The 454,176-nt window shown below is 34.5% G+C and overlaps 21 protein-coding genes and 3 long non-coding RNA genes across 49 annotated transcripts; 14 read left to right on the forward strand and 10 right to left on the reverse strand.

Moving 5' to 3' along the window:
- Positions 1–921: 921 nt before the first annotated feature.
- On the forward strand, positions 922–9,025 carry LOC136340948 (uncharacterized). 3 transcript variants are annotated; one of them, XM_066285446.1, is made up of 2 exons: positions 922–986; positions 7,900–9,025. In XM_066285446.1, exons 1-2 carry the CDS (start codon positions 923–925, stop codon positions 8,514–8,516), a joined length of 681 nt encoding a protein of 226 aa, XP_066141543.1. In that variant the 5' UTR covers position 922; the 3' UTR covers positions 8,517–9,025. The 3 variants fall into 3 exon arrangements, with proteins under 3 accessions (XP_066141543.1, XP_066141542.1, XP_066141544.1); XM_066285445.1 differs by lacking the exon at positions 922–986 and adding an exon at positions 3,393–3,721; XM_066285447.1 differs by lacking the exon at positions 922–986 and adding an exon at positions 6,455–6,816.
- LOC136340947 (uncharacterized) lies at positions 8,606–14,184 on the reverse strand. Its single transcript, XM_066285444.1, has 5 exons — positions 13,617–14,184; positions 12,369–12,461; positions 11,404–11,551; positions 10,211–10,503; positions 8,606–9,416 (listed from the first exon to the last, which is right to left on the reverse strand). Exons 1-5 carry the CDS (start codon positions 13,690–13,692, stop codon positions 9,265–9,267), a joined length of 762 nt encoding a protein of 253 aa, XP_066141541.1. The 5' UTR covers positions 13,693–14,184; the 3' UTR covers positions 8,606–9,264.
- Positions 14,185–15,601: 1,417 nt separating this feature from the next.
- Positions 15,602–50,630, reverse strand: LOC136340937 (eukaryotic translation initiation factor 4 gamma 1-like). 7 transcript variants are annotated; one of them, XM_066285421.1, is made up of 28 exons: positions 50,117–50,630; positions 39,193–39,224; positions 38,913–39,082; positions 35,244–35,351; positions 34,876–35,065; positions 33,895–34,211; positions 30,425–30,604; positions 29,427–29,646; positions 29,105–29,320; positions 24,794–25,160; positions 24,032–24,339; positions 23,692–23,825; positions 23,532–23,627; positions 22,528–22,678; positions 22,109–22,347; positions 21,783–21,932; positions 21,643–21,727; positions 21,322–21,584; positions 20,750–21,001; positions 20,106–20,244; positions 19,618–19,782; positions 19,128–19,350; positions 18,048–18,235; positions 17,658–17,878; positions 17,316–17,447; positions 17,038–17,251; positions 16,353–16,460; positions 15,602–16,173 (listed from the first exon to the last, which is right to left on the reverse strand). In XM_066285421.1, the coding sequence occupies exons 1-28, from the start codon at positions 50,176–50,178 to the stop codon at positions 16,082–16,084; spliced, it is 5,022 nt and encodes a 1,673-aa protein (XP_066141518.1). In that variant the 5' UTR covers positions 50,179–50,630; the 3' UTR covers positions 15,602–16,081. The 7 variants fall into 7 exon arrangements, with proteins under 7 accessions (XP_066141518.1, XP_066141515.1, XP_066141519.1 ...); XM_066285418.1 differs by having other exon boundaries at positions 35,244–35,348; positions 38,913–39,094; XM_066285422.1 differs by having other exon boundaries at positions 30,425–30,580; positions 38,913–39,094.
- On the forward strand, positions 42,350–42,965 carry LOC136340951 (uncharacterized). The gene is made up of 2 exons (XR_010732410.1): positions 42,350–42,617; positions 42,671–42,965. It is a non-coding gene; the product is annotated as an uncharacterized lncRNA (long non-coding RNA).
- Positions 50,631–51,560: 930 nt separating the features above from the next.
- Positions 51,561–54,007, forward strand: LOC136340949 (protein LZIC-like). Of its 2 annotated transcripts, none has more exons than XM_066285449.1 (4): positions 51,561–52,066; positions 52,565–52,700; positions 52,754–52,909; positions 53,131–54,007. In XM_066285449.1, the coding sequence occupies exons 1-4, from the start codon at positions 51,969–51,971 to the stop codon at positions 53,260–53,262; spliced, it is 522 nt and encodes a 173-aa protein (XP_066141546.1). In that variant the 5' UTR covers positions 51,561–51,968; the 3' UTR covers positions 53,263–54,007. The 2 variants fall into 2 exon arrangements, with proteins under 2 accessions (XP_066141546.1, XP_066141545.1); XM_066285448.1 differs by lacking the exon at positions 51,561–52,066 and adding an exon at positions 52,271–52,326.
- A 393-nt stretch (positions 54,008–54,400) lies between these two features.
- On the reverse strand, positions 54,401–61,560 carry LOC136340941 (zinc finger MYND domain-containing protein 11). 3 transcript variants are annotated; one of them, XM_066285431.1, is made up of 15 exons: positions 61,449–61,560; positions 61,053–61,207; positions 59,275–59,485; positions 59,022–59,094; positions 58,814–58,953; positions 58,585–58,605; positions 57,838–58,075; positions 57,517–57,730; positions 57,263–57,459; positions 56,911–57,027; positions 56,595–56,847; positions 56,082–56,238; positions 55,576–55,687; positions 55,352–55,519; positions 54,401–55,142 (listed from the first exon to the last, which is right to left on the reverse strand). In XM_066285431.1, exons 3-15 carry the CDS (start codon positions 59,460–59,462, stop codon positions 55,014–55,016), a joined length of 2,007 nt encoding a protein of 668 aa, XP_066141528.1. In that variant the 5' UTR covers positions 59,463–59,485; positions 61,053–61,207; positions 61,449–61,560; the 3' UTR covers positions 54,401–55,013. The 3 variants fall into 3 exon arrangements, with proteins under 3 accessions (XP_066141528.1, XP_066141529.1, XP_066141530.1); XM_066285432.1 differs by having other exon boundaries at positions 61,541–61,557; XM_066285433.1 differs by lacking the exon at positions 58,585–58,605.
- Positions 61,561–63,324: 1,764 nt separating this feature from the next.
- MICU1 (Mitochondrial calcium uptake 1) lies at positions 63,325–72,053 on the forward strand. Of its 2 annotated transcripts, none has more exons than XM_066285437.1 (9): positions 63,325–63,854; positions 64,187–64,331; positions 66,361–66,526; positions 67,120–67,157; positions 67,835–67,949; positions 68,011–68,171; positions 68,223–68,464; positions 68,524–68,738; positions 68,814–72,053. In XM_066285437.1, the coding sequence occupies exons 1-9, from the start codon at positions 63,616–63,618 to the stop codon at positions 68,960–68,962; spliced, it is 1,470 nt and encodes a 489-aa protein (XP_066141534.1). In that variant the 5' UTR covers positions 63,325–63,615; the 3' UTR covers positions 68,963–72,053. The 2 variants fall into 2 exon arrangements, with proteins under 2 accessions (XP_066141534.1, XP_066141535.1); XM_066285438.1 differs by lacking the exon at positions 66,361–66,526 and adding an exon at positions 64,793–64,952 and having other exon boundaries at positions 63,338–63,854.
- On the forward strand, positions 70,567–83,918 carry LOC136340942 (protein brambleberry-like). 2 transcript variants are annotated; one of them, XM_066285436.1, is made up of 7 exons: positions 70,567–70,706; positions 81,533–81,729; positions 81,866–82,041; positions 82,157–82,438; positions 82,571–82,735; positions 82,825–83,046; positions 83,099–83,918. In XM_066285436.1, the coding sequence occupies exons 2-7, from the start codon at positions 81,566–81,568 to the stop codon at positions 83,530–83,532; spliced, it is 1,443 nt and encodes a 480-aa protein (XP_066141533.1). In that variant the 5' UTR covers positions 70,567–70,706; positions 81,533–81,565; the 3' UTR covers positions 83,533–83,918. The 2 variants fall into 2 exon arrangements, with proteins under 2 accessions (XP_066141533.1, XP_066141532.1); XM_066285435.1 differs by lacking the exon at positions 70,567–70,706 and adding an exon at positions 80,045–81,045.
- On the reverse strand, positions 72,972–80,061 carry LOC136340939 (oocyte zinc finger protein XlCOF6-like). Its single transcript, XM_066285424.1, has 11 exons — positions 79,759–80,061; positions 78,380–78,806; positions 77,738–78,169; positions 77,089–77,456; positions 76,256–76,397; positions 76,017–76,102; positions 75,743–75,883; positions 75,492–75,625; positions 75,170–75,405; positions 74,841–74,954; positions 72,972–74,582 (listed from the first exon to the last, which is right to left on the reverse strand). Exons 1-11 carry the CDS (start codon positions 79,927–79,929, stop codon positions 74,551–74,553), a joined length of 2,283 nt encoding a protein of 760 aa, XP_066141521.1. The 5' UTR covers positions 79,930–80,061; the 3' UTR covers positions 72,972–74,550.
- Positions 83,919–84,804: 886 nt separating the features above from the next.
- Positions 84,805–88,128, forward strand: LOC136340946 (dehydrogenase/reductase SDR family protein 7-like). The gene is made up of 3 exons (XM_066285442.1): positions 84,805–85,383; positions 86,087–86,450; positions 86,635–88,128. The coding sequence occupies exons 1-3, from the start codon at positions 85,213–85,215 to the stop codon at positions 87,114–87,116; spliced, it is 1,017 nt and encodes a 338-aa protein (XP_066141539.1). The 5' UTR covers positions 84,805–85,212; the 3' UTR covers positions 87,117–88,128.
- A 314-nt stretch (positions 88,129–88,442) lies between these two features.
- Positions 88,443–91,003, reverse strand: Pmi (Transmembrane protein Pmi). The gene is made up of 4 exons (XM_066285450.1): positions 90,604–91,003; positions 90,095–90,330; positions 89,529–89,641; positions 88,443–88,983 (listed from the first exon to the last, which is right to left on the reverse strand). Exons 1-4 carry the CDS (start codon positions 90,630–90,632, stop codon positions 88,807–88,809), a joined length of 555 nt encoding a protein of 184 aa, XP_066141547.1. The 5' UTR covers positions 90,633–91,003; the 3' UTR covers positions 88,443–88,806.
- A 1,243-nt stretch (positions 91,004–92,246) lies between these two features.
- Positions 92,247–233,413, forward strand: osp (outspread). 2 transcript variants are annotated; one of them, XM_066285660.1, is made up of 16 exons: positions 92,247–92,640; positions 123,764–123,844; positions 190,958–191,023; positions 200,274–200,339; positions 201,144–201,355; positions 203,023–203,267; positions 225,629–225,807; positions 227,263–227,495; positions 227,959–228,138; positions 228,196–228,432; positions 228,817–231,265; positions 231,641–231,825; positions 231,883–232,071; positions 232,124–232,259; positions 232,322–232,576; positions 233,029–233,413. In XM_066285660.1, the coding sequence occupies exons 1-16, from the start codon at positions 92,533–92,535 to the stop codon at positions 233,032–233,034; spliced, it is 4,827 nt and encodes a 1,608-aa protein (XP_066141757.1). In that variant the 5' UTR covers positions 92,247–92,532; the 3' UTR covers positions 233,035–233,413. The 2 variants fall into 2 exon arrangements, with proteins under 2 accessions (XP_066141757.1, XP_066141758.1); XM_066285661.1 differs by having other exon boundaries at positions 203,035–203,267.
- Positions 162,102–167,321, reverse strand: LOC136341151 (uncharacterized). Its single transcript, XR_010732447.1, has 3 exons — positions 167,203–167,321; positions 162,759–162,854; positions 162,102–162,604 (listed from the first exon to the last, which is right to left on the reverse strand). It is a non-coding gene; the product is annotated as an uncharacterized lncRNA (long non-coding RNA).
- A 251-nt stretch (positions 233,414–233,664) lies between the features above and the next one.
- Positions 233,665–243,874, reverse strand: Pex23 (peroxin 23). Of its 2 annotated transcripts, none has more exons than XM_066285665.1 (22): positions 243,749–243,874; positions 242,929–243,308; positions 242,371–242,503; positions 242,115–242,317; positions 241,782–241,874; positions 241,241–241,421; positions 240,550–240,661; positions 239,780–239,996; positions 239,152–239,439; positions 238,837–238,980; positions 238,491–238,661; positions 238,254–238,440; positions 237,961–238,159; positions 237,408–237,695; positions 237,167–237,345; positions 236,951–237,106; positions 236,325–236,547; positions 235,939–236,119; positions 235,645–235,787; positions 235,041–235,213; positions 234,814–234,959; positions 233,665–234,101 (listed from the first exon to the last, which is right to left on the reverse strand). In XM_066285665.1, the coding sequence occupies exons 2-22, from the start codon at positions 243,151–243,153 to the stop codon at positions 234,063–234,065; spliced, it is 3,681 nt and encodes a 1,226-aa protein (XP_066141762.1). In that variant the 5' UTR covers positions 243,154–243,308; positions 243,749–243,874; the 3' UTR covers positions 233,665–234,062. The 2 variants fall into 2 exon arrangements, with proteins under 2 accessions (XP_066141762.1, XP_066141760.1); XM_066285663.1 differs by having other exon boundaries at positions 239,711–239,996.
- A 332-nt stretch (positions 243,875–244,206) lies between these two features.
- Positions 244,207–245,880, forward strand: RpL13 (ribosomal protein L13). The gene is made up of 4 exons (XM_066285678.1): positions 244,207–244,496; positions 245,009–245,163; positions 245,448–245,636; positions 245,695–245,880. Exons 1-4 carry the CDS (start codon positions 244,290–244,292, stop codon positions 245,813–245,815), a joined length of 672 nt encoding a protein of 223 aa, XP_066141775.1. The 5' UTR covers positions 244,207–244,289; the 3' UTR covers positions 245,816–245,880.
- Positions 245,881–246,191: 311 nt separating this feature from the next.
- On the reverse strand, positions 246,192–252,569 carry mei-9 (DNA repair endonuclease XPF mei-9). The gene is made up of 15 exons (XM_066285673.1): positions 252,046–252,569; positions 251,207–251,368; positions 250,175–250,355; positions 249,905–250,057; positions 249,583–249,845; positions 249,378–249,529; positions 249,112–249,260; positions 248,700–249,056; positions 248,465–248,638; positions 248,263–248,403; positions 247,838–248,050; positions 247,514–247,687; positions 246,931–247,071; positions 246,523–246,714; positions 246,192–246,423 (listed from the first exon to the last, which is right to left on the reverse strand). Exons 1-15 carry the CDS (start codon positions 252,180–252,182, stop codon positions 246,247–246,249), a joined length of 2,766 nt encoding a protein of 921 aa, XP_066141770.1. The 5' UTR covers positions 252,183–252,569; the 3' UTR covers positions 246,192–246,246.
- On the forward strand, positions 252,568–260,469 carry LOC136341073 (solute carrier family 12 member 9). 3 transcript variants are annotated; one of them, XM_066285676.1, is made up of 15 exons: positions 252,568–252,674; positions 253,236–253,562; positions 254,108–254,242; positions 254,487–254,621; positions 255,013–255,209; positions 255,266–255,470; positions 255,528–255,681; positions 256,000–256,115; positions 256,180–256,387; positions 256,644–256,842; positions 256,956–257,136; positions 257,331–257,538; positions 257,623–257,793; positions 257,850–258,179; positions 258,723–260,469. In XM_066285676.1, exons 2-15 carry the CDS (start codon positions 253,301–253,303, stop codon positions 258,904–258,906), a joined length of 2,685 nt encoding a protein of 894 aa, XP_066141773.1. In that variant the 5' UTR covers positions 252,568–252,674; positions 253,236–253,300; the 3' UTR covers positions 258,907–260,469. The 3 variants fall into 3 exon arrangements, with proteins under 3 accessions (XP_066141773.1, XP_066141772.1, XP_066141771.1); XM_066285675.1 differs by lacking the exon at positions 252,568–252,674 and adding an exon at positions 252,720–252,925; XM_066285674.1 differs by lacking the exon at positions 252,568–252,674 and having other exon boundaries at positions 252,720–253,562.
- Positions 260,470–260,913: 444 nt separating this feature from the next.
- LOC136341077 (ceramide-1-phosphate transfer protein) lies at positions 260,914–263,952 on the reverse strand. 3 transcript variants are annotated; one of them, XM_066285680.1, is made up of 5 exons: positions 263,828–263,952; positions 262,387–262,527; positions 261,934–262,148; positions 261,643–261,818; positions 260,914–261,455 (listed from the first exon to the last, which is right to left on the reverse strand). In XM_066285680.1, exons 2-5 carry the CDS (start codon positions 262,512–262,514, stop codon positions 261,327–261,329), a joined length of 648 nt encoding a protein of 215 aa, XP_066141777.1. In that variant the 5' UTR covers positions 262,515–262,527; positions 263,828–263,952; the 3' UTR covers positions 260,914–261,326. The 3 variants fall into 3 exon arrangements, with proteins under 3 accessions (XP_066141777.1, XP_066141778.1, XP_066141776.1); XM_066285681.1 differs by lacking the exon at positions 263,828–263,952 and adding an exon at positions 262,753–262,890; XM_066285679.1 differs by lacking the exon at positions 263,828–263,952 and adding an exon at positions 262,576–262,704.
- Blos2 (biogenesis of lysosome-related organelles complex 1 subunit 2) lies at positions 262,891–264,914 on the forward strand. Its single transcript, XM_066285685.1, has 3 exons — positions 262,891–263,029; positions 263,866–264,108; positions 264,250–264,914. The coding sequence occupies exons 1-3, from the start codon at positions 262,981–262,983 to the stop codon at positions 264,384–264,386; spliced, it is 429 nt and encodes a 142-aa protein (XP_066141782.1). The 5' UTR covers positions 262,891–262,980; the 3' UTR covers positions 264,387–264,914.
- A 1,036-nt stretch (positions 264,915–265,950) lies between these two features.
- Positions 265,951–268,568, forward strand: LOC136341078 (probable peptidyl-tRNA hydrolase 2). Of its 2 annotated transcripts, XM_066285684.1 has the most exons (5): positions 265,951–266,203; positions 267,151–267,265; positions 267,345–267,576; positions 267,632–267,875; positions 268,138–268,568. In XM_066285684.1, the coding sequence occupies exons 1-4, from the start codon at positions 266,114–266,116 to the stop codon at positions 267,831–267,833; spliced, it is 639 nt and encodes a 212-aa protein (XP_066141781.1). In that variant the 5' UTR covers positions 265,951–266,113; the 3' UTR covers positions 267,834–267,875; positions 268,138–268,568. The 2 variants fall into 2 exon arrangements, with proteins under 2 accessions (XP_066141781.1, XP_066141779.1); XM_066285682.1 differs by lacking the exon at positions 268,138–268,568 and having other exon boundaries at positions 267,632–268,089.
- A 2,142-nt stretch (positions 268,569–270,710) lies between these two features.
- On the forward strand, positions 270,711–407,070 carry CASK (peripheral plasma membrane protein CASK). 6 transcript variants are annotated; one of them, XM_066285666.1, is made up of 23 exons: positions 270,711–271,317; positions 273,464–273,576; positions 273,639–273,744; positions 276,622–276,699; positions 280,680–280,858; positions 285,059–285,130; positions 287,175–287,350; positions 287,528–287,653; positions 288,913–289,096; positions 290,754–290,872; positions 291,190–291,363; positions 389,041–389,232; positions 394,801–394,965; positions 395,017–395,085; positions 397,423–397,452; positions 397,594–397,692; positions 398,256–398,391; positions 400,673–400,723; positions 400,957–401,076; positions 401,132–401,254; positions 401,556–401,695; positions 402,534–402,677; positions 402,732–407,070. In XM_066285666.1, exons 1-23 carry the CDS (start codon positions 271,259–271,261, stop codon positions 402,909–402,911), a joined length of 2,835 nt encoding a protein of 944 aa, XP_066141763.1. In that variant the 5' UTR covers positions 270,711–271,258; the 3' UTR covers positions 402,912–407,070. The 6 variants fall into 6 exon arrangements, with proteins under 6 accessions (XP_066141763.1, XP_066141765.1, XP_066141764.1 ...); XM_066285668.1 differs by lacking the exon at positions 400,673–400,723; XM_066285667.1 differs by lacking the exon at positions 397,423–397,452.
- LOC136341080 (uncharacterized) lies at positions 332,399–449,685 on the reverse strand. Its single transcript, XR_010732431.1, has 3 exons — positions 449,142–449,685; positions 381,956–382,263; positions 332,399–332,692 (listed from the first exon to the last, which is right to left on the reverse strand). It is a non-coding gene; the product is annotated as an uncharacterized lncRNA (long non-coding RNA).
- LOC136341068 (mucin-6-like) lies at positions 407,334–446,075 on the forward strand. Its single transcript, XM_066285662.1, has 14 exons — positions 407,334–407,728; positions 408,420–408,761; positions 435,164–435,204; positions 440,068–440,111; positions 440,167–440,361; positions 440,415–440,616; positions 440,670–442,631; positions 442,688–442,897; positions 443,001–443,154; positions 443,209–443,336; positions 443,391–443,582; positions 443,639–443,937; positions 443,987–444,166; positions 444,219–446,075. The coding sequence occupies exons 3-14, from the start codon at positions 435,177–435,179 to the stop codon at positions 444,642–444,644; spliced, it is 4,020 nt and encodes a 1,339-aa protein (XP_066141759.1). The 5' UTR covers positions 407,334–407,728; positions 408,420–408,761; positions 435,164–435,176; the 3' UTR covers positions 444,645–446,075.
- A 195-nt stretch (positions 449,686–449,880) lies between the features above and the next one.
- Positions 449,881–452,916, forward strand: LOC136341074 (cytokine receptor-like factor 3). Its single transcript, XM_066285677.1, has 6 exons — positions 449,881–450,316; positions 450,859–451,143; positions 451,213–451,384; positions 451,440–451,705; positions 451,893–452,069; positions 452,337–452,916. Exons 1-6 carry the CDS (start codon positions 450,080–450,082, stop codon positions 452,493–452,495), a joined length of 1,296 nt encoding a protein of 431 aa, XP_066141774.1. The 5' UTR covers positions 449,881–450,079; the 3' UTR covers positions 452,496–452,916.
- The last annotated feature ends 1,260 nt before the right edge of the window (positions 452,917–454,176 follow it).

A 454,176-nucleotide genomic window follows, 5' to 3' on the forward strand; every position in this document is an offset into this window, starting at 1 on the left:
GATAAATTAACGATGTTTAAATAAAATATTTTAAAAAATGTAGTTTCAGATATTCGCGATTCGAGATGAGCACTCGCCGTCGGCCGTTGAAATTCTCAAGAATTCTCAAAGTGTAGTTGACAAATTCACTTCTTGACACTGGGAAACGAGGATAAAAAAGTAATAAACAACATAAAGACTAAACAGCTATTTTTAACCCTTAAAAAAATGAAAATGTGAAAAAAAGTGTTGATAAATGAAGACTGAAGTTTTATGTGTCAATATTGTAATGGAAAATTGGCGATTTTTCTGAAGTTTTTTTTAAGCAAAAGTTTTTTTAATCTGTGAATCAAAAAAACGTTTTGATCCACTGTTTCTTGCGTGCAATTGAATTTTTATGTGTTCTATCTTGAAAAGTTCAGATGTCGATAGTTTGAATACCAGAAGTACTTCAACTAAATTTCTCAAAATTCACAATTTTTCTAAAATTATTTTGAAAGTCAAAGCTTCTTAGATTTTGTGTTTCCCATTTGTACTTTTTTATGCACTAAATAACAAAATTCCTAGGTCGTTCAACTCGAAAGAATTGCAAGAATCTTTAGGAGAGTAAAAAATTGTTAGTTAAAGTTGTCCTAAATGTCAATAGGGTACAACTTTGAATTCCTAGTAAATCGTAAAGAAACTTGTAGGTATTAGTATCAGAATGGAATTTTCGTGAAATGCAAATAAAAAATGCCTTACTATAACTAAAATACGTTTCGCTCCCTGAATGTTGGTGGGGGTTTATTGCTTTAGTAAACAGCTCTTAAAAATATTGGTCATAATTTTCTCATTATTATTCTAATTTCGTTTTGTCCATATTCTGGAATAGTTCGCCCCACTGCACGGGATAACCATCAAGTTAAAGACCAGGCCAAGTGTAAAAGCGAGACAGACTGTGACTATGACTATACCGTTGGTGTATCCCTTTGAAAATGTAAACCTACGCGTTCCGTTTTGCATAATGGGTAATGGGTTTTGCTGTTATGTCGTACTTTACAAATTTCCCCTTTACGTTGCGTCATACCTTCCGAGAGACTAATGTAATGTTGTCAGTTCAGTTAATTGTTAAATAAAAAACGATATAGGTTATGTCGTAGTATCTATTTAAGAGAAATATTAAAGATAAAGAAAGCGAATGTAAAACGAAAACAACCGATTTAACACGTAAACACCCGATTTGCTTGTTCTTTTTGCATGCAATTTGTAATTTGTTTCTCACTTCTACAATTTTATGAATGAAATGGTAGTGACGTGTGACGTATGCGTATTATCAAAGCACACTGTTCTTACTATTGGCTTTTGTTAAGCAGGTGCATAGGTGTTGGGGTTGGAGCCGGGGTCGCACTATCGAAACACTACACCTAGAGAAAAATATATGAATTAAAAATGAGCATTATGCTATTTAATGTTCTGAAACATGAAACATATTTAGATTTCGGTAAATATCAACAATTGACAATTAGTTTCCCACAAATCCCATGTAATTAACACTTCGCCGTGTTTTCAAAACTTTTCATAATAGCCATCGCATAATTTGGTGGAAACGTACGACTTATAATAGACAGTCTGAGAAACTGTATATTCAAATTATCTTCGGTATTCAGTATTTGTGTCACAAAAGCAAGTTTCTAAAAAATGGGTTCTGAACTCCCACGATTAAAGAATTTTCTTTATTGTTTTGACATTACTGCGTGCTAATAAAGGTACAAGCAGAAGTAGAAAGCACGGATGTAATAGATACTGTCAATGTTCCTTTGCGTTTGCTTTGGGTGGCAATAATTTGTTATTTTTGCAACAGTTGGAGGTCAAAGTCGAGTCTGTTAAACGACATAAAAGTGATCATTTTTGGTCATTTTTTAATTACCACGTATGGCAACATTGTAATTTTAATAACTACAACACTTATCTCTGTTGTAATTACTTTTAGATTTATATCAATATTAATTTCTTTATCTTTGAAGTTGTTTAACGACCCATTGTCTTTGTAAGCTGATGGTCTATTAATTGAGGAAAGGTTCAGAAAAAAAAACACTGGTTCTACACCATCGACGTAACTTGCTAATGGTGAAGCAATAAATTACAAAACGTCAATGGTGTAAACCTCACTTTTGTTTTTTTCTGATGCTCTCCCACCTTGATACAAAATATCAGATTATCCATTAAATTTTTTCAATACAGATGTGGATTTATTTTTTTAGTTCTTGTAAACAGTTTTTATGCTCTATCCAATGACGTGCCTATTCTTCTAATATGGTTTCGCGATAATATGCATTACAGGTATATTTTTTTATTTCTGTTGGCTAAAACTGAAGAAAAATCTCCAAACTTACATTAAAAATAACTTTACAAAATACAAAATAATTTTACAAAAATATGTCGAGAAATAATAATGCCACTATATACTGGCACTGTTTATGAATCCTCCAGTAAAAATAACTAAACTTGCCCAAGGCAACCTGCTTGAGAGTGCGTATTTCCTTACCTGAGAAACTGCAGCTAGGTAAAAAAAATGTATATGTGTTTTTCAATATTTTTTATTTCATTTTAGTTTTATCGGAATTCAGCTGCGTTAAGCCGAATAGGCGCTAAACTCTTGCACAACTGAACGAGAGTACAATTAGTGGTTAACACATTGAGGTCTATGCACTTAAAAAATATTATTCTTCGGTTCGATTTGTCTCAAAGTCAACATTTTTTGAATTGGCACTGAGCAGAATCAAAGAAGTACATACATATATGGTTTGATTCACTGGGATCGAAAACAATGTTGCTTCACCACAATGTCGAGAATCGATGCTATCTACATCGGACTTTATAAATAATCATTGTTAATTTAAGTGGTGAGCATTCATACATATAGAAATGGTATATAACCAATTGTGATTGACATGTGAATGCCTTAGTATTGCAGTTCAAATAATAAAGTAAAACTATGCAGCAATGTATTTAATTTTGCAATAAAAAAAAACATTGAAGCTTGCACCGGGCAATGACCAAATTATCAATGCGCTGTCAACTATCACATTAAGCTGGTTTCCATAAAAATCAAAAGTTCGACTAATAGCTAGAAACATCAAAATATTTCTATCGAAATTAGCTTGCAATTAAAGTGAACAGCACATTTGCAATAAGATCCTAAATATGAACTGGAAATTTATCCACTAACTCCCACATTCATCAAGCTTAAGTCGAAGAGAGGCTTAAATAGAAATTCCTATACGCAAAACTGTCAATTTAAGCCACTTTTACTGGCTTTGTTAAATGCCCACGTTGAAACCTTGCCGTTCCAAATCAGCAAAAAACCCGTATGTTTGTGAATGTGTATGGGCGCCTTTCGTGCCGGGCTGCGGTCTGCGGTTCGAGCTTTAAGCTACGACAAATGGTGAGGTAATCGAAACGAAAGGAGCGTGGATGAAAGCGGGGCGCATGCTGACTATGGAATACAAAATAACGAGCAGAGCATATAGCATCGATCAGTGACCTTGTACCGATGCAAGACGGGATCACTATTTTCACAATTTCAGTTTTACGATATTTGATGTTTTAAAATCGAGAGACGCGATGAACGTGAACGTAGATAGTTTAATTAATGAAGTGTATCATAGACGTCCGCTGTGGGATCGACAGAATAAACATCACCATAACAGATACGTTCTTGACAAACTGTGGGACGAGATTTCCGTGATATTGAACACTCCACGTAAGTGAGTCACATTAGATATTAAACGCCTGTTTATTCCCGTGCTTTAATTTGCCATGTGTGAACACTAGAGTTTTTCCCTAGTAAAATGGCAGTCTATAATAGATAAAGTGTTAATCTTCCACCTAAGCTGCCTTTATTTATGCAAGGAAATCCTTATCTTTTGTTTAAATCAAGCAGTGTATGAATTAAAATAAAAGTAGGAGTGTATTCGTACCTACTTGACTGAGGTCGTCGCGTCGATGTTAAAGAGGCCCATACATTATCAAACAAACTGCGCATCGTACAACGTCGTGATACCAAATTGCGTTATCCCCAGGGTGGCCATGCGCTATGGCGTAAAAAGTCGTTCATGTATGGCAGTGTTTGATACCTCCCGACAACCCTGCACTTGAACAATGGTGGGCATTGGAACGCAAGTCTTCCATACACCGTTCAACGCGTTGCTCAATTTGTCAAACGTTGTGTAAACCATGTAAAACAATTTTTAAACTGGTCAGAAAATTGCTCAATACATCAAACAGTGCCATAGATTGGCAAATATTGCGCTGCATGTGTTCTGCAGTTTGATTGACACGTGTGGGGCCATGTTTAATAGTGTCTGGTTGCTGGGGAGGGACGCGAAACGAAGGTGTTTAGCCAAACGAGTAGGCATGTAGGGCCAGGTGGTACCTACTTATACAAAATACAGAGTTGAAAATTTTTATATAAAAGATACGCTAATTTAGAGTGTTTCTACCCTTAAGAATTTTCTATTGTTTTTAGTAAACAATAATTGAAAAACAAATGACTTAACCGCTTTTATATATATATTTTTTACACCAATTGATTCTCCAATGCTTAAAAACGTTTTTAGCATATTCCATTGCTACTTTTAGAGCTTAAAGTACTTCAGAGTGTCAAACTTTATTAAGTAGCTCTTCTTAAATTTTTCACAGTCACTTCATTGAAAATTATTATCGATGCTACATTCGTTTTTCCGATTCAAATCTTCTATTATTGCGTCTTTGTTCCATACTTCGACATCTTGAATTGTATATTGAGAAGGTCTTACAGCTTGCGAAAGCATGATAAACACTTTTAGAGCTTTATTAAAGACTTTTTTCTCAGCTAGATACTGTTTTATAATAAAAAACTACAAATCTTCTTCATTTGTCGTTGTTTATTATAAAACGTTCTTCATCAACTTGTTTTTATCGTTCATTTGTTTTTTTTTGCCAAAAATTGACTTTGTTTTAAAGCTTTTTTTGACTCTTGTAAAATTTTCGTTAGGCATAGGGCTTCTTTACAAAAAAATTATTTAGGATACGATACAAATACCTTGCACTTCACCATGGTTATGAAAACAATGTTAAAAACGCAGGAATAAAATGCGTACATATTCAATACATCTGACATACCGATAATGTTTAATTTAGTCGTGGTTAATCGGGGTTGCGTCTATTGTAAATGAAATTATTTGTGGTTTTTTAAAATGGAACATTATTCTATCACTGAACAAATTGACATTCTTCTCCTATATAGACTCTATAAGGGAAATGAATGTATGAGTGTCAGTGTATATCTTCACAAATATGCAACCATCAAGCGTTTCTGAGAATTGAAATGCAACTTAGGGAAATGGGAAGTTTTAATGCAAATAATATTAATCGAAGACACCAACGTTAAAAAACGCTAAAAATTGGAAAGAAAAAAATACAATGCCATCCCAATTAATTGATAGAATATTTATTGGAGCAGAAAGTACCAACGAAACGCATTCCCAATAATTCCCAATATAAAAATAAACGGTAAGACATCTTTTAAAAGGGCCATCGAGAGGTAGAGTTATGTTTAAATATTCAGTGCAAATATTGAAATAGTTACCCACATAGGTCAGAAAGGTGCTATTCATAAAAATTACAAGTTCTGAACAATTTGGTGAAGGATATTTTTCTCTGCAAGATTACTACATGATGCTTAAGGCTATTGCTTATTAGATAACAATCAATATGTAAGTATTGAAATCGTTAAGTTTTAACAGAGTAAGATGATGCTGGCCTTTTCTTCCACATATGTACTAATTACAATAAATGCGTAAGTATGGATATATCAGTTAATTCAGATCCGTGTCGGTAGCAAAGAGAGAGTAATAATATGTTTTCCGATACCAATTTCGAGACGACAGCCTAATAAATGATAAAGCAAAAGTGCTAGAAACAGAAGATATCTTATTAAAATGAAGAAAATATAAAATATCGGGTATTTTATTTACGCTATTTATGAACAATGTTATTAAATTACAAACAGAAAGACATTTATAATCATATGTACTAATAATAGGATTTATTTTCCATTTCCAAGAAAAGAGGTACCTTTGTTTGCCACTTTTCACACTTGAACCGCCGATATTTCGGGAAGGCGAGGAGCAATTTTTCTGGAAAATACTTCAAATATAATGTCTCGATACGCTCCGCAACCATACGCAAATCGCTTTACAAAATATCTTCTGGTTATACAATTTAATTAGTTTTCTATAAAAATTATATACTAATAAAAATTATGAATTCTAGATTATTTGGTGAAGGAAAATATAGTTGCCACCGCAGGACCATGACTTGACACTTAGATTATTCTGCATGAAATTCTAAATTAGTAATATGCTCGAAAAACCTCAAACTTCTTTTTTGAACAATTTCTCTTTGCAATAGGAAATGTAATTTTTTGTTTCGTTAGGGTATGTTTGTATAATGAACCTATTGCCTAAAATTCTTAACTTTTTCCTTATTGCACTAAATCTGAAAACACCGCATGTTACTTCCTATCGCTTATCGTTTCCAAGGGCCATCAGCTGGACCTTTACAAAAGGCAGGTTGTACTGATATCATGTAGTTGATTTATTCGTGTGTTGGCAGGGCGATGAACAAGATGGTCGTCATCCGCGCTGCATTACTAATCGGGATAATCGGGTTTTCTTTTGTTCTAAAGACTAATAAGGCACATCGTTAGTGTATACATGACTTAGTGAGTGAAAGTGTGCGACGTTTAACTGTCATTTTATGAGTAGAACTAAATGTTGCTAACGTGATTCTGGCTCACGCTTTTGATGGTCGGGGGTGAGTCCTCATTGTTGTCTCTTCTGGTTTATAGTTGAGTTTTATCGGCTCAAAAAGATAGCGTAATTAAAATTTTAATTAAGAGTCGAAATCATTTGCAACTTTTGCTTTTTTGACAGGTACTCAGGACCGCCGTTGGACGCGGCTAAAGAATGATATCGCAACTTGGACTGCTTCGAAGATTTTAAGAATTAACATTTTTTTCTTGTGGTTCAGGTGTCAAATGTGTACGCCTCTGCTTGAAGTCGAAATTAATTTGAAATTTTAACCATTTTGAAGATTTTTCTTCATGCGTTAATAGTGATTTTTTTCAGTAACTAATATTGATTTTCTTACCAGTAAAATTCTTTGTTCATATTACTGAACCGTTCATAACAGTGAGTATCTATGCCATTGCGATTGTACTATACATTTTTTATTAGTGTTTTTCCCTTTATAAGATCTATTTCTTAGTATCTCACGACAAACATATTGGGTTCACGATAGACATAGAAATTAGTTTTTTTTTAATATGGCTCTGGCGTTTTTATTTCATATTTTCAAATCGCTTCTTGTTTCTGAATGAATAATGCTCATTATATATGTTATATCAATAATTTACGTACTTTTTTGTCTTCATAGTAAAAAAATTTCGATCTTTCATTTGATCATTTTTTTTAATATGAAGATAAAGTCGGCAAAATACGATAGAATACAAGCAGCCAATATCGATCCAATTGTATATGTATATGTAACACTCATGACGTTTGGAGCGCATATTTAGTAATATCTACTGCACGCCCTGTAATACATGAAAAACGAGAGCTCAATCGGTTTCAGTCGCCTGCAGTTTGAATAAAGACCGCTGAGTACTTTTGTACTTTTCGCATTGTATTTCAACACAAAAGCGGAAAAATCTGGCTTCTACACACCTACGGGTAGAATCTTTTTAGCTCCCACAGAAATCACTGGAGAATTTAGTGTTGGTTACTTATTCGAGTCTCTATGCACCTTGTATATGTCTTACCAAATCGTCCCATATTTTTTAATCTTATTTCATAGCATTTTTTACTCCAATATTAAATATTTCTATAATTTTTGCAGGTCTTACGGCAAGAAAGAAATGGAAAAACTTACGTGATAAATTCCGGACATCATTAGCATCAATCTCCAAACCACATGGAGAGGCTCAAATTGCTGACTACGATGGGGAATGGAAGTATTTCAGCAGTCTTTTCTTCTTAAAAGAACAATTCTTATTAAAAAAAGATGATGACGCTTTTTCTATTGAGGACGAGTCCAATACATTAGAGGAGAGCAAGGATAATGTAGGGGATGGCAATGATCAGTTTTACAAAGAAAACGCCACCGCTGTTAAATGTGAATATGATTCGTGTAACGAAGAATTTTTGGAACCAATAGAATCGTTGCCATATCAGAATTCACCGTCCCCGTCAACTACTAGTGAATGTGTTAACAATAGAAAACGCCCCAACTATGGAACAATTGAAGAGGTGCCACCATATTTGCAGGGAAAAAGAAAATGCGAATCTGAAGACAACGAGGATTTAAATTTCTTTAAGAGTCTGCTCCCCCACGTCATGTTAATGCCTGCTATGGATAAAATGGATTACAGAATTAAAGTTATTCGGTTAACGCAAGACTTTTTGCGGAATATCAAAGCCGAAGATAAGGGTGCTAATGGTGATACTAACAGATAAAACTTGTAGGGTGCGTAAAAAATAATAAATCATAATTTTTTAACATTATCTTAAAATAGGGATAAATTAATAAGTGAATATGAGCAGCGTAAGTAATTAAACTTTTATTTTCTATAAAGATATAAAATATACAGGGTGTTTCATATTGTATGTCAGACAGGAAGATGTTTCAGATAGAAAAACAAAACGGCCCCATATTCAAATGAACCTTTGGCTTAAAATTATCCGCAGATCCGACCTTTAAATTTTTGACATAGTATTATGAAACATTCTGTGTAATATACAAAGTTTCAAAATAGACTATTTTTGCATAGATATAACTGAAATAAGATTTAACATGGTATAGGTCCTTCACTTTCTAAGATATTCAGTTGAACTATTACTCACACCACTCGCCCATCAAATAAGATATCACACATCATGAAAATATATACAGGGTGTAAACTCATATTTTTTATATAACTATTCAATGCTACTTTGCCTTATAACATTATACGATACATATGTAAGTGTGGATTTTTTTATTGCTTAGTGGTTTTTTAGTTATTACAAAAAAAAACAAAAAGTTCTCTATTCAGAAAATAACACTATAACATTATGTATATACCCACCTATCTAGTAATATAAGATTGTAGCACTATTGATGAACAGATCTAGAGGAATAGGCGAAAATCGAATTTTTAGCTCTTAAAAAAACACTGAATAGCATCCATATTGGGGTTCCACTTTTTATGCAGAAAAATTGTTATTAATTGTGAAATACTCTTTCAAACGGAAAATATTGAAAATCCTTGTTAAAAATTTCTGAAAATGCAGTACCAACTAAGTCATTTATTAATGGAGCCATGAGTACAAATCCTGGTTGCCATGCATTGTTTATGACCCAATCCAGTGCCTGTTCTGAAAGGACAAAATGATTATTCTCGCTTGGTATTGAAATTACCATGCAGTCACTAAAACTATACTCGCTTTCATACGAAATGCGCCACATAATAATAATAATAATTGACTTTTATAACTCTGACAAAATAATGGTTTACAACAGAGTATCAAATGATCAGTTTAGTAAAAAAAAACAATTATTAATTGAAAAGTGAGTAATGAGGAACATCATCTCGTATAGCAATGCAAGCATGTACTCTTCGAGGCATGCTTTGCAATAAATTATCAACACCTTCCTGGGGTATTTTATTCTGTGCTACCTTAAGGTGGTCTCGTAAGTCAACCAAATTGTTTGGAGGTCTCGGTAAACTTATTATGTCCCAAAGATGTTCGATAGACGATAGGTCCGGTGATCGTGTAGGCCAAAGTAGTATTTCCAATTATGCTTATTGCAACTTCCTTCGAGTGATGTTTTCAGTGTGTGTGCTTGCGTTATTCCGTTGGAAAATGTCATTTGGCAAAGTCTGCAGGAAGGGTACTAAAGCTGGCCTTAGAATATTGTTTTATTTATTAACAATTGAATAAACAAATTTAAAAGGTCGATGAAAAAAAAAACATGTATTCTTCCCTGAAACTCTGATCATTTGATGCTCTACTATGAAACATAATTTTGCAAAAATTACAAGAATTAATTATTATTTTTACTGGATGACGTATTTCATATAAAACTGAGCGTATTAGATTAGGGTTGCGGTATTACACACAAAATACCTGTGTATTGAGAAGAATTCCGAAATAATGACCTTACTTACCTATTATAGTTCGTCCTCCAGCCAAATTGCCCACATGCAGCTCGAGCTTTTTACAGGTTTGAATGTTACATTTAACTTCGATTGGCGGATGTTTAATGAAGTTTCCTGAAAAGTCCCTCTGTGATTTCCTACTGATACTTAAGGTTTGGACGTAATCAAAAAGCGCTAAATTCCAGGAACCGCTATTTTTTACTTTCTGTCCTAAAAATGTGCCCTCAATTTCATAGATTCCATTGAGCCTCTTATCTGGGAAAAACTGGGTGATTTGTATCATGTTCTTGGAAAGATCACTCCTGAAAAAAAATCATATTAGTATCAAATCACAATGCAAATTGCACAGGGTTAAACGAACCCATGAAGTTTATTTGGGTATATATAATTTGTTCAAATGTAAAGTCCACTTAACGGACAGTCGGCCATGGACGTTGAATGAAAACTTGTTGGGTTTTAGGCCTGGTGGGCTGTGTTGTCCAGCAAGTTTATTAAAAATCTTTATGAACCTATACGGCTGGTTTTAAATTGAAGTGGGTCCATTTTCTGTGGACTTGAGGTTTGCTTCTGGAGTGAACCTTTCATTAGAATGGGAAGTTACACCTAACTTCACATATTTTAGACCTGTAGTAGCCTGCTCAAATAGTCACATTATGTTTTCCACTTAAATTACCCTGCTTCATCACTATGTAACTATTTATTGAGCGTCATATTGGAGTTCGATATTTTTTTAAATCCTTTAAGTTCGTATAACAAAGTTAAATGCGATGGTATGGTTTCGGAACACCCTGTATAATCAAAAAATTTTTTTTTGGTTAAACCACCTAAAAAGGGATAAATCTTTGAAATTCACTTTACTGGTATGTTTCTGAAACCACCTTAGATAAACTACTAGATTTTGGGTTTTATTCAAAAACAAGGTACGAATTACCAGATAGATAACTTAGGGACCTGATATCTTGAAAACGGTGAGAGGTTCATAACTCGCTTTGTGCAAATTATACGGATTCCCAAAACATCGACGATCAAAGTTTAAATTGAGGCAAGAAGTAGTTTTTGAGCTATTATTTTTCAGCCTCATCGCCTGACATAAATGACATTTTGCTCGATCTCATTTGAGGTTTTACAGTCTTACAAAAACAATTTGCGAAACTTAATTTCGTCAACTTTGTTAGTTTTATACTCGTAAAATATACACCAACCTGAATTTGGTGATTTGCGACTGCGTCCAACCAGCTTCAGTAACGTTCCTTAGAACCAATTGATAATTAAAAAAAAGACCTCCGTTCTTCTGATGTACTGTTTCAGCATAAAAGGGATCAAAAGGTCCAATTCCGTAGTCCGGGATTCCTAAAAATTAAACAATGTTGAATATCGCTCCTTGGGTAGTCACGTGGAAATGGAAGCTTTAAGAGCTTTCAAATATCAGAGGCACGTCGTGGATAAATTTGTTTACAACTCATATGTTGGAGGAGGCCTCCGTCAGCACGAGATTTGAAAAAAACATTTTTTTTGGTACATATTAAGGTGTGAAGGCTATATCGAGAACTAAATGTTTGAGGCAACGTTTCGAATTCTTCATAATTGTTATTGATTTGTAAGAACTTGGAGGGTTTTTTAATAGCCATGTGTTTATACAAAGTTGCCCACTTCGCGAAATTCAATAAAGTCCAAGTCAGGGTATATCGGAGGGCATGGGCTACGTATTGAAAAAATTGCAAAATTTTACGGAGTGTTTTGGAAATATTTTGGCAGTTCAAACGTATGTAATTTTTTAATGGAATATCCTGTCTTTCAATACGTAGGCCATAGCGATTCTAAAAGCATAAAAAAGTTAATAGTAAATACTTGGTTAATAGTATTCGAATTAATAGAATATTTCTATTAAATTATATATTAATTGAACGGTATATTATTCTTACATTATATATTTACATTCGTGTGAAGTTATTAGAAATTATGTTATAAGGCGCCTTTAGTGGAAATAATAACATACCAATAAACGCCACTTAGTTCGGATAAATTTAAAAAAATCCAGCATGATTGACCCAATTCTTTGGAATACATTGTATAATGCTCGTTATTACTGATACCCCGCTGACATGACATCACTTTTTCGCCAATTGTACGGTTCTTTCAGTGTTGAGAACTTTGATTACTTACTTACCCGATTTGAAATATGGAGTCAAATCATTTAACTTGTTCTTAAGACAATCATCAAAAGCCGACGTTCTTAGTTTGCATTTATCGAAGTGCTTCGCTGAAATGGAAATTACAATATAAGTACAGGGTATCCCGAAAGTGCCGCTACCTTAGGAGGACACTTTTCGGTGTTAGTTTTAGATAAAAGCATAAATACATTATTTCCTAAATTGCCTCCTAACAGAGCTATGACCTATAAAGGTGGTTCCGGTAAAATGTTTTTTTTGACAAAGAACAACAAAATTAAATCATAAATAATTATGCGCAATGCGATTTTTTAAAGTCGATCATTTTTGTGGGCATTCAACATTGGCATGAGTGCGGTAAAACATTTTACTAACACGTGCGCGTGTAATATAGATATTACCGCACGCTGATATTTGATTGATCTTATTGATACGGAAAAAAATAACAGGTACACTCCAGTTTTCGATACATGCAATGAAGTAATTTTTTTTTTCAATAACGAAGCGAGATGCGAAAACAATATAAAAGTTTGAAAATGTCGGTAATTCATAGATGACAATAATAATCATAAATTATTTTGCCAAATTTCGACGAAATTGGCTTTCTAAAAAAAGATTGTTGTAAAAAAACTTTTTTAAAAGTTTGGCACCTTATATCTGGAAAACGAAACATTACCGGACTCGTGCTTGTATAAACTTTTCGTCATAGAATCACCCCGTGAAGTTCGATCACATATTTAAATAACACTCGATATCGTAATATTGTTCACAATGTAAGAAATATACAGTTTTTATTAGCGACAAAATACCATTCTAGCTAACTCGTATCTAACAATTTTTGATATTTTTTTGTCAAGTTTTGTACAATGTGATGCAAAATATTGTTCAGAGAATTGTAGAGCAGTTTTTATTGTACATCCAAAACTTGGGACGCCCGGTATATGTGTTAAAATTAATTCTGTGTCCAATTTTTTTCTGAACCTAATTATAATATAAGAAACCTCTAACATTTCCTGTAGATCTGTAAACCTTTTTTTTTACTGTTAATGTCTATGTAACTATGTTGACTATTTTTAAAACAGTAAAAGTTTTAAGATAGTCCACACAACACTTTAAATTAGTGCAGATTAAGGCATATATTAATTACCGTATTTCTAAAATATTTATTTAAAACACACGTAAGTGAAAAAGCACAAAGTGATCGATATTTTATTAAATACACATGATCAAACAGTTAAAAAACTTACCTAAATCAGTTTGACTATTAGCTGCATTGAACACTAACACAATTAGTCCGAAATGAAAAGTGGAATATCTCGACATTCTTTAGATTTAAAGGTCTGGCGTGGTGTGCAACTTTACCTCGAATGTTGAAATTTCTTTTTCATGATTATACTTGAAGCTACCGAAAATTAATAGTCCTTGGGAATGTATCCATATTACATTCAATTTGTATTTAATTGTTTTTAATTTCATTTATTTAAATATTGTTAATATCTATTTTTAAGGGTGCTAAAGATGCTCATTTCTGTAACAATGCTAACTGAACTCGGCATAATTTAGGTATAGGGACGCACTTTAAACAATACAGAGTATAAGACTGCACACAATCTGTGTTTCGTATTTCGAAACGAAATGTTATTCAATCAAGTGTGGGGAACTCGACTATGTGCAATCCACGTATTGGAGATGAATGCGGTCACTACGCCACTTTCACCCCAGTTATAATGAAATGTTATACAATCTCTATAATTTTTGTTTGTGTTTAGATATCTAACTAATAATTAATATTTGTATAAATCGAGCTTCATTTTAAGAAGTGAAAATACTCTTACGTAGTCCCTTCGAATTAATTATTGGATTTCTTCCTGGTTGTGTTGTGTGACATCTGTGTTGAAGATAACCGAAATCGTTTCTCTGCTACCCGTCATGCAAGTCTCATGTCTTCAATGCTAAAAAATTATCAAAAGATGGGATAGACTTCTATATCAGACAAGATGCGTTGAGAAGTGGGCCTTTAACACTCACCACAACGCAAATCTGAGTGGGAAATTGATCAATTTGGCGCTACATAACTCAACCAGATCTCGTAAATCTCATCATTTCTCTTAAGGGGTGTCGTCAAAGGAGGTTAATGGATTCTGTCTACAGGGCGCTTGATGGTAGGAGTGGAGCAGATCAGGTATGCGGCATACTCACAGGATGGTACTCACCTTCTTACAGAGCAGACTGCGAAGATGTGTCTTTCAGGTCATACTAGGCGATAATCTGACGGCTGGGATCGGATAGTGTGAAGTAGAGGTTTAGGCCTGTATCGACTACCTTGCTTTCTCGATAATACAGTAATGTTCGCAAATCATATGGAAATCTACTCAGCGCTTCTGTTTGTATTTGAATTTATGGTTTGCTATATCAGCACTCACACAAGCAATTTTGTCCTGCCGCAAAAATATTCACATGAATATACTTGGCAAAGGGCACAGGTGAGTGAGTTCGACAATTTGATCTAAAAAATAGTTTTTTACTAAAGAAAACGAAGTTCAGCGATTGGGTTTTGGCTTTAAGATACTAACGCAGTATCGCATGGATACTGCCGATAATCAGAATTATTTGAAATCGTAACAATTCAATATTTAATATTTTTTCCATTTACCCGATTTGTTCGAAAACCGAATTTACGGATAAAAACGCAAAAAACACGAGTAAAATGAGTTCTCATTCAATGTTAATTGCGATTACAATGGAATACATTCGTGTTATACGCAGGCCTCTGGGTGTGCAGAATTATTATAATGATGAAAATAAAACGAAACACAGTTGGCAAATTTTTTTATGTCATAACTTTAATAAACAATTTTAAGAATCTTGTAAAGAAAGAAAACAGTTTTTTACGTCCCTGATCTACAAATGAGATGTTCGTAGATGTTATCGATCACCAACCAACCCGCGAGTATATTATTTTATGTATGTTGTATGATTAGATATGCATATATGTCTTCGTCTCAATAAAAGCATTCGTTGTAATAACTGAAATTTGACTAGCGTCATATAAATTGGTTTCATTGCATACATCGGACTTCTCGTTCCAGTTCGGTCTGCCAAAAATAAAATGTCTCGTATTGGAAAAGTATATGCAATATTTGCGAGAAAGAACGTTGAAAGAGGTGTAACTGTTTACAGTAGATGGTTGCAGTCGCAGTTTCAGTTGAAATTACAATTGAAATTCCTACACTCTCCTGTGCATTTTGTATATTTATTATACAGAATAATTACGTTTAAATATACAACTTAACAATAATATAACAAAGTATTTAACACAAAATAAAATGTACAATTTAAACAGTTTTAACCCCGAGGAGAGCTCAGTAGGCACAGCACTATTATTAGAACGGCGCGCAATTACTTAAATGTGTTTCTATTGGGATAATAATAAAAAGATATATTAAATATAAAATATAATTGTTCAATAAATATTAAAATACCTTGTAAAAAGTTTTTCTCGCTCTGGAACCACTGAGCCCAATTAAAACGAGTTTTAAAAATTAAATACGATTTTAATTTGTTTTAAAAAAGTACGTATTTACACTCTGTTGTCCCACCGCACTAATTCGTAGCTGTTCCGACAACAGTTTTCTCATAAATTTAAATAGTTCACTTTATCACTAGAATTTTTTTTGTCTTTTTGCATTTTCACTAACACTTGCATTAACCGCTAGGCGTCCTCGGAGTTGGATGAATACTCCTCGTCGTCCTCATTCTCCTTCAGTTGTGTAAAGAAGGACGTTAATTGCTTTAATGCTACACCTAAAAGAGAGCAAAAAATAATTCAGATTTTATCAAATGGAGTGATCCAAGTATATTTTCCACATAATTACATCAATTAACTAACATTCCATATTAAAAATAACATATTAGTTATTATATATATTCTTCACAGTGTTTCTAAAATTGATATAAAATGCATTTAAAAACTTAGGGCTTACCCTTTCCTTCTTGCTCGGAGGGTTCAGTACTCTTTTCCCAGCCTATAAAGCTCTCTTGACTGAACGTCGAGTCTTCGTACAGTTTATCACAGATTGCCAACAACAATCCTAAAACAAAAACAAACCTACACTTTTTAATTTCCCAAATTAAAATTATGTAATAAGGTCACATTTAAGTTTAATAAAAAAAAACATTTATATCACCACTAAACTAGAAAATTAATGGATTTCAATAGGCTAAAAATAATATTTCACAAATACTGTAAAAATGTGGTCCTTTAGATATGTATGAAATTAAATGAATAACGGTTAAATTCAGAATTTTTACTGTTTCGCAAAAGAATAAATTTAATCATTGAGATGTAATTATCAGTAACTAAAATTACTAATTTTAACTTCGCAAACGAATCTGCTTTGAGGTTATTCCACTGGTTGCAATTTATTATTAGTCTGATAGAGAATGAAGTTGAGCATAAATAACTATAAAACAAAGAACAAATAATTAAGTTGAGAAAATTAGAATTAGTTTTGAAGAGTGAGTTAATCATGCAGAACAGTCAACAAATGGAATAAATAAATAATAAACTTGATAGTAGTAACTATATAAAAAAATAAGGTCTGCAATTTTTGTATTTATCAATTGTCAATCCCTAATTCTCTAAATTTAACTTGATCTAAAACTTGCCTTGAGGATGTTCCAACTTGTGAACTAATGATTGCAAGGCGTATAAACATTGTAACTCGTAGTTCGCATTCGCATCGACATATTTCTGAATCAGTTTAGAGTGACTCGCTAGAACCTCTGGTTGGAGTTTATTTTTTGAGATGGAAGTTTCAAATATCGCTGTTGCCAGAGTCCGGATAAACCTGTTCTCCTTTACGCTGCCGCCGACATTGGCCTTTTAAAAAAAAAAGGATTCGATTAAACCTAGAAATAATCCAGATTGAATAATCAAAACTTACTGATATCCAATTTACGATATCATCAAATGGAGCTTTGGACTGTAAAAATTCAGAGAGTTTACTCTGAATAGTGTCGTACGACATAGACCCTTCACAGACCGGCGAATCACCGCCCAACAGAAACTCCAAGTTCTGAAAGTAAAAAGTACATGAAAATAAAATGTTGAATATGCCGTATAATTTAGAGGGCCATTGACATTACCACATTCATTTTATTTAAGAAAATGCATCAAGCTGCCTGAATGGGAATCGAAATAAACTTGTAGAAATGAAACAATTTTTATTCAAGATTTCGTAATTTGTTAGTATTCTCGTACCCCCCCAAGCCAAAAGTCTACTTACGTTTTCTTGGACAAACGGCTTCACATCGGCTGCTGGCATAAAATTAGATAATTGAAGGCTCGCCTTCTGCCAAGCGTTCTGAAGGAAATTGGGCCCTTTCTCTTTAACGACCAATGCGAAAAGCGCTTTTAACAACTTTTTCGCCATGTTGCATTCGATTAGGTTATCTAAGAGCTTGCGCAGTGTGGAAAATGACAAGACATCTTCGCAAACAAGCGCAACTGAAACGAAGAAAAACATCCAATTTGTTAAAGAGTACAAAGTGAAAATGACTCGACTGTTAAGGGTCCTATCAAATCAATTAATTTTTTTAAGGAAAATAACGGGGCCGTAAACTTAGCGAAGTTAACAAAAAACGATGCCTAAAAAATATATCTTGTAATTACTTACTTAAATCTTCTGCGAAATACTGCCAAATTGTTGGAATATCTATAACTAAATCCTCCCACAGACTGAGGAGTTCGCTGAATCCCTTCAAGAAATCTTCCTCGGCAATGTGTTTTTCCCTGAGTAATGCACCAAAAAGTTCACCCGTTTTCCGTCTAGAAGTTTGTGATTTTTCGAGAACATAATTGTAACTAGAAAAAAAAGAGAATTTATATTATTAACGAGATTTTGTGAAAATGGTTTATTTTAGAAGGTATATGAATAAATTAAACATGTGTGAAGGCTACTATCAAACCCCATTCATCGGAATAAACCTCGTGGTGTTAGCGAAACCTCCCCATTAAAATTTATTTAGCATAAAAGTAACACAACTCAATTTATGTATTCAATTAAGTTGTTGACTAGTTTATGCAGTTTTTAAAAAATGTCCAGATATACATGTGTATATCCTATCTATAAATTAATTAAAACTTTATAACTATAAAATCTTCATTTTTCTTTTTTTGTCTTATTTTTACATATGTTGAGAAGCTGTGCTAAAAATGTCAATGTAAAATACCCAAAGATATAAAATCCATTTACTTAGTGAGCGACAAATGTCTCAGAACATGCAACAGACTATTTAACTCAATAAATATACGTAACTCAACTAAATAACTAATGAATTAAAAAAAAAGGCATTCTTGATCGAAGACGATAAAGTAATCGGGGTTGAGAAAACGTATTTTTATCAAGCTTTCATGCATGCAGTATTTTAAAACACTTAACATTCAAAAACCACAAGGTGTAAATATTTTTTGTTAATATTACATCCATTTTCGGAATTTTTATTTAAAAAAATTTATTTTCCTCGATAGTAGTCTATTCTAACAATGTATATAAAAATAATATTGAAGTGCCTTCGTCAACGCGGCTTTAAAACAGATAAAGAATATTCACTTTCGAATAGAGCTTCACATAAAGCTCTATTTGGTACAAAATAATGTTATAACTAAGTATCGAGATAATTGTCAGCAGACTTACGAGCAGTTTAGATTTATTGGACTCAAAAAATACCAAAAGCAAAATTCCAACTAAACTCACCTCTCATATACAATCTTGGAATATTCATTAGCGGGTAAACTAGGAGCAACATCCTCAAAGTACTCCTTCGTCGTGCAGCTTCCGGTAATAAATTCTTCCAACGAATTCCGTATCCGCCGTTCGATTTGCTCTTCTGTAAGAGGTACCACAGCAGACGCTGGGGCAGGCTCTGGTTGGTACGATTGAGTTTTTGCTTGAAGAAGCATCGAAGTAGGTTGCGGCACTAAAGAGAAAAATAAAATTTTATAATATAAATTTCCCAAAGATAAAAATTTACAGCACTTCAATAAAAATTATTATTTGCTGTAAACCATAATGAGACATTTAGCTACCGACGAGAGGATTTCGCTATGTAAGGAAATCGAAGAAGACAAGTAACCATAATGATATTTTATGTCCACCTTTACGTCAAAATTACATACTTTGTTACATTTGCCGAATGTCTATCTGCTGTAGTATTCATTTGCATATTAAGATGATAAAAACTTACCTAAATTTGGAGGAGCCATAGAGGCGGAAGACGGCGGAGGACCAGTGGTTCTCATAGGAGTGCCCGAATCGCGGTGCTGCGATCCTGACCTTGAATCTCGTCCGTCATACATCTTGTACTGGTTTCGTTCTACGCTAGGTCCTTTAGGAGCGTAAGATTTTTGATCTAAACAGAGACATCAAAATATATTCTTTCAAAATTTTAATTAAATAATTAATTTTCTACAAAGATTTAAAAGTAATGCATGATTCAATAAAAGTAAGGGCGGAACTGCCAGTGTTACAGCTGCTGCTTCTTTTTATTTTAACTTATAATCACCGGTTGAAAATTCCGTGACTTTTATTTGAGAAGTTTCTCAAATATTTGACCATTTAGATCACATATTTTTAAAACACGGTAGACTTTTGAGTTTCATTTCGCCATCAAATATAATAAAGTACGAGTTCCTCCCAATCTACGTTATTATAGATAATTCTTACGAAACTTACTCATTGACTGTCGCCTCTCTATATCCATGGTGTCTAATGCCGCATATATGTTTGGACTAGGATTCAGTGGTGCTGTTTTTACACCCTTTCCCCAAGTGCTAAATAGGTTAACTCCTCCAAGAGGCTCATCCGCTTGAGGCTGTAAATAAAAAATATATATATTGTATTTAGCCGTCTGCATAATGGAAGTTTCCTTTCCTACAATGGACATAATTTAAAAAATATAACAATATTCATTTCCGTATATATTCAGTAAAAATATTTGGTTCTGGTTAAATTTGCCTTATATGAAAGTTGAGTTTTCAATAAGTTATATGACTTATTGTTTTGAGGTGTTTACAAAAAAAAGGTGACTCGTAGTAGAATAAAGGACAAATTCGACATTGACATTTAGGTGTGAGAGCCATTTTGGTGCAAGTATAACGTCTTTTCCCCCATTTAAAATACATGAGACTCTGAAAAAATTGATTGAGAGTAAATATATTTTAAATAGGCACATAGCCGCATGGGTTATCGGCAAAAAGTCGCTGTATCGGTCCGTCACTACTTTCGAGTGGTCCAATTCCGGACAAAACATAATATCCATTCTAGAATACCCTTCAGCTTTTAGTAATTTCTAAATATCGTATTAAGTCATTACTTACCATTCTCATTGCCCGTATTTTTTCAGCTTGGAACGTAAAGCCTTGGCGACTACTTTTCGAACCCACCGAATTCCATCCGTCGTCCAAGCCCTTTTGACGACTGCCACCACCACCGCTCCCTCTGGGACCACCACCCCTATCGTCTTTACGGGGCTGGGTCATATTCATTACTTGAATATTGAGATGTTCGGTTTCAGCCTCTTTCTGAATTTGGTCGATGGTCTTAGGATTGGTATCGCCACGTCTTGGTACCTATAAAAATTGCAATTATTAATAATTTTTGTCAATGTAGTTTATTGTGAAGTAAAATAAATCTTTTCAATCCACATTAATGACAGGAGTTGAATTGATTTGATATATTCCTAAAATGAATAAGCATGATACAATTTTAGGAAAACATAGCCAAATATCCTGTTAATTTGTGTTAAACTGTGTTTTAAAATTTAGCAGCATAAATCGTCATTTTTTACACGACGCATTTCACGATTTCTTAATTTAAAAAAAGTGCAATTCATCTGTTAACATGAATGTAGTTACCACGTATTGGCATTAAAAAGATAACTAAAACTTACCCATTTGGAATCCCTCAAATCGCCTACATCCTGCAGCATAAAACGTATTCTACTGCTGACTTTCTGCCTTTTTCCCTCTGTTATCTTCTTTATTTCGTCGAAAATTGAAGCCAGATCATTGCTCTTCAATTCTAGTTCCTTGCCGACCGTGGTCAACAATTTACAGAGACATTCCAAACTTTCTTCGTCTTTGTTATCAAGTAAAGTTTGCAGACACCTTTTCATTATGCTAGCGGTTAACATTTGTTGTATAAATAATTCACCTGCAAAACATACAATGAAGAATTATCAGCGCAAAACAAGCTAATTGCGTTGACGTACCTATAAATCGAATACAGCCAACGGACTTCATCCTCACCCGTCTGTCGTATTCTTCAAGATCAAATCGAAGTTCCTTTTTCCTCTCCTAAAATTGAATAACTTTTTAATAAAGCAAAACTAAAAGATAAATTGATACTCACAGCATCGCTACATTCCTCAATTTCTTTTAGCTTGTTGTTCCTTTCACTCTCGTCTACAGACTGCTTCTCGAATTCCATTTGACACCTCATCACTAACAAGGTTCTAAAGGCCAACTTTTTATCATCGCCAGCAGTTCCGGTAATAGAAACCTGTAAAAAAATGTCAATATCATTATTGAAGTGAAAATAATGTTAGAATTGCAAACCGCAAATTTGGAGGTAATTGTGAGAATATAGAATCCAAATTGCAGGTTATTATTGTTTTATATATCAAATTTAACGTATTCAATTAAAAAGTTATAAAACTTTAACGTTATGTTACGTACCTGCATATTTTGAATCTCCTTGCACATATTTGCATATGCCGAGGAGAAATTTGGCTCATCTATTGCCTTCTCAAATACTAAGTCAATAACTCCTTGCAACCTTTCCTTCGTATCAATCTGTAGCTCCCGCACCTGATTCACCAAAGTCTCAAATTTTTGGGGAGTCAATTTGTTGAGGACAGATCGAACTTTTTTATACAAAATTTCAGTTTTCTTTTCCTCATCAGTCATACCTTCGCCTAAAAAAAAACAATAACAATAAAGTCTATAGACTGGACTTTAAACATTTAATAGTTTATGAATCTTGCATTTTAGTACTCCAGTAAGTGATATTATCCAGGAAAGAATCATAACGTCTCGATCATTAAATAATCTTTGAATGGTACGATTCATACGAATTATGAAACAAAAATGTTTACCTTTTGTAAATCTCGCAGGTTTCCAGGCGTTTTCGGATTCGTGAAGTTTAATATCTCCACGAATCGATATTGATATTATCTTGGTTTTACCTGGAGCTTTATCGCCACCTCGACTTCCCATCTTGGACTGGCTATTACGTTTAGTTAAGGTCTGAAATAAAAATATTAACTCCATCACAAAGGGCTCTGAACTGAGAGTTATACCTAACTAACAAATAAGAACTAAATATCAGATTTATTTTGAACATCAGATATACTTCAGTTCACTACTTTCATCGAATTAATATAAGAATCATCATAAATTATACATATTAAACCCTACCAATATTTTTCAAGAAGGTTCGATCCTTGAGAATACAATATTAGGTATAAAAACTAATAATTTTGCATTGCTCATCAATAGGGTAATTTAGGTTTGAATGGTCAAAGAAATCATCCACACTATGATCTTGAAAATAACATATTGCTTAAGCTTAGAAACCCCAAATGGGAATTACCCTTTATAGAAGAGTAGTAGCTGCATGGGCACTATAAATAAACAAAAATGGTTTTAAGATCGTGACCTTGCAATTGAGGATGGGGATATTTTGCATTTCAAAAGCATCCAAGCTCAAGAGTTAGTTCTTTGTTCAGAAGTACCTATTTATAAAGGCGACTAGGAATTAAAGCCAATGTCTTTATTAAATTTTGTAAGAAGCTACCAATTACATCCGTTAACAAATAGAAATGCGGAAATGAAACCTTCCCAAGAGCCCCAATAAAATCTAACATGTGTGTATGCGTAAATAAGTGTAAATTCCATTAAATAAGTTGGAAATAGAGAGCCATATTCGAAAAATAAAAGTTGGACTTTGGGGTAAGAAAAAAGTCAAAGATCATCAAAGAGTAACAAATTACTCTTGTAACTTTTATTTAGAATATTTTGTTAGAAAAATTATTTGGAAAGTCCTTGTTATTATACCAAATATATGACAGACCCTATATATGTATTATATGAAACTTACCCCGCTTCTGGAACCCGATTTACCGCCGTAATTGTTAAAGGGAGGATTTGTGTAATCCGTTCGACCTCCTACTGAAAGATGGCCACCAACCTGTCTCTGTAAGCACAAAAAAACGATGATAACTACTTTAATATTAGCTCAAAAGTTTCAACACACTTACATTCCTTTCATCCAATAAAATTGATTCAGGAATATTGTCTGGTTTTTGAAGGCTGGCCGGAACAGTCTTTAATTTCATTAAGAACTCTTTGTCATAGACTTTATTTCCATCAGGTCGATCAGGTGCCCATTGACCTATTTTTTAATAAATTAAAATTTTAGATATTTAGAAATTAAAGAAAATTAGTCCCCGTAACATCAACGGAAGAATCAACCCCATGGAGACAATGAAAGAAGGCAGAGTACAAGTTAGTTTTCTCGTTTTTATGGACATCATCTTTCAGATAAATTGATCTGCTTTAGTCGTTTGGTCCTTAACAAGTTATAAAAAGGGTTATTACCTGGTTTATAAACAATCGCCTTAGAATTTTCCAAAGACGTTTTACTATTCACGTCGTTCTTGGCTAAAACATTATCGTTGGGTACGGCTTTATCAGTCTCATCTCTATTGTCTGGTATAGAGAATGGCGGTATGACAGTTTTAGGTGTGATATCTTTAACGATACTAGTAACGTCGAATGGTTTAGTTACAGGTTTCGACGCAACAGGAGCAGCTGTGGCAGTGACGCTCGAGGGAATATTATTGGCGACGACAGGTTCAGACTTGATTGTCGTAACATTTTCATTTGAGTCTTTTCTTCTTGTCTCACTACAAAAAGGATACACAAATGTGTGGTAAACTAGATAAAGTGCATGGACAGTTAGGTAAATGGAGAAAAATACAATTTTAAGGCATTAGCTCATTTAGATAAATTGGTACAGTAAATAGTATCGGAAGTTGGTGATTTGTTGATAGAGATTGAAGAAATAAAAAGAAAAGAAATATATAAATTAACAGTTAATCAATCCCTCATATAGCAAAGAATGCCAAGGAAAAAATAAACGTAAAATTGGCCTATATTCTCACCAATGATTCATTCACTCACGGAATAGGTGGATATTTTTAAGTTTTAAACATATTCTAGACGTAAAACTATGTTACTTAATGCCACTGGCTACACTTCAATGTTTAGATTTATATGTGAAATGTCAACACTTAACAAAATCCATACATAAAGGCATAATATAAAGTTATAAAAACTAAAAATACACTTTTTCCTTACCTTATTACTTTATCAGTCTCTAACGTAGGATGAACAACGGTTAGCGGTATAGGCTGCGAAATCGAATTCGCATTAGTCACATCATGAGAGACGTTCTTGACATCAGGTTGAGGCAATACATTAGCGTTTATCTCAGTTTTGGGGCCGTTATCATTGAAAGCGTCCATATCAGTGCCTTCCTTGTTGGCACCCTTCAAGTTAAGTTCTTTGGATTTATTTGACCGATTATTCGGTTTTGGAGGCTGCGGTGGCGGAACAGCCACGGCTGGAGCCGCTTGTGGTGGCGACTGTTGGGGCGGCAGTGGTTGTGGTTTGCCGTTCTGATTTTGATTGTGAACATTCTTATTTCTGTTGTTCTTTGATTTTCCTATAAGAAATAAAGTAATCATAGAGTGTTATTTTACTAAATGCAATAATTTTCTGTTTGATGACTGATGAGAAACATGAAATATACATATGTATTGTAACAGGCAGAATAAAGCACTCAATAGAAACAAGTACTTAAATTTATACAGATTCTTACTCTCTATGCTATAACCGAGGATATAACTGAATGTTTTTATTTGAAATTTCTATGTCAAATTTCCGGTAGTGCAGGAAAAAACAGACATATTATGTATAATTTTAAATCTAGTTTGAAGAATAAAATTGAAAAATATTTGTTTCATATTTGTTATACAGATGGCCTTGTTGCATAAACAGAATTAAATGAACTTGAACAGATAGCCGCATGTTTTATTATAATTATCCTGTTGCCCGCTGGCAAATAACCAAAAAGGTTAAAGTTAGCAGTTTGTTGAATTTTGAACAGCAGTGATAAGCTACTTTTCTAGCATATTGCTAGACGTTAGGGGGCACTAATTGAAAAATTAGTCAAATAAAGTACCACTAGTGCTTTTATAAACTCCTGGGCAAAATTAAGAAGTCATTAAAAATATCACACACATTTGATACTACACATCTTCTAAACCTATTGTCCAATTTTAGTGATTTTTACATTTAACAAAAGGTTCCTTTTTAAAAATGTGATCCTGTACAGCGTTTTTCTACTAGACAAAGTTAGAACATTGTTTCCTGTTTTAAACATACACTTTTAGTTTATTGCAAGTGACTTTGAACGTATTTTGTCATTCAATATGAATGATAGCCAAAGATCTATTGTATTAGGGTGATAATTTTCGATTTTGTTAATGATACTTCCTGTTAAAATGTCCTAAACTAACTGCAATAAAGTGTTCATATTACTTAGTTTTTTTTAACTTTCAGTTCTACTTGGCACCCTGAGTAATTATTTAATTAATTTAGCAAAACAATAAAATTTATCCACAATTGACCTAATATAAATTGTTTTGAACGAATATGAACAACTGACAAGAACGTATCAAAAAATTCCTATATACTATCAGATTTAACTAACTTTTAACAAAAATTATCGGTTAGGTCGGTTATATATAGTGTAAAATAGGTACCATATGTGAAATGAAAAATATGCGGTCTATAGTCCTTCCACCTATACAATATGTACCTCGGTTAATGAATGAAACGAAAATTATGCAGGCACGGCCGGCGACAAGGTCGCGTGGCGAATTTTGCGAGACAACTTTCTAAAAAACTGAACTGCAATAAAATGAGATAACCATCCGAGCAAGAAAAATCAGCACAGACATATGGAAGTTTTCTATGGGCGAATTTCATTACCCTTTTTATTAGGTACTGTCGTCCAGGAGTCGTCATCCATGGTATCCGACTCTATTCTTAGCAGTGACAGAGGATCGCCGACCCCCTTAAACGGTTATCTGGGCCAGTTAACACGTGCAATATTACCGACACTTATGGACTATCTAATTCACTACTGATATTCCTCGGATCACAGTCACTTGAGCAGCACGTTAATGTGGCATCAATCCTCACTAGTTTCCAAATATAGGTGCATTCCAAGCTAGGTACCAAAAAGTCGAGAAGCCGGACAAGGTCTGTATTTAACTATTTTAAACGCGTGTTACTGGATAAATTGAACTGGGAATAATTATGTAAAATAACACTAATGTAAAGGTTACAAGGCACTAGGAAAGGAACAAAGATTTAAATAAATTAAATAGTAATCTCGAAATGAACTAGAATTAAAAATTTGATGAACACGTTGCGCACGACCCATGCGGTCGACGCTTATTAAAATAAAGGATCATCGCCTGCGCCATCTTCCGTCTAGTCGGTTGTCTTCGATCGAGTACGAAGTCGCCCGAAGATCGAACAGCTGAATATTAATGATCATCAATAAACTGCGACTGGTGCCACGAAGTTAGTTTAGGCAGGGAGCAAAGGTTGAAACGCTTAGGAACCAGAGGCGCCAATGCGCCGTGAAAGGTCCAACGAGTTAATAATGATGGAGTCAACAAAAACATTTCCGTCGGTTTAAAAAAGAAATTAATTCATTTCGATGTTAGATACAGTTAATTTTCTCCTTAGAAAGTCACGAGGTTCTGTTATCTTGTTCCATGGCAATATACAAGACAGAGTCAATCTTTTTAAATTTACGTTCGAGTCGCACCATACGTTAAAGATTATAATTTTTTTCCAAATGGGAGCCAGAATGCTAAAAACAGTTATTTGCACTTTAAGGGAGAAAAGCGTCACTTTTACCTCTGGGAATAATTTGATGCCTAAACTATCATGGAAAGCCATTCAAATTCGACAGAGTAACACGGACTTTCCTCCGGAAGTGTGCATCATAATTTTTTTCTACAACCAATGTTATGCTTTATAGAAAAAAAATAGAGATTTACCTATTTACAACGCTGCCTAGAGAGGAAACTACTTTCTTTCAGTGGGAACAAAAGTGCTGTTTTCTTCAATCAAAGGAGTTGTAGTAATCATTGCTAGAAGTTGCTTAAACTTGGAGTATCTAGCTATAGATCAGTTATATACTACACAAACGTATCACGGAAACGAAAGGGGCACATCAACAATACATCAAAGACGTCAATATCACCTTTTTATTTTATACACATTTTTCTATATGGAGAAATTCGAGTTTTTAAGGCCTCGAATACCAAACTACGCGGTTCAAAATTCTAAAAACTGAAATCATATTTTCGTTATCAAAGCAGGTTAGTTCAGCTTACAGAGGATTTAGATAGGTTAAGAACAAGTACTCTACGTCGTTAAAAAACACGTACAAAACACTCCTGGTTAAAAAGCATTTTAAAATATGTACTCACTTTTAGCCTTTTTTCTACCTCCCATGTTTTCTTAGACACTTAATAAACTCTGTTTTAATACGAAATCCGGCGGGCACTACCACTATCAACTATGCAGCCGCTAAAAATTCAATGTACCGAATGTACACTGAATGAAACAAGCGGTGGGACTACTTAGCCAATTCACTTCGGACTAATATACATGATAAGATTGTGTATGAAAAAAATCACAGAAACATTCAGATTCGTAAAAAATGGCGAACGATTTATTTTGCTGCATACCGTTGTGACGAAGCCGCCTATCGGAATATTTAAACATGACTTGTAGAAATACTTGGCCACGATGCAAATAATAAAATGTATAAATAAGTTAAGACTCGATCGAGGAAATGACTACATTAGAAAAAGCTAGGTATGAAAAACCAGGCAGGTAGAAAGAAGAAAACTATTCCTAAGAGGCACCATCTACCACCGCGTAAAACACTGATCATAGTTAAAACCGTATGGACAACAGTATTTATGTGCATTTACTCACAATTTACGAAATGTGAATTGTTTTTTTTATAGAAATATTTCATTTCAAGAGTGAGTAATTACACACTGTTTACAAGAGAATGAATTCGTGGTTCATTTGAGACATCGATTCAGTTTTAAGTGTGCAATACAAATTAAATACAACGTAAAAATAGTTGACAAGGCCCGTGCTCCTCGCGGGCCATTCATTATACGTAAATTCGGTCATTTCCTACTGTTGTTGTATTACAAAATATCGCTAACGTCAAATTAGTTGGCTCTGAATCGAAACCTAATTTTCAACTCTGTAACGATTGAAATGATAATAAAAATTGTGCCGTCAACTGATTAGATGGATCCTCATTAATAAAAAATGTATTCGAACACTTGATTGAGGCAATTTCAATAGGATAAAATGAAACATGTGCAACCAAAAATACCAAACCAAAACTAACCGTACTTACCTTATAAAGCATCCTGCTATGCTTCAAATACATTTTAACCCACAGGTTTAGCGAATTTTTTTTATACAGCTTTATTAATCAACGTGCATGATCTTTGAATTCCATGAAGGTCCAAGGTAGAAAAATTACAAACTTACCATTATTCTGTGATGCCACTTCTGGCACTGGTGCGGGAGAATGGTGCTCGACCTCTGAGCTTTTCGGTTCAGATACGATCGGTTTCTTGGCACCTTTTTTATCATTGTTTTCTTTAGCAGTCTCTTTAATTATTGGAGAGCTGGATTCAACAATGGGGGGTTGCGTATTAACTACAGTCGTCTGAGGCACTGGAACTGATTCTTCCTTAACTGAAACTGAAGGCATAAACTTTAAATTATTTGAAAGCAGGTTTAAACATTCAAAAATGTTGATCATTAACAATTATTTTAATGGAATTATGTAACGAAATTGATTTATTACCTATGGAAGATATACTATCACAATCTGTTTCTTTGGGCTGAAATTCTTTGGGAATTTCGGGTTTGGGCTCTCGATGCCCTTGTTTACGGGTCTTCGCGGGACTTTCCGCTTCTTTTTTGTTCAAGGTGATTTCGGCAGCATCACTATTTGCCGATACGATGGGTGTCGATTCTTTACTTGGTAGTGATGCTGTTGTAAGCACGAACTCTTTTGCATTATACTGAAAAGTAGTTTTATTTCGTTTTAGTTGAAAATAATAAATTACAATTATACTCGCATTTTGGTCAAGTAATTCAGTATATTTTATTAATTTATGGATTTCCACATAACGATTAAGATAAAAATAAGTGATGGAAGGAGCAACAAAATCAAGGAAACCTTTCTTTTTACAGTGTTCCACTAAACTATTGATACATACCAAGATGTTTGAATGCACTGGAAGAGTATTAAGTTTTTATAGTTCGGCTTAACGGTAGGATGATTTGGTTTGGTTTGTAAAACCAAGAATTACACCAAATTTTGATGGAGGAATATCACAAGAAACTTTATTAAAAGACTGGTTAGGAATATCGCAGATTCCCTTGAATTGCTAGCACCTTATATACCGAGTAGAGATTGGATTTGAATGGAAAATTTTTCAACAGCCGATCGATATTAACCCTAAAATATATCTTTAGTTTATGTCTTTAAAACTTTTTTTAATTTCAAACAGCAACATTTTATGCACTCTGTGCAATCAACGGCAATTTGATCTTATATCTGACAATTGAATTTTTAAACAAAATATTAATTCGTTTTCAGTAGGTGCTTTTTTATTTTATAGTAACCCACCTTTTTTTCATTTCATATGAAACAAAATGTTGAACTAAACCTTTTCCGTTTAAATCTGCACTATACGGTATGAAGAAATTATATCACCGATTATCAGATTCAACGTTTTTCAATATATTCACACGCTGTTAGGAAACTTATAATAAAAAAAAAAACTCAGTACTTACATGAAGGTCGCTATGCGCGACATCAAATCGGGAATTGTTTAGGGGTTGAGTTGAAACGAGGGGTGATGGGAATTGTTCGGTGGGTGAAGGGGCATGAAGTGATGGAGGTTGCTCCACATTAGTATTATGCTTATCTTCACTTATAGCCTGGGCCACCTGCTTTGCAAACGCGGCTTGAATCTTCAAGTGTAACCAAACTTCCAAAGTAAATCAACAACCAACACCGAAATAAAAATACCAATAGTATCATTCGAGGTAAGCTTCTCTAAACTCTTATTAGATCTAAGAATGTGCGAAAAATGGATGCCTTTCGTATTAGTGTTAGCAAAATCTCAAAAATGGAGTTTCAAAATTGCAAAACAAAATATAAGTGAATCAACCTTAGGCTAATGTATTTAGTTATTACTTATTAAATGTTTTTGACTAATGAGAAATTAATAAATGTCATGAAACGTTAGTATTTCCTATTTCATACTAGAACTTAGGAGACGCTCACAATCAAATGAGCGCGGCTTCCATTTAAATGCATAGAAGCAACATAAAACATTTATCTATACACATTTTAGAAAAGCAAACCTTGAAAAGAAATCTGTTGTGACTTTTCAAACATTTAATCAGATTAATTATTGACAAAGAAACTGATAAAAAGACAATCACAACGAATTTCCTTAACTATTTTTTTGATTTTGGCAATTCCAGAAGGGTAATGAAATATTTCATATTCAAATATCAGAACTTAAATGTTTAAAGAGGATTCATTAAAGTACTGCCAAAATCAGAAAGAGATACAAAAATATAATAATAATGGTGACTTTCAGGAGAACTTATCAATTTTTAAATGAGACGAACATTTCCTTCCTTAAAGTGGGAAAGAAAAAGTCATATTTATAATTTAATACGACTAAACCTGAGTAATTTTAATCTCAAAATTTTCTTTATGTAACATTTTTTACAGAGATATTGTGAAGGTCGCACTACCTTCAGAATAGTATTCATTATCCACGTGTCATAACTTAAGATTAGCGTTCTATGTAGAAAAAACGTATTGGGAAAAGTGGTAAGTTCTTCGAATTCAGTCAAAAGAATATAATTTTACATTTAACAAGTGCCAAATAATAATAATAAACAAGCTATAACTTCTAAATCAGGTAAACTGGTTAGTTAGTAAATAATATTAATCAATGACGCCAACGTCAAAAAACACTAAAAATTGAGAAAAAAAATATGGTGCCATCTAAGTTGATTGATGGAATATTTAAGGAAGTAGAAGGTACCAAGGAAGCCCATTCCTACTAGAGTGCTCAATAATCCCCATTGTAAAAACAAACGGTAAGAAACCCTTCAGGAAGGTCATCGAGAGGCAGAGTTACGTTTATATATTTATTATAAATATTGAAATAGTTACCTACACAAGCAATAAACGTACTATTCATAAAAATTACCAATCATGGACAATTTGGTGAAGGAGAGGTTTTCTGTGCAGGATTGCCATATGATGTTTATGTCTATTACTTATTAGATCACAATCATTATGCAAATGTCAGTCAATAAGGTTTAACACATCAAGATGATACTGGCGTTATCTGACCCTTTTTGCCATATGTGTATTAATTAGAATAAATGCGCAAATATGGACATATCAGGTTAGTTCAGGTCGTCATTGGTAGCAAGGAGGGGGTATTAATACGTTCTCCGATCCCATTCCAAAATGGGAGTTTAATAAATTATGGGAAAAAATGTTGAATGACGTAAAAGGAAATGCTTTATTAAAATTATGAAAATATAATAAATTGGGTATGTTACTTACCCTATTTGTGAACAATCATATTAAACAATAAACAAAAAGGAAATTATAATCATATATTTAATAATAGTATTTATTTTTTACTTCCAAAAAAAGCGGTATCCTTTTTTCTACCACTTTTCAAATTTGAAACGCCGATATGTCGAGAACTCGTGAGGTAATTGTCTTAAAAAATATTTCAAATATATCGTCTCAATGTGCTACATAGCCTTATTCAAACTTTACAAAAAGTCCCATGATTGTACAATTCAATTAATTTCTTACAAAAGTCACATACTAATAAAAATTGCGGGTTCTGGATAATTTGATGAAGAAAGAGATGCCACTATAGAATCGCGATTTGATGCATAAGCTATTTTGCATGAAATTCTAAATTAGTAATATGCTCGAAAAATCTCAAACTTCTTTTTTGATCGAATTCTTTGTACAATACAAAATGTATTTGCATTCCATCGAAATATGTTTGCATAATCAATCTGCTGCCTTGAATTCGCAACTTTTTCCTCATTTTACTAAATCTGGAAACATCGCATGCTACTTCCTATCGTGTATCGATCCAAGGTCAATCAGCTGGGTCTTTGCAAAAGGCAGGTTGTACCGATAACACTTGGTAGGTGATTCACTCGAATGTTAGCGCTATGATGAGCAAGATCTTCGTAATTCGCGCTGCATTAATAATCGGAATAATTGAGTGCTCTTTTGTTCTAAAGACTCATGAGGAACACCATGGGTGTATCCATGATTTAAGTGAGTGAAAGTGGATATTGCTGACGTGATTCTAGGTCACAATTTCGGTGCTATGGGGCTATATAGGCGGGATGAGTTCTAATTTTTGTTTCTTGTGGTTTGCAGTAAAGTTTTGTCGTCAGGACAACGGAAACGACGTAATTAAAATTTTAGTCGAAAATCGAAATTATTTGCAATTTTGGTTCTTTTGAAAGGTACTTGTTAATGATCGTCTTGACTGAAGAATGATATCGTAACTTGAGTTACTTTGAAGATTTTAAAAACTTTTTAGGCATTAATACTGTTTGGGGGGATGTATCTCATCAACCGCGTACGCCTCTATTTCAAATAAAAAATAATTCGAAACTCTTACCGTTTTGAAGATTTTTTTCACGTATTATAATTATTTCATTAATATTAAACTTCTTTCAGGATTTAATATAGATTTTACATCAGGAATTAATACTAAATTTTTAGGTTATTTTAAAAATAAGCCCGGCACAATGACCAAAATACAGATTAATTTTTTACATCAATTTTTTTCCTTAAAATGCTTTATTTTTGATCAATCATTGTATAATCATTTCAGGGACATGCTCTATAACTGGGTATTGAGGACAAATCAAGTTTGGTTTTATTTCATAAGGAATCATCAAAGAAACTTTTGTGTAACAATATCTGGCATGAAATTTAAACAAAAATCTTTGCATTCAGTAAAAAGTTAGTCATGAAAAAGTTTGAGAATATGACCGATTAAATATTATTTGGCACTTGTGACGACATATGAATGGTACTAGGTGCCAAAAAAATCAAAGCCTAAGTAATTTTATCAGAAGAATAATTTCTTCAGGAACGATAAAAAAATCGTCTTTGAAAATTATCTTCCAGGCAAAGATACCAAGACTTTGTTCTATTGGGCCTTAGTGTATCTGTTACCTACCTCTTTATCATTAGGAGGTTGTGGCGTTTGCCTGGCAGAGGACTCTCCAGTCGGTGGATGCGAGGCGTTCTCAGAGTCGAATATCTCATCTAATCTATCTTGACCCGTGTTGGGATCTATGATCGGAATGGCGTTCGAGCGACGCTGTTTATTTTTTGCGTAGGTAGCAGGAGCGGCAGCCGCCTGAGTCAAAAGGGGTTGGTTCTGCAAGGAACCAGTGGGGGCGTTTGGCGGTGCTGCTGTTACGGGCGTCGTAGTAGTTCTTGTTAAAGAAATTGGTGCGCTTTGGGGAGGGAAAACACCGTACATCGCTTGGTCTGAAAATAAAAATGCATACATTAATATAGTTAATGAGTGCTACGTTTGGAAGCGTGCGAAATGTCGAATTTTGAATAACCCTCGAAGTTGAAGAAAAAGGAGCTATGTGTAAAAAATTGGTTTACAAATAGAATTTCATAAGCGTATAAAAACAGGATGCAAATTTGCGCCCCAAAGTGAGGTAGGTTATCAAAGAGTAAATATCTAAAGTGATGAAAACCCGGACTGAAAATCGAATTTTAGTAGATAATTTGTACAAAATTTTCTCAAATTAATCAAGTATGTAATGATTCACCAAAGCCCCACTTATAGCATAAAATTCGAACATAAATGACGCCATCGTGTTAACATGCTGCACGAAAGACCGAAAAATCCCACTGTACATAGTCCGAACAGTCCGCATACAAGGCGCCTTCCCTCTAGGATACTGCCCCTCTCGCCAACATCACATTGAATTGCAATTTTCGGCCAGATAACCAGTTAAAGAGTTCAGAGACAAGAAGGCGTCGACGAGACGCCTTAATTGCTATATCAAATATAATGTCAATACACAGACATTAAAAACGTCTATATATAAATATCTTCTGCCAGAGATTCAGCATTTTTACTGGCACTTGTTTTCCTACATCTTTATATTTGGGAATCGATACTCCTAATACTTACAAGGAACCGTGGTTGACACTGTAGATGAAAACTGCGGGAACCCAGAATAAGACTGCGGGAAAACAGGCTGCGCGTAAGGCTGATGAGGTGTCATCAGGTTGTTGGGAGGCCGCTGGTTGAAGTATAAAGATTGCGGAGGCAGGTACACTGGCTGCACCACATACTGTGACTGATACATCGGGGCTTGACCCTAGAAAGGATTATCAAATTGTTACTGAAATATAATGGCTGTTGCTGTTTACTGATTAGTTCTTTACTAAATTAATAAAATTATGCAATCTTTATACGAAAAATTAAGAATATTATGAAGTTTGAGGCTTCCCTTTTCATCTTACTTAATCATATATGCTTATACGGCCAGAACTTACCCTGTGCTGTTGATTGGGCATTCTAGAACCCTGTGTGGGTGGACCGCCTCCAGTTCTAGACGTAAAAAAAGGTTGCGGCGGTGCCCTTACTGGATTCAGCCCAAACTGCTGAAAAAAACAAATACATGTAGTATAATACGTAAATAATGAATGACATTTATTTTTGGAAAACAAAACTTTTGACCATTTGGCATTTCTATCCTTGTGACAAAAACACTTGCAATTATAAACAGTCATTCATAAAATGCATTTGGCAATGTTCGAATAGAATGATTGAAGGAAAAAAAAAGAAAGATTGTCTTATAACACAAAGAGGATTCAGGATTGTTCAGTTGTCAAGATTGTTTTTTAATGTTGTCTGAATTTCTTGCAGTCTTTCTGTCATGTATGCGATTTAATTGATAGAAAACATCTGAAATCTTAAAATCATACGAAAAATATCTCCATATCTTCGAATATCACTACGCTAGGGTGCTCATGATAAGACGGATGGGTTTTTCCTTATGCAAAAACAAAATAAGTTATTTCCTAATAGAATAAAAAATGAACCATATTCAAGGAAATGAATTAAATTAAATATAAGTAGGAAACAATATGAATTTCTTTTCCCCACAAGTCATCAAAATTTTAAATAATTTGAAATGGTAAAATACGTGCACACCGTAAAATAAGGGACGTGCACCATCAATACTCCTGAACAGTCGCAAAACATAAATTCTCGTTTTATCGCCTCAATATCACAATTTGACAACACAGGTAATATAATCTATATAATTCAAATGGCAATACATGATATAAAGATAAATTTAATCTAGCCCTGTAGTTTTTATGAAGTATCTTGCCAACATTTAATGCGATTTTGATCATTCGTATTATATTCCACTTTGAGAAAAAAAAGACATGGGTGTTCAAACATTTGGGATCGGCATATTCAGTAGTATGCAAAAAGGCAGAGAATAGTTAATATATTAAATAACTTTTTGCCCTGAAATCCTTTGCCTAAGCAACAAAGGCCTTATTTTAACGAAGCTAATTTAAACTGAAATATAAACTGTAAATTAATATCTCTAAGAGGGATTCAGAAAAATAATAACTCTGTTTATTAACAAGTACTAATACATAAGAATATTAATTTCAAAGTTCACATTTTCTAGACGAATTACAATAATTAATGCCAGCAGTATCAGGTGTGTAGTTTAAAGGCTAAACCAATGCAGGGTGCTCGAGTTCAAGCTGAAAATACTTTAAACATAGTAAAACGAACAAATATGAATTTTCCTTTTGTTCAAAAGCTCTTTGTATACAGTCTAGAGCTTTTTGAGCATGGGTCGCTTTTGAGTTTTTTTAAGCCTACAGCGCAATAAGGGGAAATTGGACAATCACTTGATTCTTAATTTTGTGTAAAAATCTTTTTCGGCTCTTAGTAATTTTTGCGAGTGTACGTCACTTTTCAAGAGTGGCGATTTAAAGTACCGACTACATATGTAGGTTGTTTACTTAAGTTGCATAAAGGCTATTGGAGCGAGGAGACAAAGGTATGAAGTAGTATTACCGTCATATCTCGAGCCACTCTAAGAGTTGCTTGTAAATACTATATTCCATTAGTTTTCCGCTCGACTAGCCCTGTAGATTGCTTAAGTTCAGATTTAAGTTTAAGCTCTAATTAAACGACGAATTATCGAACAAAATTTGCCTCTTAACTTTACAAGTAGGATGGTTTAAATAATTGCTCTTTGAGCTGGGCCACCTTATATATGAAATGACGTTCTATACTACTATTTACTTTTCTGAAAACGTTCACAATGTCACAAAAAATACAATTTATGAGATGCTTGTCATAGTCCTGCGTAAACTTTAGGTAATGCATGCATTATCAGACAACAATTTTCTATGAACTACGTTAAAAATGAAACTGAAAATAACAGTTTTTGCAAATTCACAGGTGTCCAGGTTTACCTAGAGTGCACGCAGAAAGAAGCATCTTAACATGTTTATTGCCAATACCGTACCTAGGCCGTTAAATGAATTGTACACACTTGAAACCATAAAAGCAGGTAAAATTTCGAAGACCGTCTCAACGTATTGGAACTCATAAAAACACTATGCTATCGTCACCTAATTTGTTCATGGATATAATCTTATCAATTTTTGAATGGCGGTTATTGGAATCCTTAGAAAAATTAAGTGACTAACATGGGCAAGAAATTATGAAAGGAAACCTCCTTTAATATAAAAGTATGCACTGGAATAAAAATTCCTTATTTGACCCAATAGATGTTATTTATACATAATTAAATAAACATCAAATACTGTTAAGCTTCATTAACCGATAAGAATATTTAATGATATCTGACTCACTTTAAAGCATTCCTACCTACAGATAACATTATTTTTTGTATCTGGACGAATTCTTCAAGGAATGCATCGTGCGGATGGACAATCGTATGCGTCACTACTTATGTGTCGACAGAACTAATGCACTCGGTTTCAAGTGAATTACACGAATAATTGCATTAGTATGGCTGACACGAAATAAGTGTTTTATTAACCTTCAAGAAATATTTCAATAGAAAAAACGTTTCTCTACAATACCGCTTTCTCCGAATATACAATAAACCTGAATTTAAAATATATTATGAGAAATAGACATATATACAATGTATCTCTGCTAGAATAACGATACGAGTATAACCTAGTTAGATTAACACAAAGAAAAATGGCGGCTTCTGAAATTGCTGGTGATTTGATTTTTTAATTAAAAATGCCCTTTGGATCAAATGCAATAATGTGGCATTAAGCCGCAAATCCCTGCGGTTATTTACCGCACGCTGGCGGCTAAAATCATATGTTGACCGTCGCATATTAAATTTATATGTAAAACCAGAAAAAAAAACAAAGAATAATTTAATCAACGAAATTTTGACAAGTTGAGAAAAATGTTGAAAATAGTGATTGTGACAATTTACAGCGATGTTTTAAAAATTTTCCATACAATTCAAATTGTCGAGCCCAAACGGGCACAATTTATATTTAGAGATTTTGATTTTTTAAGAGCTCCACCAGATTGTGAAGTTTTTTTGCAGGGATGATTGAGAGGGAGTCTGAAACCATTTGTAAGGAAATTCACACCGAATGTCGCCACGTATTTTCATTCTGAACCAATCGCTAGTTTTCGACCGTCTGGGGATTCTGTACGGCCATATTTTTAGGCCTAAAACCGATTTTTTTTGGGCTCATAAAGTTTCGAGGACATTCTTACTAAAGGTTCCACAAAGTTTTGAAAAATTATTTATCAACAAATTTCAGAGTGATATTACTCGATTTTCGAATTCGAAGAGAAACCACAAACTTTACTACAACCCTCAAGAAATTTAAAGTACCCCGTGGCCATCTCATGAGATTTTAAAAGGCCTATCTGGGAACTCTTCGAACAGTTAAACGAATTGAAAGAAATACCGAAAAACTTTTTGCTGAATTTACGAGAATTTTTAGAGATTAAAATTTCCCACATTTTTTTAATATATTTTTAGTGACTTTCAAAAATTATTTGCGATTTAGAGATCTATTGTGAAGTTTTGGGGGCATTCGTAAACATCTTCTCATTGTGAAGGTACTTTTGGAGATTTTCCGGGAAAACAAAACAAAAGAGCAAGCTCAACACAAACTTACCATTTGAGGAAGCTGTCCTTGGATATTAGTTACTTTCAAGTCCGTATTTGGAGGCGTCGATGATTGATTCGGTGGCCCCGTAGTTGCAATGTTTCTAAGGCCCGGACCCTGGTTTGGACCCTGTGTTTGCGGTACATACGACCCGGTCGAATTGTGATAGGCTTCCGATCCTGTATAACCAACAAAAGAAAAGCCAAAGATAAAAGAAGAATTCGCCGAAGGTAAAAGAAAACCAATCGAAAAACTTGTATATCTTTTAAGACACCTCTTTGATACTTACTATTACTGTGCGGCGAAATAATCGGCTGATATCTGCACTAAGGAGTTAAGGCTCAAAGTTAAGATATGTAAAGAACTAAAGTGGCGAATCCTATTGAAGGTGGTCACCGTATGACAATGGAATAGCTCCAGTACTACCATCAAAACACCCTCTGTACGAACGGTTTAGTGGGGGAAGGCAAAATTGACCAGACACAACGTCGCAAAATATAGCCCTTAGAAAGATGCTAGTGCGGCGCCGGCGCATTAAAAGAAATTATTTAGGGTGAACTTTAATCTCGATCACAATATACGCACATCAGTTATAATGTATAAATAGCTGACCTATATGTAGGAACGTTTTTTGCAGAATTCCGGTTCCAATTGAAAATTACTTGCGAAGTGATGTTGGTTTTTGGGTAAAAGCTTATATTACAATATATTACCTAACAAATGCGGAAAGTGATGCTTTAGCACGCGACGATTATAAATAATCGACGCGAAGTTGAGTACGTTCAGCAATCTCGTGAGGTAAAGCCACTTTCGCAAAAGACATTTTTTTACTGTTCGATTTTTCTTAAATATAAAATATATGCCTTTATTGTACATTAGTATTTCATCCATCATTATAAAAGAAATAGGTTTTCATTCCTTAATTTTTAAGTCTTATGTATATTTATAACCGTTTAGCCAGCATCCGAATATTCTTGGCCCCGACTGTATATAAACACACCCATTCTCAAATAAGGGGGCTTATCAGTTTCACCTCTTAGATCTTCCCGCTGCTATGCGTTTGATGATTCAAACTTCACGATTAGGTCATAATAATATGCTTAACAACTTTGTTAATATGTATAATATACTACTTTACAACACTGAGCGTAAAGCATAATAGGAGAATGATAGTGAAAATAATATTGACATGAAGTGATGAAGATCACATATGTAGTTCCAGCGTCCCACCCCACAAGTGGTATTAAGTCAACAACCCACTAAGTGGAATGGGTCGTCTATTCATGCAAGGAAGGAACATCATTTTACGATAGTTTCAGAGGCCCACAGAGACATTGATAAAAGCACGTAGAAGAGACCAGCCTTGATTAAAGCCGGGTGTCTCTGGGGGCTCCGTCTCCGGGCCTGATCATTTTATTTTTTGCTCGATTATCTGTGACCTTAAACTTCCTCTAAAATGCCAATTTGAATTATATACAGGGCGTCTTGAAATATCGTGCAAATATTGTAGGAAGCAACTCCTGAAGTTAAGGTGAGACGGTTCTCTTATTCCTCCGAATGGATTTTATGCACTATGAGGAATAGTTTAAATTGCGGAATTCTTAGCATCTACGAAGAAATAATTACAATGAATATGAGGTAAAAAATAAAATTTCAAAATGAACTTTTTTAAGTATATCCGGTATGTCGTGACTCAATTGGCCACATGATTTACAGATAGAGGATGAAATTGAGCACAAATAGCCACAAAATAACGCAAATAATTAAGCAAAAAATAACTAGCTTTCTCCAACTAAATCAAATTTAGTTGACACCGTACGCACTTGCAGAAAGTGACTTTACAGACGGTCTGTCCAAAGGGGGATAAGTTTTCATCATTCCATATGCTCATTTTAGAAAAGACAAATCTAATTTTTTACCTTAATTTTTTTAATTTTCTGCTATTTTTAGCTATTTAAGCTAATTTGAACTATTATCTATCTATCCGTAATAATCAATTACAACCAATGCAAATTTACTTACTAATTTCTATTTTGTAATTTTGCTAAATAAATTATATTCATTGTACATAACTTCGGCGCGAACCGTAAAACTTTCAAATTTAAAATAATTAAAATAATAAAGCGGCAAAAGCATAGTTACTGATATACAGGGTGTAAAACTTAAAGATTTTTTTAATAGATTTTACTTCAGAACTGTTTGGTTTTTAATATATTTAGTTGAAATTTTACGTGCTACTATTTCGAATCTCCACGCCTCACTTTTAAAAAACAATGATGGTATCTACAGGGTGGTTCGTCTTCTGAAGTTATATCATTTTACGCCATTATCTCAAACTTTTTCATGGTACGCCACTACCCGCTCAATTTCTGAAATTTGAATCCAGTGTTCAATTTAAAAACATTTTCGTCTTAATAATGTTAACATGGATTCTTAGTTCGTTAACAATGATATAAGTTGTTCGAGAGAAACAGTTAGTACAATCGTTTTGGACCTATTTTTCCAATTCCTTATCGAGGAGAATATATGTATGCCAGCTTAGAAATATTCGAATGGAGCCTCTAGATGAGAACAAAATTGTACTGATTTTAGTACACTATAAGGAGAAATCAAGTGTCAATCACCGATTAGAATATACGATAATTCATATACATCATTACCGCACGTCTGACAGATGACATGGCCGGGTATCCCACAAAGTCTTAAACGGTGTTTGTAATACTGAGCTTGTACATTAAAATTACTTTACCATTTATCGTATACACACGCACGTTGTTAAATTTGTCACGTCATACGTAAACCCGAACGGAAATCTCTGAATTCTGGCAATTTACGTACGTAGATAACGTACGAAGAGCGGGGAAGAAAGACTTGCGAACAGCTGAGAACCACTATTTTACCATATGGATTAAAGTTAATTTTATGGGCTCTTCCTTCTGTCCTAGTTTGCATCAACATATTAAGTTCTATCTTAGATCTAAATAAGTGACTTAAAGCGTCTAATATCCACATCGATCGATTGTGAAAAAGTTACAATTTGAAGAAATTTAAAAAATTGTTCGGACATTAAGCACGTGGTTAAATCGCCCCCGTTCGGAAAAAAATGCAAATCCGGTTCGACCGGAAGTAGATCGCAAATTTCTTATTTTAAATATAACACCCTGTATATTTTTGCGTTTTTGATTTTTTTTACTATTACTAGTTGTAAAGAGAAAAGGAATAATTTTTTAGGTGTTTTAATTCGAGCGTTCCCAAGAGTGGACAATTTTTAGTATGATGCATAGTTAGGCTTGAAAAACTCGGACTGTGCCAGTCGCTGCTTGTGAAATATGTGGTTAACTTGGCGTAATAATTCAGCTTATGCAAGACCAATAATTTGAGGAGTTTTAAGTATCTTTCCGATTATACCGAGTGCGGCGCGAGTACCAAGCGTTTTTAGAACGAGTAGTACTCTACCATTTACAATGGGAGGGATGTGCTCCAACAGGCATTTCATTCTTTGACCCATGGGATTTTTTTATTATCTTTCAGTTGCTACCATGCATTCGTCGTGGGCATCCGAACATCGAATATTCGTTCATGATTTTTGTTAGAAGTGGTGAGTTTGTGGCTGCCGTTCAGCGTGAGTTTCGTCGCAAATTCGATATTAACCGAAATGGTTCTGTTCCCCGCATGACTCAGTCTTACGTTGAGTTAACAATTTGTAAACAGGAAGTTTAGTAGCGACAAAAAGTCCCCCGGCCCTCAACGTACTCTTTTCGCTCTAGGAAACATTGAAAGGCTGAGACAAGCGATACAGAGAAGTGGTTTTATTATCTGAAGGGACGTGTCTATAAGGTTAAGCCTGGTACATTAGAAGGATTAAAAGAAGCAATGGGACAGCAATTCGCCGAAATCAACGCAGACCTGCTGGAGAGGATGGAAGCCGACGGCTTCAACATTGCGTCAACGAGAACGGAGAGCACGTTCCAGATGTAACTTTCTGTTCATGAATCTATAATGCCATGTTTTCAAACATACTGTTGCAATAAAAAAAAAAAAACAACAAATTATTTATCAAAACCCAACGATTCTGACTATTTCAGAAACACTCGATTCCCATGCCGCACCCCGTATTAAACGTGACATTGATCCTCATAAAAATAAAATAAAAATTTGCGTTTTTGTACAAAATAAATGTAGATTTCAAGCCACGCCTTCACTCGCTTTGTGACTTACAATTGCTCACAAAATTGAGCGTACATATGTTAAAATGATATAATTCCTTAAATAATCATCTGAGATGAACGAATTTAGGAGTTTTTATTGTCAACATTGATTTATGTGATAATTTAGCTCACAGAAGACAAAACATTTGAATATTTTTCAAAATTAACTATTAGCACACAAAATTGTGATTATAAATTGTTAAATTGAGACACAAAATTTGGCCTATACCATATTAATAAACACTCAATTAAGTTAAAAGTAAACATAAAGTTCAACTTCAATATTTTGTGAGTTCTTTAATTTTTCGTCGTTGTTCGGTTATGTGCGCTCAATTTTGTGTGAGGATATTCAAGAATGGTTAAATTATCTTGCCTTATTGGCTCCAATTCATTATTTTTATTTTTTTTTTCTTTATTTGAAACATTAATGTCTTGAATGAGATAATAGTCGCTTTGAATTGTTTGGCGAAAATATTCATTATGAACAACACCATAAGAAACAATTTATAGAAAAAGGAATAGGAAAGAATGAGGAACGATTTATAGCGAATGATCGTGTACGCTCCATTTTGTGATTAACGGTATATTAATATCCGGGATGGAGGCATGGAACACCTCAAAGGCCGGAAAAACTAATGAACATTAACACGGCGGTAACAACTTAACAATCAGGTATCTCCGCTAATTCCACCTTTTTTACCTCGGTATAACTACGATTTAAAGTGGGGGGACCCGCTGCTAACGTAAAAATAATATTTCAAGGCAGAGCCATAAATTTTATTGTAGCACGTCATACGATTGTCTTATTACATTAAAAAGTTATTTGCGTATTTCTTCCGGCAAATTCACAGTTACCGTATTAATTAAATTTGACGTGGCAACACCAGAACGACCAGCCGTAGCTGATAAGGTGAGCTAAAATTGCGAACTGGCCAATTGGTCGACGATGAGCATTCGGGGTGCGTTAATGGCCAAATGGTACCCCACTTATTTATGCGACTTTACTTATTCTATGGCAATTTCGTAATTTCCTACGTCATAAAATTGTTGCCGGCAACGCTGTGCTCAAACACGTGAATCGATAATCGTGCACCAAGCGCCTCGTGTATTCTCCGATCGCCGACTCCGGATGCAAAATCATCATCGCAAGGCCGCGGTATGTGGGTCACAAAAACTTGAGAGTACTTCTAATTTCTGCAGTGACTCTGGCCAGTAAATATCTAGCTTGCGATTTCAAACGTGCAATTACCGTCCATTTTTATTACGTTTAAGACGTAACGCAACAAAAAAAAAAAAACCAGATCGCACAGTTCAATAATGGCATGCAACTGCACAAAGGGACAAACGTGATATCCAACCAAAACTTGAAATTGTTTCAAACGTGCGGCTCCCTCGATGGCTCGAAAAAATTCGTGCATCAAATCGAGGCGAAACGATCCATCTCAGATCGGTCTTACGTGCGCATCGCGGCGCATGTCTGCTCGAGGTGCCGTTCCGGTAGAAGCTTATGAGGACATTCTCACGAGTTTGCGGACGTTCGCCATATTCGAATTGATTCGATATCGTGCCGAATGCACGAAAATACTTGATAGGTGGAAATAAGAGTCTTCCTAAGTGGTTCGACCGTCATTAAGTGCTGTATTTGTATTTAAATAAAGTTTGTTCAGTCTCTGAAAATTTGAAATGCATTCTCGCTTTTCGTCGCACTCACGAGAAGCGTAAAATTACGTAGACGTTCAGGTCACCTGTTAGGTCTACGTACGGGGCGTTGCATTGCTTGCCGTATGAATTTAAAATGCACACTCCCGCAACTATTTTAAACAAAAGAAAAAGGTTTATAAACGTATGTGCCCAACGCGCCATGGTTACGTTAGTTTTTTTTTTATTTTAAAATATACACAACTTCAAAAGTGCTGGACCCCCGATTTTCGCGTTTAAAATAGAAAATTAGGTTAATTGTTTCTACTGATTATCTCCAGAAGTTCAATTATTTGACCCACATAAAGGCTCATAAATATTAGCCGATAAGGGACGTTTATTGGATATTTAAGTCTCCTTTCGCTATGTTAGTGCATAAATATCGATATTGTTGCAATTTCCGGGTTCGAACGATTCCAGTAAACTAGTTTTCGACGTGAAGACTATATTAACTCAAAAAATTAACACCAATACGAGTCGCTAACTAATAATCTACTAATGAATCACTATTTCACTACAAAACACTTTTATATCGCTTATTCAATCGCTTCAAGCTTCTAGCTCTCGTCAATGTCTATATAGCTAAAGATCCTATTCTCATTCTACAAAATATGAGGAGCCAAATTTACGTCGCACATGCTATACGGTTTATTTGCACACTTCAAGTTCACGAATTCGGAAGATTATAGGCGAGATCGAGGTCGTAGAGTGCAGAAAATACTTTGAGCTGAGGAAATCACACGTTTGGAATGGTCAGCAAATTCGCTGGATTCAAATTCCGTTGAAAACTTAAGGAATTCGGTTTCCAGCCTGATCGCCAATCGCAACAATGTACCCGACTGTCGATAAATTTACTAAAGTTGATGGGAGGGAGTGGAACCGTATACGTCAATAAACAAATCAATAAATAATCTATAAGTTTCACATCGGATCGGTTTATGTTTATAAAACATTCTTCGCTTAAGATAAAGCGAGAATACGCCCCATAAATTTGTGCATTATGTGTGCAGCACCCTTTACAACTGGCCCATAAGTTACAACGTTTATTTGATGTTTGAGTTTAATATTTGAAAAATCGCCCGAATGCGTGCTCCCAGGAATAAGCATATTACCTAACAATTTATACTTCAATTGTTAGTTATTTGGAACCACATTCTTTGGAGGAGTACTACCAGGTTGTTGGTACGTAACAAAAATAGGCTACATTTTGTGAGCTCTTTGACATATGCTTTTTTGCTGTGTGTTGAAAGTGATAAAATAATATTTAGTATTATTATATTATTATTATAGTTTTAAGAAACGCATTTTAAATTGGTCCCTAGATTCGACGTCAACAAATATTAGCCCTATAAAGTAAGAAAATCGTAAATTATAGGGTAAACAAATTAATCTCCTATTTAAACCCAGATTATGGGTATACCTAAAAATATTGAAACAACAAAGGTATCCTTGAACTGTGATGAATCAGTCAACCCGTGCGGAGTGGAATGACTCCGCCAGTCTACCCTCAGGTAACAGCTTAAACCAAACATCCCGAATGTAAAATGTAAAGATTCCGAGAAAATACGTTCATCTTAGTGATGAATAGTTTTGAGGATATATACGTATATACGACCAAACTCGTCATTTTTGACTTGAATGGACGTTAATACCATGAAACAGTTTATAAATGCCTCCTAAATACGCAGCTCGTGTCCGTAGACCTTCCGAGATTGGCCATTGCCACGATTATCGATTTTTTGGGTCGCCGACAAGAGACAGACGAAATAGCACGTGGGGTGAAAACTAAGGCGGACATAAAGAAAAACTTACGTGGTGGCTGGGGTGGCATTATTCTGTAATGAGTTGGGGGAGGCAATAAACATATCCCATCCTGCTTGACTGGCCCGCTTGGTACAAATCTTGACACCATTCTTACAATTTCCCGTTGCTATAAAAATCAATAAATATGCACAGCCATGGCCACTAACTTCCTTGAATTTATTCTTTTGCGAAAACGCTCATGTGGACATAACAAACTGGATCTCTGACAATATTCTGAGAATGTGCAAGTTTTTTCCACCGGCATAACTATTGTGGATAACAATTTGCAGCGGTCGGAGATTCAACCACTTAAACCGATTCTATTTTTATTGCAACAATCTTTTTGTCCGATATAAATTTTTGCTGTCTCACTCACGACACCTCGAATTTACGGAGAACACAAGCGGTGGGAACAATTTGAGGATGTCTTTAGCGCTTTCGAACCAGGTATGTTTTATCTTCACAAGAAAATCAATGAACCGTTTTTATGAATATTCGACCCCCTACGCGAACGAACAATTAACCGAAGGAACTTCGTCGTAGATGTTAGTGGGATTGATGCGATTGTTTTTATATACAAAAACATGTATTTTAACACATTCTTAAGACAAGCGCCATTGTATTGACTGTATCACTTCATAGCGTAGCACATTTGCCTCGGGATTTGATGGCTGGCTGCGGCGCTGCCAGCTGTTCGCGCAATGAGTTTCTACTCTGAATATAAGGGGGAGAATGCATGAATATACAGGGTCTACTGGGAACTGCATCGATCCATTATGTCTAAAACTACATTTAGAGAACGACTCCTATGGAACAACTACTGTGGATTATAGCTAGCAATTAAAGTCACGCGAAAAAAATATTTTGGAGTTGGTGACATTTCTGGTTACCCATTCCAGACGATATGTACCTACTGGAAGTAACTACTACCGTTCCTATTTTACGCGGAACACTAGGTATAGAGTTGCATTGTAAATTTGCTCCTGACATGGATATTTGCAATAGTATATCTAACCAATTCCAGTTTATATGAAATGTTATATATATTTTATACATGTATATATAATAAAGAATGACAGCGAATGGTGAGAGATGAGTGAGATGAGAAATTAAAAAAAAAAAGCCTTTTTTAAGTAATGAAAATGACCCATGAAATTGTTTCTAAATACAATGAAAATTAGAGGCTATCCTCCAATATTGTTATAAGCTAAATTCCCAAAAACCAAGACTCCAAACTCATCCATAACTAAAAAAGCTGAGGAGACATTTCCTAGCAACCGTGAGAGCTGTTCTCATCAACACTGTTATTGAGATGCTATTTTCACCCTTAAATTTAAAAATAAAAATCTTTTAGACCTAGAGCAAACGCGCAACTAGCATTCCCTGTATCACCTAGTATGTGAATTTGGGAGATTGACAGAATCTCCACATATTTAGGAACACGTTGTGATGAACTAGGTTCATTGCTACCTATATTTTGAAAGTAAGAAGATAGAGATTGATTGTTTTTCCAGCACATTCTTCTTAATTCAAAACTTATTAAAAACTGGGTGATGCTATGGAATTTTGTTGTTTTGTCAAGTTTATTAATTTTGTTGGCAGTAAAGATATTACTATTACTATTATTTCTGTCTGCCCACAGTATATGAATAGATTTTTGAAAAGTTGACCAAAATTCTCTTATTTATGAAGTATTTGTAAGAAAACATCAGTTATGCCAATCAAAAATTATTTCATTTTTAAATTTTTTTATTTAAAATACAAAAAATTTAATTTTTTAAAGAACACTTTATTATTTTTTTACAGTAAGCTCAATGTATTCAGCTTGATATAGACATTACTAACAGTGAAATACTACATTTGCTGGTTATGTCTTTATCAACATTTATACAATGAATTTATGTAACAAAAATCAAAAGTGTCCACTGAGAAAATTGCAGTTTTCTCAATTTTATATAGAAAACATTAAGAAACAAATTAAACAAACTTGCAACTGTAGTGAGTGTTGTAATAATCTAATCAATGTTATTTGGCCACAAATACTGCAGAAAAATTGAGGAATCATGGTCAACTTTTCAAAATTTGATTTATATATTGGGGGAAGAAGCAAAAAATTTAAATGCAATAAAGTGTATATTTGTTAAACCTATCAAAAGAGTAAGTCTGATAGGTATGCAAAAAGGTAATTTCAAGATTTAAATTTTTAGTTAAAAAATGTACCTTACTCAGTGCTTTGAATTTGAAAAAAAGAAGTAGGTGTTAACTGCAACAAATCACACAATGATATGCCATAGTAGCAAAATCTTAGTTACATGTCATCCTGATGTTACAAATTTCAAGTCTTTGTAAGTTGTAACCATCCAGACCATCATTCAATTTAATTTGTATTAAATTTAGTTGATCTGGTATAATTATATAGTAGGATTGAATAATTAAAAAGTAAATACATTTTTGGTAGGCACTTAAATTGTGAATACTTTTAGACAGCATTATGCATACCTTAACCAAATACAAAAATTAAGTACATCAAAATGCACGAAAACCATTAGACAATGATTAGAAATATTTCTGATTGTTGGTTATATATTTTAAAATTTCAACATTTAGTTAAAGTAGTAGAATTTCTTTATATATGTTAACCTATTGTTACTTATTGGCATCAGCAGTGACCAAATCACTTCTTTAATTCGTCATCAAAGCAAAATTACTTACCAAGTTACTTACCCATGAAACTTTGGTACATTATGAAAAACTAAAAATACTACAATATGCTTAATAAATAGAAATGATATTCTTAAAATGACAATACAGCACAAATAGGAGAAAACCATATGTACTTACTCATAAAATATTTTGTACCTAGCTAAGCAAGTTTTTTTTTAACTAGAGAGATTTTTGTGTGGCATTGTATACTTCAGGGTAAATCATTTTGTAGACATTTATAGATGTGCACATCAACTGGTTGAATTTTATCAATTCTAGTTACAATTAAGTTTGCAACAAAATAAAATAATGTGTTTACTTCATGTTCAAAAACACCAAAAATTCATATATCCCTTCAACTATTATTATTTCTAATCATATGATGCAACCTACCTATTACTGGAAGCTGGAAAACAAGTTTAAAAATGAAAAACAGTTTAAACAGAAATTCATTTTTCTAAATTAACATAGAATAATGATTAAAGCAAAAATACCATATGGCTTTTATTAATGACAATTCGCCATTACACTGTAATAAGTGATGGTGAATGTAGAAGTGGGCAATGAAATTGGCTAGAAGTGTTCCACCACTGAGTTCAGTTTTATGCATGACAAGAAAATATTCATGTTTTAAGTTTTTACAATGAGCTTCAGCTCACATTCATTTCTTGCTAGTGAAAATTTACGAATTTCTTTACATGAGAGGAAAATACTGTTAATTATAATTAATTATTTCATTAATGAATACCTGACACTAATTTGACAGATGGGCGTAACATTTCTGCAACAAAAAAAGGATACGGAGAGGTGGGATATCTCTGTTGTGGCCCTCCGGTGGCCGGTTGTTTCTGATTCGCACTCATTTCAACCTAGGGCTTTGGGTCCCTTAAAATGGGCGCCACGGATTTAATTTTCGTATATGCATATGTTCACGATTGGCACATCACAGCACTTCCACTTAAGTCCTTATTCGCCCATCAAACATTTTTTATGAAAACTTCGAATTGCACGTTAGTTACTAGAGATAAATTTGGTAGTAAATTAGCTTCTGAACAGCTTATCTAACCACTTTCTTTCTCAAAAGGTTAAGATATTTCCAATATGGCGGAATGCCCGACGGAAAACATGTTAACATTAAAATGTCTGGAGGTGTGGCATGCACATGACCCGTCGATGGGGGGTCGAAAAACACGAGGAAACAGTTTTTCCAGTACTTTGAAAATTGTCAATTTAAGTTAGGGAAATTAATTGAAAATTTAAAAATTCAAGTGACACGCGGCTTTCACGGTCTGTTCTGACAACGATCAGAAGCGCCCCCGGTGAGTCATTTATCAAACTATCAAAGGGCTCGTTAACTGACATGAGACAAATGACGGTGATGGTTACATGCTTTCAAAATCTCAGAAACATTAAACACACACTTTCTGCACTAAAATATGCATTTCTGAAAGGCAAGGTCAAAACAAAACCAATTGTATTTCACTGATTAAACGAACTTACCAGTGCCGTTCGAATGTAATTGTACGATGCGTTTCGTTGAAGGAGAACACATTACTGATAGTAAACTTCCTGTTATACTTAACGCAGTGTATAAAGAGTAAATCAGAAGAAAAAACCTTTATATTAATTGTTCCCATTGTTCCTAAGTTTCTGACTTCGCTCTGTTTGGAGCTCCAATAACAAAAAAATTGTATTTTTGGAGGGGAATTTAAATATATTTTGAAGGAGAGATTATTCTGGTCAATTCAACCCTCCGTACAATGACCAGCAAACATCAGAGATAAATTTGTTTGATCAGTGCTTTATATATCTATTCTTTACCCGAACCAAACATATTAGTAGTAGGTGTCCAGAGTACAAGCCGGTTTTTAGTTGTCGAACTGTATTTGAGTGTATCTACTGACGATAACATAAAGTTACTGCTATAGTAATAAGTATGAGATACATAAAACACACAAAGTAGCACTATTGTCTTATTAATCACTTCTTTGATTAATTGTTCAATTAACTTTCTAATTAACGATTTAAAATATATATCATTTGTTACTAAACATTTTTCTACCTTCTGAAAAAAGCGGTAAATTATTAGCATTTTATTGGGATAGATAATTCGAATATTTCGGAAATTATTATATACGGTAAAGGCGCTGTTATGGTACTTTTTGACATTATGTAGAATAATTCTACTTATAGAGTATTCTAGCCTCCGTAAAATGCACATTGAGTGCGTCAACATGGCAGCCGAATAATATCTACGCTCACCATATACACGGCTGTGGAATTGAATCAACATATACTATGTCTTAAGAAAACAACACGGTTAAAAAAAGCGCCCATACCACTTAATAAGTACGCATTTTTACTCAAACATACTGTTAAGTTTGAACGATCGCGTAAATGTCACATGGGACGGGCACCGCACTACTATCCAAACATGATTTGCCATTTAACAATTATGGCTAGTATTGTCAATGTCAAAGAATTAGGTTATAGTGTTTATTTATTTTTGGTTTCTAACATAATACAGATTCCAAGTTCTAAATCAAAAAGACTTTGTAGAAGTTGGTAAAAGTGGGTTTACTTGTTGAAATTAGTGGGAACTAAACACCGAATTAAATTGAGCTTTTGAGAGTTGTTTTTTTACTACATTAAGATGTCATACGGAAAAACAGAAACAGAAAAATTAAAACAAAATGTCGAGAACCAGTTAGATCGCTTATTAGAACAGCTTTCGGATTTAGAATCCTGCAAGTAAGTGCTAATTTGAACATTTGATAACATAATAACATAGACTATACAAAGGGTTCTAAAACTTAAAACTGTATGAATATAAACAAGTTTTCCCACTCTCACATTTGTGCTGAATGTTTGTTATTGTCAATTTCAAATTATCTGGATGTAATATATAGTCCTTATTTAATAAATTTAATAAATAAATATTTTATCCAAAAGAACCTAAACACTTGCATTATGTTTGTCTTCAATTGGACAATAAGGGACCCTATTAACATGTTAGTCATGTTTAAATGCTCAGCTTATTTAGATGATTTGTTCATCATACTGTGTTAGCTCAGAAGATATTATCAACAGGAGAATCTTGCTACTTAATAGACTTTATTTGAACTAAGGCCTTACCTTATTATGTGAAACCAATATCGAATAACATATCAAGAAAATTCATTATAAAGTTTTTCTCTATTATTTTCTGATATTTTCTCTGGATTCCAAAACCTTTTTTCTTAATTTCAGAGATTCCCTAGACTCTGTAGAATATCATGAAACAAAGGAAGAGACAATGGAACAACTAAAAGAACTTAATGAAAGCCTAACAAAGTTAGTCAATGGTGATATTTCACTAGTTAGTAGTTTAGGTGCAATCCAGTTGGTATGATGAAGCACAATTAGGGGTTTTAAAAAATCAGCCCTGGTATGTCTTAGGCTACACAAGCAGCAATTTCTCAAGCCTTTAAAACACCTGAAGTTATAAGGTTGTTTGGAAGAAAGGAGCCAAAGCAGCTGAGGGACAGGTTAAAGAGCATTGAAGAACAAATCAAGTTAAACAAACTGACAATTGAAGCTGGAAATCCTCAGAAGGTAGGCAAATTCTTTAAAAATATATAAACTTGGAGAGTATTCCAAATAAAGCAGATTCGCTTACAAATTTTCATTTCATAATCCTATTACTTTGTATATATTGTTCTGACTACTGAGTAAATGTAAAACATTCTACACTTAAACCATTACTCCCAGAGAATAGATGTACTATTCAATTGATTTAGATATTCTTTTTTTATGTATAATATGTTTTGTTTTAGTGTGAAGTATTGGTAGCCCTAAGACAGCTAAATGAGCAGCTATCTAGAGAGGAACTGCAGTTTTTAGATCAACACACAAATAAACTTAGTGCCTTTAAAAACATGGAATTTTTAGAGCTTAAAGACAAATAAATTCTCGGTTGTGGACTTGAAGCTCCTCAAAACTTGTAAAGTAAATTAACATTTGTTATTGTGGTTGTGAGTATTCTCAGATTCCATATCTCCATTTTTTAAATCCAGCCTGGCAGAGAAAATGTCTAAGAAAGGCGACTCTTTTACGCGCTATGCAGCAGTATCCTAAAAACACCTACGTTCAACTTTTAATATAATTTTCAATATATATAGTTTGAAGTATTTGCTGCAAATGAAAATTTAGGACATTTAGACAACGTCTAAATTCCACATCTTTAATATTTGAATAAATATTTAGTGTGGCACCAAAAAGGGAAATTTTAGACCTACATTTTATGTGCCACTTTCTTCTTTGTCCTTTATACATTTCAAATTTATGACCATGCATATTTCTGATATTTTTATTAATGTAATATTTTAGAGATTAAACATTTTTGATGAGGTTCATACAAGACTGCATAAAATCAGCAAGTTATATATATAAATTTCTATATAAGACTTTTTACTGTAGATTTGCCTTATACATTTTTTCGTCTCAATTTTTACTTAACGTAGAAAGGTTACCTTAACCTAAAATTTTTAGATAGTCTTGTTACTTTATCTTTTATTAATCATCATTGTTGATGGTCACTTTTCGCTGTAATTATCACTTGGCCGTAGGCATTTTGTAATTGATGTTGATTATACATATGAACAATCGGCCGTTTCTCAATGGTTTTCAAGAAATAATCCAAATTCCTATAAATTGTGTTTGATTCTTACCCATCTTATTTTTTATTCGATTTTACCAATTACTCTTTTTAATGTATAAATTCTTCGTTATTGCTTACCGTCCTTTCTAACTAGTGAATATTTATGATATTCTATGTGGTCTCAGGATTCTGGAATATTGTTTTTTAAGATCTCATTAATCTTTTTGGTACAAGGTTTGCTGACAACATTGTGATTTGTAATCCTTCAACTAGTTATCATCTTATTTCATTCATCATAATATCAAGAATTTTTCTTAATATATATGATATTTTAAATCATATTAAATTCATAGGCACAAACCAAGAAACAGGTTCATATTAACGATAAACTTGCTCGGGGTTAACTATATATTCTTTATTCCGTGTTTTGTCAATAAAAAGCAAAATATACATACATCTTTAATAATAACCACATTTGTTGATTAACGACAGAAACATATTTAAAAATAAATGTTTGAATAAATCGGATGATTGGTCAAATTAAAGCCACTTTATGTCTATCGTAAAATCTAATTAACAGTCTAAAAATCCAAAGCTTAACAGAATTTAACCAATGCCATAGATTTATTTATATGTATAGCATTATGTTTTTGTACTTCTATTCTAAGAAATATAACGTACTTATAGTAAAATATAATCCCAAATCTAATGCTTTTGGCGTTCAGAGCAAACTTATTTAACGCCGATTATGGACATGCCTTTTCTAATCGAATAGTTTTTTATACTCTCCTACATTACACAAATTTAATGTCGATAAGAGTCTTGGCTGATTCATACAGTTCGGTCTATCATTTTATATAATAATTGGATTAAATTAGAAACACTCCGGAAATCGCAAACATTTTAATATTTCAACTGATGCAAATTAATGGAAAATAGATCATTACAGACCAAAAATTTATGTCTATAATGATTAATTTTCCTGGTAGTGGTATCTCTCAGTTTCTTTATACCATATTTTTATTAAGAATATACATAGTAGGTATGTAGAAGACGAAATTAAGCTTGTCGTTTCCGTCGGCAAACTTTTTTATGTTCTGCTTGCCAATGTTGCTGCTGACAGGTTTGAGAGCAGTAAGCAGTATTCCAACAACAGTGGTAAATGGCGTCTTGTTCGCAGTTAAAACACTTAAAAATAAGGATATGTTAGTAAATATGTAGCTGCTATATAAAAAAAATATTTTGAGCATTTCAGAGAAAAATAATCGCATTGTAATTATTATATTAATCATTTCAAAAGGTGCATATGATGCGATTCGTCATAATTTAGGTTTGCATTCTTTTTAGCTAGCTCCGTAATAGATACCTGTTGGGAAGTAACCACATTGCTTACTTACCCACTGTTTCTTCTTAGTTTCTGAGATCTGGTTATTGTGAGATTCAAATAATCTTTTGAGGTGTTCATTATGGTCTTCTGTTATCCTATCGATTTCAGCTTGCATGCACTCCATGGCACATTTTATGATTTCATTTTTGTTAGTGAGTGATTCTGCCTTTCTTCTCATCTAGAAATGACATTTTAATACAGTAAGGACCAAGATACATATTATTCATCCCTTACCTTTTCTACCGAGTCACTATACGGTTGATCTAGCTGATGTAAGCCTGCATCGTTGGAACTGTTTTTGTCGTTTTCCGTAGAGCTAGAGACTTGTTCATAGTTCTCATCGAATCTATAAATAATTATTTTTATTTTATTTGTAATAAGAATTTATAAAATGAATTCGTATGACTGTAAAAACTGAGGAGGAAGGTAAGAAATAGATCTTTAGCAGTAACGTGGTCTATATAGTCCAGCGAAATCCTAGAGCGAAGATAAACGTTCTTAATCGAAACCGGTTATCCAGATATCAAGGAAGTTTGTGCATTCGAGACACACAACGTAAAGAAGAAGGTACTGTTACGACGGAATCTTTTAATCATAAGATCTTTAACTAGATAAGGAGACCGTTTTTATAGCTATAGAAACGAAGAGATTGCAATAAACAATAGCAAGGTATTTACCTTAAATATGAATTTACTATATACATTCGAACAACTTAAATCACAACAATGCTATTTACAAACCTGAAACATTCTTGAGTTGTTGCGTTTCCTCTAAATGAATAGTCTGTTTCTTCCTCTTCGCCATCTGAAATGTTGATAACATTTCCAGAAATGATACTACTTGAAGTTCTTTCTGGTTCTTCCTTAGTCTTTTTACTTGACGAAGATTCGGCAAGACCTGGAGAAAACAAAATGTTTTCTATAATACTGTATAACTCTAAAATTTTATCATCAACAATTAACAAATTGTAAATAAACATGCGGATGTGTATACATGACGGATAAATTTTCTGTTTATATAAAAATTCTTAGGATATGGCATTTTTAGTGTATTTTTTTATAAAAAAAAAAGATTAGTGGATTTTCAACATATCACATTTTGCTAAGCTTTTTTAAGACAAGGATAAATAAGGCCGAATATTCAGCATAGAACGTTTGACAATTTATTAATTAAACAAACTTTTTGTAGTCATCTGGTATAATAAAGACTCTAAACATAAATGAAACTGTCTATTGAGCCGAACAATAAAATACCTGAAGAATTTGACGATTTTCTCTTCGTGACAGTTACCGAAGTTCCACTTTCTGGGTCTGCAACGATTGAAGTCAAATTTGCTTTCTTCCTCGACGGTTTCGGTGCACGCACTGGTGGCGTAAGTAATTTTTTCGCAGGTTTATTAAACTTGGAAGCCGTCAATATATTTTCTACTTCACGCGGATCGGTCAATAGCCTCTGATGGTATATCAGCTCTTCTAGGGATTTTGTAAATGCTGATGAAGGTTTTATCTGCCATAAAAAAATTAGTAGGAATAAGCATGGCAAACTCTCATTTGCCGTCATGATAATTACCTTCAAACTTTCTTTAGATACTGATATTGACTTTATAAAAGATTTATGAATGAGAGATCGTTCGTGTTTTCCTCCAAAAAATCGTACATCGCAATGGGAAGGAGTCTCTTTGATAACCTGCATCAAAAGCAAAAAAATATGTCATTAAAGATAGAACAAAGTGCCATTGCATTTCAAAACATTAGAAAAATTTTACTTTTTGTCAATGCTGTAACACTTTCACTTTGCAACAATTTAATCTTTTCATTTTTTATATCTCCGTAATTTCAAAACATACAGAAGTACCCAGTTTGCTAGCCCTTAAACCCCGCCCTGCTTTGTAAGAGTCTCCACAAAATTTATATTTACTTACTTTTGCTGGCCAATATGGGTATCCCTTTTGTTTCGCCCACACCAAGTTATGGGGCTCCCGGCAGGGCAACGCAAACCACCATGCATTAATCTTTTCATTACTGTACCTATAACAATCTGGACAATTACGCAATTCCGTAATATCGTGTAATGTATCCAAAACCATCAATTCGGCGGCTTGATATTCTTGGGATTCAACTAAAATGTTTGAAAATTAACTAAAAAACCCACATTTACATGATATATTGATCTTACTTCCGTGAAAAATAGCTACATTATGTTGCACCGTCAAAATATCGGCAAGAAACTCGGACAAAATGCTGTAAGATTCCGTATTTAGATTTACTTCGATTACAGACATATCACGATGTTCGAAAAATAGCTGATTTGCTCGCCAGGTCAGTTCAGAGTCAGTTAGCCAACTTGGGCGATCTTCGGCTGCCATTGTATGAGTAATTGTATTGGGTAGCTGAAATCAAGAATTTTTTCTCTTAAAAATATACAGAAATACAACTATCTTCATACACAATCAACTCTTAAGTTACACCACAACGAAAATCAAAGAATTTAACTTACCCAATTCCTGATTCTGTGTAAAACGAATTTTAATAAATAATTCATTTCCCCCTTCTCGAGTTTGCAGTCGTCAATATTAACGAGATTGCACACACTACATAGTTTTTCGTCAAATGTGCAATCAATTAAAGAATTTCTGCGCTCATTTTCAGTTGGAAAAACGTCCAGATTGAAGTCAATAGAATCTATAGTAGGTTCGGTCCTAGACGTTGATGTACTATTAAACCTCAACGATGAACTAAAATAATGAGAAAATCAAATGATCGTAAATCAGTGATTTGTTTAATTAAAAAAAAAAAAAAAAAAACTGAAATTCTCTATATTGCATCTCTCTTCTACGAAAATAATTAAAAGTAACGATTCCCTACATGCTCGAAACGATTAAAATTAAATCTTAGAGGAGGCAAAAGCTGTTCTTTATCTTCTATAGTTACTGAGATTTCCTATGCAAACACTTAAAATTTTTTTATACAGTAACCAATGTTTTATTTCTGTTTTATTATGCAATTTTAATTTGCTTATTATTCAGTGAGACAATAAAAATATTTCATTATTTATTTTTTTAACAAACTACACTCTTGCAAAGTCATTCGGTACACGTACTTTTGAATACAACAATCGTAAAATTTTTGTTTTCATCCAAATACCTTTTACCTTTAATTATCATTCAAATACAAAAGCTACGAAGTAACATACCTACTAAAAACAATTCACAGACTTTTAAACATAAACCCATTGTAGCCCTACCTTAGATTTGTTTCATCCTTGCTGAATCATGAAAAAGTGAAATTTATGTTAATTATGTAAAGCATTACATAAGATTTAAAAGCGCCAAAAACTATTGCTTTAGTTTTTGTATTCTTAACACACAAACATCATTAGTTTTTTGGTTTCTTGAAAGAAAAATGTGGCTCCTAGCCCAGAACTATTATCAATCAAGTAAATAATTTTAATTTTCACTTTAGAATATATTTACCTTGATTTATGAGATTCAAATTTTGTCCTTGCACTTTTGATGCAGTCGGAATGGAACACGCGAAAACAATTTACACACATGTTTACCTCCCCAGCTAAGTGACACTCAAAACAATACCAATCCTTTCCATCGAAATCAGGCTGAAAAGAACAACACAAAATAGAAAACACACTATCTTCTTGGTCTTTGTAACAAAAATTTTACCCACCAGTTCCTGTTCGGTTATTCTGTAGGTACAATTTGAACCTTCGGCACTACCTGAATAATTCCTCCTTGAAACACTAAAACAAACATATCCAGTTTAGATTTTAAAATGTTTTTATTTAAGCACCACAATTTTTGGGACTTAACTTTATAAATAAAAATCTATTTACTCACAATACCCCTTGATAACATATTTATTACTTTATAAAGGGGCATTGCCATATGGGTCTTGAACAAATAGTACAGTCAATTCTTACATTAGGAGTCCATCATTGATACATTGTTTTAGGTAGAATTCTATTTGGGCTAAACTGCACTTTTCACTGTTTTGAAGATATTTAAAAATTCGGTTTATGTCACATGCCTGATGCCCCACATTGGCTGATCTAACAGCGTCCCATATTTTTTTAACATTTATTGGGTCGCAGTGGCGTCTAATCGACATGGTGATGTCACTCCTGATGCTACCTACAAAAATACAACAGATATTGATTACTGATATTGTCACAGGCACATATAAAATATACAAAATAACTAGACACATCCTTAATCCAAATTGAAATTTAGATAACTTTATAAATATAGATATGTAGTGTATTACTTATTTCCAATAAATTTGCCCTACTTAAATGAGTACCATTTGTTTTTTTTAGTAACTTACAAATATTAATATTTATAACTACCCTTTGAAAGCAAATTTTAAGTTAGACTTGAGTAAGCCTCTCGCACACAAGAAGTTCCAAAGAACATATAAGTTTAGTTTTATTGCTTTGCCCTTTTAATTTATTGTTGGGCTTAAATTAAAAAAATATATATTTCAAGTGATTTTTTGCTATTATCTGTAGAAATTTCTTTTACTAAAATATTTGCCTCTTTAAAACTAGTTTTTTTTTCAATATACCCTTTAATAAGTTTCTCTATTGTAAATATTTTTACATCAAATATGTTCATACATATATTCAGAGGCTACTACCCTGAAAATTTTCCCACTTTTTCTCGCCTTTGAGGCCCTCTGATGTTATCAAACTGTCAGCCCTCCTGGGATCACTTGCTTATATGTGAGTCCTTTCCTATCTTTATACACTATATTTGATGAATATCTTCATGTGAATCAGAAGAGGATTCTATCTATGTGAGAGCCTTTTGTTGCATTTTATCATGTTTTTATTCTTTATTGTCTGCTTGATTTATATGTAAATTATTTTGATTTAGAGTTATCTGTTCTTCGGCACCTTTACAAAAATTTATACAGCATTCCATTTTTATTACATTAACAAAGTTGATTGTACTGTCTTTTTGCCTTAGCACAACTGAGGTTGTGTATTCAATAATACACCATAGCAAGACAGACATTAGCAAGCACACTATAGTCTTGCTTTTTATATCATTTATATTGAAAAAATTCACTAGAATCTGATCTAAAATTTGTGCTATCTGACAGGTTTGCAAAGCTATAGTTATGGTGTTTAATTCAGTGCCAAAATATTAATGTACTATTTATTTAAACTGTTACAAACTAATTTCTATAGAAACATTGGAATAGAGCATCAATATTAATCAGATTTTTTGTTTCTATAGACACTAGCTTAATGTGACAGTTGCAGCACTTTAAAAATTTGGCTTATAATATGTAAAAACTATTGTTGATATAAAAACCAAATTGTTTAAAAGGGGAGCCACAAGTATATTGTATTGTATTACTGGATATTTTAGTACTGAGTTATATTTTTAAACTATATCTATTTTGTTCTGATTTGATATTAATTGTGAACTTGACTCCTTTGCAATTAATTTTTCACCTCAAAAGGTAACGGGCTCAATAACAGATACATCTAAATTGTTATAAATTCAGTAAACTTTAAAGTAACTTTTTTGGATTTTATAAGAAAAATATACATAAAACTTCTATTCTGGGATTTCCAAATATTACAAATGAAGCCTAAATTTTGACTCCATACTATCCTCGACTCATTAAATCACATAAGTTCATAAGACCCATACCTGTATGTAAAATTACAAAAATACATGTTCTTACCTTTGTGGTGGGTAAATTTTCACTACACAAGGTACTTTAACTCAACAGGAACCATTGAACTTCAAAAAAGATTGGGTATGTGTTTGTTATGGCTTATGTGAACTTGTTAGAGGAAGCAGAAAGCAGTAACCTGATTCCGATCTATTTATTGATATCTAAATATTAAAAAATGTGTCATTAATTTTCGCAAACTAATAGTCGAGGTGTGAAACTAGCGGCTAAAGATAAAAAAACTTCTAAACACAGAAAGGGAACGAAGGAAAAAAGAAAAATATGAAGTCAGCATCAAGGGCTATAGGAACATGTAAGAATTAGAATGAAATTTTTGACGTTGTTGATTGGTCAAAAAATTTAATTGGCCAATTTCATAGGACAAACAATTCGATTCTCACTCACATGTTCCTGTGGTTCATGCATAGAAATGAGAATTTATAAACTAAATGCAGGTATCTGCACTACATTCGATTATGCCGATACATAGTACACACCACGCAAATGTAACCAAAAGAATTGACAGTACTGGAAGCGCACTACTAAGGGTGCCTGTTGTTATTTGACAATGTCGTTGTCAAATTAGTCAACTATGTAAATGCATGACGGTTATTGTAGTTGACTAATTTACCATGACAATGTGTACTTTGTATTTCTAATTAATTCAAATTAGATTTTGATTATATTTATATAACCGGTAGACGAGACGCCCCCTAAGTTATCAAGGAAAAATGATTAAATTGCCCTCTTACTTTGATTAATGAGATACAATCTGAAGATATATTTGTAGACGGGCAGTAAAATTTTTACGATTTTTGGTATTAAATTTACGATGGTGAGGCGCGTTACCGAAAACGTTGAGCAAACCCTGGCGTGAAGTAAATTACGTGTCAATTCGTTGTGCTCGCGATCGCGGATCACAATTTTTCGTACTGTCGGACTTTCCGCTACGGCGTTTTTTCGTACTTCGAATTAAACTCCTAAAGAAAAATTAACTTCATTGCCTCTTCTAAATAACTTGAAATTAAATACAAGAAAGTGAAAGTAGAAGGAATGTGAAGAACAGACCTAACTGACTTGAAATAAAATTGGAAATAAGTGAAAACTATAGAATTGGAAGTTAGAGGGCAATTTTAGCAAATTGGAATGATATTGTCAAGATTATGTACTCTTCAGAGAACACTGGGAATAAAAAGTAGCTTAATATCCTCTTTAGTATCCTCGAAATGTTCAGTGAGACTGTATAGAGTTGAAAGTAAGGTTCGAATCAATGGATTGTCCCAGCAGGAAAGAGGATATAAAAATTTTGGGCATAAACGACAAATCACTCCCTGGAGCTCAGTCTTATTTGGGTCCTTCATATTTATAATTTTTGTTGGCAACATTATTGACTGGAGATGGTAAATATGCAAGGGCACTAAAACCTTATTACCAACAAGAGCTCATTTTTTACAGGATTCGAATGATATATTTATATTACACTGGTCAACTTGTAGAAAAAGAAGTGCAAAAAGGAGAGGACTCCAAAGATGTTCAACACAATGTTAAAAATAGTTAAGGTTGCTGTACATTTATTCTTCTGTTATATTTGACTATTATAATGGACAGTTATTTATTTTAGAAGCCAATTCTGTTGATCCAATAAATAATTGAAAAATTTAATAATCACATTTCTTTCTAATTGTAAATCTTTTCAAAATAAACAAAAAAAGATATCATAACTTAGTATCCTTGTAAAGGTAATTGTTCAAAAGACCAATAAAATGCAGAGCATGGTACCTCACAGTGTAAAATATTGAGAAGGTATGGCAATACTTTTTGCCAATGTCGTCGCATATGTCGTCCTATTGTCCAGTTGAAATTCAATTCAAAGATTTACTCTTCTTCACTCATAACTTAGCTTGGTTTGATGGTACGGCGAACGAGTGTAAATTGTGCGTTACAAATTGTAATAATGTAAATGGGAAGTTATATTCTTAAAAGAAATTGTAGACGATATTCAATCCAAGTTTAAAATTTTTTAACCATTGCTTGAATCAGTAAATTTCCATGAAATGGTATAATAAACATTAGAAACAAAATCCCTGTATATCTAGACTAAAGCCGCTCAGAGGAAAATGTAGGGATCGGTGTTTTGTTCAACAGTTGGATAGAACATTTACAATGGATCGTGATAATTAAGAACGTTAGATATTATTATATATAGATGTTTTATTAAAAAAATAAAATAAAATAAATGCATAATCTTGATGATGTCATAGTCACATTCTTTCCTGATAAGTTTGTTTATTACTTATTTAGCCGTAGAAAATCAAGAGCCACGACCAGATAATAAAAATTGAGATATTAGGTTATATTTTGATAAGAAAAGACAGCTGTTTTTTGACATTTTGTCATCAAAATTTAACTTTTTGGATTTTATATAAAGGTTTATCAAAAACTTCCTATAAAGTAATGTTCTCGTAAGGCAATACTTAATATTCTAAAAATATCTGGTTGTATCATTGTAATCAAATCTCTCCTATCTTAGTATTTCCTGAAATTCAATTCAATATCTCCTTTAGTTGTTAAAATGAACTATACGCGAATTCTTAATTTAATCCGGCCAAAAATTTCTGTTAGACTCTTATATACAAATTTAAAAATTAACGTTCCTGTCGTATCTCAATTTAAAGCCTCCAAAACACCCACACATAGTTATTTAACATCTAATCCTAATATAGAACATGAGACCCCAGACACAAGAACTTCAACAGGATATGTTTTTCTTTTATACTTATTTCTACTGGCACCAATAATCGAATGGAAAAGGTAAGTATTGAGTCTTGAAGTATAAAGTAGGACCAAGTTTAAGGGTCAAAGTGCTAGGTGAAAGCTTATTAAATGATATGACTTTTTAGTTGGTGATGAAAATCTACAAGGTGACCTCTCACCAAAACAATGACCGCCCTGTAGATTTTCAGTATTAACTGCAGCCCAAATTTGTAGTAGATCTAGCTTTAGGAACCATAGAGCAAATACCAAAAGCTATTTTCAAACTTCCTTTGTTTTGGTAACTAAACATGTGCTAACCTAAAATAGAATCCCCTATTCATACACCCTGTAGATACTTACCTTGATTTTTTAAATATTATCTTTTTCAGATTTCAAAGCATGCTCATAGTTCATGCAAAATCTGAACCAGTTCAGGATGTTGATGATGATATGAAGGCTGAAGAAAATGGTGTTGATGAAGATGGGAAAAAGAAGAAGGCCAAGAAAGAGAAAGTTGGATTTCGTGACAGAAAGGTAAGTTACCTAATGGAGGCATTATCCAGATGGTTACACCTATTTTCTCAGCATTTATTTATAAAGGTTTTTTTATAACTTTATACATTTTCGGTCACTTATTTGTATGTGAACAATGGATTGTTCAATTAATACTTTTTTGGTTTCTTAATAAATATGTTTACACATTTAGAGCTCATATGTTGAATAAAAAATGATTTCGTAAATTTTTTGCATAAAATATGATGAGTTACTTTTCCATAATGTGCACATTCAGGTGGAATTCCTTAGTATTAATAAAAACTTCTGTATAGAAATTTATGTTCTATTTTTCTGTCATTTTCCCAATTTAGAAATGTTTATTTATATGCATTATATCAGGCCATATGATCTACATATACTATTGTATACCCATTACTACATACAATCATGTTGAATTTGTATACTATTACAGTTTACATGATTGATTATTTCTTCATTAGATTATAGAGTATGAAAATCGCATGAGGGCTTATTCCACACCTGACAAAATATTTAGATATTTTGCCACTATAAAACTCGTTGGGGATACGAATAATGAGGTTTTCATGACGCCTGATGATTTTTTGAGGGCCATTACTCCAGGAATGAAACAACCAGATGGTAATTTTATATTTGTTTTTGCCGTTTTTAAGCCTCCAGAGTTTCAATATGGAACATTTATTAAAAACAATAAATTTTTTCAGTTTACAAATAAAATGTGAATGATTATTGTGTGGTGTTGTTCTAACTGTGAATGGTGATTGGTTGAACTAATTTATTTTCTGTTCTGTATATGTTTTGTTTAGTGGTGTTATTCCTGGAGTTTGTGCAATATTTATTAATTCTGAAACTTGGTCTTTATGCACTGCGTTTATTTCAACTATACTAAGATAAAGGACAACTTGCTTTGTGACATAGAAAATCTGTTGTATCTCATTATCTATTATAGTTCAGCCAGCAGGTTAAATTGGAAATCAATAATATCTCATATAAATGAGATTCTTGTGGAAGTGTGACGGCCATATTCAGAAATCTTTATGTACCCACTCGTTCAGCTTTGCTCTATAACCCGGTACACACATACTGCAATGACGTGTCCCTATTATTTCGGTGTACTCTCTCCCACTTTAGACCGTAACGATGGACACCATATACCACATCTGGGTTGGAGTTCCGTTCCACCTAAATGCAGCTTTGATTGCCTGGGCTGCAGTCCAGAGTGTCCAAGAGCAGCAAAGGGGACAATTTCGGCCTTACTTACAAATGTGGCAATAATACGATTCTTCCTCCTGCCACTTTTCTAGAGGATTCTTCCTCCCTTGACGATCCCTGTTGTCCATTCCGTGCCGACGGCAACAGTTTCATTGGCCTCGGGTGAAAATTACTCCCAAAACCAAAGTACGGCCGGAATTCCAAAACTGTTAAGGTTCACATGAATATATCCTCAGTGGTGAAGATCACGTTACCCTTCAGTCGATCATTTAACTTGGGAAGAACCACTGAGTTCTCCGGCCGACATTCATACTTTGAAGACTGTTGTTTTATGGAAAGATAACCTTTGATCACGTCCGATATAGAAACCGCACGCATATATGGGGCTTATGCAGGTTTTACCTTGCACCATTCTTAGATTCGGCAAATAATAGTTTATCACAGACGAGTTTTGGGTTTTCGCCTGAAGACGTGGGTTTGCAATTTACACAGATTAACAGCATGATTAGTATGGCTGTATGCACCCTTTTAACAACACCATTAATGGCACGTTTAGGCAACGTGCTCATTCACTTAATATCGCCTTTAGGTTTCTGCTAGAGACTGCTTACCTGGGAAAACTAATATGTTTATTGTTATACATACAGGGAGTTTCAGGATTTATGGTCGGGACTGCAGGAGTCCTAGATTCCTCGGTTTTTCAACGATACTTGACTGGAAATCTGTGTTAAAGCTAATTAATATTTCCTATGTCTCAAATTAACCCCTTTCTGTTTATTTCAACTACTAATGCTTATATTAGTGCATGCTTTCGCAGATAATCGAATACGAAAATCGCGTTCGGCACTATTCCACGCCGGAAAAAGTGTTTCGCTATTTCGCAACTATTCAAGTACACGGGCCGACGCCGGATCACCATGAGGTGTTCATGACTCCGAGCGACTTTATAAGATCAATTACTCCAGGACTGAAACAACCTGACGGTTAGTGGCTCATTGTGCGAGAATTAGTATGATCAACATATTACACACTTCAAAGAAAACGTAATCATTCAAATACGTAGATCATATTTCTCATTTTTCTGTATTATGTGACACTGTATGCTGAAAGCTAACAAGCAGCATGGCATTTTGGCAAATTTAGTGTAGGACTAGTATATTGCCATACTACTTTATTGACATTTAAATACAGGCAGGGATGAAACACTTTTTTTTTCAATTTTCTCAATGGAAAACGCTGATTTATCATGTTCATCATGAACTGTAATTTCTCAATAGACAACACTGTCAATTCTTCATAATACATGACATTCTCACGATATTACCTGTATGCACCATTGTAGTGAATCACAATTAAAGCAAAAAAATATATTGAAGTCAACGATATAAGTGAATGATGAAACACGCTTGTGGCTGACTTGTGCTTTTATTCGAACATGAAGAAATGGTGCATACCACACTAACATTGAAGCGCTTACCTACTTACTAAAACACCTACATTAGCACTGGCACTAAGTAGCTAAGTAAACAAGAGTAAGAGCATACATCTACATATTCACAATTTTGTCAAATTTCAGGTCTGGGGCTGGATCAGTACAGGCGTTACGACCCAAAAGTAAGTAGTTTACTACAAAAAGGTTTACTTCCCCACTAGTGTCAAATAGTCTTATTTATTACCAGTAATACCTTCTCACTGCATAGTACCAAACCATCCTTGTATATTTCTGCTTACCTTTGCGAACTCACATTTATTTTTGTCTTTTTCAGCACGGTCTACAGGTAAATACAATTGTTTCAATGCATGTTTTTTGACACAGTAGTTTTTATACTGTTTATGCTGAAGTTTTGGACGTGGAAGCATGTATAGTCGAAGCGAATCTTAACTGGCGGTCCAAAATTCCCTCGTCGAACGAAATAAAGTTGAACCGGCATGAGTCGTTATGATATCCGTGATAATACCGCGCAATGAAATCAATGCAAAATTGGAAGTTTGTTGCCAGAAAGTCCAAAAATCTGCCAGTTAAGAGTACTTTGGGCTATTGAATATTTTTACCGTGTTAGCACTTTGTCAGTTACTTGAATTTTGGAAGAGATAAGGTAAACGGAGCCGATTAGGGCGTATCTGGCAAAGTGCCTTTTTAGCGGTGGAATGAATAAAATTGTCCAATGTCTCAATTAAAGAATTTTTGTCCAATTTTATTTATGAAAGGATTGATGAAGGCGGCAGCTTTTGAACTGAAAGCACTATATAACAATCCATGTAACAAAATCTAATACCTTCGTTGTCTTCAGTCCGTTCAGCAAAAAATAGATCTCACCTTAGGCGAGGACAGCATATTCTACAAATTGGGAAGCGCCGGCCTCATCTCCTTCTCAGACTACATATTTCTCTTAACTGTTCTCTCAAGTAAGTCGCATTGCGCCCTCAAAGAGATCGATGTATCATTTCTTCAATTTATTAACTGCAGCCTCACGCAGACATTTCGAAATCGCCTTCCGAATGTTCGACTTAAACGGAGACGGCACAGTTGATTGCGAGGAGTTCGAAAAGGTCGCCACAATCATTAGGCAACAATCAAGCATTGGTTCTCGTCATAGAGATCATGCCAATACTGGAAACACTTTCAAGGTAACCAGTTAAATTCCGAACACCAATTCCATCTGCCAGCAATAATTTCAGGGCGTAAACTCGGCCTTAACCACCTACTTCTTCGGGCCAAACCTGAAGCAAAAGCTGACAATAGAGAAATTCCTAGAGTTCCAAGAGCAATTGCAGAAAGAAATTTTAAGTCTCGAATTTAATAGGAAAACCTCAAACGAGAAAGGAAACATTAGCGAAGTCGATTTCGCCGAACTGTTGTTGGCATATGCGGGCTATCCTCAAAGTAAAAAGATGAAGATGTTGAAAAGGGTTAAAAAAACGTAAGTATTGTTAAATAGTTCGGTCGACTGCGTGGGATAATAAATCCAATTTTTGCCAGATTTAAAGAAGCCGACGGCATATCGAGAGAGGACTACCTGCACTTCTACAGCTTTTTAAATAACATCAATGACGTTGATACTGCCTTAATGTTTTATCATATCGCAGGAGCTTCCATAGACCAGGCAACACTGAAGCACGTGGCCAAAACGGTAGCCCACGTGGATTTAAGCGATCATATCGTCCATGTAGTGTTCACAATTTTCGATGAAAACAGTAAGGACATTGAATATATTTCTTATTTGAGGAATTTGAGCAAATCGATTTTACTTCGCTGTATTTTTCTTTCAGTGGACGGCCAACTTAGTAATAAAGAATTCATAGCAGTAATGAAGAATCGGGTGCACAGAGGTTTGGAGAAACCCAAGGACACAGGACTCGTTAAATTCTTGCAGAACGTTATTAAATGTGCTAGGGAACAAAGTCGTTCCAATGTTTAGGTGTAAAACGGTAACGCTTCAGACATAATGGCCTGTATTGTCGATTCGCAACTAATTGAGGGCCTTTTATATAATGAGAATTACATTGAATTTTTGAGTCCCTGCAGAAACATTACAGGGCCAAATTGACACCTCATAGCCGTCAAACACCTTATTCGATAGGTGTTAAAATCCGTAAATAGGAAACGCAGATTTTTATACTTCAAATCTTAGTCATTTCTCAAAAATACTGTATGTTATTATCTTTCGCTCAGATCACACGTTGGTAAGATGACTTTCAAGTTGATTCACAAATGCCCCAGAATGTCATGCCTTTGGTCAGGGCCGTAGAATTAACGTGTTCTTTTTAGGTAATTTTTGAGAGCTGAATGTAATTTACTGAAAAGTTAGTTTCTTCGAAATATAACACGATTCCGATAATATGAACACAAAAAAATCTTCGATACCACCGGAAGTGGCTGTACTAGTGAAAGGCAGCGGAATTGTGAATTAACCATATACATCGTACATAAAATGACCGATTTTTTTAAGAAACACATGGTATTTTGGTGTCTGTACAGGAATATCCTTGAAATGACTACAAGGTTTGACCAAAAATTCCAGAACCAAAGATGAGACATTCTAGGCAAACTGATCTATATCCAGTGTTGCTTTGTTTTGCCGCTACAGGTCTCCGAAGCTCTTAAATTAGTAAGGATTTTTCGAAATAATTGGAAAATGCTTTCATCGATTTTATAGTTCATTTACTACATCAATTAACGTGTTTTGACGGGAGCGGAATCTTTTTAATGCATAAAAATATTAAAAATGGCGCATGGTTCATAAATAAAAAATTGTATTTTTGTTGCCCTCTGCAAGAATGATTTTATTCCCTTTCTCCCCGAGCTGCTTTTGTTTTGGAACTTTTTTGCCCCTTGCAAAATTTTCGTCAGGCACGCCGTTTCTCTACAAAAAAATTATTTGGTATAATACCTCGCGATAAATTATTGTTGTTTAGTCAGAACGAGAACACAAAAAAAACTTTTAATTCCAAACAACTACAAACCTGATTCAATTCTTGAAAGAAATGTTCAAAATGTTGACCATTTTCCTGAATGCAAAAATAAATTAATTTCAAAAAATTATTTTGTATTTGGGGCATCGCATCAGATTTATTTTTGAAACTATCTAAAAACATTAAAAAAATCCTACAAAAATGCAATTTTAGTTTCAGAGAAAAGTTTAATATTAATTCTTGGAAGAAATTCAATATTAGTTCTTAAAAGGAAACCAGTATGCATGTGGCTATTGTTCATAAAAAAAATTATATTTATAAGTTCACATGTAGTATTCAGTCCTCGAAACCGTTAAGTTTTTAACATATCGAGATAAAATGTTAAGATTGATATCGGCTTTATCTATATTACATATATTAATTACTTTCTCCTCATTTTACTAAATCTGGAAACATCGCACGTTACTTGCTATCGTGTATCGATCCAAGGTCGATCAGCTGGGTCTTTGCAAAAGGCAGGTAGTACCGATATCACTTTGTAGGTGATTCACTTAAGTATCAGCGCGGTGATGAGCAAGATGTTGGTAATCCGCGCTGCATTAATAATCGGAAAAAAATCGGGTTTTCTTTTATTTTAAAGTCTCGAGAGTAACGTCGTTAATATGTCCATGATATTGAGTGAATGTGGACTTGATTCACTGTTATTTTGCGAGTGGAAGTGATTCTGGCTCGTGCTTTTGTTGTCCGGAGGTGAGTTCTGATTATTGTTTCTAGTGATTCACAGTTAAGTTTTGTCAAGTGAATGAGAAAGACTTGATTAGAATTTTAATTGAATGTGAAAATTATTTGGAATTTTGACTCTTTTCAAAGATACTTGGGATCATCTTTGGACATGGTTGAAGAATGATATCGCAACCTGATATGATTTGAATTCTGATTTTGCTTGTATTTCAGGACTTAGCTGTGAATGTTTCTGTTTCAAGTTGAAATTAACCCAAAACACTGACTATTCTGAGAATTTTTTTTAGGAATAATTAATATTGAATTTTCTTCAGGAATTAATGTATATTTTTTTTCTCAGGAATGAATATTAATAATTTATTTTTATTACTCAAAAATGCTAATTATACTAAAACAGAATGGTTGCCGAATGGCTAATATTTTTTTCTTGATTTTCCTAAATCTCTCACGGTAATTTCCCTAAAACCTGAAGGGGTTCCCCGTATAACGACATTATAAGATTGACATAACGATTGACGTGTAAAAATCGAAGAACTTCCTGTACAGGGTGTTGTTCGTTGTTCAATAAGGGGAATTCTTACAATAATGCATGTATGATTAAACATAGTGTAACAAGAATATGATTTTAATTAAATCGTTCATGTCCACGAAATCTTGCTTTGTTTATATGATAGAGAAGTCAATGGTCATAAGTTCGGTGTTCATGTTATTGAATTCTTCATAACAGTGAGTGTTCATATTAACGCGACTGTGTACTGTAATCTTAAAACATCACATAAAACTTGCGTTCCCAATATTTTAAGTTTAATTTGAAATGTTCTCGCTGTTTTCCTTGCTCTCTAACTCCTATTGATAACCGCGAATACACATATTATTAATGACGCTTCTTATCTATTACTAAAGAATAACAAATACACACGAAAAAAATCATAGCGAATAATGATTTTAATGAATGTTTTGACTTATAAATATGATTTCAATTCCTATGTGTCTTTGAGGCTATAGTAATTCGTGGAAGTGTGAATATGCGCTTACCGACGAAGGTATTGAAAGTTACGGGAAGGATATAATATCTGATCCACTAGATGACAAAAATATTTAGTACGTTTCCATGGAATTTGAATTAAATATCTCTATTACTCAAATAATTAATATGACTAAAGTAATCGCAATGCTCCATGAAAACGTAGTAGACGATTGGTACTCATCATTTCAGAATTTTTTCTTAGTGTATATATATTTTTAATTTTCAATTGTGATTTTTAAGGACTGTTGTTTATATTTAGTGCTATATTATCATGTTACCCATATTTTAGAATTGTGGGAAATACGAGTATATAGAATAATTATGTTGAAGTTTTGCTTTTAATATTATGTCCACACTACTGTATTGTAATAAAAAATTAACAAATCGCATATTAAAGTATCTACACGGTTACCCGCTATCAAAGTAACTGAACATACAGGGTGTCCGGATACAAATATCTCCTTAACTACAAGGTGTTCCAAAAAGGTTGTGCCATACTTAAGGAGATTATAAGGGACGCTGTGGTGAACAATTTTTACATAGAAAACATTTTCGCATAGTCAAAAATGATCCGTTTTGTCTCCAGAGCTCTTTTAAAAATGTTCCTTGTGCAAAAAAGTTCAGGTTAGTTTTGGTTAGTTCCAGGGGGACTTTCTCATCACCTATCAGGTGTGCACCTAGGTGGCGGATAGGGAATGTTGTCCAGTTATCGATGACGCATCGGAGCAGACCAAAGTAGACACGTAAAAACAATAGACGATTCTGAATCATTTATTAATCTGTAAGAGCAAAGAAAATGTGGATGTACTCATTCTAATGGAAGCATTAAAGTCAACAAAAAAGTTACCAAAAAAATAGGGCGGTCCGTATAGGAAGTTAATTAGAAAATTTTGTGAAAGTAAAAAAGGAAATTTTCTCAAATCTCACATATAGCCATTGGGGGTTATATTTTATCGGAAGAAGTAGTTTCTCCAGTGCAAAGTTGTTAGTTGTGTCTTACACTAGTGACGAATTCGATTATAATTTTATTAGCCCATAAACAAAAACATTATGGCCATCAAGATCGTTGCAAAGTTTGAATTCATCTCTTTTCTACCATTAAGTGTAGCTACAGGAAACCTACTTAGGAAACAACAGAAGTATCAAAAAGAACAATGCTTAACCAGGTAATGGATCACCATTCTGTGTACTCTTATCAATGTATATTTGTAAATGAAACGAAGCAGGTCTGCAATAAGACTACACTCTAAAATGTTCTTGTAAATTTATTTGTTTTCTTTTTTTTAAGCAAATACAAAAATAAATACTTATAAAACATGTAAATAAAAGTGTTTCCTTATGCTCATCTGATCTGATTCAAGGTCCAAATCATACATCAGATCTACTATAAATATTTACATTGCCTGAACCCTATGCGTCCAACATCTGACGTCTGATGACCGAAAAATCACATTCCTAGTTAATTTTGATGCCAGACATATCATGTAGAGCAGGCAGTTTTCATTTGGGGTCTTCAAAAGCTTCAAGTAAGCATTGAAATGTCAGAGACATGTTTTGGATAAATTCATCTATTAGTAATAGGCTTGACGGCAAAGAGTACTGTAAAAGTGGCGCTTAACGTTTACTGTTCACCTACTACGTGGATTGTTTAATAATCACCACCTACTTGGTCATGATATTTCGCTTTTTCGTTTAGGGATTTAAACCATGATGAATTGTTACAATTTATTTTCTTAAGTTAACTAGGATGGAGCTTTTGCGGACATCGAGCCCCATTTCGAACACATGAAACACCGGGTTAAATCATACTCATTAAAATATAATAATTGCCGTAGTTAACTAATGCTCTCATACCAATTATACTGGATGACTTTTTTTTTCATTAAACAAGGAAATTACTCCCAACCAGTTTATAGTGGGTGGATAATGCTGCTTAACATTTCAAGCATTTTTTATGTAGTGCACTATATATCTATTTTTAACCTTTCACATTACTTATATTTTTACGAATCTACACAGCGAATTGTAACTGTAGTTTAAATGAACGAATGAAATATAAATTTAACGAAACATAGAAGTGTTCACAAACATTCAAAACTAATGCGAAAATAAAGGATTTTTATTTTTATTTTTTAACGACCATGTGTACATAACTTCTTTAACCCACTTTGTATAATTTGAAATATGTATATGTATGTACGTATTTAAACTTTATCAATTAACTCTCAACTGATTTAGAGCAATTACCTTGATTAACTCTAAAAAAATTCACACTGTATATTTATACCATCCTTAAATGGGAAAGAAAAATATAGTAAAATCAAAAAACCTTGAATTTGCTAAAACATGCTAGGAATTTTGAAACTATTTTATTGAAGTCATACAGGGAGGGGCTTTGCAAGTGCTTTTTATTTTTCAAGTAAACACGAAAAGGTACGCAACAAACACGCATAATAGATAATATTAACTTTACTTTCAGAGGCAAAAGCTTTCTAATGATTTCAGAACAATCAGTTTTCTTATACCCCTGTTGTAATTTTTCGAAACCCATTGGAATCGAGCAGAATTATGACAAATAGTTTTACATTATTTTTTACAAATCTATTGTCACATGAGATATAGCAGCGATCAAGTTAGATGTTCAATTTGACATGTGCAGGTTTCGAAAAAGGTACCCATTTTATGTACATGAAATTATTTTTAAGGCATATCACACATACAGATTGTTTTAGGGAAAAGAGTCCAACCTAAATGTTTCGTAAAAAAATGTTAAAATACCTTAACTTTGATATTGCGGTTGACATCTTCCCGTGCACAAGTCCTTTTCTAACCATCTTCTCTGTACTCTTGAGGACCACCTTGGAAATTTTAAAGAACTTTTTATTAAATAAAATTATCCCAATTTAGGTCAAAATGTACCAATTTAGATCAAATAATATCTTGCAGTATTAAATCCCAGGCTTTTTTTCTATCATTCCTAAACTTTCACAAGTGGCAGCTTAATAAATTAAAACAACTAACACTTTAGATCCATTTACACTTACAAGGTATTCCTCACGATTCTACTCCTAACAAACCAAGTATATATTAAGACAACGTGCTTATTTTATAGTCACCTCTAATAGCCTTTTCGACGGGCATATCTGGATGTTTTTTCTTCTGGTGTTTTTGCATTGTGGTACGGTCATGGTACGCATTTCCACAGAACACACATTGGAACGGTTTTTCACCTAGAAATTAAGTAGACATCTACATATATGCAATTAAAGTTTTTAAATTGCATCAGTGTAGGGTATCCAAAAAATAAGTAATAAAACCATAACTTTCCTAATTTAACATTCACTCTAATTTCGATAAGAACCGTGATTTCAATGGCACATATTTAGAACACACTGTATATACATTTAGCAAAAACTCAGTAACCTGAAACGAAACATCCACAAACCTGTATGTGTCCGCATATGAATCTCCATTACGTGCTGAAATGGAAATGCCTTTTCACAGATTTTGCACTTGAATGGCATTTTTCCAGTGTGCTGGAACATGTGAACCTTGAGATGGGCCGTTTGTTTGAAGGATTTCCCGCAGATGTCGCATGAAAATGGCCTTTCGCCCGTATGTATTCTATAGTGAACTTTAAGCTGAGTCTGAGTTCTCGCTGTTTTACCACATACGTCGCATCTAAACAAATTTTGCGTGTTATTATTTTAACGAAATATAGCGAAAAATAAATAGATAAAAATTTTTATCGTGAAGAATTCTATTACCTAAATCTTGCCATTGCAATATCTTCATGCTTTCTATGGTGGGTTTTCAGTTCGCTTTCGAATGGAAACCTTTTACCGCAAACGTCGCATGTGTGCTTATTGTGTTTGTTTTCCATGTGAGTATCTAATTGGTCCTAGAATTATTATAAGAAAAATTTAATTAACAAGTTAGGAATCTTATATAATAATTAATTGATCTACACCGATGGTGGATTGACATCTTTTCACAATCAGCAAACCATAAAACTTACCCTATTATCACACATAAATGAACAAATCTTGCATTTGAACTCTTTGAATTCCGGATGCCTTCTTATATGTCTACCATATCCATATTTTGTGGTAAAAATCTCTCCGCAGAATTCGCACTGCAATTTCACCGGTTTTGGAGGCTAAAACAATACAAAAATATTTCGAAGTAGACAGTGCATTATTCTTATTTAGATTTTTTACATTAATCCATGTTACAATATCAAGGAAATATAGAATTCGACTCATAAATTGTTGGTATATACATAAACTTACCGGTTTAGGTAGGGGATTTCCATCATCATCTACAAAGGTATGCATAATTTTAATATGTCTCTGCAGCATAAACTTTGTAGTATATGCTAAAAAATAAATCATTTTCTAACAACAATGTTTAATCATTAATAAAAGTTAAAGCAAAAATTACATATGAATAGTACTATGAATGGTGCTACATTGGGCTAGGAATTCCTATGTACTTACATGGAGATGTTTTCAAATAACAAGAACCTTACCATTGCCACACGAGGAACATAAAAACCGTTTACCAAAATGCATCTTGAAATGACGTACTAGACTCGTTTTATAAGTGAAAGTTTTTCCACATTTGTTGCATGAATAATTTTTTTCTTTGAGGTGACTCAGCATATGTTTGTTCTAAAAATAAATAAATCGATTATTAGTAGATATTTAACAAAAAAATTTATCAATGACGGCAATTAATAATGAAAACTGTTTAGCTCACTGTTAAATAAAAATTCCGAGATTCGGTACTTTCTTGTTATTTTGGTGAATACTAAGTATTGATTATTTAAACACTATAAATTATTTTCTATACTAGTGTGCATGGAGTGTTTTAAAGATTAAAATTTTACCGAGAAACCTACTTCCTTATACATAGCAGATATACAAGTAGTGTCGTATTAATAGTATTTTGCATTACAAGGGTATACGACTTTTAAAACACACACGATATATTGCAGAGAACCCTACAGAGTGGTCACTAATGTAAATCATTTGTCATCAGCAGCATATCATGAAAGTATATAAGCTACTCAAAAAAAAAAAAAACTATTAAATAATTTTATGAATCCTGACAATATCTTAGATTTTAAAGCATGCTTTCAATGAGCACTACGAATACGAACGTAAGACAGAACTGATCTACTTTACTATATTGCCATATGGAAGATCCAAGTACCAAAAAGTTACTATTCTGTATAAAAAAGATTACCAAATAAAATATTTAGCACCGTTACATTCATATTTACATTAGTCCATTAATTTTAATAATAAACAAACATACTTAGGATACAAGCCACCACAAAAATTAATCATTTTTACCAACCTTCTTATAATTTCTGGTAAATTTCTTTCCACAAATTTTGCATGTCAAAGATTTATCATGATCATACTTAGAATTGTGTACGTCAAATTCCTCTTTGTTAGGGAAAAAGAGACGACATGGCCTACAGACGTGTGACTTCTTTGAGTGTAGAGCCATATGAAATAGAGGCACTTGTTTAGTGAAAGGCCTTAAACAGATAATACAGAGCAAATCGTCCATGTGTTCTTTTTCAAAATGGGCTATGACAATGTCGATTTCTCCTAAATTCTCTTGGCATAGTTGACAAGAAAAGGCACCATCATATTGAGTTGTTTTAAGGACTTTTTGGGAGAGCTGATTGCTGGTGAGATTCGTTGTGACATCAACCCCTAAATAAAAATATTGAAGTTATAAATTGACCCAATATATAGAGTGAATTCTTTTTCGTTTTTCCTGATGAAACTTCATAAACTATAACAATTACAAAGTGGAAAAATTAGATATCTAAATTTCTAATATACCCAAATTTCTCAAAACAGTGACAATTGTCAAATTTGGCCAAGGTCACTGTCTAATATTGTCTACTGTCCACATATTGTTTGGAATGACATAATGTAATTTCAACACTCAATTCTGTGTTGATAACTTTAATAATAAAAAATTAACGTACTCGATGTATTGTCAGCTAGCGCTTCCTCCATTTTTACTGCCATCTTACTATCAACTTTAAAACACTCTTTCAAGTGCTCACTCAAGGCCTCCTTATTCCTGAAATACTTCCGACACGGTATACACTTTATGCTCTCCTTGGAATGCAGGCCCATATGGTACAACAAATTGTCCCTCTTTTTGTACACTTTCGGTCTATCACAAAAAATGCACTCGTCGACCTCCATCTTTGGGGCATGTATATCGTCATAATGATCTATAGACATATTAATGTCGGAAAGAATTTCATTGCAAAGCCGGCAAATGAGGTCTTTATGCTGGTTTTGGATCGCTTCCGAATCCTCTATATCACTTTTATTTTCAGTTGTTTTGCCCTTCCTGGGTCGGCCCCTTTTTTTAAGCGGCTGTGTTGATCTTGTACGTCTTGTTCTTCCTAAAGTCGTGAATAGGAAACATAAGTAATATATCAAAAGCTGGTCAAAGTTCATATAAATGACTGTTATAGAATTTAATTGATTAAACTCTCATTTAATGAATAAGGTATCCATTTTTACGTTATGTTACCACAACCTTAAACAGATGCTCTTATCCCGGCTGTGTATAATCGAAACTTACAATAGATACAAAAAAAACTACCACTCACTTGTTGCTCGTTCAGTCTTAACTTCTGTTTCATCTGTTGAGGAATTATCAATTTTCTCATCGTCAAAATCCGAATTATTTGGACTCTCCAATTTAACTGATAAATCGTCTTTAATTGGATCTTTCGTTGGTTCCCAATCAGAGTCATCATCACGATCATTACCATAAATATCATCTTCAGATTCGCTGAAATAAGACGTGTCTTGTTTGGCCTCTTTCCTTCTCAATGGTTTTTCATCAGAAACGTTGCACATAGGAATTGGCTCGGATTGTTCAGGTTCATTTTTGGGGGCGGCCTTACTTTCAACCAAAACGGCGTCTAATATTTCATTTGACTTGAAACATCTCTCAAAGAAAGTATAGGACTCGCAAAAACTTCGAATACATGACTTGCAAACACCCTGTGGTTTTCTATCATCTGTACTTACCTGAATGAAAAAAAAAAACTATTTTTAATAGAAACTTAAATAACTTATTTAATGTAGTGTTTCATTATATATATAGGGAGTTAAGTTAACTATGTTCATGTCCTTTCCTGTATAAAATTTTAGATGCATTTTTTTTACTGTAGTAATGTATAGACTGTTGGAAGTAAAGAGAAAGGAGCGGAGAAAGGTATTAGAGATCCTGTGTTGCCTGTGTTTGAAGTTGAATTTCACACAATATCCACAGATATACACACATTAAGCAATTCATTACAATTGCTTCTCCCCAAGGAACCAAATTGGGCCCAATAATATTCATAATACACATACATTGGCACACAAATTGATAATAACTCTATAATTTCATATGCAGACAACATCTTGATGTTTTTTTAAAGAAATCTTAAGAAGAGGTAAATGAGACAACTGTAAAAAAGCTAACTAAAGCAAATTAAAATTCATTGAAGTTCAAAACTAAAACAATAGAATCAATAGAACAATATATAGAAAAAAAATGAAAAATAATTTTGTATAAAATGTTTTAAAACACCTTGTAATATAATTTTTCATTGAGATATCATTAGAAGCTATGCAGAAATCATATATATAAATTTTCATGGCCAAAATATGGGTGGCTATTTATAATCAGCGAAATGAAGAAGACCAATCCAGAGTGCTTTTGACAAATATTCCCAGCACTAACTACTCTGGTCTAGATATGAATTTTGTAATAGAAAGTTGATAAAACACCCTAAAAGGAACTTAGAAAACTTATAAATATATGTAATTGATATTTTTGATAATTTTTTTAGGAATTTCTAGTTCTAGATGCAGAAACTTCTCTAAAACTCGCAGATGCATTACATATTATGAGACATGTTCTAAGTATTTAGGTCTAATATTAGAGTTACATGGTGGACTTGGCTATCCCATAAATGCCAAAAAAATAGCTTACTTCCACTGCACAATATCTCTTGAAGATGTTGACGAGATCAATTCTATCGGTTTTTAATTCATTCTCAACACACACAGCATAAATAGACTGCAAATCTCCATTCTCTAGTAAACATACGCGACATATTTTGTCAAAGTCTGTGAGGGCTATTTTCATATCCTGTTTCTGCATGTTAAACTTTAAAACACAAAGTAGATGTTACTTATTTTAACTATTAGGAGCAAAAATATACAAATATATTATTTAAATTACAAAATACTGAAAATGAAAATGTAAACACAACATAGTTGTCGCTTTTGACAGAGGTCGACTTCTAACGATTGGCGAAAATGAAACTTGGCATTTGTTAGAATGTTAATTCATTGAAACCATCATATTTAATAATCGAAGGACGAGTACTGGCAACGATGCATTATATATGGAGAGAGAGAAATATATGTGCAATATAATGTTAAATATCCCCCTTAAAAAGGTTTCACAAGAAAAAAAGTATTGAAAAAATATAAATAATGTAATTAATGTGCAAAATTGGTTTTAGTAGAAGTTTGCACAAATGTTATTTGTGAGAATTAGTACGTAAAAAAACTTAAGCAACCATTTTTTGATTTCTAACATTAATTAATAATGATGTTAGAGCCGTTTCTAATAATTATTAAGAAAAACGATCATTTTTGGTAATTAATTATAGGTGATGCAACATACAACGTATTTGAGATTAAAGTTCAACAATTTTAATGTAAATTCTCAAGTATTATTAGTACTTTCGCTGTGCACTCGACGTTGCCAAATTATCACTACACATTACTTGTCAATATAGGATGATTACTTCTATTTTGAAAATCAACAGACAGCTGTTTTAGCACCTGGCTGGCCTTTTAAATTTTTAACGGATTTTATTTCGTATTAACCAGAAAATAGAATAGCATTGATTGAAAAATATTAGACGACATGCTTATTTCTTTATAATACTACATTGCTTCGAAGTTTTCACATAATTTGCTTAATAAAAACTACGGGTAAAGTACTTAAAATATGAACTTCATGTACCTATTTGCTATACTTCCCTTCTTGGATGTATATTATGTACAAGCTAATTTAAAAGATTACATAAAAGGTATTGCCAGTTATTTCAATCCTTCTAAATCAGAGGAGAAAGATGAACTGTATGGTTCAGAATATACTCACAGTATTCCCTATGAAGTTACTGCTTTGGATGAGAAATTTATATCTGAAGCTGTTAAATTAACAGGAGTAGCCATTTCAGATTTGGACTCATGTCAACAAAGGGTAAGTAGCATATGCACCACTCTTCTAAGGAATGAATCACTTTCCATATTCTCTGCAGACCAAAGCAGAACTTAAGCCTTGAAAATTGTCAATTTAAACCATTTGCAAATATATCTGCTTTTGCAGACATGCATGTAGGGACTAGACTGGTTATAAAGACACTACAGTGTAATCTCCATTCAGATGTATGTTCATACAGGCACGTTTGAACATTTGTACTGCAGGAGAGTTCTAGTGTGTTAACATCCTATATAGTTTACATTCTATTACAAGGCTTTTTTTTATCTTCACCTATTACAATACATTGGTTACTTACAGCAGTAATAGGCTGGAATTAATTCAAGCAAAACCCAAGCTTACCACTTTCAAAAAATATTAAGGTTAACAAGAAACCCAAAAAAATAGCCTAAAAAACATAAAAAAGTACAAAAATAAGAAGGTTTTAGAAAACATCCTTTCATCAAAATTACGATTAGCATTCTTCTAGGTTGTATTGAAACTTCGAAGTGACTGTAATAAAATGAATGATGAACAGCTCGCAAAAATGGCAGTACAGCTTTTGAATTGCCAATCGTATGTTGAGGGTAGAAAAATTTACCCTTGCAGTGATGAAATGAGTATCAAGGAATGTACACAAGAGATGGATTCAGATACATGGACTAGTTATCATTTAATGAGTAATAGGTGGGTACAACACTTGGAATTGATGCTATTACTGTGCGAGCCTTTATCTAGACCTTTTGGTTTGCCAGTTTTCATTTGCAAGCTAAAATATCTGAATATAAAATTTTCATGAATGATTATGGACATTTGTATCTAGAGCTCGAGCTGTTTGCTACATGGTAAGACAGTCCCAATTTCGAGGTCTGGCTGAACATACAGTAAATCGCCTAATGGAAGCATCAAAGGATCAATTAAAGTCACTAGGAAAAATAGCTGCCAATCAAGAAAGCATTTTCGATTTAGCTGAAAATACATATGACTCATTATCTAGAGGTATGTAATGAGTTAGTTGAAATGCAAGATATACAAGTTTATGTATATTTTAATATTTTTACGTGTACAAACTCATGACGCCTTATATTACTACTGTATTCTGTGTTACTAATAGCTCAAAAGGAACTTTCCAAGCAACAAAAAGACATGCAACAGGCACAGCTGCACGGTCAAATGGTCGTTGAAAGTAATATCATGAGATTGGTGGATGAAAAACGGCTGATACATGAAACGCATAATAAATTAATACAGATGACACAAGAAGTGCAGGATAAACTAGAAAATTCTGCAAAAATGATTGCCCACCAGAGTTCGAAAACTAAAATAAATCATAAGGAATTGCTGGAAGATATTATAAGCGTACAGAATAAAGCAAATGGGTTATTTGAAAAGATAGGTAAATGGAATGGCATTGAGTTTATTGGCTATAGTCCTGGATTTGCAGTCATATTACTTTTACACAAAGAGTACTGAGAATCTGTAACATTTATGCACACAATAGCTTTCTTACCACTATCTGTTCTTTTAGATGTATATTCAGAAATTTTACTTAAGCAAAACGAAGAATTTAAAGGCCAATATGAGTCTACCTTACGTAATCTTCATGAGATCAATGAAACTGTACATACTTTAGTGAATTTAGTGGGAGGTACCAGACAAGTATTGGAGGAACGGTTATCTTGGGTTATGACAGGTAATTCTTCTCACCGTTGCGGCATAAATTTATTTCCTCTTATATTAAAATATTTTAGACCCTTTGTTCAAATATGCTTCATATTTCAGCCTTAGGAGGTACCGATGAAGCTGTTGAACGCCTATACCTAGTTTTGTGGCATATCGGACTAATCCTATTATCAATGTTAGCTTGCGCATTTTTGTCGGCAAGAGCCAGCACTCGATTAATTGCTATCGCCGTACCAATAGCAAACTTAACCATAGCTTTATATGGAAAAAACCATTTTAGTTTCATCAATTTGATATTTTGGATTGCAGGATTAATCACTGGTACGCGCATCTAAATTTAACCAAACGCAAAGAAATTATTTCTTTTTTCCAGCGCAAATTTTTGTCTTCTGGGCGACGAACTTCCGCAAAACTCGCCTTTGCGCGATAGGTTGGACCAAATCAAAAACCAGCTCACCAACTCCCGAGATATCACCGGTATCTACAAGATTTTCTTCGTCAAGCACAAATTCAAGATATCTTGAAGTGAATAAGAATACTTCGCAGCTGTTTACAAATCATGAAGAACCAGAACACAATGAGACAGATTATTACAATAATACCTTTAGCCCTATAACTCCCCCCATATCGCGAAATGGACATTACTCAAGGATTCGTTCCAGGTCGCGAAGCAACACTCCTCTTATATTGAATAGTAGTTTGCGCTGTGCGGCGAAAACTCGCGCCGGAACACCCTGTAAACTGAGTTCCTTACCAGAGAAACAGTTTTGCTACAGACATCAAACTGGTGATTCTGTAATAGGATAGCTTCATGAATTTGGTAGATAAAAATGGTTTGTATTGCCTAAAAATCTATTACTTTTTAAGCTGTCTGTATATCGCTTCAGTTTTCTGAAGTTTTTACCATTTTTTTTTTAATGTGAGATAGTTCTGGTTAATTAGGTGAGTACTCATTATAAGTGCTTACTGGTAAAATTCTTCCTTTAAATCTCTGATAAGTATGTGAATTTGCTGATCATAATGAAGAATCCAATCAATACGCACTTACAAATGAGGACCATACAAATATTGCTAAATAAAACCATAGAGTGATGGGTTTATTACTGCGATAGACTTTCAAGATAGCGGGAATATGTAGTTTTATTGTTATTTATAATATTTATTTTTCTATTAAATAAACGAAGTACATGCAACCAATGTCTTTTTTTTTGAGAAAATCTCAATATTTTTCCCTCACCTCCAATGTGGTCATGGAGACTTAATTCCAGAAAGCCGCAAAACTTTTTGGTGTAATCCTACATCAGTTGGGTTTTAGACGGTAGACACTATCGTAGAAATAAGCTTTTCGTGGGCCAAGCGTTAACTTTCTAGTACCTTCTGTGACTGAACTGCGATATAGAAGCAATAATACAAATTGCATGTTATAGTTCACTTTAAAGCGATATACATTTACTCGGCCGCGGATTGCGTTGGTCTAGTTAGTTTCCGCCTGATCTCTGAAGTAGAGCGACGTCGGGCATGGTCAGCAAATGGATGCGTACTCGCGCAGGCAAAGAACGACCTTATACATTTCTACAAAAAAACCACCCATTCTATCCTCGTGTAACAAATAACTCAACAAAAAACCAGGGGAAAGGTGAAACAACAGAGACTAGCAGCAAAAGGAAAATCTTTTCTGACACTGACGAATATAGTTTCTCTCAGGAACAGTTCAGGGCCAGAGAAAAAGGGCCCTGCAGGAAAGGATTCATTTCGGAGATTTTTAGTGCGTAAGGTCCTCGGTGAATCCCACACTTCCGGCTCTTTCGAAGATTTATCTCGTGATAATGTAAATGTGCGGAAACTACTTCTATTTGGAAACCTAATTCAACCAAATCCATGTGTTGGAAGATATAAAGAGCGAACATTTACCGGATGCGTCTGAACTCCATAATCTGGGAACTAAAACCAATCCCGTAGGGAGCTCTCCCAGTAGTGACATAATCTTACTGACAATTGATAATAGATGAACTTGTCACTACATGTCCTGATATTCCAGTTGTTAGTTGAGGACATGTTTATTCTCATTGGTAATCCTAATACTCACTGTTCTACTTACTGCATGCAAGTTGAGGTTGACGTTGATTTGACGTTGCGAGTTGACGTTGAGGTGCACTAAAACGCCTCAACATCAAAATCTGACGTTCGTTGTCAGAATTGCAAACCATAAATCAAACAAATATAAACAAAGATCATGATAAAAACATATACTTGAGTTATTGAACGAACAGTTATTAATATTTTAGACGGAAAATCACCATTAACATACGTTTTTGATTACCTTCACCGTAATTGAGTATTTTAGAGAGGTAATGTGAGTTTTACTACGCCATTAAAAAAAAACTGCTCGTTAATCATTAGAGTAGCGATAAAGATTATCAATATATGATATGTAATTGATTTGATTTTGCATAAAGCGATTGATGGAAAAACTAAAAGCACTTACTTATGTTTATATTAAAACTCGCTTTTAAAAACAAGATGAGTGAATTCAAAGCTATGCTTACCAGTTTCAATGTTGTGGGACCAATAAGTTTGGCTGTTACAATGCCATGGATTATGTTTAAAGTTTTCAGTGCGGCTTGGCTCAAGAAAGGATACAATGAACTTGCAGGAAAGGTGAGAAACATCAAGGAGATTAGTTGGAGTCTTTAAGTTCAATTTATTAGTTGATTGTGTCAGCAAATTTTTACACCAAACATTGTCTCCAGAATTTTTAAAAAATTAGCGGAAGAAAGAAATTTTATAGTTACTACAATTAGCCACTGGCCCACATAACTTTTTTCAAGCAAATACACCCTGTATATTTAAAAAAAGTTGTCAATGCACATCCATCTATGATGAAAATAAAAAAACTACAAAGGTCATCTTTTGACAAAAAATTATTATGACTACTTAAGTGATTTATGACGATCTAACAATGACAGTGATTATATTCTATAAATCTAGTTGTAATAAACATGTTTTGCATTTGCTTCCATATTCTAACTCCCCAAACTTAAATTATTATTAGCTGGCCAAAAAAATGTGAGACACCCTGTATATTTATTTAAAATGTTAAGTTCTTTTGTTTTCAATATTTAATTTAAAAAACACCACCTGTCAAGCTTATGTTTTGACTGCAGGTATTGTCAAACTGATTGTTGTTCTTTAGGATAATCTGAAATATTTTCTAATCCAAATCAAACAATACTATTATTAGTTGAGATCAAGGAGGATGTACAGTATTTATATCTGTTTTTTTTTTATTAAACTGATGTCTCATGGTTATTTTAACATTCTTTTAAACTACAACACAGCAGTTACTTTAATTTATCCGTAGGTTGTTGTAATAACTGGAGCTAGTTCTGGTTTGGGGGAAGCACTTGCCCATGAATTTTACAAGTATGGCGCTCAAGTTGTGCTATGTTCCAGACGTCGCCAAGAGCTAGAAAGAGTTAGGACTGATTTACTTCATTCTCAGTGTAAAGACAAGACCCATGCACCGATTATCATTCCATTAGATTTAGCTGAATTCAAAGATTTTGGCAATCATGTGGACAAAATACTTTCCATCACGGGCAAAATAGACATTTTAATAAATAATGGAGGAAGATCTCATAGAGGTAGAGTTATTGATACTTCAATAGAAGTTGATGAGAAAATTATGGCTGTGAATTATTTTGGTACAATATCATTAACAAAGGGTAAGAAAAACCATATGTATTAAGACTGATAATTCAAATTAATTAATGTGCACAAAAATTGCTAAATAAATAACACTCATAAAGCACCACAAAATTATTATCTGACTTGTGTTGATACATATTATAGTTCTCTATTGATCATGTGTGTTAGACGACTTCTTGATTTAAAAATTTGAATTTCCAGCCATTCTCCGGGATATGTTGAAGAAGAAGCAAGGTCACATAGTATTCATTAGTTCAGTGCAAGGACTGGTTGCGCTACCAGATAGATCAGCGTATAGTGCCTCAAAACACGCACTAAATGCATTCAGTGACTCTTTAAGGGCCGAAGTAGCTGCCGAAAATATTTTTGTTACTGTTGTCATTCCTGGGTACATTAAAACCCAGTTGTCAATGAACGCTCTAACGGGAAGCGGTAAAGCCCATGGTCAGTTAGACGCCACCACGGAGTCGGGGTATTCACCCGAGGAAGTTGCAGAAGAAATCGTAAAGGGTGTTGTAACGAAAAAAAAGGAGATGATTATCAGTAGTTTACTACCGAAAATTGCAATTTTTTTACGGAGATATTTACCATTCCTCTATTTTCTGGTGATGGAACGAAGAGCCAAGAAAAGCAGTCTTAAAGATTTAACTGGTAATTTTAATAACGTCGAGAAAAATAACTAATGTGTCTGATTTATGTTAAAAGGTTCTATATATTCAAGGCAGATTGTTTATTCTTTACTTTATTTGGGAATAACCCCAAATACACAAGCAGAGGTTGTTGTAACGATAGAACTGCACACTGTTCTCAATTAAAATTAACTAAGAATAGCAATTATCCTTTACTAAGGGGCTCACACGAAAACTTTTGGTTAACGTTCCAGTGATAAATTTGTCATCGTCTTCTCAATTTAGGAAAAATATACTGCGTTAAGGGATATTTATTGTTCAGATAAGTTTCACTTTTCTAACAACCCTTATTGAAGTGTTATGCGTTATTCCCAAATAAAATGAAATAAATAACAATTTGTGCGGTTGAGTTGTAGCTATTATTTAATTCGAAGGTGTTTTATATTGTATAGTATCTCTTAGTAGGGGGGAATTTTGAAAAAAAATGTTTTGAATTTATTGTTGCTTTGTTATTTAATTATGGGTTAACAGAATTATCTATATATCAGAGACACGCATATATGCAAAAGATTGCTGCTCTATTTTTATTATTTGCAAAGCGGTAAATCAGGTAATTGTCGTTTTTTTTGCTGCCAATCTTTATCACATGACCAGGAGTTTATCCAGTATCGTCTCAACAGATAATAATGCAAAATTTTGAAATTCTTAGTGAAAGTTGCGTCAGCTGATTTGATGGGTACCGGGTTATTCGGTAGAAATCCTAACACTTATACAACTCTTGATTCTGTCGAGTTGTGAAAATCTTTGGTGTTTCATCATTGAAAGATTTTGATATACCGTAAAACATTGCTCTGACGCGACTCTTACAAAACTTTAAACTCTACGAAGATCCTAAACACTGTACATGTGGGAAAAAATGGTGGATAGAAAAAAATAAATAAAAACTGGTTATTTATTTTTAGAGGGCTTTGGGTGGACGAACTTAACGTTCCAAGTTTATATATGTATATATGTATCTGTTTTCAACGATAATGTATATTATGATAATAAAATATTTTCACTAAAATAGTTGTTTTACTTTATACTTACGATAAACTTTACACATTGCATGGTCAGCAAAGATCAATAAGAGATGGTTGTCCCGACCTCTAATGCAGTGCGCTATACAATTTTGATATAAAAAACACTTTTCTTAATGGATCTTAGGGATCCCAGACTGAATTCCATACAAAGGATGACCAAATGTGCACGTACATGATAAACCGCAATTAGTTGGAACAATTATAATCTTGGCTTGAAATGGGACTTCCTTTTTAAAAGTTCACGTTACCTGTAACAGGGTTAAAGTATAATGGAAATGAAATTAAAAAAAACACAATATTGTTCTCTATTCACACTATATTATTTCTATTTTTTGAAATACAAGTCAGTAAACCTCTAAAACTATCATGTGCTCTCTTTGGGCAATATAGTCTCTGAAATTTAAGTATCGGTAAAAGGAACTTATAAAAACAGATTCCTCAAAGGACAAACGAACACGTTACAGATTTTCTGTAGACATTACAATAATTTTTGTGGTCTTTTATACTAAAACAATCAGATACCAAGACAAGAATACCACCTTACAAATGTATACTTGAATTTAAGTATAATTGATCGCACATCACACGTAAGACCATCAATAATTATTTGTACTGTTTTCAACGTTGAACTGCTACAATAAACTTTGACACTACAATAAAAATTATTTGACCCAAACATAAAACCTATAAGCACAGATTGCAGCAGCGACAGCAGAAACAGTACGATGCAAAATTTTTCTACGCGTATGACTTTTTCGAACTAAAACTACTGGATGTGAAGTAGTAAGGACGTCTCGTGGAACTGGAATGCTGCTTATTACTTTTGCATCTCTTTCAATCTGAAATTGTTACAAGTTTTCAAATATTATCGGAACTAATTTTGAAAGTAAACCAAATAAGCTTGTTTTAGATTATTATTCAATTTCTTCAAGTCTTAATTTATTTAATTTCTTGTAGGAAATACTGACCAGCATTGTTCAGATATAAACGAGAATTTTGGAGCTATGCTTGAAAATCCACTTACCACTAGATCCGCCACGCATTCTCAAATAGGATTTTCCATAATTTAAAATTATACAGCAGTATGTTTTGATATATAATTTCAAATTTATTGAGAGTACTTATTTTTGCATGTATGTTCTTTCTGTTATAGAAGCTGTTCATAAAATTAAATAATCTAAAATAAGCTTTATGGTGAAACACATAAGAGCTAAAAAAAAAGAAAAGAGTTGCGCTCACATATTTTGTTCTCATATAATTTTTTAATTTTTTTTTACGTTGAGTTTTACAGGGGGAAGTAACTCTTTTCCTATAATAAATTACTCTACTGGCATATTAGGTCTGTTTCATATTGGTTCTTCCAATTGGAACCTTTAATACTAACTTGATAATTGACGCAATGATCAAATTCCCAAGCTACCGTGTATAAACCTGTCAATAATACTGAAAGTATGGTGAGAGGCAGTTGAACCACCATATTTTTAGGCCACACAAAACCTGAAAATAAGTAGATAATTAATTTCTAATTTTATTCATAAATCATTTCATGTGGAAAAAGAAGAAATCAGAAGGTGGAAACTTGAGAAAGTACGTCCAGATCAGATCAAAGTATCAACTATTATTTTGAATCAATTAATCAATCGATCCATATTGTTAATATATTTCTCACAGAGGCAATCAGGTCAAATACATGTGGAAAAGTATTAGCCCAGTCAATATGCATGCATACACTCTGATCTGAAAATTAATAACTTTAGGGATACAGCAAGCCCTATTAAAAGATGGTTATTAATGTTACAAAGCACATAATGAGTAAATATCCTAAATATTATTTAGTTGATTTGAATGTTGCTCAATAACTTATTAAAGCATTGTATAGTATGTTTATTAGTATTTTTTTTCAATAAAAATTTAGTATAAAGATTTTTATGACTAAGAAAATACGCTTACTTGCTACTATACTAGAAAGCCCACTGACAACAGTCATTTTGTGCAAAACATTGCCTGCAGCTATCCACCTTGCAGTTTCATCTCCTATGTCAGTTGGCTCTATAATTATATAGGTGCAACAGGCTGAAAGAGCTTTCTCCAGTTGTACAACAAAAAGTTCATGGTATTCAGGAGCATCATATATTTCCTTAATAATGGCAAGCCCTCTTGGTTCTATATATACATCTCTATACTGCCTAAAAATAGAAAATGTCTTTTTTAATTTCAGTAAGTTTTTGTGGTATATTAAAATATATTAATGTGTAAATACATTGATTTTATTTTTATAATTCTAGTTTACTTTGTATGTTTTAGTGTGATGCCTTATTTCCAAATAAAGAAGTAGGAATGAATAATGTGCTTTCAAATGTATCGAACATCAAACTCACTTAACATATAGAACATATTTACAACAAAACTAAACAAATTAATTTCATAAGGGAAGAAATGAAGTATTTTATGGTACTTACTCTAGTGATCTATCTCCACCACCATCCATGTTTCTATGCAGGTATCAACAAAAAAGAATTAGAACAAAATACAAAAGAAAACTGAACCGTGTGCAGTCTTGACTATTTAATTATTTCAATCTGAATTTAAATATTTCAGGATTGCGGTTTTCCGGTTCTATACTAGTTCAGATTCCACGGTGCAAAAGTAACTATCAACGCCTTTATGATATTGTTTTTGTATTGTGACTTATGAAGTCTAGATTAGGACTTGTCTATTTTATTAATCACGAATTGTGAACACATTGAATTAGTTGCTTCAAGCTGCAAAGCGGAAACAATTCTCAAGTATTAGATATAAGAAAAGAATTTTAAAATGGTTTCAGATTAAAATCACTCTTTTTTTGGCATATTTAAAAGTCAAAAAAATCAATAAAAAAACCGAAATAGGAAGTAAAGACATTAAAATAATAAGCCATGAATAACAATGTAATGGCAACATTGCATTCTCAAGCAAAAATAACCTAAATTTTTCGAAGCGCGGATAAGCTAATATAAATGGGAAATGATTCTTCAAGGAGTCAATAAAGTTTGTAGTTAATGCTCACATAAAGGCTTGAAATGGTTCAAAAAAATCCAAAAAAAAGATAACAAAATGGTGACAAATTACGAAATACAGAGGTAAAACGATTTTGATATTTTATGGTTAATAAAGAATGTACAATTTTACCATATTTATATGATCTTTGATGAGACTTTCTATGTAAAATGGTGCGTTTTGCACTAAAGTTCCTAAAAAATGTTTCAGATTTTAATTGGAAAAATAGCAAATTTCAGTTATATCAAGATAGTAAATATAAATTCTTTCAGAAGATGAAGTCTTGAAATTAAAGGTTAGTTAAGAGACAATCTTTAAATCTCCTGTCCGTTAAGATTTGTAAGCGATTCTTTTATAGCTTAAGGGGGAAATTGCCTGAATTTAGGAATAGGTAATGGAAGCGGATATGGCAACAATGCCAGGATGACCGGATTCAATTCTATGAATTAGAGGTTAGCAAGAGGTGAATCTTTGTAAAGGTTCCATTGTGATATAAAATTTGTTGTGTTGGTTATGAAATGTGGATCTTTGGGATGCTGTAGATTACTTACCAATATATTCCATGCTTTGCGCCATATATCTTTAAATTTACTTGATTTAGGCTATATGTATATCTCCAAGCAGTTTACTAAACAGCACTACTGTAAATCTCGTGTGACATCACATATGCCGTGCGTACTGACGTACCATTGGACTTATGAATGCTGAGTGCTCGATCATACAGAACAAATACATAGTAGTTAAATATGGCTCTTTTTGTATTTATTATACTTCTGTAAACCGCTAAATATTTATTTCAACTTATTTTATATTTATTAATTGAAAGAGCCAATTGAACTTTCGTCTGCTAAGGGATCGCGGGCATAACATCCTGTCAGTTGCAATGCATACACTTGCCATGGAATATCGAAATAATTATAACTCAAAGTAGTATTTGGTGTTGCCTATATGTGTGATTGTCCTAATGCCTGTTCGAGAACCTAAAGAACCATCTGATTGATGTTTGAAACGTCAACGTTCCCGCGTCCCGTTGGTACTGCCGCGCCAATCTTCGCTTCTCCGGCTTCACGTTTTTCGTTCTGACGACACAACCTGATTCGTTCACATTCGCAACCGGACAAGAGTTTTTAGTTAGTTCGAGTTGAACCGTCCGTGGATTGAGGCACGAGGAGGTTTGGCGACGTCGCATTCCGCTCGTTTGTTTATTTTCGAGACTGCCGTGACAAGTGTTGTACTTTTGTTTTGGCTGGACGATGGCCGGGGCTGACTTTTCGATGTATGCCCTAACGGTGTTTATGAACGATTAATTAAATCCGATTGTTAATTACCACTCAGTTTAAGTGTAGTGCATCATGTCACAGTGCAAGAAATTCACCCCCAATATTTTCCACAAATCGAAATGCTCAAACTGCTTTCGACAAAAGGAAGAGCACTCTGCCGAGGCTCTGGAATGTAATCGGGTAAGTCCTAATTTTCTTCTCAAAAGTGTAGCTGCAATAGAGATAATTGACTGGTCTAATCGTTCTGTATTTTTATTGGCCATTAAATAAAGAATTTTATGCTTAACATTTTTTCCAAATCTCTACATTACATTACACATGACAGCATTGGTAAGTGAGAGTCAAGAAGTGGACTGTTAATGTAAATAACACATTCTCATCCATGAGGTAACTAAATGTCCAACCTTGACCATGCTGTCATGAAGAAGAGAGAAGCTTATTTATTGCAGTGTTTATTAGTTGTTTCTTAACGGTTTGAAGTAAGAGTGGTTTGTACTAAGAGGGTTGAACTCTACTCAAGATATTAACAAAACTGCATATTTGATCATGGCTTCCCATAATCCCATTTGAGACCTATATAAGGTAGTGAAATGACAAAAAATCAAATTTTTAATCAAGAACAAACTCATTCTCATTATGCTCCTCACTAGCTACTATATTTACTACTTACTAACTAGTACTGACCACTAATAATGTTGACATCAACATCACAGTTCAGGTTAGTTCCCTCCTTGGATGAAATCTCTTCCTGTTCTCTCTGTATATAATTTTGGGAGTACCGATTATCTACCAAAATCGAATTAAGCAACTGCGAAAACTATGAGTCGTTAGATGGTTGACTAACTCTTAAGTGAACCTCCAGTGATTAACAAACAAATAATATAAGTGTTCATTAATATTACCCATATACAAGAAACTCCCTTAACATATATAGAGTTTGCGTTATCTGCGGCATACTTGTCAATGGACAGCTAGGGTTCACTCTTGGGGATAGTAGAGTGCCCATAAAAATTTTCAAGTGAGAGTAAAATCATTCACACACACCCACAAGCTAAGGCTTGATTTCAGCCTTTGCCATACTCGAAATGTTTTTTTTCAATAGACAATTGTGATATAAGGCAGTTAGTGGTGCTTTATTTTGAAGAACGTTGCTCCTACAGTAAAACTGCCTCCATGCCGAAATTAAGCAAAAGTGCAGTTTGAGATTTATTTCGCGATATAAAAATGAAGCCATACTCGATTTTATTACACAAACAGACCATTTAAATCTGTTGAATGTAAGGGACCAACGTTTTATTATGCGAAAATTCAACAAAATCCCTAAATTAGTGCTCCAAAACTGCAAACGTACTTAGGACAACGTAGTGAAAAAAAGGTGCACCTTAAACAATACGCCGTTGCGTTCATTCCCATGGCTATTATGGCAGAATAGCAAGAAAAAACTGTGGCTATCGCAGAACAATAAGAACATTCGGCTAAAATTTGCCTCCAGATATGTATTAAAAAAAGATTAGTGGTGAGATGTAATTTTCTGCAAAGAAACCAAATTTAACGTTTTTAGCTCAGACGGATGCCCAAGAATTTGGAGAAAAGCAAATGAAGTTTTAAAAGGCAAACACTTATGTCCAGCATAGTCTGTTATGGTATGGGGTTGTATATCGAGTGCAAGAGTCGAGAAATTGGGATTTATCGAAAGAAATATTGATAAAATGCATTATTTAAATCTTTGAAAACAAAACTTTCGATCCAGTGCCGAGAACATGGACATTATATATAAATTTGAACCTTATCAAGATAACGATCTTAAATATAGCACAAGGAAGTAAAAGAATGGCTACTCATCAATTGCCCAAACGTGATCAAAACTTCAGCACAGTCTCCAGATCTCAACCCCATTGAGCACTTCTGGCATTTCTGGAAATGCAGACCAGAAACACGAAATTATTATTATTGTAAGACAGCTTTGAAGCTGGCAGACAAGAATACGGGTATAAAATTGATACTGAGTTAAAAAAATCCGATGTCTAATCATTTAAGAAGTGTCATTGAACGAAATGGATCATATACAAAGTGCTAAAATTTATTTGCACTTTTCTTAAAATATTCTATAACGAAATCGTCGGAATATTTTTGGCTCCGTTTATTGTAACTATTTTTTCATAACTCAAGAATTTTTTTCTTTGTTTGGTTTATTTACGATATTAAATCTATGCTTGTAAATGATTTGATTATCTCTTGTTGTAAATGATTTCATAAATCATTATAAAAAATAGTTTTTTAATTTTCAATTTTTAAATCTGAAATATCGTGTGTTGCAAATGTTTAGCTAGTGTCCGAATATTTTTGGTCCTAACTCTATTGCTCTCTTTCTTTCCTGCGTCCATGACGTAATTTCGGTCTAACGCGACTAACGTAGGCCCACTCATATCGGGCGTAATGTTTTCGTCATGCTCTCCACACGAGTATCGGAATTGTTTAAAACCACGGCGCTCCTTGCCGCCGTGACGAGGCAAAAATCTGGAAAGGACGTTATGAAATGGACATTACAAGACAACTGATCAGAGTAATTGCCATCTCTCCGATTTTCTGTGTTCGGGGAAAAGCTTATATTTACGTGTAATAAAGTGTTATGTCTAGCGTTATATTTTTTGCAATTTTTGAATTCGGATTAATATTTGTAATGTTGAGGATGCCAAAAACTTTTAAACGGTGTAAGGACATCGTTCTTCAACAAATTCTGAGATTTAAAATGTGTCAATATTTGATAGATCGAAATTCGCATGCGTAAGCGAATTGAATTTGTCAAAAAAACTAAATCAGATCTTAATATTGTTATTAAGCAATCTAACAGTTCGGAAACAAGGCTATGATGGTGGGTAGCAAGTTGAGGTTGAGGTTGAGCGGTTTTATATTTACATTAAAGAAAATCGCGACATTATCGTTTTCCTTCTTGAGATAATCGGATATTAACGTTTTGCTCGAGGAGTAACCGCATGAAAATTGGATTCGATATCCAACCGCAGATCCGATTCCTTTTTTCATAGAAACTCTAATTGCAGAAAGAAACTCTAATTCTACAAAACTCTGACAAACTGTCTTCATCATTTTTTAATCTAATTTCTACTTGGAAAAGATCCTGTTGATCTTGATCCAAGTAGAATCAATGAAACTGAATGGGAACGCACGAGGTCATGTCATTAATTTCGAAATTTAGCGTTTGAGAAACTCTACATTCGCCGAATAACCTGAGATGCTTGTTTTTCTCTCTTAAAGACATTGCTAAAATCAAGAAACTATAACTATGGCTAATGACAAAACGTGTATTTGATATAGAATAGGCTTAAGAAAGGGAGAAATCTGGAACGAACTCGCTATTGCTTGTCCTGATACTTTTTCCATGTTTATACAGTTAAGAACTAGGTATATCCGAACAATGCCATGTATTGGCCCCTGCTCGGTCTTTGAAGTAATCAGGGATTTCGCATTCACACTTCACAAAAATTTAATTTAACTAACGAAGTGAAAGATACAGAATTCAAAACGGGATTGAACTTTGAGTGATACGTCTGCTTTGGGGTCCGAGGTTTGAATCTCTTCTGTTGGGTGCTGTTGCACGTGGCTTCGGCTTCGTTGTGCGCTCTTATGAGGCATGTGTAGCTGGTTTGACGCATCAACCTTTTTTTTAAATTTATGCCACGATTTTGGCTCAATTTGAGGCAAATCTAAGGTAGTAATATCCAAGGTAGTGAGTCTCTTGCAAAACGTCCTTATCGGCCTCTTACTGCGAACATCATCAAGAGAATAGTTTCCAGAGAAAAGTGATGTAAAGGCAAGGGCATTCACAGGAACAATTTAAAGAAGAATTGTTCAGAACTAGGAAATGAAAAAAATACAGTAGCAGCTTTCAAGTGTTCCTTAACACAAAATGGCCCAGAAAGTGCTATGCATTTCCTATCAGGGTGACCATTTTAAGGAATTTTAATGGAATTTAAGGCCATATGTCAGAACAATGTACTGGATATAATCCACGGCGTGTATTCTAGGAAGGAGTTTGTGAGTTGTGCAATTAATTGACGACTTGAGTGGAAATTTCTAAGTGTGAGGCATCGATCAATTTATAACCAAAAGTTGCCTTAAAATCAACAAAAAAATGTATGTAGAAAAAACAAGTTGATGTTCATGTTTGGTAGACCAATTATCATGGAATGAAATTAAGACTGTCATGTTGAAGCCGATAAAAAACTACAATGGAAAAGTAGTTTTAGGTTTATTTATTCGCTACATAAAAAGAAATTCGAAATTTTATTTTTTTTTGAAATCACTGAAAAACTAGAACTATTCGCTTCAATCCTCAACTTTTCTCCTCATGTAACCAAGCCTGTATCCATTACCGTTTCCGAAGTCCGCGTGCTGGACATCTTTATCTCGGATACACTGTATACGTATAACGACCGAACGTATTCTTTCGTGTGCGTTTCCGCACTTATTCTTTCGTTCGACAGTGATTTCACTGATCAATGGAAGTAACAGACTTCTTATATTTTATTTTTATAATTATCATATCGTAGATTCCCAAGACATTCACGAGCTTTATACAAGTCAATTAGATGTAAAACTCGAGTATTCGTCCACTCCATAGCGAAGGCTCTCTTCAAGTACACGTACACATTGCAGACTGCATCGAGCGAACGTAGATTCTTTGATGTACCGCCTGGTGGGCTCAGTAGTACACACTAGACAAACGTATACCGTGCGGCTCAAAATGGGCCTACGTAAGCAATATTTAAAACAATAAACAAACGTCAAACGATAGTATTTTCTATCCTATTTCATGGTGCTTTTCAATATTTTATTTTGTCGAAATGATAATTTTGAAAATAATTAAAAAATTATAATTTGTAAAAAAATGAAGAGGGCGAGAGAGGGGAGGGGTGGCTACAATTTAGAGTCGCACGGTATTTTTGGTTGTCTTTATACGCGTAGTGCGTACGTAAGAAAAGGGTTAATTGTTTCCAAGATTGTTTTGGGATGATATGAGCGTAAGATTGACTTCATGGAGCTTCCAAGTTCACAGAGATGACCATAACAAATATTGCTATTAAATTCATTAATGTGTCGTAGCCATAGCTAGTTTAATTCGGAAACCACACTTTTCAGTTCACTACCCGCCCATTTAAACACGCATTTATCTATTTCAAATATCGCATCTCTACTTTAAAAATCAGAGTTAAAGAGCTTATTTATGATACATATAGAGTCACTTAGGCCTCAACTTCACTTTTATTGCCTGCCACCAGTTGGAATTTCAGTCATAAACATTCATAAAAACGTGTAGCCCCAGACGGGGTAGCAGCCTTTAGTTTTTTTCTTAACAGTTGTAAAATTATTGCCCCCCTTTTATCTTCGACTGAACATGGAGACTTAACCAGTGGATATTTGAGATATTTAATACGAAAGAAGAATCGTGTGTGGATACGGATTGAAAAAAGAGGTTCTTAATTTCATACAATATAGGATTGTTAGGAAAAATACATCATAATTTTAAAGACGAATAGGTGACGACCAGATCAAGATGTCATATTTTTCTCTGCTTACCTTTGTGATGAGCAAGGAAAATCCTAATGAAGGATGTAAACTAAAGAATGTGACAAATCCGCAGGGATTCGATTACATCGCTTTTTTAACCGTGTTAAATATTCAATCAAGTGTCCTGAATAAATTAACTGAATACTACCTTGATAAGAGTCATCAATATGAGTATTTCAACTTGTTTATTAATTCTCTTCCACGCGTTCTGGAAAGTGCGCTCTAGTGCATTAATTTGAGCGTACGAGGAAATACCTTACCGCACAGGGTGCGGCTGATTTTCTTTTCAGTATTAGGCGTGGTAAAGTACTCTATACCCAAGTGGAGTGAAACGGTTTGAAAAACGAACGAAGTGTCTTAGTTTCTATAGCAGAAATAACAAATTTGCAATTGGCGGGAGGTGTGCCATTTTTGCCGTTACCAACCCCAATGGACCCTAAAGTAAGATAAACGAGCTACTATTTTTTAGTCATTAATTCAATGTTTAGGCATGAGATAATTTTACTTTCCTGTGGAAGGTTAAAAATCTGTCTATCATTTGTGCGTAAAACATTGTACGCACCACGGCTCGGAAGGAGTACGCGTTTCGCTAAATACGAATGAACTTTATTCGTGGACATAATCTTTTGTCAGTCCTCTATAGGTAGTTATTACCGCACGAGGAAAGTACTTTACTGCGCGAGGCTACGATGGTCGGAGCGACGCAACAGGCTCGGGCGAGCTCTGCGCACAATGTTGTTTTTACAATAAAAAATGTTGCCGCTTTGTACACCCACAATACTGATAGTCAAAACTTTTTGGTCGGTTATAACATTTTTTATCGTGTCTTTCATGGTTATCGAACGTCGTAGAGATGGATAAAATTTAAATGATAAAATCGCTTAAAATTCTTTTCTTTCCGAGTTCTCCTCTCGAAACATTCGCCTCGACATATAAGTCAGTTTAGCTGTTTTTTAATCGATACTTTCGAAAAACCGGCCCGCTATAATGGCTCCTGTAATGGAATATTTTAATAATCAACCTAAGACCTCGGCTTCAACACACAGATGAACTGGGCCGTCGATCGATTACCAGACCAGCCAGTTCAATATCACCGCCATTTACGTCTACCTCAAATTAAGAAAAAAATGTTTGACTGACTTTGAAGGTGATTCGGCTTGCAAAAGAAGCGAAGTACCTACTTTGCCACCACAAAAAGTATGCCCATATAAGCTTTGGTAACTTGGCGCGTCTGTAGTTTGTTCATGCGTACTTGCTAAAGCTAATATGCATTAAAATACTGTCATATTTCTTAAAAGTAAGGAAATACATTTCCTCTTTAATATGTCGCACTTCAGCCGAGGTAACGGAACCAAAATTGGTATTTGTCTAATACTAATGATCTTGAACAAATCGCCCGATGTTAAAGGGAAAGCATGTTGGTTCCTCGATCTGAATTGAACTTGAACATTAGTTTTGCTGTGATTTTTAACATCTTTTCCGACATTTTACTAAAATTTATAACCGAGAACTCTCGTCCATTTCAACTCGTTTGAACGGGGTTGGTCAGTGGTACTAGATCTACTTTTATGGCTAAGTGCGTTAGTGCTTAAACTTGACTCTCAGGTGTCATTTATCTTATCTCGTGCTAATATTTGCTCATTGTATTTATTGTTTGTGCCTCAAGCCTTAATCCACCGTGGGGCAATAGTCGTGGCATCGTTAACGATGGTAAGGTTGTGGTCTAGTTTTACGGTTAATCGTGCAATTTAAAATTTATTACTGCCAAAAGCAGATAAAATTACCGCAAAACCAGTGGCGGACGAATAGCCGGACGGTTCGGTACTATGCCCGGCCCTATTTGCTTTCCTCGGAATCCACCACTGGCTGTAAGACAGGTTCTATGTAATTTGAGAAGTATGATTTTGGAGCCAGATAAAACCAGAGCGCATCAACACTCTTTTTTAGTACTGTGGAATTAAAAACAAAAAATGAGTTAATCTTCTGACTTACATCAGCTCTCTCGGATTGTTCCTTTCCAGAATAACAATTAATCAAATTTGGTTCAGTTCTCGAATGCAATATATGAAGTTTTTGGTGATGACTAGATATTCCGGTCAGGTATTTTTAGGAAAAGCTACTTAGCGAACTAAGACTCTGAGCAGTGATTGTACGCAGGCTCATGAAGGCTTACATTAGGTAGAAAAGAATTTCCTCCTTTTGAAAGTAAAAGTTAGTAAAATTTGATTAATTTCCCGAGTATAGTGTTTAAATTAGCGAGATAATTGGTTATTATGGTCCATTAAAAGTAACGTATTGTGTTAAGGGGTTCCTTCGATAAATGAAACCACGAAAACGTCAATTTGGTTTACATAAAATGAACTGTATTTAACTTGCACTTATATCAAATAATGAAAGAGTTTTGGTCTAAATAGGAAGAGGGAGAATGCTTAATTGGGCGGGTTACACACTATGATTTCGATCACATCCCGACACCGACTCAGCTTCCACACGAAGAGAAGAAAAAAAAGAGACAAATTACTTCGATTATCCCTTAAGTACTAAACCCCAGGAATTTCAACCAGGGGGGCGTAACACCACCAAGAACCCTTACGGGCTATGGCTACGCCGGATTCCATAAATCGCGGCCATCTGGGGAATATCTATACTAGTCGCATTTCTGGGAATATTGCAGACCCAACAAATTGCCCATCATGGCAATAGTCCCGACCGAGAAAGCTTCCTTTGACTAATAGCATATTCCCTAGCCAAAACGTACCCTTAGTTTTGGACTGATGGGCCATGTGGTCTGGCACCCTAGATGATATTCTCAGAATAAGTATCGCCCTACATGGGTGCAACTTAAGGGATAAAATACAAATTCATAACAAAAAACCAATAACTTAAAGTCCCCAACATATTGAGCTCGTATTTTAATCGACCAGATATTGAGCATTAGATCGACCACAATGGTTGCTCTCTCGATTCCTCCTTTTCAGAGTCCATGCATACTTACAGCTTATAAATCTTACTAAATTTGGAAAATTAATCCTAGAAGTTCTAAGAAACGAAAGATACCATCAATTTTCACAAATATTGAAAGAGCATAAATTCAAGTTGTGGAAATCAATGTGAGAATCAGGGGCGTTCTTAGTAGCAGAGTGAGATTGTCAAAGTGGGAAAAAACGTGATTGTTTATAACTTTAAAATAACAAGAGGGGGGGATATGAGGTCAATGTGAAGTGCATTGAGGGCTGCACCAAAAGGTTCCCTGTAGCTTCAAAAATATTCATTTTATTCAACGAGAAAGAGGGACGTACATACATAACACAGCTTTTAATGCAGTAAAGTGCAGGGGCTTAGTGAACACAATTCTCAAGTAAGAATCAGCAACTACAAAAACATTTAATGGAAGATGCATTAATTTGGATAATTGCTGGATCTGAAGACATTGTATGGCAACTGCGTGTTCAGGCCCGCATGAATTTGCTTTGGTTCACGATCCGTTTACGCTTGTACATCCGCCACTGGCTAAAAGAGTAATCATTATACAGCTTAGTAATAAGAATTACGTCTCGACACCTTCTCAAGTTTAGAATACAGTTAAAGAAACCCACAAAAAGACAGACTATCTGTTTCGTGTGTAGGCAGGTAACAGTCTTCGAAGTGAGCGTTACAAAAAAAATTTTTGCCGGTGAATCCTTGACACAGTTTCGTAAAATGATGCACTTCCACCGATTAGAGGCAGAAAACAATTTGCCGAATCTAATCCTAATGACTCGACGTTTTTTATCGCATAAATATAATATTAATGGAAAAATGTCTATTACAAGGTGTCGGGCAAGGTGTGGTTTTGAAAGAGTGTATATTGTGAATTGTCGCCGTTTCAAAGTAATTAAGTTTCCTTCCCACATGAAGAGTATAACCGATCCGCTTTCGATGAGGTCAACTACGTGAAGCTTTCAAAGCTTAACAGGGCGTGCCTCAAGTGGAACTGAAATCATTCCTAATTTTTTTTTTTTTTTTTTTTTTTTTTTTTTTTTTTTTTTTGAGAGGGCCTTGCTCAGGAATTGGTGAAAACTTGGAAAAATTAACAAAATCGGCAACATGGTCAGTGCGCACGCGCAATTGACCGATTCCCGGGCTCACGCCTTCCCAAACGTGTCCGACCGAGTCATTATCTTTACTTTTTGTTTTTGTTTTTCGCTTAACCGCCGTCCACTTCAAAACAGCATTTCTAGATAATACATTATTAATGACAGTTTGACTCATTTACCAATTTGTTACCGTGTTTGCTGTTTAATTAGCTAGGTATCGAAGATAACTATAACTCTTTTTGCCCTAGAGGATTGGTTAAGCAAGCAACAACAGGCCATACAATTTTAATAAATAACCTGATAAATTTCCACTATTTCAATTACCATTCAAATACCTACAAGCAAAATAAATTTGAAATATCATTAGGCGAGCGCGGAGCACGAATAAGATTTTATAAAATTATTAAAAACAGCAAATAGGCAATATCCTCATTACGTATGTATGTAAGATCGTTGGCCCCAGAGGTTAACAAACCGTTTTCTTGAAAGTTTTCTACTAGTGCATAATCGGCGAGCGCTATACATGAATAATATATTTTTTACTTTCGGTTATTACGTTTATTGCCAATTTGTTTGCATTTAAATTACTTATCACTTACACTTATTGCAATTGGACGGTACGAATTTGCATAAAAATCCGTTCATTCAGTGTAGACGTGCATTCCTTCATGCGTATACACGGATTTTAAATGAATACGAGGTTAGTTAGTAAACAAGGCACTTGACCAGAACATAAGACTTTTTTGCTTCGTACGTAGGTATTGCGCATTTTCAATTTTTTTTTGTTATCGAGACGTAGTCGACAATATAATAATAACACGGGAAAATAGTTTGTCCTTTAGCCTTTTTACTGGAGCATAGACACGGTCGCAAAAGTCTACATTCACCCTGTAAATTGTATATAATCAATAAAGTGATGAATGTATTTTCTTTTGTCAATTGTGTAACAATACTACTCTAGTAACAGTGCATAAATATAACAAACGTTATTATTTATTTACATTCCAGTTCAAATAAAAAATAGAAATCAAGAATTTATAGCCCGCGAAGGCCTACATACACTTTTACATGTAATTTATCTATTAGTTTGTACTTAGTGTTTGATTATAATTAATAGTCTTGGCCAAATGTGTTGAGCACCCTTGTCAACGGCAGGTATCTGGTTTGCTACTAGGTAAATCCAAATGAAACTCTTTTTATTCGCAAAAGGTGCAAGTTTCTATTAAAACAAAAATTAATATTTTGTGGCACCGCCCTTAGCCTTAATTACAGCAGCTATACGGTCAGACATGGTGTCTTCGAGCTTGTTACACGCATCTATGGATATCGCTTCCCATCTTTGTAACTAACCCACTTTTCAAATGATTTTTAAAGTTTCTCGTAAGGTTTCGTGTTTTTCGCTTTAACAATCTCCAGAAGCGTTCGATGGGATTAAAATCGGGAAACTGTGCAGGCCATTCTGGAAGAGGGATGCGATTTTCTTCGCACCATTTCGTTGTATGTTTCGATTTGTGGCGTGGCGCGTTGTCCTGTTGAAATTGCAGTCCTTCCGTGTTTGTGTCGTCGAAAAGGTCCGAAATTAATAGTGCAAGGGGCGATTCAAAAATATTTCTGTATTTTGCGGAATTCATGCGTCCTTCACAAATCACTACTTTGCCCACTCCCGAAGTTGCCACGCACCCTCACACTACCACGTTACCACCACTGTATTTTGCAGTAGTCAGAATACAATCTGAGCTGTATTCCTCTTCTTTGCGTCGCTTGACGTGAGCAGCTCTGGGGTTTCCAAATATCTGTTTAAATGATAACAATAATGATTATGAAAGATTCGTAATTTCAGATAGTCATAAAATGTTTACTTTCTAAAAACGATGAATATGAAACTGAATAGGATTCAGTTTAACTTGCCTGATAGTTAGATTCATCAGACCAAATAATCTTCCTTTGTTAAATTCCGGTATTTCAAGGCTTTTTTCTAGGTTTGCAGCCTTTCAAGCCGATATGGTTGCAATGTCTCCTTGCTGTCCTAGGAGAAATTGTTTTTCCACTTTCCGTTGAAAAGTGAGCAGCGAGCCGCAAAGATGTTTTCTTTGGATCTTCCAATGAGGCCTTGATCAATTATCGATCTTCGCGTTTAGAAGTCATGCGTTTTCGACCTGATTTAGGTCGATTGGCGTAGGACCCAGTTGCCTTAAATCGACAAAGAGTATCCTGCACAGCCCTACGAGAAACTTTCAAGTCCTTGGCAATTTTAACTTTGGTTCGTCCTCCATTTGGGCCAAGCATTGCTTGAAGACGTCTTGGCATTGATAGAACTAAATTTTCTGTGAGGCCAGAGGGCATTTTTGTCCACGAAGTTTTTAAAGCGCTTTTTAATGTTTATTTGTTAGTTATTTTTAATCTTCTAATTTTTTTTTCTAATTCCTCTCATAGGTGTTCTGTAGGGTTCAAATCAGGCGACTGAGGAGGTGTGTGCAATTGTTTAAATACATTATGTAAGATCCATTCACAAAGAACTCGAATTGTATGCTTGGGATTGTTGCCTTGTTGGAATATCCAACGATTGCCAAGCTCCAGTTTATTAACTGTTGGAGTCAAATTGCCTTGCAATATTTTTAAATACTGTAGCTGGTTCATGGTACTATTGATAAATACTAATTTTTCAACCCCATCCGTTAACATTGAACTCCAACCTATGACGTTATCTCCTCCATGTTTAACAGTTGATACTAAATTTTGAGGATTGAGCTCTTCGTTCAATTTTTCTCCATTCTTGACCCTTTCTATCACATCCAAAAATATTAAATTTACTTTCGTCGGTAAATAGTATGGTTTTCCAAAACTCGATAGTCTTTGTTTAAGTGATTATTTGCAAAATCTAGCCTTTTCTGTCTATTTGCTGCAAATATTAGTGGTTCTCTTCAAGGTGTTCTTCCATGATAGTTATTTGATCGCTGTACGTTTTATTGTTTCAGAACTAACAATCTTTCCCGTATCATATTCAATCTCTAGCAAGTTTTGAAGCATTTGTTTTGGGTTCTGATTCAACTTTTTTTAAAAGCAATCGCACGTTTCTTCCATTTAATTTTCTGGGACGACCAGATTTTGCTTTATTGCTCGTATATCCTCGATCATTATAGTTTCTAATGATTGTTTGAATCGTACTGCGAGGTAAACTTACAGTAGTTGCTATCTGATTGTGAGACTTCTTCTGATTTCTAAGTTTAATTATTAAACTTCGAATCGCTGTTCGTATTTTTATTCTTCCCACAATTTTGTGTATAAAATTGTTAAACAAGTGGAACGCAAGAGAGTGTTGACCTCGTACCACTTTAAAATATAATTTTTTTTTGGAAGGATTGATGAGGATACCGCAAAAAAATATTGATAAGTTTTTTTTGAAGTGTATGTAGACTTTTGTGGGCTAGAAATTCTTGAATTCTATTTTTTATGTAAACTGAAATATAAATAAATAATTGTTTTTGTTATATTTATGTATTGCTACTAGAGTAGTATTGATATATAGTTAACAAAAGAAAATACATTCATTATTTTATGAGTTATATACAATTTACAGGGTGTATATAGACTTTTGTGATTGTGTAACAGTCGTTGATCTGCGTGCGGGTGCATCAATGCATGTGAACCAGAAATAAATTTTGGAGTCTTAAGTACGTATTAAAATTAAAAAATAATATAGACAAAAGCCTTAACTTACTGTGTGTCGAATTGCGTTTTTCCAGATCAAAATATTCACTAGAGGAGATTATAACCCTCCAGGAAGGTGTAGCAATAAGCACACTTTAATGTGTGGAATCTAAAAATTCAAAAACATACAGAGTATTCCATTTAAAATAACAAAGCTGACATTGACTTCCGGTGTAACCGGAAGTAGTAAAGTCCCCTCATATACTGGGTTTCATCAAACCAAATAATTTGTCCCCAAAATATTTTCGAGTATCTCTAACCACAACGGAGGTACTGCCTTGTAACAGAGTCCCTGAGACACCCTGCATAGCAGATTTCATATCAATACAAAATAAAATAATTTTATTTCAATCAGTGTAACCGATTGAATACAGTTCAATGTTTCATAAGATGGGACACAGTTAAACGAAATCAAGAAGAGATCTTTCATAGTTTCCGCAGTCGTGAGAAAAGTTTAATGTGAAACACGCACGAAAATGTCTTTTCCCGGTCGTCAGACATTATACCACTCGCCTTCGTTTCGTGTCAACAAGCCATCTTAATCGTGTGAAAAGTGCTATTTTTGACACTACTACTGTTACTGTATGTGCGGCAAAGTGCTACTTTGAGCTTGCAAATGCGTGCGATAAAGCAACTTTACCGCATGCTGGTAGCAAATTATTCACGCTAAATTTTCATTAAAGTGGCAGAAGACTACAAAAGTAGCAGGCATGCGTTCGTAGTAACATATTATATCTAGCACGTGCGAAAGCATGTTTTAGTGCACTCCCTAGTTATTTAGTAATAAGCACGGAAAATGAACGCTGACTGACTGAAGTTGATCCATCGACGCAAAACGAACATGATAATAGATAATTTAAAGCGGTTTTAAAGTCAGCTTTAGACAAACTGAAAGAGGATTTTACTGATACCTGTGGTTGCTTTTTAATTTTTTCTGCAACAAAGTAAGGAAGTACTTTTGCCAAACATGTTAACGATTCTCTGATCTCTTTCTTCATATTTGCTGTATTGACTGCGTTTTATTTTCTGCCAAAGAGGAATTTTACAGTTACGTTCTTTGGTTAATTTATTACGTGAGTCAACAGTAAATTTTGCTAACAATTAAGTGTTGATGACATGACTCTCTAGGTACTATATGGTTCCTAAATGAGCATTTCTCCGACCTTCTCACCTTTCTCATGAGTTACATCTATATACGTATATTTTTGAATCTTAAATATCGAAGATAATTAAGCAGCCTCACGTGGCGTTCTAACATTTTTCTTCAGTAGTATAATTTGAGAGTTTATATCATCCAGCCAAATTTGGATAAAATCTCATCAAACCGCAAATACATGAGAATTCCAAGGAGTCGTTAAAATTCCAACAAAAAAATCTTTGAAAAGCGTAATCAACTTCGTAGATCTTCGTACAGCTCGAAGACGTTTCGAAAAGAAACTCGATAAATCTAGAAGCCATTTTACCATATTTACTTTTCAAGATCAAAAACTATCTGAATGATCCAAATCAATAGACAAGTCTATACCTGAACTGAATTTCAAGCAGAGTGACGTAGCGCAGGGCAATAGCTGATAAGTGGAAACAAATTTAAAATGTGTTACAATGCATGGAACATTGATTGTATGTAGCTTAAGAAACACGGTTTTTCCATCTCTATTTTTTATTATATATTTTTATATTGCCTGAATACAAAACAGGTGCGGAAGGAACAATGCAGATTTAGAATAAAATTTGGTGTTTACCAACAGGAACAGACATGTTGCTCCTTCACTTTTCAGAGTCAAGACATGCCCTCATCGATTTCTTCCTTACAAAGTGTGGTGAAAATTAAAGAGGAAAAATAACCGCCTGCCGCCTCTTTTAACGAAAAAAGTTGATCGGTTGATTGCTTATTAAATGTTTTGAAGTAAAATCGAATTTTATACTTCTATGCAATTATCGTGTTAAACCTGACACCACTCTGTTCCAACCCATCATTCCAGCATTGCGTAAGCCCGGCAATTTTCTTCAACCTTTTACGGATCCATGTCTATCATCGAAAATTGGAGAATGACTTAAATGTTGCGCAAGTCCCCCAAAATCATAATTACCCCTAAAACGTGTTTACAACGCTGTAATTAAAGTGATAAATAGCTTATAATCATTTCGGTTATTTCACAGGAAATTTCTTAACCAAGCAAACCTACGTGACTGACGGGCTCAAGACAATTAAGTGCATTGTGATTAGTTAATACCCGAGTGTTTGCACATGTAAATAGAGTGGAAAATCCTGCTTTTTCACTTCAATAAGAAGTGCAGTAGCGCTGGTAACCATTCTTATATATGTGGTAAATCCAATTTGTTTCGGGTTTTAATCGATACTCCGCAATCTTCAATTTGAAGGCAGTATAATCAGTGTTTTGTCAGCCTGGTTTTGTGTCCGGATCCGGCATGACCGTAATATAAGGTTTTCTGCAATTTGAAATGCATTCATTTCAATTCTGTAAAAACAGGAGCGTGCAGATTAAAATATTCGCCAAGTGAGACAAGTCATTAATACACCAATTGTAAGCAGGAAATTTGGAAGTCTTAAAATACTGCGATTTGGTGTACGTCGAGTGCTATAGCAAATGTTTTCAATATTTCTAAAAAATGTTGCTTTCGATCATAAATTTAAAAAAAAACAATAAATTTCGAAATCATAACTGGCAAAGTTGTTTTCGAAAATTGCTGGAAGAAGTTCTTCGCTTATCCCTAGGTCGTCTACTGAAAATAATAATCAGCGACAGCGGAATGTGAAGGATATATAACTACTGTCCGGAAATAACTTTGAAATGTTTTGGGAGATGGTTCTAGAGATTAAAATAATAACAAAAGTTCTTATAAACGTATCTCCAAAATTGCTTCTTAAAGGGGCCAGAACCTCTTAAAGGGGGAACCCTGAAGGTGGACTTTGCGCAACATTTTCGTAACGGTTTGCGTTAAAATTATGAAATTCGCTATGCTGCAATAAGTTGGAATGGAAAAACTTTTTCTTGTGGTAATAATTGCGGACCTTGATGCAAAAGGGGACGAGTCACTTTTTTTCAATTTTTCAGGAGAATCAAAAAACAAAAGAAAAATTGTATGTGTATTTTTTTTTCGTTTTTCTGTAAGTTATATCATGTTGCATGGAAATCAAAGTTCGGCTAATTTATCAAAAAAAAAACAAAAAAAAAAACGCAGGAGTTAAAAAATGTAGTTGGTCCAGGAACACGATGAGTCCGTTTAAAACTTTCAAAGGACATATGTTATATTACCTAAAAATATGTCACAATATGATATAATCAGAGCAATTTTCTTCAGTGCTTGAAATGTCCGAAGTTTGGAAAACAACAAAATCACTTTTTAACGTGTCATAAAATGATATGTCAGCTTTTTGTACACGACGATTTATCCCGTTCTTGCACCGAATTTGTGAAAGGGATCAGTCAAATGTGCTTGTGACGTCGTTTCTTACTGCGTATCCATCACGTTTTTCCTCTAAACGATAGCTCATACTTTGTATCACACTGCGGAACTCATATCGCACTTCTGGCAAAATAGAGACTCATCCTGTCTTTGCATCAAGTGTTCTGTCGCAGATTTTAGCCAGGGGCGTCACATACAGGGGATCTTCTAAGTAAATGCCGCCCTTAGATTTTGGTTTGTGATATTTTTTAACTTTTTAAATCAAATTTCTGAATCGCAAATATTTCCAAGTAAAAAAAAAGGTTCTCTTATTTCAACTCGTTAGAATAAACCGTTTTCCATAAATATGTGTTTTTATGAACCGACACTCGATTACACGGATATCGAAATGCATCTTGATAAACATGGTAGGCATTCTTGTAATAAAAATATTTTTTTATTAGCCAGCAATAACAAGACTAATATTATTAAAGATTTATCACTTATTCATCATAAATACTGAAAACGGCCTCCGTTCATCTCAATGCATTCTCTAATTCATTTCTCCATAGATTTCCATGTCCATTTAATTGTGAGTCGGTTTATAAAGACTCTTGTTTCTGGAGAACTGCCTCTCCTAATGAGATTACATAAAATCTTTACTGAAATATATTTGCGATTTAGTAATTTGATTTTAAATTCAGTACACTATATTGAATTTCATAATTTTAGCGCAAATCGTCACGAAAATGTTGAAAAAAAAAAAGATCTTCAAAATTCCCTTTTAAGAAAGCAGTTTTAATGATGTGTTTATAATACCTTTTTTTATTATTTCAATCTCTAGAATCACCTCCCAAAATATTTCAATGTCATGTCCGGACACCTTGTACATCTATTGTATGTTTTAACCGTATTAATGCTTCATAAGGTGTATGAAAATAAGAGGATCAGACGGCACCATGCTATTCCGGCATATTATTTTAATAATTCAACATTTTGGGCGCTTTCTACGTGGGTTGAAAGTCAATTAATCTTTAGGTGCAGGCATAATAACATAACGACAATTTGAATTTTCGATGCGCATACTTAAATAGAGGTGCATAGGTAAATGACTCGATACTTTGTATAGTAATAGGGGCATTGTATTAAAATTACTTAGGAAACGAACCAGGAAACACAGCATAAACCTACTTAGAAGAATTCGCTGGTATTATTGATATTTTATTTAACCTTTTATGTATTGTTGAAATGGGCTTTGTTTAGCGGATTTTGTGACAATTAGGTATTCAGTATCGCCATAGAAAGGCTTATTTCAACGGCTTGCCAATAAGAGCGTCCTTCAGGATCAAGGCATTCACATGTCGGCCTTTTTGTATTGATAATGCGAATTTCGAACAAGGTTCTGGCAATTGAAATTCATTTATGACTTTTCGAGTATAATCAGTACCAGTCGGAATGTTCTAATTGTTAAAACTTAATTTGATTGAGCATGAAAATGCAAGAAGAAACTGTTAGGTGATACACCTCTAAGTAGGTGCTGAAACTCGTGGAATTGCAGTAATTGCTTTCAATTCGGGGATAATTTTAATGACTTTTGGGGCCATTGAAGGGGGTTCTGTTTCAATACATTTTCTTCGCCTGCATGTGCATTTTCCTTGTCTCCAAGGTTTTGCGATTTATACTGCGTGACATAGAAAAGAGAACACCCCGTAAAAATGGTTTTATTTAAATAATTTTTGGTATGCACGTTTCTATATGGTAACAAGAATAACGCTTAAATTTTCAGCCATATTTAACAATGTATTCATTAATTATCAGGAATTTTCGTTTTTTTTACTATAAAAATTGCAATAAAATATCAATAATGTAACTGCAAAATATCATTTATTGATGCCTATAGATTAATCAAATATGCTTAGACGCAGAATGCTGCGAAATTTTCGTTAATTGAGCGAAATTGAGAGAGGTCGAGTGGTAATTCTATGAGAGGCTGGTCGGTCATTTAGGGAAATCGTCACTAGATTGAACCGTAGTGTAAACACTATAGTGAGATGTTGTCAAGCATGCTTCCAAGAAAAGCAAACAGGCGGAAGAAGAGGTACTGGACGATTCCGAAGAACTACAGAACGCCGAGATCGCCGCCTTCGAATTATGTTCCTAAGAGATAAGTTTATCTCGTCGAGGACGCTGGCGGGTTTGCTGAGTAAGCTAGGCCCAATGGTATTCGAATCATTTATCGCCGAATAAGGAGTTTTGGACTGATTTCCTACCATCCCATCTTGAGTTACCCCTCATCTTAAATTATAGTCCAAATCGACTGCAGTGGTGCAGGGAACGAACACATTGGAATTTGAAATGGGATAATATCGTGTTTAGTGACGAATCCAGATTCTGTTTGGGTATGCATGATGGTCGGGCACGAAAAAGAAGAAGACGGGGTGAAAGACGAGATCTTCAATTTAAAATACAGAGGTATGTCCATCAGACTGTTGGGGTAATAGTTTGGGGTGCTATTCAGTATGGTAGCAGGTCATCTTCATTTTTAAGTGGAGGCAGTATGGCAGCCTAACGACATATCCAAGAAGTCCTGGAACCTCATCTCGTTCCTTATCTGGAAACTCTCATTAAACCAATTTTCCAGCAACGTAATGCACGACCACATGTGACAACAATTACTGTGGATTTCTTTCAACAAAATGCAATCAGTTTGCTATCTTAGCCACTTCGCGTTTCAGATCTCGCACCGATTGAACATGTATGAGATATTGCAGGTAGAAGGTTGCATAATTTACCCCATCCCCCACAAAGCCTAGCGACGCTATGCCACGCTGTCCAGTTAGCCTGGATTGAGATCCCTCAAAAGGACATCAATCATCTTATTAGATTTATGTCTAGACGTGTACAGAAATGTATGAGACACCGCGGAGGGCCAACAAAGTATTAATTTTTTTTTTGGTTTTGAACAATTAAATTTGTTAAAGTTTTTAATGAAGTATTTGTTTTAGCTTAAGAAACACACACACCAAAAATTATTTAAATAAAACCATTTTTACGGGGTGTTCTCTTTTCTATGTCACGCAGTATACTTACTAATGTGGCTTAAATCAAATGCGAAACGTTCAGGTTTTTACCTCAGGTAGAGATTTTAATCGACAGCTACCAACAATTCTGAGAACTACCCTCTGACATCTTTTCTTCGGTTATGCTGAAATCGCATTTAATATACAGGGTGTTGCCGTTATTGACACGCAGATAAAAGATCACAAACATCGAGAAATTCAGGGAAAGCAGCATTTTGGTAGTTTGATATTGTATCATTCAATTATAATAATTTCTTTGGGGCAAAGTTGACTGAGGATGATCACGATCACCGATCGCAAATTACAAATGAACGATTGGAATATATCTACCTGAATTTTGCTAGGATTCTACTAGATACCGGTCAAGAGGGTTGGGGTTTAGGGGCTGCTGGGTTGAAGGTTGAAGATGAAAAGAAAGACCTCCGTGCGTTTTCCATTTTTTGTTAATGTTACTTTCGCATTTTGTTTCATTTTAAGAAGTTTAAATTAAAATTAATCTTGACCTAATTCTTGTTGATGTTCCTCTGGGAGCTACTTCTTCTAAACCTGAGGCCAATGAACATATTTGAGAGTGACACAGTAATTTAAACCTTTAAAAACATGTAACTGAATGACACGAATCGAGTAACTTTTTATTTACGTCACAAAATGTAACGATCGAGACTCGCCTTACGTAAAATGACACGTCATATAAACTTAATGTGCTAAAAAAGAACAACGCAACATTGGAATGTCTAAACACAACACTATTTTTGCTGACGTTACCGTGTTGACCTGACGGCTGATAATCTTAAAGCGTCAACTTTCGTTAACTTCTGTGGTTTTTGGTGTTTTAATCTCTTGTTTCCTTTGTTCATCAACATTTGCGGTAAAAATTTGTCCTCATGAGAACGAAAATAGTGCTCCCAGGTAGTATAGTAAAGCTGTTGTTATTGTTATTGTTGGTAAAATCTGCCAGTTTTAAAGAGTCAGTGTAAGGAGCTCGTACCTTATCAACTATTTTGGAAGATAATTGGACAATAACGTACCCTTATTATTATACCATCGAATCCAGTTAGACACGTAAATTGAAATTTAACACTATCGGATTAATGATATTATGATACATTCCTGCATGATATAAATTTTGAAAAGATGTGGCATCAGTGCTGTTATGAAACCTGTGACGTGAGTAAAAAGTCTCGTGATTTGTACTATAGTTGAACAGATTTATTGCGGTCTGTTGCTGCACTATTCAATGCTAGTACGAGTTCTTAGTAAAGAGTAAATTCTCAGTTAGTGTTGACTGAGAATAGTGTGCAATTTCACCTCTACTTGTCCGTGAAGCCTTATTCCCAAATGGAACAAAAGAAGAAAAAAGCAGATTGTTGCATGACAGTGTTGGATAACATTTTTGTTTTACAATGTCCTAAAACTTGATTGGTTGCTCGCATCACTGATCTGGATAACGATACTCACTATTAGCTGAAGACGATGCCGGAAACTATCTAACAGCTATCGAAGAGACATTTTTAGTACCTGGTTGTAAAAATTAGTCAATTCTGAAGGCGCAAATTGGAAGATAGTTTCTATGGAAATCGCGCAATTGACCAATGCCCTGTTTCAATTTCGACATTTCCATGGACTAATCCCGTCGACAGGGCTGCGGTCTAAGCCACTGCAGTGCGAGTTGCTATAGCTGCAGTTTCCCATTCTCTTTGATTTGCGTAGCATTCCTCCTGAGACTACGTCTATAATAAAAGACCACTTTGAGTTAAATATTAAATTGAGCGTGAAAATCTCGAAACCAAACTGGTGGCTGGTTTCCACGACTGAGAGCATCAGGACGTTAAATTAATGTGAAATGGCAATAATGGCATATTCCTGGTAGTCAAATACTTGAAAGAAGAACTGCTACCATATGGCGAGCAATGTGGGCATTGAATCTAACGATTCCCTTTTAACTGACCAGGTTCGTTGACCGTGTGCTGCAATGCACAGATTGGCGTCACGAAAGTGCGACTAATATTGCGAAGATACGCATTTATGGGTCTATTAACGCAATAATGAAGAGTGTCCGCTTTTCGGCACGGGTCGTTGGAATTTAGCTGAACCAAATTGTCCCGATCCAAGCTTCAATGAAGTCATAAAATCGGAGATGTCACGCTATTATGGTCTTTTCAACTGGTTTTCCTCCGACTGGGAAATTGGGTTACTGAAATGCGAGAAAGCTGCGTGTCAAGTCCTTGATTGCGGTATTCGTACGTACAAACCACAATGTCATAATTCGTGTGTAGACGGCAAACACTTTTATCTTCAATTTTCTAATGTTGCTCAAACGACCGAGATGCAATATGTAAGACAAAACGCGCTAAGGTCAACACAGTAAAACATTTTTTTCCGCCTTATCTTGAGAAATTTATCTTCATAAACATAACATGCCGCGTATAACCGCATATTTCCCTTAAAAATGTTAAAATACTGGTTTGTTGATGTCTTCTTAGTCTCATGTACGGAATACGCTTAACTATACCGTTAATTTGTGAACGTTCTAGTACCTGCATATCTGATGCTCTTCTGATTAATTTTGTTTATCGCTTTGCATTAGAGGCTGCCGGAGAGAAGTGTGTCTTTAAATGTTACCTTTTGTAATTGCCATGCGTTCAAGAGATGTTTCCTATATGTTCTACAAACTCTAAGTGTAATCACCGTTATCTAATCTGATCAACATTATCTCGTAGCTTTCTTATTACACTTTCTCAGGTTCAGGGTCTCTCAACCTGTAGTGATCGCTTGAGATCAAGATTTAGAAATAACCTTTCCGTGCGATAAATACAAAGTTAAGAAAATTTAACAATAATAAAATTTAGGTCCAGCAAAATGAGTCAAATTTCAAACTTGAAGAGACATTGAAGTAGAAATTTACAAATCGTTTTTCACAGTTCAGCCTTTCCAGCTGGATGGTGAGCAAATTTCCTCGTTTCTGGCCGTTCAGTTCGAACTTGAAGACATTCCTGCATTGTTTTTGGTCCATCTGAATGAGTTCAATTTCGGAATATTTCAATCAATTTTTGAGTTCCGGAAAGTAACTTCAAATTATTTTTACCTTTTAGAGTCGAGTCGCTTCATTGTGAACTACGGCAAACTTCCAAAATTATTTGGTCTTTCCAAACTGAAAAAATCTTTAAGTAATTTTACTTCATTTTTGTCCATTGAACCAAGTTAAATTCTGGAAAATGTCGTGAACTTTTCAGTCCTAGGAGCCTAAAAATTTTCAAATTCACAGACTATTCTGTTAAGTCGTGTTATTTATGCTCCTGAAATTTAACGACCTTACATTTTTTGGGTTAATCTAAATAAGCCACACTTTCATTTAGAAGTATTTTTGGTTTCTCAATCTTGGTTGGTTCCGTCGAACCCAGCCAATCAATCAGTTGTGCTTTATTGTCAGAATATTACTATGAATGTTGTTATACTATTGAGAAAACAACTGCGTAAAAATGATATAATAAAATGGCCGAACGCTCAAGCATAAATTTCAATATTTAAAACTAGAAGAGCTGATTTAAAATCAAATGCGAATATACAATCCTATATAGAAGAACAATGCAAATAAAACACAAGATGGATGGATAGATGTGAATATCATTTATTTGTTCTAAATTGTAACATGACTAAATTTACTAATTCTATAATCTACGGTTTAACTACTTCTCTATTGTTATCCCACATAGAGATGGCTTCAGAATGACCATTGATATCATAGCCTTTTTTTCCAATGAAAAAACATTTCGGGCGTTTCTTTTCAGCCCCGTTATTCCATGAACAAGTTAAAGTTACGCCAAAATATGACACCATATCGAACCTTACTTTATATAAACATGCCTTTTGCCTCAATTCTTATATCGTTTCAAATAATCCTAAATGTATAGCAATATGTAGCAACACACCTGCTACACTGTCCATATAGGCTCCTGTTTCAGCAAAGTCTCCTGACTATTATTGTATAATATTACTTTTAAATTCAAATTAGTAAGCTGAATTATTACGATTATTAAAATTATGCATTGCGTTTTCTAGATGTTCAACACAGGTCTCGACACCGCAAAAGACCTGCCATGAGCATCAGAGGCAATTTTCACTTTCAAATACCGTGCGTCTTTAAATTGTCCCCCCAATCTCGACTATGTAGGAAATTATTATTAAAAAAAAATTCAAAAGTAGCATTACCTAGGATAAAAAATTCTATCTTTTGACGTTTTTTTATTTTTAACTTTACTTACGTTACGAGTAGAACAAAACGACCGATTTTTCTAAATCGAAAAATGGGACCTCCAATTAAAGGAATTTCAAAACTACATTCAATTGTGTATTGCGATTCAAAATCTATCGATTAGTTTTTGAGAAAAATAGGGATAAATTTGGTAAGAAATGCAATAAAGACTCGGTTAAATAGTACGTATACAATTTAAAAACTTGTTTAAAAAAAAAACAAATGTCAAAAAGATAGTATGTTTTTGGTCCTATTAACGTTGCTTTTGAATTTTTGAAAAACAATAGTTTGTTAAAAAGTTAAAGGGGGGGACAATTTAGAGTCGCATGGTATATCCAGACTCATCTCTAAATATAAAAGTTGGATCATCTGCATACAACACAGTCTATTTGCTTATAATACTAGATAAATAATTGGTATCTCTGTGGAACACCCTTCGATAATGTTGTTTTTTTTACTGGTACTTTGACCTGCCATGTGCATACTCGCAAGTGGGGCAATGCTAATGCCAATCAAAGACAAGTCCTGCAACGGATGCATCCTCCAGATGCAGTAGCTGTTTCAACCACTTCCTCCGATTCTATTAGCACATACCTCGGTTCGTCTCGTGTTTCTTTATGTTCGTGTGGGTCCTCATGAGCACTGACGTCACCTGGAGCTTGTTGAGTGGCGAACAAAGGTTTTGCTCTCTTCCGCCCGGAACAGTTGTTCCGATTGTAGAAATTCTTGATCATTTCTCCGGTACTGAACTACGTATGGTACACGGTGCTTCCTAAAATGCGTTCGCTTAATGATGTTCAGATGGGTAGGACACATCTTTCTTGTATCACATAAGGCCGTCGCGTTTCGGAGTTAATTTCGCCGTGAACTGACTGCAAGCCTTGCTCAATAGCAGGTGCGACTAGTATTAGAATTAGTACTAGTCGCGTGACTAGCATTAGAGAGAAAGAATCTCGTGGGTCTGTCTTAGTGCTTTTCATGAGTGGTAACTACAAGTATTGGTCCGAGAGCCAGGAGAATAGCGTAAAGTTCTCTGCTTTCGTAATCGCAGTAATATTTTCGAGTTTTTAGCTCTGTATCAAAGATAAAGTATGTTGGAGTGAAATTTGTGAGTTCACATTTCGCAGTATTCGCAGCAAAACATTCGGCTGGGTCACCAAGTCCTTGAGTTCAGTCCAACAACTTATGGTTTACCTCGCGCATTAGGATCCATCGACAACCATCAGTGGTTGCGTATAAGGAAATTTCTACGATATTTTTGGTCCTGCAATTCTAAAGAAACTGGACGAAGTTTCCTCATGGTTATTGGTGCATGGAGCGAAATTGACTTTATTTCCTTTAATTATGCGGTCTCTCCAGACCAAAAAGGAATTTTTTTGTTCACTTTACCAAGATCGTGAAGTTCCACTTTTTCTTTAGTTCGCTTTAGCAACGCGCAGTTTTTTTTCTGATATTTATGGACCCACTGGAAAACAACGCTACAGTGACCCCGAATTTAGGCCGCCGAAAGAACAAAACGATCCAACATCCTAAACAGCAGCAAAGCTTGTGGATACCTCCGTGTTTATTTTCGTACAGGCAGTAAAAGTTCCTTGTCGAAAAACGAACGTGGTCGAAAACCGTTCATGTTGAAAAAAACGTCATATAATAAAGGAAGAAAGGCAAAAAGTAGTATGTCGGTTTCTCAAGAAAGCCAAAGTGAGGAAAGATTGCGGAACTGTGTCTAGGAAGCCGCGCTAACAGACGCCGAACATGTGACAGGTTCACTGTTCTTTATTCTTTTGCGCTGGCAGAGATACACATCTCAGATTCTATTTTAAATCTGTTGCTGTGTACCATTCGTGCACATGTGTGCAACCGTCATTACTGGGAAAATTATTTTCGTTAGCCGCGTTTTCGAAATATGCTCTTCATTTCCAGCTTGGTCGAGGGAAACCATTTTTAGAGACGCGCCTTAAGTTGTTAGCGATTCAAACAGAAGTGAGAATAAACTAATTTCTGATGAGTGATTGGGTCCCGACGGGGTTGGTACGAATGCAGTGGTGTGGATTAATTATTCATGTTCCTTCTCGAGATTAAAGACCTTCCCCGAATCACAAACTGTGACTCCCAATATGTCAGAAGTGATTGTCAAGAAATCCCGATTGTGAAAAAAGCAGCGAGGAAAAACCCCGGACGAAAGCCAAAAATCCAAATAAAACAACTCAGTGGCACGGCAGCAGGCGCATTCCTAACTGTTCACTCACGTTGGCTCTCGGATGGCCTCAGGCCATTCTTGTGGATGTCCGATAAAATACAGCCAAAGGCCGCGCACGTAAGCGCGTTCCTATCTCGGACATGTGTTACGATTTTGCGAGCGATTTGTTTTTGGGTTCACATTTTTACGGGTTGTTTTGGGCTTTAATGTCGACGGACAATAAATGAGATAAAGTACCTAAAACGCGATATACATTAATGCTCAACTGCATAAGTTTCCTGTTGTTTACAATGTGAATAATTTATCTAACTTTGAATCAGTAACATACTTCATTGGAGCACCTTTAAAAGTTGTGATGATTTCACGCCTACTTGCACGCCTTATTAATATTTTTAGGTATTACACTGGTCAGAGAAAGGAAGGCAATTTCATTTATTACATACAGGGTGTTAGGACAAGTTGCTACAAAATTTGAGAAAGTGAAAGTGGAACTAAAAATTGCAAAAAAAAATCTTATGATTTTTGGTCCTACGGAGGACCGTTAGTGAGATATGGTCCTCCAAAGGGGTCTTATCCGGTGGATATTTTTTAACACAAAGTTCTTTTTGATTAGGATATCGGAATGAAAATTGTAGGTAATAATCATATCCTAAGGGTGGTTTTCTAACTACCCTTAACAAAAGATTTGTTAATATAATATTAATTATAAATAAATATAAATATTAACACAAAATTTTCGAACATGACAATCACTACAATGAAATTATCACCATCAAAGATGCCTACTCTGTGGAAACGTTAAAAAAATGCTACTGTTCGGAACCATAAACTATTTGAAAAATAATTATTTCCAATTGAACTATGAAGAATTCGAAAAAATGTAGAGACATTTCTCCTTTCAAAAAGTCGAATTAGTTAAAATTAATACTATTTGCTTGCCAATACAAAAGAATAAAAAAAAATTCGAAAAATTTCTATTAAAGGTAGTTCGAAAACTACCCTTATTTATAAGCGATTTTTATTAAACTTATGGTAATTAAGGCCTTTACCGTATGATTATTACCTACAATTATCATTCCATTATTCTTATCAGAAAGAAAGTTACTTAAAAATACCCAGCTGATAGGAACCCTTTGGAGAACTCTTGGATATCTCAGTAACGATGCTCGGTAGGGCTAATGCTCATAGGAACTTTTTTTACTATTTTTGGGTCTATTTTCATATCCTTAAGTTTTGTACCAATTTTTTCAAATGCCCTTTTTTTCCAAAGTTGAAAACGAAAAATAACCTTACATTTCAAGGAGAAAATTATCGAGAAATGTAGTTTGATGAACAATTAAAACACATTCACATAGTAGCGATTAGTTCCACCTGTGCAGATGCGACTGGTTGCGCAAAGGGCCGACGAAGCTACTCGATACGGGCTACCGCGGTCGAGCCGACTGGAGGCACACTACAGTCAAAGCTACAGCTCTTCCTGCAGAGATCCCATAGAACGAGCGAGAATGGTATATGTATACCGATTTTTGATTGTCCTGTTGGGTGCCTACAACGTGCCAATTCCTCTTACACAGTTCACACAACATTTTGTTTTTTAAGTCCGCGGTCAAATCTGTAAACTCCGTACAAATGCGAGGTTTTCTTTGCCCACGCAATGTCGGGTTGGTTTCCCTTCTGGAAGGGGTGGCAGATTATTTCTTCTCACTTCTTTAATGTGGTAACGAATTTATTTTTCCTTCTATCCTGATATAAAGATAATTTCTTATTTTGCATCAGTGTGCAGATCCCTAAAATTAGACGATCGCAACGCGCATTTTCAGCATTCGCAAAAACCAGTCGGTTGAGGATACGAATCTAATGACCTGAATTAAATTTTGAATCCCTTTGTTTCATATCATCACCGAACTCAACGTATGGCGTTGCCGTGTACCGAAGAGGCTGACGTCACAGTCTGCGTGCATGGACAATGAACGAATCTTTTAGTATGAATCTCTCTGTTCAAATCTTCTCACTTCTACGAATCGTATAATACGTATAATCTTCAAAAAAATTCAGTTTGCCTACCTCTAAAGCAGAGTTCCCACGGAAAGTACTAGCACGGTTCAAGCGTGGTATGACTGGTAAAGGCTTGCCGCTCCTTGGTTACCTTTTTGGGTGTCCGTGTCGGAGCATGGAGAAGCAAAGTTGTGTTGCGTAATGTATGATAATTCAAACTCAAAAAAACGATGTCGTTTTGAAAGGAAGTATTGATGAGCTGTATAGTATCTGCAACTCATACATTTTAAGGTTTTTGAAATTTTACTGAATGTATTGAATATTGCCGCCCATCTCTTCTCCCATACGCCAAATCGCTGATGCCGACCGTTGTGGTGCTGTTCTCAAAATTTTGGGGTTGACTTGTTTGTTGTCTATATGCAGAGAGAGAAATTTGAGTATACCCGGTATGTGGAAGCCTCATATTAAAATATGTCTACTTTGATCTTTATCTTAGATGTGCCCGTTATAGCAAATTTTGTAAACAATGTGTTTATGTGAGTTTCATCACTTTTGCAGAACCATTAATAATTCACAGGAAGTGAGCATTTTTACAGGTCCCAAATACAGGGTGTCCCATTATTAGAGGGTCAACGCTTGGCCACATATTCCGCAATCAAAAACATATCGATTCTTGGTGATTTTAAAAATGTTCATGACAAAACTTTTTTAATTTCTTTCTAAAAGAAAAATAAAAATATTTTTGTTAAAACAATTTTTTTTGCATTCTCAAGAATACATCATCCGTGTCTGATATTCTTCTTCGGTCTCCCTTATTAGGAGATGTTGAAGTGGTAGGTGTACTCACCTTGCAGATGACTTGCAACCTAAGGGGCAATTTCGTCATAAAGCAATACACTAACTGTTTATTACGTAAGGTGACGGCGACCTGAAGAAGCATGGTTATAAGAAACTTTGGTACAATGGTCGTGTGTGTATAGCAGTACCCGATAAGTCAATTGATTTTAAAGGTACCCCTTCAGTTGCCTAATATCAACACAAAACCGACAAATAAGGCACGGTGACTTATTAGAATCTGATGCCCACCGGGAACAATGAAAGAACTTTGAATCGACTTACATAACACTAAATTTTTAATGTTACAATTTTATTGCCTAATGAAATTTACAATTGCTCGCTTACCACATCTGAAAAACATTAAGGTAGGGCTGTAGTACAACCTAAAATTACCTCCAACAATCCATTGAAATAAGCCAGTAATCATATTCAAACATCCTCCGTATCCTCAGCTTAATAAGTTCGTTTAAATAGGAAAACTATGGAAATTACAAGAGTTTCGAATCAAAATACAATGCCCGATTACAGCCACATTGTATTCTGTCTTAATAGTGATCAGTATTCATTATTATTATTATAATTAGCTGGGTTACTTGGAATCGTACAGTATGTCTGAACACTCACACAATAGTAAGGAGCATGGGCGGAACTACACAATTTTCCATTCGATTTTTAAGTTATTTATACTTCTGTTCCACTTTTGCTTTTGTCGGGCTTGTTAATATATTACTGAATAAGTAGATATACTGAGGGATTTTGCGTAGGTATCGTAATAAGCAGATTCTATTTATGCTGTTTTGTTACGTAACAATTAGGCAGGACTAAAAGACATTTCCAGGGCAAGACGAGCACATTTCTTACAAAACCTTTAATTGATATTTACTCAATCATTTCTGATTTTTGGTTCTGAAGTTCGGTCTTTAAAATTCATTTGTTTTATATTTCGAAACTTTGCCCTAAAGTAGCCGACTTCCATGGGTTCGCAAAGTCTACATAGCGGATATGAAATCTTGTGACTGTTTCACACGTTAGAAAACCTATTAATCAAGTAATTATTTTTAAAATATCTTCCCGAACAACGTTAGGAAATATTGAGAACGATATTGATCATACTTCTAAAACTACTGTTTTTTTTAAATTTTTATTTGAAAAGCGACGTTTTTAGTGCATAACGAATTACGTAACATTATTTACACTTGGACTACCCTTTGTTCAAGAAAATATCGAAAATCTTATGTAACTTTATGCTGCTCACCATTCAGACTCGAGGTTTTACGAGAACTCTCAGGAGGCACGTGGAAACAGTACTTATCCATAAGAAAGTGAGTTTCGAGCGATAGAGTTTTTAATTGAATGATTGAAACAAACATAAATCACTTTTGTGAGCACTGATTGCTCATTTCACCATAATAAAATTTTCACACTGAGATATAAGAATCTGTGAACCTGTGTAATAATTTACGTTAACACAGAAAACGTATTTCTCTGTCTTTTTTTAAGAAAGCGACAACAGTTAGATTACGCAACCGGTAAATGCCGCCGCCGACCTATGTCAATGATGACTTGCTGGGGCACAGAATACCATAGGATTCACCTCAAAAAGACACAATGAATAATAGATTTGTGGGATATACTGATTGTTAAATAATTCATTCTGTCTGTGAACCGTGGGCTAAAGAAAGGTTATTGCACGTCCACAATAAAATAATCGTTGGCTCGGTACAAATTGAAAACGACTTGATCAATAGGACCCGTTTGAACCGTAATGTGAGTTCTGAAAGTATAATTTTGCAGTGATTCGGGAGTAGTACCAAGCATTGTCTTCTTGGTCTTCTATTCGGCTGGTGAAGAGGCAATTTAGTGGCTCAACAGCTGGAACCATATTAGAGGTGAAATGATGCTCATGTTTCTTCTCAAATAACCGCGATGCCCATTTGAGTGCGTTGTGGGGCTCACTTTAGTGTGAACACCCTGGTTACTTTTCAATACGTGAAATTTTAAGCTTCGCTTGAGCAGAGTAAGAGCATCGCTAAGGGGCCTTGAATGGGCGCATTTAGGAAAATTCCAGCGGTCAAGCGCTGCATCACTTGAAGCTTGAATTCGCTAAATTTATCATATTCGTCGTTGTTTAATTTTAATTTAATCATATCGTCTTTTCTTGCAGGCCAGTAGATCGATAGCCAGAAGTGGGTACCTTTTTGTGGCGCCGGATTGGGATTTCTCGGTTCCATTAAATCGGACTAAGGTAAGTTTTACGTCAAAATTTGGTATATATATTTATTAATTTGTCAACAATAAAATTTTTTAATAACTTATATTTCGAGAAACTTCCATGTCCTGTGTTTCGTGTATCATAGGTTTTCCCCTTTTCCTTCACGGTTTTTCCATGGATTTCTAGTTATTACTAAATTTATACGAGAATTTACAGATTGATATTACACTTTTTTGCATTTTCTCCACATTTGGTAATTCTTAGTGTAGACACAAATACGCGCAAACAATAGTGTAGTCTGTTACTAAGAGTAAAAGTGGGTCTTTTTGTGCTCAGCGCAGACAGTGAGGGCCGAAGCGAAGGTGAGGCCAGAAACTGGGCGAAGCGCGACAAAGATCTTTTACTCCGAGTAATGAATTTGAGTATATCACAATTTTACAAAGGTCTCTGCTTGATCTTATTAGGGAAATATCACGTAACTGTTATACGAGTCGTCCCTGCGATATCACAAATGGCGCCAGCGGTGAATTCGTGAAATTACTTTTACTCCTAGCTGTAAAAGAAGCATTTTATGTGTGTGGTCTCGGGTAAATATTGATGCACTTTAAGGCGTCTTGAAGAAAAAGAGATTTGTCTTGAGTTTAGAGATTGAGCTGCATGATTCAGATTCAAAGGACAGGAAAAAATTGGATTTGTTTTTGTTAATAAAAATTTTATCACCATCCTTTGTAAAATTTAATAGTTGTGAGCGCTTGTTAAAAAAAGTAATAATTAAAACTATTACTCCGAACTTACACTGAAACTCGTGAGACCCTGTATAACCGAGGCAATAACGCAAAAAAAGTCTTCACGTCCGAACTGATATATGTGGACTTTAAAACAATATCAGATGCTTATGCTACGAAAAATGGAGTCATCAACATCACCATTATCATCGTTATAAGCGGAGAACCGTTGGCTTTTGATTTATCGGTAATCCCAGAGTTAAACGGGGAACAGTTTTGTGCATGACCGTGAAAGATAAATAAAAATGTGTATAACTGTGATGGGTAAGACGAAATAATCGAAGAAAGAAATGGATGCTAAATTACCATTATGGTTGGGAATCGTAACGAGTCCGCAAATGAGGCGCGTGCCGTTTTTCAATGGATTAATATCAGATTTTCGATGCAATTTACATAAGATATTTATTGGGCTTGGATAAACGCACCCATAAATTCTTTTAATGTTAATTGAAATAAGAAATATTTGGTCTTCCCGCATACACTTTCATAAACAAACGTTGTTTGTCTTACTACAATGTAAACGCTTATTCCATAAGTTAAAATTCTGTTGAAAGAGTTGCTTCATATTTCTCACTGATTTAGATTGAAACAGTACGCAGGTGACTGATAACATCTAAATTGCAACATATAACACGATAAATACAAAATCTAAAAATTTATGAGAACTGGGGTAATTATCGCCATGAGAACTGCTTTCAGCTAATTTTGAAGCGAATTAATATATGTACATTTCAAGCTTCAGTGGCAACGTTTTCTGTGATCAGTTGATTAAGTAGCTTCCAGTGTATCCTGGTTAGCAGGTGTGTTTTGTTAACGAAACCATTTCATGAAAACCAATATGCGAATGTAGCATCCAGACAGGATCTCTCTATTTTATAATGGGTAATTAATTAATAAGTCTTAAAACGGTTATTTTTACAGCAGGAGAAGAATGTGTTATTTTTTCTCCCGTGACCCATTTGAGATTTGACGTCAAGTATGCGAAGAAAGTAACGTCACATTTTTGAGAGATTTTAAGAGAAAAAGAAACTGAAGGAATATTTGCCAACAGATTTTTCTCAATAATATAAAAATTTTTAACAGCTGATGTAACTGAAAAATTAAATTTGTTTTAAAACAGAAACATTATTGACCACTGTTGCGCCTTTGGACTAAAATGAATCAACAAGATATATGAAACGCGCTATTGATATTTGCCAATATTAAAATTTGTGATTAGATCGCTTATTTGTTCAAATATAGGCGATTTTTTGATGATTTCGTGAGATTTTTCTTATGGTGTTAGTTCTCATATTTTCGATATTATTTTTAAATAAAAAAAACACGATTTTATGTTAGAAATGTTTATCTTTTGAGTAATTTGTTAGTTTTTCGATTTAAATGTTTTTATTAATAGTGCAAAACTTTTGAATAGAATAATCATTTGCACTACTTTAGATTAAAAAGATATCATTCAGTAAAATGGGCCATGGACTTTCGACAACACCCTGTATACTAAATTAGAGGTAATTTGTTCAATTCGTGATAACCTGCAGTGAACACTACTATAAAACAAGTTACGTAACTTTTTCTCACGTCACAGGCCTCATATCAGCACTGATGCCATATCTTTACAAAGTTAATATGTTGCAGGAATTTATCAGGTATTGGTGTATGATGATTCATTAATAATGGGACAACCGAAAGCTAGAGATACTATGTATTAAATGGTGCCGATTGGAGAAAATATGCCTTATCTGAAAGTTGATGGTTACGGATGTATACAAGGTTTTGAAAGTTGCATTTTTCATTTATTCTTTGCTATTATTTTAAAAATATGTAAGTGAGATACTGGAAAATGTGTGAAGTTTTATTTTTTGGGCGATTACTACAATACATTTTGAAATTTCAACGTTGTTAATGGATTATTATAAATTATAAAAATTAAATATAGTGTTTGATAAATAGTTTTTTTCGAGACCGGATTCAGATATCGGAATGAAACATGAATGCATTATTAGTGGAAAATTTTATGTTAGACATCGAGGTTCAAAAGTTATCAATTGTAAATTCTGTAAAATTGGTTGTCAATGGCCCCTTACAGTAGGACCGCGGAATTTGTAAAATGTATCTCATCTATCACCTAAAAAAATACAATTACAAATTTTTAAATGCCTGACCTCGATAATTTGGGAATAATGGAAAAAATGAATTCAAATTTTAACTTTCAATATCTTGTATATCCGAAAGTATCAACTCTCAGATACGGCATTCTTTCTCCAATCATCACCATTTGACGTGTACTATCTCCAGCTTGCGGTTGTCCAATGGGTAGTGATTCACCCTGCGTATTAATTTTAAAATATTAAAATTCAATTTATCTCTCTAATTGAACTTAATGGTAATAAAAGTCCATTACTTTTCAATTCTCTTTCAAAATAGTTGATAAGGGAGGCTACATGCTCCTTACCCCGTCTGTTTAAGAACTGTAACATTATACCAACAATTACAATAGTAACACCGATAATGAATAATCAGGAGCACTATTTTAATTTTCAAAAGAATAGATTTTGACCTCAAAAGTTGATGAACAAGGGTTTAAGACATCAAAAACACTAAAAGTTAACGAACATTGACGCTTTCGTAGTATCAGATGCTAAGTCAACAAGGAAACGTCATCAAAGATAGTATTGTGTTTAGACTTTCCAATGTTTCTCTATCCTTTTTTACCATATTAAATTTATATGACTTGACATTTTGCGGAAGGCGTTACTCAATCTCGATCACACACAAATGTAACCATCTCTTAGTCATTACATTTGTGACGTGAACAAAGATTCACGTGATTTGTACTATAGATCCATTTCAGGTCAAATAGTTCTAACTGTTCTCACTCGACTTTCGTCTTTACTATTACCTATATTAATATGTAAAGACACTTTTATAGATTTCTGAAGTGGCAAATAGAAGAGTTGTGATTAGAGCGAGACAGTTATGTTAATTCACCTTAATTTCCTGTATACACATAATACCTTGCACACAGAACCGATGGTGAAAATACGTAATAACCATACCCAGGGCGTCCGGATATTAAGTTACGAAGGGATGGCGGAGTAACAGTATAGAGGACTTGTCACAAAAGAGGTGAGAAGTCGACCTTCATACAACTGTTTTAATTAAAACATTTTTAAATTATCGGATGAAACGAAACTAATATAATCATATTCTATCAGTTTAGTCGTTGCTAAAACTCTACATCAATGAACTCTCTGCACTTGTGTCTCAGATGCCAATCTTTTTGAGAATTGTCGCTGCGAGACGGTTCGGCATGATGACATTACAAAAATAAAACTAATTAGGTCACCGATGCTAAAGAGTAAATAGAATGAATTCAATTCCCCGACATTATGTTATAATTAAAGATATTGTTTCGTTTCCACTTCTTGATGTAATGGACAGCTTGATTTCAATCCTTCAGGCCTGTCGGCTTTGAGTTTTTTGCGCTTCAACTTATTGTCTTTTGTTGCAGTAATCGTCATTATCGTCGGTGAAGGTGATGACTGAATTCAGCAGGTATAAATTGGTTACTTTCCTTTTTGATCGTCTTAAAAGCGGCATTTCCCAATACGAAATTGCGGGTTCAAGATGATATTCCTCAAAGGCATTTTCGTATTTAACGCCGCAAAAAATTTGAGTCGAAAGGGTGAAATAACGATTCTGCAAGCGTCTTTTTGAGAAATCTTTCTCATCAGACGATTTAAACAACTCTCATATTTTATACTTGGAACTTGTACACCCATAAAGCTTGAAAAATCGGCCCATATTTCAATAAAAACGCCCACAATTCACTTGAAATGTTACTTTGAATTCGGCGAATTAAAATATCAAAAAGAGGATTATCCCCTAACAAAAAATTCATATAATGGAGTCAATTACTATAATGCGTTCTCAAGGCAGCCAGGCTTTCGCATTTACATGTTATTTATATCGATCACCAGGAATCTTTGTTGATTTTAATGGTACTCGATTTCCTTTTGGCTGCCGTTAACTAACAGTTTCTTTTGGAAAAAGGGAATTTCAGACATTTAACATGCAAATAAGTCGTTTTGAAGCCACTTTTTCTACAACGCATACCCATCCGAGGAATGACGGTTTTAACATTACGAAGCTATCTACCTTCGTTTTAATAGTTATTTCAAACGTTTTAATATCATCAGCTGAAAAAAAAATCCCTATTTTGCACACTAGTTTACAATCCAAGGCTCGTATAGTGCTTAGTGTTTCTAACTTTAGAACTGGCCATCAAAATCGTAACAATAACACAGGTTTTACAAATTTGGAGCTTTTTATTTAATTAAAAGATTACTTTTTAAGTCGTGAAGAGAAGTGCAAGGTCAAAAAGATTGTAAATCAACCTCGCTGCAAAAATTTCACTAAAACTACATAAACTAATAAAGCACATATCAAATTAACGGTAATCTCACGGATACAACATGAACAGCAAAAGGGAACCGAACTTTCTATGAATGATCTAGTGGTAAACACCACAAGGTGTCCCAATAGAATATAATCGGTCAGTATAAAAACAATTTAAAAAAATTCAATAATAAAAAGTGTTAAACGTATTTTTAAATTATTGGAAACTATATGGGGTGACTCAAGGAAGTATCGCATTTCTAATTTATATATACATATTTGTGTACATGTATATTTTCAAAAAGGACACACTTTATATTCTTGTCCTCTTACTATGTCACATTTCCGATTCTACCTAATTCCTCTGAAGCACGTTCTTTATTAATTTTCATTACTTGGAGAGGGACACAGGTACCCAAAAACTTTCGTACAATCAAGTAAGAAAATTTCAGATTTTAGTGATTAAAAATTTGTGATTATTTTTAAAAACGCGATCCACCACTGGCTTAAAATTGTTTTAAAAGCGGGGGCAGTTTGTCTCGAAACGCCACTACATGTAAATCAGGTTGATATTTATTAGGATAAATCAGGGTTGTATTAGAAAAAGTGATAAATTTGCTGAAAATTTAATCACGTTAACCGTTTCTCTTCGATTTTTCGGTGCTGTTTTGAATACTGACACATTACGTTATAAAATTACACATGGAAGTGACAAAAATTCTGTTATAAAAATTAAAATTTTTAAAGCCACTTCTCAGCATCAAAGAGCTATCAGACGGTCGAGGGATAAATGGGGAGAAAAGTTGCTAAAATCCAGACATCCAACATTTCAAACTTCAAAAATTATTACAATTCTCAATGCAGAATTAGCTACTGAGCCATATACCGAAAAAAATTCGTCTAAAAATTTACTTTTGCAAACCGCTTTCTTGGTAACTTTTGATCTATTTAGGTGGTTGCGACTCCTACAATTCATTTTAGTATATTTTACATCGCCGATGGGTAATTCAGCTCAATATATCCAAAACTGCAAGAGTTACTTAGAAAAAATATTTTGCATCTAAAACCCTGTTGCACAGTAATTAAGCATTTCGGTACCCGACCCACCCATCGACTCTGTAGATCGGATATTATAAAGAGGTTTTGTAATTTAAACTTCACATTCTCTATAACAGGCATCAATTCAATGAAAGAAAAACTAATCTAACGCAAATGCATAGCGTAAGAAAACAAATTGCAGTAGTTAACTATATAAAAACCTAATTTTTTTCACGTTTCATATCAAGAGTAACTAGAAGCAAAACCAAGGTACTAAAATGATCCCATAGGCTCTAAACGTACATATTTTATTATTCTCCGTTTCTCAGAACTTCACGCATTTCATACTTGACCAGATTTATGGAACACAGATTAATTAGCTCTGCTTAGTAAAATTTGTCTCGCCAACATGGTGCAGCCCACATAAATAGTGGTGTTAAAAATTAATCCATTGATGGTTCATAAAGTAGCCAGAGCGAAAATTTTTAAGGGTCATTTTTTAAACCTATTGTTTATTATTATACAACAACCACAAAATTCTTGATATGTCGAAAATCACACTTAAAATTATATGGATTTATATCAGCATTTGGCGACAATTGCATGTCATCTCTCGTTAATAGTTAGTTAACTGTGGGATTTCCAGGTTACGTCTAATTAATTCAGGTTAGTAGCTGGTCCAGGATGTTAAGATAATTTTAGAATGCTACTAATCCGTGAAAGTCTGAGATTTTAAGATTTCTCCTAACGGTTAGTTGAGGTTAGTAATATTCCACGATTTTCGGAAACTGTGTGACCGTGCAAGTTTGGCTAGTTCGCCACCGAGATTTCTAAGATATTTACGTTCAGTTTGGGTTAGTAACTGCTTTAAAAAGTTTTCCTGAAAGAGGGCCCTGCCGGGGTAATCAGATTTAGGGGAGTCGCTCGACAAAAACAGTTGTAGTCCGTGAAAACTTCACAAAATTCTGTTTGGACTGGAAAGACAAGCAAAAGATTAATTTGAATCGTCAAGCCATTAAAGCGATTTCCAGTCTGCGCAAGATCAGTTCGCCATTTGGCATGTTAGAATTTTTTCTTTAGTCGGTAGCGTTGGAATAATCATAGATTTGGAAAAAATATTACAAAAACATAGTTCCACTTACTAAAAACTTCACAAAACTCGCTAAATTTGATTAAAATAAATAATAAAATTCCTGAGAATCTGATCACTTTAAGGACGGTGAAAAATTTGTTTTGGATTCTTACACAAATGTAACAGTCTCCCAGTTTCTGCATTCCTTTACTAGCAACCTAGAAAGTTTTGCTTCAAAAAGCCAACTCAAGACTTGCATGAACCCCACTGGTCGTAAATCACTGCATATATTATCTGCTTAGTATACATAATAGTATTATGCACATGGGAGCTTCTACATGCATAATTCGTATGAATTAAATTCGTGTGTTTCATAAAGTATAACTTATAGGCCTAATTAAATAAAAATCTATTAGCTCCAGTAAATAGTAAAAGAATGTTACTCGAAGCAATTAAAAAAAAAAAAAAACAGAAGAGTCCGCAGGATAATACATTATCTACCTGAGACTAGTTTTTAATCTAATGAATAACGAAAGTAGTCAGGCAGCATACAAATTAGGCATATCATATCTAGTTTCGCTTAATTAGAATTATCGTTATTTGAGACTGGCTGCTCGATCAAAATGTTAAGAACCCGTTTGCTGGTAAACTGGCCCAATGAGTTTGATATTTCTCCAAACATTAGGAAAGTCTCATTAACTTTAAGACTAACTAAAGGTCACCGGCAGGCTATAGCTATCACATTACTGTGTTGGACAATAACACCACAGATATTTTTTTTAAGTTGATCGCAATTTCCGTGGTCGTCTAAAATTACCGCAAAGCGTTCTTCCGCATTGGGTCTTGTAAACAAAGTCTTTCGCGCAAGAGGTTTAAATGCGAAATAAATACAAATGACCAGTCAGATTCAGTTATTTTTATGGGCGAAATAAAGCACGATAATATTCACAGTCATGCACATAGACAGTAACATAATATTTCTGAGTAAATAATATACCGGTAAGTAATAAAAATTCAAGAAAGACTCTCTCGCAACCAACAGACACGTACGCGCGCCTTTGAAAATGTCTTCTTGGCAAATGAGATGACACGTAGCAATGTGGTGTCGTCTGTTTCTTTTTAACGGATTTTCTTTCTATACAGGATGTCCTAATCAGACTTACTAGTTTTTCTTGCGAAGTACGTTCCCAACCTTTCCTCAGTATACCGGGTGGTAATCGAAACTGGAAGCAACCTCAGGCATTAAATTGTTCAAAAACAATGGCAAATCATTAGTTATGATTTATGATTGCGCTAAATCAATATTGAATCATTAACGATATACAGGATGTTCAAAAAATATACAGACAAACTTTAAAAGGTGGTGGTAGATATCAAAACAAACATTTTTCTTAAATAAACATATGCCCGCAAATGGGCCGTTTGACCAGAAAAAATGCAATATGTTTTTTGTCATTACAATCACTTTTTGTTAATGTTAGGTGTTGTTTGGTTGATAAATAAACGATGTCTTACAGTAAATGTTAAAAATATTAGCCATTTGCTTCAATACAAAGATTGCACCATCGCTTTATTGACTCGTGGACCCTATGGAATATTCTGGGAATAGGTCCTAGATGTGTGCACTGGCCATTATTCTTGCTAACACATCTTCCTAGTTACGAATAGGTGTTTGGTAGACGAGATATTTGAGATAGCTGCAAGGGAAAAAATCCAGTGTGTAAAGATCAGGAGAACGCGAGGGCCTGGCTGCAAGACCTCCTCTTCCAATCCATCGATGTATATCGATAAATTGTTCAAATGAGAAATTAACGTAATTTTTTTTGTTTTGTGGGTATAGGTTTACTACGGAAAAAAGTTTGTATTGATGTCCTCTACCACCCGTTAAAGTATGTCGGTATATTCTTGGGACGTGTATAAATATTGGAAGTTGCGGTGTTCAGTAAATTAAAATTGCAAGTTGTGACGCTGATCCTTCCAAAACAACAGATAAATAAGGAGTTTTGTGGAGTTCTATTTAAAAACACAACGACATTTTCGCTCCTTAAGAGCGAAGCTTGAAAATTGAAAAGTATCAAAACACAGAACTCAGGGTACTGGATTCTCTGTGATTCTAGAGATAACAGATTCGTCTATTAAAGTTTATGAAAATACCGAAGTTTGAGTGGAAGTGATGGTCAGAAATTTGATATTAGTCTTCAGAAACTATTTTCTTAACTGGTCTCTAAATTTTTCATGCTTTCTATGAAAATCATCTTTCAGATAAACTTGATTTGAATTAGATATCGCTAGACGGGACATTAAGATACGATTCTGAAGGATTTTCCCGCAACTCTAGAATTTATTTTTAAAATAGAGGGCGAAGGTATAATTCAATTATTTATGAATGGATTTTGATGAATTAAAAACCAAATAAAAGGATATTTTTCAAACTACTAACAAATGTTAAATTTGACTTTTTTTTAACTCAATTTTTTCTGGTTCAGCTGTCAATTTCAGAATTTCCAAAAGAATTCCATATATTTTTAAAATTTTTTGATAAAAAATATTTTTCTGAACCTGATATATGACAAGTTAATATTAAAACGATTTTTAACCGATCAAAATGGAAAAATTTGAACAATATGAGCTACGTAATCATTTGTGTCCTAAATTTAGACATTATCGGTTGTGTAATCATCCGTATCACCATGAGGGCACCTACGTTATACTGATCATCTCCATTTCATTCCATGTCACCCTAGTCTATTATCCTATACGAAGCCGCCTGGCGCCATTGATAAACTGCGCCCATATGATACCCAGCGAGAAGGGACAAGATAATAGCACCCAACTATCGGAACCACGTCATTCTTCCTCATAATTTTTTGTGAGCAGTCATGCTGCAACTGTGATTATAGCTAGGTTATAGCTTGACTCGTTTTTTTGATACACCCTATATATATATATATATATACGTTTTTCCATTTACTATGTTTAAAGAATCTAACCTACAAATCGATGTTAAAAACACATTAATTTGTTCCATTGTTTTTATCTTAACGACCTTCAATCTAGTTCTTGCCGTGGCACTAGACAAGTTCCCAAAATGTAAAAAGCCAGGCAAATGATCACTAAGTATGCCGGTATCTGATTAAACGTATTTTATGGATATCCTGACCTACATCGGCTATCTTGAGTACACAATCTGCGAAACAATGCACATTTTCTGCATGCTTGTCCGTTTATTTCCGATGATAAGGGAGTCCGAAAGAAGGTCGTCTTCAGAAACTTTCGAGAAACGCTTAAATCATTTTCGGTGAATAAGCACTAAACTAGAACTTAGACATGTTAATTTGTTTAATTGTTTTCCCCTTTTCACTTTTTATCTTAGTTTACTTAAAAATACTATTTTTTATTTTATTCATGTATAAATAAAGAAGTTACGGACATTGGAGGACATGCACTTATCAATGAAGTCACATGGAAACTCGTCAATTTAAATTAAAAAAAAAAATTAATTAATTAAATTAAAGAAAAATGGCATTTGTATTTCGAATGGCGTTATTCATATGAAAATTTTCCTAAATTTAGACACTATTTTCGTAACTTTGAAAATTCAACAAAAATAGCTCTTCTAAATTGAACATTAATTTGTGAATTTTTCAAATTTGACACAATTTTTGTCAATTTAGGTGAAACGCGCTTCTCCACGAAAATCAATATTATTATAAGTTTTTAAATTTGGGAAAAATAGCAATTTTATCTCCATTACTCGATCACCGATGCGATTTTTTCCAAATTAAGACCATTTTTCGACAGTCTTGAATGTTACAAAATGGAACAAAAATCGACTGCTGAACTAAAACATACATATGTATAATGATTTAAAAATGAACAGTTACAATGTAGTGGGTTTATCAACATCATGTTATAGTATGTGTGGAACCAGATAAATAAATGCGACCACACGTGTACTTTAATCAGGTTCCAAGAAAAAATGAAGATGTGCTATTTCGAAGGTGATCCGAAACAGTTACGTTTTAACGAGTAAACATGACTTAACTTTTATATTTTTTTGCCCTTTCCAAACGATACATTCCTCCACATGACACGCGGTTGCGGAGAACAACGCGAATTAAAATAAATGAAATGTAAATGTACACTTTCAATTTCTGTCTTTTGTGGTAGGTACACGAGTATTTATTACACACCGTGTGCTCGCTGGTGGTTTGAAAATATGCACCGACACATTAGAATGTTAATAAAACTGATGAGGTGTATGTAGGAAGGTATATTATACGGAGCCTCTTCTCATTGCCATCTCATATTGCAGGTCTTTGTGCAATTATACCGAGCGAAACACTCTGAAATTTATTTCTTTAACTATATGCACTAGATAGGTTATGAGAGAATTGACCCATTTTCTTATGTAAGATTCCATAGAAAATCAAGTTGCACAAACCATACCAACCCTTATTCATGGTCACACCATCTCAACGCGCCAACCTCTAATTTTTTTATTGCAGTTGAGAATATTTTAAATTATCTGATAGCTTTTATAAAGCTAATCATGGTGATTTCTCATGAGCTTAATATAACAGGTTAATTATCAGTGTAACTATACAGAAGCCATGCCATTGGAATCGGAAATGCCAAAAATGCATTTTCCACCAACGGGATACATCGTCTCATGTGGATCCCCCATCAATTACAATAAATAATCCAGAGTAGTTACCGCCATTTTCATTTTAACAGTTTTCGAAAAGACGCCATTTTTTACCTAAATGTTCAAAATTAGCTCGTTTTGGTGTGTCACACCGTGAATTACTGTGTGCGATGCGTCGCTATTGTGAGCTTGATGATGTTTCTTGCTTTTTCTTTAAGAACTATTTAATAGGCAGAAGACAGCTAGTACGTGCGAATGAGAAATTATCTACAGCTGAAGAAATAATATCAGGAGTTCTTCAATTGTCTATCTTGAAGTCTATCTTATTTCTCATCTCTACCTTTGAATGTTTACAGAGTGATTCATTGGGAATGGGACATTGCAAAACTGGAGATACGGGATACGATTGAATCCAACATACTTTATACACCAATGTTGGGCATTTCAGAATTACAGGGCATTAAAGGTTGAAATTTTATTCCGAAATTTGATTTTTTTTCTTAATAACTTTTTGTGTTTTCATAGTATCAACGCCAAAATTAATGTATTTAGGTTTTGTAAGACGCCAAGTATGAATTTTTATTTAATTTTTACGTGGCAACTAGATGGCGGTAGTTGCGACCCACCGCTTCGATGTATTTGGTGATATTTTTTTATGAGTGCAACTAATATTAAATTCTATTCAATTTAATGAAAAAACGTCTATTTATATTCAAAAAAGGTGTTCTCGTTTAATTCCGATATCTCTGTTCTTTGATGAGATTTTCGCCCATAAGTTAAACTCGCACAATTTCGGCGTTGATGCCACGGAAACACAAAAAGTTATTAAGGAATTTAAAAATAAAATGTCAACCTTCAACACCCTGTAATTTTGAAACACGTAACATTGGTATAAGGTATGTTTAGTCCGCTCGTCATATTTTGGTGCCTTCTATCTCGGAATTTTACATGGCCCATTCCTGATGAATCACCCTGTATATCTTTGTTTTGCACTCTTTTGCTGCTTTTTTTACTGCTTCTAATTCGCGATGCTGCTTGAAAAAGCAGGGTGCAATGTATCAAGAACGTTCGTTGTCGTTACATCTTTGGTTTGAAGAAATATGATCACCTGTCCGGTATGATTAATGAAGTTAAGTGGCTTAAGACGTCTAATTGCGCAAGATTACATTTTATTGTGTTTCTGAGGAGGGTTATAAGATCTGAAAGATCCATTTAGTTAAGAGAAAAATTAGTTTCTGGACACATGATCAATACAGTAACATTCATCACAAGGACAAACTGATCATGTCTCAGCATAGAACGGAGCGATTTCAGAGGGATTTTATTTGTAATATGACTGTAATTGACTAAAACTCCTTGGATGATCGAAATGAAAGATGATTTTTCTCGGAATTCGCTTAACCATTAAGTTATTCTTTGGAAAACTATTAACCGATCAAGCATGTTGTGTATATCTTGTCGTCGACATAATATGATATTATATTAGGATTTAGCGGCCTAACCTCGATGTCTACTAACTGCTGTAAATTAATTGCCAATATAGCCTTTATTACAAATCATTTCAAGTCGCAAAATAAATCTATATCGTATTGAATAACGGGTATCAGATTAAGCATGCCCACAGCAAAAAATCTCTAATTTATCGAAGTTAATGTTTCTATTCCTTTTAAAGAACCGCAGAAACAACTAGAGCATCACCACGTAGGTAAATCTGACTGTTGTTTCGCCACTCTTGTTTGGTTTATGTCCTAGTAATTTTATTTAACTACATATTAGTATTGACTTTCCCCGATTTTTTTTACGATATAAATATACGTTTCGAAAGAATTCACTTTCTTTCGGATAATGATTCATGATCTGAATATGGCGCGCGGACTGAATGTAGTGAGTACAATAACCTACAAACATACATAAGCATAAATAAAGAATATTTTGAGAGGACAGGGTTACTATAACCATTGAATGTTTCTACAACAAGTGCAGCTACATGGTCGATATAACTGTGGATTTCGAGTTGAAAGCTTTCCTAGTCAAATCGATTATTTCATTAGTATGTTATGCAACTAGTTGCGAAAATGGCACTTTTCTCACGCGTGGGAAGTTTCGGAGATGCGAAAATGGAGTGCATGTCATATCAGTAAATTAAAAACATTAAAATTCAGCAAGCCCAAAACCTACAACATTGTATGTAGAGAATACGTGTAATGAACTTAGGATGTGTGCTTCTGCATTTGACTGTGAATTCTGCATCGATGCTGCTTTTCTAATTAATGAGATGCGCTCTCTTCATACACAATCTGTGCATGTAATCTGCGAGAAATATAATACTGATCGTGACACACACTGTATATGGGTGCAATATGAAATAGGTACGGCAAATTACAAAACTATTTTCTCTCGAGAATGAATCGAAAGGCCAGGGAGGGTCGTGATTATAACGTGTTGACAGGCTAGGTGCCAATCAAGCTCGGTTTCCAATGTTCCTTAATAACCTCCTATTTAATTTTTTTAACCTGAATTGGATGTTACGAGGCACCTGGTTTCGGTATCTTATGGCTTCATTGAATAGGCCTTAATAAGTCTTGATGGGCTGCAATCAAAATGCGATTACATTCCCTTGTGTGTAACGTTTTAAAAAAATGGAAAATTTATATAATTAAATTTTTTCCCTTTAATTTTGTGGCTTTGTTAAATTTTTACTACCACTAAATGGATGGCCAATACATAATAATATTGCCGAAATTGGAGCATGTTATTACGTTCCCCAACTTTACTGCGTCTTTACTTTGTGGTTTTTGACTTTTATTTTAACGGAATGTGCCGTTTTATTCCATCCCCTTGGATAGAATGGCAGGTCAAATCAAGCCTGCACCTTATTGTACATAGAGGAACGAAAGTTCCGCACATATTCGTTAAAAATTGAAGGAAATGATTTCCACGAAAATGCTGGAACACGTAAAATGTTGTTTTTATTTGAGCATCTTTCGATAAAGCAGATATGAATACAGACTACTCATGTAGTGGGTAAATGCACTTTTTTACTTAAGAAACAACAATATAACTACTATAATTTAATGCATCAAACGTTCGAACAGTGTCGCATTGACTTCCTGCCAGTGGGCAAACCTGAATTCAAATTCCTCAAGAGGTTTGCTTATCATTTGAGGAGGTAGTTGTTGAGCTTCTCGAGCAATTTTATTTTTTAGCTCTTATATATTGTCGGGCTGATTTAAAGACACCCTGTGTTTCAGATAACCCCATAAAGATGTCCTTAGGGGTGAAGTAAGGCGATCTGGCAAGTCACTTTTATAGCAAATATTTCAATTACCGTTGAAATTAGATATGGGAATGTTACATGAAATATGTTGAGAATTTCTAAAACATCTCAAAAGTGCCACCATATACAAGCGGTTCCATAAAGAAAATTAAAAAGTACATTTATCTACTACATGGGACAACCCCGTACACATGTCTGTTACGTTAAAAATTCACAACTAAAAAAAATATTAGCTGTGTTCCAGTATTTTCATGAAAAATATTTCATTAAATTTTTAACCAATTTATGTGGGACTTTGGTTCGCTATGCGTGTACGCATCTGCACCATCAAACTTTACAACAGTTTACTTTCAAACTTAATTTATTGATTAGAACTTTCACGAAAATTGTTAAAATACATCGAGAAGATCCACTCGTGCCAGATTCCATATACAGTGAGTAACTTTAATATTCGGCCACTGAAATATTTTCATTTTATTTTCAGTAATTTTATTTAGATCGCAATTAATATTAGACAAAATAATTTAGTTTATAAAATATGTGTTCCGTTCACAGCTGACGTAATTTTCATTGCAAAAAAGTGAAAATTTCTATCAAATAATAAAATTTAAATAAAAGTAGGTGTAAGTTCTGGGTTACTTTAATATTCGAACACTGTATAAAATATTTTTTTGTGCTCTGGAATTTCATTGGAATGTTGTTTCGATACATTCATATAAATTCGGGTGATGATAAAAAAAAATCATTTGAGTTAAGTTTAAGTCATCATACTATTGATAGCTATAATGGCCCGCAAAAGGATTACCAGTTTTAATATACGACAACTTGTGATTCTCCGTTATGCCAATGGAAAATCTTAAAGCAAAATTGCTAAGTTATATAGTGTAAGCAAGAGTACAGTTGCACATATGATTAGACGATTTAAACAAGAGGATCGTATCGAGTCTGTACCCAAAAGGGCCAAACAAAGAAATTGCGTGAACGTAATAAGAGAACCATTCTTCGAAAAATAAAAAATAATCCAGCATTGAACGCACAAAAATTAGTCGATGAACTCTTTAGAGACATTGGGAAACAAGTCTATTCTTAAACAATACGCCGAGTATTAAAAGAAAATGGATACAATGGAAGAATTGCTAGGAAGAAACCATTTGTTCGTGAAGTCAACCGAAGAAGAAGATTGAATTATGCAAAAGAGTTTATTTTGAAGCATGATACTTAGTGGAATTACGTTACTTTCAGTGATGAAAGTAGATACAAAATTTTTGAGTCTGATGGTCGAAGAATGGTGTGACGATAAGAAGGGTAAATAATTTAAAATAAATATCATTAAACCTACTGTTAAACGTGGAAATGGAAGCGTTCTTGTATGGGGGTCTATCTCCACATTTGGAGTAGGTGAACTCGTTTTTATAGATTTTATAATGGATAAACATTTTTATTTTAATATTAAAAAAAATAATTTGCGTTAAAATAACCGGAAGGTGGGAAATTCAGATACTTTTAAATTTTCCTAAGATAATGATGCCATGCACAAATCACCTTTAGTGCAGGAGTATTTACTTTACAATTGCCCTAAAGTATTACAACCACCACCCCAATGACCGAACCTCAATCTCATCGAACACCTATGGGACGAATTAGATCGACAAATAAGAAAAACTGAAATATCTTTAAAGGAAATGTGAAAAACAAGGATGGGACCATTTCCAAATCGATTATTAGAAACAAATTATCTGCAGTATGCCTAAACGTTTATGGACCATTATAGATAACAATGATTATCCCATAAAATATTAACAAAGAAAATAATTTTTTTATTAAACGCGGTAATTAAGGAAACCAGTAGCGTCCGAATATTGAGGCAACTAAAAATGTTCACCTAATTTAATTTCAATTTTGTTAGTTGTTACAATTTTGTACATTGTACTTATTTCAATAAAGATGAAATTACACATCAATCGAACACATATTTTAATCAAATATATTACTTCCCGTAATTTTAATTGTGATTTGAATTATATTACGATACTTGAAAAATGAAATATCGTGGTGTCCAAACATTAAACTTACTCACTGTAGGTGTCCAAAAATAACTTAACTTGAAATTTTGCAAACATATATTTTATTCTACCTAGAAGTCTGCACGTTCGATGTAGCACCATTTTTTAAAGTACTTACATCGAACCCACGTTTCCATAGATTTGAATTGTGCAAGTCCATTGCAGTAAATGCAAGCAAACTGTGCCCTTTCAACCAGATCGGTCCTGTACCATTTACATTAAGAAATTGTTGTGTAAAAACGTCCTACTAGACATTGTGGGTAGCGTCCTAATGGATAAATAGAACACAATGACCTATCAATTTGTCATTAAAACCATTAATTGATGTCAGTTTTTTTTTATTACATTGTATTCGTTTTGCATTACCTTTGTTTCTACTCGGGTTCATACATTTTTCCTGAGATTTGTATGTGTCTTGATGTGCTTCTTTCATGCTCAAGTTTTTCATGGCACAAAGAATGTTTCGACTAGTATCATTAATAACAATAATTCATTATTGGTGGATCTGTAGCATTACAAAATATGAAGGAACTTGCAGCAAATGTGAAGCACTTTGCCATGAAAAGAATGACACTATTTTAGTAATGATTCTCAGGCTTCAGATAGGTAACTGTACAGGCATAGAAGGAAAGTAGCATCAAAGAGGGAAGTCATCTGGAGAAAATAATCCGGGCTCGAATTCTCTTAATTTTGTGAAGGCGGGTAAACAATCACACTATATTCGAATTACAACTGATAGATTCTGATAAGAATTTATTGTAAATTCAAAATAAACTTCCCATTGTTCTATAATAATCAAAATAATTCCTAATTCGACTTAAAAACGACATATCGCTTCGATTATCTTCGGACGATTTAATCCGAATCGATTCGCATTGTTTTGCTCCGAGCCACACGACGGCGACGGACGGTACCACCAGAGGCGCGGTTCCCTGTTCCCTCAACGGTATTTGGATAATTTCCTTCTAACCCACTTCCTATGATCTCCATGACTACGTTTACACAATATCTGCAAGATCCTCTTGAACGTGAAATTTGTAATATTTTTATACACATCCAATAAGAGGCCACGTTGCGTTCACGCCAGATTTTATAGAATACTTTGTTACTGGGTGACGACGATAAAGATTTACATTTTTTAAAAAGCAGAACAATGTTAATTTTTGAAAAAAAAAATTAAAAATATCAAACATGTTTGTAAGGATCCTCCATTCATTTCACGAAGAACAAATGAGGTCAGTGACTCGGTGTTCTAATTTTCATGAGCGATGAACCCCATTTTTTACTTAAATGAAACTATTAATCAACAAAATTGGAGTTATCAAGTAAAGGAAAATTAGAGATAGCTTTGTGACTGAGCATGAGGTTGGTCCCTTTTTTTTTAAGCAGGTGGAGTAGTGGTTACAGTTCTCTGGAATCGGTATGTGGATGCCATCAACGCTGTTTTCCTCTCACAATTACAGCAGCAAAATTTGCAAAAAGGCATATTATTTCAGCAAAAAAGGGGCTACTGATTGCATGACAGGAATTTCCAAAAACCCAGGTCGCGTGATTTCAAGATTTGAACCATTCGGAGATTTTGACATGTTCCTGCGCGGTCTCCTGATCTTAGCGTGTGTAACTTTTATTTGTGGGAGCATTTGACAGAAAAAGTTTATCAACATAAATTCCGTACTTTGGAAGATTAGAAGATGGCAATTGGTAGGGAGGTGGCATTGATCACGTTGGAGACACTGGAACGAGTGTGCAGAGACTTCCTGGACAGAATCGAAAATTGTATCAGAGTAGACCGATGTCACTTTCCTGATCAAAATTTTCTTTTGAAAAATTAGCATGTGTCTGCTTTTTTAAAAATTGAATGTTTCTCGTGGTCATTCTGCAGAACATACCAAAAATCCAAGATGTTTGTTTCTCAAAGTGTTTAATGACGTCGACTAAAGTAGTCAACAAGAAGTAGAACTATTGAATCTTCATTCTTTTAAAGGGAGTGGGGTCCATATACTGGGAATAGCGTGTCTGCACGATCCGGAGTCCTTTTCTATGGCCGTGATAACGGACAAACGAGGACTTGGAGGCTTGTGGAAATTTTGGTTTTAAAGGCAATCTTTCTTTTCTTCTTTGAGTGCGTCTGTCCATACTACCATCTTGACTTTTCACGACTACAACATAGTATTTTTTTTATATAAATAATAAATCAACATTAAAGATAGAAGTGGAGCAAATGTAAATTACCGCAGGAATATTTCGTCAAGACGGACAAACCGGTTTGAATTTGTCATTCATTGTTTCCGATGGAAAGCTACAGGTATAAACGCACTCAATAGTAAAATTTACACATGAATAGCAGCAGACGAGTTCTCCCGTTTTTGGTACTTTTACGAATTTACAGTTTATGTCTATCCTTTACGAGATCGAGTGGAGTGGTCAGCGTACCTACATAAATATAATATAAACGGGATTATTAAATTTATGTAGGCAAGACCGTTTACAACCTGGTAAATTTACTTCTATGGGTCCGTTATTATTGTTTCGTATTTCCAGATCGGTATCTCTGAATTTATATCTTTTGTTTACTTGGACCGCCAAAACATATGTGGCATATTGGTGCTTTTGTCTTGTGTATACGACTCGGTTTCAGATGGCGCGATTATTGAACATTTCCTTATTTACATGATTTGTGAAGAGTTCTTTAAGAATTTGCATGAAGAACTTGGAGGTTTCGATAAACTTATAAATTTGTAAACCCTAAAGGAGTTCTTGAACTTTATTAATTTTTGTCGTACCCTCGTTTCACAACCCCTAATTGCCCATGATATGATACACAATTATCTGTGTAGGGTTTGTCGCCCAAGATGAATTAAAGTAAGTAATATTATGAACATTTTGGAACCAAGTTAATGTATCGACCCAAATAATCTCATGATACCATTTTTGACGTGCCTCTTCGAGACGCACTGCACGTTTCATTGTAACATAGCTAAGATAATTGACACACTAAATTCTACCTAGAAAATCCTACTTTTTAAAAGTACGCAGATGCAGCTAGGTAGGAGAAATCAAACTTAACTATACCTAACATATCACTGATAACTACTAGAGTCAACATGTGATCTTCAATCTGTAATGAACGATATAAATCTTTAAGTTGTTTACCGTAGTGAGGTAATGAAATCCGATTGCAAAGCTGAGTGATGCTTGCAGGTGTCCAGTTTGGATACGGATTTGAAAACATCAAAAGGAGCCGTATACGAGATATTCCAAAAATTTTGGTCATTTTTTGAAGAAAAGAGTTGCTTTTTAAAATTTAATAATTAACTGACCCTAAAGGTTAAAAATTAAGTTAAAATTAAAACTATTGTATATGTAGCGTTCGTTCTGCAACAATTTCGGATCACGAAGGTTTATTGCCAACATCAGCTGCAATATGTGTGGATCAAATTCAATAAACGAAAAAACATAAAAATGTGCAGAATGGTTATTCACAAGAAAACGGTATGGACATATCAATGCAGGTGACTGGCGTGCTGATAATTAAACCGCAGAATTATAATGGTTTGTTATGTTAAGCTAAAAATAAAGTAATATTTTAGTTATCAAGTATTAAACTAAAAGAAGATAAAGTAAAAAGATAATATTGTACAAATTTGTTCAAAATTTCTAGTCGCTACTCGAGATCCAACGTTTCACCACATAGATTTGTTGAATTAAACAGTTCTAGCGTGAACAGATAAACATGAATCCAAATTGTCCTATGATGTCCTACCGTACATCGCGAACTTTAACAGGTTCTAACTGTGGTCCAATCCCATATAGCACTGTTGGGCGGCGCATACATTATCAAATGTTGTCTGTGTACATCCCATCCAATGAAATCCTACCGTGGTGTTGGATCGTGAGTGAGCTTGAAGCCCACAACTCGTAGCTTAAAGCCCTGACTGAGTATCTAACCTGTGGTTTAACGTTTGCTATGGTGCCGCAGTGTGTTAGAATCGTACGACAATATTGTGCAAATTTGTTGAAAATTTAGTGCAGCAACTCACGATCCATCTGCTGTAGTTAACGGGTTTTAAGCCCACCACCGTACTAAGTCGACCATCGTACTATAGTCCAATGTCGCAGTACGATTTCGTTTGATACGACGTAATCGGACAAGATTTGATCGTGTGTGTGCATAACCAACCGTGTTAAATCGGATTGAACCGCAGTTAAAACCTGTTAACTGTAACAGTAGGATTTCATCGAATTGGATGATAGTGCCCGTTAATGCACGTGTTACATAAAAGTTTAAACTTCGTTTATAGCACGGAGGATATGAGAGGCCCGTAAAATCTCACCCTCCTCACATAGCTGCCACTCACAATTCGCTATCAATTTTGCACGCCCTTCTCATATAGTAGTAACGAGAATCGGCTGATTTGTAATCCAAGAAAAATTGACTGGAAAAATGGAAGCTATAGGCACATAAAAATAATCTACGAACCGGCCAAACATTTTCTAGGACACGTAGAAAATAATTTCCGGGACTGTCGAAATGACTAAGGACGCGTTTCCGTGTGGCACGTTTTCGTAAGTGTGTTTTCCATTGTGGTCATGGAGATTTTCCAGATCGAATCAAATCTGCCGCGCCAATGTTTGGCCTGGAGTAAACGTTGGTTTATGAATGTAGACCAATATCCGTAGAAGTATTTATCGGACTTCGGAACGTTCGCCAAGACTTACATTACATTCTAAGAGAGCTGAGACAACTCACTCACAAGACTTCTCGGTATATTCATAATCGTGCAGCCGAATTCACGCTCACCTCAAACTCTTCGAAAAGTTATCACGTAAATCTTTATTCACGCCACTGGCATCATATCAGCACTGATTCCACCTCTTTTCAAAATTAATCTGTTACAGTAATTTGCCAGGTATTGGTGTAGACGGGTTGTTCATGTTTTGCTACATGGAATATTGCAGCTAAACCATTTAATATTTTGATTTTTTTTTTTACTTGGCTTGAAACTTAACTAGAGGTATATTTAATATGATTTTCCTTATATACGGGTGGGTTGTAAATAAGAGAAAAATATCAAAGTTATGTTTTTTTTTTTTTTTTTTTTTTTTTAAATGGAACGCCCAATATATTAATACTGTTTTAGATTGCTTGAGAAGCACGCATGTAAGCTCGATTAAGGTTTACCTGTCCCGAACCTTAAGGATTTTGAAATAATTGAGATTTTGTAAAAAATTTAGTGCAAATTCAAAAATTCCACTTTAAATAAAATTTAAATTGAAGTAAACCGAAATTTACACCAAACTTCAGACATGCGGCATATTTGTGTTAAAAAAATAAGTCGAAAAGTGCATTTGCTTTGAAGAGTATTAACATGCTTAACTTAAACGAAACATCCTATATTTGATTACTTGGAGTGAGAGATAGAGATATTATCAATCGAAAACTATTATACTTTCCTATAACTAAATGTATAAGGTTTCTTCGAAAATCAAAATTAAAAACGTTACTTTCAATTTATAAAACGAGTCTCAATCGCTAATTTCTGTAACGTGAATAAAAAAATCACGCAATTTCTACTATACTCAGGTTAATTCAGGCTAGGTCAGGTTACAGCTAGGTGGAAGAATAGGAACGCGAACCTAACAATACCCGGCCATTTCATAACGCAGGCTTTTAGGCTATTGAATATGTGTCACAATGGACTTTGTTTCCAATCTGTTAAACACACGTGTTACGAAAATTCTAAACCCTAATATCAAAAATTTCAATGGTATGTTTAAGTATTTGCTACTGTATTTTTGACAGCAATTAATTTATTCATTGTTCTGCTTATCATTATTGTCGCAACAGTGGCAAAACCAATTAATCGTTTCATTGCAAACGCAACCTCGATTTTTTTTGCTGTCGATTTTTTTATGATGTTCACTGTTCACCTGAGATTAACTTGGGTGGAATAAGCGAAATGTGCGATTTTAATAGCGCCGATCGAGAGTTCCCCTCGTTCGTTGACGCGCTCGAAACTTATTAACTTTTAATCTCGATAGTAAGTACGATAAGAAGTGTAAATTGAATAAGAACACAACCAAAAAGCGCTAATTACTGAACAAAAAATGCGGACGAAGGTTGTTTTTCTTTGCCTTTACTTCATTAGCTACACCTAAAAACAAATGGCGGACTAATTAAAATTAAAAATAAATAAATTTTTATTTATTGCCTACATCAGCTGCGAGCTATAATTAAGTATGCATCGGTACAACGAAGGTCAGATTTAATAATAACTAGCAATCTTCCTACTTGAAAAAATGCAAGAATGACAACCAAACAGGAAGCTGCACATATGCCTGCTATTTCAGATTTATATACATAGTGAAAACAGATTGTGGTCTAACATAATGCTAATGTAAAATCTTGCATTGTTAAACACGTAGCCGACTCTCTTCCAGGGAATTGCTATGGCAATTACTCTGGTTATTATAATTAAATGGAGTGAACATTATCTGAAGTAATACGATCGTATAAATGAAAACAGCACCTAGGCATGAATGCTTCAAATCAATTTTAATGCATTTGAAAAATGAATGTCAGCACTTAAAGCAATCATGATCATTCGCACAAGCAACCACCTAATGTCCGTAAAATCACTTGCAGGGGGACAGTTCCTATTTTATCTTCTAAAATACGAATTACCGAACAGTTAATTATTGGTTTTAAATTACGCATTAAGTTCTGCTTTAAGCTTAATATATCTGACAAGTTTCGGAAACACTCTGCGATCTAACATTGTCACTTCATACCTTGGAGTACAGGGTGTCTTATCTGTACCTGCCTACGAAACTAAGCTGACTACGAACTACGGGTTTTCTGCCACTGTCCATACTCGTGTCTCTATGTAAATATTTCACCGATATTTACAACGAAAAACTGGACAACTGTACAGGGTGGTCCAAATTGGAGGCGTGTCATTAGAATCTTGGAAATTGTAACATGTGCGAGGTCGGTTAAATTGGGGCAAAGTTGTTGAATTTAGTGCCCAAGAAAATGTCACTTCAAGCTTAACAAATTTCGAATATTTTCGGGCACATCGAAAAGAAATCGAAATTTCGCTACAATTTTTTAATGCTGCAAATGGAAGAAAAGGTCAAAAGAATATTTTTGTGGTTTTGATTCGTTGATATATGTTTATTTAGAGTTTTTTTTTGGGAAATGAAGGTTTAATCAGAATTGGTGACCATTCCTACTTATGTGTCATATTCTGCGTTGGCACAACTTTTACTCTACTTTTCTTGGACGACCACGACTTTTTATCGATTGTTTCACTTATGATTACGCACCATTATGTCTAAAAATAAAGAAAAATTACCTGCTTTCTTTGCCAAATACATCAGAGTTAACTTATTTTCAATGATTTTGACTAATAAACGAATATTAAAAAAACAAAAAAAAATCACATTAGTGTTCGGCACCCTATTTTATCTTTGAATTAACTTACCTTATTAAATTTATATCACGAATCCTGCAGGAAACAAAACGATTAATTCTTTCAAAATTTTATGAGCGCAATTTAACATAAATCAGCTCGTAACTTTTACGAATGACGGCATCGAATTTTACAATTTTATTTGTGAATGTCAAAAATGAAGGAAACTTTATGGTGTTCACGGCGCCATCTTTCGTCTAATCGTTTAGCTGTCAAACTGAATTACTATCTTAACGCCATTATTCCCTACAGTTAAAAATTGCCTGCGCAGCTGCGAAAACTCAGACCACACAATACGCATTAATATTTTTTATCCTTTGCCAATTGGCGCTCTTTGTTCACCACCTACTTAATACAATTATGGAGATTTATAACAACACTTAACCGATATACGAATAATTAAGATAAATCAAATTATTGTAATTCATGGATCAATTACCACGATCCATTATGATAATTTATCGCAGAAAATCTGAGTGGTTTCACTATTACATCTGTCTTTACTAATAAAATAATTGTTTTGTCGGACATTTGCAATGTGCGGCATCTGGTTTATACTCCGTCCATGTCACGTGAAATTTATAATTTAACAGGGATATTTTCCGGTATACTTTTACTCGGGTTATTAACGGCAATTTAAAAGGAAACTAACGAGCAGCATTTTTCCAATTTTACGAAATTGCTCGTGTCCATAAAAAGCTGAGACAAAACAACAGTGACTTTTCTGGTATTTCCAGACAGGCAAACAGAGGTTCGGCCCTGCCTTGTAAGCGCTCAGTGCATTCTGAATTATGTCGTTTTTGTCATTGTGCAGCGTATCGTGTTTAATGTCAACAATGGAACTATTCATTACAACAAGAAAATAATCTGTCCGGTAACACTGGCCTGCTAGTTTTCATAATGCGTTACATGATGCTGTTAGGTTAAATTTAAGATATTTCTTCATTATATACAATGAGTGCTGGTAACTCTCACACCTGTTGCTTGTCCGTTCTGTTTAAAAGCTATTTAAACGGCATTAAGCAATTTTTTTTTTATAACAGTGCAACGTTCGGCCATTATTATGGGTCATCTACCATGATCAATATGATATTTAAATTTGCAAATTGGGATTTGACTTCAGGGTCAGCGGTCAATGAACGTAACAATAGGATAGACGTAGAGGTCGTATAGGGGACAGCTTTTTTTCAATATGGCGAAACAACTTCTTTGTGGCTAGACCTAGTTGACAAAAAAATTGATAAAGTGAAGGTTAGAGGTGTTTTCTTGCTTTTGGTTTAACTGAGGCTAAGTTATGTATACAGGGTGATTCTGTCGATATTTTCCTATATAGAGCGATTTTAAAAGTATTTTTGGAGTAGTGACTTTCTGCCCATCATACCTGTCTCGGTCTTAAAATTGATGTTTTGTATAATCAACCTCTTTTGATCGCTAGGTAACGTCGTTCACCACACCAAAAAGTTGGCTCATAAAATTTACGTATATACAGAGTGTCCGGACGTAACGTTAATGTATTGTGAGAGGTGACTCTAGAGATTAACATAATAAAAAAAAGTCCCTATAAGCATACCTCAAAAATTGCTTTTTAAAGGAACTCAGAACCCCTTAATGAAAGAACTCTGACGGTGGTTTTTCGCAATGTTGTTAGAAACGGTTTGCGCTAAAATTATTAAATTGCACACACTGTAGTAAGTTGGAACGAGAAAACTTTTTTGTATCAATAATTGTAGCTTTTAGTCAAGGGCGTCACATACAGGGGGTCCCATACGTAAATCTTGTCCTAACTTTTTTGTTTGTGACATCTCTTAATTTTGAAATAAAATTACTGAATCGTAAATATTTTGGAGTAAAAATGCCCTTTTATTTAATTTCGTTAGGACAGACTGATTTCCAGAAAAATGGATTTTAATGTAACGATGCATAATTAAAAAAATAGTAGGGATTCTTGTAAAAATATTTTTTATTAGTCAGCAATAACAAGATTAATATTATTAAGGATTTATCACTTATTCATCACAATCACTGAAAATGGTCTCCGTTCATCTCAATTCTTTTCTTCACAGATTTCGATGTCTATGTAATAGTGCATTGGTTCATAAAAACTCATGTTTCAGGAAAACGCTCTATGCTAACGGGATAAGATAAGAGGACTTTTACTAGGAACCTGATTTGTAATAATTCCCTAAACTCGCACCGATCTCGATTCGATCGATCGATTTCGATTTAGTTCAGATTGGAAGACAAGGAGGTTAATATCTCGCCCCCTTCTCAATGTGGTGGTCCCTAGTTCCGCTTGGTTTCCGAGACCTGACAACCAATACCGATGGAGGATGGTATAGTAACTTTATACTGTGACCAAATCATACTTCACGCTTTTAGAGACGCCCTTCTCATTACCTCACGCATGAATATTTACCGACTACGTAGTCTTAACTGCCCTTCGGAGTTTTCCTGGAGGCTACATGTGAAACTGTCGATTCATCTATTCCTCATGTGTTCTCACACCTGAGGATATTGTACATTATCAAAGCCTGCCTTTAAGTCCATGAAAATATATACGGCAACTTCCTCAGTAAGGTTTAACTGGACTCAGCATGACTAGGTTTTCAATAGTGCGTCTATTTTAGCGAATACCGCATTCTAGTTTTTATCATGTATTTTGACATTTTTATAGTACAATATTGTAGGGATATTGCATAGTGTTAGCTAACTTTGTCAGGATTCTTCTTGTCTGTTTTTCTAGGGATGATTATGTGATTAGGCAGATTTTCGAGCAAATTCCGATCACTTTTATAAACCCCATTTATTTGACGTAGCGTGCTCATTGATAGCCCTTTAGTAAAATTTTCAACCTTGATAATGTTATACTATTCATTCTCGTAGTTGTTTTTTGTCATAGAATGTAAGGCAGCCTTGAACTAATCCTTACTGCATTCAATTCCTTTCAAGTGCTTCATTTTCATTATAAGCCAGTTCCTCGTGCATCTTCCGAGGTTCCAGGTTGGTGGGTGAGGTGAGCGAATTGTTACGGTCATAGGGATCGGATTCGTTGTGGGGGGATGAAAACTAACTTTGCAGTCGAAATAAGTTTAAATAATTTTACATAATTGCGAAATTTTATTTCTCGCCTTTGATGCAGAGAAATGAAAATGAATCAAATTTCTTTAAAGAGTTTAAAATTTTTTTTATTATTGGTAATTTGACTGTTTAAGTAAAGCGAATTGAGGATTCTTTGTAAAATCTAGAATTTTCAAATACCACGTGTTACAAATACCAGCACGAGTATTTCTTTTTCCTTTAAGAAGATGATTCTCTATTGCAAAATATATTTTATCACTAGAGTAATAATTACGCAATGAAGTTAACTGAATTATTACGTTTGAAGGCCTTTAGCTTAATGAGATACCGCCTGATCTTAGTATATTGCTACGACTATAATAGTTTTAGATTATGCAGTAATTCTGTTATTGCTGGCGAGGAGCGGTATCCTCAATCACCGGTGATTTCAATCACATAAAAAGTAGGAATTTTTCACACCGTCACAAAACAGAAATTATTCACAATCGGCATACTGTTTGGCTTATCGTTATTGCAGAAGATGGAGCTAATTCCATTTTCACAGTTTATTTAAATTATCATTGAAGACGGACCTGTTGAAACATAAACCAATTCAGCTACTTCAGATTTTATCCAATTTCGTTTTATGTCGCTATTATCCATGTAGAAATAACGAAGAAGGTATAACGAATGTTTTCAAGTTAAACCCTAATGACATGATGGTCGTTTCTGGTTCTGATGGTAGTGTCTGCATGCCCCTAGAAGAGTGAAAACATTAAACCACAGTGCCGGTGGCAATCATCATAATCGGGAATATAATCATTATCCAAGAGATGGATACTAACGATGGAGTCACGTAATGCGATAGTACTATTTGGAAATCAGTGACGTACCCACTTGGAGCTCATAAAACTGATTCGAGGGGCGTTTTTTGGTTAGGGCAGACCACCCAAACATTCCATCGATCTCTTTTTGCAGAGCCTTCTTATTAATTCATTAATGGATGTAAGATAACGGCAATAAAGTATATACAAATAAATTAATACACCTGGGTTCCAATGGATATCTTCACGGTCGAGAACTGTGTTTTGCATTGAAATGAAGCATGCAAAATTGTATGGATGTTGGTTAAAGGTCGCTTACACCTCAGCAGCAATTAACTACAATAACTGCAGCCTTCTTTCGCATACGTTAAGGGTCCCAATTTCATGATTTCCTTTTAATAATACGGTAATCCGTTAAAAATATACATCCTCGAGGATCCTTGATATTTATGTTCGTGACGAAGATGATCGTTCCTCACCTACCCGCATGCATCTTTTTACGATACCATCTCGTCATGATCATTGTCGTCATCTGCATACCTCGATATGGATAGCGCAAATTTTTTAAATTATGATTAAGACTATATTATTATTATACCGCGAACGATGATGCTGCACGAGAGGCGGATGGCTTTATACTCACTTTGGAGATGATTAATTGAATTGTTCTTAGAACGTATTCGTTTCAGATATAGAACAGTGGCGGATCGTTATCAGTGGCACCGTCAAATTAGGAGCCCATTCAAGGGTACACCCAGCTTTTGAATCTGCATTTTATCAGCGTCGGTGCGAATGAGTATAAAACTCTAGGCAAAAATACGATAATGTTCATTCAGACGAGACAAGATCGATATGAAACTTATTCTAATATACACGATGATTCAGGAGAAGACGTGCAAACTTCAGTGTTATTCTACATTTAATTCTAAGCAAGAAGAGCTTTTATAAATATAGGTCTGGAAAGGGTTCGTTTAAGATATACGTAGCGATTAAAGTTAATTTTGGAATTTTTAAAATATATTTGAAAAACTGTTGTTGGTATTGTAGAGAAATGTTGCAGGGGAGAATACGTCATACAAAAATCTTTTACAATGCAAAAATCTGCAAACAGTAGCGTGCGTAATATCAAGTGCTTCGATTAAATTAAAAAAAAAATGAATTGGATGTCACTGTTTTTTCGAATAGTATTTCCTAGTTTTTTAAATTTTCAAGTATTTTACTAAACAAAGTTCTTTTAAAATTTGATAGTGAAGTGTGTCGTTTTTGAAATATTAAGTATTAGAAATTATTTTGATAATAAATTGCTCAAATATAATTTTGTTCCTAACCAAATATTTCTTGTTATTATAAAATATAATATTTTTTTAGCTATTTTTGAGTTAATTCAATTTAAAGTGTAGATTGATGAAAAAATAAGCTTTTTAAAATTCTCAATAAATTCACATGGTTTAATTGAATCGTTTGAAAAATTTTCTAGTTAAAAGCTAAGAATTTTTCTACTATAGCATATTTTTAATTTTCAAGAAATTTTATACTGGGTGCGAAAAAATATCCAAACTTTTCGCTTTTCAAGCGCCTCAAAGTCAATTTTTTTAAATGAAACATTGTGATTATTTTGTGTTTTTTACATGAATTCTTCCTGTCATGAATACTGTAGTAGAAAGGGAGCACTGGCGCGTCAGATGAATTTGTCAAAAACTGGCGTCCTTAAATTTTTAAAGAGAATGTAGTGTAAATTTTGTATGGGCTGATTTGATTCCTGGACATTCAGTTGGATTCGGTGCTACCCTGGGAAGTTCACATTACTATAATAAGTTACCTTCAAGATTAAAGATAATAAAAAATGTTTTTTTTGTACCCTAATTCAGATAATTGAAAGCAATTCCAATAAATCTAAACGTTCTAATCATCGCAACGAGATAACCATTCGATTAATTATTATTAAATTTTATAAATCATCTGCTAACTGAACAGAAATGGTAGCAAGCACACCGAAAGATTAATTGCTGGACTATAAATATTAATTAATTACTATTCTTTACCACCAAGTAAATATCATTTAAATAGAAATAAGTAATCATTAATAAATTGCAAGCATTTTTATTACAGTTAGGTGCATGTCTGTGATTATAATTCTAAATGCTACTTTTGTTCAATTAAGCATTTTCAGCTGATTGTGTTTGCCAATGAAAAAATCTATTTGATTTATTCTTACTAATGTTTATTTTTTTATTTCAGGTATGTACCACAGTCTTACCACTCTTTATTAACCGAACATTGGCACGTAAGTACCATCAATCTCCCCTAGCTTAGCATAAATTTCCATCAAACGAAAAGACAAAACAAGACTTCTGGCTGGAAATAACATAACTACCTATTTTAAAAAATGATTAAAGGAACGTAATAATTGTGTTTTGTCTTTGAGGAGCGCCGCCCCGGGGGCTGATGGTGTCATTAAAGTTATGATTGAGCGTTTGTTGTTTAAATCAGAGGTCCTTGGTGATTTTTTGCCGTACTACCTGAAGCATCAACATGAAAATTGGACCTTTTATTTGACTGTTGGCTACCCAAATTATAGTGCCTGGTTATGGGCGAATACAATGTAGTTGTAGTTTCGACGTAATTACATTAACATTAAAAAAAAAATGAAATTACTCGGTTTGGTTTGGATCATTGCTCTTAACCACGCATATATCTAAAGACAAGATTCTAAAGAGGAGGAAGTGCGTTGAAATACGATGCGAGCCCTAATTGACCTCCCTGTCGACTTTTTAACAATTTATCATTTTTTAAACATTCGAAGACAGCATTAAGTTGGACAAAAAATACTATCTTTTGACGTTATTTTATATTTGTAAATTTTGCTTGTGCTACCGCTAACTCAAAATTGCCATTTTTTTTTTTTTTTTAATTAAAAGATGGGTCAAGTGACACCTCCAATTAAAGGTCCTTCAAACCTATCTACTCAATGGTGCATTACGATTCAAAATCTGTCGATTAGTTTTTAAGAAAAACAGGTACAAATTGGGTAAAAGTGCAATAGAAATTCGGTGAAATAGTACGTAAACAATGAAAAAACCTTTCGGTTAATTGGAAATTGGTTTGTTTTCGATTTTGTGGTCCCAAGCAGTCTTCGGTTATTTTCATTTATTAAATTTTTTCCTTTTTCTTTGTTTTCACCAAGCACAAAATTGAAATAATTTAGAACCTCACGGAATATTAATGGTGCTGTTGGTAACTTAACTTTTCCGATTAACGTAATTGTGAGCTTTAGCGCGCAGCAATACCTTCCTAAAGTTGTAACGAAATGTACCATAGAAATGGATATTAAACAATCGGTCTAACTAAAAATAATCCGTCGAAGAACACGTGCGGTAAAAACGCTTTTTGACGCGTTGATGCGCTATATCTCCTATGAGCACATGCGTGATAATTTTATGCTGTCTTATGCAAGTTCAATGATTAAATATTTAAACAGGAGATTTGCACGCACACATGCGCTAAAAGGTATTATTGCATACATGTTAATTTTAACACATGACCGGTTGCCCGGATTTTTTTTTTGACATACGACTTTCTTTTGCGTGCGATAAGAACTTCTACTGCACATGTGCGGTAACGTGCTCTCAAATGCAATTCCCAAAAACAACAAGGAAAAAACCAAATATTATTCTACTGGGTCCATTTTTCACACAGTTAGTACTCAGAAGAGCAAGGTTTCTCGATTAATAAAACTAATTTACTGCCATTACATCTATAAATAAGTCCGTGAATGGCCCAACTATTGCTGCTTTTGCAGACCTCTTAAGTATTGAAAATGGAATTAAATGCGGCACATCCGCATGTACCCCTACAAAGTAGTAGGTAGTACTGGCGCATAATATGCAATATTAAATTCTTCATAAATTAACATGTCGTCTCTTAATTATCTTTTCTAGTAATTTATACCTGTACAGGTACGCACGTATACGGGCCGTTTAAAAATCGAGGCATTTCGATTTTTTCAAAAATGTAGTCATGCCTTCAAACCATTCGCGTGACGTCCAGTAATTATTACTAGTGCTCTTCCTTTTATTTTTTGCTTTTGCCCACTCTGAGCTTCTGGGAATATTTTTTTCGACACAAGATGGAGACAAATTATTGAATACTTTGCACGTTTTTGCCCATTTAAAGTGGGCAACTATTCCGATAAACATACTTGCGTTCAACGGTTTAAAGCATTCGGTAATCGCTTTATTTTGCGCTTTGTAACTGCTGCTTAATTTTGTCGGAACGGTTGCAAACGCATTCTATGGATTGTGGTAGACTTTTTAGAGGTACTTGGGCGCATACACTAGAATTAGTCAAGTGCGACTTATGACCTTGCTGGACGGAGCCATAAAATTCAGTACCAATGGATTTCAGTACTATTTTATATCTTGCCCCCTTAATTACACAGTTCCTCACAAAATTGGGCGTACGTACGTTAAAATTATATAATTCCTTAATTAATCATCTGAGATGAACGAATTTAGGAATTTTTATTGTCAGCATTGATTTATATGATAGTTTAGATCACGGCTCATTAATGTATTCCCAAGCACAATTAAGTCGCTTGATTCTATTTACTTCAGAGATGTATGATTTCTTCCGAGCTCCTCGTTCATTATAATTATTTTTCCTAAGTACCCTGAGAACTGTTTCTGTGGCTACTGATTGTCCAATTCTTGAGCTCACCTGCGCAGTCGGTTTGGGAATGCTCTTTCAGATGCTGTTTAATTTGCCGCATGATAAAACGTTCATCATTAGCAATAAAAATTATTTTTCTTCCTCTCCCGGTGTTATTCTTAAGTGCTCCTTCGTATCGAAATTTATTTATAATTTTCTGAATTGTGGAATGTGTCCCGCCTACAATTGTACCTCTTACTCCCATACTTTTTCTGTATGAAAAAAATTTTACAAATATTTTCTTTTTAGATTCACAAGTTTCACATCGTTGAGTTTTCATCTTGAAAATTCTTATTAGGCTTCTGATGACCGTGTCGAAACTGAATTGCCTATGGGGTATTGATAAATCCAAATTGTTTATCACCAACATTCCGATTAATTTTTTGCCTTTCTTCAATTTTTTGTTGTTTGTTTACGTACGCTCAATTTTGTGTGAGAATATTCAAGAATGTTTAAATTATCTTGCTCTTGTTGTGCATCTAATTTATTTTGTGTTATAGAGATTCTCGACTTACGTAAGTTCGAATTATAGACATTCGACTTATGAGAGTTTCACTGTATTATTTTTATGCTTTAAATTATTTGGCGAAAATACTTATTTCGAACAACATAATAAGAAACAATTTATAGCAAATGATCATGTGCGTTCAATTTTATGATTAACTGTATATTCGCCATGGTGATTAACGTGCATTGCGTGCATCAGCTATAAAGTTGTCATTTACGCGTAATAGACGCTGGTATATGACGGTACGGTGACTCACAGATTCGTTTACAGCTCTATATAAACTGAGCTATTTGATAACGTACTTAACGAAAAAATTGCAGGAAATGAAATAAACTTATTTTTATCATTTTATTTATCTCAGCACAAAACAATAACAAAAAAAAAATTAAATAGGTCCCTTAGCATGATCTATTAAATGTAAAAAAAATTACCGAGTGGCAACAATTATACGATTCCCATCTTTTAAGTCCTTTAATACTTGGTATGTCTTCCTGTGGTTTTTTTAAAACTGCATGGATCTTTCTGGACATACTTCTCACAAGATCTCTGTGCTGTTCTGAATAAGTGAAGTCTCACGCCACTTACGTTTTTTCCCAAAGTTGATCGAAATTTCAAGTATCCCTTGCGGAATTGGCTAAATGTCTTTAAAGTATTCCCCATAAGTACTCTATTGGATTAAGTTCAGGTAGCTGTGGGTGCCATTCTATGACAATAAAACCACATCGGACAGTATATTTGGGTTAACTGTTGTGCTAAAAAAGGATCTCGTCCATGGATTTGCCTCAATTTTCTAGAGATCTTAGCTAACTGTGCTCCAGAATGTTAACAAAATCCTCTGCAAACATCCGTCCTGAAATTCTACGAAGCACCTCAACATCACTTGTTGTGCAATCCCGTATCATTATGTTCTCTGCACCAAATTTTACATTTGGGCGCATCGTTCGAATGCTTCAAGGTTCGTTCTTTCCATTTTGATTTCTCCATCTGATGCTAATCTATTAATTTTTTAGTTCGTCGGACCAAGTCACAGTATCCCACATTTTTTCTAAATTTTTGCAAAATTGAAGCGAAGAAATGGTTTTTCCACTGTTCCTGTCGCATCTGTTTTCAAGTATCTGTTCAAAAAAAGTTAGGAAAAAATTTAAATTATATAGCAAGATATCCGTTTTCTTTGATCTGCGGAAGTATTCAGAATTTTTTCGGTCACTAAATTGTACAACTTTACTCCGATTTAAGCGACCTCTCATCTCTTATAGTTTCCGAGATGCCAATGATATGCTCCGAATTTGGTCCATTCTCATCTCATGTATTCATTGTGCTCAGTGGTTATTGTTATCGAAGCAAATAAACAAATTCTACAACGAACTGTTAAAAAATAATCGGAATTTCATTTACAAATTGGCAAAATTAGGTCAAACTGTTATTGATAGCATATTTTCTACAATATCGTTTCTATTATTGGTTAGAGAGATATTAGTATTCAGACAATCGTTGAACTTTGTTAGTCTTTATTGGTAATGCGTTTAAACAATATGGGCTGTCTATATGTGTTTGGGTGTGATATTAATAACTCCTCGTGAGCCTATAGATAGATAATCGGAGCAAGCTCGTTGAAAGTGTCATAGATAATGAAATTAAATTATTACTGTGTCTACGAGGCATGATGTGGTTTAGCTTTGAAAGGAAGCTTGTGGGGACCTAGTTTGTCAGAATAAATTATAAATATAATATTTATTTCAATGGTTTGAAATACGGTAGCCCATTTGTTAGATACTGAGAAGGTATTTAACTATCGGTATCACTATTCGAGGCTATAGCGATAAGTGCACAAATCGGAGCAGCATTTTCTATTTCGTTGAACCATTCATCCGCATCGAGTATCTACTACTTTTGCCTATTTATGCAGATTAAGTAAATGATCGAATAATTAGTGCTGATTTTTAATTTAACCAATTTACACACAATGTTTCTTCCCATAACGGTCAGTATTACCATTACTGCGTGTGAAATGATCTCTGTTCGATCATTTCCTCAAACACGCAACGAACTGAATGGCATTGGCGTAGCAAAAATGAAAATAGTTTATCGAAATATTGAGATAGTAAATTCGTTACGTCGCGTAAGTTATACGATATAAAAAGTAATCCTAATGACGACATTATCGTTAAACAAATCATTATGCTTCCTACAATTAAATTATTCAACCTGTCATAGGCTGGAATGTTTTCATTAATGCAGCGTAAATACTTGTGATACAAAGTGATTATAATTATTCTACTTTGCAACACACCATCGATAAGAAATTGTTGGGACTAATATCTTACATTCCTGAAGAAGTTATTTCTGTAATAACCAAAGAAAAAACGTTAATATTTCAGGAATGAATACACTTACGGCAAAGCATTAAATCCTATTAACCCTAGTTTCTATAGCGTGCTTTATGAGCAGTTTTTGCTCTATTCAGAGCGCAATTTTTCTTAACATAAAAAGTACTACACCATTAATTTGAAGTATAAAGTAGTTCCTTTTAACTAGAAGTTCGCATTATACTTGTTTCATGCGAGCATTTAGGTCGCCCATTCGATTAAAGGCAAACAAAAAGCATTAATTTGTTCGCGTAAATGCTTTATTTGCATCAAGTTAGTTGAAGCTAGGGGTCGTACTAATTGGGAGTGGAACAGTGGCCTGCAGTCTAATATAATAATTGCATAAACGTGCGAAATGATACCTATTTTCGTATGGTATTTAATGTTACCACTAATGTCGATCATGGAAATGCTGAGCGGTTAATCATGACATGTGGCTGCATCGATCAGCTGACTTAAAACACAGGGTGTGAATAATTTTCCATAAGTATGCAAAGACCCTTTTCTGAGCAACATTATGCTTGCACTCCAATCGTTCTAATAGCAAAAAGTTTTTTTTATCAATAGAACACCTCCATTTTAGTATGACACCCGAGTTTTAACCGTTTTCTGGTCATAGTGTTCAAGTACCGATAGAGTATAGTTACACACAGTATTCCACAATTTTTTTTTTTTTAATAATCTTTGTACCGCAATGTTCAATGATTTCTTTAGTATCGTCATCGCAACAAACCCAAGAAAATACAAAACTTTGCAATTTAGATTGAGGTGCTATCTCTACTAATAAAAAGTTAACAATGGTGCGCACTTGATTTGGTACACCCAGTACACTACTTAAAGTTTTCAACTTGATGTATGACGAAATGGACGCGCCCTGACAGTTGCAAGGAAATGTGCAAATGTGCAGTGAATAATATTCAAAAAATCCTAGTTCATAAGATTTTTTTTCTAGATTCTAGTTCCATTGTTTCCATATTGGGAATAATTGCCCAGTTAATTGTTTGATTTTATATTTAATAATGCAGGTGGTTTGTCATTTTTTTCAAGTATCAAGACTTCGTAAATATCGTCTGATTTGTCACCAGTTCAAGTGAAACGACCTTTTCATTATCCCATTATACGACAGGAAACAGGTAATTAGTTTTGAAAATGCATTTGTTGGCACAGAATAATTACCTAGGTACCTGTTGGTTCCATCCTTCATACGAAAGTTAATGGTATGGCGCAAATCATATATCTCTTTCCGAAATTCGAGATCAAATGGAATATGGAAAGAAAAATCCTCAGAGACGCCATGCGCATAATGTAAGTATATATGGAGGAAATTATGGCATCGTATATGTTGTCCATAATGTCCAATAGAGTCTAATAGTATGCCGTTACAGTAACAATGTCTCCGATACACGACTATACGGTTCTTGTTGCATAAAACCGACGAGCATAAACCTGGTGTGGCTGTATGCAAAGTACACGCACGTAAAACTATATAAAAAATTGTTTAAAAAGAATACTAATTGTTCGTTGGGTAAAAACCAACAACAAAATGTATTCTACCCAAATGCAATTTTGCTGAAAGTGAAACAGTACGCGATTTCGTGATATTCCTGCGAAAATAAAATTAAAAAAATTCACATTCTAAAAATCTCTATCGTAAATCTGAGCAAAGCGTGCATTTTAAATGCAAATCAACTAATTATTTCGTTTTATGCCGTATTTCTCGGTCCCAATTTCCTTTCATATGTGATTCCAAATAAACACAGTAAAATGTTTTCTGCTTCTCTCGCTTCCAATTAAATTTAACATAATATACCATATATGCAGTAAAGTCCCAAATTTTAAACCATGTAGCACAGCGTGAGCATGCATAAATTATGATAAAAACAGTTAATTAAATGCCAAAATGCTACCGCCCAACGAACCTTGAGCAATAGATGTGCGGCAAAACAGTTTCAGCGATTAAATCTGATTCTCACACGTGTAAAACACTAAATCACTCGTGCTGTTAGTTTTGAGAACGTCGATATTTTGATTTACTTCATAGAATCCTGCGAGAATACGCAGTCCATTCAAGGTATCGCTTCCCTCGCTCTAACCTCGTTGCATTCTTAAAAGGTCCCAAAAGTAGGTCCCGGATCTCATCTCTTGGTTATTGGTACATGCTCATAATAATATGTGTGTTATAAAGTGAGCAAAAAATTAGCATCAAGTAAAACTGCTGTCAATATTATTGATGCCGCAGCCTAGATACCTGTACATAATATTCCTGCTCGTTAATAGGTAGGTGTGATGTTAAATTAAGACTTAACGCATATTATTAAATGAATGGCATAGCGACATCTGAATGATGACGAAGGGGCTTAGGATTAATGTAAAAAGTGTTTGCGAGTAATTTTTCACCAAGAAAAATATGCTGTACTTTATGAATGGTTATTATGTTGTCTCGGCTGTCGATCAATGGCACTGGGCGGGTATGAGAACGATGTCAAAGGCAAATAATACCATACATCTTCTTCGTGCGGAATATCCATCGTAGGCTGACGATTCGTGTGGCTACGGCAGTTTAAGAAATTTGCAACCCCTGAAAAGAACGTTTGTGATTGCGTATTTTCGAGAAAGATGGCTGTTTGGCGGGTCGTACTAGTCACACAAAAAAACTACAACGTGAATTGACACATGACAGCAGTATTAAACACCTGACAGTAAAAGAAACAATGACAACGAAGTTTTTTTACCTAGAAAGTCAGTCGTGCAGATTGTCCTTCCCTTTTCAGGCGGTCTGCTGACGAACGAACGGCAACATTTTCACCATTCTACGCTAGTGAAGTTACCTGTAATGATTTGAATTTGATTAAGAAAACTGTAACGTTATTTGTCAAAATGCGAAAATATGCTTATTATATGAAAATGCTAAAAAATGTTATTGTTCTGACTTGTGCATTATTTTAAAAAAATATTTATTTCTCATTAAACTAAACAGAATTTGAAAAAAAAGAGAAATTTTCGCTTCAAAAAAATCGAATTCATTAAAAAACAATATTATCTGCTTGATGCAATTTAATAAAAAATATTTGAATATTTTCTGTTAAGGGTAGTAAGAAAACTACCCTTATTTATAATCGATATTTATGAAACTGATGATAGACAAAGACCTTCATAGTATAACTATTACTTGCAATTTCATTATCTAAATCAGAAAAAAAATTAAATATCTCAATGAGATGACTCCTTTTGGGGCCATATCTCTGTAGCGGTGCTCCGTCGGACCAATGTTTATGGGAACTTTTTTTTATTTTTCGCCCTATTTTCACGTCTTTAAGTTTTGTATCGACTTTTCCAAACACCCTGTATAAGCAAATGAAGTGCATAATTTGTTGCAATATTATAATTCAAGTGATTAAAATGTATGCCGAATAACTATAATTGACCTTACTTTTTTCTGGATACTTTTTAGACAGACTATACATTTAAAATTAGTGGTAAATTGATGTATTTAATGATGAAATATGAATTACCACTAACAAGAAACAAAAAAAAACATTCCGACAACAAGTATTGAAAACAACTCAACAAAAGGTAAAACTGAGGGAAGAGAGTTCAATAACGACAATTGTTTTTAATTATTTTTATTTTAGCAAAAATCAGTGGCGCATCAAAAATATTGAAGTAAGTTGTAATTCATATTTCATTACAATGTCAACTCATAATGCATTAAATTTTCCATTGTTTCATTTGTCACACTGAAATAGTTTTGAATAAGTTTGCATTGAACCACATATTTTTCTTGCAATCAACGTCCCTTTGTAAACTATTTTTATATACCAAATTTCATTGAAATATCTCAAGCGGTTTCGGAAATATTCATTAATTTCATTTTTTTTCTAAAACTTTGCAGCTCTGTATTTTCGCAACGGAGCATTTTTGGAGAATAGTTTATATGACAAGCCGTCATTATTTTTTCATGTAGAATCCCACCTTAAAATGACCGCACATTATAAATGAACACCCTGTATAAATCGTGTTTTTTTTTCAGTTTTTACCGTAAAACCAGCAGGAATATCATAGCTCATACGTAACTTAAATAGGTAGCAAGAGAGTTTGTGAACTCAGGATGGGTTTCTAGCAATAAATTCGTTACATGAGAATAATTTTCCAATAAGTACATATGTATATTTGCCCAGCACAATCGAAATCCTTGAATTACGAATAGGTAAAATAAAAATTCCCGCAAGCCACAGCGCATTAATAACTTTCTTGACGTGAGATGTATATTAGGTTTCTTGTTAATAAAAGTTGAAGAACACCTGTCGGGCGTTAAGATTAATAAATTTTTGTTGGGTGAAAATGATTCAACATCATGCGATAATGATTTATACTTATTTCACTGAGTCCCCAAAAAATTGTTTCTCAATCTCCATACGCATGCTGTTGAAAATGAGATCATATTAGATAGCAACGCACATCTAATGCATTCCACAAATTCTCAGATAAATTAATTCTGAAGGAAGATATTAGTTTAATGGGATTTCTAGTACTAAAGCCAACGACTGCGTGCCGCGCCTTTCCTATTTAGGTTAAAAATATAAATGACACCTGTACCAGTGTGTAAACAATGAAATATTCAATAAACTCATAACCTGCAGTATTCCTGAGGCGATCTTAAAATTTATGTTCGTATTACTAGGTAATTATTCTATGGTCTTAGCCTTGCTCTAAAGAATTACGCGCAGTTATTATTCGTTATGTAATGAGAGGATATTGAAAGACTCGCAGTGTGAACTTGCAATGAAAAAAAAAAAAAAAACAGGAAACTCATCTTTTTAATTAGTATTCAGTGTTTTAATTAGTTATTGTAATCCTCATGGGGGCATAATAACATTTCACTTGCGTCTCATACATTGTAGGGGTTCCTTCTATTCAGTACGATCAACAATTTACTAAATTTACCTCATAGAGTTTGCATGTACAGGGTGGTCCAAATTCGAGGCGTATCACATTGGGATCTTGGTATCTGTAAGAGATACGAAGACGCTTACACTGGAGAAAGTTGCAGAATTTAGTATCTAAAGAAATGCGACTGAGTTCGGGAGAAGTCCGAATACCTCCGGAGGTATCTAAAAAAAGCCGAAATTTTGCCATTTCATTTTTATTTTTCCTGACTTTGCATGAAGAGATAATTCAAAACAAAGGTCACTTCATTACTAACGCTTTTTTAAGACCGCGTAACATGTTAATTTACATTTATTTACCAAAATTTGAAACTTTTGAATTATTGTCATTCCGTTTTAAACAATTTAATTAGATCTATAGTTTAACTCAACAACAACAAGACTGAGAAGAGGCTGCAATGAAGGCAAATCTCCTTTAAAAACGATACGTGGGAGAGGAGTGGATATATGACCTTTTTAAGAAGGTATTTTTATCATACCTACTGCATATTTCGGTGGTTGTTGTAAGTCATTATTCATAGGGCAAAATATAATTACAGAGGAGATGAAAAAATGCAGGTCTGTTAACGAATTTAAGTTGGTGATGGTTGTTCAAAGACGAAATGTCGGATGCCAAATTTCACAGCGTTATCTGGTAGGGACCAAAAAGTGGTAATACGGAAGCGACATTTGTTTTCAGATAATTTTTGAAAAAAAGTCAGGCAAAAAATGATATAACAAAATATCAGTTTCTTCTGGATATCTGCGGAAGTACTCGTGATTTGTCCGTGTTCGAAATGGCATTTTCTTTGGGCACTCAATTGTGCCACTTTCCCTAATTTAAGCGACCCCGTATCATTTATAGTTTCCAATATCTCAATGATACGCCTCAAATTTGGTCCACTCTGTAAGAAGATCACTGCTCTTCCCGGTCATGCGAGCAACAATCTCAACCACATTAGTCAAAACATCTTCCAATAATAAAATTACCAGTTTTAAAGAGAGTACAATAAAAAATTCGCACGAAATGGCATTTTAATTCCATGACTTGTTATAAAATCATGCAATTAGGAATACGTAAAACTCTTAGGTTATATTAAGCAGTTCAAAATTTATCCTTTCAAATCAGTTTTTAATTACACTTTAGAGCCATGAGATCAAGCAAAATTTTTGGATGTCTGCTTGTAGACGGGTGCTTATACCATGGATGACCAATATTTTTATCAGGACATTGTATTTTCTGATGATATGTCCACTTCAACTAATGATTCCGTTTCATCTTAGCACGTAAGGTACTGGAACCATCAGAATCTCTATTTTCGTATCGCTCGTAATCGACAATATTCGGGTCAAATGAACATATGATGGGCAATTTGTTACCATGGTATAATTTGACCATATTAAATATGTTATAACATTTTCTAAATGAAAGGCTGGACGATTTATGGATTAATTATCGCGAGAGATGTTACTTTCAACAAAATGGTTGCCTTGACCATTATGGGTGAATAATTGTGGAATGGTACAATCAGCAATTTAGAGAGAATTGAATGGGTTGAACTGATCTCGATTTATGGCCGTCGAGGAGCCCTGATTTGACTATGACAGATTTTTATCTTCGGGGCCGTTTGAAACAAATAGTTTAGGCAAAAGATCATTCTTCAGATGCAGCACATTTGCAAGAGAGGAATAGAGATGCTGTGGCATCTTTACTGAAGAGGTCGGAAAAAATTATAGTGAACTGGGTCGAAGACTTTAGCTGTGCGTTCAATGTGGTCAATGAATCCATTTTATTCGCAGTTTCCTCTTTTTTCTTGAAATATGATAACAAAAAGATTGACTACAGTTGCAAAATAAATGGACCTATTTTCTGGTATTTTTCTGTAAGTAAAAGGAAAATTGATAAGGTGAGAACTGATTTAATTGGTTTGAAAGAGGTAAACACTTTTATGAAGAACAAATTTATTTTATAAAACTGAAAAATAAGAATTTTTCTCTCCTTTGCAATCCCATCTGGCGTTTGTATACAATTTTTAAATTCAAAATTGTGACTTAATTGCGGTAACAGCAGTGGCGTACGCGCGTCGCAGTTTCGAGGTAATAACCAGGACAAAAAAAAACAAATAAATAATTATATAAAATTGGTGAGCTTTAAAACATTGTGGTACACCTACGACGTACTGCTTATAGTGAAATATAAGTTGGTCAGTCACACATGAAATTGCTTTACACAGTCAAGTACCATACTTACCCTTAGATCCGCTGCTGCCTGCGAACTAATAATTGAGTCGAAGAGATAAAAAAATCATATTTCTCTGTATGTAAAATATACAAATCATTACATAACAATGGGCAATTTTTTCTGCCAAAGCTTTTGTGTTGGGCGTCGCACTTGCCAAATCGTCTGGGACTTTTATTCTCTTGTGCCCTGCCTGTAACTTTTCGACTGTGATGCCACGTATTGTGCTGTATAATAATAACTCGTAATTATACCAATGTGAGTTGCCAAATTGTTATGGGAACAATGATGGAAGCAATGAAATGGTTATTATTGGTTAAGAGCGGCTCAATTGCCATTATTCTTTCTTCAATTTTCGCGTTCTCACGAGTTTGTCATAATGTCAATTGTAGTATAAAGAAAAAGGCTGTGGGCCATTTGATCAACAGCCGTTTGGTTCTGCCTTTGTGACGGTTCAGAAATTCCGGTTACTTCCGACGATAATTGAAAAAATCGAAATTTCCACAAGTGTTTTTTTTAAGCTATTTGAAACGATGTTTTAAAATGACATTCACCTCCTCATGGGCCCTTCAGCTCCTTCATCAGATGGCGTCATTTCATTTTGAACGTTGTGTTTCGGAATTTGAAAACCATCATCAACTTCACTTTTTTTATAAACGTCCTGAACTTGTTTGCATTGCTGGAAAGCCTTTAATTTACCGAATTAAATGATATAGTAGAAGCAAACGCAATATTGTAAAGTACATTTGTAATAAATTAAATAATGAAAAATTACCCAGGCGTAAGTTTTTTAAGGTTAGGTCTTTGTATCGTAGGTAAATTTTTAACAAAAAAGCGCCATCTATGCGTCCGCTCGGATACTTCTGGGACTATCCTCATACTACGCTGTTGGTTAGTTCCACAACAATTGTATTAAAAGAAATCGTTTTTCCCTCCAGGCTCTTCATTTCCTTTCTAATTGGCGTCTTCTCGAAGTAAAATCACACAGTAAATAACGAAACAAAACAGGAAAGATCAGAGAATGTCCACATAGTCTCGATGGATATGCAAAGCTTAAACATCCCCCGCGCCTCGCCTTCGCAAAGACCCGAAGGTAGAAACAAACATACCATTGACATTTCATGTGAAACCTTATATCCATCTAATGGTTCGCAGGCACAGATTAAACAAATGTTAATAAGTTAAAATCAACTACAGCAGCCGATCCCTCGACTGTCTGCCGTTTGATCAGACTTTACGTAACCAACCATCCTCGCAGAAGATGTTCCTCGAAAGCAGTTCATTATTCTCCATACACCCAGGGAATGTCATAGATTGCCCAATACCATGGTGCGGCACCTGATGCAGAGGAAGTTTCGCAGATTCAATGACGTTGGTTTAACGTTATTTTCTAGCATTCGTCACTTAAGAGTTTTTAGACACACCGAATATTTGTAACTATCGCATTACACGGAAGTAATAGGAAAATTTGCACATATTTTTGATCAAAAAATAAGTTGTATTAAGGAACCTTATTGATTTGTTTATATTTGCTTTCTCTCTATATGGTTTTATTTTTATTGTTTTCTAATTTGAAATTTCAAGTAATAAGTTTCAGCTGCAACTATAAATGTGTTTATTTTATGCATTTATTAATATTTATGTTCCTAGGAAGTGCCATATTTTATTGAGCATTGTTAAAGATTCATTTGTATTTTTTGTTCCAAGTAATGTTTAAATTAACCATAAATTCCATGAAAGAACCTATATATTAGCAGTTTTTCATTCTTTTAATTTTGGTTAAAAAAAAAGGACCTGGGTCAATCTGATCCCTGGTCAGGTATCACGTATACATATAAAGTGATGATCAGTAATTAAGGGTTAAACACTCACTGAATGCGTGATTTAACACACTGTGTGCTGATCTTTCTCGCAGCACCGCTGGTCCATACACGGAACTAATGAATACTTGCTATATGGACTGTTTGTGGGCACAAAATCGAAAACAAACCAATTCGTTATCAACAAACAAGTTTTTCCATTTTTAGCGTATAATTTAACTGAGTTTGTATTGTATTTTTTACCAAATTTACAATTGCGTTTCTCAAAACCAATCCACACCATTAAAATGTAGTTTTGAAAGACCTTTATTTGGAAGTGTCACATGATCCTTGTTCTAATTATAAAAAATCCGCCATTTTGCGCTATCGATGATCAATATCGATAAAAAAAGCAAACATCGGAAAATTATATTTTTTTCCCTATTTAATGCTGTTTTTAAATTTGAAGAAGAAGTAAAAAGTCAGGGGAGAGGACAATTTAGAGCCGCACACTATGTGAAACCCTGTGAAGAATATTCGTTTCAGTTGCTGAGGAATAGAAACTGCCGTTCCTCAGTCTATGGTTCTTAATAACGTTCGTGGAGAAATTTAAAAATACTTTTTCTATGTAATCTTGCGATATTTTTAAATACTTAGAGGTTAATTTATAATTAAGAAAGAACGGTTGCGCGAAAACTTTTTTACAGATTAATCTGGTTTTTCATTAATAAATAATGCAGCTCGAGCTTCATCCTTACAAGTTACACAAGAACAATTACAAAGTTATATTATGATTTTGTAACAAGTTGTATTTACGATAAGCTGCCAACTGACAAAAATATATGCGTTGTATACACCTGTAAATCAATCGAGATTTTTATACATTCTTTTAACGCAATAACCGTGTAGTACCGGTTCGTATGTGGGATATGCGTAATTTGTATGTGATGAAATCATGGTTAACATGTTAAAAAAATTATGTAAAAAAGTATGTCAAAAAAATTATCTTTACGGTTATTTAACTTGAATGTATATTTCAGCGAAGCACAGCTATATTAAATTTAGTAATCTTTAGGGTGAAACCCAACATTATTTCGTGTCTATATCAGATTGTTGCTAAATTGATTTATTCCTGTGGTCTTCAATTTTTAATGTAAGGAAATGCGGAAATAACGAGCATGTATTGATTAACCAAAAGCAAATAACAACTTTCAGCAGCTTCTATGTAGATACATAGAACTCGTTAAATTCAAGAGTACCGACCGAAGAAAATTCAGTTCGTATCGTCCAGAAATTCGATTTAATGCATGACTCTTAGCCGCCAAATTTTTAAGTTTTGTATCAATAAATGATTACTTTTGTAATTTAACATTAGTTGATGTGATAGAATATTGTTTTTGCGCCACTCTGTTTAATGCTACCCAAACCGAAATTAAATTACCTTTACTCAGCCCAACTTTGACTAGGCTGAGTCAAAAGTTCTCGTCATTTTTTTTATTATTAAAATTTTATAATACAGCACGAGCAACAGTGATTGAAATGTCCGCTTTATCGAAATATCGAACCTATCGTTGAGAGAATGTCAAAATTTCTTTCGTTCCTTGTCAAACAATAGTCATTAATCAGATGCGTACCAATCCTTATTTACTCAATTGTGTTTCTCAACGTTAACTTGCAATTGCTTTTTTGTTAAAACGTAAGTCAATTTGCAATTAAATGTTTCGTAAAACTCTAACTTAAAAAGTTTACATCTTCACAGAAATTTGCATTTAAGCCGAGAACAAGAAACTTTTCCAATTAAAGCGTATTTCCGAAATGGGCAAAACAATGCCAACAATAATGATTATTTATTTCCCTGCAAATTGATTTCTTTTTTAAGTGAAAATAGATACTTCCTAAAAGGTCAAAAATGTAGCAAGTACGCCACTGGAACCCAGGTAATGAACATTTTAATTCGTGACTTTCAGAATTCGTGGAAAAAATGATTGACGCCGAATTGTAGTAGAGGACGGCACACTTCAATCATCGTTGCTCCTATTGTAAAATCCTATGGTTTCCGCCTATGTGTCACGTGTCATTTGAAAGATAATTTCAAACAAATTTATGTTTTGTACTGAATTTGGTTAGTGAAATTGTTTTTGGTATAAAAATGGCTGCCGAAAAAATTAATCTTTGATTGATGACGCATTACTGAAAAAAGGCCCAAATGCTACTGACGTTGCAAGGATCGTTTGTGAAGTTGAAGCTGAGAATATTGTGAGTGCTACGGATAAGTTCCAACGCTTCGCATCTGTTGATATAAATATGGAAGATAAAGCTAGAAGCGGAAAACCAACGGTTATACATCCAAATGGCCTACGTGCCGTCTAGCGAGAACCGCCTCACGGTACTGTCGGGAAATTCTTAGAACCTGTGGACCTTCTCAACGAACCATCCAACCTTCACTTATTTCAAATTAGTTTCACATGCAAACATCCGAGAGAAGATCTCCCTGCAAAATCTTTTAGACGATCGTTTTTGGAGGCATATCGTAACTTCTAGGGAAAAATGGGAAATATTTCGTAACTCTTTTCAAAAAAACACAACGGAACGAAAATCAGAACCACAAATCTACAAGAACTCTTTGGAAAAAATTATTCGTTTGGTAGAATTTCGAAGAAATGGTGCATTTTTAAATGGTACTAGAGGAAAGTGCTGTCACCGCCGACCTTCATTGTTAACACCTAGTATATGATATTTTGACAAAAAAATATTCAGTTTTGATAAACAGAAATCGCGTACTTTCCAACTAAATAATGCTTCATGTTATCGTGCACGTCGGGCCCAGAACAAGTTCCAGGGACTGGATGGGATAGAAATTTTACGTCATCAAGCTAACAGCCCTTTCAACTATGGTTTGTTTCGGCCAATGTAGCATTTCTTTAAAGGTACAAAATTCCAAAACGTAGAAAATGTCGAAATTGTACGTCACGACTTTTTTTGCATAAAAAAAAACCCGCATGATATCGTAACCAAATTTTGAAAACCATCCGAAAGGTGAGAAAAAGTTGTAGAAAGTGATGGATTATACTTTGAAAAATAATATTCTTTTTCGCTTGGAGTTTTCTTAACAATTTCACATAAACATTTTTATTGTAAAATTGGCAAGAACTTTAGTCTTAACATATTTTGATTAATGTTCAGTTTTTACCCTCTTTATAAGAAGTTTATTCTATTTCAGGTATGTACAAACAGGCAGTCCATAAGAGGCAGCATTATTACTAAAATGTGTAAGTGAGGAGACAAATTATACTTGATTATAACTATAAATAAGGTATTTTACTGTTTTGTTTTCACTTGACGACACTTTTCATCTAAACTGATTTAACGTGATTTAATCAAATACGGCATTAACCTGTCCAATCAATCTTTTAAGATTCTCCAGACAGCCTGTTTTCTTCTTCATGAAAATCGGGGTCTGTATAATCGTAATGACCATAAAGCTGAACACACTTCTTTGATTTTGATTGACTATGCCGTCGGAGAAAGTGTTGCCAACCCATTAGTTAAGATCATTAATGAATTTCCAATAAACTAAATGTTAATACAGGTGTTACCTTTGTTCGGGCGCAGTTTCGGCATTACACTGTCCAAATTTGGCCGAGCTGCATGCTTAAAGTGAATTAAAGTTGTTTGTTCCTTCATTTGTCACAACCGATAAATCAAATCGCAAATTTTTTGGTCTTCATGTAATCTACGGCGTTGCTCAACTCTCAGAAAACATAATTCTGAATCATTGCGATGGAGTGAATAACAATGGTATAGCATTATTCTCTAAAGGTGCAAACATGGCTGTTTTTGTGAAGCAGTTGTAAATAAATCTCCTGAATTATAGCGCGAAAAATAAGAAAATGTGATTACATGATTTATGTTCTTCTATTATTGTTATAATTTGTTTGGAATTATGAAAAATATGGGTCCAATTTACCTGCCATAATTCTAACTTTATCGGTGTCTACCTCCAGTAATCGCAACAATTAAAAAGATATTACCAGACAACTGCTTTTGTTTGGGCTCAGGTTAGACAAGTTTTTGTTATGAAGATTAATTGTCAGTGGATACCCCGAGATTAAAAATGTAATATACGGGGTGTTCCCAATGCAGCACGCTCGAAGCCGCTCGAATTAGAAAATAAGTTTTTGCAGTGCATTATCATGCAATTTACGGTGGTGGCGTTGCCAAATTAATATCGGTTTTTGACTAATTAAGAAAATTGTTCAAATATTCGTATACTGACTTTATTGCAATTAAATGTCTGCCAGAAAATTTTCAATACAAGCCGAAAACTAACCCGAACTAACCGCCGCAAAATTGGAATCGATCTTATGAGGCTCCAAGGGAATCTAATAAGTTAAGTTTTGACATATTTTCGTTTACAAAAAGGTTTCCATAACTCCGAAATAGGCCTCTGAAGTTGCATGATTTCAAATAGAATTCCTCAATTTTCTGTGACCAGAACTCAAATATGTATAACTTTTGTTAACATTATCCTATCTTTATAGCCATTTCTAAGTTCCCGAAAATTGACCCTTTTTGGTCTCTAAAAGTTGAAGAAGTACCGATGACAAATGTTACGGGATGCCCGTTGACGTTCAGTGCCATTTCGACATTTTTCATGACTACCGATGACTGTATTATCACTTTGTTTTCGGAATCGTACGTTAATTCTGAAGTATTTTTCGTTAATGTTATGTTTTAATTAATAAGTAAATGGATGGAAATTTGAGTATTTGTTGTGAATACTTAATTTGCATAAATATAAAATAATTAAACACTGGATTAATGCATCATTTTCAATTCAATCTCTGTTCAAAACAAGAAAATATTTCTCGATTGGTTCGCGTTTCTTCATTTTACGACAAGAAAGCAACTGCTGTATCTCTGTATTATTAAGCTGATGCGAAAAAAATTCTTTCTTTAGCGACTTCTACAAAGTCATCCAAGAGGTCACACCACGTTTATCTTGTATGGAAATTTTCACTAACCCAGTCAGCAATTTTTTAGCGAAAATGAATAGGTATATATCGCCCCAAGCAAGGACCTGAAAAATCTCCTCCAAGCCTTTTATCCATTTATAGGCCGAGTAAGAACCAATGCCTTCAGATCGTTTAACGCAATCATCTGCATCATGATTACCGATTGCGAAATCACGGTTAGTCGCTTTCAAAAGGTGGCTGTAGATCGATCGCGCTGGGCTACGCTGCGCTGGTAAAATCTGCTGTGCGCTGAGCGACGCGTTAGATTGGAATGGTAATCTGCGCCGAAGCGCGCCAAATTGCACGATTCTGCAACAAGTGCGAACGCGTCCAACAAGTGTCGCTACTTCAAAGAAAAATTTTTACTTTTTGCGTTAGTCGACGCCACTCTGCGTCAAACTGCTTGGTTCAGCCTGATATTTTAAAGAGCTGCGCAGTTCAGCCCAGCGCGGTCTGGAGCCGCCGAAAGAAGAAACTTGAGAATACGCATGCTCGCTGTCATTACCGCTGTCACTAACTTGTTCTTCGTCGTTTTATTCACTTTCGTCGTCGCTCCATTCGTTTTTACTGTCGTCCACCACACTTGCCAACGGCAAACCGCCCTAATTAATTCGTCAAAGGGCTTGTTACAGTATATCAACAGAACGTTTGCGAGACTTATTATATTTCATATGTTACAGTTCTTTTTTACCGAGTCCCTTTATTATTGTAACCCTCAGAAAAAGAACTTAAGTGAAACCTGAAAGTTCCCTGAGTCTTTTGCGAGTGCGATCTTTTTTTGAAGAATATCCAGAAGTGGTAATTTTTTATGTATTTAAACGATTTCGTAATTCTCATTGTCTCCTAAATAGCTACAGTAGGCAAGCCTAAGCAAAACATCCTTGTGTTTCCACCCTCCCTGTGTTTCCGTTTTGTTCAAATCTAGTACGTTTTCATTGTTGATGATTCTGTAAAGCGCCCGAATAAAATTAGACGAAAAATCGAAATCTTTTACTTCATATATGACCAGGAATGCAACAAAATAGCAGGATAACAAATGGTCCTACTCCCACGAAACCTTTCCAATGTGTTCCATAATCGCTGAATAATTTATTACAAGATGCAAATGCACTCAGTCTACTTCGTTTTGCTTTAGTTTCGTCGATGATTTGGTTTCGCTTGAAATTCGATACATTATACACATCCTTAGCTCTCTTTGAAATTTGAATAATGTGCTATTGGTGATAAATGTTGCAGGCTCATATCTATGGAAATTTGTGCTAAACATCACTCACGTTTATTACCATAAATAATAATGGTAATCTGTTGCAATCTTCTATTATTACTGAAACAGGATTTTTAGTTTCAACATACGAACTCGTGAAAATTTGTAGTGTCCTCCGATTATCGTGACCAATAAATCGATTCAATTCAGAAAATTAAAGGCAAATATTTTGCAATATCATTAGCGAGTCACTTTGTGTCGAGGATTATTACAATGTCCTTCAATTGTGTTCGGCGGTACTGTTGACCCCACCCTTAAATTGTACACCCACGCACATTCTTTCCTTTTTTCAAAGTTTCACCTATACCAGGAGGTCTTCACATAATGAAAAAAACCTTCATCCACATATTCATTCTTCAGCAATATGGTAATTTAGCAAAATTACTCCTACAGGAAGGTTTGCAGTGTTCGATGTACATACATACGTATATGGTATCAAATTTTAATTATATTTTCGAATTTTATCTATAGCTCCGACAGTATTTCAGACATTTATTTCAATTTTTTTGGCATCAGAGTATTCATTAAGTTTAACTCGAATAGACGGATAAAATAGTAGTTATAATTTACAGGACGTATACGTTTCCTGGAGTCACATACACTTTTACGTCTCTTAAATTGCTTGCAATAGTCACTGACCGTTTTTTTTTTCATAAAATCGAGTTCATTGTTCAATTTAAGAACTTTTTCGTCCTCTTAATTTTTCGGTACAGCTCTTTTTAGCGTTATTTCGAAAATAACGGCACAAAACACCGGTTTTCACTTTGTTTTCATTAGAATGCTTGAAGATTCAGTATTAACGCACAATATGTATAAGTGAAACATTATGTTAATAGAAAAATAGCGTGCATTGCCCGACATTTTTGCACATATGTAAGTCTAAAACGGTGGTAGTGGTAGTATAAGGTGTTTCCTAAACATGCGTCACACGTTTAATTTAGTTCTCTCAAGGAAATCATTCTTATAAAGACGATTAAACTTGCACTACATATTATTAACAGTGTAACTCTTATATAGTTATTATATTCCAAGAGTGGAGTGCGCTTTAACACTAATTATATGATTGTGATAAGTAGCAGAGTTTTACACCTTGAATCTGAGATTGCCCTTTACTCAATATAAAACCGACGAAAAAATGCATAAAACGGTCGGATAGTAAACCGGTCCCTCCTCTTTAATAACCTAATCTGGTTCACGATATTAACTAACCTTTTGAAGCAATTACAAAAAATTAAAAAGTTCACAGAAGAAAATAAGCACCTACGTCCATCAGTCTGAGTTCCAATTTAATAGAAATTAAACGTTCGCATACTTTTATTCGTTTTTAGACTAGCACATTTTTACACAGAAGAAGGGTTTAAAAGTCCAACACGATGTATTCAGTTCGTGTTTAACTCAATTTAACTCAAATCCGCTACACTATAATATTTCGTGCCCTCTCATGCTAATGCCTAAGTTGCGAGCCACCCAGCAGCGTATGAGGCTAATTGCTATGGGTCCATGGCAGAGTTATTAATTATCGGTAAAGCCGAAGATTAATGCTATTTGCCATGAGGTTGTACTATAACCAGTGGGGAATAGAGACATTTCTTAACGTTCTAAAGAAAATGGTTCATGGAGGTATACCAGAAAGCAAGCTGACGTTTGTATTAAGTATTTTGGTATTCAGACGTCACTTATCGCAAAAAAGACAAAAAAAAATGTATTTTTATGAAGTTTTTTTGCCGTACTATAAACTCTTAAAAGATCTAATTTTAGGTCGCACTGTATATATAGGATCTTCTTTGCTACGTCAATTTGACGTTATTTCCTAGTCCGCGTATATAACGTTAGTGGTTAATCTAAAGGAAAACACGTGCTTAATTGTTTTCTAGATAGAAATATGGTTTTTATAGATTATTGGCATAATATTCATGGGGTGTGTAAATTAAATAAAAAATCTCTTCGTTGCCTTTTCACGGGTAAATATATTTGATTGACAAAATGCATCGAGAAAATTATATATAAATGTCGTTCACGCACTTCCCTAAAATTCGCAAACGTTCCTGCAAGACTCAGCGCTCAGGCAGCTCAGACCCCCAACCAATCCTCCACATCGCCTCGCAAACTTTCCTCGATTGTAGTCGTTCTAGTCTCTACTTCACAGCCTCGACCTCTTTTACAAGTGGTCGTCTTCAAAATCGTCATTGATGATATAATCATTTGCTTACTAAGTTCAGTTACCTCCTTCAAGATGTTCTTTAAGCTGTTTATAGGTTGAACCTGCTCGTGAATTAGACTTTCCAAATTCGTTCATTGTTCGGTGGTAGTCTCCAATTACTAACGAAGGTTTAGCACTTTATTTTGTCTTGTTGCAATCGATTCGAGTATTTTATTCTCGGCCTCTGTTATATCATACCACATGGTGTTTTTAGTCTTAATGTTTTTTTTTGTAATTTTATTAGTTCCTCGAGTGGCAGAGTTTCGTCATCTTTTTCGAATCTAATAACCTCCAACTTTTCATTTTTATTCTAGTTCATCCTCCGAAGGCCAGTGAAGAACATTTGCTTAATTATGAGAACTTGAATTGAAACTGATAGAATATATCGACGTTGTGAGATTACAATACTCATTTATGTCAATTATTTGTTTTTCTCTTCCACCTAATCGCATTTGCGGTCGTTCGTGTTTTCTTACGACATATCTAATTAGACCTAACGCTATAGTCGTATTGCGTACGCTCTCGTCACTTAGATTATAGTAATTTTTTCCAACTGTACTCACTTATTTCTTCAGCTTTGTTTTCCGATTACCCGGTATTTATCGTAGAATTGTAGTGGATAAGAGAAATGTTTTTTAACTGTTTTGCGAATAACTTCCTGGTAAAACGATTCAAACAGTACTGTTAGGTGTCAATGGAAGAAATTATGTTTACTTAGGTGCTCACTGACTGTGGTGGTTCAATTGAATTATTGAAAGGAATGGCGAGCTTATTCGATTAAAATAGTTTAAAGCGTGAAGTTCGTGACTCATTTCATCGAGGTTTTTTGTCTTTGGATTTTTGCTCAATGGATTTTTCTTGTGATGCACAAGTAGCATCATGTCCAAATTAATTACATATAAGTATAATAGAGAATCTGTGAAGGTGCAGTGAAGCATGCAATGGTATCTATAGGACCGACGACAGTTAGACGTCTAATAACAAAATGTTGATTGATAGTGTTGCGAATTTCCACGGCTCGAATAAAAAAATCGCTTTCATTTACCTTCGTTAATAACTTTTAAAATTTTTTATTTATAGTGTGTCTTACGAATATAAAATATCCATGCAAACAAACGTAAAACACCTGACGTTCAAGATGAGAGTGTTGAAAAGGACCGTAGTCAGCCCACTACCACACTAAAATAGTTTTTTAAACATGTTCGAAAGGTAATGGACAGTAGAATTCGGCCATGTCGAGTGTACTTCGAAAATGCCGACGTTCTCTATATTCAACAGTTAAAATTTTAGTTTATATCCGGTTATGCGCGCGCGCTAAACGCTCGCCCATTCAAAATGAAAAAGAAATACAACCCTGTAAAAAGTCGTTCTTGTGCCAGTTGACACAACCGACCAATCAGCGGCGGCGACCAAGCTAACGATGACTGGTTTGGTTTGTTTACACGGATATTTCATATTTGTTAGGCATAGCATAAATCTAAATCATATTTCCATTAGTGGCAGAGAATTGCACTCGAGTGAAGAAAACCTATGAAAACCATGAAAAAAACAATATTCTTCCCAGCAACCAGAGGACGGTAGGACTCTCAGGGACTATCAATTTTTTTTTTCATTTACCATTGACTCCAAACGGCTAGTATCAGTAGCATACCACAAGATTGTGGTATCATTGGCAATCGTAGCAATACGGTGAACACGTCGCTACTAGACTGGCGAGATAGGTAATTTATTTAGACTAGAAACAGTAAAGGCCCAAAACCGAACTCTGAAGCAGACTGACCCTGAGAGACCATTCACACCTACAGATATCAAGATATGAACCAAACCAGTTCAGGAACACCCCTGTAAAACCATCTACCATATTTCAAGTTTCTGCGGCTTATTTCATGATTGATACTATCAAAGGCCTCTGTAAGATCATAAAACACAGCCGCGCAGACCTTACCGTTGCTCAGAACGGTGTAAATGTTGCACATTAATTCGTTGCTATTAAGACCTGAGAACAATTTCAAGCTTACAAGATACTCAAATATTTTTAGTAGCGTGGGAAGAGCAGCTATGACGTAATAATTGTATATCTTTTCCCGATCTTTATCCTTAAATTTTGAAATAACAGAAGTTTTCCTGGAAAGTCAGGAAATTATCTATTGGACACAACAAATAAAGCTACGAATAGGGTCAAAGACAGTTCATCCCACCCGGTTTCTTGCTTGCTCTTAAACAAGTCATTTTTAGATATATTTCTGAGCGCTAGGGGCAAAAAAACATGTTTCGATGCACGTTATTTGTCGGAAATAGGATGCAGCATCTGGCCCTTCTTCCAAACACCGAGACGAAGAGAAAATTTTCAAAGTGACCATATTCTTTCAACGGCCAACCATAAGAACTCCCACCGAGTGCGCCACCGGCAAACCAAAGCTAAAGACATTAGGGCAAGCGAGAGGCCTATCTCTGTCAAAGAAAACGAAACTAAGCTAATTAATGCAAATTGCCGGCATAGCAGATTCCTGTCTTATCAGATCGGCAATGGGACATTAATTTGTGAAACAATGTTGCAATAGTATGCGCATGGGGGATAGCTCTTGCTTTGCCACTTGAGTCTAACCCAGTTAATAAGAAAATAATGCAAAACTGGCAACATGAAAACAGGAGCACATTATATGATTTCGGACTAAAAGGTTTTTTATCACGCTGCAAGTGACAACCAGCGCAACAATGTCAAGCATTGTGAAAAAAAGTGCTTTAGAACAAACTAGCTTGAATTAGAAATAATATATTCTAGAAATTCTGAATGAAAAAAGTAAACATTATAAATATACTGAGCTTAAACTGAAAAGTGATTAACATGGGAGTTAGTTTAAATTTCGAAAAAAACCTCAATTTTGTAATAACAATCTTAAGTTGATTCGTGATGGCTCCAGGAGGTCTACGACAAGTTCCCACTTGGTGGAACTGTTATTATATACTCTCTGCTGCTGTCGATGCTCTTCTTCTTGCTTTTGGTCAAGATTAGACATGACACGGAGGTTCGTGTTCCGTAAATGGATACAATTTGTAATTTACCGTCGAAAGAGAGCAGTTGACAAGACAAATTAATGTTAATATAATGATATTTCACTTTTAATTTTTACTTCTGCGAGCTGGGTCTTTATGGGCTTGTTAATCTTGCGTTGAGACATTATCCGCGTTTGTTACGCCCTATGTAATAAACAGGTCATTTGCCAGACAGTTGGATAAATAAGTCGTCTGAAATCACTCCGTAAGTTTAAGAAACTTGTCAGTTTTCAGAATTTACGAGAATAAAGCCTTGAAATATTGCTTTGTTAAAATAAGGGCCGAAATGTCTTGACAGCGACTAAATTTACCAAACAAGTGAGAGGAACAATGCCATCAAAGCTACCAAGAAGAAGTAGTAATACTGAAGTGACAACAAAAGGCGTTAAGTCCTGTGATTAAATCCGAAAAATGTCCTTTTCGCTTATCCCACCCCTTCCACTTCACAAGTAGCATCCAGTTCCATATAAGAGAGGAAAACTCCTCTTAGAGGAAAAGGGCAGCTCTAAGAACCCTGTACCTAAGGTAGGTCTCCAGTGGTTGTAGATCCGGCTATTCTCCATTTCGAGGAAATCTTTACGAGTTTTTCTAAGTTTAGTCTGCAATGGCCTGCGGGGTCTCCTATGACGTCCTGATTGGCAATCCCGATGCTTTGTTTTGTTTGGGCAAGTATTCTTCACTGGTCTGGTCATCTGGTCCACTGTACCTCATTTCCCTTTGCTATAATATTTCTCATGTCCATGTCTCGATCGCCCAGCACATACTCCAGCGCTAACTCCCTATTAACCTAGTCATGGTTTGATTTCATCGGGCTTGATCGAGAATCCTTTCCGCTCAACTGATCGGATCGTTGGTTTCTTTCGAAGCCCCTGGGACCCGAAGCCAAACCAAAAGATGAGACTGTTTAAGACTCTCTTGAATTTGAAGCTGAAGAGCGTCTTTGCATTTCTGGACAAGTTTTCGACTCATCTTGCTTCTTCAGATAGCTCGTAAGACTGTTCGTTCGTCGAAGTAAATTTAAATCTTCTATGCATAGGTACTATTTCCTCTTCTAACAGTGAGATTGTCATTTTCCGTGGAATCACCCTTTGAATGATCGGTTTTTCCTCGTGTTTGCTTCAACTCTTCACAGGCCCCAATTCTCCTATGGGAACCTACTGCTTCCTTCTTGATGCAGGTTGAGAGCTCCCGCAACTCTAACAAAGGTGGTTGGGCGACGTTTCCGGTGCAGCCATGAATTCACCACCAGGCAACTACATGGAAAAAATGCAGGTGGTTCCATGTAGAAAAATGATAGTTTATGACACTCAACTTTTTTGGAACACCCTGCAGGGTTGTCACTAATTTATATATACGTCCCTTCATATACATTCACATCATTGATTTTATTCTGAAATCACAAATAAACTCAACGGAGTCCGAGGCGCTTCTAATTGGACACCCTGTATACGTCGATGCCACACCTAACTCCCAGGTCCAATTTAAAGTTAGGTATACAATTGAGACTTGTTTTAATAAATTCATTGTGGAACCATCATGTAACCTGTTAGGAACCATTAGGGTATTTGCATAGGAATCAAGCGTTTCTTGCTGTCGAGGAAAGTTATGTTTCAAAATTACCAACACAATGACAATTTTGGCTGTAGGATTAACAAATGAAAGTACCGACATTTCTACGTTGAAGATACCGTCCATGAAAGTGGAAAAACACGGGAATAATGTACTTTTATTTCCTCGTATCTATGGAAATTGACGTCTTGCCAATGTTATCAGGCCACCGTTAGTCAGCTAGCGTGGGTTAAATATAACAGATAATTGAAAAACCGACTCTTATTAAATCGAAGGACCTGAAAACCGCTGTTAGGGGTTACATCACTTTGACCCTAATATTCGAAACATATAATTCTTAATTAATTAGCTCACAGTAAACGGTCATCACGGAATAATAAAATTTCATGTTATAGCCGCATACAGCCATAAAGGAACGTTTATTTCAAAATTGTTTTTATAGCCCCCAGAATAGCCATAACTCGTAGTGCGTCCATGAATCTCGCGTATCTGCTGCCACGTCCTTTGGGGAAATTAAAACGTGGTCATAATATCGTTCCGCTCAATTATAATGCAATAAACTTAATTGTAATTACAGTTATCACTGCTAATAATAGATGCCCTAAACCCCTATTTTGATAGACCAACATTCGATAAGTTAAATCAACGGATTAGCTATAAACAATAACCTGCAAGCTATAAACTCACCCAATTTGCCAATATCCACGGGTTTTCCTTGGCCCAATGACCTCCTAAGGTACTGCAGGTTCTTTTTTCGACATGTCTTAACACAGTTTACAGTACACAAGTCAGTCTAGACCTTTTGTGTGGTTTTTTCTTATTATAGCTAACTGGCGTACTAACGGTGCACCTTGCCAAGACATCTTCCGCCATACTTCCTACGTGACTCTTTTTTATGATTCGGAAATAGAACTGGTATAATAGAAACCCCAAAGATACACTTTAACAAAATGGATTTTTGTTATTAAGACCTTCATTACATCGCTTCAAAAGTGAAATTGTACCTTTTCTAATTGAGCGTCCATGGATAATATCGAAAGCTTCCTCAGCCGCTTTTCAAAGAGCTTCTAGTGGTTCTTATTTTTTTCTGTAAACTTCGTTTTTCATTGGTTGCCATAGAAGACGGAAGGCTTTTTGCGGATCTGCATTGTTATTAATAATTGATTAGGTAATTAACAAATAATTGTCCATAAATAGGTATTAGCTTTTTCGAAAATTCCTATTGTTCCTATTGTAGCGACTTGATTAGGGTATATCTTCTTTGAGCAAAAATACCGCGCGAATACGTTTATTCGCCCAAAAGGGGTTTACTGTCACAAACAAAAAAGCTTGAAGGGCTTAAACAAGTACCTAATGCATGTGTGGCGCCCCCTATGATTTACATAAATTTTGTTTGTGGATATGAATTCCTCCTGTCGTTTGATAATTATGGTGAAAAATCGAATTTTGCAATTCAATTTTGCCACCCTGTAGCTTGGTTATCATCAACTTTTGGACCAAGGCAAATACATATGTTAAATCGTTTTATATTGATCTCAGCTAGCTATCGCTGAGCTTTGTAAAGACCTTTGAGAGACACCCAGTACATTAAAATTCAATTAAAAAACTCAAATTTACATCCGATTTCAATCATGACAGCTGTCAGTGACAAACAAATGCTAAATCAATATTGAAGATGTCGTGGCCAACTATCTTAAAATTGCAATATCGGATTAGCAAGAAACTAAATTCTCCATTTGGAGAAGTAGCTCGCAACTTATTGATATCGCTTTGAAGCTTGAAAAAATACCTTTTTGAATAAGTCTTAAAAGTGAGTTTATGCAGTGTCTCGAAAAAGGCAGCTGTCGGGAAAGATCTCACCAGCCTATTTCATTTTGCTATATTTTCCATTGCAAAATTATCGACAATAATTTAAATAGTTTCTCTAGAGCCAATAATTGCACGGCTTAAGGAAATCGACAAAATTTGGTTTTTGCTGAATATCGAGTAAATTATGAACTTTTTCAAAAAACCAAAGGTGGCTTTAAGTTGGCCCAACGAAGCTGCAATTCTTTTCCCACTTAACCGAACTCGTAACTCCTCTAGTTACCGAGATCTCTTCACTAATCATCGAAAAAAACTCACCCTGTATAAAAACCTCTTTGGCTGGATGGATGTCATTGGTTTCGTTTGTTACCGGCTCTGATGAATTGAAATCTCGATTGAAATCAAATACAAATTTTACTCGGTGCGTTGTAAAAAGTCCCCCCCCGCAGTGTTAAAGATTAGTTAGGAATTTCCACGTGGGCTCTTTTTTATTGCGTTATATGATTATAACCCGAACAACCGTTTTCGGAATGTGATTGATCTCACGATGCTTTCTATTAGCTTTAAGTGTTCCTTTACGATGAAACAATAATACGAAAGCAATAAAATGATGGCATGTCATGTATGATCCATTTTTTCAACGTCGAATCAAAATTGATGGTTGGTAAAATTTTCTAACGAATGATTGCCATATCTCAAAGCAATCTGGCAATTACTCCCTGCTGCACAAGTAATCTTATTGATACACCAGCAGGTAGTAATTCTGTGGGGTGTTTAAAGGGTGATGAAGATGATTGCTCGCTCTACAAGCTGCCTGTGAATGATTGGAGGACAATGGAAGTAATTTATTGTCCTCCGAAACACTCGAAAGTCATCGATAAAGATGGAGGCTATAGTGGATAAGTGTTTCGCACATTAATAAAGCGTTAGTTAGCTGGATTGGTCACATAACTACAGTATCGGACAAAATTAGAGCAACTTTTGAAATTATGCTTTAAATACAACTTATTCCCTTAAGAGTAAAGCAATATATCAGAAATATCTTTATTAAGATTGTTTAAAACCGTTTACTTTATAAAAAATAGTTAGTTGTTTACCTAGGAGACGGATCAGCAAAAAAACATATTTACGCTACGCTGGCATGCGACAAAATAAGAGCAGCTTATTTTTACATATGCCATATTTTCCAGTATATTTTGATTTCTCATTCAGTTCGATCAAATAATCATGCCTCGTGGTATTCATTACTCATTAGATCTCAAACAGCGAATAATTAGTGCCTATAAAGAAGGAAAGTCGCAGAAATATATTTCTGACACGCTCCGCATCAAAAAAGACGTGGTTTCAAAAACAATAAAAAAATTCAGAGAGCATGGAGTTGTAACTTCATTAAAAGCAAGAGAGCATAAGAGCAAGACAAACAACCAAAATATTAGATAGGCGGTTGATAAGGTTGAGTAAAACTGATCCCAGGATGTCCGCCAATCAAATTCTTGTAACTGTGGGAGACGTAGGTGTAACTGCAAGAACAATTCAACGCCGATTAGTTGAGGGTGGACTAAGAGGAAGAAGACCGGCCAAAAAGCCATCATCGTCCAAAAAAAATAGAGATGCTAGAATGGTATTTGCAACCTATCAGCGCGACTGGACTGCCCAACAATGGAGAAGAGTGTTATATTCGGATGAATCGAAATTTTGTATCCATGAAAGTGATGGGGCACAATGGATACGTCGCCGACAAGGTCAAAGACTCAATCCCAGGTATGTTAATACTACCACGGAGGAGGCAACGTTATGGTATGGGGTTGCTTTTCGGCGATTGGAACTGGCCCTATCTACCGAGTACAGGGCCAAATAGACAGATTTGGCTATCAAAACATATTGGATCATGTGATGCTACCATATGCAGAGTGGGAAATGCCCCTTGAATTTATTTTCCAGCACGATAATGACCCCAAACATACTGCCAAAATGATCAAGAACTGGTTTGCTGAGAAGAAAATTGAGGTGCTAAAGTGGCCAGCCCAGTCGCCGGACTTAAATCCCATAGAAAACCCGTGGGAAATTGTTGAGAAGAAAATTCGATTGAAAACTTTCACCAATCATAACACTTTATTCGCAGAAATTGAAAACGTCTGGAAGTCAATGGATCCCCAAATAATTGAGAACCTTATTGCCTCCATGCCTGCTACATGTCAGCAAGTAATTGACAACAAAGGATATTGGACAAAATATTAGTTCTGTTTCATTAAGAACTCAATAAATATTGTTATATGAAAATAAAAATTAAGTTGTTCTAATTATGTCGTATTGAATTATGGTTCAAAAATGTATTTATATCTGTTATCCTATAATAATTATTATTACCGCCTCCCAATTCATAAATTAGTTCTAAGTTCCCTCTGCAATATTATTCAATAGAAGAAGATTCATTTTCATTAGATTAGAATTTATTAGAACAACATTTCATAAGTTGCTCTAATTTTGTCCGATACTGTATGTCATATTTGAACCATTTTACCCGATGAGTGAGCCCCATTCTACAAGGTGCCTTTGAACGTACCACGCAAAATATGACGGAAACCCTATAAAAACGCGCTTCGTGTTTGACAAACAATAGAGGGTCAAAGATTGATTCCTCAAAATGTTTTTTTATTAATATTTTGGAAACATTTCGGGGTAAATGAATGGAATTTTGTGTTTTATTATAACTTTTTATGCTTCCGTGTCTCTGTGAAAAAATTGCCAACTTTTTCAAGCAAGTAATGCAAGAAGGAAGCACTTAAATAGTACGTAAACTTTTTTGCACTTAATTTTATTGACGATTTTGTAGTAAACGTGTTTACGTAAAAAAGGTATTCTTCTTGAAAAATTAAATCTTCAAGATTTTTCCATAAAACTGAGATTTAAAAAAGTCTATGTTTTATTAAATAACTATCAGATTATAACCCCTTTTTAAATAATTTTCTTTAACGCTAATTTTAATTAAATACTGCGGCAACGAAAAACCACCAGTTTTCATTAGTGAATAACGACCTTTTGATATCTGTTTTCGTCATACTTTGGGACCTAGAATATGTGGTCAAATTTATGGCACCATATTCAGAGACACCTTGTATAATTTAAAATACTTTAATTTCTTCTTTCATTTAGCGATTCGATCCTGGGAAAGCGTAAATTAAATTTCTCCTCTTTTGATCTTGTCGTTCTGGACTCGACAGTAGCACCTGCTAAATGGTTTTAATGGCGTTTTCATTTTAAATTTTAATGACCTTTTTACTTTTATTGACCGCAAATTTGTTTTCTCATCACATCGTGGAGAATGTGTTTTATTCTCCAAGTATTATTAATTTACAACTGATTAATTAACTGCGTCCAGTATAAACAATCAACTGCAATATTCACTAGACTTAACCTTATCAATATTTCCATAAATTACGACACGACTAACAACTATTTGAATTAATGAAATTTATTAGTCAGGTTATTTGGCAATAAATCATGGTGTGCATTATGCGACACTGCAAAATATCCGACGTTGTGCAAAGGTTCAATGCCTTATCATGAAAATAACTTGTCAGTTCTTAAAACGGGCCATAAAAATTTATTGCATAAATTACGGTACTTAGTTTTATTGCTTTGTATACATGTTAGTGTGCTAAAAACCCTATCGGTGTCATTAATGTCCGGACCTCTGGCCATTACGGTTCCTTGGTTGGGGGCTTCAAAATCAATTTGTGCAATGCCTTTACGAGTGTAAATTTGCTGCAACCTATAAACAATTTATTATGAGGAATTAAATTTTGCCAAGTAACATGTAACTGAATTAAGTTGACAATTATTAAAAACGAGAATCCCCGATTTCGCCTTTAATCGCGTCGGACTTTGGGAGTAAAACGCAAAGTTACCTGTCTTGCTTCCTATTAGCGTTATGTAAGGGGAACACGACAAATTAGACAAATACAGGGCGTTCCATAACAAAAAAAAAAAGACAAGCGTGGCCCATATCTCAAAAGTGGTTAGATGAATAAAAAATTTTATATTACCACTGAATTCTACGTAGAATCGTCTACGAGAGTTAATTTTCAAAATTACAAATTACTTTTAAACAAAAAAGTTGCACAGGCGGTCTCAAAATGCAATAATTTCAATTTCATTCTGTATTACAGAAACAAAGGGACTTAAACCCTAAAAAACCGTTTACACCATCGTTTATTTCTCCAAATAGTAGCGCCATATTGCTTGAACCATTTTTAAGTATTTTTATTTCTAAGCGAGATTTCTTAATAATTCCATCAAAAATGGGGCATTCCGAATTTTCGGGCTTGACTTTTGAATCACCTTGTATTTCGTAAGAAAGCTTAAATCACCGAATCTAACTCTGGGGAATATTTTGAATTAACTTCAATGTCGTTTTGCTGCCCACAATATGGTACTGGTCAAACGTGCAATGAAACACATAGATCAGGGATTCTCATAAGGTACGACGAAGTTATTCCTCCATTGCCTTACCGCCGTATCTGTTCAATGGTGAGATGGTTTTTATGAACAAACAGACTGGGTAGCAATGACAGTGTTGATAATTTGACTCCACGCGGGGCCTAATTATTAACACGTTAAACGCCATAGCGGTCAATGGGACCGCTTCAAGTAGGTTCACAGAGGGCCACAGCGGTCGTATGGATTGTGATTTGTTTAATTGAAATTATTAACTTGATACTAAAATAGATATAGGCCTCCACTGGTCTGAATGCATTATGTCGTATTACCAGGTATTCGATTGGGAGTTTTCGCACTGAATGTTAATACGGGGTAATAAACAGTCCAGCCATTTGAATAATGTACTCGAATAAGGCGAAATCGTCCTGCGAATTATGACGTTGGTGGACAGAACATTAAACCCCACGAAAAGCTTTGATTCGCATGTCTCCCGTACGTTCATAGAGATATTCAAGCACGACAATTTTAATTGGAGCGGAGAAACCACTGCTAATAATTGGAACTTGAGGAACAAATGTGTTAGTGCAAATAGTTTATTGACATGAAATAATTCATTGTATTAAGTCCTCAAAATGTGAACCGTTATTAACTAAGCAACAATAAAGTCTGTTCGAGAATGGCTCAATGAACGATTTATTAAAAAATGGATTGACAGAAGCGGTGCATTAGAATGTCCAGCTAGATCTCCCGATTTTAGTCCAGTAAACTTTTTCTTATGAAGATATTTGAACTCTGAAGTGTTAAGAGCTCCACTTAAATATTTCCAAGAATTGAAAGACAAAATTTTCTAAAAAGGCGGAAACTTTATTATTGCCTCACTTATCACAACTCACTCTTTGATCTTAACAAGCTATTTGCACTAGTACACATTTTTCTTCTAACTCCTGACTCCACTAACCGATTTCAGTTTTTCTGGTACATTTATATGACAAATTTAATTCTACTTGGAATGACGTGCCAATCGATGGAGGGTGCAATTTGAAAGATCAAAGTGAGGGCAGCTAAAGGTGAGAGGGTGGGTGACTGATACAATTCTTTCTAATGCCAAATTAAACCTCCCCCTGAATATCTAAATAGACGTTTATTTATTATTTTAAATTTTCCCCCCAATCAAGAGATATTTTATGATTGTTCATTTTGAAATGAAGACCCTATGTGCCGGAGAATACTTTCAATTCCACCCTGCATTAATTCGTTCCCAACAACGGAGCAACATGCGCAAAACTGTGGCAATATTCATTTATTTTAATCATCCTGTAACAGTTATCAAATGGATTCTAATATGCAATAAATTATCAACTTCTTCAATTTTCGCTCCTCAGTATCAGAATTATGTTCATTATTCATTCAACTCTTTCGCAATTAGATTGGGCCTTATTTTAAGATATATCTTTCGGTTGGGAAAAGTACGATGTAGTAAGATGCGTCCTCCGAAGGTAGAGATTTCAATTTTAGATTAAAATTTATCAAAAGTGGGCAGAATTACAGGATGGTCATGTGTAAAAAACTTGGTTAATAATTATTTCCTGCTATTCAGGTGCTTCTGTTTTCCATTCCCCATCGATATTACCAGCTTCTCTCCTTAATATGTATAAATGTCTTTAAGAATGTAGTAACTCCACTCTGAATTTAAGAATTCATTCAATACTCCGAATCATCCAGTATAAACAGGAGTTAATTAATCATTTTTGTAATCTCAGCTTTACTATGCACGAAGTGCAGTAATTTATAAAATAATATGAGAATATAAATGTTTTAATTATACACTCCACGGAGTTTTAACATACCGGAGTCTAAGGCCAATTAATATCAAATTAACACATACGTGCATATTTTCGTTAAATTTTCAGATTTATTGTCATTGAAAGTAGTGAGAGTTTATGCGATTTGCTCGTTTTCTAGTTGCAATTAATTGTTCAAGATGAACAATCGCACTGTATTCGTTCTTCATTTCATTTAACAACTGAATTTGCTAATAATATCATGTTTCTTTTAGAAAGGATACATACGGTGAAAGAAAATTTTAAACAGTAATACGGAAGTGGACCTTCTGTTTACACTAAAATTGTCGGAAAGTTTATTTATAATCCACTGAAAATCCATTTAGAGACACCTTAAATTTAAGTAGGAGCTGACAGGCGCAGTTTTAAACACAGACACGCCGTTTTTACGTTTATATTTACCGAAAACCACAAATTAATTTTCACATTGTTTGCTTTCGGATGGAATTTGTTTACACTTTCATCCGCGTTATGCAAATAGCGGATAGTTCCATTCGTTGTCGACGATTTTTATTTCTTCTTCATGGTGCTTAAGATGAAAAGAATGGAAACATTGTGTAGATTGAAATCGAGATTAAAATGCACAACAAAGTGTTTAAGTTGCGCAATTTTACCAACGGTAGTTATTTGTGTAACAAATGTATTGTTGTTCGTACTTATGTCGGTTTGTGTAGAAAATTAATTTGGATAATAATTGTAAATGTCCAATTTGCTTCGAGTCAAGATTACTTAACATTGTTCATCATAAGTATAATTAACATTTTTTTTTTGTTTTTTAGAGATGGCAGAGAAGGTGGTTCGTCCTTTACGATGATGGGGAACTAAACTATTCGGTCGATGAACACGTAAGTATTTATATATATATATATATATATATATATATATATATATATATATACAGGGTGTTTCCTAACTACGTGTAAAAAATTTAAAGGTGTAATCCTCGACTGATTTTGAGTCAAAAATGTCTAATAAACATATGTCCGCAAATGCCTTGTTTCCAAGATACAGGGTGTTGACTGAAAGACGTTGAAAAAGGTTTCTAAAGGTTTGGTGGTATTTACTAACATGTTTATTGTTAGTTTTTCTTCTACTTTTGGGGTGATCTGAAGAGACTTGTCTATGCTGTCCCAATAAACACTCTAGATCAACTTCAGGAACGTATAATTACCGGATGTGAAACGATACGCAACACACCAGGAGTTTTAGAGAGAGTGAGACAATCATTAACAAGAAGGATGGAAGCGTGCATTATGCGTAATGGTGGTCATTTTCAGCAATTCTTATAATTAATCATTAAAGCATTCCCCCAAAAAATTATCTTTTCTAAAATTCAAACACCCAAATTGAGTCGTTTTGAAAATAAAATCTCTTTTTCTTGTCACATTTCAACACCCTGTATCTTGGAAACAAAGCATTTGCGGACATATGTTTATTACACATTTTTGACTCAAAATCAGTCGAGGATTACGCCTTTAAATTTTTTACACGTAGTTAGGAAACACCCTGTATATATAAAAAAAAATCACCTCTCTTTTCTGGCAATGGCGTTGGTGCTCTATGCCAAAACCACCAACAAAACAAACATATTTCGCAATAATCAATCCCTAGGCGAGTTCCATGTATAGTATAATACTTCGGGTACTTCTGAGACCACCCCCGTAAGAAGGAACACGGCAAATCTATCAGCTATATCGTTCACAAGGCGGAAAGTTATTATTTCGCCTCGTCTTTGCACGGCTAAAAGGTGTGTACACCCGGTAAACGTGCACTGCTCATCAACCAACCCTTTGCTTATATTATTTTTCACCACCATTAACATTTGAATGACAAAAAATTCGAGACAGGAATGTGTCCAATCGGAATGAGTTGTGGAAATTCCTGCGGGATAAATGAGTGAAGACTCCTATTTCCATTTGTGAAAATTTAATCGATACTATGCACCGTCGATATCAGGCTGTTATCGACTCGAAAGGATAAGCCGCAAAATATTAGTTTATTTTAAGTTTCGAGTTGATTATAATGGATTTTATGAAGTATTCCATTCTTTCGTCCGGCAATTAATTGTTTTCATTTTTTTAAATATATTTGTAGAAATGAACATATCTGTTTTGTTTACAATATTATTAAATATGTACCTGGGTTTCCGTGTAGTACGTTTATTTTTAACAATCAACCATTTTGATATGAAACTATAAAGGATTTAATACATTCCGTACTTTTCTCCACAACTGCAGGTAAAGTACGACAGTCTATCCTACATTGCTCCACACATGAGCATGTTTCGATAGAACTAGCATTCTACATTGACCCAATCTTCCAATTATATTGTAGCCATTCCCATTACATTGATTTCTTTACGATGGTCATTGCGGTCGCTATCGATGCTGAATTACGCAATAACAACCTAATAAGAAATATCAAAATCGCAATAAACAACCGATGTAAAATTTCTGCGGAGTTGTTAATCAACACATATCTGAAAAGTCACAATAAACTTCAGTTCCTGCGCTTCAATCATTCGTTATCTATTAAAATAATCTATCTAGTCTTGCTTAACGAGCTTCAATGGAAGAAAAACGAGAGTGCATCCGCATTCAAGAGGGGTTTCATTCACTTGGCTATCGTATAATGTTCGATCATCGGTGGATAGACACTCTCGCCAAAGAAGGGAATTCAATCAGATTTCTTTCTAGTTGATTGAAGAAAATTTTATAAAAATTTCACAGGACTAACGATCAGAATCCGTGATTACTGGTAGAGATGAAACAAATACCTTCCGTGAGACCAGCTCAAGTCAATACCCCTACAATTAGTGCGTTTTGTTACTATGTATTACTTTCCCAAAAGCACCGTAATTATTGCTGATTAATATTCAATATAATTCGATATTTCCTCCAATGATTAATTAAAAGAGAATTTTCTCTTCCCAGCGTATTACAGCGTTGCAATGAAGGTGCGCAATTTACAGCTCGCTCCAATACTTAATATCAAATATTGCCCGTAAAAAGTACTGTTACTGCACAAAAATCATCTTACAGCTTCATTGTAACAATTATTACCGTTCTCGGTATGCCTAATAGCCCAATAAAAATCTAGGTAGATAACAAGACTCTCCGTGTTCACGATGTGGTCCTCTAGATGTCTACGATGGTCTAGGTCTAGATCTACACTTGGTCGTAAAATACTCCCACTTAGCTCGAGGTGCAGAATGAACTTGTTACGGAAAATATAAAACTTCTATTAGCTCTATTTTATGCTATGCATGGGCGTAACGGTTACAAGTCATAAAACTTCCGTCTCTGATTGGCGCTTCCTTGTTTTGAGTGGTTTGGAGCAAATCCTTTTGGCACCAGATAGTGGAAAATACAGGGCGGACCAACGACAACTACGCACCTCGATTTTCAGTCTTTAAGGTAAAGATGTGCAAAAACACCCGGCTCCGTTGATTTTTGATTCGAGGGGACGATTTTTTATTGCATTTTCTACCCTTCAACCTCAACCCGTGAACAAGGATGGCAGTTGCCCTCGAAATTTCTAGCAAGAAGGGGTGTTTTAGGAAATGGATTCCGAACTTTTTGTCCCCCCCCCCCCCCCCCCATTCGTCTGATTTCGCCTCCACACATCATGTTCTATTTCTACACTTGAAAAAAATAGCTTAATGGAAAGATATTCGCCAATAATGGAGAGGGAGGAGTTCGAGGTTGATGCCCATTTTGAAACATTTAGAGCTTCTTTGTAGAACATCGCTGATAAAAGCGCATCAAGAAGACTAGGTTCACAAATGATGTGATACTTTCCAATTTTTTTTTGCGTAATATCAGGTGCTTCTGGAGCTATCTTCGTACGCTCCAAATCTTACGTAACGTAAGACTACGCTTTGAACAAAAGTAATTTTATTGTATGGAGGTGAATTGCAGTCAGCAGAGCATTGAATAAATCAATCAGAAAATTAATGCAAATTCTTTTTCATTTACCCACCTATTTTAAGAAAAAAGTTTCAAATAGAGAGACGTATTCTCTTAAATTGGGGGGAGGAGTGGGGGGGGGGGTGCCCACCCCCGCCAAAACGATTTAAGAATATCTCAGTTTTAAAAGTTTTCCTTTTCACATTTTGAACTCTCAAGCTCTTATTGTGCTAAATTAATTATTATCTAAAAGTGTTTTTCCTCAGAGACTTTGACAACCTGTCACATCGACGGAGATAATGACAGTGATTTGAAACTTGGAGGTTATAATTGGGGTGCAACTATCTTTAAACTGAGGTATCACTCAACACCCCTTTCCATTAGAAGCTTTGGGGGTAACTGTCACCCCTGTTCAAGGGTTCAAAATACAATAAGAAATTGTCCCCCGCAAGTCAGAAGTCGATGAATTCAAGCGTTTTTACACAGTTTTGTTTGGAATACTGACAATTAAGGTGCAAAGTTTTCATGGGGCCACCCTGTGTATGACCGTTCCATGTTACGCACCTACGACCGTCCTATTTTTAATTTGTTCTAATGTTCTATGTATTTCTTGTAAAATGTGGTCTGCAAATTGTGCCAAGTACCGCCATTTTACAGTTCGAATTTTCCTTTGGATGGTACTATTTTATTATAGTCACTGCTGCATCTGACAGTAATGAGTCTGATTATGATTAATGGTACCCAGCACGATTTTGTTTCGCAATAATTAATTTTTCGGATTAATGGAAAAAACTGCACGGAACGCCGAAAGTGAAAGCACACCGCAGTAATTGATCAGAAAATAATATCTCATAATTAGTGAGAGATATCATTAATACAAAATCCGGCCGCATTTCAAATTTACGACGCATTTCACGATCGTGCCTTTTTCAGAAGTTACCTACAGGAACGATTTCCGCGATTTCTAATGGCGAAATGATTGATTCCAATAATAATTGCTGGCAATAAATTTATCTCGTGGGATTACTACAGATCTAATGAACGAACATTAGAACTGAATTGCTTGAACATTTCAGGCATTGTAAAGCTCCTCAAAGGCAAAAAAAAAATCTTATTTCGTTTAAACGTGTTATTTAATTATCTCCCTGCAAAAAAACAGACATAATCTGATGGCTCACCGGGACCACTCGTTCGGATAAACCATTTTAACATCCCATATTACAATAATAAAAAGACCCTTGGGTAAATTATGAACCCTCTTCAAAAATCTTTTTATTCGTACCTGACGTGCCAAGAGATTTACATCAGGCTTATTGAATTGGGCTTTACCTTCGCGTTTATTAAAAGAAATGCGATGACCATGATGGTTTTAAGTTTTAAATGAAACCGAGTTCAAATAAGAAGGATAAAGTGAATGTTAGAGCCCAAAACACTATTAAAGATGATTTAAATGCGAAGCCTTGGAATTTTCAACAAAGAATTCTGTAGAACCTTGAATTTGATGGTACTTACTAAACGCTAAATTATTCTGTACGATTAAACGTACGGACGTGTGGATTAGGGTCATATTATTGAACATTATAAAATTTAAAATTGAAAAACCCGTAATTGGTAGGTAAAAGTAATTCGATAATTAACTACCCTCGGAACACTATACAGGGTATCTTAAAACATGTGTCCGCAAACGCACCGTTTTCAAGAAGCGGGGTGCTGAAAATGATGGTTTTTTTGTTCAGTTTTTTGAAGGGATCTCAGGAACAGTTTGCGATACGAATCTCAGCTTATGCGCACATATTATCATACACCCTATCACTTAAAAATAATAAATATTAACGTTAAAAAGTTTATTAAATCGGGCCACTAGATCAAAACATTTTTTTTTTAACGACAATACATGTTGCAGCTTTTTCCATGTTTTCCACCATAAAATGCCATTTTTTTAGAATGCGGTTCTCCTTAGAGCTTTTGACCAACAAAAATATCTTCCGGTTTAAAAAATGATTTCAAAATGTCAATTGTGTCAGTAGCGTAGCAAGTGGGGGCAAAAAACCTCACATAATCCTTGAAGCCTCCGCCACCGGCCTATGAAAATAAGTTGAACTAACGCTCAAAAATATCTAATAATAATAACAATAATAATGCGTGTATTGAAGCTGGGTTCTGTGCCTCAAACGGTTCCTGAGATATCATCAAAAAACTGAAAAAAAAATTCGCTTTTAACGCTCAGGATCTCGAAAACGTTGCGTTTGCGGACCAGTGTTATGGTAGATCCCATGTACTTCACCATTATTTTCAGTAGTAAGAGTTAATAGTCGTGAATACCCGCCTCAGCGATAGAAGCAACGTGCTACATTCTCTCCAGCGGTATTGTTGGGATAATCTTATCGGGATTAGATTGTTTAAATTGATTGAGGTTACCTACCACCTATTTGACGGTTCCATGGGCACAAACAAGAAAAAGTCAAGAAAGCGACACCTCCTAAAACGTGAGCTCAAAATTTCTGAAGGCGCCGAAAAACAAATAAATCTTTTGCGGTATATTCTACATTGATGATTTTACCACAAAAGTAGACAGAAGTATCTGAGAATTTACTAAATTACAAGAAATTACTCAAATTAAATTAGCTTTATTGTGTTTTTGTGTTATGGAAAAAACAAATATTCGCAATTTTAGGACATACATATAGAGTAAATTATGCTTAATAAATAATAATAAATTTTTAAAAAGTTTTTCGTTTCAAAGGTGGGTTCGCCTTTTTTTATTTAATGAAAATATTTCATTAAGTACATTTTCTCCTGGAATTGCTGAGTAAATCCATACATTTCCTCTCTCTCTCTCTCTCAATTGAAATATTGTGATTCGCAAGCTTTCAGAATGTACCAGAAAAAGATTATATCTTCTAAAAGACATTTCGACATGTGCACAAAGAGTGAAACAGGTGCATCGCGATTCTAGGAAATTTGAAGCGCTTTTACGTGAGACGGAAAGGGAAACACGACATTACAAGTACTTTCTCAAGTGGCAAAAAAGCGACAGCAAAAAAAGTCTAATCTCTTCACAACCGACAGCATTTGCTAACATAATATTGAGAAAACATGTTATTTCAAGTATCTGCAAACTGAAACGAGACTGGAATCACCAATTAAAATTTTCTGAATAAAAGTGCGGTCGGCCCGCTGCATTTTATCCTGTGACTGCGCATTTCCAACCGTGTCACTTTTACTTTACTTTGGAAGCGAAACCACTTTTCTTTTCATTGATAAATGTGGTAAGAAATGCAAGAGAAAATTAAATTACATAAAATTATGCGCTTTTTTATTTGGCCCGGCAGATTTTAATTCATTACTATACTGCCAAAATTTTACTTTTTGTACGGGGTTGATCCGTATATTTAGGCCACGCCTAACGTTTTTATTATATAAAAAAAAGTTAAACTTCGACTAGAAAAATTGTAGACTTTGTCCTAAATCGCCAGGAAATGTTAAGTAATACAGCACGTGAACGTTGCAAAATTAAAAAAAGACTTGAAGCCGGAAAGCTTATAATTGAACATCCTGTATATGTTATAAAAATTGAATAGGCCTTTATTCTCCGATTTCAAAAATATACAGTATGTTGACCTTTGGTTTAGCCGTATTTGCGATAATTACATTTAAAAATTAGCATTATATTATTTTTTGGAACTGCAGGTGCCATGAATAAACAAATGGACTGAACTTCTTTTAGTAATTATTATTTATTCGGCTGGCACATTTTCTATATTCATCCGCAAAATGGGTTGCGCAGAAGAAGAAAAGTTAGAAAAAGTTTGCCTGCGTTACGAAAACAACAATAACGTTGGTCAAGCGCAAGTGAAGTATCGGCGCATTCATCCCACATCCCGGGTCCTGCTAAGTCCACTTCTTATTATACAGAAAGGAGTCTAAGGGGCGCAAAAGCGATCAAAAGAAATTGATAAAACCCCCTTGAATGTAGTTTTGAAAGACCTTTAATTTGAGGTGTCTCTTGCCTCATGTTTCAATTATGAAAAAATCGGTCAGTTTGCGCTAACGGTGACGTAACCAACATTGAAAAAAACAAACGTCATAATATAGTATTTTTTGTCGTATTTAATGTTGGTTTTTAATTTTAAAAACATAACAATTTGTTAAAAACTCTACGGGGGAGCAGAGGGGGGGCTTTAGAACCGCACCTTATGTATCTTCTAGTGCCACGCCACACTTTAAATTTGTAAAATACACAAGTCTGTAATCAAACCATTTGACCAGAGCAATTCGTCCATCTTGTCTTTCAAAATTGGGGCTATGAGCCCTGTCCCAATTTCTACAACTCGTCTTTCAACAAAATTATATCACCAATATAACCTAAGAACACTCAATATGATATTTTCAAATTTAGGTCAAGTATTCACTTTTTACGACGCGTTCTCTGTCGCAAAAAGGCCGAGTGTTTTCCTGGCAGGGACGTGAAGTGAAAACGTTTTGAAATGGGAGTAAAACGGGCCGTTTGAGGCCTAATTACAAGCATTTGCAGCGTCACCGAGATATTGAAGATTTCAAATTTCTTCCCTCTCTCTTTCCGTTCCGAAGATTTTCCGTTTAACAAATTTATATTGCTTGTTCGATTGAAAATGTTTTCCCTCTTTGCAATTTTTTAATAAATAAAAAATAAACAATATAATTCCTTCTTAAATAAGAAGAGGCTATCGGCCTACGTGGCCTTTCTGCCCATGTTGGTTGCAATGTTTTATTTTTCACCTTTTTCGAGTTTAGGCAAGATTTTCGCTCTGAGCGCCTCGACAGTGTCTCCCCTCTGGGGATGGAGGTGTTTTAAAGATAAAATTTCGTCAATCCGGGAGAAATGGGGTCAGAATAAGTTCCTTAAGCGTTTATTGGTATGTGATGAAAAAAAAATCAATTTCGCCAATGGGTGGTAATTAATCTTAACCGAAAAGATTTCCACGACTCACGTTCTGTGTTTATTCAAACGTGTAACACAAACTGAGTGTATGAACTGGTTTAGAAGCGTTCATTTCACTAATGCTATTTAACATACATGTAGGTGCAATATTGTATAGATTTTTCTTCTATGAACCAGATCGGGCAGTGCATGAAATGCATGTTCGCACTTTCACTAAAACTCAAACGGCGGTATCACAACTGGCGTCCAACGATGCGATTACGAGAACGTAAATGCGTTTTTCTCAAACACAACAAGGAAACATGTCACGTATATAATTCACTTTGGAAATAAAAGTAAGTGCGTGTTCACGTAAGCGCAAAACTCGGTAGAGATAACGAAAGCGAAAAATAGTTTACCGTAGGTACCTTTGGTTCCGCATGTTTTCTATATTGTTTTAAATTTAATAAGCTTCAACAAGTCCACTTAATGATTCGTTTTTTTTTCTGTAGCTTGGCCGAGCCATAACAAAAAATTAAAATTTTTTGTTCCGCATTTCGCACTTACTGCTTCTAGACCGTAAACATCGGTTATTATTTAATTTAAACATTACGCATGAAAGCAAAAACAAATTATTACGGAATCTGTAGGAAGCGAAAAAGAAGAGGAGGGTTAAATTAACTAGCACAGTCTCATTACTGGAGAAATAAAAAAAAAATTAAATTAGATATAAAAATGTTTAAATAAGGTCGCCAAGCAAAATCATTTACCTATAAACCACTCTCATTCTGCTAAACTGTCAACACGAATACTCGCCCGGCATGCAATAAACCGAAAGTTCGTGTCTATGAATATTTTGAACAAAATTTAAAGATATAATTTCGGTCAAGTTTTGGCAAATATGCGCCATTTAAGGCAAAAATTGATGCTTAAAAATTGGCAATTTCCAAGCTTCTTTAGACAAAATCCTGTAAAACCCAATCAAATACTTCAAATTTTGCTTTTCTTGAATTAACCTGAAATTTAAATTTTCTATAAAAAACACGGTTGTCATAAAATATGTTATACCTACATAACCTCCTTAAGGCTACTAAATCAATCTAGTAATAACTTTACTAGGGAGGTAATTTCCATACCAATGCAACCACCCAATATTCCCCTTAACTTTTCTTTTAATAGTTCTAAACCTAAACTTTTCCAAAAAATCTCGCTTTTGCTGGGTCTGCCAGTTGCAGATTTAGAGTATGATTGAAAGTTAGATTATTTGAACTTCTTTTTCCTTTGCAGCCGGACACTATTCCTCAAGGATCAGTGGACATGTCTAAAGTTTTGGAGGTCACTGGCGCAGAACAAGTAAGTTATTAATATCTACGCAAATTAAATTATTTAAAAGTAGTTTTTAGCTAAATAAACCGCATTTTCTTTTAATTTCAAGGGAACGGGTAATATGAATTTGTCTTTTTAGCATTGTCGTATTTGTAAGAAGGAAATGCCTGTCGCTCTATCTTCTTCGGCTTTTTTAACTGAGCTGCCACTTTGCAAAGAAAAAAAAATTATGTACAATATTTATGTCAAAATATATAACTGATGAAAACATAGAAGCGCATAGGCTCAAATTACGGAAATAATTATTTGTATTAATTAAAAGATTTGATTATGATATTCGATATCGACTGTCTTTTTTCGATTCGATAAATGATTCGATTACAAACCATTTTTTCAGAATTACATATGATATTTTAAAAATTGAAATGACGTTCTAACCCTTAATTGACTTTTTTGAAACCACTTTCGAAAATCATGTAGAAATTAGCGCTTTAAGGCGATATCAGTTATCTTGTTCTGCATGAAAAGTAGACGTTTTCTCCTGTGACTAACATATATGCAGAAGTAGTTGTCAAATTTGACAGGCGAAGTGGGAAGTTCAGCAAAAGTCAAATGTTATTAAGCATTGTCTAAATTTCTAATGTCACTGCCCCCGTTAAATAATATAAATGATGTCAAATTCACAAACGTCACAACCTCACTTACTTGTCAATTCAACCACTGTTATTGTCGATTACTGGCACCGGGGAAAAACCTCTGTCTTCCATATCGAACCAGATTTTTTCGGTATACACAATTGAATATGGTACTATCCAAAAGATATTCTCATAGGTGACTGGACACCCCCACTCCTTAGCTCTGACCAGTCCTGATCGTGTAACCTTTGTGAAAGCAGCTAGCCGTGAGGACGCTCGATGGTGGGCGGAGCTCTTGGCAGTTTTCCCTCGAAGACATAAAAGAAATGCTACGTTTCCGGGCGGAAGGGCATCTCCTAGCTTGCCTCAACTTGGCAGAAGTGCCAGTCCACAGCCTCCGAGACCCAGGTATAGTTGACACAATAACTGAAACAATATTTAAAATTACGTGAACATTTTGATCCTCAATCCCCAAAAACAAAAAAAATACTGTACAGAATAATAAGTAAAAAGTCTGGCGCATAATTAAGGGTGAGATCCTAATTATTATTGCCTTGTGTTAAGTGATTTTATGTATGTTTGGCAACACCGGCATCAGTTGATTGAAGCGACTAGTTCACATGTTTTGTTTCAATTGTACAGGATGTCCTAGTTGTAAATATAACAAATGAAAGCTTAGAATATTTTTGAGATACTCACTTACATCTTTTTCTCTTGGTTAATCTTGACTGTTTACATGATTGGAGCAAGCAATTCATTATGAGACCCTACAGGGTGATATTTTGTTCAAGTCAGGCCCTTTTTTACCTTCTCAAATATTTTGTGGTGTACCATTTGCAAGCGCTGACATCAAACTGGATTTTTTGGTTCTTTTCGAATCTTTTGATTAAATACGTTTTTTTCGTATATTCATCGTTTTCGAGTTGTATTAAATTTTTTTTAACGGTATGTATACGGAGGGCACTAAATTTCCGCATAAGTTCATTAAAAATTGAAATAATTACTTTTCATGACAATGCTGCAACATTTTAACTATCGTTTTTAGTTTTATATTTTTTGATGTCATGGCTAAATTGAGGAGGTTTCGTAAAAAATACATAAAATAGAAATAATAATACAAATATTAATACTTAAAACTATAATAACATAAACTACTATTGTCAAATGTATTAAATATACGAATTGAGCCTTGTTGACTTCCCGACAGTGGGTAAGTCGCAATTCACGTGCCTCAAGAGCTTTTCCTGTCATTTGAGGAAGCATTTGTTGAGCTTCTTGATTTATTGTATTTTTGAACTTCTATATTGAAGAGCATATTAAATACATTCTACGTATCAGATAATTCCATTTAAAAAAGTCCATAGGGGTGAGGTCAGACGGTCTAGCAGGCCACTCTAATTATCATATTGCACAAATATCTCAATAACTGTTGAATTTAGACATGGATATGTTACATACAACATGTTCAGAATTTTTCACAGAACTCAAAAACGTCATGATATTCATGAGATTCAATAGGAAAAAAACGAAAAGTATATTTATCTACTACATAGATGACCCTGTATAGACATCAAAAAATGCACAACTAAAAACGATATTTGCGTTCCAGCATTTCCATGAAAAATATTTCTTTCAATTTTTAACGAATTTATGCAGGATTTTTGATCCTATATGTATATGCGTTAATGAAAATGTTTAATAATAACTAGTAGATATAAGAGTTTTTGGGAAAAAAGTCCAATCACTTCAGGAAAACTCGAAATTTCGAAAAATTGTAATTTCTTATTTTTCAAAATTCTATACATTCTTCTATGTTTCAGCTAATTTTCCGAAAAAGCGATTGCCACTGTCATTTTTAACGTAACTGTCTATACATTGGTAGTTATACATAAAAAAAACTCTCTAATATACTTAGCGCTTGCGCACCTATGTTCCTATTCACTCTTTTGCTCAAAATGAGGTCAGATGTCATGAGTTTAAGTTTTAACATTGACAACTGCGACATCGTGTATATCACCTGCAGGCGTGTTATCGCCCAAACTGAAATCTATTCCATTAACACTATCATTATTTAGCATCTTCTCCAGGCACCTAAGCGTCACCGGGGCATCTCCTCGTGCAAACTTCGAGACGCCTCCCTTGAAGGAGGAGAGGGAATCTCCTCCTAAAGACGGCGAGAGAGGAGCGGTGAACATCGAAGTAGAAGACAGGAGGGGGCTAACTGAAAGCGATAGTGGACGGCAACATCTTAGGCCCGCTTGGATTCCGGAAAGATCGCCAGGAGTTATCATTGAGAATGCTGCACCGTTGATAAGAAAAGGTAAGTTGTGACAAATATTGCACAGTGTGTTTGTGGAAAATAGGGTGGAGAGCTGAAATGTTACCTTAAAACCAACTTCGATCATTTTGATGATTTTAAGGGAATAAAAATGAACGCTTTCGGGAATCTAGAAGAGTCAATTCTAGCTGGGTTGGGAATGGAAACTTTTCTCGCTCCGATTCGTCTTTTTTAGCCCCAACCTCGAAGGAAGCCTTCGGGGCTTTCGACTTAAACTGCAACTGTCCGTTTGGTCCCAATTAGTTTTCCACATTAACTAACTGTTGACCAATTGAAACGTCGCCTCAGGATCTGCGATGCTGCAATTACATCATCGATATTCAATACCGTATTCATCGGTGGTATTTCAACCATCTAAGTACAGTCACGACTTAAAAAGAACCTCCTTTATATTTTCTACCTTGTGCCGCAGTTACACTATAATTCACAAGTACCATTTACCACGGTACCATCTACCCCTAGGCGCTGCAGAACAAAACACTTTACATAACGTTGGCCATTCCGATCTAGTCCATAATTTTTAAGGCAATTTTAGGTCTGGTTAAGATAACCTGGAGATAAACTAAGTGTTATGGTTTAATGTAAAACGATGGGGATTCGCATCGGCTTATGTAACACTTGGATGAGCTTTTTCAGGGCAAGGTTTCGCGCTTTTCACGTTCGTCTTTTGTGAGATTAAGATACTGAGAAAATGAAATCTTGTAGAGAGATTTTTAGTTTCATGGTCAGCCATCCATAATCACTGGTCTGGCGTAAATTAATATCTAGGTATACTATTACCATAGGTTGTTCGTGTTGTGGTTCCCACTTATACGAGGATGTACAAAATTTTTGCATGCAAGATAACATATCGACAAATTCTCACAAGACCCCATTTATCGATGATTTCTTAATATGACTCGCCTATCATGCGAAACCTAAAAATTCTGTATAGTGTACCTACATACATACGTGTGTGCAAAACAGATGCGATTTGCCATGACCCCAGATATTACGGAGTAATAACCTGAAATAATCATCTTGGTCCAACAATCACTGAGATCGATTTCATAGCAATATGTCGCTTTTCTCCAGGTAATGGCTATTTGCACAACGTGCAAGATGACTAATAGAAGAATAAGCATAATAAGTATTTATGGTTCGCCCTGATCTACGGACAGGACGATCCGTAACGGGTTTTTTATACGGTAATACTACCGTAGAAGGAAAGGTGTTGATGAGATCGTATTCTTCGCGATATTATTAAGCCAAACTGGGTAGAAGATACATAGTAACGGTCAAGGTTTAAGGATTTTGTCGGAGCTAAATTTGTGCAGTATATAGGAAGATTTATCGTAAATATCCACCATATTAGCAAATGGAGTTGTTGCAATGATACGCCTGAGAAAAAATTTTAAGCACGAATTGGAAATACTAGTTCGGTGACAATTCGGCTTTCCTAGTTGGTGGCAAAATTCAAACGTATTTTTCTTACTTGAAACAGGAATCAGGCAGAACGTGTAACAGAAAAGGAGTAGCTACGTAGAATGTGCTAAAGGATTTCCTAAACATAGTTTTCCATCACCCTCCATGTCGGCCCAAAACACAACAGAAAACTACCGAAATTTCGTCGCCTTAAAATAAATTTTTCTCCCATGTATCTACCGTAAGATGAACGTTGCGACGACTCGAATCGACTCAAGTTCCCATTCTAAACAATGAGAACTCGTCCACAAAACTTTCAAATAGACCCCCTAAAAAAAGTAAAAATCCAACGGAGTCAGATCGGGATTTATGGACGGCCAATTCCGATGGGCCCAAACTCCTAAACCTACCATCAGCAAACGTTTCCGAGTGTAAGCCATTATTACTTTCTGGCTACAATGAGCCTATGCTCCGTCCAATTGGAACCAACAGGTGTGATATTATTCTTGAGTTAAATTCTCTGAACAATCGTTTATCACCGCCTTCAGAACTTCCAGGTATTCGATGATATTTGACGCCTTCTTGTAAATGGCGAAGTTGCTTTCAGCATTAGAAGTAAGGTAAAACATTCACAATGTTGTCTTCACACAAAGTTATAGGCTCCGTGACACTGGGTTTCGGTTCTCTTTATGATACATACAGGGTGTCTCATAACCGTTCTATTATACTTCAAGAGGTGACAGTACATTCAAATATCATGTGGTTCCCCTTATAAACCATATTCCGAGAACGCTTCATTAGGAAGATGTAGGACGTTAAAGTTTTATTAAAAAAACAAATTTTTATTATTGATATATCCAAACCGCGTGATTTATGTAAATGAATGGTCTGTTTTGATAATTTATGGAGGTGCATTCGTTTATGCAACAAGGTTATTTTTAATTTCATCAGTGGCGTGCGAACGGGCACGTCTCCGCACATTTTAAAAGGGAAAATTGGTACGCCGCTGATTTTTCTCAAAATAAAAATTATTTTTGGAAATTTCATTTTATTTAGAAGAAACATGCTCACTTTACTATTTTTTACCCCACTCATCGTTTACGAGTAAAAAAATAAAACGGTCTACATGCACGATATTCTCTAAATGGCTTTAATAATATCGAGTGTGTTCCAAGTATTATTTATTTTCCATAAAATTACATGAATTGCTTAAACTGGAGGTCATTTTGGTCAAGACATAATTGAGCTTACCTGTTCATCGATGCCCTCGTATTTTGAAATATACCAAGTGCGTTTCGGATTTGTGTGCAGGTAACCAACACCCTCACTAGCAACTCCTCTCCACTTTTAATTTTTTTCACTGACAAAGGATGCGCCAGATGAAAAAGAGTCAAGAGAGCGTTTTTCGTCTAAATTAAACGTGATTTCCAAAAATCATTTTATTTTTTAAAAAGCAGTGGCGTGTCATTTTTTTCTTTAAAAATTGTAGCCGTCCACACGCCAATGGTCAAGTTAAAAATAATCTTTTTGCATAAATAAATGTGTCTACATTAACTGTCAAAATATGCTAAATTTTAGTTATATATCTCATGCGGTTTTGAAGATATCAATAAACATACAATTTTTTAATAAAACTTTAACACCCTACATCTTCCTAATGAAGCATTATTCGAATACAGTCTATATGGGGAACCACATTATTTTTAAACGTACTGTTACCTCCTGAAATATAATGAGACATTTACGGAACATCCTGTATATTAAAAAAAAAAAATTGATAGATTCCATTACGTTCATTTGTCGTGAATATCGGTACATTTCATCGAATTTTCTGCACGTGCTTTCAGTAATTTGGTCGCCTTGCTCATGTTCCATCCAAAATTTCACTTCAAAAGCGGTTTTTTACCTTTTTCTCAATTTTCGAGTCACTGCTTTAAAGCAAGGAAAAGATTTATTAGTGGATCCTTGGTGGACGGTAGTTGTGTTAATTTGTTATAATAATAAAATGTGCTTACGTTGAAAGCGAGTTCATTGGAATCATTCGAACGCCCCAAGGCGCAACAACAGCTTACCATATTTCGCGTTATTAAGAATTTCCCAAGTCCGTAGAATTTTAAGAGGTATTGAAGTTGGACACTTGAAAAATCCCCGTCCAATCTTCCTGCTTTTATTTTTTCCATATATTTTTTTATAGATATGCATCATAAATGATGATTATACCGCACTGCAACCTACATAAAACTGTCTTTATCGTTCATGTGCAATTCCCTGGTAAACAATATTAGAAAAATCTATTTCGGGTTGTTTAAACACGCCTAAAAGCTTTAATTAATTTTATTACTGATATAATTTTAATAAAAAAAAAGGTGTATAATATTCTTGTGTAAGGCCCCTTAAAGCTTTTCAAAAAAGATTTTGCTGCCCATCGTGTTCTGCAGTGTATCGCTCGCGCTTCAAAGACTTTTTTATTTATTTACAGAAGATGAACCGAAAATAGGGGCCTCTGCTTTAGGAGCGTATTTTACATATTAATATAAAATAAAATTTTAAATACTGTTTTTTTTATTGTTTTTGAAGAAAATTATGATGATTTAAAAACGGGGCGCCAAAAAAAAAGGTGCTCTATTTTAAATTGACTTAAACTTGCTGTTTTCAGGAAAAATGGATTTAAAAAAATCATGGCAAGAAAGTTTTTAAAAATTTTCCTTATATTAGTGTGAAGAATGCTCCCCCGAAGGAGCGGGCCATACTTTTGAATCACTCTGTATCGTAAAATACTATTATTGACTACTCAATATTTTAATAAAAATCACGTGAATCAAATATCGTTTTTAGTTGTGCATTTTTTAATGTAACATACTCATTATTAAATTCAACAATACAAAATATAGAAATAACGATAAAACTATTTATGCTCAAAAAATAACAATGGAAGCTGCTCTAATCTAATATGTTGAATGTTCAAACTGTGTCCTGCTATCTTTCTAGTAGTGGGCAAGTCGCAATTCAAATTCCTCAAGAAATTTTCTTATCGTTTGAGGAAGTGTTTGTTAAGCTCCTTGAGTCATTATATTTTTTAACTTTTTTATATTGTTGGGCTTGCTTAAATACACCCTGCCCTTCAGATGATCAATAAAAAAATTAGTTCACAGGGGTGAGATCAGACGATCTAGCGTTCCACTCTAATTGCCATATTGCGCAAATATTTCAATAACTCTTGAATTCAGACATGGATATGTCACATGGAATGTGTCCAGAATTTTTCAAAGAACTCAAAAACATCATAATGTACATGGGGTTCCATAAGAAAAATAAAATAAAAAGTGCATTTATTTACCATATGGATTTTGTATACATGTTGTAAAACGCACAAGTGAGAATAATATTTGATGTGTTGCAGCATCTTCATGAAAAACATTCCCTTCAATTTTTAACGAATTCGTGAGGAACCTTTGGTCCTTCATGTATAATACAGTTGACTGTATTAAATGCCGCTTTCTATAGTACTGTTGCCGGCGCCGAATTAATTTTGACTACGTGAATTACAGTTGGAAACTATACAAGTTATTCCTCCTCCCCTTCCCCCTCCTCATTCTCATCCTCATCCTCATTCTCCTCATCCTCATTCTCCTCATCCTCATTCCCCTCATCCTCATTCTCCTCATCCTCTCCCCCCACCTCTCTGTTTAAGTCTCCTTGAACTATCATCCTTATCTTTTGCTTCCCTTTATCACACATCCATACCGAGAACGTGGTTTGCAAGCACCCCGCTTCCTCATACATGCATTTCCTTACAATCACCTGGCCATGGCCTTTCTCTGCATTAGGGCTAATCAAGATGATGTCCAAAACTCGATCACACAACAAACAAGGCGTATCCTTCTGTAATGCAAATAAGGTCCCAGAAAAGTCAATTTGATCAGCACCGACAGGCGTATATCAACGATTGCCTTGTTAAGTAACAAGAATAATTAAAATATAATGCAGGCACACAAATCTCCAATGTATTTAGAGGCTAGGCCAACAAACTTAATCCGCCCCAAGAATTATTGCCTAAAAATTCGTATCTATCTATGGCTCTACAGAGGCGTGATGCCATGACCCGTAGATATTAGAGAGTAATAACCTCTATCACATAATTTGTATATCCAACAATAACTGGGATGGATCGAACATATACCATCATACTTTTTGCTCTCAGGCAGTGGTGTAGGTAAAAACCCAATTAGCTACTTTTTGCTTTTCTAAGTCCACGGCGAACCTATTTGCGTCCCGTACATTGAGCACACGAAAATACACTCTTCAAGTGACCAAAAGCAGAAAAGTAGGCAGGCCAGTTTTTGCCCTACCTCATCGACTTCTAGGTAACGCACATAGATACGCTAATGCTTGTAATGAGTACATTTTTTGCCCTGTTAGAAAATGATGAGATCTTTTGTTTAGCAGTTTCAGTTTGTATTGTTCCTTTTGATGCCATTATTTTTGTGGCGCAAATTTAAATTAGAACTCGCGTGTATCTACATGAATACCGCACTCTTGTGATTTGGATCTAATTGGCTCTCATCTGTTGACAAGCCTCGTTGATCGAAAATCCGTTCCGATTGTTGTCTATATCGGCCTTTCCTAGTGATCAAAATACAGTGGCGTTACTGTGTTAACGGTAAGTTTGTAAATTTTAACGCACAGATTTCTTTTCGCTCAAGGAAGGAATTTCCTTGCCGTATGCCTATGCGAGCTGAAAGGAGCGCTGTGCGCACGCTCGCACAAGTTTTTGCCTCACGCCGAGCAAAGTGACGTGTGTCAGTGTAAAAAATATCTGACGGCAACGTCAAACCGGGACCGTTGACACGCGTACGATAAAACGTTTTGCCGTCGGGATTTTAATTCTCGGCTGCGTTGAATTGAACTTAAGACCACAAAATTTACTTGCTCGTAGTAAAATATTGTATCTGACACGTACGTACTGCTGCAATCGAAAAATAAGATGAATTTCTCACTTAAAGTTTGCGGGTTCTATAGAATCGTGAAGTTACTTTTTGGTGGGTTGGTAGCATTGTCAGTGACATCTATACGAAGTGTCATATCGGTATATTCAATTCCCGCTGAGCTACACGTGTTCTTGTAAACATGCAAAAGTGACTTTTTCAATTTCTGCCATGACCTATGTTGTTGAGCGACGAATTTGCATTAAGTTTTGTTTGTGAAATGGATATTCTGCCGTGGAAACGTTAAGGATGTTACAGACAGTTACGTCGCAAAAAAAATGTTTACAAGTGACACGAACACTTTAAAGAAGACCGAGAAGGGGTCCAGGACCAATAGCGCCCCGGACGACCATCAACATCCACCGATGAAAGCCACACTAAAAAAAATAAAAAATTTGGTACTCAAAAATCGTCGATCTTGCAATTAGCGACCTTGCCGATGCTGCGGGCATCTCATTTGGATCCACCTTAACAATTTTGAAAAAAGGTTCATGTCTCAAAATCGTCAAATCTCGATTAGTTAAAAAAAAAAAAAATCAAAATTTTTTTGGAATAAAGCGGTGCATAGAAAGGTGTCAAACAATGACCAAGTCGTCGTGAAGCGCATCATTGCGGGAGACGAGACTTGCATGACCCGGAAAGAACCGACCAATTGAATATCGTGCAAAGAGCGGACGAAGACCGAAAAAACCGCGAAAAAGTTGCTCCAAAATTATGGTCATGATTGACAGTTTTCTTCGATTATCGCGGTGTCGTGCGTTATGAATTTCTTCCGCCAGGCCAAATTGTTAACGAGAAATATTACTTGAGCGTTATGCCTCGTTTGCGTGAAGCTCTTGGCCTCAAGAGGCCACGATTACGGGCGGACAGTTGAAGCGTGGAAATTTAAAAGGGTCTAAGTGCCATGTGGATCAAATTCCATAGATGTTTGCAAAAGGGTCTATATGAAAAGGCTAATACTATGAGAAATGGTTTATACATCTCATGTTTACGCAGCTATCCAATCGTGAAGTCGAATTTGAGAAAAGATCGAAGCTCGTGTAAGTCCTATTTGTTGGAAGGGTCTAAGTGCCAAGCTATTTACATTGTTAACAGTATTCAGAATGGATGCAGGTGGTAATGTTTCGGTAGGAACTGTAAAGACAAAAAAACGAAAAAATCTCATTTTCGTAAACAAAGAACTCTGATAATATGGAGGGATAAATGTGTAGAGCGAAACAAAAATAAGATTATTTTTATGTTAGTCATTCACCTGCGTCGTCAAAGGCATTTGCAAAAAAGTGGGACAGAAGTTCCTTGTAAATGACCATTCGTTTCTTACCTGCGACAGGGATTTTGCCCAGACAGATAAGAGAAGGCGCCTTACAAAAAACTACACCCCCGATAATATAGGGGAAGGTGATTGTACAGGAACGGCATAAGAGACCTTTCCATGTAATCCACGTGCTAAAAAACGATTTTAAAAATTTTCAAGGCAGGACAGAAGAATATCTTAAAGCTACGAAATTAAAAATTTCCCAAGTGGCTTGGATAAAAACCAAAAAGACCTTTTCTCATTCGGAGGAATGGACGGCTTGCCGTGTCCCGAAGAAAGGAAACAAGTTAGCTGATCTTTCACAAGACCAGATAGCGCAACTCGATTGCGTTAATCGTATTTTTCAGTCGAAAAGCTACAAAATCTGAAAGACATGATAGAGTATATTCCTTTAAAATACCTACTTTTTTATGAGCATCTCATAGAGAGAACTGAAAGAAAGTAAAAGGTTTCTTTGGACGTAGGTTCTTTTTAAGGATGCTGATGTAGAGCACTTAGAACCTTCTAGATTCTACAATGTTTAGGCTAATTTTGTTTTTAGTGCATATTCTCAAAACGTGTAGAATGTACTGGTGGTTTCACTTGAATTGTTCATTTCACATTGTAACTTAACTGTTCAATGAAAAATATTTTTGAAAATCTTGCGGTCTATTTAAGTTTTGGCCATATTCTAAGTAACATCTTCGGTTCGTATTTTTGGCACTTGGACCATTTTGAACTTCCACGCTTCAATTCTTGGTTTTGGCACCACGATAAATGCACACTGCATTTGGTTATTCGAGAACGTTTCGCCCAAAAACTCGATCCATATCGTCCCGCAACCACCATATTCGTCTGATTTAGTGCCGTTGGACCGCTGGTCGTTCCACAGGTTCAAAAGACCGCTCCGGGGGTAAGCTGTGGCTCGATTGAGGAGATAAAAGCCGAATCGAGGAGAGTACTGAAATGTCATCCCTGAAAAAGGCTTCTCTGACGGGGGCTGCTTTGAAGGCGACGAAATTTAGTTGGAAGAATAAACAAATATTTTACATATTGTAAATCGATTCACCTTATTTTTTGATCGTAGTAGTGTATGTTCCTTTGCCGTTCTCGGTCGCTGCGAAACTCGGAGCACAGGATCGCTTTCCGCACTTGTTGGGTAAGTAAACGAGAAAAAACGAATAAAAGCCCCTGGTAAATCCCAATAGTTAGCCGTCTCCATGTCATACGTGCCAATACTTTGAAGTTAATTTACTGCATTATTAAGCGGGAAAAATCGGCTTCTGCTAAACCCTACCGTATCGAGACTTGGCCTTGCGACGAAGCCTTGCGATGTCCTTGATAAATTTGTCAGGAGTTTGATACATCGGCTATAAATCATCGATGAGTTTAAGTGCTAATTTCAGATGAGCTATAAACATTCGACCAACCTGAAATGCTTCTAAAAACCGCATTTAGCCTACAATTCTCTCATGCCGCGGCAGTTAATTATTCAATAAGCACAGAGATTAGCTTCTTTGAAAATAAGATGAGAATGTTCTCTCTGTGTCTAATTTTAACGTTTGCTGATTATCGTTTCTTATTTGAATATTTTCGCCTTTGCCGTTGGATGTGTGTCACTGACATACTACTTGTAGTTTATTTTTATACTAGCCTGCAGGCCTCGGCGATCTGAAGTAATTTTTTCAATGATACCTACTTCCAAAGAAACACTTAAACTTAATAGGAACTTTAGGAACAGAGGACTTCGTTTTTGTTAAAAGTAACTTTCTTTTACATCACTTTTGACACTGTATAAACTGGCACAAATTCGTGCCTAAACATGGAGATCTTGAAATCGGTAAGAGGTAACGTAACAAGGCCAAGCTTATTGGCATAGTTGATTTTGCCTCACCATCATCGATTTATTATAATTTCCCGACGTTTTCACACATTTTTTAAATTCAGGACAACGTTCGCTTTAAAAATTTGACGGATTTTAATCTCTTGTAAATACGCCCCTAAAGTTTTTAAAGTGAATTTACACAATTTGAAATTGCGGCATTTTCGTAAACCAGGGACGCAGTTGATATCTCGTTTTCTCGTTCAAATTTTCTCAATTTGCGAACTTAGAAGTTTTTAGTTGAGATGGACGCATTCACGTGAGAGCAACCCTGCTTCGCTTTATTTCAGCAGTTGCATTTCGGTCTCAGCCTTTCTTGCACGCGGCGATCACCATCCAAGAAAATCAGTGGTGTGCTTCGTTGAAAAAATGTTTTTGAGTTCTTTGAGAAATTCTGAACTTATTTCGTGTATCATACGCATTACCGAATTCAATAGTTTTCGAACAAAAATACCAAAAATAGAAATAATGGTAGAACTATTAATACTTAAACAACAACGATATCAACTATTATAATCTAATGTATTAAATGTTTGAACTGTGCCGCGTTCACTTTCCGACAGTGGGCAAGCCGCAATTGAAATTTCTCAAAAACGTTTCTTGTCCTTTGAGGGGGCATTCGTTGACCTTCTTGAATACTTTTATTCTTTCATTCTTCTATATTGCTGGGCTTATTTAAACACACCACATGATTCAAATAACCCCATAAAAAAATTCCACAAGGGCGAGAACAGGCAATCTATCAGGCCACTCTAATTGCCATATTGCGCAAATATTTTTATAATAAATATACAGGGTGAATCGGGAGAATCGTGCCAAACTTCAGGAGCGTGTTGTACATGAAAAATAAATGTAAAAAAACTCAAATGTTGTTATCCGATTTTCGTTTGTTTACAAGTTATAGCGTAAATAAAATTAAAACATAATATTTAAAAAATGTATAAATTTCATAATAAATTCCATAAATTAACGTTTGGATATCAAAGTAAATGTTCAAAAATATTGCCATTAACTTCTAAACATTTTCGGCTTCGTCTATGAAGAGCATTCGTTGCGCTCCTGATTGTTTCATGTCTTTCTTTAATGGCAGCTGCAGCATTTCTAATGCGTTGAATTAGTGCATCTTGAGTGTCCACCTTTACTCTGTACACTTCAGCTTTAAACCAACCCCACAAATAATAGTCTAGTGGTGTGAGGTCTGGAGACCTTAGAGGCCAACTAATAGGGCCACCACGACCAATCCAACGAATTAATTTATGGAATTTCTTATGAAATTTATAATTTTTTTAAATTTTATGTTTTCATTTTATTTACGCTATAACTTGTAAACAAACGAAAATTGGATAACGACATTTGAGTTTTTTTACATTTATTTTTCATGTACAACACGCTCCTGAAGTTTGGCACGATCCTCCCGACTCACCCTGTATAATATATATATATATATAAATATTTCAATAACAGTCGAATTTAGACATTGGTATGTTACATAGAGTATGTTCAGAATTTCTTAAAGAACTCAAAAACGTTGCTTCATACATACATATGGAGTTGCACAACGAAACGCAATATTTGACGTGTTCCAGCACTTTCATGAAAAATATTTAATTATTATTGAATTTATGTGGGATTTTTGGTTTTCCAACTCTGTTGTATTAATAGACCCAGAACGTTCGTATTTATGGCTAATCGAGGCCCTATCGTTCAAAAGATTTAAAAAGAAGACTGAACCACTGAGATCATTCCTCTCGTGAACCTCCAAAACTTCTTCTTCGAGCCAGCCTTGATTTATTATTCAATTTAATTATTATCAAACTCCATCAAATATTTTGGAACCGGATATAAATAATCCCGATATATCTAATACCTTCATCAAATGTTTAGTCTCAAGAGATAAGACTTCGTAAGTATGTTTGTCTTAGTTATCTACGTAGGTATATAAAGGTGTGATGAGGAAACGACTAATAAGCACCGATCGGCCATACTTTTCCTTAATTTTTGGTATTTGTTAACGATTAAACGGAAATGTGCATCTGGAAGCGCATAAAGATTTTGCTGACACAAAAGGGTCAAAACGATTTAAATAAAAAGAGGACATAGGCAGCGTCCTAGACAAACAGGTCTCACCGCAAGTCATGAACGCAGCTTTTTCCTGCTTACACTGGAATAGTCTGGAGAAAAAAGTTGAACTGAAGTGTCCATAATTTTTTTTAAATTATAATTTAACCATTCTCTCATCAGGTGATTAATGAAAAGGTATTTAACAAGTACTCTGAATAATGTCAGTGGTATGAACATATCACGGAAATATTATCATCTATATTGTTGTTACTTTAAGCAACGCTGACGACATCGTAAGTGGCATCAACTATAAATCACATCGGCCTCTTCATTAAAGAAACATTAAATATTAATTTTTAAATTAGGTAGTTTGCTTCTTCTTAGAAGACAATCATAAAGAGTTTATCGTTCTTTGTCATAAATAGTAAATAGCGATAATTTTTTTAGTTAGTGATTTATTACAGCGAAACAGTTAATTAAGTAAACAATAGGTATTTTCTTAAATACCACGTGTTTTATGTTTATCCAATATCAGATAAATGTTTGATATTGAAGGCAAAGTATGGTGAAAATGCCGGAATTAAAAGATATTGTTCACATAAGGTTTGTGAGTTTCCGAGTTTGTTACGCATTCGAAGGGAAGGTATCTGTTCAAAAATAATCCAAAATTAACTAAGACAAACTTTCGTGTCACCTGTGAATTTTTCCTTCAAGTCAAAGTGGTTTAGAAAGAACCAGAAAGTTATGAAGATGAACGAAAGAGAGGAGAGGGGAAAGAAAGAGAGATGGGCAGAGAGGTAGAGAGAGCGAAAGGGATGAAGGAAAAAGATAGATCGAGAAAGATAGGAGCAGGAGAAAAGCGAGGAGAGATCCAATTTATGAAGAAGAAAAAGAAATATTATGCTTCCAAGAGTCTTGAATTGTTTCTTTAAACATCGATGTTTCATTGAAGACAAGAGGTTAGTAGGAAAAGAGAGATAAATGTGAGAAAAAAAATTTAATTGTTACAATACCGAGAGAAAGAAATCTACGTTCAACTTCATTGTATGGTTAATCAAAACCCTGCGTAACGTGGGACAAATAATGATCGGCAAAACGTGAAAATTAATTAACTAAAGACCATGATTTTAATGAGGCATTAATAATGATTGAATAGCTTGGACTGACACCCTACTGTTCCTGGTACAGAGTGTCTTTAATCTTAATTCGTAACAGGAAAATAGATTTAGGTTACCTATTTTAAGGGTGCATGAGACTGTACTCACCGGAAAACGTTTCAATAATTATATTTAATTTACTTAAATTTAACCTTTCTTCCATTGTTAAAGTCGTCAGTTAGCTTAGGATATATTCGAACGTTATTGCAAAATAGCCTCATATTAAGCTACCCCCCGTGGGCCTTTTGGAACGTGCACTAAATCAGTCACAGAAAATCACTGGGAGTGTCTGCGAAATGCTCATTTGCCGAGGAGTGACCGAAAACTTCGAGAATTATTGAAAAATTGTAGAACGGTAAAAATATTCTAAAATCATCTCAATTAGATGCAGAAAAATCAATTTCGAGAAATTCGTTTTTTCTCGGATGTGGGACACAGTAATACAAAACAATGAAAGGCCGTAAATTGAAGGCTTCATATAGATCTAAATGCGTTTCATGGTAATGAAACGAAAAAATCTGAAAATATAGTATACTTTTATGGAAAAGAGGCTAAGAGATCTTCCTAGCGATTTCTGTTATACAGTATGTCCTAAAAGTAGACTGCCATACTTCAACGACATCCTCTATGTGGACAGAAAAATTGTTCGCTGCGTAAACCATACTTCAGAAATGCTTCTTTATGTGTACACAGGGCGTTGAAATACTACATGAAAAATCCATCATTCGTAGTAATTTATGCGAAAGCACATGAAAGCTTTAAACAAAATATTGATAAATATGACTGTTGGTTTTATAATAATAATTTTTTCTACTTTATACACTTCACATTTAGATTAAGAATTTCTCAATAAAACTTTTCTTTAATTTCAGTAGTAAAACGAAGTAATTATGAGACACTTTATTGTGCTTTATAATGGTCGAGAACTATAATGGGATAGCTTTATTTCGAACATTTTCCGCTCCATTAAAATCTGTTTACCAGATTCGAACCATTCCCCTCTAATTAATTAGGCTGAATCCGTAATTAGCGAGATAAGTACTGACCATAACGTTTTAAGGTCATCGTAAAACAGAAACGAATTATGATCAATCACCGTTTTGGTTCTACACCAGATATTTTGCATTAAAATTGATATTTATGCATTAAAGACAAGTGAATTTCAAGGAATAATATTATAAAATTATTTGGCGGCATAAGTCACAAAGTGATCGTAATATGCAAAACAAACAAAGTCCTTCACATATTTGTTTCTCGATTGTGATGGTAGTTTCAAACGAATCTTCCAATGGTAAAGTAGAACGAGTTGTTCCATCATTTTTTACAGTTTACAGACACTAATTCATGGCGGCGAAGTGAGAGAAAGAGACGGCACTATGACTCCGTACGTCTTATATGCGCCAGTGCATGATGCATCTACACATTGGTATCGGTATTGATATCTGAAACCTGGCATGGGCCCTACTAAAGGTCTATAACAGCTATTGTAAAAATTGCATTCACAGGGCACTTCAGATTCGATCGCCACTTCTGGGATCTCGTAAACCAGTGGAGATGCGAAGTTTAAATGAGAGAAAAATTACGTAACTGGGCGCTTGACCAAAGGCCGGTTTCAAAATTTACAATTTGCGAGCATTTCCGAATACGGCCGCAAAAAAAAAAACAAAAATTGGGAACTTCGTTTTTAATTTTTTGTGTTATTTATCAAGGAAGCCCAAAACCACATCTCATTTTCACTGTCATTTTTCCTCAGCTACACGATGACGTTTTCAAAATTTTCCCCCTTTTTAAATTTTTACCGCCCCCAAGTTTTCAGTTTCGACGCTTTTGCTGATTAGTTTTTTAGTTCCTTTTCTTAATCCGTCAAATACCTTTAACTTTTTTTGCTTCTTTCATCTCATTGCTAATTGCAGCTCGAAATAGTTTGGATTGTGAATTATTTTGTTCGAATAAATACATAAAATTTAATTCTAACAATTAACGATTCAGTAAAAAAGTAAATATAACACGGGCCTTTTTTAAGTTCAGAGTCGACTATAATTTCCATATAAAAAAAAGTATTTTTAATAAAACGGATAACTATAGGAATGCATATGAGTAAGCCACTGGATTGTACTTAAAAAAGTGCCTGAAAAATGCGTTTACAGAATTGAAATATTTTCTGAAATAAAGACGTTATGGACAATTTTCAAAATGGCCGAAAATTGAAAAACGCCCTGTATCTCGGTTGACAGTGCAAATGTCGTCGTCACTGAACCTTTTTCAGAAATCGAGCCCTGAACATCTAAGTCGATGCCCTATCTAATCGGGAAAAAGGTTTTCTCTGTTAAAACAGATCAATTCCGACCACGCTGTTCATAGCTGAATCTTGAGAGATTGTGGTATTCCAATGGCGTACCGGACGCAATTTTCAAGTAATAATCGAACGTAATGCTGGAAAATTACTGGTTCATCCAATATTATTATGATATACCAGTGACCAGCTGCACTTATGCAGATTAGCCTCAGATGAATTTGGTTCCCTCCGGGCTCCCTTACCCCTAGGTCCGCCACTGCCCCGTAATTATGCCGCGTTACAGTGTTTATGCCCATAAAACGTGAATTATTGTCTTTTATTGAGAATTATCTTTATTCGCATGTGGACCTTTTTGATGAAATCTGAACCCAATAAGAGATAAATTCTTTACTGGCAAATTATCCATTAAAATTGCCCGCTGACTGATATAAAAATAAATTGCAGCCTTTCTATTGCGTTTATTGCCCAATAAAACCGTTCTCTACATAAAATTGAATACCAAATTTGCGAATTTATATCGCAGAATACTTGGGCGACCTAAATATTCAGCATTTTACTAACATTAGATATAAACCGCGATTAAAAGTGTATATTTTGACTACCCGGTTTAATGAAGCTAAAAGCCCATAAAAGTTGTGTTTATGGTTTGATCATATAAGAAAAACGAGGTCAGTACAGCTTTGAATTGCTTGTACATATATGTACGCCCGATCGAGCACTTCGATTTAAAAACCTTAAAAGTGACAATAAAAAAATATATGGTGACACGTGGGGTCGTAATACCATTATTATAGCCGCATTATAAGCTTACGCGAATAATAAACGTATATAAGCGTTCAGGGTAAAAGATTACCCATTTAATTACGGATATATTTTTTTAAGGTTAACGGGTCTTGAATCCTTTGAATTGTAGCGTTATTGAGCATCAGCTTTTTCAAACTGGTGAATTTCAAATATCTTCTCCATCCGTCCCCATTTCGCATTTTAAGATTTTGGTGGAGATATTAAGGTCAGCTTCGAAATTTTGAATTTAATTCTGTCGATGGTAGCATATCTACGTGGTTGCCATGAATGGTTATGGTACGATTGCGTATAAGAAACTGAAGATCGAGGCGTGCGTGGACAGTCGCATGGTCACCCACCCTGTAGATCGTTTAAAAGCGCGCAAATACCTAAAGCCAATAGATTACGTTTTTTCTCGCTTCAGTCAAGATTAGAGGAAACTTCAAAAAAATAAGACCACATACGCATCCGTAATGGTCGGCTTAAAGCAAGAAGCCATGGATCGAAATCCAAATATGGAGAGACGATCGTATAAATATCATCTCAACGTTTCTCGACTTTCCCGGGAATTTTGCCAGCCTTGTTGGAGTCTGTTCGGGATGTGTTAAGCGGATTTTCGCTTTTTCTTCTTTTTGCGATGTTGTTCCAATATATGAAGAAACTGCATTTAGTCAGTCCGAGGTAAAATGTGCGCATCTACGATTTCATCAATTTCTTTTTTTCGATTTTGCATCGAATCAAATTGCCACTTCCACATCGTAATCTATACTTCTTGAAACATCAAAATGCAAATTAGCTTCTCCAATTTTATTTCATCTTTTTTGGTCCGATGATTACCTCAAAATTGCATCCAGTCTGCCTTTGATTCTACTGTAATTAAATGCAAACATTTCCAAATTATAGAGAACCTTTATGGCCCTCGGAATATACTTTAAATCGTTGATGTTTCACAGCCTTTTGAAACCCAGCAAATTTCCAAATTAATGTACAGGGTCTTCGTGCGAAAACTCTCGCCCCCCTCTAACGTTTTAATACATTGAAATAGAATTTTTTTGTAACAGAAAGTGCTTGGAAGTTCACGTAGTTTCCCAAGATCGTCAGCAGTTTTATATAGGGTGTTTAATAAACGTTTGCCAACCCAATATTGCATTTTTTAAACAATTAGGTATTACCTTTTTTTAAATATTTAAATTCCGCGTTTTATCGTGAATTATTTATTACTTTGTACGGACATAAATTAATAGAAATATATTCAAGATGTTTTTGCATAAACTGTGATATAAACTTGCGTAAACAGCGATAAAAATGCACTTTTTTTTAATTGTTTATTATTCCTTAACATCAAACAAACTCGTTGCCCGTTTTGTATTTTCGTAGTTGTAACTGAACGATACCTAATTAGAAATGTTCATTGTTAATATTCTCAAGTTATTTAATGAATAATGACCATTTACCAACATTTTTATACTGGTTCCCACTTGAAACTAGTGTTCCGTCCGCCTCTGTTTGTACTGACATAAAATGAGCTATTTGAAATCACATTGAACTCTGACACCGATCATTATTCCATTTATGTATCATAATGATGTTAAACCTAGCAATTTTTAGACGTTATTCCTTCGATTAGTATTTTTTGCCCTGTTTAAAATTGCCAAGAGGATTTTGCAGTCAAGTCTCGTAAAACTGAAAATCTCTGGAGATACCTCCGAAAATTTTTACGTAATCCACCTCCCCTTCTCTTGGAAGTTTTCACTTTTCCAGAACGATGTCAATATGCCTCGAAAAATACCTTAAAATTTCCAATGGATCCAGCACAAGTAAGTCGCATGGAAATGGAAATTTTTGCATGGCACAAGACACCGCCGAAAATTCTACCAAAATTACGAGAAGCTTCCGGAAATTTTTGGGTAATTTTATTCTTCGTGTTCTTTTGTATTTTTTAATTTTCCACGTCAAACTTTGAAATAACGTTCATCATTTATCAGCAACAGAGATGTGCTAAACCAGCCGAGTCAACCTCGTACAAAAAAAAATCTAATTTGATTTAAATTTGATTAAGCATGTGCCTTGTCCCACTGCCGGACATTCTACCTTCACAAAACAGATTACACTACACTTATATAAAATCCAATCTTGGTGTCGCTAATAAAAATTGGACCCATATTCATTTTAGAACATTTAAATAGATTAGATCGCCGATCGGTAATCGGGTGTTATAATAAATTACCTTCACTTTCCTGACCGTGTTCAGTAAAATGTTCTTTTTCCTTTGAATAAGATTCGTATCAATAACAAATGATCAAGCTATTTTGCATCAGCCGAAATTCATAGGCAAACCTGTTTCGGTTCTCTGATGATAACGATAATGCCTTTTGTTCTAAAAGTCCAAAAAGTAAACAGATGCCTTCAATATGCTATTTTGCATAATTTCCCTTTAGGAGTTTTAGTAACGTCAGTGTTATCGTAGGTTACGTTACTATATGCGTACACTGTGTTCATAAAGTATTAAATTAATTCATTTGTGTCAGTTTTGAATTAAAATAATAAAAAATGTTTGGCCACTGCGACTTTAGTTCAAAATTCCACATATTTTGGTCGGAATACTGTTAGCTGTGACGTCATCCTTGGTCCAGACGTGATGTCGGGGTTTAATTTTTTTAATGGTTTTTTATAATTTTACGTGAAAGGACGCACTTTTTTACCTTCAGAACATAAACTTTTTCACTATGTTACGTAAAACATTTTTTGATTAATTTTCAAAAACACATTTTTCATCACGGTAAGGATAAAATAAGTTTTAACAAAACGTTGTATTTAGCAAGTAGGAACAGTAAGTATTTACTAAATTAAATGTTTAAACTTGAACCCTTTTTGTGCCTGGCAGTGTTCCGAACGGTGTATAAAATCATGCTAAACCATATTTAATGTTTATTGGGTAGGAGCTTTCACTTGTGATTCTGACAAATATATTATGAAAATTTATGAAAAAATTCGTTATGTAACATAGCAAAAAGTCTGTTGCCTGCACGTAAAAAAGTGCGCTCTTTTACATAAAATTATCAAAAACAAGGGTCACCATTAAAAAAATTAACACTGACGTCATATCTGGAACAACGATGATGTCGCAGCTAATATGAACCAACGAAAATATGTGGAATTTGAAACTGCAGTCGAACAATTTAACTATTTTTATTACTTTAATTCCAGACGGAGAAAATGAATTTACTCCATGCTTTTGTGTACACACTGTATAGTCGTGATTTAGTGGCTCATAAGGTTTCGGTGTTACGGTATTAGAGCGAGTAATAAAATAATGACAAACAAACTCACAAAGCTATCTTGAGATGGCGTCCAGTCGAACGAGGTTCCTACCACCGCCGCTACTAGATGGGCAAGTGTCGGGGAATCCCCCTTTGGACTTTTTTTCATTTTTGCTGGTCTTCCTCTAGATGTTTTCGTCTTGACCTTCACGGTGTCTTGGACTGGGGTACATTCCCAGAAGTGAAAAGGAAAGGGAAGGGGAGGAACTGGGTAGTCGAGGTAGAGAACAGCAAAGCTGGGCTTAAGTAGTAGTAAATTTGTGTTTCCGTATTTTGCTTATTAATTAACATACATTAACTATGGAAAATGTTTTCAATATTATTCCGACATATAATATACCTACTTTGTCTGATTTAAAAACATGCCTTGCAACTTTTCTCATCTGCAATTTTCCACTAACGGTTTCGCATATAAAATTAGAAGGTACAGGTACTAATTCAGAGTAATTTCTATATACCGAGCACTCAATTTTGTCCATAACTAGAGCATATTAAAAATTCTGAATTAATATCTGAACTAGGCAAGTACACATAGTAGAAGATGCCTGCCTTCAGTTATTTATTTAGCAATTGCAATTATTACATTGGAAGGTGGGAAGTACGTAAGAACTCGTTCTCAAAGCACATTTCAATGTACCTGTTTAATAGCGCATCAATGCAATATTTATTGATGCGCAGTAAGTGATATTTTAGCTAAAAAAAAAATGGTCATTGCTAAAACTGCTCATTGTCATCTCGTTTGAAAACAGAAAAAACTTGTTCAGCTTAAAGCAAAATTAAAATTAGCAAAAAAAGTATTTGGGCAACCGGCACGGCACACCTTTCTATGGGTAGGTAGCAATTTCACGTGAAGTTTCAAGGAAAACTGATTTTTTAGCTCGAGGACTTGCACACAAGATCTGGGGTCCACCTGCGACGAAGGTTTCTTCTCAATGTTTTTTCCGTCCGAAAGAATAAATCGATTGCTTAGTCGCAATTTCGAGCACATTAATAGTGAATGTTGGAAGATTCAGCATTGATTTTGGTGTGTTTAGAAATAAACAAAATATAAACCGTCAATAGATGAAAGGAAAGTCTTTACTACCCTCCCATCCCCAAATTACTGCCCAAAACCTCCATCTTCTTCGCACTGATCAACAATGGTTCCTGCATGTCATGGCTAGTTACATGATTCCGAAATCGGGTGTATTAGTGTAGGAACCTTAGGATGTTAATAAATCTCAATATTAATTTATGTACACTACTCTATGCACTATTATCGACCATGTACAAAAATGAACAAAGTACCCGCCCAGGACTCAAACCCGGGTCGTCACAGCGAAAGTCCAACATTAGTTCATTACTGCAACGATGTAACTTAACTATTGATAGGGCCATATTTTCCCTAATGATTAATGAACTGGGATGTTACTAATTCTTTTAGCCAGAGGACTTTACACCGCTGTCTCGATTATTCAATTGTTTTTCTTAATACACTTGTGTGTTAAAATATTCTAATACATGTGTTGGTAAGTCAACTTTCTGCGTGAGTCAAAAACAATTAGATTTTCTCTTTGTTGAATAAATGTGATTCTCAACGTTATTTTTGCGATAAACAGCTTGAGCTACTAAAATTATTTAAAATTTTTTACTTAAAAACGGTGGGGTGGACGAAAAAATCTCAAGAAAGACCGTTTCTCCGGAATCTAACGAGGAATTCAAGAATTATTTTTATTTTCAGAATCAAGATAGGCCAGTAGCGTACCATTTTTCTCAAAAAATATCCCCCCACCATGGCGATAGACACGGCACTGGAAAACTAAAAAAATATTTTTCCTAGCAAAATATATGCGTCGTTTCTGGTCGTCAGCACCTCCAAAATTTCGTTAAAGAATTTCTAGCCCTTTTTGAAGAAAATTGATATTTTCCATTTTTTAAACTAAATTTGAACCCCCGCTATCTGCTAAAGAAAGCCTTATTGGGCGTTAGTTTATGGAACAAACTGACATTATTTTTGGACGTTCAATACTATTAAAGTTACGCGGGTTAGAACTGAAACGCCTTCTATACTGGGTGTTATATTTTTTTGAATCACGTACGATTGTGTACTAATACCGTTTTTTTAAACACCTTGCATGAATTCTGATTCCAAATTTGCTTCTTCAATTCTTTAGCCTTTTGCTCTCTTACAGTATTTCGTATCTTTCACCGTTTTCGTAGAATTTGCAAACATAACTATCGATATAAATTAATAACTTAAAGAAAGAAAGGAAAAAGCAGTCACCCGGCTCGATGATCAACTATCCGAGGCAATTCTTAGCTTTTAATCAAATCTCTTAAAATAAAAACAAATCTAAACAAAAGTACAATTTCATAAATAAAAATGTCGAAAATGTTTTTTAAAAAATTTAAGATTTTGCTTCCCAGTATATCGAGAAAATGGTGCTTTTTTGACCATGGGTTTTTTAGGATTTTTATTTTATTTTACGGAGTACCATTGCCTGCTGAAATAATTCCATAATAATATGTTTCACCCTGTAGACTGGAATGTAGTAACATGAGAGATTATGAAATATACGCCTGCTTTACGTTCAAACAAACGTAGGAAGTAGAGTGAAAAATATTTGCTAAAACTCTATAGTATCGCCTGAAAACCGTCAGAAAGTACACACATATCGAGTGTAATTGCCCCCAAGTTGGTGATTTGCGAGTGAACGTTTTAAGAGGTTGTACATGGCCAATTACCATAAAGAAGTATGCCAAAAATAAACATCTTACTTGTCCGGTTAAACCTTGCTTTATCGAGATATATTAAAAAGTCATTGGGAAATAAATTAGTTTTTAATCAGGTGTTTACTGAATCTTAAAACCGTATACAACATGATAAATTCAGAAAAAAAGCGCGCATAAAAACGCCTTTGTTGTTAGTTTAAATCAAATTAGATTTATTTTATGTAAATAATTTCCACGAATTGTTTAAATTGATTTTTTAGAGACATTTGGGTCACTCGGTCAGATTTGCTCACTGCCTTTTTTCACATTGACGGGAGTGAATCTTCACAATTTCAAAGCCGTTATTAAACCTGTCACGTAAACTGCCTTTTGCAGCCTTTTCAATCCCCGATAGGGTCGGATAATTAGACCTTTTTTTGCTGACGTTTCAGTTTTTTTTTTTTTTTCAGATTACGTGGTCAGTTCGGGATCGCCTCCCACAAGGGACAAGTTACGCTGTGATGATAAAGCCAGAGCCAGAAGGGACTGGCGCAATGAAAGGTTACGGGATATTGCGACAGCGTTGACCGACAGATCTCCTGAATCCAGTTTGGCTTTACCAGCAGAAGGTCTCTTACATCTTAAAAAGGTAATTATGCAGAAACAACATAAATCCACGTTTACTGAACAAAAAACATACTACGAATTAAATGGATTCGACATGAATATTATTAGCTTTTATCTGTATTATAGCCCTGTTTGCCGTTTTCCTTTTCGCTGCTCACTTACAAATGCGGGACAATTTCATTATGTAACGCCGAAGTTTAAAATCAAATAATTACGACCCAACTAATTTAACGGGCGTGTTTAGATTATCAAACCGAGATTAGGTACGTTGAAAAGAGAATAATTTCGCTAGGCCACTCATTAATGATTCAGCATAGTACGTTGTCGGTTGGTAATGCATTATATAGGTAGAGTAGGTAACAAAAATTCTGAACACAGTGGTCATTCTGTAACCTTCGATTTTACGCAATAGCTTAGATATAAAGCTTGCCGCGATTATTCACTCTCGTCCTCTGCATTTGAATTAATAATTACGAATTTCCAAGAGCGGACTCTATGCGAAAACTCCAGAAGCGACGACACCGAATTTCTACGTGGGTAAACAAACCGCTCGAGAAGTTCGGAGATTATTCGAGAATCGAACTTTTTGGAATACACGTACTGAACGAGCCGAACGTCTCGTTCGTTAAAGTTCGTCATGACTCGATTCTTGACCCCAATCCTACCGAATTCACTCCAGGCAAGTAATCTGTCCAGAAAGCTGGGAGCTAGTGAGGAGCTGAGAAGAGTAGACGATGTCCGAATTTATTCCGCGATTCAGAGGCCATGTGACTCGCTTTCCATTCTTCTTCGAGCCAATTATCAAAGCCGCATCCCTTTGATCAGTTTACCATCTTATTGCATAGTAGGATGTTTATAAATATAGACTGCATGCAGTGATATGAATTTTAAGCCAAAACTATATGGATGAAATGATATCAATGTATTCGAGTCACTAAAGGAGTAACTGATATTGATCAAGCTTAGCCCTCATCGAAATCAATTCCCGTGTCATTCATCATCTGAAGCTTCTGCAAAGACGTCTCGAACAACCAACAGTTGATTAAACGCCAGTTGTGAGACTAAATTGTTATCGGCGCTTCCAATGAAAGGAGTTAATCTTGCTTCTTGCATGTTTAACTCCATTCCGCTCCTCCCACATCACTACCACAACTCCCCATTTCCTCATGTACTCACAGCCATAACTTGCATCTATTCGATATATATTTTCCAAATCTTCCGCCCTCATTGGATCACTTGTGACCAAAACGCCCTCTTCCTGCCAACTGCTTTCGCCAGGGTCTATATGGGGTTTTATGGGCAAAAGAGCCAGTGGAGATGATGGCTAAAATATCAACCCCCTCCCCCCGGTACTAAAATAATTCTATGACTCAATGTGCCCTTTATATCAAGACCTTTTAATTCTTCGTGACCTAATTTACATCTTATAAAAACCTTGCATTAATAAAATCATCAATATCATTTAAATATTTTATAGGGCTGGTTATGGCTAAAAACCCAGGACAAAGAAGGGGTGCGTCGATGGATAGTACTTTGTGGGCCCACTCTAAATGTTTACCAAGACCAGGATGAGCATGGCGTGCCTGAGATTTGCGTGGAACTCTCTACAGTCACAAATTACACCGAAGTGCCCACAGACTCGAAATACGGTTTTGAAATTCAATGGAGCGGACCAACATTGACTCTAAGTGCCGTCACACAAGGAATAAGGTTCATATTTTTGGGGCCACAATTTATAAGGAACTTACTCGGGTCACTCTAGGCCGAAAAATCGAAGTCCAAATAATCTTACCAGGAGAATAGAAATTATTAAGTGAAGGCCAGAACAGTAGTCAATGTCCTGATTTCCTTAGAAACTATCCTCTTGATAAAGACAAAAATACATTTCCCTTTCCCGAGTAACAATCAATAGTAAATTGACATCTTAGAGTTCACACGGTGAATAGCGGCCTGTGGCTCGTCTTTTCAATCTCTTGATAACTTTGCCAGCAAGATTGTTTTCATAGAAACGTCAAAAGCATAGTAGAGCATTGGCCAAGTTATCAATTCTCATGAAATTATCTGACAAAATTACCGTTAATTTTAAGAACCAGGTGTACCTCGAATAAGTTTTCAAAAAAGCTTGTAAATTGTGAGGTAATTAATGTGTAATAATTAATCTTAAATGTACTAGATCAAATTGGATGCAAGCACTAAAGAAAGCTGCACCTATGCCAGCCGAAAGCTCCATTATCCCAAATACTCTGAAATCAATTTTATTCTCTAGCGATGAGGAATATCGCACTGCCTCTGAAGGTGGTAGACGGGAGTCGGGAGATTGGAGTGAGCTGCCGCCATCTCCACCTTTGAATAGGTAAATTAAACGCATAATTTGAACAAAATAAAAATGTACACATTATTTTTTTCTTAGGCTGGCCCTTCGAGTTAAAGATAGGGCAAGGGTGAGACCCAGACCACCCAGATGCCAGTCGAGACAGTCTACGTTAGACAGTACTTCAACCGATGAATTAGATTGTGCCAAAGATCCAATGGATACTAGTTTAGAGATGCCTTCTGTGCCCAATGGGAATGAACTAATTTCGGATTTGCAGAAACAATTGGCTTGGTCCGCTCAGGAGGTTAATAAGTTAGAAGAAGAGATTGCGAGGTAAGTTCTATCAACAGTCATCTTCCAGGTCCACATAATTTACAAAAACCGGAAAAACAATTAAAATTTTTTAACAATGACAAGAATTTGAAAAGAGAGAGGGGGACGACAGTGTCAGAAAAAATTACAATGAAATTTGAAATTTCAATGAAACAATGAATCTTTCTTAAGAGATAGCTTTGTAGACGTTGCTTGGTAGACGGGCCATACGTATATGCCCAACGTCAACCAGTCCCATGTCCAGTCGAAGCCTCGAATGTTTACAACCCTGTATAACTTCTATAGCGTAAATCGAGATTTTTACTTTGTGCAATCGTGCCCGCAAAATTATGATTTTTCCAAATTTATTTGCAAAGAAATACAATACTGTTTTTCTTATTACAGGTTGAAGAAGCTTCAGTCTGACGCAGCCATAAGAGAAAAAAAAGCAAAAGACATGCTGGCCAGTTTGGAGAAAGTCGAACAAGAATTAAACCAAAGAAATTCGCAAATGGAGATCAAATTTTTGAAAGAACAAAAAACCCTGCAGAGACGTCTCGCTGAATCCGAACAAATGTCCCGAACGTTCGAAGAAAAATACGAAATGTTACTAAGGGAACTCCAAGCCAAGCAACAAATTCTATGCAACCTGCAAGAGGAACTGGACAGTTCAAACGAAAGACTTGAGCGCAGTCGGCAAGACAACGATCGCGTGTATAAAAAATTGCAAGAACTAGAATCAAGATGTTACCTAAAAAATAGCATGCCCGTGGATTCCCTCACCGACCTCACCAACATAGATTTAGAAGTAGACATAGATGAACTAGGAACAAATGAGCTAAAAGAGTACTGCCTTGACCTTAAATGCAGATTTGAGAAGGCGGTAATCGAAATTCGAGCCTTAAAGAGAGCGCTGCGCAGCTCCGAAGATAATTGTGATAGACTGGAAATAGCTAACCACAGTTTGAAACAGAGTATAGAGCTATTAAAGCAGGAACATCAAGCTGAAATCAATTTGTTGGTAGCGAGGCTGGATCATCTAACCTCCAAATTGACTATGGTGGAGAAGCAACTTCGGTTGAAAGCCAAGAGCGAAGCCAAAGATAAAAGACGATCTTTATCTTTGAAAGGAAGAGAGAGCTTTTCTATAAATAAAGAAGTTGAGGACAAAGTAACTGAATTAGAGGCAAAAATTATAGCTTTGGAGAAGGGGAAGCCGAAGAGGAGGTTTAAAAGAGAGCGAAGCAGTGAAAGAACTTCTCCAATCGATGATAAGTCTTTGCGACGTCTAAGGAGAAAAAGCTTGGATAGTGCCACCTCTTCAGAACCGATTAAACTATTAATGCGACTCAGTTCTTTAGAGTCCAAAGTCTCCAGCGTAAACGCTTCAAATGAATCACTCAACATCATTCGAAGCAGTAGCGTTTCGGACTTGTCAAAGTTAACTGAGGAAAGCGAAACTCCAGATTCGTCAAAGTTTGACATTGATAGTTTGCTATTATCGGCCAGAACCAAAGTTATGGAATGTCTGCACTCAGTGAACGTGTTGAAAAACCGACGATCATCTCTGAGTTCCGAGAGACTGTTGTTCTTGGAGAGCACTCTCAGTGAACTCGGCGATATTCTAGCTAAAGGAGATTCGATGAACAGCAATTTGAACTCTGATGAAGCTCACGTGGTGAATGCTTCGGCTGAGAATGTCGTCAAGCAACTGCAACAAATATTATTGGAAAAGTTAACCAATTTAGCTGAAAAGAAGCGACAGCTATTGGAAAGCGGCAAACTGGACACCAATGCACGACTGCAAATTTTAGCTGAAAAAGTATCGTTTGAAAATATTTTGGTTGACCGCATACAAGGGGCTTTGGAGTCGCCTTTCACAGGCGAAGCTATTTGCAAGAGATTAATTGATAAAGAAACTAAAGAGACCGCGTATTTGATAATTTCTCTGCAAAATAAATTGAATGGAACTGGTCAGAAGCATCCTCCAGTGTGCAGAACTAGTGCAGAGTATTTGAGCCGAGTACTGGCCAAGTGTCTGGTGGCGGTTGGACAAGGATTTAAGATGTGCAAAAATTTTGTAAAGAAAAATGGACCGTCTCTACACATTTTATGCGAGGAACAGCGAAAATTAGAAGTCCTTTTGGATGTCTATAAGGCTACGAAGTTACCACAGTTAGCCGAAGCTCTAGCTCATGAAGCTTACAACATGTCTTCAGACAAAAGTTGTCGCATTAGGTCGCTTAGCCAAGACACTGTTGAGGATTTTAACAAAACTGCCACTGAAATTGTTAATGCGGAGCTAATCCAATCTGAAATCAACCACGTTCTACTTCGAGCTGCTCAAATCTACCAATCCAACTTAGAAACGGATCATTCATTCTTCTTCAGCTTTTTTGCCTCTGAACGTGCGGCTTTGGAGCTTTGGTCCGACTCTGTGGGAGACTGTCTGTATGATGAGATCAATAAAAGTGTCTCTGAGCTAACAGACCTCTACCGGAATTGTCTCAATAAGCTTCAACGTCAAAACTGGAGACGTAGAGTTGAATCTGAGCGCTTTTCCAGAACTTCTGCTCATCTGTTGCACGAGTTTGCGGACATTATTGCACATAAAGCACTGATCGACGCCAGGATTAATGTGTTGAGTGGCAAGTGTAACATTTCTCAGGATCTTCCTTGCGATGAGACTGTTAATTCCATGTCCACGTGGTTGGAGAGCGAGAAATATTGGATTCGATTAAAGAATCAGCCGATGGTACAGGTGGACCAGAGTTTGGAGGCCGAGTTTGCTTGTATGTTGGAGCGGTTTGGCGACGAATGTGTGGCCCGGGTTGGTCAGCCAGAGTTGAAGCAGGTGAGTATTCGTACTATTAGCAAAGGTAATCTTCTTACAACTACCTTTTCTGAAAATTAACAAAATATTAGAAACGAGAAAGAAAAATATTTAGTCTTACGATCTTCTTAAAACTGATCTTACCAACATACTAAGTACGTGGCAATTTAATTCTAAATTGATCCTAACTATAGCTGATCTTCATCCTCCAAATTTAACATGATATTGCTCTAAATGAGTTCCGCCAGTAAGCCGTTGTTCCCTAAAAATTAACAGAATTATTGACAAACTAATATGAAGGAAAGCCGGTTTTAACCATTTTTTTGAAAGTAACTCAAAAAATACTCTAAAGAGAGCCTTGACATTGTAATTTTCAACGCGAAATATTTGTTTCAGATTATTCAACATTTAGAAGAGTTTCAATCCAAAGTGGACGAGCTACAGCGGATTGCAAAAGTTCCAAAAGATAGCTCGGATGTGGTAGTTAGGAATTGGAATGATGTGTGCCAGAAATGTAAAAAGTTACGAAGTAATTTAGAAAATATTAAGTGCTCTATTGAAAAGAGCGGATCCTTAAGCAGGCAAGTAGATCCTGGTTAAAAACCATATTGATTACTTACTCAAAGTCCCGCTCGCAGGTTCGATAGTCAGTTAGACCAAAGACCAGTATATTTGGGTACCGAGTACCTGACGCAAGTCGAAAACTTACGAGCGGCCTACAGATGTGCATTAGCTTCTTGCAAAGAACGCCATCAGGAGTCGGACATTGAACAACTCCACCAGTTATGCGAGAAAGTTCTAAGTTCGATAGAACAGTGGCATAGAAGGTAATAAGAGACATATCGGAATATTGCCATTCGCAAATTTCCATTTGTGTAGGACTATCCAAGATTTGAGAGAAGCCCACGCCCAGGAGGTCGAAATGTTGAGGCAAGAGAAGGAGCAGGCGTTGGCGGAAGAGACGCAAGCTACGCTGGCGGCTTTAGATGCTATGCGAAAAGCGCACGTGGCCGAGGTAATTTCTTTCGTCTCGTTGCGAAAATCATTTCTAACGCTCTAATATTCGATAAATTGCAGGTTCAAAGAGAAGTAGCAAGGTTTAAGCAGGAGTTCGCCAGGCAGCAGCGAGACGAAATCCTGGATCTGTCTGAGCGGTTGTCCGTGAAATCGTTGGAGGCGGCAGCGCTGGAGGAGCAGCTAGGCAGCACTACGCGACAGTTGGCGCATGCTCAGCAGCACATCCTGCGGCTCGAACGGAACCCCCAGCTCTCACCTATGCAGGTCAGGATAGACCTACCAAAGTTAAACCGTTGCATGTCCTCGACCTGTGTAGTAAGCAAAACCCGTACCGTAGTAAGAAGAAAAATAATATAGTAACAGCGGCTCTACTTGTTTCTGTGCGTTCGAACCGATATACCTCTAATATTAGATACACTAGTTGAATAAAAAAGTCTATCACTTTTTCAATAAGATATTATTAACTTAAAATGAAATGGAAAAATAATGCCCTTCTCTATTTGTTATCCGTAACTGCTGTTACAGAGCTAGTCAAATCAGTTATTTTAAATGTTCGGTACCTACTAGTTGTCGAGTTTTTTTTCTTAATTTTTGAGATATCCTGATAATACGGCGATTTTTATTCTGTGGCCTATAACGATTTTTATTTCATACTGGTCATAGACTACTTTATTATTTTATCACTTTTACTCCCCAAGATGTAAAGTATATTGCTGACCATTTGTGAAAAATTCATTGATTTTTAATTGAATTTATATTAATTTCAGAACTGATGGTGTGTATCCGTGAGGAGCTCAAGAAAACCTACTAGTCTTTAACAAGCCTCAATACGTATACCAGTGAATTAAGAGTAATTAAGTACAATGTAATCGATTTAATCGTCACCGTTGTGTACAGTTGATAGCACCCCCATTTGTTTGTTCATAATCCTCTTATTTTTAACTGTTTGATCGATTAATACTTTTTATGTATGTTTTTCCCGTATTTATTTGTGTACCTCATTCATCCTTTAGGACTGGTAAGTTTTACGTATGAGGCCAATGGCCGATGTACAAAACTTATGGTTAATTTTTGTAACAGTTTATTTGTTTATGTGTTGGGTTTATATGGAATGTTTACAAAAGAAAAATATATCAGTTAATAAGTTATAAACGTTGTTGGTTATAAATTACCGGATATGCAAGGTGGTCCAAGTTTGAAGTACACCTATCCGATCCAAAACATCATAGCAGATGTAGTGTGGGAAATGTGGTATGAAAATTGCTTTGATGGAGATTCCAGGAGTCTGAAAAACCGGGCAGAAAGGAATGAAAAAAAGTTTTGCTTTTTTTTTGAGTAAGACCTTTTGAGTAAATAAAAGAAAACATTTGTTTTATTCCATAGCGTAAAATAAAAAGAATTAATAAACAATAACAGTATAATTATAAACAAATGGTAAAATTATTTTTTAAATCACAGTACCGCCACAATATAATGTAAACATTAATGTTATTACTTATAAAATAACATATTGGAAACTGCACACTTAATTTCTTATGTTACTAACACAGATATTTAGACCATAATTTTAAATATGTCAATGAAAAATTTCTAGTTGTAATATCAAATTATTGCAAAATAAATGCTTATTAATCTGTTAAAATTAATAAACAAGCTTATTTGGCTTACTTAACGCTTACTGAACGAACCGAGATAGATCTATAAAACTTGTTACTTTCATCAAGTTTGACTTTGTGAAATAGACAACTCCCACATTTCCATCAATACTTTGGATCATCTGGAATGTTAAAGGTGAGATTGCTTACCGAAAAGCCCGAATGCTTATGTGCTGCCAATTTCCCTGAAAAACGTGTCAAGGGATTATCCATAATAATAATAATAATAATAATAATAATATTAATAATAATAATAATATTAATAACACTCATAATAAATAGAATAAAAGGTATACAGGTAAAAGCAATTCAAGTGGAAGCAGATATTGTGCAAGTGGGAGACGGACCGCTTAAGATTTAATATGCCTGTGACAAACACCAACGAAGTGGGTTGTGCTGCTGGCGGCAAAGCTAGGCGAAGTCACTCCAGTGTTTGCTAAGTGTCTCACCGTTTCAGAATTTTTACTTCATTTATTGCACATTTCTCTAATATAGTATAACTTAGTTACGTCATTAATACATATTATGATCTGAATCCGCTGATATTTAAATACTTGTTTATGATCTTTTGATGGGTCGAAGACTGAGTCACTAGCACTCTCCTCTCGGTGCGTATTTACCGTTTCAGACTATGTTCAGTACCGATTGACTGTTGTGTGGACATCGTTAAAGGCAATTCCATCAAAATAATAAGTAACTACGCGTATTTATTCGCGTTTTAATTTCTCCTTGCTAATTTCTATCCTCCATACATTGACTTTTTAAGAGTGTTGAGTGCGTTCTGGTATGCTAAGGTGCGTGTTTTTTTATTTAGTAATCTTTAGCAATGGAACGAACCTGACGGCCATCAAACGGAAACAAAAATTCATCAATAACTAAAATATTACTAATGCTTACTGCGATTCCAATATCCCAACCAGCACCTGCAGCATTTTCAGCAGAAACTCCCATTCTTCGTATCACAGCTCCACCATCAGTCACGGCCCAAACTTCAGTTTTATCCACACTAACATGTTTAAATCCTTTAGTATGGGGAGCAGAATCTAGAATGTAAAAGATGCTTTTATTAAAAAACGAATTTACGTTTTTTTTTGTTATTATAAAAGTTTAAATTCCATAGTTACTTAATATAGGTGGATCAGCCGATATAGTTTGCCAATGAGTTCCCTCGGGCAATGTAGATGTAATCTCTTTTCGAACATTTAATCTCCCCAGCGTATCAACTGCCCAGATGCCTGCCGAATTCACCGAAATTTGTTTCAGTTGCGCTCCAACTGGTGGCTCTACGCAGACCCATCTGAAATTAGCATTACCACAGTTTAATATTATACAATATAATCCCAATAATATGAGTACAAAAAAATCATGAGACGTTCATACTGTCACAAGTGTTAATACTAATGAAGGTTATGAAAATTACAAATTAACCATATGCGTCAAACATTTTATAAGTAATTCAAAACAACTAATTGTGATTATACATTTATTAATAATAAAAAAAATACGCTATTTTGGTTTGTAATGCAGTATTGACCATTCGTTACGAAAACTATAAACAAGTTTTACATGCCTACTGCTTTTTTCGAAACTTCCATTTTATACCATAAAAAAAATAATGAGGGATTTAAGTTTACGCCACTTTCCCCTTAGAATTTTCGCTTTAAATTCATTAATAGCCAAAGCTTGTTTTTAAAAACATTGATAATAATCAGTAACTAGGATAATTACCTTTCTCCCTGAAGGTTACCTTCTTTAATTCCTTCCCTGAGATATGCACAGCCTTTCTTTCCTGTGGCCCAAACGCAATTAAACGGTCCACAGCTAATGCTACTTAATGACTGATCGGTAGTGACATGCTCCCAGACGTGACCCTAAAGAAAATAAATCATATAAGACCCTTCACATCGTTGTTAGATAAATGCTGTCCGTGCAAATTTTCTTTTCGAAAATTCGAACTAGCAAAAAACTTGTCCGGTGTCTGATCGATTATTTCTTGATTAATCTGAATTATTTGATACATACCAAAGGATTTGATCTGGAAGTTCCAACCCGAAACATAGCTTGACCGCCAGAGGCTAATGCCCACACCGAAATTATAGTATCTGGTTCGTCATTTACGGGCTCAAGGGAAACATCCAACAGTTTGGTATGACCTAGTTCCCGCCACGGCCCTGTTGTTGCTATCGCACATCTCCTATACCATCTAGTTAAAGAAAAAATGTATTGACCGGTATAAAAACCAAAATGGTTTAAAAGGAGCCAAATGAATAAATCATAATACACAAATGCTGACCAAACCAAACAGTCTTCCTCACCGATTTTTGGTGTAACTTCTAAATATACGAACTGGAATTTATTTCAAGTGATTAAGTTATTGGACAGAAATCCGGTCCATTCTCAATACAAACCTTCTTCTCCTAACCAAGTCAGTGAACTGCTTATTGGCATGATACGAAGCAGGAAAATCAACTGCATATTGCCAGCCCTCGCGATCGACTCCGCCAGGAACGTGAAAATCTATCATCCAATCTGAGATCCATTGCCAACGCGATGAAAGTAGTTTAACTTGATCTTTCAGGCGTTTCTGGCGCCCAGTAATGTCACTCCACATGTGCCTGTCAGTTGGTAAACCTGCAGAATGGGGTACGATTAAGTCAAAAATATAAAGATAGATGTACAAAGTTTAAAAAACACTTTCTTGTAAATTGGAAAAAAAATTAACAAATTTCTATATCAACTATTTTTTAATTTGATTTTTAGTTTTTTATTGCCTGTTTATCTAAATATCTCTGGGAATCCTGGAAACTGTATGTGAAATAGTTCTAAAACTATTTAACTTTTTTCTAATTTTACTGTGTTCGTGACCCTTAGAATTTCGAAGATGGCAATTCAGTCGCATATGGTATTTCATAAACCTTAGACAAAAACTAAATATATAACAAATATGAAACATATTTCGATATGTTTATTTTTGACCAAGATACTTTTTAAGTTAAAAAAAAAACTCCATTATGAATATGAATACAATACCCACCCGAAGACGTATAACCAGTCACTGGATTCCATCTTTGATTCTCATAAACTCTATAATCTTGTGAATCGGTCATTGAAAAAGCGTTCGTACTGTCCAAAGCGCCCAAGAATCCTCCAGTCCATCCTCCGCTATATACCCACGCAGTATGGTCATAACCTAAGAATAAAAATAATAATAATTAGTAATCTCAACATAAATATAAAAAACAGTTAATACCTATTCCCCATGTAACTCCAGCATTACAAGACTCCACTCTACGAAGATGACCTCCTAGCTGTCTCCAATACAATTCCAAAGGATCCACAATAATTACGGGACTTTTAATAATTAATTTAAAAGGCTGCATTTTTCCCCAAAGATGTAAAATACACGCGGAATGTGGAGGTAGTCGGTGCCTTAAAATAATAAATAAACCAACAATGCAACGACAGATTTAGCATATTTTTCAAATACTTACCTAAAACTAGTAAAATCTTTATCATTGACAAAAATATGGAAGGCATCTTCACTACTTTCAATTCGTAATTTGAACTCCTGACCTCTAACGAACGGCATCTCACCTTCTCTTTCCTCGTTGTCCCATTTACCTTCGGTCATGGAGTTCCTAACGATGCAATTTTCGGAAAATCGTGGATTTAAGTGAAGGCACACATTTTCAAGTTCCGCAAAGGCTTTATGTTTGCTTTTATACGATACCGGTGCCTCCAGATTAATGCCAAGACGCTCCGCTTCATCACCGACACAACTACGACAGAATAAATGTCTCATTTAAATTAACTGGAAAAAAGGCTATTTAACGAATATGCAAAAATAGGTCGGTTTGATTTTTTTTTTCATTTAACTAGAGACCAAGTGATCTTATTTAGGAATTGCAAGATTGATTTTCACAAGCATAATACGTAAAGAATTTTCTTTTTAAAAAATTTTTAAGGAAAATAGATTAAATAGTCATTAAGCCCATTAATTGGAAATCAATATAAAATATAAAAAATATACCACTATAAACCCACCCTGTAAGCGTGAGAGTCGTTCCTGGTAGGCATCCAACGTGTAAGGCAACTTTAATAGGACATTCTTTGCCGCTAAGATCGAACTTCTGGACGTAAAAATCGTCTTCGCGAAGCTGATTGCCTTCAAGTTGTGAGGGATCCCACACAAAGATATCTCCTAAGTGGGTCACTGCCCAAATGCTTTCATCGCTGGGCTTTCCTGTAGTTGAGTAGTATAAAAATTGGGAACGCCAAGTAATGATAACTACCTTACATTAAATTCCATTAGTTCTTTATTTCCTTAAAAATCCTACCTTTAGATTCTCTGAACTGTCCACATGTAGTTGCCAAATGTGTCTGCCACTCATCCAAAAGGACATCGCTCGAAAATTGTATAAAAACTACAGCAGGAGAATTTCTAGGTGTATGTATTGATATTCTGGGACTACCTGGCTCACTACTTAGCTGAATGCATGTAATATCACTCAGTGGGAACGAATGCTACAAAACTAACTATCAATATGGAAAAAACGTATTTGCTCGAACAGTACCATAGTGGTCGCACCATCGGGATGTAGAATAGTTAAAGTACCAGTCGTCTGTATCCATTCTAGCTGCAAAATACAATCGGCATAGCTTCCACTGCCTAAATTCACTCTGGCTTCGCCTTTGTGCAACCAGGAAGTTGTGTCCACAGCTCGTTCATAGAAATCAAATGTAGCCTAGAACCAACATATTCTATGAAATACATAGTAATAGTAATAATTTAAAATTTCTTTTCCAGAAATTACAAAAGTTCAGTTCAAATAAGTAGAATTTATGAACACGAGAACGTAAACGAAAATCAATGTACAAAAATATATGAACGACTTAAATAATTTTTATTGAACTTTATACCTGAGTAGGTAACCTTGACTTCAAATCCTCAAGTATTTTATTTCGCCAAGGTTGCTCGAATTCTTCCTGCATGGTACCGCAATTTGAGTCTCCAAACCAATTTGGAAGTTGACTAAATTCCAGTAAACATGTGCCAGCTTCAACCTGTTTTAAACAATTTATGTATTACTAAATTGATTTTCAGTGTAAATCGACAATAGGGATATCAGCGTCTTAACGTACTAATTAATATAAACGTAAGATGCATGAAAATCACCTTATTGGTTGAGAATGAAACCAGAAATATATATTTATTATAAGCAATGTTAAACTTACCCAAGACCATGGTGCATCGTACTCAGCCCAACCCATTTCGTCGTCCTCGGCGAAAATGCACGATTCTCGGCTGGATTCGCTCCAAACACTCTCATCCGTTTCTGGATGAACCTCCATCCCGACAACAGAGCCCACCGAGTGGACTGGATTCCAGGCTTTATGACTTTTAGGCTGAATTTCGAACTTACAGTCTCCCACAGGCAGGGAAGTGGGAGCCATTGGCGCTGAATGGGATTGTTCTTCGAAGTCAGTAAAATTAGATTGTTCAATCATACTGTTTGGTCGACTCTGTAAGTAGAAAATACATAATCTTTATTAAAAGTTAAAGGCAAGTTGATTGATGAATCTACGACAAATTCGCAAAGAAGTTAGAGTTAAATCATTGCAATAAACGTAATATATTTGATCCGGTCTCGTATCACTGCTTCCACATGAATCATTTTGATAATTCATAATATATGTATGTAGATAAATTATACTAACCTGTAAATAATAAACACACTGCATGTACGTATAAAGTAATTACTCTTTTAATTAGTATTAGTAAATGGTCATTTACCCCAAGATGAGTTAAGCTACGATGAAACTTATCACGCCCAAGACTAGCGTTACTACTGGCTCTACTGACTTGTAACGGGGCCCTAACTGCCTTCCACCGCTTGCCAGTGTAGTCTTCTGGGCAAATGCCAGTTCTGTGATAAATCAGTCTATCGTCTGCCCCTACTGCAAACACTTGATCGCTGGAAGTCACGGAGACTTGCAGCATTTTGCCAACCATCTGAAGCCACGCCGACCCGGCTGCTAGTTCTTCACTCACATGTGCCCCCTCACCCTTTATGCCTTTCCTAATGGATTCATACATATTAGAAAGACCACATACATGTGAAATATTTATTTAATAGAGTTTACAAGGACACGGGAGATATTAGTATATTGCATTATGAAGTACAACCGACCCTCAGGCGGAGTTCACAGTGGGAAAAGTTTATAGATATACTGTTTCGTTTAAGGACAAAATCATTAATAGGGTGACATTTTTGAGCAACAAAATTAACGTTTATATGTTCACAGGTAGAACTAACTAATAATGATAAAAGAAATCTGATTCTAGCAAGTTCTGTCTAGCCAACAAGCTAATCATTACGTCAAGAAACTGGGGTCGTTTTTCCAGAATTTGCACCTATATAAATCAATTGAATTTCAGAGAACTAGTGACTTCCATGGATTCTTTCGCTGAAAATAATTAAAGACTGCGTGTCTAGTCTTTATCATTCAATTAAAAAGTTGAAAACAAAATAGAGGGGGAAGGGGTTGTTTCTTGAGTTTAAACATTTCTATCTTGGTGATTTAAGGTGTTAAGCGGGGTAAATTAAAGAAGTTACTTTAGCCGCCACTTACCTGAACCAAACTTGTTTATCATGGGTCACTGCCCAAACACTGCCATTACCTACTGAGACTTGGGTAATTCTCAGATTATCGCCTGGACTTCGTACTTCTAACCAGCACTCTCCTGTGAAAGATTAAGGGTCTAATTATTGGCGTGCTATTAGATGAAACATTAAGCTAGTCGTCATAGAAACCAAGTACCTAACCAATACCTAGGTTGTATTTCAACGTTTCTATAGAAAGTAGCCTTCAGTAAAACTTGACAGTACATTAACAATCTGACACTAAACATATTAACGAACGTAAAATTTTCACATTACTTGTACATTTCAACAAGTATCAATTACATTTTAAAGTATTTTCAGAGTTATCTTCTAGTCTCTGTACTTGCATACAGACTGCTATTGGTTACTTAAATTATTAGTTATTAATTTCCTTGCAATGTCAAATTGAAATCACAAAAAATAGTTTTAAAAAATCAAGTAAATACATATTTTAGAACGATTTTATAAAATTTAATTCAATATTTTTGAGGTCTGTAATAACCCCATCAAATGTGCCTTAATAAAATTTCCGTTAATATCTTTCAAAAACTGTAATTGACCTTAAAACTCTTTACAATATAAACTGAACTTTGTGATGGATAACCGATATTTGATCCAAAATAAGGCAATTTTTTTATATTTCCTTCCTATCTACCTACCTTGTAAATTATCTCTAGTCACTCCTAACCTTACTAGTGCTCTTCCATCAAGTAAAGAAGCCCAAACCAACCCAGAAGGACCTACACTAATTTGACATACTTCACAGCCTGGAGGAACTTGAATATTATTCCACCTAACGCCTTCTGGAGATTTTGTCCTCACATTTATCCTAAACATAACCTAAAATTAATGTAAAAGATAAAATTAATTTACCACTTTTGTTCTTACATATCTCAACCAATCAGATTTTATGAATGAAAGAGATATAAGATAATACAAGGTACAATATGTGAGTATGGAGACATTTCAAGGAGCAATAGAACTCTGCAAAATAATCAAAAATAATAGTAGATCCATGGTTAAAAAGGCACTATTTTCAATGCACAGGATAGCAAAGTTTTATAGTTTTTCTAATATTTGGCATTTTTTCTCATATACCTTGAGTTAAGTTTATGTTAAATATTTAAACACTAACCAATAATAATCTGAAAATTGCTTTTAGAGCACTATAGTAATAAAATGGGAAAATCTAGAACTCACCCTATTATGAGATGTCACAGCCCAAACCAGCATTGTGCCAGGCTCAGCTCCAACAACATTAAGACCTCCAACGGAAACATCAATGAAAGGTTCCTAAAAATTTTTTTTTCTCTATATAATGGATTATTTAGCAAATGAATAATTCATGTTATGGATCAGTTCATAGTTGGCTTACCATATTGTAACAATCATTTTGTATTATTGACCATGCATGTTAATGTTAATAAATAATGCAAAATACATATTAAAATGGTTGGTCTAACTGCCACCAGTGTGAAACAATATTGATTTTTCCGTTATTTACTACTATATTGAACAAACTATTGTACATACGGCTGTGGCATCTTTGTGTAAAGGAGCAATGGCACACCAAGTATTCATAGCACAATATTTAGCTGTTCTAACCCACAATCTTCTTCGAACGCAACTTTTCCATTGTTTCTTTGGATAATATTGAGCAGGAAAGTCAACGGCATATGTCCATCCATTATGATCAAGTGGCTGTCCATCTAATGTAAGCTCTAGTTGCCAGTCACCTTAATGTATAAGGTTAAACAAACAGACCTTGGTAATAAAAATTATGGTTTACCTTCCCATTGCCATGCCATAGAAGGTAGCCTAATTTTATTTATTAATCGCTCAACAGTTCCTTCAGCACTTGAAAACTGACTTCGATCAGTAGGAAGTAATCGGGAACTAAATCCTTCTATAGGAAGCCACCTCTAAAAAATTGAGAATATTTGGTTAATGAAACAATTTTCATAATACAAAATATTTGTTTCCTCATTTTTCTTGACAGGGTCTTATAAAAAATTATATATAAATTGGATAAAAACAATAGTAATAATCTGGTAATCTAGAGAAAACTGTAGTAGCTAAAGACAGTCTTTAGGAAGTCATTAAAAACACAAAAAGCAAATTATTTAATCAACATCTTATGTACCTTACCTCTATGCTTTTTGTGTTTTACATTTAAGGTTAATCCCCTATGTGTCTTAAATTTAAGTTTTAATGCATTTTGTAAAAGACTAACTCCTTATTACATACACTAAGATACATATTCTAAAAATCTAAGTAAATGGATTCACAACACAATATAAAAATCATATTTAAATTAAAATACATAAGTACTAAACAAAGTACATACCTGATTCTCATATGATTCTTCTCGAATTCTAATAGGGATGTCTAAGCCATGCACATAAACATATATCTGATGATCACCTCCTAGACCCCAAAGAAAGTGTGGAACACCTGATAATTTCTTAAACTCTTGCCCATTATAAGGAAGTTCTCTCCACATAGAACCAGAGGTTGATAAGGCATATACTCTTCCCTGATTATTTAATCCAAATAATAGGGAACTGGGCATCTTGGCATTTATCACATATGCAAAATTTTCAACAATATATATAGTTTTCCTTTATTGCTGAACTTTTTTGTCTATCTTGTAGATGCTGCACTAGAGCATTTTTTATCCGAAATTTTACGGAACTGAATGTGCAACAATGTGATGAACTTGTTGTCCTAAGTTTTAAACCATTCATATTAATATTGGTAAAAAAGTACAAGGTGTCCAATTTTTGTAAGTTCTGTCAAATTCAGGACACATATTGAAATTAATAGAGCGTCAATCTTCTTGAACCGATAGACTAAGCTCAAAATCTAACTTATAATACCAATCATACTCTTTTCTCTCACTGTTTATCCTGAACTTGGTAAAAATACAGAAAAATGGACAGCCTGTATGTAAAGGTCATGTTATTGTTTGTTTTGAGTTAACAGCTCCTATTTTCATCTAAATTTCACTTAAAAATTAATATATGAGGCCCTAAGACAAGACACAGATCGAAATATATGAGAAGACAATTTTAGGTTTTGTCCAAACGGTCGGTACAGCAAAACTAGTCTTAATTTATATGCTAGTACACAAAATTATGAATTTAATTGGGGAATAATATACAAACCTAGAGTTAATGTTCCTAAGGCCTGTTATAAGGTAATACTTAATAATACTGAAATTTAGCGAAAAATTAAAATTTCTATTTCTAGTTTTCAGTAATCGCATCAAAGTAAAAAACAATAAACTGTCAACTGAAAAAACTGTCACATTGACATTACATTCTGTATTCCATATATTAGGTGTTTCGAATTAGATCATGTCAGAACAAAGTGTGTGTGTTGATTGGCAATACGCGTTTCTTTTAGGAATTGATATTTTGCCTAATTTTTCTTATTACACATTTATTACTCTTTATACTTAGTTCTAATTTTATTAGCATTAGAGTATAACAGAATAAAACCGAAGTCTTGCGTATCCGATATGCGAAACTGTTCCTTCCTAATAGATTCCAAAAAATCACCTCAATCCATGAGAATTCGAAAATGCCTATAATTCAATTATCAACGTCTTAAACATCAACGTCAACCCCAAAACCCTTTTTCGTGGGGCTTCTTCATAAAGTGCACGTGTTTATCCGTGTAGTACCGCAAAAAAATTGAATTACAATGGCTCCAAAAGGTAATAATATGATTCCTAATGGCCATTTCCATAAGGATTGGCAGAGGTTCGTAAAAACGTGGTTCAACCAACCGGCTCGTAAGGTCAGAAGGCATCAAAACCGCGTGCGAAAAGCCAGGGCTGTAGCCCCCAGGCCTGCTGCTGGCCCCTTGAGACCTGTAGTGAGGTGCCCTACAGTTCGGTACCATACCAAAGTAAGTTATTTTACAAAGAGCCATTTAATTCCTCTTTTATTTGAACTCTTATAATATACATAAAAGTTCGCTTAGTTGGAACATATTCACAGTGGTCATCCTGGATTTACCTCATTGAACTCCAGTCTTGACATTGACAATAACTGTGATTGAATCCCTGAGTAACTACAAAAATTAAGCTTTGTTGTTACTTCAATAGTAGTAAAATGTAAATGAAACCATCAAGCTGCTGGGGTCTTTCAATAAGAAAAATTAAGTTACATGCATTTATATAGCTTGAGTCAAATTGGTGTAATCGGTGATAGAACAGTTGTAAAGAGATCTATTCTTAATTTTTTGAGGGGCATTTAATTGTCAGATTCAAGCAGATTACAGACAATACAAATTGGTTAAAAGTTGTAACAATTTTATTTAATACTTATAAGAACAAATCCATAATACTGCTGTACCTTCTTAATAGTATCATAATGTTCTGACAATAAACTGTGATTAATTGATTGCTTGATTTCTAGGTGCGAGCTGGTCGTGGATTTACCCTACGGGAATTGAAAGCTGCAGGTTTAAACCCCAGATTTGCGAAATCCATCGGAATTGCCGTTGACCCTCGTAGGAGAAATAAGTCAGTTGAGTCTGTGCAAATAAACACCCAACGACTCAAGGAATACAAGTATGTTTGTTATTATGTTTGCTCAGGTTGTAGTATGATTTTTCCTAATTTGACTTAATAGCTTTTATAGTTAATGTTAACTCTACAATATGTATTTACCTAGGTAACAAGTGTGGAAAGTGACATTTCACCGCACGGTCATTGCAGTTGACAGAATAAAAGGCATTCAAAAATATATTAGTGTGCAGTAAAGTCATCTTCATATACACACATCAGGGTTAATTCTGAATATTACTAATATGATATGAAAGCCATTTTTATTATATATAATTTTATTATTACAGGTCCAAACTAATCTTGTTCCCTGTACACCAGAAAGCCAAATTACGTTCTGGTGAAGCTACAGAGGAGGAGAGGAAAGTAGCTACTCAGCTAACTGGCGAAGTTCTGCCAATTAAGCAACCAGCTATCCGCTCCAAGGCTCGTATTCCAACTGAAGATGAAAAGAAGTACACAGCTTATGTGACTTTAAGGTAAATTGGAATTCAACCTTAACAATTATAATGTATAAATGGCTCTTTGCAATTACAGGAAAGCACGTGCTGATGCCCGATTAGTTGGTATCAGAGCAAAGAGGGCCAAGGATGCAGCTGAGAACCCGGAAGACGTCACCAAGGCGGCGACAGGCAAAGAAAAGAAATCCAAGAAGTAGGCATTTTAAAGTTGGATTTTTCTTTTTAATGTAAGACTATAAAATAAAAAGATGGGTTTTCTGTATCTTCATCTTTTTTTTAAGATTTAGGCCTTGTTCATATTAGTAATAAATGTCTCTTCGCAATAAAACGTTAGGAGTACGGGTTCAATTACCAACTGAAGTTAGAAAGGCATCTCAATTTAAAAATTAAAAATAGGATACGCGCTAAGAGGGAAGAAATTTCAATTTGAAATCTCAAGTGTAATTTTTCCAGTAATTGCTGATGATTTTTGCAATCAATCTGCTGATTTGTGTAACATCGTTTCCATGTCTTTCAACTTACTCTACTTGTTACTTGGGTTTACTTTAATAAAAATAACTTATAGAGCTCTCATAACAAAAACGAGTATTTATTCTATGTTTATCACACAACGTTTCTGGTATGTACATTAATATCGATCTGGTGGTTTAATTCCTCGCCTCAGGTTTGCACGACCAGACCCACCACCTCTATTTCTACCATATTTGTTTTCCTTCTTTTCTTCTACCGGAACGCATTCAGTATGTAATGCAGAATATAAAGCTTTCGCATCAATGCTGTTACCTAAAATTAATTTTAATTCTTCCTGTAACAAAAAAGGCATTTATAAGATCACAATTTTCATTAAATATGACTTCACTGTCTGATAGCATAGAACATTTTTTGAATGTGTTGAAAAACTCACCTCGGATTTATTGTTTACATTTTGCATGTTTACACCTTTCCTCAGAAAAATATCTATATTTTTTGAAGTAATTCCTGGTAACCGCTGAACAAAATCATAAATATTCGAGTTGTATTTAGTCTCTATTGCGTCCAAATCTTCGTCACCGCCTACAGCAACAGCACTTTGTATGGTAGGCTCATCCTTTCCTTGCTAAAAAAAAATGCCCAATATTTTAATTTTCTTGACAAATTTCTAAAACCAACCGCTTTATAATTAAATGGAATGTATAAACATGCATCTGGAAGAAATAAGGACTTATCTAACTACATACCTACAAATCCATAAAATTGAATTCTTTCAATTCTATTATATTATTAAGATTATTGTTGAAAAGCTAGTACAGGTTTAACGTTAAAGAATTATTACCTTTAGTTCTTCAAATAACTGAGCAGTTGCATAAGGACTGGGGCTCCAAATAATTTTTAATTTAGGGAAGTGGATTGTGAGAAGTAACAATTTCTCTTGAATTCCAAAACTGTTACCGTTTTCGGAAATCATGTACTGATGCTAAAAATCGGTAGCATTACTATAATTTATGTGCGATGTGTGTTTAGAAACGAAAATAGGGACAATAAACCACTGTGTTTTAGTATTACAAGTAAAGACGAAGGTTTTTCATATTCGTCGAAAATAATTAACGAAAATGAAGGTGACACTATAATAGACTTTTTGTCTATTTTATAGTAATTTTCAGTTTATTATGCTACTCTAAATAGCATCTTAATGTTGGATGTGAATTAATAGCAAACTCCTCATTTTCACCACTTTTTCTATAAAACTTCGTCAAGGATAAGATTAAGTACATAAGTTTTGCTTATTGTTCACGCCTTTTCCAAGATCTTAATCAATCGATGTAAGCACAATGATGCTCACATTTTTAACTCCAAATTGTAAGTTATGTGTCCGGTTTTTGAAAAAAGCATAAAAAATATCCAAACTTTTAACTTACACTCCACCCGAATGGTCTATTCTGGTCAAATTCAATAAGTAACATTGGTTTGACATAGAACCTTTGCATTTGCATACACTGTTGATATAATCTTCCGGAGTTTAAGGAACTTATTAAATCGGATATACTTTTCCGTTCCACACAAATTTCAGGAGTCAATATGTAATCTCCCACCTAAAAAGAGGTTGTTTATATAACCAGAAAGATATGACAATAGCATGCCAATTGACTTAAAAACAATCAGTTACTTCAAGCAGATATTTGAATTAAATTAATTTAATTTATTAATTAAACGACAAAAAATGAAAAGATAAAATAACTCACCGTAATCGTCACCGGCTCGATATCTATCCCTCGTTTGTGTATTAGAGAGGGCAAATCGCTTCGGAATTCTCTCATGTCTACAATCACTATTCGTCTAGCAGGTTCTTTACTTTGACCACCTTGCCGTGTGTTTTTCTGTGGCGATAACCCCCCTCTTTGCAGTGTCATACACTGATCACTTTTTCCATCTTGATCTTCAGGCACAACCATATTCTATTATGAAAATAGGATAAGAATATAATAGTAAGAATAGTAGTAATAATGGATTAATTTGAGACGTTTTCTTACACAGAGTGAACCATTTTATACTCGCAAGATTAAAAAACCTTATTTGAAGTAAAATATTACAAGAAAATCTTACAGCACTAGTGTTGAAATACTGCATTTCAAACCTATATATCTTGCTGGCTGATTGTAATACTTACAGCTTTCGTTTCAATTAAAAATTCGAACGCCTCTTTTTCTCTCCTCAAACCAGTGAGATACGCTTGTTCTTCTACTGTATCTGCATGAATCAGAAAATAAATTTTCAAATGATCTTCTTCTGACCTGTGAGCTTCAAACATCTGTATTTGGAAATCTTAGTTATACTAGAATGTAAATAAGTGATGAAAACTTCTTACATACTTCTATCTCACGCACAGCTGTTACATTGCTGTGATACATAATGACAAAACTCGGCTTGAGTGTTTGTAAGGTGTTTTGAAGACTTATGTAATTTTCATCTCCTTTGAAAGTCTGAATCAATATTTTTGGAGCTGATATGGATCCGCAAATTTCAGTCAAGTTGATATTTTCCATCTGATTGAGAAAAGTGTTTGTTACTGTTTTACTACTTACTTGGATATAAGAAATAACTTGCCTGGGAAAAGGGGGTAAATTCTGATTCATTTAGAGTACTAGTGTCTTTCAAAAATGTTTCATTGGAACCATCTAAAACACTCTGGCTCATTGTTAGAATGTAGGTACTTTGAAACTCCACATTATCTACGTCCTCATCTTCATCTCTTTGAGCTTCTTCCATTTTTTCTTCAGATTCTTTACCAGTCTTTGCTTTTTTCCTAGTTACACGAGATTGCGGTTTAGGTTGAGATTCACTTGACGTTGCAATTTCTGGTATTTTACTGCAGTTTTTGAATTTATCACTTAGCGATTTCAAATTAATTTTCTTTTTTAACGCCAACATAAATAAGTACAAATGGGGTCCTGATGATAAAATCTAGAGCATAGCCCTTTTAATTATGAAAATTTAATTAATAAAAATATATCTTTACTTCATTTAGTTGATAGCAGGTTCTCTGATCTGAGCAGAGAATCAGTACTGTAGAATCTTTGGACCCAGATTTTCTTATTTCTGCTGGAATTTCTACCTTCAGTATATCGAGCAAGGCTTCCCATTTTGGACAAAACACAGGATTGAATTCTTAAATGAATAAAAAAACTTGTGTATTAGAACGACAATATATGTAGTGTTTCAAAAACATTTTTTTTTTTAATTTCTGTATTCACTGACTGTCCTTAATGCCTAATAAGTAGGTACCTTTATCCCCTGAGAACACCAGTGTACCAGCACTTTTAAAAAGCAATTCTGCAGAGCTATTCAAAACCCAGTCCACACTCCTTGCATATTCTGCTTTCCTATATTCCAAAATAGTCGAATAGAAAGATACAGAATCTGAATAAAACATCATTCTGAAACCAAGACTCGTAATTGTAGTCATGAATTTAAAATATAGAAAACTTACAGCAGTAAATGCCTAAGAGTTTTCAGTTCGGCAATGAGCTGCGTACTCTTATTACTAAGCCGATGCCAGATTTCATTCATTTGAGCTTGAAGGATTTTGTGAAATTTCTTCGTAAGGCAATTTTCGACAGTTACTTCCTGCATTTCAAGGCCAGGATTGATTCGTTTTAATTCTTTTACAGTACCATTCATTATTTCAAGAATGTAAGTTTGAATTGTTTTCATTTGTTCGGTAATTGGAATATGTAACTCCATGACCTGCGGCTGAAAGAAATACATTTAATGAAGAAAATTTCTCAAATTATAAACAAAAATTAAATTACCTCATGTTTCTTTAAACTACTTCTTACTAGAGCATGGAATCTTGGCCAAATATGTAACTCTTTCACAAATAATGCTCTCATGACACGCTCAACATGGCAAAATCCCATGGTAAAGCTTTGAGGACTATTTGAAAATGCCTTAATAAATCCGGTCTAAAATCAAATAGTACCGACTATATATAGTACCGCTATTCTTTTAAGGGCAACATTGTGCACAAAATATTCAGGCAACGCGTTGAAATCCTCCATTCTCGAAATCTGCATTCTCACCTTATTAAATTGCCTGTATAATTTTAAAATAAATGCCTCATTACAGCTTTCAAATATCTTGTGAGCTCTCAAAACAATAATGCCCGTTATCTTGTCAATTGGTATTCGATTCTTCAATAAATCAACAACTAAAATTCTCGACGGAAGAAAATGTATTCCGCCGCATAAGTATTCTTCTATTCTGAAAAATATATCATATTATAGCCATGAAACTATAATATTGCTGATTTACAACAGTTTGATGTGCAGTTCAAGCAAGATAGTTTAAACTTAGGCCTACCATTGAAGTCTTAGAAGTTGTAAGATATACCTGAAGATATACAAGATATTTCATTATAGTATATCAAAAATTCAGGGAGTGAATTTGTGCATAATTTTAAGAAAAAAATATCATATGAACATTGGTTAATTATTACTTTTTGTTTAAAATACATCATGATAAAAAAAATTAGTTTTTTCATATGTTCGTTTCATCCTTAAATATTTTTATAAAAATTGAGAAGCATAAAAAAGGTGTCACATATCTTTTGACGTAGACGTCTTTTAAAGGGAAAACAATGTTTTAAATTTAAGCAGTGACGTGGCCATTTACGAGACCTTCAACATTTTAAAGGAACAATATGATAGACCATTGTTTTTTTTTTAATAATTTTCTAATTGCTCCATGTTTCTGTGAAAAAAGATGTTTTAAATATTTTTCATATTTTCATTTAGTCTCTGAATTTTCAATTTATTAACACAACTTAGCTACAATTTAATCAACACAGTAGTACATTCATTAGGATATGTACTTGCAATTATATCTTACAATTTCAGAGATCTCACTAGTGTCTCAATTTGATGACATAACAATCCCTTTTTACAATGAAAATAAATAATTAAATGTATAATTAAGTACTGAATATGGATAATATAGTCAATTTAAAATTAATAACTGAAAATTGACAATTCTCTTATTTTAAAAGTACTCTTTAGAATATTTGAAGTAATTCTCTTTCTTATAACAATATAAGATCATCACCTTCATATTACCTAGTGTTTCCAGTTTCATGTTGAATATAAACATGCTGCCTATTCAATTTCTCATCAAAGTATTTTTGCTCTGAATCTGTTGCATTCAGAACCAAAACTAAATTTCCTGGATCTTGATAAACTTTGAGTATGTTCAGTATTATTAAATCCATATTTAATCCTCTGGAATAGAGGAATATTTATTAAGCTTCTCTTTTTAAGAAAAAAAGGAATAATTTGTAATACTTTGGGCTTTAAATTAAATATGATGAGATTTAAATTTAAACGCAACAGATAGTGTTGCAAATATTTTTACATTGGATTTCACAGTATGATTTGTACAGCAAACAATGATTAACATACAGCTGCTACTCAAAAGAGCATAGGCAAAGCTTCAAAATTCCTGAATGCTTAGATCAACTTGTGCAATCATAGTTTGAAAATAAGTTCAGTAAAACTCGATTTATTTTTGAATAACTTTATAAAAATGCATTGCTGTTAAATTTATTTTCTTAATTAGTAACACTTGATAATAGCAATGCAATTCTCATGGGCAGTTGAAGTACTAATTGGATTTAGCTGAAGTTTCCTAGGAAGACATGCATAAGAAGGCATAGTAGAAATCTAAACATGAACTTTATTGTTTAGAAGCGATAAATATGACATGCAAACATTTACCACAAGACAAGACAAGCTCAAAACTATATTTATCATTAGTCAATTCATCAAGTTCTGTTCTTTAATTTGCTCTTGAATGCATTTAAGTCCACCCTGATATGCCCATTCTAGTATAATTGGACCTTAGTGCCTTCTTACATCTCGCTGCTACAGAATTATGAATTGACTTTAACAAAACTTACTTTGCTGCAATAACTAAACCATCGGTTCGTACTAAATCTAAAAAGATTTGAGTTTCGAATTCTAGCATGTATTGAATGTCCACTTTGTCGAACAATGTATCATTAACATTGGGATTTGCTTCAGAATTAAACTCCATATTTAACGTTCCTAAAAATATCTTGTTTTCTGTTTCGTTTTGGCTTTAATCACATTTTATTTTATTAATTAATTGAAAAAATGTAAAGCAAGGTAATTCTAAAATTTTTCAAATTTTCTATTTTAATCAGATCTTGCCAGTTCAATCAAAACAATCAACAATGGCGGTCGCATGCAGCGATGGTGCACCTATTTCCATGAAAATAACGTCAACTGCCTTTTTCCTTCTAAGTCAAGGGTAGCGTGTCACAGCAGAAAGTCCAACCAACACTCTGCTGGACGCGGATAATCATTAACGTTGAACAACGGAAAGACTATTTGAAAAATGAATTACGGAAAAATACTGTGTTATCTCCTGAATTTCATACGGTGGGTCACTGAGAACGCGGTAGAAATGGAGGAAGATTGAAAAAAAAACATTCAGGATGTTCCAAAAATGGATTTTCGTAGCGATTGGGGGTCTTGACAAGCGCAAGAATTTTACAAATCAAACGTGAGGAATTTCCCCCTATGAGTATACCCAAAGTTATCCAATATACCGAACGACATAGGAAACATGTAGTAACAGCTACAATTTTTAATTTATTTAAATATACAGAATGATTGATTAACAATGGGAAATCCGAAAGTTTAAAGTTTTGCATGTCTATTAGTGACTATTAGCGCAGACATAGTTCATCGAAAAGTTGATAGTTTGAGAAATATACAGGGTGTTGAATGTTAGAACAAAGCTATAGTCTATGAGTGAGTACAACACAAAAAATGAAGTTGGAGGGATATAACGTTTACGTATGCGCCAGGCGTGGACAAACAACTTAAAAAAAGAGAATTTATTGCCGAATGAATAACGTTTTCATTCCTAACCTAAATCTGTAAAAACTCCCTAATGTAAATTTGACGTCGTCTTTGTTTAGGTTTTTTATTTTATCACAATCACAACAAATAAACCAAAAATTGTAATATTAACTGAGTCACGAGTACTTACGTCTACGAATATAATAAATTTAAAGTTAAACTTGTTAGTAGAATTCTAGCTGCAGTTTTAGATTTTTAGTTAACAGAGGCTAATTTGAAGCCTCCACCGCATGAAAGGCGCAGCCCGATAGGCAATAATTTAAAATGTTGGCCTCTCCTGAAGGTTCTGCAAATAATATGGATAAAGTGCCCTTTGTTAACGCGTCAAGCTCTTCAGTTATGAAGAAAATATCAGGGATTTTCTCCAGAAATCATTATGCAACTTCAAGTGATGGCTCAGGGTCCAGTTATGTGCAGTTTGGGACGTTCTCTGAAGAAAATAGTACCAGAACACTGGGCTCCTTTGCCGGAGTTTTCGCGCCAGTGAGTTTGTCCATGTTCTCAGCATTAATATTTTTACGTATGGGTAAGTAATCATTTTACATGAAGTACTTAATATAACTTCTTGCGTGACTAAGTCTATTAGACAGTAGCTTAAGGTGTTGGCAATTTTACTAACAGAACAATATTTGGTGAAACATTGAAGTGAAGAGTTTTACTCCCCTTTGTAGTTTCCAATAATATTATTGTTGAAGTGCATTTATTCACGTTTGATTTACTGGCCCCAAAGAGTGTGGATTCTGATGAATTCCTTTCATGTTAGTTTGTCAGTAGATATCATCTTTTGAGTATACAGTGTATTCAGATTTTAGTTAATTAGACTAAAGCTGGGTTCCTATGCATACTATGAGCTGTGTAAATGTTAATAGGTTTCACTATAAAACCAATTTTCTCTATTCTGTATTTCATTAAATTTGTTATAATAATTGAACTTTAGACACCAACGACATCAGTTTTGTTCTAGTTAGGAGCGCTTTTCTAAATGTTCACTAGAAATAGAATTTTTGCTTAAAAAATGCCCAATTTGACTTACTATTTCTGTAACATATTGAAAGTATAGTATATTTTTAGGATACATTGTAGGAAATGCAGGATTGCTGGTTACATTAGCCCAATTTACCATAGCATATGCAATTCTTGTATTCACTGTAACATCAGTTTGTGCAATTTCCACAAATGGTGCAGTTGAAGGAGGAGGTGTTTATTGTATCCTTTATTTTTTCAGTTCAATCAAAGGATAAACTCTTAAGTATTCTTATGTTTAAATACAAGCTAATTTCTATAAATACTCTGAAATGAAGCCAAGTTATTGGTCAGATCCTTGGTTCCTATGGAAAGTGACTTTTTCCATAGTTAGCAGTACATCATTTATCACTTAGTGATTACATTCATCTCCTATTTAGCCATTTACAGATGTTAAATTATATATTATCCTTAATAATACTAATAGTTATGATTAGCAGAACTTTGGGACCCGAATTTGGAGGCTCAATAGGAACATTATTTTTCTTGGCCAATATGGTTAGCAGTGCCCTTTGTATTTCCGGTTGCGTTGAAGGCCTTGTAGAAAATTTTGGACCTTCAGGTAAGATCTTTAATGAAAATTCTGTTGTTCCATTTTTTTTAGAGATTGCAGTGTTTTTTTTAATGGTTACAGACAACTTAATCTGTTTTATTAATTGTATTTAGTATAAAAACATGTGAGTGGGTTACTATTGATAATTGAAGAGGGAACCCCAAGAGAAATTTTAACTATGTCAGTAATCTAATTTATACAACAATTCTTTAGACAGATAAGGAATGTGTCCCGGTCTAAAAATAAAATTTATAGTTGAATAAAAAAGTTTTTTCCCTGATTCCTGACGAGACAGAAAGTTAAAAATTAAGTTAAATCATCCACTTTATATTTGAGGAAAATAGCGGTATCTTTTTGTCCATGTCATTCTAGGACTTCCTGTATTTAGTTTTGTTTGTAGGTTATTTTATGAAGAATATCGTCAAAGACGGACGTTGGTGGCAATTTCTCTATTCCTCAGTTTTGAACCTTGTAAACCTAATAATATGTCTCATTGGCGCTGCCATGTTTGCCAAAACTACAGTATTTGTATTGGCCATCGTCTGCTCATGTTTAGCTCTTACATTTTTTACTTTCTTTTACGAAGGAGAAATTCAAGTATGATCTCAAAATTTATCTCGATTACTTATTTCTTCAAAAGTTGTTAATTTTAGGTTCCCGTACCTGCATCCAATACTCTGCATCCAAACGTGACAAATTATACTTATACAGGTTTAAATTTTACTACACTAAAAAGTAACATTTTCGATCATTATGGTGAAGATTACACAGCGACTGGCCAATTAGTGACTTTTGCTACTGTTTTTGGTGTACTCTTTTCGGGTGTTACTGGAATTATGGCCGGGGCGAATATGAGTGGTAAGTTATAGTGGATAATCGTTTTTCTACTGATTTAAATTTTATGTTTTTATTTAGGTGAATTGAAAAATCCTGGCAGATCAATTCCCAGAGGAACACTTTCAGCAGTAGCATTTACCATGGTGATTTATATAGTAATGTCTTTTTTGGCCGCCGCTACTTCCACTACAGAATTATTGCAGAACAATTACTTATTTTTAGCAGGAATAAGGTGAGCCTTACAGAGGCCACAGTCTTGAATTTGGGGCTAGGGAATGGTATCCCCTTGAGAATGACATGAAAATATCTCAAAACTCTCATATGAACTGCGGAGTCAATTGAAAAATTTTGCAACTTACGAGGGCGTTGTGAAATGTATGTGTGTTCATATTTTGCACACCAAGTGTCATACTTATTTTTGGAGTTCTCAATATATACAATTTTAAAGCCGTTCCTATGAGACGTTCTATTTCGTAAATTCGAGAATTTGACCTCTCATTTTCATTTGTTTAGTTTTTGCAGGGAATATATCTCTAATTCTCATTTTTAGTGTTTTCCCTCCAAGTGTTGCTATTGGTTTATTCACTGCAACTTGGTCGGCGGCATTAAGCAATGTAATTGGTGGTTCGCGAGTTTTAGAAGCCCTTGCAAAAGACCGAATTTTTGGTATGAAACTTTCATGATTTCATTTTATGTTACCATTTTTGAATGAATACTATTTATTTCATAGGTTCATTATTAAATTTTGTGATCAAAGGCACATGGAAGGGAAACCCAATCACTGCTGTACTGATTTCTGCCGGACTAGTGCAGCTTGTTCTTCTGATTGGTTCTCTTAATGTAATTGCTCAACTAAACGCCGTACTCTTTTTGTTGAGTTATTTGGCAACAAATTTAGCCTGTTTAGGACTAGAACTTGCTGGAGCCCCAAACTTTAGGCAAGAAAAATATTAATTTAAATATTTCTAGAAATCAAATTCTTGTTTCTTCCGAAATCGAGTTTAACTTACTTATGCCTATATTATTAATATGCTATTGACGTTCACTGTAAGGTAATCTATAAAAACATTGACATAGAACCTCTAGATTTATGTCTTCCATAGAAATTCGTTTCAAGTTAAAGAGCATTAATAATTGGGTTCTCAATTGTTTTCCATCATTCTCAGGTTAATTAATTTATAAATTAATTTTCAGACCATCTTTCTCATTTTTTACATGGCACACTGCTCTAATAGGTCTGTTGGGAACATTCATAATGATGTTTGTGATAAATAGCATCTATGCAGCATGCAGCATCCTCATGTGTCTATTCCTGGTTATGTTCCTGCATTTCTTTTCACCTTCTAAAGGTACTGATTGGGGCAGTATTTCACAAGCTTTGATATTTCACCAAGTAAGTGATTCATACAATAATAAGGAATTTTGGACATGGTTTCCACTTTATTTCTTAATAATTATCAAATCTAGATAATATAATTTTATATGATTTCAAAATTTGTTTTGCAGGTTAGAAAATACCTACTTTTGTTGGATTCACGGAAAGATCATGTAAAGTTTTGGCGCCCCCAAATGTTATTGTTAGTGAATAGTCCCAGATCGGCATGTCCTTTAATTGATTTTATAAACGATCTCAAAAAAGGAGGTCTATATGTTTTGGGACACGTCGTTAAAGGAGAATCAGTATCAGGTAATCAAATTTAACTATTTACGTAATAAATCATAAATAATGTCATACAAGGTGATCCGAAACTGATGGCTAAAAATGATTTCTGCACAATTTATTATTCCGAAGAGTAACAAATTTATTGCATTATTGTGACGTAATTGAGAATGTTAAAATAATAGCTATCAAGTTTTTAATTTTCGCATTTGTTGCTACAGGTGCCGATCCTACCTTAGAGATGGTACCACATTGGCTTAATCTGGTAGATCATTTAAAAGTTAAAGCATTCGTTGAATTAACTGTAGCCAGTAGTGTTAGGGAAGGTTTACAGCATTTGATGCGACTTAGTGGAATGGGGGCGATGAAGCCGAATACAGTGGTTTTTGGATTTTTAGACGCTGAGGAACCCACGGATTTTTTTTCAAGGTAGAAAAACAAGTTGTTTAAAAGCAAAAACTTGATAAAAAGCCTGTAATGTATCGTAAAAGATAACTTGACTACATTTTTTAGTCAAGAATCGTCATACCACAATGTGGAATTCGATAATGATGTATTTCCTCTTGGAGACGCGGGTTCACTGTCCCCTTTAGAGTATGTCCAAATGATGAGGGACGTTTTGAGGATGAACAAAAATCTTTGTCTTTGCAGAAATTTCTCAAAACTACGAAAAGATCCAAAGACGTAAAGACATTATGTAACTTTTATGGAAGGTAATATTTGAAGTAATATTATTTCAGTGTTAAATCGAAATTATATATCGATGTGTGGCCCGTAAATTTCTTGAATCCTGGTGAATTGGATGCATTTGACATAACATCGCTCTTTATGATGCAACTCGCGTGTATCGCTAATATGGTCCCTCTTTGGAGTAAACTGAAACTGAGGATTTGCGTCTGCGATGAAACACGAACGAGTTACTTTCAGCTTAATTCCACTGGTCAGAATCAAGTAGAGAGACTAAAAACGATGCTCAAGGAACTCCGTATCAGTGCTGAAATATTCCCAGTCGTCGAGTGGGCCAATGTGATCGAATCTCACGGGGCTAATATGGAGACGTATGTCAAAAAGTAAGTCTTGGGTGTTACTTACGTACATATACGAGGTATCGCAAAATCATGTAAAAATCCGATTATTATAGGCGTTTTATGAATTGTGGTGCCAAACTGTCAAGACTAATGAGTGATAGAAATATGAGTTCAGTTTAATTTTAAAAAAACCGTTCGCAAATCTGTAATTTTCCGGCTATAACGTGTCAGAACTAGATATTTTAAAGAAAAAAAATTGTACGCCACTTCCCCTCATGGAAAAAAAATCACTGTGATAAAAACACCCTTTTTCATCTTGGCACTACAATTTTTACACGCTCGATATAAACGGTGACCAAATTGAATATTCCTCTTAATAGTAAAAAATACTCGTTAATATCTAAGTGCAATATTTATCAACCTTGGCAATTAGCAATGGTTTGCATGTATCCAGTGGATATAAAATGAATTTTTTCTATAACCATATGAAAATTTAACAGCTTGCGCGTTAAAAACGGATTTCGATGAAATCCCGTAGCTTTGCTAGTATAAACAGACTCGCCTTGTATTGTGATTTTTTTTTAGTTTTAATACGATGATTCTCGATCAAACGGCGGAAACCGCAGTTACTTTCATCTATCTTCCATCAACCCCCATTGAGGATGAACGTGCTGGATGGTACTATGATAATTTAGAGGTTCTCTCCAGTAATTTACCGCCCACCATTTTTGTTCATGGGGTTAACACTGTCACGTCGACTACATTATAAAGTTTTATAAATTTGGAATAATGCAATCATGATTGTAAATGAATCTTGATTTTTGAGTATTAGATATTTGAAAGATAATCTCAAGAATCGAGCTACAGCCTTCTATGTTGATCGACTTCGATACGTTCAATAGTTGTTCTCTCTGCATTATTAGTGGATCGCTCTGAATGGTTATAAGAGTCTTACGGTAGGTAGGCTGAGAATCCCATAATAAAGCATATCGCTTTAAATAAGATTTGGAAGATTTTTTAACAAAATAAAATATATGCTGACATAATTGATTATAAATCATAAAATGCATTCTTTTTTTACAAAAAACAAATTGGAAAAATTACGTTTGGGAATTTTTTTAATGTCATATTTGCAAGATGTGTTATATCACCAACATTTTTGTTAGATTTAATTTTATCAAGTTTTAAACTTGTTTGATTTTATTATACATGCGTTTATTGAAGTGACCCTATATACCTTACGATTTGGTCATTATCCATGTCATGCTTTAATGCTCCCTGAACAAATATTAGATAAAATATAATATAGATTATTACCGCCAAGTTAACAACAAATACTATTCCTATTTAAATTCCGTTTTATATCATCCAATTTTTTCAGCTACTTGTGAAATAATATGCTCTCTTTTTATTGTGGTTTGAGATTTAAGTTTTGAATACAAACCATAATGTTATGGACTCAGTAGAGCAGAGAACTTTTCTTCCATATAAAAAATTATTTTCCTCTGTGTTTATAATTTTATAATTACCTACCACTAGCTCTAAATGCTATTAATGGTAAGTAAGTGATTATAAAACTATACATACAAATTCATATACATGAATTGTCAGTTGGAATTCCAGTGCATGAACAAAATTCGTGATTCTAAGTTAGGAAAACTTAAATATTCATAAGGTCAAAAAATGTTATAAAACAAAAATTCACGTGCTGTAGTACTGTCGTCAATAGGTTCTATTAAAATTTCGCCATGTAATTAGCATGTTCAAATTGACATGATATTGATATAAAGCAATAATTTGAGACCAAATTATGAATGTCTTGTTAATTTTAATACGCAGCCAGTTTCTGTACAATCCATGTGACTGATATTTCAAAGTTTTTATGAAATTTGGATTGCAGTTAAAGTTGACAGCACGTGAACAATTTAGCCTTAACATCTATAAAAAGTGCTATTATCAAGGTCAAGAGTATTAGGCAAGTGGAATAAGTGACGCTAGTACTTATGGTTTATGATGATGTATTGTATCAATGAATTTTATCTACACAAACGTTGGTAGTAAGATGAAGAAAGATCATTGAAAAAATTGTCAAATTGGCGTTGAAATATCGGAGATATGGCTGCGATCGATTAATCTATTAACCAAATATTTCATGGTAAATTGCTTAATCAACGCCCTACCTTTACGGTTCGTGTGAGATTTTTTTAATAATCACCCATTATATAAAAATTTGCCTTATATATCTGTGATTGACTATAAAAAATTAAATGTAATAGTCTCATAGCTTTAAAAGTATTTTGATATCTGAAAAATATATATTTTTTACTTTTTAGTATTACCTTCTATTCCTGTAGGGAAGACGACTTTCATTAAACTTTCAAAAAAAGTACGCACAACATTTTAAATAGCCTGTATAAAGCCGTCCTTGTTCAAATTAGAAAATATTCGAGGGTTAATAACATTTTCTATTCTATTTGTCGCTTGCATTCAATGCAAACCGTGTTTGGATGTTTAGAAATTTTAAAAGTTATGCACCTTTATAGAGAAAAATTAGCATTGTGCCAGTATTAGATTTGACAAGCAGTTGTTTAAAAGCATTGAAACTTATTTTTTCTAAATAATTTTCAGAGATTTATCCAACAAAAATATGTTGATACAAATATAGGGGCCAGAGTAAACCTCAGATATTGGTCATTTGGTGATTATCATAGTGGGAACAAAACTTATTGTAAGCGCATACAATATTTAGGAATGATGAAATGAATTTACTAATATCTGAATGTATATAAAATATATTTCACATTTACACCTAAATATAAATAAAATTAACAACGAATAAAACAAGCTAAATAAAAATAATATGTAAATAATGTGTAAATCTATTTGCAAATTTCCATTTGGTAATTTACTTAAATCATATTCATTACATCTACCGCAGAGTAAACGCTAAAAACTACAAACTTAGAATAAAATATCTAGTTTTTTGGGTCTTAAAAATAATATCTAATTCTAATATGGTATTAAAAGAGATCATTCATAATTAATTACATAAAAATTCCTTATTTATAAAAAAAAATCACATCAATAAATTTCCTATACTTCTATCTGTATATTAAATGGTAGATTCAATACTTATACTGGAATAATTGTCTTTATAATTGGATTTAATTATTTAATTTGGTTACTGATTTATGGAAGGTCATGTAAATTGTGGACAGTATAAAGTGTATCAATTCTCATATAAACAATACTGGATGCTTCTAATGTTTTAGGTAACAGATTAACAGCTTTCTTTATCTCCTCTTCATCGCCGCAAACCTAAAAATTTTAATTTCAGATCAAAATTGCATATTAGCTCATACTTAATTAAAGAAACAAATGATTCAACCTTTTTTTAATTAATGTAGTTCTCATTTTAATTTCGTAATTGTATATTTGATACTTGGTGCCATCAAAACAAATGGATGATTAGGTTTTATATGCTTGGTGGCTTAAATTAACTTACCCTTTTTAGTAACTGCTCTCTTGTGGGAAGAGTATACATGGCAACTTGTGCCCCTTTTCTAATGATAAAAGAATGATGTTTAGCAAGTGTTTGATCATAGGCTTCCCTACATGCAACAACTGTTGTAGCTTGATCTTCCAATTCTGATACTTTCTTGAGAAATAACTGGATAAAATCTTTAAAATATGTATGATTAATTTAACTTTTGTTTTTAAATATTCAACTGATAAAAACTTATACATTCAACATAAGACTTGAATATACATAAACTTGTTATGTTAGTGCAATTACCTAATCCCCTGTGTATCCTCAAAAGAGTTCTGCTTCCTGAAACATATCCCTTCCTTTGTAATAAGTCATTCTCTTTTTCATGCTCTATCATTGTTTTTACAGTTTTATATTTATGGGATGTATCATTATCTTTTAAAAGACTGTTAAGGTGATCCATTTTCTGTCTCAAGTCTTTGCTCACAAAGCCAAATACAGTGCCCATCAAGTTAAAAAATCTACAAAAAATTTAAATATACAATAATTCATCAGAATCAGACAATAAAACGATACTGAGACATAATTTTCAAAGGTAGTAAATGAGAAAAAAGATAATGCTTGGGATTGAACTAGATGAAGTTACATTTTGATTAGAGAGAAAATTGCTGGTGCATGTAGAGAATCATAGAGAGTGAGTATCCAAGATTATAGCACAACACCTTCATCACCAAAACTAGCATTTATTGAAGTTCTTACTTGCTAAGTTCTTCGAAACTTTCCAAATATAGTTCCAAATCAATGTCATCTTCCTCCTGCAAAGATGCTTGGAATTTATCATGAACAATTTTCATATCAAATTTTTCCATGTTCTGGTTTTGAGACATCTTCCTAGAGAACCTGAAAATTTCTGTTGCAAATGAGGAATATTGAAAATCGGATAGTTACGTTGATTCAAGTTTTTTGTTGGTGTTAAATCCAATTAAACCTTGGAAAGTATTGAAAAAGTGAAAATAATTTCTATTTGAGGTTAAAATAAAACATCGTATTCCATCAATGTCAAAATCAAATTATCAATTGTGAGTTAGGTGTATGAGTAGTATGAACTCAACCAAAAACACTAACTTGTAATGTCAGTCCACATTTGTTGTCCTTGTCCTTCGTTCAGAAACGTACTGGACAGAACGGGAGACATATGTTGTGAAAATTATACCAGCCGGTTTTCTGAAATATTTAGTTATTTGTTGTTGGCTACGTTTTCGGTTTTGTTTGTTTAATTTCTTCTCTACAAAACCTTCATCGATAAAGAAAATAAAAAATAATTGTTATGGATAATTCTGTTTAACTTAAAAAATGGCTGAGGAGCAGGATTCGGATGGAATTACAGATTCCCCTAGAAAAGGTGTGCGAATGCAGGATATCTAGTTCTAGCTCTAAGGTGTTATTAGCTGAAAAATCAGTCTAGGTCAGGTACCATTATTAAGAGGATAGTTTTCAAAGTGACATAGCACTTTCCTCAACATGTTACCAAGACTCTGATTTTTGCCCCTCAAAATTTATCAAAAGAATAGTTTTCATATGAAGGTACTAACCCAGTGGCATATGTTTGAGCAAGTGCCTATTTCCAAGTTAACAGAAACTGTATATCTATCTTTCCAAAACTGCACAAACTTCTATACTGTAATTTGATCAGTTAATTACATACTCCCTTTTCATTATAGCACATATGTTGGTAATTTTTTTGTAACTTCAATAATTACTGAAAGGATCCACATTTAGAATAAAAAATTGACATCTTATAAAGAAGTCTGGTGAATATGTGGTAGAATTAAATATAGGGTAATTTGTATGGTCTCTTCAATAGAAGTAGACAATTTTGTAAACAGGAAACTGCATTTCTGATATACCACCAAGTTAAAAGAAATGTATACACCATTTCGATTTATGTAACTAATAGTTGAAAAGTTTTTACTTAGGATAATATGTTAAATTATACGAGGCATGCTTATAATTTTAATATGTGATCATTAGTTTTGAAATTTACATAATGTTTCAATTGAAATTTTGAGATTGATATTGGCTCACAATTCACAACTCTGCTTTAGTGATACCATTTCTATAAGATAGAATGTGACTTTTTATACCTGTGTACACTAGATTTATGGAAGTTGTATTTTTTAGTTTTATAAAATTTGCTCACCTTCATGAATCATCTTGTATATGTGCTTTTACTTTTAGGACCAACATTATCAACATCAACCTCCAGTTTTGAAGCTTTAGATCCTCATGATCCTAATTTGAGCAGATTGGCTAATACCCTCTTCAGCAAAACTTCTGAATATCTTTATGGGGAATTAACATCCACTGTAGAGGATTATAAGTTACTTGAAAATATGAATAGAGCCACCATAACAAAGTATACTGACATGAAACATATTGCAGCGAATGTTAGTAAGAGCATGGGGGAGTTAAATGAAAAATGTAAGTAGACATTTTATAAAATTAAAGTGTGTTTGAAAGTCTTGCATAAATTGTATTAAAAAGAAGAAGACATGTTTTTTAGAAAAGATAGAAAAGAATTTTCTAAATAATTGATTTAATTGTTAATCATTTTTATTATAGATGATTCATTGCTACCTCTTCTGCAACAGATAGACCAAATAGAAGACAGCGTGATTAAATTGGAACAAGCAGCATATAAATTGGATGCATATTCAAAACGACTGGAGGCAAAGTTTAAAAATATAGAAAAACGGTGAAATAAATATTGGAGTCAGATAAATCTATATAGGCGAATACTCGGATTGGGTCCCGTGGGCTAAAATTTTGGAACACTCCCGTGAAAACCGTTCTGCTCTATTTGCAATACCTAATGAGATACAGAAATTTTTTAGCTTTTAAGTTTTATGACCCGATATTAAAAATTCATTATTTTTTCTGCAGTTTTAGAGCATCGTAATGTGGCGTATTTAATAGTAAACAATATGTTTTTTTTATTTTCCATATAGGGTGAGTTTTTCCCTGGTTAGTAAGGAATGTCACAAACTCCTAAAGCTACAGGTTATATAAATGGAGACACACAAGAAAGATGAAAATGTTTTCCACCAAATGAGACTAAACAAATTCTAAAATAGAATTTTAAATTCTAGAACGAACCTTAAAGCAAATTTTCATATTCGATAGCTGCTAATATACACGGTTCCGAAATCTGCAGATTTGTGTCATAATTGGTTTATGTGTTATTATCGTAGTATAACAATATAATTTAATTAAATTTGTTTCGAAAAGGGTTTGTTTAATTGAAGAAAATGTATTTTTGGTAGATCTTCGTTTCCGTTCACAAAAGTAGTCTCAAAAGGAAGAGCTCAGTAAAACTAATACTAGATACTGATGAAAAATAGGTTAAAATATATTTCCAACATTTGCAGCAACAGTAACTACTCTGTGAATATAGTTAAGGATCTGCAAAGTTGCTATGAACCTAAACTAAAAAGTTAATACAAAATGTAATTTTCATTTTATTTTGGCGCACGCTAATTGGAGTTTTGTTGCTAATGGATAATACTGAAATAATTGGCGTTTATACCGAATTCACAAAAATATTCTATGCATTGGTATTTTGGGAAATATTAAACTATTTTACAGGTATGTATTTCATATTTTGGTTTTTATGTAAACAGTAAAGTCAAAAATAATATAAAATAAAATCATTTCATTTGGTTCTTCATAATTCATCGAGATCAGGGGGATCATACTATGTCACATGTAAATTATAGATGTTATTTCTTGTTTTGTTCTCATCTTATAGGAACATGTAAAAATGATGTGAAATTTTTGATGACATTGAGTGTTAAAGAATTGTTTTCTCATTCGAGTCACTTTCATACAAGTTACAAATTTCTATAGAAGACCTTGATGAAGGACTGATGTTTAACATGGTTCCGAAGGAAATTCAATTTATGGGTACTTACAGGCTCATGTTTGAGTTAATTTCGATAAAAGCAGTTATTTTGATTTTAATTATTAGAGTTTAAAATTCAGTAATTTATACAATTTTAATAGAACTATTATAATATTATTCAATCTTTATTAGTAGCTGGCTTGAGATAAGTATCTCAGCATCAGAGGCCTAGCGGCCTCGAATAAGTAGAAATAAAATAAGCAGTCTCAAATGTGAAATAGATACAATTCGTAGTGCATCAAGTATTTATTAAAATAATACGAAATTATCTGTCTTTGTCTTATCACAGGGCAATTATAAAGATAGAACATGTCACTACGCATCGGTGTCAAAGGAAATGTTCAAAGTAAACGCCTGTCAATGTATGACAGCGGTTGTCATGATTTTGTTTAAGTTGGAATTATTTGTATTTTCGTCAAATTTATAACTCTTCATTTTCTGCTATAGATTCTTCAATAGAATACTTTTAATATATACTGAATATAACACTGAAGCTTCCGAAAATTAAAAGAAAATTAGTTAAAAATGGAAATAAGCTATTCAGATTTTGAACCAAATTCAGAAGCATTAAATATATTACTTTCCATGGGAATATCAGAAAAAATTGCTAAAGGGGTATGTATGTACACGTTGAAGTACTTACCCTGATAGTCTTAAAACCGTCTATGTAAAAATGGTTTGCCCAGTGTTTTGTTTAGTGTAACCTAATACCTAACAATGTCCAAGATAAGAATGCAGTGGGAAGCATGATTTTATGTATGACAAACATAAAATCTTACTATAACATTGAGAAAGTAATGGTACCCTGAAGTCTAATTCTCATATCCAATATTAAATCAACCCATAGAGGTAAAAAATTACTACCTATGTAGGTCAAGAGTGGTTATTAAAGAAAAACCTTAAGTAGTACTTAAAATAGCAAAGATATGTCCTAGAAAAGCTCATTTGTCAGTTAGATGTTTGGTGGTAAATAGCAAATGGGAGGTTCTTAAATTTATAGGGCAGAGTTCAATGTCAAGGTTTTTAATGATCACCCCTTATTGATGGATATTTGCCAGAGTCTTTTGCAAAAATTAGAAATATTTAAAAGGTTTGCTAAGAATGTCTACACAAATACTCCCAAGTGTTCTAATATAGTCTTTAATATATTGGTATCTTAGAAACTAGAATATTTTTACTAACTATTTTTGTACCTAACCTACCAGAGTCTAGCCATAGAAGGGGTCTTCTCTGGAATTTTGTATTTTTTTTAACTCTTAAAAGTAAATCACTACGTAGTTCAAGACAAGATATGGAAAAAAAATTATATATAAAACTAGAGTAGAGTAAAATGACAATTCTACCATTGGTTAATTATCACAATGGTTTTTGAAACATATATTTATATCACATATTGGACTTACAAAGATCTTATTTCTTATCAAAAATCTGAGTCCAGCTGGCATAAATTGACACCCTATACAAATGTTTGGTATTAGGTACCTGTGAAAGTAAATAAAATTTTTTTGTTTTTATTTCACTGTTTAATCAATTTGTATAGTTACTTAACTTTTTATTTTCAGGCCCTTTATTGCACTGGAAACACTTCCCCTGATGCTGCCATAGACTATATATTTAGTAGTAGTAGTAGTAGTAGTTTAGACACTAGCAAAGAGAGTAACAGTCTATTGAAAAAAGGTATTTAACAATATAATAATAAGATTCTTCATATTAATATTTGTTAATTTTATAATCATTTTTTCTTCTGGAAACATAGACCAAACTGAATCTCAAACAAAATCGCCAGAAAAAGTCGTGAGTCAAGACGACGAAGACGAATGGGAAGATGAAGACGTAGCTTATTATAAAATGACGTTTGTGGTTAACCATAGTTTAAAAATGGGCGTGGGGAAAATAGCTGCGCAAGTAGGACACGCCTGTTTAGGACTTTATAGGGAATCGTTGGAGAACGGGTTGGCAGCGGATTTATGCCAATGGGAGGAAGAAGGGTAGGGCTACTTGACGATCTGCTGAATACGACTAAAATGTTACAACATATTTCAGTGAAAAGAAGATAGTGTTAAAAGGCAGTAGCACAGAACATTTAATTGAACTTCAAGAAAAAGCAAAGGAAGCAAAAATTCCTGCCTATTTAGTTAGAGACGCGGGGCATACGCAAATTGCCAGAGGGTCTGTTACTGTATTGAGTTTGTTTGGTTTAGAAGAGGATGTTGACAAAATAACTGGAAAGTTAAGTTTATTATAGACCCAAATTAGCGTCCAAGAGGTAGTGTCTTGCTGTACCATTGTAAGTTATGTTATCTGTACATATTGAGGAGAGAGAAAGAGAAATTTTCAAAATAATTCTTTAATTTTGAAAATTTTCAAACAAATTGTTAGTGATGTGTTCTGAATTAAAACAATTACCATTTTCATTAGATTTTTTTATGTTGGTGTTTACCATTAGATTGCATTTAAAAATAATTATTAATAAAGCTTCAAGCAATTTAATTAAAAAGAGATGGAACTTTGTTCATCAAATATCATTAAATCACTTTCTTATTTTTCAGTTGAGTCCTTCAATCCTTTCCTTTTCCTGGTGGAGGGCACTGTTTAGTTTGGGGACTGTTTTGTTCCTGTTGATTCCTGTTCAATCAAATACCGGTAATACCTTTTTGCAGGTCAATGTATTTCTAATAATTTATGGTATATTAACTTTTTACACTGATAAATTATTCTTCCTATGAGACACTGCACACTACAGACTTTTAGTCAGCCAACAGTTTAATCAGTTATCGCTTAATTGACATAAAGACAGATGTGTGTGCGCATAATTACCAGTTTTAAATTGACCGATAAAAAATGTTAATAGATTGCGAACATGCACCTCGATCTGACTAATGGTCGGCAGACTCTTTAAACCTGGATTGTAGATTTACGTAATGTATTATTCAGTAGTTAAGTTCGGTTAACTTATGAACTATACATAATTTCGTTGTGAGATTTGCTTGTTGTCTATTTTCATTGGCTGCACCTATGAAGCTGATATGTACTAATGTGTAAAAGTTATACATTGCGCAACTTTCTTAAATAATTGGTATATTAGTGGTTTTGTTCTATAAACTGCACTATGCCTACAAATATGTTTAATTTTTTAACAATGAGTTAAATAGTTCGATAAACCCAGTTTTACTCTGTAGTCTGTGGACTACTTCGATTTCATAGTCAAGGAGAATATTGACTTTAATTGATAATATTGAAATGCTCTGTAGTATTTTGTTTAAACTCGATATAAATCCGTTGCGTTATTTTTGGATCGACTCTACTTGCGGAATCCCTTAATCTGAACTAAACAGTGTTACGAATTGACAAAAAGTTGCCAGGAGGCAGGTCGGACATTTCATGGTTAAAAGTTAAATGCCGCAGTCAATATTGCCATATTGAAATTATTAAAACGCTTCGCTTTCTTTACAGGAAAGCGTTACCTTTGGCTTCAATAAGGGAAAAGGTTTTATGGAGCCTTTACCTATACTAAAACAAAATTGGAGTTCAGCAACCTCTGAATTCCAATGAAGATAAATTGAGCATCAGTTGGAAATGTGGTTATACTGTAATATATGCATGGGGTGTTCTATTTGAAATGTGTTCAGGTATGTCATCATAACTATTAAATTGATGGCCGTGTATATGTACTATCACATGTTAATTTTATTTCAAAAAGTACAAAATATTAGTACTGACAGTAATTAGAGTCAGCGTGTAAATTATGTCAGAAAGGCCTTTCACATATAGATTTCGCCGGGTCTTTTAGATGCATTATTGATTTTAAGTTGTTTCACTTGACTCGGTGTATATACATTGCGTCACGTTTATTTACACTGAATGAGTAAGTTTATGTATCAACTGAATTAAAGCCACCACATTAGCTGTAAAGGCAGCAGGGTAATTATTATTATTTTATTACAACTCATAAGAGAAGTCAAATTCAAATTAAAAACCTACAATCATAAAATCAAAACGTTGGACCAGGGCTTGGGAATTACATTAGAGAGACTTAGTCGGATAGCGTATACGTATGATTTAATCCGCTATTCCGTGTCATAATGTAGTAGCGACTTTGGAACGGCACTGAGAGGAACTGAAAGTTATTTCTGTCGATGCACTAATCAAGTTTTTGTATCACGGTTTTCTCTCTGATATCTTACTTTTTTTTCTTTACTGGCTTTAAAAGACTATTATTGGGTGTATTAAATAATCTTGAAATATGTTTTCTCGGTTTTTCCAAAACATTGAAAAAGAGATAAAAAAAATAACATATATATGTCTCAACATCTACCTAGCGAAATAATTGAAACTTCGGCCATAATGTCTACATCGTCTTGATTATTGTTTTACTTATCACTCGTGAAAATCATTTATTTAAAATTTTTCATGTTTGAACTCCTTAATAACATTGGATAGTTTCCTTAGTTTTGAGACTATAGATTCATGTTCAGTTCCATGGCTTGCAGTTTTTTCTATTTCTAAAGTTTCTTCCAATATTACTGCGTTGTCTTAATGCACCAAGTTGGTTACCAAGCTGTGGTCAAGGATAAGTGGAGCATCCTAGCTTTTTTGGGCGACGTTCCTTCTTTTTCTGGTAGGGTCGTTATATAGGTGATGGGATATCTGCTCCCTCCTCTACTGCAGCGGCCGAGCCTGTAGCTTAGGGTCATTGGAGCTGTAATAGTACCTATACGAGTGTTATTTGCATTTCTAATCCCTTGGGGGAAATTTGCAAGTTCAAAATATTGTCAGATATTAACTGGCTCTTTGGAGATTTCATAGCAGCCATGTACTCCGAAACTTTAGATCTGTAACTTGTGCTAAAACGGGTAATGTAGCTATGTCTTCTGTTAGTGGACTATTTTGCGTATTCTGCGGTGCAGGCAAACGAACCGAAGTACTCCTTTTAAACTCATACTGCACGCCGGACTAATTAAACTGTCCCGAGTCACTTTGATAATATAGAAATACTGTCTGATATCAGGTCGGCTGATCAATTTATCGTAGAAGCTAAATAACGATTTCGTCTACGTATCTCTAATTAGTGGTGTTATCAAACGCGCATGAGTATTGGACCCCGGACTGCGCCTGGAAAAAATACAGGCTGTCTTCTGTCAATCTGGTGCTAAATGCTCATCGTTGGTTTTTCGAGGGCGTATTCGTGGCCCTTCTTACTGCCATATATTTGACTCTAACCTTTCGCTGACTGGTCGTGCAATCGGGGCATTCATTTACGGTTTTAAACCGGTGGTGTAATATTTTTTTTTCCGTTTACTTTTACAGTGAAACTTCATTGGTTTTCGGTGGAAACAACTGATCTTCCCTTTAACTTCAAGTAACACCGAATTTTAGGCAACTGGGATTACGGTGGTGCGTGTGGTCGGGTATACATTTTGGGGGTAAAGTGCTTTTCCCGGGAATTTTCTTAAATTTTTGATGATTGAACTTGAAATATTATACAAAAAACATCTATATCTAATATATTAGTAGTGCTGTCAAAATTGTTTTGTTTACTTTTTGTATTATTATGTTATATGAGGTCAGTGATGTTTCTGCAAATAGGGGAGATATCCAAAAAAATTACTTTTCAATGAAATGACATGTCAATCTTTTTTTTTTTGAAAATTGGTACCAAAAATTAACATTATGGCTGAAGAAGAAGTGCTGTTTGATGAGGTCTACGAGTTATGTGAAGACATTGGAAGGTATGTATTAGTGTACTGACATGTTAATAGCAAATCCTTTTAGTATTTTATTAAATGTTAGACCGATAACATTTTGTTAACGGTTGTTAAATAAATTCTGTACACCACGTATTCCTTTATTGAAATACCTACTCCACCCAAGTGTCAAGAAACAATACAGATAATACTGTAGGGATAAACTGAAGCAAAAATGTATGAAATAAAAGTGATTTTGTGCAAGTTAAAATGGAGAACTTTAATTTCGGTTAAAATGTGGGAGTGTAATGTGCGAAATATTGTAAACAGTCATATTAATAACGATATAAATTAACCATGTTCTAGTTCAGCAAAATATTCACTGTCTCCAGATTTACCTCACTATTAAATGATATAATTGATCAGAAGTGCCCATGTGGGAGTGGTCAATATAAGATGCAGATAAAAGTTCTCATATAAATTACTTTGGCAGTCTTATGTTAATTTTAAGAAAATGTATGTGATTGACGTCATTAAAATATTTTAATAATAATGGGGTCACTATATTACTGTATTTATGGAGTATATTTTTGAAAAATATCCATTGACTGACTTACTAATTTTTTAGCTACAGCCAGGTAGGGCCGGTTTAATTTCATATTCTATTGAACATATAAAAATAATTTTTAGCTGATTCTTGTAGTCAGAGGCAGATTAAGACTTTTTTGGCCCTGGGCCATAAAAACCATTTCGCTCCAACTGTTTTCACCCATTAATCTGTTAAAAAATCGAAAAATAATATAAGTAATCGAAAATTGATGGGGGTGTCGAAGGTGCGTTCTGTTTTAATACTAAATAAACAGTTAACAGTCAGGATCATTGCACATGAGAAAGGTATGACTAAAGATACTGTTTATCGAATTGTCACAGAAGAATTGGTTACAAAAAGAATTTATGCAAAAACGATGTCCAAAAATTTATCTAATGAATAAAAAGAGAATCGCTTATTCATTAGCCAACAACTGTTGGACCGTTTGGCAACCGAACCAAACTTTAATCCAGATATAGCTCCGTATGATTTTATCTTTTTTCAAAGGTTAATTGAAAGTTGAAAAGTCACTATTACGGAACAATGGAAAACATCCAAAGAGTCACAACGCCGATTCTAAATAGCCTAACGGAACAAGACTTCCAGAATTGTTATCAGGAATGTGACTATTTTGAAGGGGATAACGTGAAGTAGTAGATATCTTCAATAAAAAAAAAGAATAGATTATTCTCATTACATCTGAGAGATAGGGTTAAATTATCCGGGACTTAATAGTCTTTGTGGGCTTGCCTTAATTGAATGGTCCAATTAGTGTCTGTTTTCTTGAGTCCTATGTGATAGTGATTAGTGTAAAAGCATTTATTGTTGTGAAGGAAAGCCTTTACAGAGACCAAAATTACAATCTAAACTTTTTCTTGATGAAACGCTTTGTTTGACTGTATACATCTTTAAACTGCCAATATTTGATATATTTATGAAATCTCTGAAATTTCCAGACATCCTGTCACCGTTTTTGTTTCTTTCATTATTCCTTCCTTTTTTCTGTTCGTTGTGTATTTTTCTTACGAACCAAACTTAACAAATCTTAAAAACACTGGTTTAAAATTTCTCAATTGACTTTTTCCTTAACATGATTCGTTTTTCTCTGGAGATCAAATTCTACTCTCACAGTTGAGCGGGACAGGAGTTGTGACCCGTATGACAAACCATATTTACTTATAAGATTATCCCATTACAAGACGGTCTCGAAGTCATGGAAGACGATTCTATTTTATATTAGTAGAAGCTTTGCATTCCGCAACTAAGCTCATTGTTTGCTCTTATTAACTTGTTAGTTTACGTATTAATCTGTTACACTCTGACAAACGGAATCTAAAATTTAAAGCAATTTGATATAAATTTTTAATTGGCACCGGCTTTAGTCCTAATCGAATTTTTTTATTAAAAAACCTCCTTTCCCAATAGAAATACGCATATTTCTCTAGATTAATTCCAATAAAACGTGATCTCATTGACGTGGATTTTTAATTAAGGAACCGCGCGATTTGATCAAGAAGGAGGAGGAGTTGCTACACTTCAGATTTTCAGCCCCAAGTGTTTTCCTTCCGAACTGAAAAATAACACTATCACAATGTGTTTCAGGGGGCCATTTAGCGTAGTTCGGAGATGTATTCACCGACAGACTGGACAGCAGTTTGCTGTAAAAATTATAGATGTAGCAAAATTCACTTCCAGCCCTGGCCTAAGCACAAATGGTGGGTTTAGTTAATGCTTCAGCAGTCTTGCCACAGCATTGACGCATTTACTAATTTTATAGATTTGAAAAGGGAGGCTACGATATGCCACATGCTGAAACATCCTCACATTGTAGAGCTGCTAGAAACTTACTCTTCAGAGGGCATGCTGTATATGGTTTTTGAATAGTAAGTAATATCCTATTAAGTATGAGTGCGCTTTGGAAGAAAATTTCATTTTTGTTGCGTAAAAGAGAATTTCCTTCTTTTTACGAAAACATGTTTCGTTATTACCCTATGGACTACAAAGAAATATTTCCACATTTTTACTTTACCAACCCCCATTTCGCGCCAATGGGCCCTTTATTTGAAAATGTTAGCACAATCCAATTTACGATGGAGCTGTAAAAGGCTCTAACTTTCGGCTTGTTTACACTGCTGACATAACTTTATTATGCTGCAATAAAATGTGTGGGTGTTGTGTAAACTGAGAATATCGAAGTTATATTTTTGAAGCCGCTTAGAGTCGGGTATCTTATCGATTATTATTTTATTTAACGGTGGAATTTTAATCACAAATATGAGCTTCAAACTACATATGGAGGTAGCTAGTAGCTCAAGAGAGAGTAGCAGTTTAACACTAATTGTTCGGTTAATTGTGAACGTTTTTCGTTAAAATTAAACTTTCGTTATCTGAAAAATTCCTAGCTGGACATACGTGAATTTTTTTCCGGAATTTCGTTTTGGTTCAGTGTTCCAAGAAAACTGAAATAAAATTTATGCTATTACAGTATTTTGAATGAGCAGGCATAAACTTGTCAGTGCTGATTAAACATTAAGTATTTGAGATTAATTATTATATAAATAACTGCCACATCAAATCAGGTCTGTATTTATTTTACCCGGGCGTAATTTATTTTTCAACTTTTTGTAGATTTATGAGAAGTTATTTTAATTTCCTAAATATGTGTACGAACGATTTACGACGCTATTAACTTTGTTATTGAAACAGTAGATCTGTTATTCATTTAATTTAAATGTATTATTCGAGTATTATATACACACATCTACACAGTGTTACAATCTATTTCAGTTAATATGCATATGTATGTGCATATTTAATGTAATACATGAACTGAAACTTGTATTGGACATTGTGGTGTTATCTTTTATCTTTAAATTATTTAATTATGGCTTTAACAGAGTAAAATAAATTCCCTAACTATTCTGCGCAACTCTTACTTCAAGAGGTGCATAACAAGTCCTGTCGAAGAACTTAGATGATTCAGCCCTGAAATGGACCTATTTAGAGTTTTTTACTCGTGCGACCATTAGTATCGTAGGTCTATTTCATATATCTCATAATTTGATGAATTGAAATTAAGACTGAAATTTTTTTTATTTGAAGGGCTGAATAATAATACCTCTAGTGGCAATGTCTTGTCTTGTAAAAGTCACATCAACGTTTTCCAATGAAAGGGTTCAACTTCGTATCAATAGGGCATGTGTAATAAGTCTTGTTAGACATTTACATTTTTTATGTTATCTTTACAGCTACCTCCCAATGACAAATTTATTCGCGTTTTCCTGCGTAAGTTTCTTAAACTTCTCTGTATTTTTTTTTTTTTTGGGGGGCGGGGTATGGCCCTGAAGAACGAAAATGTTCTGAACTACATAAGGGAGTCCTATCTCGAAGTAATGGGTGTATATTATGGCATGTTTGTTATATATCAGCGGAATGTTTTAGAATAGTTAATTAATTCATGCAATTCATGTGGTTACTTGTACATAAATGCAGGTACAAAACTTTCTAACATTAGTACGTGATTATGTATTTGAATAAAAATGTGCACTCATAGTTATTAACTAAATTGCGCTTTTTTCCATTAAAACCTTTAAATTGGCTCCATTCATAGGTCAGTGTAAATGTTGATGGCAAATGCGAATTTAAGCAAACACTTTAACTTTTTAATTTTTAAAGTTTGACTGAAATGTTTTTGGTAACATAATTTAGGAACGAGACCATGGGCAACTAACAAAATCATGATACACTGGCAAACAACAAAAATCACAACCTCTTTAGGGCGAAGCATTTTTTTGCAGTTGTTGAGTGCTTTTGCTTAAAGCTTAAGCTTAAGGTTTCGAGCGCTTTTGCTCTTCTCACCCTCTCGGCATAAGCAAATGGTATGTTTTTTAAAAATACTTATTGTGTTATTGAAATCCTTTTGTCAGTCAAAGCGACCCAGAAAGTGTTTGCGTTGAAAATGTGATTAATCTGCCATATTCACTATTAATTCAATGTTGGAGTAAATTTTTGATGTCAAGACGTAATAATATTAGCTAATAAATATGCTATTGTTAGGGTGAAGTGGATATTGGAAAATAATCAAACTGGCCCTATTATCCGCATGACCCTAAAAAAATCTGGTTTTTTGTTGCGATAAAAAACAGGTATTTCTCGATGCCGGGATCATTTTTTACGGTATTAATTTGATATCGTTGGCTGAAAATTTAGCGTTTCTGTTATGAGTCGATTTGTTCATTAAAAAATCCCGCGTTTTCGGCTCAATATTCTCTTATTTTGGTTGGGAATTACTTGTAAGTAAGCTTTGTTGAAGCAGTGGAATTACACTTTATTTTTGTTTAAAACTAACTGAGGATAGCGTTCACTCTATACGCCACCGTCTTAAAATCCAGTGAAAAAATGTTATAAAATTGAAAATTACCAAAAAACTCTATTAAATGTGATCATGCAAAATATGTGAAGCATCTTAAAATTCCTCGTCTTAAAAATGCAAAAATTTCGTGTGAAAAATGACAAAAAATATCGTAGGACTCCATGGTATTCAGGAAAATATCTATCAAAACCATTTATTGTTTTTTCTACAGGAAGTTGTTTACGAAATATTTAAGTTTATCGATGTTTTCCAGATATTCCAGTAATCTTCAAACCTTTTTTAATTCAAGAATTGTCAGTCTGCATAAAATTTTGTACAACTTTGTTCATTTACTCCAAAGCCTTAGCACGGTAATACAGGATAACTAGTAATTTTTTTGCTATTTTAGCATGGATGGCTCCGACTTATGCTTTGAGGTGGTGCAGAGAGCGACGCAAGGTTTTGCTTATAGTGAAGCAGTGGCTAGGTAAATGTCTTTCAATATATTTAATGTTTATTATATACATATACAGGGTGTCCTATTTAAAGCTGTGATTGAAGATTACTCAAAAACGGTAAGTTATATGAGAAAAAGTTTCAAATAAAAATTGTCCGGTGAAGAGGGAGACATGTCTTGAAGATAGTGACTTAGCTGAAACATTATTTTAAGGTCGTTTCAAGGGCAATTTTTTTTCAAATGGCAATCCCGTATATTTTTTACAGATCCTTGTAGACCTTAAAAAATGAATATCTTTTTTTCGAACAATTTTTTATTGGGCGTTTCGTTCTACAGTTATCTTTGATTTTTGTCTAATTTTTGAGATTGTCGAAATTATTGCATTTTTTTCTACATAAATTTTGCAATGCATATTCTCTTTAAGGCTAATAACAATCTTCCTATCTAATAAAAAAAAATTGCTATGAAAAAAAAATATATTTTTTTAATTTGGAAAATTAATTTAAAATTCTGATTTGAGAAACTTATAAAAGCAAATGTTTAAAAGAATGTCCTTCTTGCTCCAAACTCGTCCCAACTCTCATTCGAAAAGAATTGCTTACTCTGCGCAACACCTCCCCATTGATCAATTGACACGCGTTTTCAATACTCCTTTTCATGTCGTCTGCAGTTGTTGGTACTTCTGTATAAACTTTGCCCTTTAAAAAACTTCAGAGGAAAAAATCTAGTAAGATGAAATCAGGAGACCTAGGAGGCTAGTTCACGGGACCGCCCCGTCCAATTCATCGATCTGAATACGTTTCATACAGAACCTCACGAGACATTCTAGAAAAATGGGCTAGACAGCCGTCATGCTGATAGTACATCACCCGTTTAATTGTAAGTGAAACGTTTTCTAACAATTCCGGGAGATTATTACACAAGTAATTGCGGTATATTTCTCCATTTCAGTTTCCTTCAATCAAAAAAAGTCCAATTAAGTATTCCTCAATAATACCGCATCATACATTCACTGATCATGGTTTTTGATGTTTAACTTCTCTAATCCAGTGTGGGTTTACAGCACTCCAAAAATGCAGATTATGGTGATTCACTGCACCATGATTTGCGAATGTGGATTCGTTAGAAAACAAAACGTTAGAGAAGAAATTTGCATTTTAATTTAATTGCTGCCTTGCCCAATTACAAAAATTGACTCTGTTTTGAAAATCTGTTCCATGGAGTTCCTGATGGAAAGAAATGTGGTAAAGATGGTATTTATTCACCTTCAAAATTCTTTGGATACTTGTCTTTGATATTCGTGAGTCAGCAGAAATTTGACGACAACTTACATGGGGATCAAAGGCAACAGATTCAAGAACTGCTATTTGATTGCCTTCATGTGTTGCACTTTGAGAGCGATTGCGTTTTTTTGGGTTCCAACGTTTTCGTTTCTTTGAAATTTTTAATGACACTGTTGAAAGTCTTTCAACGGGGAACTCTTTCATCCGCAAATCTTTCAGCATAAAGTTCTACTGTCCGACTAACGTTTCTTCCAGCCTCACCATAAATAAAAATAATTTCTAATTTTTCACGTAAAATGTAGCCATCTATTTCAATTATTGAATTTTGGAATGAAAAAAATAGTTTTCGAATAATTTCACACAAAACAATTAGATTGATTGTTGAAAAAAATATTGATTTTATATAGACCTTGTTATAAGGTAAACTCTAACAAGAGGAAATTTAAGAAACAATTTTTTTTTCATAGATATATATATATATATAATATATATATATATATACAGGGTGGGACACCAAGAGCGCCTCGGGGTATTACGTCCTCATTAATAATTTGATCGAAAATTGTTTTTAGAGGTGTATGTACGCCCTTATAAGGTACATTTTAAAAATATTTTCATTTATACAGGGTGTATATAAAAAAAGATACATCTCAAACATATATTTTTTTTAATGGAATACCCTATATTTTATTACATATTTGGAATTATAAGAAGAAAATAGTACAAGTTTGTATAACACACATTGGGTCTAAAACAATCGCTTCTCGAGAAATTTTAGAAAATGTAAAAATGCAAGAGTTAAGAAAATATTTTTTTGCTAAGTGAAATGAATTACTTGGCTATCATTTTTTTACTATTAAAAAGGACAAACTAATCTTCAAACTAGAATGAATTATTTACTAAACTGATATACAGGGTAAGCAAAAAGAGGGGTTAAATTTTACTCCCTTATAATTTTTTTTTTATTAGATAGAAGGATTGTAATAGGTTTTAAATAGAATATGTATTGAAAAACTTTTCTAGAAAAAAAAAGAGATAATTTCGACTATCTCAAAAATTGGACAAATTCAAGGATAGCTCTGCAACGTCTAATAAAAAATTGTTCAAATAAAAGATATTCGTATTTTGAAGGTCTACAAGGATCTTTAAAAAAAAAAATACGAGATTGCCATTTAAAAAGAAAGTTGCCGTTGAAATGACTTGAAAATGGCGTTTTATGACATATCTATTTCTTTACCGTACAGTTTTTATTTGAAACTTTTTTAGACGACGTATTGTTTTTGAGTAATCTTCAATCACAGCTTTAAATGGAGCACCCTGTAGGTACATATACAGGGTGTCCTCGAATTACGTGGCCAAAATAATACCGCAGATTGTTTGAGTGAAAATAAGTCGATTTAACTAAACTTCCCTCAGTCCAAAAGTTGATAATTATGGAGCTACAGGGTGTTAAAGTTGAAAAAAAAATCACATTTTCTTTAATATCTTTCGATTTCTTTGAGTTAATTTCACGAAATTTCATATTTGAGGGTGTTTTAGGATACGAAATTCAAATTTATTAACGATTTAGTTGTTTCTTCTAGGGGGCGCCACAAGCGACCATTAGGACACATTTAAATCTCTGTAACTTTTTCGTGCCACGGTGTATATTATTTTGGTATTTAAAAACCTTTTTCCCTACCTTTTATACTTGGAAAAGGTATACTTTATTGACGTCGCTAGAAGCAACGGTTTTGGAGAAAAATGCATCTAAGCCTGATGATGCATGCAAATTACCTTAAAATTAGACGCCTTTCAATATTAACAAAAGTTTTCCGATTTGGAATTCTACGGAAAGGATATTTTTCCTTGTAAACTCGTACACTTTTTTGACTATTACAACGGCAAAGTCCATAAACTAACAGCATATCCACCATTTCAGAATAAGTGAATTTATTGGCCATACTTATGGATATTTACAGGAACAAGAAGCGAAACTGACAAGAAAAACTGAGGGCTAAATAAAAAAACTGACATTTGAGAAACAAATTCAAGTGTTAAAATGTCAATTAAAAACATAGCCAACTGAGTTATTTACTTAAAAGCGCCAACGCAAATATGCAGCGCATTAGAATTATGCGTTTTTCTCCAAAACCGTTGCTTCTAGCGACGTCAATAAAGTATACCTTTTCCAAGTATAAAAGGTAGGGAAAAAGGTTTTTAAATACCAAAATAATATACACCGTGGCACGAAAAAGTTACAGAGATTTAAATGTGTCCTAATGGTCGCTTGTGGCGCCCCCTAGAAGAAACAACTAAATCGTTAATAAATTTGAATTTCGTATCCTAAAACACCCTCAAATATGAAATTTCGTGAAATTAACTCAAAGAAATCGAAAGATATTAAAGAAAATGTGATTTTTTTTTCAACTTTAACACCCTGTAGCTCCATAATTATCAACTTTTGGACTGAGGGAAGTTTAGTTAAATCGACTTATTTTCACTCAAACAATCTGCGGTATTATTTTGGCCACGTAATTCGATGACACCCTGTATATATATATATATATATATATATTTTTTTTTTTAAGAAGAATGAATAATTCATCTTCAAGGGAAATAGTTTTTCCTCCCACCAGTAGAGTCAATACAGATAAAACGCGATGGGGAAATAATAGCAATAATTTTCCATTCCTTTCCCCCAAAACCCTCTCTATAAATTACTTTCTTCTCAATTCTCTTTTTCAGTCATTACATGCGACAGATCCTGGAGGCTCTGAGATACTGCCACGAGAACGACATCATCCATCGGGATATTAAACCCGAGAACATTTTGTTGGCGACAAAAGAAAACTCAGCCCCTGTCAAGTTAGGCGGTTTCGGAATTGCTATTCAGCTGCCTGACAAACACACTAATAATGTTCCTGGTGAGTAAACACGAATTTACCAATTAACTAACGTGGGTGCAGAACAAATTATCACGCAAATATTCCTGGTTGGGAGAATGGGGCCTTTTGATTTCTGGGTATTCTGCTGTGTTGACCTTCATGTAAAAGCTGGTAAACGTGTTTCCTCAGAAACCTTTTACAACTTTAAATTCATCAATTACTCCACGTGTTTAAACGAGAGTTAATGGATCGTTCCGCTCAATTTGCCCTAAAACACCGACAAAATTTTATCAACTTTTAAGTTCGCAAACATCGCCGAATGGATTCTATTAAAAGCCGCGTATGGCATATATTCACAAGCAGTTAGGAGCCCTAATTGTGTCACGAGAGAAAATTAAATTAACTCCAATACAAAAGACCTTTTACATCACCTTAAATTCTCAGGGAAAGGCAGTTACCACATTAACCATTATTTTCCAAGCGAGGCCCTTCAGCTTCATCTAAATACGATGTCGAGGAGGGTCTGGCATTTGTGCGATATGTAGAACAATAAGTACCCGATTTTGTGTATAATAAAATCTAGGGTTTTTAGGCGTCTAATTTTTGAGTTCCATATGCAATATTTAATGCTCGGCTTAATGAAAGCAGGTCGAGGACACTCGTAGTATCCTTTCTCTGACGCCGAATTCTGCATAAAACCTAAAGTTTATTGGCAGGACGAACATCTCAAAAAAGGGGATGAATAATTTGGCTCCTCTTCTCGCCGTTATTGTCCCCATTTACCAGGGTATTTAATTATGCAATTTTGCTTTAGGCTAGGGCTGACTTTGATTAATGCAATTAACCCTGCCTGAGCAAGAGCAATATTCTTTAATTTTAAAGGTGAAACGCAATAAGACTTCTGAATGAGCGGCGATTACGCAGGCTGAAAGTTTCCGACGGCTTATGACTATTTATAACTGGAAAAGGACAGTTGGATAACACTGGGATTAGGCAGAAATAAGTTTCCCATAATTGGTGTCTAAGAAAGGAATTTTTGAGAATTTGTTGTGCAGGCTGCATGGAGGGTAATTAACGTGGATATGTCAGTTCTGGATTAAATGCGGAGTGTTCCTCAAATTACTATATGACGCTTGAGTAGAAATTCCTGAACCAAAACTAAGGCGTTCCAGACCAACCTACCTATATCCAATGTTACTTCGTATCATCGCTACAGGGCGCCAAAGTTCTTAAATGAATATCGTTTCTTCAAAATAATTGTTAAAAGCTTTTAACGACTTCCGCTAATTTTGGAAGTAAGAGTAACTTCATAAATTGGCGTATTTCGACGTGAGCGAGATCTTTCTTAAATTTACAAAAATATTAAAAACCGTGTGGTACGTACCATAAAAGTTTGCATTTTTGTCATACGTCACATTTCATCACGAGGTTGGTATGGGCGATCTTCCAATAAACCGGGTAAAGTGTTTTGCAAGAAAAGTAAAGAGTCATCCCAATTTTATCGATTTGGCGTTACAACTGGTCCAATAATAAAGTTGTTAGTCATACTTTCCCAAACATTAATTTTAAATTCATGCTGGAAATGTTTCTTCTCAATTGTAAAAGGATTGTCATCGCTCTGCACATTATCGTTATGTACATTTGTAATTCGCGATCTCATGAACACACTTTCGTCCGTAAATAAAACGTTCTTATGAAATATTGTATTTGATATTTTTATTTTTAAGCTGCAAAACTTCGGCCGACTTTTGGGATTCGCATCAAAAAGATTTTTTTGCAAGTGTTGCGCGTGATACGGATGGAGTAATTGCTCTCGTAAAACAATATTAATGGTATTTTTGGAAACTGCCAATTTGAACCGAAAGCGTCTACAGCTCGAATTGGAATCATCTTCAATTGCATTTAAAACTGCCTTTTCGACCTCCACGTTCCTAATTGTACATAGGTATCGTAGATTAATATTATTTCAATTAAAACCTACCGTTTCCCTATGTTGCCTTTCAATACTCGAGAAAGTTTAATAGTTTGGAAGTCCGCGACACACAAAAAAGTTCAATATTATTTCCCGAAGAAAAAATCAATATTAATGTCTGCAAAAATTTAATTTTACTTCCTGAAAAAAATTATATAGTAATTCCTGAAAAAATCAATGTTAATTCCAGAAAGAAATTTAGTGTTAGTTCCTGAAAAAAATTCAATATTAATTCCTGAAAGAAATTAAATATTATTTTCCGAAAAAATTCAATATTAATGCGTGAACAAAAATTTCAACACTGCTAGATTTTTTAATTAATTTAGGCTTGAAGCACAAGCGCACACAGTGTAGACCTGAACCATAAAAAAGAGGTTTAATTTCTGGATTTTTTAAAATCTTTAAACCCGCTCCTGTTGCGATATTATTCTTTAGCCACATCATCCTAAGTACCTTTCAAAAGGGTCGAAATGCAAATAATTTCGAATTTCGATAAAAAAATTATTTACGTACGTCTCTTTGACCTGACAAAGCTGGACTGTGAACTACGAGAAACAATGAGAACTCACCTTGAGCACCAAAAGGATAAGCCAAAGTCATGTCAGCCACATCCACTTTCACTCACAAAGTAAGAGTTAAACGCCGCTTATTTTTACTCACCGAGTCGTGAATATACTAACAAGTTGCCTTTCAATATTCACAAGTTCAACGGTTCGGAATTCTGTGATTTGGATATTTGCTATGATAGACTCTGACACTCATACGTTCATTGCCCTCACAGAATCCATATAAGAGAAGCATGTCATGTTAAAAGATAAAAAATAATTTAATTTACAATAAGCTCAACTCCGATCAACAACCATAGTGAACACTATCGGGATGTGAGGTGTATGAAATATTTATTTTATTTTTGTGTAGGTAATGCAAAAGACGATTTTTTTAAATATTTTTTTTGACAACGATGGTGAATTTCAAGACGCCGTAAATAGTTTTTTTAGAGAAACTGTGTGCCCGGAGGAAATTTTACAAGGGACAAAAAAGGTTCAAAATAAAGGCAACTTTTGGCAGAGAAAAGAATTTAAGTCATTCATATATGGGGTAACAAAATGATTAACTTTTGTTTGCGGACCACGCGCTATTTTTAACATTTCAAAACGTTAAAAAAAGATTCCGCTCATGTCAAAACACGTCAATTTATGCAGTTCTTAGTTCTAAAATGAATAAAAATCGATAAAAGTGTTTAGCAATGATTTCGAAGCAACGTTGAATATAGGCTAATTTGGTTAGAACGATTTATTTATGGTTCAGGAACTTTGAGTCGAGCGTTGTACAGTCATTTCAGGGACACCCTGTACATTAGTCAGGTGGCAGGTATTGCAAAACTTTGGTCCGGGCAATTGCGTATATCGTCAAATTCCAGATCCGAGTAAAAATACTCTAAATAAATGATCAAATTTCGCGGATAGAACTCTAAAGAGAAACCCCTGCATATTTTCTCAAAGTTGACTCTCATTTGCCGTAATAAAGGTCCAGGATTCTTCCTTCAGTTTATCTCTAATGAGCCTGAAAATTCTTGTGTTGCTCTCAACTTCAAGTTTTTAGAAACTCTTTTCAAATTCCGTGTTTACAGTATAAAGTTGGGTTTCTACGCTTGACACTTTATCCCATCCATTATTAAAATAAAATAGACTTTTCTGTTGTGCACCACGACATTTTTAAGGCGAGCAAGCGTTTTTACGACAGATACTTCCGTTTCGCTACATGTTTATCTGTAGGATAATAAATTCATTGTCAAGAGGTTCTATCATAAATAACTAGGTTTGTGGCCTCTTGAAGCTGCGTTTTGCAGGAATTACTGGTGTGATATATAAATCCAGTTTCACTCTTTAAAATCGTGGTTATAACGCGTGAAAAACGATACGGCTGCCTTCCAACGACGTTTCCTCTGTAAATGTGATTTCCGGGAATAGGTCTGTCCTATTAAATTTTGACTTCAATCGAATTGGCCTTCGGGTACACCTCTAGGGGCTGACTCAAATTACGAATGAAAATTGCATCAGTTCCTGCGGAACGACATGTGTAATATCTACTGAATGACGGTAAAAGGGCTTCGCCAAGTTCTATAAGGGCCACAATAATTCCAAATCTAAAGCAACTATTCGTGGCTGGTTTGTTCTGCATCCAATAGTTCACGCCTTTGAGTTAAATTTACAAGCGAAGTTTCCCTCATGTGTGTTGGAATAAAAACAAAAAGTTATGTCCCGTAGAATACGGAGTTTGTGAGTACAAGACGAACCTGAGTCCCATGGGCCGAATGTATCTAAAGGCTGACAAGGCCGGTAAGATCACCAACGAGCTTAATGCAATTTGAAAATACAGGGTGGTTTTAGACGATTTTTTCAATGTTTAATATCCGCAACGAAACTTATAAATCTGGGAGAGAATTAAGGTTTTAAAATCAGAAGTCCCTAGTCATTAAATTTTAAGTACTCGGCTTAACGCTCGGCGCGAAGTGTATTAACAGATTGTAATTTTTACCCAGTTTCATTTAGAGAACAATATTTATCTCGGAAACATTTGTGTACCCGGAAAAATTGTATTTTTTATATAAAAGACCCTGTATTTTCTTGATCGTTGCTGTAAGTAGGCATGCCTGTTTCATTTAGTCGTGCCCTTCATCACCATCATTCATTAGCATGTCTGCTGACAGCAATGTTTCTTTTCTTGTGGTTAAATCCGCAGACTACCGGACCCATTTATGCACCTCATCATCATTTTAGTTATTAAAGTGTTTTCTGTTTACCGACACTTTAAGAGGGCAACTTCATGTTTTCTGCATTATTGCGTGGATGTTTTGGTTTTATTTATTGGCAAGTATGTGCTGCAATTCTCTGAAAATTAAAATCGTTTTGAAGAAAGTCACCTAAAACGACTCTTCAATACGAATATGCACAGTTTTGTCCAATAATACATGTAAGCTTTGATAGAAGGGGGGTCATTTGAGCTAGAAATTAAAGGAAGATTGCACACCTCTTTTACTTCCAGCCACCCCAACAGAAGAATTTCAAAAAGCACCATCTATCAAGTCTTACGTTATTTATCAGAATCATCAAAATTATCTATTCAAACGCACCATTTTTTTTTAATATCGACGAGTGAAGGAATTAGAAGCGAGAGGCACGAAAGTGCCTTTAACACATACAAACCACCTTGTGGAGGCCGCCACGTCTCGTTCAAGTGGAGTTAAAGTCCTAATCCCGTCGAGTTGAAGTCATGGAACTTATTGAGACGCAAACTCCTTGATTTTTTTGGGCAATAAAGTCGTTGTTTGAAGTACTCCATTTTCATTTTCGTACGCACGAAAGTTGGACATTGTGCCACCATGTGTCCAGATGTCCCGTCGTTCTCAACGCACCTGCACAACGTCGAAGTCGTCGGCGACGAAATAGCCACTCAGTAGATCGGCTAGTATCTTCATGTCCTTTCTTTTGAGACCATGATGCCTCGCTAATTTGAACTGACCTCGTATTTGGTCCGAGAAGCCTGGCCCAGCTATAATTTGGGCCGGCGATGTGTTCCCCAGCCTCTTGTCGTGGGCAGTTGTCGGCAATGCGGGAATATTTGCTCAATCATGAATCTCAATCAGAACAACGTTACGATAGGTTTAGGAGAACTTTGTGGAGACCCCCATGATAATTTCAAGCTCGTAGGGCATTGTTTCAGAGCCCATTCTAGACAAACGAACCTCTAATTTGTCGCGCAGGACCCTACGGGGTCCCTTCCCATGAGATTAATTTTGCAATTTTTTCCTGAAGAGTTTTTAGGAAATATCTAGGTTTTTTACAAAACCCGTTAAGATTGGCCGAAATCGTCCATTATTAATTCGAAAATCGAGCAACGTACCCAACAAAAATTTCTTTGAGGGTTAAATTTCGAGTTGGATCTCTGGATGGATGGAAAACTTTGCGATTCTAAAAGCGCTCATCTGCTTTCTGGACTATTATATATATATAATATTTTTGATACTCTTCACACGTGAAGTTTTAGGAAATTAATTAATAAGTTCCTCAAGTAAAGGGAGACAAACCTTGTTAATTGGACTCAATGGGAACTCTAGAGAATTCTCACACTGATGTTTGTTTGATTGATTATTGAACTTACTTCAGTGTTTTGGGCTAATAGTATGCGACTTTAGAGCCAAAACACGTCCAACTTTTCATTCCAGACCCATTCAAATTAGATTTCCCGTTCCTTGGAAAATTGTCGTTCCCGATAGGTAATGTCAATTTCGCTATTGCATTGATCAATACCGTTCCAGGGTTGCTTTATTTACACTTGTTTATTTCCGGTGTGTGCTCAATTTACATATAGATTCTTTTACAGGTAGAGTAGGTTCTCCTCACTTTATGGCTCCCGAAATAGTAGAAAGGAGACAATATGGCAAGGCGGTGGATATCTGGGCTGCGGGGGTTCTCTTGCACGTGTTATTATCCGGAATGCTTCCGTTTCACGGTAGCGGAAGGAGGTTGACCGAAGCAATATGTAGAGGAAAGTTATCGGTAAGATGATATGTATACTCCACTTTTAGTAACTTTACAGTAATAGCTATCTATATAAAGCTAGCTGCAAAGCACATATCTGAAACCACCTTAATCCCGCCATTTCACGACTTACTGTGTCAGCTGTAAATTCCTACGTTTCTTTAATTAAATGGTAAATTTCGAATTTCTCTTCAGATGAACACAGCTTCGCAGTGGGAGTTTATTAGTGATAGTGCCAAGGATTTAGTGCAGCAAATGCTATGCGTGGACCCGAAGCAAAGAATTACGATACAGGAAGTGCTCAACCACAGATGGCTTAGGGTAATGACTGTTTATAATGTCGTTGTTTATGGTTTCGTATTTCCTTTCACTTGCAATATAGTACATTTGCTCAAGCCGAGATAACAATTCTAGGGATATTAAATTCCCTGAAACGTGTTTGTGAATTATCAAAAATATGCTGCGATTATTCGTGGGGAATATTTTTTTGGTCCTGTTTCACCTCAGGAACTGTTGGATATGCAATATTGGTTAAATTAGGAAAGTTGCTTGTTTTAGTTCGTTAATTTTGAATGGGCTCTATAGAAGCTTCTTTCTTTCCTATTTTACTCAATCTAGTAACTCCAGCCGTTTTGGAGGTTGGGGATCTAAAGTGCGGAAAAAGCAGCTAAAAGTTCCCTATTGGTAATCTTTCAAACTTTCAGAACTTTGGAATTTGATAGAGATGTAAGTTAAATGTACAGCACATCTAAGAATCTTAAAAATGTTTTTTCGGCAATAAACATAACAACCAAACAATCATCAATTTGACAAATAATCCTGACATTTAAAGAAATGTCGATACAAGTTTTTAGTAGACCAAAAACGAAAAAAATCACTAAAGAAAGTCAATAATTAAGAGTACCGCAACTCAAAGATAAGGAAAAAAGGCAAGATCAGAGCATTTAAACAATATTTCTGATTCTGTTGAATCCAGAATCCTCTGAGATATCAATGTTTCAAGTTTGGAAAACCAAATAGCAGATATCCCTTCTAGAGGATATCCTGATATCACTGATAACTTAAACTAACTTGAAAAATTTTACATTTTTGCTCGCAATTTCTAAAGTGGGAAAAGCGCCTTCTTTTTGCTGTTTTAAATGTACTTTTATAAGAGGGATTCACCGTCATTTTAAGGATCATATCTCCATCTTAGATTTTTTTATTGATTATATTTTGTGACTTTTATGCAAAATTCAATTAAATTTAAAAAGGTCGTTTGAAAATCTTGATTTTTTTTAACAAATATGGTACATTTAAAAAATTGGTCAGCCTTTAACTGAAATTGAAAAAATCGTTTCAACAATTGTACAAGTTCAAAATAATTCTATGTAATTGCACTTGAGAGCCAAAGCATACAAAAATTCATCAAATTCCACAATCCCTTCAGAAGTTTTTAGTTTTTTTTTTTAGTCAATTTCAAAACGCCCGAATGCTCGCACGAAGTAATCTTTGAATTTTCATGAATATTCCAAGTTCTCAAACATTCACATCTCTAAACGCTTGCTCAACTTTTTCCTTAACTGGCAATTTTTTTTTAGGATCGTGACAAAGCCCTACGAATTCATCTTAACGACACTATAGACGAATTGAGAAAATATAATAGTAGAAGAAAATTAAAGACGTGTATTTTGAACACTGTGAACTCTAGCAAATGGTACAGTTTCGACGAGGCAACTGACGATTTTATTCCCGATTGTGGAAACGATGAAGTTACTTCAACGGGTAAGTTTATCTGTCGTAATTGGGTTATTACAGATTTTCATGAAAGTTAAATCTCTAATTGAGATGGAGTTATTACAGCAGAGGGAGACATTTATAATTTATTGAACATACGGATTCTAGGAAAAGCACAATATAGGAGAAGACGATTTAGCTACTACAAAGCTATGTAGGATATGATGCCCCAGTTAATGCTGAAAAAAGGCAGGACTATAGTAGTTTTGGAGTCATATTGCCAGATACTCTTTTTTATTGTTTATGTCTCAAAACAAATGTTGTTTGTCCTGTGAAGCTCTTGAATTCCGAACTATATAGTCACCTTAAACATCCGCTATACAGGGTGTCCTCGAATTACGTGGCCAAAATAATACCGCAGATTGTTTGAGTGAAAATAAGTCGATTTAACTAAACTTCCCTCAGTCCAAAAGTTGATAATTATGGAGCTACAGGGTGTTAAAGTTGAAAAAAAAATCACATTTTCTTTAATATCTTTCGATTTCTTTGAGTTAATTTCACGAAATTTCATATTTGAGGGTGTTTTAGGATACGAAATTCAAATTTATTTACGATTTAGTTGTTTCTTCTAGGGGGCGCCACAAGCTACCATTAGGACACATTTAAATCTCTATAACTTTTTCGTGCCACGGTGTATATTATTTTGGTATTTAAAAACCTTTTTCCCTACCTTTTATACTTAGAAAAGGAATACTTTATTGACGTCGCTAGAAGCAACGGTTTTGGAGGAAAATGCATCTAAGCCTGATGAAATCGTTAATAAATTTGAATTTCGTATCCTAAAACACCCTCAAATATGAAATTTCGTGAAATTAACTCAAAGAAATCGAAAGATATTAAAGAAAATGTGATTTTTTTTTTCAACTTTAACACTCTGTAGCTCCATAATTATCAACTTTTGGACTGAGGGAAGTTTAGTTAAATCGACTTATTTTCACTCAAACAATCTGCGGTATTATTTTGGCCACGTAATTCGAGGACACCCTGTATATCTGGTAAAGTTTAAGAATATCAAATTCACATTTTTTTTCTAACTGTCTGATTGTAAACAAAAGGTTTTGGATTTAACATTTGTGACCTATACGTAACAAGTCATGAGTCGCTTTGCACCAGTTTAGGTGTATTTAAAACGCTTTTACGATCAGTTTTCTCTTATGGGATACGTTTATGCTTTTGTCTTTCGTTATTTTCTTATTCCATTTCCTTTCCTGTACCTCCATCTCCATTGCAATACTGCTTTTCGGTATATTGTACAATTCATGCTTTGTTTTTGCGATCATGCTGTTCTATACACATGTAGCATTTGGGTTTGTTTTTACAGTCCTTTGCAATGTGCCGATTATCAATGACCTCTGGGCGATAAGTTTTTTCGCCACTTCTGGCGGACGCCTGATAAAAGCGTGTTGGAATTTATTAATAAAATGCATTACCCTATATAACTCTTTCTTAAATGTATCCCAGGTAGGTACGACTTCAGTTTTAAAGCATTATCTGTAATAATTTAGAGACTATCGAAGCCCTGCGACATGTATCCTTGTATTAGTTCACAATATTCACTCTATATTTCTGTATAATCACTGAATAATTAATTATATTATTTATACAACATCACAGTGTTATTATCAGCACTAACTTTTTATTCCAGCTGTGTCTACAATTATGGATACTTTAGATGATGTTTATTGTCTTCAAGAATCGCATCCACAGGAGCGACCTCACTTATTAGCACTTTTGGAAGATGTACATCTACATTCTGTACTTGACGTAAGTATTGAGCCCTCATTAAGTACGTATACTTATGAACTGAATTAAATTTTGCCAATCAAGTTTTTAATAGTAGATTATTGATAGTTCGCGGTAAAAAGAGCCATGAAATATAATAGTATTCCTCAGAGACTCAGTAGATTTAATGCTTGATAATTTCATTAAAGAACAACTTTGTTCTAGCGATAAATTTACTTTTGACAAAAGAATAGGAGAAGTTTTAAATTTGGTTTATAAGTTTTTCCAAATGGCTCTTTTCCGCCTCTTTTTCAGCGTGTTAAAATGACGCAGATAGTTTAATCAAGAACTTGTTATAGATTTTCGATCTAATCGTAACTCGTTTGCCGACTCCTATCAAAGCGCCCTCTACCGACGTAGTGCACTGTTGCTTGAATGTGCTGGAAGTTTTTCGCGATTTTGAACATCGAAGGGATATCGATCGGCGGGACATTTACGAGCTGCGGGATTTGCTCAATAGGACACATTTTAAGGTAGGACATTTTCCCTATGAAAGAGCCCTGTAGCATGTATTTAAAACGAGAAAATAGGAATCTACACTTTTTCTCTACGATCGATCGAATGATTCATCAATTATCAATATAAGAAGGTTATGAACTTTTTTATAATCTTCGTTACAAGTTGATTGTGTAGGTATGCGAATAGTTTCAGGAGTCTACATCACTTAACCCACCAAAAATGTATGATTTCTCCATTCAAAAAAAATCTCCTTTATTATTGTAATATCTGATTCTTTACAAAAAATTGAGGATTCTTCAACTTATTTTTCATATTGGCAAGCTTTCGAGACTGTGGAGTACATAGGGGCACTGCGTAGGGCAAAACGAAATTAAAAAAAAAACAGTTTGAAAATATGAAAAACAATAATAAAATACATATGGTAGGTTTGGCTATGGTTAGTTCAGGTTAGGTTTCGTTATATTATTTATTATATTTTTCATCTGTTTTTTTGTTTTATTTTACCCCATCCAGTATTCCTATTCACTCCAGGGTCTTGAAAGCTTGTAAATATTTATATGCAAAATAAATTAAAAAATCTGCAATTTTATATAAAAAATTACGTATTACAATATTAATTGTGTTATTTTTTCAAGGAAAAAAACATTAATTTTTGGTGGGTGAAAGTGATATAACACAATTTTTTGAATGCGAAAATTGGCCTAAACTACCTATTTGACAATGCCAGTGACAACGGTACTCTCACTGCACCAGAAAAGTGACCAATAGGAGCCATTTTCATGACTCACTTTGAGAGCATCTGGCAAAGTATTTTGATACCTTAATCGTTAATTCAATCTCAGTGTGGAAATTAGGAGAAGTTTGATTTCGAAATGCGACGAAATAGCCGACTCTTCCACTGTCTTTGGTTTATATGGTGATGGGCAATAAAACTGACCTAAATAAACAAATACTCAACGGCATAACACGAATTCTTCGCTGAGGAATTAAGAGACGCTAAAAATGTATGAAAATTATTTTCAAATGGATGCCTCAACTTTTTTTAAGCTCAATGTTCTGGGCAAGTTTAAATACTAAAACTTGACTCGGCTTATAAACTGTTGCCGAAATTAGAATGCTAATGAAGTCTCAGTAAAACAGATTGCACGCAAAAACTAGTTTTATTCAATTACACGTCACGAGTTTATTTTTAAATTACCCATAAACCTAACCCTTTATGTTATAGTTTTATTTTCTCTATTGTTATTCGCGCATATTACCTAAAAAATTATTGCCGAATAACTGGCACTGACTGCCGTCATAGAATGTTAAAATATATATCTACGTGATTAATAATTTGTATTCATCATGAAGGTATTAAAATACCTGTATGGGGACAGTATTTATAGCGAGAATAAACAACATTGACTAATAACAATACTGCATTTCTCTCATTTTTTTTTTTTTTTTTTTTTTTTTTTTTTTTTTTTTTTTAAATTAAAAGTGGGTTTTTGACGGAATTTATTAAACGATACAATTAGTTCTTTTTGGTAGCTTCGACGAGAAATGAACTTGAAATTGTTCAGAAAAAGTTTATTCGCAGGAACACTCACACTCATTAGCCTCAAAATCATTAGCTCAACGCTCCGCATACATATAAAACCAATAATAATTTGCGACAGATGGCAACATATACCATTACCAAAGTTCGGCATATGGGGAAAATGTTCGAGGACAATTAAAACTGCGATATTTGCCCGAGGCGAACTCAGCATAAATGGGACGCACACACAAATCGGACAAGGTTCTATTTAAAACTTTTTTCGTGGATTTTACATTGGAGATGCAAAAACATTTCGTAGACAAAAAGCATGGGGTTTTATATTGAGCTTATTGACTGTCGCCATAAGTGAATGGCGAGGAAGAAGGCGTTATTCCCAGCCTAATCTAAAAAGGCACGGCATAATCTCCATTAAAAGTGAGGCAGTTTCATGCCTCCCTACACCGAAAAATCCATTAGGGAAACTGGGTTTCATGGAACGGTATTTTAGAGGAACGTCGGCATATCTGAAATCGACAAAAACTTCATCAAAGCCAGTCCCTAGAGATATCGCTTTCTATATTGAATCAAGCTCATTCAACCCTAAGAGTGTTATTAGATTTTTAAACATGGTTTAGGAAATCAAGTCATATATTGATGCGATCGTTGTCATTTTGCTAATTTATATGAGGAGAGGAATGTAATATGTCAGCTAGCTGTTTGTTGATGCTATTCAACAAAGAGACAATCCCGGAAACAATTTCTTGACGAATTGTGTTCCTTGTGTCTACAGTCTTTTGTGAAAGAGAGCAAACTTTCATTCCGAACGACCAACAGTTGGATCCAAGTCCTCAGGCAATAGTAAATTCCCCCGGGTAAATTTTCGTACAAATCAACGATGACTTCTGTGCATTTACTCCGCTCTTGTCCTAGCTGATATTTGACTGCGGAAAAGCGATGTAGAAATTGATTTATCAGAAAGTTTAGCAAACGTCTCCTTGTTAATAATGATAAATACTACCTCCGCACTCAACCCTGACCTAATAAAAAAGCAACCAGCCCCAAATTGCCTCAGGAACAGAACAATAAGATTAAAACCAATTGTACCGGAATCTTTCGAGATGTCGGAACCGAACGGCACTCTACATCGTCTTTTGGACGAGTTTCACTGTAATTGGCACTCGATCTTATTAGCTTTGCACAGAATAAAATCGATGAAAAGCTAAATAATAAGAACAGTTTTGTTCGCCTGAGTTTAAACCTGACAGTTGATTTAATAAATGTCTGAAAACACTGAAATTTACAGAACTCGTTAAAAGAAAAGAGAGAGTCATGCAATCCTGGATATTTCCAGCGAGTCCCGGAATATATTTTATACGTATAATTAGGCAGGTTTAATGACCATGTTGTTAGTTTCGTGGATAGATGGACGCAAAATAAAGCCATTGATTAACTGAAACATTCTTTTTCTTCAGCATCAGCTACTACATAAAAATGGAATAGTTTTTGTGTTCTAATGCTATTTAATTAAGTAGTCCATTTCATTTGTACTCAGTGGAGCGGAAGAATAAATAAATGGTTTGCCAACGCCGGACAATTCTCTTGGCAACACTTGCTGCAGCTGTAACGTCGGTTAACTAACTACGACTAAAAGCAGAACCAATAAAAGTTCGCCCATCCCAGATGCCCCAACTCACTTATTTTTCTCATGGTAGCAAAAGTTCCTGTCCTCTTCCTTTTGTTCCAAATTTTCTGCTAAAAACTCATACCGTTATACCTCCATTAAATGATTTTATCATTCGACTTTTCTTATTCCTGTTGTTATATCCGGGGAGTTCGTAATTTTTATTTTTAACTTTCTTACACGGTGTTGTGATATTTTGTATTTTTAATATTTGATATTAAAAATTCTTTAAATAGCTCTAAAGGCATATCATTTATCGTTTTAAATACCTACGATGCTCCTACGCCTTCCGAAGGTTCCATTTATATTAAATTGGTAAACAAGCCGGGACTCTGCGGTTTTAATTATAGCATTCATTATTACGGATAAAAAATGCTCTAGAAAGCATTTAGGTAGGAATTTTCACGCCTAGGATCTGCATAACAGCAATTTGAATGCTTTCAGGTAGATATGAGAGATAATGTCGTTATCGATTTAGGTGTCTTATTTCATCTTCTGTGGTGCGGCAGGCCCCTTTTGATATTCGAAAACACATTTACCTTAAAAAATCATATACCAAGTGTCCCAGAGAAAAAGGTCCACCCTGAATATCTATTCTGTTGTTTGTTAAAAAATAATTCTAAAACACGTTAATTTTGATGAGAAGGGAGACATTATTTGGTAAAAAAAGTGTTTTCGAAATATCATCCCTGTACCCCTGGAAACCGCCCCTTTGAAATTTTCAAATTGGAAGGATTGTCATACTTCGTTCGAAAGTTAGTTTTATTCTTTACATGGTCAAGCTTTTTTTTTCCTACGTCGATCTTCCAGAACTTAAACAAAAACCAAATAATTCGGTTTAAATCATTTTTACCGAAATTTTATTTATTTTATCATAAAAAATTTACTTCCATGCACATGTACAAGTAATCGTCACAATGTCGTCGTCCGTTATCTAACATTTCTGGAGTGATCAATCTGTACCATTCAACGATTCGGGACTTAACTTCTCGAGAGAATCACATTGTGCGTCATAGATTTTGATCGTCAAATGTCCCCATAAGGAAAAATCCAGGAGACTAAGGTCGGGGGATCGCGCGGTCCACTCAAATGGACTTCTTCTGCCAATGCAGTTTCCAGGAAATTCTTCGTCTAGAAATTGCCGAACGGCAGCAATGTAGCGAGGAGGCGTTCCATCTCTATTGAAAGGCTAATTTTTGTTCTAAGAGGCGAGCATCTTGTACAAGTATTTCAGTTATCTTAGGAGATGTGGCGTCTTGGGAAAGTTGTAGATAGTTTTCTTAATTTAAGTCTCCAGAAATGAAATATGATCCAACAATGTGATTACCCAAAATTCTCGTTACGACGTTCAATTTTTGAGGTTGTTGAGTATGGGTCTCTCGGAACAAATGAGGATTGACGTCACTCTAGCAACGACAGCTATTTTTGTTTAATTTTTACAAGACCGATGTGCGAAAATAGAAAGTACAAGCTTGACCATAAAGAAAATGAAATTATCTTCCAAATGAAATGTAGCACAACTCCCAACCCCTCTACCAATTTGGAAATTTCAAAGGGACGGTTTCCAGGGGTTGAGGAATGACATTGTGAAAACACTTTTTTTACGAAATCATGTTTCTCATCCTATGAAAGTTGACGTGTTTCCACATTATTATTTTTTTTTAACAAACAACAGGAAAGATATTCAGGGTGGACACGTTTCCCTGGAGCACTATGTAGATAAAGTTCGTATGTTTGAATTGATTGAGAACCTTATTTGCGAACATAAAAGAAGCTTTCAATAAAAAAGGAAAGCAACCTTAAAACATTAAAGCTACACCTACATCGAGACCCTCACCCCCGGTAGCCCTAAAATGAAGCCTTTTGATCTTCATAAACACAAAAGTTTATTCCTAAATCTGCGCAAGATCAGATAACTCCATTTAAGCCCATTCAAATCCTCCCCCGCTTAAAAATTGTCAACCTATCTTAAAGGCGGAAGCGCAAAAAGTTAGTTAAGAGAATTATGGGATTGGATTCTGTTAAAAGTTTTATTTTGTGCATTAAACTTAACCTCTTTTGTCAGATTCTATTATCGAGACATTTTGCTAAATTAAATGGTTTTTGTCTTGAATAAATTTAGAATAAAGAAGAGTCTTAACATTCTTGATATGATCTTAATTCGGTAGTAACTTTAATTTCACAAGTTATTAACCACATTGCCCCATTCATGGCTTACCATTTACCGAAGCATGACAAAGACCTTACGGGCCTAAATTTAAGTCAACGTTAATTAGGTGGGCAGTTAGTGGTGACCTGCTGCATGCTAAGACATGGAGTTTAGTATACATTTCCCTAGATAGCTGGTGTGAGATATACGGGGTTTACCAATTTACCCTGCAGGCAGTTGTAAATTTGCATATTAGAATGCAGATATTCTCTCCCCACTGCCTGCCTAAGGTGCCAATGTGTGGTATTGCATGTGTGTCTAAATTAATGATTTAGAAAAAAACTGAGTAAACAAAGCACAGTAGACATAAATCTTCGTTCTATGCTGACATATTCGTATCCACTGCAATATGCTGATTTATAAGAATAAGCTTCAGATATAAGCTGACCCTGCAGCATCCTTAAGTAGAAATGCAACAAGTTCATTTGCATTTTGAGGCATTAAGGGGATATCGGTCGGATAAGTTAGGGTTAGAAACGGACATAAATAGTGCCTACTGAAAGTGAATAGTAATTTGGAGGGCTTGTTTTCTGGTGGATTGTTATGTAAGGGGAAAGCTTTAACTTTCCGACAAGCCGAGATTTAAATTTCCCCTGAACTGAAAGGTGGTTATTTAATATGCGTTCTGGGTTTTACCGCGAAGGCATATTGTCGTTTGTTCTGTTTAAGAGGGTGGTCAGGAATTAGTGAAATGAACTTGTTAATCGTGTGTCATCGCGAGTATATTAAGTCTCAGTTGGGAAGTGAAAAGTAGAAGACCTGCTAGCTAAAATGAGGAGGAAAAAAGTCTTTTTAAGTGGGCCCTCGGAGTCTCATTTATTTTAGATAGTGGCAATTTTCCCATTTTCAACCATTATTTTGTTAACATTTATACAACCTGCTTGGGAGCACTCCATATAAGCCATAGTGTGGAGTATATTTTAAATCTGTAGCGAAATATGGCTGGAAAAGCACAGTAGCCGTAACTAATAATTTTTCCAAAGAAACACCTTTTCGATGGCGATTTTTATCTCTAAAGTATGAGCTTGGGAAATCATGGTTTAGATCAAATAGGACAAGAAACAAAAACAGCAATTTTTTCCCTATGCGACACGTCAGGAAATGCATAGATTTATGTAACGATAGGCTAATATCTCATCAGTTACGTAAAATGGGTGTAACAGACCCGCATCCCTGTAATTTGCTTTTATTGGAGCTGTTCTGCTGCCAGTCTTAATGTGTCCGTATGACGTGTTTAGTGCAATCTGTCAGCTTACACTACTCACAGAACTATCAGCAGTCATTTCCGTCCGGCTCTCCCTCCCCTCTTAAAAAGCAAAATGTTTTAAACAAGGCAAACTTGCAGTGTATAGAAAACTGATGACTATCGAATATTATATGACTCCCAACCGCAACCTGGTCACCGCTTCAGTTACGTTCATTCATGCTTGCGGATGCTCAGCTGCAAAAATCTCAGCTGCACTTCGTTTGACGCGACAACGTCGCATTCAGCTCCTTTCTGCAGCTGCTGGCAATCCGGCTATGGCCCAGTACACGGAGCGCCGGTCTCGGGCCGCCTTCGGTGCCGAATTAATCCGACGTCCCCCCTTTTTGGGTCGATTGAGGTGCCCCCCAAAGGTGGATTTCGAAAATTTACGATGGTGTTAATAAATAGGACTTGAGGACAAGTAATTTTCCGCGTCGCGTTCGCAGCTGAGTGCAAGGTGCACCCCCTTCCCCTGGCCATTTAATCTGACAAAATCCAATTTTACCACCTGTTATTTGCCAGGATTCGGGGATGTTAGGAGATATAAATGATAGGTTGTTACGGAGGGTTGGAGGTATCTGATAAAAGTGCATTGGCCAATTTGTTCCGTACGGTTTTTGATGAATCGCTGTTGTCAGAGATATTGCACAGGATGTGGGTGCACTTTTTCATATAGAAATAGCCTCATAAATTGCTGTAAGCTAGGTCGTTTTATTTTAATTTGTACAGGTTTTTTGGGATTTACAGATTATGCATTCAAGTCCAACTTTAAGTTGGTCAGAGAGTTGAATGCTTAAAGTAGACAGTAGATTGATTGTTTCTTCTTCTTATCAGCATTTCTTGCCTTTCTGCTTTCTCACTTTCGCGAGAATTGATGTTTTTTTTAATATGCCAAATAACATTTTCTGAATTAAGTGATTCTTTCTGCTCGTTCTCCTAGACACTCTTGTACACTCATTTATTTTTGGATATTAGTTGGTTCCTTTTGCGTATTTAGAGTCTGTAATGTTTTGAAGCCTATGGTTTTCTACGTTTGCTATATATTCTGTTTTGCATTATTTTTATAAACATATTTCAGGTGATTTCTTAAGATTTTCTATTTAAATTTTGCGGAAATTAAAAAAAAATTCACTTGCATTAGTAGTTTGTTGTCGGTTTTTTTAATTTTTGACAAATATTTTTAAACGTTGAACAGTAGCAGTTTTCAGAGTTGCCAATTGGAACCTCTGTTGGTTTAATTCAGAGTTGAATCTATAATTCCAATTTTTGAAAATCAATTATACTGTGCCGACTCGATATTTAAACTAAACATTTTCAGATATTTCAGAAACTTCGATTCGCAATTAGTTGAATTTTGACTCATCTCAGTAAACTGTATATAAAAATTGACCACTGGACAGTATTGTTGTTATTTGCTTAGCTTAAGTTTGGAGCTTTTGATGACGTTGTTTGTTAATCAACCGTGTGATATACATTCTATATTTACAGACAAATTTTGAATTTAATCAATCACAAACAATGCAGTTTGATGGATTCTCTCTGCTGTTTGCGTAATTTTTGAAAAAATGTTTATAGACTTTCAGGCATTTCAGTGGTTTGAACTCGTGATCTCTTGGATTTCACATGTTTCTGGATAAATTTTTAAAATGAAATCTGACCGCTCAAGTCGTGTTTCTACCATTTATTCGGGTCATATTACAATTATTGGTATTTCTGCAAGTCAACTACTGTAATTTTTCGTTAATATATATAGATGAAATTTGGATAATTAACGAAAGTTTGAACGGGTAATTTCCCCTGCTTATTTGGTTTCAATTTTTATGAAAATTAGTTTGCCAGCCAAAATCCCTGAGACATATTTAAATTCGAATTTTCTTTGATATTACCTTCTCTTTGTATTGGCTGCGGTAATTTAATCACACACCAAAATTTCTGTCATTGACCATTCTACACTGTTACGGTATAAAACATCGATTCCGACAACGCCATTTCCTTGCACGGGGCCTATAAGGCCAATCAATCATTAGTTGGCGTCAATTCAGATTACACGCCGAACTGAACATTGAAAATGTTTAGTAAATTCAAGGTGTCAAGGGAAAATTTACTAATCTCCTTGTAATTAATAATATTTGTAGATATTTTTGGATGAAAAGTTCTGATTAATTGATAAATGATTAAAAGTATTGGAATCTGATGTGATTATTTGTTAATTACATTTTGATAGGCTGTAAGATCTGATAAATTAATGTCGAAAATACTTATAAACATTTATCATACTTTTATTGCATTAAATCGGAACTCCAATAATCGATCGGCATATTTTATCTATGTGGTACAGGCCAAGCTTCATTTAAGGCCTATAGATTTATGGTTTCAAGAAGATTATTTTCATCTCTGGGATTACGAAAGCGTAATCTATTAAATTGCTTGATTTTGAGTATTTGTGGATCATTTGCCTGTAGTCTCTTTGATATGTAAAAATGGCAGTTCCCTAAAATGTTTTGTGAAGTTTGACATGTTTGCTCATTTTCATGGGCTTTCCAAATATTTGAATACATATTCACAGCTTTTGTTGGGAAAAAAATCTATAATATTCTATAATACGATGTCTGCGACTTGACAGGAAATGGGCACTACGCCTCTCGTGGCTTGTTTATTTTGACTTCAAATCTCATCAGAAATCCGTGTAAATCCCGCATTGATTCAGTCGGTGATTTACATTTGTTCTGCATCTTTTTCAGAGTTGCGAAGTATAAAGTCGCTTATCGATTTCGAGTTTTTGTTAAATTTTCCATTATTGAACGAATGGATCTTCCAATGCTATTTCATAGTTTTCCTCCTAAGAAATGCCTGACTAAACTTATCATCCCGCTTTGAACAATAAGCCAAATCCGAGGAGAATTGTCTGAGTTAAAAATTTGGGTCACTTTTGTCTGCTGCATCGCAATGCAGCGGTCACATCCACATCGATAGAGCAGCTTTATTAAAACAATCTGATAATAAAGCTAAACTTATTTCTTTACCATGGCAAATCTTGTCTGAAAATGTGTTTTTCATCAGCACGTCTTCACACATTCCCTGTGACAAGACCCAAAAAAAAAACACACACACACAACCCCAAGTTTAATGTTTTATAAAGAGGCAGCAGTAGAGACATGGAAGCACGTAGTGTTTTATTAATGGATATAGTTGCCCGAATTGTGCTTTGGATAATTTTTCCATTAGATACTAAAACTAGGCACACTTGCAGTACTTCTGTATTAATGGAACTATTTTCTAACTGTCGGAATGATAAGCGGGTTTCTATATATTTCGTTAGTATTTAAGCAGAAAATTCTAACAATGAGGTAAGTTCTACTTTTAAACTTTTTAAGTATGAAAGAACAGTTACTGACACCTGCACCCTGGAAAGTTTTCTTGTGTTCCACAGCTAATTTGTCTTGCCAACTCTCATTTACCCGAGGAGAGTTTCCGCCTTTTTTTTAGATCCAAACATTGTGTTATCATTGTTCGAGTTGTTTATAACGTTAAAATGTATTTACAATGAACACCAAAAATATTCAGACGCACTCTTTTTGAAGATTTTACAAGTCTCAATTAAATTTATTAGTTATTATTATGTTTTTGATGTTTAAAATGTCTCCAGCAATCATGTATTTAGAAGTCTACATAAAAAAAAGATGGAGTCTTAATAGCTAATTTTCCAATTCGAAGTAAAACTCCAGAGAACAAGCAGTGACTTCACAAAAATATTCAGACGATAATGACTAATACACGACTGCTATATGTGTATAATTAATTTAAAGATAAATGACAAAATAATTTATTAAATTAGAAGATTGTATATGATACTCTTTTGCTTTAACCGCACTTTTCACATGTTAAAGCATAGAAGATACAATTTTTCTTAAATAATTCAAGTGAACTTTATTCCATTCTTCCTGCAACCTACTTTTTAATAATACTGTTTTCGATGTTATTTCACGTTTTTTAAGTTTTTTCAAATAATGTCATACATTTTCTATTGGATTGAGATCCGAAAATTGATTAGGACTCTTAAGGATTTTCGGACAATTGTACAACAGCGATTTGCGAACAATGCGGGCGCCATGTTTTGAATCATTATCTTTGTATGGCTTAATCGAATTTGATGTGGTCATGTTTTTCCAGGTTTTTAGATTTTGTCTTAGGCTATTTAAAAACATATTTTGGTCGATAATACCTTCAATAAAAATGAATTCCCCCATTCCTTCTTGTTCCACACCCCCAAACTAAAACCGAACCTTCTTCATGTTTCACCGTTGGACAAAATTTTTTTTCTCTAGTTCTTCATTTGCTTTCCTCCACACCATTTGCCATCTGAGCCAAAAATATTAAATTTTAACTCAGGCAGGAAATAACATCATTCAAGTAATTATCTGGCTTAGAAATTAATTTTTTAGCAAAATTTAATCGCAGTTTTACATTTTTAGTACTAAGTCATGGTTTTTTCCTGGATACTCTGCTGTGATATCCATGTATTCTAATACACTCACGCATGGTTTCAATATTAACCGTTCTATAAGAATGAATTTATAATAAGGTTTTCATCTTTGGACCACTAACTTTAGGGTTTTCCTTAATGGTTGTCATTATGAAGCGGATGCCCTTTTCATTTAACAATTTTGGTCAACATGTTTTCTTCTTCGGAAGCATTCCATCTTCACTTTTGTAACATTGGTCAATGTCTCCAACTGTGCTCTTAGTTAATTGGAGCATTTCCTCAATATTTTTTTAGGATTTGCCCTTTTCGTAATAAAATGTTGCTAGTTGCATTTTATCAAAATTAACGTTACTTTTGTTTGCCACCTGCCCCATCATGGATATTATTTCTAACTGCGGTAACTGCATTCCGCGAGCAAAAAATACATAATGACCAACTTAAAAAATAATATTTTTATGATGTGTTCGATTGCCCTTTGGAGGTTTTCTTCAAATTGGAAAATCAGCTATTAAGGTTTCGTACCCTTTTTTATGTAGACCCCTAAATAAACAATTGATGAAGACGTTTTCCATGTAAGAAAATAAATAAAATGTTAACTAATATATTTAATTAGGACTCGTAAAATCTTTAAAAAAGGAGTGACCGTATATTTTTGGGATTTTTGTAGATCCTCGTAACTTCGTTTCATAAGATGTTGCCCTCACTACTGTGCTGGCTTGAGGTCAGATAACCAATCAAGGCATTTTTGCTTCTGTTCTGTTCGACATAGAAATATCTTATTACATAGCTACAATCAGAAAACTTCAACCGTTAAAGTCGATTTTAAAGGTAAAAATCAACCGACCTAGCCTAAAGCTAAGACTCTATGTAATAAATCCTTCGAGGTTCCCAACAAACGCCCGATAAGCTTATCATCGACCTATATTTTAAAGGCATGTTTGCAATACCTTTCTCGAAAATTACGAAATAATATTTCTTTGTTTCGTTGGAGTCTTTTTTACTTAATTTACCGAATTTTCAAATGAACAGCAATCGAAGCCAAAAATGGGAAAAACCCTAATTAAAGGAAACACCTAACAACTCAACTTCAGTTATATTAAATGAGCGGCAGATGTCCATCCTCAAACGCACCGTGTCACTGTAGCATCCAAATATGCAGAGTCTGTTCCCACTGCTCCCGGTGCATAGAATGTTCGGTTCGCTGCTCGGAGTGCTCGCCCCACCCCGAATGTTCGCACCAGTATTCGCGAACCCGGTCAGTATCGCCCGTTCCGAGTACGTCACGTGTATGTCAACCCGTTTCACCCAGCTCGGTGCGATATGTTCCCATTTCTCCCAGCACTTCGCGGGTTGCGCTACCGAATTCAGCTACGTCGTTGTTGAGATGGAGTTCGTCAAGAGACCTCTGGATCGGCGAAGAGACCAGGAGGAACATGCCTCCTCATGTTTATAAGTACTACTGGAACCATACGATGTGCTATAGGAGGCAGAGTCTCACTAAGGTATTTTCTACGCTTTAGGACTGTAAATAGTGTAGCCGTTACGGTGCGATGTATCATTGATAAGTACTGGGATTTAGGACATTTCTCTTGAAGGTTCCAAACGCATTGTCCGCTTGCTAAAGTCGTCCTTATGTAACGTTTGTATATGTGTGCGTCTTTGTTTATATATATGGGGTGTTAAGGAACTAACTTTCGTATATTTAACCGATGATTAACAACATCATTTTGAACAAAAAAATTCCTTACAACACGGGTCCAAAACTTAGTAGGTTTAAAAAAAAATGTCAAAGTTGGTAATCGAAAAACTGTGACAAGCGTTGAAGTGTTCATACAATGTTGAAAAACGTATTTGATACGTGTTGATTATTTGACGTGTAGCAAAAAAACATTAGTTACTCGGCAATAACGTTGTTAAAAGGAGTTTAAAACTTAATTACTAATGATATCAGGTAAACTGAGGTGGCAAATCCATACTGAACGCGAACGAGAAAACAGCTTATTTTTTTATGAAAATTTTTTGCAATTCCTTAACACTCGACGTCTGATAAAACGTGACCCTTTATTAGTAGGTGAATTTATTTCGACTAATTAACAGTGCCAAAGTGAAAATGAATTAATTACGCGAAAATCATGGTCTGCTTTCGATATATGGAGCGGCATTACAAAATTACGAAGAAGCTAGGCGCACTCACTCTAATCGTTATCCAGAAGGAAAATTCCCAGCTCCATAAACATGTCTACAAGTTTCCCGAACGTTTCTGGATACAGGCAGCATAATTCCTACACATCAAGGGCGAGATCGACATAAAGAAGTCGATCCTGAAGCCGAAGAACAAATTTTAAACCTTTCATTCAAGAAGGGGTGTCGTGAGTAGACCATGCATGGACTCAAATGGTGAACATTTCGAATATTTAATGTAGCGAAAACAATAATAAATTTGTGTTTTTGATTGTGATGTGAGTGGCGTAAAATGCGTGACGTAACATATTATGCTAATTAGAGATGACAACAATGATTTAAAGGTAAATATTTTCAGAATAATAAAATAAGAATCACACGTTTAGACTTTATAAATTTAAAAAAATAATAAAAATAACTTAAAAAATACTTACGGTCCTTGTTGTAGGACACATTTTTGTCCCAAATTATGTTCTTAATCACTGGTTAAATTTACGAAAGTTATTTCCCGAACATCCCGTATTCTGTTGTAAATCTGTTCAAGGAACAACGTTTCCATGTTAGTCGAGCGTCGCATGTTCGATATTGACCTCGATGCCGTTTTCTTCTTCGTTTTAAAAAGCGTTGGCATGTAAATCGATTACTCTTATTCATGTACCTTTTCTTTTTCAGGTAAGATTGTTCAGCGATCCTAACACTAATGAGACGTGCACAGGTAAGTTCAGTTTAGTCATTAATAGAACTGAATAACGATGACATGGTACTAAGGCTTTTGAAGCAAAAGTTGGGCACTGTTCTCTGATTTTACCATCCTGTTTGCCTTATTAAGTTCAAAGTTTCCCATGGTTCTCGTTCGAATGGTTATTAAGGGAACTTACTAAATTTCCTCTTTATCCAGACTTTGGAAAAGTTCAAATTTCACCGCACTATTATGTTCCTCGCTGTTCTTCTTATACATATTTAAACAGATTCCCGTATTTGCCATAGGTTTGTACTTTAATCGCAGTTTCAATATACACCCATAAAAGTCTGCAGGACACTTAGAGAAAGCCTGGGATCTTACCCCCCAGGCTGCAGTTGAAGGCGCATTAAACCTGTGGTAAACTTGAGCCGAACAGTGTTGGAAATGGAGGTGTAATTGGATAGAAAGTGTCACCTCGACGCACACACATTGCACTTCTGAAGATATCCAATTAAAGTTACTAGAGTTCAAGTGGCTGATGTCTTGTAGCTCACTTTGACCCATTTTCGACGATTCTACAATATAAAGTTTCAAATCTTAGACGTGTCGACTATAATGGCCCTTTGTCAACTTATCTGTAGAACGATGCTCATAAGGCAGAACTCGTACAATAAAAATCAGATTTTCTAATAAGGCAACCATGAAGCTACACGAATTATCCCTCGCATTCATTTTAGTCATATATTTCTTGTTCCTTTGAAGTTAAATTAAGGATCAGCCTTCAGGCTGGAGTGATATAATTGGCTAGAATTTTGCCGCATAAAAGTGACCAGAAACAAGTTAATTAAGGAATTTTGCGAGGTATGGAATTTATTGTTCTTGCTTTGAGGAAAATGATAAACAGGTTTTTAAATGATTAATTTGAGCAGGGATTTCGGTGAAAATCGCCAAATGACCTGTCCAGTGTTAAGTATAACTGGCAGTTACGAACCTTGTTACTATTGCATTTCACACAAACTTCGTTGCAACTGAAAACGATAATTAGAGCCATTTGAGCCATTTAGTTGAGTTTCGCTTTCTATGGTTATTGAGCAAAATTTTTCAAGCAGTTTCGGTAAATACAACAAAATAAATTGATTTTCGCATATTTTATTATTGTTCCTCTTCAAAATTTGTAATGTCTGTTTCATTACACTTAAATACAATAAAATTCGATGTTTTAACGTAACTGAAGGTAAGTTTAAGCGACTTTGAAGTGAGGTCTGTTTTTATTGTCTCTGAAAGAAAATTTCGTTCCTGGTACCTTTGGTACACATAAAGGAAATATTCGATATTTTAGTTTATTTAAATTTGGGCGATTTAGTTCAATTGCGTTTGGATTTCCATGGTTCCTAAACAACATTTTGTAGAAAATCCGAATATCGTTTTCCATCATATTCGGAGGTGCGATTCCCAACTTATGTTTCTAAACCTTTCCTAAGTGACACATTAATCCGGATTGTTCTAAGGTCTTGAAATTTGGAGATCTCGAAATTCCTCCACGAATTTTCGAAAACTTCGAAAACAACCTGTAATTTTAACACCCTGTTTGTATCCCGGGAATGCGGTTGCGGACTTACGGTCATAGGAACTTACCACACCCGGACGTTTGGCACAGGAATTTCCGGGCATCCTTTATTTCGCACAATTTCCATAGATAATTTCTATTTGGGTATCGCTTTTCCAGAGTTAATTGTATTACCCATACAATTGTTATTTACGGTCTATACTCCGGACCCTCAAAATTAATTAACAATACCCATCCTTTCATGACAAACAGGTCCGCAGGGTCACATAGTCCTCTTCATAACTGTGTCAAAAACTGACAACTCTCGCCTGTCTCAAAACTTTACCTTTAATTAATAGTGGACTTGTTCCGGTTCCCTACTTGATATTAATTAAGGTTGTCCGCCCTTTAAAACACAACATGCTAAGTTATTATTCTCCAATCTTATCGATAATTTTGTGTATATTGAAGGGCAAATAATCCAAACGTCCCTAATAGGGTCTCGAACAGGGACGTCTGGAGTCGTCCCTAATGGGGACCTTTGGACCTTAAGTCCCCCCTTGGCCCTTAATACTCTAAACTTTTGGATTCGTAGAAGCGACCGCTGTATTTTAAACAGCTCTGGGAATTTATGGCTTACAATTTAAAGCAACAGCATTAATGTTGACCTATTTTATATCCATTGATTGGGGAAATAGGCCAGAAGGTTGAAAAAATATTGTCTCAAGCTGCCGCAGCGGAGGCTAATTGAAATTCGATGAGTCTAAATTCATGCAAGTTGTAGATGCAACGGATCGTGGGGAGATTTTTATAGAAAATTAATGTGGAATATAAGCCCGACTTCCGCTCTACTTCCGTTAATATATTCTTCGGTGGGGATAAAATATTCCGGTCATGTTTCAATATTTTTGGAACATAAATTTACACAAGGATGCTCACGGAGCTGTTCCTGAATGCTCAATGTTGTTTTCGTCATATGTATCCGAAAGAAACATTTTTTGACTTGAAAAAAGCAACGATTTAATTTAATGATACTTAATTTTCTTCAGAATTTATTATTTTACACGAAATATTTCTTTGATGTGTCATGTGTTGAAAACTTGACTGCGTTATGGCAACGGGAAGATCGTTCACGGTTTATGACTAAATGCGCCCTAATTGTTTTCCATCTTTTAGTTTTTTTCCCGAACGTTCGCGTAATGTCCTGGGTCCCCATTCAAATTGGACGATCTTTTTGGCGTTGCAGTTTCGACCGTGACAAATGCAACTTGTTTAATATGTTTGTTCGTTCCCTTAAATTTATTGGAGTAATAACGAAAAAAAGCCACTCCCTTAGGGCTTTTAAGTACCGTTCTTACCAAATATCTCGGGATTCCTAGGAATTTATTGAAGTTTTCGTTCGAAGTCCCGTTTTGAATTGTTTTAGCCTTTAAGTAATTGTCCTGCATTCCTTACGAAGCTATTCGCTTTTTGCGAAAACACCGAGAAAATTGTTAAACGACTTGAATGTGATTTTCAGAAAACTTGACGTTGCTTCAGTTCCTTCAAATAGTGCTTGTTTTACATATATGAAATTTACTATAAATGTTTAGATAATTAATAAATTCGTGGATTTGTCTGATTATCTATATATTATTTGACTCATTCATCAACGGTGCTTTTTGAGTTCTTTTTCACTTTATTAAGCGTCTAGATATATCTGCAATATTTTATTAAGACTTTACACATCGGTTTAATTAATATTCCCATAGAATATCCCGAGGTATTCCCCGAACTATGAAATTATCGTCACTCTTCGGCAATCGATATTTGAGTAATCGCCTTATTAAACGTAAAATTTTATAATTTCTGCCAGCTCTCCTGCGAATCTAATATTTCAGCTACTCTTAGCGATATCTTCCAGCCTGCACATGTCTATCAAACGTACACACGTATTTCCTGTGCTGCTCTTCCTGCTCACATAAATAACGAGCTATTTATCCCTTTCGTCTGGGACCATTTATGAACGAAAATGACGAATTATACAGCTTGGTATGATATTCTGTCAGTATTCCATTATTCTCTACTGTTGGCGTTCTTTGAAGTAAATTGGAAGTGATTTAGTGGCTTAATACGAGGGTCGCCACTGTATTCAGTAAATGACCCGCAGATTGACCCAATTTAATTTGCTCTGACATGGTGCCGAAGCCTTCGCAATCAATTTCGCACCAGCGGCTAAATTTTAATACCACATCAGATATGGATATTTTTATAGCCCGCAAAGTGATATTTGATTTCGCAATTCCAAGGTATTGCCGCGTGTTTTGACCTAAATTTCCCTAAACCACACACCCTCAGATGCGACGTGCCGAATGGTTGTGCGAGCAAACACACAGTGCCATTGTGACAATCTACATAACTCGGATGAAATTTGCTTTACTGGCACTGCAGCGGGGAAGCTATAGAATAGAAATATTCCGTTACTATACACATAAATTTCGAAAGCGAATTTTCTGGTATAAACATCTCATGGCCGTATCGCATCCGGAGAGACAAATGTGGAAAATCCTCTTTTTCGGGAACGCGAGTAAGCAATTTGGTAATTATGGCCGAATATCTCTTCGGCAAAAATACGAATAGCCCTCAAAAATGTATGATGCAATTTGCTTTTCATTTCAATTCAATATTCCTGAAATTGAGTTTTCTTCTTCGCATGCAAATGAACATTGAAATTTCTAATGGTTCTCTTTATCGAATTTAAGTGCCCCCACAGACATTTTGTTCCATTTGCAGAAACTGCATGTGGAAATACGCAAACAGTTTGGAATTGTTTGCGTAATTCCTTATGCTATATGTATATTGTGACACAATAGGAATGTAAACTGGAATATATTTACGGTGAATGCATTGCATAATATAAGAAGATTGTTTGCGGTTTGTTTGTCTCCCATCTCATTCATAGTTCTAAAACTCAGAGCGTTTAGTGCTTTTTATCCTTAGTACCAACTTTTCCGTATTTCTTCTGCTATCATTTATAATCCCTGATCAATGTTTAACACCCTCGCCATATATTGAACGCAATTAATCTTTAGTATATCACTTCTTTTCATTTTCCCGAGAAATCCATTTCTCAGGGTACACATTTACGGGTGTCAGCCAATCAATTCGCGTTTTTGTGGACCATTTTTGTTTCTTTTCACAACTTATTGCACCAAACTCAAGAAGAATTAAGCTGAACACTTTTTACCTAATTGATTCAGCTCGTTAAAGCGTTGGCAGCATTTCCTAAAAGCATTCTGCTTTTCGAGTCAGTCGGGAATTTAGCAGTGGAGAAATTTCCTCTTTAATTTGCGTTGTGAAGTATTTTCTCAAACGTTAAACATGTGTGTTTTATTTTTCTGCTTTAAAAGGTGTTACTTAGACAAGCGAAGTGTGAGTTGCATCGAGCTTGATACGATGCACTGTTGCAAAAGGGTGCGACCAAAGGGACCTTAGTAGATAAACGTATTGATGCAGCAAGCCAAAAGGCAGGACACCAGCTTGCAGGGAATAAGAAATCTAAACGAGGAACGGACTTGCTTTGCTCAGCGAACAAACTACAGGGTCTAATTCAATTACTGCCTCGGAGGTCTTAATTTCGGTGTCAGTGAAGAAAGAACGTATTGCCAGGAGTTAAATTGAGGTTCAATGAACTTTTATTAAGATTAAGTATAATTAACGTTACATTATTCCAAAGAAAATTCATGGGATCTGCAGAGGGCGCTAAATTGCGTCTAAATCGGGTGAAAACTGTCTTCTTCATTGAAAAACCTTTCGAGGAGATGGGGCGAAATTTGCAAAACATTTATGGATTTTTCACAAAGTTTGCAAGATTGTCGTGCGAAAAAAGACGACAAAAAAAAATAAAAATGATCATGGTGATGGAATAATTCCTCAAAATAGAGACTTTTAGTTCTCGTATAGGAGAGAAGAAAGCAGCCAAAGAAAACTATTATGTAGAAAATGGGAGCAGTTTCAATATTTATTACATATCCGTTATAATATGGAAATCAAATATCTTCATCGGCATATATTCGAATGCGAGTACATCCCTTTACGACGGCGGCAAGGGAACAGTTCAAAGAATGTAATATTCTTATGCGGAAAACTATTTAAGTTGTTTCGTCCTTTATCTTATAATAAAAATTTCTACGTATTGACGTTCATTTCGACATTTTTAAGCGGTATTCGTATCTTCGAAGGACATAAGGCAATAAGGCGACAGTGACCATATTTTATTCGCTTTTATAGCTACAAACAACTTTCCTCGGATGCATATTTTAGTACAAGAAATTTCTCAGTTTTTCGTGTATGTATGGGCCGAAAATATCCCCAACAGCTGATCCTGATAAGAAAGTTTTTCAGACGTTTTCAATACACTTTAGCAGCTCATTTAAATTTCCTTATTGAGTGACCCACTTGTGAAGCTTTGAGCGCACTAAAGGTCTTAAGTTCCAAAAGTCCTAGTTCCCACTGCAGCAAGAAGCATACAAAGTTAAGGGAATGCGACGATGTTAAGCCCTTTTATTAAATCCTGCAACTATCGAGTTTCGAACGCTGTGTTTCATCAATTTCCTGAAATCTGGCAATATTCGAATGGCGTTGACAATAAGCTTATGCAATTTTACGATTACATATTTTACATCACGTGGTCCGCACTTTTCCGATGGTGCAATCGGTCCCTGCTGCGCTTATTAATAAAAAGGGTTATTTACGAGAGCCGCTAGACCAAGAGAAATGAACGGGGGCGAAGTAATTTTCTATAAATAATATATTTTCCCTCGTCTTTAGGGTTATTATGATGTTTTAGAACTTTAATAAGGAGTTGTAGAAGTTTTTAATTGGTTACGGTAACCCGCGAAGGTGGTAATTGTGGTTTAGTTTTTAGACAAGTTGTATTCAGTAAGAAAAGTGCAATGACGTAATTAGGGCGTAAGAATTTTATTCAAGTTTACTGACAATAGGTCTTGTCAAATTCCAAAAAGTTGCCTAGAATCCCCAGTTCCAGTTTCAATTCGTCCTAGCAAATGCCGACACAATACAAATTCATTAAATTGAAGGATTTTAACTCGGCAAAAAATCTCATGATAGAATTTTCCCATAGAGAAAACGAACCTTCAATACTTACTAGATTTTTGGTAGGTGCTTCTGGACAAGAATTCGTAAATTGATAAATAGGTAACCAAGACGGATCTGGAAATGAGCCATTAAGCTCGCAACACCTACCGTAAACGGGAATTGGAGTTTGATACTTATTTACATAATTGATATTTAGTAATTGGGAGGGTTTCAGTTTCTGTTAGGATAGGAAATAGTTCACTAAATCTCTACAGGGCGTTATGAGGAAAAAATGCAGGAATATAGAGTTTCACTAAAAAAATTTTAATTTTTCTTATTTTTGCTTTTCACTCGATTATCTCGTCTCTTCTCTTCTTCGTTATACGACCGGTATTTCCCATATGAATACTCCTTTAAACACAAATACGCACGGCTATATCAAATTGGAGAGAAATACGACGCATTGCCCTTTGATATGGATATGGGGTTTATAAAATCCACGGGGGATTTGCAAATCCACTTTTTACGAGTTTTTGAGAGAAAATACGGATCGGAGACGTACTTACTTTTTCCCCTTATACACCTATACACACCCACGGTTGCGGAGTCTTCTATGGATTTGTCCAAGCGTTATCCGTGGAAAAAGACTTCCTGCAAAGGAGCGATAATTGAATGATAAAACCGTAAGGTTTATTGGTTAGCTCTATTGTGTGATGCACCTGGTGTTCTTATTACAAAATATTACACCAGAAGTCACAAATAATGCTTAAAGCGCCAAGCATTATTCCATTTTATATCCAGGTATCTCAGGGTTTTCTTTAATGGCACAATATTTCACGTTTATCCAGAATATTATTTTCGGGATTAATTCAAGTAGGCGAAACTGTAATCGGTATTAGAGGTAAAATACGAAACTTTCTCAGTCGCGTATCGAAAGGAGTTAGTGTAGTTTCGGTACATCCAGAAAATAAAAACGGAAACGAGTTTTATTAAAGCTAATTGAGAATTTGGCTGGGACAGGTCACACTAAACTCCTGTTCCAGGTAAAAGCACTAATGTACATGTGTTTTTTAACTGCACCGCTGTTGAGAATGATACTTTTTTCTGCACTGTATTCAAATTGAGCACTAGTCTAATTAGCTGTTTTCTCACGAGGACACTGAGAGATTGGTTGCCAAAAAAGGTGACGTCAGCTGTGAAACGCTGTTGAAATACCGGTCTTTGCAATTTTCTACTATCTTTATATAGTTGTTTTTTCGTTTTTACTGTGTCCTGGAATATTTCTGCTATTTAATCTTTATGCGAAGATTTTCAAGATAATTTACGCGGATGCGAATATGACTGTAGTTATTTCTCTTTTCGAGGTCCCCTGCCTTCTAATGGCATCTACCACCGACACTCTAGGGTGGTTCAATTTGGCACTATTATATGGATGTCTGCCTAAGTGTGAGAGCCAAAAAAATTGTTAAATGGAAAAAGCCGAAAGAAATTTAATGGCCAGTTCTATGCGATCTTCAAAACAACTTTAAATTCCATACATGAAAGCTCATTTTGGGCCATACTGTATAAGGTTTTCCGCAATATTAGATCAACATTTTATGGCCTTTCTCTTCTATCTTCCTATTATCTCGATTTCCTTTAGGGATAATTTTATGCGGACTTGTCACTCTAAATCATCTTTATGTTCATTTTGGTTTATATATTTCTGCCACATTCTAGTATGACTGAAATACAAGCTGCTAATATATATATATATATTTGTGTGTGTGTGTGTGTGTATATATATATATGTATGTATCAAAAGATTATTCCTATGTCTTCAATATTTCTCGATAATTCAGTATATTATTTGCATTTATTCACTATTTTTGTTAACAAGCCTTGTTCAAGTCGAAAGGAATGTTTTCATGTTGTCAGGATTGGTTCGTAAATGTGTAGTTCCGGTACAACTGTTTCTAACTACCTGGCAGATGAAGCACCTTTCAAATTCAAACTAAGACTTATTCAAGAGTCGATATAAGGGCAGATGTGTAAAACACTTTTGTGATTAATAGAGATACCTTTACTGCTTCCGCAGTTTTTGGCAGGATATTAAGGACCGGCCCTCAGATCCGCAACTTTTTAAGCCCTCGATAACCAATTACACTCGAATATGAAGCTGCCTGTGAATCAGTATTTCTTTATAAGTTTTTCCATTAGAGAACTTCATCAAGCTTAAAACTGCGAAAGCTTCATTTGAATCATTACCTATTTAGTTAGTTTAAGTGTAGTAAAAAGCACTCTGAAGTAAACGAGGCAAGTCCATATTCCTTTGAAGGCTCAAAGCTGCCCTTCACAAACTGACAAATGATTTCGGTCCTGCAATTAACCATCTAGTAAATTTACCAAATAGCAGATCTGCTGGCCTCCAAATACTGTATAATTCGATGATCCTGCGAGTATTAACTCTAAAGCCCCGTAGCAGAAATTCTGCTAGATTCTAGAATTACGGGACGTCACAGGTTTATTAAATGACCCTTTAACCGCAAATTAAATAGATTAGGCTGTATCTACCCTGCAGCACCGAATCATATCCATTTCGCGTAATGCCATTATTTTTTTGGGGGCAAACGTGGTTCTGGCATTCGAGCATAAATTGCCTACACATTTAAATTTCTGTTGCGGTGTAGCAGTCTTTATTTAAATTTCATTGAGGGTGAAAAACTACAGGAATTTCCCGAATTATGTGGAGTGCTTTGAAAGTGATTTGAGAAAATGATAGTTGAAAGTTTCCTTTGCCCTTCTGGTGGCGCAGCTTGTGCGAATGAGACAACATAACAGTTTGAATAAATTTTAAATTTGTGTCAGCGCGTTCCAGGGGGAGGGAAAAGAGTAAGCCTTCAGAGTGCTTAAATTGTTGGAAGTTCACGAGCCTATGAAACTCGAAAAAAATTGCTTCCCTTAATGCCGAATTGTAAATCTCGTTTAATGGCCAGCACTGATCCGCGCAAAGCCATTTAAAAGTTAAAAAATTCCTCCCAGGAGGTGCATGCTGGGAATTCACTTATTTACGATGAGAACTCCATTAATAAATATATATTCGATAATTCGCTAAAATCGTCTGAATTTAAAAGCCCAAAAAAATTTTACAATAGAATTATTTTTTTTTCTAAATCGGCTTCATCAATCATGAAAGTTTCTGACTGTCGGAAAAACTTTTCCAAGTGTTTAGCTTACTTTTTTAAAATATACGCTTCATTTAGCTAATTTCGCAGCTTAATCGAAGTTATCCGTCCGTTAAAGTAGGGCAGCTAAATAATTCTAGACAATGCTCGTTTTCACGTTTTTGGGGCCAATTGTGTTAAGTATAAGTTCAGTTCTTTGTTGAACGTTTATTTACTTTCGTGGCTTTATCGTAGTAATGGACTTTAGCACATTTTTGCCAAGTTTTCCGCCTTGCGGTGCAATTTGAAATTTTGACTAAAGGACGTGCATTTTTACATCACACTGCCCCCAAAGTTTTTGAATTTAAATAAAGTATATACTCGGGCCTAATTTTTCTCATAAATTCCTGCGTCGTAAGTCGAGAACTTAAAAATTGGAGTTATTTATGGGCGGCGATTCATTCTAGAATAGTCGTAGAAAATCTAAAACTTGCTTAATAAATCATGCACGTAAAGTAGACAGAGATATATGTATTCATATACAGTTTGCAAAGAGCAAGTCAGATTGGATAGAAATGAGATGAAAATGTGAAAATTTGAAGATCGAGCTAAGTTGCTGTATTGCAACAAAGTCAACGTTTGATTTGTTGACTTTAACTTAATTAATTTGACACTCTGCCATACAGGATCCCCGTTTCCGAGCTTCAGTATGGACATCTTGGTTGGGAGAGTTAGGAGGTCGGTTAAATTTGACTCGAGGAGCGCAATTTTCAACTCAACAAAATGCAGTTTTGAAATTTAGTGAATTCTGACCGATTCCGAAAATATCTGAGAATTTTTTTTTTGAAAAAATGTTTTTTCTCTTAACTTATTTCATCAACTAAAAATTATTGACATTTTATCACGGCATTTTTTTCCTCTACGACGTGACATTATTAAATTTTAAAATTTCATTCAGCCTTTCTAATAAATCGCTATTTGAGAAACTGCAAAAATAATTTTCAATAGTGACACTCTAGATGATTAAAATCAAAGACAAAGGATTTCTTGTAATTTTAATTATAAATATCACGAAAATGGTGGGCCTTGGAGGCTCTTACTTTTAATTTACATACTTTCAGTCTAAATTTCATTAAAGTTTGAAGAGTGTTTAATTTGTATAAGAATGATGGTTAATGTCTTTCCAGATCTTTATTATCTAAGTTTTATCCAGGATTTCAGCATTTCAGAGGTGTTTTTTTTTCTGGGACTGCCGGCAAATTTTTCAATAGAGCGATCGTTTGTTCAACGCTAGTCCTCGTCTTTGTTTGGATATTTGGTTTTGTTTTCTTTCGTTCTTTGATATAGGGCATTTATTGCTTTCCAAAATTACCAAAACAATACGTATGCTCCTCTGTAATATTTATATGATGTTTCTCAAGGTTTTCCCGAATTGAATTTATCTTGGAGAGTAGGAATAAAACAGCACCATTTCTTTCAATTTGGAAAGAACGTGGGCCCCTTATCTCAATTCATGTAAACGATTGTGCAGTGCAGTGCTTGAGATAAACCTCGTAGGAGGTGACATTTTAAGGAATTGAATACTGCTGGAACAATGTATATCATACTGGGTTAAATTATGAGTATACTTTCGAACAAATTCATTATAAAACATATTTATCCGGTGAGACCCTCCTTTATGGTTTGATATAACAAGCCAGAGGTCGGCATATCCAGCGTAATCGACCCAAAAACCTGGAACGAAGACAAATAGTCTTCTATTTCCATTTTCTTGCAGACCTACTCCCACTAGAGCCATTCGTCTCCTCTATTACATTCAAATACTTCTAAAACTATTCGAGACACTACAAATTGTGCAATAATACCCGTCCAAGTACCGAATAAAACCATCACCTGTCCTGACTGTCCGGAACGTCCTCGAAATACATTACCTAATTTTCTTACTCACCTTTCTTGAATTCCGCACATTTATCACATCCACAAATACTAGGTCACTTTCCCACGTGCACACATGATCCGACCCTGCACCATTTGGCAACGTGGCGGCCCTGCGCCCTCCTGCTGATTCATCAGTTCGCGCCGATTTTCAGCAGAATGAAAGTCTGCAGCATCCCTTCAGTGTAGTGTTGCATGGCTTAGAGACAGGACGGGAACCGGATCGATATCGAATCGAGTCGATACTATATCGACCGCGTAAACATGCGTCCTTGAAACGGTGGTCGGCTTGTAGTTCAAGGTAGTAGACGGTGTCTACGGGCGGATTGGGGTGAATAGGTGAGGGGGTAACTGGGTCAAAAATTTGAATGATGTTTAGTTAATCCCATGTTTTAGCGTTGAAAATTGTTTTTTAGTTTTTATTTGTAAATTTAGGAAATTTATATATATATATATATTTTTTTTTTTTTTTAAGGAAACTGGAATTACTTGAGTAAATTTCGCCATTATACGTTCATCTGGATGCAATTTGCTTCGAGATATAAACAAAAACTATTTATTTAAGTAAACTGTAGCTTTAAAGGCTTAATTTCACTGAGCAAACTTTACTGACAGTTTACTTGCAAATTCACGAATTTTAATGAGGAAAGTCGGTCTTTTCGCCGAGGTTGGTGAAATCAACGCAAATGTGTGACCGTTAATTAGCTTTTCATGGAGCTCTTATTTTTCAAGTAGGTTTTATTCAGTAGGGAAATGTTCGTAGAAAACCTGCATATGTGTTACACCTGTGGATGCATTTGAAAAAAAATTGTGTTCCCTCGTCAAGTATTACTATTACATCACAATTTTTAATTTCGAATATCCTCACGATCATTATTTTTCTTGACTTAAAACGATTTCATGTGGCTGTAAAAAAGGAAATTAATGACAGCGTTTATTATTTAGAGCCTCTAGTGTATCCCTCCCCATTTCTAAGCCACAGGTAAACCTGCTTGCAATAAAGCTAGGAGACCCTTGTCATGTCGGATCCCAAAACTTCTCTTTTTATTCTTTTGTTGTCAATCTCTCAATGAAGCTCCCTTAAAATATCTTAGGTTTTTTCTCATTTTATAAGAATTCCGATTATTCACGGTCTTTACTTACTGAAAGATAAAAATTGCCGAGGAAAAGTTACAGTTTTTCAGTCAGTTCCATAAATATCTTAAGGACACGTATTCGAGTTTTTCATTGAAACATCTGTTACAAGTCCCGAAAACACATGGGTGTTGAGTATGGTGATAATTCCATTTATCTCGGCGTAAATTAGTGCTAAATTGCGTATAGTTTGGAAGTGTTGGAAAGGATTTTGCCTCTGCAGAGGCAGAAGTAGAGAAATTAGGTTTTTTAATGATAGCTTAATGGAACGGTAAAAAACTACTATAAGAGGTTAATTCCATCTCTATGTTTTAGAGCTTTTGCCTCTTTTCCGGATTTCCATTGAGTCTAATGGAAAAAAAGAAGTATTCGAGATATGACAAATATATTTTGTTTACCAATGTAAATGGGAAAAGCAAATTGCTTGCAATTTGTATTCGGCAATTACAGGATTTTAACATGAACGTGTGGGGATTGGAATAATTGGTAATTGCATTGTTTGGTCTATCCTCAAAGATTAGTAGGGGGAATTTAACTGATATTATAGTTTGGCCAAAAATAACAAGAATACCTTGTTGCGAACCAGTACTTTTCAAATCCATGGCATGGAATAGGTACCACTATGTTGCACATACAGTAGTGGTCACATAAATAAGAACAGTCTTTAAAATATCCAACCTTATTTAAAATCGGAAATATAAAAACATTTCCCTATTATATTGGTTGGTTTTATAAAATAATATTTATTTTTATTACTATTTTTAACGTTTCCAATAATTTGGAAACGATTTAGGTCGAGATGACAAACAAAATTCCTCTGGACAAATAAATAAGAACGATTACATTTAAATGAATTTTTAACCCTAAAATGGCCCAAACCTATCAATAATCATATTAATACTATCAAACTAAAACTAATATTTAGTTGGGCATTCTTTATTCCGAATGAATTTGTAAAACCGTTGCGGCAAAGAGTCAATTAACTTCTGGCATCGTTTTCGAGGTAGAGCATATCAAATCCGCCGAGTTTCTTCGTAAAGTTGAGCAAGACTTGTTATATTTTTATCCTTTAGCGCCTCTTTTACATCCCACCATAAATTTTCGATAGGGTTCGAGTCGGGACTGCAAGCAGTCCACTTAATAGCATCAACTTGATTTTCTACTATTCACTGTTTTACAATTTTTAGTATATGTTTTGGGTCACTGTCGTGTTGAAACTGCCAGATAACACGAAGGATATTCACTGCATATGGCAGCATAATATTCTCAAGAATATCCCGATATTTGTGCATGTTCAAGATACTGTCAGTTTTGGTAATGCGTCCAACTCCATGTCTAGACATACACCCCCACAGTTTAATATTGTCGCCACCATGCTTAATGGTCATTGCAGTGTGTTTTGGGCTAAATTTCGTGTTACGAGGTCGCCTTACATAACTTGACCATCGGAAACGAGTCTGTTAATTTGTGTTTTGTCCGACTATACCACATGCTTCCATTGAAAACTTGGCCGTCCATTACGAAGTTCTGCAAATTCCAACCGTGAAGTTTTATTCTTTTTTAATGTCGCGGGTTTTCTTCTGGAAACTCTTTCAAACACACCTTCCTCATTTAAACGCCTTCGTCTTGTTCTTGTTGAAACTGTGAGTGTTTCTGGCCGAAGAGCCCTCTTTGTAGTTGAACAGACGTTAATTTTGGATATTTTTTTGATAGTATTGAAAAAACGTCTGTCAAATAGGGATGTTGTTTCTCTTTTTCTTCGTTTTCTTAGAGGATTTTCTAAAGTTTTATGGACATTAAAGTGTTTAACCGCATTTGCGACCGTGGTTTTGGAACGATCTAAATGGTCAGCAATTTTTCGATAATTCCAACTCTTTTCCACCAAAGACAAAGTCAATTTTCGCAAACTTGAAGTACAAAGTTTTCTTCTACCCATTTTATGTTCTGTTGAGATATTTTGCATCCTACACCAGCACAAACTGATCAACAAGCGATTTCCTTGAAAACGATCTTATTTTTTTGCCCAAAGGAATTTTGTTTATTTATTGCTTCGGTTTATAGCATTTATATGAAAACAACTATGTCGATTAAAAGCATGTATTTTGTCATAAAAATACCTGATCACAGAAATATGTTTATTATTTTTGTTTTAAAAAAGTTTTATCACTTTAAAGAGCGGTCTTATTTACGGTAGGTAGATGAGGTATTCGTAAACCTCGGCGAATATCATACATCAGCTAGTTTGGATTTTTTAAAATTCATTTATGCAAAAAAGGATAAACTCACAATGCCTCTTTGGTCTTAAAGAAAATTGGCATTAAAGTTTTCCAGGTATACCCAAAAAAGTATTCATACACCATCGATATTTTAATTAACATCTGGTTAGATACCCTTTTACATCGAGAATAGCTTGCAAACACCTCGGTATATGGTCACCGCCGTAATGTGGATATTAAAGATGGCTTACGACCCTCATTTTGGTCGTTTTTCTTCACATTCGGAGTTAGTTGTTGCTTTCCCTTCGTCACTTAGATCTTCAGGAAGCGTTTTTTGTTCAGTAATCTTGTGGAAATCTGAGTAAACCCTTATCACGTCACCTCAATATCCTTAGTCATGTTAAGCGGAGCGAGAAAAACTAGAGAAAGAGTAAATTTACCACTCGAGAACAGTGATGAAACATGCGCCCCAAATATGATGTTATTTGCAGCAATTTTTTTTTCTCCAAAAAGACCGCATTGACATAATTGGCTGGCGCAGAACGTACACGCGTCATATTTCGATCAGCAATCAAAATATTAAAACCGTAGCAGAGCTTTGAAAGCGTTTCACCAAATGCGGAGTTGAAGCCGACACAACAGGTCAGCCCCAAAGCTTTTTACACATATCGCATTAATTCGGTTATCTGAGTCTACAAACAAATGGGAGGAAATTAAATACGCCTCGGTTGAATGTAAATGTAAATTTGACATGTCGGGAATCGAGGTGTTTGCATTGAATATTTATATTCATATATTTTATGTGCTTTTTACCCCCCATTTTTTTTTTTTTTTTTTTCAATCGGACTGAAACATTTTTATAACTGCATTCTGTGTATCATCCCTAGAAAATTGCATTATTGTGCGCTGAAATGCAATGATTCGCAACAATTCATTAACCGAACAAAGGCGTAATTAGGTAGGGTCTGATTAAAACTGCGTGACGCTTCTGCATTGGCAGCTCTGACAGATTAAAAAATCGTTCTGCTTTACCTGCGGCTTAAACGCACCGAAAAAATATGAATGGCAGTTTGCTGGTGAATTATTTGTTTAAAGCCCATCGCTGCCAAATGGCTCGAAATTTATAAATTTAATCGTTCCGGCTTAACGTGAATTATTGAATACTTATTGGGCGTGACCGCAACTTCTTATCCCTGCTTTTAAAGACGCTTTAACGCGGTTAAAACTTGCATAATTTTTAATCGAAAAGTAAGCCCGCAGCTAGAAACAATTAGGAGAAACGTTAGGACTTTCGAGCGGCTTCAAAACGAATTAGTTTCTAAAATTTCCTTGCATTTAAGTAAAGAAATTAAGAGAAAAAAATCAGCATTTGCATAATCCTCTAGCCGGGAGTTAAAAAAGCGTTAAGGATGGTCATTTGTCAATGATCTTTTTACCGAGTGAAATTGACTACATTGCCCGAGTGTAGTCCCCAAGGTCATCATCAGGCAAGTGATGTGGTTAAAATGCACTTTTCTTAACTTAAACTGTGGGTTCTAACTTATATGTGTTCAACACACATAACCTCAAAATTAAGACAAAGTGCCTAAGACAATAACCACCCTTCTACTGCCACGATATATAGTTTCTCATTGCTTGCTGCGACAACGACTTCTATTAACCCAACAACCAGTTGAAATACCTCCACTGATCGAGCCAAAGTTAAATTCCGATATTTCATGAAGTCTTCTTGTTCGTTAATAATTGAAAATAATGGGTTCCGCTCTTTTGTCACTAAAAAGAACTCTTTTCCCTTGCTAACCTGAAATGTTAAGCAGGCCCCATTGTTTAACGTTTATTTTCTTTATCGTTTCTCTGAATACGTAATTTTTTTTTTAACTGAACTTTCAAAATAAGTTTTTTGGAAATTATAAAATTCGCGCCCTTCATCTGTGTGAAGAACAACTCGATTCCAATTTTTTACATTAGCGTTTTGCAAGTTCTGGTGATATTTCTCTAATAAGTAGAAATTATAATCCTCTATTTAGTTATAGGACAAAACATTTTTGGGTTCTTGAAATCTGGAATTCTTGTCCCTGAATTCCCTTCCTGATGATGTTTTATTTTAAAGTTTCGGTTTTAGTTGCCGTGTCAAATGTGTCGAATGGAAATTTGTGGCTAAGCATTAAAATTACGGTTAAAACTAGTTAAGACATAAACTAATCTAAACTTCCATCACCGCTAGGGTTTTGTTTTAGACGTATTAAGACGGAGTAATTGGCACCAGGAGTCTAACATCGATTAAGCACTTTTTATCCAAAATATTCACATGTTTCCCTACAGAGATTTTTCTAATATTAGAGATTTATGCCTTTTGTATCAATTTAACGGTGCAATCTTCTTAATTTTGATATAAAAATTAAGGTTTGTTTTTGCGGATTTCATTAGAGTTGGAGACAGCACCGAAGGAGTTGGCTTAATGTAATGTCCTCAGAATGAACTCGTTTTTGATTTAATAGAACCAGATGAAGAGCATTAAGTTTCAGCAGTGATAGTGACGTAAAGCTCTAACTTTCTTAATTAATTAAAAATGTAATCTGTGAACGTATTAAGGCCGTTCGAGTGGGGTGTATATTTGTAATGAAAAAAATATCAATTGCATGAAGAAAATCAGCTTTTTTTTAGTCGCGAAATATATGAATCGTGAGAGCGTTTACTTTTTTATACGTTGTAACTTCCATAAAGTCAATAAAAAAATATGATACACTAGTGCTTGTGGTATTGTGCCTTCTACTAGTGGCAGGCTCTGATGGTGGGATTTTCCCTCTCTCACGATTATTGGTTTCACGATTGCTTGCGGATGGCTCAATAGTATAGTACTTACATAGTCCTCACATTACATTCTCTAATACTTCTTATTTTTTTTCAAAAAATTCCAAAACTTCTTTCATGCACCCGTGTAATATATTATGATAATTATATTATGTAATATTTCATGTATTATGTAATTATGATAATATATTATGTTACCTTAGTCCTAATTTATGTATAGATTAAACCAATTGTTGGTTGTCACGCACGGTATATTTTAACGTTTTTTATTACTTCTTCGAGAAAAGAATTTCTGTCTTGTATTTGGGTAAATATTACAACAGATTAGAATCTTTATATTACTGTTTTGTATTTAATTCCGTCATGAATGAAAACATTTGTAAACTTTTTCTCCTCGGTAATTTTAAGAACGAAAAATTCGTATACATTACGTTAGTGTCCTTATTTGATTTCTTTGCTTTCTGAGTAATTGTAGAAGAAATGAGGGCTTGTTTATTAGTATCTGATTTGAGACTCACTTCTAACTAGAAATTATTGCGTGATTGTTGGGCGCGGTCTTCTTAATATTAGTCACCTGCACTGAAGTGGAATTTTTTGTAGTAATTTTATTAAGTATTAAAATTCTGCTTGAATAATGTTTTCTTGGTAATCTGAGCCAACCCCAGAAATGGCCATATATCTGAGTTATTTCGCCCATTTAAAGGATTTTCTTTGCATTATACGATTTGAAATGATCTTCATTTATTAAGAGCTTTGAGCATTTTGGACCAATGATTGCGCATCATTTACTGCCCACATACATACAAGGCGGGATAAAATAGTTTCTAGAGTCTATATTTTCATAGTCTCCGTGTGATCCCATTACCCACATTTTTTGTATCATCTAGAGATGAATTTTTTCAAATTGAGAATATTTTTTCTTAATCTTTGTCGTGTAAAAATACATTAAAATAAGATTTAATTAAAGTTTCTCCGTGATATCCGGAATGTCGAAGTTCCTTCTTTTGATAGATATATGAGCCATGCCACAGCAGCTCCTCTTCTTTCATTAAATCACCTAAAACAGTTTTAAGTTGTTGGAGCGGAAAGCGATTTTCCCCGTAATAAGTTTTAAAAGAAAAAAACTTGTACATTCTTCACTGCCTGATGCATGTTACCTTTAGAATTTTCATACGAACTCTCATTTCAACTTTCTAAACGTTTTCTTGTTTCAGTATTCCTGTCACAAGACCCGACTAGGCCGACATCTGTAACTTTTTCGGGTAAATTGTTCCGCCTATTTGGTTCCGAACCAACCACCATCTTCTCTTTTACCTCAAAGTTTCAGATGATCTATAACATTTTATCACGTAATAAAGCAGCCGAGAGCGGTGTGAGTCTTGTGAGGAAAAGTGCAAAGCTGTGTGAGTCGCATAAGTAATAGAGCCAAGCAAAATGCCATTTTTATTTGGATCTCTCATGGAATATTCTCCGATTGTGTAATGTATACAGGGTATTTCATAAACATGCCGGCAAACTTTCGGGAAATGTAAAGCTCACAAAAAGAAGTATTTGGAACGAATGAAGTTAGGTCCGAAATGGTTTCGTTTCTAGGACACAGGGTGTTTAATTCTTAGTTTCATATTATTTTGTATTTGAATATTTGTATTGAATAATTTATTAGACAAAAAATGTTTGTCGTCAAGTCTTCCACCTCTAATAAAATTAAATTAAATTACTTTCCCCTGAATAATTCTAAAATATCGCACTCAGAAACTTATACCGGTCTTTTGGTAGGCACGTGAATGAGAAATGTTTTTTTTTTTTTAATTAAGAATTAATGGAATGTTATAAAAAAATATATTCGTACTAACAAGTCAGTGGCGTACCATTTTTTCATCAAAAAATCCCATTGAATGGTCGCACAGGCGCCACTCGTGTAAATGCAAACATTCTGCCTATTCAGGAACGAGTACATTTATCCCGCCATAGCGTGTCCCGCGTTTTACGTCCGCATCCCAAACAGTTTTTGACATATTTAATTTTTTTTTCTAATTAAAAATTAATCATCCTGTATGTGGGAAACGAAGCGAGTTCGGACCTAACTTTATTTGTACTAAATACTTGTTTTTATGAGCTTTACATCCCCTGAAAGTTTGTAGGTATGTTTATCAAACATCCTGTATAAACTTGTTATTTGAAGTTTGAGTTTACATTATGTCCTGCCAGCAGTATATCTACATTATTTCATCTTAACTAGCATGTGTCCACATAATAGCATTAGTTGATTTTGTCTTTTATGGCCCACTTGGGGGACATACGTACAGGTAATTCCATAACTTCCCAAGGTTATTGTCCAACTGCAATATCTCGGAAACGGCGTAGACATCTGACATATTATATGAACTCTCCCCTCCCCTCAATAATCGCTGATCTGCTTCATTGATAAATTTCAATACAAACTCATCATTTTCGACATGCCGACAACTATCGGTCGATGTCGCGGAGCACATATCGGTAATGGTTTCTTGATGAAGCTTTCATGTCAAGGGGGAAACTTATCTAGAGGAAATTCAGTTTCCCATCCTCGACAGCAATCGAAAGGTTGCATACGTTGGCGAACTGGGTAACGTGAGAATGAGAAACGGTTTTTTTATCGATTTAAATTTTTTCTGTAAGGTCATTTGGAAAAATTGCTCGAATCGACGGTTACTACATGAGAAAATTGTTCATACTGACTCTTTAGCGAGGGCACAATCAGAAAATTCTCTTAGGATTCCATTTTAAAGAAATATACTTAAGAAACCTTTCAGGACGTGTGTTTAATTTTTTGGCCCTTCGAATCACATTACCTAATTTTATTTACCCCTAATGAAAGCCTCTGACAATATCGATCAGAATGGGAAGTTCAAATCCAATTTGATTTCGGTTTATCTCGACTGAGAGCCTGGAAATGGGATTCTAGTTACATTATGTTTTACTTATTTTGTTCCCAACTTTTTTTTGAGGAGTGAATGTGATAGAGTGCTCCATCTGGAATTTTCCATTAAGAGCACCTTGAAACTTAGTATCGTTAAGTTGATTTGACGAACCGTACAACCACCAGTTTCAAGGACTCAAGTGCAAAAAAAGTAGTCAATTATGGCAATAAAGCAATATCAAGTGCAACAAGCAGCTGAAACTAGTCAATTGAAGCTGTAGCCAAACTGGATCCTTATGACGACCCGGAGGGATGGCCCCCGCACCATCGACATTATGGGCGGCAACCACCCTCTCTTCCGCCCTTTTGGTGCGAACAGCGACCCGGAAGATCCTCGGATCCAGTCACTCCAGTGGGTGGGCCATATCATGGGGCATGTCCAGTGCATAGCCCTTTTCGTTATAGGGCTCTTGCCAATGGTGGTTTGGAGATTCCTCATTGGCACCACTCACATCAGGTATGGTTTTTTTTGTTAGAACAACATTTTAATCCACAGTATTTCTCTTCAAACTTGATATGTATTATAAGGACCTATACAATGTGTTTCCGTGTTTTGACATGTATCTGCCGCAGCCAGCGAGCCCTGGAAAAGGCGGTTAACGTGCCAAGATTACTGTACTCTGTACCAGATAAAATAAAATGTATCAAAAGGTATTTGTTCTTGACAGACGTTGATGGGTGCCCTCGGGGAGAAAATAAATTGGGAAGGGCGGGACTTAAATGGGAGATCCGATGATTCCTTGTCAACGACCTTGTTTCACTCGTGCTGTTATATTCATTTAATTGCTTTAAATTTTACGGAAGCACGTATCGCTCATGTGGGGTTACGTCTAGAGCGTAAATTTGGAGTTTTTCCAAAATTTCATCAGATCATCCTAGAAGAAATTTTGAGCGCTCGAGATTTAAAAGGGAGATCTATGTTACATCGACGTAAAAATACCAAAAAGAAGTAATTTTTTCCTTTTTGATTTGTTTGATTTTTGGTTTCTTGTTTCTTGTGTAGTTGCAAACAAAATTCTTAAAAATGTGTGATATATATTTTTCGTCAAACCATTGGCTTGAGAGAAAGGGGATATTCATGGTTTATTCATTGGAAAGGCGATACAAACTTGGAGGCAAGTGGCACTCAGTCGTACTTAATTGATAAATTGATATATTTGTATGATGGGGTACAATTTAAAGCTGTCATTGAAGATTACTCAAAGAGGATACGTTGTATGAAAAAAAGTTTCAAATAAAAGTTGTCCAGTAAAGAAGGGGACATGTCATCAAGATAGTGACTTATAGCTAAAACGTCATTTTGAGGTAATGTTAAGGACAACTTTTCTTTTTCAAATGGCAACCCCGTATTATTTTACCGATCCTTGTAGACCTTCAAAAAAATGAATATCGTTTATTTGAAAATTTTTTTATTAGACGGTTTGCCGCAGGGTTATCATTGATTTTTTTCGATTTTTGGGATAGTCGAAATTATTGAATTTTTTTTTCTAGAAAAGTTTTGCAATTAATATTCTGGTTAAAACTTATAACAATTCTTGTATCTAATAAAAAAAATCTTTAAAAACAAATATTTCCTTAAATTTCCTCTTGTTAGAATCTACCTCCTAACAAAATTTACAGGAAATCATTTTTTTTTTTTCGACAATCAATCTAATTGTTTTGTGCGAAACTATTCGGAAATTATCCTTTTCATTTCAAAGTTGGGTAATTGAAATGGATCGCTAGAGTTTGAACGAAAAATTCGAACTGATTTTTATTTATAGCATATAAGGACAAAGTTTATGTAGAAGTACCAGCAACTGCAGACGATATGAAAAGGAGAATTGCAAATGCGTGTCAATTGATAAATGAGAAGATGTTGCGCTGAGTAACCAATTCTTTTCGAATAAGAGTTGACACGTGTTTGGAGGAGGAATGACATTCTTTTGAACATTTGCTTCCTTAAGTATCTTAAATCAGGATTTTAAATTAATTTGCCAAATTGGAAAATAAAAATTCATAGAAATAATTTTTTTGTGATTAGATAGAAAGATTGTTATGAGTTTTAAACAGAATGTGCATTGTAAAACTTTTCTAGGCAAAATGTGCAATAATTTCGACTATACCAAAAAATGGAAAAAAACAAAAGATAACTCTGCAGCAAAACGTGTATTAAGAAAATTGTTCAAATAAAATATATTCATTTTTAAAGGTCTACAAGGATCTGTAAAAAAATACGAGATCGCCATTGAAATTACCTTAAAATCACGTTTTGGCTATAAGTCATTATCTTCATACCATGTCCCCTTCTATACCGGAAAACTTTTATTTGAAACCTTTTTTCATACAACATACCGTTTTTGAGTAATCCTCAATCACAACTTTAAAGGGGACACCCTGTATATAGCATATGATTTTGATGCGAGTTACTTGCACAGAAAATAGTATTTCTAAATAAGCTTCATATATATTTCATTCTGAAGAACGATGATGAAATCACGGAAAAGTGTCGGATTTGAATACACACGTTCAAAATAGTACAAAGTATCTATACACCTCAAATTTTGGCATCGCAAATCGAAAGTTTAAACTTTTTTCAATAATTTGATTCACTGTTCGGACATTGCCGAGAAGTTTGATTTTTCAGTTTGCTGGCAAAATAGAACCAAACGGATTTTTTTTTTGTTTGAAAGCGGAAATTCTGCATCTGAAAGAGAAAATGCGATAAACAACTTGTTCCAGGCGATTATTTGAGATGAGAAATATAACTAAAATTGGCATTGTGTAGAGCAATCAAATTTTTAAACTCTTTATGGCAGTAACTCATCCTTTTTTCTTTCTAGAGTTTCCAGAGCTTTGTTCTCTGTGCCCGGTATTTATTTTATGTTTGCGGTTGGACGGTCTAGTACCATTCTCCCAGTTTCAATAGGTCTTTTTATGTTGTCCGAGTTGCCAGTATTAAAAACATACGGCGTGTTTTTAGCCACAGTCGATACTATGAAATGTCTTTTTCCCACCATAAGTTACTGAATTGAATTGTATATTTCTCCAGATGCCTATTGTTGTGTTTTTTGTTTTGGAATTAAAATATCGACCGTAATTAAGTCACCAGCTAATAGACCATTTCTGCTGTGCCATACACTGTTCAGCTCAGATTTTCTAATAAAATCAATAAGAACCCCGTTGGCCAAAAAGATTCAACAAACACATATTTAAATTCCCAACGTGAAAGACAGTCTTTGCATTATTTAGTGTGAATCTTTCCATTAGAACGACCGACAGTGTCATTACTTTCCTAACTGGGAATGGAGCGAAAATCATGCAAAATTGATTCAACTGAAACCTTGGAATTTCCAGAGAGTGGAACCGTAGTTTTGTTTGCATATTCGGCCCAGGTGTTTGGAATTGGAAATTAGGGTTCGTTGGGTACGAGGTGGGGCCGACTTACAAGGTTTTTTTAGGACCTTGTGAGTAGTTGAGTGGGATTATGGTCTAGGATTAAACATTATCATATTTTGAAGTATTTACATGAGTTTTAACGTGGAAGGTCACGTTACCCGGCTAGGAAATTTTGAAATAAATCCGTTAGTTGGGAACTTTGCGTTACCCGTTAATGAATAGGGCGTGAATTCCATACCAACAAACTGTTTAACTAACCGAAGGGTTAAAACTAAATAATTACACAGAAGTTCAGCTTAGGGATTCGAGTTGCTGGCTTATTGTCGAGTTGAGGGGAGTTTTTCAAGTTTATTTTTGAGGTGAAAAAGGACGTGAAGGAATTGTAAATAGCAGCGGGTCATTTCCTTTATCCGAGATTGAAATGTAGGAAAGTAAATACAAATTTAGGGCGGGTTGAAATTTTAAAACTCTCCCTTTTATTTTTTTGGTCCGAACCAGCTACGTATACAGGCCGTAATAAGTCACCGTGGAGATATTTCATGGGGCGATAGTACTCTGTAAAATAATTTAAAAAAGAACGATAACAAACCCATGGTCAAAAACGCACCGTTTTCGATATCCTGGCTGGCAAAGTTTCACATTTTTGCTCACATTTTGTATTTGCTTACGTATACTTAGAGTCAAATTTTTGAAAATTTGTATACGTATTTTCTTTAACACTTTCTAACCATAGACATGCACAGGGATCACCATGTTTACGTTCAATGGGTTATAACTTATAATGATCTTTGGTGGAAAATGTCCTCCATGTGCGATTATTCCGTTCGAGGATTATTTGCGAGCCGTGTTTACGTGTAATGCACTTACTGACTGAAGATTATATGTCACAATAATTTAACACCAAGTTCTCCCTCTTTTCGTGCAGTACAACGTAAATTACAATTCACTTGAACGTATTAGTATAACTCAAGCTCTAGAGCATGAAAGTTTCTGTAACTTTTCATTGTTGGCCTGTCGAAAGTAGTTCCAGAAACTCCATTTACCGATTCTCAAAGGAAACGAGGGTAGGCAAAAAGTGTTATTTTATTGAAGAACTAGTAGAAAGCTTTGAGAGTTAACACGAACATATAGGATGGTAATAAAAAGATGTTCCGGTTCTTTCAGCTAGATTATAGTTCATATATTTATTTTCTATCTTCAATGCAATCAATCAATGTCTTTCCACAAAATCTTCGTCCTCAAGTAGTCAATTATCCTAATTTCCTGCTGAAATCGTGACCTTGAAAATTCAATTAATTAATTCATCATCAGAACGTAGATAAACATCTTCGTGGGAATGCGATGGCCTTAGCACTCTCGCCGACACATTTCGAAATAGAATGTATTACGCAGAAGGAGATCTTTGAATCTTCGTTTGCTCATCTTGTTTACTATGCAAATTTGCCACAAAATTGTTGCCGAGCTCAAAGCAACTAACAAAAATAAAGATCCAATGAAGCGAAGTGGAGAGCTCTCAATTCCGATTCTCGACTATTGCTTCCTGCCGATAGAACACTCTATAAATGTCAATTTGCGTGTTTCCAACTCTCAGCACGTGCACGTGCAATTCGCAACGATTCTTCACACGATTTCCAGAAGTGCATATTACGCTTTGACATGTAAACCCAGACAATAAAAAATATCCTTTGTTGATATAATGGGTGGGTCTCCAACAACCGGGAAATGTTTGAGGTATTTCATGAAAGGTGCTGTTTAACATTGAAAACCGTTTTTAGAACTTTTACTCCGATTTTCAGAGAACTGCCTTTGTTTGCCTAATTTCACAAAATTCGGGGACTTCCAGCTTAACATAGAATTCGCCTCTAGCATATTTCCTAGAATAAGTATGTAAAAAGGCAAACTTCACGGCTTCGTTTATATTCGTCTGTCAGCTTGATCCTGAACCTGAACTGAAAGAGAACTTTCATTCCATTAAAGTGAGCTCAGTGTATATATTAAAAACGATAACAAATTTGTTTAGGCCAAACATAAAAGCGGGCTAGCACATTTATGAAATAAGGCCAAAAATAAATTCCAAAGTTGCATTAATTTTCATAGAACTCTACAATAGCCCACATCTGCTCTAGAGCGAGGTATAAAAATCATTAAGGCAATTAACTGTAATTAGCCATGGCTTGGTATGAAATGCCACTGAGTTCTGAAAGGATTATGTTAGGAGCGGTTTTTCCATTAATTTCCTGTCGAATTAATATTTTCTTGTGATCGTGATGTTAAAGAGCGCAAGCAATTAGTAGGAATTCGGGTTCTTTCCGTGGCAATTTCGGCGAATATGGCGGCCAGGGCTCGCTGATGGTATCGCTAATTACGTTGAATTATCTTGTTCAAACATACACGTTCCTTGAATTGTGTGTTAGAGTGAAATTATCTCCGGGGCAATTTTAGTGAAGCTGTTTGTTAACCAAACGACGTATTAAAATAACAATCATCCCCCAAAAATTATAAACATTGAGTTTAGGCTTCCAGGAAATCGGATTATGTAATACAAAGTTTCGTCGTTTCTTGAATCGCAGAGTATGCAGTAATCAATTCGAAGCTTGCCTGTTCAAAATGCATGGCCCGTAATTCAGATTCCGGCAAACAAAGCCAAAATTCCTGATTTCGGAAATTCGCATTAGGGGAATGGGGGATATGCGTCTACCGACGCCTGGCGTAGGGACTCGTTTCAAATTATAGATTCTGCAGTAGAGTAACCTAGAGTTAGATAAATCAGATTAACCCAGCACAATGTAGACAAAGACAAGGAAGCTCCCAGAGAAACTCCTAACCTTCACATCTTCTGAACCCACTTTCGTGTTTAGACTTAGTGAGAGATTATGCAAAGTCCACATGCTTTCATAGGAGGAGGCAATGAGTTGCACTTACACACTCAAATGCGTAACTGTCGCCATTCATAATTTTCAGCGAGGTACTACTAAAGAGGATGATTTGGCTCAAAATTCCAACACTGCTAGACATTGAGATTTTGAGCTGGCGTACCTTTCTCTCTAGGCCTCTTCGATGCTGTAATATTTGGCTTCCGTTTCTCGTTCTTAGTTGGAAGATAAAGGCGAATTTCCCCGCCAACACAACCATCATGCAGACCTGAAACAATTGTCTTTATTTCATTTCTAGCTCTCAACTTCACCATTATTTTCAGCAATAATGTTTTTATTAAAATATCCTTTCTCTAACCACTTGAAGTAAACTAAGCAGAGGATAATAGACAGTTGACCATTGTATCAGCTCTTTTTCTAAAAATTAACCTTATAATCTTAAAAATGCATTAATCAAGTCTACCTAAAGACCTATCTACCAAAGAGCAACGAGGAGCAATATTTATCATTGCGACATGTTTTTCAGAATGTCTCCGATGTTGATGTTGTTGTCTCCGATGATGCTGCTATCTCCAACATTAATTACATGTCACCCCGAACTAGAAACGTCTGAATAAAACTGAAGACCTCGTGGATACTTAATTGCCCGCTTCTACGATAAATTTTAATTACAAGAAATGTAATTCAGCAAAGTCGCCATTAAATGCTGCTTCTTTGTAGATGAATCTTGAGGTTTACGGCATGATCCCCAGCTGCTCTTGTATTTTCATTTTCAGTGAAAGTCGTTTAATGCCGCAATGCCTCCTCCACCTGGTTTTTACGGTTCATCGAAATCTTATCAAATGCACCAGTGTCACTTAATGCTTTCCCACAATTTCCCTGTAAATGATAAGTGCTTTAACACCCCTTTCGCGAGAAACTTTCTCTTATACGCTCGTAACTTTGGTCTTTAAATTTTGGTCTAGCAAATTCCATCGTCAGAGCTGATTCGCTCGTCGTACGAATCTTCCTAACATGTACGTCCGGAACTTTGTAGTAATCACAGTTTTCTTAGACTCAAAATCGAATCATGAACGGTTATTGGGTCTTCCCTATTTCCATATATTTTACATTCGTATATTTTACGTTCGTCGAATATTCTAGAAGCTAATCTGCAATTCTCTTTTCCCGATATCGGATTGTCTTATGAGGAGTGCAGCGAAGCCCACGACAGGTACGACTTTTCATTTGCTTACAATTTAAGATTTCCAAAAATATCTATTTGCGCACCTAAGACCAAGTGGGATAATTTCCAGTATTATTGTAGTTCCGTGAGTAGCAATTGATATGATGCGAAAAGTAATAGAAGTAGAATAATCGATGTAGATAGATAGATAAGTTCGGTGTGACTCCCCGTCGTGAGTAATAATTGTTACAACACATATATAATTACAATTATGCACGCGCCTTTACCGAAAAAGCAGACTGCGTGTTTCTTACAAGAACCTCTTTTGTGAGGATAACCTTCCTACTCAACGAAATACCAAAGATATTTTTTATTGAGTCCCCTCTTTTAACCTTTTAAAGCAGCTGCTATTAATTGCCCTTAAGGGTCAAATTAGTTATGTGCCAGTAAGTTTGTCAGGAGGCTAATTTCTATAAAGAACAAAAAGTTAGAATTCCATGACCTATTTTACCTTGTTTCCTGGAATTTATCTATCTGAGGTTTACTCGCACTAATTATTGGCAAAAAACAGAATAAAATCAGAAACTTGTGACGTGAAATATTCAATGCAACTTACGATGGATTTTAGTTATCACACACCTCGTACCTGGCCCTTGCGACGATACCAAGTTGATTGTTTTGCTAATCTCAAACGGTAATTAGGAAATTGATGAAATCATCCCCTTTTAAGTCGAAAATCATTTATAATTAAATCTACGGCGACCGTTATTCTCCCGATTGAAACCTCAAGTGGAGCCAAACTGTGAGAAAATCATCTTTTTGTTTACCCTTTCAACCGTTCTCTTCAATTTCTCGGCTCAATTTCGGTCGTTTGCTTAAATAATTTCGCAATTATAAGCCAGCACCCGGCAAACAAGTACTGGGGGAGATATTTTGAAAAATCGATAAAATGCTTTCCGGTAAAAAAAGAATTTTATTAAAACCCGAAAGAAAAAAAGTAAAACAGAACGTCTCACCCTAAGTAGTGCGAATTTCTCAAGTTTTCAATGCTTAGGCAGGCTTAAATATGTCAGAGTCTTACAGCATTTTGTCCAAACGGGTTATGACTTTCACGTTTTCTGCCCAAGTTACACTATAACAATCATACATGTTTCTACGTTTTACGAATATATTACTTTAAAGTGTCATAAGTAAATAATGCTCTCACGAAATGCTCCAGCGTAGCATTAAATTTTCTAAACGGATTAATGTTGACAACAAAATTACGACGAAATTGTGTCCAATAAAACCGCTGGTAGCAGACCATTTATTAGACTGTAAATTTTAATTGGCGCTCAGTCCAATAAATAGTATTAAACTTGACCAATAAATATTTAATGTACAGACGTCATGGCTCCAATTAGGTCCATCAGAGCTCTGCTCAAAGATGACCACAACGGTTGCCCCATTTGGATGTAGATCGCTGCTACACGTCGCGTACCGATAAAGAGTTGAATGAAGTTCTATTCTTGACAAATTGGTGTCCCTAAATTGATCGATAAAGGCTTTCACATATCTGAATTGTCCGAAATTTTGTCATTAGGTATGCGTACCGGAGATGACGTAACCTTAACTATGTACATGCTAAATTCAATTCTTCCTGTTGTCTCAAGCATTAAACTCTAATTTTCGTTATCTAAGAATATTAATGGCCCTACTCGAGATCGTAAAACATAAAGTTTAGACGAAGGAATGGTCTAAAACAAAGTTGGACTGCTGTGGTAAGCCAGTGCATCATTATTAATGATTTCGCCCCGAAACGACGGAATCATGAGATATAGCGTTTCGGTTTCGTGAATTGAATCTCGGCAATTAATAAATGTAAAAAACGGGAGATAAAGGGAGGTAACGAGTCGATTTATCAGTCAAGAGAGTGAATCAAATTGTCAACCCGTCTGTGCATTAATCTTCGGCTATGTCTGGATGAAAGGAGGTCGGTTGGCATCCTTCTCATTTAACTATTCATGGGAATGCATCACTGGATGAATTGAAGATGTTTCACTTTCAGGTTTTATCATTCGTTCTCTTTTACGCTACATGCTTTGTTTAAGATCCTAAAGGCTCACATTCTCGAGTTGATCTTTCCGCAAAACACTCCAGGGATATCTTCTCTGCGTCCTTTTAACTCCATGAAAACACATAGCTTTTAGTATTCATTTCAGTTCTACCAATTCCTGGTTCTTGTCCGAAATAAGTGCACGGAACGAAATTTTAAGCAAGGGGTGTCAGGGATCGCCAGCAATTTTTCTAAGTTTCTTAGGGTTATTTCAAATATATTTAAAGTGTTTATTCACTAAGTGAACGAACGCCGAACCAACATTGAACTTTGAATTATGAATTTGTTCATCGAGTGTGATTAACCGAAGCTGAATTGAAGTAAAATTTTGTGTTCGTTTTGTTCGCTTGTCGTTAACTCCGTGGGTGGTAATGGCAGATGATTTGCCATTCGGTGTTGACGAGATTCGCTGTGCGTTTAGTGTTCAAAACGCGATCATTGAGTAGTACACAGAAATTTTCAACTACGTGCCATGACAATGCTCCCGAGGTGGTGGAATATCCAAATTTGAATGGATAAATGAAATGACTTTTCGCCGAATTGAAGCCAACAGAAAAGGGGAGTTACCAGAGAATCCTTCTAAGAGCTCTAATGATAATAAGTTCTAAAAAACTGCTTTTTATGTAATAATGTGTATATACAGGATGTTCCTTGGTGTGCGGATATTTCCAGGTGGAATTCTATATGAAAAAACAACGATAGTTTTCCTCCAGAAGTTTTATATTTTAAAGTATTTTGTACCACACCAAGAGAACATCCTATAATATTTGATATTTTACGATAGGAATTACCATCACTATGAAGTTTTATTATAATAGCCCTTTTTATCGTGAGAACAGTGTGGTTTTCGACCCATATTGTACGGAACTAACTTATTTTTATTGTTTTAAAGCAACAACAAGTATGTCAATAAATAACATAAAAACAAAATCATGTATTTATTTTTCTATCCAATTCAATTTACGTTTATTACGAAGGAGGCGCTTGTTAGGACTTGTATAAAGAAAGTAATACCGCGATGTTACTTGCTGCTTTTTTATCATTTTTAATTCGTTTTCTATTTACGTTAGAGAGCAAGTACTTCAAATACTGCACTCAAATGCCATCTGTTTTTGGTGTATTCATTGTTTTGCCCATAGCTGCAGCTTTTCTCCAAATTTCAACTTCCTAACTTTAAAAGTAAAAAAGTTATAAAGGCGAGCCATCTTTTTGAATCATTCGCTTTATATATTAATATTTTTTATCATTTCCTTGCAATAAACGTGCGTTTTCTGAACAAAAACTCCGGTTTTGTATATACATACTTGACATTATAAAATTTTGATTAAATACCTAAAGTTAAGGCATCAAATTCAACCAAAATTAGCATACGTATGTATCTAGTTGTCATAGTAATACAATACAGGAAGTGTTAGAATCAGTAGCTATTTCATACATTCGACATATTGGAAACGTGTTTTTCTAGCAAGGCAAGGCACGGTCACATTCCTCGTATAACTATAGCTCATCGATAACGTCGCAAGGTTAATGTGCCTCCTTGGCCTCCACGCTCTCCTGATCTTTCCCCCACAGAACACGTACGGGACGTGACGGGACGAAAAGTTACTACACTGGAGAACCCATGACCTATTTTAAGAGTTGCGAAATGCAATTCAACTTACCCCGAATATAGTACCTCACGAGGAAATTGACCATTTGCTTAGAAGCATGCCCAGATGAGTTCCTGAGGGTGTAAATTCACAAGGTAGTTATACACATTATTCGCATTTTAAACACTTTCTGCACTTCAGCTCACTCGCAAGTTACATAGTTTAGTTTGTGTGGTGTTGACAAAATATTTACGAAATTTCATTAAAATACTTGCATTATTTCTAGGTGTTGCACTTTTTATGGTAAATAGTGTATGTACATTGTATGTAGGTTATTTCTTTTTATTGTAGCGTCCATTAATGAAATAGTTAATACATGAGTACCTCATAAATAATAATATATTTTATAATTGGCCATGATTACGTATGTTTTTAAATATTTCAGTAATAGCCGCTATAATAAAAAAATCCTTTTATTATTAACGTTTTAAATAGCTTAAAAAGCTTAAACACCCAAATATGTTTAGCACATATTATATCGACAATAATGTATTTTTAGTAAATAATAGCACTTCTTGATGGCAATTTATAGCCTGTTTAAAAAAATTTTAATTCTAGCCTTCGATTTGAAACAAAGTGTCGGCTATGATATACTTCTGGGAAGCTCCTCGTGAGTAGAATGTAACTACCAATTAATATACGATGTCCCACTTAAGAAATTTCAATTTTGGTAATTTTCCCAAAAATGAAAAAAAAACTGATTACGTCGCTAGATTTCGCACAAAAAATCTGTAAAATTCCGTTTTTACCTAATCGATAACTTACAAGATAACTGAATTACAAGAGGTGTCTGAATATCCACAATTTTAAATTTCGCCCTGTATTTCAAAAATCAAAAATCAGCGATAATTCTTTTTGCGGCATCGTTTGTTTTACGAAAAAGTTACACACGTTTGCGAAAACCCCCACCCTCGAACTGCAGTAATAACTGAGATGAACTGTGACACTGAGATGAAAACTGGACACCCTGTATAGTCACAGTCATACAAATAAAACACTTAATTTAAAGTTCCACTAAGGAATAAACACTTCTCATCTGTAATTGTTGATAAAATTTAAGTTTTTTGTAGCGAAAGGATGAAAATATTTAAAAAAGGTCTCAACTTTTCCATATGTATATATTCGATTTTCTTTCAATTGAGTTGTTCATTATTGTCAAATAAATAGAACGTTTTCTATAATCTGTGAAAAATATCACACAAAATAACAATTTTTCTCTGAAAGTATGACTTTCAAGTGTTTTCTTCCATCGATTACTCATTATAAATTTTCTCGTGGGTAGGAATAAGCATTGTGGCGTAGAAAGACGATCTCTGGTCGTTCGTTTGAAAAATGAAGGCTTCAGTATTTCAAAAATTGCTGACAATTTAAAATGCTTTCGAAAACTTTTACACAATACCTCAAGCTATACGAGTGTACCAAAAGTACTGAAAACAAAATTAGAGCACCTAGAAATCGCAAAACCTCGGTAACAACGGATAGATTGATTACCGGAAAAAGCAAGTCGGATCCTTTTAAAACAGCTGAGGAAATTAAACAAGACATTTTGAGGAAACACGGTGTAAATTTATCCATTAAAACTATCAGAAAAAGACTAAACCAAGATAATCTAAGAGGATGCATAGTTAGAAAAAAGCCTCTTCTATCTAGACGAAATCTAAAGAATAAATTAGAGTTTGCCCACGAACATATGAATAAAGACATTAAGTTTTGGAATAACATTACATGGAGTGACGAATCAGAATTTAATCTCTTCGGTAACGACGGAAAACGCTTCGCACGACTATTTCCAGGTCAAAGTCTAAAAAATTCTCGATCCGTTATTAAAACGGTAAAATACGGTGGAGGAAATGTCATGGTCTTGGAAGCTTTTTCATGGCATGGTGTTGGTACAATACATAAAATCAAATGTATTATGGACCCTTTTGTGTGCAAACATGTCCTTTCCACTATCATGGATCCTCATGCAAATGAATGTATGCCTATAACTTATAAAATTATGCATGACAATGACCCGAAACGTTAATCAAAACTTGTTAAAAGTTGAGTTAGGAATAATGTGGTAAATATTTTAAATTGGTCATCACAGAGTCCAGACCTTAACCCAATAGAAAACTTTTGGGGCCGTATGAAAGAAGATCCTCAAAATCAAAATCTTACAAATTTAGACGGATTTTGGAATAACACACAACAGGCCCGGATTGATATTTCAGATAGTTTTTGAAAACGCTTAGTAGAATCTCTACCATCAAGATCAAGTGTGGTTGTACGGAGCAAAGGTTACCCCACCAAATACTGACCTGTGTCGGATTGGGTTCCTGCATAATGCGCTATTTCAATGTCCCGCCGAGTTTCAAAAATTTTAGAATTATTACTTCGTTGGGCATATATCTTAGGTTATTTTGTGTTTAAATTTTTCTAAAATTAAAATTAATCGTTACACAGTCACAATTGATAAACTATTATAAATTCGAAAATGTTGAAAACTTAATTTATACGACCGCGACTGTATATGAATAATTTAAAGACACAGACATGATGCAATAAAGCCGAGAGAACTTCGTTTTCTCTTAAACGTGATCCATTTTAGGTTAATATGAATAAATTAAAACCAAATTGCGACCGAACGGAGTTCTACATTCTTACCGTTCGGAGGTCAATATCCGATCGGCGTTCGTTCTCCGAGTGAATTACAGCCCACATTTACCGCCCAGGGAGCGGCTGGACGAATTGAATTCAAGAATTGCGTTCGATCGCCTTCGCTTAATCCTCCTCCGTACTCATTCAACTAACTTAAATTCGTTGTTCGGAGTTCGATGTTTTTTTGGCATTCGGTCGCTTTTCAAAAATATATAAACGTCATTCGTGACGTAAAAAGTATCTGGAGCATTTAATAAGGAATCAGATTCGCCAGATTAATTTCAAAACTATTTTGAGAACATAAACCCCTGTCTGCTCCTGACCGCAACAAATTACAAACTGGAACAACAGTTTTAAAACACATGCCCCAGAAATGTGAGAACAAAACAATGAAAAATGGTATTTACATGAATTATTTATCCACGAATTAAATTTCTAACAAAATAAAGTTACACATATTTGTTTTGTTTGGTGTGGCGGAGGCTGTTAAAGTTTCTTGTTTAAGTAGTTCAATCTGCGGAGCTGGAAAACTGGAAGCGAAATTTGATGGAGTAACTGGTAGAGTCGAACTGAAAGCCCTATTTCCAGTTTACGGTAATGCCGAGCTGAGGGCTATAATAGGGAGAAAGACAGATAAAAATATAGTCCCTTGAAGGGAATTTAAATAGAATTCGTGCGATGTTGCAAAATATTTCTGCAGACGATTTTACAGCGGCTTTCGCTATTCTAATTAACCCGGCACTTAGAGGCTGCAAATTACTTCCGCCCTTTGCAATTTCACCTCTTAACTCTGAATGGGTTATTACGCCTTCGAGTGCGATTCTAATTACTAAAAATTCGCCCAATAAAATTATGACACATTTTGCCTATTTATAAGCCATTTTTAGGAATTTTCGTCGTGGCAGTTACAATGGGACGAACAAAGATCAAAGCCTCAATGACTATCGATTGGCCTGGTCCCAAATGAAAGACGAATCTCTCATGCTAAACTCCGGAAACTTTGGACAAAGTTCTGGATGTGATAATATGAAATGTGGCTACGAAGGTCCGGTCCATTGAACAGGGCCAAGTTAATATGTAACTGCATGTGTGATCACATATTACATTGTTTAAATTAGTTTGAAAGAAAAGTGCTGCGGCAAGGAGAGCTCATGCCAGGTCTTAACTTGACCGGAAATATCCTAAATGGTTTTCTTAATGCCCAAAGCTCCATCCAGCGAGTCTCTGAAAGTAAATTTAATAATTTTCAAGTCCCACAGGACAAACTGTCGGGTGGAATCCATCGAAGCAGGAACTGCATGGACCGAAATTATTAACAAACTGGATTATTTTGAAATTAGAACGGTTGCTGATGTTACTGATTTAATTGCGTAAATGTCGGGAATATTATTATTTCGTATAATTCGCAAACTGGTTTCACGATAATTTCAGTTACATTAATCGTTAAGTGATCATTGATGGAACTGGTTATAAAACGACAAAAGTTTAAATCTGCAATGGTGCTTCATAAACGAGCACTTACAATACTAACCATTAGAATTAGAAATTTTCCAATTACAATTTGCATTGCGCAATAATATATTAATGAGTAATGTAATTATATGACGATTGCAGTTGTAATTTAGGGCGGCCAAGTTAGCCGGGACGATTATTCTACTCATTGTTCAGAATTAATATTAATGAAGGTAAAATGAAATAGCCCTAGCTTTGGTTCAGGGCCGCTCATCTGATTTATTTTGTGGCATATAGGAGTCACATTTAAAAATACGTTCACTGCAGGATGTTAATGAATGTGCATTTTAGTTTTGCCCTAGAACGATAGGGAAATTTGGTTTTTGGTGAGGTACGTTTTTGCAGGACTTCCACTGACAAATGGCGTGGGTGTGGAAGCAGGAAAAATAATCTCACGGTGACAAGTTTTCCCGATTATATTCTAGTATCCCCTGCATTATTAATCGGTAATTTCCAGCATCCCTGCATACTGGAATTTGAAAAACCGAAGCGTCTGCTCCCATATCCGGACATAACTTCAAATTCTCTCCCCTCATTCACCGAGTTGGTAATAGCTAGAGTTTTCGAAATGAATGCAGGGCCTCCCAACAGTATGAACACTTTCAAAATATTTCCTTTAGCATTATAATTGGTTACTGCAAGAAGTTCAAAGAACGTACTGCAGTGCTTATTTTTAAATTGCGGGTAAAAAGGTGTACAGGGTGGCTCGAAAAAGTGCCACGATCCTATTTACTTCATTTATGTCTGTTCACCTTGTCAACATGAATATAACTTTTTTAAAAGCATCTGCAGTTTACCAGTGTTTTCAGACTACTTTAGGATCAGATTAAACAGATGCTGCAAATGGATTGTCGCCATCGCTCGCTGTTGATAGATCGCCGAAAATGCGACAAACTCAGTGTTTTCCTTTAAATTTCCAAGTTACTTTCTTTTTAACACTTTTGATGTATTTCAGTGTTGAAATTTTTTTTCGAAATGTCAAATTTTCGATTTTTTCTTAAACTTTAAACTGGAACTATTCAACGGGTCTTCTCTTCGAAAGAAAGTTATGGCTAGGCAAACTCTTAATGGTGAAACCGTTCAAGACAGAGGACCTAAGTCATTTTGCAATTAATCGTGAAAAAAGTGATGTTGATTATCGAAGGGAAAGAAGGGATGGGCTCTGTGAAAGAGATGTTATAAGACTTCCACACTAGTTTGAACCGCCCTGTAAATATTTTGCTCTAATTTGCGCCTCCCGCCATACTTGCGGTTTAATTTTAAACAATAATTGCTATTTACTCCCAGAGGTAATGTCAAATCGCGTCCTCTCGCCCACTGGCGGCACTTCGATCAATAATTTGAAATCTACTGCAGCCGGCCACAGGGATATATAACGAAAGGTTTTTCCTCCCTCGTTAAAGTTTCCAAAGGGCTCTTTAAAGCGCCGTAATTGAAAGACACCTGGATTTCTAGCTATGTCAAAATTTGCTCTATTGCGGTTTCATAGCACAAAGCACAACACGTAGCCAATAACATCTTTTATTTTGCAGACAAACTTCATCTCTCCCACCTGGCTTTAATTAAAATCCCAGCTATTCAGCCAGAAAAGGAATTCTAAATTAGCTTTGAAAATTGCATCTGACATGTCTGAAAAGCGCGTTTATTATGGCCTCAGGCCTTGCCCGTGTATAGGCGTATTCTTTGCTAGCTCGGCTCATGGAAAACTCTAGAAAAACTTTTCAGGGCATAATGGCCTAGCGATATGTCTCGTCAACGAGCAAGCAGAGACGGTATTTCAAGATTTTATGGTATTTTTAGATATTACCATAAAAACGGAAGAGTAACTCTCTCGACTTTTATATATATTTGCTCTGCTGAAGTTAGGCAGATGGAAGTTTTAACGAAGATCTTTAGAAATATTGGACATTTTATTTTGATTTTTGGCAATGCAAAGATTTTTCTCCCTCCGTAACTCTCCTAGTTTGCTTAGGAGTTCGAGCACCTGCCGAAGGACGTTCCAAGAGGAACTATTCATGCCATCAAGGCTGTTGTTTTCTATTTCTGAGACTGCGAAAATGTCTTAGTGCGAAGGAAAGTGAAATGCGAGAAAAGCAATTGCTATTTAACAAATGACTTAACGTAATTTGTTCCGCTCAAATTAGGAATGAGTTCTTCCATCATATCAGGAGATTTTAATGTAATTCGAAACAAAGGTCTGTCAGGAAAATTAATTTCTCTCAAAGAGACGTGTACGTAAATAATTTTATTGCTATATAAATTTATTGTTACGGCACTGGGCGGGCCAAAAAAAGTCAATATTACACTTACCCACGAAATCGAAATGGTATGAGATCCTTGGGCTAAGATCCAGGAAGCGATAAAAGTCATGTAAGAGTCTTTCCCAACGGCAAAAGAGCCATATTTGTATTCTGCTCAATGAACTAAATGGATGAAATGGAATGCGGACGATGGGTATTTATGTTGTTACGTTTTTGGCGTTTGTTTAGGATGCCATTACCGCTCAGATAAAATAACAGGGGTGAATCGGGTTTTATTAGGTGTAGGGAGTATTATTTTCACAAAATTAGCTGCTTGTGTTTGTGGAGTGTATTATTTATTAAAGCACGAGGATAAAACTTTATATGGTTGGATGCGATTTGACGTCCGAGAATGAATGACTTAGTTAGAAATTGTTATTAGCTCAAGGAGGACCGTGCGCTCTACAGGATGTTCGGATTTAGCGTGTTCGATAGGAAAATTTCATTTCTCCGATAGATAGGTAAAAACTAGCGTAAATATCAAGAACTCGGTTTATGAGAAAATATTAATGGCGAAAACCGTACTTCGATGTCTTCACAATCCACGGCGCTAGAGGGCGTTTTTCAAATTTCGGCCATTTTCAAAATTTCACATAACTTTTTTGTTTAGGATAATATTGAAGTAAAACAAAAACATTCTTAAGACACTTTTCGATGTGATTCCAGTGGCGTGCTTAATTTTTTGCTGCATCGCGCACTTGACATGTAAGCTAATTTTTCCCTATCTAACCGGCAAATAGGATTTTCCTGCCAAAACACTTCAAATCCGAACATCCTGCACGCAGTTATTAGACCTAAAATTAGAACTATGATATAAAACTTTTAGGGATTATTCAGTAGAACAATACAAGATATTGCATTATAAGAGCCACGTCCATAAATGTCTCATTATGGCTCTACGGCCTTATGATGGTTTAAGGCAGTTATGTGCAAAAATGTGTTTTTCCGAGTTTTACAACGTTTAATTTTAATTTGGTTATGCAAAATGTCCTCGAACTTAAAATGTAACTGTTTAAAGAACGTACATGGTTTCTGGGGACACGCTGAAAATTGAATATTTTAATGATCGTTCTGAGCGACTTCAAATGCCGCGGCAATTCGTGCAATCAGATCCTGTTGGGCTTTTACTGCCTGCTTTTAATGTTTGATAAAGCAGAGACTTTACACGTCCGCACAGTAAGAAATCTAAAAATGTTAGATCCGGTAACATGGGGGCCAGGAAAGTGGATCGCTTCCAATGTTGTCTGAACTGACAATTCAAATACTGACGGATTTGGACAGAAAAGTTGCCTGGAAGATACATTAAAGTTTTATTTGATGGAATGGATGTCAAGATCTCAAAAGGAAAGTTTTGTTCTGCATAGGAGAAGAGTCCAGATTTTAGTTAAACACTTCCGGAACGAAGGACAGGAACCATGCTTTTGGTAATTTTACTCCAAAGCAACTTCATCGTGCGTGTGAGCAGGTTTTCCTGGGTTTCAGTTTATATCAAGATTAATTCAAATAGCTTTAACGATTTTCAAGAGTTTTTGTATGCTCTTTAAAGAATTTCTAGAATGTTCGAGACTTTAGGTCCTGGGTCTCTTTATAGTTTGTGATCGATTCAATATTTTTAGACTCGTATTATGTTAATTTAGGTTAATTAGAAGTTTTAAAGATTTTCCGCAAATTTTGATTTCATTTAATTGGATGTTTGTTATTTTTAGTAATTTATGAGAAAGATTAATTTGGGCCATATTTCAAGAGATTTCACGAACTTTTGAAATTTTCATTGTTAAATATTTCTTTATGCTATACGAGCTTTCTGTATCACATTAATTTAACTTTATTCGAAATTCCTAAGGTCTTCGAAGGATTTTTCTTTGGTTTGAAAAATGTTTTTCAACTGATACCAGTTAATTTGAATTCTTTTGTAATTCAAACATTTTCAAGATTAATTCGAAATTCTTAAAGCGCGAACGCTCCGAAACCTTTTGGTTCTGAGCTTTTCTTCTGGTTTCAACAGATTTTTAACGTTTCAATTTTAGATCTGGTCCAGTTGATTTGACTTAGACATTGTTTTAAATCAGTGCGAATTTCTGAGAATTAGGCACAGTCTCTACTCAAGTCCAGCCAAATTATTTTGAAAATTTCTTTTTATAGAATTCTGCGTTTGCGCTTGATATATGTATATTTTTAAATATGAACTTATCCACTTTTTATTGTCGTTATGTCGTTCTTTTTTGAAAAGTACTCACAAATTATATAAGAATTAAATTCCAAAAAAATCTTGCTATCCTTCTTTAAAGGATCTCCCGTCGGGGCGTTATGCTTCGCAAAGCCATAAAAGCTCAGTTCTATGTGAGAACACCATTTTTACCTTCACTTCTCAGAACTTTTAGCCAGTTCTAGCTCAATTTGTTCGGCTCAGTAGCGAGGAACACCTCAGTGACTCCAACTTCAACTGAAGCCGCAACTTGGTGGAATAAAATGGGCTCGTTTGCGAAATCCTCTATGGGCTTAGGCCGGTTCAATGTGAAGGGTCCCGGATGGGTCTTGTATCCCCTATTAATATTTCAGCTTTTATTCCTTCTTGGCTTTTCATATTTTCTCAGAATTACACCTTTTCATCAACAATTAGCAACGTAAACTAACTCTGGGAAAGACGTGGATGGTAAGATTAGGGATTTTGTTCTGCCAACAAAGCAAGTCGGAGGTTAGTTTTAATGTTTGTTTAGGCTTGGGGCAGTAGCTACGTCTTTAGCGGCACAGCTTTGAACGTAATTTATTACACATGGTGTGATTCAGAATATGCAATTTCCTTTGCTATAAGAGAAGTTGAGGATTTATTTTGTATGTAGAACACTTAAAGACCACCTACAGTCCATGGATCCTTTGAAGAATCTAAATTTTGAAGTCTTCAAAGGCTTAAATAAGTATGAAGTCTTTAAAAACACGCGAATATTTTTTCTATTTCTCATTTTTTTTACTCTGCAAGAGACTATCGGTTTGCTTAAATTTGGAGCTATTAACATCTTGAATTTTTTAAAGCATAAAGACATCATTCGAAAATGGAATTTTTTATCTGCAACAGGAGTTGACTCAGATCCGCAGTTACGGGACTTTTCTATTCTCAATGCACACAAAAACATTCATTCAGCTTCAAATATTCTTTCCCGAAGTGGGGGATTACTGGGAGCTAAAAGTACAAACGTCTGAAATCTTGGAGAACAGACTATCTAGTTCTGAACTTATAAGCTTCTGGATTTCCGAGACACGAAAACGTTTGTTCATTTTTTTATTAGTTTTTTAATTTTGTTATCACACATCTCGTAAATTTGTGGACCAATGGAGAAGTAAAAATGGCTTATTGGGAATGGTTCTGCCCATTATTACCCCACCATAGTGTGGCATCGCGAAAAATTGTTCCTTGCTGTAATTTCTCAGCATAAATGCACAATTACTCGTCTTAAGGCAAATGCACTCAACTAACAAAATACCATTAAGCTTCTTCGTTTACTAGACTCTCTCTTCATATACAGTCGTAGTCATAAAAATAACACATTTTCAAATTTTCAATATTTTCAAATTTGTAATAATTTATCAATTGTGACTATGTAACGATTACCACATTATCCCCAACCCAGCTTTTGACAAGTTTTATTTTATAAGTTATTGGCATACATTCATTTGCATGAGGATCCATGATAGTGGAAAGGACATGTTTGCACACAAAAGGGTCCATAATACATTTGATTTTATGTATTGTACCAACACCATGCCATGAAAAAGCTTCCAAGACCATGACATTTCCTCCACCGTATTTTACCGTTTTAATAACGGATCGAGAATTTTTTAGACTTTGACCTGGAAATAGTCGTGCGAAGCGTTTTCCGTCGTTACCGAAGAGATTAAATTCTGATTCGTCACTCCATGTAATGTTATTCCAAAACTTAATGTCTTTATTCATATGTTCGTGGGCAAACTCTAATTTATTCTTTAGATTTCGTCTAGATAGAAGAAGCTTTTTTCTAACTATGCATCCTCTTAGATTATCTTGGTTTAGTCTTTTTCTGATAGTTTTAATGGATAAATTTACACCGTGTTTCCTCAAAATGTCTTGTTTAATTTCCTCAGCTGTTTTAAAAGGATCCGACTTGCTTTTTCCGGTAATCAATCTATCCGTTGTTACCGAGGTTTTGCGATTTCTAGGTGCTCTAATTTTGTTTTCAGTACTTTTGGTACACTCGTATAGCTTGAGGTATTGTGTAAAAGTTTTCGAAAGCATTTTAAATTGTCAGCAATTTTTGAAATACTGAAGCCTTCATTTTTCAAACGAACGACCAGAGATCGTCTTTCTACGCCACAATGCTTATTCCTACCCACGAGAAAATTTATAATGAGTAATCGATGGAAGAAAACACTTGAAAGTCATACTTTCAGAGAAAAATTGTTATTTTGTGTGATATTTTTCACAGATTATAGAAAACGTTCTATTTATTTGACAATAATGAACAACTCAATTGAAAGAAAATCGAATATATACATATGGAAAAGTTGAGACCTTTTTTAAATATTTTCATCCTTTCGCTACAAAAAACTTAAATTTTATCAACAATTACAGATAAGAAGTGTTTATTCCTCAGTGGGACTTAAAATTAAAAATGTTTCATTTATATGATCGTGACTGTATGTTTGAAATGCCCTGAACTTCATTGTTTATCAATAAATAGAAAAATGAAGTGTGTTTAACTTTAAGGAAGAGATCGGAAATTACCTCCGGGCCAGACAACATAACTAACGGTGAAAGGCGAGATGTGCGGTCTAGGCTAAACTTTATAAAAATTCCAGCGGAGTGCATAAGATAACTTGTTGAAGTTTTCTTCAAAACTTTTTACAAGAATATCAATTTTGCACTAAAAAACTTAAGATATCAAACCTTTGTCGGCAAGTCGAGAAATTATTCATTCACCGAGACATTATTACTTTACTTCATGGCATTTTCCATCTTACAACTTTCAACCTGATACAAAGCTTTTGTATGCATGAAACAACAGCTCAGAATGACATATTGAGAGGGAATAAAAGTAAAGAAAAATGGTGCATTTTCCATGAATCTGATTGAAGGTCGCAACGACCACATACGTCTTTGAAATTCCATTCTCATGTCGGCATCAGGCCTCGAGTTATGCTTTTCGAGGTATTGTTTGGAGATTTGTAGGGACCTTGATGCTCTTCAAAGCCAATAAATATTACCTACAAGCAAATTTCGTAATAAGTAGGTATATTTATGGGTTTTCGCAAGCTCCATTTTTCTCCTCTCCTTGCTGTTTTAGGTTACGTGCACCATTAAGCTTTAAAAAAGTCGCTGCCATATTTTATCAGTTGTTTTAGGAAAAATATGCGTTTTGGGCGTGGGATTTAATACAAAGTAGCTGCAAAGGAAATGAACAGGGAAATAGAGGTTCCTTTAGCGATCAAAATGGAACCTCCAGTTTGATCCGATTCTCGATCGGAAAAGTCCCCGGCAACTTCAGACTCTTTATAGTTTCATAAGTTACCAGCTTTAATACTTATTGTTTCGCTAACCACCATCGCCTCACCTCTCCAAGTTAATCCAACGCGAATCCAATTCGCAGACCAAACCTCGAGTTCCAGGGTTTCGCCTGCGTTTTACATTAAGTACAACAATCTGTTTTGAATGATCTAATTTATAACATAAATAGATTCGGAAGATAACCAGCTTTGCGAATCGGATGAAATAGACCGGAAATATATGGATTTGAACTAACCAGATCGGACTATAAATTTATCGGGTTTGGAAACGCGGCTTCCGCCACTCGAAATCGTGTTAGAAGCAATGTTAACATTGGATGAAATCCATGCGACTTTCCAGTTCTCCATCATGTCCATTATATGCAAAAGACTGGTAATTGGCCAACTTCATGTCACGAACAAATTTAGCTTTCGGGTAATTTGGCAAACTTCGATGGTAAATGCCGATTAGCGTAATCGGAGAGTTGGAATTCTATATTCAAGTCGCAACCTTTGTTCGTTGCTTCACGAGAAACTTCACTGCAGGAATCACAATAAAACTTTAATTCCTCACATCTAATCTTCGTGATTAGCAATTGCCCCCGTGACCGTAAAAATGGGCCATATCGCCAAAGTTTCCGTGAGAGCTCTAAAGTGTTTACGATTCTCTTGAGAGTAGTTGTTGCAAGTGTGCGCTACCACCTACAAATTTGGATAATTTCCCAGCGTTAATAAATTCAGTAGCCGCAATTTAGTACTTAACCCTTCGCCCTCGTATTCGTATTTGGAAAGATTTCAGTCGGCCCGCAATTAGTTTTTGATTTCAAACAAAGTGGAAATATTTTAATTCGAAAATGTAACAAACTAAATTGCTGGTTTAGCAGGTGAAATTAGGAAATACGCAATTTTTCCTTCCATTTTACCCCGTTGAAGAGTGAAAATTTATTATACAAGGTGTTTCAGAATATGTGTCCACAAATGACGCACGTGCTCCTTGGCTCATTGTAAGAGGCAAAGCTCCTGTTAACGTGGGCCCGCAAACGCGTTGTTTTCGAAATACAGGTAAAAAATTTTTTGACGATATCTCAGGAACCGTTTGAGGTACAGAACTGAGCTTTTGTACACATATTACCATTATTATTGACGACCTTTAAACGCGAATTCGATTTTTTTCATGAATCAGCGCTGGAGATTTTGATTTTTATCTGAAAGATATGCAACAGTAACCGGCAGTCAGTGCTTTTACTATGGTTATTATTTTCGGCGGCGACACAGACAAGTGCGAATGGTTAATATTGGCGGTACTCTAAACCGGCGTGTAATACGGCCCTGTTTTCTGACATAAAAGGCAGAATTTTTTCTGATTATAAGGAACATTTACCGCAAAGTGTTCCCTGGAAATGACTGGCATGCCACGGGAGCTTTCACGTAATAAATTTCGAAAAGTCGCGTATAATACACCCGTGACTTTCAACAAGTCACGGCAAGATTTTTCCTGCTTAGAGAAGAGTTTTAGTGCAATTTCGGTATTTAGGGTAATGCAAGTTCGTCTAGAATTGGAGGATAACCAACTTTTGTTTCGTGTGCAGTACTTCCCTGGCTTCAGCTTTGTGTGCGATTATGGCCTAATTTGTTAGCTCATTTTGCGTTAGCAGGATTTCGCTGTCGCTACTCCAAACCAAACCCAAATCAATGCATAGTTTCGGGTAATTTAAACCCACGTGTTTTCCGATCTGTTTGACACGAGTCGGTTTGCCTCATTAACTGAGTCTAGCTATAAATCGTCGTTATGCCAAAAGCTGTTAAATTCTGCACAGTCGATGAAAATAAAATGGTTATTCAGTTATAATTAATGGTCGGTGCATTGACGATGATTTGTGCTGCTGTTACTGTCGGGGCCTGTCGTTCTTCAGAAAATTGCATTTTGACTCTGTCACATTTAGCTGTGGAATTAAAACGGGGAGAGTTGGTGATTATTTTCTTCCGGTATTGTGAGCTTTATGGTCCTGCGAAGGAAAACGATTTCAGCAAATTCCGCAGTGTGTCTGAAATTGACTGCAGAAGCAGAAGGAATTTCTAATCAAGGATGAAATGAAATTAGCCGTTAAATTACCCGAAAGATCGAGAATAAACAAAACAGGAACGACTGAAAGGAAATTATTTGAGAATGGTTTGCGGAGTTTGGAAAATAGAAGTAAATAATTGTGAAGACATGAAGATATCAAGAAGTTGCACCTAAAACCTTTGCTGCTATGCAAAACACTGTCCTAAAATTTTCAATGATAATGCCTCCTTTCAGTTCTTCGGTTATTATTAATCTCCCTCAATTTATTGCGGCAATTCCTGACTTTCTAGTAATTGCACACAAGGTGTCCCAAAAGTATACCGACAAACTTTAACCGGTGGTCGGGGGCACGAAATAACTAAATTAGTTCTTGATTAAGTTAGTTACCACTGTCTTTTGTTGAATATTTTTTGCTTCAACCATGTTTGTTGTTGGTGAAACAAGCATTTCTTTATCACAATTAGATATTCCCGAGGTGCCAATATTAAAACCGCAGTAGATATTATTTATGCATTATAATTATTCATGCATTGGCACAGTAAGATTCATTTTGTTTATTTTTCAATCAGGATTTATATTCAAAATGTACGTTAATTTCTCATTTGAAAAACTTACCGATGTGCACCCATAGATCGTAAGAGAAAGTAGTGCAGTCTGACCCACGCGTCCTCCTGACCTAAGCACCCTGTTTTTTTTTCTTTGAGGTTATCTTCAGTCTGTGGTCTACGAAACGCCTGAGGAAGATCTGTTAGCAACAATAATGGCCAGATTCACACATCTAGCTATTTGCGGAATGTTCCATTGGATCCGCAAATCTATGAACTGACGTTGCATTTTTTGCGTTGAAGCAAATGATCAACATTTTGAACAATTATTATAAGCCGCGATTTATTTATTCTAGAAAACAACGTCCAACATGAACAAAAATTCATTGTAGTGACCAAAACCATATTGCCCGTTTTCTGCTCAAACGGCTCACTTGCGGTCGTGTTTATGTAAGAAAGCAAGTTTGTTTTGATGTCTCTCACCACCCATTAATGTATTTGTTGCTATATTTCTGGGACACCCTGTATAGTTGTCGTCGTAACGGCAACTCTGCGTCGTTTATTTTGTTGAAAATTTTGTAGAGTTGTCGGATTGTAAATTTTGTAAGAAAGCCATCGTCGATTTTTCTTTAACTCTTTACTTTCGTAGAAATTGACACAAAGCTGTTCAATTTCATACTAAAATGTACGGCCAAAGACAAAAAGATGGATGACATCGACACTTTAATATCCGATTCACAGTCAAAACTATTTTTGCTATCGCTTTCAACGTGTATAATTAGTCGGGCAATTTCATTCTCATCAACCTGGACCCCTCCGTCCTATCAACTCCGAATTTCACTTTCTGCATGCCGAACGGTGTTTGACCAAATCTCTGGTGTTATTTTGTTTAGTGCTTCTTTCCAAACTTCCAGAGATTTCTCAGCACTCAGACGATTCTTATAGCAATTTTATGTAACTTCGCAAAAATGTTCTGTGGCAGTAAATATACAGTGAAATAAAAGAAGACGAAGCACTTGATGCCCAGATTTTTCGGCGAGTATACCAGCCACACACATTGGTTCTGATTTATATCTAAAATCTGCATGTATTTTAAAATGAAGTATATACAGGGTGTATCATAAACACACCGACAAACTTTTAGGGGATGTAGAACTAATAAAAACAAGTATTTAGAACGAATAAAATTAGGCCCGAACTCGCTTCGTTTCCCACGTACAGGATGATTAATTTTAATTAAAAAAAATTAATATGTCAAAAATGGTTTGGGATACGGACGTAAAATGCGGGACACGCTATGGCGGGATAAATGTACTCGTTCCTGAGTAAGCAAAATATTTCCATTTAGACCAGTGGCGTCTGTGCGGCCTTCGATGGGATGTTTTTCATGGAAAAATGGCACGCCGCTGACTTTTTTTAATACGAATATATTTTTTTATTAATATTCCGTTGATTCGTAATAAAAAAAGCCTCTTAGTGTTGCTCAAGTGGCCGTTTTCGAGGTAACAATTATTTCTCATTTATGTGCCTACCAAAAATTCGGTATAGGTTTTCACATGCGAGTTTTTAAGATTTTTTGTGATTATTACATAATATAAACATTTTTTTATAATGAATTTTCCGCAAATTAAGGGTTTTAACTATAGAAGAAATAAAAGACTCATATGATAACAAAATATACTATAATCTAATGTTCTATGTGAATGCACATCAATCAATATAAAATTGATAGAAAACAAACAATAACTATCTTATAAGAAATTTTCAAAATTTCGACTCTTCCTCGATGCAAGCAATGTACAGTCGATTCGTGCTTTCACGAACCCTACGGAAGATTCCAGAAATAGTTTCTATGAATGTAAATCCAGACGTTACTCTTGTAAGCAGTTCTTTTTGATGAATGAAAAATTAAACGCCCTGTATCTTGCAAACAAACCGATTTCAGATCTAACTGTTTTCCTTTCCCAATATTTGTTTTTACGAGCTCCACATCCCCTTAAAGTTTGTCGGTATGTTTATGAAACACCATGTATATTTAATATCAACTTTTCTTCTGACCAAATCTAAAAACTATACTTTCAGGATAGCAACACTGCAAGGTACATTGTTATTTATTATCACTCCTGAATATTTACTGTGGTAGCTCGAATTTTCCATATTAATTGTGGGAAATTATTCAAGGTCTTTACACAGTTGATGTTTAAACCATCTCAAAAAATTACCCTCATTCATTTCCCTATGATAATCAGCTTGCTTTTTTAATTAGATTTCGCAATTACACTTTTCATAAAGAGTGTGTTAGTAAGTTCCCCAAATTAGAGAGCGTTATATTTAGGTCAGGTTTGATAACTTCTGCCTAAACTTTTCCCAACTTTTCAATGAACTTCTCAAACTATCATTATTTACATATTTATTGTGCTGTGGTGTTTCAGGAAGTTCGGCATGCGAAACAAAATTATAAATGCTCGTTTTATTGTTTCAGGTTAGTCACTTATTGCATATTCAGACTACTACAATCATCAGTCCTGGTAAGTTTTCCTCTTACTAATAGAAATATCGAGATCTTTATAATCCTCGTTCATCAACGAACTGTCCAAAATCAAACAGAGGGGTTTCACCTTAATGGTTACAACGATAAAAATTCTGGGCTCATCGACAGAAGCTGGCAAAACGCTTCGAAATTAAAGGAAATTTTTTTTAACCGGGAGAAAAAATATTGAACGTAATAAAAAAAGCGTTTTTGTTCTACAACTAATGACAGTACGTGATGCAATGACATGGCGACAAATCTGTTAAATGCGTGAATACTAGAGTTATCTTATTACAGTCCCTTACTATTTGCCGGTCCCTTTTATTCGATGTTAGGGGCCCTTACCACACAGAACTATCGAGTAGGGATTTCACACTCGACGGCTACTTAAGTGATGTTACAGCCACTTATTTCGCTTAAGGACTGAGCTGAGGCGCTTAATTGGCCCTTCGTTGATATATTGTTTTATCTTAGACTCATAAAGTTTGATAGCAAAATTGATGGATAATAAAGTGTAAGAAACTTTAGTTTATTGGGCAGTGCACAATTTTTCACGTAGGGTTTATTCGGTCGTCAAAAAGTTATATCAATGGTTTGTTTCATTTATTACTATTGTGTTCAGATTTCTGCAGAAATCTTTCATCATCCCCACACTATCGTATACAATATAGCTTATTGGCTTTTCAGCTTCAGTACTGCAAAAATATATTTTTATAGAGCCCTTGAAAGCCGCATCGCTTGCTCTTTTACTATCATTTTACTGGCCCAATTTTCCGCACTCGTGCCTATATGGCTTTATGGATTTCGGGCCATGGCCAAGTAGCTGGAAAACAAATAATAATATAAACGGAAAAAAATGCTTTTACTTCTTATTTTCTCGACCCTTGAGGTTTTTATTCGATTTTATTTAACTCGAAGCGACACGACCTTATCAATGGAGGACATTTAACGATTAGAGTGGCTCGATTGGAATAAGGTTGAGAACACCTTCTTTGCCACAGCAAAGCCAATAAAAAAATTCTTCTCCAAGAAAATTAAATTTCCTGGGTGAATATATATTTTTCCAACTACAGTCATTGCTCTCTTAAAAAAAAATCGTTCCGACTTTAAGGGGTGACGTCAGAACTTGAGCATATATTGGGAAATTTTCTCTTCTTTTTTTTGACGAAGCCCTCAATCATTTCAGGCATATGTGAACATCTTTATACGAAACTTCTTAAAAACTTCGACAATTGCGGTCACTTTTGGCTTCAAAAAAATTAAAGGAACTTTCCTATTCTGCAACGATAATATAGAATCCATAATAGTTGGTTCAAGTAAGTGTGTGGATATCATCACATCTGAAGCTTGTTGATAAATTTGATTATTGAAAAATTATCTTTAACAACGACTCATAATGAACGGTTGAACAAATTCCATTTTCCATAATAAATCTCCGCCTATTAATCACTCATCTGAAGTTGTGCTTTCATTAGAAATAATTAGAAAACTCAACTTTTCTTGTGGTCGTTGGAGTTTCGTAAAAGATACAGACACGGAAATTTTTCCGGCGATTAACAACGGAGGCGTTATTTATCCGGCAGATGGAGTAGCGGAGCTGCTTCATTTATCAATTTCTAATTGTTAAAATTTCTTAGATATTTGAAAATATGCTTTCGTCGGTAGCAACTTTTATTTCCCACTCCTCCCTACGCCTCTGTTTCAAAGGAAGTAGAATGTTTTGCCTGTAGGAACCACATCCGTTGTAATATTTTTGAATAACCAATGATGCAGCTGCTTCCACTTAAATATAAAATATTACCAAGCATGGTACGAAAAAATACGATTCCTCGAATATACTGATGATTTTCAAATAGCGTTTGTCAGAGATGTATCTTCAGTTAGGTGAATTTCTCCAAAAAAAAAAACACTTTTAGAGCACTTTTAACGATTGTTGTGGCATTTTGCTCTATTTTATTTAAAAAATCGGTATTGTTCTCTCCTCAGAAGTTGCCGCATTCAGTCCTCCCCTCTGATAAATTAAAAGAACTGCATTGAAACGGGCACTCTATTGAAACCCGCTATATATATATATATATTGATTGGATGGCAAGACACTTTGTTAATTGAAATTTTTTTATTTCCTTCATTTTATTTTCGTTGCTCCCCTTTAGAACTAGGTAAATGCAAATCATTGTAAATTCATCATAACTAAATTTGGACATTTCCAGATATCCGTTTCCAGGATTCTGCCAGAATTTGCCCTCAATCAGTAATCACACAATACGCATATTGAACAATGTGGGCTCTTAATTGATTCCACAAAGTGATGAGTAATATCGCCCACGCCATAGGAGGCTTGTAAAAGCTTAAAATAAATTAGTCGTCTGCTTCCATGAATCTAAATCTATCTAGGAATCTGAACCAAACATTAAATTGGCAAACGGCTACCTTTATGGGCAAACCGGCCGTAATGGCGTTAACATTAAAAGCATACAACGATATATCAAACGGTTTGATAATGCAAAGATATGCTCCGGCATGGAGAATAGTTCATTAGAGGAGAGAGCATTTTTCGTGATGTGAGTTTTTGATAATTTGAGCTGCGTTTCTCGGTTGGTTTTTCCGTCGGTTTCGATCTTTTTCTACCTCGTTAAAATTATCTCGCAGTTCAACCCAATTAATGGGTCTGAAGTAATATAGCGTATTTAGGAGGTGCCGATTTTTTGACGTTTTTCCAAACTTTATTGGGTCAATATTTCGGTATATCGTGAAGTAATTGAGATCTCAAAGATGTGTCTTAATAATGGATTCGAGAAGGCATTCAATATCTGCCTCGAAAGGTTCTTTGTGTGAGCACCTTCGTTTAGAATTACCTAGTTTCCTTTCTGGAGGTGCTACCTTATTATGTTCCTTTCATCATAACAACCAACTTGGGATTAATAATGATTCGTTCTATTCTCATTTTATTAAAGTTTTTCAAGCTCAATAAACACAAGTTAGGAGTTTGTTGTTTTTGGTCTTCATTGTTGGTAGGGAACAACTCTTCCCGAACTGGCTCAATTAAGAAAACTCTATTTGGTTTTAGTAAACGATTAATGTTTGTTTCATAATAATAATGAGGTCGATAAAAACCACTTCTCAAATCTTCACAGGGACAGACGTTCGTCATTTGTGAGGATTTTTTTTTTGTTTTAAACGACAAATTCTGTCGCTAGACAAGGAATAATGAAATTTTGATAATATCCACCTTCTTAGAAAAAAATTACACAAAAACTTCGCGCAGCACAATCTAAAAGAACCTGAAGTAAGATATTGACAAAACTGTACCTCCACCTCGAACCAGCCCAAAATTGCCAAACATCACTCGACTCTTAAAATCCTTCATTGTGAAATTAAATTTATAAATTTACAGCTATAAAATCCATCAAGTAGTCATATTTGAGTTGCAGCCAGATTACGTGATTAAGTAAACTCCTACATATTCACGTGAAGAAATTGGAATGTGTTTAAGATAGAGGAAATTCAATCCGTTCTTCTTCAACTGGGACCGAAGCTATGTACGGTTACAGTTTATCGCTCCCAAATCTTATGGCACCCCTTATTCGCTGAAGGATTTATCCAAATGGGGGGAAATATGAAAATTGTGTGCCTGGAGGTAGGCAGCTCCCATTTATCTCGCTTGCTTTCCATTCCATTCGTTCGCCATTCTATTTAAAACAATACTGTTTGTTTGCTACTCTCCATATTCATTGTCAACATTCCTCATTTTGTCAGGTCAGAGTTATTTTAGGGTCTTTTTTTCCTAACGGGAGGTTAAGCCATAACCCATGGGTCGAAAGCGACATGTTTTTATGGTCAAGAAGCCGATAATAGAGAAAGTCGATTTATCATATTCCCGTACAAACTATGCAAATATACATAGTTCACACTGCTGGATACGTTATCATAGTTTCAGCGCCTAAAGGTTGATGGTATTTGCGTAGGGATTTAGCAGTGCTATGCAACATCGGTGAGTTTATCTGTATGGGAAAACCCCTGCGATCGCCTAATCGGACTGGCACAGTATGTAAATGGAATAGGGAAACACAAGGATGAAGGGTAATGAAGAGGAAATTTGGGTTAGGTCGAATTAATAATTATTTTGGGGTGATTACATTTTTAAAAAAATCTTTTCTGACCGTGCAAAACACTTAACTTTTTTAATAAATACTTAATGTCCAAAATTCTCCTGAAGAATGGTCCATAAAATCTTAAGTATGTCTTATATTAAGCAGCTATAAAACCAAACATCTCTTGAAACCATAATAAGATTATATTGTTTTGTGACGCCCGTTTTCAGGATTGCAATAAAACTTTTACAAAGTTAAATGGTTTTTAAGTTCGAAGAAGTCTAAGTAGGGCTCTTTAGGAGTATTTAAATGATTATTCGACAGGGTAAACACGGTTAAAGTGTAACAGAGGAAGTTTTAAGGTTTATTTACATTTACTGACTTGGTTCAAGGTTAATATACTTAAAATTGTTATTCGGGGAGTGCAGGTGCAACAATGAGCAATGACAGAGATACATTATTAGATGGCTAATAAATCTTGGTCATAAATCAACTGGGCCTAACAACAGAAATGCAGGTTTTGCATTTAGGTCGTGAGATGCTCTATTATTCTCCATGAAGGGGGGCCATTATTCCCGTGGAAACCTTTACGCGCCTGCAACAGACAGTTACTATTATTAATTTTTGAATGAAGATAATGAAAAACAAGCTCGTACGTTCTACTATCAATAGTATATGGCCATAAATCGATATTTTGCTCCCTTGGCCACGATATTCAGAAATGATTTATTTGCAATTACTTTCTAACCAATCCTGTTAAGGAATCAGGTGTTTTGTATTCCATGTATAGCTATATCCTCTGCCCATTATTGGCTTTTTGCAAACGCAAAGTTGTTTATCTTCTTCAAAGGGAAGGCAATTACTTTTTGCCTCATACCTACGACCTTTCCACGCTCAGCATAATGAAAATGGCACTTTCCAGTCTGAATTTCAAGTAGCAAGGTTAAAAAACAATACGACTTTTTAGGATAATTTGTATTTATTGAAAAACAGTCAAACTCTATTCGCCTAACCGTGAGTGAAGTTAATGCAGATTTTTGAGTAGTTGGGTGGCAAAGTTCTGCGGAATAAATATTCACCTCTTCCAGCACTTTCTTTTTAAGAACGCTTTCAGTTTTTGAGATATTCATCTGACATTTTAAAAATACTTCTCTGAGCAGGAATTGCATTATTAAATATGCCAAAGGATTGCGAAAATGAGCACGCTGTACCAGCGAACCTTGGGTTGCATCATCTCTTATCAGCCTTTATCAGATATTTGTGGCCACAGGGTGTTTGGTTTATCATGCACAACAAATTTGCATCCCCCTCAAAATCTCAAGGCGGTCCGTGTAAATTTTACGTCGCCTCGCCGAAATTTAATCTCAAGCCTAGTAAAAGGGTGATATTTCATTTCGGAACTGGCTCTCTCTTTAATTACTTAGCGGTGCCTCCTTTGTGTTAATTAATTTTCGGCATAATTTGACGCTCAGTTGCATTTCCTTACTGGAGTTGTTTTATTACTCGTCGTTAGACATAGCTGCATCATAATGCATCCGAGATATTAACGCCAAACGCGAATTTATTCTTAATTTTATGTTATTCCATGTGTGAGAGTGTTCTAGAAAGTTAGTCCGAGAAGTTTCTCCAACTTTTGTGGTGCCAGTGGATGGCTGCTGTCCATTGTATGTATAAAGTTTGCAGACATTTTTTAGCAAAAGTAACTTCTCCACGTTCGACTAAGAGTCCTCGTTTGGGGATGATTAAAAAGTGGAAGGCACTGATGGTTAAATCTTTTAATCCCTTTTTCTCCCATAAAATTTTAACCGATTTCAATCCACTCAATGTTGGTTATTTGGTTGTTTTTTTCTTTTTTTTTTCAAATTGGTGTTCGAGCGGGATATGCCAAAATTCGCTCTTTTAACATTTAGTATCAGTTCTGACTTCGAGTGTTGGAAAAACATCCGGATATGTTGAAATTCGACTGATTCAATCTCTGATTCGAATTGAGTTAAAACTGTTAAGAACTCCACTCATTAAATTTTAAAAATTCGATAAAATGCGCCGTTTTAACTTTGTAAATACATCCTCTCGGTTGTGAAAAAATTAATCGTTGTACAACATTCATCAACAACTGCCTCCTCGAAATACCGGGTGTAAAAAATTTTGCGGATAGTTTTTCAGATATATTTGCCTGAAATTTGTGCCGCTTGTTATTTTTTTATCTTCAGTTTAATTTTTCCAGCATTTCTACAAATTTATCTTTGATAGGGTTCATGTATTAATGTTCTGGTAACTTTACCACGAAAAAAAATATCACGAGTATATTAAATTAAATGAATAAATGATACAATGGCGCTTGGCTCTTATTACTCTAAGAAAGTTTGATATATGCAATATATCGTATGTTTACTGAACTGGTCATTTTAGTAGCTCTGACTAATTTTTGATTTATTTTTCTACATGATGCAGAAAATTTGATTAATTATTTTCTAGGCAATTTCTGCTTTAAAATATATGTTTCCACAGAATTCAAGTTTTTCTCAGAACGAGCAGGGGGATTGCACTATTATCCAAGATGAGGTTATACGGTTATTCAAACATCACATATTACTATCCAAATTTGTCAATATACCCTTAAATTTATTTCTCCACCCTTAATGATTTTGATATTCTATCAGGATTTCTTCTATTGACGATCATTGCAGAAGCCTTGCTAGGTTTCAGTTCATATGGAATCAATTCCTATGCAAATCTGTCCAGAAGCATCAATTTAATTTCGAATTCGTTTAGCTCAATTTGCCAATAATTGCATGGTATCACATTTGGGCGCTTTGAACTCATTGTTTCAAAATCTGTTAAATAGAATAAGTTTATAACTTTTCGAACTTTCGAATGTGCCAAAAACGACGTTGCCAAAACGTGTTTGTTTTAGCATTTATTGTTATGCAAATTAAATTACCCGACCGTCGAACTAAAAATTTTTGAAACCAAAAATCATTTGGTAAGATCGATTACGCATACTTTGCCTTTAGCTTCTTTTAATTTATCTAATTTTAGCTGGCTTTGTGCTCCACGGGTTTGCATAAGAAAATCTTTTTACTATTACTATTCCTAATCTATAAATTACAATTCACTCAAATTATGGAGCGATATCTGACTTTTTTTGATATTCATCATTGAAAAAGTCCACGAATCAGAAGCGAATAACCATAGTCAATAAATTAAAAATCAATCCTTGTAAAATCGGCTTAAACTGAATGATAAAGTGACAAAGCCGAACAAAGTTAAAAGACGAACAGTGTGCCTCTTAAAGATCGCTCGAGATGTTCAGTCGTTTGAGAAAGAAATGATGGAAAGGAAAAAGTGAGAGCTTTAGAAACTATAAAGATTAAAAACTATTGTATTCTTGATTACAATATGGAGTTGCGGCTTTAAGGGCGCGAAAGGATAGAAATGATAAAGCACAATGTTTTGGTACATTTCTCACCTCAAATGTACCATATCAAAAATTACATGTCTAGGAATATTTATTTATTACGAGGTGGAGAAAACGTGATTCAGTTCCCTCTTTTTTGTTTAAATTTTCGTCTGTTTTGCCATTAATTATGCATTTAGGCTGCCGGGCAAGGGTGAGTTTTAATTATCTCCTCGTCTTTATCAGCTTTGGTAATCTTGATTAACTGGTTTATTCAGAGAGATCGAATTTGTTTGTTTAATAAATTAAATCGCGAGATTTTATTGAACAATAAAAGAAAAATCACGGAAATGCTGACTAATTTTTAACAAAACCCAATTTCCTCATTGGCCTTGTCGCCGAGATATGCTAACGAGGTAAAATCTTTAGCCCAGTTGTTATTTGCTTGTGTACTCGTTTGCAAACAGAGAATACTAGATTGGCAATTGCATTAACCCTCGGTCGATTTGCTTGTCCTCGGTTGATAATCCTTGGAATGGGAGTGGGAGTGGATGTTCACAATATGTAAATATTTTAGAATGTGAACTTATGAAGAGAAAGATAAATAGCGTAATCTTGGTGTTACGGAAAAGTTAAATTGAATTAATTGTATTATAAAAAGTTGCAACGTGATTATTTGAATGCAAGATTTTTAAACATTTTTTATTCATATTTTTTTGTCCTTTGAATTTACATTGTAGGGACGTTCCAAGTCCTTTAGTCATTTTACTTGTTTGACTTGATTTTCAATGCTCTATTTAAAATATTTCCATAACTAGATCTTTACGCCATCTGGCGTCAGTTTTGCCTAAACGAATCATCGATCTAGTCTCATTCCAGGATCAATTTCCACTCCCTCTTCTAAGAACTACTCCATCTACGTGCCAATTTTGGAAGGACTGAATTTGGGATATTGATTTTTCACATTGATTTGCTCCACTAGTGCTCTCTCTGGAAAGGAATAGTAACTACGCTTCTAGATGTCATTTTTCTCATCTCGCGATTGATTTTAGTTTGAAATTCCTGTATCGAGGAAACGGTTTAGTTTCTGTTTTTGTCGTTAGATGTATTCAGGCTTTCTGTAGAGAATCTCCTGTAGGACAATTGTTGATTTCTCTGGCTAATTATTTTCCCGCTGCTTATATATTTTTAATTGTTAAAGAGTTTATAAATGATAAAATTCTTCAGAAAATCAATGATAAAGCCCCTTTGTCTAAATCATGTGGCTTAATGCTGCAATTTTTAAAAGAAAATTTTATTGAAAAATTTGGGATAATGCTCTGGCATGAGCAAAAAATATATATTCTCCAATAAATATTTCGCAGTGCATTTAGGTTTCGTACAAAAAGTGCAAATTAAAAATATTACATTTTTCACGGTTGTTTTGGAAAATAGTTGGAAATTTCAACTTCACAGCAGATTCTAAATAAGCATTAAATTGTACACATTCTCCTTAATTTAATTTAGGCTACTCCAAATGCCATATGACATAATTGCCTGTTATATATCACTGTCGGTGTCCTCGAAATGGTAAAAGTCATGAAGTCGATTACATTAGAATAAATTATGTGCGTTTCAAAAAATTTTTGCATATAGGTTTCAAGTTGAATAAACGGTTTGTCCGCTCTCGACACCAGTTAAAGTATGTCAATCAAGTAATAGTTGCAAATTGAGTCGATTATGAAAGAACTACCAATTTCAAAAGTTTTTTCCATCGATCGCTAACATTTCTAAATTTACAATTCCCGGACAGAAATAATGCGGAAAATTCTATAGATATGTCCCCTTTCCCTAAATAACCCTCTAAATAACAAATGGACGTTTTACAACGTTACGTGTACCGTAAAGCCCTGGTTAGTACTGCACGCGAGGGTCATTCTTTCCTCGTCAAGCAATAAAATTTATCCTAAGTTTTCTGAAGATTTATTTTTATGTTTCTCGCAACTTTACGACTTCCAAATAACCTTTGAAGCTTTTCCAAGAATTATGCCATATTGTTTCTGTGTAATAGCAGTAAAATATTAAAAAAATCCTCCCTTATTGCTGATACTTAAAATCCATTTAGATTCTTAACCCTACAAAGGGATCGATATTGGCTCTTAAATGAAGAGTGGATTAAGGGTTCCTAGCCTGATCGGATTATGAGCCCGTTATTTCAAGTTTAGGTGGAATAAATGGGGCATTAAAACTTTCAAAAAATATGTTAGTAATTTATAATTTACTCTGGGCACAAAATTAAGCACTACTGACACTTTGCCAATTATTACTCTCAAGCTCAAAGACTCTTAATGACACTTTCCTGTGCAAACTTTAAGGCGAAACATACAATTTAATTACCAAAACTTCCAACTAAATTCCAATAACGTAGCTTACGGAATTACTCCTTTGATTACCTCAACTAGAGGGAAAACTTGTATAAAACAACCTTAATTTGAATACATCATCGCATCAGTGAGTTACCGGGAACATTCAAACAATTTGAAAATTATTCAAATTTGCTCTTCTATTTTACGGACTGAGGATTTTCTAGTGGATTAAAGTTAGTTCGTATGTTTACGGAATTGAACTAACCGTGTCTGGAGTAGGGCCTTAAATTCAAACTGTTTAAGTGAGGGGTGTTGCCAGTTCCTGAAGTTTCGGCCTGCATTTGGCATGCCAAGAATTATGGCTGATTTATAGCAGAGTTTAAAAGGAAATTGTATTATGTCCTTTAGAAGTTATCTAAGAGTGTTTTATAAGTTCAAAACCGTCTTACTTTAACGGTGTAGTGGGCTGAACTGATGGATTTTGGCGACTGTCTGGATTTGATGTTATAATTTAATTGGAATGGCTCACTTTGGGGTGTGTTTGCATTTTAGTATTTCAGGCAATTGCGTTCATTAAGCTCATTTTGGCACTAGTAATAAAAGTTATTATTCTCGCTGAAATGGTCCATTTTTGGCCTAAACTCTACAGGATCACGATGTGTGCAGGGGATCAATTTTCGGTTATTTGGCTGGGTATCTCATTTATTAATGAAGATAGAAGGATGCGGTTTGCGCGAACTATTGGTTTTCATTATGCAGGCAATTTTACAATCCTGTAACACTCACTCGTTTTGAAGGTGTTAACAACGAATTCTTTTTCATTGTCTGGTTTCACCTATCGTGGTGTGCCCTTCTTCTCTTCTACACCATTAAAACAGACAAATCAGATTGGTTGCTTTCAACAATATAAATCATAATCTATACTTCTCATGGCATTCTTCCCATTTTTACGTCAAGTCAGTTAACGTTGCAACGTGATCGTCTATTTTAATATCTTTGTTCATCTTTTGTAGTTTTTTCTATTTTTTTTTAGTTAAAATTAAATGAATTTAGTCATATTTATAATTCATTTTTCATAGACGCAGCTTAGACTCTCACGGGTATTTTTAGGGCAAGAAGCCAGTTTATCCTTTTTTTAAATTTTTAGCAGACCTTTAATGGTCATTGGAATACACATTGGAATACTCTTTTCCAGTTCCTTTTCGAACATTCGGTTTCTAATTTTGAAAGTGCTATTAAAGTCTTGCGCGCCAAAAACCAACTTTTACACGTCTTCCTGCGGAATCCTGGTTCAGTCTGTCGCGGTTCGCTGTGCGGGGAGTATCAGAAACAACTCCCTCGCCCAAGTGACGTGAAGTTCGGTCAATTTGGTCTCCATTGCAAATACAATTTGACTCACTTTTTCAGTATTTGTAAGGACTTTGATCATTACGGACACTGGCAGACTTTTGCGATTCTAAAAGTACCAACAGTAACATCTTTTCAAAATCACATAAATTAAACATAAATTTGTTCCCCAGGTTTGTCATAAAAAGTTAAAAATTACAATTTTGGCACAACCCGCATACGGAAAAAACGACTTTAGGGATGTCCAACTGAGAATCCAAAGGACAAAATTAAATTCTAAGCCACCATTTCAATATTTGTGCTCAATATTTGCTCAAAAGACAATATTTAATTTTACTTGAACCATAAAATGGACGGATTCATTAATATTTTCATAAATCAGGATTCCGCATTTCAAGGCTTTAGTAAATATTGGAAAAGGGATTCTCTCGTTCTTTATCTTCCATTAAAATTGGTTGCTTTGATAAGGGTCCCTTAACAACTGCAAAAAAGAATATCAATTACCTACATTGTGAATTATTCTTCGGGCCTCCGGTTAAGTTCGGGTTGACTATTAATTATAATTAATATAATAATGATTATCGTTATTTCTGTTGTTATCGTTTGTTTAATCGAGACGAAATTTTATCATTTGCACCGTAGGCATATTAATTATCATTGTTGCCATTGTGCAAAATATTAGCCAATACAAAATCATTTGAGGGGAAATACTGGATGAGTTAAATGAAACAAATTATTAGTAATATATAGACGGTTTAAAAACCGTGTGGACTTGAATCGTAGTATTAGATAATCCTCATCCTTCATCGTTCTGGAAGTTGCAATAAAACTTTTGCCATTTCTAGATTTACCACTTACGAAAACAAATTAGGCCAGACCAATACAGATTATTTACTAATTGAACGTAGGTATGGGTAATTATTCACATTTGTTAAGTCTATTCAATGAGAAGAACTATTCTAATTTAGGCTGAGATATTCTACCAAACAATTTTCATTATACTCCATATTTATTGAGGAATTTGGGGCCTCGAGCGGAACAATTAATACATTCTTTGACGGATATATTAAGTGTTCTAACCCCTAACTGAGAGCTCAAACCTCTTGTTTTTTTTGGGGGGATCATGGTAATTCTACCCATGTAGATTGGATATTACAAATATGATTTTTATAGAAACAAAACATCCTTTCCGTTGTGTAATAATTCAAAACTTTTAATTTAAAAACTTTAAGGAACTTCAGAACCAGCAACTGCAATGGATTATCGGCTTTATGAATATTCATCTGTTAAACTTCCATTGCTTCTTCTTTTCTGTAATCTAATACATGAATTATTTTACTCTAAAGTTTAGGTGAATCTGCATTGAAGAGCTGTCCGGACCATAGTATATCTGATAATTTGGCAGAAAGTTGTGGAAGTTGTCAGGAAATTTTGAGTCTCGGCGTTTGTATTATTTTTGAGTGTTCTTGAAGAAGAGTTTCTGACAATTTTTATAGGATTTTCGTGCACGATTTTAATTTGTTTAAGTGCTGTACGTGCCCATGACTTTAAGAATGTGTTTTAAAGATTTAAGTACAATTAAACAAATTGTGCGTTCAAACAGTGGGAATAGGCCTAATGGGTGTTCCTAGCAATGCTTTGCTACGTAAGTATTCTGATTGCAAAATTTTCACTATAACTTTTTATACATTTTATCACACATGTCGCTTCCAGCTTATTGTGTGTATTATTCAGCAAATTTTTCTGGTAATATCAAGCCAGCTACAGTAGGATTTCCAATTCTGCACGGATCTATAAAACTTTGAACGAGTTATTCCAAATAACAACTTTTTAACCCCCAGGCAGTCATACCTTTTGCCTCCGAATAAATCGTCAATGCTTAGCCTGTCCTAACTTCCCAAAACTTTTAAAAATACAAACTGTATATAGAGTATCGTATATCCGGCTTGGGAGACGTGGTTCAAGTGAAAAGTAGTTTTTCGAGATTTATTGGGGGGTGTTGCACTCAATATTGCATGTTTTTCTAAGATAAGTTTCAGAAATGTACCGGAGGATTTAGCGCGAGCATTATAAATTGCCTTAAATTGGGATTTTCTTAAGCGACGCCTTTGGATTATCATGTTCTTACACTATTGCAGAGATAAAAAAAGATTAATACTATTAAGGAACAAAACATGTTCACTAGTTTTCCTACACATCACCGAGAATTCTCTCCTAACATCACCATTCCAAACGAGTTACAAGTACTATGAGCCAGACCGCACATTCTCCAATCCTTCAATCTTCGCAGTAATAACTACAGTTTTTCGTTTTTAATGCATTTAATTGCATAAATATTAATTTGCACAATTTGTTTGTCCCCCATTGCGTTATGTTTTTCACTTTTTTTCAATTACACATTCCAGATGCCCGCTGACAATATAGCCATTCATAATCGTTGTAGAGCAACTTCAAAAATTATTCTATTTCGACGATCTGCTTGAATTCTAATGAACATTTTTGAAACTTAATATATCAGGTATGCCGGTATGAAGTGAGCGTCAGGATAAAAATGTCTCGATATAGGGCATTTGTTGTAAACTAAACCTTTTTTTTTGTTTGCTTGGTTGGTATGCAAATTGACAAACATATTTAGTATCAATTAAGTCCTTGGACAAGTAACAATATATTATTTCGTTGTGCCAAAAATGTCGAATTTTGTACCACAAAATGATGATTTGCGAAAAGCATTAATTTTTTGCTTTAATTTGATGAAAAGTGCTGCAGATTCACATCGAATGCTTTCCGGGCATATGGTGATTATGCTTTATTAGAAGCAGCATGCAAAAGATGGTTTCAACGATTCAGAAATGACAATTTAGATGTGCAAAATGAAGAACGTGGCAGACCACCAAAAAAGTTTGAAGACGCCGAACTGCAATCAATATTGGATGAAGATGACACTTTGAGTCAAAAGCAAATGGCAGAAATGTTAAACGTTGCACAACGAACAATTTCTGATCGTTTAAAAGCTATGGGAAAGATCCAAAAGTGTGGAAAATGGGTGCCGCATGAATTGAATGAAAGACCGATGGAGAACTGAAAAAACACCTATGAAATTTTGCTTCAAAGACACGAAAGAAAGTCAGTTTTGCATCGAATTGTTACTGGAGATGAAAAATTGATTTATTTTCAAAATCCTAAACGGAAAAATTCGTGGGTTGTTTAGGGACAACCATCAACATCGACTGCAAAACTTGATCGATTCGGCAAGAAGGCAACGCTGTGTGTTTGGTGGGATCAGAAAGGTGTGGTGCACCACGAGCTTTTAAAACCTGGTGAAACCGTTAATATTGTTCGCTACCGATGACAATTGATTAATTTAAACAATGAATTGATCGAAAAACGATCAGAATGGGCCAGAAGGGACGGGAAGGTAATTTTGCTCCTTGACAACGCACCTGCACACAAAGCAACACCGGTTCAGGATACCATCAAAACACTTGGCTGGAAGTTGCTACCCCATCCGCCGTATTCACCAGACTTGGCTCCTTCGGACTACCATTTGTTTTCATCGATGGGACACGCATTGGCTGAGCAGCACTTCGATTCCTACGAAGAAGTAGAAAATTGGGTGTCTAGTTGGTTTGATGCCAAAGAGGCACATTTCCATTGGCGTGGTATCCATAAATTGCCAGAAAGGTGGTCAAAATGTGTAGAAAGCAATGGTCAATATTTTGAATACTTTTTGTTTCTTTCCTTGTTAAAATTGGTGTTTTATTTTCACAAAATAGCGCTCATTTCATACCAGTAGACCTAGTAGATTTTTTTGTCTTTGTCTTGAATGCTTGGTATATTGATGTGCCCTAAAAAGATCTAGTTTAAAAATGGTGAGTCCTTTAGGGGAGAAAAATGCAGTCAAACCTTTTGCATATGAAACTATTTGTCTTCGGTTTTGAATTTTGTTTTAGTGACGATTTCGGAAGTTATTGCTCCAATCAAATTGAGGATCCGATATGTTGATACATTTTTTCAGTTTTTCTTAACTAAAAGTTGCGGGCTTCGGTTATATTCAACGAAATCCAATATATTTTACTAAAATTCTACAAGGAACGGATTGATGGTTGTTTATGTGACCTTTCATGAGGTTCAGAAGCTTTAAGTTCAGAGTATTTTCATTTTTTTTTTCAACATTCTGGAACGTTCTATCCAACTTTTATCTATTTCTTTAGCAAGGACTTAATTCTTTTAAAATGCTTTTTCTTGGGATTTTTCGTTCTTCGTGATACTTTTTAATACATATATATTAGTTTTTAATAAATTGTTCTTTTTGATTAACTTTTTGCTCAGCTCGTTTGGACGTTGTTTTTAATACTGTTTCATTTTTAATTAGTTTGCTAAACCTAAATTTACAATCCCTTTCCTTATTAAAACCGTTTGGAAGAAATTGCTCTGTCGATGCTAAATATCTGCAACTTTTTTCTTAAGCTTCTTTAGAGTTCCGCTATTTTTCATGTTGCTCTTATTCGAGGCTACAATTTCTGGCACCTGAAAATCATTTTGATTGGTGTGAGTCGAGTGGGTTTCTCCGGCTTGAATTTTTCTACATTTTTAACCAGGGCTCAAAGTTTTTAAACTCCCGCAGTGTCTGTAAAAACGCAAACATCATGTGTCTTGCAGGTTGCCACCTACGATGTTTTTCTGGGACGTTCCATATCTTTTACTGTTTTCAAGGTACACATTCTTAGATACGAATTTATTACATGCTTTTTAGGTCACAAGCGATTGCAGTAGTGATGAGTAGTGGATATCAAATTTCATCACTGTCCCAAAATGTAATAATTTATACGGGGAATATCGCGAAAATGAACATAACGTTTTCAGCTCACTTTGAAAGTCTAACAGTTGTTAAAAATCTACAGGATAGTAACTACGCAGTTAAAATTTAAACTAATTAATAGCAAAAATGGTCCGACCTTTCAAATTTTTACCATTTTTTTAAATTAAAAAAAAACTTATAATTAGCTCCTACGTCTTTTTAATTAACTCAAATAAAACACATTTCTAATACTCCTTAAATAGGCAGATAGAATATAATGGCCTTAATTAATTTTATCTGAAACTTCACTCTTCCCTGAAAACGGTAAGACCAAAATGAACTCTTGTCTAGAACTTCCAATTCCTGATATTTAACAGTCGCTTTTCATGGGACTTAAATCGAACTCTAGCAATTTCATTAATTGAAATTACTGGTGGGGATTTGATTGATGTTTTGAGGAAATCTCTGTCTAATTGAACGAAGTGTTGGTTCTTAATTTCGACTTTTAATTAAACTCAAAAGGAAAGTGACCTGATTGACCGTCTAAATGATGCCGAGTTAGTTGCATTTATACGTAAATAACATTTTATAAAGTGTGAAAAGCCAAAGAAACTTACATTTGGAAATGTTGCAATAGAGTGGAATGGAATGTGGGTTTGTCTTTCTTAATTTTTAGGGCGAAGAGGGTTCCGAATGATCCAATTGTAATGATCATCTTTTTATTTTGTCTGAATTTGTTACCGTCTTTCACGTATTCTTGTCGTGTGTGTGTGTGTGTGTGTTCGCTATACTAATGGGTCGAATGGATTGTGCAGCGGGCTGCAGTAGGGCCTTATCTTTGTAATCAGTCTTATTGCAATCTGTTATGTTGTTCTGGGTTTGTTCATTTACACGTAACTCTATAATGCCATTGTGTTGATCGACAATGTCCAAAGTTCTTCTACTACATTCTCGGTGTGCAGTCTCAAGTGGAGTTTTGTCAGCGTGTTGTAATATGTATGCAGTTTTGTTATATGTTTTTTTACTTTAAGCCATTCTTTTATGTATCATGGCAGCGGCGATCCCTGGGGGAGCCCTTGTTCAGGGGCTTGTTCAAGAGCGAAAGACAAGGGAAAAGGGTGTCGTCAATTCGTACTTCTAGTTGTTTGTTTCCCAGTAGGTTTTTGATAAAACGAAGCAGGCATTTTGGTGCTTAAAATTTGTAAAATTTTTCTAGAAAATGATTGTGCCAGACGCTGTCAAATGTCTTGTCCATGAATAAACTTGTTGACATTCTACCGTCTGGATGTGTTGTTTATGTGACGCTCGTCAAAACAAAGACTGGGCGAATAGTCAAGTTTTCAGTTTAAAGCCTAATTTATGTATGTTTTCCGATTTTCCGGAATGAAATGCAAAGCTTTTCAGTAGTGTGGTGGAATAGTGAGTAGACTGATTGGCACCGGCAATGAACGGGACGTGTAAAATTCGAGTCTTAACAAACGCGACGCGCTCGTTTCGTGTACAACAGATGGACACATTTTCTTATATAAATGCCTTCAACGGGATGTTTTCGAGTGACCTTTGTCACTTCATAGCGACAAAAAGATATACGGACACAAGAAACGATTTGGTTATTACCGACATATTTGTGTTTCTGAAAAAAGTCGATTTATGGGTACCAACATCATTAGTGTTTGCCTGTTGGAATTGCCGTTATTCGTGAGAGAAAAAAAAGAGCAACAAAGAAGGTGCAAAAAGTGTACGTTCTGTGTTTAGTTCCTCAAGTCTGTTTTTACTATGTGTTTAAAAACTTTACTTAACAGCAGGAGAAATGTAATAGATTTATAGTTTGTGTTACCGTCTAAGATATTTTTGGCATCATTTTTTTTTCCTTTTTTTCATCTCTCTGGGACCGTTTTCTTGATAATACTCGCAAGTTCCTGAAGTAAAGTGCTCCAGAATTTTACTTATGATTGTGTCTCTTCTCGCAGCTGCCTTTTTGACATGACCTAGTGCTTCATCGTGTTCCACGTTTGTTGTCAACCTCTATGTGTGATCTAATGAGTTGTTAAAATAGTTGTCGTACCCCTTAATTACTAAATTTCACCTGTCTTAATCAAATTTAAAGCTTGTTGAAGTGCTGAATTTTATCTCTGTGTATGTAACATTTCGTTCCATCTTCGTTGGTTGATTCAATAGTAATTGTCTTTTTGTACAACCTGATAGTTTTTTAACTGTACTATTTTACTTTACCTTCTTCATTTTTTTGGCACGATTCCATCACTTTTCCTATCGATGTTCTCATCAAGACGTCAAAAGGTCTTTATATTTTTCTTCAGATTCCTAAGTATTTTTACATTTATTCTCTTATTTATGAACAAAGCCTGTACAGTCTCCTTTTACGTTTGATCAGTCTCGATATAAATACAGGAAAAGCATTTCGATATAAGATATTCCTCAGTCGAGAGAAAATTGTTTCCATTGTTATTTTATATTTTCTATGCTCGTAGTTTTCCATAGTTGTATTTAGATGGGCTGCATCTACACTTGGATGTATTCATCCATTAAAGTCAAGTTCTCCAGTTAGAATTGAAACAAAAAGCCAAATTAGTGTTTCTCTGGAGTTCCAGAGAATATCTCGTTCTGTAATGGCTTTTGTTAGGACTTGTGTAATTGACAAATATATCGATGACCGTTTTATTTTTATTTTATTTTTTTTTAATTTAGAGTTTAGTTTATACCCGTAATGTAATATCCTTCAAGTGTACGCAATTAACATGTGTCGTTGTTAAAATTAATGTCTGCTTATGTTTCGGTTTAGTCAAGACTGCAATCGGGCGTCCATTTTATCTAAACCCAGGTAAAATGAGAAATACTTAACCGTGCTTTTATTTACGTTTAGTTTGAGTTTAAATATTCAAGCAGATTCCTCTAGAAACGCAGTCACGTTTTAGACTCCCTCTCATTTACGCTCGCGTTTCAGCTCATATACAGGATGATTGATAACTGTGGGGCCAAACATTTGGGGATTATTGAATGCCGCAATAAAGGACATTTAAGTATAAGAAACCGATGTTCGGGAGTGTCATAAACCAGAGGCTTTACATGTCCCCACAGAAATAAATCTAAAAGGTGTTCTATCGGGTGATCTAGGGGGTCACAGAACTGAATCACTTCCGTCTATTCGATGTTCTCGGAACTGACGATACGAATATTGACGGACTTGAACAGAAAAGTGTACAGGCGCACGATCATGTTACAGCTACATATGCTATCGAATGTTTAATGGGACGTTTTTAACAAATTCCAATAGAGCGTTGAAAAAGCCTGTACATGGGCCCCGTTAAACCTAGAACAATTATTGTAGTATTAGTTTTTACAAGCGAATTAAAATAAAGCATGCTAACATGCGATGAAACACACAGTATCATACGGATATATCGCCCTATGGACACATTTCTGGACAAAAATTTTAAATGCCCGGTGAAGATGTTGGTAAATGATAATTATTTATTTAATAACTTGAGAATATCACCAATAAGCATTTTTTAATTATGTATTGGTTAGTTACAAATACGAAAATGTGTGACGGGCAACAACAAGTTTGTTCATTGCTAAAAAATAATGAACAATTCAAAAAATTTAATTTTCATCGCAGGACAAAAGTTTCTAAACCTTACCTTATCTCCGTAATATTTTAATACTTTCGGTAGTCGGTTTTGTCAAAATAAGATTAAACGCTTTAAAATGGCCAAAACGAAGGAAATCCCCATTGCTATTAGAGAGCAAATTGTAACATTAAAAGAAAGTTGAAGAAGTTATAGAGACATTTCCGAGATTGGGCAGCTTCCGAAAGGAACAATTTCTAAAATACTTTCTAAATCTAAAACTTTAGGAACAACAGACCGTCGATCGCATTATATGTGGAAGACATAGATCTACTGTTGTTCACATGGATAGAACTCTTAAGAGATTCGCCCAAGCAAACCCACGTAAGATTGCCAATGACCTAATACTGTCTAATATTCATAATGTATCCATAAAAACTGTCCAACGTAGATTGAAGCAAATGGGACTTTTTGGAAGATTATATGAAAAAAAAATAGGAAGGACCGTTTATCGTTCGCTAAAGAATATATTACGTGGTCTGTTCAAAAGTGAAATTGTATATTGTCGAACGAGGAAAGCAAATTCTATCTGTTTGGTAATCATGGGAAAGGATATGTAAGGGCCCTGTCGGAAGAAGGTTCGATAAAAAGTACCAGTTGCCAACAATAAAGTATGTCGGAGGAAACATGGACAAAATGGATCGCCTTTCTTATGGAAATATTTTGCAAGACCATGTGTTTCGTTACGCTGAGTGGAACATGCCAGTAAGACGGTGGTTCCAGCAGGGCAATGTTCCTAAGCATGCTTCGAAATATATTAAAGAATTTTTGGAGATAAATGAAGTGAACCAATTAAAGTGGCCGAGCCAGTTGCCTGATTCAAAGCCCACAGACCATCTACGGCATCACTTCGAACGCAAAATTCTTGATCACGTCATATCGAATAGGGAAGACTTGCGGATTATACTAAAGTGTGAGTGGGAACGCATTCCTATTAACTTTTGTGAAAAATTAGTGGACTCTACGAATTCTAGCTGTGCTGTAATTGTTCAAGTAAAAAGATGTGCAACAAGCGATTAAATTAAACAAATAAAATTTAAAAGAAATATGTACTTTAGTTAATTTTGTGTGGAGTTTCCATACTTTTGTCCCGCGATGAAAATGTACTTTTTTTAATATTTTATTATTTTTTAGCAGTAAACAAACTTGTTGTTGCCCGTCTCGTATTTTTGTATTTGTAACTAAGCAATACATAATTGAAAATGTTCGTTGGTAGTATCATCAAGTTATTAAAGGAATAATTACCATTTAGCAACATCTTCACCGATGTTTTCAAACTTGTGTCCGCAGGTGTAGGTTCCGACACTCGATTGCCTTCCATTGTTGCACTGAAAATCCGTAGACGATTGATCTCTTAGTGCTGAATCTCCCTGTCTAAATGCGCTCACGTTCATTTTGTATATGTAACTTTTATACTTACCTAGCGCCCATGGTAGCTCTTCGCAAAAGAAATGTTTGCTAGTTTTTTGTTTCTGTTTTGTCACGTTTCTCGCAATTATCGGTTCACGTAGTTTTACCACCTTAATTAAAGTCGTGAAGATTGCTGATCAATTTGTACGAAATAACGTCTCCGAGACCGCGAACGCAGTGGTCCGAACCTGGTTCACAATTGTCTGGCCTACCACCTTGTGGAAGCACCGCAATTTCCACCGCGAGAAGGTTCAAACGTTTTGGTTAGATGATCCGGTTCAAACTTGAATTGGATCGTCTGATCCCATTCCCTTGAGCCATCCGCACATTTGTTTCTCCGCCCACAATCCACGTTTAGTTCTTCCATTCGGAGCGGACAGTCTTCAGTCATGTTAATCAAGGGGCATAATATTGACTTCCCATATCGGTGGCTAATTATCTATTTACTAACGGCCCATTTACATTCGAGCGCCGTTATGGCCCGATTCGTATAACAACATCGCGTCGTTTCAGACAATAGCACCTAGAGGCTTAGCATCTAATGGGAAGCTTAACAAATTTACTTGCCTAATATAATTGATTAATCGCGCTGCGTTACCGACATGATCTTTTAATTAAAGATTTTTTGCAATTTCATCCGCATTAGAGATTCAAGAAAGTGTTGTGCTAGTTTCCAACTCGAAGCTTTATTTCGTGCTAATATTATTCTATTCTCCAAGGTGTTGCTGCTTTAGCCAAGCTCTACGAGCTTTCCTAAGAGCGCCATTTAATTTAGAAAACCTTTGACGTTTGTTAGCCCACAAAACAAAGAATTTATTAGAGCTTTCAATAGAACCTTTCCTTGGAGAAATAACTTTTCCGAGCTAAAGTAAAGACAATTGGTTTCTTAATCCCAAAGCTCCGAGGTACATTGCCAGCTAATATTCTGGCACCTTCTTAAATGATGGTTTTGCATTTCAAGTTTTCTCAAGTCATGGAACAAAACTTCTAGGCATAATGATTTGCATAAGAATTATGCGGATCGTCTTTTGCTTAGGTATGTTAAACTGCGACTGAATAAGGTGATTAATATTTGAAAACTTCCGTGATGATTACTAGTGATTATCGCCCATTTAATAGGCTAATTATCGTCGATTTATTTGGTTAAAATGTGTTTCACTGGCACGCAATTTTTACCAAAGTTTGATAAGTTATATCCGGCAGTAAAATAAACTTTTGCATTCATCTACCTGAATATCCAAACAGGGAAATAATTTGAAAATGATGGCCCTGCTAAATGTAAACTATTCATGTCGTAAACCAGATATGCTTTGAAAATGCAATTATGGCTATAGAATATTCTAGATTATATAGACTTTATTATTTCGGATGTATGTTTGTGTGGAATGGAAGAACAGGTCGTGCGATTTGTGCACAACACGCTAAACTTTAATCATAAATCTAAAACATTGTATAAGTTTAATAGATGGCAGCGGTGTTTATAATGTTGCAGGTAATTTATGAGATGAAGATTATTCTTTTCAGCTAATTTGGCAGTTCAAACGTTTTATTTTTAGTAACGTTTCCAACGTGACGTAAGAAACGTTACGTTTTAACATAAGAAACTTAATCTTTTTAGATACGGTCTCTTGTGGCCTTCCACCCTTCGTGAGGCTTTTTGGTTTAGGTTTTTGTTTTTAGTTGTGAGAACTCTCGGGAAAATTTTGAGGAAAATCTTTCTGTCTATCGAATATCGCTAGTTTTTAATATGAGAAGTGAAACTATTTAGTTGTTTCCTTTGACAGTTTTTCCATTTTTCGTGACAATTTTCGAGTCACATGGACCTCATTCTGGAACCTTCGACTTTTTAATTGAGTTTTTAAGAATCGGCCAAATCGAGAAGTTTTTCAGTTTTCCTGAATTAAAACGAACTGTTTTCTTTCTTACAGCTCCCGTAGGGTTGCCAGGGAATGGCGTAATTTCTGAAAAATAATCCCACATTTTTAAGTAGGAAAGTCTCTTCTAAGGATAATTTGCAGTCTTCATAAGATTTTTTAATTTGAAGTTTATGGTTCCTCGCAAAATTTGCCTGGATAGCCTTGGAGAGTAGGCATGCCTAATTAGTCGATTTAATGAGTGCTCAGGTGTGTTAAATCCTATTATGGGGTGTATTAGAAAATTCTACATCTCATTGAACTTAATTGTCCTTTTTTTGAATTGCGATTGTAGCACATTAAGCTTTTTTCCTTTGATTTTTCTTTCATATTGAGGGTTATCAGTCAAAATTTAGAACTTTATACCTAGAGTAATCTGATATATTTGGCGAATGAGTTGTTCCTTTCTATTGGTTTTGAAAATTTCTTGAGTTAATTTATTAAGCCTGTTTAGTTCAAAATGTTGCATTCTTATAATTGTCTGGAATATGTTGCAGCCTTATCTAGAGTCTGTGCGTAAAGATTCGTATCTAAGATTTGATACATTTTGTGAGGGTATTGTATCTCGCTACCAAGATGAACTATTCAATAATGAAGTTTTGGGGTCGATTCTTCAAAATTAGAATAATCTTTTTCTTAAAACGACCAAACAGATACATATAAAAAAAAATCCTTTTCTGTAATCCGATCCCGCCGTATAAAATTAAACTCATCTCCCTCTTGCTATAAAAATCGATGCGGCTTATAGTTCCTAAGCCTGATTACTTCCAGATTAGTTTTATTTTGTTCCAGAGCATGACCGTGACTTCAGAAATTTATTTTGTTGAGAAGTATTAAAGGAAAAGAAAGTAGAGGTTGGTTTAATTTCATAATATTAAATCTTACATTGCAAAATCTGAAAATTCGCATATGTGATCGCTCTAAAGAGCAAATCAGTTTAAAACATTTAATCCCACACAGTAATTTCTTTTCTGACTTTGCCTTTGTGTACTAAAATTAGTTATTTGATGTAAATCCCGTCAAGTTTATTTTGGATCGTCTCTTCTGAATTTTTCAAATTTCTTTGTGATATGAAATTAGAAAATTCCCATCCCGCGTCAGTGTGATTAGTACAGTTCCAGGTGCCCTTAATACGTTTAGATTCTAAATTATTTTTTGAATGTAAATGTGTAATCTTGTCGTCTAAGACGAGGAAGCGTTTAAAAGATTAATTCCAGTCATTTTGGCTTGTATTCAAGAGCAATCGAAATGTTCACTTAGGACGCCGTGTGGAAATAACAAACTCATCGTTCTAAAGCGTACATTAGAGACTTTAAAGATATGAAAAATTTAGTCCGTATTTTGTAGTCGTTAAGATAAAATGTTTCCCTCGCCGAACGTCGTATTTGAATACACATAATTTCCGCTAAAAACCCGGCTATTTCTAGAAATATATTGGCCGTAGATCACAGAGCAATGCCGGTCTAAATGGTACTTTTTACAGGGGGATTAGCTAAACGATGTATTTGTTTATGCTCCTTTTGCTTGAGTTATCTAGTTTTTCATTAGGAAACCGAGAACCATACGAAAAAGACGTATTTTTCTAGTGAGAAATCTCTATGCTGTGACAGTCGAATAATAAAATACCGCAATTCGCAAATTTGTCACAAACATCTATATGAGGCTCCGATAAAAAAATATTCCTTTTTCAATGGCATCTATCTCGTAAATAATAAGAATAAGACGGGCGCCATTCGTGCGAAATATGTCAAGTCTAAAAATTGGAAAAACCATATTTGTAGTAGATGCGAGTGCAAAGTTTTACATAATGTAAAAGTTTTCTGATAGGGATTGCAACGTGCTGTAAAGCCAAATGGACTTAACCCAGATTCGGATTTTTAGGATCTAGTTGGGTCCCCTGGATTAATTTGATTCGATGTTTCACTTTGTTTATGTATTTATGAGCACTGGAAAAGCGTACTGTTGGTCCAGAGGTGGGAATTGGTTTATTTTGTGTTGAGTGCCCAATTTGAAATTTAAAATCATTGAGTGCTTGGCCCTTGACACATCGTTAAGCTATAATTTGTTTTTCTAATTATTTCTTCCGCAATTTTCATTTCGTGCACAATAAAGCAGCGAAATTCTCGAACAAAGGCTGCAACCGGGCATATCGGGAATATACGTATTTTGGTCGGTTCAAGTTACTGAAAAATTATAGAGAAATTTATTATAGGTTAGAGAATACGTTCAAGAAATTACAAAGATGAAGAGCTGTACTTAGAGTACGGGAAACATTTTAATAATCCCCCTGGCAATGGCACCTATTCAGCTTGCTAAACAGAAAATTTTAAACCGGAAATCTGCCCCGTTTAACGTACCCTTAAAGGTCCTATTAACTCGTTATTTACGATTCAGAGTCCAACTTGTTTAAAGGCCCATTCTATCAGCGAACAAAGCGTTCCTCCTTTTTATGCAAATTAAAACCTTGTTTTTCAACTCAAAGGAAAACCTTATTATTCGAAATCGATTTTCCGTTGAATGGTTCCAAATATGCGATATAAAAGGGCCATTTCAGCACATTATTGTAGTGTTCTTTCACTTCGGCATATTTCAGTGTCAGACCAACTTATAATGCGCGTTTTCCACCATTTGTCATTTTGCGAAAAACAAGATATGTGGCTGGTAAAGTTACGTGATAAAGAAGGTGCTGAGGGACTCTTTCTCTTGAGACCAGAAAAAGTTTTTAATACGCTGACAATTCAACTTTGATGTTACGATGCCTTGCAAGCATTTTTATCGGAGAATAGAAGCCAAAGGGCCATTAATTTTTTTTCTTACTTGATCCAAGAACGTAAAGAAACAGGTATACCAGCAAAACGTAAATGACAAACTGTTATGTTGCCGCTTAGGGTTGGACGGTATATCATTGCTGGTTAAGGAAACCACACACCTAATGCAGCTAGTGTTTGATTTAATACTTTGCCAAGTTAAACGATCTCTGGTTGTCGTAAACCTGGCATTAACAGCTTTGCTCCCCAAAATTTTGTCTTGGGATTTTTAACTCGTTAATAATAATGTGAGTATGTTGAATATTTGCACCACATTACCCCCATGTTACCCTTGAAATGCTGCAGTGTGTAATTTATTTTCAATAAATTTTTGTGCGCCAAATTATGTCAGCACAATCGGGTAAATTTTTCGCTCTAAATACGCCCCTGTGATAGCCGGCTTAACAAACACGGTTTCAGCATTTTCGGAACTGTTAAATTTGTTGTTTTTATGCCATTAACTGTGCGTCACCTACAAATTTTAGAGTAGAATGTTAGAATTTTTATTTCGAATTGAAAATGATGATTGATATGATGATGGTGTCGCGTAAATTTAGGAAACTTGTAAACTTCATTACCAGAAAAATTAGGATAATTTGCTGAATCTAAACCTGATTATTTTATTCCTTAATGGGACACAATGAACTGTAGACATATCTCAGTTATTTCGGATTTTATGAAACCCAGATGTTCGTTAGATTATACTCCCTTCAAAATGATAAAACTCGTTTCTCTTCATCGCCAAAAAATTATTTATTCTTCAGTTTTTAATTGTATTGCGTGAGCATTTTCTAACGGCTCGATCATTGATCCTAAAATTTGTTTCACTTCGGTTTCAATTATAATTTAAGTCTGACTTTATTTCTTGGAATTCGATTAAAAGATTCAAAAATTGAAATCTCTCTCACTCTTTTGCAGTTCCCGATTAATTCGATTCTTTGAATGTCTAAAATTAGTAAATTCGCTTCCCTCATCACTGCGAGTAATCAATTAGTTTAAAGTGTCGAAATCTGATTATTTCAAAATCGGCTAATTCACTTTCAGTTTTGTTCCTGGATTTTGTTATTTGTTTCATTAAAAGATTTGCAAAGACTTTGGCTTTAATGAAATTTTTGCTTTATAGTTTTAACTTAATTTTGTTTAGTTTTTATTCTTACTTTAATTTTGTTCCAGCGGCACCTAAAAACTTTTTCATCTTGTTCCACTTCTTAACTAATGGACTTTATAACTTTTCCAGTTTAAGGTAAATTTGATTATAGAACAGGTAAGATCCAGTTGCTTGCCTCAGGTTCAGTGAAATACTCCAGATTTTGATTTTAATATTAATGAATTTACCGTTCTGCAAGAACGTTTTTGAGAAAATTTACCCGTTAAGCTTGAGACCCGCTAAAGTGAAGATATTAATGAAATCGTGCATCTAGGTCAAATATTTTAGAAGTCATTTGCCAGCAGCTGCTCCTGAAGAATTTCGGGCCTTCCAAAAGTAGCAAGAAATTCTTTTTGGATATTTTAAAATCAATTTTAGAGAGAAATTATTCAAAAGCGCGAATTGCCGAAAGTATATCATTGGGATTGCCCTCCTGGGTGAAAGGTTCGTGAAATAATTTACTTGCTCCTCATCGATCATCGAAGGTCAATGTAACACGATGAAAAGCAGCTGATAGTAATCAATTCGGCTCAGAATTTTCAGAAGAGCTTTCAAAATGACCTCACGACTGTCTGAAAATTTGTCTATTACTAATAGAATGTTATCTCACTTACATGTCAGAAGAAAGTCACTTCCACACCCAAAAATTCGCTGCAATCTTCGTCGGTGTAAATAATCGAGAAATTCTCGAATACCTTATTCATAATTAAATGAGTAGTCTTAGTTGAAAATAATCTAGAAAAATGAGGTATTTCAAATAATAATGAATCTAATATTTCAGGTTTCTGCCTCCTCAATAAATTTCGCTAAATTAAAAAGTCGAGGCGAAACGTTCACAGCTATTTTTCTCTTTTGTTAAAATTCTTCTATCTGATGCCGACGTCTTTCTTCCTACTTGCCGGGGATGTTATTTCCGAGGTACCTACGGAAAAGAATATTTATTAAATTAAATGGAAATCAAACGTGTTACAGAAGCAAACGTTCACGATCGGTTTAATAAAAGCAAATTTCAAGCTCTCTAACTAAAGTGGCCCATAATTCCCGTATAAAGCACCCTTCTTCAGATATTTTTGTGTAGCAGTGACGTCCCACTTATCAGCATACCTCATTCATTCTGTTTTCTGCACACCGTTGCAGAAAAGATCAAACGTCAAGATTGCAGAGAAGGTGCGACATATTATTAAAGGAGCTATGACATTTTTTGTAAGTAAAGCGGATTTTCTTTCATGCCAGTCCTGCAACGTCGACAATTCAGGTAGATCGCGATGAATAGGAACCATGTCTTAGAAAAATTCTGTTCATATGAAATTCTCTAAAGAGCTCGCGCACTCACAGCTCAAGAATATGAGAAAAAAAAATGGCACATTCTAACAGCAAAGATATTCGCAACACAAACCACGTCCGATTGTTGGAAACGCCACCTCAGTTCAAGCCTCCCTCATATTCATGGCCATTAATACTTTTTAGGGATTCGGTGCTCAAATCCGGGCTATAAACCGCTGGAAGATAAGCGATCAAGGTCTCATGGACCAATATTTTGTGTAATCTTGTATGTCTGAAACGGTTTCGGTGCAATGAGTACGGATTAAGGACAGCAAAATTGAAGATAAATATAGATGGAACTAGGGCAGTACGTGGCAGGACTTATAGAAACAAAGGTGCGGAATAAGGAGACCATTTTCCATTCGGTATGTGTCACTGCAGTTGTTCTTGTTAGGTAATGTGTTCGTTGTTTGATTTGGGGTCAGCCGCAATTTGTAGAGATCCACGGTAAGAACTTAGTCAGGCATCAGAAACTTTCCTTACGAAAATATCTAACTCCATCAGAAGTACTTGGATCTAGCAAGGTCGAAGAACAGCTACGGTCAGTAACAAAAATATTGGAACGGAGGATAAACATTTACAAAATCAGATATTTCTCCGTTAAATAGTGAAAAATAAACAGAGATATTTTTTTGTAATGTAGTAAATCACCAAAAATGAAGAGTTACAGCAGAAGTTTGGCAATATTTAACAGAAATATGTAACGAACAAATATTCAAAATGATAACATTTCAATGATCGCAAATGTTGGAATGATTCAGTTCTTATACACCTACGGGAAATATAGATATTTTTAATATAAAATATGGCCACCGTTTTGCTCAATAACACTTTTCAACCGCTTTGGCATTGATTTTTTTTTGTAGAAAATCTGTTCAATTTATTCCATTCTTTTTGCAACGCTTGCTTTAAAGCGTCTTTATTAATAGTTTGATAACTTCTTATCTGCGTCCCAAGAAAATGCCATACGCTCAATGGGGTTAAGGTCTGGACGCTGGGCAGGAGTTGTGATGACCTTAGAACAATTATAAAGTAGCCACCCTTGTACTATTCGAGCTCTATGTTTGGAGTTGTTCTCTTGATAGAATTTGAACGTGTTTAAAATGGTCATATTTTCAGCACTGTATCGAAGATTGTATTTTAAAAAATAGAAATAGTACATTTGGTCCATTTTTCGTTCTATAAATATCAATTTTCTAACTCCCGCAATAGATACGCATCCCCGAACCGTAACAGACTCTCCACTCTCTGGGACGTCCATCAGAGCCAAAGATGTTAAATTTGGTCTTATTACAGAAAATTGCGTCTGACCAGTAATTGTTTACATTGCTTATTAAAATATTTACAATATTTATTAAAATGAAATTGTTGATGTCAAGAGCATTATGAGCCGTTCCAAGGGTATGTAATGGAATCGTCCCAATATATTTGGATCATTGAAAGGTTACCATTTAAACATTTTTTAATTGCCAATTTTTGTTGTTAAATATTTGAAAACTTCAATTATAAATCTTTATTTTTGGTAATTCGAGGATTTATGATAAAAAAATTCGAGAAATACCTTATTTTGTAAGTGTTTAGTGTTCGTCCTAATATTTTTGGTACCGACTGTAATTTGAACCGAACCTGCGTTGTTCGGTTTTATAACAATTTTGTTTTTAAGTATGTTTAGAATGCTGCAAATAATCGGAAAATAAGCTTAAGGTCGTCGAAAGATATACAGAGTTGTGATTTGTAAAATATCAATAACCTTAAAATTTTCAAGGTATGCGTTCATGAGAAGGTATTATATCGAACGTCTCATTAAGACCGGTTATTTTCAATTTATCAGGTGCGAACATTGAGCCTTAGTTATGGCGGATTACACGGGCGCCGAGCGCATAGAGATTGTGAATATCCACTACCAAAATGGTGAGGGTTGGGCGTGATACGATTCGAGAATGTTGAGGATTTTTCGGTTACCATTACGCGCCTTCTCGCACTACAACGGTCAGTTCAAACCCAGACGAGACTTGTACGTGATCGTTCAGCTCGGTCTAATGAAAACATTACAGCAGATAATTAGAGTGTTGACCAGAATCCTTCCAAATCGATTTGCAATCGTTCTCAGCAATTGAGAGTTTTACGAAACAGTTCACAACGAATTTTGACTAAAGATGTAGAGCTGGAAACTTGCAAGATTCAGTTGACACCACATTTGAAGCTCACAGACCATGCCGAACGTTCACAGAATGGATGCTAAAGCCACAACGAGCGAATAGTGATTTTTCGTACAAAATCATCTCTGATGCGAGGCATTCCTAACTTGATGACTATGTGAACAGTCAAAGTTGTCGCATTTGTGAAGCTAAGAGTATCAGAATGATTCTTCAACGTCCCATGCATTCACTAGGCTCCACTGTCGGCGATGCGGTCACCGTCAACCGCGATCGTAATCGTGGGATGACAAAGAAATTTTTCTGGATTCAAATCGCTGGAATGAGTCTTACGGACATTTGATTTGAACAAGATGTTGAAACCTGCTGCACAGCAAATGACACAATGAAAATGTTGAAGATGAAATTTCAAAGGAGAATTATCTTGAGCCGCGGCAACGTGACATAACCACCACGATCGTGCAATTTGGCGTCCTTGGATTTTTTTACTTGAGTTTTTTTGAAAGGAACGGTGTATGCCAACAAACCAATAACAATTCCTAAACTAAAAGATCAGATTCGACGCGCCATTGATGAAATCGAGCCTCGCTATGTCAAAATGTTATGGGAAATTTCGTTAAAAGAATTAACGACTACCACCAGTCGCTAGTTAAGGTTGAGCGCATATTGCATGCCAAGAGTAACGGCCACGTCTATGCTCTTTATTGCAATGAAAAGTTTTCAAATAAATACTGCATTTTCTTCAATTGTTAAAATAACCGCGCTTAATGACACACCTTATTTTGAACGGACTTTCCTTACGAACAATGCAGCTGTTACATGGAATGGATGTATTACACACATGAGCATTTAAAGGAATGTTCTCTGTAATAATTACACTGATCACTAACAAAAAGTTTAAAATACATTTGCTAAATCCAATATCAATTCCTATATCATATTTCAATTAATTTCAATGATCCGCAGTATGCGTATTCAATGTAATATTGTGTTCGAATTATATAGGATCGCGATAGAAATTAAATGAAATTTGGCCAAACACAATCTAAATCCATAAATTCGTTAACTTTATTTAAATATCAGACTTTCAAAATTGTTGCTGAAGTAACTTTATCTGCCCAGTAACTTGTGGCGGTTTTATTAAATTTTTATGAAAATCGAATACGAATAATTTTCATTGAAACTTTTGGTGTGAGTGTTTTGGGCAAAAGATTACTGGACTGATGACCAGTTTTTCGGTATACACTGTAAATATGGTCATTTGAAATAATATGCATTGTCGTTTTTTTTCGGATTTTACGTTTGTCATCGTTTTTCTTTTTAAATCTGAAAATCGTAATGAATTCTACGCAAATGTGTTTAAGTATTTAACGATATTTTAGAAAATTACATTTTTTTCGTTCCATTAATAAATGGTACTTTCAATTCGTTTATTGAAATGAATAAAAATTGTTAGTTTTTGCAGCATCCATATCTCCAAGTTATAAAAATATCTACACCAAAATTTGATATCTAAAAGTTTTTGTTTGTCACCTACTTTCAGCTAAATTTCCGAATTGTTCAGGACTAAATTTTGTAAAAAAATGATATTATTTATATTCCTAAGCCACTTGTACAATATATAAAGTTGCCAGTGAAATCCAAAAAATTACAGGACCGTACTACCATGAATCTTGAAAATACGAATTAATTTCTATAAAAGATTTTTAAAATTATAACTCTCCTCAGAAATACACTATTCCATTGTGTTTATGTTATTTTGGAGTTTCCTCCCCTGTAAAGCATGAAACTTGCGACGTTTTCCTAGAAATTACAGAGCGGGTTGCATGGGAAAAAACTATTAATTTTCGTTGTGCCTCTAATGCATATAATTTTAGTCATTCCAAATTTCCCTTGTGATTTACGAAATTTCAAGACTTCTAAAAGGTTGAAAAAATTATTTTAATGCAAGGCTTTCTTGAAAAAATTCTCTTTGAAAAGTAGCTACTTCACTGAAATCTTAATTTTAGCAAGAAAATTTTTGGAACTTTCTCGTGAAATGGTCAGTATTTCTTGAAACTTATCACAAGTCAGTTTCGAGAGAAAACGTTTTGCTGCAGAAGCTACAGGAGTAAATATTAATTTTCTGATATTCTACAATATAAATTCACATGTAATATTTTCATATTTCCACTTTTCCTATTGTTTTACTGTTTTTTTAGATTTTTTTAGTTATCCATTCAAATTGTATTATCCTCAATGGTCTCATAGAGGAGGTTATTTGCTCGTTTGCTTATTTTACCGTAAGTCGTTTAATTTGATTCGTGCTCTAGAGATACGCTTACACCACTTACCATTTCCTTTGATCTTCATCCATAAGACGACTTCAAAATACAATTTTCAATTCGAATCCGTCGGGTATTCCCCCTGTCGCTTTTATAGATTATTTCATGTTTCCTATAAATATGTTAATAATAATGATAATAATAATCTTTATTTCCTAGAAAATAGGCTATCGACCCTTAGGTCTTTCTGCCCTTGTTTAGAGTATTTTAATATGTTAATATAAAACGTATTTGATACGTCAAGATCTCGATCGATACATAGTCCGATATGTCAATCATTCTTCCAACTTTGTTAGCAAAGTGGATTATGTAGCTTAATGTTAATATTGGAAACTGTTAACTGTACCACCCCCAATCCCCCTAAAATCATCTAACTGACTCTCTCTTTACTACCAGCAGTCCGTCGATCAATCAAAAATTTTTATGATTCATTACGTCTGATCTGTTTCAGTATTTCATGGTGTCCTCAATACAAGAAGGTGTTGCAATTATGAAATACTGAAAAAATAATTAATATCTCACGTGTAGACTAGATTTCTCGCTATAGTTAGTTCGAGTAAGTGAACATGTTTTTGTCCCAAATAGGCAGAAGTTTATTGTTCATTTCTTAAGTTTGGAAAGAATTGCTTTTATTAAACTAATACCACCAAAAATCTGAGAAAATCTCCAGTTAAAAAGCAAATAACTGACCTCAATATACTTGATTGCCAAGACGGATCGATTTCCACAAATAGTTTCAGTCTGTATCTTTTAAAAATAGTCCAAAATTGTGAAGTACTTTACGTCCCTTGGAGGTTTTTCTCGGAACGTTAATTAATAAATGTATCTAAACAATAATGACTGAGTGGTTTAGCACAAAACCGATTCTGTACGTCTAAAGCTAATACGTCGCACATTGGACGGCAGAAGATACTTCATCAAGTTTGTAGTTTTTTGTATGCATAGCAAATATGGCCATGTTCCAAGCACGTTATGCATGCAAATGGCTATTTTCACTATACCTATAAAGCCAAGTTTGAAGGCAGAAAACTAATTTGTAACATTCACGAAGTAATTTTCCAGGTAAATGGACAAGAGAAGATGAGAGTTATCTTATAGTAACATATAAATAGTAAGAGGAGAATCTATAATTATCGTTCATTAGTTTGCCAAAGAGAAGACATTTTGTTACGTGTAATTACGAGCTTCATGATTTCATAATGAAATCATAATGGGGAAGCAATGATACGTAATACATTCCAGTGGCAGTCTGAGCAAAGCAGAATTTATGCTTTCAAGGCTCTTAAATAATATAAACTGATTTTTTCAAAAAAGAGTAGCAGTAACGTGGTTTGGCCTGGTTAAACTGAACGAACTTAAAGTTTTAAGGTTGGTTCAGACCAGCAACTTAAATATTACTCCGACACTTCACTACCTTGATCTGAATATTTTCATAATTTTGCAATAAACTGAAGTGATCCGATTTTTTCCGAAAGTACCGACCTTATGACGAGCGAGATTCAGCGACTGCCCAGGACGGTCTACCAGGGGGGAATTTCTATGGTCGGTGAGAGAGAGAGAGAGAGAGCGATGATTAAGATTTTCACCAAGGACCACATATTTTCTTGGGCAAGCCCTGTATTTAGTCGACGGAAAATTAATGTTTATACATTTGACTTTTATAAGATTGCACTTCATATGTTTCACGATGTATTGTATTTTACTACCTGCATTCATCGCCACATTTATCAGGACTAATGTTTGTGTAATCTGGGATAATGCAACCATTCATCAGGATATATGCTGACTTTGATTCATTCGACTATAGGTTAAGCTATGCTGTCTGCAGAATTAATAACGGACAATTTATTTCTATTCGATATCAACTTGAAGCTTTACAGATTCTTTTATTTCCAGGCTCTCCTCCAAGCCCACGACGTAGTGGCCCATGAAGTCTATGGGGAAGACGCAGTGCGAGTCACCCCTCCGCCTCTTCTGCCATATCTAAATGGTGGTGAGGATCTCGACGGTCCCAATGGGGAACTCGAGTTGGAGAACGTTACCAGGGTACGGTTGGTGCAATTCCAGAAAAATACTGATGAACCCATGGTGAGTCTCATTAACCAACATTTTACGTTTTACTCGTTTAGTGAGCTGTGAAAATTATTCCTAAAAATTCGCCGAGAGGTTGTAAGTCGTAAAGGAATATTTTGGAAAAAGTTCAAGTTTAGTAGTTTTCACGACGTGGGACAGATATGGAAGTAACTATGAGAACTTGGGGTAATGGAGAGCTTCGAACTAATTTGGCTTCTCTCCAGGAAACTTATTTTTATAGACTAATGCTTAATAAGTAGTTCCATATATTACATAGAAATACTTGCCTCTGGTAATGACTTATATCATAATAAAATACTATAGCAGCTTCTCCGTCATGTAGCTTTTACCTGCTTTTTTGATGGCAAAAAACAGACCTTTCGACCCAAAACATTTCCGCTACAAATTACGGGATGCGTCATTGAAGAAAAGGTGTAGTGATAACAATTTATCACGTGGAGAAACCAGAAAATGTCTAAAAGGTCGGAAACTCCCGGACAAATTTTCCATAGTTATTATTCTCTTTCCACGTATTATGTTTCTTGCGTCGTTTTATTCCGACTCGGGCAATCTCCATGAGAAGACATTTTAGAGCAAAATATAGCTCTAATATAGTTAAATTACGTCTTATAATATCCATAAGACCTTCTTATACTTCATTTTGCGACATGTTGTGTTTGGCATGGAGATGGAATATCATTTTCCTTTTATTACTATGTTTTGGAACGAAATGACGCCATTGATCTTCTTTCATTGACTGAACAACAGTTATTTATAGAATTGTTTGTGAACTGTGTAGAATTTATTTATAAAGTGAAATTGGATTTTCTATATTTGAATCTGTATTTAATATGTGTAAGACAATATGTCGAAAATTTCAGGGAAGCTAAATTTATCTAAGAATCTCCTTGTGAGTTTTCCACTCACTTCTAATCATCTATATACAGTGACTCGCATTAATATTCGGACACTATAGTATTTTTGGAAGTGTTAGGTTTTTTACTAACTCATTCTCAACTAACATTATTTATTGCGTAATCTTTGGTTACAACAATGTTTCTAGTATATATGAATACATTTTTGATCTTTTAAATTTAATTATATACAACGATACTATCGAACAAAGAAAACAAGGAATAATTTTACTATCGCAAAAATATTCGGACACATACCAGGAACACAATATTTGTAAACAAAATTTATATAAACAAAAAACATATAAACAAATTAATACTTCGTAGGATTGCCTTTATGTTGTATAACTTGTTGTAGCCATTTCGGTATCTTTTTAATTATTTTTTTTAATGTAATCTTTAGGTATGCGTTGCCACCCTTCAAATAATCGTTGTTTTAACTCGTTTTTGGAGTTGACTGGATTATAATGAACTTTACGGTCTAAAAATGCCCATAGATTTTCTATAAGGGTTAAGATCAGGTGATTGTGTAGGAGGATTTAATACTTTAGGACAATTATATAATAAATACTCTTGGACTAAACGCGACTTATGTTTTGGATCATTATCCTGGTAAAATTAAAAATAGTCGCATATACCTAATTTTTCAGCACTTTTTAGTAAATTTCCTTCAATAAATACTAATTCGCCTACTCCTGCAGCTGAGATGCAGCTCCAAACCATTATGCTCCCTCCGCTGTATTTCACCGTAGGCCGAAGATTATTAATTTTTAGCTCTTCATTCTTTTTGCGCCATACCATGTTACGACCATCGGATTCAAAAATATTGAATTTTTTTTCATCAGCAAATATAACGTTTTCCCAGTATGTTTTCTCTTTCACAACGAATTCGTGAGCAAAGGCGAGACATCTCTTGCGATTGACTTCCAACACGTATGGGGCTTTTTTCGGGCTCCTCTTCCGTTGTACCCGTCTACTTTTAATAATCGCTGAACTGTGTCAGGTTGTACTTTTTTGCCACTGTATTCTAATAAATCAGCTGTTAATTTAGGGATACTCAGTCCAGGGTTTATTTTAATTTGTTTAATAATTTTTCGCTTCTCACGCTCATCAATAAGTTTCGGGCGTCTTTTTTGCGGAATTGGTTCAATCCGATCTTCTTGAACAAGTCTTCTAATTATATCACCAACTGTACTTTTACTTACACATAACAAATTACCGATTTCTCGATACGATCTGCCTTTAGCATGACGAAAAATATTGTCGTATGTCAAAAGAAATATATTTGCCTTTTCGCTTCATAATGTGAATTTTAGTAAGTAATAAGTTCACCTTCAAACCCCCTTGCACACAACTAACAAGAAAATTGAGTCTGACGCATCTCTAATCTTTTACGATCATAAAAAACCCTGTATGCGATGTTTTTCTATTATTTTTTACCTGCACTGCATCGCACCGCATTCCGTGTACGAATATTTTTGCGATAGTAAAATTATTCCTTGTTTTCTTTGTTCGATAGTATCGTTGTATATAATTAAATTTAAAAGATCAAAAATGTATTCATATATACTAGAAACATTGTTGTAACCAAAGATTACGCAATAAATAATGTTAGTTAAGAATAAGTTAGCAAAAAAACTAATACTTCCAAAAATAGCTTGGTGTCCGAATATTAATGCGAGGCACTGTATATAAGAAGAATTAACTATTTTTTAGTAGTTTTAATTGATTAAAACCATAATATTTATCGTAAGAGTTGCAATACTAATTTGATATTCGTATTTAGTTATAGTAGTACCATAATTGATTGGATTTTACATGCACATAACGCCGCGGGTTACATCCAGGAAGTATTAGAGCCAGTAACTATTCCATACATTCAGCGTATTGCAAACATGCTTTTCCAGCAGGACAATGCATTGCTCGTATAATTATCTCTCATCTATAACATCGCAATGTTATGTGCTATCTTGGCATCCACGCTCTCCTGATCTTTCCCCCATAGAACACGTATAAGGCATGACAGGAAGAAGAATTACCACCCTGGAGAATCCATGACGTACTTTAGCAGAGTTAGCAAATTGCCTGGGATACACTACCTATACGACATCGACCATTTGCTTAGAAGCATGCTCAGACGAGTTTCTAAGGGTGTAAATTCACAAAGTGGTTATACACATTATTAAAATTTTAAAGACCAGCACTTCGGCTCTTTCGAAAGTTACATCATTTATTTTGTATAGTGTTGTCAATATACAAGGACATTCACATCATGTTATGTTACGTGGAATATTGCGGCTAAAGTATCTAATATTTTGAATGTATTTTTTGCGTTATATAGAACTCAAATAAAGGTACATACATACTAAAATTATTTTCTTCTAATACAGCGGATTGTAAATTAGTGAAAAATATCAAAGTTGTGTTTGTTTTTAATGGAACACCCAATATATTAGTGTTTTGTTAAATTCCTTGAGAAAAATAAATGTAAATTTGATTAAAGTTTATCTAATCTAAACTTTAAAGATTTTAAAATAATTGAGATTTTGTAAAAAAATAAAGCACAAATTTAAAAATTGTTGCAAAGAAAGTTTAAACTGAAGTAAGTCGAACTTCACACCGAATCCCAGGCGTGAAGCATATTTCATGCTATAGTAATGCTAATTTAAATATTTTATACAGCATGTCTAAAAAATAAGTTGAAAAATGCATTTATTTTCAAGATAATTAACGTGTTTAATTTAAACGAAACACCCAATATTCGATTACTTTGAGTAACAGATAGAGATATTACCAATCTAAAACCATAATACTTTCCTATACCTAAATGTACAAGTTTTTGAAAAAAAAAAAGAAAATTTTATTACTTTTTGTAAAAAGGAGCACTAAATTTTTGCTTGTTTTTATTTTAATTAATTTAAAAACAAATATGGTTCATAGAAGAAAAATTGGCCAATATAAACACAACCTTTTCTAATCAATTTAATTATTTTCTAACACAGTAAGCGAAAAATAAATTTATTTCGGTCAAAGGAAAATTCTAGTAAACAAGTCTGTTTCCAGAATAAACTGAGCTTTCTTTGGTCAACCGGATCTTAGCCTTTAGAATTGGCGTGTCGACCGTGGCATCACAGGCAACATTCTGAAGTAAATAATCTAGCGGACCGCAAATAACCATGTAATTAAATCAGGAAAGTTCTTTACTTAAACTTCAGAAAATTCTGGATGAGAACGAGAACGAGCTAATTAATCGAAAAACGGAACGCCCGAATGCGAATAAAAGGTGTAAAAGAGGAATTAATAAATAATAATTACTGACCCATGTTTATCTAATATCTTCCTTAAATAACAGAGAGGACGCATAACTCCCGGGATGACCTGGACTCAGACTTAGACGAATTGTCGTAGCGCCAAATCTGCTAATGGAACATCTACAATTAAATCGAAGGATCTTTGTGTGCACGCCAAAACATCGTTATTAATATTCATACAATGCAATCACAACAATTCAGTGACAACTTTTGAAAGGAGCAGGAAACAGCCAATCCACACATTTTTCCGTCACATGACATTGGGAGGGTTTCGCGAAATTTCTATTGTACATTGACTGCAATTGTACATTGGCGATATTAAAGCAATAGTTGTCCATACTAATTAGACCACCCTGTATATAGTTTGTTATTACGTTACAACATCGAAGCGCGACAACGGTAGAAAATAGGTGTAAAACTATGCTGGTGACGTGTTCGTATGTCATTAAAAACTACAAAAGAGAAGATCGTATTGGTAATCGTTTGATGAGAGATCAAAGAAAATAAATTGATCACCGAATGAAGAGAAAGGGGAGAAATCAACAGGAAACATTTCAAGAAGTAGTATTGAAAAAAAGGTGATAGACTGCACTCAAAAGAGAGAAAGAGAAGCGGGAAACGTAATTATTTCTTCAAAGAAATTAAAATTATACTGGAAAGAATTACAAATAGAGAGGAATCACTAACTGTTCGTAACTGCCACCACCTTTGAGAACAGACCAACTTCTAACAGATGGAGAATTATCGTTATGATGTCATAAATCGTTCAAGTTCTTTGTGTAGAACGTCGGGATTAAATCCACAATGGACAGTCCGAGTTTGGTAGCATGGATGTATCCCAATTTTTCACAATATTTTAAGAAAGTACTTTAAAGAATCGCATGTGAATGTTTTTGATCTCAATTTTTCGGCTCTAATCAGACAGTTTTAGATGCTTTCGTCTACTTTAAGTCGATGGTGAATATTTACAAAGCCTCTCTTCTGTCTTAAATATTATACAGTGCTCTTGTAAGCCGTCTGAAATCGCATCATTTTCGCTAATGCTCCGAAAGCTTGCATTTTCAAGGAACAGAAACGGTAATCTCCCTAACTTAATGCTGAAATGTATTTATCTGCTCTGCAATGATAAATTATTACATTAATGTAGAAATTAATTTATATAATATCGAGGCTTTTACGCGAAACCCGATTCATTAAAGAGCTGCTTCAATATTTGGGTGTCATAATAATGTATGGTATTACTAACTGGAATTTATATTCCCTAGGTGGTAAATGTTGGCATAGAGAATAAATTTGATACTCTCGTGAAATCTCCAGTCAGGGGGTCAAGTAATTAAGACATGGTCATTATTTTGCAGGGTATTACTTTAAAAATGAACGAGGATGGCAAGTGCATAGTGGCGAGGATCATGCATGGGGGCATGATACATAGGCAGGCCACCCTTCATGTTGGAGACGAAATTAGAGAAATTAATGGAATACCTGTGGCCAATCAGTCCGTTGGCGCTTTGCAGAAAATACTCGTAAAGTATCTTATGTTTCTCAATATTTTTGCTTTATTTCGGTTTTTACAGAGGGAAGCACGAGGTTCAGTCACCTTCAAAATAGTTCCCTCTTACCGAAGTGCCCCACCGCCCTGCGAGGTAAGTTCATCATGTTTTGTTTTGTCCCAATCATTTTTATTATAAATATCATGTGTATTCGTAGTACCTACCGGTATTTTTCATTTTTGGCACATCCCATCAAACCAGTGTAAATGTTTGTTTTATTTTATATTATCATACCTTTGTGTAACAGTTCAATTAGTACCAAAGCTTACATGATAGCTGCCTGTTTTAGGGAGCAAAAAGACAACCGAAAATTAGTGTAACAAAGAAGCTTGATTAGCATATATTTCATTTAGTTTAAAAATCATTTATTTGCTTTTTAGTGCTTGTTGTAACCCGTATACCCCTACATTTTTAGACTCCCACACGGGCTTCTTAATTCAAAGATTTGTGTATGAATGAGTGCAATGCAGGAAAGGTAAGGGCGGCTCATGTAAGGTTTTATAGAGGATTTCGTTAAAGTTACAGTTACATGAAACTACAGCATTTTTATATTTCAGTGCTTAACAAAGCCTAGGCAAACTTCTTATGGATTGTCTAATACAGTGCCTCATGCGGATTACAAGTTTTGTTTCTTTTATTCTGCATTTAATTCCATCGCTAATTGAACATTTACGTTCGATTAGCTTTTTTAGATTTGAGATTGGGATTTATTTTCTTAATTTGAAAATTACGTTCAATCATTCTTTCGAAATTTTCGATATACAATTTTTACTCATTTCCGAATGATTATATTGATCACCTCTCGTTCTTTATTGAGAATTTGACAAAAATAATTTACTATTATACATTTCTCTCTAAAGTTCTTCCAAAATCTTAACTAATACGAAAAAGTTATAATATAAAATTATGGGAATTTCCCCGAAATCTAAAAAAAATTCTCTTAAAAATCTAATCAATTTGATAATTTTGGGAATATTTAAAAAAGTCAAAGGGATCCAATCGTAAGCTTTGAAGAAATGCTCAGAACTTACATCCAAATTCTTTCAGTAGAACTTTACTCTAGAATTTTGACCTACTTCTAAGAATCAACAATTCGGTCCCTGAAAACCAGTCGAGCTATTCGATAACATTAGAGTGCTATAATTTACGATAAGAGCCAGGGAATAATCCACCAATTGATATAAATGTTAGAAATGATGATGGTATGATGGTGAATGATGTAGGACTACATTAATGGTGATGAAAACCCCAAAACATGCATGTAGAATACTCGCACCGATCCCTCTATTATTTGCAACAATAACTATGAGTTAATACATCGCAGATGAAGAAATATTGAACACCTTTTATGAACAATTTTTTCGAGCTTGTCACTATGTGTATTCTCTATGCTAGAAGACTATGCAATTGCGTAAAAGAGACCAGTCGAAAAATCAGAATATAAAATATGCAGTCTGGTTTTTTCACTTCTAAGCCAGGAATAAGACTGCTGAACCTAACGGAGGGATTTTTAGGTGTTTTGTAGCCTAAAAAAGGTGTTCAACAGTGCCTTGTGCTACTGCGATATTTACGGAAGCAGCGAGATTCTAAAATCGACATCTGCTTGATAATATCGAATAAAATAGACAAATGCAGTGAACCGAAAGATCGACGACAGACAAGACGATGATAAGCCGACGGGAGAATATTATTGTGAATATAAAAAATCTTAAATGGTGTAAATCCGGTCGCAGAAGCAAGAATAAGTGAAGAACAGGAACAACAAATTTTTACCGTAGTTACTTTCTGAAATTCAACCTGAAGAAGAATATTAATTACTGTGAAGTGACGAAGAGTCCAAATCTCCCCTTTTAATACTGAAAACACTGGAAACATTCAAAATTAACCTCAAAACAAATCTCCAACAGATTGAATTAATCTTAAAATAGCTGATCTCCAGAGCACCTTTGTAGCACAGCTGCCAGGATTTTTCAGAATATCAATATAAATAGAAAGGGATTTTCCCTTAGTTTTGTTGATTTTAGTAGAACAATCCTGATTTCGTTTCATCCCCAACATCAGCCCAACATAAAATTTTATTATGCTTCTACTATACCTGATTATTGGATTTCTCACGAGGTTGGAATGAATGTTTTAGAAGCAAATTGTTCCTCTAAATCATCCCTTAACTCACAATGATAGCGATGACCTCAATAGATTTTGAGCGATTGTGTGGAGGCGTGAAATGGAACGCGCTTAATCTTTCAAAAGTGTTTGGGAAAATTCTTTATCGGAATTTTTAAATTTTCTAAATTTTTTTGGCATCCTGGTACACAACGTCTTTGGAAAGTTCCCGAGTTTTTTATTTTTATCAACTTCTCAGAAAAACTCTATTCCTATTCAAGCTAAATTTTAGTAAATTTTATTAACATTTCTTTCTGTTTCCTTTAGTTGTTCAGGATTAAACCACTGCCTGTACTTGTAAGTACTTAGTTACCTAGCTAAATTACTACTGGAACTTGGTGTGATGTGCTTAAACGTTTGTGTTCTTAGTTTTTTTACTTGACTTAGTTCCCCCTTATATCGTTTGATATGAACGTTTAACGTTGATGTGCATTTCAGATATTTGTCAGAGCGCAGTTCGACTATGATCCTTTAGAGGACGATCTGATTCCATGCGCACAAGCAGGCATAGCCTTTAAAACTGGTGATATTCTACAAGTAAGTATGAGATCTTCTAAAAAAAATTTTAAAGGATTTTTTTAGCAATAGTCCTACACCCTATATATTCTTTTTTCTTCATACAAATCACCGAAATACGTCGAGTTCAAGGTAGACAACATTCAGAGTATTGTGGCGTAACTTTTAGTGTTTGGGAACTTCTAATTTGATCGCAAGTGACACAATTTTGTGGTTTTGAAATATCACGCTCTGTTTCTTATATATTCAAATTCAGGGAAATTTTGCCAGTTTTCAAGATAATTTTGTTTTGTTCCATGGTGCTGCCCCCTCCTACGTTTTTACACCATTAAAGCCTCTTTATTTTTCTCTTTCCATTGACCTAATTAAGTTTACTTACCAAAAAAAGTATTTTTGCGAAGTAAACATTTTTTTATTAAAAAATAATGAAAAAATAAACTTTTGTATGCTGTTATACATTTTCTGCTGCTTAACTATATCAATTCCTAAAGTTTTTCTCTAAAGCTCGAAACGGTAAAAAAAGGACTTGTTATATTGTGATTTGTGATTGATTTTTATTTTTTAATAATTTGATCAATTTTTAGATTATAAGTAAAGATGACCACCACTGGTGGCAGGCTCGCAAGGATCAAGCAGGATCAGCTGGACTGATCCCGTCTCCTGAATTGCAAGAATGGCGAGCCGCTTGCGCGGCTATGGAGAAATCTAAACCGGAACAAGGTAATTCATATTTGCATTTTTTCATGCAATTTTTTGTGTTACAGCAAATTTGTAATTTCTGGTTTTAGAAAATAATGGTTGAAACTTGAAATTTGTAAAAGTTTGTACTTTGGTAATTGTCACAAAATTCGAATCAAAAACCTTAAGCTTGGGAAAAGCTATTGAGGTATATTGAAACGCTCAGCACAGCGTAAAGTACAAGAAATAAGCGGTTGATAAAAGCAAAGGGTTTCCTTTTTCAGAGCCCTTTTAAAGCATTGCCTTGCGGTCTTATAATGTTTTCTTATTTTATGGTGAAATCTTGAAGTTCAAAACTGTTCTCGATCTAATGAAAAAGCATTTGTTATATTTACGAATTGTATAATATACAGATTCCTTTGACCGTTTTTTTTTCCACATTTTCTTTAAGCTTTTCTAAACAAAAAAGAATATCGTTCAAAGCGCTAAAATAACATTTATTGCAACTCTAAGGAAATTGTTACATATAAGCCTGTTTGTGTATGAAGTTTTATTTAGTGATTTGTTATGTGTGTTCATTCGTTTATTATGGTTTATGGTTTATTTCAAAGTTTCGATTCCAAAACTGAATCAAATGCTTTATTTTACAGCAGATCATTAGCCATTATTTCTTCATGAATAATAAAGGGGAAAGTAGCTGGTTTTCAAGGAAATTATGCTTTAATAATCGAAATGAAACTTTATGTGTGTTTTGAGAGTAATTTAGAAGAACATTACCACCACAGCACCTAAATATTTTGCCTATAACTGGGACTAATATCTAACAATCTGAAAACTCGTATTTTCCCTATGTAACCTACTTTCATTCTATGTTTCCAGTGTAAAAATACTCAGACTTATTTCAGTGCACTATTGTATTTTTTTCTTTTCATATCTGCATGGGTATACAGACAGCGCTTTCATAAATGGTTTTTGTAAATTCCTTGTAAGACTTATCCGCTAAATGACACTCAGATTTCTAGACGTTCTACAAATTAATAATAATAATAACGACAAAGTAATTTACATACTTTCGTTTTCTTTCAACTTTTGATAAACTGTTCTAAGAAAAATTTTAAAAAAGCCCCAGAAATTGCAACAAAAACATTCAAAACTGTCATAAATGAAGGTGATCCGAAGGGATGACAGTCGTCTACATAATAACTTGGCGTCAATCAATAAAGAACTGTAGTTGTCAGATAACAGACAACAAAAGGAATTGTTTATGTTATTTCTTGTTCGACATTTTTGTATAGAAGTAATCATTTATGAAGGCTTGGGATCTCGGACTATTCCGCGCTGCCGCCTTTACGTCGCGCTTTCGGCGTCATTTAAAATTCGCCGTTCACCCCTTAAACTCGTTTGAAAGTTATGGAGCTTTGAAACTTCTTTTGATTAGCATCAATAAATTAATTAACACACAGGACACAAGACAGAAAATTTACTGGTTTTACGGAATTCTCCCTAATTTCTAAAGTAATTAAATGTTAAAGCACGTTTTTGAGTTAACCCGTATATTTAAAATTATATTTATCCTATATTTCTGCCTCCATCTTCTAACGTTTCTATTTAACCTGTTCTTCTATCTCGACCAGATTCTGAGCAAATAAGTGGATAAAAAAAAATTGAAATATCCTGTGAAAACGTGATAGAAGTAATAAGAAAAAACAAGATGTTTACACTTTCGAATTTCGTTTAAAAAATACGCTTTTTGCTCAATATGAGCATCATTGGAAATATACCGAATTTAATGAGGGTTGCTACAGTATTTAAGAGATATGATAGATATATTTCGTGGCGATGAGATGGATACTTAATGGCCACCTTAGGAATGATAAAAAGTTTCACAATTTTAAAAGTAAATACATTAAAAATATTTTTTTGGCCAGTGCTTGTATGTATTTGAAAATTCGCAGGCTTAACAAAGGAAATTTAGAATTCACACTTACGGGGAACGTGGATAAAACTATCTTTTTCGCAAAAAAAAACATACGAGGGCTAAAAGCCGACCCTGAAACGGACGCACCGAATAGTTCTTTTTCCTAGTATTTCATGGACCAACCCGTTCTTAAATTTCACATTTTGGGTTAATTTTACTCATTATATGCATTCGTATTTAATGTAATATTTTTTTCTTCATTTTTACAATACTAAAGTTGCTTACTTCAGGATTATTTTGAATTATTTCTCGCAAATTCATGATTTTTTGTTTTGAATCACGCAAGATGTATATACTTATCTGTCCCTATTCGTTGTGATTATCTTTTTTTGTTGTATGGGCTAGACTTCCAAAAAGGATGCACATCACATGCTAACGGATGTGATGGCTCTACAGGTATACATTGAAAGTAGTTCTGTTGTAGTTTTTCCTTAATTTTAATTTTAAAAAGTGTTGAAACGCGGAAGACCTTTTTTGTTAACTTTGCATGTCCTCTAGCTTATAGCTGCCTTTGCGAGGAATAACTGACATGATATGCTGGATAAAATAAAACATTGTCATATTTGCATGGCCATTACCGAAGTGCCTCGGATTAGCAAAATTTACTTAAACAATTTAATGATTTTCAGTCAATTGCTCAATATTCGGAAGAAAAAAGAAGCAGTACAAGGACAAATATTTGGCAAAGCACAACGCAGTTTTCGACCAATTAGATTTAGTTACCTATGAGGAAGTCGTTAAATTACCTAGTAAGTACTTAGTCTACTTGAAGTAATCCATATTCTAACTTTTTTCGGATTGCAGTGACCGATCCAGCCTTCCAAAGGAAAACTTTAGTGTTGCTGGGAGCCCATGGGGTCGGTCGTAGGCACATAAAAAATACTCTAATTGCCAGACATCCTGATCAATATGCTTATCCCATACCACGTAAGATTACGTTATGTTTTCCGTCGTTTTTAAAAAGCTATTAAATCTAAAGTTATAATGCGGAATTTATTGCGTTGTTATGCAAATTTTATATATTTTCCAAGTTTTCGCTTAATAACTTCAACTTTATTAGAATCGACTTAAAGTTTTATATTTTTTATAGTTCAAGTTCTGATATAAACCAAAATTTCAAAGTGCTGGGAATTTGACCGAAATGGCAGTAATCGTGAATTATGTATCAATATTCTCGCTTTGTTTCTTAAATATTTTAAGAAAAATTGTATGGTTTGTTGTTTTGTAGATACGACAAGACAGCCAAGATCAGATGAAGAAAATGGGAGAAATTACTTCTTTGTTACCCATGATGAAATGATGACTGATATTTCTGCTAATGAATATCTAGAATATGGGACTCATGAAGACGCTATGTATGGAACAAAGGTTAGGATTTGATTTTCTTTTTTTTTATTTATTTAACGGTTCTGACATTCTGAAAATTATTGATTTCTGCATCTGTAACCGTTTTTTTTTTAATTTAAAGGAGCATTACAAAAATCTGCTAATAAAGCAAATAGCAAAGAAAACAATCGACCCGGTCTTCAGAGACAACGAGAAATATTTCAAAGTATTCCAACCCATCTACTGCACGTATTTCTGACTGTGGTGACTGAATGAATAACATATGATTATTTCGTAAAATTTATATCTTCCCCGTGGACCTTCGTCTATTATTCTTTATGTTTTCTTTGGTTTTAGGCTTTATTTATGATAAAAATTGGAAAAACTTATTTTTTCGGATAGAAATTTATTTCTCCAATTGTACAACATCAATCAAAAAAACACTCAAAACCGTTACGAAATGCTGATTTCAACTACACATTTCATGTTAGAATGAATCAAAAGTATGTTTATCGCGAACTGGCTCTAATTTGACATGTATATTTTTTGGCATGCGTTTTTTTTCCACGCTGTATAACACAATTGGAAGCTATTAAAGTTAAAGCTAAATATTTCCGCAGCAACTTAATTAAATTGGTTTTAATGCAGCGCGTGACGTGGTTAAATCCACTTATTCATTTTTAAATTCCTTGAGAAGTTACCCCCAAGATACCGTTGGGATGACGTGAATCGTAAGTTCTTAGTGTCGACAACCCAAAAAGGGTAAAAAATTGCTGCTTATCTTATTTAATTCCAACATTAGCGAGTTTTTTGCATCTATAGTTAAACGTCAATGGCATAAATAATCACAGGACTACAACTAAATTTTTTTATTTTGCAGCTGGATACAATTAGAAAAATCCATCAAGAAGGAAAAATGGCTATTCTCGATGTGGAGCCGCAAGCCTTGAAGGTTCTCAGGACTGCCGAATTTGCACCCTACGTTGTGTTCATCGCAGCCCCGCAGCTGCAAAATATTGCTGATGTAAGTATCTTTGCTCCTTTTATAGTAGTTTGTTAATTCATAAATCTCTTGTAGTATGACGGTAGCCTGGAACGCCTGGCTAAAGAATCCGAAATGCTGAAACAGGCTTACGGCCACTATTTCGACCTGATCATCGTGAACAACGACATCGACGAGACAATCAGTGCCTTGGAGACCGCCATCGAGCGGGTCCAAACCACGCCCCAATGGATCCCGGTCTCCTGGGTCTACTGACGACACGAGAACCTCGATTACTACGGGTCTCTTCAGTATTTTTAACAGCAATCAATACGACGGGGACCTTGTGTAAGGTTCGCCCAAGATTGCGACCAGGCTTAAGACAAAAATTCCAGAATTGTCTTGTTTCAGTTCACTGTGAGTATGTTGTTTATGCCAGATGTGTTCTCTTCTTTCGTTATAGTCAAATAAGGCAGATGTTTTTATTGTAATCTTTACTTGTTGATCCTAATGCGAATCATCAATATTACGAGCAATATTTATATTTTTGAGGAATTAGTTTTTAGCATTCCTGGCTAAGCAAATGTGTCATACCAAATGTGTTGAAACTAGAAAGAATTAAGCATGGCTGTGGTATAAACTAAGCAGCTAAAAGAAACACAAATTGATCTTTGAATTGTTAGCTTATGTTTTATTAGTTTTGTTTTTCCTGAATTATGTAGTCAGATGTATTTTTCATTTATGACAACTTGAATACTATACATCTATGTATCAAAGAATACATCATATGACTCAAAAAACTACCGAATTTGCGGTTGGATTAGAGATTTTAAGAGCCAAATTATTACTGTATTGATAATTGGTAATTAATGCCGTTACGCAATTACCCTTATTAATAATGAACGTTTTAATAATCTGGCCCTACCTCGGCACATAAAACTCGAAGATATGGAAATTCAAACGATGATAACCGATTCCACAGTAAGCGTTGAGATTTCTGTATAGGTCCCATATCTTTCAATTCACAGAACATTAAGTAACTATTATTGCCTAAAGAATAACCGAATTTCTTGGCTAAGTATTCTTATGGTCAGATTGTTCATCGTCATAGTCCGAGTATCAAGTTATGTATAGAATATTGTTGTTTATTTAAAAAAATAATAATTTAGGACTGTTCCTAATACTAACAAAAAAAACAGCAAGATCCCAAAAAAAACCTTTAAACGGGTTTGCTTCTGGACCTGAACGATGGTGCAATAAATAATTTTTCGTTAAGATGATTGTATTAAATCAACTTAAATCCTTGAACCATTTTGCTGAGTACTCAGTCCGCCAGAAAGCGCATCGCATAGACAGTTTTTCATCAAATACAATCTATCTGCACATGAAAATAAACAAAATGGGCGTCAGACTGCCTGAATTTAAAGTAACGTGATTTCTTTACAAATAGTCCTAGTGGGCCATAACTTGTTATATTTCTACACCTTAAAGAAATTTATCTCGACGTTCTTGTGATCGAACATTACGCGACTAAAAAATGACGGGGGTATAAATCCGGTCATCTCGAAGGCTATTCTATTAGACCTGTTCTAAATTCATCAGGATGACTTTCTCATTAATTGAAACATTTGCTACTAAAAAACTTACCGTTCAATATGAATATATTTAAAGAAAATCACGTTAGTTCGAGTTAGGTCGTGGATCCTGTAGGCATTTTGTTAGTTTGTATATGTAGACAGCGTTTTTTAAGGAATTGAGCATTGTGACACACATTATGGTAAACTGAGGGTTCAGCAAGATCACGTTCGTTTAAGTCTGGTTGTCCTGACTGAATTTTCGTTAATTTCATTATATATATATGGTAACTTTCGTGTATGGAAATGATAGGTGATATCTTGACCAAACTGCAAAAAAATATATCTTAGCGATTTACAGAAAATACTGTAGGTTGTGTAAATTTTACTAAACGTTTCTTGACTAATGACAAAATTTTGAGAATAGCCTATAATTTCTTTAATTGCGCAAGGAAACGAAAATCTACCAATCATGTCCGGAAATGTCGATAATGGCCATTATATAGTATTATAATGATAATTCTGAAATAAACGTAACTATCAAATGCAGTGGGTAAAAAATTATGATTTTATATGGCCTTTTTCGTTACGCTGTATGACGTTGAGATTATTTTTGAAAACTGACTAACTATTTTTTTAATGAAAATCGGCTAAGGTGTTTTTGAAATACGGACTAATACGTGCGACATGACTGAAAAATGTGATGTTGCGACTAATTTGCAACCAGTTTATTTGGTTCTCATTAATATTCCTTGAAGTAAAGCTCTTGGGTGGGTGAGTTCTTGCTGTTTTCCATCGCATTCTTCCATTAGAAATCTAAGCTGCCATTATTCAGATAATAACCGCTTATCTATAGTCTTCAGTTACAATCTATGCACCATATTGAAAGATTTATTGTAAACCAATTGTGGAAGGTTTTGACTAGGATTTGTACTTATCAGCACTACACATGTTCCAAAAATGACAATTCATATTATAGTCTTCCTTACTTCAAAAATTACTAGGTGGTCATCATTTTATGAGGACTAATCTGTAAAATCCAGCCAGTAAACAACAAAGGTGCACAACTTTTCAGACCCAAAGCTAAACTTTTCCAATTTGATAACATGGCCGTTTAGCACTGTCATTATTATTTCAAATTTATATTCCGACACAGTATTTTAATAACCTTGGCAAAAGTACCCCTCCAACTCGTAGTCTTGGTGTATTGTATGTTACCGGCTATGGGAGTGCATTACTGTGAGACGAGCAAGATAATGATAAATTTATGCAAAATTAAATATATTGGAGTATGATTAATAAAATGTCTTGACGTGCAGCTTTGACCTACCGGGGACGCTTCAATAATAACTTTGATTTTGCAGAATTGAAATAAATTGGATTCATTCCTACGAACTGGGATAGGTGCCTTGGTGCCGTTTGGTAAAATTGCGTTACTTCGATAAAAATTTGAGAAATGATAATGTGTCGTTGATTTTTATATCCCATCCTGAGGCACAAAAATGAAAGAGACTTGTAGTTTTAAAACTTTCCTTCTTCTATCTTAAAAATTCGTTTTTCAGTACTCTTCGACACTGTAATAAAATCACAGTTGACATCATTAAATATTATTTGATTTGAGATTTGGTTCGCCTCAGCTTGAACGTACCTACATCTTAAATAATTAATTATGTGATATTAAGTAGACTCATGTATAGTTACAGCTAATTTTTCCAATACGTCTTTAATAAGATCTTAAGCTCTAAGATAGACAAATCATCATCAATTCCTTCTCCAAAAATGTGGAAATTTAAGGAGAGGTTGTCAGGACTACCTTAATATGCCTATCTATACAAATTATGAAGTATGACAGGACTACAGTGTTATTAAAATAATAGAGTAATTTGCTTTATTTCGTTTATCAACCGTTCTAACGTCAAAATGCGAAATTATCCATAAAAATTATTTGTTCTAGAAAATTTAATTATTAGTGAATGATACCCGTGCTATTGAGTAATTTCAGACATAGGACGTCCCGCACTTAGTCCTTTCCGTCACGTTAGCAGGAAGCAGGATGGTGAATCCCTATGTGTGATTATTAACGAAAGCTAAGATAAATAATTTTAAGGTAATGTTGAAAATTAGTAGAACATTTATCATAATTAACAAATCGTTGTGTATATAATAATATTATTATTATTATTATTATTATTATTATTATTATCATTATCATTATTATTATGGTATGTTCGTTTTATACACAAACATGTTCACCGTTGCCTGTAAATTACCCATCCTCGATAGCATTTTTATATCAAACATCCATGGAGTGCTAGTCTCGCGTCGTTTTGGCGTCAACCTGGAAACTAATATCTGAAGAAACACTGAATTTAAGGTGGTAAAACTAGCGTCAATTTCAGTCAGGAGCAGTGTTGTTAGTTTCCACATTGAAACCATAAAATAACCCCAAATTATGTGACCTAAGTAAGGTTTTGCTTCCTGATTATTATAATATTGTACCTATAATAAAAGTTTTTATTATCCGATGGCGATAAGAGATTTAAAGCTTTTTTCATATAAAGATAGTTTTGTTAGATTTCCATACAAGGGCTTACCCCATTTGTTCATAGTTTTGGTTAATTTATTTTTATACAAATGTGCTAAAGATAATAGTTAATTTCTTCTTTAAATGCCAGATTAAGTTGTTAACCATTTAAATTTCTTATCGCAATAAAAGAAATACATACTAATGAATAACGTCGATAATGAAAATTATTAGAATAGAAAGAACGAGTTTGCATTAATTAAAATAATTAAAGCGATAGGTGAGAACATTGTAGTTAAATATTTCTGAAATAAAAATGTACCGTTATATTAAATAATTATTTGGTTATTCCCTTCCGTGTAGGCTTTTTTTTTAACATCAAGGGAAAAAAATTGTGAACATGCCACATGTTTTAGCGAAGTTGTTTCGCCAGAGGATTTTACGTTAAAAACAAGGATACATTGCACCTAGTTTAATATGAATCCTTTCTTAATCAAGTAGTGATTTGTTTTAACGTTTTAATATACAGAATGTTTCAAAAAGATAATGTGTCAAATTTAAGGAGATAATAGAGAATATTGTGATAGAAAATTATATATAATATATCTCTAGTCGAAGATAAGAAACTAAAAAAGATTGATATTTAAGTAATTTTTATTAAAGACGTGTATTAAAACTTTCCTTAGTAGATACAGGATCGAATGTGGTTCCAACATGACGGTGCACCTGCACATTTCGACCGCCATGTGCAGGATTCAACCGACCAGACCTAGCAGTTTGTCGTTTCAATTTGTTAACTAAGTTGTGAAACGAAACTTGTTTAGTCACCTGTTTAGATTATGAAAACTCTCACTTTATTGATCAAAATTAATAAATATCATTTATATACGCGGTGTATAGCTCTGAGCATAACGAGGTGCAGTTGCAGAATACATTGGCCTCATGGAAAAGTGAACGAGTCTTATCTCACTTGAGAATTTCCAGCTAAACTAAAGGTAATTAAACGTATGCCTGCAAGGTTTCTCTAAATGGTATTGTACAAGACTTTGACAATTTACTCCAATTCGCGATAGTCACAATTTGATGGTTTTAGATATTCTGACCAAATAATTTTTTTAATTCTTGCTTGCGTAATGACAGTGATTGAACAGAATCTCGCAATTGGGAGTTTTCAGCGTCGTCAAAAAGTTGTGTGGAAAATGTGAAACCTTCCTCGTTCGTTATTTAATATACGAATATTTTTTTCATTAGTTCTCCACAATTTTTGTTTGTTTATGTTCACGTACCTTCTTGGTGTGCAATTATTTTTATAATCGCAGGACTATGTGTTTCCTTATCATTTTTTGTTTATATTATAGTACAACTTTTTTTCTACGAATAAATACAGATTGGAGAATCCCCAATAATAATTTTTCCCATTAGGATGCTGATAGCGGTAAAAAATTGTCATAACTTGGTGGTAACGAAAAGAAAAATATCGTCATCGTTCAATTTAATGAGATAGTCAATATTTATTTGCTTTAAAGTGGAAAACGAATGTCTATTAGTAAACCCAAAGTACTCATGATTTGATAAAAAGCCTACCCGACAAGTACACAACTCATGCTTTAAAATAGTACATGATAAACCATACTGCAAGCATCCTATGCATGCATAAATTCTACTCTCACTCTTTATATCTACAAGCCGGCAGACATAACTCACTTCTTCGAGATCCGATGGCCTTTTACCTCTCCCACGAAAGGTCGCTGCAGAAGAACATCTTTTGGCTAGAGGGGGGAATTAATGCTCTTCAGGGGGAACATTGGGGCATCTTCGACGGTCCATCGAAGAAATAGTTTACGGTAGTCGAAGTCGTCGTGCTCGACTGATTGCGAGCTCGCACGCACTCACATTCTCATATAGGACTATCGAATCGCGAACGATTTGTCGCGAGATTTGACTAAGTCGTGTGAAGAAGTTCGTGGTGTTTTGGCTAAAGCACTTATTGTGGTTGTTATAGTTGTTTTCAAGAATTTTCGCTACCAAGTAAGTGAAACGCTTTTAGCTGGGTGGTGGGAAAACTATTGCGAAAATAGATAATCTAGGCTAGAATTTTTACTGAAATATTTGAATGAGGGCAAAGGAGTATGGAGTTTTTTTGACAGACTGAAGAGGAAACCCTTAATAAATATTTGTAAAAAAATTTTTAACTTCCCAATTCAGAATAGCAATTTATTGGATCTGGTATTTTTATATTCAAATACATCAAGTGTTTCATTCATCAGTGATAAAAAAGTGCATTTTTTTTTAAGACCAGAAAGTGACGAAATTTGGAACACGTCAAAGGTACCTTTGGTGCGTTTGCTTCAATAGAACATCATTTATTTTCCGCAAAACATAAAGCAGTAACAATTTGCAGGAAATTGAAAGATAAATCCAAAAATATAATGCCTGACAAAAAACTAGTAGGGTATATTATTTTTAGAAAAATATTTCAAAAATAAATTTTATATACCAAGAGATCGTTTAAATTTCATATCTAGTCAGCTGTGAAGTTTGTTGAAGAAAATAACGTATGTCGATTATCGTTTGTCAATATTTGATTACCTAAGTAACCTAATGTAATAATCTAACCTCATTTTGCGGCATATCATCAACGACGACCCACTTCTTATCTTCTATTTCTCTTCTGTAAGAGCCCACAGCTGACTAGGTATGAAATTTAAATGATCTCACTGAATATATATATATAGATTAATAGTTAAGATGACAACGTAAGAAAGTACTTAGGGAGAACAGGATTGAAAAAAACAGATGCAGTGGAGATGTGGCTTGAATGGGGAAAAACGATAGAACAAAACGAAAAAAAAAACTAAAAGTATTATTCAAGAAATATAGGAAGGAAAAATTCATATTTTGCAATCGTGGAACATTAATGTAACAGAAAAAAAAAGAAAAAACTATTTATGAAAACAAGACAGAAAGAGATATGCGACTACAAGTGAAAGACTCAACATTCGTTACAAAACCTCGTGTCTTGTAATACAAAATTTTTTATGAAAAAGATGGGAACTTTTTATAAGCACCATATAACTTCTCTCATAGGCGGTGAAAGATCCTTTGGCGCTAAGTACATTGGATTGCGACTTTATGATATGGTAGTACCTTGATTTCTGGATTTAAATACAGAATTAAAAAAACTTTTTAAAAAGAGCTCAAATTACAATCCAGATTATTAAAGAAACAAAATTTCGGAATCTTTTTACTTTATGAAATATCGTAAAGTGGTTCAGACATTTGAGCTGCGCGCCTACTCAATACGTGAACAATTTAGTTAACGAAATATGTTGATTAGCATCGAAAAGGATTTTTGCACTGAATTTCCACTGCTAATTAGTGAATTGTATCATCTAATCCAATTATGAATATCAAGTAGTTATGCACAACCTGCTTGGGTGTCTATTAGAACATTTTTGGGCGAAGTACTTAAGAACTATTCAATGGAAACTACATTTTCGTTTCTATTCTCTTACACTTCCTTATTAGATGTTGCAATGGTAATAATTATGGCAACCAGGCAAATGGGTGTCAATTTTTATCTGATTAGTTTGACAGTTTTAAGATTTACATGGGGCGTCCGTGTTTCCATGGCAGATTAAATATATGCGTACAATTCAACATAGAATCGTTTTGAAAATTGGATCAATTAAAGGAAATGACCACGACCATCAATTTAGAGAATTTTCCATCTTTGTAGCGTAAGCCCCAATGCATGTAAACCGATTTTAAACATACCATGCATTGCACGTACTCTTATGGCATTTTAACCCCCACCAGCGAGCAAACCATACTCCTTGATACTTTCGTTCAGCTTTCCTTGCCTTCAGACATTTACGGCCATAAAGAACTCAGTGGTGGAATTAATCAAAGACGATTTTTGCATTAACACAATACTCACTTAATCGAGTGCTAATTAATTTTGCTTCGGATGGCTCTTTTAAACGGTATAGGTCGTTTCGTAATTTCGTAAGACAACAGCGGACACTAATTAAAATTTCCGCAAATAAAAGTAATAAATAATAATCGTTGTTCAACGGGGTTTAATTTTAATTAATTATACCTGGGGTGTAGCCGTTACGATGCATCTATATCTTACGACACTCGAACACAATAAACTGAACGCATAAATTGGCCATTAAAATGATTTTGCAGTTTCCTGAATTATCTAAAAATAAAAAGGCACTAAACATCAAATTGAGACAAAATCACCCCAAAGAAAATGAGAGAAATTCACAACTTAATCTGAGAGTTCGACGTTAATTAAATATTCATATAACTAAGACGATAATATGGACAGCGTTAAAGAAGTGGTTTCAATTTTAATTGGGCCATTCGGATTCCTTCATCAGCTGTTGCTAAACCAACTGCCTCCATTGATTCATTATTTGATGGTTGATATCCTTCCGCACAACCAACTGGTATAAATGACCTTTCGAGGCAGCTATTTACGCAATGGACACCTAAATTTTGAAGTAAAAGTGATGCCCATTAACGTGAAGCTCGCCTACATCAAAGACGTGCATTGCGTTAGTGCATTTTGTGCCAAAAAATTATAAGCTTAGTTTCTTCCATGTGACTCACGATGGTTTTACTATTCGCTTTATCATTAATCATGTTAATCAAACTGTGCCAATTCTGTCAGTAAGTTCCAATTTGCTGACAGGATTCGTCATGTTTTTTGCGATAAAAGTGAAGCCAGAGAAATTTAGTTGAAATCTCTAAAATTGAAGTATGATTCTTCGCAGAAATTTTGCCCCATGGGAACTTGTTTTTGTTCGGATAATTCAAGTTACAAACGAATTTCTCTTAGGAGAGACTTTACTTTGCTCATTTGGCGGTCCCCTGCATCGGAGTCGCCTCACACGAGTCTGCGCATACAACGACCGTTGCAGAATGCCTTGCTGCATGTGCATAGCGGCATAGTAAACGCATGAAAAAAATGCTCAAAATCTAGTGATATTCTAGATTTTGCCGATAAATAATTTTTATACGTTGAACTGAGGCTTCAACTTACTTATGACAGTTGTTTTTATCTCAATTTGTCAAATGCCAAAATAAAGCGTCTACATAAAAGACGATTAAAAGGAATGCAAAAAATAAATTGTAGTAGAAGGGATTATAAAATCCTTTAAAAAACATACATATTTAATATGGAATGTATCCTCCCCGTGCATTTATGGTGGCCCTACAACACCTTTCCATACTCAGGATCAGGTTATCCAAATCTTGCTGATTAATATAATTGTAGGTTTGTTGAAGCGTTTGAAATAACTTATTTCGGTGTTGAAATTTATACTGAAAGAACACTTCTCTGAAGCATATCCGAAGCATACTCAATCGAGTCGAGATCGGGATATTATGCGGGCCAGTCTAAAACTGGAATATTTTACTCTTCCAGAACTGGCGGTATGTGACCGATGATGTTTCTGTATGGAACAATAACAGATTCAAAAACATTCCTAACATAATAATATACTAATTAAAAAAACGATTTGGGAAAACAAGATTGGTTCTACTGCTGAAAATAAATTCCTGTTCACACCATGAGTGTACCTCCTCTGTAGCTATAAATTGCCTGAGTTTGTTGAATTCAAATTCATGCAACACATGCTCTCCAAACACGTACTCTTCGAAAATCTGGATGCAAATCGAATCGAGCCTCGTTACTAAACAAAATGCTAATCCACTGAGTCGGTTCTCATATCACATTTCCTTGAGCCCATGCTGGTCTGTGGGCGCGATCCTCACAGCTTAGAGGTTAACGACTCCAAAGCTCTTTGAAGACTAAATTACCATCTCCCAATCTCCTGTGAATGATTAATTAACTGAGCTGCTGGCACAGTGTCATTTCTTTGAGCTTCTAATTAGATATAACGGTCCTTATGAGGAATTGTCACCTTTGATCGACCAAAATGCCTCTTTGGTACATTGCAAGTCTCTGGATGACGGGCCTAGAAGCGATAGATAACCCTCTAAGTGGTTCCCATAGTATCGGCAACAGTAACTTGCAATAGCCCAGCTTCAAGCATTTGTACAGTTCGTAATATTTCATTTTTATTTAAATGTCGTCTAGGCGTCTTTAAAATAATGAGAACTAAAACGATTAAACAATAATTAGCGATAGGCCCCCAACAAAACGATTGCAGTATAATAATTTTATATGTCAAATTTAATATTGTTTTTCCATATATCGCAAAAAAATTATATACAAGACTGTTTACAAATACGTCCTATTTGAATATTTACAATAATAATAAACATTGCAAATCGTGATACGCCGCATATATGACTGTAAAGCAGATAAAGAAAATTTCATTAATAAAAATCTTTAATATCCTTAGATTTTGGTGTTTGTGTGTAGATATTGCGTCGGTGAGACATAGAAGTTAGAATGATCAAACACCTCAAGTCTACAATGTTTTGCAGTGCGAGTTGTTTACCAACCTTCAAAGAGCCCTGTTTGGAGAGCAAACATGACCTACTGCAAATACCCTTAGAAGTCAGAACATTATCAACCAGGGTGGATCACGAGGAAGACTACTGTAGGCGGTCCAGAAGTGTTGTCGATGAAATAACAAATGCAGAGAGATCCTTAAGCGACACATATACACAGAGCCCTCGAGACACTCGAGAGTATTGCTCATTGATCTTCATATAATCGGATTGAAGCTGTGCACGTTCTCAGAACTTTTACAACTGAACCTGATTTGCTGCCTTTAGAAGATTTGGGACTGCACCGATATTATTATTTATTGATTAATATATTAATGTATTTACGAATATGCAAAGCTAATCCAGCTTAGGAAATTGGTGGGCGTTGATGCTAAAAATAGCCTTGCTTTCGTTTAGGGCCGATTTGAAATTATTTAATAAAGGGTTAATCTCTAACCTCTGTTGATTAATTTCTGATTAAAGTAACCGTCTGTGACATATAATAACCTAAAGAATTCTCTTATCATTAGAGACACAGATGTTGCCTCCTTTGATGTATCAGCCACCTCTCACTACGGAGTAACGTTAACTGCAAAGAGTGTTCAGCACTCTTTACGTTGTACCTCACAGCATCAGCGCCTTTGTCTCCTCACTCAGCAGCACTATTTGCAGTAACGGTGCATTATATTATAATTGTAGTGGATCAGATATCCTCATCTCGCTCTTTCACGTAATTGTACAATAATTATATTTAAATACCGTATAAACGCATTACTATTCCCTGTCTTAAAAGAAAACTCCTTTGAACGAGGCACAAAAGATCCAATTAGATAACCCGGAATCGACACGTGTATAGCCAGTTACATTATAAGGATGATTGTGTGATTTAAACGATCACGAATATCCTTTGCTAATCCGCTGAACTACCTATAATATACCTGTAGAAGCGTTATAATCAGATTAACTAAGCGGAAAAATATTCCTTTATTCAGTTGATTTTATCTGAATTTTGTCTAACAAAAAATTACTTCAATATCTAATTAACATGATGACTTTCTTACTGCCATGCGTTGCTAACTTTCGTATTACAAAATATTGAAAAAATCAATTAAATCCCTTAAGCATTTGATTATAGATCTACGTGATATCAACGGCAACAGAAAACAGCCATTTGACCTTTTCAACAGTCGAAAAGCATTAAACTGGAGAATGGGATTTTTATTCTAAAGAAAGTACATGAATGCCCATTCAGTCACTAGTTATTTAGTGATACATGTAATCTTAGACTCAAATGAACCAGATTTTTTTACAAGGAGTTTAAGTTTAAATTAATCAAGAACATTCACAAAGAGTTTGAATGAATAAAAAAAAATTCAATCCTTCATCAATCAAAAGCGTTCGTAAATAATAATTACAATAATAAGCGTAACATTTAACACCCAATTGCTCAATCATTCTGCAACAAGCAAATAAATAGCCATATTCAATTACTCCACAATAAGAAAAGTAATTATATAATTATATCAAAATAATAGTACGACCTACTACACTACAGTACTACTTGCATAAAGATGGTATTCAGATCATTGGAATTATTACTATAATCAGTGGGAAAAATTTCTTTTCTCTATTAGGTTATTAACGAATCCTCAACTTTAGTGCAATACCCAGCTAATAACATTGTTATTTTATTCTTGTAAAGGTGGATGGTTCAGTTCCTGGTTTGCATTACGAATATTCCATAATATCATGTATTTACATATCGTAAATATTACGCACAACATGTAAGTAGGTAACACTAGATGAGTAAATAAATCATATGCGGTATTGTTCTTTTTATGACCAAATGATATTCACGAACACACATGAAGATATCTGATTATACCAAGATTTAACTCATTCATTGATGTAAAACATACTCCACAGTTACCCCTGCTGAAGGAACTAGAAGCACAAATAAGCACCATAAGCATCAAAGTGATTCTTAAAAAAGAGTTATTGAATTGTTTTAAGAGTAACTGAAATGTTTGCATTTCCAAACTGAATTCACTGCCGATGTTGACTTTTTTTTACACATTTTTACGGATGAGAAACTCTTCGTAATTCTGCGTTGCAAAGTACATTATTTGTTTTTTTTTAGCATGGAATTTTAATTACTGTAAAGAAGGCTTTATTCAGTTGATTAATTCCTCGTTTTTCACAATTAATTAAAGAATCTTTTTTTAACGCTAAGATGTAAATATAGTACATAGAATTTCATTTGTCAGTTCTACATGTTCGTAAGGCAAAGTTAAGATGGTTGATTGGCAAGATTAAGATATCTTTATTATCGCGAAATATTGGTCTTTTAGAATGGAAAATTGACAAAATTAACAAAAGCCTATCTAGATTTTAATAGTTTTAAGGAAGATCAAACATACATGTGTAATATTCCATAGAAATTAAACACCCGTATTCGCGTTACCTTTAGAATATTTTTTCCATTCATTTCTCTTTTCCATGTGATGAGCTATGCTAAAAAATATGTTTACAAATGTAAAATTTCCAAAGATAACAACATACATTTAGAAGATAGCAAATAGTCATGATTGTGACTTTTTCGAAACAATTTTACTTAGTACTCAACCACCAACAATAATCATCGAGAGTTGCGATGTTTAGAGTACGTACTTGGTTCAATTTATGCCTGAAGCAAGGACTTACAAACAACTTTTTACGAAAGTGACTTATTCGAATTACCTAAACTAGAATTTTACATCAGCAACATACATTATAAATAAAGCTTCTTGTCTTATTTGTATGTTTTATGCCTGTACTGACATGAATTCTTACTGCAATATTTGAAGTTGTATGTTTTACCTCTATTTCCTATTTGTGGTCAATAAAAATTCAATGGCTGTCCGACATGGTATATTTTAATTTTCGTTGATGTATCTCATCTTCGTTTCTTTTGGATCCAGATATGTTTGATAATGTTGTTTCATAGTAAGAAAGTCAGCATTAATAAATAAGCAGTTTTCTTTAGAATGGAAAATTTCATAGCTCTGAAGTTCTGATCATTATTATTTTGAAATATGTTTCACTGAATTCGAAATTGAAAAGCCCTTTTAGTTTATTTTGATTTAAGTTCGTTGCTCTTTTGAACTAAATTTTTCGATAATTGTTTTCAAGTATTGCGCCAGAATTGGTCTAAATAGTTGGTGAGACATGCTAATTTAAGAACATTGTGTATCTCATTCCCCAATGATCTCGTTAATATATATATGTGTTGTCCAGTATCTCATAATTATCAAGAGTACGTTTTAAATTAACCGGAACGACTCTACGAAAATGTTGGTTGAACCTATTAAAACTCATAAAAAGCTGCGAAACTACTGTACCCACATTGGAGACACTTTAAATTTGATTTCAAATTTAGTGATCTAAGAAAAAAGTGCTTAAAAATTTAAACGATTTTGATTTTAAATATAGTCATATATATATTTTCAGTAAATTTCTAGACATTCTCAATTCTGATGCGATGATTCAGCTTTGATGCGTCGAGTAGTATAGTAAGTGCTTATATGTGTCTTACAGTCAAGGCAATAAGCTCCTGCTGCATTCTGAACGAAAATAAAAATTGGTTGACCTTTCATTACCCATCTACATCTAATCCAAATTAAGTATTATTGATAGTAATCAATAATTACTAAATAGAAATAATTTTTAAGATTAACTCAGAACATGGGATATTCAATCATAATTTAGTACGTTTATAGGTATATGTTAAATTCGCATTATAAATTGGGACTTATTAATTAACTTCTTCACATACATTTCTCTACAAGAATGGCCATGATACGAGATTGCGTTACAACATAGTTGCCCATTTCATTTAGGCCTTTCGACGCTTTGTAAATCGAGTAATTGTACTTTAGATGATAGAATTGGAGTGTTTGTTATATAGACCTATTTGTTACTTTATTCTATAAAATTGTTATCAATTTGAATAATCTCGACCTATTGCACCTCTCAAAGAAGCGATCATTAGCGAAATTGCAAAATGAACCAACTAATGTTACATCGGTAACATGAGAAATCGAATAACCTTCTGGTTGCATCCATGTAATAATTAAAGCTCCGACTTCTGGCCGATCGATCGGATTTAATTCGCCGGAATTAACCTGAATTTCGAAAAATCCCGAGAATCTAATGATCATTTGGGGTCGTTGCTTGATCATCAAAGTCTTCTGATTCCGTTGCGTCACCGTTAATTGTCGATACGTGTTGTTCGTGATCTTAGATTTGGTGTGCACAATACCGTTTCAAAATTTTCGACTTCGCACTTTGGTTTTTTTTTCCGAGACAATTGATGGGTTTGTACTCGTTATTATAATGTTAGCATTACAAGAAGAAATTGATTATGATTAACATTCCTGCAGATGTAGCGGTGGGGATTATGAGGCCCCCATTAAGGCCCATATAAAGTATTAAAGATTATCGGGCTATGATATCATTATTCCATTACTGCATGACATCAAAATTATCTAATTTAACTTATAATCACATTATTAATGACATAATTTGCCCACAACGTGGTTTTCTATATTTGCCATTAATCACCAAGAAAACTTGGCTTAGTCGTTGCCAATTAGTCGGGCACCTATGAAATCAAGAATTATCTAACATTTTATAACTTTCCTTGATGGTGTTTCTGTTACGATATTCACTAATTGTTCATTGAAATTATCTTAAAAATAGCCACATAACATAGGAAAATATTCGCAATCTAGATATGGAAGTAATTCATAATGGACGGTAAATATAAAAACACTTAAGTCAAATTAACACCAGCGCTAATTTTAAATATTACCGGTAAAACGTCGGTTTTATTTACAGAGATTTAAATCGCCTTGACTTGCATCTTTAACCAGCTAGTTTAAAAGCATTCCTTCCAAGGTTGTGATACATTAGATGCAATAGAACCGTTCTTTGAAATATACGCTAAATAGATTGCGTGTCGGAGATCTGGCTGAATTAAGAAATGTGTGGGAACATCAACAAATCTTGAGCAATTCGTTAAACAATTTAAGTGTAAACAATATAACGTTTTGCGTAGTAAAAGGAAAATTTGGTGGTCTTGGCTTACAAAGCCAAAACCAGCAGAAAGTGTCGAAGATCAATAGCCTGATGCATACAAATTCAATTTCCTAAAACGTAATGTAGAACTTTTAGTATTGCAAATGCTATATTAACCTATTGTTAAATCTGGTGGAACAAATAATAGGTGAAACTGGATGTTTCAGTGACATTTAGAACAACAATATCTAGGTTCAACTAATAACACTATTAAAGCGATAATTACTAACAATAACCATCCTCATTTCCTTGTCGAAAACGGTGTTATGCATTTACCGACAATAAATTTAACAGCTGTTTTCGTAATTGCCAAATTTTTCACCCACTTAAGTTTCGATGAAACGTGCTATTACATGTTACTCTTTAACTCTTCTGAAGAAACAAATTTGAAATATCCGAAAGCTTCTCTTTAAAAACTGACATTACTTTTAGGGTTAAGAGTGTTATAAGCATATTTTTACCTTTTTGAATACATGTACAATAAAGGAGCAAATGGTGTTAAAAGCCCACACAAAGGATGGTAGATGCTCGTCTAGAAGGATGTGCAATGTTGAAGCATTAGTTGGTCATTATTTCACTATTAATAAGGGCCTCGGAAAAATTATAACGGGTCATGTTATTGCTCAAATCTGTCACATAGAATCGACAATTAGAGTATTTAATTGTGCTAATGGGTTGTGTTCCAGTACAGGAAAAAATAACATACAAGTAAGCCAGAGTAATTCGTCAGCATATTGGTGAAACATAAATATTTCTGGTTGATGCGATTTTGGAAATTCTCAAATTAACATTTTGTTTCCTTTCGATTCACCGCATCAACCGGCTGAATTCTTAATTACTGGATTAAAATTTTTAGGTCAAAGGTCATAAAAAAAAATTATCAAAGGCAGTGGAGATTAGTAGCAATAAGGACGCCTAATTTAAAAAAGAGCTTACAGAACTGAACTGACTGAAAGTATGAAAGTACTTACTAAGATAAAATATTTTCAAACAGTACCTACTCGGACGTTTCGCTCCCAAGTTTCTGTTTTAAATACTTTCCAGAAAACTTTGGCATATAAATAACTGCAAAAATTGTACATAAAAAGGGTAATATGGCACTAAGGGATAGAGGCAAAGCCAGAATATTGACAAAACTTGCAGAAAGGGAAAAAATATAGAAATTATAGGCATTAGAGAAAATTAAAAAGCGTCTTTCAGATTGTTTTTTTTTATTAATTAATTTTGTGGTTCAAGTTCGTGGCGATTTCTTAAAGATTCGTTGAGGTGCGTTATAATCATTGTTCTTTAAATCCTTGTTGTTAAAGACATCTTAAAGAGCGAAAGAGTATTGCCGGACATCGAAAGGGAATGAACAGAGAGAAGAGGAAAAGAGCAAAGAAGAATAATGACTGAAAGTACGTACATAAATTCAGGAGCTTAATACTTATTGATAGGTGTTTCAAAAACGTACTTAATTCTCGAGTTTTTTGAATCTAGTTTTAGATTATCAAAATTCTTTTAAAATAGATACTGAGAAAGCTCTTAAATATGTACCTCCATCGGAGGCATCTTTCAGTAATGATGGATGGTCGCGCGTCGTAAATTTCACGTTAAATTCTTTTTCACAATTTTAATAGAAAGTAAAACTTTCTGTCTTCATTGAACGGAAAAAAACTGCAATTTTGTCTCCTAAAGAAGATCATACTTCTTCCCATATGAAGCAAAAATATTTTCTTTCATTTAAAAGTTAGGGAAACCTTTGAAAAAACTTTTTTGGACATTTAAGGGAAGAAAACTACTGTTGCTCCTTACGGAGGAAAATACTTCCTTTTACATAAAGCAAAACTATTTTCCTCTTATTTAAATTTAAAAGTTAAAAAAAGTAACAAAAAGTGGTTTAACAGCTACCCTGTCCGAAAACGGCCACATTTTTTTTATGTGTTTTATACAAAATGTTGACTTTGATTCAAGTTTCAAAATAAATCTAATTTTCTTCTCATTTTTAAAATTATTTGCTTTATTTTGTAACTATTTGTGCGCATTCTCTATCTATTTCTAATTATAAATTGCAATTAATATAATAACTACAAAGCAGATTTGCTTACCAACTTTCAATTTGTAATTTTATTACTTAGCTGTATGTAGATATTCATCTTACATAATACTTATTTGCTATTAAAATTACAAAATTTTTGAATTATCTGCTCATTCGATCAACACAAAATAAAATTTCCCTCATTATATTCACCAAATGCCAATATCTCTTCATTATCTTAACCCGCATGACAGAAACTTTTTCTCTGTCTTCCAGTGTTTTCAAGATATCGGGACTTTTCCTGATTTATTACTGAATACGCATCGCGTTTGAATATTTGTATATACAAGAAACTTTTATTATGGAGAGAAATTCTAGATTTCATCACATTTTTCGCCCACTAAAACGACAGAAACCGGAATAAAATGCGTTCAAATGGAGATGTTACGTGTTAAGTGAAATTCGTAACAACCAATTGTTGTTGGTTCCCACTTGAAAAACAAATCCTTTTGTGCTGTTTATTTTTCCGTAGGTAGAGATGTGACTTGATTTTTAAATGTTTATATCAAAGGGTTAACTTAAATGTGATTAAACTGAACTAACGAAATGAAATACATTCACATTTATATTGAAATTTTTCATGCAAAGTATGTAGGTATGAACTTTTCGAGCCATTAAAACAAAAATTAATTAGACGTCACACTTAAGCAAAAAGTCAAGGATTTAGTGAACTTAAACCAGTTTTAATTTAAAACCCAGTGACATTTTCGATAAAAATTCTGTATAAGGCGGTGGTACTACTTTTTATTGGCCAAAACAATACTTAATATTTTAATCGACCTAGAACCTGGACGAAAAATAAACCGTGATATTTACAAAGCAGCGTGTTCTGTTATGCTTAAATTTGAGTATGCGAAGAATTAGAATGAACATTTAAGAATATTTTAATGACAATGAGTGTTACGTTTTCATATCTTATTATAAAATTATTATCCCAGATAATATTGGCAATTATGAAATAATGCATTTTAATGAGAAAATTCGCAACAGATTTGTTCTGCCAAGATACTAAGTAAAGCTGCAGATTAGTGAGCATTCCGATTGATCCATCATACCGCAAAAGCTTGTAATCCCATTCAAAGTGAAATGTAAAACGGATACAACAACCATCAAATTCTTACACGGGTCAAGGTAAATCTAAAGGGAACTCTTCGTAACCACGATTCACACAATAAACAGTTAATAAAGTAAGCAACTAATAGAAACTTGCGCAATTTGTATTTGACCGTCAAAAGTGAAGTCGTGCTTTTGATTCAGCGTGATTCCGTGATTTTTAATCAAATATTATACCAATAATTGCGAATAAAGATGACGAGTTACGTTGTTCTTAGAGGTCGTTTGTGGCAAGTTCATTATTATTTCGAATACCGGATATCGGTGAAAATCTTAAATTAATTGACCAAAGACCAAGACAACGAAATATTTTAGTACGTTATAGATGAAAACGGTGCAAGAAATTGCTTTTATTGAAGTTTAAAACGAAAAAGGGAGAAGTTTCTGGCGAACTCACAGACAGACGAATTTAAATGTCATTATTATTAGCATGATTAATCTACAAATACACAAGCAGGAATTTCACAGCATTCGAAAAATGTTCGGCTCTAACTGTTTTTCAGGGAATAGAGTTGGAAAGCTATAAAACAGAAATCATGTGAAGCATTTTTTTAAAGTTTTTTTAATAAAACAGAAATTACACCGCACCTTTAACTAGGCATTCCTCTATTTGCTCTTGCTTCTATTCTCCGTCTTTTATTTAGCGTTTATTGAGAATTTGTACTAAAAAAAACGTTTCAAAACGTTTTCAATTTGGCAGAAAAAATTCTTCGCTTTTCTCAGGGTGATCAGGAATAAGCACAAGCGCGAGAATGACGTGAAAACAATTGGAAAACCTTCTGTACTGAGGAGAGAGCAATATTTTCAACTCAATGTCTCGTTATGATTCGAAGAAGATTAAGAAATATTCAAAAACTATACACACAGTCGCCAGACTACTTATTCGTCCACGAGAGTTATTTTCTAAAAATCGTTTATGACACACACTAAATATTGCGCTTCATTAAAAACGAGCCTATATGCAATCAAACTATTCAGTTTTTATTAAATTAGCAGTAAAATAATTCTCAATAATTATAAAAACTATTTGAAAATAATAATGGTTTCAAAATCTAACCCGACCAAAACTATTCGTGTCCAGTTTGCACAAGCAACAAAATATTTACTGTTTATTTTTATTATTTTTAAAAATTTTTCAAGATAACTCAAAGCTGCTATTTTGCATACCAGAGAATTGTTTACTATTTTCATGAAACTGCAGGTTAGTGCAAGTTACTTCTAAAAATGGGTCGTAAATCTTCTGAAGTTTCTTCTCACATAAGAGAATTGATTATAAAATTAAATACGGAAGGAAAATCACAATGGACGATAGCCAAAATTATTGGAAGGGGCAGATCAACCGTCTAGTCTATCATAAAAAAAATAAAACAACAAAAACAACCCAAACATTTCTAGGAAGAGGAAGAAAATCTGTCTTTAAGGAACGCGTCAAACGGGAAACTATTAGAAAAATGAATATCAATCCAAATATTGTTGCAACAGATTTAGAAAAAAGTGTTAAAAGTGATTATGGAAAAGATGTACGTGTTACTACAATAAGAAAATTGTTGAACGAGAACGGTTTGAGGGCACAAGTAGCTAGAAAGAAACTGTTTATTAGCAAAGTGAATAGAAGGGAGGATCTTGACTTTGCTCAACAGTATATTACCTCAGCCATCAGATATGAACCCCATTGAAAATTTATGGTCAGAATTGAAAGGAAGGGTAAAAAAATACCAAATATCTAGTAAAGAACAATTAAAAACAAAGTGTGAAGAGGAATGGGCCAAAATAGACTTTAATTTTTTTTTAAGTTTGTTAAATCAATGCGAAAAAGCTGAGGGAAATTATAAAATCGAAAGGATATCCTACAAAATAATAAATTATCACATTTCGTATCAAAATGCAAGTCGATATAAAGTGGACGAATAATTTTGCTCGGCTTAGATTTTGAAATCGTTATTATTTTCAAGCAATTTTTATAATTATTGAGAATCATTTTACTGCTAATTTAATAAAAACTGAATAGTTTAATTGCGTAAAAGCTCATTTTCAATTAAGCGCAATATTTAGTGTGTGTTATAAACAGTTTTTAGAAAATAAGTCTTGTGGGCGAATAATGACAGTCAGACGTCAGTCACATTCAACCTATCAAAAAGCACGCTTCACTTCTTTAACTTTTGTCAGAAATCACTAGAGGGGAGGTGCGAAAGTAGTGGAAGAACAAAAAGAAACTGCCGGTGAGGAAAGAATGCTCTCCGCTGTTGTGTTTCCATCGAAACTGCTGATTTATGCGTTCTCGGAAATCGGCAAAGATCAGATGAAAGCCAGAAGATGACAGCGGTCTATAGAAACGTTCGCAAACGTTCTCGACTTAGCAAAGAATATTTTCCATGGCGTTCCAAACTGTGAAAGTAGAAACAGGTAGCTCCTAAGATGCGCATCATTTAATTCGCATACAAAATAAATTTGTTCTATCGGGCTACATAATCGAAAGTTCTGTCTTTATGACACAACCAGTTGCCGACACAGACGACGACGACCACGTTGGGAACGCATCTTCAAACAGTTATTCACTACATTCAGAGAAACCGGAAGATATTTTTACTTTCGCTAAATAACCCGACTCATTTGGTGTATACCCGCTAATGGGACTGTTTTGGTTTGTTCGCCAGTAATGGCCGTAATGGCGGACTTGCTTTGCATACTGAATTGGAACCTGATTAGACGTTTGAGATGTTCGTTAGCGGTATCCGTTCCAATAAGACAATCATGTTTTCGGCTTGAAACAGTTCTTTATACCTCCTGTCAGATATTTTGAAATGCAAATTGCCCACCTTAATAATTACCCATATTGCGATATAAAATCGGCACTGTAGCTTGAAATATTGTTATTATTAATTACGAAATAACATTTAAGTCATGTGAATGCCAGCCGATTAGTGTTAGAAGATTACACTACGAGCCAATTTCAGTCAAATAGCGATAGTTATTATGGAGCGTTAAACGTAGGTCTAGGTCTGTTGGTGACCCATTGCAATAGCTTTACGCCTGCCAACTGAAGACTTTTGTATACATATATCACCTTCAAATAATTTTGTGCAATCACTTAACCTTAATATACAGCGACCATAACTAGGCAATTTATTAGGCGATACGAAGCTTTTTTCCTACATTTTTAATAATTATTTATTCTCATTAACATGACAGTTCACCTTTATCCATTACTCACTCAATCCTACTACTACCTTCTTGAGATGGTTATAATAATTGATCGTGCAGGATTCTTGGGATCCCACACGAAATCTGTATTAAATCCCTTACAGAAGATGATATCTGAGTATCTAATGGAGGAGTGTCTTTAGTCAACATAAACAACATACGCGGCTTATTATTTATATTCAAATATGTATTATTATGTTGGCTCTAAGATCATCACTGATCGTTGAAATTGATTAAATACGATGAAAAACGACAAAAAACTATACGCGCTGCATGATCCCCGCAAGGATTCCCCATTCCTCATTGTAACTGATAAACAATATGAGTTATTAACTCGAAGACATTTTATTAAGTACCTATTGAGTTGCGTAACCCCCTAAAGGTTATTGTGTATTGTCAAAAGATACATCGTATGTAGAAGAAATTAATGTTCTCTATTATTATAAATATACATGTGATATTCTTAATCGGTAATCTTGGTATATGCCCATCGTTACCTATTAACCTTTTTAAAGGCTTCAATGACCAAGGACATGGGAGTTGTTATTCAAATTGCCCGTTTATAATGCCGCAGTTTTAGATAGATCTAGTTCTAGAGCAATTTGATGAAAATATGGTCATAATTCACCTAACTGCATTTACTGTTGAATCAATCAAATTTTGTTAGTAATGCTTACTAATTTAGTGAAAGTAAAAGTGGAATTTCGTAGGAAAACGATGCTTAGCAATATTGCAAGTATGCCGTTACCCATATCTTCATCTGCTTATAAAGTTACCTATGCCCGAGGCCATATTAATATATTCAAAATTTTTCATGATTCTCAATTTGTCGTGAGGGTTATGATGTTGAGTTAAAGTTTTATTTGAATGTTTGTATAAACCTCGGCTATAGTCATAAAAGGTTGGAGTTTTTTTTTTTAATAAAAGAGTGACCTGAAAATCCAAATTGAGGATGAACCATACGTGGGTTATCCAGTCCATGGTTGGTTTGACAGGCCATTTTGTAAATCTTAAATTCAGATATACATCTTGGAAATACACCCATGGTAACAGAAGAAGTTCTATCGTAAGTTCTCCTCTCTTTTGGAATGACCCGCGGCGTGGCCCCGAATGCACTGTTGATGGTCGAGCAGCCCACTCTCTAACTCTCACCAAGGAAGTGATAACATTCCCTACTTTGGCAAATCTAAGCCAGAACCGGAAGAAGAGCCCATTTTCTACTATTATTCTTAATTTTGTTTATTCGACTTTTATTAAAGATGAAGTAAACTTTTTCTTCTCCATTTTCTTCTAGTTTGATTTTTATTGAAGAAATGACTATATAGCATATATAGTCATTTCACGTACTATATGTAGACATTAATAGCATTCTATATTTCATTCATTAAGTTATTGGAATTGAACATATCAATATTATAATGAGAAAATTATCTAACTTTATAATCTAGATTTCTCATCTAAGATTCTAAGACACTCCATCTTAGAGCATCTAAGGAAAAAATAAAGAATCTCTTTCGCCGTGGAGGAGAAAGCTCTCATGGTGTCAGCAAAAAAATATCGATTTAACATTTTGTGATTTCTGCAGCACTAATCTACTCAAACAATCATCAATATAAATATTAAATCTTAAAATATTTGCATTTGTGAGAAGTTCAACTCAAGTAAACACGACTAGCTTTGTTAGAGGTGTATTATGCATTATTTCCTTCTTCATCCTTATTCAATGCCGACACCCAACGAAATTTTCGAAAAAGGCGAAGCACCGTGTCTAAAATTTTCTCACCAACCATCGTCACGTTTTGCTTAACTTGACATTACGTGAAATTTTAAATTTTGCAACGATCTCACGTACTGCATAAGCCTAAGCCGCGAAGATTCATAATATTACTACAACGTGTCATTTGGTGTATAAGATAATTCTCGGCTTCTTGAGCATTTCAGGCAACATACATATCTAGAAATTATAAAATTTATTGCTTCTCTTTTACATTACGCTGATCTAATCGATGTATTTACCTGCTAATTACGTAAGCCAACGCATAAAATTCTCTGCATGATTTAACCAGATTGTCGGCCGTAGTTTTATGAATTTCAAGGTTCAAAAAAAAATGCGATTCGTGTTTTTAGTATCATCACCAGGAAATAAAAATAACACCAGGATGTGATGTTGCTTTCCAATAACAAAACTTCCAGTCCTCTCTCTCTCTCATTTGTAAAACATACAATTTCCGAATAATGACGCAAATGAGCCAATAAAGATCCAATTGATCGTCAAAGAGAGTGAAAGTCATTGCAAAATAACCGTCTATATTTATATCGGAGATGTTCTTCTCAAGTTCGTGACACCTCTACTATGCAAATTTGAGAACTGTAAGGTCAAGATCGGTTTTTAGATTGACACAAGCGAAATCAACCTACACCGGTCCTGATACTTGTTAACATTATCTCGTAGAAAGTATGCACAGATCTAGTTTAGCCGAAGGGATAAAACTATGTCATCCTTTGACATTTAATTTGGTATTTGAGTTAGGAATTATAACAAAAATATTAAAATGTATTAAAATTTTGTACTAATTCGTCTCCCAGCTATAAAAGTAATTATGATGTGTTCTTTACTTTCTAGAAAGCAACACATGAAAAGAAGACTCTTTTAGTCCTTTTATTTCTCGGTTTGCTCATTCTATTTCTCGCTAGAGATGAAGCAAGTTGTATCCTCCCGCTTTCTCAATTTTTTAGACAATCTCCATTATAGAAAAGCCATTGACGGTAGTAATATTTTTCAACATTAGAGAAACTAAGATATAATCAGAAATTATTTGCGCCTTGGGAAATCCGAGGCAGAAAGAAAGAATACGCTTCTCTCTGTTATTCTTCACTTCGTTAACTAAAGTTTTCATTAGAGACGAGTGAATTTGTCTCGCGTTCAGTTTTTAAATTTCATGGACGAAATTTTTATTAAGTCTTGTACAAACATCTACTTTATTTCCAGAGATATGAAATTTTTTAAGGAATTTTCTCCTCAAGTCAGTAATGAAATGGAAATCCCTTGTTGGTTCCGATATATCTAATTTTTTATCCTATATTACTATTATTTTCTGTATTCCGAGAATCTTCAATCCTGTTAACAAATTTTCTCTCCTTGACCCAGATTAAAAAATTGTTCTCGTTCCCTGTAATAATATGTAACAAGCATCGTGAAATGATTCGTGAAAGACCTCGATGGCTTCCATTTTGTGTCACATTACCATTGCTTTGCGTCTGAATGGGTTTTTTAATATTATTTTTATGCAAGACAGTGTAGATGGTAGTGAATGAACGTAGTACAATTTTGTCGTACGTAATTTCACGTTGGAAGAAACGATCAGACATATTAATAATTTTGTAATTAACTATGGTTCTATTTATTTTATTGTTTTAATTACGAGAGAAGACGGAACACCATATTACCGTTGTTAAACAATAATACATGTAATCCCATACGTGCATATGAATAGTACAGTGAATTTCATTGAGAAATACACTTCTACGTAAGTTCTCAGTGTTTTTTTTCCTTTCATGGAACTGAACATTCACGGATAGGTACTTTCTTTTTCCATTAATATCGTTAATTAGTTGATATCAAGTTTTTTAGGAGTGATCATTATACAAGGTGTCTCGTTTGAAGCTGCGATTAAAAACTACTCAAAAACGGTGCATTGAATGAAAGTTTCAAATAAAAGTTCTCTGGTACAAAGGGGGACATGTCATGAAGCTTGTGACTTCTAGCCAAATCGCCATTTTGAGATCATTTCAATGGCAACCTCGTATTTTTTTACAGATTTTTATTAAACATTTTGCTGTAGTTATCCTCGATTTTTGTCCAATTTTTGAAATTATTACAATCTTTTTCTAGAAAATTTTACAATGCATATTTTGTTTAAAACACATAGCAATTCTTCTTTGCTTGCTCATTTACAAAAATTAACTCGTTTTTCAAAATCAGTACCATGAAGTTCCTGATATAAAGAAATATGGCAAGGATGGTATTTTTATTCAACTTCAAAATTCTTCGCTTTCAAATTTTTCATCCAAAGTGTGGCCATCCATTTTAATTATTGAATTTTGGAATGAAAAGAATCATTTTTGAATAATTTCACACAAAACAAATTAGATTGACTGACGAGAAAAGAATATCGATTTCCTGTAGACCTTGTTATAAAGTAAACTCTAACAAGAGGACATATATAAAAATATATTTTTTCATATAAATAATTTTTTTTTATTAGATAGAAATATTGTCATGAGTTTTAATCAGAATATGCATTGCAAAACTTGTCTAGAAAAAAAATGCAATAATTTCGACTATTTCGAATATTGGACAAAAATCAAGGATAACTGCAGTAAAACGTGTAATGAAAAAATAGTTCAAATAAAAGATATTAATTTTTTGAAGGTCTACAATGATCTGTAAAAAAATATGAGGTTGCCGTTTTGAAAAATAAAGTTGCCCTTGAAATTACTTTAAAATGATGTTTTGATTAAAAGTCATTATCTTCATGACATGTCCTCTTCTTTACCGAACAACTTTTATTTGAAACTTTTTTTTCATACAACGTACCGTGTTTGAGTAATCTTCAATTACAGCTTGAAATGGGACACCCTGTATACTACGTACCATAAAAATTGCAACACCTAGAAGTAATAAATCCAATTCCTAGTAGTCCTCTAATCGATCAGATTTCACATACATATATAACACAGGAAGTATTAGGACCAGTAGCTATACTGTACATTCGGGGTATTGGAAACGGGCATATGTACAACAACGTAATGTTAATGTGATTCCTTGATCTCCACACTCTTCTGATATTTCTCCCATGGAACACGTATGGGATATGAAAGATAGAAAAATTACTACACTGGAGAATCCATGACGTACCTTAACAGAATTATGAAATGCAATTCAAGTTGCCCCGGATATAGTACCTCACGAGGAAATTGACCATTTGCTTAGAAACATGCCCAGATGAGTTCCTGAGGGCGTAAATTTACAAAATGGTTATACACATTATTTAAATTTTAAAGACTTTCTGAATTCGGGGTTACTCGTAACTTACATCATTTATTTTATATAGTGGTATCAATATGTTTATAAAGGGTTATTAAAATACTTGCATTATTTCTAGGTGTTTCAATTTTTATAATAAATAGTGTACTTTTAATATATATGAATATGTCGTTTTTGGGAATTTTCAGATAACAGTTAATAAAAACTTCGACTTATTTAAGAAGTCAATTGGTGTGTGAATTATTACGTATAACACATACATGAAGAAACATACAAGGAACTCATCACTTCATGATGAATATCTTCTTCAGTGAAGATAAATGGCAAAAGACGAATTGATTTAGGCAACACTTTGAGTCGCATTCGCTTAAAAGCGATAATTGACCTTTTCATTAACAATAATTTCCAGCTAAGAAAAATTTGATTTACCTGACATTTACTCCGTGTTTCATTAGATCAATTAAGTATTTGCGAAACAAGGAGTTCGGCCCCAATATAAAGAAGATTTGTGCGTTAAGACGTCATCCCTTTGTCTAGAATCTATATCTATGCTAACACTGACTATCAATGAAGTTCTAGGCTATATTAAGTAAGTCATTGAAGAGTTTGAACTTTAGTTTACCTTGAATCAATGCAAATGGCCTTTAGTGTTAACTTTCTTGTAGTTAACTTAGCAATGTAGATGAATATCAAATATGAAACAAGAAGAATTGACTAAAAACAGTAAATAGAAAATTGCACAAAGTTTATGGTGTCTGTGAAACAACTTGTGCAAAAAAAGGACTATTATTCTGAGAATTTACATTTATATTGACTTATTTTTATGTTCAAACCTTAAAACAACGAAGAAGACGTTGAGGTTATCGCTTTTGTTAATCTTTCGGCTGCAAATACATACATAATAAAGTAAAATAAAAATAAGCTATTGGATCATCTTTTATGGTCCTATTTCGAGAAAAATATATAGCCATATGTCCGAGTTTAGTTACATTAGGAAATATCTATAAATAAATGAAACCATAAGGAAATGAAATTATGCAACGAATTATTTAAATGGAAATTCCTGCTTTAAAACTTGAATTTTAGGGACATAAGAAAATCTCTATAAAATTCATTTTTTCACAACTAAAATTTCCAGTGTACAGACACATTGCTTACGTTGCTAAAAAAACATTTTTCAACTTGTTGGTTCGTTTAGGTTGATCGTGCTAAATCCAACTTTAATTTTCCAGCATCTCGACGAATTTGAGTAGCACGGATTCTAAGGTATCTGATCGATCAAATAAATTACGTCCCAGCGTTTTTCGGAAGACATAATGATAAAACGCCTAACAAAAAATTTATAAAAATTGTTCCTAAAGCTCGTAAAATGTGTCAACGTTCCTAAACAGGTCAAATTTTGCTAAGACATGCATACAGTAAGCAAAATTTGTTTCAAAAGACTACTTCAAAAGAATTTTCTGATACATCCCTAAAAACAGTATAATGGAAGAAGAATTAAAATTATTGAGCTCATTCTGTAATCCTCAAAAACTGTTTATATCAATCCTAATTTTCATGGACTCATCTTTAAGACTAACCTGAATTAACTTGGAATTACTAGAAAAAATATTATAATTGTTTGTGCTCATTATAAACCATGGCCCACATAGTTAATTTTTTTTAAAGGTGTGTTAATGACAATCGTATTCATAAACAAGCTATTTTATAATCGTGATTCGCGGTTAGCTCTTTTCTTTCTTTGTTTGCCGAGATGGAAATAAATATTATTTGACGCATAATTATTTTTGTTGTTTGGCAGACCGATACAATAACTGCATACATTTTCAATAACTTATATATACCATCACAACGTTTAAATCAACCCAAATTATCTGTAAATTGAAGTCAGTAGGAAGCAACAGTACAACCATACATCACAAATTAGGTAATGCAACGATCACGAATCCAATTTTACACAGAAATAGTAATCTAATGAATTCATCAATATGCCACATCTTTGAGTACAAGCATATCTTACGTAGATACTTGATTAATCATAACTACCGGTGTTTGAAGACATGCTTCAAGTAACAAAATAAGAGTTTTTTTCCTCGACCTAGTTGCCAATCTTTATGAGAAAACTGCCGCTAACATTTCTTCTTCTCGCGTGTTGTGCGGTTATTACAAAATACTGATCGTTTTTTAAGTTGTAAAACACACAGTTTGAAAAATTAAAAAATTGTTAAATTATTCCTGCAAACTCAAGATCATTAATGGTGAGCAAAAAAAAATTTTAAGCTTTATTAAGCAAAAGAAGTAAAGGTGGGAATATCATCATACTATACACGTATGATTTCCATTAAAATAATGAAGTTGTTAACTGGCAGTTAATTACTGTATGCCATGATTGAACCGAGCTATTCACCTAATGAGCTGAATAATTATGTTTAACTTTGGAGTTTTCGGGAATGTTATTTGGAGAAAGTTGAACATGTCCAAAAAAGACAGAAATATGTCCAAGCCGTCTCCTATTACGCTGCCTTCAGGAGGAACTTAAAATAAATGACCTAATAAATTTGATAATTCGTCTGGGAATCCAGGTAAGCCAATGACAGCATAAATACAACCATTAACAATAATTACTACTGTTATATAACGAATTTCTTAAACTTAGGAAGGTACTAATTTTCTTTGTCACTTGAACAAAGATTTGGCCTTATGGCACTTAGAGAGTCGTGATTAACCGGTTGGTTGGATAAATTACCAAAAGTCAAAGTTCAGGTGATAATAACAGGTTGAATCTTCCACCAATTCGACAACCTTTGAGTTTTTCTTAGAACTTGTTAAATTACCACACAAGAATAACATAATCATCAACAATTGAAAGTAGGTACTTCCTACAGCCAAACAAGGAGCCAAATATTTATCATCTGCAACTTAACTATACCTTCTATGAAACTATTTACTCTAAAAACTCGTATTATATGGTAACACGCCCTAGAGCTATAAGTCTGAAAGTTAAATGATGCAGTTATTAAATTGCAATCAGAAATGGTGCACGGGTCATCGTTCCATCAGTCAGTTTCTACGAGTAAACCACGATTTGCCCCTATTAGAACCAGTTCCTGGTGCAATGAGTGAGTACTTATAATGTGATAATGATGATTTGAATGAAGGTGGAGCTAATTTGACTGAACAATAATCTAAAGATCGATCATTGTCACATACAACAAACTTTGTGAGCCGTAAATTTATGTAGTTTTAAATACTTGAAATTTCATCATCGTTTCAAAATAGTCCACAAAATTTTAAATTAAATTTTGTAAAACTGAATACAGAGATTTTCCCATTGTGGTATTGGATATAAAAGAGGTTAAACTTCATGGAAAAACCTCCTCCAAAAGAATTTCTACAAGACTGCGCTGGGCTTTGAAAAAGTCCTTTTATACGAAATATTTAAGAGTTTCAAAATAGCTACATAACATAATCTCGTGGGTGCTGTTTTTTGGTAGTCGCTACTCATCTAAAAATTATCTAATTCACTGAAATTGTTCAAAGAGAGAGTAGCTACTGTTGAAATGTTTGATTTAAGGCATCAATTTTAACCAAGAAAAATTTTCAATTTCCTTCAATAATCCCTACGTACGTGAGGCGATATTCTCAAAGAAAGTAAAAGAAATAATCAATTGCTGCTTCAAATGTATAAAATACATTTCATCATAGGGTTGAGCTTGAATTATATCACAGAGCGCTTTCTCCGGGTGTTTCGTCCATTTCAGTCAGAGTTAGCGGTCTGATCACGAAAAGTCAGCAGATATCAATATTAGCAACTCGTCTTAAGTCAGGATGTATATAAATTTGGTAAAAATTCATGAGGATCTTGATATGAGGCAAAATTTGAATGCTTATAACATAGAAAAAACTGCTTTAAAGCTTTTTCTTCTATCCGGAAATCTAATATTGTCAAAATGGCCAAAAGGAACGAAACAAACACAAAGAAACTCTAGACAGTAGCGGAAATACTGAAAAATTTTTCTGTTTATTGTATTGCTATTTGACTGCTAATGTGGTTCCACAACAGTTCAGGTTGAAAACACCACACAAAGTTCAGTTGAAGTAAATGTTGCAAGTTTGGTACATTATTAAATTGCCATGTTGAATAGACACTCAGTTTCAATAAAAATTCGCAGTCGTTAAAATGAAATGTGTGTTGATTTGAATTCATCTCGCATGCAAAAAAATGCAAGTATTGTTTCCAAAAATATGCAAAGCAAAGCCACTTGTTGAAGATCGGAGATAAAAGATCTGGGTTAAACTGTTATACTCTGGAGACTTGCTCATAACGAAACAAAGAAGTTCCCAGAGAAGTAATTTTGGTATCCGCTTAATTGCTACATTTTGTTTGAAAGTGGCAAACGGATTCAAACAATGGGACGTAACTATGAAATATTTAATACCCAAAGTGATATTTCACATATTAACTTTTAATTAGTGCTTAGTCTGCACATAAAGCGACAGAGAAAAATACCCAAATATGATAACTTTCATTGTATTTATTTTCTCACGAGGTGAATTTTCGAAACACACTCGACCTTGTGTTGTGGTGGCCGGACAGTCTGGAATTCGTCTTGAGCACTATACCCCCCCTCCGCCGCACATTTGACCGACAACGACACAGGCGAAAGTAACCCCAAATGTCAACTCACTAAAAACCTAACATTCCACCGTGGAACCATCACGGGACCTCATTGACAGCACTTTAAAAGAGGGAGCGGAGAATTTTTTCAGTTTTAGCCTTTTGATAATAGGAACATTGAGGGTGCTAACTGTTGTCTCGCGTTTCAGGACTACTTTCTTTCTGGGTCTTTCCATACTTTCGCATAGGAAGATTGTGCGTTCTGGATAATTTTCCGGCACATAATACCAGCTCTCACAAGGATTCGCTTTTCCGATCTTTGAGATACATTCCGATACATTTCAAAACTCCGTTCCCAGTTATCGTTTGCATCAAGAAATAGTTGCCCTTCTTTAATTTTTTTTTTTTGTAAAAGGATGAGCGCATTCGTGATACCAACTGTATATTTACTATCATTCCTAAAATAACTGATCCCGTGTTTACTTTAACTGCATTTGGCTCTCTTTGTAGATTTTACATCTCTTCTCGACTTGCAAGGTCGTTGGAGATATCCCAGCAACAATTGGATGAATTCCAAATTGATCTTGGATTTCCCTTTTCGTGAGATATGACAATTGCGGGAAGAATTCACGTAACCCGCATTTAAAAATCAATCAACGCTATTATGCGTACCTACCATTCAAAAGAATTGAAGTATTTTGACTTTCATTAGGAGTTTGTCAATACCAGACCTTGAAAACTACTTTTGCATAACCTTTCTTAACAGGTTTTTTTAATTTCAGAATAACGTCCACAATGGAGAGGTACCACATCATAAAATTAGGTAAGTGCCTTGAAAAGTATATTCTCTGCGGCAAGGAAAAACATAGCTGAAGTAATACAGTTAAATGTCACATTATAATACAATGTATCGAGGTTTTTGATACATAGAGATTTTCAGTCAGCAGTAGTTATTGCATTAGTTTTTTTGTATAATTTGTATATATAATGACTTTACTAATAAAATAGGTATCTACACTAATCAATATTTACCCTTGTGTGGCACTGAAACATCATAAAACTACATAAATTGCAGGTCGTATTTGTAGGCTACAACCAATAAATTAATTTTATCGATTTGTACATTCCTATTGCTTAACAAATCGATTCAAAGAAAGAGCTAAAATGAGATGACACGAAATATTTTTTGAGCGACATCCATTGTGTTCATTTCACTATAATAAATCGACTTATTGTTCAGGTGACTGCACCATTTTCTTTTAAATTTCAACATTAAGAGGATTTGTCATCGTATACTTAAAACGAGGTAGTACTTTATGTATTGGAAAAATTAGTCAAATTTATCAGACCGAGAAGAGTTACGTCTTAAGCAATTTTGATGTTAGTTTGATAATAAAGAGATAATCCTTTAAGGGATTAAGCTTTCTTTCCTGAAAACAATGGTTAAGTCAACCATTCCACATGATTTCAATATCGGAATTTTCTTTTAAAATTGTTATTTGAAGACACATTTTTGTGGGCAAAAATATGCCTTCACAAACTTAAAAAAAAGGTTTCCGAAAATACCTAAAAAAACCAGAATCACGGACAATTTATTTTATCGTTCAATAATTTCATACATCCATGTCTCTAAAATATAGACAGATTTTCTCCTCTATAAGATAAAATTTATATAATACATTTCCAATATTTCGGCAAATTGTGATCATCTTCAACTTTTTTCATCTTTTATATTCTGAGAAATTTATATCAAAGTAATTTTTAATAGTTTTAACACCAGAATATCGACTTCTAGAAAAATAAGCCATAAAAATATCTTGCATTTTGCAAAGTTAATAAACTACATTTTCTTTATTACTTTATTGTTTTTATTAATTGATTATTCCCCTATAAGGAAGAAAAATTGAGATTCATTATTAAAATCAATATTTAGTTTATGTGGTACAACAGTCCTCCTCAACTTAACAAATATATATCATCTGGCATATATGTGAACCTACAAATTTTAAATATGAATATTTAATTGAAGACATTAATTTTTAGTGTTGACGAGGTATTAATCTCCGCCTTTCCTTTACAGCTCTCCAACATAGCTTAAATGATATTTAATTTAGTTCATCTCTGTCGTGAGTAATACATTGCAACATATACTTACGTGATATAACACCTTGGTAGAAGCTTAACGGCTACGAATTGATGCTTGCTTTTAAATATAAACCTGATGGCCGGGTCCAAAAAACATCTGTCACCCTGTTGATTGCAAGCATCAGGTGTCGCGTCACATTTAATACTTACACTCATATGAAGAGCATTCACTCCAAATTTCAACTAAATATTTTACAAACTCTAGAAACTGCGTAAAAAAGATCGAGAACCTTTTTCAATCATTAGAATTCTGTAGGTTTTATATAAACCTTTTCGGGTCTACGTTTATAAAATATCATTGTCCATATTTTTGACTACAGAATCTGTTCTACATTTCAATGAACTACAGTTGACAACACCTTATATAGAGTATCGGAAATAAAGTGAAAGATTATTAAGATAGAAGGTGACATAAATTAAAAAAAGTATTTGTTTTTTTATGTTAAAAAATGTTTTTAAATTTAAAAAATTTACAATGGTTCTCAAAATATCACGAAAAAGCTTCAACTTGTGATTTTCGAATATCCTAAATTAAATCTAAACCTTAAGTACGCAAATTCTACGAAATTGTAAATTTTTTTAGTACCAACAATTGCAACTTGCATAGAGATCCCATAAGGTTCCCAAGCTTTGCATATTTCACGGAATAATATGCTGTGAAATCCACTTTACCGAGGACGCCAATTTCTAGAAATATTAGTTCGTAGGTTTTACGAAACTGAAAAATAAACAATGATGCTTTTTTTGACTTCGCTATTTTCTTGCAATATTAGTAGAACCTGTAGTGATTGCCTATTTGACAGATGAAACCAACATCTACTCAATAATCTAGATTGTGGTTCACATAATGAAAGAAAGAAATATCATTCCAGTATTTCACAAAATTCAATTTCGTATCAAGATCTTATATCTGACCTGTCAGGCGGTTTGAACTTAAAATTTATTGTGTTTTCTGATGAAGACGAGAATAATTATAAAATACTCTTGGTGATAAATTTTGGATTACATTAGCATATGTTAAAATATTCAACTGCTTATAGAAACCCATAAAATTGAAATGCATGCAGACAGTCAATATATCCTCTAATTGTTTCTTCCAACTCATTATTTATCATCACAACAGTCTTAATTACCGTCATTGTCATCTCAAATCATCTATTAACTCAGAACTGAAAATTACCATTTACTATTTACCTTATCTGTAGGCAATCGATTAAAACAACAACAAGCTATCAATCTAAGCGTTTACACAACTTCTAGTCTAAACAGTTGTAATGCTAAAGGAACTGCGAATAGACCAATTCGGAAAAAGCTGGTAAATGAGCGATCTTGAACAGTGTCAAGGTACGATGCTAAACATCTTCTTAATGATGTTTAATTAACACTGCACCGGCAAAAATCGGTCAATGGAATAATGAGCCTTAAGGTCACTTAAATGGCTCTATTGTCTGTCTTCTAATTTCTTCAAGAAGATGAGTTTTGTGGAAATACTTAAATATTATTTAACAACTGATTACGTAAGAAATCATGTCCCTAATTTACCAATAGATAACTTATGGATTTCGCACGCTTCTAATAAGATGAAACAAAGGGAGTCAGCCGATTGCACCATTTCTTTTTACATATTATCAATTCTTCGATCTAGTTTCGTGCATATTTCGTCTGAGGAAGTCTTGACAGTCGTGATGTAACTAGAGATTGATGAAATGATCGAGTGGTTTAGAATCGAAGTGGTGAGGAATAATGATAGTCAATGTAACGTACAGATGTCTTCAAAGAAATATTATGAAATGAGTTGAAACATTAATCCCTCTGGAAGAATTATCGGAAAGTTCACTTCACAGATGTATTATGTAAGGAAAACTCTAAGTAGCACTTGTTTCTTCGGGAAGTTTCGGGAAAATTAAAACATAAAAAATAATCATTCAATTTAAAAAAAGAAAAAAGATAGAGAATGCAAAGCATCATGATATCTACAAGATTATGATATATATCATGCTGCATTAATTAATTGCAGGAATAGCTAAAATGACAAATCGAGAGGCTGCTGATGTAAATGTGCAAGAATTTGTTTTACATGAAATCAGTAATACCTGGATCATAGTTCCCAAATCTACAGATGGACGACGAATATAGGCATTAATCTTGGAAATAACATGATATTGTTTCCCAATAAGCTACTTCAATGTCGCACTCTTTTCGAAGAAACTTCCTTTCTTGAATGATATGCTGAAATAATGAAACGCTCAGCTGAACCGTACCATTATTAGCATCTTTGTATACAGGTTTCACTGGGTCTGAATAATTATTTACATGTTTCACTGTTCTATCATTGCTAATGTCGTTTGAATTTGCCACTTAGGTAGATCTTATCTTGCGCTCATCAGGTTTCTGAACCACCAACCAGAAATACACATTTCAACATTTGACCGATCACTAACGACTAATGCTTCTTCACTAATAGTTTTAACATTTTATTTAATAGATTTTAGAAAACAAAAAGCTGTTTATCTAGATTATTGTGATTTTGTTTAATGACTTTTGAGTGTTAAATTCTGTAAAAACATCCATCAGATCAGTTAAGTCACTATAGAGCTTTAAACTCATTCAGTTGTCGTATTGCTTCATTGCTTAATGATACCGCTATATCCAGAAAAGTTTCAAACACGGTCAGTTTAGGTTAGTTAGTACAGTTGGCATTTAACAAACATCAATCAGTAGATCAACATTGCAATATTAAGGCGGTAAATCCGCATCATCTTGCAATGCATCTATTCCTTGTTAATTTACATTAATGACCGGAAATCCAGTAGAATAGTTTTCTAACTGGCAATAGCCACTAGTTGTTGAAACAAATCCAATTGTTTTACCGAAATATTTTAGTGGCTTATTGCCGGTTGCCCAATAAGAATTTAATGTTGTACAAAGTGCTGCGCCAGTAGTTAGAGGTCGTTTAGATCCTATCTCAGTATTATTATTATTTATTCCTCGTCTATACGAAGAAAAAGGAAAGAGATCGTCTTCATTTTCCCATTGTCATTAATTCTGGGAAGATGATTTTTAAGCAATCCGATCGTGTTTCTGCAGAACAAAAAACATTGCGACAGGTTAAGTAGTTATCAAGGAAAAATAGGAAAGTAGGCAACTTGGATTATGTGATGTCTTCAAAACCCAGGATCAATTATAAATTTCCTGATTTCAATAATAAGATAAACGTGTAATTTGCCAAAAATGAACATACCAAACATTAAGAAAATTCCGTTTGTTATGTGAAAAGCAATTATCTAAAACGAACATAACAAGCAGAAACTCTTATTATTTGTTCAAGGTAGAATTTACTGAAAGCAGACTACGACAACCGCATTGTAAATAAAATCATGTTTTTATCATATTTTCCGAGTAAGTTTTTATTCGATTTACCACTTTCATTCATCTGTTCTTTTGAGAATGCATCAAGCCTTATTCGCTCATTGATTTGCTGCAACATAATTTTCATCAATAATGTTTTATTAATGTTTTCACCCAGTTAATTTCTTTTCAGGACTGGCCTTCACCTTCTACGCAGCTTATTGTGTTAGACCAATGGTAGGTGTGTTAAATCTTTATAAACTGCTCTTAATAAAAAAAATGACCCTTCCAGTTAGTACATAGTCTTCAAAGGGATAACGCAGTGGACAACAACCCAGATCCCGGGTTGGAGTACTTCCAATTCTTTCAAGGAGTAGAAGGAAGGCCAGGAACAGATTTTCCTGTTTACTCGTACATACCTAAAACATCGTTTAGCTGCAAAGGGATTGAAAATGGATATTATGCAGATTTGGAAACTGGCTGCCAGGTTTATTTGGTTGTGCATTAATTAAGGACACAAAATAAATTGTTTTTTGTTAGGTATTTCATATTTGCGAAGACGGTAGAAAAATCTCATTCCTTTGCCCGAATGGGACAATTTTCCAGCAAGCTGAATTGATATGCGAGTGGTGGAATAAAGTTAATTGCACCAATTCTCCTAGTTTATACGAGGAAAGCGCTGAAAGACTTTTAAATGATGTAGCTCGGAGGAAGGCTTCGAGAAGAGTGGGGATAAATAATAGTAAATATTATTACAACATTTATTTTCTAATATGACCTTTACACATTGTTTAGACCACGCCCTGAACCATGGAGCGGTAATGAGAACTGAGGAAAAATCTTCAGTTCGAGCCAGTAAAAATAGCCAACTCTTACCAGCAACTCAAAGGCCACACATCAAAAATCATAGAATTCCTGATAATAGCGACATTGAGCATCAAATAGAGCAGGCTGAGTCAAACAACAGACACTTGGTCAATGCACAAAACTTTATTCAATTATCGCAGAAAGATTTATTTGGACATCAGCAACAGAAACTCTATGACAATCACAACTATAATAATGATCAGACGACTCGAGCGAGATCAAGACAGAGTAAAAAGGATATTGATAAAGATACTGGGAACTTTTTGAATACAAATTATGATCAGTCTGAGAAACGAGATTCTAAGAAGATTCAAAATCAAAGAAATAATCAAAATTCTGGAGATAACAGCCAAGATAAAATTGAGTCTCTTAAAGAGTATCATGTACAATTTGCTTCTTTCAAAGATGAAGTATCAACCACTACCAAATCGTTTCTTTCCCATAGTTTTAGGCAAGGTTTTTCTGATAAAACTAGTAAAACTACAGATAAATTTCTAATTAATCCGACAGAAACTGTCACCAAGCATAATATAATTGCATCCACAAGTACCCTATCACCAACAAGAAAATTTGCCTATGGCTCAACAGTAAAAGAAAGATTCAACAGCTATGGCGCCCGACCACCTCAAACAGCATCAATCATTAGTGGAAATAATAACAGAGGAAACGTAAAATTCAACATTCCCAAATCGGACAACATTGTAACTACCTACTCTCCATTAGCAGGAAAGAATCAGGAAAATTTTGTTCTTCCCCCATTTCCCAAACATAAATCGGAGTTGGTTGAATCAGAGAATAAAGGAAATTTGCAAGGAAACCAAAATCAACTTTCTGAAACCCCTGTCGACTTGGAAGAGATGCAAATTCCAGAAGAATCTTCCTCATTTGCCAAGAGTGGATTTAATAGCATTTCAGACAGATTCAAACCCTCTTATGCCAACCATCGGGACTCATATTCTGAAGTTAAAGAACTGAACACTCTTCAAGCGCCAAAAAAGACTCCTATATCATCAATTACTCCTCATCTTGTGACTACTCAACCCATTAATAATGGAAAGCCGTTTGTTGGGAGCAGAGTTGGTACTACTTGGCTGCCAAACCGACCCACTACTCAATCAAAGTACACTTATCTACCCACTAGCACCAAACCTACAGTAATATTCGGAGTAATTCGTCATAGTACCACATCAAAAACTCCTTATAGTGATTTCAATTCAGGAAATACTGACAATACTTTGCCTGTTATAGAGACATCAACTCCTGTGACAAATTCATTGCCCACTGACTTATTTAACGTTGGAAGAACTGATACCACTCTCAAAGTAAACATTGTGCCTGACTTCATTAGCACTACTATGGTCCCTCAGAAGGTCTTCATACCGCAACAAGGGTCCCTCAATTTGGCTCAAAACTCTGAGCCTGTGAATGAACCACCTTTTATTAAGAAAACAGTCCCACTTCTTTACCAAAGCAGCACTGAGAAAACTGTAGACCAGGCTACAGTCTATGGAAGCTATCCGTCAAGTACTCCTAGAGTTTATGGGTCAATAAGGAACACCCTTTACAGCCCTACAATACCTACAGTCACTAAAAGTTCATTGTCCGGAGAAAGGACTTTGAACACATACAATAATGCAGTACCAATCAAGTTTAGTCAAGGACAGGACAAAATATCGATTCATTTATCGAAGAATATTGGTAGTTCAACCAGGCCTAGCAATCTGAATAACTTGAAGGTCGGGACTGTATTTAGAGTTGCTGATAATAACGCTCCCAAAGAATCGACTTTTTCTCCAGAAAGAGGTTTTTTCGTTACTAAGAGTGCTTATGATGGTCCTGTTAAGTCCAAAATCGAAAAACCCAGACCATTTTCGAAATTTGGTGATAAAGGTAAGAATAGATATCTTATATATAACTAGCTATATTGATCAATTGCGGAATTTTAGACACAACTAACCAAGATGGTTTGTCAACAGCTTTTCCTAGTTATCACATATCAAGCGCCAGACCTTTTACAGCTACAGATGCAACTAAACCAACACCAGTTTCCAATCAGCTGCCTACTAATTTTGATGTATACAATAATATTGATAACATGATTGGAATACTTCAGGAAATTGCTAATTTCAATACAGAAAAAGAGAAAATTGGACAAGGTAAGTTCATTGAAGGTCCAACAAATTTTTTTTTAAATCAGTGGAAAAATGGCTGATTGTTCAGGTCAAAAAATATCCACTTTACAGATATCAATTTTTATAGGACTGACCATTCCTCCATCAGTAAGTCCTCAAACCCTGCATTCTCTAGCTCAATATTTTGCCAGTGAATTGGGAAATAATGAAACACACAGCGATTTGAAGGAAGACAAGGAAGACAAATTAACCACTTTATTAACTGCCATGACAGTGCATGGGTAAATTTTCCCTTTTAGATTTAAATATCATTCGTATCAACAAAATATTCGTAGATATAACAATCTTTTCAACACTGGATCTTCTGCAAATAACTCTGTAGAATTGGAAACTACCACTGTTTCTGTGGTTTCAAAAATAAGTGATGAAGCAACTACTGTGGCACCAGAACCAGAAAACCCAAGTGAATAGTGGCTATAATATGATCTCTTCAAATTTTAAACATTTATATTTGCAGCTGACAACACCAAAGACAGTGATGGGGATTTACTTTCTACAACATCTCTTCCAGAGCTTCGGCAACTAGCCAGAAACTTCTCTTTGGCTCTCTCCAGCTACCTGAATGATCCAGACAATTTCAGGAAAAACCTGGAGAGTTTAAGACCAACTGAACCTCCACCGTTAGATAGTAGTGATATCGTCGAATCTAGTGAGTCACTATATTATTACCGCAAAACAACAAACTCTCTATATCTTTAAATTAAGGCACCACAGAAGATGAACTTCTGAACTTCTCAGACGCAGATATCAGACCCAGCACCCCAGCAGTGCCATCTCCTACTTGGGGATATATTTTAGCATCTGAAGAACGCAAAGGTGGTGCTCAAGAGGAGGTTAAAAACTCACTGACTCCAGATTTGCACACTGCTGATTCCCAATCGTTCGTGCCCAGGTTTAACCATGTACTACAAAGTGATGAGAAGAGGGGTGGGTTCACAATTTTGCCCCCAAATCATTGGACAAGTAGCACTCATGCTACAAAGCTGTGGCAGAAGGCTTTATCTGTAAATATCGAATCTCTGCTACTTCGGAGTAGTATTATATGAATTTCAGGTCAATCCTTCTCTGGTAAATGAAAATCTTGAGACCACCACAATTCCTTCAATATCCAGTGAACAAACAACTGCATCTGAGCTTTTTAATGCTGATGTCTTGCCAGATTTAGTGGAACCAATTTCAGAGATTACTTATGATTTGAGGGAGCTGCCTCCATTGTCTCTCAACTCCACTCAAGTAAATTATAATATTCATTTTCTAATTGAGACATCAAATTTAATTTACACAGGTCCATGGAATCCTCATTGACTTTATGAACCACACAAAATCAGATGGTGACAACCGCCTTAACCGAATCTTAAAGAAACTTAATACCTCAGAAGAAGAGTTTCTCAGTCGCATGAAGGAAATTGAGTCAAATCCTCTAACCAAACGCCTTATTTTATTACTAATTAGTGAATGTGGAGCTAATATCACCCAAGATTTGGGTATTTCTGCCAGCAACCACCAGCAAAATGTCCTAACTAACGATAGTAAACTTGACTTTGGGGCTAGAATAGATTCAAGAAATTTGAAACCAACTAGGAATGTGGAAAATCATGCACTGGGGCAGTTGGTAGATCCATATATAAGTGAAGACCAGCAAGATACTAGAGCTCTTCAATTGCTCAACAGTTTGTATACAATTGCATCTAGATTTGGTAGGAAACGATAGCGACACCGGTGAACTGGTAAAAGAGATTTAGAAGTTGTATACGTAGATCAAAATGCATATATTTTTTATTCCCTTAATCACAAACATATATTTGCGCATTATTAGAAAGCAATAAAGCAAACGAGAAAATTACGTATGATTCCTATTAAAAATTAATATTAAAGCTAAGTAAACTACATCTTGAGTGACAAACTTAGCTTTATTGTACTAAAAAAATCGTAAATTATTTGTAATTTTATTAAGTTGTATTTAGTTCGTATTAATAATTATTCTGCACAGCTTTCAATTATAATAATGTTTTAAACTATAAATACCTAATTAAATGCTCAATTTCTCTTAAATATTCTTGATCAAATGAACCATTAAATTCTATTTCCTGCTAATAACTTTATTTCATTCTAGAATAAGTAGAATTTATTGTACTACAAACCCGTAAGTTCAGATTTATAGCTCATAAATGTAGATGTTGTAGGAATATTTGTGTGATTTTTGCAAAGCTGTTTGGAGATGAATGAAGTAGAAGAATGTTGTAACCAGTATGTGTAAATAAGTAATAATATGTGTTATTGCTTTATTTTCATGTATGTATCAATACATAAGGTTAATTTGTAAGGAACATTGCCCAGAATCAAAAGCAAACAAACTGTGCTAACTGAGAAAAGATATGAGACAAACGTTTCAAAATAAATATAAATTTACCACAATTGTATTACTAACTTTCAGTGGCAGAAAATATCAGAATCGGCAGAGAATATTATGTTATACCAGTTACTTCTGTAAGTATAGAAACTTGACACTTCGAATTTTTTCCCATGGAAAGGACGAAATCCAAGTAGAGCATTAATCAATTTTTTTATTTCCATGAAAATTAAATTTTTGACAAAGTTACTGTGACTTTTTAAAAAACAGGTCTTAAAAGAATAGAACGTAAATCAGTTATTGATGGCCTTCTTTTCACGGCTGCAATTCAGACCGGTGCCGTTTTTCAACGAAAGTTTATAAAAACTTTTTTCCATATTTTGAGTCAAAGAATCGTCCCTTAAAATATTTGAACCCAACTATAACATACTCTCTATACAAACTGCTCTAGTTACGAAATAAGCAAATATGCCGAATAACATAGATAATAACCGAAAAATATTTATACCTTAATAATTTTTCAAAAAAAAGGACGGGGATCATTTTTGAGTTATCTATTTGTCTTCTCTTAAGACCCTTTACGTAAAAGAATTTTGGTATTAATTTCATATAGTTTAATAAGGTTTTATAGAGTATCCTATGTACCATGCTTAATTGAACTATGTTGTATGTATAAAATATACAAAAAAATTAAAAAGCTTTTTGGTTCTTATAACATATTATAGATATAATTTTAGCAATTAAATTAAAAGAAAAATTTTGTTCTCTCAGTTGGGTATATGCTTATATAATATTTGATTTTATGTAAATAGCTTTTTGTACTTGTAAATAATAAAATAAATTATATAAAGAAAAATCATTGTTTCGGTTTATTTTTCCGTAGCTAAAGGTGTCTGAGATCGACAATTTTTCTATTTTTTCATAACTTATTTGATAAGTTTTTCTATAAAATTGTGACGCGAGATTTATATAATTTGGAAAACCATTTTTCGCATTCAGATTGTAAACATTTAAGACTCCACTGGATTGAATTCTAATAACCATTATGGTAAGCAGGGAAATTAATTAATTGTACCGTGTTATCTCGTTGTGTTCACAATTACTATCGTTTTTTTTTTACAAAAGCTGGGCTCATTGGCCAAATGTATGCCAGTGTGCTTTTAATAATGATCACAGAACTAAATTAATCTTTAGGAAGAACCTATTATTAAAATAGCTTAAAGTCATAATTGCAAAAAAGTTAGGATATGTTTGTTATTAAAAACCTATGTGTGGTTATTTGTATTATAAACGTGGACAACGTTTATTTGCGAAATGCTTGAGAAAGAGGTGAATCGACGAAATAAAAAAAGAAAATCAACACTAACAAAAATCACTTAGAGTAACTACCGACACAGAGAATAAAATTTTTAAAATAGAGAGGTGAAATTAGGTACACTGATTAAACGCCAAGCACTCACCTCAAATAAACCATTTAGGATCAGGTCAAAAAAATTGTCATTCCTCAGTCATCGACAAGAGAAATCTGAGTTACTCTTCATTTTCGACTCAACACGCATTGCACTTTTCGGTCCCACGTGCGGCCCTGACTTTTTTCGTTCTCAATGGCCGATACTACGATATCCGATGGGGCGATTTCGGAAACCCGAATGGAAACGACACGCCATTCCCGGTATTGTCAAATAAAATCGAATTTTTATTTGTTTGAACCGGGCGGAATCCCGCACAAATGCTTATTACATTTCTATTTAATTATCCTTCAACTTCGCACAAACTTTTCCAATTTTTTTCCACATTTTCATTCGAAATTTCATACTTTTCCCGAGCGAATCGGGAAGAAACGCGGGGACGCCATTAACTCGAATAACTGAAGCGTTATTGTTTTGTTTCTAAAGCTTTCAAAGCATTCTTGACAAAAAGCGTCGCTCCCGTATGACGTTAAAACGACGAATATTTGTGAAACTACGTGTCGATTTGTTTGTGCTGAGTTTAGTCGAGTTCCGTTTGTATTTTCATACTCCCATGTAAGTATAATATAACATTCCATAAGAAAAACCACCAAATAAAATCAATCTTAAATTCAACGTTCTAAATTGTTTATCGCCCAAAACGAGTCAATGTGGTTTTTGAACAAATTCCAAAGTCTCGTAATATTTGACGTACAGTGAGTCAAAGTCAAACTCGTCCACCAAACAAAAATACTTTTTTTTGAATGAATAAAGGATATCAAATGATTTCGACTAAAATGAAAAGCAATGGTTTTAAGAGTATAAGGACTGTATTTTACAAAAAAAAAAAAACAAAATACTAGAAAACATTCATTTGCCTAAAACATTCAAACGAAAAACTATCTAATAACTACTCCAATTTTGTGGTAAAAGCCAAACTAACTCAGATAAAACATTTTTCAAACTCTCAGTTGTTGTTATAATTTTTTTTTTAACTTATTTATATTGTTTGTCGAATAAAATTTGAGAAATTTTGATGATAAAATTAATCAAAACGAGTCGTCAAAATAGGCAAACATCTATCGATGAGAAAAAATTAATTATTATACATTTTCAAGGTGAAAAATCTTTCCGAAAAATATCAGAAATAATTTTAAGAAGTTATTCTGTTGTTAGAGGTCTAGTGCAAAGGTTCCAAACGAAAAATGAAATAATAAACAAGTGCAAAAATGCTTATAACAAAGCGTTTCCCGAAACTGAAAAACGTTATATTGTGCGTGAAATAAAAAAAAGATCCATTTCTAAGTGCTTCCAAATTTGCGAAAAGGGTTCGAGAACATTTGAAACAAACCGTGACGGCACAAACGATCCGGACTATCCTACAAACAGCAAAGCTTAATAGTAGAAGGGCCAGAAACAAACCACTTATTAGTAAGCAGAATCAAGTAAAACGTTTAAAATTTGCACCGGAACACCGATAGAAAGATTTCAAATTTTGGAAAATTATTTTTTTCACCGACGATAGCAAGTATAACGTCTTTGCCTCCGTTGGTAAGGTTTGTGCATGGAAAAAAGCTAATAAAAAGTTGCAACTAAAAAATCCGCGGCCTACAGTAAAACACGGAGGAAGATCGGTTATGTTTTGGGCAAGTTTTTCAGACCTTTATTACTGGTATTACCAGATAAGTGGCAATTTTATCAAGACAATGACTCGAAGCATACCGCTTTCAAAGGTAGGTCCTGGTTATTTTATAATTGCCCTCACGTTGTAAATCCTCCACCGCGAAATCCCGATATTAATCCCATTGAAAACTGATGGGAATATTATCTTGACCAGAGAGTGTTACAACATAACATTTCAAATAAAAAGGAACTGAAACGTGTGCTTGCAGATGAATAGAGCAAAATTGATCCTGCGTACTGCGAAAAGTTGATCAATTCAATGCTTTCAAGACTAAATGCAGTTATAAAAACAGAGGTCTGCATACCAAATATTAACTTGTGATAAATTTGTGTAAAAATGTGAAATTCATGTTGCAAGCGAGTTTGGTTTTTGCCACAAAATTTGATTAGTTATTAGTTTTTCGTTCGTACGTTTTAAGCAAATAAATCCTTTCTAGTATTTTATTCTTTGTTGTAAAATACAATCCTTATAGTCTTAAAACCATTACTTTTCATTTTGGTCGAATTCATTTGATATGATTTGTCTATTCAAAAAATGTATTTTCGTTTAGTAAACAAGTTTAGCAAAGTTGGGAATCTCATTTAATTAAACTTTAACGAACTCGTAATCATCACTATCAGGATGAATAAGTAAATATACAAAATGATGCAGTTAATTCAGATAGAAATTCAGCAAAACCAAGTGTTTCTCTTATAAATTGAAATCCAATTGTGTCTATTGACTTACTTTGAAACAGGAACGCATCTCCGAGCACCAGAACTTCCACTATCCCGACATTCATTTTCAGACACAAATTCATGAGTCAAAAGAATACCCGGCAATACCGATTAAGAGTTCTAGATTGCGAATATCTCATTCATCACCACGCTAACGCATAACTGAATCGTGTAAGAGATGATATTGGTACGAAAACATCCAAAAAAACTTTACAGCCGTTTTTGCAAACGTACAACTCACCGATCTAACCATGGAAACGATACGCGAAACGAAATAATAAATGGTGCCCAACATAAATACGTATAAATATACCGGATGTCGTATATTTATCACAAATCACAAAAATAATGCGAAACTTTTTTAAATAGGCCAAATATGTCAAATTGTGTTTTGTATATAAGTTCAAGCAGGCAAAATTACTTTAAAAAAAAAACATAAAATAGAATATCAGATGCGAATCTTAAAGGCTGTATAAATTATGTATGTACTGTAAAAGCTTTTTTGCTCATACAATTTACACCTAGCGACAGGGTAATTAATTTGCGGACGACCTGTATGTGACACCTACTCCATATCTTTTGTGAATGCTTCACAGTGCCATGTTAATCCAGGACGATTCAAAAAAATAAAAGTTGATCATTTAAAAAAAAATTCTATGAACTCCTCAGGCATTGCTCTTTCTCGCTCTTTCTTGTTCCTTAACACACATCTTTCTCATGACACTCCGTTGCGAACTCTATCTCTCTCGCTCATTGTTTTGAGACTACAATTATTGTAAATTATCCGCTCAAGACACACATAACCTATGAAATGTTAGAAACTTTTTTACTAATCAACAAAAATTCAATTTTATATGAAAATTAATTTAACCATTTGATTACTGACTGAAACTATTTATTACTATAAATATTTGTACTTCTTAAGACTGAACTGCTACCCCTTAAAATATGACTTCAGTTAGCAATGAAGCACAGAAGGAAGTATGGGAAACACTTGCCTTAGCGAGGGAGTATATCAAGAACTTAAACAATTTGAAATTGAAATTAGATGGACTTCAACACCAAGTTGCTTCTACCTATCAAGAATCAGAGCAGAATATCAAAAGGGCATTTTCTGATATAAGGGAATATTTTTGTGATAAATTGAATGAAAGGGAAAAGCAGTTGCTTAACAAGGCAGCAAAGGTATACTGTTTATATTATCATCTATTACTAATTAGGATATACTTGAGTTGACTATTTGGATCTCTAACATATTAGGCTTCACTCAAGGTATTTTTACAGTGAACATTTTTAAGTATTTTAAGATATAAAGACATCTAGGATCCAAAGTATACAGCGTACAAAAATTTCAGATATAATCTGCTTCTTGCAGAACTCCAACTAATTTCTTTGTGTATGCATATACAGTAAATTCTCATTATTTCACAATAGGTCTTGTGTTTTTCCGTAAGCATAAGGTTTTTTCAAAAAAATAACTAGAACACATACCCCAACTGTCAATAATATCAGATTTGAGCTCATGTTATTTAGGTCAAATACATTTTAAATCTAAAGGTAACAATCCACTATAAGAATCCCTGTAACAAACATTTCATCATTAAAAACCTCAATTATTACATAATGACATATCTAATTGAATTGTGTAGTAAACATTGTATTTTGTTTTTATCATAAGATGTTGATATTGAGACTGACACATTTTTCCGGCTACTTTCGAATTTTAGATAAAAGAAGAAGGATTACAACCACTACACTTATGTGAAAACATTATCACAAATAGCCTTGAAAGTGCTTTAGATGTGATAAAGGAAGGTTCAAGCTTACCACCAAATAACACAGAAAAAACTGTTCACTTTTTGGAACGCTGCTCTGGTTTAGGAACCCTTCCTGCATTACCTCGATATGAACAAGTGCCTTATATAAGCTTTTATCCTGAACTAGTATTTAAAGAGGAAATTTCTTTGTTTATAAATAATTTTGGAGAGGTTTTTAAGATTGCTCCAATTCAGGTAGATCTGCACACTTATTTTCTTTCCCTTTAAGAAATATTGCATTACCAACATAATTGTAAATTCTAGATAAATCACATAGAAGATAAACCAGGAGCTCTACTTGTGAAATGGGATAGATCATGGGAAGCAAATAGTGAATATTGGAATGCTGATATTGAAGAATTTAAGTTACAAAGGACCTTTGGCGATGTTACTAAAGATAATAATTTGCCTGTAAATTATATTGATTGTTATGAAGGTGAGCTTGAGTAAGTGGAATGTTTAAAATAATTGAAGTTTATTCATAATTTTAGGTCCTGCCTATGAGCATTTATTAAGAGATATTCAAATATCTCAAGCATATACTTTCCGGGTTTGTTGCAAATTCTCTGGATTGACCCAATGGAGTCCGTGGTCATTTCCTAAAGCTGGAATGACCAAAACTCCATGTTTAGCGTGGAAACCTTCACCGGGCTTAATTTTATCTAATGAAAATAAAATCGTATCGTTAAAAGAAAACGTCGGGACAATTATCGTATCTGAAGCCGATTTGTTTTTGAAAAATTCAGTCGAATTTACAGTAAGACTTTTGTGTATAAAATAAGAGCATTTTGAGGAATAGTTCTGATAAAATTGTTATAAAAAGTTTTTTACGAATATAAATTCTTTTTTAATGAAAATATATATTGTGTAAGATTTGAAAAATATGAAAACTTATCATTTTTATCCACATTATTTAAAGCAACTGAATAGCCCTTGTATTTTAGATTTTAGAAGTGGATAGCAAGTCCGAATTAATACTTGGTTTAACACATGCTGAGCACAATGACATGACGATGGAGAGGATTGTTCAGAAAGGTGTTCTGATTGACAACGAGGGTAAAATTTTTATTTGTGGACGTGAAAAGCGCACAAATCTTCCCAAAGTCACGCAAGGAACAAAGGTTTGTTACATGTTTGAATCTCAGTGACATGTATATTGTTGACTTATTTTTGACATGTTATTTTTTAGAAATCTCCAATAGCGTTAAAGGCTAAATTATTAATGTACGACTACATTTAAAATCAAGCTAGTTTCCATAGAAATTAGAAATCTGATCAATAGACTTTTTATTTCACAGTTTCTATGAAAATAAATATAATAATTTGTTCGTAAAGATAATTAGTATCCCTTATATTTATTCTGATAATTTGTACATAATTTTTTTTAGATATGTTTTAAAATCGAATCCTTCAAAAATAATCTAGCTAGAATTGATATTGACTGCCACGATAAAAGTGTGACTTATTATTGGGACTGTGATGAATGCTGTGCCTTCACCATTTTTTGTCGAATGACCAGTACAAAATGCAAAGTTATGGTTGAATAAAGAATAAAGGTATGGGCTGAAGTTGTGCCAAAATATAGAGCCAAGAATAAGATACGTATGTTCTTCAATGTATTACTTACCCTTACTTGTTAGGAATATATGTTTCCGTTACTATGTAGGGCAAGATGGGAAGTGAATTTTTGTTTTGTTCCTAGTCCGTTAAATCTGTTTTGTATACCTACATTTTTTTAATAAAGATAAACATTGACAATAATAAATAGTTTGCGTCTAAACCTGTGAAAGTAGAAACGGAAATTATTCTAGTTGAAATAGCAATACGACAAAGTATTACCAGTGCTACATATATTAGCATCGCTATAATTATAAGAGATCGTTATTTTTAAAAGAAACGAAGTAGCATGTAAAATAATTTGTTAAAAAGAAATAAACAATCTCATAACTTCGGGAAATATCCGAAAAGTATGTTTTTTTTAATTTACTAAAAATATATTTGTTTCCTTATATAACCTAAACTATAACTACCCAATTTTAAAAAATTTAATTGCACTATTAGTTAGGCAAAATAGGCAGTTGTCTAGTATGACAAATTTGTGGAGACGGCACACAATTCTAATAAATATCAACTAATGCAATGGGATGATGTATACTAAAATACGTGCGGTATAAAGGAACAGCCCGAAAATGCTTATAGTAGTAACCTATATAAACGGCGCCCTATGCACAATGTTTTGTTGAAATTCAAAACGAACAAGCAAATCATTTGCCTTTTTCAAACACCTTTTCAGGATTCTAAATTATCGTAATGTAGAGTATGTCCTGAAATTTCAGGACTTACTTAAACTATGGGGCGTAATGGAGAGTTTAAGACATTGGAAGGTAGGAAGGAAGTACCCTTCTCCGCCTACAGAAAATGTTTTTACAGTCCTTCTGCGTCGAAAAAAATATTTTTTTTTACTTAGGTATTCCATGTGTTGTGTTTCACACATTTGAAAACTAAATCTCATATTTTGTTTAATTTCTTTAATTGTCCGGTCCATGTATTGCCATTTATGTTCAATTTAATTTTTTAACTATCTGCCATAATCAATTGTGACCAATGGATTTGTTCGAAAATTTCCGTTTAGCAACTTTATTAATTACTTCATATTCATTATACCTATTTTTAGGTAAAAGCTAAAAATTATTAAATTTAAGTCTTTTGAGAATGTTCAAACTGAGAGAAATTTATCTGATAAATCCACTTTACTGTATGCTTTTAGAAAAATATAAAAATTTTGTATTGAAATGTGAAAGCAGAGATATGAAAATTGTGAAAATTATTTAGTTGAAATTCTGTAGCTCTCAAAAAGTTTCAATCGTCTATAGACCAAGAGTGATTTTTAACTAATTAGTACTGAATAATATTGAGCAAAATTTTCAGTTCTGTGAATCTCCAGTAATTATAGGGTTATTTAGTTAGGTATAGCTACTTGTATTTAAAAAAGTTTTTACGACAAAGACCTCATGATCGGTACTAAACGGAATCTTGTAATTTCTATTGTATTCAATTTTTCCTATTTTTGGCTCATCTTAAGTACAGCCCTAAGTGGGGCCTCAAGAACAACTTTCAAAATTTTCGAGCTTATTATTGTTAATATTGCTGCGCCACCTGTGGTGAAATTTTTGGTTTTAAGTAAAATGCAAAATTATGAAGTACATAAATGTGCAATGTTTAGTTTGG

Source organism: Euwallacea fornicatus, chromosome 9 (genome assembly GCF_040115645.1).
Source record: "Euwallacea fornicatus isolate EFF26 chromosome 9, ASM4011564v1, whole genome shotgun sequence".
NCBI lineage: Eukaryota > Metazoa > Arthropoda > Insecta > Coleoptera > Curculionidae > Euwallacea > Euwallacea fornicatus.

Excerpts from the sequence above, each read along its gene's own strand:
- LOC136340948 (XM_066285445.1), top strand. The coding sequence starts at position 3,583 with ATGAACGTGAACGTAGATAGTTTAATTAATGAAGTGTATCATAGACGT. Across the intron at positions 3,722-7,899 it reads CGTGATATTGAACACTCCAC|GTCTTACGGCAAGAAAGAAA; the intron begins GTAAGTGAGTCA and ends TAATTTTTGCAG.
- LOC136340947 (XM_066285444.1), bottom strand. The coding sequence starts at position 13,692 with ATGTCGAGATATTCCACTTTTCATTTCGGACTAATTGTGTTAGTGTTC. Across the intron at positions 10,504-11,403 it reads TCGCAAATCACCAAATTCAG|GAGTGATCTTTCCAAGAACA; the intron begins GTTGGTGTATAT and ends ATTTTTTTTCAG. Across the intron at positions 9,417-10,210 it reads TGGAGGACGAACTATAATAG|AACAGGCACTGGATTGGGTC; the intron begins GTAAGTAAGGTC and ends TTGTCCTTTCAG.
- LOC136340937 (XM_066285415.1), bottom strand. The coding sequence starts at position 50,178 with ATGAGTGCGAATCAGAAACAACCGGCCACCGGAGGGCCACAACAGAGA. Across the intron at positions 39,225-50,116 it reads CAGAGATATCCCACCTCTCC|ATATCAGCCGATTATTTCGC; the intron begins GTATCCTTTTTT and ends TCCTTAGTGCAG. Across the intron at positions 22,679-23,531 it reads AATCGGGTTCCAGAAGCGGG|ACCTTAACTAAACGTAATAG; the intron begins GTAAGTTTCATA and ends TTTTTATTTCAG.
- LOC136340949 (XM_066285449.1), top strand. The coding sequence starts at position 51,969 with ATGTCATACGGAAAAACAGAAACAGAAAAATTAAAACAAAATGTCGAG. Across the intron at positions 52,701-52,753 it reads GTTTAGGTGCAATCCAGTTG|GCTACACAAGCAGCAATTTC; the intron begins GTATGATGAAGC and ends GGTATGTCTTAG. Across the intron at positions 52,910-53,130 it reads AAGCTGGAAATCCTCAGAAG|TGTGAAGTATTGGTAGCCCT; the intron begins GTAGGCAAATTC and ends GTTTTGTTTTAG.
- LOC136340941 (XM_066285431.1), bottom strand. The coding sequence starts at position 59,462 with ATGTCGATTAGACGCCACTGCGACCCAATAAATGTTAAAAAAATATGG. Across the intron at positions 56,848-56,910 it reads TATCTAAAGAAAGTTTGAAG|ATAAAACCTTCATCAGCATT; the intron begins GTAATTATCATG and ends TTTTTATGGCAG. Across the intron at positions 55,688-56,081 it reads ACAACTCAAGAATGTTTCAG|ATTCGATGAGAACTATGAAC; the intron begins GTTTGTAAATAG and ends AATTATTTATAG.
- MICU1 (XM_066285437.1), top strand. The coding sequence starts at position 63,616 with ATGAACTATACGCGAATTCTTAATTTAATCCGGCCAAAAATTTCTGTT. Across the intron at positions 63,855-64,186 it reads CCAATAATCGAATGGAAAAG|ATTTCAAAGCATGCTCATAG; the intron begins GTAAGTATTGAG and ends TATCTTTTTCAG. Across the intron at positions 68,739-68,813 it reads CACAATTTTCGATGAAAACA|TGGACGGCCAACTTAGTAAT; the intron begins GTAAGGACATTG and ends TTTTTCTTTCAG.
- LOC136340939 (XM_066285424.1), bottom strand. The coding sequence starts at position 79,929 with ATGCAGAAACAGGATATGAAAATAGCCCTCACAGACTTTGACAAAATA. Across the intron at positions 75,406-75,491 it reads ATTGCAATGGCAAGATTTAG|ATGCGACGTATGTGGTAAAA; the intron begins GTAATAGAATTC and ends AAATTTGTTTAG. Across the intron at positions 74,583-74,840 it reads CGTCGAAAAGGCTATTAGAG|GTGGTCCTCAAGAGTACAGA; the intron begins GTGACTATAAAA and ends AAAATTTCCAAG.
- LOC136340942 (XM_066285435.1), top strand. The coding sequence starts at position 80,791 with ATGAACTTCATGTACCTATTTGCTATACTTCCCTTCTTGGATGTATAT. Across the intron at positions 81,046-81,532 it reads TGGACTCATGTCAACAAAGG|GTTGTATTGAAACTTCGAAG; the intron begins GTAAGTAGCATA and ends GCATTCTTCTAG. Across the intron at positions 82,439-82,570 it reads TGGGTTATTTGAAAAGATAG|ATGTATATTCAGAAATTTTA; the intron begins GTAAATGGAATG and ends CTGTTCTTTTAG.
- LOC136340946 (XM_066285442.1), top strand. The coding sequence starts at position 85,213 with ATGTTTATATTAAAACTCGCTTTTAAAAACAAGATGAGTGAATTCAAA. Across the intron at positions 85,384-86,086 it reads ACAATGAACTTGCAGGAAAG|GTTGTTGTAATAACTGGAGC; the intron begins GTGAGAAACATC and ends ATTTATCCGTAG. Across the intron at positions 86,451-86,634 it reads TACAATATCATTAACAAAGG|CCATTCTCCGGGATATGTTG; the intron begins GTAAGAAAAACC and ends TTGAATTTCCAG.
- Pmi (XM_066285450.1), bottom strand. The coding sequence starts at position 90,632 with ATGGATGGTGGTGGAGATAGATCACTAGA. Across the intron at positions 90,331-90,603 it reads GGTGGAGATAGATCACTAGA|GCAGTATAGAGATGTATATA; the intron begins GTAAGTACCATA and ends TTCTATTTTTAG. Across the intron at positions 88,984-89,528 it reads ATCATTGCGTCAATTATCAA|ATTGAAAGAGATGCAAAAGT; the intron begins GTTAGTATTAAA and ends TAACAATTTCAG.
- osp (XM_066285660.1), top strand. The coding sequence starts at position 92,533 with ATGTCACAGTGCAAGAAATTCACCCCCAATATTTTCCACAAATCGAAA. Across the intron at positions 92,641-123,763 it reads AGGCTCTGGAATGTAATCGG|GCCAGTAGATCGATAGCCAG; the intron begins GTAAGTCCTAAT and ends CTTTTCTTGCAG. Across the intron at positions 123,845-190,957 it reads TTCCATTAAATCGGACTAAG|AGATGGCAGAGAAGGTGGTT; the intron begins GTAAGTTTTACG and ends TTTGTTTTTTAG.
- Pex23 (XM_066285663.1), bottom strand. The coding sequence starts at position 243,153 with ATGCCCAGTTCCCTATTATTTGGATTAAATAATCAGGGAAGAGTATAT. Across the intron at positions 236,548-236,950 it reads GACTGGTTATACGTCTTCGG|GTTTACCAACTGACAGGCAC; the intron begins GTGGGTATTGTA and ends CCCATTCTGCAG. Across the intron at positions 235,788-235,938 it reads CTTCCAGATCAAATCCTTTG|GGTCACGTCTGGGAGCATGT; the intron begins GTATGTATCAAA and ends TATTTTCTTTAG.
- RpL13 (XM_066285678.1), top strand. The coding sequence starts at position 244,290 with ATGGCTCCAAAAGGTAATAATATGATTCCTAATGGCCATTTCCATAAG. Across the intron at positions 244,497-245,008 it reads CAGTTCGGTACCATACCAAA|GTGCGAGCTGGTCGTGGATT; the intron begins GTAAGTTATTTT and ends CTTGATTTCTAG. Across the intron at positions 245,164-245,447 it reads CAACGACTCAAGGAATACAA|GTCCAAACTAATCTTGTTCC; the intron begins GTATGTTTGTTA and ends TTATTATTACAG.
- mei-9 (XM_066285673.1), bottom strand. The coding sequence starts at position 252,182 with ATGGAGTTTAATTCTGAAGCAAATCCCAATGTTAATGATACATTGTTC. Across the intron at positions 249,530-249,582 it reads ACTCTTAGGCATTTACTGCT|AATGATGTTTTATTCAGATT; the intron begins GTAAGTTTTCTA and ends TCTTGGTTTCAG. Across the intron at positions 247,072-247,513 it reads ATAGACCATTCGGGTGGAGT|CATCAGTACATGATTTCCGA; the intron begins GTAAGTTAAAAG and ends ACCGATTTTTAG.
- LOC136341073 (XM_066285676.1), top strand. The coding sequence starts at position 253,301 with ATGTTGGCCTCTCCTGAAGGTTCTGCAAATAATATGGATAAAGTGCCC. Across the intron at positions 256,843-256,955 it reads AAGCTTTGATATTTCACCAA|GTTAGAAAATACCTACTTTT; the intron begins GTAAGTGATTCA and ends TTTGTTTTGCAG. Across the intron at positions 257,137-257,330 it reads TAAAGGAGAATCAGTATCAG|GTGCCGATCCTACCTTAGAG; the intron begins GTAATCAAATTT and ends TTGTTGCTACAG.
- LOC136341077 (XM_066285680.1), bottom strand. The coding sequence starts at position 262,514 with ATGTCTCAAAACCAGAACATGGAAAAATTTGATATGAAAATTGTTCAT. Across the intron at positions 262,149-262,386 it reads AGTTTCGAAGAACTTAGCAA|ATTTTTTAACTTGATGGGCA; the intron begins GTAAGAACTTCA and ends AATTTTTTGTAG. Across the intron at positions 261,819-261,933 it reads GAGGATACACAGGGGATTAG|ATTTTATCCAGTTATTTCTC; the intron begins GTAATTGCACTA and ends CATATTTTAAAG.
- Blos2 (XM_066285685.1), top strand. The coding sequence starts at position 262,981 with ATGGCTGAGGAGCAGGATTCGGATGGAATTACAGATTCCCCTAGAAAA. Across the intron at positions 263,030-263,865 it reads TACAGATTCCCCTAGAAAAG|GACCAACATTATCAACATCA; the intron begins GTGTGCGAATGC and ends TTTTACTTTTAG. Across the intron at positions 264,109-264,249 it reads GGGGGAGTTAAATGAAAAAT|ATGATTCATTGCTACCTCTT; the intron begins GTAAGTAGACAT and ends TTTTTATTATAG.
- LOC136341078 (XM_066285684.1), top strand. The coding sequence starts at position 266,114 with ATGGAAATAAGCTATTCAGATTTTGAACCAAATTCAGAAGCATTAAAT. Across the intron at positions 266,204-267,150 it reads CAGAAAAAATTGCTAAAGGG|GCCCTTTATTGCACTGGAAA; the intron begins GTATGTATGTAC and ends TTTTATTTTCAG. Across the intron at positions 267,577-267,631 it reads TGCCAATGGGAGGAAGAAGG|TGAAAAGAAGATAGTGTTAA; the intron begins GTAGGGCTACTT and ends AACATATTTCAG.
- CASK (XM_066285666.1), top strand. The coding sequence starts at position 271,259 with ATGGCTGAAGAAGAAGTGCTGTTTGATGAGGTCTACGAGTTATGTGAA. Across the intron at positions 401,696-402,533 it reads ACGCTATGTATGGAACAAAG|CTGGATACAATTAGAAAAAT; the intron begins GTTAGGATTTGA and ends TTTATTTTGCAG. Across the intron at positions 402,678-402,731 it reads AGCTGCAAAATATTGCTGAT|TATGACGGTAGCCTGGAACG; the intron begins GTAAGTATCTTT and ends AATCTCTTGTAG.
- LOC136341068 (XM_066285662.1), top strand. The coding sequence starts at position 435,177 with ATGGAGAGGTACCACATCATAAAATTAG. Across the intron at positions 435,205-440,067 it reads GTACCACATCATAAAATTAG|GACTGGCCTTCACCTTCTAC; the intron begins GTAAGTGCCTTG and ends ATTTCTTTTCAG. Across the intron at positions 443,583-443,638 it reads TAGTGATATCGTCGAATCTA|GCACCACAGAAGATGAACTT; the intron begins GTGAGTCACTAT and ends CTTTAAATTAAG.
- LOC136341074 (XM_066285677.1), top strand. The coding sequence starts at position 450,080 with ATGACTTCAGTTAGCAATGAAGCACAGAAGGAAGTATGGGAAACACTT. Across the intron at positions 451,144-451,212 it reads TTAAGATTGCTCCAATTCAG|ATAAATCACATAGAAGATAA; the intron begins GTAGATCTGCAC and ends TGTAAATTCTAG. Across the intron at positions 452,070-452,336 it reads AAGTCACGCAAGGAACAAAG|ATATGTTTTAAAATCGAATC; the intron begins GTTTGTTACATG and ends AATTTTTTTTAG.